This window comes from Pipistrellus hanaki (genome assembly GCF_964339955.1).
Source record: "Pipistrellus hanaki genome assembly, chromosome: 10".
Classification (NCBI taxonomy): Eukaryota; Metazoa; Chordata; class Mammalia; order Chiroptera; family Vespertilionidae; genus Pipistrellus; species Pipistrellus hanaki.
This window is the reverse complement of record NC_140512.1, coordinates 34,280,223-34,856,938: the sequence shown is the minus strand read 5'-3', so window position 1 is coordinate 34,856,938 and position 576,716 is coordinate 34,280,223. Positions and strand designations below refer to the sequence as shown.

Genomic DNA, 576,716 nt, shown 5'->3' with positions numbered 1-576,716 from the left:
TCAAATGGCAGTTCCATATTTAATTTTTTGAGGAAATTCCATACTGTTTTTCATAATGGCTGCACCAGTCTGCATTTCCACCAGCAGTGTACTAGAGTCCCTTTTATCCACATCTTCACCAGCATTTATCATTTGTTGATTTGTTGATGGTAGTCTGACTCTGTATTTGAGTGGATGTATTTTCTCTTGTACACCTGGTCTGAGCTTATGCTAAACAATTTGGATGAAACATTTAAATTTAATACAAAATCATTGTGTATTATATATTTTAAACTCTCTTTCATATTTACCATTAGTTATTTTCTAATTTATTTATAGGATCTTATTGGACAGAGATTAAGAAGAGAAAAAAAATAGGCATACTAGGTAAATGACCGGAATTTTGAAACAGACTATAGATAGTGAGTCCTATAAACCAACAGTTGACAGTGGCTTTAAAGAGCTGACATGAGATGATGGCAGCACCATACCATTTGTCCTTTATTCTAGAGAAGGAGTTAGAGAATATTGTCAGGTACTAGAAAAAAAGAAAAGAGAATTATAGCCAAAACCTGTTTGGCTCAGTGGTAGAGCGTCGGTCTGCGGACTGAAAGGTCCCTGGTTCGATTCCGGTCAAGGGCATGTACTTTGGTTGCGGGCACATCCCGGTAGGGGGTGTGCAAGAGGCAACTGGTCGATGTTTCTGTCTCATCGACGTTTCTCGCTCTCTATCTCTCTCCCTTCCTCTCTGTAAAAAATCAATAAAATATATATTTTTTAAAAAAAGAGAATTATGTCCTGCAGGGCTGGCTGGTTAATCCCACACAAGTGTGCCCTTTTGTTGTTCATCTGGTCACATTTGTTGTAGCTTTTGGCCCCTCAGGATCTGACCCTGGACGTCTGGGCTTGAGTATTTACTAGGATGACTGTTTATTTATCAGATACTGATACTTCAAATGGAATTGTGCCAACACTCTGCTAGGATACTTCAGTCCTTGCTCTTCTGCATTTCCTATCTTGTCCTTCCTGCCACTGAGGTTTTAGTCCTGTTTGGCTTTCTGCTTGGCTTTCTGCTTGGGATGTGCTCATCACCTTCTAATCTTAGTTTTACATGTTTTTACTTCGTAATCATTATTTCCCTGCTAATGGTAAATACTCAGTACATCATCAGTATCTTCCTCTTATTATCCTTATTGATAGAGTTAATGATCTAGCCCAGCTGGCATGGCTCAGTAGTTGAGCATTGACCTATGAACCAGGAGGTCATAGATTCCTAGTCATGGCTCTATCCCCATTGTGGGGCATGTAGGAGGCAGTCGATCAATGATTCTCTCTCAGCATTGATGTTTCTATCTCTCTCTCCCTTTCTCTTCCTCTCTGAAATCAATAAAGATCTATCTAAAAGTCTAAGTGACCATTCGGCTGTTTGTCCCTTCAACCGGTAGCTCCCTGACCACCAGGGGACAGACACTCCAACTGGTAGGTTAAGTTGCTGGCCATGGCTTAGCTTGCTGCTGGAGCCCTGTCAGTCCTGCATCTGGTTCACCTGCACCTCCGACTCAGAGAGGAGAGAGGAGGGAGCCTGATTCCTCACGGAATTGGCCATGGGTTAGCTCGCTGCGATATTAAAATATTTCTTCTAATTAATTTTATTTTAATGTGCACAAATCTGTGCACTAGGCCACTAGTATATTATAAAAAAAAAAAAGGAGTCCTAGCTGGTTTGCCTCAGTGGATAGAGCTTCGGCGTACAGACTGAAGGGTCCTGGGTTTTATTCCTGTCAAGGGCACATGCCTAGGTTGAGGGCTCCAATTAGTAAAAAAAAAAAAAAAATTTTAATAAAAGAAATGCCAATTAAAATTAGATTAAAAAAAAAAGAATTCATGATCTACATGGAAGTGCTTCCCTTCCCCACTTGCTTGTACTTGGACATTTTCCTCAATATAACCATTTCTATGACATTTGCCAACCTATTTTCATTGAAATAATTTAGAAAGCTCATAGAATACTTGGAAGCAATACTTTGAGTCACAAACAGCACATGGAACATTTGAACAGTCTTTGGCACCAGCCAAATGAACGAATTGAAAAACAATCTGATGCTTGAATCTAGTACCTGCTGCCGAATGGAAAATTACAGAGCCTCACTTCTAACCTTGACATTCCTAAAAGGTTTCAGTTTCACAGGAGGGCAGGCATGCATAGATAATAAGTGGAGCACCCAAACAAAAATAAGCCTTGTTAACAACAGTCATCTGTGGGAAGGTTCTACATACTTTGTTTTTTCTGCTCCTGGCACTAGAACTTGGCTAGAGTAATAATGTAGAGGTCATTGTTGCACATGTGCCTGGGAGGATTGTTTTATTAGGACTCTAAAAAGACTTTTATGTTTATGTTTAAAATCCCTGAATTCACTATGGAATGATAACTATATAAATTGTACTGTGCAATCAACTGGGAACATAATTATGTGCAATGAACAATGGGTTTACATATAGCTTTCCCCTAAGAAATTGCCATAAAATTTACCCTGTATATGTAGGGACATCACTTTTTAAAAATAAAGTTTGGGTTCATTTCTTGTGATTTCCAAATAACTTTTGTCTCTTGAGCAGCTCTTGACCAAGGAGAGACCGCTGCAGAGGATGTATGCAATGGTTATCCAAGCATTCTTCATCTTAAAAAGAAAATGAAATGAGATTTCACTTGCTATAAACTGTCATATACTCTTAAAAACACACACTCACAAAACCACTATCCTGGGCAATAGCACCACTAGCTAAAGGTTTGTACCTTTTATTTGTTTTTATTTTTAGGGAACGTGGAAGAGAGTGGGAGAGACAGAGAGAGAAACATCTGTGTAAGAGAGACATAACAATTAGTTGCCTCCCACATGCACCATGACCAGGGCCTAGAATGGAGCCTGCAACCGAGGTACATGCCCTTGACTGGAATCCAACCCAGGACCCTTCAGTCCTCAGGCCATGCTATATCCACTGAGCCAAACTGGCTAGGACTAAACTGTCAATATACCTTAACTAATTGGTCAAGAATATTTTATAATAAGATGTTATATATAATGAACTAGGAGTATTATCTCAAATTTGGGCCACCTGGAAATTATTGAAAGTGAAAGCAGTGCATTAAGTCATTTTTTTTTAAAGCAGGGAAACCAAGTTAATTTAAGTTTTATTGATTGATTTGAGAGAGAAAGAGAAATATTAATATGCTGTTTCACTTATTTATACATTTATTGTATGTGCCCTGACCAGGGATTAAACTCGTAACTTTGCAGTATCAGGATGATGCTCTAATCAACTGAGCTTCCTGGCCAGGACTACTTTAATTCATTTTTGTAAATAGTTTTCTTTTTGTGTGTGTGTTTAATTAATTTAAGTATTTATTTTAAAATACTAATAAAAGCATGTGGAAATTAATCTTAAAGTTGAATGTTTTCAGCTTTTGTTTCTAGGTGGTGAGATTTCTGGTGTTTTTATAAGTCTTTATTTTACTTTGTCATAATTTTGAAAAAAAAATTTTAAAGATATATTTTATTGATTTTTTATAGAGATGAAATGAGAGGGATAGAGAGTTAGAAACATTGATGAGAGAGAAACATTGATCAGCTGCCTCCTACACACCCCCCACTGGGGATGTGCCTGTAACCAAGGTACATGCCCTTGACCCGAATCGAACCTGAGACCCTTCAGTCAGTCCACAGGCCAACGCTCTATCCTCTGAGTCAAACTGGTTATGGCATAGTTTTGAAAAATTTTGAAATAAAAAAATGAAGACTTATAATAAAAAAAATGAAATAATCTCTAGTTTGAAATTCTTCTGAACTAGGGAGGGCTATTAGGAAAATGGCAGTGTAGGAGTTTCTAGCACCTTCTTCTCCTAGAAGCATCAATTTGAATAACTATCCATGCACAGAAGAATCTTCACAAGAGCTAAGGATACCAGGTGAGGGATTCCTGGCCCCTAGCTTACCCCAGCACCTGCCAGCTCTAGGATGTTGAACAGATAGATACCTGCACTGCCAAGTTCACTGCAGCATTATTTACAATAGTCAAGACAAATACTGAAGACACTGTGGAGCAGAGAACATCCATCCTACTATGCTCTGTCTGAATTCTAACTCACAGAGGCTATGAAGATAATAAATAGTTGTTTGGAGTAATTTTCACATAGTGCAACTAGAACTGAAGGTGTATCCTCTCTCTTCAGGTAATAAATAGAAGTTGGGGTCCCCTTACCAATACATTTTATTTAAGTATAACATACAGAAAACACCAAAAATAAATATCAGATAATGAATTATCTCAAATGAATACTTGAGTAACCAACACCCAGGAAAAAAAAAAAGCCATGTTCAGAAATGACTTATCTCTGTGTTTTTTTCTCCCATTCATCCTTTTGTTGTCAGTGGAAATGGGGTATCCTTTTCCCTACTGGGTGCTGGGGATGGGATTCTTAAAATATATCAGGAAAAATAATTTCCTGAGATCTGCACAGGAGAATGAGTGATCTTTACTTGCATGGGTTTCCAAAGTCCCATTTTTCTTAATCCAGTTCCAAAATAAATGTAACTGGGGTTTCAGCTAGGAGTAAAGACAGTGTCCAGAGTTTCCACTCCATGTTGGAGTTGGGTCCGGTATAGCATCCGTCTACTTGCAGACCATTAGTCCATTACGTAGGATCCACCAGGCTGTGGGCCATGTGAGGGAATGCAGGGAAGCCAAGAGCGCACACCACCTGCAACAAGAATCCCAAGGGAACCAAGAGCACCAGGAGCCAAGAGCATGCCAAGAGAGCGAACTTCTTTGTTTGGGAGATTACTAGGAAATATCTCAAATCTGCTTGCAGCGGCCACACCTACTCTGGGCAATGACCTGTTCTCAGGTGTGTGATTGGTAGGCAAGTACCTTCCCTACTTCACCCAGACTTGACTGGGCATGCATCTGTTTTCCCCTGTGCAGTCCCTTCCCCCCGTGATCTGTGAAGAACAGACTGATGGCTTCCAGGGGAGTATTGAACGGCAGCTTCCTGGCAAAGCTGCGCAGATGGCATGCCTAGAATACTTGGCCTTCCTTTTGCTCCTTTCTTGTTACGAATAACCAGATTAATTACAATGGTATCACTTCCAACAAATGAATACAGGAATACTCTCCCACCTGCCCACTCACCTTCCTCCCTAATGAAACCAAACAATTCTTGGTCTTATATCTCAGAATGAAACACCTATTTGGAGAATGTGTTCTGTCAGCAGTGTCAGGGATGTACAGCTGGGGGCATCCTTTCTCCACAGTTTCCTGCATTCCAGTTTACCTGAGCTACTCTGGGCAGTCCTTTAATCTTATTTTGTTGACAGTGAGTTTCAGATCTCTGTTCTCTGTTAGCATCATTTGAGGGCAATTGTGATATCTGAGAGAAGAATAGGCAAACACTGGATTTATTTAAGTAATACACTATTAAAACTTTAAAAAAAAACTTTGGAAACTGCATTTCTTATGTATTATATGTAAATTGGCCTTGATAAGGGGATAGGATTTTGAGAATGGAGAGGGACTGTGAAAGGAGTGCCCTCAGGCCTCAAAGACCTCTCCATTTCTACTTTCAATCTGGGCAGATCAGCATGTCTCAGTCAATTTATTTTTTTATTTTTATTGATTTTGTACAGAGAGGAAAGGAGAGAGATAGAGAGCTAGAAACATCGACGAGAGTGAGTCATCGATCAGCTGCCTCTTGCACACCCCCTACTGGGAATATGGCCGCAACCAAGTACATGCCCTTGACCGGAATCAAACCCAGGACCTTTCAGTCCCCAAGCCGACGCTCTATCCATTGAGCCAAAAACGGTTTTGGCAATGCCTCAGTCAATTTTAATGGGATTGTTTGACTTACAGAATTTCAAGTATTCTCTATATATTCTGCAAAAACAGTCATTTGTCAGATATATATTTTCTATTTCTAGATCCAGTCCAGACTATTATAATGTATTTAGGCCTTATGTCTCTTAATTTCCTCTGGCATTTTCTTAGCATTTCCTGTTTTTAAAAAATATTTTTTTGTTGATTTCAGAGAGGAAAGGAGAGGGAGAGGGAGGTAGAAACATCAATGGTGAGAATCATTGATCAGCAACTTCATGTTCACCCCTTACTGGAGATCAAGTCCACAATCCTGGACATATTCCCTGACTGGGAATCAAACCTCCTAGTTCACAGGTCCATGCTCAGTCACTGAGCCAGGCCAACTGGTGTGCATTTCCTATTTTTCAATATCTTAAGACCTTTGAAGAGTACTGGTTAGATATACCGTAATTTGGGCATAACTGATGTTTTCTCATAATTACATGAGGTTCTGGGCCTTGGGTAAGAATACCATATAGATGAAATGTCCTTCTCATAGCATCCTATGAGAGGCAAGTGATACAACACCCCTTATCATCAGTGAGTGTAAACTTGATTACTTGTTTCAGATTATATATGCCAGGTTTCTCTGTTGTAAAGTCAGTATTCTCCCTTTGCATAATTCTGTTCTTTACAAGTGAGTCATTAAATCCAGCCCACTCTAAAGAGTAAGATAATTTGGCTTAATTTTTTGAAGGGAAGAATAAAAAAAAAATCTATATACAAGTTAAAATGACTGTAATAATTAATATGTATTTGGGGGGAGGGAGCCTACTTTGAAGCTATGCATCTATCTTAAAGTTTTGTCCTCTAATTTTACCATTCATCTGTGAATCTTGTCTGCAGCAATTATTACTGTTCTGTTCTAATGGTATTCTACTTCTCACATTTCTTCTATATTTAACTTTTAGAGTTCTTCTGTAAGGAAGATTTGTTCTTTCTCCCCCACTTTTAAATTTAATCCCAGGAGTTGGAAAACTTTTTCTGATATAGACTAAGTAGTAAATATTTTAGACTTTGAATGCTGGATTTGGGAGGGAAAAATATCAAAAGTATCTGTTATTCTACTAACTTGCTCTAAGAAAGACTTGTTCCAGTTTTGTAAAATTTAATGATTCTGACATCTGCTTAGTCTAATGTTAATTGGGTTTGTGTAAACATTTCATCGTAAGACATCTTTAAAAAAATTGAGACATTGGACATTACTTTCTGGATACATTTTAATGAATGGAAGGTGAAATGTACTCTCAGATGAAATGGTTGGTGTTTAAAGATTTGACAATTGGGAGATTTCCCCCCACCTCACTGGAAACACAATCTCTTAAAGCTTCAGTTGCATGGCTGTGTGTCTCAGTGGTTGAGCATTGACATATGAACCAGGAGGTCTCGGTTAGATTTCCAGTTAGGGCACATGCCTGGGTTACAGGCTCTACACCCAGTAAGGGGCATGCAGGAGGCATCCAATCCATGATTACCTTTCATCATTGATGTTTCTGTCTCTCTTCTACCTTTCTCTTCCTTAAATAAATAAAAAAGAGAGAGAGAGAGAAAAAACAAAAACAAAAAACTTCAGTGATTCAAAGGTTGGTTTCTTTATTTTACTAATGGAAAAATCAAAGCTTGGATGACTAAGTAAATTGTGTGAGGTCATATGTAGAGCTGGGACCAGAATCTAGACTCTAATACTAATAAGTTTTTTCTTTGATTATCCTTTTCTGCCACATATAGGAAGAAATAAATATATCAGATTTTTAAAAAAATGTAGGGTTAAACTATTCTTTAAAAAGTTTTGCAACTAAAATGATTTAAAACTGGCCATTATATATAATATTGGTAAAGAAATCCTGGTTTATTTGGTCTTTATAACTGTTCACTGCTGTGAAAGGTGGCGAGCAATAAGATAAGTTTACAGAAATAAAACAAGTGCTCTGGCTACCACTTATTTGGCAATTGTCAGGAGAGATGAATTTGTCAGTACGAATCCCCCAGAGGGGGCATGATGTGTAAGACTAATAAAATGATACCTGATGATTCCCTTGGAGAGTGAACGAATAACCTCAAAGAAGAATCAGAATTAACAAGAAATGAGACCAATCTTTCACAGCCCGGTGAAGGTTAGAAAGATAAAGCTATAGTACTCCAAAAGCCATGAAATTACTTCCAAAGGCAATAATCGATTCAGTGGGAAACATTAGAAAACTACAAGTCAAAAACAGCATCAACAATGGTGAGCCCTGGAGGTCACAGCCATCGAGAAAGTGCCTGGTAAATCCTGCTCCTCTCCTCCTGCTCCTCAGCTAAGATTGATTCTAGGCTGAATCCTGAGCCTGAAACAACTGTTTCTTGAGGGGAAACCATTTTACTTACTTAGAATTACCCCTCCTTTATTTTTTACAGAAAAAGAAGGGGAGAAAGAAGAAGGAAGGAAGGAAGGAAGGGAGGGACAGAGTGAAAGAAGGGGGGAGGGGAGGAGGAAAATGTCTGCTTTCTTTCTAGATTATTTCTTTTCTTTATTATTTTCTTTACTTGATTGATCAAAAATCCTTCAATGAAATAGATTAGTTGAGCATTCTCATGTTCTTTACAATAATATAATTGTGTAATACATCACAATTAATGATTTTCTTGATTATTTCAAGTCTTTTCTGAATAGTATGCTTTGCTCTGTGCTCTGATAATTTGCATCGACTTCTCACATTCAATTGTCAATGGGGAAATTTGAATCCATATTATTTATTAAGCTGGCATTTTGTTATATTCTGTGAATTCTGAGATAGAAGATAGTCTCAGTATTCCAGCCAAACACTGATGTCTAGTTGAGTAGTTTTTTATTGCATCTAAGATAATCATTTCCTGTGTGAGACAGAACAGCTCTGGACATTGGCTAAGGAAATGTAATAAAGATAGAAGGATAATTTTCTGGTTTTGTAAAATGAGTACATATTTTTTGTTAATCACAATAATATTAAATATTAAAAGAAAAATAAAGACATAAGCCCTAGTCGGTTTTACTCAGTGAGTAGAGTATTAGCCCATGTACTGAGGGTCAGGGGTTTGAATCCAGTCAAGGCACATAACCCAGCTGCAGGCTTGATCCCCAGCCCCGATCAGGGCACTGTGCAAGAGGCAACCAGTCAATATTTCTCTCCTTTCCACTCTCTCACAAAAATTAATTGAAAAAAATCCTTGGGTGAGGATTAATGACAGCATAAAACATTAAAGACATCAAAACAGAAATTGAGATGATTGAAAAGGAGAATGTATGAATACATTTTGTTCCTTTACTTTTACTTTTACATTATTTTATGTAAAGTAATAAATACAAATACCTCACCCCCAAGTTCTATTATCCAGTGAGATCCACTTTCAACTCAGTTTAATGGTTTGTTCTAGTGCTTTAGTCCATATTTCTAAATAACAAGCATAATGATATTTCCTGATTGTTAATTACAGATATCTGTTTGACATTCTAACTTCTGAGAAATGAAAATAAATCTAAGGTCAAACTTAATTATTATGTGCATATTTGGTTTGTTACTACACTGCACTTAAGTTTTAATTATTAAAAATCTAAAATAATAATTATTTCATGTTGAGAAAATTGAAAAATCTGACTATAAATTATCTCAGAGAATAAATATACTAGTCAGACAACTGTATACCAACCAATATTTTATGTTTACTTCAGGATTTTGAAGAAGAATATTAGTATAATGATAATTCAGGCCTTTACTCACAGGAGAATTTTTCCCCCTCACTGCAAAAGAACTATCATTTCAGGTCCAGTAAGCAAATAGACGCTACCCATTCATTTCATGAAGGCCTCTGACGAGCTGCCTCTGGAAACAAATATCTCTCCTTGCTCAACTAGTTTGGGTTCAAACTGGTGACTCAGAGGTGAAAGGTTGTGGATTCTGTTATCAATCATCTAAGCTACCCATTGCTCCATCAGCAAAGCACTGGCTCAGGCAAGAGAGGGGAGAATTATTTGATTTTATTTATTGACACATTATACAACTCTGTTAGCAAGTATCATCTTGTATAAATTGTGAACATTAGATAAAGCAGCTTTCTTTTATTTAACACGTGGAGCATGTGAAGAAAATGTGCAAAATACAATGTTCTGAAAATTGCTATGCACTGATCGTGAGAAAACTCATTTGCGGTTCCTAGATATCTTCTTGTCTTTGACTGTCAGACAATGGCAGGGTGATGGATTGAGTCCCCCCAATACCGATCTCCGTGAACGCAGTCTCTGGCATCCGTCAGATAACATTACAGACCTAACTTGAACACTCAACTGCTCACTTCCTTGGGGGAATAAGTTATTTTATTTTTCTGCTATATAATTTTTTTATTGCTTTGCCATAAATACACAGTAGAGAGTATAAAATGATCATTGAGCTGTGACTGGCAGAGAAGTCAAGAGCTGCACTTTGGGATATTCATTACTTTATGAAGATAATTAATCTAAATAATTTATCAAAAACATACAAAAAGATGACAGAATTAAGTCTTGTGATCAGTTGGCATTACTCAACAAACATTTGAAATACTCTCTTGTGCTTTTCTCTGAGATAACTTCTAAAAGCACTGAGGTAGACTATCTTTTCTGGAAGGATTCCAAATGGTTTCAATTGCAATTACATGCCTAATTGATCAACTTCTTACTTTGTGCCATCAGTGTTCTAGAATATAGAAATAAACAAAATCAACGAATTACTTAGCATTATGTAATTTATTTTCTACTGCGAAGATGGGATATAAATAGATAAACAAACAATACTAAGGATAGTTTTAATAAGTCCTATGAAAAAATGAAACCTAGGGCAAGAAAGTGAAATGGGAGAATTGCAGTTTTCTACTTTTGATAGGTCATTTATGAAAGGCCTGTATGAGGAGCTAGCATGTGAGCATAAGTTTGAATGAAAAAGAAAGTAAGTTGTGAAAATATTTAAGGGAAAATATTTCAGAGAGAAAGTATTTAAGAACTGGTGAGAGGATCCATGTGGCTGGAGGAAAATGAATGAGAGGAGGAGACAAGGTATGAGATAAGAGAGTTATTCTTAGGCCAGATTATTTGGAATCCTATGTCATATACTTTGGCTTTTGCTCCAAGTGTCATGGTAATATTTGGAAGGCTTGAGAGCAGGGACTTAATAAATTATTTACTTTTAAATGGTATCTCTGACTGTTGTGAGGGCGTAGACTCCAGAGGGTAAACACTTGAAGAATTGATGGTGTATGGAACCAGATGACTATAAGAGGTATTCTTATTTTGGATGAAATGTGTAAGATTGATAGGATTTTTTGAGTCTAGAAGAACAGAGCCATCAGGATGTTTTACCTGATCAGCTGGATGAATGGTGGGCCATTACTTAGGGCAGTGGTCGGCAAACTGTGGCTCATGAGCCACATGCGGCTCTTTCGCCTCTTGAGTGTGGCTCTTCCACAAAATACCATGGCCTGGGCGAGTCTATTTTGAAGAAGTGGCGTTAGAAGAAGCTTAAGTTTAAAAAAATTGGCTCTCAAAAGAAATTTCAATTGTTGTACTATTGATATTTGGCTCTGTTGACTAATGAGTTTGCTGACCACTGACTTAGGGAACATGAAAGAAATACATATTTGAATGGTAGGAGGACCAATACTCTATTTTAGACAGGTTTAATTTGTGGGAAGATGCCTATTAGATACTTGTATTTGTTTTCTCTACTGCATAATAAATTACAACAAACTTAGTAACTTAAGACAACACACATTTATTATCTCACAGTTTCTGTGAGCCTGGATTCTGGGCATAGCTTAGCTGGGTTTTCTGCAAGCCTGCAGAAACAAGGTATCAGCCAGCTGGGTTCTCATCTGGTGGCTTCATTAGGGAAGGACCTGCATCCAAGCTTACTCAGGCTGTAGACTGACTTCCTTTCTTACCGTTTCTTAGGATTTATGAAAGATTACTTCTTTAAAATCAGCAAGGAGAGCAAGACTAGAGCAAGCCAGCTAGCAAGTTGGATTATGATATATATATATATCATATATATAATCACAAGAGTGGCATAATCACAAGAGTGGCATCCATCATATTCAAGCCCTACGTCCTGTCCACATTCCCTCCCCTTTTCTCTCCCTAAATCAATAAAACAATAAGGATTCAAAAAAAAAAAAAAAAAAAAAAGACTGCAGAAAATAATTGTAGGGTGAGTTTTTATATTTAATAGGTCAATCCTTGTCTGCCTTAACATAATTACCACTCCTTACTAATGGTTTGCTGATGTCAGATGCATAGAATGTGCCACACAAATGCTGTGCTTAGAGCTTTGTAAAGGTCATCTTACTTTATTCCTATAATAAACTTAGGAGAACTAATATTATTGTTGAGAAAACTGATGCTCAATATCACACAGCTACTAAGCGATACAATCAATGGAGTGAGACTCAAAAATCTACACACTTAACTGCATCCTTTACCGGGCCTCCCTTTGTGGCTTGCTTAGATCTTTGATTTCAAGTTTCCAATTTTGATAATTGATTGGTATTCTTCATGCCTGTATGGTTTTACTATTCTTCTTTTTTTTTGTTGTTTTACAACTTTTTATATTGAAATAATTTTAGACTTATAGAAATGTTGAAAATAACAGTACAATTTTATTCTTGATTTATGTTCTCTTGCTTCCATCCAGATCATAGCAATTTATTTCCTCCTTCCCTTAGGAGCTCTCAACATGTGTCTTTGCAGGCCACAATAGCTTTAACACTGTATAATAGACAATCTTTTACCAACTTCAGTCTGTTCACTAAAGACTAAAATACCTGCAAAATTAAAAAGTGAGTTAAGCTAGTACACAGGATGGAATCAGAAAAAAAAATCTATTAGTTTGAACCTAAAGAAAGAGGAAGTCCAAGAGGAAAGATGGAAAATATTTTTGAGTCTTAGCTGGTTTGTCTCAGTGGATAGGGTGTCAAGTCTACAGTTTGATTCTGGTCAAGGGCATATGCTTGGGTTGCGGGCTTGATCCACAGTAGGGGAATGCAGGAGGCAGATGATCAGCGATTCTCTCATCATTGATGTTTCTATCTTTCCCTTCCTTTCTGAAATAAAAAAAAAATATATATTTTTTTTTTTTAAAAAGAAAGGAAAATATTTTTGAGTAGGAGAAAAAGCAGTAAACATATTCATCATTTTTATAATTACTATATGGTAAGTTCTATGAATTATACATAAGAATAACCTAGAAATTATGGCTTGAAGAATAAAGCCATAACTTACATTTACTTTCTCAAATATTAAAAAAAGGATGATACAAAATATGTTTCTCATTATAATGGAATGCTTTATAGTAGAAATTTTAGGTTTTTTTTGTTATTTTGTTCTCAGCTTATGATGAATGATTATAACTAATACATATTGTGCAAGGCATGTATTTACTGTGGTTCAAAATATATAGAGAATGAGGTTTATATCTCTTTCACTCTAAGAGTTGTTATCCTTGACCCAATGTTAACAGTAAGTCGTGTGTTTATTGCATATTCAAATCAAGGTGCAAGAACATAGAAAATCCTATTTCTTACTGAAAAACAGTTCAAGATAAATCATTCTAATGAAAAAAAAAACCATCTTTACATTTCACATTAACTTTTTCATGGAAATCCTTAATCCAGTTTTTCTACATAAACAAAATACACACGTTATAAAGAAAATCCAGTAAAATCTGAAAAAATCTGACATGCCTGTGGTGTCACACTTTCAGATTTAGTAGTATTTCTATTGGGATGTGACATCCTTACTGTAACAAAGAGCCATAAGTCTGATGGCTTAAAACAATAAGCAATTTCTTGTCTCACAATTCTGGAGGCCAGAAGTCTGAAGTCAAAGTCCAGGGAAGGGAATTCCCCTGCCTTTGTTCTGGGGCCCTGTTCTTATAGCCTCCGGCATTCCGTGGTTTATAGACGCATCACTCCAATCTTCATTTGACTTTCTTCACGTGACAGACTTCCTGTGTATCTTTGGACTACCTTCCCTCTATTTGTGTCTGTCTCTCTGTCAAAATTTTCCCTGTTTGCAGCGACACTAGTCATATTGAAGTAAGGCCAGTATAATCAAGTTTAAATGACATCATTTAAACTTGATTACCTTGTAAAGACCTTCTTTTCAAATAAGCTTACATTTGGAGGCACTGAGGATTAGGATTTCAACATATCGTTTTTGGAGATACACAATTCAATTTATAAAATATATAAAAATATACACATTTAAAATATTTTAAAACATTTGTGCTGAAATATTGAATTCAGATTACATAATTGAAATTGATGCCCACTTCATACAGACTAACTAAATTGTTATTTAACTTATTTTTAATTAATCTTGTTCAGATTCCTATACATTATTGAACATTTATTTTTTTATATCTTTTATATGCTTCAACATGACAGAACATAGACTCAAGGAGAAATTAATTGTATTGTCACAACAATAATCTAGAGAAGAAACTCTAAAAGCAGTAAGCAACAAATATTTATCACAGAACTTAACTGTAACATTAAAATTAAGATACATAATTATGAGCAATATTAGATATCAATTTATATTTAAATTCATGTTAAATAAATCACCTGTGGTTAAGATAACATACATGTGATTTTAGCTATAGGCCTGAGTTTAAAAAGGTAATCCCAGTCCTGAGTCTACTCTATGTTCTGAATATATTCATATAGTACTGTTTAGAGACAAATTATTAATGTTTATAACTATTAAGCCATTAGAAATTCAATGAAATTCTATTATTTATATATTTCATATATAGCAAAATTTTTTCTTGGTACATTTTTGCCTTGATTATACTTGTCCATAAATAAAGACCCCCAATAACTCAGTACCATTGTTAAGATACACTGCTGCTGCTAATGGTACTACTGATATTTCTAGCTAATATTACATGGCAGTTTTTATTTCTCATTTGTCATAATAACACTATAAGGTAGATACTATTATTATCTACAAAACAGAGATGAGGAAAAGTAGGCACAGAAAGATTAAGTGACTTGACCAAGCCCACACAACAGGTTATCAGATCTGGGATTAGATACCAGATAGTTTGATTTAAGAGATAATCTAATTATTACTATTATCAAAGAGTGTTACAAGTAATCCATATGAAATTATAATGTTATTCTCTTTTGTCATTTTCCCTAATAATTATTTTAAATCTAATACAGTTTGTCTTCACAAAAGAAGTAGAATTGGAAGCCTTATTTAAAAAAAAGTTAACTTTTTTTTTTATCAATGTTTACTTCATTTGATTTTTAGATTCTATTCATGAAATAGAAATTAAAGTGTGCATTTTGTAGTTCTGTCTTGGATCTTGAGATTCAGGAGCAAATGAAATAGATTTCCTGACCAGGTAGTGGTCACATCCTAGTGAGGGAAGAATGCACCAGCCTCTTAAACTTGTAAAACTCATTTTTTTTTTTTTCATGGTATGCATTTTCCTCAGCACATTGCTCCTACATTTTTTTAATCACTTGGCCATTTTGCCATTTTCACCAAAAATTATGGGTTGAAAATTTAAAAGGTCACTTAGATTTGTGTCTACGTAAAAATAGACTAAAATTTTAGACTAAGTCTATTCATTAAAAAATTACTCATACAGTAAGTAGCATGAGATGACAAATTACCCTAAAATATTATAATTTTAGTGACTTTCAGTTGTGGAGTATCTGAAGAATAATGAAGTTTAGAAACACCAAAATATTTTACACAGCAAATTCAAATTCATTGGTCTCACTTTTCAAATGTTTTGAAGAATAAATAATACAACTTGGATGATTCCAGATATACGCACATCACTTTCATATCAGAGTTATAGAGTGTATGCCTATATAAATTAATTGCATGACAAATGTTTAATTTCTTTACAGAATAAGTTGTATATAAGGTCAATGTTGACCTTTTTTTTGAATTCCTTCATCTGAGTAATCAGTATTAAAGATGTAATCATAACCTGTAGGGTTGATTGTTCCTAAAAAGGCTTTTAAAAATAGCAGGCATAATACCACCAAGTGTTATTGAATGAATGAATTCCACCAAGACCAATGGTTTATTTTACTCAATCTTTATATAGCAGAATTTGCTATAATTAAGGGAATAATTATAGTCTCTAAATACAAATGATCTCAATTTGCATAACAGTTGCCTAATGTAATTAACTAATATTTTACTGCATTTACTCTGAAGTTGTTTTTGTGGTTCCCCCCACTTTATCATGTATTCTATGAAGAAAAAGGGATTGAATACCAAGTTCTGTTTTTTAAATTATAAGTCATTCTTTCCTCATTATTTCTACTTCTGATTCTGTTCCAGGATCTTAAAAAAGAAGTTAACTCAGTTGTCAGAACTATGCATTTGAGACCTAACTCGTCAAAATAAACAAGAAATAATCCTCCACAGATTTGCACTGTATTTGGGCAAGGGTGTTGTAGTTTGATACTAATTTTGCTCACTTTATAATTCACCCAAAGAGCAAACTGACACTAAATACTACTGGGACACCCTCTCAAGTTTTCTAACGTGTGAATCAATGTGTATATACTTTGTAATAATGTACTAATGACACAGAAGTGATAACAGATTTATCAACAGTGGTTGGATAGTTACCAACCATTTCACTTTTTTTTTTGTTCTTCGTAGGAAAACATCAGTACAAAGAACTCACGCTTGCTTTTCTGAACTTGTGACTTTTTTCCTGAAAAGAAATACAATCTCTACTTAAAGAGAAAATATGGTAAGAAATTTCACACACGCACATACACAAACACACACACACAAACACACATAGTGCTAGAAAATTTCCTCTTGGCCACTGCTTTAGCTATCTTCTTCAAATTTTGATATGTTTTAATTTGTATTTTTAACTATTACTTAGATTTATATGTATTGCTTAGGAGTATATCTGCATGACTTTTTTAGTAGTTGCTCTATTATATATATGTGTATATATATATGCATGTCTAGTTTGTATTAATATATAACACAATCTACTGGTATCATCTCTTCAGTAGTTTGAGTGAAATATAGAAACATTGTCTCCCCTTTTCTTATTTTATCCCCATTTATATATATTTTTAAAAACGATTTCATCTACATATATTTAAAACAACATCAACCAGTCGTAGAATTTTTGCTTTAACTACCTATCATAATTTAAAAACTCAAGAAAAGGAAAGTCTATTTTATTTATCCATAATTTTGCCTACTGTATTCTTGAACAACAAATTTTCTTAGTTTTCCTTCATCTGATGACATTCAAATTCCCTTTTTTTTGTGGAAAGATATTTTCATTGTGTTTAGGACTGTAGGTTGACAGTTTTTTACACTTGAAAAATATTATTCCAGTCTTTTTTGCCCTCTATAGTAAAGTATTCTTTTTTCTCTAGCTATTATAGTTTCCCGATGGTATTATTTCCACCACTAGAAATTCCTCTTATAATTATGAATACAGCAAATAGTGACATACTTGCTCAGCCCTTCCTCTAATCATTGTTTTTTTTCCCCTTCATGAGAAATAAATTAATGAGCACATTTAGATTTGAAAGTAATTTTGCTATTTTTGTTTTAGATGCCTTAGATGTTCATACAAAATTAGAAATGATTTAATAAGAAATAAGCCACTCAATTACCTACCCATTTCTCCTTCATAAGGACAGTTAAAAAATTTGACAATTAAATATTTAATATTTAGCTAGCAGTCTAGTTTTAAGTTACCTTTGTGATCCTAAGAGACATTTTTTTCATCTGAAAAATTTGCCTTCTAGTTTTCCCAAGTTCAGTAAAACTCTCTACTATATTTCATATATTTAATCCAGAAATAAGCATAATTCTAGATTCATTGCTCATTCTACTCCCCAATTCAACACATTCTACCATTCCCCCAAACCCATTTTTTTTCCTTTTTATTGAACCTATTGGGGTGACATTAGTTAACAAATTATACCAAAAAAATCACTCTTGAATCCATCCACTACTAAGTTCACTGTCAACTAGGCTGCAGTCATCACAGGCATACACCCCTGCCTATCCCCTCTGTTTTTCATGTAGCAGCCAGTACGATTTTATGGCCTATGATAGCTAGCATCCCTTTCTACGATTTGTGACTTCTTCATTGCTGCCTCAGCTCCCCCTCCACTTTGGGCATAAAATGGCATCTTTCACAGATTTCTGGGTAATATCCATGGTTGGGCAGAACTCAGTGAGTGTGGGAGACACAGATTTGCTTAGGTCATTTTTCTTAAAATCTTCCAACAGCTTCCAATGGTCCTTCAAATGAGGCCCCCAAACCCCAACAACCCGACCTTTAGTCGCCTTTCAGTCTCATATGCACAACCCTACTACTTGCTCATTTCATGCTCACCACTCTGGATTTCTATTTGAGCATCCTATGCTTTCTCCTGCCTCACAGCTTCTGTGTATATTATTTTCTCTTCCAAGAATGTTCTACCCCTTATCTTACCTTTGCTTATTGGTGCTCCCTCAAAGCACAGAATGAATATTGCTATGCAGGTAAATTTTTCTAATGGACTTGAATAAGGTAAATCCCCAAATTATGCATTTCCTTAGCAGTACTCAGCATAGCTAGTAAATACTGGCACAATATTTTTCCTTCTCTATCAGTTGTTGAGTGTAAACTGAAAAGGAACTATATTAACCATGTCTATCATCCGAATGCATGATATTTGGTAGATAGTAGGCATAATAAATACATTCTTTAGTCAAAAAATACCATAATTTAGAATTTATTATGTACCTACATTTTCTTCCAACTTTATTTGTGTCCCTTACCATGCTAAGTTTTGTCAAAGTAATATGTGCAATTAAATAAGAAAGAGAAAGTTGGATGACTAGATTAGAGAGTTGCAGAGTAGGAAGCAAAGAGAAGGTAAAGGAGAAACAATGACATTGGAAAATAATAGTCTTCCTCGAAACATAATAAAACAAGACCTAGAGGGCTTCTCCATTTCTTCTTCCAACACAAGCCTTGCAATATAGTTTAATATTGCTACTTAGAAGCTAATTAACTAGACCAGTGTCTCGTATCTTTATTCCTATTCAGTTTTGGCACTTATATTGGCCATTAACACTTCCTCTAAGTGACCATGTGAAGGAGTATGAAATTCAAGCCAGGCAATTTACTTCCTGTTGACAGATTTTGTAATATGATTGATGGGGACAGAAGGTGAAACTATCTGGTAAAATGAGTTTTTTTTTTTGCATTATCTATGTATTTCATATATCAATGCCAGCATTTCTCAAACTTAAGGTCAAGTCTCAAGAGGGAAGGGTTACAATATAATTTAAGGGGTTTCATATATGGGAACTATTTGGAGGTGGAAATTGTGGGCTTTCTTGAGAATAGGAGTCTTCTTCCCCTCCCCCCTCAATTTTCTACACTTCCTTCTAACTAATAGGTTAAAATTTAATAGAATTATGCCAATGATAATTTATGAAATCTCTGTTATATTATTTATAATATAAACACATTAAAAGCAAACACTGAAGAGTGTTGAAATCACCGGTTTGAACAATGTTGCCTGCAGTACCCTATAAAATGTGCTAAAATCAATAGCTTGATTTTCTTTCCACTTATTCACAGAAAGAATATGATTATATTATGGGAGAAAATAAAAATGTGGACTAGATCCTACCTATCTTATTAATTACTGATTAACCCAGAGAAGAAAAAATTAAAACTGTAAAAACCTGGTTTTACTTTATAATGATATATTAAGCTCCTGGTGGAGTATTAAACCCAGGATTAACCAGATTTCCCAGGGTCTCTTTTAAATTTTGTGTTTGATTTCAGGCCTCATTTATGCTACTGTGTTCTATCTTTCCATTTCCTCTATTATAGCCTCAAAAAAGTCCTTTAATTTACGGACCATAAAGATTTCTATTACTACCAAAAATGTTATGTCCTAATTAGACTCATATTGAGTCAAGCAACTTTGGTTGAATATTAAGCCCATGTAAATGTTTTTCTTTTTAGTACATTAAACTGGAAAAAATAGAAGACATTTTTAATTATTTTTCTTATCTAAACATTACTAACAGAAATAAAGATTATGATAAACTTTTATATTATGATTGTTTATTACAGGTGACATTATTATTATCTGACAATCCGGTTGGAGTCTCATAAATAAATAAGCTAATATCTGCAAACATATAATCTATTTTCCTGTAAGCCATTATTAAAATGAAATAAAGGGAATTCTTTAATATGCACTTAAAAATCCAAATTATAACACACACACACACACACACACACACACACACACACACAAACACACACACACGTAAGAAAAAACAAACAAACAAAATATATGTAGCAACAGTTTTCGAGAAACTGGACATTAGGCAATTAAGATAGAGATTCCTTGAGAGAGTTTTCAAACCACACAACACAGGGAAGAGGAATTTAGGTGGAGAAGTAGACACTGTAAGCTGAGGATATGGAACTGAGAATCTAACAAACTAAGGCAGGTAGAGTGCACAGAACCAATTACTGTAGAGGGGGGAGCTACACAGACAGAAGAATCCAGAGATCTTAAGAGGATCCTCCATTGAGTATTCAGGTGATTATGATCAGTACATGTGTGTGAGGATGAAGGGCTGGAAAATAACCTTCTAAAATGTAACAGTGGTCAGTGCTCACACACAAGGCCAGGAGTAGTGCCCAGCAAACATACTGGAAAATCTGCAGTGTCATGGGACACTTGGCAGAGTACAGAGAAGAGTATTTCCTCAGTAACAGAGATCAGTTGATCCTGGAGTAAACACTAAGTTATTTCCATATAACAAATATTGCAAACAAGACCAAGAAAGATAACAATGTTTCCAAGTAATTTAACTAGATCCTAGCAATGAGTAAAATAGGAGAAAGAAAAAATAGTAAAGAAAGAAAATATTTGAGTAACACTATCAGTTGACTTGACCTAATTATCATTTGTAAAATACTCTACCAAAAATATTCTTTTCAAGCACACAAGAAATTTACTAAGATAGATTGCATTAAACTATAAAAAATTTAAATAAATTTAAAGGCATTCAGGTTGTTCAATATAAGTATTGAATATAAGGGAATTAGGTTAGAAATCACTAACAGAATGCTATCTGGAAAAATAATTCAAAATTTAGAAATTAAATAATATACTTTTAAATGACATATGGGTCAAAGAAAAAAAATCAACAAAGAAATTAGACCATATTTTGAATTGAATGAAAACGAAAACGCAGCACAGCAGAATTTGAGTGATGCTACTAAAGCAGTATTCAAGGGACATTTATAGCACTAAATGCCTATATTAGGAAAAAGAAAGGTCTAAAATGAATGACTTCAGTATCCATCACAATAAACAAGAAAAATAATGGTAAAATAAAACCAAGCTACTGTAAGTGGGGAAAAGGAAATATACCAGAGCAGAAATCAATGAGAATAAGAACAAGGTGGCAGAAGAGTAAGATCCAACCCCTGTTCCTCTGCATACACGGACTTAACAATAACATATGGAACAATATATCTTTATGAGAACTCTTGAAACCAGTCAAGGACCATGCAGTACACCAGGCAGGTGAAAAGTTGAGGACAGCAGCATTGAAATGAATGAGAACTATTTTACTTTATCTCCCATTGCACCAAACTCAAACACCACATTCTTCCTTTGGGAAGAATTTCAGCTCACAACTTCTCCTCGGGGGTAGGGGGTAAGGGGTGGGGGCGGGAGGGAAGAGAAGAGTAGAACATATGTCCAATGTGTAAGATTTTCTGAGGGACTTGTTTCTCTTTGGACTGACTTGGAACACTGGCATGGTTGGAACCAGCATAGTCTGCAAGCAGGGGGGTAAGGGGGTGGGGGGTGGGGGCGCACTAAAAGTAACAGAGAATGGGGGTGGCTTGCTCTGGTACCAGGGAGACCCGCAGTGCTACAGACAAGGCCAGTATAGCTTGGTGCCATCAGGAGAATGCACCCAAGTCATGGATTCTGGGGATGAAGGGAGAAGAGTGGAGCATCCATCCAGCTTTAGGGAGAGCTGCCTGAGACACTGGTTTCTTTCTGGCTTGGCTTGGAGCCCTGACAGGAAACCTGGATACTTTGGATGCCTGGCAGCCAATGAGAATAAAATGGAGCTGGACAACTTGCTGCAGCAGTACCACAGAACCTGCAGTATTGAAAACAGACACCAGGGGGAGCAAGAGATTATGAGCTCCTGAAACCGAACCAGGGAAAATCTCTGTAATTAGGAAATTACATGTGTAAATCCAGAGAAGTTGCCTCCCCTTGAAAAAGGTTTTTGACGCCCCCAGAATCTCTAGTTGTGTTAACTGGGTGAAAGTCTTTCCCCTGTGCAAAGCCAACCCATAAAAATTGGAAGAGGTGCTGCGTTTTCAAATGCAAAAACTCAACAACCAAAAGAAACAAAACAACAAAAAATCACAAGGACACAAAGAAACATGGTCAAACAAAGGAACAAAATAAAATAAAGGAACAGAGACCTACAAATTATTTGACAAAGTAAATTCAGGATAATTGTCTTAAAAGAGGTCAATGATCTCAAGAGAATACAGACAATAACAAAATCAGGAAAATGCATGAATGAAATGAGAATATCATCAAAGAGATACAATGTATAAAAAAATAACCAAACAAATTCTGGGGCTGAAGAATACAATAAATGAAATGAAAAATTCAGTAGAGAGGTAAAACAGATTTGATTAAACAGAAAAAAAAATCAATGAGCTCAATGACAGGTTATTTGAAATTATTGAGTCAGAGGAGCAAAAAAATAAAGGAAGAATATATAAAAGGAAGAAAGCTTAAGGGACTTAAGGGACATCATTCAGCAGCTAATCTATGTACATTTCTACAATAGAGGCCCGGTGCATGAAAGTCATGCATAGGGGAGAGGTCCCCTCAGTCCAGCCTGCACTCTCTTCAACCCAAGACATCCCTCTCACAATCTGGGACCACTGGCTCCTAACTGCTCACCTGCCTGCCTAATTACCCCTAACTGCCCCCCCCCGCCCCCCCGGCCTGGTCACCCCACATAGTCTGCTGTTCGGTCATTTGGTTGCCTGTTACTAACCCCCCTACTAATCTGGTTGCCCCATACAGCCTGTTTGGTCATTTATTCAGTTGTGATGGCCACTTAGGCTTTTATATATGTTTATATATATATGAATTCTAGAAGGGAGGGAGGGAGGGGAGAGAGAGAGAGAGAGAGAGAGAGAGAGAGAGAGAGAGAGAGAGAGAGAGAAACAGCATATTTGAAGGAATAATGGTTGAAAATTTCCCAAATTTGAGGAAGAAAATGGACACCAAAATTTAGAAAGCATTAAAGAAGTTCAAGTAGAATGAACTCAAAGAGGCCAACACCAAGAGGCACACTATAATTAAGCCATCAAAAGTCAAAGACAATGACAAAATCTTGAAATCAGCAAGAGAAAGAAAATTTTTTTATGTGCTAGAAATCTCCCCTAAGATTATTACAAGATTTCAATGCTGTTTTTATTATTAAACCTGACAATTTGTCTAATTACTATACAATAAATTTGATATGTTAACTATTTGGGGCCTATTTTGAATAATGACGTTCTTATCTGTCGTGTGTGTGTAAATATAATTTTGGTGATGATACCTAAGGGTAGAATTGCTGACATGTCACAAGGACATATACATTCAGCTATGTTCAGCTTTAATTGGTGCTGCCAAAAAGTTTTCCCAACTGGTTTTACATGTTTTGAGCAGCATAAGATAATTTCAGTTCTGAGCTTGCTCACCACCACTTTTTGTGGTCAAATCATGTATTCAGTCTTCTTATGTAGCACTCTCTTATTGTAGTTTGTACTTGCATGCCCCTAAGACTATGAGTATATCTTTATTTTTATAAATTCAGGATAATTGTTTTAAAAGAGGTCAATGATCTCAAGAGAACACAGACAATAACAAAATCAGGAAAATGCATGAATGAAATGAGAATATCATCAAAGAGAATGTATAAAAAATTACACAAATTATCAGTGATTTATAAAGATATAAATCACTGGTGACTTAGATAAGTGTACTCTCATTAATGAAATGCTGCTCAAATATTTTGCACATTAAAATATTTTCTTGCCATTGTTTTACTAATTAGCAGTTTAAAAAAAAACATATTATAGGTATGAGTATTTGCCAGATAAATCTATACTAAAAAAGGGTAATATGCTAATTAGAGGGGATGTCTTCCGGACATCCATCTAAATGTCCATCTGGACAAAGCCACAGTGGCTATGAGGGCTTAGGGCTGGCACCATGCAGGAGAGGCGGGAGGGTCCAGAGCTCATGCTGGAGGGGCAGGCAGGTGAGGTGCTGCTGGTCCAGTGCCATGGCCCCTTTTGCAGAGGCTGCAATAAGGGGGCGCCTCACCCCCTTCCACAGAGGCAGTGCAGGACAGGCCACAGCATGGCCTGGTCCCAGTGCTGCCCCTTCCACAGAGGCAGCCATGGAGGCAGCCACAGAGACAGCCACAGAGGCAGCCACAGAGACAGCAGAGTGGGCCCGGTCTAGGCACCAGGCCTCCGCAGAGGCTGGCTAGGATGCAGCCTGCTGTGTCTCTACTTCCCACCGCCCCTCCCCAGGCAGCCTGGCCCCAGATTGCCCCCACCCCTCACTGTGTGGGGGCCAGGGCCAGCACTAAGAAGTGAGGGCCAGCCGAAACTGGTTTGGCTCAGTGGTAGAGTGTCGGTCTGTGGACTGAGGGGTCCCAGGTTCGATTCCGGTCAAGGGCATGTACATTGGTTGTGGGCACATCCCCAGTAGGGGGTGTGCAGGAGGCAGCTGGTCGATGTTTCTCTCTCATCGACGTTTCTGGCTCTCTATCCCTCTCTCCTCCTCTCTGTGAAAAAATCAATAAAAAATATATTAAAAAAAAAAAAAAAGAAAAAAAAGTGAGGGACAAAGACTGGCAGCTATGGTGGCCGGCAGTGGCAGCAGCAGCAGGTGATGGGGGCAGCACCTTCCCCTGATCAGCCTGGTTGTCTCCCACAGAGGAGGACATCCCCTTCAGGCTCCTGGACTGTGAGAGGGGGCAGGCTGGGCTGAGGGACCCACATAGTGCACGAATTTTCGTGCATGCACCGGGCCTCTAGTATATTATAAATGTCTTCTTTTAGTTTTGTGTCTTCTAATGAACATAAATTCCTCATTTGAATCAAGTCTAATTGAGCAATCTTTCCTTTATCGCTGGTGTTTTTGTGTTCTATTTAAGAAAGTATTGACTTTCATTTGGTTATAGTTTTTTTTTTCTCTAATGTTACTAATATCTTCTGAGTTGGGGCTGAATGTAAAGATTATTAAAATGGAGAAAGAACGGAGGATTTAGGGTGTTAGAGTATCTCAGCAGTGGTTTTCAAACTTTTCTATACATTAGAAGACACCTGGAAAGTTAAAAACAAACAAACAAACAAACAAACAAACAACAGAACTGATGCTTCTCCTGCACTCTAAACTGACTGATTCAGAATCTCTTGGTTTGGAGCTCAGACATTGGTATATTTTAAGCAGATGTGTGTGTGAGAGAGAGAGAGCATTTAAGCAGAGAACAACAGCCAAAAAAAGGACAGCATGGAAGCAAATTTGATGAATATCAGTTTGGGCTAGACTCTAGGCTCCAGAGAGTGATGTAATTGTGAGTCACATCAGAATCAAAGCTGTGGTTTGGAGAATTTTGAGTCCTGAATAAGGATTTAGTTTAATTCAACAAATAGTGGGGGTTGAACATGGCTTTTGAGAAAATGAATACAATTCATTAATACATTAGAAGGATTAATGTGGCAGTGCAGTAGGGGGAGATTAGAAGTGGGAGGGGCAGTCAGAGCAAGTATTCAAGCTTATCTCTGCAGTCTGGCTCTGTAACCCTGCTAATCACCTGAAACTGTATGGTGAATTCCCTGTGTACAGGATATTTCTGGCTAGAGGATCTGAAGCTATTATTAGGTTTTCAAAGGAATCTGAAAAGTTTCAAAGGCTAGAAACAACTGAATTAGGGTTATTACACTTTTCCACTTAACAATTATTGAACAGAACAAACCATGTTTATGGCAGTTGAAATGGAAAAAAGACTGATGGTAGAGATGTTTGTGGGTGAAATAAGAGGTGTTAAAACTGATTGAATGTGTGTTAGGGGGGAATATAAAAAGATGAAAGATGGGGAGAATGAAAATATGATTAAGAGGAAAGTGATCAACAGGAATGAGCAGTGGAAGAGATATTAAGTTAATCTTTTAAACCTCGAGTTAGGTAGCTCGAACTGAATTTCCAAGTAATCTGGGTTACAGTGGATCAGAAAGAATAGTCATTAATCAATCCTGGCTCTTTATGTATTTTCCTTAAGTATTCACAGGTTATGACAGGTAGAAGACTAATTGTCATCCTAGTCATTTGTTCTATGCACATAAAAATATATCCTTTTATTTTCTGCCTGGTGGTTTCCCCATAAAATAATATTGAAATATGTATTGAAAATAGAAGATCTTTAACCATAGATTTCAAGAAAATAATTATTTTAAATGATAAAAATATGTACTTAAAAGTTTATATTTAACCCAGTTGCTGAGAGAGCTTAGAAATTCATTATAATTATGAAGGGATAACTTTGTTCATATATTTTGTAGAACTATTTCTTAAAAAATTATCTTTATTGTTGAAAGTATTACATATGTCCCATTTTTCTATCCCCTTTGACTCCCTCCACTTCACCCTGCCTCTCCCACCCCCAGGCCTTCACCACACTTTTGTCTGTGTTCATGGGTTATGCATATATACAATCAAGTTCTTTGGTTACTACCTCCCCCCCTCCCCTGCCTACTGAAGGGGTAAATTTGTTGTTGTTGTTTTTTAAAGAATTACATATATCTCCTTTTATCCCCCATCAACTCCCACCCCCAAGATAAGCCCCAACCGCCCCAGAGTCCTTGTCTATTGGTTATGCTAATACGCATGCATACAAGTCCTTTGATTGATCTCTTATATCTCCCCATCCTCTGTCTTACCTCTGAGATTTGACAATCTGTTAGGTGTTTCCCTGTCTTTGGATCTATTTTTCTTCATTGTTTATGTTGTTCATTATATTCCACAAATGAGTGAGATCATGTGATATCTATCTTTCTCTGACTGGCTTATTTCGCTTAGCATAATGCTCTCTAGGTCCAACCATGCTGTTGCAAATGGTAAGAGTTTCTTCTTTTTTATAGCAGTGTAGTATTCAATTGTGTAGATGTACCAGTCTTTTAATCCTCTCATCTACTGATTAGGCTGTTTCCAAATCTTAGCTATTGTAAATTGTGCTGCTATCAACATAGGGGTGCATATATCCTTTCTGGTTGGTGTTTCCAGTTTCATGGGATATATTCCTAGTAGTGGGATTACTGGGTCAAATGGAAGTTACATTTTTAACTTTTTGAGGAAATTCCCTACTGTTCTCCACAGTGGCTGCACCGGTCTACATTCCCACCAGCAGTGCATGAGGGTTGCTTTTTCTCTGCATCCTTGCCATCACAGGTCATTTGTTGATTTGTTTGATGATAGCCATTCTGTCAGGTGTGAGATGGTATCTCATTGTTGTTTTGATTTGCATCTCTCAGATGATTAGTGACTTTGAGCATGTTTTCATGTGTCTCTTGGCCTTCTTTCTGCATGTCCTCTTTTGAGAGATGTCTATTTAGGTTCTTTGTCTGTTTTTTGATTGGATTATTTATCTTTCTTTTGTTAAATTTTATGAGTTCCAAGGGACAAATTTTTAAAACTCCAAAATTTTCACATAGTGGTAGTTAAAATTATTGCACAAGGAGCTGACAGATGAGCTAAAACTTACCACTGCTTTCCAGTTAAAGCTATGGTGAACGAAACAATTTGAGATTAATGAGAAGAAAATGGCAGATTCATATCTTCAACCATATTATGTTTGTTTAGGGCCAGAATACCAGGCAATGGCATTAGAAATCCTTGGTTAAATAAAAAAAGAAGCAAGAGGAACCATAGATTTGGTTTTTGGATGATTGGACTCAGAAAGAAAAACCACATTTCATTTATACTAATCAAATACATTGAGTGTTGCTCAAGAACAGTCTTTGCAAATGGTTGCCACTTCAAACAGAAAGTGAATCATCACAAAGTTTATCTGTGCTTATCATCAACTTGCCACTTGATTTGTACAGCTTCGGTAAGCACATTAGCTTTTCATGATAAAATTAATTTAATTTTCTAAGATTTGACAATCTGATAACTTGATAGGGGCTTAGTTTTCTTTCTTTTCCTATACCTCTCCATACCCCAAATTTTCTTTCCCCTCCTCCTCCTCCTCCTCCTTCTTCTTCTTCTTCTACTTTGCGATGCATTCAGAAATTTGTTAGGCATTATTGAAATCAGGGATCAGGGAAATTGGAAAGTCTTATTCTGTTTCACTATTGTTGGCTGTTTTTTAAGCATACCTTAGCAACCTAGAATCAAGTTCACAGATGGTGGGTACTGTGGATTTTAGCAGATGGGTGGGAGGAAAAGCCAAAAAAAGATGTCATGGGCAGATGCTGATGAGAGTATTTGAAACAATAGGCAATGGGATCTGAGCTAGATAGGAAGGACAGTAAAGCAAGATGATGCCACCAAGCAGGAAAGATGTAGACATTGGGGCCATTTAAATATGTTTTAGAGCATTGAGAGTGGGAACAATTAAAGCAAGATAATGAAAATCTGGTGTTTATACTCAGAGTGTGCAGTCTAAAGTCTTTTATAGAGTAAATACTCAATAAATACTCTTTCTAGTGCCTTTTTTTCAGCTCACTAAGGAAAAGATAATTTGATGTGTGATATATAACTCCTTTGAATTATAAAAATGTGAAATTATTATGCTTTAAAATGATTACTAATACTAAATAAAAATAGAGGTACAATGGCTATGACATATTAGGAAAGAACTATAGTAAAAGAAAGTGCCTTTTAAATGACTAAGACATTATGTTTACTTTAACATTAGTTTTTAGAGTCTCTTTCACTGAGATAATTATAGTGTTCATTTTTTTTGCAATATACTGATTAAGCACAGTTGGAATATGAGCATATGAAGCACTAAACTACTGTAAAAGAAAATATCACACTATTAACCAGTTTTTCATTTTGTATATTAAGTAATGAGGTATTAAATTATAGATATTCAAATTACCTTTATTTTTGCTTTATGGAAAACTTACTTAAAGATAGTATAAAAATCTACCTACTATAAAAGTGAATAAAAATACATGCTGTAGTAAATTAGCTATGATGCCAAATCTTATATGGAAAACACTTTTGGGGGAATTTTATTGTAAAAGTAATAACAAGAGGCTAACAATTAGAACTGCTGCTAGATGACAGGATAAAAACATTAAAAAGGCAAAACATTAATTTATGATGAATTATAATGCCTGATATGATCCAATTAAACCTTGGTCAAATTCATATTTAACTTTGTTAAAAATAACTTAAACTTAATTGTTGATACTTTTATTTCCCCTTACCAACCTAAGATGTGATTGCTTGAATTTTAATGAAGTTGGGGAAGGGCCAAATATTAAACAAACAGAGGTGAAGAGAGGTTTTGCTTTACCATTTATTTCTATTCTTGACAACTATTCAGAATTTATACAAGAGTTTTGGTGGTTAGAAATAGGTGGAAGTTTCTGGCAAAGAAAAATGTCCTCACATTCAGATGGGGGTCTGAATAAAATTTATGCCTATGCAAATATAGGACTCATAGTGATCACCATGCTTTTTAAGCTGTTACTCATAAAACAAATAATTTCTATTGTCAAGGAGCTTACCATCTAGAAGCATAAACAGATAAGGAGATAAGGTGTCTATGAAGCTACCAAGATGTATGAAGCTTAGGTCTGTTTTCATCAGATGAGGGATCAGAGGGAGCTGCACAAGGAAGATAATACTGCAGTGGGAGCTGGATGGGAAAATTGGATTTCATTGGTTTGGAGAGGGTTTGCGGGCCTATGCGAACAGAGATAAGGATTGTAGGTGGGGGCCAGGATATTGCAGACAGATAAGATTGTGCAAAAGTCTGGAAATATGAAGGAATGTTTCACATGCTGAGTACTAAAAATAACGATGCATGGCAAAAAATGTAAGAGAATTATGAGGGATGAAGTTACAATGTTGGGCAGGGGCATATTGTGGAAGGACATATGCTAAGGTAAAGAAATTTATTGTTCAGTCTACAAAAGGCAGTGGAAGGAGAAAAAGCAATGGAAATATTTATTTTTAAAAATACTTTTTATTTATTTCTATTGATTTCAGAGAGGAAGGGAGAGGGAGAGAGAGATAGAAGCATCAAATATAAGAGAATCATTGATTGGCTGCCTCCTGCATGCTCCCTACTGGGGATCAAACCTGCACCCCGGGCCGAAACCGGTTTGGCTCAGTGGTAGAGAATCAGTCTGCGGACTGAAAGGTCCCAGGTTCGATTCTGGTCAAGGGCATGTACATTGGTTGTAGGCACATCCCCGGTAGGGGGTGTGCAAAAGGCAGCTGGTCGATGTTTCTCTCTCACCGACGTTTCTAGCTCTCTATCTCTCTCCCTTCCTCTCTGTAAAAAATCAATAATATATATATATATATATATATATATATATATATAAAACCCTGCACCCCGGGCATGTGCCCTTGACCAAATTTGAACCCTGGACCCTTCACGCAGGCTGATGTTCTTTTTCTTTTTCTTTTTTAAATATATTTTATTGATTTTTTTACAGAGAGGAAGGGAGAGAAAGAGAGCTAGAAACATCAATGAAAGATAAATATCGACCAGCCACCTTCTGCACACTCCCTACCGGGGATGGGCCGGCAACCAATGTACATGCCCTTGACTGGAATCGAACCTGGGACCCTTCAGTCCACAGACCGACGCTCTATCCACTGAGCCAAACCGGTTTCAGCTGATGTTCTATCTACTAAACTAAACTGGCTAGAGCAGCAATGGAAAGCTTTTAGAAAGATTCCTCTGGTTGTGATGTGGGAAATGGATTGGAGAGTGTATCTGGAGGGAAAACAAGATTTAGAACCTTACTAAGCATGTGAAAATGGAAATGGCAAATATAATCTATAATAATAAAAGCTAATTAGACTGGGATCGGGCCTAACCCAGCAGTTGGACATTACCCTCCCCCCACCCCCCTTCCTGCCCCCAGGAGTTCCGGATTGTGAGAGGGTACAGGCCGGACTAAGGGACCCCCCTGCATGACTTTGGTCCTCTAGTAGAGAAATATTTTCAAATACAGTACCTTTTCACAGAAAACTGAAGAATTTCTTTGCTGTCATCTTGCAAACTATGTTCTTGTGATCCTTTTGAAAAATTAACTTATATATGTGACTTTCCCATTGAAAATCTTTCAATGCTTATCTGACTAGTTTTTAGACATCCAACATTAGGTCAGGCATTATCCCCATAAAACTGAATTTCTCATGCCCCTGCATGGTCCAGGGGGTTGGCATGTGAAGCACGTGGGACTTCGGACTAGATCCACTGAATATTTTTACAACCGGGTCTAATTGAAAAAAAACAAAACAACACCTTTATACCAAACTCTGGTGGTGAGGATATGAAGATGAGCCTAGAGGGTGGCCACTTCTCCCCAACTAGGCAGAAAAAACTGGCCTTCATTAAAAATTACTTAAATCAGTAGACAGAGGTTGAGAAGAGGAACAGAAAAAACAAACAAACTGGAGAGTTGTTGATTTCACTTGCTGTGATTCCAGAAACTATGGCACCTTGTGTATTCTCAAGGCTTGGTTATTTAATTCTTCCACCATTTCTGGAAGGTCTTCCAGTGCATTGTCTCTTTTTGCTTAAGTTTATTTGAGTTGGGTTTTTGTTACCTGCAACCTGCTAATATTTCCTCCTGCTAGCCAACCCTGTCTCCCATAAACATGACACACTCGTTCATTTCTCTGTCCTTTTCATGATATAACCTACTTAATATTAATATCCCATCTATTGACTCAGTTTCAAAAATACAAATTAGCGTATTCTATGTATAGTGATGTATGTTGTACGCTACTGATGCGGAAATGAGTAATACACAATGCCTGATCTTAAAGGGCTCACAATATATGAGAAAGCAGACATACTTGCAGAAAGGACTAACCTAAGTGACAAGTGCTGTTTTAGGACTAAGAACAGATTATTATGGGACTCAAAGGAGGGAGCCAGTCCCCTAGGTAATTTTATTAGAATAATCTAGTCTATATTAATCAGTCTCTTCTGTGAACTCAAGTTGTCTTCATTTTGCCACTTAATACTGTACTGTCTTTTTTGTTGTTGTTGTTGTTCAGTGGTTTTGTGGATGTATATCTCTTTCCCACAATTGTATTTTAAGCCCTTGCTGGGTGAGGAATATGATATTATTTCCCTTTGTACTTTCCCAAGCACCTACCACTATATGCTACATTAGAGAAAATAATACTTAGACTTATAGATGCAGAGTTATAACAATAAAATAACAAGAACTCATCTAAAGTCATTGTTTTTCTTAACCGAATAGGGAACAGTGTAATCATTGGAGTGACATCCCATCACCTTTGTCATATTCTGCTGGTTGGTGGTTGGATGCAGGCCACAGGTTCTGCTTAAATTGAGGAGGAGGGGTTAAAAAGAATATGCATCAGGAAGCCACCTTAGACTATGTCCTGTACACATACATTCATGATGTTTTTGATCAAAAGTAAGAATCTAGTAAATATTCTGTTGAAATTGAATAATCAATTGTGTTTTAAAAGTGATGTTTTTTATTAAAATATATTTTTACTGATTTCAGAGAAGAAGGGAGAGGACGAGAGAAATAGAAACATCAATGATGAGAGAGAATCATTGATCAGCTGTCTCCTTCATGCCCTACACTGGGGATCGAGCCCACAACCTGAGCATGTGCTTTGACTGGTAATTGAACTGTGACCCCCTGGTTCATACCTGGTAGGTTGACACTCAACCACTGAGCAACACCAGCCGGGCAAGAGTGATATTTTAAAAATACAATTGGATTCATAGTCTTCAACCATATCTCTCCTTTTCCTGCTTATGACACTGATAATTTCCCAACACAGATAAAGGCCATTTTTTTTTTTTTTTACCAAGATCAAAATGTAAGTTAGCCAGTTAATAATTTTCTATGACTTTCTCCCTTGCCCCTGTCCCCCAGCCATACTCTAAATGAAATTTGTTCTCAATGTAGGCCTTTGACATAGTTATTCCCTCTTCCTGCTTTTCTCCTTCTCGAAGTAAATCCCATCTTCCCAGAAAACTTTCTCTGACTACTCAGTCTAGAATTTTACCACTCCTCATTGAGTATTTCATATCCTGGTTTCTTTTGTCTTTTTGGAACTAGTCATTGGTGATATTTTCTTTTGGTTTATATTGGCTATTGCTGGTTAGTCCCCATCTCCACTACAGTAGCATACAAGATCCATAAGCATAGTCTTAATGTGCCTAGTTCACCTTTTTATTCCCAGCACCCAGAACAGTTTGACTCAATAGTAGGCTCAGCATATATTTGTTGAATCAATCTATGTCTAACATAAATCTCCATTGGAAGCAGCTTGTACTATTTCTAAGAAAAGCAGATTCACACTTTTAAAAATGCTTATTTTACCTCATGTGTTTTTGGTTTGACTCTATATAAATTGTCTAGAATATTTAGTCTAGAATAGTTTTTTTTTAAACCAAGAAATTAATTATAAAAAAGAAATAAAATTAAACATTTAAAAAAAAATCAGGATCCAAGACTAAAACTTGGACTTACAGAAGCACACTTAAATATGCAGGGATTTTAGGAGCGCCCAGTTAATATCTTGTAATACAATAGTTTGAAAAGAAGTATGAAAAAAAATTATATATCATTAAGATCAATGCTTAAGAATGCTGACAATGGAACCACTAGCAAATATCTGTTACAGGAAACTACCGAAGGACAAAACTGGAAGAAGGTAATTAATCTTCAAGAGTGAAAGTGTTGTAATGGCCATTGTCCTATTTGAGATATATAATTGAATTTTCAAGAACCATAGACTCATCTACTTTTAAAGGTGAAAACAATTAATATGTGAAGTTAGGACATTTCCTTAGCCTCACACTTATTTTTTAATGAAGAGTCTCAAACCGTTAATCTAGGTGAGATGCCTGTAATTCCTGATCAAAATCTCTCCAGGGCATGTTGACTGAATAGCTCATGATCATAGCCGGTGACAGAGGTTTAATGGGTTTCACCCACAAGGACTTCATGGTGCAAGAAGGGATGACTTTTCCTACAGAAGAAGCATTCTTTTCTTTTTGATGCTACCGCCTTAAAATATCTTTTCATGAATTATACAAAGCTTACAGCATTTCTCTGAGTCCAACAGAACTTTTATGCCCTTCAGTGATAAAGTTTCAAAGAAAGGCCTTCTCCCCCATGAGAAACAAGGAAAGGAAAGTTTCATTCACTATTCAACATAGCTCACAGGGCCAGGCATTATGATGTGTAAGAGGTTTACATTGCTAAGTAAAATAGAAAAGCTTCTTGCATATTGGTGTTTTCCACCTAATAGTTTTTTGTTTTTTGAGAACAGCTTGTGCTTAGTCTCTTAATGAAGTGTTCAAGACATAAAACAGTGGAAAAATTATAAAATCTTCAGTTAAAAGATTTAACATAGTTGTTTAACATGGATAAATATTATAAGACATCATTAATGCACATATGTGGTATGCAGAGCTTTTTTTTTACATAAATAAATAGACTGAATTCACATTAGATTACCATTTTTATAGGACGTCCAAATAAAAAGCTAAACTTTATGAACCTAGATTTATGTTAGAGAATGCATGAAAGAGAAATTTCATCTGAATTGCAATTTTGTATTAGCCTTTGGTGTAGAAAACTGTATTCCTTTTGCTATTACTTTTAAAGAAGGGATACATTTTACTACAAAACCTATACAAACTTAGTCATGAGAAGAAATATATATGTATTTTTAGGATCCCAATGTGACCCATTTTTGGACCATATAACGTGGAACCCAATGTGATCCCATGGGGGCCCATCTAACCAAGACCTGATTGGGGTGATAGGGACCAGCAGGTTGGCTGTGGGAGTGCACTGACCACCAGGAGGCAGCTCCTTCATTGAGCATCTGTCCCCTGGTGGTCAGTGTGCATCACAGCTACCCGCTGACTGGTCATTCAGTCAACTGGTCATAATGGTCACTTAGGCATATATATATTTAGGAACCCAATGTGATCCATTGAGATGTTAAAGGGATAACTGTGCTTCTGGATGTTGGAGAGCAAGTGACCTCTAAAAGCTTAACATAATAAAATGCAAAGACTAGTTATAAATTGACCCACAAAAAAAGAAAAGTGGATATTTTCCTCTACGATTTTATAAAAAGCAGAGCCAGGTCATTTAGTTATTTTTATTTTAAGCTTAGATTAGAAGATAAATTGACTTCTTTTCTTCTCATGATTAAGTTTGTGTAGGTTTTGTAGTAAAATTTACCTCTTCTTTAAAAGTAATTGCAAAAAAGAATACAGTTTTCTACACCTAAGGCTAATACAAAATTGCAACTCAGATGAAATTTCTCTTTCATGTGCATTCTCTAACATAAATCTATGTTTATAAAGTTTAGCTTTTTATTTGGACTTCCTATAAAAATGGTAACATAAGGTGAATTCAGTAGGTGCCTATTTATTTATGTAAAAAAGCTCTGCATACCACATATGTGTATTAATGATGTCTTATAATATTTATCTTTGTTACACAACTATGATACCTGAGCACACAAAGGAAGATATTGGCAGACACAGCCCCAACTTTAAGGTAGTTGTAGTCTATAATAACATGGGTAAGAACAGTCATATCAAGAGTATTTGGGCAAACAGACAGTGGGTGGTGGGAGCTTGCCTGGGGTGAAATGGCTGGGGGGTATCAATCAGGGAAAAGGGAGACATATGTAAAACTTAAGACAATAAAAAAAAGTATTTGGGCAAATAATTAATGCCAAAATTAAATAATAGTTTGAAATTACAGATGCTCCTCAACTTATGATGGGGTTAAATTGAAAATGCACTTAATATATTGAAATTACCAAACATTATAGCTTAGCCTACCTTAACCATGCTTTGAACACTTACATTACTCTACAGTTAGGCAAAATAATCTAACATAAAACCTGTTTTATAATAAAGTTAATCACCTCATGTTATAAAAATAAGAAACTTAAAAATAACAAGCTTGGGTATTGCTGCATTTTGGAATAAATCAACACAATAGTTATAGATATAATGTAAATAAATTAAGAAAAAAGTATTATTCTTTCATATGTTCTTGGGGAGAAATTCAAAGAAAAATATGGGATTTTACTGATAATTTGAATAGTAAAGAAAATAAATCAGAGAGAGCTGAGGGGTAGATGTTCTTGATATCAGGTTTCTCACAATATAGTGACGAGTTTCATCTACTGAGAATATAATTAAATTACATATCAGCTATCAAATGCAGTTATATGATGAAGTCATAATGAAGCAATAATTGAGAGTCCCATAGCAGGACATAAGACAGCAGGAAACAATATGGACAAAATATCCAGTATTATTTTTGTCAGACAATTCCAATATAGGTTTGGCTACTTATCATAACTTAATCCCTAAAACTACATTTTCTTATCTGCAACATAGAGATAGTAAATAGTACTTACAAACACTCTGCCATATTAGCAGTAATAGTCTATGGTTTGGATTGATCATCAAACTCATGAGACATGGTATCTTTTGACCAACACCAAATTGTTCAGCTTTAAGGAAGGGGAGACAGGGGGAAGAACACAGCATATAAAGCAACATCACAGCAGAGGCAATGTATTCTCCCTGATTAACATGCACTGCTTTGGATGTCCCAGTCATTCTATACTTGGGACAATGAGATCATGAGATAAAATGTGAACAACTCAGGCTTAGAGGAGTATTCAGAACTGCAATATCTTCAGCTGTTTCTTTATTTAGATACACAGTCACCTCATGTGCTCATAATTAGCTCCAATCTTCAGAAAAGTTGCTACTCATCAATGTAGATTATTCATTACTTGCTCTGGACAATAAATTGTTTGGTTCAATAAATAGTTCTTGGCTAGATTCTCACTTATATTCTTCTATCTAGTAACTTATTTTACTATAAATTTTGTAAAATACAGTATGTCCCTCAAAAATGTATAAACAACTGATGGCAGAATTTATGTTTTTTTTTCTTTTTCTTTTTTTCAGATTTAACTCATTGGATTTAATAATTATTCAAAGGAGAGTTGACTAAGGGTTGACTTAGGCATCCCTAAAACTTGAGAAAAAAAGCACAGATACAGCTATCAATTTTTCCCTTTCACTGTCTACCTCATGGGGACTTATGAGTATTGAATGAAATACTATAATTGCAATGAATGTTAAGCACAGTGAATGGCCCATGATGCTTAACAAATATTAGTTAACTATTATCCTTATTAATAAGTTTCACTTATAAGATTGATATTATTGAGTTTTGAGTATTTTTCTGACCAGATTCTATTTAGGGCATGGTATCTGTAGCTGTGGTCACTGTTTTGTAATTACTACTACTATTACTGCTGCTACTACTATTACTACTACTACTGAGCATACACACCTTTATATTTTTCCTTTGTACCACATTTGGAAGCAATGTTTACATTGCTTTTTAATCAAGAATTGAAGATACTTAATTTTTTATAATGTCATCACTAAATGAACACATACATGTTTATGTACTATTAATGAGAAATAAGTGGTTGTGATATTAAAACTATGTTTATTTTATAGCATTGGCTTTTTAAATTCTTAGTCTTCACTCAAGCAAAGTTGCTAAATATCTTTTTCCTATCTTTAACAAAGTACTAGAATAATTGCCAAATTCTAGTGAAGTTTACAAATAGAAATTGATGTTCCATAGGATTAATTTACATGCACACTTATCCTTTAGTGTTATAGCTCTGAAAGCAAAGCAGACGGGAGATTACAGCATTAGTCTTCAGAGGACCATAGAAGTAGAGCAAGAAGGAAAGCAAATAATGTAGCTCTTTAGATGTTTTCATGGCTACTTTTCTCCCATGACTTTCTGAAATCTGTAACAGAGAAATATCACACTTCTGAGTATCTGGGTGTCCTCTGACCCTAGGCCCTCTTATTTTTCAGATTTAAAAAAATTTTGAGCAAATAATTAGGGAAAATTATTTTTAAATTATATTCTTGTTTCTTGTTTTCTCTTTCTGCCACTTCTCTTTCTCTATTCTCCTTTTCTCCAATTTAGACTGATAATCTCATAATTACCTCAATCAACCAACTGAATTAAAAAACAAAAACCTGTGAGAAAGGTATAAACATTTAAGAAGTACAAAACAATAACCAACCAAAATTGGGACAATTCTTTTATATTCAGGGTGTGTTTTCTCTTAGAAAGGATGCTTCTTTATGTATGAGGAACTTATTTCTCTATGCTACTTTTTTTTGGTAAATAATCTGGATTCCTAAAGGTGAGTAGAAGGACTGTTTTTACTATACAGGCAAGAACTGTCTTTGAATGGAAATGCCCAGGAGATCAACGGATAACTCTTTTTCTTAAATATTTCATGCTTAAATGATGAAACTGTTTATTTCCCAGCAAGACTTAGAACTCAGTAACAGATAATGCATTTGTTTCCTAATGAGTTCATGAGTTAAGTCAGGACTTAATCATGTGCTAGCAAATGCAGACTTAATAGTAATATATACTGAGATCCTAGCATTTAGGACTGACAAAAAAAAAAAAAAAGAAGAATAACTAAAGATCCAACGTATTAGAGCAGGAATATGAATACAACTGCAAAGCTGGATCTTGCAGTAAGTAACTACCTGCATGTTGTCTGAATGGCTTGGAGAGAAATTATAGATGTGGCGATTGTGGCTAACGATAGAGCCCTATGAGAAGCAGAAGTCTAACTGGCACAATGTAAATTTGTTGACATTGTGGTCCAGGTGATCTGTCCACCATGAAATAATTCTGGTCAGTGATTGGGTCTGGATGGGAGTGTACTGCACCTTGAGGTGATGGCAAGAGTTAAGACATCATCAGAACCAAGCAAAGAATGTGTGACTCAGGGGACGTTCCTTCCCTCTTTGAGAGCTGGTAGTGACAGGTGAGATGCAGAATCACAGACTAGTAGGTATGAGCTCATCCTGCTGAGAAGTTGGTGTAGTTTGTGACTATACAGGCCTGACACCATATACTATGTGGATAGCTGAGAGGTCAGTTATAATCCCAAAGGCTGATAAGCAGAAGAGACTGGAGAGAAGCCCACTCAGCTTCCACCTCCTTCACTTATTCATTCCCACTCTTCCATGGGACCCTTAGGGACCCTTGGGACACGTGAGCAAAATGAGTAATTTTAGGAATAGATAAGCTGAAGTATATAGGCATCTACTGTCTAAGTCTTTAAAGAAGCTTGGTTTAATGAAATGATTTCACAAGTTGAAATATCGCCAGTAACTGTGGTAACTTTTTGCTTCGTATTTCTTTCCCAATCAGCAAAGACCTCATACTATGATATGAGCACTGCAGTGTTGTTGTTTTTTTTAAATATATTTGGCACTCATTTAAAAAAACAACAACTTTTCTCTCTCGTTTTTCTCAAACACAAAGAATTCTAACTAAAATTCTCACTGCAGGAACTCCAGGGTTCCTTAGTCTGACATGTTTGAATGTTATAAGGTTGGTATTATGACCTTGAATAGTTGGAACTGCTATATATTGAAGATTGTAAGCTTATGACCTTATAACTTGCTCTCCAAAATGTTAGAAACATCACTTTTTAAAAATAAAATTGAAGGCAGATTACATTTTAAACTCAACGGTAAGGATTTATACTGCATTACACTGTATATTCTTAAAATGAATTAGATCAGCCATTTGATGGAAACTATATCCATTTTCAGGTTATCCCTCCACTTAACCATTTTTTTCTATGTTAGAAAACTTTTGTGGTACATGTGAAATACTCTTCAATAGTCTATATCTCAGTTCCCAAACTCAGATTTCAGGAATAGCTAATCTTAGAGTTGAGGGGAATGAGTTATTAATGCCTGTTTCAACGCTAGACCTACTTCACTAGGTGACTGATCGAATTCAAAGTTTAGGAACCAGCTAGTTGTGGGCCCATTCTTCACACTTAATTGCAACAGTTTGTTCAATATTCAGAAAACATTTGTTGCTTGCCTACTATATGCTGGAGACTTTGTAGGTACCAGTGATCCAAAAGGATGAACAACAAATCTGTCTTCAAGAGGAACACCACACCCTCCATCGAGTTCTAAAATACAGCATAATGTGATACACATTGCATTAGATAAATGCAAGTGCCACAGAAGACAAGAGGAGCATGAACTATCTCACAGAAGATGTGACTTGTTAGCTCAAGTCAAAGCAAATTTCCAGAGAAGCAGAAATGCCCGGAAAGAGAAAAGTAGATATCCCCCATATGTTCAGAGACAATGAAAAGGTCTTGAGGTTGGAGCCTGATGTGCATAGACAGAAACCTATGGCTTAATTGAGAAGGGCTCTATGAATTATAGTAAGGAGAGTCCCACTCTATAGGTGATGAGAAACATTGAAAGATTTTTAAGAAAAAGTCACATGACTGAACGGAGGTCTGTAGTTGCCTAAGTATTGAAATGAAAGTAATCTCTTAAAAGGAAGGTTGTGCTTTAAGGTCTCCACTGCATCGAAACAGAAAAATAACGTTATTATGAATAAACACACAGCGTAAAATAATCAGTCCTGATAATTTAAATTTAAATGATTGGATTACTGCCATCTAGGACACAGAATCAAAGATTTCAGTACCTTGTTGTGGACAATGTTCCCAATGAAGCAAATTCTGTATTTTTATGTAATGAAAGAAAAAGCAGTAATTAAGTTTATAAACATCTCACATAAAATGTTTTTTACTTCTCCTCTTTGCTATTGGAGTTTTTTGCTTGCATGTGGAATTCTTAAGTGTGAGTCAGCTGTGACAGCCTCAGAGCTATCACACAGCACACCAAAGTGGCCTGATTCATGTTTGTCCTTCATCAGCTCAGAGAATCCTTATTCAATCTCCAGGGACAGAGGAGAAATGAAAAAAAGCCTAAGGACAGGCCAAGGAGACTCAGACTATTTATAGAACAACCTTATGTTAGAATCAGCTCTTCAAAGAAAGGAAACTAAAGAGTTTTGTGTGTGTTTAATAGAAACAGCCGCATTGTGAAATGCAAAGAAACAACTCCTCTATCAAAGGAACACTTTGTAATTCTAAAACAATGCAGGGATAAATGTAACAGTAACAGTGAGCTATAGTGGAATGGCTGTTCGTGTCAGCTTTTCTTTCTTTCATTGTTACCTTGGGGATGGTGTATTTTGAGAATATTTTCTTACGCCAACTCTGCTGCTGCCCCAAGACCAGCCAAAACAGCAAAATATTACAAAGTTAGCTTCACTCTTGCACCTTGAGATTTAGCTGTATACCCTTGTTGAAATTTTAAAACATATTTTTACTTTTATTGATTTCAGAGAGGAAGGGAGAGGGAGAGATAGAAATATCAATGATGAGAATCACCAATTGCCGCCTTCTGCACACCCCCTACTTGGGATGGAGCCTGCAACCCAGGCACGTGCCCTCGACTGGAATCAAAACTGGGACCCTTCAGCCCGCAGGCCCATGTTCTATACACTGAGTCAAACTGGCTAGCGCCCCCTGTTGCATTTTTTGAAAGTATAAAAATTGATAAATATTATCACAGGTGGCTTTAAATAAATTATTCCACATACTAAATAATTTTTAAAATACTTTAAACCCCTCTTGTGAATTGTAAATTCAGCCCAATTAAAATGTAAGAGAGAGACTTTGTTCCTTTTTCTTTTTGTTTAGAACCATTTCCATGGTGCTGTAGTTATTTTGCAACACTTTTATTATATAACCGGGCCTAGAAGATCCCCATCCCCCATCTGTTAACTATAATGTTTTCTTCCCGTTTTATTCCAGGAGATGCCAAGACAGCCTCCTGGTGGGTTACCTTAGCAACCTCATGTGTCATGTTTTAGAATGTCCCAGGGCTGCAGTTTTATTTCCATTTGCATGCATTTCAGTCAGCTAACTGTAAATTAAAAAGGCCTATTGGAGAGCAAACCGCTCCCCCCCCCTTGCAGAATGAAAAACAGATCATTAGGATTACTGTTCTGTAAAATCCACTTATATTTAGTACTGTAGGAAAAATCGGGTTACTCTTACCTAAAGTCAAGGTATTTTTACATTGAATTTTATAAAATGATACTGTAATGTCAGATAACAGAACACACAGTGTATTATGCACACAATATAATACCCAGTGTGATTGCTTGATCTGATCTTTGGAAAGCATGTCACTTTGCAATCTTCTGATGACAACCATACAAGGCTTTTATTAATGAAGCTTTTGACATGTCAATCCCCGTAAGATTGCAGTGATTCAAAATTATTTTATTACTTCAAGCTATACATTTCAAATAGCCTCCAATCAAATATTAAAAATATTTCACTTTAATATTTTTTATCTGTAGCATTCCATCTCTTTAGCTATGCCTTTTCAAAGTTAATGACATAATTCCTTTTTTTATAAGCTTAAAATACTTTTAACATATATTGATGGTAAAGAACTAACAATTTGTGTTAATCTTTAAAGATAGATTGTTGCAATTTTATAAAAAGCAAGAGGTGTGAACATTTGTGTAGAGTTGTATGTCAAGTTAATAGCAAAGCTGAGATAGAAAGCAATTCTCTTTGAAACTCCAGTGTTTATGAGTGAGAATGATAGATCAATGTTTTCACCCCAGGAATATATTTTTTGCTTCTTGGGAAAGAGTTCAGGTATTCTGTGATCACTAATAATATTCTAGTAGAATATTCTACTATGAAATAGTGACATTTTTCAGTGTTACCTTGAAATTAATAACCCTCTCTTTCTAAGAAAGGGTCTCTGAAGAGCTTTTTCTGAGTAATTTTGAGTAGGACCATATATTGAACCCTCTTTCCACCTTTCATTCCTTAGGGGCACCGGCTGAACGTGCTTCAATATGTGCAGGGCAAGTCAGTTGCTACTTTCTTTTACAGTGTTCCCTCCTAGGCTTGAATATCCTCACCATGTTCTATTTTAGCTTAGAATGTGATTAAAATGATGGAAACAGATGATTGTTGTTCATAAATTTTCTATTTTCTAAAGTTGTCCCCATCCTAAGTATTAGGAGGATCTTCAAATACAGTGCATTCATTGAAGGATGTCTGTGCCTGAATATCGTGTGTGTGTGTGTGTGTGTGTGTGTGTGTGTGTGTGTGTGTGAGAGAGAGAGAGAGAGAGAGAGAGAGAGAGAGAGAGAGAGAGAGAGAGAGAGAATAACCTTAGAGCAATATGGTTCTTTTCGACATGTGTTTAAAATGAATAATTCAATAGGGGCCTGGAGTAAGAGGTGATCTTTTTTTTTTTTTTTTTAAACCCGAAAAGGAGTAAAACTAGCTTGATATCTTATTTATTGGTGTAAAAATCCTTTGAAGTAGGTCATAAGGAGACAGGTCAGGACTGGTGCTAGACTAACTTTGGCAGTGTCATTCAGCTTGGTCATGGTAGATAAACTATCAAAATTTCAATTTGCTGTAGCTATGTCTTGTTCTTAAAACACTATTAAAGTCTCTCCAAACTTTAGCTGAACATGACACCAATAATTGCTTCGATTTTTTTTTTTTAGGTTATAGTGTTAATGCTTGCATCCCAAGGCAGATCATTTCTCATATAATCATAGTAAGGTTAACTAGCACTGAATGACTATTGGAGTAGATTCTCTTTGGTTCTGAGTCTCCATAATTGAGAGCATTGGGCAGATCTTCTAGTCAAGCATTATTTTTTAATTTACAATATTTTTATAGGACTTTAAGTGCAGAGGGGTGCACCTAAACGCATCTTTGTTCATGGACTATTATCAGTCAATATTGTTCTATGCAAAGCTCCTTTCTTGTTTTCATTCTTTGTTTTTTACAACTTTATTGTGGCATAATTTACATAAGACAAACTACACATACTTAAACTGTATGATTTGATGCTTTTTGACATATGAATATACCTGTGAAACCATTACTATAATCAAGATAATGAGCACATCCATCAGTCCAAAAAATTTTGTTTTGTCTCTTTGTAATCTCTCCTTCCCTGTAATCTCCCAACCATGGTTCTATGTTTTTTAAAAGTCACTATAGATTATCTTGCAATTTCGATAATTTTCTATAAACTGAATCATACAGTATGCATTAGTTTTGTCTGGCTTCTTTGACGCATTGTAATTATTTGGAGATCCATCCATGTAGTAGAGTGTATCAATAATTCCTTCCTTTTATTGCTGAGTAGTATTATATTGTATGGAATTTATCAATTCATCTGTTAATGGATATTTGGGCCATTTGTAGTTTTGTCTATTATAGTTAAAGTTGTTATAAGCAACCATATATGTCTTTGTGTAGACATATGTTTAACTTATCTTGTGTAAATACTTAGGTATGAAATAGCTGGGTTATTTAGATGAATTTTTACTTTTTTAAGAAAGTGTCAAATTGTTTTTACAAAATGGATGTGCCATTTTACAATCTCACTAGCATTGTGCAAGCATCCCACATTCTCACCAATACTTGGCCCTTGCCAGTCTTTTAATTGCCACCATTCAAAATCATGTTTAGTCATTTCATTTCTCTAACGACTAACAATTTTGAGCATCTTTTGTTTATTTGAACATGATGTGCTTATTTGCTATCTGTGTACCTTCTATGGCAAGGTGTCTGCTTATTTATTTATTTTGTTTGTTGTCTTGTTTTTAATCTTTAACCAAGGCTATTTTTTCATTGATTTTGGGAGAGAGTGGGAGAGGGAAAGACAGATAAATATCAATGTGAGAGAAACACATCAATTGGTTGCTGCATGTGCCCCGATCAGGGTCCAGGCAGGGCTCCCGGAATCAAACCTGGGACCCTTTGGTCTATAGGCCCATGCTCTATCCACTGAACCAAATCAGCAAGAGCCAAAGTGTCTGTTTAAACCATTTATTCTGAAAGATGCTGGAGTATGGGGCAGGTGTTGTAAATATTGAGAATGGCTGTGAGAATTACAAGGGTCACCACCTTCTGCTCACATAGGATCTGTGCTGGAGAAGTCTAGGTGATTATGAAATACACCTGTGTACAGCACACATAACCACAAACCTTAGCACTCTCTTTGGTAAGGTGAAACTTCACCTTTTAGTCATCCTTATATTAGATGTTCAATATTAAAACATATTATGTCTCATGCTGCCTTTGTGTCTAAGCTCTTTACTTTTACCGGTTCCACTTTTTCACCATCGTCAGTAATGATCTTCATTTGCTGACTGCAATTTGCCAAATTATAATTGAAGAGGGGTTAGATTAAAAGGCCTCTAAGTTGTGCTCTGGCTATGAAGTTCTGTACTTCCTAGAATATATTAATTTTCTTATTTAGCTCTCTTAATTAGTTTTGAAGCTTACCAAACAGCTGTGCAGTCATTTTGGGGTGAAACATTTTTTCCCTTCTTTTTTTTTTTTTTGCCCCCATTTATCCTTTTCCTTTATTGTCTGAAGAGAAATGCAGAAAAAGTTTCAAGTGTATATAGTCTCAATAAGTCCTTTTGATTTTTCTACTAGGAGAAACCCAAGGTTTTCAACTTCATTCTCTCGTCCTTTCTTGTTCTTATTTATTCATTCTTCTTTACGTTTGCTGACTACCTGCTTTCAAAAAGGCATATTAAAAGAACTATTTTCAAAATTTCATATATTCTCATTAGCAAAGTGAAATTTTCTATATTCTTAAGATTATCTTGTGTATACTTGATGAGGTAGTTTTCAAGTTCATCAAGAGAAGAGCCTTTCCATGTATCTTTTTTGACCTTGAAATTATGGATTGTTATGAGACAACTGAGACTCCAGAGTTATTCAAAGTCACAGAATAAGTTGGCTCTAGTCTGATCTTAAATTCAGGCTTAGAAATTTCTGGATCTTCAGGTCTCAAGAAGGAATAGAGAATTTCTTTATTAAATATATTGAGACGAAATTTCCCTACTTATTTAAGATACTTGAGGTAATAAATGAGGTAATAGATCTGAAAGTTTTTTGAAATTTGAAAAGTTGAAGACACATGGAGAATTTACGAATGGTAAAGTGAAGTCATTACCAGAAGAGTGAGGAAGTTTTATGGGATGGCCATGGAGGTGAGTAAACGCAAGAGCTCTAAACATGGAATTATGGTGATAATTCCATAATCTTTATTGACTGCCTTTATTTTAGCTACTTTAAACTTTGTTTCACATAATTCATTGCCACAGATAGAATTAATCTTTAAAAAGTTATATGAATACATTTAACATAATCATTTTAGAGCAGTTTTTCCTCCATGTCAAGGAAAATAAAGACTGGCATTAGATCTTTAATCAGAAAATAAATTATATGTATTTTAATTTAATGTATAACACATTTTCATTAAATTGGTTTTATAGATGAAGGTCTGAAACTTTGTCTATCACAGTATGTTGTATTTTTTCCTATTTTTTTTTTTCAGATTTAACCTGTAAATTTTTTATACACTTTCTGTCAGGTGATCTATAATTTTCTTGTAGTGTATCCATCCATTTCCTCAGATACAGTCTATTTTTGGGGGGGCTTCCTATTAGTCAGGGAAAGGAAATAAAACATAAAATGCCAGTAAAGAAATTACCATCCACTCCATTTGCTTTCAGTTTTGAATAATATAGATAAAATATATATAATAGCCCCAGGAAAACCCTAAATGTTGTCTCCTTACTATTCAAAGCACTCAAGGAATAACTTATAATGTAAAGAAGTAGATTTGTCCAAGTTACTTGTAGAATTCAGTATTTGAAAGGTTTAGATCTGTGTTTCTTTCTTTTTTTTCTTTTGAAATAATTCTTTAGTGTTGAAAGTATTACATATGTCCCCCCACCCATTAACTCCCTTCAGCCCGTCCCCCACCCCCTTGCCCCAGGCCTTCACTGCCCTAATGTCTCTGTCCATGGGCCATGCATGTATGCATACAAGGTCCTTGTTGATTACCTCCCACCCACCTTCTCTACAAGATTCTGCACTCTGTTCCATGCTTCCACGTCTCCGGATGTACTCTGTTCAGTTTGTTACTCAGATTCCTCATATGAGTGAGTAGATCTGTGATTCTTGAAGTGGAAGAGGAAGAGGTTCCACTCCAAGGAAACTTTGGTAATATCTGGAATTATTTTGGGTTGTAACATGTTTTGGGGTGCTACGTCTCTCTGGTTAGTGGATGCCAAAGAGGCTAAGCATCCTACAATGCACAGGAGAGTCCCCCCCGAAGCAATTATCCTGCACAAAATGTCAGCTGTGGCGGGTTGGCACGGCCAGCCCTTGGCATACTCAGCCCCAGGGCACTTTATGTGCCTCACCAGCTCAGCCAGGTTCAGTGACCCTGAGAGGGGGCGGCTGAAAGGCTTAGAAAAGACAGACAAGAGAATGAAAGCTGGGTCTCGGTGGGACGTTGCCCTCTCAGATGGAGAGAGACAGCACTACAGACTACAAGCTGCGCCGTCAGATGCCACGAGGCAAAGTAAGGACGTGGTCAAGATGTTTACAACATTCTTGCGGGTTTCCCCTCCTACTCAATTACATGCACCTGAACTCTATCAAGCCCTCATCACGCAGGCACGTGGGACCACGTGTTCGGACCATAGGTTTAAGCTTACAACTACAGCTGTTGGCTATCACTGTGCTGCGAGGGCTCTGCCCTCCACGCTGACACTTGCACGTTGCCATGCGAGGACTGTGCCCTCTCATTGGTCCCAGGCTTGAACCTGGCCAAACACTGTGGCCGCTCTCCACAGTCAGCAGTGCTGACATTGAGAAACCTTGGCTTAGATTCAGTGGGTGATAACATTCCATGATTTTACTTGAAAAGAGCCTATTCACTGAGGATTGTGGAAGGAAAAGCAGAGCTTTCATAGAAACAGATTGAAAAAAGAAAAAGAAAGCTATGGTTTCAGCGCCCAGCAGTGCTGTGCTGTGCTGCTCACCCCAGGCTCACGGGACACTTTGAGAAGTTAGAGGCACAACTCAAGTAGACTCTTAATAAGTTCCATCTGAAAGCTGTCCTACTAAGGGTGTTGGGGGGCCAGATCCATGGCCGCTTTGGCCTTTGCGTACCATGGAGGACAGCTAGGAAGAAAAAGAAATGGAGGGCAAATTAGACCAAGAACAGAATCCAAAGAGGATAGTGAGGGAAGGGAATAGAACATAGTGGCATCTTTTGTTCTCTTCAGTGTATTCGAGAGAAGGAGGGAAGTGGGGGTCACTATAGAAAGGGCTTGGGGACAATGTGGAATGTTTGGCTCAGGATCAGTTTTGAGTGGAACACTATGTGCCAGTTTCTCAATGCAGCCTTAGGAGGCATGGTGGTCCTGATCCTGGGACCGGCTAGGGTGCTGCCACATCCCATTTGGTGTACGAGCTTCACCACTGGTCCTTGGTGGACCCTTGCCAGGGGGAGTGACTCTTGGTGCTCTGACCAGGTTGTTCAGGAAAGGGTGAGACGTGCAGAGACATGGTGCCACCCCACTTGCTTCCACCGGGTCAGGAATGGCGAGGCCTCAGAACACTGGGCTGGTTCATAGGGAGCTCACCACTGTACAGCCTTAGGCTGAAGGCCCAACCAGCAGGGGCCCTCGCAGGGAGCACAGGGCCAGCCTGGCTCCAAAAACCAGGGGCGTCCCAACAAGTTTCTGCCTTCCTGGGCCCCGCCCATCCCACGTGTCCTTTCCTCCAGGGCACCGCAAGGAGCCCTAGGATGTGCCTTGGGCACACAGCCCCACCAATGTGTGGTCCAGATGTTATACCAGAGAGGGTTCCTCCCCAGCAGGACCTCAGCTCTGTGCCCAGATCTTTTGGCAAGAACCCATAGTCAATGTTGCTGCTTGTAAGTATTGTCTGCTTAGTTAGGCAATATACCAAGAACTGAACTTCCAAAATAGTCCTCCCTCTCCCTAATTTAGTGTGTGTGTGTGTGTGTGTGTGTGTGTGTGTGTGTGTGTGTAGAATGGGGCTATTGGACCGGATGGAAACAATAAATATCTTAAATTAGCGCCATTTATGGTTTAGTTTCATCGTTCCAAGCTGTCATCTTTTATCCCCTTGAACAAATATGACCTCAAGTTAGACTTAGTGAAAAATGAAGTTCATGTCTTGAATAAAATGTAGAGGGTTCTCATGGGATGAGCAGACCTAGTTAATGGATTCATTCCATTCAGCTGAGACAGGGCTGTTAACAAAGTGGCAGGATAAGTCATTTCAACACTTTAAAAGTTCCATCACCTCTTTCTTCTTCTAGAGGTAAAATTAATGTCTACTTCTAGAGGTAACATTTATTTTATATGAAAAGGAAGTTAAGGTTAAGTTCACTAATTGGGTCATACAAAATCCTGGCTCTGTGTATATTTTATTGAAAAAAACTCCCCAATTTGAACAATTCTGTGAATGTAACCTATTTGGAAGAAGATCATCAGGAGGGAGGAGTGTGTTGGTTGGAGATAAGGAAGCTTTTCAGGAATATAAAACAAATTTAATGCCAAACTTGTCAGCCAAAGCACTTGGACACAACTTTGGTTTCATGTGCAATAGAGTAAAAGGAGTCTGAAGACTTTGTTGGAGCTCTGCTGACGGGTTGTATGATCTGAACAAATCACTTTGGAGCCATTTTCCTCAGTTTTGAAAAACAGAGCCAGTTTTTTGATTGTTGGGAATATGCTGTAGAGCTATTTTCCACACTGTACAAGTGTAATTAGCGTTGCCACCCAACAGCTTTACGTAGATCAAGTGGAGGTGGGGTAGGGTGTTTCCCAGGTGATTCTGATCATGATCGTCTTCCCTCCCTTTCAGGTAACCCTTGAAGCCTTCTGGACTAGAGGCTGGGTAAGTAGTCATTTGAATTTATAAACTCCTGAATATTTTATTTTTCTGACCAAGTTTTTCTTCAGTTTTTTGTTTTCCATCTGAGGCACAAAAGTAGTAAAACCTAGGTTTAAACAGGATGGGATGACGATTACTTTACCTGGAGTTGTATTTGGAATATTTAGTTGAAATATTTTTGTGTCTTAACATGAGTATATCATACCACACATGTTAAATTCACTGTGTGTTTGTGCAGGCTTAGACTTTATTTATTTATTTTATTTTAGGAAGGGAGAGAGAGATATAAACATCAATGATGAGAGAGAATCAGCTGCTTCCTGCATGCCCCACACACTGGGGATCATGCCCACAACTCAGGCATGTACCCTGACTGGGAATTGAACCATAGCTTCCTGGTTCATAAGCCCCGCTAGCCAGGCCAGGCTTAGATTTTAAAAATGAATACTTTCAAAGTCTTATTGAAATATGAGAAAATAGCTTTGTAATTTCCAATTTGGTTCACTGTGTCTCAGGCTGCCTGGATAAGTTCCTCCATTTAAATTGGGCTCACCCAAACCACTTATAATGTGCCCTGTCATTCCGATTTCACTGGAATTTGCCTTGAATCACAAGTACCTGTGATGAATTTTTATCGTTATGTTGAATATTTATGCTATTTTATCATTAGTAGGCCACGGTTAGAAATTATCTTACATTTTGTTTATAATTGCTATAATATATACATGTAAATACATGTAACGTTCAGTAAAACATTAAATTTTCTCTGATTAGATTATGAATATGCATATGTTCATGGGATTTTGAAGGATTGGGGATTGGATACCCCTTTTTATTGTTGATGCTAATAATTTGAACTAGGAGTTCTCTGCCTTTGATAAGCTGCTATTTGGGATTGCTTAGGTTGGATGGATATTCTGTGCAGATTTTATTCTACAAGCTTATGAGCTATTTTCCAAGGTTACAATTCAGAAAATTCTCCTTTTTCTCTTTAACTTCTAAGATAACATAGCAGGGTGTTAAAATGAAAGAACTTCAACTAAGGAATACAAGAATTGTGCCATTGTGTTAGGCACATTTTATGTCACGGCCACTCCACTCACATAGAACTTGGAGAGAGTGAAAATCCAGTTTTCAATTCTGAGCTTATCAGGTAGTATGAGGTGTGAGGAGAGTTTTGATATGGCTGTTGAAACCTGTAGAAGGCATGTTTGGGCCGAATTGTGAGTGCTTTTACTCCTTTCCCCTTGGGGAGCCGTAGGGGATGCTGTAAGCATGGGGGGAATGTTTTCCCCTCACCTGAGGCCAGGTTGGAGTGGCTTCAGATTGTCCATGCCTAGGGCCTCATCCTGTTCTTGGCATGCAGGTGGTTAATACATGTGCCCGGAAAGATGAGAGAGTGAGGTGCCCCTGCCTGAGCTCAGAGAGCTCAGAAGCTGCCTCAGGAGTAAACAGCAATGACATGTGGTGGGGAAGGATGTACTCATTTGACTGATTCTTGGGGAGGAGTTGGCCTGAAGCCATTTTGAAAGTTTCTCTACCCAAGAGGACCAAAGGTAGAGCCTCTGGAAGCTCGAGGAAGTGAGTGGAAGCCACGGGCAGACAGAGGAATATTCCATGGCAGCGGAGGCTCACTGTTCACAGTGGTCGAATCTTTAGGAAACAAGCAGATGTGTCCCTTCTGTCAGGAGTTGTCCTGTCACCCAGAGGACCCTGACTCCATATGACAATGGTACCTGCCCCTGTCCCTTCCCCCATCTGACCTCTGTTGAGTCACGCAGTCTAGTCAGTGAGGGTGGAGGAGGAGAAAGAAGCACCTAACCCTGACACCACTACAGGTTCCTCAGCCTAAAATGGGCTCAAGATGGGCAAAGAAGCCGTTTTATCTTTCTAGGAACATAGAGGCTTGGATTTTTGCATTAAGTAGACATTATAAATAGTGAAATGAAATAATTCTTTTAACTAAAGGGAATTAGAAAATTGTGGATGCTTCCTGAGGTTTTATGCAGGAGCTGGGAAGGAATTAGCCCAAAGAAGAAGTTTAAAGACAGTGGGAGAAAGGGCTTTGTGCTCACCAAAGAGTCTAACTTTTTAACGAAATAGTTGTCCCATAATAATTAGTTGGACTCAGGCTCAGCTGTGGCATCTCAGCCATTGTGCTTAATCTGGCCAAAGCTTTGGTTTTTATATTAGAACATGAGCATAATATCAGTGCCTATCTCAAATCATATTGTGAGAATTAGCTTATTATTAAGATAATGCTTTATGCGAAAGCAAATATTATACATATTATTTATTACCAGTGACTTTTATACAAATGTCATAGCTCCTAATTGAGTGTTGGGCTCAATTAGGTGCTAATTTATCTTATGTTAAGTTGAATTATCAGAATGGCTTGACTAAGGCAATAGGAACTAACAGATTTTTGAGCCGGGGCCAGAAGAAAGTGGTGACCAAAAAGCATACACTTGTCCGGCTATTTAATTGCAACTGTTGCTTCCAGATGTGAGGAAGGAAGCTGCAACCTCCTTAACCAGTCTTTTTCAACTTCTTCAGTCGCAATCACAATAAAACAGCTTCTTAAAGATACACCTAAATATGTAGTTGTGGCCATTTTTATAAAATAGTTTTAGGATTAAAAGAATCAGAATAAGTTCAAAATGGAGCTCAGTGGTTGAAGGCAAAGCTAATACTTCTAGGTCAGATTATGTAGAAGTTTAAATGCAAGTGCCAGTAAATTATTTTCCTATTAAAAAATATATTTCATTGATTTTTTACAGAGAGGAAGGGAGAGGGAAAGAGAGCTAGAAACATCAATGAGAGATAAACAACCAGCTGCCTCCTGCACAGCCCCCACTGGGGATGTGCCCGCAACCAAGGTACATGCCCTTGACAGGAATTGAACCTGGGACCTTCCAGTCCTCAGGCCGACGCTCTATCCACTGAGCCAAACTGGTTCTGGCTAGTAAATTATTTTCACATAACCCAGCAGCAAAGGCACATGTGACTGTGGGCAAAATATGTGAACATTTGAAATTTCAGAACCACTGCTTTGGCTTTAAACACCAGGAAGGTTCATGCTCAAATGGCGACTATCTAATTAACATCACTTTTGCTTTCCTTGTCTTTAACCTTTGATTGTCTGGTGAGAAAAATAAATCAATGTATTATGAAACGAAAGACGTACATTTCATGGGAATCATATGTATGTTAAGGAAGGCACTAAAGTGGGTAGAGGGGCTTTGATAGCCTCATAAACTTAAAGGTTTTGGTTCTAGCCTTTTTATTAACTTTCAGTGAAATCACACAAGCAAGTATCTGCATTTTAGGGAAAATATCCTCATTATTAAAACACCCAAAGGAGAAGGCATCCAATTCTATGAAAGTTCCTCATTATGACTTGTTCAAGCACACAAGTTGAACTATAATGTATAAAAATGCTGAATATTCATGGTGCACTTTTATCTTTCTGTCTCTGTTCTCTTGACTTCTAAACGTGGTTTCAAGGACACTTATTTCTCCTTAAATATGTAATCACTAGGATCTGACAAAATAACTTTGTGCAATTCCCTGTTCATTTTCCCTCTATAGCTCTTAAATTGCCGAGATAAAAAAGGAAAATCCAAGCATGGGAGACAGGATGGTGCAGATCCATCTGAACTTGGCAGCATCCTTTAAATGTCTAACTAAGTTTTCATGTTGAGAGATATATAGTATCAGTATCTTTTCATAATGTAAGCTATTTGTTTGAAGAGCAGTAAATAATATAGTTTTAGTGAAAATGTTGTCATAAATATTGACAGTTTTATATTTTTAAGAACTTCTTTTCTGTGCCCATCTTGTCTTCTGAAAGCAAATGTTCTAAACAAACTTGGAATCGAATTTTGAATTAAAATTATACTCATAGGCTGCACACTCCTTAATTTTATACCTGAATCTTCAGTCAAACTTCTGAAATACTGAAATACGGCCAAAACTGAAGGCTAAAAACTAAAGTATACATCTTTATTCTCCATGATAAAAAGCAACTCAGGAAAATTAATCTGTGACAATATCTTTTTTATTTAAACTATTGATTTTGGTTAATTTTACTTAAGTGGACTGGTAGAATCACTTTTTGATATAATATTAGTCTTATTTAATGAGTGAATAGGAAATAATACCTTAAAATTATTTATGTAAATTATCTTCTTAGTTTACTTAGAGCTTCATAATCTGTGAGAGAGAACATTTAAAAGTTATCTGAAAAATAGAATCGTTGTATATCTATTAATAGTCCTTTCATTCTTCAGTAAAATATGGCAGTCTTTCTAAAACTCTTGTTTTTTTAAAAAAAATATTTTTATTTGATTTCAAAGAGGAAGGGAGAGGAAGAGAGAGATGGAAACATTAATGACTCATCATTAATTGCGATTCCGGTGTGTACCCTGACTGGAAATCGAACTGTGACCTCATGTTTCATAGGTCAACACTCAACCACTGAGCCACACCAACTGTGCAGGGATTGTTTGTTTAATAAATGTTAAGGAAAAATTGGCAATACATTTGGAAGGAATTGAATAAATTGTGAGTGAGTTTAAAAGTTTATACACACATTTTGAATAATGATAAAAACAGTGTTTATTAAAATATATTTCATTTTTGAAATTGAATTATCAGCTGTTCATGTGTGTATACATATTTTGGGGGATACCCTGTACATTTAGTAAGAAAATATTTTAAATTTAAGTTAGGCTATACTTAAACTAATTACTTAAAGAGGATATTAAACTTATTAATGTACAAAACAAGCCTTATGATTTATAAGAGAAATTATTGTGCTAATAATGTTATTAAAATCAATACGTTTTTACATAAAACAGTGAATAAACTTAGCATTCGGTTTTCCTTAGAAGCTTTTGAGAGTTCCTATAATTTTACAAGCATTTGTCTACTCATCAATCTTGAATTAAAATTTTCTTTCTTCAGTCACCATGATTTAATGTAAAACAACTTTTGCACAGGGTAAAAAAATGATGTCCTTAATTTACCAGTCATGTAAGAGACTTGATTTGAAAGTAGTATGTAAGTAACAATGAAAGCTGCTATTAGAGACAAATATAAAATACATTAAGTAATTTCATAAGGATTTTCATCTGTTTAATGTACAGTGATTTTAATGTCATTGGGAGTACTTCAGGGAAGATTTGGGTCATTAAGTAAAAGGTGGATGGTGGTTCATTCATGTCAGTTCCTGAAGTTGGTTATAAAATGCATCATAAAGTAAACTTATCCTCTTTGCTATTGTGTCTTTAGGTATATTTGATATTGTGCATTAGATTACCAGACTGAAATTGTGTGATTTAAGCATTTAATTGGGTGATTCAAATCAGAAACATTAAGTATAGGAGCCTGGGACATCTGTGAATATTTTAAATATTGTGACTTAGGTAATATATCATAATATATTTAAGGAATGATTGGAACTGGGTTATCTTCCATAACAGTTCAAGAATCCAGAGTTACATTTGGTTCTAAAATTAAATGATCATGAGCTTGTAATCCTTATTGTTGGTTTATCATAAAACAAAGAGTGTTCTATGAGCATATATCGATGGTTATCAACATAATAGTGCTTTAATCACACACACTAGTAATTTTATATTGCTATATGTTGGAAGGATGTTGCACTTTTGAATTAAAAAAGCAAACAAATAGAAAAACTAGACCACTAATAGTGAAAAGTGTGGGACATTGGAACCAGACTAGTACATGCAAATCTTGGCCTCATCATTTTCTAGCCACAATTAACCCTCATGCTCTCACAAGATGGTTGCCTATGGCCAGGTCGGCAGGGGGCTTAGTGAGGGACGACCAAACAACTGAGCAAGCAGGCTGTGTGGGGCGACCAGGCTGGCATGGGGGCAGTTGGGGGAGACCGGGCCAGCGGGGGGGGGGGGGCAGTTAGGGGCAACCAGGTTGGCAGAGGGGGGCAGTTAAGGATAACCAGGCCAGCAGGGGGGCAATAAGGGGTGACCAGGCAGGCGGGTGGGTGAGCGATTAGGAGCCAGTGGCCCATGACTGTGAAAGGGATGTCCAACTGCCGGTTTGGAGAGAGTGCAGGCTGGGCTGAAGGGACACCCCTCTCCACCCTCCCCGTGCACCAATTTTGTGCACCAGGCCTCTAGTTTATAATAGTTTAGGATATTTTCTTACTATAACTTTTCTAAACAATTAATAAGACAGTATGATCTAATCCTTTCTCTTAATGTTTGAGTCTTGAAGCACAGTAAATACAAGAATCTCCTTTTTTTAAATTAATTCTCACTGGAGGATATTTTTTCCATTGATTTTAGAGCAGAAGGGAGGGGTTTGAGGGAGAGAGGAGAGAGAGAGAAACATTGATGTAAGAGAGCCACATCAATTGATTGCCTCTAATACTGCCTCAACCAGGGTGGGAAACCTGCAACCCAGGAATGTGCCCTTGACTGTAATCAAACCCGAGACCCTATGGTTCTTGGGTGGATGCTCTACCTATTGATCCACACCAGCCAGGGCACAAGAATCCCTTTTATTTATTTATTTTTTTAATTTTTTATTGTCTAAAGATTTACATGTCTCCTTTTCCAGCTATTGACCCCCCACTCCTCAAGCCATGCATGGAGGGCAAGCATCCATGCATACTAACACAATACATCCATTGGTTATGTTAATATGCATGCATAGAAGTTCTTTGGTTGATCTCTAACCCCTCCACCTTCCCTGCCATTTGTCTCCGGATCTTTTCTTGTTCATCAGTTTATGTTGATCAAAGAATCACTTTTAAAAGCATCTGATATCAGACAATTAAAAAAATCATTATTAATGCTTTGATATTCAAATCATCTGTTCCTGAAGTTTAGGTAGGTAGGTTGTTCTTTTCTTCAGTTTGTAATTGTTTAACTCTGGTGTATCACCATTTGTCCACGACTTCCCATCCAATTCTATTTTCTACCATGATGTTCAGTAATTTGCTAATTTTATTCTGTAATTGATTTAAAATTTATTTTATGTGGTATTACGGTCAATACTTCAGTAGACAATCAGTGAGGGACTGAACAATAACTAGTATTAAATAGGGAGATGAGTGTTAACAGTTTCATAGGTCATTAACACACTTATGAATTAATATTTTTGGGGTTAGCGCTTCGTATTCTTGAAAATACTCTAAACCTTTATTCAGTGTAACTGAAGGGTTTGGATTATCTCACTTATTCTTGGTCCCATAAGAAATCATTTTCTCCAGGATGCACCTCGCTTTGGGAGCCCAATTTAACATCTAGCAGAAGCAACTCAGAACATATTTTTTCCTTAAGATATTATAGATATATCAAGAATGCCCCTGTCTTTTTATGCCAAAATACCACTCAAAGAGTGTCATCTCCAAACCCCTCAATGTTATCTGCCCTGTTTTCATCTGGATACCATCTACCGTGTTTTCCCGAAAATAAGACATCCTCTGAAAATAAGACTACTTACAGGTTTCCTTCTGAGAGAAATATAAGGCATCCCCCCGAAAATAAGGCCCCCCTAGGCTAAACATGAGAGATCTGGTCCACTGATTCTGAAAGAAATGGAGTCATAAGAAATTCACCAGGAAATTCAGGAATTGGATTGTTATGATGATGTTCCAGAAGATGATGACATGATTGTCATTGATCAAATGAGTGAATTCTTGATACTGTAGGATTCACGGTTTGTCTGGTTTGTGTTGACAACTACCGTACTACCGTACCGTATACAGGTAATAAATTTCCTTTATTTTCATTTAACAATAAATGTGTACCGTATTCTTCTTCACGGAAAAATAAGACATCCCCTGAAAATAAGACCTAGCGCATCTTTGGGAGCAAAAATTAATATAAGACACTGTTTTATTTTCGGGGAAACAGGGTAATTGATGAGTCTTTAAATATGTGGCAAGCAAGTACAATTGCCAGACCAACTGAAATGCTAAAACAACAGAAGACACATATTTGTGGCATGTATCTATAAGTCAAAATGAAATAATTTATGCTTAACAATTTCAAATATTTAATCTATGAGAGGAATCATGGGTTCTTTTAAAAAATAGGAAAATAGTAAAGAGCTAGTTGACTTCTCAAGAAAGTACTCTTCTATGAAATAGCAAAAGAAATTTATTAATTATATGTCGAGAGAGAACTTTTTAGATTTCTGTACCATGTTCATTAAATTGCTAAGTATTGAAAGCATGGCCTACTTATCTCCAACTTGTGCCTCATAGTGCGTATTTGCTCTATTTTGTGAACTGCTATTTTCTCCCTGAGTTTAGTGTTCTGCAGAAAGCACTTCCAAAATTGACTCATTAAAAACAGACAGTTCTGTGAATTTTAATCAAAGATTCGTAGTTTATATTTATCTGGTTCACAGCTCTTTGAATTGCCAATTTTTTGTTGAATTATTTACATAAAAATGAATACATTTTAAATGTTCTCTAATTGGCAGTGTCTAATAATATCTCCTATTGCTACTAGCCTTGTGGACATTAACAGAATTGTTCTGAAAAATTAAATTGGCATTTTGGGAAGCTGACCTAGATATCTGGTTTCTGGAAAATTAGTGATTTACGGCAGAACATTAAAAATCTCTTAAATTACCTCACTAGTTTCTTCTATCTTCATGGACTCTATTTTTGTTTTAAATTGTTTACCTTCTAGTTCTGATTGGGTAGCTCAATTGATTAGAGCATCATCCAGATATGCCAACGTTGTGGGTTCAATCTCTGGTCAAGGAACATACAAGAATCAAGTAGCGAATGCATAAATAAGTGGAACAACAAACTTCTCTCCCTTCCTCCCTCCCTCCCTCTCTTCATCCCCCTCTCCCTCCCTCCTTTCTTGCCTCCCCTTTTCTCCCCCTTTCTTCCCCCCTTATCTCTCTAAAATCAACCAATAAGTAAATTGTTTGCCTTCTAACCACTGAACCTGGAAAAACTTAGGTAAACACCAGCCAACAGAAGGAAAATTCAATAAATGTCATGTGACATAGTGCCTAAGAGCATAGAAACCATAAAGCCAAACTGGAATCCTTTTTTTTTTTGTCATTTTTTAGTTGGGTAGGTTTCTTAAATATGACTTTGTTTTCTGTGGTAACAAATAATGGCTTCTATGTCATGGGGCAGAGATGAGCTAATAGACATAAAAGGACTCTCAGTGCCTGGGATGTGGAAAGCACACAGTACATGTATCTGCTTTAGTACCTGCAAAATACAAATAGCTAGAAAGTTATCTTCAACGCTTTGTCTAGCAGTAACAGGAATCCTAAACCATTTTCAGTATTTTTCACATACATAATAGATGGAAATTGATTAACTGAACTTTTTTCCTGTGATTGTCCTTTGCACCAGCCTTAGGATACTGACCTGAGAAACTTAAAAAAAAAAAAAAAATTAACCAAACCCAGGATAGAAGCATTTAAGCTGACAAGATGTTTTATTTTAAGAGGTATTAGCCACAATTCAAACCATATGGAAAAGAGGTTCAGAAATGTTGTCTGCTGTTCAGGATGTCTGACCCTGTACTGTAGGAAAAACCCGACAGTAATCCTCAGTAAACACAGACCCCATTCTAAAAAGAACTCCATTACAAAGCAATGACATGCCAACTTTTGGGTGGGGCTCTGGAGTTTGTGATTCCCTCGCCCACCTCTCAGAGAGGGACCTCTACCGCCTGAGGGCCTGTGTATTACAGAGCCTATGGCTGGGGCATGGTGTCCTGGATCTGATGCTAGCTTAAACTATCTTCCTTGATTTCAGAGAAAATTATTCTGAAAAACTACTCACATGTCCTCTCTACTTTCCTATTTACATGTTTTCTTTTTTCCTTGTTTGCTCTTCTATTATTTTTTAAAATTTAGTATCTTTTTATTTTCACATATGATTACTTTTAAAATTTTATCTTTATTATTGAAAATATTACATATGTCCTCCCCTTTTCCACATTGACCCCCTCCACCCCATATCTGTCTCCCCCCGCACCCCCCTCAGGCCTTCACCACACTATTGTCTGTGTCCATGGGTTACACATATATGCATAGAAGTTTTTGGGTTAATCTCTCCCTATTTCTCCCACCCCCGCCTTCCATCTGAGATTCTTCAAAATCCTAGATAAACAGACCACAGGAAGGGCTTATCGCAAATGAGGGGAAGGTGGAGTGTGTTTTCTCAGTTCTCTCCTGAACCAGTGCCTGCAGACCTCATGCGGATCTGATCCCACACTATACAGAAAACTCAGGATGAAAATTCAAAGTAAGATCTAGAGATGGTTTAAAACATCTCTGAAGCGACAAAGCTGAGTTATTTTTCTGATATTAATACAACTTTAAAATGGCAAATGGCTTCTCAAATGTATCTTTTTCTAATACATTGAATATTTTATAAGTTATAACCTGTATGGCCGGTCAGTAATGTTACACATTTTAAAAATAACTGACCCACAGCCTTCAATATTGATTATAGTTCTACATGAATCAATACTAATCTGTTAGACAAATTAGTTTTTATATTGACCAAAACATAGTCATTATATGCATATTAGCTAGGTGCCATAACATGCATTGAATAATTTCAGAGGTGAGTGAAGAAAGTAGAGCTTTTTATATAATTTGATATATAAAATAAAATGGCTCAGTAAGTGAAATAAAATGTGTAAAATGTCCTGTACAATGTCTGGCACATAAAGGAGTTCATTAAATATTCTTACCTCCCTTGATTTTTAGCTTTCAAAATAAGGATATTAATAATTTAATGAAATCCCTTTTATACATATAACACCAGAGAATTTGGCATTGGAATCAAGGACCATAAGTATGATGTGACTGCCTTACTCTTTGAGTAGGGAGTTGGATAGAGATTTCAAACTGGAGAAGTAGTGAAATGTTTTATAGGAACATTTAATAAAAAGGTCACTTCCTCTTCTGCCTCACTCAGGGCATGACCCATACAATCTGTGTGTGTGTCTGTGTTTCTAAGACTTTGAACTACTTGTCTCTGCTACTGCCATTTCCTCCTCAACACTGTTAGTGTTCTTAGCTATACCCTTAATTCTGTTCTTCTAACCTGCATTGCTTAGTGGAGTTCTCTTTTTACTCTACTTAAAGCACCCCCTCACCCTAACCTGTTTGGCTCCGTGGATAGAGCATCAGCCTCGGACTCAAGGGTCCCAGGTTCGATTCTGGTCAAAGGCATGTGGTCAAGGGCATATACCTTATTTGCAGGCACATCCCCAGTGGGAGGTGTACAGGAGGGAGCTGATGTATGTTTCTCTTTCATTGATGTTTCTAGCTTTCTGTCCCTCTCCCTTTCTCTCTGTAAAAAATCAATAAAATATAAAAAAGCACCCCCACTTTCTTTTTTGTGACTAAAGACACTTAAGCCAGCGATTTTCAACGAGTGTGCCACAAGAAATTTTAAATTATGACTATTTAGTTAGGGGCACTGATCTCTTTACTCTTATATTGTCAAATAAAAAAAGGCAATAGCCAACACAACAATAGCTGTCTAATATGAATGAATCAACATCTATTTTTGTCAGATATTCAAAAAATAATATAATTTTTGGTGTCACAGAATTTATTGGTTTTATGTGTGCCACGAGATGAAAAAGGTTGAAATTTGCTGACCTAGTTTTCCTTTTTGATGTTTAAAGTTTTAACAAAAAAAAAAAGGAAAAATTTTGACTTAAAATATGTCCAGCAAAAAATGATCAGGGACAACTAAATAAATACTAAGGGGCTAGTGTCCACTTGGAATGGAAAAGGAAAGTTAAAAAGTAGAAAGTAAAACAAGAATCCAGATCTCAAAAAGAATTTGCTCAAATGAGTGAAGTAATCTCTGCACATCATATAAGGAAATGGCAAGTCTTATTTATTTATTTATTTATTTATTTATTTATTTCTACTAACAACTTCACATTTACCTGGGTGCATGAGGCATAGCTACATGAGCGTGGGAACATTGATGGTAAGTACACCAATGCTTTCAAACTCTTGCAGGAAGTAGCGGGATACATATTCTTTAGATGAAATTAATAGCACAAATTGTGGCTATCAGGTTTGACATTATTGAAAAAATATTCCAAGTATGTTAGAACTTTGTTGCTGTGTTTAATGCACATTGTAATCTGACAACACAGAACAGAAAAATAGTGTCTCACAAGGGGCTCTTCGCTGGCATCCCTACACAGGGAGTTTATTTGAAGAAGTGGAGAAATTTGATTCCTCTTTGGAAATCAACTCCCTATTTCTTATGACTGAATTTTCCTTACTTAGAAAGAAAGCCCTTCTTGTTTCCCCTGAAACAGCACTGTTGTGTCACCTATTTTATCTCACTAAGGAACATTTTGTTTGTGAACCAAAAGTAATTTCTTGTACAATAGCAAGTTCAGTTTCATTACTGTAAGTTTAATTAATTCTTGCTAAACATAATGAGTTTGAAATATGAACACATGTGGCTATAGAATAATAAAATGGTTTTTCTCTCAAGTTGTTTTCCTGTAGAGAGAAGGTGGAGAGGAAGACGGTTTCGGGGAAGAGGGAAAGAAGGAGTGGAATGGAGGAGGAAGGGGAGAGGAAGAGAAATAACTATTCAGTTGTAACAATTCAGGTTAGAAAGTAGATAAGTGTTTCTGACTGAGGTCTAAATAATATTAATCAGGCCATAATTAGGATATGCTAACATCAGTGATAGTTTCACTAAATCACCGTGATAACATAATGCCTGGGACTTAGTTTCAATAGCTTCAAGATGTTTCATTTTCTTGTTTCTGCATGAGAAAAAAAAATTATATATATATACCGTGTTTCCCCGAAAATAAGACATCCTCCGAAAATAAGACCTAGCGCATGGAAAGATAAGACATCCCCTGAAAATAAGACCTAGCGCATCTTTGGGAGAAAAAAATTAATATAAAACACTGTCTTATTTTCGGGGAAACGGTATATACTAAATCCAAAACATTATAAGAAGTGACAACATTTTATTTACAACTAAAAGCTATTTCTAGTTAAAAAACAGAACAGTAAGTAGTAAGCTACCTCAATGATTTAAATTGCTTGAAAAACAAGGAAACTTTTTTTTTTTTCAGATTTATTTCATGTTCTATTGAGTTGTTAGTCACTTATATTTTTCCACCAATAGTATAAGCTTTGCCGAAACCTATTTGGCTCAGTGGATAGAGCGTTGGCCTGTGGACTGAAGGGTCCCAGGTTCGATTGCGGTCAAGGGCATGTACCTTGGTTGCAGGCAAATCCCCAGTAGGGGGTGTGCAAGAGGCAGCTGATCAGTGTTTCTCTCTTATCGATGTTTCTAACTCTTTATCCCTCTCTCTTCCTCTCTGTAAAAAAATCAATAAAATATATTTAAAAAATAGTATAAGCTTTTCAAAAATTAATATGAATAATAACTGCTTCTAAATACACTGAATCTAAAAATATATTATTCCAGATTATATATATACCTTAGTGTTAATGAAAACTGAAATCAAGTTAGATTTCCCATAATTTCTATTTTTCAGAAGCCAACTTAGATATAAAATTTCCTGTATTATTATTGTAAAATGTGTAATAGTTATTTAGATTCTTGACAAATATTTTTGTTACAAATATAAATTTTCAGACTAATGTAACTATATAAATAGGTTAGGTAGATGTAGAGAGATTCAGATATATGAATATGACACAAAATAAAGCAGAATATTAGTTAAAATTGTCATCAGTGTGTTTGATTTTAAAATATGCAGAGCATTCAGGCATTGGGGTTGAATTTAGGCAGTTTTACCTAAATTAAAAAAATTATGTCATGTTAAGTCATATTTATATAAATATTCTAAATTGTATAAATGTAGAGCATCTAAGATGTACTTGGAATAGCTTTGTTTTCTTCTCTGCTGTGATCATGCATAGAAATACTTTTAAACAATAATTATAAAATCTATGTGAATAGAATTACATACAATCTTTAACCAATAAAGGTAAGCAACATCAAAGTTAAATAGCTTTTGAGAGTCTTTATACACTGAGTGGCCAGATTATTATTATCTCTGAATACTTAATAATCTGGCCACTTCTGTGTGTGTGTGTGTGTGTGTGTTCGTGTGTGTATGAGGCCTGGTGCATGAATTCAATGAATTCATGCATGGGTGGGGTCCGGCCAGCCTGGCCAGGGAGAAGGGACATGAGCAGTTCGCCGACCTGCCTGCTGGTCGAACTCCTGGTTGAAGGGACAATTTGCATATTGGCCTTTTATTATATAGGATATATACTGAGTGACCAGATTATTATGCATTCAGAGATCATAATAATCTGGCCACTCAGTGTATAATATCACCTTCATGATGCACTGTGCACCCTAGTAGATATTTTGTAATCCATTTAGTTGGAGTTCTACATTGGCTGACTGACTTAAGGGGAAAACCAGTAATTAATGTCAGGCTCTAACCTTTGTACTTCTCTTCTGTCTGGGATCATGGTCTCAAGTCCACAGACTTGGTAATTCTTCAAGGCCTTTAAAATGTGTAATTTGGACTTTGAATAGTTTTCCTAAAGCCAGTGCTCACCAGGAGTATTGGTCTGTAAGTTTTCCTGCAGACCAATAAACACAATGCATAATTGAAGATGCAAAATATAAAGTTGCTTAAGTATATTATTTATTTTAGAATTGGTGATAACCGATATCAGAACACATGACTAGTATACTTAAAATTATTCCTACTGCCTAGTAAATAGCTGCATGTTATGGGAGTGAGTAAAATAATGTACTTAAAGACAATATATCATGGATAGTGGATAAGTTGGTTCCTTAATTGGTTAATCTGGATTTTCAAGTCAAATCATAGCCTATGTTTTACACTACAACATTATTCCATTGAAAAAGTTACATACATGTATAACCTGTGCTTGAAGGTCCATGTTTTAGCTGGAACAGGATTCCCACTGTAGCTCATGTTTCAACTTCACCTATTTCATTTTTTATCATTGAAATCATTTTTTTTGTCCTGTAATAAATAAATTGGTATTAGGTAAAGCATTTGAAGCTGAGTAATAGTACAAGTAATGATGACAAGTATAAGAACCTGAAAATGTATTAGTATACCTTGCTCTTGACGGTTAGTAAAGAGCTCAATGTAAGTTCACATTTCTTATAAAAATGTCATTTCTTATTGTTCCTGATGATAATCTTCTCCTTCAATAAATTAGAGGAAATGCCACTTTATTACTTCACATAACTCAACACTATGAATTACTACAAATGCGCATTAATATACCATTTCCCCAGAAGCCTATTTCACATAGCTTTGGAAACAAATGAGAAAGGCACATGAAAGGAATTAGATATTTAATCATTTAGAACCACTGCTAACATAAGGCTTTGACATGACACTTTAACGAAACAATGAAGTGATTTATTCAAGAAAAATAGACAACAAATTACACTCTGAAATATTTGGCTTCAAAAATTTCAAATGTGAGTCATTATTATTATAATCTGTGGGCATTAATTTAAGTATTGATGCTTTTTATTGATTGTTTGTGTAGATCAGTCTAATAAGGAAAACATTTCCTCCTCATTACTACTGCCAAACCACACTCATCAATTAAGTGGCATCTAACAAAGTGAGGATGGTTGCCTAAAACATTAGTATATTTACATACTAGAGAAGTTTGTGTTCTAATGTAGTTTCTCTGGTACCTGAAAAGTCAATAGTAGCATGACTTTCACTTGAGATGTATACAGTAACGAACATCGTATATGAATAATTTGTTGAGGCAATTTCTTATCTTTGACATGTTATCCATTTTGATGAATGTATTAATGTCACCATTCTTTATTTTATCATAGTGAACATCAGCCCTGAGCCTGAGAATGAAAACATACAATTCTATATAAATCTTCATATATTATTGCCTTCTTTTGAATTTATTCATATGGTGAATAAATCCCAAACAATTTAGTGTATTCTTGCTAAAACAAAATTTTGGTTTTTATCTTTTAGTACTAAGTGGCTATCAGTTAAAATGCATAGAAGTTTTTTTTTAAAAAAATTTATCTTTAGTATTGAAAGTATTACAGATATCTCCTTTTTTCCCCCACTGACCTCCTCCACCCAGAACTTCCCTCCCCACCCCAGGCCTTCACCACACTATTGTCTATGTTCATGGGTTGTGCATATATACATATACATTCTTTGGGTAATCTCTCCCCACTGAGAAAAAGGAGAGAGAGGGAGAGAGAGAGGGAGAGAGAGAGAGAGAGAGAGAGAGAGAGAGAGAGAGAGAGAGAGAGAGATCAAGAAACATCAATGATCAAACATTGATGATCTACTGCCTCCTGCATGACCCCTACCAGGGATTGAGCCTGTAACCTGGACATATGCCCTGACCAGGAATCTAACTGGCAACATCTTGGTGCATGACTAACTACCTGAGCCATACTGGCCAGAGCATATTTATAGAAGTTTTTACAGGCACATGAATGCACTTGGTGCGTTCGAGCATTGATTCACTTTAACCATAGTTTGCATTCTATACACATGTTCTTACTTATATAGATACAACAAAATGTTTGGATTGTTGAACTAAGAATTATAGAAATAAATGCTAGCCACCAAGATCTCTACATGCAGAAAAGAAAGAAAAAAATAAGTAATTTAAACAAGATAATAATAATTGTTACTATTATAATTATGTTATACTAGAGGCCCAATGCATGAAATTTGTGCAAGGGGCTCGGCCCTCGCAGCCGGAGCAGATTGCCTCAGCCCTCGCAGCCCTGGCTGCATCTGGAAGGTCATCCGGAAGAATACCTGGAAGGATGGCCTGAAGCTTGTTCAGCTGTGCACTCTAATTAACATATTACACTTTTATTAATATAGATTAAAAGATATTTAATGCTTATGAAATGCTTAGAGTTCCTGACATTTTAGCATGGCACAATGAAGCTCATAAAGAAGGAATGATAGTGACTTGGTTGTCTTCAGAGATGAAATGGGACATGCTAAAGAGCAAAGCTAAAAAAAATATAGTCTTGGTCCAAGCATGTTTTAGAATGTGTGATATCAAGTCATGGAACTTTATCATTTATGTATTACTATTCATACTTTAAAAAATGATTTTACTTATAAGATTTATTAATATTCATATGCAGTTTGACCTCATACATGTAAAATTGTATTTATTTTCCATAATAAGCATGGTTCTTAGTTGCACATGCCAAATCTGAGAGGTGACACCTCTTGGCAGAGAAGCTTCCATTCATCTCTTCCACTTGACATGTCCTGAGTAAAGAATCTTCCAGACATCTTACTACCTTTTTAGAATGAAATGACCAATGAATAAAAACTCTGAATATTAGGCATTGTGAGGAATCTATAAGATATGGTTTATTTCTTCTAGAACCTTAAAACAGAAGGAATTTGCTAAATTGCAGGTTGAAAAAATAGAAAAGGTGGAAGTTGAAGGAAGGAAGATTTCCTTCTTATAGATCCTATGCTCTTAAAACAGAGAAAAGTGTACTGAATTTCAAGAACTTCCAATATTTAATCTTTACCCTTAAGAGAATGAACTCCTGTCTTCTTTTGGGTTTTAACAAACCATCCAATGATCTCTTCTCTTCTTTAATCCTAGATACACAACAGGCCCCACCTTTAATGTTGAATCCTATCCACACTGCCCTGCACCATCTGTTCCTTTTCTTTCCATGGTTTTGCGGAAATGGCCTCCCCTAGTAATATATTTAAAGCAGGAAAACTGTTCATTTACAAAGTAACTTTGCCTTTTTCTGACCGTTTAAGCAATGTTGTAAAAATAAAATCCTATTTGGCTCTACATTTCCCTGCTTTCTCTGGCAGAACGGTAGTGGTGATAAGTAGGGGACTAGATAAATACACTTAAACTTGCAAAAAAAGTTTCAGTGCTTACACTAAACTTGATTTGTATGCTGATGCATGCTAATTAGCACAGCAGGGTTCTCTAATAATAACAGGATAATTATTATGCCGCTCAGGCTAAAATGTTAGCTCATGTGGCATGCTTATCTTGTCCTTGTAAAAGGATTGATTTCACTAGTGAATATGATAAATTTTTAAAAGCAGATTATTGTTTTGGTGTAAACTCCAATGTCTTGATAAACAAGGGATATAATTGCAAGAAAATAGGTTTGGGATTGGCCAAGATAGGGTTAACAAATATAACATGAGTAAAACAATAATTAAAATGTGAGCAGGCAAATTCCCTCAAGCACTGTTTTAATGATGGACACATTCCAAGAGGGCTCTTACCTCCTCAGGGCAAAAGCTAGAAGCCCCTTTTCTGTCTCAGACAGGAGGATGGCATCTCATTTTGGTTTCCAGGTAAACATGTGAGGAGAAAAGCATCTAGACATGCACAGAAAGCATGCTGCTTTCCGGGAGGGAAAAACACTGCAGCTATGAGGATCAGCTTCTTAAGAGATTCCTTGTTTTGCTTTTGCATACATAAACTTCTGAGCATTTGGGACAAAGGCAGATTTTAAAAATTAAGACCCTTTTATGTTTAGACAAAAGGAAACATATTTTTCTTCCTATTATGCCTTAGACTGAACCTGGAAGGGAATTGGATTCTCATTGTTTCCTTTGAATGGGCACTTATATGGATTATGATCTCATACTCATTTTGTAATAATATCCCATTTTGCAATATACTTTATTGTGGACATTGCTATGTGTGAGTTGATGTACTTTTTCCTGCTTCGGGATGCTGAGCACGTCCTCGGAACTGGCTTAGTGCCTTGGCAGCTCTCTCCCGTCATGATTGCTGATGACCATAAAGCCCATGACCTTGCCAGCTCTCTGTAGAGTCCCCTGGGAAGGTCTGGATTCCTTATAGTAACCCACACTCACCGTCAGCATTTCCGTGTGTGGGCAATTCCTTCTATTTAATCTGTAGTTCCCAGTGCTGGCCGAGTATTTGAACCACCAGAGATTTTTTACTGAATTGGTTTTGGGTATCAGTATGTTTTTTAAAGCTCCTCGGGTGATACAGTGTTCATACTGGGTGGAGAACACTGCATTAGATGCTTTAGGGAACCCCCAGGGCCATTCACTCATGGCAGGGGAGGGGGGCATGGGGACTGTCACTCTCCTTTATACCTTCTCCCTGGACTAGGCCATTCCACTTACTACTTCTTTCCAAAGAGACTTGCCAAGTCCCGCCTTCCAGCTAAATTTTGCTTATTTTGGGGCACTGGATCTTGTACTGAATAGGTCAATTTCCTCTGGGTTTCTACCTAGTGCCTATGTAGGACTTGGACTTTATTTAGTTCACCTTCCCTTTACTTCCTGTAGCTCCAGGTGATCCTCCTCTCCCAGCTAAGAGAGGAAACTGGACTGTAATCCTTACTATATTATATATACAGGCTCATGAAACTGTTGGCATTTTACCTTAGTGTTTGCCTTCCAATTCAAAATGTTTGCAACCCCTCTATCTAGCATCCTTTTCTATAACACAATGAAAATACATTAGCGTTTTGCTATGTAACTATATGTTATTAAAACAAGTAAATTTTTGGCCAAAAAGAACCCTATGTCACTTAAAGCTAGATAATATGGATCATTTGTTCCCTCTTCCGTGTATCGGTAATTCTAATTAGGTCAACTTGCAAATACTTTTTACCCAGGAAGTATAATTACTGTCTTTTCAAGAATGTATGATTATAGTATGAAAATGTTGATCTTCATAGATAAACTATGTTGATAACTATATTGCTATTAGGAATATAGCTTGGTAACAGTTCCACATGATAGCAGAAAGGTTGGAAACAAAGGCAATTCGTCAACCAAAATATATGAATCAGTTGAAATTTTCTTTGGAAATAAAAATCTTTATATTCTATGACTTGCATATTGATTGTTTTATATGGCAAGTGTGTTTATTTTTTCCCCTATGGGGAGAACTATTCTTATCAAAACAGATATAAGGGTGTGTGTGTGTTTTTTAATTTTTAAATAAAGAGAGCCTTGTTTACTTAGCAAACAGTGTTGACATACCATGTATCTATTTATATGCATTCACAAAGTTTTGACAGTCTGCACTTTTACACTACATGGTGTTAATAGCAGTGATATTAAGATTCCTCAGGATATTTTAGTGTTTTTGTAGTTGGCTCAGTTTTATTATTTGGAGTTAGCTAACTAGCTACAGCGTTCTCTCTATAAAGGAGCATTTTCACACATGAAAACTTTTAATGACTGCACAGGATTAGGCTGTTGCAGTTATGATGATACTTTCTGCCTGTATCATCATAGAAAGATCCTATAATATTTCTCAAATTGAGCTAAAGGGTAATCATTGAGGCAGAAATCCTGGCTCAGTAGCAGAGGTTTAGTAATTATATGGTTTGAATTGTTTTATTTGAAATAGCATAAACCAACTAGAGATACTTCTTAAGTCAAAAGGCAAATTAAGAACGAGGGTACCGGGGCACAGCCTGGAACCAAGGGACAGAATTCACCCTTGTCTCACTAACACAAACAGGAAAAGTCATTGGGGCTCCATCCTTCACCTTCATTTGTCTATGCATGCCTGTTTTACTATTTTTGCAAATAACTTTTCTACTTTATCAACATGGTGGGCTACGACTACCCCATCTCCCTATATTGTATGTAGTTGGCCTAAGCATATATGAAATTTGAGTGGCTCTGGAAAAGAGAAATCTGACTGTTTGGGCTTTGCTCGGGGACCTACCCTAGGCCATCACTACTGAGGGCATGGTATTGGATCACAGAGCACTGACCTCTGGGGGCTTGAGCCAATTAATGCGAAAGGGCAATACAGTGGTGCCTCGCATAACGAACGCCTCGCACAGCGAACTTTGGACAGGTTTTTCATGAAACCATCGGCCAAAAAGCAGAAAATGGATGAAGATGTGCAAGATTCGGTAGACTCTACTTAGTCTGTCTTAAAATTTAAAAAATGTGTGTTTTTTTTTTTTAAAATTATGTTTTTAGATGTATCTAAATAAAAATATGTCATCTTAGCATATTTTTTTATGTCATCTTAGCATATTTTATGCTACAGAACGAATTATTTTTTTTAACATGTATTGTTATGGGAAAACGATTTTCACATAACGAACTTTTCGCATAACAAGCTTGCTCCTGGAACGAATTAAGTTCGTTGTGTGAGGCACCACTGTAAACTAAAATTGGTTGGACAGACAATCAAATAGTGTTAACTTTCATTGGGAATGCACAAAAAGGTCTAATTCTATTTGTGTTTGAGGCTTAGAGGTATTACTTGCAGCCAAATGTTCCTCTACCTCCACTTATCTCTAGGAATGCCTCTCAACTCCTTTCCTGTATTTTTATAAGTACAACCAGCCTGCCACTTCCCATTTTGTTCCTTGAGATCCTGATTTGGTGTCTTCTATAACCCTAAGACTGGAACAGCATATCATTTACCTTGAATTAAAGTGAAGAAAAGAAAATATAGGTTGTTCCTTTTCCTTCTTTCTCTCAACCTCAACTTATGTTACCATAGCAGCAGAGCCAGTGTAATAATTGTCATCCATAATTTTGATAATCCTACATAATAAAAGGCCAATATGCAAATCGACCTAACAGAGGAACAACTGGTTGCTATGAAGCACACTGACCACCAGGGAGCAGATGCTCAATGCCAGAGCTGTCTCCTGGTGGTCATTGTGCTCCCACAGGGGGAGCGCTGGCTTTTGGCTGGCGAGAACAGCGGTGGTGGCGGGAGCTTCTCCCGTCTCTGCAATAGCACTAAGGACCTCTCAGGGGATATCTGAGAATGGGTCCTGGACTGTGAGAGGGCACAATCCATGCTGAGAGACCCCCCCCCACCCCCACTCTCCAGTGCACGAATGTCGTGTACCAGGCTTCTAGTGGTCAATATTACTGAATGTTCATTCTGTGTGCAGGACTGGCTGGTCCTAAGGTTGCCCCATTTATGCTAATAAAAACCTTATGCATAGACACTCATCTCCATTTTACAGATGGTAAACTAGAGCTCAGAAAAATTAACTTTCTAGAGGAAGCATAAGCATTAAGTGATGGTGTCGGAATTCAACTCCAAGCAATCTGATTTCTAGCCTAGTTTCTTAGCTAGTTTTTTTTTTTTTTTTTACAGAAGTATGAGTACTGCCAGGCTTCAGACCCCACATCCCTTGCATCCCCGCCTCCCCCCCACCCCCAGCATTCCATTCTGTGTAGGCTTTACTAGGTTCCTCATCCAGACATTTGTCTCAAGCTCTCTGCACCTGCATAGTGAGTCCTCCTGTAGAGTCACACCTTTACTTTCGTGCAACCTGGACTTTCCTAGGGAGGGAATAAGTGGATCAATGTCCAACCTCTGTTATGACTTGAAAGTTTGTATCTCAAATTCCCCATTCAAAGGTTGAAATACTCACCCTCATGGTATTAGAGGGTGGGGTGTTCTGGAGGTAATTAGGTCATGAGGGTGGGGCTCTCATGAATAGGATTGGTGTCCTTATAAAACAGAGGTGAGAGCTTGCTCTCTCTACTCTCTGCCAAATGAACACATAGTGAGAAGACAGCCATCTGCAAGCTTCTCACAAACAAGTCCCATATAGTCTGTAGAGAAGCTCCTTAATGCTCTTTATAAGCCCATATTTTGTTCAGTTTCTATTCCTGTTTGTATTTGAAATACTGAAACGATGGATCTTGAAAATAATTTTAAAAGCGAGTTCCTGGTGGTTTGCCATCCTGGCAAAACACAGTATCAATAGATACATTATGTTTCAATTTCTCTTCATATTATGTTTCAATTTCTTTCTCTATATAGGAAGACCAATGTAATACCAACAATAAACATAAAAAAACAAACCAATAAAACCACTGTTGGGGGGAGGGAAAGTTGACACCTTTAAAGTCCCAGCTTTCTTGACAAATTGTGATCTGACTTGGTTTTCTTAATGTGAGTTTACTCTCTCTGATTCAGTGAAAGTAGGGTACATGTTGCTTACACATAGTAACTACCTTTCCAGTGTGTTGTAATCATTAATCTGGACCATTAATCTGCTCCTGAGATCCAGTGGATGCCAGTGGTCCTGTGATGCACCCCAGTTTTACATTTTAAAGTAACTTAAAGAGAATACGCATAGGAATGTGTGTTAATTTCCTATTGCTGCTGTAACAAACTACCAAAGCTTTAGTGGCTTAAAAATGACACAAATTTATTATCTACGGTTCTACAGGGGTCCCAAGTTCAACTGGCCTGAAATCAAGGTGCAGCACTGCATATCCTGTGGGAGACTTTTGGGGAGAACGTATTCCATTGTTTTTGTTTGTTTGTTTGTTTGTTTTTCTGACTTCTAGAGGCTGCCCATATCCTTCAGCTTCTGGCACACCCCTCCACCTTCTGAGCCAGCAAGGTCTGTCTCTCTGATCATTTTGTTCTTACATTTCTCTCTGACTGCAGCTAGGAATAGTTCTCCAAGTTTAAGAATTCATGTAGTTACTCACTGGGCCCACATGACTGACCCAGGATGATCTTGCCTTCTCAAGTTCTTTAGTCTTAATGACATCTGCCAAGGCCCCTCTGCCATGTCAGGTCATCTATCACAGGTCTGGGGTCTATGATTGGACAGGTAGGGGAGAGGAAGGACATCATTCTGCCTTCCATAGAATAGGTTAAGGGAGCAGCACACAGAACCATTAGGTAAAATGAGCAAATTGATTTATTTTTGGTAGCACTTTTTCCTCCACATAAATGATCTCTCAGTTCTCACAATGTGCGGTATTCTACTTCTACTTTATTTTTGACTATTCCCACTTTATGTGAAAATCAAAGCTCATAAAATTGTCATAAGTCATGCTACCAGTTATAGGAGAAATCAAAGGCTGAATTGGACTTTCTGATTCAAGACTCCCTCTCCGATGGCTGTTCAGATTGTGTATATGGTAGAAGACAAAGGGATGCCCTTGAAAATTACAGGCTAGTCCCTGGTTCAGGAACCCTCTGGGAATGTGGTCTGTTGGTCCAGGCCCTAAATAGATTCCTTTTAGTAAGAATCATAAATCTTTTCTGTGACTTGTATACTGTAGGTAAAATGTGCAGACTGGCCAGGGCAGAGTTTGTATTTGAATAAAAATTTAGGACAAATAGAATTGAATCTGAAAATTTATTTATTTATTTATTTATTTATTAAATATATTTTATTGATTTTTTTACAGAGAGGAAGGGAGAGAGATAGAGAGCTAGAAACGTCAATGAGAAACATTGACCAGCTGCCTCTTGCATACCCCCTACCGGGGATGTGCCCGCAACCAACATACATGCCCCTGACCGGAATCGAACCTGGGGCCTTTCAGTCCGCAGACCGACGCTCTACCACTGAGCCAAACCGGTTTCGGCTGAATCTGAAAATTTTAATAATTTACCTATTTTACAGGGAAAAATAGTGAAGAGTTTACACAAATTATTGTAAAGACCAGTGCTTCTCAGACTTCGCATCAAAATCATCTGCAGGGTTTCTCTGACTAGTGTTGTTAAGGGTTAGAGCATTGGCCCACCTATTGAAGGGTTGCAGGTACGATTCCAGGTCAAAGGCATGTACCTGGATTGCAAGTTTGATCCCAGCCCCAGTCCAGGCATATGTGGGAGGCAACCAATCAATGTGTCTCTCTCACATTGATCTCTCTCTCTCTTCCTTCTCTCCCCCCCACCCCCCACATTCTACTCTCTGAAAACACACACACACACACACACACACACACACACACACACACACACACTACTGGAAAAAATATACTCAGGTGAGGATTGACAAAAAATAAAAATCATCTGGAGGGTTTGTTAAAATTCAGATTGCCAGGCTCACCCTCAGAGTGACTGATTTCATACGTCTGGGGTGAATTTTTCATTTATAAACTATTCTCAGGTGTGATCTTAAGAGCTTCTGGTCTGGGACCACCCTTTGAGAATCATTGGAAAGACTTTAATTTATATGGGCAAACTCCATCTTTCAGGTCAGAGATGGGGACCAGATGCTTCAATTTCTTAAACAAAATTGCTTAATATCTGCTCCTGAAGTAAATTTCTCATCAGCTTTATGTAAAGAACACCCTGTGATTCAAGTTTACAGCAACGTCTGGGAACCAGTGGACTATTATTAATTTTATGTGGTGCACGAGTTTCCATCATTACTGTCATCATCTTCAACTTCAAAGCCTGGATGTGATTCTTCTTTTATTTTAAATTGTTTTGCAGATTTTTATTATATGGCTTAGAGTTATCTCCCCGTCACCCCCCAATGTGTATTTTATCTCATTAGGATTTTTTAATATTTAAATTCTTTGTTGTTGAAAGTATTATATATGTCTCCTTTTTTCTCCTTTGTCCTTTCCCTGCCCGCTCTGGCCCCTCAGCACAGGCCCTCACCCCCACATACTGTCTGTGTCTATTGGTGAAGCTTATATGAATGCATACAAGGCTTTTGGTTGATCTCTTAGCCCCCATCCCCACCCCCAGCCTTTCCTGTGAGGTTCTGGGCATGATTCTTACCTTTACCCCTCTGGGGTTATATCATGAACTATGATCATTTCCTTCATGAGGAAGACTCCAAACTGATTGAATATACTGAGCTCTGTGTCTTCTAGTTTCTGGTGTTGGCCTTTTGCTTCTTAAATTGAGCCCAATTCAGAGGGGTTCTGCCTCAAGCCCTGTCTGCAGCCCTGGGCTAGATTCCCTCCTGGCTTTCTGGACCACACCTCAAACTATCGTCCAAGTGTAGTCCCTCCTCTACCCAAAGTAGTTTTGCTGTGCCTTTCAGATTATTATCTGGGAAGTAACACTCCCATATCATCTAGGCATGACCTGCATAGAAAGTGTTAAGCCAATTTTATTTTAGTCAAACTGGCTAGTACTGAGAGTTGCTATGAACACCATGTGTTCCTGAAACTGACAGCAGTTGCCAAAGAGCTTAGATCAAATGGTAATTGTGATTGAAATAATTGTTATTTATTATATCATTTGAGTGGTTCTGGTTTCCATGGAAAGATGTTATGAGACAATGTATTATGATGGACAACTGACAGTTGCATAGATAATACTAAACCACGTGCACAGGGCACTCAGTTCTGGTGCCATGTTCTTACAGACCTTCTTGAATTCCCATTGTTGTAAACAAAAACAGTTATGTGCTTCTCCACACCTGCATGTCTGACTACCAGTCTAGATAATCAACACTGGCACCCCAGGGTAACTTTTTTATTTATAACATTTTAATTGATTTCAGAGAGGAAGGGAGAGGGAGAGAGCGATAGAAACCTCAGTGCTGAGAGAGAATCATTGGCCACTTGCCTCCTTCATGCCCCCTGCAGGGAATCAAGCCACAATCAGGTCATGTGTCCTGACTGGGAATTGAACTATGACTTCCTGGTTCATAGTTCAGTGCTCAACCACTGAGGCACAGCAGCGGGCTCCAGGATAACTTTATGAAAGTTTCAAAGGCCTTTACCGAAAGACATTTTTGTCTAATAAATGCAACTCAAATGCAGGATGCCTAGTAGCCATTAAAAAAATTTAGCATATTATTATTTTCATTACAAAAATAGCAAAAATACAGTCCCAATGGGGAAACTTACATTATTTATTATTTTTATTATAAAATGCCCTGGATTTAAAGTAGTTTGTTGCTTTTTCTGATGTGATCTTTAACAAGTAGAGGAGCAGATAGTGTGAGCACAACTATAGAATGCTGCATGATCGAACGAGTGAAATGTCATAATATTTTCAGTACTGGGTAGAATTCTTACCACACATTAAATTGAAATATGAGAGAAGCAAGACTTCTGCTGCCACACTTGGGTAAAGAGTCCAGTTTTTCTGATACAAAAATAAAGTAGCCATTCCATTATCTTTTGAGCAATATCTCTGAAATATTACTAACCTCCATGGCAGAGGTTGCTTAATCTGCAAATTTATCAGCTAGCAAACCATTATTATTGCTAATAACTCTTATTCACATTACCCAGAGAACTGCCGCTTCTACCATCCCTTAACAAATGGAGTGCGGCATAGTGGGCGTACTGAAGCCTATTAAATTTTCACACATCATTAGTCCCCACCTCCTTTAAAGTTTTAGCTTGTATTTTTTTTCCTTTTTTTTGTCATTTTCTCCATGAAGGCATTTTCTTTCTACTATTGACAAATATTGGGTGAGATTTCATGCAGTTTAGTATAATTATCTTCTGTAATTTTATTTTAAAAATAGTCAAAGCATTGGCTCAACGTGGGTGTGTGAAAATGTGGTGACTCATTCTGTTTGATAACAGTATTTCAGAAGTACAAAGAATTTGTTTTGGCCATGTGAACGGTGCCAAACTCACAATACAGCATGTGACTTAAAAACAACAAAAACTATGATCCTTTAGTTTGACTGTCATGGTTTACCATCATTATATCACAGTGGACTGTCAACAGGATCATTTTTCAAGGTTGAGTTCATTATGAAAACATTGGCTTTTGCCTCATCTTTTATTCATCTACTGGCTCAAGGTCATTTATTTAACTTCTGCACACCATGTTTTGGCACTTTCCACCTATGTTTCTGCTGAATTAAGTAAAAGTATTTTCAGAGTATCATACAAATGAAAGAGTACTAGGCCTGCTTTTAGCTTCTAATAACTTGATGTGTTTTTCTTTTTCCCTCCATAAATTTCTGGAGGAGAAAGCACCCTATCAATTAACAGTGAGTATTTTGCCTTTGGCCAAATTAAAACAGACTAGCTAATCATCTTTATGATCTCTCAGCAGTTCTTGAGAATCAGGGTGTTTATATACTAGTGAGTACCAGGTGTGTCAAGTCACAGATTGGTCTTTTTGGATCAGGCTTGAACCAGGAGTCAGGATATGTATTGTGAAAGTCAGCAGAACCAGCTGTTTCTCAGCGGGTCAAGAAAATAAAGTCTGAATTTTCACAATAGCTGAAAATAGGATAAGTGGGTGACTGGATTAGATTATGTTCCTCAATAAAAACAATTTTTTTTAATTGATTTCAGAAAGAAGGGAGACAGAGATAGAAACATCAATGATGAGAGAGAATCATTGATTGGCTGCCTCCTGCATGCCCCCACAGGGGACTGAGCTCACAACCTGGGGATATGTCTGACCAGGGAATTGAACTGTGGCCTCCTGGTTCATAGGTTGATGCTCAACCACTGAGGTATGATGGCTGGGCCTCAATAAAATTTTCATATGCAAATGAGGATGAATGAGTCTTTAACGTAGCATTTGTAAAGCCAGGGCCAGCATGTAAAGATCTTGGGAGTCATAACTCTCATCTTTGCAACAACAATAAAAGCATAAAAAACCAAAAATTAACTCTATAGACAGTTATTATAATTCATCAAGGAACTGAAGTCACAGGTGACATCCAATATTATATTAATTTCAGTGTATAACATAGTAGTTAGACATTTATATAACCAAGTGGTTCCTTCACGTAAGTTTAGTACTCACTTGGCACAATACATAGTTTTATTACAATATTGTTGACTATATTCCCTATGCTGTACTTCATTTCACTAGAAAAAGCTTAGGTATGGGAAAAGTCAGAAAGGAATTAGGTTATAAGAGCATTCCTCAGTTCTTTTTTTATTGATATCACTTCTCCTATCTTTTTAAAAAAATATATTTTATTAATTTTTTCACAGAGAGGAAGGGAGAGGGATAGAGAGCTGGAAACGTCGATGAGAGAGAAACATCGACCAGCTGCCTCCTGCACATCCCCTACTGGGGATGTGTCCACAACCAATGTACATGCCCTTGACCGGAATCGAACCTGGGACCTTTCAGTCCGATGCTCTATCCACTGAGCCAAACCGGTTTCAGCAACTTCTCCTATCTTGTTCTGCTTATAAACTTTACCCTTCTCAAGTCAGAAGGAGTGCAAACATAGCTCAGAAGTTAATAGGTAAGACAGCCCTGAAAATAAGGACATTTTCTGAGAGAGTGGAATGCACAGACAAATTGATCATATTGTCCTGCTTTCCCGTTCCTTAGTGTATCTGGATTTAAAAATACTTTCTGTCAAAATTTCAACTGTATTTCTATGTTTATTTTCAACTGTATTTTTATGACTAAAGAAAGTCTAAATAAAATTTAATTTTAGATTGTTTCAACTGGTATGCCTTTAAAAAATTTGAGTTTCTTTCCATCTCCTGTATCTATTTTCTTCAGTGCAAAATAGCTTCCATACACAGTCACAGCCCCAGGCACACTACTCATTAATTCTAACTCCTGGATCTCGTGATTAACATATTCAGAGAAACCTTAATACTGAGCTTTTGCTTATAATGATTTCTCTCTGCTGCCACATTAAATTAGTTCCAAATGGAATTTGTTTATATACATACTCTACATGCCATACAGAGTGACTCTACATTGTATTTAATTATTTTGACAAAAATTATAAAAATTTATATCTCCATATGCATTGCAACTTGAGTGGAATTTTATAAAACTGGACACTCAGATTTTAAAATTTGCTAGTCTTTTTTATGTTTCTGTCATGACTTGTCTTTCCTACTCTTTTACTCTAGGTGTGTGTTTTTTTTTAATTGGATGTTAAAAAGTATGCATTGTGCTAAAATATGTCACTTAAGGTCTTTGCCTTGGAGCAACTGACTCTGGGCATGATCTCTTACTGAATGTTAATTACACATCAGAGGGGCTTAAAAGTAGTGTTGAAAGCTACTATAGTCTCCTAAAAACCTGGGAATATTATAGTTCCCAGGTTTTATTTTGCCTTTTCTTAATATATACATTTATATTTTTATTGTTTTCTCTTTACCCTGAAGACTCTTCTTACTCAAGGTTTTGTATTGTTATTATTTTAAAAATTATTTTTATTTATTATTATTATTTTTAATATGTTCCCCCTTCTCCCCATTGACCTCCTCTTACCTGCCCTGCCCTCTACCCCATCCCCCCACCACCCTATTGTCTGTGCCCATGGGTTATGCATATATGCAAACAAGTTCTTTGGTTGATCTCTTTCCACCCACCCACCTTCCCTGCCTTCCCTCTGAGATTCCACAGTCTGTTTCATGTGTATTATTATTACTATTATTATTTTCATGCTGTGCTATTATTTATTTCAATGTAGGTCATCATCCTATTTGCATATTGATAACTGATATTGAGTTCATAGCTAGGGATGAAATCTTTCTGGTGATTTCTATTTTGCTGTAGGAATCTGATGCTAGTCATATTTCAAGAGAAATAACATTCTTCATAATTCATGCCATGTTGCTTTCCTTTTCTTGCCAACCTCTGTTGCCTCAAGCCATTTTTTAGAAAAAGTGACAGTGGGAGGACTGACTTGCCTAACTTGGCCTGTGGGTAGATCTCACTCATTAACAGTACATCACGTCTAGTCAGCATAGTGATGGGGCTACAACCTTCTCTTTTCTATATTCAGTTCTAAGCACCTATTCCCAAAGTGAACATTCAGAATATTAAGGGAAATCTAAAGAATTTACTTAGTTGCATAGATGATGGGGTAGGTGGCTTAGCTGAACAACTTATGCTATATTTTCCCTATTCTCTGCCCCTTTCCTCAGTCCTCTCCTTTTAGCTTCTTTCCCTTTTCATCTGAGCTCTCCACCCTCCAACACACAGGATGTCCCAACCCTTCTGTTTTCAGTTATCCAGTGGTTCTATCAAATTTTGCAGCTGAAGTGACCTGTGGAAAGTTATCCCCACTCCTCCCCTATCCTGAAGGTTCCCTGCTGGCCCTGCAGAAGGAGGATCTTTTGTGTTAGCGTTTCTGTGTCCTCTAGTCTGTTAGAGGAGCATAATGATGACCTTCTTTCCCGTTAGGGAAAAAATTGATTATGGAGTAGGATAGGTGTTTTTACTTCAGGCTGTGTTATTTTCACAAAAAGAATCTAAAATCAAACACACCTCCCACTGTGATCATTGATTTATTTGTAAAGGTCCTCAGCTGGTCTGTATGAGAAATTCATATTCCTTCTATTAACATAACTTTGACCTTATTTGTAACAAACAAATAACTAATAACTCTGTCCTTATTATAACACAAGAGCATTCGCCTTTCCCTGCCCAGGGCTATGTTAAAAATTGTCTTATATTAACAGGCAATGAAAGGCATTCTGCCCATTTGCTTCTCTTCAATTTCTAGATTTTTTTTTTTCATGAATAATAGGAAGTATAGGAAAGACATTCACTTCACCAAATCATTTTATAAAATAAAATTTTCAGCCCTGGCTGGGGTGGCTCAATTGGTTGAGCATTTTCCTTTGCACCAAAGAGTCATTGGTTTGATTCCCAGTCAGGGCACAAGCCCGGGTTTCAAGCCTGATTCTTGGTGGGAGCATGCAGGAGGCAGTTGATGGATGTTTCTCTCTCACATTATTGTTTCATTTTGTCTATCTCCCTTTCCCTTCCTCTCTCTCTCAAATTAATTAAAAACATATTTTAAATAATAATAATTTGTTCAGTGTTGTACTCAAAATAATAAACCAGGAGACACACATCCTCTAAGACAGTGGTCGGTAAACTGCGGCTTGAGAGCCACATGTGGCTCTTTGGCCCCTTGAGTTTTTAGCAAAGGCCAGCTTAGGAGTACCCTAATTAAGTTAATAACAATGTACCTAACTATATAGTTTAAGTTTAAAAAATTCGGCTCTCAAAAGAGATTTCAGTTGTTGTACTATTGATATTTGGCTCTGTTGACTAAAGGGTTTGCCCACCACTGCTCTAAGAGAATCTTACTTTCTTCATTTCCATTCTAATCACTGTATATTTTATGTTATATATCAAAGAGGAATGTTTACAGATACCTTTCTGAAACATTATTTTTTTTTCAAATTTTCAAGATAGATAATTTAGAACTAAAATTATAGATGCTTTTATTTATGAAGGAAAGACAGAATAACAGGATAATCTACAAAACTTTGCTAAGAACACTCATGCTACGTATTCTTTGAGAATAATGATTATTTTCATAGTCATGTAGATCTTTGAGTCTTTTGGGAGTAATTTCTGGTGAATGCTGACAAAAGTAATACAAAAGCACTCAGGGTTGGTGTCCTCAAAGAATGAATATTTTCAAAAACAGATATGATTATACACTTTTTAGAAATAGCCACCAATTGCTACATTTTAAAATATTTTTATAAAAGTGGATTACATATCCAATTGTTATTTTATAAACACCTTGAGGCTTTTAGTCTTCATACAATGTGTTTATAAATAATATGAATCAGAACTTTAATTTTCCTAAATGGTCTTATATTTTTTCTTTCACATATATTCTGGTATCTGCTGCTGCTTTCTCTAGTTAGCTAAAGCCTGCTATTAGTCCAAATCACTAATCTTTATTATCAACATTATAAAATATAGAAACTATTCTTCACTCCTGGTCCCTACCATTTGTATATCCCACTTTATTTCATCTTTCTCTGCATTTCTTGTTTACTTTTTTCTTTTCATCTTTGCTTACACCTGGACCCAATCTTTACCAGATATTATCTTTACAATCTACTATTTTTCTTTTAAAAATATCTGATATAGCTATATTTTCATCATTTTGTTTTAGGATTTTTATCTCCTTTCTGGGGCCTTAAATTGAGAAGCAAAGTGAACTAATCATATTATGTGAATGTAACAGGAATTGCAACCTATCCTCCACTGTTCCAAATGAAGTACTATTATTCACTTTATGAGTTTGTTCATCATCTATAATGTCATATTGACGTTTGAATAAGATATGCTAACCAGTCCTTTTGCTTGCATTGCTGGAAAGTACAGGTATTTTGAAAAATTAATACTTCTAAAACATTGAGAAATTTCTGAATTCTTGACTTTAGATTATTAAAATGGAAACCACTTTAAAATATAACATACATCTTTCTTCATAACCTTTTAAAATATTTTTATTGAATTCAGGGAGGAAGAGAGAGAGATAGAGACATCAATGATGAGAAAAATCATTAATCAGCTGCCTCATGCACACCCCACACTGGGGATTGAGCCAGCAACCTGGGCATATGCCCTGACTGGGAATTGAACCATGGCCTCCTGGTTCATAGGTCGACACTCAACCACTGAGCCACTGCAGCTGGGCATCTTTATAACCTTTTATGAATGATTTGATCTTGGAAATGGGAAATGGTAGGGAGTGTGACCATCATAATACAAAATAGTGAGCAGAGCCTGGCCAGTGTGGCTCAGTGGTTGAGCATTGACCTATGAACCAGGAGGTCATGGTTCGATTCCCAGTCAGGGCTTATGCTCAGGTTGCTGGCTTGATCCCCAGTGTGGGGTGTGCCAGAGGCAGCCAATCAATGATTCTCTCTAGTCATTGATGTTTCTATCTCCCTAACCCTCTCCCTTTCTTTCAGAAACCAAAATATATACATTTATTTTTTTAAAAAACAGTGAACAAAGTTAAATTTAATTTTTATGTAAAAACAATTATAGAGTAAAAATATGTTCACATTTTTCAAATTGGTTAATGCAGTTAATGGAATTTTTTACATTGTCAGGATAAAAATTAGTTTTCATCCTGACAATGTAAAAAATACCATTACATTGTCAGGATAAAACTTAGTGGGCATCTATTTATTGACTACTATGTGACAGTTGCATGTGTTAGTTACCCTTTAACATCCTCTCTGAGCTACTGAATGGATGTCAGATACCATTTTAAACAATGGTGAAAAACAACACCAAGTTTTATTCATCTTTTAAATCTTTGTTAACTATTTTTTATGAATAAAGTGGGATAACTTTTCTCATAGGTCAGAAGCCCTGTTATCCACTGTGGATAATAGGTCAGAAGCCCTATTATCAAATGTGTAGGCTGGCACTTGGTTACTCTGCTAGGCTTTTGTAATACAATAGGAATGATCACTAGCCCTGTTATATTGTCCCTTCTTCCAGGGGAACCCTAGAAATAAAATTCCCAGGATACCTTTTCTGTAATGGTTCCAAGTTATATTCAGTCAATGAGAAGTATTCAAATAATAGTAGTTATTAGAGAGAGCTAACATCAGAATTTAAAATCGGATGCTTTGGGATCTGCTATACACACCAGTTTTGATGACCCAGCTGAGTTAATTTGAAGTTCTGATTCATCTTGGATCAGTGAACTTCCACTGAACATTTGCAACAATTCTGAACTCAGTCCACATGGAAGTTTTGCAAATGATAATTTTCAAATAGCTGCCATTCAAAACAATGACAAGAAGCAACTGTTAAATTCATTGATAATTCTGTGTTACCTTTAGGGCAGACAGTGGTTTCTATATTTTTTCTCTTAGGGTCATATTTTTGCTGTTATTTCTGTACAAGTGGTGCTTTGTCTGTTGATATCGTGATGAGCAGGAGCCCAGCTGCGTGTGGCCTTGCCATATTGATCTCTTCTGTTGAAGTGTAGTGAACTTGGTCACTCTGAAATCCAGTCAGCAAAGCCCAGTAACATAAGGGTTGGTTAGAACCAGGCCAGATGGTAACATTATCAATAAGGCAAACACATTTTATCAGAGATGGCAACTAATTCTTTGAACAGCCAAGTTCATTTTTTAGAAATATGAACCCTAGAAATTTGTTGGATTAAGATAGCTAATACAGAGATATTTTTTTTAGTACATTAAAATTTTCTCCAGCTGCTTTTTGTTCCATTTTCTTGATAAATATATAGTAGCTCAAAATTGCTAAGGAGACACTTCATAAGGATAGTTCACACAGAGGTCTATAAAAGATTGCACTATGTTGTATCATGTTGCATATGGTGGCATATTCAGTAATCTTAGTTGCATGTCTTGAGCCTTTAAATACATGTTGGAGAATGAAATATATATTTACACTTTGAAATATATATATGAAAAATATATAGTTTTAGAATATAGTATGTGCTATATATAGAAATCTTAAGGACAATGGTTATGTTATATTTGAAATTTTGTCTATGAGCTGTTATAATACCCCTGACATGCTTTATTCATAAAGCAGTATAAATGTTCAATCAAAATCTATATTGGAAGTTTCAGTCCTTTGTATTTCAGGGGTCAGAAAACTTTGAGGTAAGCAAAGTATCAGGATAGTGATTGCCCCTGAAGATTGCTGAGATGGTTTAAAGAGAGTCCTGGATGGAGAAACACAGAATAATGTAAATGTAATTAGTTCTCTAATTTTAGATTCAGTTGTTGTGCTGTTTCTTATTCTAGATATTTCAGGGTGGCATGTGCAGCCATATCTATATATCTATATATCTATATATCTATATATCTGTATATCTGTATATCTGTATATCTGTATATCTGTATATCTGTATATCTGTATATCTATATCTATATCTATATCTATATCTATATCTATATCTATATCTATATCTATATCTATATCTATATCTATATCATTTATCTATATATATAAAAACCTAAGCGGTCATTACGACCCATTGACTGAATGACCTGTTGACCGATTGCTATGACAACACCCTGACCACCAGGGGGCAGGTGCTCAATGTGGGAGTCAGTGCACTCCTACAGCCAACCTCCTTTGGCTGGCCAACTTTCATGGTCCCTCCTCCCAGTGACCCCGATCATCCCCCATCACTAGCCAGGCTGAGGGACCCCACCTATGCATGAATTTGTGCACCGGGTTTCTAGTCTAGAATATAATGAAGAAGCAATAGTTGTTTTTAAGTGAAAGAAACATTTTCATAATCACAAATATAGATTAATTTTGTATCCTTATGTTTTTCTTCATGGTGGAGATAATTAAGATCAAGGTTGTTCTAAATAGCAGAGTATTATGAATTTTATAAGAACCACTTCATTGAGAAGTAGGAGGACTTAATTCTGTTTTCAAATTTGGGCAAGTCTCTTGGGCTTCATATTCTTGAGTTTTAAAATAGAAAAGTTAACCCTAAAAAAAGAGACTTATTAGCAACATTTCATAAGTATAAAAATTTAAGCTTCGAGAGACTATATAACTGCATGAACTACCAGGTATTTGTGGATGTTGGGATTCAATCCCAGTCCTGTACTCAAGTGAAACCTATCTTCAGGACTAGGAGTCATTCCTAATTTTACAAGATTTCTGCCCATAATTTTGGGACCAACTTTTCTTAGCATCATTTATTCTACCATTAATATTCTTAGATGTTTGTTTGAGTAAGAGAAACATTAGAAATTTATTTTTGTTATTGTTGAACCCCCAGTCACTTATTTTAACCCTTTAATTTTCCTTGCAATAACTTAAAGTCAAAGAGCTAGACATGACTGGGTTGAAAAGTGACCCCATCAATATTTTCTCCTTTCAAATAAAAAATATTTTTAAAAAATTTCCTTTATCTCCACTGATATCACTTAGAGACAGAGATAGGGATCACTAGATATGATTGTTATTTGAATAGCGCTTTTACTAAAAGACAGAATTTGAGTTAAATAATGTAATCTTGATTAACATCTGATTTTGACATAAACATTTCTTATGAGTATAGCATTGGAAGACAACGATGAAATTCAGTTTTTATCATTCACTTCTATGGTTTAAATACTATCTACATGCATAAATGTGATCATTTATATGCTAACCCATAACATTTTTTAAATAACTCAAACTTATGCATTCAGTTTCCTAGTTGACATTTCCACTTAGCTATATCAAAAAATATTTTAACTTCTTAAAGTGAAATAAAATATACATATAAAAAGTGCCCAGTAACCACTATTCTAACACTCAACTACTATTCTAACATTTTAACTTTATAGTCATCAAGATTTTAAATATATATTTATATGTTATTGATTTTTTAATTAATATCTGTTTATATAAACTGTGCTTCATCAGTACAAGGTTTTATTAATCATATTTCATAGCACCTAGCAGAATGCCTGACAGTTAGTAGATTGCTTATATAATATCATTGAATAACGAAGGGACTGTGTAAAATATAACCAATTTGTGAGATGCACACACACATAACCAGTTTGCTGATATGTACAGAATTTCTAGGTCAAATCAAGGGATAGGAAGAAAGGGTGAGCTGATTGCCAGTTATTGTGCCCATATTTTCTAATGACAAGATTTAATTAAATGTCTACATGTTCTGGTGCCTTCTTTGCCATTATTCAGCAAAATACAAAATAGTATTTTCTTCAGATGTAACAGATACTAGTCCAAACATGCTGTCTAAATATTTGTTATGCAGAAAATTTTTGTACTTGTTTTTTATCACCACTTTGAAGAGCCTCGTTAGGTCCCTTTGCTAAGATATGCCAATAGAATTCAGCTCAAAGCAGAGAACAATATGACCCTGTTTTGGAGTCTTATTGAAGTTGAGAAACTCCTGCCCAAGGAAGCTGATTATATTTGCATCGGTTTTTGTCTCTTACCAAGGAATTCATCTCAAATTATTTACCCTATGAGAATCACTTTATGTAACTGAAGACAATTTATAAAAAGGCAATACTGTATAACTGGATTATAGTTGATAGCTTCATTGAGCACAAGTAATTAAGAGACTTATTTTAACCTCTAAAATGTGACATTTGCACTTATGTACTCAATAATGTACTGCTGAGATTACTGACATTCCAATCACAAACCTTTTTTCTTCAGGTAGGCTCAAAATCATTCTTGATCATTTTAGGGTATATACATTTAACTTTGTCAGCCATTAGCTTCAATGCTGAAATAGTGATATCATTAATAAACCCACGTTAGGAGTTTTTATGATCAAATGGTAGAGATTTTTGCATTTCTGGATAGTTTCTGTTAGTTTCTACTGTTTATAATTTACTCTGAAAATAATTTAGAAGCATTAATATACAGGAAATTAATTTATTACTAGTCTAAGTGTTGAGAGGATAATACTAAGAAGATAATTGAGAAGTAGGACAAAACCAAGTCAATTCACTCTAATATATCCTGAGTACCTTGCTTCTGCAAAGCAAAATGGGACTAAAAGTCAGGAAGATTTAAGTTGTTCTTTTTGTTGACCAGTTGAAGGACATAATTTATAGGAAACAGAAATCTGCACTTTAAGAGAATTTTCCTCAAATGTGCAATGTATATTTCAGAACTTTGGCGGGGGGTATATAGTAATTTTTAATAATTTAATTGGGAACCTGTGCCAGATGCATCTTAAACATTAGAAACACTGCAGATGAATAATTTGTGATTCAAGATGGTTTATAGATGAATGAAAAGAGCTAAAATACAGCATTCCACAAGAGAGCAAATGAGATTTGCCTTACTGCTAAAATGAAACCTGACCCCCAAAAAGGCAGTTTGGAAAATAAAATGGTTTGTTGTATGGCATTTAAATATGCTTAAGAAAATAGCCATGACTTATGACAAATGTGAGATTGTGTAGAATAATTTACTGAATACTATTTTGTGGAAAGATTTTGTAAATCATGTTCATGTTAGATTTATTTTTTCCATTAAAGTATCAAAAGCTCCTTAGCGGTTTCCATTCCTTAAGGAAACTATAAATTATTGGTTTGCTGCATTTCTCAAAGCTTATTTGCCTATTATATTTGATCTTGAATAATGAGAAAATAAACTTAAAGTAATAAAATATTGCTTTAATCTTATCTCTGTTTTATTGCTTTCATTTTTTCACCTTATGATGAAATGTGTATTCTGACAAAATTTAGAGCAGGGGGGAAAAATCAACAAAAGAGAGGTTGTCATTTTTTTTTTTTCAAATAAACAACTAATAGTAATGTAAAGATTAAATGAGTTATTTTTTAATTAAAAAAAAACTAAGAGCATGAAGTCTTTGTTTTTTATTGGTTAATATTCTTTAGAGAAAAATTTAAAATATGACTTATTTTTTAAATAAGTAATTAAAATTATCTAATTTTGAAATTAGGACAATAGTGTATTGGCAGGTTATAATTAATAGAGAAGATAAAGAACCATGTCTTAGAAAACAGTTCTCATATTCTTGTATTTTTTCCTTCTGACCTCTGAGTACAGATATATAGTTTACTTTTCTCTCATAATTGGTTGATTAGCTCAGCATGTTCCTCAAACTAAAGGAGAAAACCAACACATAGGCTCATTAACAACTTAAAGCATGAATACAGTTAATGCTGCTGTCAGTACTCACCACTATGGCTCAGTATTCCAAACTTACAAAGAATAAGTGCTGTGGACAGAATTTTGTCCTATCCACCCCAAATTTATAGGTTGAAGCTCTAACTCACAGTGTTGAGATGGTAGGATCTTAAACCTATGAAATTGATGCCCTTACACGAAAAAGAAGAGAGAGAGAGAGCTCTCTGTCTGTATCATTCATGTGAGGATCTAGGGAGAAGCCAGTCACCTGCAAGCCAGGAAGAGAGCTGTCACCAGAAGCTAACTACGCTGACACCCTAAAATTGGACTTCTGGCCTCTGGAACTGTGAGAAAATAAATATCCATTGCTTAATCCATCCAGACTATGATATTTTTCTTATGGCAGTCTGAGATGACTAGTACAACAATGAAAATAGTGTACTTCAAAATAATGCAGTAGAGACAGATTGACATATTCTTATGCTTAGTCTTAAGGGATACTTATCTGATATTTCAGATCCAAGATGACTCCTTTGCAGTAGGGTTGATCTGGATGTTCAGTGGATGAGGACCACAGTCCACTTGGTAATTTCTCAAAATTTTTTTGCTTATATTTATTAGATAGTATACATTTTTATGCCACATCACACTTGGGATTCATTTAGAGTAGAATAAAGGCAGCTAGCAGCAGCTTTTGACTCAATATCTATTGCCAGAATCATTAGAATCCAGTCCCTCCTCTCAAATCCCTTCCAGGTGCAACTGGGATATTTCATACACATTCTTGAATAACTTTGTGTGGCTGCCTTCTTTTTAATAATCCTTTCTTAAATTTACCATGTTTTCTACATATATTAGTCAGGATCAGTTTTTGCTGCATATAACAGAACAAAATTAAGAACATCTTTTGAATTTCTTCCATTAGCCACGAGCAAGTAAGTGCTGGTGGTGCTTATGGGGGGTTGTAGGTGGTAAGGCATGTAGACCCCTTATGTATAGATTTTTATTATTATATGGCATTTCCATTAGATTGTATTCCCACTGGATAAAGAGATCTTGCCTTTGTTACTTACCTCTCTCTATATGTAACTTCTCATATATATAAACCCTTATACAGTAGTTTCTTAATATGCAAATAAATGAAATAAAGAGTTAAGGGAGTTGATACTGAAAACATAAATAAAGGTCATTTTTGTGAACTATAATTTTTAAAGTGTTAAAAAAATAAACTTTTCCCTGTGGATAATAGGGAAACTATTGTTCAATGATACTATTGAACATTTCTAAGATGAGACATGATAATTTTTTTTTAATACTGACCACACTTTTTTTTTCAGACTAGACTAAGCACATGTTTTAAAACCTTATCACATATTTTCTTATAAATTCTGACAGGTATAATTAATGAAAAAATGATTGTTTTAAATGTTTTTGAATTTAAAAATATTTAAATCTTTCATATAGTTTTAAAGTTAGTTTTATTGAAAAAAGAACAGATTATTTTTATGGAAGTGGCTAAAATTAAGACAAATCCTATCTAATAAAAGAGTAATATGCAAATTGAACATACCTCCACTACACCCACAAGCCACGCCCACCACCCAATCAGAGTGAGTATGCAAATTAACCCCAACCAAGATGGCTGTGGCCACAGAGAACAGGAAGGAGGCTTGGGTTTCTCTGGCAATGGAAGAAGCTAAGCTTTCCACCTGCCTGGCTGGCCTAGGCCTCCACTCAGGGCTACAAAATTTCAATTATAGAAGGTAAACAAATCCAGACAGAAATGGTGGCAACCACAGAACAAGCAGAAGGCTTGGCTCCACTCCAGGCTATAAAGTTTCAATTGTAGAAGGTAAATAAATCCTTGCAAACCACCACAGGCCCCTCGCCCAGGCCACCCTACACCCTAAAAGAACCCCCACCCTGATCCGGGACAACCTTCAGAGCACTAGGCCCCCACCTGGGCACCAGGCCTCTATCTTATCTTATAAAAGAGTAATATGCAGATTGACCATCACTCCAACACATAATATGGCTGCCCCCATGTGGTCAAAGTTCCTGCCCCCATGTGGACACAAGACAGCCACCAAAGATGGCCAGCAGGGGAGGATGGTTGGGAGGCACCAGGCCTGCAAGGGAGGGCAGTTGGAGGCGATCACCCCTGCAGGAGAGGGCAGTTAGGGGTGACTATGCCAGTAGACGAGGGAAGCTGGGGGCAAACAGGCTGGCATAGGAGTGGTTAGGGGATGATCAGGCTGTCAGGCAGAAGTGGTTAGGGGCAATCAAGAAGGCAGGCAGGTGAGCAGTTGGGAGCCAGCAGTCCTGGATTGTGAGAGGGATGTTTGACTGCCCTTTTAGACCCATGGGATTGGGCCTAAGTGGCAGTCGGACATCCCTCAAGGAGTCCCAGATTGGAGAGGGTGCAGGCTAGGCTGAGGGACACCACCACCCCTCCTCCACCCAGTGCATGAATTTTGTGCACCGGGCCTCTAGTAGGATAATAATGTAATTCATATTTTTAGTTAGTGAGAAGTACCAATGCAATATTTTGGTTTTAAATAAAACTTAAGAAAAGTATAGATAATTTTATAACTTTTAAAAACTGCTATTGAGGTATAATGCACATACAGAAAATTGCACGTATAATAGTCATATAGTTCAATTAATTTTCACAAAATGAACATTATCATAAAAAAATGAACATTATCCATTAAATCTAACTTTAGTAGCAACTGGGAGCCTTCATATATGTTAAGCATTCTTCTTACTTCTAACAGATAGATTAGTCTGTTCTCATATTGGATATAAGTGGATTTATATTACACATAGATTTTTAAATCTGGCTCTTTTGCTCAATAGTATGTTGGTGAAAGTCAACCATATTTTATCATGGTTCTAGAATGTTCATTCTCGTTATAGTATAGGATCCCATGTACACATTTATATCAAGTATATATATTATCAGGGGTAGAACTCTGATTTCTTTTTCATTAATTATACCTGTCAGCATTTATAAATGCTTAGCTCTAGTAGCTACTGCCAAAATTTTTCAAAATTATTCTATTAATTTACATTCTTAACATATCCTTCCAACACTTAGCATTAGTTTTTATAAATTGAATTTTTTAAATAGAGGTGTAATGATAAATTATCATCTCTCTGCTTTGTTTATTGAGAGGATGCCTATTTTTCAAAACTACAAAGGTGTATTATGTGTGATTTTGGTTGTTATAATGCAAATCACAAAGGGAATTGTTTCCCAAAAAGGCTAACAATGCGAAATAGAAGCAGTGTTTGAAGATGAGGGAGCTTGGAAGTAGATTGTCCCTGAACTTGTAACTCCTTGGAAATTGAGAGACTTCTTCTCCAGTCCATGAAATTTGTATACTTGCTTTTTTTTTCTTCTTGAGTACATAAACTCCATGAAAAGAATTTGCCTATCCATTGATTGCTATAGTTCCCAGTAATTAAAACTGTGCCTTGCACATAACAGAAGTCTACGTATATTTGTGTGATGTGTAACGGAATCTCATTTTCCTTCCCAACATCTCTCTGACCAACGTTCTCTTATCTTTACTTTGCTTGTAATGTAATTGAGTCTAAAAACGGTTATGTGACTTTCTTAAGTGAATAAGAATTAGAATAAGGTCTGTTTGAGGTAGAAGAGCTTTTCATTCACTCTAAGTGTCTACAGTGGTTAGTTTACCTTAGCTGAGAAACTGGATGGCGGTATAATAGCTAAGGACTCATGCTTCAGGGTCTAACTTACTGATCATCTCTGCCCCCGTGACTTTGGGCAAATTACCTAACCTGCCTTTTGTTTACTCATCTTTAACTAAGGATGTCAGTATATATCCCATTAAGTTAATACCTGTGTGTAGGAAAAACTTAGATTTTTTTTTTTCTTTCCATGTAGGGAAAAACCCAGTTCTTCCCTTTCATCTGTCTCTCCTGTGTGTTTCCTTTACTCTTCATGCAAACATTTTACTTTTGGTCACCTAACATGTGGAGGCCTTTTTCACACGAAGCAATTTTTTTGCAACACCAGCTGGATGTCCAAAAATTAGCTAATTTCTGATACTCTCTACCCAGAGGTAACATCATATCCCACAGGTTAAGGGCTCAGTCCCGTAAGACTGCTGCCCTCCGTGCTCCAGATGCCAACTGCAAGTAGTAAGTCCCCTGGTTACCCATAACTTCTGTTCGGTTTGGCTACAAATCAGAGACCCTCATGACTTTGTCCCAGGTTTGATTACTTTGCTCAGGCAGCTTACAGAACTCAGAGAAACACTTAAGTTTACCAGTTTACTAAAGGATAAAAGATACAGATGAATAACCAGATGAAGTGACACCTAGGACAGTGTTTTCGTATGATATTATATATGGCACAAGGTTTTTGTTTTTTAAATATTATATATATATATCTATACATGTATGTACATATAGATATATATTTATTGATATCAGAGAGGAAGGGGGAAGCAGAGAGAGAGAAACATCAATGATGACTGGGGATGTGCCCTTGACGGGAGTCGAACCTGAGACCCTTCAGTCTGCAAACCATTGCTCTATCCAGTGAGCCAAATTGGCTAGGGCGGTACAAGGTTTTGATGTGTAGATTATTTCACCTTAATATATTTAACTGTAGTTGAATTTAATGATTATATGTTATGAAAACCAAAGTTTGAAATTTTCGCTTAATCATTCAACCATAGTAAAATGCACTTTAAATATTTTTGTAATAAGTGGTTTTTAGAGTCCATCTCAATAGTCTTAAGAACCTCAAGTACTTTTCCTTGAAAATATACCCATTAAAAATTACATTCATGTCGTTCTAAGTAAGTTTTTATTTTGGTTTGCTTGTCTAACACTTTCTTACTTTAACAAAGAGCTTCATTTGATATTTTAATAGCTTAATTATGACCTTGCCAGCAATTTCCATGTTGACATGTTTTAAAAATTCTGACTGCCAACTGATTTGAAATATATACCTCATATATTTTAATGGTATCATGTATTTCTCTGTAGTAATGTGTTCTTGGCTCTTTAACATTTAGATATAAAGCATTATTGAGATCTAGAGGCAAGACTTATAATCCTGAGAGCACATTTCCCCCCCTCCTTTATTACTCGTGAATGGGAGTGCATGCAAAGTCAGACCCTGACCTCAGCCACCCTCAGCCCTCCTCCTCCTTTTGTACTTCTCTTCCCTCATCTTCCCCCTACATTTTTCTTCTAAATTAAAGTGTTCATTAGCACTATTACAACCTTTGGATTCTTTATGGTTTTTTCCACAACATCTATAATATGAATTTCCCCTTTTGTCAGCAAAATTATGACAGTTAAAACACATATTTGAAAGCTATGTAAGCATTCTTCTAAAACAAAGCCTGGCTTTAAATGCAGTTTATTTTGCACAGTGGAAAGATATTCTTTGTAAGCCAGAGATTTGCCCAAATGCTTCTCTCATTTCTCAATATGTTACTTAAAATTTTGCACAGAGTAGAAAATGTCTAATAACTTAGGAATGGTGAATATAATTTTAAATACAAATACATTGTTAAGGCAATTTTTCAAACGTTGATATTTCACATTTTAGTTTATGACAGTTGAAAATTCATTAATTGAAAAATAATTTAAGTGCCTGAGGACATCTTTCTTCAACAAACACAAAGAAAAAGAAATAAAACAAAGAGGAAATGCATTTATTTAATGCCATTTGTATGTAGTAAAATATAAACAGATGCCAAAAACACTTTTATTGTTGTTTTTATTATTGCTGTCTGTTTTTAATAAGTCTGGGGGAACCAGAAACTAACTTATTTAAAGTTTATTGTGTGTCTAGTAAAGAACCTTTCTGGTTGTCCCTTCCCATGATGTAGGAAGACAAGCCTATACACTGTATCTTCATTAGGAGAGATGGTTAGTGTTCTGTACTCTCTTTAGAGTTCAGATATCCTTTAATAATGAGATTTACTTTTATCCAAAATATTACCTTTTCTTTGAGAATTTTCTGTGATCTCTGTGTTCATTCCTGAATACTTTCTGATTATTTTCTAACTCTAAAATTTGGTGTCAAGAAAATAAAATAAGAAGTTGAAGTAGGAAACTTGTTAGTATCTTTTTGGCAAATGCCAATTGAAAGTTTGGTTCAAATAAAAGGTAGGAAGGTGTTTTTATCCATTATTATGACTCATTATCAAAATGATGGAAAATTTAGATGAAAAATCAGTGGTAGAGTTACATACTGAATTCCATATATCCTATATCCATAGTTGGCAAACTACAGCTCGTGAGCCACATGTGGCTCTTTGGCCCCTTTACTGTGGCTCTTCCACAAAATACCATGGCCTGGGCAAGTCTGTTTTGAAGAAGTGGCATTAGAAAAAGTTTAGGTTTAAAAAATTTGGCTCTCAAAAGAAATTTCAATCATTGTACTGTTGATATATGGCTCCGTTGACTAATGAGTTTGCTGACCACTGGCCTATATAATCTATACAAATAAAAGGGTAATATGCTCATTGTAAACCTTGGTATATGTGGTCTAATTACTAAAATAGCTTTCTGACTTATTTCCTTCTGGTCTCTTACCATATTAATTCAACATTTGGCTATATTTCTATTTTTAAAATACTGATTCATTATATATATTTTTAAATTGTTGTGATTCTACTTTCCTTATGATTAATACCAAGTTGTTTTTATTAAACTTTTAAGGACCCCCGAGCTTGGCCTTTTATTGAGTAAGGAAGTTGTTTTTCTTTCCACATCAGGATTGACATGTCATCCATAATATTTTAGAGGCTCAGAGGCAACATAATCTAGACAACATATATGACCTTAAGCATTTCCCTGAACCTCTGAATTTTCATAGTTCTATCTGAATGAGAATAATAAAACTCAACTTACAGAATTATGATTAGTAATAAGTAGAGTAAATCACTTTGCACAATGCTTTGAAGATAGTGAGTTCTTTTTACGAGTGTTGGTTCTCTTTCTTCACCTTCCTGCTCCCTTTTATTTATTACTAGAGGCCTGATGCACAAAATTTGTGCACTCAGGGGTCCCTCAGACCAGCCTGTGCCCTCTCGCAGTTCAGGACCCCTGGCCCCTAACTGCCTGCCTGCAATGGAGGTGGCAGAGGCTCCTGCCACCACTGCTATGCTCTCCAGCCTTGAGCCTGGCTTGTGGCTGAGTGGAGCTCCACCTATGGGAGTGCACTGACCACAAAGGGGCAGTTCCTCTGTTGAGAGTCTGCCCCTGGGTGGTCAGTGCATGTCATAGTGACCGGTCTTTCCTCTGTTCAGTATATTTGCATATTATGGTTTTATTATATAGGATACCCATAGCTCTTTTAATTGGGCATCCCATTCATTTTGTGCCTAATATAAGTTCTATACATATATCTTCATTAATTGTCTCTTTTCAAGGTTCATCAATGAAGCAAATTAGTTAGTCTGAAACTAGTAGTGTATTTATTATATACTCGGGGCCCAGCGCATAAAACCGTGTGGGTAGGGTCCCTAGGGCCTAGCCTCCTGCGATCAGAGCCATCTTCTGCCGTTGGCCAATCCCCAGGCTGAAGGCTGCGTCTACTGCCAGGCTATCAAGCCATTGGGATCCCAAGCTCATCCCCAGCTGCTCAGGGGATCAGGCCTGCAGGAAAGTAGGAGCTGGTTACTTCACCTCCATATGAATGTGCCGGGCCGACCACTGATGGAATGCGCTATCCACTTGGGGCCACTCACACGGGTGCCACTGCCATCACTGCCACTGTCGCCACCGCTGCTGCTGTTGCTGCTGGAGCTTGAGGCACTGATGGGTGCTGATGGAAGCTGCAGGGTGCGGCCGTGACCTACCTGGGTGGACTCGAGCAGGCAGCACATTATATCAGTGACATGGGTGGACCCGAGCAGGCAGCGCGTTACATCAGTGGCCGGCCTGGCACGTGTGTATCGAGGTGAAGTCGTCGGTGCCTGCTTTCCCACAGGCCTGAGCCCCGGAGCAGCCAGGGATGAACTGGTGATCCCAACGGTCTGATAGCCAGCCCGCTCCTCCCTCTACCCACCCCAATTCCCCTGTTCACTATCTCTGATTTATCGGAACCTGCGGGCTGGGGGCAGGAACCAATAGGTCAACTATTCAGCCTACTCGCCAGTCCCCAGTCCCAGTCACCCCACTCGTGGGCTGGAAGGGAGGACCCGAGACGTGCTCAAATGCACCTCATGTTGACCGGTCCTTTGTTCGTCATGGTCGTCACAGACACTGCTTTTATATATACAGATGTTGCAACTTGAGAAAAAAAATAGCATGTGCTGCATATTTGAAAAAGACAGAAAATGGAATTCCTGCTTTCACTTCTAAAATATTAAGTGTGAAAAGGTAAATTTTTACATAAAAGAAAATAAGTCATTCATTGGTCCTTGCATTTGCATAACTGAGCATGGCTGAGATAGGCAGTGTCAGCTTGAACTCTGAGTCTTTGAGACCTACATCGCGGTAACCACATTTCTGTGGCATCTGTAGCAGTTCTCTCAGATTCAGTAAAATACAATTATTTTTCATTTGCACTTCACTCTGGTGTTTCTGTTCTGCTCCTGTGTCCTGTTTCTCATAGTGTCTCCCCTTAAGGTGAGCTAGTTGAAAGCGTTTTCACAGAAAGGAACCATGACCAAGTGATCTATGCCTTAGAAGCAGTTTCTAGCAATAAAAGGACTTTGGGGACGTTTCAAACAACCTAACGTACATAAAATTACATCTTCATTCTAGAGTTAAGGATTCTTTAAGAAATAAAACTTTTCTGAGATCATAGCATGGGAGCTTTTAGTGTTGCACTTTTTTATTTATTTATTTATTTACTTATTTTTTATCACTGACTCTTTTTTCCCCATCATCTTGCAACTTTTTGTCCTTTAGTGTTTAGTGAGTTATACATTTTTTTGGTTGGCTAAAGTCATTTCATTTCATCATAGACAACTATTCATTTAGACCTCAAGCATCTCCAAGAAGTATTATATATAAATTTTTGATTAAAATAATGGCTTCTGGCTCTCAAGAGAACTGGCATAAAAACCATAGCCCCATTTATAAACCACACTAACTGAGTCTAATAAAACAACAGTATCTATAAGAACCTGACAAGTTAAAAGCAAGCTCAAAAACTTCAGTTATATTCTGGATTTATGTTATTTTGCTTTTTCCTATATTTTAGATACAAACTTTTAGGCATTCACCTAATTTGTAGATGCATATAATTATGTGTAATTCTAGACTAATTGCTCTGGGGCATACACATTATTTTATAATAGGTTGTGGTCTAAGGCAGTGGTTGGCAAACTCATTAGTCAACAGAGCCAAATATCAACAGTACAACAATTGAAATTTCTTTTGAGAGCCAAACTTTTTAAACTCAAACTTCTTCTAATGCCACTTCTTCAAAATAGACTTGCCCAGACCGTGGTGTTTTGTGGAAGAGCCACACTCAAGGGGCCAAAGAACCACATGTAGCTCACAAGCCGCAGTTTGCTGACCATGGGTCTAAGGATTGGCAGTGTAGTTGGAAAAGAAAGAATAAAGCATAAAATATTAGATATTTAAATTAAAATGGGCTATTCCCTAACTGGTTTGGCTCAGTGGATAGAGTGTCAGCCTGCAGACTGAAGGGTCCCAGGTTCAATTCTGGTCAAAGGCACATGTCCCAGTTGTGGGCTTGATACCTAATAGGGGGCATGCAGGAGGTAGCTAGTCAACGATTCTCTCTCATCATTGATGTTTCTCTCTCCCTCTCCCTTCCTCCCTGTAATCAATAAAAAAATATTTTTAAAAATGAGGCTGTAACTATCAATTATTTCATAACCACCTTCAGCTTTACAATAAAAGACATGAAAATAAAAACATAGAAAAAGAGGTATGAAAAATCAGTAGCTATTAATATAATCTAGAAAAATTTCAATGAATTGAAAGGCTATTACAACTGAATTTAGAATGTAATCCAAATCTACTTAACTGCTGGAAACAGAACATACCTCTTGGTCTGAAGGAAGATTATATGGACTTTTCTCCATCCTCTATCCCCCAGTTTAGAAATGAAAGGGCAACCATCTATACTTCATTGGTGCTGTTTTTTAAACAGCCTTAGTGCTACTCTCATCATTCTACCCTTGCCATCTTTTATACTAACTTGTAATGAAAGTTATGGAAATGATTACTAGCAGGCAGGGAATGGGGTGAAACTTATACTGTTCTACCATATTTGTAGATAAAGTATGAGGAGAGAGAGAGGAAAAGAATAGCACTTTGCATTAGGAATTATGGTTTTTCATATGTCCCATATTTAAAAAATAAAGGGGTAGTCTCATACACTGATTTTCTCCGTGGGATTGAAATATATTAGGGAGGACCAAATTCTCTTCTCCCCTCCCCCGAAATATCCTTTAGGGTCCTTTAATAAAAGATATTTTACAAATGCTGAAGGCTTTTGTGTAAGAATTGACTCTACTCTGGAGGTAAACATCTATGGTGGGTAGTACCATCTGGTACACATGTTTAAATCAGGAAAGCATCTTCTATACAACAATTTTGACAGATGCTCCTTTTTAATGGGTAAGCCAGGTTATCCTCAAAGGTACTGAATAGAGAAAACAGTCATATATTCAATGGGTTGAGTTTTCCTTCTTTTAATTTCCCATTTCCCCATAACTGCTTTTATCTTTTCGCTAATTGCTTCATTAATGCTTTGAAAATTTAGGATGTTTGTTATACTCTGTAGTTGTTAGGTCGCCTAAGGCAGAGTAAATTCTAAATTTAAATAATCTCAAACTTATCACGGAAATGCTACCATCTATAGTTATTTTATTTAACACTTAAATGTTTTTAGTTTATTCTGCCATTGATAGTTTTTTGTGCATTTATACTTGGTAGACTTGTATTTAGGATATTATGGAAATGATATCTGAGTTTACAAGTTTTTAGTTGTGTTCATTTTAATGATTTTTTTTTTTAGCATATGACATATGAAAGACCTATTGTTATCATTATATATTGAAGATTAAGAGTTGCTTATGGAAATTTTTAACATCAGTATATCTAAGAATAAATACAATGTATTTAAGAGATATTAGGAGATAGATCTTTTTATTAGTATTGGAAGTATAATTGATACTGAGCTTGTGATAAATATGTTTTAAGTATAATATGAGTTGATTAAAGTTCTCTTATTAGACACTTGACACTATTCTCAGGTTAATATTGAAAAACGTTAAAATCTCCATGTAGTGATTTTAGATATGTTCACAAGTATCTAATGAAAATATAACCTCACTTTTGGACAAAGAAAGAAAAATATAAAGTGCTATACAATACTTATTACCTGAATTAATAGATTTAGACTGTGTGTTAAAGAAAATATGACTAGCCTGATTGACCTAGCAAGTTTATTTTTATTTATAAATTCAGATGACCTTAAAAATAGAATGCTAAGGTAGATTCCCTCATTTCTATTTTATTTTACTCAAATACAATATGATACTTATTTTGCCACACAAGAATTCCAATTGATTAAAGAAAACTTTTGTATTAATATAGATTTTTGAAGTATTATGTTGTTTTCCATAAACAAATAAAATAAAATCCTGAAACACATTAGGATAGCATTCAAATGTAATCATTTCATTTAGCTTTTCATCAAGAAACAGTTTGATCTTCAGAACAATCTTCTGAGCTAAAGAAAATAAATGGATGATTATTGACACTGTATAGATGAAGAGATTCAGACACAAAGAAGTTAAAAAAATTTTTAAGGGTGGAATGAGTGCCAAAGTATGCTGAATATCAGTGTCCTTTTATGTCAGTTATACAGGAATGACCATAAAATCTTAGAATGAGTAATCCTTCTATTTGTTATGAAGCATGAGATCACAGAGTTTTATAGTAGTACAAGCAGTTTTTCCTAGCATTGAAAGAATTTTTAGAAAAGGATACAATTCAAGGGAGATATATATATATATATATATATATATATATATATATATACACACACACATTTGAATAAGTGTAACAAATAACTTCATAAATTAAAATAGCAATAAAATAGACTTCTAAAATAAAGGCAAAATAATTATGTTCTAATTAATATATGGAACAATAAAATTGCACATAGTTAATTGACTATCTCATTCATTCATTATTTTTTGCCACAAATATTTATTGAATATCTACTGGATGTTGGGCCCTGTTCTAAGAATTGGGAATAGTAGAGTGAATGTCTTTCAGAAAGTTGTCTTTCAACTTGTATAGTTTCTTGAATGCTATATACTGTTGATAATTATGGGTACTGATGTTTAAATTCTATGTACTTTCATATTAGGACTTCTTTAACATAATATACATTTGTATTATAAACAGTGGCATGATGATGATTATCGCTGCTGTAGTTTAATGTAAAACATATTCAGTGATGTTGAATAAAACAAAAGAAAAACCTCTATTCCTCCCCTCCCCCAAAACCTGACAAATAATGTAAGGGTGATAAGAGAAATTGGAATAAAGGCACTTTGTCAGTTCTAATTATCCTAATTTGTAAAAGCAAATATGCCCACCAGATGTTACCACATGAGTTAATTCTGTCTTCAACATTAAAAGCAATTAACTTACATGCTTACACTTGTACAATTTCTTAGATTGCAATTAAATCCATGTTATGACTTTCGACAACCCTCTTTGAAACGAAAGCCTTTATTAGAGTGATGTAAATTCTCTGGGAACGGGAAAATTCTGGCTATCTAATTATACACTATCCTTTGAGGAGATGGCCCAGACCAGGGCTAACCACTCCCAGCATTAGTGGCAGGAAGTGGGGCCTTCGACCCTGTCATCCTGCTGTAAGTGGCTGCTTGGCTGCTGCTCATTGAAAATTCCCTTGACACGTTTTCTTTGTGTCCACAACTCCTCCGGAGTCCCATAAAGGAAAAGTAAACAGAGGCAGTGATGCTGTGGCTGTTTTCCATCTGCTGGTCACCTAATTGACTATAATAACAGCAGCTAACATTTATCACATGCCAGTCAGTTATCTCAGTGCTTTACATATATCTAGATTTTTAATTCTTACTACAAGTCTTTCCATTGTTTTTTAAGGATCTGTAGATGCACATACTCAGGTGGTAAGGAAGTCAGTAAGCACACATTTGAACCGAAGGTGGTCCAAATCAGAAGCCACACTTATAATAAGTCATGACTATGGAACAAAAACATTTCATGATTTAGATTTTCTACTATTCATGTTTATCTCTCCGACCTTATCTTCCTTTCTATCAACAAAAGAGGAAAACCTTCCATCACAGAGTTGTCATTGGTAAAAAATTTTACGTCTGAAAAAATATTTAGAAACTGTAAAATGCTATGTAAATATGAAGAATTGTCATTATCACTTGGTGCTATTGATAATCCCCCTTCCCCCCCTTTTTTTTTTCCTGGCATTATGGCAATGCTCTATTTTAGCTTTTCTGTTTTATTTTTTCTTTTGCAGGCATCATTTTTTTTTTAACAACCTCCCAAAAAGGGGGATGGAGGATGTAAAGCCACGGTCTTAGTCTTGATCTGGAGAATGAAGATGTTACCCAGTATGACTTGTCCATTTCATAGATAAGGAAACATATTTTGAGTAGTTATCTGATGCCAAAGGGTTAGTTTCGTCAGAGATTGTATTTGTTCAAGGATTCAACTACCTAATCTGAAGTTCTTCCACTGCATATGTTGGGCTAATTTAATGGGAGGCATTTTTGTATTGTCTTACTTTTACGTCAAAGGGTATCAGATTTTAAAGTTAATAATGGTTAAGACATAAAAATTTAAAGAGTTAAATGTTTTAAGATTACTTTTTTATAAGATTGCAAGTAGTAATATCCATTAAAAGTAGAAGATGGAAAAGATTAAACAAATTGTTTTCATAATAAAAAGATATGCAGTATCAAGGCAGAGTAACAAAAAAACATCTGTTTTTACGTCTTTTGGGGCGGGAAAAGAAACTAATTAGTTTTGGACTAATTCAATAGATGTCATTTCATTTTAAATTACTTCTGTTTACCAAAATAATGCATTTAGATGGAATAAGTACAATAAAGAAGATGGGTCTAAAACAGATGTCTAGCAATAGACATTCATACTACTAAAAAACTATATATGGAACTGCCTGCTAGGCAGGTTTATGCAGAACTGAATGTTGGGTCATTTTCAAGAAAATGAGTCTGATTGCAATGCTTAGATTTAGTCACAGGGTTTCATTTTCAATCAACAGAGAATATCACTTGGTCAAGCGAGATGGAGTGATGTGCTTTGGAGTTGGCAGGGAAGAGGTAGGTGAAGAAGAGAATTGGTTGAGTTAATTAGTCCATGTAGAAAATTGACACAAGTGTTTATATTTTTGTTTTTAATTTCTAATTTATATTGCTTTCAATTTGGACTGTGCATGTGTATCTGTGTATCCACATCTATATATGTATTCACACAGGTTTCCTTAGAGTCAAGCAATAATATATATTGTATTTAATTTAGAAAAGGTTTCATTAGACTTAACCAACCCTTTGTGCTGAGTTTTTGTTTTATTTTTTAATAAGGAAGAGAATGGTTGAAATGTTAGTCTGAGATGGTAGCAACCAATTATGTCAAAACGTAAAGGAATTTTAATTTAAATTGGCAGAGTATTTATGATAAACACAAAGTGCTATATTTAAACTTTAATGGCAAACTGAGTATCTTTGGGCATTTTCTTAGTGATACATAACTTCAAAACCTATACAAAATAAATAGTACATAAACAATACTTACTTTATAACTAAATACTAGTTTTTCTTTCCCTGGACATTATGAGTACTCCTTAGATATTAATCTATTTATTTAGAACTAGAGTCCCGGAACACAAAATTCATGCATGAATAGGGTCCCTAGGCATGGCTGGCGATCATGGCTGATCTGCAGGGCAACCGGCTGGCCTGGGGCCTGAGGGCTGGGGGCAGCTCCTGTGTGGAGCATCTGCTCCCTGGTGGTCAGTGCACATCATAGTGACTGGTCGTTCCACCATTTGGTCAATTTGCATATTAGGCTTTTATTATATAGGATATTTCCTTCATGCCTTTACACAATGCATGGGGCAAGTGTTGGATAGAATGAATATAAGTCTTGTTGCTGAGAGTTTATGATTCCTTAGGGATAAAGACTATGACTCCCAAATCATGGTGATATGGAGCAGTGTTTTCCAAACTTTTGACATATGTGTACCCCTTCTATAATTTTCGTAACACTGAGTACCCCTCATACTCATGAGAACATAGAATTAGGTGCAGCTAAGCACGGTGCAGTGCATATCCCCACCAAACTCTGGTGCAATGCATATCCCCACCAAACTCTTCTCGTACCCCTGGGGGTACGTGTACCACACTTTGGGAAACACTGGTCTATGGGATTGGAACTTTTAGTATGCTCTATGAACATATGTAAAGCCAGCAAGCCTAGGCTGGTGTAGGGCAGTAGGAGATATGTAAGAATCCAGGGAGAGATATTTGGTTACAATTTGCAAAGCATGGAGCGTTGGCAAAAGCAGATTATGAATTGTCTAATGAACTATGTTAAGAATTTTGAAATTCATCTCATCAACAATGGAAAACCATAAAATGGGCTTAATGAGGAGAGAAGTGAGCCAATTTGCATTTTAGGACAATCATTGTTTAAATTGATTTGCTAGTTAGGATTCTTTTCTGGCGGATTTATTATCTCTAAATCTAGTTACAGTTCTGTGTCAATAAAGGCTTATCAGATACTACAATAGTAACAGGAAAATTTTGATCTTTTTTTTTGTGTTTTTTTTTTTAAATATTTTTATTGATTTGAGAGAAAGAGAGAAAGAAATCCATCAGAGAGAAACATCATTGACTGTTTGCCCTCCTGCTTGCTCCCTGTTGGGGGATTGAGCCTACGCCTGCCCTGACCAGGAATGGAACCCACCCAGCCCGTGACCCTTTGGTGCATGGGTTGGCACTCAACCAACTCAGCCACATTGGCCAAGGAGATTTTTTTTTTCCTGTTCCATTGTTAAGAAACATCACACATCAAACTATAATGTAACAAAATGTCAATTTGTAAATTAATGTAAAATAAAATTTGAAATGTCCATATGGAGATGTTTGTTATACAGCCAATAAAAATCACATTTTGTACAATATTTAATTGTATGCAATATGCTTAAGCAAAAAATAATGAAAGCCGAAACGGGTTTGGCTCAGTGGATAGAGAGTCGGTCTGCGGACTGAAAGGTCCCAGGTTCGACTCTGGCCAAGGGCATGTACCCTGGTTGTGGGCACATCCCCAGTAGAAGGTGTGCAAGAAGCAGCTGATCGATGATTCTTCCTCATCGATGTTTATAATTCTCTATCCCTCTCTCTTCCTCTCTGTAAAAAAATCAATAAAACATTTAAAAAAATAATGAAAAAGTTTCATGTGATAACTGGAATTGTAATATGTGATTTTTATTTGACATTGGATATCTTTGGTAAAATTTGAAGTGAACTACTTTCTTCATTTTTGGAGGACTTTTCCTACTTTTATTTAATAAGCATATTTATAACAAGTTAAAAAATTTTAAAATTAAATTATTATCTCTGTACATATACCATTGTACAGAGATAATAATTTATCTCCCCCCCCCCCAAACATGCCCTCCCTTCCCAGAGTTTTGTGTCCATTGGTTGTACTTATATGCATGTATACAAATTCTTTGGTTGATCTCTTATCTTCCCAGATCTTATCTCCTCAGATAAAATATTGATCTTGTTCATTTTTGGTTCACAATTATCCATCGTGTGTTTATTAGGCATATTGCAACTTGCTAGGTTATTTGGGGCCCAGATCAGATGACCCCAAAATATCCCACAATGGCATATTAGTTACTTTGAATTAAACATCTGTAATACTTTCATCAGTAAAAATAACTTAAAAAATGAAGTTACTTGATAAGTAGTCCATGCAAGAAGGGCACATTGACCCTCCCTGCCTCCTTGAATGCAGGAAATAAATCCTCTGTGTGGAGCATGCCCTTCTTGGTCCAAGGGTCTGAGAGGGAGACATCCTTCCTGCCAGAAATAAGGAATTCATTGCTGACAATCCTATGTAAATAAACCTGTTACTTATTTACTGATTTACTACCAAAGCCTGAGCTTTGTTTAGGTTCTTTAGTTACGAGCCTCCAAACCTAAGTTTCTTTTTCCTGTTAATTCTACACAAAGTTGTAGTTTATTTTTGCAAAAAAATAGACAAAGCTGGCCGATTCATCATTTCTCTGAGCATCATTTGTGATCTGTGTGCACATGTTAAATTGATTTTTCTCTGTTAATCTTGTTTTGTGTCAGTTTTATTATTAGTTCAGCCTCAAGAAACCGAAGAAGGATAGGAAGGGGGACATTCTCCCTTTTCCGTCGTGTATAATAAGACTCCTGGAGGCTACGCCAAAGTTGTTCCAGCTCTGGGAGAGTTACAGTTCTGAGGAAGATCACTGTCCCCCCTGTTTTCTTTATTTATGTACTGTTCCTCTCAAGTTCAACCAATGCTGAACCTCCTTATGCAAATAACCTTGCATTTATTCTGATGGTCCCCCTCTCCCTTTTCTTCTCTACCTCTCTTCCACCAGGCTATTCTCTAATGGCAACCTTGGGTTGCTCCAAGAAAATTCTGTTTCAAGTAGCTGTCTTTTGAATTTATGTATGCAAGTCCCAGTTGCCTTGGATCATCACAGTCTTCTAGTATCTAGAAGACGAGTGTTATTTTTTTTCTAAATATTACTGATTGCTTTTCATTGCATTGATATATTAACATGTTAAAACTGGAGTGTGCTGATAAATGTGCATCAACTGGCTCTGAAAGTGGGGGTCGATAAGCCCTGATTTGAAGCCACTGTCCCTAGTGTAAATAATTCCATCATTGCAGGTTTCACCCTACCAACATGACATCACTGCTTGTATTGCTGGGAAAGGGATATGAACAGTTGGCTCTTGTACTTTGGTATGATCCAGTCCCAGCAAACTACTGAAACAGTCCCTTCCTACAACATGAGGCAATTAAGACAAAAAAAAAATTGTGTTCAGGATAGAGATCTCTGAAATCCCATCATCCCTCAGATGAACAAAATGAAGTAAAATGATTCAGGAGAAAATGGACTTGAAAAAATTCTCCCTTTCATTTTAAATCGTTAGCATTGTTCATTCAGTCCTGGGTTTAGAAACAGAATAATGTTGGCTTTTTGTCTATCATCATCCTCTAGGTTTTGAAATCGAGCCTACAAAATGACCATCAGAGAAATGTTTCTAAAATGCTCACGTATCATAAGAAAAATAATTTTTCCTCTACCCTTCTAGTTCTTGGCTGAGACATTCCCCTCTCCCTCCCCCTCATAGTGAAAGATTAACTGGAGAAAAAGAAACAAATTTCATAACATGTATTCCTCCTGTTTATGTGGGAGATACCCAGGAAAACTGAGTAACTCCCTGAAAATGGTCCAAGCCACCACCTGAAATATTACCTCCAGCTAAAGACAAAAGATGTTTGGGAGTGGAGGATCCAGTGAGGGAAGGGGAAGCTGTTATACAGATTTAAGTCAGTGCTTTACACACAGTCTAGAGATTTAGAGTCATCCTCCTTTTGTTGAGATAGAGAGGCAGACACCTTGCAAAGGTAGATTTCCCTTATAAATATACATTTCTCTTACAAACAGTAACTTCTACTTGGTTTTGAGAGCTTTTAGCATTAGCTCTTTCTTAAACATAATCAGCCTAAAACATTAGTAAACCTTATGCCAAAGATTCATATATTGAGGCGACACATTCTGTTCTTCTTCTCTGCCCTTCTGCCAGCCCTTTAAATTAGTCTGGTTTATTGGTGCATTATGTTTCTTCTACTTGTTCTTGACCTGATTAGGTTATATCTTAAAATTTGAAATGTATAAAAATAAATATAAAAAATCATAATTACATAAAGAAATATCTACTGTAAATATTTTTGATGGGTTTCCTTCAAATCTGTCATGTCTGAGTCTATGTGTGTGAGTATACATAAGCATATATGTAAAATATTTTTGCTCAGCACATCATACTTTATAATTTTATATTCTTCACTTTCCTCTTAAAAATAAATCATCACTTGCTACATGGTAAAAATTTCTAGTAATCCCTATTGGTAGTAGTTACATTATACTTTGTGATAAATATAATCACTTATTATTTGTGGAGTTTGAAAAATTAAGAAATTTATAATTATTTACTATTGCAATACATGCTTTGAAAGCACATAATTTATATGCATTTCTAATTTTTTTTTCTCCTTGCAGTAGCATTCCCAAAATGAAATGAATTGTCATAAAAAGTATAAGTGGAGCCCTGACTGAGTGGCTTAGTTGGTTGGAGCGTAATTTTATTAGTTCCATACACCAAAAGGTTGTGGGTCCAATTCCTGGCCAGGGTGCATATGGGAGGCTTCTCCCTCTCTCCCTTCCTTTCTCTAGGATCAATAAACATATTCTTGGGTGGGGATTGAAAAAAAGTATTCAAGGGGCAGTTATGTATATGTTACTTAGATAAAAGACAAAAGGAAATCCATTGGTAGTAAATTAAGGAAATGGGAGAAAGAAAATGTGGTTTTTGTGCTCTGGTGACAGCAGTTATTCTTCCAAGGGGTGTGGAAACGAAAATTATTCTGACATCAAATGTATGTCATCCTAGATAGATACAAACAATGAATAGGAATCACTCAAAGTTTTATTTTCTGTATTTATTTATCCATTATATTTGTCCTATTATAAACTGATCAGTGCCTGACCCATACCTTATTAAAAAGACCTAAAATTTGCTGTGGAGTAGGAGCTGGAAAGGTTGCAGCTATGAGTTATTTTGAAGTGGTGGACAGTGGGTTAACATGAGGGAAAATTGTAATACATCAGTGGATGGGTATGTCTCATAATAGATACTGTGAACTGTGGTCACTGATGGGGTGTGTGTGTGTGTGTGTGTGTGTGTGTGTGTGTGTGTATTCATACATAGCTCTGTCCTGCTGGATACAGTTTTCTGTTGTCACCAAGTGTTGTAAATGACATCACATTTTAGCAAACACAAAATACTTGCTATGCTAAATTTTTTTTCTTAATGTTCCAATTGTGTTGGAACAAATTCACTATTTTTAAATGTTAAAGCAGACTGACTTTATGTGAGAAACTCAAATGCCTACTCTGGGAATCCTTTTGGCACTGTGATTTCTTTTTTCCCTTTTTTTTTTTTTTTTTTTTTTTTTGATCTGTTCAGGTTATCTTCTGGAATTATTTGTGGTCATCTCATTAATTTTTATCTGCATTCAGAGTATACTACTCCTTTCATGGTCTGATATTAGTCTTTGCTTTGGCCCAGTGCCCAGCTCAACACTTTATATATGAGCCAACTGAGAAAAATATGAGGAAACTAATAGTTCCCAAAAGAAATTTTTATAACACGTTTACATCATTTCTCTGCTGCAACTGAAGCCATCACTCCTTCGGAGCAATTTCCCCCCCAAAAAATAGTGCTCTATACTAGTAGACTTTGAATAAGTACTGTTTTCTGTGAAGCATGGCCCACAGTGGATAGATCTATTTATCTACACATGTTTCTAATGATCGACCTTTTTCTATTATCTGTGCCTTCCTGTGTGTGGTTACAGTGGTGCCTCACACAACGAACTTAATTCGTTCCAGGAGCAAGTTTGTTATGTGAAAAGTTCATTATGTGAAACGCGTTTTCCCATAACAATACATGTTAAAAAAAATAATTCGTTCTGTAGCATAAAATATGCTAAGATGACATAAAAAAAATATGCTAAGATGACATATTTTTATTTAGATACATCTAAAAACATAATTTTTTAAAAAACACACACACATTTTTTTAATTTTAAGACAGACTAAGTAGAGTCTACCGAATCTTGCACATCTTCATCCATTTTCTGCTTTTTGGCTGATGGTTTCATGAAAAACCTGTTCAAAGTTCGCTGTGCGAGGCGTTCGTTATGCGAGGCACCACTGTAGTATCTTTCATTTCACTGCATTAAAGCTATTTGGGCATATAACTGCTATTTTCATTCTACATCAACAAAGAACAAAAAGTTGTCAACAGTGCAACAAAAGTTGTACTGTGATGGGCATTTCCCCATCAATATCTACAATACATATATAAAAGCCTAAGTGACTAAATGACTGAATGACCAAACAACCAGTCAACCGGTTGCTATGATGCGCACTGACCACTAGGGGACAGATGCTCAATGCAGGAGCTGCCCTTTGGTGGTCAGTGCGCTCCCACAGTGGGAGTGCTGCTCAGCTGACCAATGGGTGTCAGACGCCCAGCTGATGGCTGTTGAGCACAGCTGCAGCAGTGCAACCCTCTGCCGCCTCCCCAGCAGTGCTACCTGCAGTGGCAGTAGCAGACGTAATGGGGTCAGGATTAGCAGGAGCGGTGCAGAGGCTGGCCCGGGCTCTGGCTCCTTCCTGGCCACTTTTCACACTAATACATCTTTCAGGGGGATGTCACTCTGCTGCTGGGATCGGGCCAAAACCAGCAGTCCAATATCCCCTGAGGGGTCCTGGATTGCGAGAGGGTGCAGGCCAGGCTGAGGGACCCCACTGGTGCACGAATCCATGCACCAGGCCTCTAGTATATTAATAATGATTGATTTTTATTGTAGGCATTACTGCTTGCCTACTTATCCTTCAGGAACACTGGGGAGAAAGCATTATTATAGCTGTCCACAAAAGCTGATTGTGATATTGATGATAATGTGCACCCTAGTGAAACAATTAATGGAGTTCCATTTCTATTAAATTTATTGTATATATCCCATTGCAAATACGTTTTAATAGTGCATTACTAGCTTGACAACTAATGGATAGATGATAAGCATTGCTATTTAAGTTTGAAATAATTAACCTGAAGGCCACATTCGTAATTATCTCCATCCAGTGTTCCTATAGCTCTATTCTTCTCTAGAGATATAGATTTCAATTGAGAGGATTAATCACTAGACTTACCTATTGTGGTCCAATTAAATAGATACTAAATCATTACAGTACTTCTTCATTCACTGAGATTGAGAGCTGGGTTGGAGTTGAAAGTAGTTCTTTTCTGTAATGAGCCATTGGTCTTCATTATAGGCAGATTTGGAATCTCCTTATCTCTCCCTGCATAAAGGGAACCACTTCTAAGCATTTGCTCTGTTTTTTACCTGGGATATATTAACATGCCATGCATCTTGTTTTGTGTGTCATGACTGCCCCCCCCCCAAACAAATAGTCCTTTGAATCACTTTATTAGAGAAGAATCTCATTTTCTAGACATCTTACCAATATAAGAATCACTTGTTCATCAACTTGAAAACTTTAAAGCCAATGAAATAAATCTCAAAATTTTGTCAGCCTTCTAGCTCATGCCTTCATAAGCATCTCAGAACCTTAACTTCTCTTGGAACCCCACCTTGCAGCTTTTTCAATATTCTTTTTCTGGATGAGCACACAGCTCTCCACACAACTGGCCAAGCCAATGACCTGGACATTGACCTAGAGCACATTCCTTAACTTATTTTTTTCAAGTACAGAAGAGATACCTAATACATTTTGTTGAGTAAAATAATAGTGCATACTGTTTTACAAAATCTTGTTGGTTTTTATCTGACTTCATATCTCCTCTCTGAATGATGACCTGAGAATAAGAGGTAGACAGATGATTACAGCTTAAAAAAAATTAGCCTAAGGAAGGGGAGGCTGATAATTCGTTGATAATTGGCTGCTTTTTGAACTATCAAGAGCCTCCTTTAAAATATGATAATGATTAGCTTATAACAACATTTCAGTTTATTGATGGGTGAAGTATACTCAATTCCAGGATAAACTTTTTATGTAAAGGCACAATGTAGGCTTTGGTGCTAAAGGGCAAAATTGAGATTATTTTTATATCGGTCCTATATCAGCCTTTAAAATTTGATCATATAAAAATGTAGATATATTATTTTAATCCCACCAGTCATATAAAAAAACAGTCAGATTTAGTCTGCAGGCCATAATTTGCAAACTCATGCTCCGTAGCGTACTATAAGAGAGTATCAAATTCATGGTGCAACGAAGCTGACTAAATTTTTAAAAAAACAATTAATTCCCAAATCATATGCCTTATAACCCAAATTATGCTATGTTCAGATTTTTATTGGGGGATAATAATTTTATATGTGGCTTAATTTTTATTTTTCTCAGTGTTAATAGTTTCTTAGTAGATGCAATTGGTAAAAACAAACAAAAAAAACTAAGTAAAATTATTTAATTGCATTTTTACAGCAATTGCATGTGAGCAACAGATCATTTATAATAGATGGAAATGAGATGAATTATATTCATTTCTTGTCATGAAGAGAGGTGATGTTAACCTAATTGTTAGATACTAGAAAAAATGCTCACATTTGGATTTTTTCACAATATCACCTTATTTATAACACAAATGTCATTCAGAAGAAGTGTTTATAAAACTTCTGTGTTAGTTTCTCTCTAGATGTAAATTCAGACGTGCTTAATTTTTTTTTTCTCTTCAGTTAATAGGACTTTTTTGTAAGGATACCTAGGGTAGCTAGAGAGTCAGGAAAAGCTGGAACATAGATTGTCCTTGTTGAGGGTACATCATTAGCTCTTGCAGTCTGTCAACAGCTCTGGTGACTCAGTGGAAATTTGAGTTCTGCCCTGATTTGGCTCCCTTCTGTCCTTCATGCTTTTTTATGCTCTGCCTTTTCTTTTTATTTTCTGATGAGCACTGTGATTTCTATGCCACAGAGATTTTGCTTACTTTCTTCTTACTGAATATTTGTGTATGTTTATAGGATTTCTTTTAAAATTATTAACCTTGGCAGCCTCTGAAGGTGTCTCTAATCAAGAATGTAGACATGATTCCCTACAAAGGGTCTGGGGTCTAGTTTGAGAGTTTGACCCATTTCCTCTCTTGAAAACCATGTGTGTTGGATTGGCTTTTCCTTTGTAGAGGCAGTCAAAATCAAGGTTTACAACCAAAAACACTGTCATTGAAACAAGTTACAGTCAATACTTTAATATAAAAAATGATGATTTGAATATTGTTCTTCTAGAAGTTTTAATTTTCTTTTACCACTGTTTGGTTGGTGTATATGTGCTATTTGGTTAAGCAGTTTCTTTAGATCCATTTTATTATTTTGAGTAGCCACTTATGGCTTTTGGCTACTAAAGCTATTCCAAGCATGTCAAGTGGTTGATGCAATAGTCATTTATACATAAAAGGAAAACAGCTGGACTAAAAGACTGAATTTTAACTGCTGCCCTACAGCACAGTTAACACTAGTGTTTTAGGAAGTTAGATGTTCTTATATTACTCAAAGACAGAAGAGTCTAAATGTTGATACTCATAAATTTACAGCTGACAAGCATCAAACCACACGTTAAGAATAGTAAAGAGTGTGATGAGTAGGAGAGAGCAACCACAGTTTAGTACACTTATGGAGGCTTTGCAAGATGCTAGTTCACAGTTGCCAAGTCATTTGATTTTGTCAATTAAAGCTAAAAACTCAGAATTCGTTACAAAGCATTATGGGTTGAACACTTCCCTTTCCTCCAACCCAAATTTATATGTTGAACTCTAATACCCAGTACCCCAGATCTTATTTTATTGTGAAGTGGGATCTTTACAGAGGTGTGATGACGTTTAAATCAGTCATAAGAGTGGGTCCTAATCCATTAAGACTGGTGTCATTATATAAAGGGAAATTTGGGTACAGAGATACACCAGAGAGAAAAAAATGATGTGTCAAGACATGGGGGAAAGTAGCCATCTTTAAGCCCAGGAGAGAAGTCTGTAACAAATCCTTCCTCACTTCTAGCCTTTTACATGACACTAAATTTCTGTTGTTTGTGATATTTGTTATGGCAGTCCTATCAAACCAACACACAAAGTCTCCCTCATTTTAAAATATTGGCAGCCTATTGAATTAAAGTTGAAACCAAAATGTATCTCCATCCTTTTTTCTTTTTACTCAGAATTATAATCTATTTATTTTAAACCACTTTACTATCAAAGGCAGTGGGCCATGTGCACCTGCCATTCTATGCTTGTAAAATGATAATTTAACATTTGTCAATGTATGTATGTATTTGTTTCAATTATTTTTTGTATTAATGCTAAATAATAATTCTTGCTAATTCTTTGTTTCCAATTCAATTTATTCAAGAGTGATAATTCAGTTTGTTGAAAAATTAACACACTGAATCAAATATTTTTACTTATCAAAGTTTCTTTCTTTATTATCATTACTAGAGGCCTGGTGTACAAAATTTGTGCAAGGGGAGGGGGTGACCCTCAGCCCTCCTATACCCTCCCCAATCTGGGATCCCTGGGGGATGTCTGACTGCCAGTTTAGGCCCAATCCCTGTGGACATCCCTCTCACAATCTGGGACTACTGGCTTCTAGCTGCTTGCCTGCCTGATTGCCCCCTAACCACTCCCCTGCTGGCCTGATTGCCCACAACTGCCCTCCCCTGCTGGCCTGATTTCCCACAACTGCTCTCCCCCGCCAACCTGATTGCCTCACAACTGCCCTCCCCTGCTGCGACCCAACTCCTCTACTGGGATCTGTCTTCAGTGTGTGTGCAGCCATCTTGTGATGGCCATCTTGTGATGATGTGAGGGCATGATGCCACTTAGGCTATTATTAATATAGATTTTTATTTTTTAAACCAGACCATTTCAGTATCCCACTGAAAAACTCAAATCTAGTATTTATAGTAGGGGAGCAGGCCATGACCAATCACTGTACAATCACTCATCAGTGGTTGTGGGTATAGCAGGTAATCAGCCTATCATAGAGTACTCTACAGAATAGTTCAAGTCACTGATTAAGTACATGTAAAATATGGGCCAAATAAGGCTTGTCCACAAGTTTTTAATCTTTACTCACTCATGTTTTGAAGAGGGACAAGTAAAACTCAAAAGCATTTATGATTGGTCAAGACTTATGGCAACTGTGTTCATTAAAAAATTCTACTAAATCTGTAACAACTGAATAATCAGGAGAGTTGCATATAGATAACAGAATACATCAAAAACTATTTATCATTTAAACATAATATTTCTCTTGGCTCTATTTGACTTCAATTCAAATTCCAAATTGTTCAACAACATAGTCTTTTTGGTCTATTAGTGAAATGTAAATTGAAATAAACATCCATGCTACTCATAGTTTATATATTTTACATTCATTAATGAGCATGTTGTTAAAATTACTATTTTCCCTTTGTATTTTGGACTAAACTATGATAGGTTTAACTAGTGTATGTTATAGTAATAAATTTTTTTGGGGAAAGTAAGTATGTATTTATTTAATAAGTGAATGCATTTTCTCATTGCAAAAATTATTTTGAAGAGATACGACCAAATCAATTAGATAAAACGTTACATGTGTCTCATATTCCTGACCTGTAAAATTAACTAGTTGGGGTATATGAATTATAAGTTCTATTCTAACTCTTAGGAAGAACAAAAACAAAAGCAAAAGGGATATAGTTTTATCCCCCTAGTTGTGTAGATGGTTAGAGAAAGAATATTATGGAAAACAAGAAAGCTGTATTCATATGAATATCATGTTCTTTGATGTCGATCCATTTTCTTTAGACCTTTTTGCTAATGGCACAAATTAGAGCATATTTAAAGAGGGTACAGATTATTTTCCCCCTATTTAAAATTAATGAGCATCTATTGAGGATTTTTTTTTAATAAACTGCCCACAGATCTCAGCATATACCTCAGAAGACTGTGCTGTCAGGACAGGAACATAGCACTTGCAAAATAAATTATTTTAACTGTAATACTGTAATTACTATTTCTGTTGCTTAATTAATAAGAAGGGAAAATCCTGAAATGCATATAACCAAACTTATGGCATAGGCAGTAGCAGGTCCTTTGAGGGTATGAAAGAATAATATAAAATTTATTCTGCTTTGATGATGCTGTAACTGAGGAAAATGTCATTCTGGGAATACAGACATTCACTTCTAGGTTATGATTAGCTAGACTGGAAAAACTGATGTTTAAAGAAGTAAGCCCTTTGATTTCTCTAGAGAGTGTCTGCAAATATCTGCCGCATCTATGGCATCCAGTAAAGAATGTGTTCTCTTTTGGATATAATCCTAGTGACAGACTCATAGTTTCTCACCCAGTTCCAAATGCTAATTTCTCTAAATAATATGTAACCCCAAATTCTAAGCTGTATACTTGCCACTAACCTTATAGGATGAACATATATGTCAGAGCAAGGAGAAAGAATAGGGTTTAGACAGCATGATTTATTTTTGAAATATATATCTCAGTTATGATTGAAATATGTGCAGCAGCTGGTTTTTGCTATAAAATACTATTTATTTACTTATGTATTTATTTATCTTACAATTTAAACTGGATAGATCTATTAACCAAACAGCAATGACTGGCATTATAGTTATTCCACTCAGGAAAATACACTCATTTATAGAATATAACAGATCACTTCTGAATGTATTTTGTAAATATCTGGGCAGCACTTTAAGGTGTTTTGCCCAGGTTTTATAGGCTGCCACAGTAATTTTTTTCAAGTGATAAATTAATTGAAGATACATATGAACCCTGTTGTACAATTGCTTCTTTCCATTTACCATTGGATTTTAGAAAATCCAAGCCATTCTCACAACAGAGCAGGTTAAAACCCAATAGCGTCCCAAGTAATGACAGCATTAACCAGCAGTTATAACCACCAAGGGTACTGAGCTCTAACCACAGGGAATTCATTTTTCTAAAGAACTTAGACTGCTTAACACTTTGCCAGATGACAACAGATAAGTGATGAGTGAGTTTTATTGCAATTTACAATGTATAGTGACAGTTAGAACTCAGTTTTATCATGTTAATATTTGTAAACATGTTCTTTCATGTGTTTTCATTACTAAAGAGATGATTTCAACTATATTGATTTTTCTTTGAAATACACTTAGAAACAATAAAAATAGTATAAAACTCTAGGAAATATAATTTGTTACATAGTTGTTTTTCTATGTGACTACCAAGTATCTATCCTATTTATGAGATCTTTTGTTCCATGACTCATACAGTAAGGAAAGGTTAGGAAAGGGCCTATTATGAACTTAATATTTATATCTTAAAGGACAAAATGGCTAATATGTTTCTACAAAAGTCTTTTCAAGAGCTATTGAAAAGCTAGCCTTAAGTTGCCCTATCTACAAATATTCCATTTTGGTAGATCAGGCTGAAATGGAACAAAAAAACTGAATAGTAACATTGTGTTTCTCAGAGTGATTCTGATGAAAATGATCCTGAGTGGGAGAAAATGTGGAGAATATGAGAAGCAACAACACTTAATGTAATGAATAATTTAATCACTGACTTATTCTTTTAACCATTCATTTAATATATATTAATTAATTACATGCATGTGACCAGTAACTCAGTATAGGCTTATATGATACAGAGTGGAGCAAAGTAGATTTACAGTTGTTTGTGTGGAAAATAATGCAATAATTAATAAATATTAATATGTGAATAAACTTGTGTGCTCACAGCCATAAACATTCTTTTGCCCACCCTGTATTTGTGTTGGAAGACATCAAAGGGTACAATGTCCTTATTCTTAGTTTTATTTTGTTTTTAGGACATTAACATTGGTATACTATTATTAAGTTATAGATCTTATTGGAGTTTTATCAGTTTTTCCATTAATAGCCTGTTTTGTAGAGTCTAGTGAAAAAAGTAATCTGATGAACAAAATAGAACCAGAGGCATGGATACATGGAACAGACTGACAGAGATCAGAGGGGACTGGAAATGGGGAGCCTGGATGAAAGAAGGTGAAAGATTAGCCAAAGAAAATATGCATAGCCTATGGACACAGACAACAGTGTAGTGATGACCAAAGGGAGAGTGGGTTAGTTGAGAGTGGATAAAGCGGGGAGGGAAAGGGGGACAACCGTAAAAAGTGTCAAAAACAAACAAACAAACCCACATGGAATAAATTAGTAAATCTAGATAAAATAAAAATATGTCAAATGATTAAATAATTTTTAAAAATCTCTCAAAAATAATATAATAGCATTTTAATTAGAAAATATGCTGGATATGATTTCAATACTTCTAAATTTATAAAACTATTAGTTTATTCTTTGATTAAAAGTCAAGATGAGGTATACTTACCGAAAATAACACTAGGTATTCCCAAACCCCAAAATGCCAATTTAGTGAATAATTTTCTGCTTTTAATTTAGATTTCCTATAATATTTGTCCTCATCCATAGATGTGTATTAAGACTCAGAATGGCCGAAACCAGTTTGGCTCAGTGGATAGAGCATCTGTCTACAGACTGAAGGGTCCCAGGTTCGATTCTGATCAAGGGCATGTACATTGGTTGCGAGCACATCCCCAGTGGGGGGTGTGCAGGAGGCAGCTGGTCGATGATTCCTTCTCATTGATGTTTCTAGCTATCTATCCCTCTCCCTTCCTTTCTGTGAAAAATCAATAATATATATATATATATATATATATATATATTTTTTTTTTTTTTATTTTATTTTTATTTTTTTTTATTTTTATTTTTATTTTTTTTACTTTAAAAAGACTCAATGTTATACCAGGCAAGTATTAGGGTCAATAAACCTTGAAGATACCTTGTTTGTCTTTGACCTGAGACATTTTGCTTTACTTTTTATTATAAAAAAAAATAAAACACATTAAGAAACATAAGAGATTTTCTTACTATAAGTGACTCTTCTTCATTGTTTTGTAGTTTTAAAGGCCCCTAAATATTCATATTTTTTTAATTAAAAGAGATTAAGGGTATGGTCTCCTTGGATAAACTCGAAGACTTAATATAATTTCTTTGCATAGAATAATATTTTTGAGGAATAGAAGAGACAAACTAGGGCTATTTTGGCAACAAGCAAACAATTAAAAATATAAAAAACCAACCAAACAAAAGCTTATACCTTAAACTTTATACTTTTTCCAGGTATGTTAAAGAAAAAGAGACAAATTGTATTATTTTTAATAAAGTTTTTATCTAATAATTCTAATTAGAAAAATGTATTCAAACAATTATTGAACTGTTATTTTAGTCAAGCATAGTTTCCTCTTACCTGTGACATTCAGGGAGTCAATGAAAAAATAAAAAAAGAGGGATATCAGTAATACTTTCAACAATAAAAATAAATACCTATTAAGTTACCATTTCTGTTAGGAGATTGTTCTTTTTGTTTTTGTTAAGAATTGTCTAGTTTCATGCTGGTTAATTATTTTTTAAACTGGCAAATTTTCAACAATATTTCTTGTTAGAGCATTAGAAAAAAAATGTATATGCAGAGACGAAATTATCTGACCTATTGTATTTATTAAAGATATAAAAGAAATGGTGTGAGCTAATTGAATCTCTGCTGAGTAATTACCAATGCAGATGAGTTTGATCATTTTCATTTGCAGTGGGAAATTTAAACAATATTGTTGAGTAAATATTAATACTGTATTTGTGCATGCATTAAAGGCACAATCTTCTCATTTTTAATTCCAAGGCTGTGGATTAGAAGAAGGAAAAGATTAGATGGAAATATCCTGCAGCATAAATGTATTCATGAGTTGGATAAATTATTTTAAATAGATTCAGATTTGTAAAAGAATTTTCATATGCTAATAATTGCTCTTAAGATGATTTGACCACTTGGGGGTGAGATAACCAATTCTTCATTGAACATTATTAGAAACTAAGGACCTTGTGCACAAAATTTGTGCACTGGGAAGGTTGTTCCTCAGCCCAGCCTGCACCATATCCAATTTGAGACTCCTGGCAGGCAGTTGGACATCCCTCTAACAAGCTTGGACTGCTGGCTCCTAACCACTCACCTGCCTGCCTGCCTGATCACCCCTGAACCGCTCCTCTGCCAGCATGAGTGATGCCTAACTGCTTCCCTGCCTGCTCCATCACCCCCAACTGCCCTCCCCTGGAGGCCTAGTCGCCCCCAACTGCCCTCACCTGCTGACCATCTTGTGACAACATGGGGACAACCATCTTAGGACAATGTGGGGGCTGCCACCCTGTGATAACATGGGGGAAGCCATCTTGTGACAACATGGGGAGGTGACCATCTTGTGACATGAAGGCATTAGGGTCAATTTGCATATTACCTCTTTATTATGTAGTATAATACTCTCTAGTAATTTTTTTATAAACAGAATTATTACATGGCATCATTTATAGAAGATAATTTGTCAATTATCTGCCTTTTAGATAGATAGCAGTGATAAGGATGCATCCTTATTTTAACAGCCTTTTGTGAACTTTCCTCTAGGTCTTAAAAATGACAATAGTTCTTCAAATCTAAAACCATAGTATTAAAGTTGCTTTCAAAATGTCACTGTTGACTAGCACCAAATTTTACAATGGGTAGTTAATATTGTGTAAGCTTAACATTTATTTTAAGATGCATTTGGAATGAAATTTTCTTTTTTAGAGGAAAATGTTGATAGTGCCTAAAATATGGTTAGACAAAGAATACTTTTTTCAGAAAATGCACTGGATTACATGAAAAGAAATTGTTATGAAGAAGTTATGTTTAGGATAATGTAATCTAAAGCCAATGCTACCTTCGAAATGGGTGAAAATGCTGAGGTGGCAGTCTCTTTCTCTGGGAACAGTCCCCAAAGGGGAGAGATTGTAATCTTTTTGCACTGAACAAGGTGACATGAGGGCTGTTAAAATTTTAAAAAATATATGTTTTGAGTTAAAGGAAGGATATGAAACATATAAAGAAAGTAATGGTGTGACTATTATTTATGTGCTTGCTTCTCCATCATTCAATGGCCTGGGCCCTGCATGAGACATGCTTCTCCATGCTAGCTTTTACCTCTGCCTAGGATACATGTTCAGTTACATATCTCTAGCCTTGTTAAAAGGGGCAGCGTGAAGTAATTTTCAGTGAAATGGACCAACATACATAAGTCTTACTTCCTGCACCATTATCTAAAATGCTCTAAGCTCCAGGTGAGAAAGCAGCCAGTTGATCCTGTGATTTTAATCTTGTTATTTTCTGAGCAGAAAACCTACATGGTGCTGAACCTCTGACCTAAAGAACTGTGAGGTAACAAATGGGTCTTGTTTTAAGCACCTAATTTTGTAGTGATTTGTAATGTAGCAATAAATTACTATATTGGTAGACGAAATTTCTTTATACTGTTGATTCCCCCCCAAAAATTTCTCAGGTTTTTTTTTGGCATATGTTCTGTATTTACTTAAAAATTATTTTATGATTTTTAAAAAAAAAGCAATAAAAAAGTAATGATGGTTAACATTAAAATTGCATTACATATTAACTTTCAATCATATTAAATTATCATAATTTATAATAAAATGGAATTTATCTCCACTTACACCTTTTTATTCTCATGATATTGATTTTCCAACATTATTGTATAATTGTAAGTAGTTCGTTTTTATTAAGTTTAATTTTAGTATAAGAAAATGTTTATTATAATTTTCAGATATTTTATAATTTTGAAAATTAATATTAAGAATATCATTGTTAATAATGCTATTCACAAAGAAATATTTTCTTTTTCAATATATATTTTAAATATTTAATTTTCTTGGTTAATTGTATTAGCTAAACACTTCAAAATAGTGTTCAATGGCATTAAAACTTTATTTTACCATTGCATTGGTATGGTTAACATTTTGCTTTATGAAGATTAGTTTGTTTTGCTGTATAGAATAGATTGGATCAGAGAGATTTAATGGCACTAGGAAGAACAGTTATGATGTTATTTCAAAAGTCTGGCACAAAGTAAAAATGAAACAAAGAAGCACCAAAGAGATAAAATTGACTGAACTCGGGGAGTAATGGAAGACATTGAAGGGGATAGATGAATTCAAGCTGACTTTCAGGTTTTATATATAGGTGACTATATCTTTGGTGAATAAATTAACAAATACTGACAAGAGCATGAGATGTAGGAAATAGTTGAGAAGTCAATTAATTTAGATATAACTCTGTTGGGCCTGTAATGCTGGAGGAACATCTTGGTGTAGGCAATTTGACTATTACAGTTAAGATTCTCATGAACATCCGATAAAGGGTTAATATCCAAAGTTGTATAAGAATTTAAACAACAACAAAAAGAAGACAATCTTTCAATTAAAAGATGGGCAAAGGACCTAAATAGACACTTCTCCAAAGTGAACATACAGATGGCCAAGAGACATGAAAAAAATGCTTAAAATAACAACTAAGAATCTCATAGAGTGGACAAGAAAGAGGTAGCTTGAGAATTTAGTCCTGGATTAAATTATGACACTGACTTTGCTATGAATGAACTGTTTTATCTTAAACAAATGAGTGAACTCTCTGAATTTGTTACTTCATGTACTGAAGCAAGAAGGCAAATTAAGTTAACCAAACATTTATTGAGACTCTACCACGTAGAAGATATTGTCCTAGGAATTATAGGGCTAAAACCGAAGTGCTCTGAAAGAGATGAAAGAAGAGCTATAATTAATTTTGTTGGATAAAGATGAATAACTGTGTTTAGGGGAGGGGCAGATAGGGAAGAAAAGATCTTATTTTGAAATAGTGATTCAATGTATTGAAATGGAGTTGGGATGGCAACATAGGGGGGAATAGGTTAATAGGTTAGGTTAGGAGAGGAGATTGGTTCAAATTTATGAGAAACTTCATGCCAAACCAAGGGTTTGGCTTTTGAGATCATTGAGAAAACATAGATTGGTTTTGCCTAAGGAAATGGCTTCAATCTTCACTGTGTTAGCTCAAATCTTCATTTTTTCTCATATGAATTACTTCAGTGTCTTCTCATATAATATTTATCTCCAATGTATTAAGACTATTTTATTCTCAGTACAATGAAATGGAAGAATTTTACTTTCCTAATGTAAACAATCCAATATACATTCCTCCATATCTCAAATATTTAAGTATATTTCCATTGCCTACAACAGTGTTTTTCAACCTTTTTTGGGCAAAGGCACACTTGTTTCATGAAAAAAATCACGAGGCACACCACCATTAGAAAATGTTAAAAAATTTAACTCTGTGCCTATATTGACTATATATAAAGTAATTCTCTTGAATAGGAATCAAATAAACACAAAGAAAGTATTTTATAATTACTTTATTATGAAATATTAAGTAAACAAAATAGTGAAAAATTATAAAATTCTTGTCTTGCCTGCACCTACGGCACACAAGGCAACATCTCGCGGCACACTAGTGTGCCGCGGAACAGCGGTTGAAAAACGCTGGCCTACAAGATTAAGTCTAAGCTCCTTAGCATAGTACATGGTTATTTATGACCTCTCCTGTCTTCTTCCCCAGACTATTGCTTTCACTTTCTAATTTGTATTTCAGTTCTTAAGACCTGTTTATTATGCAAGTGCAACTATACCTAACCTTGCACATGTTATTCCTTCTGCCTAGAATAATTTCCCTTACCACTATGTTGCTTACTCAGGAAATATATTGACTCAAACCATTATGATAATCATCTCCTTTATGAGAATTTCTCTAACTTCCGTTTTTGCTCATGATAGCCTTCCAGTATTCCTCTCTTATTCGCAGGGATATGTTTCAAGATCCCCAGTGGATGCCTAAATCAAGGATAGTACTGATATACACACACACATACACACACACATATACACACTAATAAAAAAGAAAGATGCAAATTGACCATACCTTTGTGACACACACCAGCCAATCATGAGTGACTATGCAAATTAAGCCAACAAAGATTGCAGGCTAATTTGCATACACAGGCACCACCCCCAGTCACTCCAGGCTTCTGGGCAGTGTGGGAAGGTGGAAAGGCAGCTTTAGGTTGGAGCAAACTCAGAAGCCCGATGCATGGAGATTCATGCAAAAATGGGCTTTCTATTTCCTAGCTGCTGGCACTGCCTTTCCACTCCGGCCACGCCCTGGAGCCTCCTCTTTCTGCTCCTGCCCTGCCTTCCCATGCTGCCCAGAGGTTCTGAGAGACCAGGAGTGGGGCGGAACGCCTGCGTCATCACGCCCTTCCTCAGTCACTCAGTACCTGTGCATGCAAATTAACCACCATCTTTGGTGGGTTAATTTGCATATCACTCCTGATTGGCTGGTGGGCATAGCAGAGGTATGGTCAATTTACATGTTTGTCTATTATTAGGTAAGATACACACACACACACACACACACACATTATGTTTCTTCCTATACATTTATGCACACATACATACATACCATGACAAAGTTTAATTTATAAATTAAACATAGTAAGAGATTAAAAACAATCTTACCTAATAATAGACAAACATGTAAATTGACCATACCTCCACTATGCCACCAGCCAATCAGGAATGGTGGTTAATCTGCCATGGTGATGACTCAGGTGTTTTAACCCACTCCCAGTCTCTCAGGGCCTCTGGGCAGTGTGGGAAGGCGGGGCAGGAGTGGAAAGAGGAGGCTTCTGGAGCAGAAAGAGGTGGCTTTGGGGACTGAGCAGAAAGGGGCTGGGCCATAGTGAAAATGCGGTGCTGGCAGCCAGGGAAAGGAAAGCCCATGCTAGCATGAATGTTCATGCATCGGACTTCTAGTAACATAATAAAATAGAGCAATTAATACACTGTAATAAGTTGTGTGAATGTGTTTTCTCAGAACATATTATGGTACTATACTCACCACCTTTCTTATTACACAATGCCTACGTGCTGAAATGAAGTGAGTGAATGACATAGGCATTGTGATGTAATAGTAGGCTACTTTAAGATATAATTGAATACAATCACTGGGATACTACAACAGGCAATCTGAAAACGTAGATGGTTACTAAGTGACTGACAGATAGCATATATGGAGTGGATTCACTGGGTAAAGGAATGATTCTTGCCCCACAGGGATGGAGTGGGACAGGTTGAGATTTCATTGTGCTGCTCAGTACACAACTTATAACTTAAGAATTGTTTATTTATGATTTTTTTCAGTTAATATTTTCAGACTTTAATTGACCATTAATAACTGAAACCCAGAAAGCAAATCATAGATGAGGGGGGGATATTGTATTCATATCTACGTTACTGTTATTTTGTGTGCACCCTTCACTTGTTGGGTGTTAAAATATTATTTGTTCAATTATCTTTTTTCCCCATTAAGTGGATATTCTTGAAGAAAGGGCTTATGTCATATTTTAAAATATATTTTTTTATTTATTTAAAAGAGGAAGGTAGAGGGAGATAGAGAGAAACATCAATAATGAGAGAGAATCATCGATCTGCTGCCTCCTGCACACTCTACACTGGGAATTGAGCCCACAACCCAGACATGTGCCCTGATAGGGAATCAAATCATATCCTCTTGGTTCATAGGTCAGTGCTCAATCACTGAGTCACACCAGCAAGGCTAGGTCATAGTTTAATGTTTTCATTAAATATTTGGTCTGAGATATTTCATTTTAGCCTTTACCAGCAATTCTAGGCTCAGACAGGTCCACATCAAATCACTAAATAAATGTCACTGTAGACAGATGCATCTCACTTGCCTGAATTGCTATGTCTCTAGATTGTAAACACATTTCTAAGTTTAAGGTAACACTCACTTGCAAGTTTAGGGGGCTATGAGTTTATCTAAAACAATCAAAAATATGTTCATTCATTTGGAGGCTATAGGGTATTTTCATATCTTTAGCTAAAAATCTTTCTATATCTGTAGAAAATGTTATAAAAAACATATTCAGTCTTTTATTTCTCTAATCACATACACACTTGTAGACTTGCATCACAATTTATTTCAAAGTCAATTTAAGACTTTCCTCTATTAGCACATTTATAAAACTAGGACATCTGCTCCTATTGGACACTCAGTCCCATGTGTGAGCCAGCTGCAGCATGCATTATTTATTTGAACAGCTGTTTGATTTGTAAGTTTCAAGTTTTTCCTCTAAAGGCATCAGTATATATAGTTTGTGTGTGTGTGTGTGTGTGTGTGTGTGTGTGTGTGTGTGTGTGTGAGATTTAGGGGATATACAGATTTCTATGAATAGGACCTGATTAATTAAAATAATAACAGTGAGAAATCTGAAACAGTAAAGAAAAGGCATAGTGATGTTTTATGTTCTGGACAGAACTTACTAAAATACCTAACTTAAAGATAAAAACTTTGAATATTTTTATTTATACAAGTACTTATTAGTTGATCAAACCAGTAAAGTTGTTACATACAGAATATGCATGGTCACATGACAGACATAATTTGAACAGCTTAGCTTTGAAGAATATTTTATTTTCTAATTTGATCCTATAAATTTTGTCAAAAACTGAATTATTTAAATTCTAGGTCTTTTAAATATTTTAATTCCAAGAATTAAAAAATTAGAGCCAAAATATTTTAAAAATTGAATGTATTCTTTTTCCTAAAACAGTTATTGTTTTTCTTTGTTACTGTCATGAGGTACAAGACAGACAATGATAAAAATAAAAGTATGTTAAAAATAGGTTATGTACACATTTAAAATGGGTTATATATAATTTTTAGGTTGTTTACTGAGACAAAGGGATGAAAACTGATTTCTGAGAATTTCATTAAAAATTCACACCCAATAAATACCACACACAGAGTACTACAGAAGGTTTCACTATAGTTATCATATAACAGCCTGCTCATTTGTGACATATTCACCCTTATGCTTCACTAGCTAAAGCTTAGATCCTGAAATAGTCACTTCAATGGTTGATTTGTGTGGATCACATGCCATATTATGGGTTATTTTATTAGGATGGGTACTGTATTACGTGAATTCTGATGTTTTAAAATCATGGATTTCTGATATGAAAAAAATTAGAAATTTTATTTATTAGCATGAATACTGTTTGCACAATGACATAATATCATGTAGTCAAGTTGTCCAATGAGATCTATTGCATTGATTTTCCTTTCTTGTTATTTCCTGTGTTTGATGATCTTATTTTCTTGCTTTCACGGGTTCAAAATATCAAAATCTCTTGGTAGTAAACTATTTCTTAGACTCCAAAGATCCACTGTATGTTTCATGCCTTTTTATTTCTGTTCTCACTTTTCTTCCCAGACTCCATCACTGCTGTCCAGTTCATAAATAATGTTCCACGTATTAAGGAATAAAAGCCTTCAAGCTAGCTTCCACATACCTGACTGTCTCTTCAAGTCACCTCCAGGCATACTAACATGTATTTTCTTCCTCATATACACTCTGCTTTTCCACCTCAAGTTTTTATTTGTATATTTTTAGCCCCTAATATATGCAAACAATGTCTTATACTCTTTGTGGTAAAAATCATGGCCAACTAGATACAATCACATGTACTCATGAACTGTATCAGATTCCCCAGATGGGCACTTTCTACCTTTTGTAATTTCAAGATCATTGTAGAGATCTTGACATATTTATAGTATATATTTTTTACATTGTGTGGCTTTACTTGTAAGATTCTAGAGTTGTGGTCTCCTGTACTGTAGAAATTAGCCACATGAGCTAAGACTAGTCTGAATTGAGATGCCCTATAAATGTAAAATGCATACCATATATTGGTGACTTAGTGTAAATAAGAAGAATGTAAAATAGCTTAATAATATTTATAGTGACCCCTAGCAGCTGCAAGCATGCTGCAGAATGTAGCACAAACATAAAGATGTTTGTAGAAAACTTTACTATGTTGATATTGAATTTAGCAGTTTCCAGCAAAATAGCCTGATTGAAAGGAGACCTAGATTATCCTGGAGAGTAAGGGTGCTTTTCTCCCCCCCCCCCTTTCAATTCTATGTACTAAAGAAGCTAACTGAATCATCCTCCAAGCTTGAGCTCCTTCCTAGTGTTTCACACCCGTTAGAACAGCCTTGAGGTGAAGCCATAGTAAAGAGCAGTAACTAGTTAAGTTGTACCTGTGAGGCCTGAATGAGCTAAAAAACAACAACAACAACAAAAAAAAACAACAACTCAGATTCTTACATAATTCAGGGACTAATTTAGGACTAACTAATAAGTGTTACTTGATAATAATCAATTTTTGTTGCTTTGTGTTGCATTAAGTCATGACTTTGGTTTATGATGTGAAGACTGCTGACAGACAGACATGCTCTCAAACCGGACTTGTGTCTTTCTGGTACAGAATGACCTTGCAGCACAGTTGATGGACTCCTCCCACCTCTACAGCCAGGAGCATAGCAGTGTCCACTTGAATGGCAAATTGTGATAAAGTAGCAGGAGCAAAATTGCATAGCATAATCACTGCAATTTTTTATTGAATTGAGCCCTTTGCTCTTTCTCTTGACAGAACAGTTTATTGAATGTGCATGTGGAAAACAAAGAAAGGCAATAAAGAAAAATACCTTTCTCTCTCTCTCTCTCTCTCTTTTTGCTTGAGAATAGAATAGAGAGAAAATGTGTCTACTTCCAGAATGTATTTTTTAAGTGGAAGAACATTTTCAGGTGCGAACAGACTCTTTAGAAATGTCATAAAACTGTACCGCTCAAGGGCAATGCAGTGACGGATGAGACTTCTATTTGGCAGCCCAGTCAGCTTGAACAATGGAAGTTTCTTGTGTCCTGTATTCCCGGAAATGGGGAAATTCTACCAACTAATCATTTCTTTTCATTAAAAGATATAAAGGTGATTTTTTAACAGATAGCTAATTTATTTTGCACATTCAATAATAAAAGGTGTGTCGGTTCCAGGTTCAAGTTTTGTAATGAACATGATTTAATAGGAAGTCAATTATTCAGACTGTGAAAATTGACACTGGGAATTTCTGGGTTTGAATCATATAATAGCTTAAGCATTGATGCCATTTGAGTTATTTAGAATGAGGCTTTGAGGCTTTTCTTGTCATTCTTGAAGTTAATAATTTTTGGAAATAAAATACTGAAATTTTTTTATTTCACAGTCGCTTCACTTTAAAGCAGGAGCACTGTGTATCTACCACAAAATGTTTTGGTGAAATTTATTAATAAAACAAAAGCCTCAACTTTTAGACATTCAATTTTATTATTTGGTTGTTTTTTTGTTACTACCCATTCCAATAGATGTTTGATTCTGATATAACCGATATTTTCATTGATACTACTAGTATAATTTCAGCTTTCTGCAAAATATTTTAAATATTCTTGAGGAAAAGCTCATAGTTAAAATAAATATAAAGGGTTTTGGTATTTTACCTTTTGTACAATTTTATTCCCTCCTAAGATAATTTTTGATCACAAAAATTTGAAATAAATTATAGAATTATATAATATTGTCTTTAATACTAAATATCTTGGTCAAGATATTAAGTGGTTTTCTAAAAGTTACTTAGTCAAACATTATTTTATAGAGCATTTTATTTTGGAACTTCTTCAAAATCAAGTAGTATAAACTGTATTTCACTTCACACTTAACAAAGTCTTAGTAAATTTATTTAGAGAAAAATCCTTTATTTGGCAGAATAGCTTGAAAAGGTCAACAGATATTTATTCTTAACTGTTCTCTAGAGATTTCCTACTATTTATTTCAACTTCTGTTGTTACTTATAAACATTCAATGCAAATTAATAAGGTCTTACCTGAAAGAAAATTGGACTTACAGTAGCAGGGGTTAATAAGTAACTAAAGTTTAGCCACTCTTGAATACCCATTGGCTGTTTTCAACATGCCCCTTCTATTGGTACTCCAATGTGTATTTGCCAACTGAATAAAAATGGTTTATTGAACACTGACATGTAATTGAGAATTTAAAAGGAAAGGGCAATGCCAAGGACAGAAGATATGAATTTCATTTCTCTCTCCTTCTCCCCAGAAGCATTTGAGTTTATGTATTTATATGGTTCTCACAATTTTATCGTTCAGTCTCTGGGATTCAGATATTATTTAGGGCTTGGAACGCTATGGTAAACAACAACATTTTTAGATCACCTCTTTTAGTGTTTTGTCTCTTTAATTCCATTAAGTGAGTAACACATATGTAGGAAAGAATTGAATGGCATTAAAAAAGAGTTGTCATAAAGATTATGTACAGTTAATTACTCAACTATTGATGGGGCTCACATAGAAAGAAAAATTAAAATACTAACATATTTTTATCTGATTTACTAGCAGATATATCACTATCAATTTTATTAGTTACCTTATTTTATATGTCCTAGGTCCAAATTTTGTTAAGATACACATTATGCAAATAAAATAGAAAGCAATTTTTCATGTGAGGTATACATACAACCTAAATTTTTAAGTGGGCTACTAAACAACAAACCAGTGAAATTAATTTTATCACTTTGATTAGTATTCCTTTCTGTAGCAGTCATTTTGCACCTGATTTCATACCATCTGTTTGGTGTATTAAAACTCACTCTTGGCTTACAAGTTTTAATTTGAAGTTTAAGTACTAGCTGATAATTTTCTCACGTTTTCTTACATATTTTCTTGTGAATCTGTGTGAATTAACAGAAAACTATGATTTATTGCCCATTCTGTGCCGTTTGTTTTTTGTGTTGAATTCTTATTATTTTGGTAGATTTTTATTTTTCTCAGATTTTGTTCATAGGCTAGCTTCCTTACATCCCGGAAGCATATTTTTTTCCCTGGTAGCTCAGTTCCATTCTCAGCCTGGAAGGATACAGTTGCTGCAAAGGCCCCTGTTGCTACTGTTTTGGCACTGATAGGCTTCTGCTGTTTTGGCATAAATGATGCATGTTCAAAGTGAGAAAAGTTTTCTTGGTATTTGGGAGAACTGTTATTATGAATATGATGAATTCAGAACCAGCATGTGTTTTTGCACCCTGCATTCTATTTTTCTCCATTGTTTATTGTTATGGTGCCTCAAATAAGCATGATTTATTTTCACAGTTTTATATAAAGAGCCCAATGTACTCTCAGGTACGCATCCGAACATCTTTTGTTTTCCTACATGGTTATGTTTTTCTCCAGTTTATATTTGACACTTTTTTACTATTTTTGTTTCTGTTTAGAATTCTTCTTTAGAAGATGTATGTGCTGTTGAAAAGCTCAGGCTTTGGGGAAAAAACATACCCTTGGTTTTATACCAAGCTGCATTCCTTGCTCTGTGATACTGGAAAACTTATCTCAAACCTTGAGTCTTAGTTTCATCTTATCAGAATGAGGATAATAGAATCTTATTTATAAAATTATTTTGATGATTTAAATAAAAAAATGCATCTAATATATGCAGCACAGGGAAGATGTTAGACAAATTTTAACATCCCTTCTATCCAAGGATCTCATTAAAATTTTTCAAGTTAATAAGTGATGAGGAGAGAATAAGGCTTATTTCTACTGGTCCGTGGAGCTTTAGTAAATAAATTCTGCACGGTCTCATCATTCTAAATTGGTTGTATTAAGTTCTACAGCTAAAACGAAATGCTCAGGCTTTGGGCAACAAACATTTGAAGTTTTAAAACTCTGGAATTTGACTAAAGTAGGGTGACTTTGACCAAGACAAGGCTGGTATTCAACAATCTCATAGTGAGCACTTTCCTTTACAGCATACCTTAAAAAGGACCAAGAAGTCTCTCCTCCTTGCAAAGATAGTCTTCCCAATAAATATATCTCATTCCCTCCATTGTCCTAACATTTGAGGAACATGTAATTGGCACAGAAAAGATTCACTGGCACATACTAGAACAAGCAGGTATAAAATGGACAGGCACAAAATATTTACATAGTTTCCCAGTGTCCTTCCTTTAAAATTTTATTTCATAATCAAATAGGGAAAATAGTGTCTATGGAGGTAAGAATCCTGGCAAATACCACTTTGTCCAAGCTATCAAGGTTACACTAGTAACACACATGGACCTCAGAGATTCCCTGACATGATACACTAAGAAGGGCACGTCATCGCTGTAGGATTCTCCCCAGTAATGTAAATCTGGTTCCAGTCGTGAGAAAACAGCACTCTAAATGGAAGGATAGTTTAAAAAATAACCCAATAGTGCCCGTCAAAAGTGTCATGAATGTCAAGGGAAGACTGAGGAAATTACAGGTAAGAGGAATCCAGTTCAGTCTAAATGCTGTGTTAGACTGAACTGGATCCTAGAACACGAAAAAGACATTAAAGGTCAAATTTACAAAATCTGAATACATTCGGTATATTAGTTAAAAGTATTATATCAAAGCTAATTTCTTAGTTTTGATAAATATTCTATGGCTAAGTATAATGTTAAATAAGAAGATGAGTGAAGGATCTTCTTGGTGCATTAGATATACTATTTTTTTAAATACATATTTTAAATATATTTTTTATTATTGATTTCAGAGAAGGAGAGTGAGAGAGAAATAGAAACATCAATGACAAGGGAGAATCATTGAGTGGATTCCCCTTACATGTTCCACATTAGGGATCTAGCCCACAACCTGGGCATGTGCCCTAACCGGGAAGTGAACCTTGACATCCTGGTTCATAGGTCAACACTAAACCACTGAGCCATGCTGGCCAGACTGTCCTATTTTTGAAACTCTTATGTGACTCTAAAATTAATTGCAAGACAAGTTCTAAAACTGGACATTTTTATCTTAAGCTGATAAAGCAGACTATATTGATTGTGATCAATAAACTCAGTTTCTTTAACCATGTTCCAATCTATTATTCAGCCCCTTTTTTCCTATGTGTTTTCCTAATCTGCTTATCTGACATTTTTTAGAAATAGCTTTGCTACACTCTGTTAGTCACCAACGTATACTTGATGCCTGAAGTTTGCAGAAAAATATTTGAGTAACATTATTTCCAAGGACCATAAAGTTTTTAAAAAGTGTTCAATAAATGTAAAAAGTGTGTTATGTAATTTTATTGCTATTTAAAAGCATTTTATTTCTAGAAAAATTGCAAAGACAAAACCAACAAACAAATAACAACAAAAACCTAACAGCAATGCCTGTCTGAAAGGTAATATTGTGAGCATCAATTAAATTTATTTTCATTGTTTCCTATAAGAAATATTTACATTTTATTTTTGGGTGACTCTTTAAGTGAGGGAATATTGGATGGACATTTAAGAGAAAAGTTAAACATTAGGGACTGAATTTCATTATATTAACATAAAAAGTGAGAAGATAGCTTTTCCCACATAGTACAAAAAGTTGTGTTTGTAACATCTAATGGAAAGATTTATTCTTTTATTTCAAGCAGGTCCAGAAAATTATCAGAGGTCTTTTGCAGACTCATTTAGAGCTCAGCAAGTAGGTGGCACAACTAATAATTAAGTGATAGCAAGGCAGTGATGTTTGGTGGTTTACCTAATACCTCCATATGCATCTATTTGCCATAACTGCTCTCTGAGGAACTTAAAAGTGTGAAATACTCTAAGAAAAACCTGAAACCAAAAATATATTACCAAGACTGCTATCATTAAAGGGAGTTACAAGAATGACATCATAATGGAATGAAGTGAGGTGAGGGAGATACTGCCTGTTTGCTTGAGAAAAAAAAAAATCTTCTGACTTCTAAGTAATGTCAAACAAGTAAAAATGAGATATATACAAGGAATGAAATTGATATTATTTTGAACTATTCCTGTGTAATAAAGACCAAAAAAAGCTTACTTCAGATAGAACCTTACTTTTTTATAGCTTATATAGATTTGTTTATTTTTTCCTTAGCATTGTGTCTTTCGTTTTGCATTATTTTCTAAACTTCTAGTAGGATGTGGAAAACAACCAGTGCAATAATTTAAGACACAAAAAAAATTGCATCAGAATTTGTGGGTATTGAGTTATCAAAGAAGTTGTTTTGTTACATTGCTGCCCAGCTGATGTAATTTTAAGGAATTTTTAAGTCTTTTTAATTTTAGCCATTCTAATGAGTATGTAGTGATTGAAATCTCATTGGAATTTAATTTCATTTCTTTGCAAACCTTTGCAAATGCATATTTGTCATTTGTGAAAGGCTGGATCAAATAGCCTATTTTTAATTAGGGCTTAATTTTTATTATTGAATTCTAAGATTATTCTAGCTACATGTTCTTTGGCAGAAAATGCATTGTGATTATTTTGTTATGTGTGATTTGTCTTTTTATTTTCTTAATAGTATTTTTCAATGAGCAGTGTTTTAAATTGATATTCAATTTATTCTCTTTTGTGTTTTTTACTTTGTGCTTCTTATTACCTATCTTAGAAATCTTTGCCTATCACAGGGTGGTAAAAGTATTTCTGTTTTCCTTGAGAATTTGTGTAATGTTAACTTTTAAATTTATACCTGTAATTTATTTACAGAGCTAATTTTTGTATGTGGTGAAGTTAAAGGTCAATGTCTATTTTTCCCCCTATAGAATAACCAGTTGTTCCAGCCACATTTATTGAAAGGCTATCATTTTCCCCACTGAATAGCTTTGGAATCTCTTTTGAAAAACAAATGGCCATGCATATGCGGGTCCATTTCGGGATTATCTCCTTGATACCACTGAACTCTTTAGCCTTTTGCCAATACCAAAAAATGAAGATTACTGAAAATATACAGTACTCTTTGCAATCAGGTAATATAAAACATCTGTGTTTTTTTTTTGTTTTTTTTTTTTTTAAAGAATTAGTTTATCTCTTCAAAATCCTTTGTATTCCTATATATATTTTAGAACCCACCTATCAATTTCTTTTTTTTTCTTTTTAAATATATTTTATTGATTTTTTACAGAGCAAAAGGGAGAGGGATAGAGAGCTAGAAACATTGATGAGGAGAGAAACATCGACCAGTTGCCTCCTGCACAACCCCCACTGGGGATGTGCCCGCAACCAATGTACATGCCCTTGACCGGAATAGAACCTGGGACCCTTCAGTCCACAGACCGACACTCTATCCACTGAGCCAAACCAGTTTCGGCTATCAATTTCTTCCTTCCTTCCTTCCTTCCTTCCTTCCTCCCTCCCTCCCTCCCTCCCTCCCTCCCTCCCTCCCTCCCTCCCTCCCTCCCTCCCTTCCTTCCTTCCTTCCTTTCTTCCTTCCTTCCTTCCTTTCTTTTAATCTTTATTTTTGAGACTAGAGGCCCAATACATGAAATTTGTTCAAGGGGCTCAGCCCTTGCTGCCTCAACTGTCTTGCGGTCCCGCCCACTTGGTCATTTGGTAAGGTTCTTTCTGAAGGTTGTTCTGGAAGGTCATTCCTCCATCTGGTCTAATTAGCATATTAGCTCTTTATTATTCAGGATTATTATAGATGTCCCCCTTTTATCTCCCCATAGCCCCCCTCCATCCTGTACCTGCCCCACTCTAGGCCTTTGTCACCTTATTGTCTGTGCCCTTATATATATATGCATATATACATATAAGATCTTTGTTTAATCTTTTCCCGCCTCACCCCATTCCCTCTGAAAATCATCAGTCTCCATGCCTCTTATTCTATTTTATTCACCAGTTTATTCTGTTTATTAGATTTCTTTTTAGTTAATTTTGATTTTTAGATTAAATTGTTGATAGGTATGTATTTGTTGTTGATAGGTATGTATTTGTAGCCCCTTTGTCATTCATACTTTTTTATCTTTTTCTTTTCATTTTCTTCTTCCTCTTATTAAAGAATACTCTTTAGCATTTCATATAATACTGGTTTGGTAGTGATGAACTCCTTTAGCTTTTTCTTGTCTGTGAAGCTCTTTATCTGACTTCCAGTTCTAAGTGATAGCTTTGCTGGGTAGAGTAATCTTGGTTGTAGGTCCTTGTTATTCATCACTTTAAATATTTCTTGTCACTCCCTTCTGGCCTGCACAGTTTCTGTTGAGAAGTCAGCTGACAATTGTATGGGCATTCCCTTGTAAGTAACTAACTGCTTTTCTCTTTCTGTTTTTAAGATTCTCTCTTTGTCTTTTGCCCTTGACATTTTAATTATGATGTGTCTTGGTGTGGTCTTCATTGGATTCCTTTTGTTTGTGACTCTCTGTGCTTCCTGGACTTTTAAGTCTATTTCTTTTACCAGGTAGGGGAAGTTTTCTGTCACTATTTCTTTAAATAGGTTTTCAGTATCTTGCTCTCTCTCTTCTTCTGCCATCTCTGTAATGTGAATATTGGCATGCTTGGAGTTGTCCCAGAGGCTCCTTAGACTATCATCATATTTTTGGATTCTTTTTGCTTTATTCTCTTCTGGTTGGGTGTTTTTGCTTCCTCATAATTTAAATCATTGATTTGATTCCCAGAATCTTTTCTTCTACTGTTTAATCCCTGTATGTTATTCTTTTTAAAAAACATATTTTATTGGTTTTTTACAGAGAGGAAGAGAGAGGGATAGAGATTTAGAAACATCTATGAAAAACATCCAATCAGCTGCCTCCTGCACACCCCCTCCTGGGGATATGCCCACAACCAAGGTACATGCCCTTGACTGGCATTGAACCTGGGACCCTTCATTTCACAGGCCAATGCTCTACTCACTAAGCCAAACTGGTCAGGGCTGTATATTATTTTTTATTTCAATAAGTGTATGCTTAAAATAATAATAAAAAAATTATACTGGTCCTTTTTCTTTTCTTTCTTTTTCTTTTTTCTTTTTTTTTTTTTTTTTTTTTTTGAGGATTCTTGAGTAACCTTATAACTGAGGTTTTGGACTCCATATTTAGTAGTTTGCTTTCTTCTGTTTATTTCATTTGTGACATGTTTATTTGTTTCTGCATTTTGGCTGATTCCCTGTGTTTGTTTCTATGTACTGGGTTGAGTTACTAGGTCTTCTTGAGTTGGGAGAATGGCCTCATGGAGTAGCTCTTCTAAAGGGCCTAGTGGCTCAGCCTCCCCAGTCATCTGAGCTGGGCACTATACACGCACCCCTTTGTGAGCTGTGAGCACAGCCTCATTGTAGTTGAGACTTGCTATTGGTGTCACCGGGAGGAATTGACCCCCAGACAAAATGGCTTTGAGGACCAGCTGCGACTACAGTGGGAGAGCTGCTGTGCAAGAGACACCCTTATGGAGCAAGACTTGCTTCAGTGGGGCTTTGATGTTCACTGAGTCTGTCCCTTGAGTGTGCCAGTTATGGTCTGACACTAACCACTATGTAAACCGGCTCCAGGGAGTTGCAAAATCAGCCACTGCCTGGGGTCACCTAGCATAAGCTACAGAGCCATCTGCAGATTTCTCCTTTTTGTATCATGTTTGGAAGCACCCAGTAGCAGTCCAGCTATGAAGAAAGACAGGCTAGTGCTGGTGCCTTTTATGATAGGTTTGGGGCTCTCTGACCTAGTTACAGCTTGTTTGGGAGATTGTAGCCTGAGCCAGGTCAGGCCATTTATATGCAAAAGCCTCTTCTTGGGCAGGGTTGTAAATTGAATGAGGGGGGAGGGGGCTTTTGGGGAATCACTAGGGCAGAGCAAGCAGAAATGGCTGCCAGTCAGCCCTGTAACTGACCAGGGAGACCCCAGCATAGGATAAATGATTCCCATGAGAAAGCCATCCCTGAGTTTCAGTCTAGTTGCCAGACAATCCAGTTCCTCCTCGTATGCGTCTGTGTTTCCCCAGAGCCTCGTGATGGTGCTGGTGCTCAGAGGAAACAGGACCTTATAAATTCAATTTGTGGTGCCAGCCTTTTAAGAGGAACAGCAGGGTCTCCAGCAGCCTCTGTGTCACTGAGCCCCAATCCACACTGGTTTTTAAGCCCGTAGTTCTTACTGCCCATTAGGACTTCTTTTCCCAGCTCTGGGAGCCTGGGCTGGGAGTCTAGTGTAGGGCTGGGACCCCTTGATCCTCTGGGCAGCCTCTACAGAGACTATCTCCCTCCTGATTAAAAAAGTGGCACACGTGGGTGCTGGTCCAGCCCATTCAGCACCCCTGCACTTCCTACCAGTCTCATTGTGCTTTCTTCTTTACTTCTCTAGTTGTAGGACTTCCATTCAGCAAGCTTTCAAGTGGTTCTGGATGTATTTTAGTTGTGAATTTGATGTGATGGTGGCAGGGGCGAGTACAGGCATTTAACTATGCTGCTATCTCCAAGATCTCCCACCTACCAATTTCTTAAAAAACACACACAACTATTTTTGGATGGGATTGTGTTGAATCTACAGATTGATTCATTTGGGAGAATTTATAGCTTAACTATTTTGATTCCATTTGTGAATGTAGGGATGTGTGTGTTGTGAATGTAGGGGATGTGTGTATGTTGTATATATAGTATATAATTATATTACATATAGCATACAATATAGGTAATATATAGTATTACATATAATAATAAATATATATAGCATTATTAGATATAGTTATTGTTACATTATTACATATGTTATATATAATATACAGTATACATATTCTCTATTTAGAATGTCTTAGTTAAGTTCTTAAAACATGTACTTAAGAAAATATCTGAGTAAATTTAAGAGAAATTCTTATCAAAGTAGTTATTAAGTTGTGTCCATTTTTGGCATATTTTAATAGAAAAAAAAGTGCATAAAAGTCCATTATGCCAGTGAGAAAATGTTTTCAAAGGAATAGTGGGTACAATTGTTTCGTTATAGGGGTTAGGCCTGAAAAGAACTTGGCAACAAGGAAGACATGACTCTCATAACCTGACCATAAACTATATTTTGGCTTTTCATCCCAAGAATATCCCTGTTTCAATTTTTTTCCCCACCCATTGGTTTACTCAAAATCTTCCTTAGGTTCTTTTATTTTTCTCTTTTTATACATTTTCCCCTTTTGTGACACATAGGGAAAACCTAGCTCTTTTCGGTTTATAAAAATAGGTCTTTCAGGTCCATATTATGTTCAACCTTACCTTACTTTATTCTAATGTTGATCTTCATATTTCCAAATCACATTTCAACTTTATTAGAGGATATTAGAATATGACTTATTTGGATTGGAGTTATATGCTTACATATTACCTTGGCTATTCCATTGTACCTTTTTCACTTAAGCAAGTTTGTTATATGCTGTCATCGACACAGATATTTTTGTTTGTCTTTTAATCCTCACTCAAGGATATTTTCCCATTGATTTTTAAAGAGAGTGGAAGGGATGGGGAGAGACACAGAGAAACACTGATGTGAGAGAGACACATAAATTGGTTGCTACCCACACACCCGGGCTGAGACTAGGCATTGAGCCTGCAACCCAGGTATGTGCCCTTGAGCGGAATCGAATCTGGGACCCTTCAGTCCGAGGACAGACGCTCTGTCCACTAAGCCAAACAAACAAGGGCATAGGTTTAATTTGAAAGACACAAAGTAAGAAACAATAGGTCTTTTTATTCTTATCATAGTTTTTTGTTCCTCTTCATGGCAGATTGGTCTTTTGTCAGCATCAGTCAATTAGAAGTGGCTGTCAGGAGTGCTGTAAGGGGAAAGACAAGCCACATACTTAGAGGGTAAAAGTGGCATAATCAAATAGCAATGTCCATCAGGGGCTTGGGTGGCAGCTGCCACTGTCAAACCTGCATTCTACTATTGCCCCAAATGTGGGCCTATTCCCTTGTTGGTCCTCTCATTAGAAAAAATGGTTCAAAAAGAAATTCTAATGTTATTAATTCATTCCAGCCTTAGCATTTCTAATATTCTAATAGTATATAATAATGGTATAGTCACTAATTTTGGTTTCATATGAGCATTTTTAAAGTCATTGAATTTCCATTTAAAACCAAGCTTATATTTGTATTTGTAAAGGGTAGGGAAAAACATTAGTTTTTCATTGCAGTTAGTTTGTAAAGCCCTAGGCCAAAGTGCTTTGATGAATTTAAATGGCATCCCACATTTGGAAAAAGATTAGAATCTAATTATGAGATTATTGAAACACAAGTCTTATTTAACCCCAATTATTTTATATTAAACTAGATGCCCAGTGAATGAAATTAGTGCATGGGAGGGGGTGTCAATCAGCCTGGTTTGCACCTTCTCGAGTCCAGGACCGCTGACTCCTAACCACTCGCCTGCCTGCCTGCCTGCCTGCCTGATCGCCCCTCACTGCCTCTGCCTGCCTACCCCTAACCACTCTGCCTGCCTGCCTGATTGCCCCTAACTTCTCTCCCTGCCAGCCTGATGGCCCCTAACTGCTCTCCTCTGCTGGCTTGATAGCCCCTAACTGTTCTCCCCTGCCAGCCTGATGGTCCCTAACTATTCTCCCCTGCTGTCCTGATCACCCCTAACCACTCTGCCTGCCTGCCTGCTGATCGCCCCTGTTTGCTTGCCTGCCTGAGCACCCCTAACTGCTCACCTGCCTGCCTGATTGCCCCTAACCACCTCTGCCTCCGCCCCCTCCGTGGCAGCATAATCTAGAAGAATGTCCAGAATGACTTCTGGAAGGTTGTTTGGCTATTTGGTCTAGTTAGCATATTACACTTTTATTATTATAGATTTTGATGTCATATGGAAATCATTGTTAGGGACTTGTTTTTTCCCTTAGCCTCTTGAAAAAAAAAAATATATATATATATATATTATATTATTGATTTCAGAGAGAAAGGGAGAGGGACAGAGAGATAAAAACCTCCTGCACACCCCCTACTGAGGATTAAGCCCACAACCCAGGGATGTGCCCTTGACTTGAAATAAGCAAGGGACTCTTTGGTCCAAAGGCTGATGCTCTATCCACTGAGCCAAATTGGCTAGGGCTCCCTTGACACCCACATTATTTCAGGTCTCTTGACTACTTTGCCTTTGCTTTGCTATTTTCATTCACAGATAGCTCAAGTAGTTTCGAGACCTGACTATAGATTTTAAATGAATTGTTAAAAGAATACAAACTTGTAGTGGTAAAATAAATACATATGGGGATGTAATATACAGCATAGGAAATTAGTCAGTTGTGATAACTTTGTATGTTGACAGATGGTAACTAGATTGATTTGTTATGGTGATGATTTTATAATATTTGTAAAAATTGAATCTCTGTGATATTCACCTGAAACTAATAGGATAATGTAAGCCAATTATCCTTTAATTAAAAATATATGAAAATCATCAGTTCTTGAGCAAAGTTAGTAGATTACTGGATTCTTGGTGTAAAGTCATTGTTATATCATTTAAAAACTACAAATAATACCATGATGTAGCTCAATAATACCAGGATGGCCACAGCTTATTTTATAGTTAGTACTTGCCTAATTAAAAAACATGCTACCTATCTGAGTAATTTTTCTGACAAGTGAATTATATAATAAAGATGTCTGTGAACAACTATAATAGCTTCGGCATATTTCATTTTTAGTGATTACTAGTTATAAATCTTACACATTATTTTATTTCTGTTGTTAATAAGACTTAAAATGTAAATGAATTTAAGCACCCCTAAGGAATTACATTACTTCATCTGATTTATTATTCAAGGCAGTTTTGGATTAAATATTTGATGATTTTTTTCACTCCAAATAAAACATTGGTATAGCTTTCTATTCAAATAAGAAAAAAGGGCATATTGTATAAAGGCTTTCTGACTATTACTTCCATATAAAATTTAGCAGGCTGCTGTATAGAAATTATCTTTTATTTATTTATGAACTAATTTATTAGGAAAAATAATACCTTTCAATTATGAAGTGCTTTTAGATGATAGGTTCATTAAAACTTCAAATTTTCTGTATTTCTCACCTGTATCAGTAAAAAAAAAAATTTCTGTCAAATATTTTGAATCTCAGATGGAGAAAGCTGGGCAAGTGGCCTTCATGTTCATATTTCTTTAAAAAATCATATTAGTGTGATTTAGCTCATTCTATGATTTATTTTTTCTTTAAGTAAAATCTAATCTTTCACCCACATTTTCTCATTTGTTTACTGAGTTAAGACATTTATTTGTTTCTTCTTAGGTAATCTGTTATCTTACCTTTATTGAATTTTTAGATTACACGGGTTGCATTTATTACTTGATTACTAATGTACTAGTGGCCTGATTCACAAAATTTCTGCAAGGGGCTTGGCCCTCAAAGCCCTGGCTTTGTCCAGAAGGTTGTCCAAACAATCATTCTGCTGATCGGCCATCAAGTCTAATTAGCATATTATGCTTTTATTATTATAGATTAGTCTACTTTTAAAATTTAATACCTTTAAATTTAAACATTTCATTTCCATGAATGTTTTTAATTCTTTGAATTTTCTCAAAGTTAACTCTGTATTATAAAGCTTAAATTTCTATGCTAGAGTTCTTTCTAGAACTGAACATCAATTTTATAGTATTTTTAGAGATATTTATAATAATGTATTCCCAAATGTGCTCTCCAGGTTTTTTAAAAATTATATATTTAACAAGCTTTTATTGAGTACTTTTGCTATTCCAGCCACTGTGTTGCTCATTGGGGTATAAAAATGTACACAGTTGGTCTCTATCTCTTCTTTTTAGATACCTTGTAATCTAGATGAGAAAGATACTTCCTGTTGTACAGCAATAATTGAAGCAATGGGATGGCCATAACTGCTTTATTTTGTGATGCACCATACTTTTGTAAGGCTAGTGTGGTTTGATAAGTATTGGCAAAGAGAATTAATTTGTTTGCTTTTTAGATGAGTATGGCATGCCTGTGTTTGGTAATGATATTTCTTTAACTGTAGAATTGAGATAGAAAATTGAAGTAGAGAAGGAGACAACTTGAAAGAGTCCCTAGTCTTGCTTAGATTGGAGAAAAAATTTCTTTCTTTAGAAAAGAGCACATGAATAATCATAAATTTGCTCATCATGCTAGCTAGTAACAAGGGACACATTTGAGGAAGTCTACACCACTTAGTATGAGTATCCTATTTTCTTCAGTCATAATCCCAGGAGAAATAAATTCTTTGAAAATATTTTCAGGCGGAGAATTTATTAAGGAGTGCACTCAGCAATAACATCTCCAAGGAACTGCGGAAACTAGAATTGGGCAGAGCTAGAAGTAGGGTTGCAATGTTTTGCAGCCAATATTTTTAAGTGTACAGTGAAGTTGTATTAAGGTCATTAGCATTGTTTTATGCCCACACTTATTTTCTTTTTCCTTCTTCCCTCGCTCCATCTCTGCTTTTCTTCCTTTCCTTCTTATTAAATTTATTGGAAAACATTGATTAATAAGATTATATTGACCTCACATGTACAATTCTACAACACATTATCTGTATATTGCATTCTCTGCCCACTACCAAAGTCAGTTTCTTTCTTCTTAAAAAAAAAAAAAAAAAGTTTGTATTGATTTCAGAGGGAAGGGAACAGGAGAGTGAGAGAAACATCAATGATGAGGGAGAATAATTGATTGGCTGCCTCCTGCATGTCCCCCATTGGGGATCAAGCCTGCAACCCGGGCATGTGTCCTGACCGGGAATTGAACTATGTCTTCCTGATTCATAGGTCATTGCTCAACCACTGAGCCACGCTTGTCCGGCTCTATAGACTTCTTAATTCCTGTTTGGGTTAAGATCATTTGCAATATCTAATCTTCTATCAGGGGTCTTCAAACTACGGCCCACAGAGGAGTCTGATCCTGCCCGCCAGGTTTTTTGGGCAGTGAGCACAGCCGAGGTGTTACAGTAGGAATTAGTAGTTCATATAGTCCGGCCCTCCAGCTCTCTGAGGGACCGTGATCTGGCCCCCACTTTAAAAAGTTTGAGGACCCCTGTCATGGGCAGAAACAATTTTATATCCTCTAAAGAAAACGATATTATAGATCACAAATATTTTATCCTATGTTTTTTGCTTTATTTTTAGGTTGTTATAGTACCGGGTATAGTAGAAAAATTCTTATATTTACTAATGTGTATTCTCCCTCTTATTATTCCATTTACACACATACATACATACACATACACACACACAAACACACACACACAAAGTGGGCAAAATTATGTTTACAGTTGTTTGCATGGAAGATAATACAATCTTATCTAATAAAAAGAATAATATGCACATTGACCGCCACTCCGACACACAAGATGGCTGCCCCCATGTGGTCAAAGATGACCGTCCCCATGTGGACACAAGATGGCCTCCACAAAATGGCCAGCAGGGAGGGCAGTTGTGTACAATCAGGCCTGCAGGTGAGGGCAGTTGGGGGCAACTGGGTCAGCAGGGGAGGGCAGTTGGGAGTGACTGGGCAAGCAGTGGAGGGCAGTTGGGGGTAACTAGGCTGGCAGGGGAGCAGTTAGGCATTGATCAGGCTGGCAGGGAAGTGGTTAGGGGTGATCAGGCTGGCAGGTAGAAGCAGTTTGAGGCAATCAGGGAGGCAGGCAGGTGAGCAGTTGGGAGCCAGCAGTCCTGGATTGTGAGAGGGATGTCCAGTGGATCAGCCTAAACGAGCAGTCGGACATCCCTTGAGGGGTACCTGATTGGAGAGGGTGCAGGCTATGCTGAAGGACACTGCCCCCCCTGCACAAATTTTGTGCACCAGGCCTTTAGTTAATAAATAATATAAAAATAAACTATTTTGTGTACTCACAACTATAAATCTGCTTTTGGCCCACCCTGTATTTGCTAGTAGTAATCATTAAGATCTAGAAGTTATTTTTAATACATTTATTAAACAATTAAATTAAAGACAATTATTAATTTTATTTACCATCATCATTCTTGGGATAGCTCTAGAAAGACCAGGAATGGGTAGATACAAAGTAAGAAAAGGGCTGAAATAGTCTCTCTCACAAAGAGCAGATTCCTTCCTGAGTAACAAATCAAATTTTAGATTGAATCTAGCATGAATCTTTTTAGAATAACACTCAAAAGCCAATTTGCTAATATAACTTATCTGTATTGAAAAGTCTACCCCATATTTTATCTGGTATCCATCCATAGGCCAGAAAGTAGATATCTTAATGAAAAGATTTTCATTTTCAAGGTAATTTCCTGTTCGACCCTGCCGAGAAGCATATCTATTCTTTTGAACTTTCATGTTGTTTGACTATGACTGTTGTTTTTTTTTTACTTATCAGATTTCAAATCACCCACTGTGAACTTTAGAAACCATAATTAACTTGCTATGTTGGCGCTATCTCTTTTATTATTTATTTTACATAAACAAACTGAAAATCTATTAATGTCATCATTTTAACTCATTCTTTTAAACTTTCCTCCTATCAAAAAGCCAAGTCAAAGAAATGAGAGAAAAAGAGTGCAAAGTATAAGTCAGAACACTCATTCCTATATCATACTATCAGTTTACATCTAAAGGTACATTACCCACTAGGGCCCGCTTGTTGAAGCAATTGTGTACTTTATGTTTGTTATGTGGTCATTAAAACTTCTGTGTAAGTACTTAGGGGTCTGTAGGGAACTCTATTTGTCACTCTGGTTCCCTTTAACTCATTTCATCGTCTATGAGAAAATATTGTAGAATGGAAACAGCTGCCTAAGTTGCCATTGGGGGCCCATTCCCAAGGATTTCTTCCTTGAGCAAAAGAAGCCATTGCTAGTGCCATTCACCCCAGGGATCTGTGCCTTGAAGAACAAAATGTCTAAAGTGAAATTAAGTGACAGAATATAGTATGGCGAACTCCAGTATTACCAGATCAATAGAAATCACTGAAGGCTTTTTGGTAAATTTCTTCCCCTCCCCTTTTATACAAAATGGAGATGTCCAAAACCCTAACTTGAAAATGGAATGATTTTTTTCCCCCCTGTGGATACTATATTTTCAATTGTATTCCATTTATTATTATTTCATTTCAAAATACCAAAACCAATATGTCTTATTATAATACTAACTGCTTACTCATTAGATATTTATAGTAATTACGTACTATGATTTCATGGGATAGATTTTAAAGATAACTTAGTAAAAAAGAGAAAATAATATTGTGATACTTAATTAGGTCAAGTTTTAGCATTTTAAAATAGTTTATTTTTCAATAATCAAACTTACCGTATAAATTTAAAAACTAAATTTTTCTATAATTCTAAAAAACATTATTTCAATGCTGCCAACATCCAGTTTCTTTATTACCATATTACCTAGTTTTATGGTCTTTTTCTTCTTCTTTTTTTCCTGAAGACTTCTTTATCATGCCTTAAAAGAAAAACACTACCATTATGCAAAAGTTATATAAAATATTTAAGCTGGGTCTAAAGCAGTCAACATGACTAATATCATAGTTGATTCATTAAAAGATATAACAATGGCAGACTGGTGGTTGGAGCAGTGAATTATTGAAGACTGTTAATGTTTTGAAATGTAGCCTCTGGGTACTTGTCATATCTCTGTCCAGACACAATATTTGCAACCTTTCTGGGACACATGGTACAAGAAAGAATTTTAAGCAGTAAAGAAAACCAACAACAAAGACATAGCTTTTTGTCATTTTATTCTTAGTCGGTAATTTAATTAGAATAATATAAACTCCAAACTGTTAAGCACTGATTACGTTTATCTGATATCTACAGATTGTCAACTTTTTTTTTTTTTCTTTATCCCAATATAGTGGTTAGATTAGGTTGAAAAACACAGGAAAAATTCATGTGTTCATTATTATCTCAGTTTCTAAAATTAAATTGTTCTTGATAGGCATGTAAATTATAATGTTTAAATGAGTTTCTTTACATGGTGTTTTTAAACTAAGAAAATTTAGATATAAATGATAGCTAAGTAAATTGAAAGTAGCTCTTTTGAGATTTCGTTTACCTCTTAGTTTCAATAAAGAGTGATGACCCTAGCTGGTTTGGCTCAGTGGATAGAGTGTTGGCCTGCAGACTGAAGGGTCCTGGGTTTGATTCCCATCAAGGGTACATACCTGGGTTGCAGGCTCGATCCCCATTAGGGGGCATGGAAGAGGCAGCCAATCAATGATACTCTCTCATCATTGATGTTTCTAACTCTCTCCCTTCCTCTCTGAAATCAATAGAAATATTTTTTAAAATTTATTGTATAGCTTGAAGTATTACAAAGAGTAGTACATATGTCTCCTTTTTTTCCCCAGAAATATATTTTTTTTAAAGAGCTCTGTATTGAGATTCTGATGACCACAGTTTTGCTCTCAACTCTGCTTTTGAATCAAACATTGCTTTATCAATTACATGATCAAATTATTCAACAGAGACATTGTTACCCTAAAATTTTGTAAAGATGATATTCTATGATGTAAAGATTAGAAAGTCAAGGCTTTTTTTTAATATCTAAATTTTGAATATTTTTATTGCAATATACTGTAGATGCTGTGTTTAAATAAAACTAGTGTGGTTGATTTGTTTAAATATAAAATTTACTTTAAATAGTTAATAATATTTGAAATAAGGATACATTTTTGGAAGGCAGGATTTAAACTTGCTATCTATTGTAGTGAGTGAGCTTTCATTTTAAATATCTTTTATAAATATGATTGTGGTTTTATCTAACATATTTTAAGAAAAGATAAATACAAAAGCAAAGTGGTGAATTTTGTTAAAACTTGAAGTTTTGAAGATGAAGTAATATAAAAATAGAAGCTGACACTACTGGCGTAGTTTTCAGCACTAATTAAGTTGTGGTCTACTGATTCCCATATGGTTTGCTTGGCTGCCACGATCATTGTTCTCTTATCTCTAGGGCTTTAAAGGAAGCATGGAAATAAGTGGAGGCCCATGTGCCCATGGTCTAATTAGAACTGGGCAGTTAGCCTAAGCCAAAATTTAGCATTTTACTTGTCCTTTCTATTTCCCTTATGACAAATTATTTTATTTATTTATTAATTTTTGTTTTCCTTTTTACTGAATTTATTGGGGTGACACTGCTTAACAAAATCACACAGGTTTTAGGTGCACAATTCTACAACACATCATCTGTACACTATATTGTGTATTCACCATCCCAAGTCAAGTTTCTGTTCATCACTGTTTATCTCCCCTCTACCCTCCTCCACTGCCACTCCTCCATATCCCCTTGGCAATCATCACACTGTTGTTCATGTCCATGAGTTCTTCCTTTTTTTTTTTCTTGTATGTCCCCCACCCAGTCCCATCCCTGACAGCTGTCAGCCTGCTCTCTACCTATGAGTCTGCCTTTATTTTGCTAATTAGTTCATTAGATTCCACATATGACAGATTATTTTAAATCATTTTTAGTGAAACATCAAATATCTTTTCTTCAAGCAAATATCTTTGCCTTTTGGAAAAATTATTTTAACTCAATAAGTATTGATAAGGATGTATTATGTATACTGAACTGTGGAAGGTAATGAGGAAACAACTACTGGAGTTCCTGCTCTCAAGGAGATTTTAATAACATAGAAAAGTGTAGGTATGTGAACAAATAATTATAAATATCATAGTTATTTTCAAAGCCGGTGTAATCATGTTTGCCTAGGCAAATCAAGTAATAAATGGAATGATTTCAATAAATATTTAATTCTACATTCATTCATTATCTCTTGAGTAATAGGTAAATTGTTAGTCATTGACCATACACTGTCATTATTTTTGTACAAGAGAAAATACTTTGGAAAATATTTGGAAAACATATAAAAATAAGAAAACTCCTTATTTTGGGGGTCAAATAGGAATGTTGTCTTCTATTGTCCTAAATCCACCATATCCAAGGTAACTTCTAGGAATGCAATACAATAGATAATAATGCATGAGGCTCAAAAAAACAACACTGGTAATCACTAATATTTAAATCATAAGGCATAAAACTATGATGTATTTGCTTTAAATTGCTTACTTTTTGTTTGTTTTTATAATTTAGTTACATTTAATATTCCCATCACCATTTATCTACTTTATGTCCTCTTCCTCCTCCATCCCCGCAATCACCACACTAATGTCCATGTCCATGAGTTCTCTCTTTGTTTCTATCATTTTGTAAACATAGCCAGAAAAGTCCTTCTATTATTATTTTTTTTTACCATTGTTTCTTCCTTTTCTCTCTTTTGCCCCTAGAATTTCCATTATAGGTAGCAGGAATTTTATGGCAATAATTGATCTGTCTTATGATACTACATTTTCATTATCTTACTTCTGAAACCAGGGAGAGTTTCTTGAACTTCATTTTAACTTGATATATTTGTTTTTATGTAAGATGCAAAAGTTATATACGTTCTCCTAGCTTGGAAAGGGGCAAAAGAATGGAAAAAGGACAAAGAATTTTATAACAGAGTGTCCATGAATTGTGAATTTGGCTTTGATTTAGCCAATCATTCTATTGTCTTTTCTTTTTATAGGTCTCAAACAAAGAAATAGATAAATAGAATTAATAGCAAATATAATTCCTAATAAGCTTCAAAACAGAAAGTTCTTTGGCACTTTGATGTTTTTACTTTAATGATGATAACTGCCAGGATGTTCTGTTACTCAAGTAGAACCTCTTGCTTTGTTTGTTAACATTTCAAACTGTGCTCAGGATGGAACTGCTAAGGCAGTTAAATCTGAATGAATACCATTTGGATTGCAGATATGGATCCTTAATCAAGTGACTGTCAATTAATTATTGCACTGCTTGAACAACTCAGTGTCTAAAAAGGATCTATGACTAACCTGAGATAATGACAGTTTCCTATCATTGTTTTCTTTGCTCTTTTTTGTTGTTTCCTAGTGTGATTGTAATTGTTTGATGTTACAAAGACATAGCCTGACAGATTCTACTCTTGTTATCCATATGTATTCTTTTATCTTTTCAGTAAAAATATAAACTCAGAAACTTTGGAACTGAGGCTCTTTGTTCTAGAAAATAAACCCATCAACTTATAACAATATCACTTAATTTGAATTATTTTTATTTGATGCTTTGAAAATAACCTAAGGCTAGATTGCTTCTCTAGGCAGTTTGGATAAGGTGATAAAAAGCCCATCGCCCTCACTTTGTGAGATGCTAACCCCCATAGTGCACACTAACGTGTGTTTTGTTAGCCCTCCGTGCCTGAATGAATCATTATATTCAGTAACTGAAGTATCATACACCCCTGCTCCTGTTTACTCCGCCTTGTACCACAGATGGAGTAAATGGGCCTGCAATTCCTCAGGGTTTTAAAAAATTCACTGTCATAGTTTAGAAATTGTGACCGCATCATTGACTTCCTGCTATCACAGACTGGTTCAGGGGGCATCCTAGATGCAAAGCCTGCATAGATTAAACCTGGAGCTTTGCGTAAAATCTCCTTATGGGCTGTTAATCACCAAAGCAGAGAATATAATAGATTGTAAATATTTACCAGATTTGTGCTTTCATGTACAGCTGTGTCTAGGTGATTTAAGGTTTGCACAGCAATTTTTCAAAAGAGTTTTGCAATTCTCAACTTAAATAAAGGAAACAACCCAGAAATGTATCATAAATCACAATGGTTTTGTAAAAACTGTAAAAACAGACTTAATATTATCTGGTAACTGCATATGGTTGCATGCTTAGGTTTAAAAAGATGTGAGTCTACATAAAAGCTCATTGAAGTTTTTCCCATGGGAAAACAGGAAATTGACAAGTCCATTCAAAGGGCAGAAAAGCAGCATAGAGTGAATACAAATCTTAGGGACAGGGATGTCATGGCTTCATTGATGATATTTTACTTAGCTGATGTACAGAACACTCATATCAAATGCATGCACCATATAGGATCTCTATTTAATAAAAACCTGTCTCATAGATAAGCTCCTTTTCCCCAAGTGGACATTGCTTTATTTAACATTTTTAAATTGCTTGGCGAGACCTTTAAAGGGTGAATATTCAGGCAACTGACATTGCCCTGATTTGACCAATTGTGCTTCCCTCTTCAGCCAGAATCTGTTTTGAAAATGCACACCCTCAAACACAAACCTGCTGTGTAAGTGAGTCCTGTAGGAAACCGGATGAGGAAACAAAAGGCTCTCACAATAAGCCACATGTATAAACATTTACCAGGTATGAGAATTAAAATGAACTCTATCGGAAGAGGTTTATTTTCCTAAGAACACATTGAGATCAAAATCAGTGTTGGGAAACAGTTGTTAGAATAAACTCAGACATCCTTACAAAGGAAAAGAAACTTTGCACTTGAAAAGATTAAAAAGTCATGGGTCTTTTATGGTGGAAACCTTACACTATGTGAATGAAAGATTAAAATATTAAATGAAAATTGTTTGAAAGCATAGAAACTGCTCTAGCAGCCTTGAGAGACAGAGGCTAAATATTTAATGATCCCATTTCTATATCAATGGAGGCATCTAAATGCTAAGTTGGATTTTCTTGAATAAATTGCAAGAACCAATTACCCCAACTTTGTGGCACATACAGCAATAAATGTGCTAAATCGATAAGAAAAAGTCAGGTTAATTTGTGTTAATAGTCTGTTTTTAACACTCCAGCCATTTATTTAAAGTATACGATGGAAGAATAGAGGTATAGCAGCTATTTCACAAAGGTTCTTCGCATGGAAAGGAAAAAGAGACTGGGTAATTAAGGTCTGGGGACCTGCTGTTAGGGCCTTGAGGGATGAGATAATCATGGGAGCAGGGAGGCTTTTATGCCACTTCCAACAGAACCAGCACTGCTGTGGTAAACCTCTGAGGTTCCCAGCGCTGACTACAAAACGAAGCCCCTGGCACATTTTGGGGAAGGGGTGGGACACGGTATGGGGATTATTGAATGCTTGTCTAAGATTCCTGCTTATCTGTAAGCCTAGCTTAATTTTATCATCTGAAAATTAACTTGCCCTACTTTGATAGATTAGACATTCCTGCTTAGGATGGCATGGATTCAGGAAGAAAGAAAAAAAAAAAAAAGATAGAAACTCAGGGCATATATAAAGCAATTCACTTTATAGATTCATCTGTGTAAAATGAGGAAAGCTTCAAAATGCCAACAAATAAAATTTGGGGAAAGGTGCAACAGTTTCACGTGTAGTAGAATGTGATTGCGGCAGTATTTGGATTGTCTTTTTTTTCCATGACCTTGAGAAGCAATCTTTATTCTAACATGATATTACCATGAGTCCTGGTTTCTTTGGGAGACTGTCAATTGCCCAGATGCCATTACATTTGTCTGTTTCCATTAGAGTCCTCAGATCATGTGCTCACTTATTTGTCTGGGTATATACATTGGGATATTGGTATGATGAATTTAAGGTTTTTGTTGTTTTTACCTCTGCCCATTGATTATTTTTAAAAATAATTCTGTATTGTTGAAAGTATTACATATATCCTCGTTTTTCCCCCACTGACCTCCTCCAACTCTCTGCACTCCCCCCCCCCCATTGCTTTAATTCCAAACCGTTAATGCCAATCTACTCATCCTTCTGTATTTCAATAGATTAAGGAACAGTGACTGTTTTGTTAGAATTCTAATTAATCTGTTTTTGGCAATGTCTCTGCCAACATGAAGTCAAACCCCTTTTGCTGATGGGAGTAAGTGGGGAAAAACTACATTCTAACACTAAAAGGTTAAAGATCATGTTAACTTTTTCATTCCTCTATTTAAGTTCACGAGAACTTTTACTTTTTCATATAGGTTATTGATTTTCTTTGAATTATACATTTACCTGGTTTATAATACTGAAGAAACTGTTAAGGATTAAACTAAAATAATTGTAGCAAAATAAAGCTAGGAGCATAAACCCAGACATGTAACTATATGGCATATGTATTCTCAAGAGAAAAAAAAACAAAAACCAGGACATCTTAAGGAACATTGAATAATATGAAAATTGTCATTCAACTATTAGAAACCATAAAAGAGTTTTGTTTAGATTGAATGCCGCTCAGGCTACCATTGGTTTGTAATTCCTGTGATCTTTTCTGAGGATTGAGAGGAAGTTACACTGATAAAGCATTTGAAACAAGCTTATCAAATAAAAGACAGTAAAATACAGTTGGCTCTTCCAGGACTGTGGCAGTTGATAGCTAGGATTCTTTCTCGGTGAGTAAATAGGAAAAAAAAAAAAAAAGAAGAAGAAGAAGAAAAAAAATTTACCTATAAAAAGATGTCAGACCTGAAGGCGGCCCCCTGAAGGGATGGGTTGTGGTGGATTATTCTAAAGGCTAAAGAAGTGTGTACCTTTGTTGGATCCAAGTTAAAGCAAACAAGCAACTAAAGTGTCATTTGTTTGATACCATTTGAATATGTATTGGTAAGTAAATGATACCAGAGAATTACTATTACTTTTCTAGAATGTGTAATGTTATGCAGTTATGTAGGAGGATCTCCTTATTTTTAGGGTTTGCATTCTTAGGTATTTAGTGATGAAATGCCTGTGATTTAACATAAATTTCAATAACAACAAAAAGAACAAATATATATTGAGAGAAATAAACAGATACAGTAAAATGTTAAGTGTTGTTGAATTGAATCTAGGTGATAGATTTAGAGGTATTCATTGTAATTTGTTCAACTTTTTTTGTGCATCTAAATATTTTATAATAAAACTAGAGGTTCAGTGCATGAAAATTTAGCCCGGCCTGCCCCCTCTCACAGTCTGGGAGCCCTCAGGGCCCGGAGGCAACCCAACGATCAGGGAAAGGCGACACCCCCATCACATCTCTGCTGCTGCCACTGCTGGTAGTGCAAGCCTCGGCCAGCCCTGGTTACCTGATCCTCGGGCTGGCCCTAGGTGGCTGGGCAGCTACCATCCAAGGCTTGCCTGCACCTCAGGCTGGCCCTGGGTGGCTGAGACGCCAACATCAGAGGCTTGCCTGTGCCTTGGGCCAGCCCTCAGTGGCTGGGGGGCTGAGGAGACTGGGGGAATCAGGAGGCAGGCAGGTAGAGTGGTCAAGCCCACCTGGGGGTAGGCTCAGCCGTGCCGCATGCCTGCCACCCTGGCGAAGCTGAGGGGACTGGATGCCACCATCTTGTGGTTGTGGGTGCTGCCATCTTTGAGGATGTGACAGTCAATTAGCATATTCCCTCCTTATTGGCTGTGGGTGCTACCATCTTTTGTGAGGGCATGACAGTCAATTAGCACATTTTATCTTTATTAGACAGGATATTGAATAGACTCTATAGACTTTATAAAGGAGCATAGGAGCCAACTGAAAAAGGTCCCAATGGCCATTTACATAACAATTTGAGCAGTAAGTTAAGTAAAATAATAGATTATAGTGTAAAATATAAAATAATATAATTATTTGTATACAGATTAATATAAACAAATTCCAATGTAGAAGAATTCCAAATAATTTGTGTAGATACTTTGTTCTCAAGGAGAGGGAGCTTAAATCCCCACTCCTTAGGATGAGACTGCACATACCATTTTCCTTCCAATGAGTACAGTGTGCAAAGGGGGAAGAACAGAGACTAACCTTAAGAGAGGGCAATGGGGGGAAAAGGAGATATTGTATATGTAATACTTTTAACAATAAATAATTTAAATTAAAAAAATAAATGCATAAATAAGTGGAACAACAGCAACAACAAAAAGACTTACACTGGAACCTAACAAACACTACCTAAGCCAGATGATCAGATCAACATCAACATAAATGAAGAATGTGGATGTTAGGTACCCTTGACATGACTTAATAAAAATGGTGTTTTACCTCTGTGGTCTTCCAGTAACTCGTAATCCCACTGTTATAATGAGAAAAACATCAGACAGATTCTAATAGCCGGGCAGTTTACAAAGTACCTCATGGATACAGAAAACTGCATTGTAACAGAAAAGAAGATTAGGCTAAAACTAAGAAAATGGGAATAAGTTAGGAGTTTTAGTTATCAATTTCACTCAATGTGAAAATCCTAATTCAACTCAGATCATCAATTCATTAGCTAAATCAATAAAACCTTAGTTGAGTGTAATATATTTCTGTGAAGATATATTATTAATTGAAAAACCTAGTTCACATTTCAAAATTTAACTTTCATCAGATTCCTCAATAAATATATATTTGGTATAGAATTCTTTCTTTTCTTCCAAGGACTTTTTTTTGTCTGTTCCCTCCAAAGTATGTCATATGTTACTGATTAGTTACCACTTAAGATTTTCTCCTTCTTTGTGGGGAGATTGATTTTCATAATAAATTTGTCTTGTCCTAATAAACTAATTTGATAATTTATAATATGAAAGTAGTATAATTTAAAAGTGAAAGGGAACAATGGATCTAATGTGGTAAGTGTTACAGTGGCCGATGGAGGGATATTTTTATTAGATTAGAAATATTATATCTCACAACTGAAAATGCAAATTATGCAGTGCCATAAGGTTCCTTTCAAGCACAAAAGATAAAATTTGCATATCTAAATTGGATCAGACCAAATGGGCTTCCCTAGTCTCTCTCCCCTGAGCAGCAATCAGCCTAAAAAAGCCTGCAGGTAATCCCAGTTGAGTTTTGAAAGTTCACATTCAAGAGTCTCTATGTGTATGTATTTGTATGTGTACTTACATATATGTGCGTAATTTATAATATATGTATAAATATAATGTATTCAGTTTATTTTCATTTTAATTTCTTAGAGACTGACAAAATCCTTCAACCTTTTTAAAATAACTAATTATACCTTTTTTAAGTAACTAATTATATGTCCAGATTGCTATTTTTTTCACAAATATATTTCTCTGCTGATGATTTTTCGTTGTGATAAATATTTGAAACTTTGAAGCCTAAATAAAATTATTTTTACATATTAATATTAATAGGCTATACTCTTCCATTCATTTTTAAGGAAATGTCTGAAATATTTAATAAAAAATAAACTATTTTGCTGACCTATTTTTTAAATCTAAAAATATCCTACATATTTTTTAAGTTCAATTTTTTATTCAAATTATGTTTTGTTTTTTTGGCCACTTTATTTATAGGTATATATATGCAACTACTTTTGCATATAATTCACTATTCAACAGATACAAAGTTGACTCAACAATGGGATATGGTTAAATTTTTATGTTTACATGTATATTTGGCTTATTTTAATCTTTCCAAAAGAATTAAAATTGTTGTTCAAGAACTTTGAAATCTTACTTTTAAAAAATATATCTTTATTGATTTCGGAGAGAAAAATGGTGAGAGATAGAAACTCAATGATGAGAGAGAATCATTGATTGGCTTCTCCCAGATGCTCTTTATTGGGGATTAAACCTGGACATGTGCCCTGATCGGGAATCAACCGTGACCTCCTGGTTCAGAGATCAACACTCAACCACTGAGCCACGCCAGCTGGGCAAGAACTTTGAACTCCTATCTGGGTTGATCACCTTTTATACATTTACTAGAGGCCCGATGCACAAAATTCATGCAAGAGGGTCTGTTCGGAAGCCCCAGCTTCATTGGAAAGATCATCCAGAAGGTTGTTCAGCTGCCTGGTCTAATTAGCATATTATACTTTTATTATTATAGATAACTTTAGATGAAAATGAATATAAGGGAGAAGGCTTAAGTTGTATTAAATGATCACCTAATCATTAGGACTTATAGAGACTCTTGGAAAAAGTTTGTAAAATAAATAACAGAATTAATTAATTTTGGATTCTATTGACAAAGACACATTTCTACAAATATTCTAGGCCAGTTAGGAATCAAACCTTTTGGCTTTAGCCACACTCAATATTATTGTCTCTAACTTTTCTAAATGTACTTTGTCATTGAGTGAGAAATTTAATGTTCATTCTTAATTGATAATAGCATAGACTATCCACATCTAAAATGCTGAGGTCCTGGGCATCCTTCAGTGGATGAAAATAAACAAGACTGTAGAAAATTTAAGAAGCCAATTATTGGAGAGGGCTCTATATTGATGATAGTAAGTCTGTGAATATGAGTTTTCATTTTTTGTTACTTTGTGACAATAATTTTAGATGCAGTTGTGGACTCCATAATCTCAGTTCTTGAATAAAATTGCTAAAGAATAATATATGTGTATTTTTACCCTTTGTTGTTACTATGAGAACGATAATGGTGCTGCCGAACATTTCCTATGAATATTAAGAATGATATAAAGAGATGAGTTGAACCCTGGGGTTAATACCATTCCAAAATGCTATCAGGAAATACCCCAACAACCTATGAACCCTATTTAAAGAAACCCTTAGGCAAAAAAACCCACAAACTCAACCTCAGCTAAACCAGTTCATGTTGTATCTGTCTAACCAGTACCAACTGAATGTTGTCAGCCTTACTAATAGCTATTCTCTCATTTATCAAAGGCTGTGACAGTATTTAGTGAGTAATAAAGTATGTATTTTATTTTTTCTTTTGAAGGAAATAAGAATGGATAAAACCAAAATGAAAAGGCGGGAGATAGAAATGCTTGAAATTATGTAAGTAATTAAGCTATATCTCACAGAAAAATATTGCTTGAAATTGAGAAATATCTATAGAAAAAGAAACACGTCTTCTCTTCCTTGGAAAATTATAATGTGGGGGGAGGGCGGGAAACACATAGCTTTTCTTCTTTTAGAATGAAAATTCCTTTGTGATACCAACACTGGGAGTATTTTTAAGAGCTGTAAGAATGTAGTTCATTTCAAGCTACTATCCAAAATAAAGAAGGCAAAATAAAGTTTCAGCAGTCCACAGGGCACATAACATTTTTTTGTTGTATGTAATTTACAGGTCTTAAAGTACACTGGTTGATTTGCTTAGATCCTAGACAACAAGGACATTTTGCAAAAGGAAAGGACCAAATCCTGACCCCAGACCTACCGCTGATTGAGTTTTTGCCTTGGGCAGTATGAAATGTTATTGCAGTTCAGATTTTGCTGCTGAACTTGATGTTTCATTGTCAGCATTCTTCAACTGCATATTGTGTGAGCTTTACCTAACTAGTGACTGCAAGAAGTTCTGAACCACAGACTGCTGTTTGCCTGCTATCTACTCCGTTTGCCCCAGAGCCAATTGATATGGAAACCATGATCCAGGGAGATTTACTTGGGTCAACTCTTAAGTGCTCCTCCCACATTTTGTTAGGATTGCAGCACAGGAATTGAAGCCACCAATGAATTAGACTTGGACATGTGAATAGAAAAGTCTCTAAAACGCATGTACTGAGACTTCATGTTTTGTCTGTGTTTATTTACGTGGGTTATAACTGGGAATACCTATTACAAAGTGTGGAGATTATCTTGTGAAAAGTTTCAGAGCCTTACTAGCGCCCGTATCTTAGAGAAGGAAGTTTAGAGAAGACAATTTTGGCTGCTGTTGACTGTACAGCAAAGGCCTGGAGGAAGAGGCACAGAATTTTGACACATGAAAAGCCAAATTTTCTTTCAAAGTTTATTGAGGAGAAACTGTATGATTCCCTTAGTGAAAATCTCTATAAAAAAACGCAATTTGCAACATTTGTTATTTCCGCTAAAGGAGAAAAATGTCCTACAAAATTTGATGCCTGCATATTTCTTCAACCCCATAATTTATATTCTCTTTTTAGAAATTTTCTTTACTACATTATTATCTTGTACACCTAAGACACATACAATGTTATGTATCCGTTATATATCACTGAAACTTGGGAAAATGATTAAGAGAAATATTTTTTTAAAAACTCTGTTTCCAATAGTTCTTTAACCTTTTGAGAGTTTTTGAAGACTTCTGGTAATAAGACTTTAGTTTTTTGGATTTTAAGGATTATCCTACTTAGTAATGTCCCAATTAGAAACTAAGTTTTTCATCTTCATTTTATTTCTGCGTTTTGGGAGATTTTCTTAACTTTACCTATTAAAACCTTTGCGTGATTTCTACTACCATATTGTTAGGTTTAAAGCTAACTTGTGCTCCAATACTTCCTCCTGATTTTATTTTCTTGTCTCTCTCTATTATTTTTTTTTCTCCCTTTATTTTTACCCATTCACTTACTTAAAAAAAATATGGCTTATGCATGTGTTAGTTTATGTCATTTGTTTCAGAGGCTTTCTGTTTATTATTGGTAGGCATTTAAGAATAAAGTTCTAAATCTCAAATCAGACACTTCAGAGAGATTTTTCGTATCTTCTAAATAAGAAGTATTTTATCCAAACAACATCTATTTCCTTCATTGTTTCTTCATTGATTTGAAATGCTCCTTCATCATATTCTGAACTGTCACTATACTTTTGCTTGTTTAAATCTTCTGTCCAGTGATTTGCCTGCAGGCCCATTTTGCACATCTCCAGCTGTGCCACTTCCAGACCTGATTGCTGCCTCTGTCCCTCCAGTTTGCGAGTGGGGTTTGCACCCCAACCCTTCACTGTTATCACAGAAGCTAGGGCTGCAGCAGTTGTGGGGCTGCCTTTCTCTGTTCCTTCAGATGTCTCAATGGGTGGATCTCTCAGACATGCTTGTGTGCCGAACAGGGAATCATTTGTTGGATTATAGATATCCAGCTTGTTGTTACTTAAAGGGGAGAAAATAAGAGGTCTTCTTTTGCTGCCACGAAGCTTATGTCACCCAAATTTTCTTTTTATCTGTCTTATACTATATATTTCTATTAATTATTATGTTTTTTTAGTTTATCTCATTTTTAAATTATAAAAAAAAATCTTTTAGATCACATTTTATAATTTATTATTCATAGTTTTCAGAAAATTAATGATACTTTATATGTTAAAATTTTAATTTCTGAATTCTCTTATTCATTTTAAAGATTTTTCTACTGCTACTTTTGGGTTTCTCAGATATATAATTTTTAGTAACTGATAATTTTCATTCCTGTTTCTAGTAGTTGTCTATTTATTTCTTTATTTTGGCTAATCATATTTTCTTGTACTACTAGAGTAATATACAACCTTTCTGGTAGTAATAGTATTTCACTAATAGTATGTTCACTAATTTAGTGGGAAATATAGTAAATATTTTATGAGGTATATAATTGCCTTGTGGTAGGAGTCAAGCATCATTTATCATGAAAATATCAACCTATTCTTTTTTTTTTCTTAAGAAATTCTATCAAATTTCTTTTTGGCATATGATGATGATCACAAAATGTCTCTTTCTCCCTATGAATATGGGGAAATATATGACACAAATCCTAATCTTCAACTCTCTTACATTCTGGACATGACTCTAAATAATATTATTGTGATATTCTATTGTATTTCTCTACCAAGTAACACAGTTTACTAATATCTTATTTCAAAATTTGATATCAATATTTATTAGTGAAATTATCCTACAATTTTCTGTTGTATCTTAATTATTATTATCTTTTTATTGTTCTGGCTTCAATGAAACAAGGAATGCAACTCCAAATTATATACTAACTCCATATATGTTAACTACATCAAGTTTTAAATAAATTCAGGGGAGATGAACTATATGTATTGTCTCAAGACAAAGATAGCTCTGTGCTATCCCCTCTCCCTTCCTTCTCCATCCAGCCTTACATCAGGCTGTTTTCTCAGTTAGTAGATTTGTCTGTATTTTTTTAAAAAACAAAATTTATTTCTATGAGTCCAGTGGAAGAGGTGTAAAGGATGTGACTCATATAGTTATATATGGTTTTGTTTAATTTTAAATGGTAGAAAAAAAGGTTACCCCAACTACTACATAAATAGTACACGAGTGTGGTCATATTTATTATTTTATATAGGATAAAATAATAATTACTTTTTTACTATACTTTATCCTTTCACTGGTACACAACCAAACCAATCTTCTACTACCACATATGAAAAAAAAACCCTCTTTTTTATATTATCACTTAAAAGTGCTGAACATTAGCCATCCACCTTTTATATGAGACCTTAATAGTTTATCACTGGTATCACTGATGCTAAATTACTGATTATACTATTTCAACATCATGATACTCTGTAAATTGACATTTATATTTCCTTAATATAGTTTTCCAATTGTATTCTGTTAACAGTTTGACTGACTTTGAACTTTTGAAATGAACAGTTGCTAAGGCAATTGAACTTGATTTGTAAGAAAAATTAACTCATACTGTAATGGGACAGCATTTCAGTTGATACTTCTCATTTTTTAAACTTCTCTTTTTTTAAAAAAAATATTTCATTGATTTTAAGGAGGAAGGGAGAGGGAAAGGTAGAAGCATCATATATGAGAGAGAATCATTGACTGGCAGCTTTCTGCACACCCCCTCCCAGGGATTGAGCCTGCAGCCCAGGCATGTGCCCTGTCTGAGAATCACATTCGACCTCCTGGTTCATAAGTCAATGCTCATCCACTTGTCCAGGTTTAAACCTCTCCTGAATTCACATTTATTAAATGAAATAAATATACTTTGAGCCTGCTCTCACCAATTCAAGGCAGAAGTGGAATTTAATAAAAGACAATGTTAAAGTTATATGTTTGCCAAACAAAAAAAAATAAAAGGACTTTACTCCAAAGCTGTTACTAAGAGAAAATGAATTTTACAGTTCTGCATGTGTCTCTTAATAAGACATAAGAATATTTAAATATTCCAAGATATATTAGTAACACATTGATCCTAATCAAAATCATTTATTGAAAAAAATTAATATTGGAAATCTCTATGCAAGTTTGAGGGTATCAAAAACACATTATTATCAAATAAAAAGTCTATAAAATGTTGAGTAAAAATAAGGCAATATTCTTTGGAAAACTAATGTTTTGAATTTCATACTCATTGAATTCAAGTTTATTTTTATTAAATTTTCTTTTTTACAGTTTCAATAATCTTTTAGTAATTTTTATTATTTTCATTGCATTTGTTAAATGGGCTGGTATTTACATTAACAATGAGATATATAGCATCTATACAACAAGGTCAAATTGTGAACAGAGTCACAATTCTGAAGATAACTTACTTTTTTTTAAAGTATGAAACTTTTGGTGATTCAGTAGTTTCAAAGTTAGATTCTAAAAGTATTTCTCCTGCCCTAACCAGTTTGGCTCAGTGGATAGAGTGAAGGCCTGCGGACTCAAGGGTCCCAGGTTCAGTTCCAGTCAAGGGCTTGTACTTTGGTTGTGGGCACATCCCCAGTAGAAGGTGTGTGCAGGAGGCAGTTTATTGATGTTTCTCTCTCGTTGATGTTTCTCTCTATCCCTCTCCCTTCGTCTCTGTAAAAGAAATCAATAAAATATATATATTTTTAAAAAGTATTGCTCCTATCTCAGTCAAATAATTAACAGAAACTTGTTAACATTCTGGATTGAAAATACATAGAATGAAACATAATTTGATGATGGTTTTATCATCTGCCAAGGATGCCATAGATGTAAATATAGACTATAAAATTTACAACTTTTAAAGATTATTTTTACCTGATTATTGTTTGTAGCAATGTTGGGACAATTGAAGAAGTCATGCATGGAACTAAATTTGTCAAACCACTGGTATCTGGAGCTTTAAAGATTAGAGATGGCTCTGTGTAATGCAGTGACAACTTAAGTTTCCAGCAGCCATATAGGGATGTGAAAGTAAGCTTTAATTTCAGAGCAGTATGCACTCATGACCTTTTTGCTACACAATGAGCTCTGATTAATGCTTCCACTCAAGGTGTTGAAATAATTATTAACTCAACAAGAATCTTAGCTAAAATATAAACAATTAAATGAAGGTTTTAGTGCAGATTTTACAGGTTTAAAGAAGATTAACCCATTAATTATAAGAAATTAGTCACATCTCTCCGTTGTTGCTATTACTAAATGACTTATAGTACAAATTAATTTGTGGGATTTAATTACCATATTCTTATTAAAAATAAGTATAGAAAACTCTACTAATCTGGCTTCTCATAAAAGTTCTTCTATTGGATTAATATGAGCTTCAAATTTTTAGAATTAATTGTGAGGAATAATATCCCACAACCATTTTGGGTAGCCACAGGCAACAATGAAATTATTCTGCTACCCTTATGATCAGAAACAAATAATATTTGATAACATATCTATGTAAAATAAATATTTTAATGAAGACTGACAAATCAAATGAACCAGTTTCAAAAGTAACATACTTTATGGTCATCCCTGGGTCACTATAGTTGTTAGGGAATTAAGATCACAAAAATGTTAATTAAACTCAAAGTAACCACTACACTGGGAGACCCAAGATAACTTAGGCATTCTGCAGTTATCTTTGTTGAAACAAAGACTTGGTGTTTTGCAAAGAAATCATTTGTTCTGCCTTAGTGAAGCTAATTATTCTCAGCATGCAGCCACTGTTTCAAATTGCAACAGGCACATCAGCCTTTGCTGTATGTTGTAGGAATTAAAACCCAATCAAATGAGATAATGAAGTGCACACAGAGAATATAATACCAGTTTTGCAATGCAATAACAGTGAAAGCCATTTAAGGAAATGTTTCAAAAATCGTAATTTAGAGAGGAAAAACAAGTTGTAAAGCAAATGCTTATGAGTTTATTTTAATTACTTATTGCTTAGAGGTAAGCATTGGGTTTATTTATTGTGTGGTTAAGACTCTTCTTGTTAAAGACTGAGGAATATGGTGGCTAACAGCCCAACATGAAGCAGCATAATGCGGGAGCTTTTTTAATTTCATGGAAAACTAAGGAAATAATATGTATTATGTCATAGGTAAACATATACATTGCAGGAATTTCATGAGACTACATCAAGAAAATAAGTTATTAAGAATAGACTAGCTTTCTTGCTCCTTTGTACTTGTATGTTCTAAAATAATGATTAGTGCTTCTATTCATTAAAAATCACCATCTGTTCTAACATCAACAACACGTTGCCCATTTAAAAATCTCTACTTACTCTTTTTTTGTGTGAAACCTATTTTTTTCTAAGAATACATAAACCATCAGTAGCCCCCATATATGCACAATGAGCTATTGAAATGGATGGGGTCTGGGTCTGAGTCCCATTTTACTAAAGAGAAATCTCTTGTAATCGAAAACCATTGAGTTAATATAATTTTTTAATTGTTTGCTTTGCTGTTAGTTTTCTTCACACAAGCCTTTGTCAGTGATGTTTCCTGCCCCGAACCAACACTACCTTTTAAGTCACACGGGGTGGAATGAAGATGGATTATAGGTTTTGTCCCTTGCTCCTTAAGGCAGAAACCAGAGTAAGCTTCCTTTTCAGTTGCCAAGAAAGTGCGGTCATCTCAGCAGCCTGGAATGTGAAAACAGCAGGATTCACACATCAGCAGTGACAACACAGAGAGCAGGAAGTTTCTGTTCATTACACACTGTGTGGCCTGCCTTTCTGGGGAGTTTATTCTGCAAAGTAATCGATTGAGGATAATGCCCACTGATAGTTATTTACATGCCCACAGAAAACCCTAGGTATTAACACATTAATAAGTTTCTCTCTTGCTCCTGTGTTCTTTCTTCATATTACATTTTACCTTTGTGTACATAATGCTGGTCATAATATTATGTTGTCCTAGAGTCGAGGAACTCGGCGGTTTGAATAGCACATACAGTTCCAAGCTCAGTGCCACGCAGACATGAAGGCTCAGTGAGTGATACATGATGTGTAAGTCACTGTATCTCCAGAGCTTGACACAGTGCTTGGCACATAGTAGGGACTCAATAAATGTTTCCCCGTTGGTTGAATGAATGGGTCAATTTTCATCAAGGGTTTGATTGGAGAATATAGTAGAGATCACTTAAGAACTGTAATAAAATTGAGTACTATGAACTTTCCCATAACCACACCTGGGTATAATGGGAAGGGCTTAGATCTAGATTTCTGGCTCTCATAAGTTTGATAGTGTTGCTCTTAAGTCAGAGTTATATTCCTACTTTTAATTTGGACTAAAAATGTAACAACTTCAGAATACGCAATCAGCTGCAAGATGGGGTTTCTGTCACTTTTCATTTAGAGACACATGCGATTATAAGGGCATCCTGCCCACACTTTGGACCTTTTTACATTGAGTTCTGACATCCCAGTTTATCTGCTTAAGTTCATCTTTTCAGTTGAGGAAAGTAAAATTGGATGTTGAGCTATTGTTTAGCCAAAATCTGGCAGCTCTCTACCCATTGTTCAACTTAAAAAGGAAAAGGAAAATATTTTTAAATACCTTCTTTTTTTCCTTTTATCACCACCTCAGATCTACTCCAATAGTTTCCAAGCCACAGATTAGCAAATGAAAGAAAAGTTATTTTCTTTGTAAATTGCAAAAGGATGCAATTGTCATATGCTGAGACAGGTTAGCATCTGTATCTCAAGGGAAAAACTTTTAGAAGTAGCAGATCTGCCAGTAGCAATTAATTAAAAAGCTTTTCGTACTATTTTCAGTTACAGACATGTACTAGCAGCTTGAGAAAATTGGTAGTGATGTCTGCTGTCACCACAGGGTAGTATAGTGGATGGAGCTAATTTACTGACGTTTGTTTTTTCCTCTCAACGTGTCATATCTTCATCTTACACTGAACTTGATTTTTCATTGTCACACAGTGAATTCTACATCACTATAGATTTTTTTTATTGCATTATAATGCATGATGTTTGAGAGGTAAGCATATCTCATTCTACAAGAATGAATGCTTTTGCATCTGTAAATGTCAAGATGTGTTGAACAGCTGGTCTCTTTTCACCACCCACCAAGCAGAAGTACAAAGAAAGGCCATTCTCTGAGCAAAGAAAGATTTATCAACTTAAAATAATCAGTAGCAGGACTGTCAACAATACTTGTCAATTTTTCTAAACCAAGTATAACTTTTATATAATAAAATTTTAGCTCAAGGACAAGCTTCATTTTTTTTTTTTTTTAGTTCATTTATGGGTAATTATGTATGACAAGCTTCATTCTTTTTTAGGAAAGTACTGTCCTTGAATTCATTGTGCATATCTGTCTTGAAACATTTGGGCAAACTTTTTCTTTCTTTCTAATTACTACATTAAAAAACAATTTAAAATTTTTGGAATATGAATTATTTAAATTATTTCCTCCTTTTCACAAGTACTTATCATGCCTCTATCATGGACCTTGTACTGTACATAAATTCAAGTTAGACAAGTATCTGTGTATTTTTTCACTGCACAATTTCTCTACAGAATCACTGATTTTCAGAAAGCCATTTCTAATTTGGACAAAATAAAATGGATAGAGAAATTATGGTATCCTGTGACTTTCAAACTCATCACTAACTATTATACATGGAAAACATTGTTAAATTTCTGTGTATGCTTAACTTAGCTACTTCTTGAAGCACCTTTGCCATGTAGTTTGTTACGATCCATCATATAGTAGGATGAGTTCTAGCTATCAGCCTGCAAACTAGGAGAGGAGATGGGGCAGGCCCAGCAAGAAAGAAGATGTGCCCACCTTTTTTTTTGTTTGTTTTGTTTTTTAAGAGAAAATGGAAGGGAGGGTGAGAGACACAAAAAGAGAAATATCAACGTGAGAGAGACACATAGTTGGTTGCCTCCTGCTTGTGCCCCAACCACAGCTGGGAATTGAGCTTGCAATGAAATCTAAGACTCTTAATTTCGCAGGCCGACGCTCTATCCACTGAGCAAAACCGGCTACAGCATATGTGTCCTTTTCACTCTGTTAATGCAGGGGGCAAGAATCTCTTTTCAAGGACTCCTGGGCTTTTCAATTGTTTGTTAAAGGCCTATGCCTTCTTATTATACATCAGTAGGACATCAACACAACTGGTGATTATAGTAGTGAATTTTGTTACGCTTATATACTTTGTGCCTCTATACTTTATTTTCATTGTTGACACTATTGCAGATGACCCATTTCATCCCCGTTACCCTCTTCCACCTAATCCCCCTTCCCTCTGCCATCACCACTTTGCTGCCTGTGTCCATGGGTTTCGTATACATGTTCTTTGGTTAATGCCTTCTGCCAGGGTGTTTCCTATAGAAACAGTCTCCCAGGTCACCACTGGTGACCTTTTTTTTTTTTTTTTTTTTTTTTTTTTTAACATTCTGGTGTTACCTTGTACTGGGGGCTGCTAAAGTCTCAGTACCATATATGATGGGATCCTCATTGTAAGGTTTACGGTAAGTGATCATTCCTCCAGCCTTAGAGGGATCTGAATCAAAGTATTCTACATTTTTACCTGATATTCAAAACAAGGGGTCCCACTATTTATAGTAGATTCTTATTGTTTCCAAGCAGGTTTAATTTTGTGAAACTATCTGAAATTTAGCATCTACTCTCCCTTCACTACACATCCCTACAAACTAGCAAACCATTCAACCATCCAACTAACTAACAAACAAAAGTCATTATAAAGTAAAATAAATTAAGAGGAATATAGAAGGTGACTTTTAGTCAGATTTGGGAGAGAAAAGAAAATCTATGGCTACTTATTACAAAGCTAAAAAGTTAAATGTTTTATCTTTTAAAAATTTGGTGGGTGTGGCAAGAAGTGGGGAATAGAAAGAAGCCCAAAATAAATTTTGTCTACCCTAAATCTTGGTCAAGTATGACACCTAGAGGCCACACAAACAGAATTCCTTAAATAGGGCAAGATGCATTTATGTAGGGAAAAATATTTAAAATGTTTGTTTCAAAATGGACATTGTTCGACACTACCCTATATAACACTCTATCTATGAATAACTATATTTCTTCACTTAGTTATTGTTTTTATTCATAAAAACTGATGATATCAAAAGCTCTTTCCCTGTCAAGTAATTGAATTTTTGATGATTGATTTTAAATGTTAGTACCAATCATTGAAAGTCATTATCCATGTCTTACAAGTTACAAAATATGTTGATATGTTCCTGTTCCCTAATAAAAAACACATACATAGATATGTTCCTACCCTCCCCCACTCTCTGGAGTTTGGAAATGATAGAAAAATAATAAAGACAGATGAAAGGATACCACATGAGAGGTGATAGGTTCAGAATTGTCTCACTTCTAAGCATTAAAAAATATGCTTTGCATTTTTCATCCATTGGTTTGGAAAACTTTTATAGCCCTGGCTCATTAATACGTGAACAGTTCTTCATGAAAAATGATGAACGATTTACTTCATGGCAGGCTGTACAGATGGTCAATTTAATCTGCATCCTTGAGACTTCTCATGACTAAATTTTGACATCATGTCATTAAGCATTTGTACGTTATTTATATCATACTCTAGAAAACAAAGAATGCGATGTCTTGCTCTCTTTTGCCGTCTATCAGTTTTATTGATAGGATTTACCCAGCTGGACACTACAGCTTTCACAAAGGAGCATGCATCTGAATATATATATCGCTTGTGTCTCCTCAGAGACCCATACATTTCTGTCCTCAAGTGCAATAATGACATTGTTATGGAACAGATATGTGGCAGTGGTGGAGACAGATGTTTATATGACTTAGTTTCTGTAACCTTGTCCAGAGATGTCTTTCCCGCTGACTGATTGTGTATTGCATGTTTGTGTGTGATCCGTAAGCCTTGAATAAATTGGAATTAGAAGAAGGAAACCAGTTGTTGGCTATTTTCAAACAGTATTGCAGAATATTCACTCTGGTTGTGTATTTTTAGATGGCAGCAAATTTTGACTCAGAAGTGGCCCCTGGCTCTTAAATCGAATGCTTGAAATTGTGGCTATCATGTTTAAACCTTTTCCCCAGTTGAGCCATTATTATACAACCATGGGTAAATATAAAGACTAGAATCTTAAATTTTCTTTTGACATTAAGCTATTAGGTATGGCTTCTGATGACTTTTCAAATGGCTCAGTAATTACCCTGTATATTAAATTGTACTAACTAGGCTCCTTAGTTCTCTGTCTTCCGTTCTTATTAATGAGTTTCTACTTGGTGAATTGATTTGGACTTCCCAAGAATGCTTAGCACGGGATGATATTAACAGAGTACTTGTGGTATGAAATCCTCCCTGTGCCAGTTACTGGATTTTAGGGTTTAGGGCCCTTGCTAGCTGAGAAATGAAAACAAGCAGGATAGGAAAACACTGCCATTAGTGGCACGGCAGTTTTCCCAAAGAGGACAGAGCCAAGCAGGTCCTATTTTTCTTTGGTGTAGTAACTGTTTCTGGGTTGGTGTACTCCTTCAGGGAGCCACACGTTAGTTAAGATCAACCCATAATCTTTTGATTGTTGCCTGTTTCTCACCAGTGAAGAAACAGTAATCCACACTAGCTTATCTCTCCTAATCACAGACTCACATAGCTAGGGCTCTCTGAGCTTTTAATTCCCTCTTACAGGCCTAACAGAGTGGAAAATAAACAAAGAAGGAATTTGCAACCTTCAACGTTACTAATTTCCTCTCATGTCAGAATACTTAAACAGGCAGGATCTGGAGATTATTTGATCAAACCTGCTCTTAATCTAATGCACGCAGAAGGGCTGTGTCTGGAATGATCTGCAAAATGACAGGCGTCCCAGGAGAGCTTTATGGAAGGTTTCCTTTTTCAGAAACAGTAGCTTCCACAATGTAAACTCTTCGGTTGGCTCTGCAGATGGAGTACATTCATAAAAGTATTTTTCCTGCTTTTTAAATTTTATTTTATTTGGCCAAACATTGATGTTGACCCGATGCGAATAGCTTTCTCTTTGCAAAGTTTTTAATGGGCTAAATGCTTTGCTATTATTTTAGCTTTACTAGGAAATGAGTTAGTAAAAGGTCATAATTGGGAGGGGGGGAGAGAAAGAGAAAGGGCCAAGCATTATCAGATTTCACACACATCCCTCTGTTACTACTAGTTTAAGAAAGTGAAAACACAAAGAACAAAAGACCCAAACCCATGAGGTATTTTAGATTATATTTTTCTACACTAAGAGTTCAGACAAATTAGAGCCAGGGATTTTTAAGTAAAGAATTTAGAGCTATAAAAAAAAAAAAAAAAAAGAAACTTAGTTTTCCCTTTAATTTTATTCACAAGCCTATTTTGGACAAAAAGAAGTAGATAAAGGACTAGCACTTTTATTGACTCTTTATCTGAAATACTATTTTTGATTACTTTTTGTAAAACTATATAACTAGATAGCATTGTGAATACTCACTGCATACTAATTCTATTTTTTTTTAAAAAAAATCTTATTAAAACACAATGTACTTTGATGTGTCAGAGGTGATCAATATTACAATTTTATTGAGAACAAATTGTTTTAAAAAACATTTTAAAAAGTGGTTAAGCACATTTCAGCAGCAAGTAAACACCTTCAGATGTTTTACTGTGTTCCCCCCCCCCCCCCCCAATCTGATCCTGAGTACTGCTCCCTCAAAAAATGACCCGGAAGATAGCGGTTACAATAAATGGCAAACGCGGATGATGCTTTGTGTACACATAGAGAAGAGCATGCCTCTCCACCCAGCGTTGGACTCGCTGGGTGACGAGGGGGCATCTCAGTGCCTGCTATTTGTCACGAGCGAGAGCCTGGCGGATGATGATTCTTTTCATTGGTGCAGCCTCCCAAACATATTTCATCGCACCATGTGCATGGGAGTTCTTTGGGCTGGCGTGTCGCATCTGGTCGCCCCCCTCTGGGTCCCGCTCGCTGGCTTCCTTGCTCGCCCTCTGGCTCTCGCCCCCCACCCCCGCCTCCAGCCCCCTCTCCCTCTTCGGGCTCACGTTCCCTCCACCCCCCACCCCTCCACCCCCCACCCCTCCACCCCCTCCACCCCCTCCAGCTGGCGGCGGGCGCTGCGCAGCTCGCGGACTGGAGGACCCGCTCCGCCAGCCGGGCCCCCTGCAGACGGCTGCCCGCTCGCTCGCTCGCTCCCTCGCCACTAGGACTTGCCACTGAGCGCGGAATGGCAGCCGCAGCAGCATCCCCGCCGGCGGCGGCGGCGGAGGCAGCCAGGGCCACCGCGGACGCTATTGTTCCCCGGTGTTAAAAGAGCTTTTTCCCTGCTTTTCCTCGGGAAACGAACAATAGCGGGGCACAGCTCTGCTTTCTGCACTCCTTGGGGAAGACGCTCGGAGGGCGCAGAAAAAAATCCCCTGCCGTCCGTGTTCTCGGGATCCGGACCCTGGAGCGGCTGCAGGCGGCATGGGGCTGCCAACAAGGCGCTCTGCGCCCCGGAGCCCGGGAGCCGCGGGCCGGGGCGGGGGCCGGGGCGTCCGGCAGCTGCTCCCGCTGCTCCCGCTGCTCCCGCTGCTGCTGCTGCTGCTGCTGCTGCGGTGCCCGGGCGCCCGCGGGGCTGGGGCTGCGGCGCCGGGCGAGGCGGACGCGCCCACCCTCTATCTGTGGAAGACTGGTAAGTGGGACCGAGCTCGGCCCCTTCTCCCCCCCCATTCACACCTTTTCACTGCGGGCTTCAGGAGGGACCCTGTGCTCGTCCACGAGGGTCCGGCTGTGCTGGGCTCCTAAAGAGAAAAGTGTGATGCGTAGGAAGGGAATTGGGTCATGTCCCAGGCTATTGGGAAAGAGAAACCTAACAACTCCGAGGCATCCCTGAGCCGCTGGAATGAGCTCTCTCTCTCTCTCTCTCTCTGGCAGCTCCGCAGTTAGGAAGGGCAGCCGGCTGCGCTGCACTTTGGAGATGAAGTGCAGTGCTGTTCACCTCTGGATTCTCATTCTGATGTGACTTTCTTCAATCTGTGTCTAGCAGAGAGCCCGCACACAGGGTAGCCCCAGTCTCTCTGTGCTGTCTTGAGGCAAACTCTTTGCTCAGTGCCATGATGCGGAGGGGCGCTTGTAGGATCGAATGTGCTAAGTATAGCTTTGTGATCCGAGGGACACGTGGGAACGGGCCAGACAAGGGCAGTTCTGACAGTTGACCCGCAGACGTGGCTCCAGTGAACTCGCAGAGACCAGGTGCAGCTCAGTCCTCCACCGGCGAATTTTAAAGGGCACAATTGTTAGGATGTTTAAACTTTTTCCGTCTGGAGGATTCTCTTGCCTTGTTTTGAACCCACAAAAGCAGCAAGGAATGAATCGTTCCTCTGAACCTCCTGGCAGAGTGCTGACTAGAGGACCTGGCAGGGCAGTGACAGGCAGGAAAACAATGGAGTGAGGGAAGACTACCCCCTCTCCAGCGGCTCCGCCCTCCTCCAGAGGACACTGAGAATTCTGGAGCAGACTTGAAACTTGCGATGCTTATCGGAGTGAAGTGAGAAACATTGTGCTTACCGCTTAAGGCCATGGATCCATGTTAAGCAATGATGCCTAAATATTAAGAGAAGGATGCAGTAGAGAGGGGGAGGAGGGTATGTATGTTTTCAACCTGGGATTGCAAACAAGTTACTTCAGCGGTCTGTAGCCCTCTGCTACACAGATCAGTCTGCTCTATAGTTATACCAAATTCGTAAAGAAGTTTCAGCTATCCAACAACTTAGTGGGTTTGGACAGAAATGGACTTAAAGCTAATGTACACAATTTGCCTTACAATCGTGCATGAAACACACACACAAACACACACATTTTTAGAAAAGCCATTTGGATGAGTGTTAGCCATTCTCCTTCATGCTTGCAGTTTACAGATCAGTTGATGAGTGGATGTAGATAAAATCAGATTAATTAATTTCAATTTAAAACCAATGGTTGAAGATCTCTAATTTAGCTAAAGTCATGGCTTTACTTTTCAAAAGCTCAGTCATAACAAGCAATAACCAAACTATAATTTCCATTAAATAGTATTATTTGGATGCTCAAAATAGTACTTGGCTGGTTGAAATGTGTGCTATTAAAATAACAAGAGCGAAGTAGTCATTCAGATAGAGGAAGAGTCCAGGCAACATTCGAGTGCAGGAACGGAGGTGCCAATATATGTCAACATAAATGTCATGGTGGCAACCCAAGCCAAATAAACAGTTTAAAATAGTGGAAAGCTGTCAGGAGCAAGGATATGGAGACCTTGGTTCCAGCACCAGTTTCAGCTCTTGCTAGCTGTAGGAACGTTGGCAGTTTACTTTTGACCCTTGGTGTTTTCAGCTGCATATAAATATGATGATACCTTCTCTGACTATTCATAGTGTTATGAAGAGCAAATGAGTGAGTTATGGGAAGTAATCTGTAAACTCCAAAGTTATGTTCATGTTCAGACATAAATAAGCTGGTATGAAGAGAATGATAAAGACATCTTTTTATTGTTGATCCTCGGTTTGGTAAAAAAAAAAAAAATGCTGAATTAAACTGGAGGGCAAAATAATGACCTCTTTCTTATTTTTGAGAGGGAAAAGAGACATTACCATATCTATAAAGGAATTGAGAGTAGTTATCAGAGCAACTAGGGAATATTTAAAGGTGAGGGATACATTGTAAATGAAAACACCGAGGTGACAGAATCATGAGTGTTTCTCATTTGATGAAAATGAAGACCCAGAAAGGGAATTGGGGGAGAAAATGAAGTGAGACAGTCCAGGATATGCATTCCATTGGGGAAAGGTTGGTCTTGGTATAGCATATTATGGGGGGGTCACATTTTTGGTGAGATTTTTGAAGTGATACAGTGAAAAGTACATAGGATGAGAAACTGGGACAAGAACTCTAACACTGTGTTTACAAAAACAAGCTATAGAACATTGGCAAAGTCATTGAATGCCAAAGTAATTTGGTTCTTGGTTTCCTATTTTGTAATATTCATTCATTAGAAAAGATAATACCCAAGGGCCTTGTCAGCCTGAAAGTGCTACAAATGTATGTACATGTACATATACCATAAACATGCATATATTCATATATATACATACTTAGTGTATTGACATGCATAGATAGAGTATATATATGTGTATATATATATATATTGATATATGAACATAGTACATGAAGTTTATGACACATATACTATATACTACATATTATATGAAAATTTAATGTAAATTGTATATTAAATGAAAGTTTTATTGTCAACCCACAACAAAGAATTATTGATGACTCCCTGTGTGACTTTTATGAAGTCACTGTTGCAGTAGAAGCTGTCTAGGCTATTGTCATCCCTACTCTCAAGAAACTCACAATTGAATAATGCTGTACATATACAATAATTACAACATGGCATACTATCCTATCTAATAAAAGAGTAATATGCAAATTAACCACCACTCTGCTACACCCACAAGCAACATCCACCAGCCAATCAGGAGTGAGTATGCAAATTGACCCAACCAAGATGGCTGCCACCACAGAGAGAGCAGGAGAGAGACTTGGGTTTCCCCTGTGATGGAGGAAGCCAAGCTTTCTGCACACCCTGCTGGCCCAGGCCGCCACTTAAGGCTACAAAGTTTCAATTATAAAAGATAAATAAATCTCAACAGAAATGGCTGCCACCACGAGTGAGCAGAAGGCTTGGCTCAGCTCCAGGCTACAGAGTTTCAATTGTAGAAGATAAATAAATTCCAGATACCTTGGGTTGCTGAGGGGGCGGGGTCAGCATGGCTGGCCTCCTCAGGCCCCTTGCACAGGCTGCCCCACACCCCAAGGGAACCTCACCCTGATCCCGTACACCCTTCAGGGCAAACTGGCTGGCCCCCACCCCTGTACCAGGCCTCTCTCCTATCTAATAAAAGAGTAATATGCAGATTGACCATCATTCCAACACACAAAATGGCTATCCCCAGGTGGACACAAGATGGCCATCCCAAGATGGCCAGCAGGGGGGGGCTGTTGGGAGGGACCAGGCCTGCAAGGGAGGACAGTTGTGGGTAATCAAGCCTGCAGGTGAGGGCAGTTAGGGGTTCACAGGCCAGCAGAGGAGGGAAGTTGGGGGCAAACAGGCTGGCAGGGGAGCAGTTAGACATCAATCAGGCTGGCATGGCAGTGGTTAGGGAGTGTTCAGGCTGGCAGGCAGAAGTGCTTAGGGGCAATCAGGAACTCAGGCAGGCGAGCAGTTGGGAGCCAGCAGTCCTAGATTGTGAGAGGGATCCCACATTGGAGAGGGTGCAGGCTGGGCTAAGATCCCTCCCCCCCAACGCATGAATTTCATGCACTGGGCCTCTAGTAGTTATAATAAAACATTATTAGAGCAGAGAGGTTGTGTAGTTGATAAAGGGGGTTGTGGAGGCTTTAAAAGAAAAGCTAATATTGATCTGGATTTTGAAGGATGAGCTAGATTTGTTAATTAAATTCCACATATGAATGAAACCATATGATACTTGTCTTTCTATGACTGGCTTATTTCACTTAGCATCATGTTCTGTAAATCCATCTATGCTATTGCAAAGGGTAAAATTTTCTCCCTTTTTTTTTTTTTTTTTTTTTTTTTTTTTTTTTTTTTACGGTAGAGTAGTATTCCATTGTATACATGTACCACAGCTTTTTTGTCAGAGTCATTTGAAAGGTAACTTTCAAATTGTCTTTATGAGAATAATTGAAAACATTTAAACATGGAGGTAAAGCACATTTTTATTATTGGGAGGTGAATAATTAGTTTTTCTGATAAGCTACTTATTTCCTTCTTAATATTCTAGAATATGGAATTGTTTCAATAATAATTATGGCTAATTCTGTTCATCTGCAATTCTAAATTAAGAGTATCAGTGCATGGAACAAAATGTGGTTGACTTAACAGGAGTAAGGCAGAAAATAGAGAATACATTCAATCTCTATCAATTTTTGTCATAGAGATGTATATTTAAAAGGTCTTGAAGTGATTGAATTAACTGTTTTAATAATGAAATTACATTGAAATTCAATAAATAGGTACATGCTAGCTGTTGCTCAGAATTCAGGTGGTGAGGGTATTTAAAGGTGTGAGTTTCTCTCAAGGAAATTCTTTGTCACATTAAATGCTTCTGAAGAAGGTTCAGCCAATACAAGATAATACTATTAATGACAATCACTGTCTTTTACCTCCTTGATTGTGCATAAAAGAATTCCATGCTTCAGTGGAATGTAAAAAAGTAATATCCTTTTTTTTTCTTTCATGTACTTGTACTAATATAAAATGTTTTGCAGTGTTTATGGAAAAATATCAGTCTTAATCTTACTATTCATTAAATAACAAAGGAGAAAGGGATGCCATTCAGGTCATAGTAACATGAGAGTGGCATTATCTTAATAAAAATGATTTGCACTTCAATTGTGCTTTCAGTTTGCCTTAATTTGGAATATGACACAGTTTGCTCATTAAGTGAGGATAGGCATGGAGCAGAGTGGAAAGATTGTGGGTATCAATGTCAGTTAATCCAGAGCAACATGGATAGAAATATACCCTTGTTACCTATAAAATTATTTCACCTCCTGAACTCTTTTTTTTTCTATCTCCATTATGTATTCCATAGAGGTTTTCTGAGGATTAAATATGGTAACATGTAATGTCCTAGTAGAATGCTTGAAACATACTAGGACTCTAGTAAATGGTAGTTTTATTTTTGCTGTTCTTCTGTTATAGAAAGCATTGGCTACTTAATTTTATGACCTGGAGCAGGTCCAGTAATGTGCATTAACTTTCTCTAAAGCATAGATTTTTGTAAATGCACTAGAAATGACAAATTGATACAGTTAGAGTGGTAGGTACTCCAGCACATTATAAAGGAGACAGTATGGTGAGATGGAATGAACATAATCCATGTTCAGACGAGCCTCTGTTTAAAACTTGCTTTTTCCTGATGGTCAAGTTACTAAAACTCTCTGACTTCATTTCCTTACCTTGGAATGGTGCAGAAGTTCTGGAGTGAGAGGGCATTTGTGGTGATTTAATAGGTAGTAACTAGCAAGTATCTAGCACAATGCCTTAAATATAGTGAACATTCTAAATGCTAGTTCTCTTTGCATTCTTTATCTTTTTATCCCCTAAAAAGGATACTTGTAGAATTATATGATCCAACACATTTATTTGTGTTCTCCAACTAAAGTACACCATGGAAAACAAAACAAATCTGGAAAGAAGTTATTTTATTATAGGCTTGTCTTCCCCCCCTCCCCCCCCTTTGGCACATCTGTATACAGCATGGACTAAAGACCACAAAATTATTTTAAGCAGAAAATTCAGGCTGAATTATTTTATTAGAGTTTTTTAATACTTGGTTTTGTGTTCTGTCTCAGGGGATTTCTCAAGAATCTGACATTTCACATTCTTGTAATTGACATAGTCACATATGCCTTCAAGTTAAATTATGTTACAGTAGAATTGTTTGTAGTTTATGCATTATTTTGATTTATTTGTTAGATGATTATTTAAATAAACATAAAAAATACTGCCTGGCCAGCTGGCTCAGTGATTGAGCATAGACCTATGAACCAGGAGGTTGCTGTTTGATTCCGATCAGGGCGTTTCAGGCTCCATCCCCAGTGGGGGATGAGCAGGAGGCAGCAGATCAATGATTCTCTCTCAGCATTGATGTTTCTCTCTCTCTCTCTCTCTCTCTCTCTCTCTCTCTCTCTCTCTCTCTCTCTCTTCCTTTCTCTCTGAAATTAATAAAAAATACATGTTTTTTTTAATAATTTTTTTAAATTATATTTTATTGATTTTTTTACAGAGAGGAAGGGAGAGGGATAGAGAGTCAGAAACATTGATGAGAGATAAACATCGACCAGCTGCCTCCTGCACACCCCCTACTGGAGATGTGCCCGCAACCAATGTACATGCCCCTGACCGGAATAGAACCTGGGACCCTTCAGTCCGCAGACCAATGCTCTATCCACCGAGACAAACCGGTTTCGGGGGAAAAAAAAAAATACATGTTTTAAATATTACAGTTTTTGCCTTGTTTTCCTACCCTTCTTTCTTAGCATACATAACACAGTTAGTGCTCAAAATTCATTAATTATTTGGATCACAAAGTCAGATGTTCAGGTGATTTTCTCAATGGACTGTGGTAACTCAGGTCACTCCTTATGGAAACTGCAGGTAGGTGCCTGGTTTGGAAAGTGATGGAAGCCCCAGCCAGGACTGATATGAGGAGTGCTGTAGAGCAGCACACACCCTGACTTTTTCTAGGGATTGTTGCTCTGTAGAAACTGGCTTGATGTTGGCGGGGTGAGATGCTGACATTCTGACTAGGGTGCTGGGGAAGTGTGATGTGCTTTGGAACCTTTTAGGAGGCCGTGAAGCCATCATGGTGACATAGGTTGGAATGGTGACACTGTGCAGCGGGATCTCTGTGGGAAGGGGAGGGTGGAGGCCTCTCAGTCTAGGAGGTGCTTGGAATTAATATAAAGGCACTTTAGAGTGGTCCTTAACAAAGAAGCATTGAGGAAGAAGCATTGGGGAAAATACAGCTTTCCTATCACAAGGCCATCACAGAGTGTGGGTAGAGGTGCTAATGAGTCTTAAGGTAGAGACTTTTTTCTAACTTTTTTACTCTTGATAATTTTAGAATGCATTAAAATGATGAATGATAAAGGAAGTTACATTTAATGTCCAGGTACCCAAGCAGAAAGAAAAGTGGTATTTAGAGGAAATGATATCACAATTAAACACATTGGCAAGGAGTGGGGGAAGCATAGTAGAAAGTATGTGAAATCATAATCTTTTTTTATCACTCTTATTGTTCCCATATTATTATATTAATATAATATTATGAGGAAATAAATGAAATAAGGACTAAAGCATAAATGTGCTCCTTTATATGGACAATAATGTTCAAATGGCTTTAGGCCCCAGGAGACATCATAGAGATGGGTCACGTGGAATTTACTAAGCAACATCAGTAAATTTAGGAGAAGCTATGCATGACTGCTGAAACCTGGGGGATAGTGAGACATTGTAAGCAAGCAACAAAACAAGGAGAGAAAAGATAAAACAGGCAAATCATCGTCATTCTTTAAAAATTATATTTGAAGTCGATGGTTTATGATAGGGTTCACCTAATGTACATTTTATGGCTTGGACAAATATATAATGACATGTATCCACCATTAAGTATCATAGAGAGTAGTTTCAGTGACCTAAAAAGCCTCTGTGCTTCACCTATTCATCCCTTCATCTCTCTCCCTCCCCCTACATCCATGGTAACCACTTATCTTTTTTCTTTCTCCATACTTAAGCTTTTTTAAGAATGTCATGTAGTTGATATAATCCAGTTGAGCGTTTTCAGATGGGTTTCATTCACCTAGTAACGTACATTTAATTTTTCTTCATGCCTTTTATTGGCTTGATAACTCATTTCTTTTAATTACTGAATCATATTTCATTGTATGGATGTAGCACAATTTATCCATTGACCTGCTGAAGGACATCTTAGTGCTTCCAAGTTTCAGAAATTATGAATAAAGCTGCTATGGACATCCATGTGCAGGTTTTCAACTCCATTGGGTAAATACCCAGGGGCACGGCCACCGGATCATATGGGGAGAATATGCTTAGTTTTGTAAGGAACTACCAAACTGTCTTCCAAAGTGGAGGCATCGTTTTGTATTCTCACCAGCAACGAGTGAAAGTTTCTGTTGTTCCACATTCTCCTCACCAGTGTTGTCAGTGTTTTGAATTTTAGTTATTTTAATAGGTGTGTATTGTCGTTTCAATTTGCTATTCCCTAATGACATAAGATGTTGAGCATCATCTTTTCATCTGTGTAATTACCCTTCAATGTTTCTTCTCTGGTGAAGGGGTCTGCATTCTTATTAAAATATGAAGATGAGTAGCATGAACAGGGGGAATTCATGTGATAGTTCGGAGTCTCAGTCCACTGTGCTGCACATGTACTTCTTGCCCTGATAGTATGAACTACACTAAAGACAATTGTTTTATAAAGAGAAGGCACACATGGAAGTTAAGTAAAGAATACATGGAATTGGGCCTAAACTGGTCTAGTTTGTTTCATCATTAGGGGGATACATTGTGATAGAGTTTGGGCGTGATGAACAGTCCCTTGAAAGGTAAGAAAATGGTCTGCTATATTAAAGGTTAATTTGAGCTTGCGAATGTGAGATTTTCAAGCGTACAACACGCGTGCTGTATTGCTAACTGTGGTCTGGTTTATAAATCATCTAGCTGTATATGCACTCCTTCTCGCTCTTGCATGGAGGAAGCAATAGGCTGGTATAAGGCTGCCATACAATATCCTTCTGAACTTTTGGGAAGCCGTGGAAGTCCACTGTCCTTAGGCCCTGGTAAGCTGTCTGGGAACTATCCTGCTACTTTGATTGCTCCCACAGAGCTTCCCACGGACACAGAGTGTTGAGCACACACAGAATGGTGGTGGTAGAACAGTGACTCAGAAGTAGTTTGTGTGTGTACATAGGGGTAGATGTACAAGACAGTATTGAAGTAGTTAACCTAGAACTATAGAGAATGCTTGATGGAAAATTAATTTTCCCAAACAAATGTATTAAGCACAGGCATTGACTATGTAATTTGAATAATTTAACTTATGATATATGGCCAATGTAGGGCTTTCAAATTGTGTACATATTCTGCATTAAAAGTTGTCCCTTGGATTATAATAGCAGAAGCAATAACAGGACATTCTGCGTATCATAGATGGATGTGTTTACAAGTAGTAATATGTCTCCTAAAGAATGGCGTCAGAACACAGATAGTGCCTATTTGGGGTTGCACTATTTAAATTATTGTTTTTGTTTTCTCTACTAAAACCAGAGAGTGCAACTGTAAGTGGCAGAGGGATCTATTGTATTCAGGTACTTCTCATTGACAATAAAAGTAATTAGTTGTAAAGAATTGAACCCATATCCCAAAATCAAAGAAGCACTGATTACCAAGTAGTTAAACAAACACGTATTTGTGCACATTTGTATGTGTGTAATAACTAAAATTAGATGTTCAAGAATAAACTTTTGAGCCAGACAGAAATGAGTATTGACCTAATTTTGTAATTTATTAAGATTAAGGCCTGTAATTTCCCTGTGTCTCTTATTCCTCAACCATACAATAGATACAGTATCAGTATCTACCTCCCCAGGTTATTTTACAGATAACTTGAGATAAACACAGAGGCCACTTAGATGGGGCCTGGCCCGTGTCAGTGCTCAGTGTTTTCCCTCACGTATTGTGATCCTGGTGTGAGCTGGAAGAGCCTTCTCCCTGAGATAGAGTTTGTCTCCTGCATCTGTCTGCACTCTTTCCTTCTTTTTGATTCTTTTTTGAAGCTGCATATGTATCCCAAACGCCTCTTCTACCTGCTCTGAGAGTACAGTTGCACAGCCCTCAGCCTTGCTATCAGAGTTATTCAAAGTGTAGTTTTAAAACACAGAGACAGTCTGCCTTAGTGTTTTATTTTTACATGAAATCATGCATGTCTTTGCCATACAGGAAATACTGAAGGTGTAACTTTTTAAGTGGGACTGTGCATTCCAAAGTCCTTTGTGTGGAAACACTGAAGAATATTCTTGGCAAGACATTTGTGATCTGTGACCCTTTGAATGAAAGGGCATAGGAAGTCTACTATGATCCTCTCCCAAAGTCTTCTTTTCTCTCCTTAAAGGATCTCTCTCTCTCTCTCTCTCTCTCTCTCTCTCTCTCTCTCTCTCTGTCTCTCTGTCTCTCCCTCTCCCCTCTGTGTATATAAATATGTGTATGTGCCTACATGTATATTTATTATTATTATTTTTAAATATATTTTTATTGATTTCAGAGAGGAAGGGAGAGAGTGACAGAAAAGCAATGATGAGAATCATTGATTGGCTGCCTCTTGCATGCCCCCTACTGGGAATTGAGCTCTCAACCGGGTCATGTGTCCTTAACCCGAATTGAACCCAGGACCTTTCAGTCTGCAGGCCAATGCTCTATCCACTGAGCCAAACTGACTCAGGCTAAAATATGTACAATTATGAATCCTTTTCAGTAAAATCTTAATTACACAAGAATTTTTGTGAAAATATATTTTAGAAAACTTTGTTCCAACCGTATGTTCACCAGGAACCTGCTCATATAAAAAATCTTATTGTACAAGCCCTTGCCTGACCTCCCACTAACACAGCTTTCATTTTAAGATTCTTTTATGTCTAACCATCTTCCTGTGTTTGTCACTCTGGTGCCTGAGCAGTGTCTTCAAACTGCAATGTTGGCACAAATGTCCAAGAAGTAACTTTTCCAAGAGCATCTGCCTGTTGCATAGCAATGCCCATCATTTATATGAACTATTATTTATAAATATTTTACATTGATTTGATATCCTTAAGCCAGGACTGGTAACAGACCTGGTGGAATAATATGGATTAGCTATTATTTTTTACTGTGTGTGTGTGTGTGTGTACAATAATGTATATATATATTCTTATAAACATTAAGCTCATTTAGAGCCATTGCATTGCACAACTTCAGGGACTCCAGACAGTTAGAATTAGATGACCTTTTTCTCCATCAGCTTGTGTGGATCAGGTTTGATTAAATAAAACTTGCAGACATTTAGTGTCTATTTTATGCCAAATTCTGTGCTTGGAGCAAATATGAATATTATGTGGACACCTCCCTCCCAAGTTCCCTTTGTGTAAATAAGTAATCCTTGTCTAAGAAACTTTCTGTAAAAACAGAAGCATATACATACACAAACACATACACACACACACACAAAACAAACAAACAAAAAACAAAACAAAAAACAGGAGGGTGATTATCTTGCAGAAGGACACAGGAAAGGGAGGATTTCATAAAACACAAGTTTGAAAAATAAATAATTTACAAAATGGACAAAGGGAGAATTTCAGAATTCCAGACAAAGAGGAGCAATTGGGAAGAAATGAAATGGCACATGTCCAGGAACAGCAAGTTCAGAGGCATAAAAAGCTCGGAATGAGCTGGGGTGGGAAGAAGGGAGTGTGCGGACTACACAGAACCATAATCAGGAGCTCGGCCTTAGTTTGCTGTTGTTCAAATCCTGGAATCCAGGAGCCAAGTCTATTTGGACTGATACAGTATTACCAGGAATACAAGAATATATTTGCAAATGTTAAGTCCTATGTGGATTTATGAGTTTTAGAAGATTGTTAATTTTATAAACGAACTATTGTATTTCTCCTTACAAACTATGAGAGGTGCTACCTTTAGGTAATGCTAATTAAACAGTTATTTCAATAGTGGAGCATCCTGTCTGGCTTTTATATATATGAGCTATTTAATACTTTATAATTTTGATTAGACCAGTGTTGAAATGAATACACCTTAAATCTGTGTGCCGTTTCTCCGCCATCATCATCCGGGGAGCCCAAGTTAGATTAGGGGGTACTTACTAGTTTACAACCTTTGCCTTTGGCAATCATATCAGGTAATTCTAAATCGAAAGCTTAAATATATAGGGACATGAAAAAGATATTTGAAAGATACTTTTTATTTGAGTTTTAGAGTATGACTACATGAGGATACACGGATCACCAAAATCAAATTAAAGTGCCTGAGCAGCCCTGTTGTCAGCCAACAACAACATTTCCCTGCACTTCTCTACACGCTGTGCTTCATTAGTTCTCATTAGTTGACGGGCCCTGTGGAATGAAAGGAGCTAGGAGGAGCGAGGCACCCGCGGCCTTGAGCTGGTGTGTGTAATCACAGAAATGCAGCAAAGATCATAGGGGCCAATCATTCTGTAACACAGCTTCTCCTGACAGCTTGCAGCGGTGACTCCACACCTCTAATGGGAGAGTTATCAAAATGGGTTGGGATTTATGGAATCCAATAATTCACAAGGAAAGCTTTGACTGCTGCGGAGAGAAATTTCTCTTCCTGTCTTTTACTGCAAGATTTAGTGTAACTCCTTCAGTTCCCTTGGCTTGCTTTATAAGACAGCTGGCTTTGAACTGCTTCCGCTGGGAAAATGCCAGAAGAGAATAAATATTACAGAGCAGACAAGGTGGTCTTCCAACCTTGGTTGATCAAGTGCCGCCTCACTGTGAACCCCGTGATGTCCCAAAGGATAATGAAAGTTTCAGAGCTTTCAAGTTAATTCTCCTCAAAGTTATTCTCTCTCTTGAGAGATTCATCTAAAGACTAAGTGAATTTGGTTATTTAATGAACATGTGAAAATTGGGGGAAGAAGAGATTATTGTACCATGTCATTTCTCTATATAAAAGCCTAAGTGATCTAAATGACCGGTTGCTATGATACACACTGACCACCAGGGAGCAGACGCTCAATGCAGGAGCTACCCCCGATGGTCAGTGCGCTCCCACAGCAGGAGCACCACTCAGCTGACCTGCCCAGTCCGCAGCCACTCACTCCCTCAGTAGTCTTGCAGGTCCAGTCTCCAGAGAACGGGCCAGGCACTGATGGACCAGTGCTGCCAGCATGATCCTGACAGTGCTGCTGGCCTCCTGGAAGTCAGCCTCAAACACCACAGCTGCTTCTCCCTAGAAGCTCCACAAGGAAGAAACAATATAAAAGCGACTGTCAGGTGGCTCCCAATAACCAGTGCAAATGTCAGCAGGACAGATCAGGATCCTGGGCTGGCAAGGACATCCCACTCCCCTTCCCTTTGAGACCCCATCCATGCATGAACTCATGCACCGGGCCTCTAGTTATATATAAGGGGAATCTGCTTTGTTGGCCATATGCAAAATATTGGAATTGCTGTCACAGACCCAGTTTTGAACTGCTTTTTGGATATCATTTAGATTCCATGCAGTTCACCTGCTTAATGAGTAAAGTTCAATGGCTTTTAGTATATTCACACAATTGTGTGTTCCCGATCACAATCAATTTTAGAACATTTTGATTGCTTTAGGAAGCTATCACCTCATTCCTCTGTGTCAGCTCAGTACTAATCTATAGATTGGCCTATTCTGGACATTTCCCATAAAAGGATCAGGCTGTCTGTGGTCTTATGTGACTGGAGTCTTTTACTTAATCAAGGTTCATCCATGTTGTAGCATGTATCAGTACCCCATTTCTTTTTACTGCTGAATAATATTCCATTGCATAGATCACATTTTATTACCCACTCCTCAGTTGGTGAACATTTGAGTTGTTTCCACTTTTTGGCTATAATTCTCCTATGAACATTTGCATACAAATTTTTATATATTTTAACTTTTCTTTGCTAGGTCTATGTTTAATCTTAAGGAAACTCCAGGATTTTAAGAGATCTTAAGGAATCTTAAGGAATTGCCAGACTATTTGAGATTATGTTTTCTAGGAACTTCAGTGGTATAGTGGTCATTTGAGAAAATACATTAAAGATCCAATAAAGGTACATTGTGTAATTAGAAAGTAAGTAGTAGAAAAGTAAAAGTATATTTATAAATAAAAGTAAGAATAAAAGGACATTTAGGAGGAAAATCTGAAGTAACCATGAGCACACTTGATAGGATGCCTAAAAGAAACTCCTTTTGGGTTTTTCATCTGATCATATAGTGAAGGCTTCAATAAAGAAAAATAATGTAGGTGGGATGAGTTATACTGTGATGACTTAAACCAAGACAGGATGACTTAATAACACCTATTTAAAATGCAGACTGTTGAATCTCAAAGGGAAGGTGTGTGGGGGTGGTTAGGAAGATATATTAACCAAAGAACTTGTACTAGTATGTATATATATATGCATAACCCCTGGACACAGACAATAGGGTGGTGAAGACCGGGGTTCAGGGTGCAAGTGTAGGCTAGAAGGGCTCAATGGGGAAAAAAGGGAGACATCTGTAATACTTTCAACAATAAAGATAAATTTAAAAAAATTAAATGCATAGAGAAATCTAAGCGAAACTAATGAAAAAATTTAAGTGTCAGTGCAATTTAGAAGTTGCAGTTGGATTTTACAGCTTAGTGAGTATACTAACAATACCTGCTAGAGTTCTCTTGGTTCTCCACAGTTCCCTAAGCACATACGTTCTTTCACTAGGTTCTCACAATTTCCTCATTCTTGTAGGGCGGGAACGAAGGCTCTCCTCTAATGAAAAAGTAACCTGGGTACCTGAGGTCAGTTGATTTGACCTAAGCCACACTTTTACTATAAGATTAGCAGTCAGCGCAATGCTTTTGGTTTCCTTTATGCTACAGCATACACAAAATAATAATTTTATACAAAGCACTTGGAAACATACTTCTACTATTTTTATACTAGAAGAAATAATCTTCACTTGTGTGAAGGGTAAACTCAAAATATTTATGGTATAAATAATAGGCAATAACAGAAATTTAGGTTTAATACTTTTAGACAAGCATAGGAAAATATGGGAAATGATAACACATTTGTGTTTTAACTATTCAGTATCTTAACTGAGAATTTTACAGTGTTCTTGAGACTTTAACATTTATTTTTCAGAACAATCTTCAATTTGTTACATTGAATAATAACATATTTAATCTAAATAGTTAATTGCCCTATAATAAATAGAAACATATGCTCATATGTTTGTTTGTTTTTTGTGATGCAATGAATCTTAACATAGAAAATTATAAAGTGCTGCTTCCAGGCATAATTCAGTATTTAATTTCAATCTATTGATGTTACCATTTTTTAAAAACAATGTAATGTAGATTTAACCTGGATTTTCTTGACAGTTTAACATAGGAATTTATACTGAGCCCCATACAACAAGCATCCTAAATCCCACTTTACATTTCCCAAATACCTACAGAGCTTCTCTCTGACCCTCCCATGGCATCCTACTTTCCACCACAAACACACTCTAACTTGTAATAATCTCCTTTACCTGTCTTATGCAGTCTCAGGTTCCATTCATTCTCTCATGAAAATTCTCCTTACTAATAAGCTCTTTCTTTTCTTTCTCTCTTACCTTCTATGTCTGAACATCTGTGTTGTGTTTGGGTACAATATGCCTTCTACCTATAATTTCAGGAAATCATTTTCCAAGTATCTCTGCTGATAAAAGTTCATGAGTAGAAGTATTATGGACAATAGAAATGCTAACTTTTGCAGTGTTCTGCACAGGGAGACTTGCAATCCAGCTGTAGTTTTCATTTCCTTTTTTCCCCTGAAAGAGACAGAATGAAAACCTTGTTTACAGGCAGCCAAAATTTCAGTGTTGACTGCTGGATGTGATACAGCTGTGAAATGGGCTAGGATTTATTATTGGAAGTGAGAGAACTAGTGTAAATTTATTCAAATGAAATCCCTTGCAAATACTACAGTAAATAGGCTTTGGAAATATTCTCATTCTGTCTCTTGTACTTTAAAAATGACTTTTCTCAAGATTCTACTTATCTTAAGGACATGTGATAAAAGAGATGAACATTAGGATTGTCAGCATTCAGGGATTTATGTGGTGTAGGGTTCTCTTTCCAACAGTGTGATGGGATTTTAAATTTGAATTCAGATCTATGCTGGTCTCTTTCTAAATATTGGAACAATATCAAAAGTTCCGCTTGATGAAGTAGATGACTAGCCACCTCTAAATGCATCATGAGCACATTCTAGAACTATTTTCTCTTTAAGTATATATTACAAATTTACCCCAGAGGAAAAGTTGGAGTATTCTTTCCATTTGAAGATCTTTACAAAACTTTTGTATAGTTCATATCTTTCTTTTAAGCTCTCTCTCTCTCTCTCTCTCTCTTTCCTCTCTCTCTCTCTCTCTCTCTCTCTCTCTCTCTCTCTCTCTCTCTCTCTCTCTCTCTCTCTCTCTCTCTCTCTGTTTTGTGCAGCTGATAATTCTCTTGGCCATTGCACACAGGAAATTTGGATCTTAAAGTCTGCTTAATGGACAGAAGAGACATTATACACAAATCACCGAGTTTTAAAATATTATAAACCAATAAAATGTACTTAACACTAACATTATACTGCACATAATTTAGTCTGTAGTTTATTGTGATGTGTAAATGCCATTAGAAGGCTGAAGTGCACCAGAATCTTCATTATGAACAGAAATTTATTGCTGTAATAGAACTGTGAGGAAGTTCTGTGAGAAATTTCTGGTTGGTATCATGATTAAGCCACATTGGAGGAGTCTTTCAGTTTTTCTCATTTAATTGTGTAGTTTCAGAGCATATTTAAAAGTACCAGTATTTTTCTGAATGACTCTCCACAGTCAGGATTGTAGAGACCCATATCATTCTACTCACATCCATTCCTTTGAGAGTTGGAATTAAACCATTCTAAGGCAATGCTAATATCTTCAATGATTTTCCCTACATGTAAGTGTGTGTTTATCATATCTTTTTGCATAATATTAATGCATCTAGAATGGAAAGATAAACTTGAGATGAAGACAAAGTGTTTGATATTTTATTTTTCAAGGAAAGCTATTTTCCACCTTTCCCTGTTTTTAATATATTACAAACATGTTAGTGATGCCAGCAGAAGGTGTGGTGCCCTTTGAGCCTCTTTATTTACTGCCCCAACACTTTCCTGACCCCTGGGCCAGATCCTCTTCTGTGGGGAAATATAGACACTGGTCACTGACAAGCTCCTACCTTTGAATGAGATGAAGATCGATAGCCATAAATCAGTGTAATTGGGGCTTTGGAAGAGGCACGTGGGAAGTGCTCTAAGGACACTGAAGAGAGAGTGATCAATCCACCCAGGCTGGGAAAGGCCAAGACTGGGAAAGGCCTGCCAGAGGTGTTGACAGTCATGTTAGGCTTGAAAGCATGAGTGAGGATCTGGGAGATGAGAGAGATGACAGGATGCACATGGTAAAGACACAAAGGTGTGAATTAACAATCTAAATGGCTTTTATATGCTAAATAGCTCTGTTCCTACCGCTGGACCCTACAGCAACTCCCTGTGGGTCTCCGCAGCAACCTCAGTGACCTGTCTGTCTGCCTCTTGTTCTCCCTCCCAAGCTTGGCAGCTTTAGGAAGCAGCCACAGCTGTCTACCTGGTTTCTACTTGCCGGTTTAATCTTCTTGTCATGCCTCCATGGGATTGTCTGCTCGACTTCCATGTTCTGACTTTATTCCTGGTTGATTACTTGTCCAAGTTCTTCAGTTTCATGTTATTTAACCAAATGGTCAGTTCAGTTCAACTTCCTTGTCAAGCCCTCTGTTTCAGGACCCCGAACTTCATTCAATGTGAGCCCAGAAATACCAAACCACTAAAGTTGGATATTAGATACAACTTGCAGTTGTAGTTACCTTGTTTCATACCACTTATGCTTTGGTACTTATGAGACCCATTTGGGGGCTTTAGTGGGAAAACCAATTAAGGTCTGCTTATGAGAAATGTATCTCCATTAGACCCAGGAATTAAGCAAGTAATAGTTTATTCAAGTTTAAAAAATGTCTTAGCCTGGTCTTGATGATATAATAATACTCACTGTAATATTTAGCATAGTTAATTGTTATTGCTCCTCTCCACATAAAATATAATTTGATGCATTCACAAAGCTGTGAACATCCAATAAGTGGACTATGGTTTTCTTACACTAATAGGCAACTGCAGGAAGGGAGGGATAGTGTGGGTGGTAAAATGTAGTGTCTTCTTTGAAGTTTCTGGTGTCTAACCTATAGACAGCTGTGACTCTAAGAGTGTAAGCTTACAGATTTAAAAATTGCCCTTTGTCAAGACTCAGCTCAAATACCAATTCCTCTGTGAACCTTGTGTGATCTTCCTTCTTGATTTGTGGTACCACTTTAATGACAATACTTGATTTTTTTCTTTTTCTTTTTTTGGCACCCATATGTTTATGATATGTGCCTCCACAGAAATACCTGTATTTTTTTTTTTATTTTTATTTTTTTTTTAATTTGGTGATTCTAAATGTGAACTCATTCAGGCAGGGGCTATCTTAGTTATCTTTGTTCCTCAGCATCTATATCATACTAAATATCAACATGATTGATAATAAAGACATTACTGAACCATATTTTAGATTACATAATTTTATATCACATGCTATTTTGCTTTGTAACATTCGTGATAATTTTCTTAAATATTCTTTAAAAATTTGATACCTTTTAAAGGAGTATATTTTCTATTATGTAATACTAGAGGCCTGGTGCACAAAATTTATGCACTGGATGGGGGGGTTTCCCTCAGCCCAACTTGCACCCTCTCACAGTCTGAGGCCCCTCACTCCTTACTGTCCACGAGCTTTCTGTTCCTTACTGCTTGGCTTGCTGCTCCTTAGTGCTGCTACAGAGGCAGGAGAGGCTCCTGTGACCACCACTGCACTTGCCAGCCGTGAACTCAGCTTCTGGCTAAGCGGCTCTCCCCCTAAGGGAGTGTACTGAGCACCAGGAGGCAGCTTCTGCATTGAGTGTCTGTCCCCTAGTGGTCAGTGCGCATCATAATGACCGGTTGTTCTGGTTGTTCTGCAATAATAGTTGCTTAGGCTTTTATTATATAGGTTGTTTCTTTCTTTCTTTTTTTATTATGGGAAAGATGCTATGAACTATGTTGTAAGTATATATTTTTGCACATTTCTAAGTGTTTTTTTTAATGATGCAGTTATTCATTTTAAGGGATGAACATTTTTAAGATGCTTGACATAGATTGTTAAATTTTTATACCTACTAGAAGGGAATAAAGGTGTACATTCCACATGACCAAAACTGGGCAGAAAGGTTTAAAAACATTTGCCAATATGACAAATCTCAAGTCTTCTATCTCCATATTATTAATTTTAAGTTTCAACTTTTAAATATGATTAAAATATATATTTTCCATTTGTTATATATATGGAAAAGATATATTTTTGGTAGTTTGGTTTGTTTGTTTGTTTGTTTATTTATTTATTTTTGTCTCTTTCTAAACTACCCTGAAGAGGATGGAGCTGGGGCCTGGAGGTGCCCAGTTTGGCATCACCACAACAGCTCAGCAGGGAGAATGTGAGTAGATAGAAGAGTGTGGATAGAAGTGTGTGGATAGAAGTGAGGGGTCCCCTGGGGCACTTGGGACTGAGAACAATGGGTCGCATGTAGAAGAGAGGCATGGGGTGGATATCAACAGTGTTCTGACAGTGTTTGATTTATTGGTTATCGTTCATTTTGGCATCACTTAATTTAGAATTATTGATCCTAGTTATGAACTGGGGGGGAAAGTTAGCTCTGAAATGTAAAAGATACACCTAGGGAATGTGGTTTTTACCAAAATGCTTCAGAGTGCAGACGCAGCCTTGCAGAAGACTAGGTGCCCCCCTTTTTATTTATTTATTTATTTTTTGCAAAGTTGAAGTGAATTCAGGCCTATGTATTGTAATTGTAGCAATTGATTTAAAATTTGTATTAGATGATTTTATTACAGGGAGTAAACTGTTCAGACCTCTCCTTAGGTGTTTTAAATTTTTTCTTAATAAATGAAAAGCATACTGTATTAATTTACAGTAATAAATTAATGCTACAAATAATTCAGATTACATTTAAATAGTTTATTCAAAATACGTTTGGCTTCGGTTGGGGCTAAAAGTTGCGATATTTAATGTTATTCCAGTTAGGTTTATCGATATATAAATATTCAAATGAAATGGATTGTAAAATCAGTAACTTGTCTTATGCTTTTATTTTCTTTTATTATTTTTTCATATCATCTATATACGAAAGAAAGCAGACTTTTGCTTTATTCAAAATATAGTAAGTAATTACAGTCTCTCCTAATACACAAAATAAGTAGTAGGTGGGAATACCTGTGTCTTAAATGCTTACTTCAGGCTATTTTCCTGACTGGTAGTTAATGCCAGTTTGAAATATTTATGCAAATAAGATACTGTGTAGATCTTTTCCAAATCCACTTCCACACAGTTCCTGTGTCATGTGGCATCTATCCATATGGCTACAGCCAGTTACCGCGTGTAATTTAGAAGGCCTAAAGGTGTAGCAGAATCTATAAACTTTCCTTAGAAAAAATGCAAAAGATACACTTAGGGCAATGGTCAGCAAGCTTGGCTCACGTGCCACATGCAGCTCTTTGGCTCCTTGAGTGTGGCTCTTCCAGAAAATACCAATGCCTGGGTGAGTCCATTTTGAAGAAATGAAATTAGAAAAAGTTTAAGTTTAAAAAATTTGGCTTTCAAAAGAAATTTCAATCATTGTACTGTTGATATTTGGCTCTGTTGACTAATGAGTTTACCGACCACTGACCTAGGGAACATGATTTTTACCAAAATTCTTCAGGGTACAAAGGCAACTAGTAATGATTGCTTGGGTCTATGCCATATCAACATAAAACTTTAAAACAAATTTAAAAGCCCCAGGAAGGAAGAGAGCATGTAAGGGAGTGAGAATGAGAGCAAGAGTAAGAAAGAGAGAGAGGCAGTGGGGAAGAGGGAGGAAAGAAGATTAATTGATTTCAGTCTATAAAAATAATCATGCCGCATCGAATATTTTGTGCAGGTGAGGCATTATTTCAGAGGTCTTAGATGCCAGTAGAGGAGAAACACAAAGTTCCAAGGCGATTGCATGGGAAAAATAGAAAGCTTAAGCAAGACACAAATACACAGCCAAAAGGAGGGTCCTTCGGGGCTGGCATCTGCATTCTCTTAGCTGCATACCCAACACCTCTCCACCAGCTCTCTGCTCACCACCAGGGCCCATCAGCTTTTCCTGCTTATTTACCGTGAGGTTCTGAATGACAGCAACCATGTCTGAACTCTGTGGACTAAAATTGAAGTCTCCTATTTATAAATCCTAATAAATTTTCTTTTAACCATTTCTCATTAATCATGGGAAGATGAACTGTATAGTTCCAAAAGGTCTATGATTTGCATAGTGAATGTTTTAATTCCTGGAGACTTACTTTCCGTAAGGGAGGAAACTTGACCCAGAGTGATAGATACTTATTATATTTCAGCCTATTTTTCCTTAGAAAAAATGCTAAAGATATACAAATGATATACACATGTTGTAGACTTGTATACTTGAAACCTATATGACTTTATTTTTTAAAAATTTTCTGAAACCTATATAATTTAATTAAACCAATATCAACCAAATAAATCCAATAACATAAATTTTGAGATTAATTTAGGGAGTTATTTCAATTTAGATATATTAAAAAATTTTTTTCCTGAAATAAAAAATGCAAAAAATTTAGAATTTATTGCATAAATTGAAATTTGAACATAACTGAAAATAATGCTTTTTAAAATGTGGGAGAGATGTTGAAAAATATTTCATTGGCAAAAATACTTGTGTTCCAAGTGACTTTATGAACATAAGCACCTCATTATTGATTCTTAGGTCTTAGGCAATGATACAAAGCTCACTGGAAAATTAAGCAAGCTTGCCGAAACCAGTTTGGCTCAGCGGTAGAGTGTCGGTCTGTGGACTGAAAGGTCCCAGGTTCGATTCCGGTCAGGGGCATGTATGTTTGTTGCGGGCTCATCCCCGGTAGGGGGTGTGCAAGAGGCAGCTGGTCGATGTTTCTCTCTCATCGATGTTTCTAACTCTCCATCTCTCTCCCTTCCTCTCTGTAAAAAATCAATAAAATAAATTAAAAAAAAGAAAGAAAATTAAGCAAGCTTAAATACAGCTACAGACCCTTCAGCATTGCTGCTTTCCCCATTCATATCATGAATTAGAAAAAGATTGACCTGAATTAAATCCATATGTCATGTTGCCTGATACAAAAGAACTGTGTTGAGTTGGCGGAGAAGGAAGTGGATTGTAGAAAAGAAGAGATTTCCACTTTCCTTTATATCTGGTCTGAAAGACACCACTAATGATCTTTAATTCCTGAGCAGAAGTTTGATATGGATATGATCTAGGCCAAGAGGGAGCTATAAATTTGGCTTAATAAGAAATTCTCAATTAAATTATGCAGGGAAACAGTGTACTGTATGAGCTCTGAAGTACTGGCTGTAATTTTTCAGGTTCTGAGTAAAATTGTTATGCATCTGTGTATTACATCCTTGATTTTTATATTTTAAAAAGAAAGTGTAGAAAGTATACCTATATATTTTGAGCCCACAAACTTTTCTTTTACCCATTGTATTTTACTGATTTTAATGGAAATGAAATAACATTATAACACAATTAAATGAAAATATAACAAGGCGATCTTTATGCACTTGAAAATTCCTGTTTTATCCCATTCTTATATTAGGTGTTGAAAGTGGAACCTAAAATTCATTCTGTTGTACTTCCAAAACTCTCCAAATTTTTTAAAAATCATTTTACATTTGATTATGTGATCAATAGATTGATAATACATTTACATATTTGATTTTTATTTACTTCTGTTCTTGTTCTTAAAAAAATTGAAGAAAGGAATATATAAGAAAGCAGAAAAAAATTGAATATTAGAAGTCCAAGACATGTTTAAAATTAAGCATAAATCTTTTCATTTTTCTTATTCAGTTATTTAAAAAAAACTAGAGACCTGGTACATGAAATTTGTGCATGAATAGAGTCCCTAGGCCTGGCCAGTGATCAAGGCCGATCAGGGCCTTTCAGCTGCTGGCCAGAGCCTTCCTTCTGATTGTCAGCGTGGGCCTCTTTTCCCCAGCTGACAGCTGGTGGGGGGGGGGGGGGCCTTCCTTAATTCTGCACTGTCCCCTGGTGGTCAGCACACATCATAGCAAACTGTAAGTCTCCCAGTGGAACTCCTGTGGAGATAATTTGCAAATTAGGCTTTTATATATATAGATAGATAGTTTGAATGGGCTGTTTATAAATTTTTATATCTGACTTTTTAAATTTGAAAAGTATATGCAGCATTTCCACATAACTTTTTTAAAGGATCAGTATCTTGCTAAAACTGGTTTGACTCAGTGGATAGAGCATCAGCCTGAGAATTGAAAGGTCCCTGGTTTGATTCCAGTCAAGAGCATTGCTGGCATATCCCCAGAAGAGGGTGTGTAAGAGGCAGTTGATCGATGATTCTCTCTCATTGATGTTTCTAACTCTCTATCCCTCTCTTCCTCTCTGTAAAAAATCAATAAAATATATATTTAAAAAATAAATAAAAACATCAGTATCTTATTTAATTACTATATAATATCCAGTTTTGATCACCTTGTAATTTTTAACACTTGTTTTCTCATTTTTTGTATTAAAACAAGTTATAGTCAGAATTATTTCATTTTAATATATTTCCTTAGTTTAGATTTTTAGAAGAAAAAATACTGTACCTTGTATTATTATGATTTCTCCAGTTCTTAAATTTTTATTTATTTTGTAAGTCTAAATTTAATTTCTATGAAAACTTTTCTGATTTATTCCTCAAAGGCAGATTTCCCCCCCCCAAATTCACTTTATAGTTCGTGTATGCCATAGCTCTCTTTGTCATGGCTTTATGTTTTTACCTTACATATTAGAAGAATAAGTTTTTCTCTATGGTCATTGTCTTTTTATTGTTAATTATGTTTTGTCTTGTTTATAAAGTAAGTATTAATTCAGCCATTTTTAAAAAAATATATTTTATTGATTTTTTACAGAGAGGAGGAGAGAGAGATAGAGAGCTAGAAATGTTGATGAGAGAGAAACATCGACCAGTTGCCTCTTGCACACCCCCTACCGGGGATGTGCCCGCAACCAAGGTACATGCCCTTGACCAGAATCGAACCCGGGACCCTTCAGTCCGCAGACTGACGCTCTACCACTGAGCCAAACCGGTTTCGGCTAATTCAGCCATTTTTGATGTCTTAAAACATTTCTTACTTCCTTAATCTCTTTTTTTTTATTCCTTCTTATTGTCTTCCCATCTCATCCTCTTAGTTTAAATTTTCCAGTGGTTGTCCTTTTCTGTTTCATAGAGATTGTGTAATTCTTTTATTCATTTGGAGACCAAATGGATTTATGTAATCTTTTTCCTATTTCCAACCATAACATCAAACACACAACAAAATCTTAATTTGATCCATGGTTATCTAACTTTGAAATCACGATGCTATGATGCATTGCCAGGATTAAAAAACTACAACTCCCAAGGCCAAATCTTAACCACAACCTGTTATTGTATATAAAGTTTTACTGCCACACAGCCACATCCAGTCCTTTACCCATTGTCTCTGGTTGCATCTGGGCCACAATAGAGATGTGAACAGTCATGACAAAAGGACTGTATGGACCAAAACATCATCAACTATTTATTATCTGGCCCTTTACAGAACATGTCTGCTGGCCTACAGTATAGTGGAGATTTAAAAATGTGTTAAATTTCTTTTGCTATGTTTACTTTAGGCTACCCACCCATTTCCACCCTCTAAGAGCTTTCAGGATTTATTATTGGAATTTACAGATTCCTCACTGGATAGTTTTGGGAGATATTGCATTTACTCCATGGGCCAGATACATAACTGTAGCTAGTCTATTCAGGTATGCTACCCTTGGGATTTGTATTTGAGTACATAACTTTGCTGGTGAATCTTTTAGTATATTGTCACCACTACAAGACTTGCTACAGGATAGAGTCGGGGGAGAGCAGAGATGGTCATAAATTTAGGATGATAGAGCTTGGAGTTAAGAGTCAGATTATTAAGGACTCATATACCATGAAGAGTAGTTTGCAGTGGGCAGCCATCAAGAACTTCTCAGCAGGAAAATGACATTCAGATTTATGCTGTAGGGCAGGCAGATCACTGCTGACTGTGGAAAAGCTCTGTTGTAAAATGGAAAAGCTTTTACATTACAAGAGAATGATCAGGTATAAGTCAGAATAATCCAAGCCAGGAAGGGTAGGAAAAAACTTCAGCCAAGCAATAACGATGGAGAAGTAATAGAGTGATGTGAAGGGAGTAAAAAGCAATAATAGATAAGATGGCAAGAGTGAACAGGAGAGGGGTAGACCACTCCAGGGGTCCTGGTCTGGGTGACTGTGTTTATGGTAGGAAATGCCCAGGGAAGAGTGGTTTTACTAGGAACTAATGGCTCACTTTGTAGACATATGGAGTTGAAGGGGTCTGAGGGTACTCAGGTAAAGTTATAAAATGGTAGACCACTAATAAACAAGAGTAAAATTAGGGAAAGCCTTTGGGCATATCACCAGGAAGTGCCCCAAAGTAATGGGTGGGCAAGGAAGAGGAAGCAGCAAAAATGAACAGGATGAGCCATCCAGAGAGGACATGATGCATTGCACCATTACTTTATATGCTCCCCTCATTTCCTGTAAACTCTATGAACTTCAAAAGTAGAAATTATTTTTATTTGCTTATGTGAAACAAAAATTAACCTTTAGTATAAAAATTTGAAATTTAAAGAGCTAAACTCTATAGGTAATGCCCTCCTTATTTCCAAAAATCTTCTTAAAAGGAAGACAAGAGGAGATATACCCAGGCTGCCATTGTTTGCTATGGAATTCAGTCTGTGAAACTTTGTTCCTATCAGCAGATAAAACCTTACCATGTAATGCATTTTGCAGAAAAACCTCAACCATCATAATCAACTCAACTTTGGGAAACCACAAATGTTTCCTAATCTTAACAGAGGGTAAACAAATCTGATCTTACCACTTTATACTATAAAACTTTGGAGGAAAAGGAGAACATGGGCTTGGCGGTGGTGGTGGTGGTGGTGGGGGAGATAACATTTTTATCAGTACGAAAGAGAAGCAGTCTAATAAAATTTCCATAGTTGTCTATAATAAGAGATAACCAATACCAATTGCCAAAGAAATCGAAGGAAGGGCTCTGGGTGTTAATCAGAGCAGATCCAGCAGAGTTAGCTGCTGAGACACGCAGACTAAAAGATTTTAGGCTGTCATCTCAAACTATCTTTATGTATTGACTAATCTGTGTTCCAGCAGGCCAGTAAAGCACATATTATTAAAGTTGTCCGTAGATATAAAATAAATAAAATTTAAATGTAATTTTCTTTTACTTTCATTTTGTGAATTTATAGTAGATAAGAAAATTATTCAGGGCTTGATTTCCGACCTTTCTGACATTTTTCAGCCTTCATAATATTGAAAAACCTGATTACAGATAATAGTAGAATGTGGAGGAATGTATAAAATGGGTTTTGTTCTTTGCCCGGCTAGTGTAGCTCAATGGTTGAGCATTGACCCATGAGCTAGGAGGTCAGGGTTTGATTTCTGGTTAGGGCCAAGGTTGTAAGCTTGATCCCAGTAGGGGGTGTGTAGGAGGCAGCAGATCAATGATTCTGTCTCATCAGTGATGTGTCTCTCTCTCTCCCCCTCTTCTTTCCTCTATCTGAAATCAATAAAAAAAATATTTTTAAAAATGGGTTTTGTTCATAAAAAAAAATGGGAAAGGCAGGGAGAAGTTGTATGAGTAGTAAATAAAGTTAAAAAAAAGTTGTATTTTTCATGCAAGATACATAAAAATGTTAAAAATCACTTAATTGTATCACTGTCTTATCAGAATGAGTGTTTGCCAGTCCTTAAAAAATTTTTTTTTAAATGATTAAAATATTTTTTCTCTCTAGAAGGGAGACGGAGAGAGAGATAAAAATATCAATGATGGCCGAAACTGGTTTGGCTCAGTGGATAGAGCGTCGGTCTGTGGACTGAAAGGTCCCGGGTTCGATTCCGGTGAAGGGCATGTACCTTGGTTGCGGGCACATCCCCAGTAGGGGGTGTGCAAGAAGCAGCCGATCAATGATTCTCTCTCATCAATGTTTCTAACTCTCTATCCCTCTCTCTTCCTCTCTGTAAAAAATCAATAAAATATATTTAAAAAAATATATATCAATGATGAGAGAATCATTGATCGGCTGCCTCCTGCATGGCCCTACTGGGGATCAGGCCCGAAACCTGGGCATGTGCCCTTGACCAGAATTGAATCCAGGACCCTTTAGTCCACAGGCTGATTCTCTGTCTACTGAGCCAAACCAACTAAGGCTGCCAGTCCTTCTATGTATACTATTTTTATAAAGTTGTAATAATATATATGTGTGGCATTTATATATACATATATGTATACACTGGAATCTTAAATTTTTGAAATAATCATTTGGTAAAAGCTTTTCTAGACATCAGTATTTGTCAGCATAATGTTCTTCATCCAAAAACAAATTATAATTTTAGGGAAATCTTTAAGTAGAAAAATATCAATTTTTAATGTAATTTTTAATTTGCTTCTACAGAAATGTTCCTTTCATCTCTCATTTGGACAGTATTTTATAAATCTTAATCCTGCCTGTTGTGCTAAAACAGTTAATGAATCGGCATGTAAGAGTTTGAAGGGTTTGAGTATGAAACGATTCTATCACAAAGTGAGGCACAGGGTGCTTTTTGCCAAAGCTCTCCCAATTCTCTGGACAGTTGTTCTCGCCGTTCCTTCAGTGCAAATGTTGCTAGTCCAGTCAGAGGATATCATTTTACACCTAAGATCCCTTAAATAGAGTGTATTTTAGTTTCTCAATAATGTTGCTTATTTACATGTCAGTCAACACCATCCCCTTTCTGTTTTATTCATTTTCATTTTCTGTGCAGTATAGCAGGATCTGAGCTCTTTAATTTGATTTTCAGCCCAAGCAGTTTGGTTGCCTGGGAACACTCAGCATTTGTGGCTCAATCATGCATGGCTTTATTTGGACTTTGATTGAGAAGTCAATAAATATTTAATTTGCCCCTTTCTGACTTCAAAAAGTGAGTCTCTTTACCTTTTTTTTTTTTTTTTAATATTCTATTTCAACACACATTGTGTATCTCCTTGTCTCTTCTCATTTGTATCTCCATAAGATTTAGCATTCGAGCAGATATTGAAAGAAACGTATCAGTGCCGTGCAAAGATTTTGTTATTCATATTTTATAGCATTTAACTTCCCATTCTAGATATATAAAATTAGGTATACGAAGTTGCTTTCTTCAGCAAATATTTATGACACACAGTTGGAGGCCCAGAAGTCCATTTCACATAAACCCTGCCCACAGGGAGCTTTTGGGATACACGTGAATACTTATACACCAAGTGCCATTAGGAAAGTGCAGGTAAATGGCCTTTTAAAGGAGGATCAGCCCAGTCTCTGAAACAATAGCACTTTTGGAGTTGGCCCTGAAAAGATCAAGGCGTGTCTACTTGGAAAAGAAGACAAGGGAGTATGGTCTCTTGCCTAGTGGAAGGCAGTTTTATACTTTTGTGTTTCACATCTAGATCCGTGATTCATTTTGAGTTAAATTCTGTGAAGGGTATAAGATCCGTGTCTAGACTCATTTCCTCTTGCCAGGTGGATGTCCAGCACCATTGTTGAAAGTAAATCTTCTCTATTGTATTGTTTGCTTCAGTCTCAAAAGCAGCCATTAACCAATTGCCTCTGTGAGGCTTCAGGGTGTACGGGTTGGTACAATGTTACTTGACCCTTTTTTTTTGTTTGTTTTGGTGAACCTAAACATCTAAAAAAACTAACATTTTTCTAATGCTTACGTGTTGGTAATTTAAAATTTATATAAACTCTTTAGAGCGAAGCATAATAACTCCTGGCATTAATATGCCTGAGGGCCAACAGTTTGTAACCATTGCACTGTAATGAATGATTGGTGACAAAATAGAGATAGTAAGCATATAGAGTTCAGTTATCACTTTAATTTTTTGTCAGTTGGGTGTGGAAATAGGGAGAGAGATCAAAGAAAGTTAGATATCTGTTAACATCATAGTGGCTTGCCAGTAACGAAAATAAAACTACAATAATTTTTGTTCTTGTGTTTTGTTTTATTGGTTATTTATTATTCCATTAGCAAGAACTGTGGAGTGAGGCATCCAGGGAGTTTTGTAGCTGAAAAATATTATATATCAGGGTCCCAGGTGCTTTCTGCTTTTCTACTTCACCTTTCTTAGCATCTTCTTTGTAAGGTGATGACTTACGATTGCAGCGCAGCTACTGCACCGCTAGACTTAACAACCACGCTCCAGGCAGAAAGAGTGGGGGAGGCCCAGGAAGAGAAGTTATTTCTCCTGTCAAGACTTTGCCTTTCTGTATAATGAGGAAATTTCTCCCCAGGGTTTTCTAGCTACATTTCTAGCTACATAACCATGTACGGTGGCTATTCGTGACTACAAGGGAGGATGTGAAATTAATTCGGTGTACTTGCCTTCCTTATATAGGAGGGTAAGGGAAAATAGGGCCCATGATGGCTTTTGTGTGGTTGGTCCAGTGCTTGTCACAATGTAGTTATAGGACAGGATTGAATATAGAAAATTAAAATATTTTATAATGGGATAAAGGACTTGGTGGAGAAGGAGCAATTGAAGATTCAAAATGAGAAATAGTAAGTGAAAAGTTATTATTTGAGAAGAGAAGGGAGAAAGAAATGGATTAACATGCAGAGATACTCTGTGATGGACAAACCAGTTGAAAGGCTATCATTTCAGATTAAAAGGGAAAATGAAATCCAGGGGGAAGCACAAAAAGGTTTCAAAGATTTAGAAAGATGAATGAGAGATTACAAATTGGCCCAATAGCCCATCTGAATATTGAGAGAGTTATTTTGTAGAGAAAAATTTTAGCATATTACTTTTTAAATTTTTATTGAGGCTTGGCAAACTGATTGCAACTATTGTGAAGTTCAGTTGAGGCTAGGATGTATTCAGTGTTTATAATTGAAAAAGCAGATCGTGATATAAAATATAGAGAATATATGTGAGTGAATTCAAAATGCTTACTAGAATATTATTTTAATAATCATGGATTTGATCAATTACATAGGTTATCCTTTGCGGTGTGGGAGGAAACTATACAAAACACAGACACAGATCATTGGGGGTATCTGTGATTCTAGTTCACATACTCCTGATATATTTGGTAAAATGTTCTAAAATTGGCCAAAGGTTTTATATATGTTTTTATTCATTTCAGAGAAAGGAAGGGAGAGGCAGGGAGAGATAGAAACATCAGTAATGAGAGAGAATCATCCATCGGCTGCCTCCTGCATGCCCTCACCTGGGATTGAGCCCCCAATTCGGGCATGTACCCTGACCAGGAATAGAGCAGTGACCTCCTAGTTAATGGGTCCAGTTTCAACCACTGGCTGGACGTGGCCAAAGTTTTTACTTCCTTTTATATGTCATAGAGTATATTCATAAATTATTTAGTTGTGCTTCATATTAATCCTGCCACCCAATTGATTGATGACTTGAAAAGCAAAGGAAGTAGGTAAATCACTAAGCAAGTTAATATAACAGTTCATTCAAAGGAGGATGAGGGCGCGGCCTGCAGAAGCAGAAATAAACATCGAGTGGTAGGAGAATAATAGGAAGATGTAAGGTTGACTAAATAAGCTTAGGTGTAAATTAGAAGCTTTAACTGCAGATGATTCTGAGAATTTTTGCCTTTGCACAAAAAGAATATGACCTTAATTAAGAAGGCAAAACAAAGGTAAAAAGTACTTTCCATAATGAATCTAGTTTTGATCCTAATGACCTTTATTCATCAGACACATAAATTCAGATGAATATATCTAAGAAGGGGTTGGAAACTTTGATGTCCTTTTCTGTCAGTTTATTGGGTCTATTGCCTCTAATATTCTTTGTGTTGTTGGACATGTGAGTATTCTCTTTATTAAATTTAGGACTCCTTGTGATAAAACAGTTAGTAAATCTCTTACTGATGATATCAAATGGCACCAAATGTTCTCCTTCTGGGCTGATAGGGACAACTATAAGTTTGAATCCTGTGAAGAACATGGGCTTTATATATATTGAGCTGAGTAATTTATATTATTATTATTACTTTTTTTTTTTTTTTTTTTTTACATTTTCATCCCTTGGACATTGTGTCTGGTCATTTGCTGTCATGCAAAATAAGCAGCACTTTCTATTCTGTCCTCAGAATTGTAAATTATATCATTAATGCTTTTTTAACAATTGAGACTATAACACAGAATGGATACCTAACTGAGCAAATGTAGGATAGTTACACTTCTTGATGATAAATCAATTGCAAGATCTATTGCAGTGTTTGGAAAGTTATTAGTGGTTGGTACTGATGGCTGAAATGCCTTAAATTTAAATTTGGCTTGATGAGAGAGAATCGTTAATAATTGGCGCTTTACATTTTAAATAGCTGCTTTCAAATTCTATGATGTTAGGAATTTTTATATGAAAACAGTTTTATTAATTATCCGGATGTGCCTTTGGCTCTTTCCGAACACTTCTGTAATGTTTTGTCAGTTCATTCAATACATAAAATGTCCACATTTCCAGAAGCTAATTTTTAAAAATTTTACAAATCGGGTATAAAAAATGGGTTGATGAACCTCAAGTTTTACACAACACAGCAAACATTAAAACAAAGACGTGATGCTTTATCCACCATGATATGAATTTAAAGTAGTTTCTGTATAAAGTCATTAAACAAAATGAGACCTGATCATAATGGACCACCCTCTCTATTAGCAAATAAGGTTGTGAATAGTGACCAAATAATTAAGGGAGGGTTTTTTTTTTTTTTTTTTTTTTTTAAATTTCCTTTTCTCTCTCTAGAGAATTCTGAAAAATTATAAAGCCTTCAACATTTTGCTTCCAGGCATTGTAGTCACAGCAGCTTGATGTGTTCCATTATTGGACTTGATTTTTCATATGCAGATTCTGTCTCTGGGGAAAACTTTCATATGTGAGGTTAGAACAGCTTCTTCTGCAAATTTGTTAGCTGCCCTGGAGGCAAAAATAAAACACATGCCCTCACTTTCATGTTTCAGATCTTTGGTGGTCTGGAAAGAGGCAATCCCACCCCCATCCAACCCCCACCAAATGAAGCTATCCAGAGAATCATTTTCAGTTTACTTCATTGAAGTGGAGGCATTTTGGGGGGAAATTTAGAAACTAGGTAGCTACTTTATTATTTGAATATTTTTTAAATAACCTATGGGACATTTAGTTTGTTTACTCTGAGTTTTTAAAATTGTGGTAAAATATGCATAACAAAATGTATAATTTTCACCATTTTAAAAATAATTTTTTTATTTTCATTACTGTTGACTTTTAATGCCCCGAAAATATTTATCCTTTTGTTCCCAGCAAACATAAAGGAGCCTTTATTAATAGTTAAATTCTTAGGTGTACTGAATCTTATTTAGGTTCTTGATTTTATTTCATCATGAGTATCAGTGTGATTATTATAGTTGTAAAAAACATTTCTTATAAAATACAATTTGGCCTCATATCTACATTTCTTCCAGATTGTCTTGGCTGTTGGAATATTCTTCTCCAAGATGAATTTTAGAGTCACTTTTTCAAACTCCAGTAAAAAAGTATTACTGGAATATTGATTGGAATTGCATAGAGTAATCTGAGAATAACTGTTATCTTTATAATAGCAATTCAATAAAGATTGAAATATTTTGCCACTTCATTTATCAATGTTTTAAATGAGCCATTTCACATTTTTTCTATATTTAATTTCTACTTACATATTGAATTATAAATGTACACATGCTGTGTTTTTCTCTATATAATATCTTCAACGGCTTAACATTCTATCTTGTTTTTATGTATTTTTTTCTAATGAGCATTAAATTAAAACTCTTTGATTGGTGTGTTCATTTATTCATCTTTATAATTAGAAGTGCCTAGAATGTAATTAGTATCCAAATTGTACCTAGTTAGAAAATTCTATTGTTGATTTTTATAATTGGCGTGAAAGAGTTAATATATTTATGGGCTTATAAATTATGTCATAAAGATGTCTTGTAATATTAATTATAAGAATCCTTAATGGTCTCTGTTAATATATGTATCTTTTCCAGCCTTGACAAATTAGCCTTTGGGGAGGGGGGGAATTAAAAAGGAAGGGTGTTGTGGGATACCGGTATGAAGAAATTATATACTCTTTGTAAGTCTTCTATATATACAAAAATACAAACATTTAAAATATTCCAATATTTATTAGGTAAATTTATACAAGTGCAGTTTTTCTTTCACATGTAACTATTACCTTGTGTGTGTGTTTTTAAAAATATATAAATGTTACAAAATGCTGATTGTTACTATACCATAAATAATTTTATTTATTCAAGAGCTCTTGACATATTTCAATATATTTGGAGATAGAATATTAATTCATAAATATTGACCTTGCTTTTAGTATTTTTTGTTGTAAAATATTCACTATATTTTAAAAAGGTAGTGATGTTATGTATATTTTTTCTCAAAATATTGGATGTTTAAAGCAAATTATTTAAACCACACAATCTAGAATTATCTGGGATAATTCTATTTAAGATTCATTTTTCATACTGAATTTAATATTTGGAGTAGATTAGAGATTTATAGGAAGATCTGAGCAATGATAAATTACAAAAGTCAGATTGAAAGTATCATTTGGCAGTATCCAGATGGTAATAGTAGTAGTATTTTTTCTTTTTTTTCTTTTCATGGAAAACACTGGTAAATGTGGCTCTTTATTAGGACTAAGCTTGCTCTTTCAAGTATACTTTTAACTTTAGAAAAATAGAAGCTAGGTTTTGTAATTTCATGTATGTAATAACTTCATTACAATTGGACATTGCGTAAATCTGAGATTAAACCAGATTTTTGCAGTTGCAGTTAAAATATAATTCTTGGAATGTTATTATTCTCATTAGCAAAATAAATATTTGGCTTGGCTTCTGAATGCAACATTAATTATTTAAATACTAATTTCTTAAAATTAACACTGATTTAACCCGATTCTTTTATTTATTAGAAGTGTTTGAGTGCAATTAAATAATATTCAAATGAGTGAAAAATAAAATAATTTAATAAAAGCATTTATGATAACTCAATGTTATTTTTTCTTCAAGTATTTTTAATTCTATGTGTTTTTTTAATTTTACATAAAGATCTCAGAATATTCAATTCACTGTGTAAAAGAAAAAATGAACAGGTGGTATAATGGTATGAATGTTTAGAAAACCACTATTTACAGTCATATTTTAACGTTTGTCTTTTGACATATCTCATAATATTTCATATTAGCATGAAATGCAATAGTGACAAGGAAATGGAATTCAAGATTAGAATAATAGGAAAGAAATACCTGGTTTGCGAAAATGTTGTTTATTTATACTATTTAATTTTTAAGGTGCCTGAGCTAATAATTGCTATGTATTGTAGGTAACCATAAGATATTTTTAGATTAGATTAACAGGAGGACTCCCTTTGGTAATTTTCATTTACAATTAAACTACTAGTGAGTAAAATTAAATATACAGACAGTTAGATATAAATAAATCAACTTGATATAAATAAATTGGTAATTAAAAATATTTTATATAAATATTTGGAAAGAAAAGCTGCAGATAGTAAATAGTAGTGAGTGTATAACTGTTTACTAAAATGAATAAGTAAGGTGAGGGAGGATTACATGGGGTGTAGTAAATGCCTATGTGTAAATATCAAAAGTGTTTGTAACTATACATAATCAATAGAATTTTGCTTAGAAAAGTATGTTTTCCTACAGACTAGTTCTTGAGGAATAGATTTATACAAAAAGATAAATTTCTAGTTAAACTTACTTATCATCACAAGCTAATGTTAAATGGATACCTAATGATAACCTATGTACACACTTTCTTAAGTCCCAACTAAGGGGCCACTACATTGATTACTTAATAATTAACTATTGTTTGGTTACAAATGTATTTGAAATCAATTTTTCAGAATAGACTGCTCCGTAAGTGATTATCTTAAAATCCATTAAATGTATTATGATAGGCCATGTGTTTAAAAGTATGAAGCATTGTTATCTTGGGATGGTGAGTTTGACTATGAGCCACAAAATTTGCAAAGCAAGTGATTGTAATTCAAAATATATATTTTCACTTAAATATTAGATAAGGCTTGAAGAACAAAGTATTGTACATTATAAATGAATAATGCACAAGAAGTTGTCCTTAATTTTATCTTATTAAAAAATTAAGATATATGTATTAAACACATGGAAAATCTCCCAACACTATTTTTGAAAATATGTTTTTATTGATTTCAGAGAGAGGAAGGGAGATGGAGAGAAGTAGAGAAACATTGATGGTGAGGGAGAATCACTGAGCAGTTGCCTCCTGCATGTTCCACACCTGGGATCATGCTCATAACCTGGGCATGTGCCCTGACCAGGAATTGAACCGTGACCTCCTGGTTCACGGGTTGATACTCAACCACTGAGCAACACTGGCTGAGTTCCCAACACCTTTTTAATAATGAAGCCATTATTTCAGTGTCCTTTTTTCAAGAAATCTGTTCTTGAGCGCAGAATTGTATAATGGAGTTGGAATCATTTTTGGTCGTATTCATCACTAGTTTCCTAAAAAGTACCACTAGTACCCAGGAAGAGAAAAGTGACAATGTAACACATTGTCATGCCAGAGAAGAGGCTTTGAGTGTCATGCCTTCCAACCTAAAGATTCCTAACCATCTCAAGACTTCTAACCATCTCTCGCCACGCTCAGAAATGTTTAAATGACTCCATGTTACCATGAGTATGCATTGCATGGCATTGGTTGTATATATCCTGGTGTCAAGCCAGTTTATGATTGCAGCTGGTTTACTGAGCACTTGAAATATGGAGAACTAACGAGGTGGTTTTGCCTCATGGCAAGTTCATGGTTCCAATTGCCAGTATCCCTTGGTACCTTGTAGGACCCTGGTTCCTTTGCAGATGAGCTTTGAAAGCAGGTAACACACAATCTCAACATTAACATAAATACCATCACTAGATTATGATACTAAGTAGTCTGACAAGTATGGTCTCTTTATTTAAATTTTGGTTGAAAATTTCTTGCACATTACTTATCAGATATTTCATCCACATCTCTCTCGATTACATTTATGCTAGATCCTTTGATTATAAATGAGCTTACTTACATTACAAAATCTTTAGAGAATAGTTAATATATTTATTTCAGTCCCATTTCAGCTCTTCATTCATGTTGTAATAATGAGCAAATATCTAAGGAATCTTGAGGTCACCTTTCATTCCTACTCATTCCTTGGATCTCCTCTCACACTTCTGTCTTCCTATGCTCAGCTTGTTCCTCTTTGGGCTTTTATCTTTCCACCACACAATCTCATGCTGATCTTTTATTTTCTAACTCCAAAGAAAGCCATAAAGCTGTTCTTCATTCATTACAATTTCAAAAAGAATTAATTAAGAATCAATTACGTGCCAGAAACTCTTCTATGTTTTTCATCGAGCAAAAATCCCTCTTAGAGCTTATTTTGAGATAATGCATACAAGAAAAGCGAAAATACTATCTAAGAAAATATATAGCATTTCAAGAAACAGAAAATGCCCTGAAGGTTAATGTGTGTTGCAGTTGAGTTGCAATTTTAAATAAGGTAGTTGGACGAGGGCTCATTGAAGTGTCTTTAAATAAGGAGTTAATACATCTCAAGAAATGATATTCCAGGCTGAAGGAATAGGCGGTGCAAAGGCATGCCTGATATGTTTGAGAAACAGCAAATATGCCAGTGTGGCTGAAGTGAATTAACAAAAGGGGAAGAATTATATGCAGAAAGATCAGATCAAGGTGGGTCTTATAGGTCATTGTAAAGAATGGCCTAATTCAGAACAAAATGGCATACCAGTATACATACAGTATAGAGTTTTGAGCAGAGGAATAACATGATCTGATTTTTAAAATTTATCTTAAACCCACAGAGATGTTGATATAATATTCAGTCTATCCATTTCCCCTAGATTCATAAACTTGATTTCTTTCTTCAGTTGCTTATTCTACATACACACACACACACACACACACACACACACACCCCACTTTGCCAAGTCATTAAAAGTTCACTACAAACTTCACAACACTTCCTCTTAAACATTCCAGTTTGCATTTCCCAAGAACAAAAACCTTATCCTATACAGCTACAACCCATGATCACACCTAAGACAAAAAATAGCAATTGCAAATTTGCCACATTTTCAAATTTCTCCAGTTTTTTTTTTTTTTTAATGACCTTTTTAGCTGTGTGGTTGCTCTTTAATTCTGAATAAACCAAGCCTCACTCATTGCATTGGCTGAGTTGTCTCTTTAATTTCCCACAATCTGAGTCCTTTGCCTGCCTTTATTCTTCATGGTATTTAATTTTTGGAAGAATTCAGGTCAGTTTTCCTGTAGATCACTCTTCATTCTGGATTTGTGTGACAGGCTCCTCATAATTGGATTCAGGTCATAGTATCCGAATATACTTTGCTTCTTTTTGTATTAATTGCTTGGATAGTTTGGCAGAGAAAGTCAAACTTGTATTTTTAAAGACCATATGACATTCACTTGTGTAATATCTATAAGGACAGACATTGAATCAACAGAGTTATTTTTAAGAGTCATGTTTAGCTTAAAAGATAAATGAGACTCTTGGGAGAGTATGATCTTGGGTTCAATACCTTGTGAGTTTGCCTTGGAAAGTTGTATCTTATTTACCTATTTTACTTTTCCCATAGGGCAGGCCGTTGATTTCTAAATTTTGAAACGTTCTGGTTAGAGGTGAATTGATGAAATTGCTGGTCAGGTCTGATGACAATTTAATATAGAACAAAACTGGATTGAGTGACCTTTGCTGTAATTGATGTTGGCCTTTCTTTTTGTTAAGTGACTGGACAATTTATCTAACTTATAGGAAATATTGTGATTGCTAAATGGAATGTCATAGATGAAGATATACACCATTCATCTTGAAAAGGTTCACTGGGCAATAGTAATAAGAGAAGGTCAAGGGGCATGAAATTTCATAAACTTTCTTTTAAAATTCATTGTCCTTCCACACATAAGTAGTTGAATTTTTTTTAAACTTTTATCTATTTACTCAGAGTCAAGTGTCACTGAATATACACTATGACACTCAATTGTTAGAATATATTTTGCTAGATCATTACAAAGTCAAACTACTACTTAGATTTCTGTCTGGGATAACAAAAATAATCTTTGTTTATTCTTTGAGATGGAACTCAGGCTCAGATCATTATTATTCAGTTAAGTTGCTCAGGTTCTGATGGCTTACTAAGGAAACTTGGATTTATTTCCTTATAGTGTCATACACCTTTGGTGTCCACACAGGCTAGAAGGGACAGAACCATAGAGTCATTACCAGTGTGGGGATAAAATGAAAGACTGCTGCCATGTATTGAATTAAACTACTCAAGGGAAATCAAAGCAGGTGAAATGTGTATAGCAATCTCACTTTGTGATAGAGTATGTGACTAAAATAAATTAAGAAAATATAGTTTAAAAATGTTTTTAAGTTGACAGTAGCTTAAGTTCTTTCTCTAGAAATGATTATACAAACCAAATATATTTTAAACTCAGTCTAATGGAGATACGGGAAGCCAAGAAATACCCAGAATGTGAGGTTTCAGCCAATACTTGAAAGTTGAATGGAGTTGGTAAGGTAGATGAGAACAGAGATGGGAGAAGGCACCTGAGACAGAGATAGATAGCAGCATGTGCATGTATCTGACTGTGGGAAGATTTGCTAATAAATGAGGTAGGAGTATAATTGGTTTTGAAGGAATAGTTGTAAAGGAAGATAAACAATTCAGAGTGGACTCACCAATTATACCAAAGTGCTTTTTATTTTTTTATATATTTTATTGGTATTTTTACAGAGAGGAGGAAGGGAGAGAGATAGAGAGCTAGAAACGTCGATGAGAGAGAAACATCGACCAGCTGCCTCTTGCACACCCCCCACCGGGAATGTGCCCGCAACCAACATACATGCCCTTGCCCGGAATCGAACCTGGGACCTTTCAGTTCGCAGACCGATGCTCTACCACTGAGCCAAACCGGCTTCGGACCAAAGTGCTTTTTATTTATTTTTTATTTGTTGTTTTGGCCGGAGATAGGGACACAATAAAGAACTTTGAACAAGGGGAAAATACTAGAGAGGCGATTGTGATATCCAAGTGGAGAAGGGTTTGAAGGGTGTCGTCTGTGGCAACATTAAAGGCTTTTATAGAATTTGTCATTTTGCAGCTCCTTTATATGGTATTACTTCCCATTCACTTGTTAATAAGTCTCTTCAGAGACACACTTTATATATCCAAGATATTTGCTCTTTATAAAAAAAAATCCATGCTAAAAGCATCTTCCTAAAATAAGCTCTAAAACAGTGTGTCCTTGTATCTCCAAAGATGTTATATATTAACCATATGGTAATCTTTTTCAACTTTAGATAAAAAGATTTTAGGTTTTCCTTCTCCACGAAACAAGTATTCATTTTTATATCTTGTTCACCATTAATGAAATGCTTTATATTAATGAAAACCCAGGGCCCAATCAGAAAGGATATATGCACCCCTATGTTTAGAGTGGCACAATTCACCATAGCTAAGATTTGGAAACAGCCTAAGTGCCCATCAGCAGATGAGTGGATTAAAAAATTGTGGTACATCTACACAATGGAATACTTCGCTATGGTAAAAAAGGAGTTCTTACCTTTGCAACAGCATGGATGGAACTGGAGAGCATTATGCTAAGGGAAATAAGCCAGTCAGAGAAAGATGAATATCACATGATCTCACTCATTTGTGGAGTATAATGAACATAAAATGATAAACAAAAACAGATCCAGAGACAGAGAAGCATAGGTCAGACCATCAAACCTCAGAGGGAAGGTAGGGGTGGGTGGGGGTAAGAGATGAACTAAAGGACTTGTATGCATGCATATAAGCCTAACCAATGGACAAAGACAACAGGGGAGTGAGGGCATGAGTGGGAGTGGCAATAAGGGTATAAGGAAACATATGTAATATGTTTCTTTAATAAATAAAGAAATTTAAAAGATTTTATATTTAGAAATAGGCTTACTTTTTAGGAATTAACTATACAAATCTTAAAAAGCATTTTATGTCATTGAAGTTTTTCCTCAAGTTTTAGAAACAGCAATTAAAGTTTTAGTCATTACTCAAATAGTTTCTTTTTTGTTTGACATATTTATAATTTTTTATTTGACATGTTGTTGTTTTTTTTAAGTATGTTTTTACTGACTTCAGAGAGGAAGTGAGAAGGAGAGAGAGATAACCGTATCAATGATAAAAGAGACTAATTGATTGGCTGCTTCCTATGCAACCCACACTGGGGATCAAGCTTGCAACCTGGATGTGTGCCCTGATCAGGAATTAAACCCCAGTTTCCTGGTTCATAGGGTGATGATCAACCATTGAGCAGCACTGGCTGGGCTGTGTTAGACAGGTTTGTAGCTTATCAACATCTTAAGAGTATGACAGGCTTGTATTAGAATTACAGCCGGCAGGTGTGGCTCAGCTTTCTCATCACTGATCTTTATATATTTATTTTGAAAGTATTATATAATTTCCCTTTTACCCCCATTTATTCCTTCAACCTGCCCCCTACCTCCCTCATTATTGGTGTTTCTATCTCTCTCTCTTTCTCTCTGAAATCAGTTAAAATATTTATATAAATAAACAAAAGGCCCCCACAAAACATTTTAAAAAATTGCCAGGTAGAATACTATAATATGGTTTTATTTGTATTTTGAAATATGTAAAGTTAGTGGACAATTAGCTCTTAAGTACTTCATTAAAAAATAGAAATCATTAGTATCAGATCAAAACAAGTATAAACCTCATAAATTATTTCTAGTTAGCAGCAATAATTTTGATTATCTGTTTTTAATTGGTTGTTTGCTGATATTATTAGCACAGTATGTGCTAAAACCTCTGATACAACATGAAAGCTGTAATAAAATCTACTGTAAACCATCCATGAAGGGGACTTTTACAGATGTTGTGATTATGTGAGCCTAGAGGCTACATTGCAATAATTGGCCTCCTGTGAGGCTGGAGTTCTGCACTTGTTCCTGGAAACTCAGTGAACAAGAAGATTGGATTTCACAACGTTTGCGTTTGTTGACTGATACTCTGTGTTAGCAACATCCACATAATGGGGAACAGCAACCTAAGCTTGCATCACTGTCTTTTTTATATAAATGAAAATTATATTCTCTGTGTTTCCCACTACAGATTCAGCTATCTTAATATTTTTGAAGTGACTATTCAGTAAATATTATTTTCAACACATCGTATTTGTTTTTTTCCTCTGTGCACATGCACTTAAACTCTTCTTATCACCTCCAAGTCTCCTCAAACATCATTCAGTTAATTGTTTTTGATCTTCTAGCTTGAAAGTTTTACACTTGATAACTATTCAGCAATATCAGAAATATTTAACAAATTCTAAAGTTAGTATTTTTCTTCTTGTTCTCCAAAAGATAAGTATTGTGTTTACCTATCAATACTTACTAGGTAATCATTTATTTTTACAGGCAGAGACTGTCTTTCTGATATGCATTTCTAGCACCTGACATAGGGCTTGTAATGTGCTAGACTAAAAACTCATGGAAAGAAAAATGAAGCCAACTTGGTAAAAATAATTTGGATTCTAATAATAAACATATTTGTATCAGTATAACAATTTGATTAAATTTTTCTGTATTTCAGTATTCCTAAATTTACAATATTTTTAATTTAAAATTTCAAAAGGAAGAAGTATTGAAGTTATTAGAATCACAATTAAACTCATTAGAGAAGCAGGTCAAGTGCCCATCATTGTATTCATAACTAGAGCTATTTCATGGTATTTTTATAGAAGAATTGATAACATGATAAATATTAAAGGTACAAAGCACTATAAAATATTTAATAAGTATAATGTGCTAACTCATTGCAAGTTATCAAGTCTATTAATATTTAAGATTCTCACTTTTGTGTATAATGTTTTCATTAAATTATAAAAACTAGTAATTTTAAAAGAGAAAATATATTTTCTTTTCTGAAAAGCTAAAGCAGTTAATAATTGATACAACCATCAAAATATCTTTCACTCAAATACTTTGTACCTAGATTAAACTCTAGGTAAGTGAGTGTTATTCATTTCTGGAAAGCAGACACTATTGGCGTGAGGCAGTGATGATAATCTGTCATCATATTTTAAAAATAAAGGCAGGCCTGGCTGGCATGGCTCAGTGGTTGAGCATTGACCTGTGAACCTGGAGGTCACGGTTTGATTCCCAGTCAGGGCACATGCCCGGGTTGTGGGCTCGTTCAGGATGCAGCTGATTGATGATTCTCTCTCATTATTGATGTTTCTCTCCCTCTCTCCCTCTCTCTTCTCTCTGAAATCAATAAAAATACATTAAAAAAATAAAGGTAAGAGGGAAGGAACAAATATTTCTTGTAACTTATTAGATTGTCACCTCCCTCCTCCAAATAGTAAAGTTTAACACTACCCTGCAGAGTGTGGGGTGAATTTAATGACTTATTTCCAAATAATACATTTTTAATAAGGAAATTATCACTTTACAATTGAGAATCCTGGAAAAAACTATCCTAACCAAATGCTCAAGGTTAATATCCCTAGTGATGTAATGTTGAAATTATATAACCTTTACATATTGGGATGAGAAAGGCATTCCATCGATGAGATATTTGTTCATAAAACAAATAACCACAGGTTAATAATAAGAAAAGCATCAGATGAACCTAAATTAGGGAACATTCTACAGATTATGTGTCTAGTTCCTCAAAATTGTCAAGGTCATTTAAAAAAAAAAGTCTGAGGAACCGTACAGTCTAGCCTGAGTATCCTAAGGAGACATAGTAACTAAATGCAATGAAGAAATTCTAAATTGATCTTAAAAAGGTTATTAGTGGAAAAAACTGGTAAAATCCAAATAAATCTAGAATTCAGTTAATAATAGCATACTAATGTTGGATTTTCATTTTGACAAATGTGCCATAGTAATCAAAGATGTTAATATTGAGGGGGCCGTTGGAAAGCTTATCTCAAAACTCATTATATAATCTTTGCAATTTTTCTGTAATTTTTAAATTATTTCAAAATGAATGTTTACACATATATAAAATATAAGGGCAAATGCAACAATTAATAATATCAAGTGAATACAGTTTTAAATTCATTAAAAGGTCAATTAATCATGGTACAAATATAATGCAAACACATTAATCTACTTATTTTAATTGAAAACAAATAAATGTGTATTCATTACTAAGAATTTTTTAAAAGGTTTTTTTTTTTTTTAATAGAATTTTATTGATTTCAGAGAGGCAGGGAGAGGGAGAGAGAGATAGAAACATCAATGATGAGAGAGAATAATTGATCGGCTGCCTCCTATGCGCCCTGCACTGGGGAGAGCTCCCAACCTGGGCGTGTGCCCTAACTGGAATCGAACCATGACCTCCTGGTTCATAGGTCCATGCTTAACCACTGAGCCACACCTGCCGGGCCATTACTTAGTCTTTTGATGTCAGCTAAAGGTTTGGCTTATGTTTATTGCCACATGTTTTGGTACATTGGTCACAATGAATGCAGGGCCTAGTTTTAATCTAACAAAACAGTTATATTAAAGTAAAAAAGAGATCTAGTTTATTGTTAAGAGGACAGTTATTATATTAAAAACATTTATCTGCAGCCCTGACCAGTGATAGGAGTGTCGGCCTATGCACTGAAGAATTGTAGGTTCAATTCCCAGTCAAGGGCTCATACTAGGGTTTCAGGTTTGATCTCCAGTCCTGGTCCAGGTGTGTGTGTGAAGACAACCAATCGATGAATCTCTTTCACTTTGATGTTTCTCTCCCTCCCTCCCCCTCCTTCCCTTCCACTGTCTCTAAAAAAATCAATGGGAAAATGTCCTTGGGTGAGGATTAACAAAAATCACACCAAAACCCCCAATATATTTGGTTTTGGCAATATCTAATCTGGTATCTGAAAAACCATGAGATATTAATTTATGAGAGCTGTGTGGATTAGTTTTGGGTTCCTATAAAACAAACAACAGGGCACCCCTAGAAGTAACTAGTCGTAAGAGCCTCTGAAGCAGTAGTGTCAGGCCATGTCAATCTAGCATTAAGTATCTGACAACTGGTTTACATTTAAAGTGGTTGCCTGGGGCAGAATGTAATAGGTGCCATCCAAGTTAGCTATGTGCTCAAAGTTTATTTAATGATGGAATATTCTGTCACACGTTATTTTTATCTTAAGCTTGACTATTTAAAAATCCAGACCCTTGTTATTTTTTAATAGGCAGCTTGAATATCACAGAATAAGCCAGAGGTGTTTTTGAAGAGATCCCTAAATGCAATGTAGGGATATTCGTTGGTAACCATAGCATAGGATTAGTTGTCTGCTAATACAACTCTGAATGTATTGTAGGAGATAATGAGTTTGCACATCACTTTGTACTTAGTCTTCGTATGACCATGTTGTAGTTTGTGTCTATAGTGAAATGACAGTTTCCAAGAGGAATTATATCCTCAAGGAAACATATTATACACCAAGAGGAATATGTTAAAATGCAATAACTGAAAATAAAATCTGAAACCAGAATGAATAGCGTTAGATTACAAAAGGAGTGCAATATTTATTCTTAATTATTTGATGTTGTCAAAGAAGCATTGCTCTCCATTGAACTCATCCTGAAATTGATGAGATACTTACAGAACATGCAGAAGATAAATTTGATCTCTGAGACTTAGGTGCATGTTCCCGGTGGGTGATAAATTTATTTCCAGTTGCTATAAATTTCAGGTCTAAGAGATAAGGAAACACAGTACCAGTAAAACTGGGTTTGGTGTTTTATTCTAAACACCTCAACTATTTATTATTGAGCTGCCTTGTAAAGATAATGAAAATCAATAAAGCATTGCTAAGTATCTCATCTATTAGGGTTATAAAATATTTATATGCTTTCATAAATGTTAATGAAAGAGACTAGGTAAACAAATGTCACTGGCCATAAATTAGAATTTGGAAAAGCAACAATATATAGCAAGGTGTTTTAAGTCATAAAATTTCTTGATCTTCATCCTTCAACCTTATCATTGTAGCTGATTTCTTCAGTAAGGAAGAGGAGTGGGGACTCCTAATTGCAGAGGTACATTTCTGACTGTGATGCTGATATCATTAAGGAATTATGTAAACCTTGAGGAACAAAAATCATAATGACACAAAGACAGCCATTAATCAGACATCTAGTGCTGTGTTTTAAAGTCCTGGCCGTGGAGGGGAAATGCCACCTCTGAATGAGGGGCTTCTTCTATCTGATCGGACCCCTCCCACTCAGATGTGCAGGTGATAAATGTGCAGCAGCAGCAGGGATCCTTATGAACAGCAACATCCAAGTCTCTGGCAGACTCTGCAAGAGCAAGTGCCATGCACAGAGGCTTTCCTTCTCAGCCGAAGGGGTGTGAATTTTCTATGAGAGCTTTGTAGAAAAGGAGATAGAACTTCTGGGTTGTGCATCTAAGCACTTCATCTGTTAGACAGTATAGGAGTTCATAGAATGTGCTCCATCAAACCTCATTATAATGATTTGGATTGAGAATTATACCTAGAGGCCCGGTGCACAAAAATTTGTGCACTGGTGAGGGCAGTCCCTCAGCCCAGCCTGCCTCCTCTCACAGTCTGAGAGCCCTCAGGAGATGTCCTACTGAAGGCTTAGGCCCGCTCACCCTTGGCCCTCCCTTCTTAGTGCTGTCCCCGCCCCCCGCCCACTGGGGGTGATCTGGGGCCAGGCTGGCTGTGGGAGGGGCTGTGGGAGGTTGAGGCACAGCAGGTCGCACCCCTTCCAGCCTGTGCAGAGGCATGGCACCAGGACCAGGCCTCTGTGGAAGGGGCAGCACTGGGGACCGGGACCACGCAGCCCCCTCTCCCGTGGCTTCTCCAGCACCACCACCTCTTTCGCACAGCCCCTGTGAAAGGGACCACGCCGCCCCACCCCTCCCGTGTCCCTCAGCCTTCACAGCCGCTGTGGCTTTGTCCGGATGGATATCTGGAAGACGTCCAGTCTAATTAGCATATTACCCTTTTATTAGTATAGGTAGGTATAGTCTGGAAGCAATATATTCATTAAATACTATTTAACTTTGTTTCCCTTTACTGGGAATAAAATTGAGGCAATAGGCAAAGGATCTAATTTTTACTGAGGTAATCACTTTAAAAGAGGAATCAAACTTTTAAATGACAACTAAAAAAACAAACAAACTTGGTTAGTTGTTTTTCTTGCCCTATCCTGTTTGTTACATCAAAGACTGTTGACTCTGATCATTTTAAGTCCAGTTGTTTTTATACTGCCTCTGATTGCCAGCTTCCTCTGAAAATCACAGCTAGACAATAAACAAGAAGCAGGGAGGTTCAATTTTTATTGTACTTACGTTTTAGTACTCCTAAAGTTAAAAGTTGAAGATTTGCTTGAAGGAACAGGAGACATGTGAACTTGGGAAGACTGTGTTTAAGTTCTAGATTGAGCTCTATGTGACCTTGGACATGTCACTTATTCTTTAAAATTAACATCCACATCTTTAAAATGAAAAAAGCTATGCTGCATTATCTAACATAAGGATTGTGTATGTGTACTAGGTGTACCAGTTAATTATGGCAGATTTTATAATCAAAGAAAACACAATAATTTCAAAAGAAACATCAAAAGAGCTTTATTCAAAGTAATGTCCATCACTAGCTACACATTTCTCCATCTTTCAGGTAATTTGTGGATACAGTCCCAATAGAACTTTTCTTGTTTTGAGGCAAACCATTCAGAGACCCAATTTTCTACTTCTACGTATGTTTTGAAGTGCTGCTCAGAAAGTGCGTGTGCCATTGATAGAAACAATTGGTCATCTGAAGGAGCAAAGTCTGGTGAATATAAGCGGGTGGGTTAATACTTCCCAGGCAAGATCTTTTAATGTTTCTTCAACTGGTTTTGAAGTGTATGATAGTTTGTCATCATGAAGCAAAATTACTTTGCTGTGTTTTCTGGCACATTCTGACCATTTTACAATCAAAGTGTGGTTCAAATTGATTATTTGTTGTCAGTAACAATAAGTGTTAATGGTTTCACCTGGCTTTAGAAGCTCATAATACACCCCACCTTCCTGATCCCACCAAACGCAGAGCATTGTCTTCTTTCTGAAGCCATTTGGCCTTGCAATCAATGATGATGGCTGATCTGATCAACCATCAGATCCCAAATGATTTTATGCATTTGGGACTCTCAAAATAAATCCACTTTTTATCTCCAGTCACAATTTGATGCGATTTTTATCTCCAGTCACAATTTTGTGCAGTTAAAGCAACATTTTACTGACGACTTTCCCGTTTTCCATTTGTCTTTCGTTCAGTTTATGTGGCATCCATTTTCCTTCCTTTAAAATCGTTCCCATTGCTTGTACATGATCAGAAATTGTTTTCTGAGTAATGTTGAATCTTTCTGCAAGTTGTTTTTGAGTTTGACATACATCTCCATCCAATAATGCTTGTAATTGTTGGTCTCCAAACTTTTTTGGTTGACCTGGACGTTCTTGGTCTTTCACAACGAAATCATCACTTTTAAAACCAGTGTTCACAAGTATCTTGAGATGGAGCATGTACATCATAAGCTTCCCGAAGTATACAATAACCTTCAGCAGCACTTTTCTTTAAAATAAAGTAATGAATTTAAACTTCCTGCAAATGCTCTTTTTGGGGGGCTCCCTGCCCCACTTGCACAGAGCCCCAAAGAAGTGCAACCAATTCTATCCCCTACCACAACCGCCACACAAAAAACAGCTTCTGTCTTCCCAGCTAGCCTCCCCTCTCAGTCTGATCTGACCTTCCCAGTGTTCTCACTTTCTGGCATATAAAACAGTCTCCTCATTAAGTCAGCAAAATGAAAGAAATGCCAAAATATTTTCAAAGGGTTTTTATTTGCCTTCTTTGAAGTCCTAGAATGTCTTTTTTCCCCCTTTACCATTAAGTTTTCTGTTTGCATATAGGGGGATTATACTTTGCTCTCTCTTTTGAATATCAACACCTTTATGATTTTGCTGCCAAAAGAATAAAAACAGTATTTAGAGCTTTCTTATCACAGTCTTACACTAGCTTTGAACAGCCCTCGAAATGAAAGCCTAATTAAATTCTACGTTTACTATGTCAGATATATTAAATATTATGAAATATGCAGAGCTGGCTCTAGCTCCTATCATATGGACCTAGTTTAGTAGTATTATTGCTATTATTCAAAATATATCTTTCAATATTTATCTTTATTATTGGAAATATTACCGATATTCCCCTTTCCCCTCATTGACCCCCTCCACCTGCACTGCGCCCCCCCCCCCCAGGCATTCACCATGCTATTGTCTATGCCCATGGGTTATGCATATATGCATATAAGTTCTTTTAGTTGTTCTCTCTCCCCCACCCCCCACTTTCCCTCTGAGATTCATCATTTTAGATGTATTTATAACTTCAGCAAAGTGCTATCTTAATTTACTACTTATGTATTCATCTTTAGAAATGCATCCACTCAATGTCAATAAACATTATTTGATACTTCATCACCTTGATATTAATCTGCAAATGTGTTGTAAATTAGGAATGTAAAAATGCTTTGGGGGACTTTAAGCATGTGAATGTTTAAAACAACATATTTAAATATGATTAATATAACACATGAACCAACATACTGCCATTTGATTGTAAGAAATCAGGTAGTATTGGTTCCATTTTTCTGTTCATATTGTTTTCATTGTAATACACAATATTTTTTATGTATATTCATTTATAATAGAAAAAGAAAAATCATCTTTGCCAGTTTCTTGTTCACTTGTTTCTGCGTACTTTGTCCTACCTTCAACTCATGTTTACACTTTTCAAGCCATTTTGGGAAGGTTCATTTATGCTACTCTTGATTATATAATCCTTTAATTTCTCAATTAATGTAGAAGGAAACTTCAACTCATTAAACAAGTGAAAATGAAAGAAAAGATATATCATGCCTTTGCTAGATCAAATTCTGCCTTCCTCTCAGAATAGCATATGCAGCAAAAGGATGGGTGGGGTTGCCAGCATCCATTTTGTACCCTAAATGTTAGTAATACTTAATATGTTTCCTATTTTATAGGTAAGATATATTAGTAAGAGTTACTGAAACACATGGTGAAATTTTTGTAGGTTCTAATAAAGTAGGTCTGGGGGAAATCCGAGAGTTTGCATTTTAACAAGTTCCCAGGTAACTCAGGTTGCTGGCCCGTGGACCACATTTAGGAAAACAAGATCCTATAACACTTCAGTGCATTCTTTTTTTTTTTTTTACAAAGATCATAGGGAATTTGCTTCTAATTGGAAAACAGCTATAGAAAATGGGGCATCCTACATAATAAAGGGGTAATATGCAAATAGACCAAATGGCAGAACAACCGAACAACCAATCAAAGCATAATATGCTAATTATATGCTAAGGCTGATCAACCGCTTGCTATGATGTGCAGTGATCACCAGAGGGCAGATAGTCAACTGGTCGACCAGTCACTATGTCATGCACTGGCCACCAAGAGACAGACAGTTGACCGGTAGACCAGATGTGAACTGACCACCAGGGGCAGATTGTCTGACAGGTATGCTAGCTTCCTGCTGGATTCTGATCAATCAGAACTGAGGGAGATGGGCTAGACATGCCCTGGAGCCCTCTCACAGTCCCTCCCAGCCCAATCGTGCACCGGTGGGGTCTCTCATCCTAGCCTGTGCCCTCTCCCAATCCAGGACCCCTCGGGGGATGTCAGAGAGCTGGTTTCAGCCTGATCCCCTTGGAAGGGCACCAGATATAGGCTCATGGCTGGTGAGAGCACTGTTTCAGCAGCACGAGCCTCTCCAGATAGGGGCTGATTGGGCACAAGCCCGCGGCAGGCACAGTGGGGTGGATGAGTAGGAGCAACAGGTAGGAGCTGCAGGTGGCGTTGGACTGTATGTTTCGACCCAATACCGGTAGGCCACCAGAGGGACCCCACTTGGGCATGAATTTGTGCAACAGTCCTCTAGTTATTTAATGATTTTCTAAGAGTCAAAATAAAATATAAAATAAAAAGAGATACCAATTTGTAAACTTTTGCAGTACTGAGGGAAAAGGTTTAGTATTGTTATTAGAAATGGAAAATAATAAATATATCCCGAGAGAAATGTAAATTCTACTATTATAAATGAACACATCCTACTGAGATTGGAATTCCCTTAAGTATTGTTTTGAGGTTCTCTTCTGTCATTTATTTAAAACACTAGAAGTATCAAATCTTCTAACTTTACTAGAAAAGTATAAAGAATATATTGAGGTCTTTCACTTTTTAAAAACATGAAACCCTTACTGGTGTTGCACATCTACCCATTGTGCTAAATTGGTAACAGTGTTTATCAATTATTTCAACATTGTGATCCCTAAATGAATTTATAAAAGGTGTAATAAATGAAAGTATCCCTTCTAATAGGCATTTCTATAGGTGATATATTTATTAACTTATTCTACCATCATCTCTTTGTTTTGAATTGTTCCTCCCCTTATTATAGGTGTTATCATTTTGAGATTTCACATTCTCATGGTAGGGCAAGAGAGAGGGGGGAGGGAGATTGTTGTAATTAGAATGAAAATATGATGACCTAGGAAAGAAGAAGGTCAATGAGGAAATATCAATAAAGGAGATATTGGAAAAGGAATGAATGAAGCGTTTAAGAGAGTTGAAAGTGAATATCTGGTCAATTTCAATGGCTGTACTTCACAAATATGTATCTATAACCTGCTGCATTCCTGGTACAAGGACAGATTACAGATTTCTCCCCCCCACACACACACCTCCTGCCCCCATCAGTTGTAGCCTACATTTTCATTCAAAAGATAATAGCTATATAATGTGGTATAATATCAGCATTTGGGGTTCAAGATTAAATTCAAATAATGATTTGGATGCCTCTGAAGTGTGCTTGAGAACCCTTGTCATCCAGCCGGTGTTGGTGTATCATGTGGCTCTTATAGAGCTCCAATAGCTTTGTCAAGAGCTGTGCTCCAAACTTATATGGTTTTTTACAATAGAGAGACTGGGGTAGACATGAGGAATCACTTTCAGGCAGTTGGAAAGGTAATCTAGAAAGCATGAGGCCCACCAGGCATAGGGCATTTTTATTTTATGATTCCCAAGTCAGTGTTATTTTCTTCAGACGATGGAAGAAAATATAAGGGGACATAAGTTCATTTCGGCACCACTCCTACACTGGTGGGGATTCATATGGCACTCACAGATAAAACAGCTAATGTGGAAAAAAATACCGGTCCAAATTGCCTTTCTCCTTCATTCAGGTATGCCATGAGGGAGTCACAATCCATTTAGAATATCAGTACGGTCATTGTCCATCTCATTCAGTTTAATGCATAGAGGAGAAAGGGAGTCATTAGGGCACCAAAAAGGGAAGGAAAAAAAAATCAATTCCGGGCATCTGTCTGCTTGCAGACCTCAGGCCAAAACAGATTGAGTACCGAAAAGTAGGCAAAAGGGAAATCCCAGATTTCATTGTGCAGTTCGTGGCGCTGCTCCTATTATGTGACTAATGAACCTTTCACTTTGAATCAGTGTTTTTTACTGCTGAACCTGATCGTGGTTTCCCAGACCCAAAACTGTGGTGAGTGGCAGAAGTTTTAGATGAGGTGAGGGATGATGGATTGTCATTGTCACATTATTAATAGAAAAGTTCATTATATATTAGAAATAAAAAACACGATATTTTATTCACATCTCTCTTTTGGGCTCTGGCTCCCGCTGCCAAAATGAATTCTATCATTCCCAGACTGCACAGCTTCGCTGGAAGATGTAGAGCCTTTGGCAGTACACACATTAAATTACTTTTTATTCTGCCTCATGAAAACTGCTTCACACCATCTTGTTTCTCCATAAAGCAATTTTTCTAAATAATTTAAAATGTAATTAAACTTAAGTGTGATAACCATAATGAAAGAACAATTCAAATTAGTGTGTCTTGTTTCTGTTGAAATAATTGAGTTTTCTAAATCACTTTCAATGCATTTATATTATACATGTATTGTAGAATTTAGTATTATTATCTCTTTTATAGGTGAAAAAATAGAGACTCACAGAGGGTAAATAATTCCCTTAAGGACTTCCAGGAAATAAGTATTAAGTCTATAATTTACCAAATTGTGAATCTAACCTAACAATCTTGATAATTAAGGTTCAAGAAATCAAGAGATTTGTACCAAAAGTCACACAAATGCTTATAGATGTTTATATGTATGTATGAATGCATGTATGTATTGATAGATAGCTAGATAAATAGTAAAAATACTGTAAACACCTCAGCATGCACAAATAAAAGTCCATTTTAAATAATGAAGTAGTTCATTTTAAAAACTCATTAACCACATAAAATTTAATATTAAAATCATTTTCTGTTTTTATATGACCCTACTGACATTTCACTTTCCAAGCTGGATTCTAAATTAATGTTTACTTTATAGAGTGAGAAAATAGTGAATTTTAGTAGATCCACTGTCATTCAAAGTCAAGCACCTAAGCATGTCTTTCACAACTTGAACAATGAAAACATTGCAGAAAACAATTTATTTGAAGATGCCTAGTACAAGTCTTAATCCTACAAACTCTTCAATGCTTAAGCTACCTCAGTTCCTATGTGCAGTTTCTGATGAGAACATCTCGGGTTTAAAAATATAAAATTAATCTTGTTAATTCTACTTCATTGTATGTGTGAGTAAATTAACAAACAGTATCAGGCCTCCCTAGGATTTAGAAAGTAGGCTTTATTTTTATTAGTGTTTTTCATGTTAAAAAATCAGCATTTTTTTAGTTAAAGTACAAAGGACTTATATTAAAACTTAAGTTAAAAATATATTATTTTTTCATGAATGATGTTTTAGTAGAATTTTAAATTTTGCAAAAAAAAAAATATTCATCAGTTAAATGGCTTCTCTGCTGCCTTTAATTTTGAGGAATTTCATTAATTTATGCATTGTTCTTGTCATAGGCCTTACTAAACACACTAAAAATTTGTGTTTAGGGGTTTAAAGCAAAAAGTGTTTCCCTTGTCTGATCTGGGGGAAATTCCTAGTAGCATTTACTTTTTTGATTATTGCACTCACAGCTTACACAAGAAGCAGGCTTTATCAATGATTTTAGCTATTATACATACTTATGCATGTTTCTCCTTGTGTTCATATGCTAATTTGGGTAAATATATATATAACAGTGGACTGAAAATAAAATAGCTATATTCTTTAACCTAAAAAAATATTTTCTCATGTAAAAACTTGGCTTCCTTAAAAGTTCACAGGAAGTTGAAAATAAACTGAAAGTTATTTTTAAAAAATCTGTGTAGTGTCAAAATATCAAAATTTAGGCTTAAGTACATTCTTAGAGTGGGGAATAATATACATTATATTAAAATGTGTACGTTTATATGTATGTACACTTATATGTATACATACTATAAATACACATTTTTCTCTTAATTACATTTTTACCTAGGTTTTGAGCCACAGTAATATTTCACATGACTGGTTGTAGTAGTAAAATCAATAAGAGCTCTGCTGTCAGTACCACAGAGTCAGATCAGAGGAGTAACTTGAAAGTGTTTAATAAAGAGATGCTTCTATTGCATATGCCAAGAATTGAGCTAGCCTAAGGTTTTGTCCTATATTGAATTCTAGACTAAAAAAATATGATAGTTTGGCTCCAGAACAGTATTCAGTCTAAGATTCTGAATAATATTATATGTCATTAAATGGAAACTTCATTCCATATACTTAGGCAAAAAAGTCTAGTGTCTGCTGTGATCCCTCTCTTACCCCTGTACCACGCATTTAATCTATTAACGAGATACATGCGCTCAGTTTTCACAGTACATCCCAATATCACCATCTTCATGCCTATTATTTTGATTCAAGTCACCATCATCTCTTGCCTGGATTATTGCAGTAGCTTCCAAACTGGTATCTTTGATCCCACCTTGATATGTTTGGGTCTATTCTCAATTCAGTAGCTAGAGTGTACATTACCCATACTTCCTGCTTTATTCAGATTATAGCCAAAGTCATGATGCCCTATATGGTCTGGCCCAGTTACCTCCTGTCTGACCTTACAGACTACTAATCTCCTTGCTCATTCTGCTCCAGTACTACTGACATCCTTATTATAATTGGACATACTAGTTCATGTTTATCTCTCATATCCTGTGAACTTGCTGTTCCCTCTGCTGAAGTGTTATTTTTCCACATAGATGTTTAACTCTTATCCACTTCATCTCCACTCAAGTGAGAACCCCCTGACTGTAGCTCCAAATAAAAGTGAAAAAAATCAATCAACCACTAACAAGTAAGCAATAGCAACATTTCCAATTTGCCTCATCTGCTTTCTTTATCTTCTTAGTACTTAATATTATTTAACATACAATGTAATTTACTTATTTATCTACTTTATTTTTCTATCTCCTAAACTAGAGTGCAGACTCTGTTAGGGCAGGGACTTTTTCTTTTCTTCATTTCCATGTGCAAAGTACTTTGAACAGCCCTGAAACCTAGTAGGCAATCAATCAACGTTTGTTGAAGGAATTAATCAATTTATTTCAAAAAGATAGTTCATAGGAATGGAAAACATATTGACTCCATTGCTGCATTTGTTTTGTACATGATCAAAAATTTTAACAGGATGTTTTGGAGACATGATAAAAATAACAGTTATATGGATATTAGAAGGGAGGTTTAGCATACTAACAACATACATTTGTTTTTCCAGGCTAGTATTTTATATTCAGATTATTTGTATATCTAAATACCAAATGAGTAGCTGCTTCAAGCTTTCAAAGTCATATGAAAGAAAAGCACATCTAAATGGCTTACATAAAGAAATAAAGGAAGCAAGCAAGAAAAGAGAGATATGCTACTTGGAAATGTAAATTGGCAAGAAAACAAATAAATCAACTCTGTGACCTTGTGCAAATTACTGACATTTTTCTGGATAAAATCATTCACATATTTAAAGTGAGAATATATAAATAGATGATTTCTTAGATCCTTTATAGCTCAAAATCTTTCATTAATGTATATAGAACATAAATGCGTTCTTATTATATATATGTGTGTGTGTATATATATATGTATATATATATATATATATATATATATATATATATATATATATATATATAAGAGAGAGAGAGAGAGAGAGAGAGAGAGAGAGAGAGAGAGAGAGAGAGAGAGAGAGAGAGTCGGGGGTAAAAATAGTTTTACACCTGTGAGTACATGAAGCACAGTTTATTCTTTTTTTTTTTTTCTTGAACAATGAATACTTCTGATTAGTGACCCAAGTTCTATTGACTTATAAGAGTCTAGTTATTTTACCTAATTATCTTTACTATGAGGAATGAGAGAAGTGTAGGCCAGACTTGCACAGCCAAACATAAGTGAAAATGATAATAGTGTCCTCATCTGGACCCTCTTTATCATATGATTATTCCTGGATTCTCTCAGTGAACTTGGACATACCAGTGACCACATTAACAATCTGCTGTGGTTTTCAAGCTTGGAATTCTTTTTTTTTAAATACATTTTTTTACTGATTTCAGAGAGGAAGTGAGAGGGAGAGATAGATAGAAATATTAATGATGAGAGAAAATCTTTCATTGGTTGCCTCCAACACTGGGGATCAAGCTGGCAATCTGGGCATGTGCCCTGACCAGGAATCGAACCGTGACCTCCTGGTTCATAGGTGAATGCTCAAACACTGAGCCACTCCAGCCAGACAAGCTTAGAATTCTTTGAACTTGATTGAGAAGATCCAAGTATGAAGAGGGGCATCAAAGAGAAAGAATAATTATGCAGAGTACTTGATGTATGCTCTTTAATGGTAAATTTAAATCTCTTTTCCGGTATATTTAAATCAAATAGTGTCTCTCACCTCCAAATATTTCTATACTTTGTGAAAAATTCTAGATAAATGGCTTTTTTTTCTTTTGTGAAATTTTTTTTATTAAGAAAACATTTTCATGTGGAATTGGTAAGATATGTACACATATAATACCTTAATAAAAAAAAACATTTTCATGTATTTGCTAATAAAAAAACACACAACAAAAACAGGGCAGAGACTGGGAGAGGCGCTTTTAACTCTGTCAAGAAGTTGTAATAGATTAAGAGTTAATCTCTTATTATGAAAACATATGTTGTTTGACATCAATTCAATCAAAATGCTATTAGAAGGGCCTCTCATAATGGTCTCAGTTCAGTCTGTACAAAGTGGGAACTAAAAATACCTACCTCATAAGGTCAACGTGAGGATTACTTGAGAAAATACTTGTAAATCACAATGAATGTTGCATTGCACAGAAAACACACTTTAAAATATTATTATGCTGATATTTTATTAATATATTTGGAAATTTCAGCACTGCAGGATTTATGATGTCAGTACTTTCTAAACTTTTTTGATTGTGACTATCATAAATAATAGTTTTAAAACTAGGATAATATACACACATATAACTTAAAAGTTTCCAAGAAATAACATTATTTTACATGGTGCACTCGTTTTTGTGTGTGTGCGTGTGTTTTTTTTTTCTCTCCTTTCTTTATTTTCCTGTTTTATTTTCCCTGTTCTATTCTGTTCTGTTCTGTTCGCTTTTAAGAGGATTGTCCTTGGTCCACCATTTGAAAACAAAGACTATATTACCAGCAATCCATTTATAAAATGTGAGGCATGTGAAAAGTTTAGGACCCACTGATAAGAATGACAGTGTTTAAGTGACAAGGGAATATATAGTTTCACTGTACCTACTGAATTTGTATAGGTTTTTTTCTAGACTCAGAAATATGACTTTCTGACTTCTATAATATCGGTGGAGATGTAAATTTTCCTTCAGCCATAAGAAAAAGAACTTATGCATGAGATATACTTTAACTTGCTTCCAGAGACTTATAGTAAGCTTTTGTCTATTACTCTGTCCTAGAAGTTTCCCTACATTCTGTGTATACTTACATAGGCCCACATGAGTCATCTGCTGAAGGGGCAGAATGACAGTAAATTCACCCCTCATTCTCAGAGCAAGGGTGAGCAGGCAGTCCAATTATGATAGATTAGCAATCGTCTCATTTCTTTTAAACCTTTGCAACACAGCATGTTTTATTTTTTAATTAGTTTTTTAGTTTCTTTTTTTCTAATATATTTTTTAAATTCTTTATTGTTGAAAGTATTATGTATGTCCCTTTTGTCCCCCCCATTGACCTCTTCTAGCCTTCCCCCACTCCCCACCCCAGGCCTCTACCACAGTTTTCTGTGACCATAAGACGACTTTTGAAACGAAAAAAAGCCTGCTCAGATTGGCCAGAGTCAGAGAGGCGGTCTATTAAAAAAAGAACTGGTGTTGCCTCGGAAGTGGGGGGTAGTCTTATACAGCGAATATAGGCCTAAACCTATGTTTTAACTGTAAAATTAGGGGGTCGTCTTATACGCCGGAAAATACGGTATACATACAAGTTCTTTGGTTGATTTAGACAAGCTTAAAAAGACATTTAGAGAGGAAAAGATTATAAGCATAAATGTGAGCCCAGTAAAGTGACATCAGGACTTTTTCAGGACTTTTTTTTTTTTTTTTTTAGCATATTTATTAGTTTCTTCCTGTCCTTCCCCTATGATGGGTGGGAGGAAAACAAGTGCCTCAGGAGTTGAGTTATACATGATGTACCCGGGCTTCTCACTGGTTTAGCAGCATGTGCTATGCAGAACAGGGTTAATAGATGCGACATAGCAATGGAGCTAAAGATTAAGGCATCCTGTGTTTGGAAGAGCTATGACATTATCTGTCCACTCAGTCACTCTTTACATACGCATGGGCATACAATAATGGATGAGAGGCAAGTAGAGATATAACACTGTGGAAGTTCAAAGGAAGGAGAAATTTGATACTGGGTTTAGAATGTTCAAGTTGGAAGGAACATTAATTTATCAAGTTCCAGGATTAGTGTCTACTCTATATGAGTTATGCCCTTTGCCTTGACATACACTTTAAGAAACCTCATTGGGAAATTGATGATTTCTACATAGGAAACAAAAAGAGTTTGATTCCTACAATCTATACTAATAAAAGGATAATATACTAATTAGACCAGATAGACTGGACATCTTCTGGATGTCCTTCCAGGAGTCTTCTGGACAAAGCCACGGTGGTGGGGGCTGAGGCAGAGGCAGTTAGGGATGATCGGGCACGCAGGCAGAGTGGTTAGGGGTGATCAGGCCAGTGGAGGAGAGTGGCCTGAGGGGTCTCGGATTAGAGAGATGCAGGCCGAGCTGAGAGACCCCTCCCTCCCCCCTCATGCAGAGTATAAGGCTAAGGAAGCAAATCTGATGCTCTTAGAGGGTCACTGGGTATCAAGTTCATCCAGGTCATGGAAACCTAGGATCTTGCAAATAGCTGTGCCCATAGGAAGTAAAAATAAATGCTGATATTTGGGAGCGAGGGGAATACCTAAAACATACTACCTAAATTAATAATTTGTGCTATATCAAAATGTTGACTTTTTTTTAGATTTCAGTAAAGATTAGGTCACTTCTGTACAATCTGTAAACTCAAAAGCAAGTGGGTTTTTATGTGATGAGAGGAAAAAGTTATGTATTCTTTGCCTTGATTTGTGATGATATATTTCTGTTTTACAAGCCCAAGCAATAATGACTAATCTCTATCTACAGCAGTAGACTATGAATTGTAATGTTAGTGTTGAGTATATAGAGACAGCTCATGACCCGGGAATATAGGGTAGTAAATGGACCGGTCTTTTTGTATGATGCTGTCATCATTTTCTCTCTATATCTTTAAAAATATATATATTTTATTGATTTTTTTTTTTACAGAGAAGAAGGGAGAGGGATAGAGAGCCAGAAACATCATTGAGAGAGAAACATTGATCAGCTGCCTCCTGCACACCCCCTACTGAGGATGTGCCCGCAACCAAGGTACATGCCCTTGATCAAACCTGGGACCCTTTAGTCCATAGGACGATGCTCTATCCTAGGGGTGTCGAACTCAATCAGAGAAGGGGCCAAAATCTAAAATCCAGCCTAAATCGCAGGCCGAATGGTTTACTGAACAGTCATAAACTGACAATGTCATAAACTGACAGCGGAGTGCAGTGATGACAGCGCGGTGCGGGCCACATTGCAAGGCCTGGCGGGCTGGATTTGGCCCGCGGGCCTTGTGTTTGACACATGTGCTCTATCCACTGAGCCAAACCGGTTAGGGCTCATCATCCTCTTTAGGTAAATTCCCAATTTATACTAGACCCGCTAGTCAGCTGTAAGATACTCTTGAAACAGACACTATAGACACAAATTCTTTAGTTTTCAGATCCATATTTATGTGATATATTGCATGAGGGGTATTTTGAATATTTCATTTGCTGACTTATCTATGAAGAAAGTTTCAGCTGAGCATTTTTATTTATTCACTAAAGGTCCAGTGCATGAAATTCGTGCATGTGGGGAGGTGTCCTTTGGCCTGGCCTGCAACCTCTCCAATACGGGACCCCTCAGGGGATGTCTGACTGCTGATTTAGTCGGACATCCCTCTCTCAATCTGGGACCACTGGCTCCTAACCGGTTAGGGGTGATCAGGCCAGCAGGCTCACCTCCCTGCTGCCTGATTGCTCCTAACCACCTTTGCCTGCCTGCCTGATGCTCCTATCCACTCTCCCCTGCTGGCCTGATCACCCCTAACCGCTCTCCCCTGCCAGCCTGATCACCCCTAACTGCTCTGTCTTCTTGCCTGGTTGCCCCTAACTGCCTCTGCCTCAGCCCCTACCACCATAGCTTTGTCTAGAAGGATGTCTGGAAGATGTCTGGTCTAATTAACATATTACCCTTTTATTAATATAGATTTTCATTGTTTGCTAGGCTAAACTATTAAAAAATAGGCCCTTTCTGATGACTAAAAAAAGGAAATTTGAATAAAATTACTGAGCACCTAAGAGACTTGCAGTTTTTATTGATGTGAATACAAAGATGGTAAATGACAATTCTTATCTTAACTGGGATATTCACATATCAGTTGGTCTTCCCTACATTTCTTTTGTTCAGAGTGTTTACCCATAGAATGAAAATAGAGCACAACTGACTTATCCTTTGTCCCTGGTGTTACAGACTTCCCCCAGTTCTGACTGGGATGTAACTGGTTAGCACTTTTTTCCTTAACAGAAATTACCATTGTATTGCACTATATGTTATAGCTTTATGTTTAATATTCCACATAATCCTAATACCTTTCTTACCTAGTAGCTTCCTCATGAGAAAATTGGTGATGCTAAAACTTGAAAGTGCAGGTGTGAATTAATACTATGTATATAATAAAAGGGTAATATGCAAATTCACCCTATTAGAGGAATGACCAGTCACTATGATGCACACTGACCACCAGAGGGGCAGACACTCAATGCAGGAGCTGCCCTCTGGTGGTCAGTGCGCTTCCACAGGGGGAGCACCGCTCAGCCAGAAGCTGGGCTCACCAGTGGGGAATGCAGCAGTGGTGGCGGGAGCCTTCCTGCCTCCTCTGCAGCACTAAGGATATCAGACTGCGGCTTAGGGGAACAGGCCTAAGCCACAGTTGGACATCCCCTGAATGTTCCCAGGCTGCCAGAGGGATGTCTGACGGCCAGTTTAGGCCCAATCCCCCAGGGAGTCCCGGACTGCAAAAGGGCACAGGCCAGGCTTAGGGACCCTCCTCCCCAAGTGCATGAATTTTCGTGCACCGGGCCTCTAGTTTATATATAAAGGAAAAGAAACAACAATGGAGATATTAAGTAGTTTTATAAGCTAATAAATACAAGATTTAAGATTTAAGCAACATTTCAGAATCTTCACTAAGTCCCAGGAATGTCACATACACCTGGGAACATTGACACTACCAATCAGAAGGAACCAGATTTGAACTCTGGGCTATGTGGTTCAAGGGTAGACACCCTTTGTTCCTTCATTTGTTGCACATGGAGTGGAAGACAAAACCCATGGTTTGAAAGACTGAGGCACAAAATTATCAGAAGCTCTTTGTGTATTTAGCTAAATCCGTAGAGCACATTTGCTTATTTGATTGATTTATATTCTTTAATTTACCAAGATTTTTAGCAGTCCCTTGGAGAATAAAAGAAGATAGTATTGGGAATATTCCTAAAGCTTTTCTACAAAGGAAGTAAATTATAAATTTGTTTGTTGAATTAAAAATTTTAGTTCACATTATTTAATAGTTACATCTTAAAGCCACTTAAGATAGTCTCTTCAAACCATTTAATAAGTACATTATTTTATCAAATATAGCAAATATCAGGAATTAGATCTTCTCTTTTTATGTATATATATAACCTGCATAATAATCTGCTAGTCTAAAGCAGAGGATTGTCTGTAAATAGAGGAATGTAAAAAATAGAAATTTAATAATGCAATCAATTTTTTGGCTTATAGGGTGAAATGATAAATCAGTTATCCTCCTCAGAGCAGTTTGCAAACTTGATCAATCGTGCTTTCTTGAGAAGTAGGTCAGCATTCTGATTCTCTCTTCATTAGAACTCAAGAAGTGCTTTTTAATTCTGCATGTGAGAATTCAGCAGGGAATATCTCTTCCGGATTTTACCCTCCAATAATTCTGGCCTCCACCCCCTTGGGACTTGCAGGTAAAATTTTTGCTGCTGTTTTTGTAGATGAAGACTTACACTATCCATTGCTGAATTTCCTTTCTGAGACGTAAGCCTTAATGAGTGGATGAAACAAAATCAGAGACACTGGGAATTAATTTCAGGTTCCCCAAATGTCTGAAAGACAGATAAATTACAAGGAAGTACATGTATTTGAAATTAGAAAAGCCATGAGCAATAACTCCATCAATGTTTTATTTTATTCTCTCCCCTCCCCCTCCCCCCAACCCCATTTTTTAAACGTAAGATGCATTTAATTTATCTGTGATGCAATGGTTCTAAAGGCTTGTCCCATGGCCCATCAGCATCACCTGGGAACAGGCTAGAAATGCAAATTCTCAGGTCTCACCCCAGACCTACTGAATCAGAAGCTTCTGAGTAGATCGAAGCAATATGTTTAAACAAGCTTCCATGGTTTGCTCATACTAGGTAACGTTTTGAAACCACTGATTTTTTTATTATTAAATTTATTGAGATGACATTGGTTAATAGGATCATATAGGTTTCAGGTGTACATTTCTATGATACAAGATCTGTATCTTGCACTATATGCTCACTACTCAAACTACTGCTTTAATGCATACAACAGACCCCTCAATTTTGTAAATAGTGCTCATTCAATTATTTGTGTTTTCAATAGAGTCAGATCATAAAACTAAATTGGACTAAAAATTCACAGCACTCCTAAGTACAGTGTCCTTAAAGAAATATGTAGAAGGCGCATGTATTTTACCATTTTTAAGTGTTAGCGACCAGCAAGCCTGGCTGCATGAAGTCATATCTAGGTCAGAAAGCACATTTGCATGAATACTGTTGGAAGCCAGAGTACCGTTAGCTTTCATCTCACGTGGAAAGGAATCAGACGTTAACTAGAAGGAACCGTGGCATTTCTTGACAAACAAACTTGCTGTGCTTTCTGTGGCTTCCCTGTTAGGATTTATCATCTAAATCTAAATGTTTATTTCCCCACCAGTAAGGAAAAGAGCATTTTTTGCAACTTCCATGTTCTGATTCTTTTAAGCATTTAATATTCCATAATCAGAGATACTTCATCTGTGTCTGTCAAGGTCTTATTCTGTTTCTTTCTTTTAACAATATGTCAGATACAGACTAAAATATAGACCAAAAGAGACAGCAGTTGAAATAGACAAGAGTCTCCTTCTGGTTCCTTCCATCCTACCTGTGAGTTATGGTCATAGACTCAAATCTGATTCATAAGTGATTCAACTCATCATAACTCACTTACAAGGCCAAATCATGACATTGATAAGTCAGAAAGCACAGTAGCTCTGACATTCAGGTGGTGTGTAAATCATGCCAGCAGAATTTTTTTTTTTTTTAAATCTCAGGCTGATCGGACTATAGTAGGGTGTTTGGAGTATAAATTCATGTGGTAAAGAGAATCTATCATTAAAGAGGTATCCATTGATTACCTATTGTGAATAAGACACTATGGGGAATATAAAGATCCATTTCACATTGCTCCTATGCAGCTTGAACAGAGATTTGCACCAAGCAGGGTCTTAAATATTCTGAACAAATGGTTCAGACACCCTGCATCCTTGTCTTCAGTATAGACTAGCTCAGGTTATCTGAATGCTTTCCATGGGCAGGCTTACTATAGCTTAATACTTTTTAATTTTTCAGGGCTTAAATAGAGCTTAGTATACAGTAAGTTTAAAATTAGTCAAGGTGGTTCAATTTCTTCCCTGTCTGAATTTTCCTAATAATAACTTTTTCAACTATTCATGTGTCATCAGTCATATGTTGCTTAAATTTTCATTATGTTTCCTTTGTTGATGTGTTTTATTTGCCCACAGACATTTAGACATTTAGCAACCACATTAAATAGCATTCTATACACCTCAACTAGTTGACTCACAATAACTCTTTGTTAATGATTGTGGAAATTGTACATTAGCATACAGTATATTAGATCACAGTATAAGAGATGACACCTAACAGAACACTGTCAGCTTGAGGGTCCAAAACTTTTGAATTCAGAGAATCCATAAATCCCTGGGCTGGAATAAGTGGAGAAAACATTATGGCACAATCCAGAGCTGGGGTGGGATTTAAAGATAATTTACTCAGAAGACTCTGAGAAGACCTAGTTTCTGAAAGATTAAGTGATTTATTTTAAAAGTCTCAAGGTTTTATGGTGGCTTGAATTTTGTTCTCCTGGGTTGCTGATCTTTGATAGATTTCATTAGCAGTTCTTTGTGCAAGGATGTGGTCCTTTTGCACCCTCAGTAGATGTAATACAGCAATGGTTAGAAAGCAAACAGAAATTATGGTTTCCACTCATTGTTGGTTATTCTTTTTGTTCAGACATATGGAAACATTCTCACATCTATGGAAAACATGAGTAGAGACCCTTTAATTTTATTTAAAAAATGAATATGCTTTAATAGTACCCATAGTGCTAAAGTGTCACTGACTTATAACGAGTATTTCTACATGCATTGAAGGAATAATTATAAATATTTAATACTGGGAAATAAATTATAACATTGTCCCTATATTATCTCTGTAACATATATAACATCTGTTTTCACTCCAGGCTTTGAGGCAGGTGTTTTGAAGATTAATAAATCTTGATTAGGCCTAGAGAAATGGGGTGAAAAAATATAGATTGGGGGGCAATTTTAAGGAATACTTAAATGAGTTCTTGGCATTCCTCGGCCTGATTCAGCTGCATGCTCTTTTCTTAGCCAATTTATTGGTTCATTGTCTTAGGTTTAAGAAAATATGGATAGAGGAAGAGAAAATACACATATTCAAACTTTTTGACAGTCTGGAAAAAATAAGTAGAAAACATAAAGAGATTCTTAAAAAAATATTTTACTTGTATGAGCTCCTTTCACTTTCAAGAGTTATTTTGGCCCAAGACAAATGAATTTCAAAGGAATATCCAATAAGCACTGAAGGATGCAGACATGGGAAGGAGAGAGTACCACATGCTGCTGAAGGCTTTAGAGTGGATTCCTTTGGGTCTTGCAGGCCCTAGTTTCAATGCACATTTTATGTTAATTAAAAATAAGAATGAGATTTCACCACTGCTAGGGAAGACTGTAGACTCTCTGATGGTTTATCCTGCTAGGCACACGCATCTAAGGTTTTTCAGAGATTATAATGATACAATGTATTGATTTTTAGCTAACAAACAGCAAAACAAAAGTCAGTTGGGCCTCCCCTTAATAATAAATGAGTTTTCCATGATTCCTGAACCCAAAAGGATTATATATACTGGTTCATCAAGCTGCCAACACACTTGGCATATGAGGCAGGGTGTAGTGGTTAAACAGAAGGTCTGTAAAAAATTAATAGTTCATACTAAGAGACAACATTCAAACTAGGAGGGCCAAAAATCTCCTGTAAAGACAACACTGTGATTACCTTCCCACTGTGGCGTCACTGTGATTTACAGCTACTTGGGCATGAATTCAAAGAAAACCATGGAAGGAATCAGAACTGTTATTGGTGTCATGGCTAGAGATGAGAATTCAGAGGTCTATTTCAAAGTGTTCACTCTGCGTCACTTGCAAAAAGGACTGTCTAATTTTCTAAACTCAGTGCCACCTCCCTACATAGTTTAATGGTTAAATCATTTTGGAAATTCATTCCGTTTTATGTTTAAGCCAGTTGAACATTTTGTGAATGTTTTCTCTAGACTGCACTATTCTGCCTCTTTGATTCATGTTCTTTTATAAAAGGGAGGGAGATGATGTCGATGAGAGACTCTTCTTGCGTACAAAGACAAAGCTGAAAACCCTGACTCAGAGCTGAGTGGATTGCTTGATATCTACTATGTTCAGATAATGACAAGAAAATGACTGATCACTCATTCACCAATAAGTCGTTGGTTCTTTAGGCTCTGATAAATGTATCTTAATGATTTTCTGTTAAGCTTGGGCTTAATCTTTGAAAGTAATTGGAACACATTTTCTCTGGTTTGTACTAGTTCACCTGGTTTATAGATGCATCTTGTTTTAAGATGCAAATGTGTTCCTGCTAAGCAGTTGATATTTTTGTTTTTAAATTTTTAAACATTTTAGATGATTTTTAAAGCCCTTGATTTTTAATTTTAAAAAAGGGTTTAAGTGTAGATGTTAATGTACTCCTGAACAAAAGCAAAACACACATGTCCTGTGTGAATAGACTATCTTTGTGGATAAAAGTAGATTGGATAACTGCCAAAGTATAAAGAATATCTTTGTAAATTATTGGTGTTTTTCTTTACTTTCTGCGGACTCATAACCTCTTAAATCTCATTGTGTGCTTTCCCACCAGCAAGTCCAATATGCAGTTTCTGCTTTGAAATGGTCATTTGCATCTAATTTTAAAGTAGCACTTAGTTTTATGTATATTTAGTGTGAATTCATATTTAAGACCATAGCATTTGGGTTGACATTGGCACAATACACATATTCTAGCTGTAACAAAATGAGATATGTGTACAAATTACAAAGTAATGCCTTTTGAGCAGTGCATTTTAATGTAAATGCAATGTCTGACAATACTACATTTAGATATTATCTACATGTAGGTATTAAGAACAACCTTCTTAAATCAATTTTAAAGTGTAAAATTATGGTAATTCTGAAACGTGTTGTAAGAACCAGATCAATGTGGTTTCAAAGTATAATAGTCAAAAGTATAACCTGAATCATTTGTATCGCATGGAAACTATAATAATAAAAATGCTATTGATAATTGTGTGCTTTTGTATGTTGCAACATAGTATGTGCTCATTCATTTATTCAAAGAGTTTATATTAAAGGCCAGCTTTAATGTGTACTGGAATAGAAGGTAAATAGGCGTTCTTAGAGGCACTGAGTAATAAAAAGACTGGTATACAGAGGGTGATGTCTTAAACTGTGAAAGATGATTATTTATTTTGGTAACCCCTACTATATTCACAAATAATTTATAGAAATTAATTTGTCATGGATTATGATACTTCAAAAACATTTTCTCATAGAAAAAAAGGAATTGCTGGGTCATAGGTAGTGAGGACCTGAGCGGGGAGGAGTGGTAGGGGCTCAGGGTGGGGGATTGGTAGATATCTGTAATACTATCAACAATAAAATATATATTAAAAAAAGAAAAAAGGAATCACTTGCCTACTAAATCAAGTGGCAGGAAATGTACCTAAAATAGAGTACAAATTGTATTATAAAATCTAACAGATAAAAATGTAAAAAGGTAAAAATCCTCTTACTCCTCTCAATCCCCAATTCGAAGGCATTTTCCTCCTGTCCTTTTTTTGTGGGGGGAATAAAAGAAGGTGGGGCACAGTGCAAGCTCCAGCTGCAGCAGGCTGGCTCAGAAAGGAAAGTGAAGAGGAAATCCAAGTCCCCTGTGCCTCTGCAGAGGAAATAGGATTCCTGGAGTCACAAAACACCCAATTAAGTGAGCATCACTGGGTCACCTTTCGGAAACAGAGGAGGGAACTAGGCCTGGCTTATTAAAATTCGGAGGCACTTTTATATTGAATTAGTAAAATTTGTAAAAGGTACTTTTTTGAACGTTGTATATGACTTTTACTCACCAATTAGCTGAAACACGTTTTTAGGTTATTTAACTATTTCTGTGACTCTTATTAGAATAAACATAATCATGATGAGGCCTTTTATATTACTTAGTTCACTATATCTGTAGACTTAAGGAGTCAATTTTTTGATGTTATCTCAAATTGTCAGCATAACAGTAACAGAAACTTTCAAATTATACACAATAACCCAAGCATGCTTTATTTTTCCTCTCTCGCCATGGGGAATTCGTCACTATGTATTTTTTCAAGTCATTTAGTTCTGAAATGTCAATTAATGATTAACATTTCAAATGTAATGCAGCCATTACACTTAGATTAGGTAAAACACCCACTGGGAGTAAGTATCCTTTTACTTTAGAGAGCTATTTTAAATGAAGCATGTTAAATTATATGATTTTCTTTATGGTACCCCATAATATGGTGTCCAAACTACTACATATGCCCCAAAATTTCACAGAATTGATATAGGAGTAGTTTCAACTTTTTCTTGGTCATGCACCATTAACAGATTGTACACTGTGGACCTTTTCCCCAGCAAGAGTGTGGGAAGAGAAGCAGCACATATATTGTACATATACAAGAGAAGCAGTCCTATATAGTTCATGGACCCAAGGCTAGCCTAAGATCACAAACCCCACTCTGGGCAGTTGAATTGGTAGACATGCTTCCAAGAGATGATTAAAAACTGCCCTTTATGAATTTCTCCCACAACTACTGCTTAACAGTGAACACTACATAAAAGTGGAAGGAAATGGGCAAGGGTCCAAAGGTGTGTGGGAAGCTTTGGTCTTTGATGGAAGAAAAACATGTGTACTGGAATAGAAGGTAAAGAAGAGAGAATAGTCCTAAAAATAAGTAATGACAGCAATGTAGCAATAGTTATTATTTATTGAAACTTACGTGCCAGGCACCATATTATGCAGCTTATATGGATAATTTAATCCTGCAACAAGTCAATAAAATAGACTTAAATTCCAATTTCACAGATAACGGAACCGAGTCTTATAAAAAACAACTAACAGACCTAATGCCACCCGTTAATAAATGGAGCACCCCACCTCCCTGGCCCAGGATATAATCATTATGCAGAAATTAAAACAGTGGCAGGGTTGGTAGGTTTGATAGCAGAAAGTTGATGCTTATCAGTGGTCTATTCAGTGATAAGGTCTGAGCCAAGTTTATATCCTGGAACTAAGGGGTAAGTTTGATGAGAGATTGATTTAAAAATATTTAAAGTGCTTTTCCTTTTTTTCATGGAATATGTCTTAGAATGGACCAGAGAAAATGGTATGACTTGCAGAATTTATATGAGGATAATGATCATCAATTTATAACAATCTGGCTGATGATCAGATTTCCTCCCACCCCCACCAGCTCTGAGAAACTGTTGTGCGGGAATGGAGGAAGCATGCAAAAGAAAGATACTAGGGTTTTGGCATGCCCACTAATGACATCATAGGGTACTGTATCAAAAGATAAATAAGAAAAAAAAATGTGAGAACATCAAAGAAGTAAATATACTCAAGATTCTAATGAAGTTAAAAAAAAAGTTGGTAGTGGGGGAAATTGAACAATCCAATTGAGGATAAAGAAATCATGCTCAGAACGCATAGTCCTAAATTGGTGATTTTGTAGAAGAATTGGTTCTTGCTGCAGGTGTGACTTCAGGATGATTGGATGATGGAGATGGAATGTTTTTTAGATGAACTATAGCTCAACTGATTTAAGCAAAATTGGAAAAATGGTGCCTGTAAGAAAGATATAGAAGGCTAGAGGTGGAGCCAGCCTTGTGGTGACCTTTCTGAGGATCCCAATACCACTGAGGCACCTAAGGCTCTCCTCTCCTGCTTTTTCTCCTTGTCCATCTAATAAATTTAGCGAGGGAGGCATTGTTCTAAGACAGATATTCTACCTATATCTCTATTCCCCACAGGTTAAGTAACTGAAATTGTACCTTGTGCATAATTTAAAAAAATTAGAATTCCATGATTAGTAAGACATCCAGAGTAGGGTAAAAGTATGTTTATAGTGACTACAAAGACTATATTGTATTTATTTATTAATTTTTATATTATTTTCATATGGACAACTGTAAACCTACTTTGCCCCACCCTCTTTTTAGATATATCAAGATACATTATTATCTAAGGTCACTTCCTATGTCTTAAAAATATTTTATTTATAATTTTATCCCCACGTTTAATTTTAAAATTCTGAGGATTTTGGACTTCAGGCAGCCTTGTGTTATTTGTAGCAGTGTTGTGCCATGATTCATTGCTTTCAGTTTTGCCTTATAGTTGAATTAAAAGTTATAAAAAGTTCTAGGTAAAAACTATATTTTCCCTACTGTGTTAAGATACTCTTAAGGAGAGTTTTCTATGGTTTCTTCCTCTCAATTAAATACTTGTTCTGTTTATAAAATTAGTGTAAAGATTAGCTTATGGTTGAAAGATACCATTAACTAAGTGATAATCTAATCTATTCTGAAACCTGTTTTGTTTTCAGCTCAGGTCTGTGTCTGATGCCAATTAAACCCAATTAATTCCAGTTTCAGTGTGAGGAATTTTTCTTCTGCCTTCCCTTCCCTGGATAGAAGGGATGCTCTTAATTGAAGCTCCTCTGATCTCCTAGCTTTGCTCCTCTTTCAGAAATGATATGCTACATGAAGCATGTTAATTTGTTCAGTGAATTTCAATAAGTCCTACTGTCCATCAGTCTCTTTGATCAGAGCATTAGGAAGATATAATATGTGAAATCAAAGGGAAAGAGGAGGTCAGAGTATAATCAGAGACCACAACGTATATTTAATTTTTATATTCTCTGAACAAAAATGTATTAAATGTTGATTGCATGTAAGCCTTTACTTCAGGCACACTGCTAGTAAATAGAAGTATGTTTCATAAACTTTTAAGAACCATGGATGCCTTCAGAAAAGAGCAAGTATTAATTCCAGAAGAATAGCAACTTCTCAGTTGTGACTAATGAGAGATGCAGTATAATGACTGGGTAAACTATGGACATTGGATCTACCCTGGCCCAGTTTTAATCCTAGTCCACTCATTGGGGGTAGTAAAACAAATGCCACTTAGTAAAAAATTATTTGTTTTGAAATACAATCTCTTTGGTCCTAAGATTTCTAACTGACAGAGGAGAAATAATAAATAACAAGCTCAGGTAGGTGTGTGTGTGTGTGTGTGTGTGTGTGTGTGTGTGTGTGTAATTGGAAGTCATTTCCAACAGTTTGTATTATAGTTTGTAGTTGTGCCCCTAGGTCTGTAATTAGGCAAGTTAAGACATTTGGGGAAAGTTTTTCTAGCCTCTTAGAAACTTCAGTGCTGCCAGGAAGGAAGTTTGAATGATGGTGTTCAGCAACACACATGCTTGTTCATGTAGGAAGGGTGAAACCGATGTGGGGCCATTCAGAGAGCTGATCTTGCCTGGAGAAAGCAGCTAGCTCAGAGTGTTGTGCACATTTTCCCTGAGCAGAAATACTTGGCCTCGAGCACGCATTCTCGAACAGGTGTTTAAGAGAGTATCTTTTTCACAGTTTCCCAAGGGCTGAGCATACGTGACTACAAGTGTCTGTCTAAGAAACTAACAAGAATTACACTGATCTAGCTTAGAACCAGAGGCAGGGATGAGAATCAAAAGATGTCAGTGACCATAATATTGATAATAATATTTGTAGCTAATAGACATTGAGTACCAACAGATCATATGAGACAGGCATTCATAATCTCATTTACAGATGAATTAAAAAAGCAACTATTTAATATGCTCAGGCAGAATTTTATGATGGTTTCCAAAGTTTCCCAGCTCCTGATTATTCAATCAAACACTAATCTAGGCACTGCAGTGACGAGACTATTCAGGTGATTATAAAATATGGAAAGTTATCCAGGTAGGCCTGCCTGAAAAAAATCACAAGAACCCTTCAATGTGGAGAGTTTTCTTAGGCTGGGGGAGAAGTCAGAGATTCAGACCATGAGAAGGACTTGAGGTGCCATTGCTCCTTTGATGAGAGTGACTCCCTACCAATAGCCAGCAAAAACAGGGACCAGGGTCATCTGGTTCTCTCACAACCGGCATCTGGTTCTCTCACAACCGGTAGATTTCCCTTAGCCTCTACAGGCAACCACCCAATCTAGCCAATACCTCTATTTCAATCCCATGATACCAGTCATACTAGATATCTGGCTTACAGGAGTATGAATGAATAAGTAGGTGTTGTTTTAAGCTATTGTGTTTGTGATGATTTGTTACATAGCAATAGGAAACTAATATAGTCCTAAATTTTGCTGAGAGCACATGCTTTTAACTGCTAAATTCTACAGAAGCAGAAGATATGATTAAGACGTGAAATAGACATCAGACCCAGGATATACATCTAGCAGAGTTAAGGCCTGGAGGTTACAAGGAACAACCAATAGCTTGGCATGAGAAATTGTCTCCAGAGGAGAAAATGATCTAGGTGTGCTCAGATCTTGAAAGAAAGGTAGATATAGAGATAGAGATCAAGATAGAGAGATAAATATAGTCATAGAGAGAGAGATTGAGGGAGAGGAAGAGAGAGAGAATAAATAGACTGAGTGTTTCAGAAGTAGGATCTCTCTGTAACCCACTTATTATCACACTAGAGGCTCCATGCATGAAAATTTGTGCAATTGTAGGCCTTCCTTCCCTGGCTGCTGGCACTGGCTTCCCTCTGGCACCCAGGATCGGGCTGCTTCCCTCCTCCAGCTGCCTGCAGGCACCCTGGACCCGGACTGGCTTCCCTCAAGCCCCAGATGGGTCAGGAAGGATGTCCAGAATGATGTCCGAAAGACATCTGGTCTAATTAGCATATTACTTTTTTTATTATTATAGATAAGTCAACCTTATAGTTTGAGAGAGCACTTTCAGCTTAGAGGTATTTGGGAAGTGGGCAAGAAGAGTATGAGCATGTCATCTAGAGCCTTGCAACTGAGCATGTGGCTTGGGGACCAAGATTATCTACATCACCTGGGAGCTTTTTAGAAAGGCTGCATGTCAGGTCCCACCCTACACCTAGTAAGTCATAATATGCATTTGACAAGGTTCCAAAAGATTTATTTGCATACTAAAGTTTTTGAAGTGCTTCACAAGGAAAATAATAGCAGTTTCTGTATAACAGTTTCTATCAATCTCCAAATAGGTGTAGCTAAGGAAAAAAGATCTTTGTGGAATTTGAAGGATTCTTCTTTATTTTCTATTTTTAATATCCTCCTAGTGAATTGAAATGATTATATATATATATATATATATATATATATATATATATATATATTAGAAAAACTGTTCAGAAGATTTAAAGATGAAAAAAACAGATTGCTGAACTAAGAAATAAAATAAATAACTTGTGTCCATTAATTTTTAAATGGTATGCACACATCTTTAAAGAAAGCTTTACATAATTGAAAATCTGTATGACTTGCATATGAAAGCCCTGATAACATTTATTATATGCTCCATGCATGATCTAATTTATTTTATTATATGACATCCCATATAAAAGAAAAGAAAAATGCACACGTGTTGTATGTTTTTAATGGTTTGAGTAGTATGCATATCTTGAAACATGGCACTAGAATCCTAAGAAATATTATTCCATCTTTAAATTGAATAGCAAGTATCACCATTTTAAATTATGCAAACATATTTTTAAAGTAATGAGAATTACAAAAGAATGTTTAAAAATAAGTATATGGCCAAAACCGGTTTGGCTCAGTGGATAAAGCGTCGGCCTGTGGACTGAAAGGTCCCTGGTTCGATTCCGGTTAAGGGCATGCACCTTGGTTGTAGGCGCATCCCCAGTAGGGGGTGTGCAGGAGGCAGCTGGTCCATGTTTCCCTCTCATCGATGTTTCTAACTCTCTATCCCTCTCTCTTTCTCTCTGTAAGAAATCAATAAAATATATTTAAAAAAATAAGTATATGAAAAGGGACAATATTTTTCACGTTCTTATAAAATAAAAACAATAATCAAAGATTGCATTTCTTTAAAGAAGACAATGCAAACAATCTAGGCATTTACATTTAAATACAAACAGTTCTTAAAATTACCAAGTTTTTTTAGTGTGAAGCTGAAATAACTTGTAGATGAAGTCTGTTATTTTCCCCTAGGCTATGAAGTTATTATGAATATGGGCATACTTTTGCTCTCCCTGCCTAAGTAGATGGATAAGGCAGTGAAAACAAACAACCATGAAATCCAGGCACAACAGTCTCAACATGAGATTGCCATTAATATCAAAATAAATCACTATAATTTTCAGAAATATTTGTGGAAGATAATTTAATTTTTCATCTACTTTCAGGAAGGGCCATACATAAGCTGGCAATCATAAAAACACTCCAGTTATAAGGTAATTTCTAGTAAAAATGTATCTGTGAGATTTTTGCCATTTGGTTATACATACAGTAAACCTGTTAATTTTTTCCACTGAAAGCGTTAAATGTACTAATTGTTTATTTTAGTTAATAACTTTTGTGTTAGACTTGAATATCTTTTTCCTTACTAAGTCAATTTTTTTAAGTAGGGAAAATAGAATTACATAAAACTTAACTGGTTTCCAAAAGTTATGATATTTCCAATATCATATAGTGAGTTTTTATTTGAAATTAATGCCCTTAACTATGTCATTTTCGTACTCTTACTGTAGGAAAAGAGATTACATTATTTAATCAATTTCCTTCTGTTATCTCATAATTGGAAGCCTGCCAGGAATTGATCTAATGAGTGATATCTCCTTAACCTGATCTATAATCAGAAGACCTCCTATAAAGTACAGTTTATATCTTTAGCATGTTACGTTTTATGATTTTCAGAAAGAAAACACTTTATAAAAGAAGCAATTTAATTCAAACAGTTAAAATAAATATATGGTTTATAAAATGTTCAACCAATAAATACTACCTTCATATAATATTAAGAGTATTCTTCTTATGCACTCTTCTGGCCCTGCTTCTAAATAAGTGAAAGACTTGACTAGAGAACCACAAGATTTTTCTAGTGTGGGACACTATATTGGGACAAAGTAAAGGTGTATGTGTGTGTGTGTATACATTCAGTACCCTTCCTGACACCTTCGACAATGCAAATTATAGTCACTTTTATAACACACTATTTACACGAGACCCAAGAAGTCAGTTATGCGGTAACTGTCACACTCCAGTTACGTAGGTGGATATTTCACCCTGGGGAAGTGGTGCCACCAAATAGCAAAACTATCAGATTCTGAATTTAAGTGCGAGTTTGAAGGGAATTTAAAAATAAAAACATTATATGCAGCATTTATCTTTTTTAGTTTACATTTTTATTTCCATAATTAATCTTTAAAGTAATTAATTATCTCAAATTTTAAAGAAATGTATTTTTACAGATGAGAAAAAGGGAGGGGGAGAGAGAGGTAGAAACATTAATGATGACAGAGAATCATTGATTGGCTGCCTCATGCACACCCACTACTGGGAATTGTGCCCACAACCCGGGCACGTGCCTTTGACCAGAATAGAACCCAGGATCCTTCAGTTCGCAGGCCAACGCTCTATCCACTGAGCCAAACTGGCTAGGGCATGATCTCAGTTTTTAAGAATTATTCTGCATTATGCAAGATTGAGTGCATAATACAACTTTTAGTGTATTGAGCTAAGGATTTGTAGTCATAAAATTAAATTGATAAAAAATAAGCTGATAAAAAGGTTTTAAGAATTGGTGCTAATAAATAAGCTGGGCATCCTGAGAAATACAAAGCTTAAATTAGTATTTTTTTTTTACTAGAAAGACATTTTCTAGTGAATTTCTCTAGTTTTTTTTTTTGTGTGTGTGTGTGTGTGTGTGTCTGTGTTTTGTTTTGTTTTGTTTTGTTTTCCCCAGAGAGAAGGAATAAAAAGCATAATGTAAATAGAGCAATACTAGTGCAATATAGGTTTTGTGCAATAGGTCTAAACTATATTCATGTACTTCATTTTCCTTTTTTTTTTTTTAATGGCCAGGGGACATAATGTTTTAAAAAGTTAATGCTTTCAAAAGATTAAGGCTCTATTGCCTAGATAGAACCTGGGATTCCATGCCTCAAGGTCAGCATCTAACTAGCCTGAACACAGAAGTCACACTATATCATTAGTATGACAGAAGTCCATTTATTTTCTTGCTGCAAATTTGCTGTATTGGGCTTTTCTGGCCCTTAATTAGTTATCTGACTTTTAGCAATGTTAAGGTATCTGAGCATTTTAAATACAAAATCAAAAGAACCAGTAACATTTCAGGGCACCTTCATGAATATATGCTTATTTTTAAGTCACTTTTATAAAAATAAAAAAAATAATAATAATAAAAACACGAAAAATAAATGGGCTAAATAACTCAAAACCTGACCTGATTCTTCAACTTCAAATACCTATTTAAAATGATTAGATCTTTTAGTTTCCACAAATGACATTGCTCTCTCTTCACATTACCATTTCTGAAATCAGCAAATTCCTTAATCTTTGTACTTCCTCTTCAGTGTTGGATGATTTCCAATTTCAAGTGTTGTTTTGAACTGAAATAGAATCATCCCAGAACAGCTCAATGATACGTTGAGAAATAAAGGTGTCTTTGGAGAAAGAACTTCAAGTGCAAATTAACTTGAAATAATTTAACCTGAGTGTGGAATAATTTGCAGTCTTTCTTCGGTGCAGCTGTGGGAATTGCTTCTGTCGGTCCCTTTGGGGGAGTTGCCTGGCTACTTGCAATTTTGTCACATCTGTCAGCTGTAGCTAAATGGAAAATATAGTAAGAGGTAGCGTTACAGAGATTTGGGATGTTCCCTGGAGGGTCTTGTCTCCTTGCAGCAGTGAATAAATTATGTGAAAGCTGAAATGAAATACAATATTGTTGATTTGCCAACTCATGCAATCTGAGAGTGAAAAAAAATCACTTCTTAGATTCAATGTTTAAATGCTCTCTAAAGCCGGAAGTTCCTATTGTGGCTGTATTTTCTGACCCAAATATCAAATCAATGTTATCTAGGCAGGTTGTCTGTTTTCTGATTTGTAAGTTTTTATGAAAATATTTTCTGGAGAAATAATCATTATATCATATCTAAGTATATTCAACAAATTTTTATTTTTGAAAAAAAAAAGTTACATGGATTCAGACATAGCAACAGACCTACAATATTAAGTATCAGAGTCCATCAAAAGCTAATTTAATGATTGTGATTATACAGTAAAAAGGCAACAGCTTCCAGATCAACTGGGGCAACATACAATTAATATATAGCTGCAGCACCAGGTGTCAGACACTTAGGAGTTTACTGAAAGGTGTCATTGCGCAGTGCTTATTTACATGCATTTAATTAGTGTTATTTTTAGTGGAGGAATTTCATTTCAATTCCCAGAATGAGACCTAAGTATAGAAACTGGGTGATCTTCAATTTGATCTTCTTATTATGCAGGTTCCTGAATTTTCTACAGAGAGATCTTTAACTGACAAGTTATTAACAATAGTTTCCTCTCTCATCTTGAAGACTTCTTGTGAAGGTTAATGAGAGGACATTTGGAAGCATTTATAAACCAAAGGATCAATAGTGATAATTATTATATTTTTGGGATTCAATTAATATCTGGAAAACAGGAATTACACATGCCTCTTTCTTAGGCTTTGTTTATTGAAGAAATATTCACTATACATTAAATCTGTACAGAGTACCATATAAGATATAACATTGTGTAAGTCATCAGTGTCCTCAAGGAATTTGTAGTCCACAAATATGGTAGCATATAACAAGCATGAAAAAGAAATTGTTAACTGACTTAAGGAAAATGAGGATTCAGTTTGGTCTTCCTGAGGTTATCTGTGAAGATTTCCGGGAATGAGTTGGATCTTAAAGAGGCAAAGAGCAGTCAACAGTCTGGGAATGTAATACAATGATGTTTCAGAAGGTTCAAAGCAAAAGATAGGTTGGTCAATGGCAAATAATAAAATTAGATCCAAATATAGTAAATCAAACTATTATGTTCAAAATCAGAAGTTGTAGTATTTATTTGGAGATCACAAATTGAAAGAAAAACAAAGCTCATAGGAGGAAATTTTATCAGAATCCATTGTTCAATCCACAGAGATGGCAATCCCTTTGGCCTTGCCAAATTTAAAGATATTGAATTCATTGCCAGTATCTGACAGCTTCTTATTTCCCACACAATTCTTATTTCCAGAATTCATGAACTTCTGATCAGAACTATAATGGTGGGTTTGTTCTCTTACAGCCATCATCAGGAAACAACTCATTTTCCATTATAGTTAGGACATGTGTTCTCCATAGTATGTTACTGCTGGCTCTCCAGTTATGTATGTTACCTGCCTGGTAGTATAGATATATGGGTTTGTAAACTTCATTAATATTTCACATTCATAATACTTTTTATTTCCTTCTCTTTGAACATTACTAAGAATTTTTTTCTTCTGAGATAGCACCTTCATGTTTCATAGCTTTTTAGAAGTTCTTCCTTATACAGAATTAAAATCTACTTTTATATTACAGCTATTTGTCTTATATATGCTTAATGGAATCACATTAGAAGTTTAATCTTTTTTTTCTGTGATAAATCTTTAAAACAACGTATTACCCCTTCACAATTTCACCCTCATTTATGGATTTAAATAACTGCCTACTGAGCATGTCTAGGTCTTTGTTCCGCACAATATGTCTGAATTGGGTTGAATTCATCTTCTCCACCAAATCAGATTCTATTTCTGTATTCCCTAGCTTAGTTACTGGTCTCAGCATTTATGAAATTATTCAGTCTAGAAATCTAGTCTTCCTAAACTTCTTGTTTTCCCTCATATCTAGTTAGTAAGTACCATATCGGCACTGAAACTTATTTCAATTCTTCATTATAATTTGCTGTGGACCACTGCAGTAGCTTGCTAGTCCCCATATCCGAAGCCATGCTCACCTTCAATCTGTTCTTCGTAGTGCTGCTATAAGGTCTCTCTAAAATGTGGATTTTATCCTGTTATTCTCTAATTTTAAAAATGTCACTTACCTGCCACCATATTCCATATGAAGTCCAAACTATTTAGCATGCCCTTCAGAATCAGTTTCCATCTACTTCCCAGTATCATTTACTACGTCCTAACATTGCTGCCTTTAGACAGAATACAGCAGCATTTAGTTTCCCACATTGTCTATCAACTAACTGCTCTGCATACATCCTTTTCCCATTTCACTTGACAGGCTAACTCCTTTGAGTCCCATAATGGAGTTCAGTTAATGCCGTCTTGGTCAGGTTATTCTGCTCCACCCAGTTTGAGACTGATTAGGTACCCAGTTTTGTCTTTCCAAAGTACTTTATGCATATAGCTAGCACCACGTGGAAATAACTATTTTCTTTTTCTCTAATACTAAGTAGGCTATTGAGGATATAGAACAAATCTTGATAATTTTCTGGAATTCTATTATCTAGACTGGCTCACATTTGGCACTCATTAAATTTTAATTGGGTAAGTGAATTGATAACTAATTCTAGGTTAAACATTTTCAGATCTTTATACATTTTAAGACTCTTTATTATCTTGATTATTGTTGGTATATTTTCTATTTTGCCAGTATTCTTTAATTGAAGTTTATTATGATCAGCAAGAGATCTACAGAAAACACAATTCTGTGATGAAAGAATTATGAACTTTAAATATAGCTGGTTTAATATCTTATTTCGTCCAAATGCTACCTGCATGATCCTGAGAAATATAGTCACCTCACTGAATCTTGCTTTCTTCATCCATAAAATATGAATAATATCTGGTCATAGAATTATTGCTGAGACTAAGGATACAGTCTAGGTTAGTTAAGGATTCTGGCATGCAGCAAGTTTATAGACAATTACTTATCTTAGGTTTATATTCTAGAACTCATCACATCATTGCAATATGTAATAGTCATCCTAAAATTTTTGTAGATTACTCCTTCTGAACTAGAATTTGAACTCCCACTCTTGTGATAGATATTATGTTAATTTATATTTCTAAGAAATGTAGTATAATGGTACATTGAGGTTAGAAAAGTTGGAATAGATATGTAGTATAATGGTACATTGAGGTTAGAAAAGTTGGAATAAGAAGCATATTGCATATTTCAGTTCAAATATTATGACTATGTTCACAGTTTCTGTGCTTGAACAGAAACCCATCTGTCCCTTTTCTGATTGCCATGAACTTATTTAACAACCCTCATGAGCAGTGTGATGAACAATTCCTCAAGCTTGTGAAAGTTTCAGCACCTCACATTCAATGGGCATCACAGCCTGCTACTCTCTCTGCAAGGCAGCATGAGTCATTAAACTCTCTTATTGGTATTCTGCCCTATGTCTGAACATTCCCAATATTCAGTCGAACTGGAAAACTCTTCAATGGAGATAGAGCTTGAATTTTAGTGCCTGACCTCGAGTACTATATCTAAATCCAGCGGCGATTGATCTGACTGGTTTCAGGTGGCCTGAGAACAGCATAGAGTTGGTCAACTTTTTCCCTCTTGCTTGAAATGTATGCAGGCCAACAGCAATTAATGTAAATGACTTACTAAGAGAGTGGCCCTGTAAAGTCCCAAAGGAAGTCACTAATCAACTGCAGCCTGGCTTAGGAAGATAGCCAAGAGGTGCAGCGAAATGAGACCCTGGGAAACAATGAGTGATGGAGTCAGTGGTTAAACATGGCAAGTCTTCTTAGCTACAGCTCACTGATACTTTCATATGCCTGCATGTTTTAAAATCTCAAATTGAAAACTTCTTTGAATAGCCCTATAAACTGAATTACTGGGATCTTGGGGGAAATAAGAAATGAAATTATTCATCTGAGTTTTTGAAATAAATTACTACAAAAATATTTATCTAACTTTCATGAGAGTAGTAAATAGAGATGCCTTAATGAGTTGCAAGTCTCATATATTATAGAATTTTTTAAAAAATATGCATGTAATAATGTTGTGAACCATGGTAACAGCTGTCATATATTATGGTACATGAACCTGATAACATCCAGGTTCTGTATACATTTTTTCTAATATGCTCCAAAAGTAATCCTGTAAGTATTACTCTTCTTGTTTTCTAGATGAGGAGAGCAGAATATAAAGATAGTCACTAGCAAAGCTACTAAATTTCCATTAGGGAAATATAACACCACAGCCACCACTCTTTCATTATAGAAACAAAATAACATGGTGTCTAATTATGTTTAACCGCTAGTATTCTGACTGGATATATCAGCAATCCAATCTTGAACTCAAGACCAAAAGTTAGTCTCACATTGAACATTTTTAGCTGGCTAACTTTGAGCAAGATACTTTAAGTTTCCCGAGTTTATTTTAATATGTAGAGAGTATATGTTATTACTAACTTTACTAGATTACAGGATCCATCCAGTTACTACATAATAAAAGTGTTGAATAAATTTGAATTAATGTATGAATTTATTTGGAATTACATTCCCCTCAATTTTAAGGAATATGAATACCTAACACATTGTGGACATTTTCACTTATATATAAATCATGTTCCTTCTTATATTTCTTTCAAAAATATAATAAAAATGTCACCTTTTTTTTAAAAGTGAGGAATTATTTAAAAGTTCTGTGACCTTATGATTTCAACATTCCATTTAAATTTTAACCGATACCTATCTACTTAGATAACATGTAGTTATTTAGAAAATATCATTAAGAATTTCAGAGACTAAAAATGGATAAGGGAAACATTACCCAAATATCCCACTATATGAACATATTTGTATTCAACTCAGCTAACATTTTAAAAGGGAATATTTCAACTAAGCAGGAATGTTAGGAGTGTCAGCACAAATATGTGTTTAGTTTTAGTATATTTTAAAAAAAGATTCTTTATGAAAATTGTTGACTTGTTGTTTTTTTAAGGAGAAGAATTAGAAAAGCATGAGTTGTTTGGGGAGTGGCATAAATTAGCCTTCAGTGTACTAATCCCCCCCCCCCCCAAAAAAAAAAGGTCTCTCAGGATGAATCAGCAGACCATAGAACAAGAGTCCTTAGCAAAACAAGCTTATTTCAAAATTCTTTTTCTTAAATATTTTTTTTATTCATTTCAGAGAGGAGGAGAGAGGGAGAGAGAGACAGAAACATCAATAATGAAAGAGAATCATTGATTGGCTGCCTTCTTCATGCCCTCCATTGGAATGTGCCCTGACCAAGAATCGAACAGTGACCTTCTGGTTCATTGGTCGATGCTCAATTACTGAACCACCATGGCAAGGTTCAAATTTCTATCTCCTGAAATACTGGAGTAACTTCCTTAAATAGTAGAGCTGAAGAGAAAGCACCAACATCACAATAGGTCCTCATCTATATTAATAAAAGGGTAATATGCTAATTAGACTGAATAGAGCAGACATCTTATGGTCATCCTACCAGACAAAGACAGTGGCAGGGGCCAAGGCAGAGGCTGTTAAGGGTGATCAGGCCAGCAGGGAAGAGTGGTTAGGGATGACCAGGCAGGCAGGCAGGCAGGTGAGTGGTTATGAATCAGCGGTCCCAGATTGTGAGAGGGATGTCCTGGATTGGAGAGGGTGCAGGCCAAGTGGAGGGACTGGCAATACCCTCTCCCCCCCCCCCCCCGGTGCACAAATTTTGTGCACTGATCCTCTAGTAGGAAACAAAATACCAGAGAGCCAGTGGAATAAATTGTTGCCACGAGTCAGACCTAGGTCTCAGGAAATACAGCTTGAGAAAAAGATAACTAAGGTGTTGTTGTCGAACTGAGGATTTACCTTCATTCCAATATATTTATATTGTCCCTAAAATATTCTGCCATACAAATTTTACTTTGAGAAGCAAGCACTTTCAAAATATATAGCCACCTCACATTCACTGAAACAAGGTGAATGCATTCTTTGATTCTAGTATATTCACCAAGTTTAGTTACTTTTTAGAGCTTGAAAAGTTAGGTAGAAAAATATATTGTAGTTTGTTTTACTAGACAAGCAATGTATCCCTCGGAAGATTAGTTCAAGAAATACTTTGATCTCTAAGAACTGCAGAAGGTGGAATGTTGTTTTTTCTCCATTCTAAGAGTATGTGGTCATATTGAGTATTTAGGTTCATATTTGCTGTTATATATTAATTATTTATTTGCATGAAACTAGACAACTTTCATAATATTTCCCTTGACATAAAAGGAAATTTATAATTTGGCAGTATTTTAGTAACAGCCAAAGCTTTGAATTTAATACAGGCAGATACAAATCTCTGGAGCTCAGCTTGGCAGGGCTGCTCTGTGGGCTTTGTCCAAAGCTAATCTTTTTTTCATTCTTTATTCCAAATGGGTGAGAGCTTTCTTAGTTGGAATAGATTCCATACATAAAAAGCTATCTTCACTCCATTTACTATTGATTTCTAAAGGCTTGACCTCTTATATTTTTCAAAATTGTGGGTTAACCCCCTTGCCTGAAGGAAAATGACACCTGAGAATGACATTTCCACCTTCTAAAGTAATGTCACTATAGAAACCGGACTAAAAATGGCCTGTGACACTAAACTGTGGCTCTTAAGAGGATAACATAATTTTCTTGGTTTGATAAAAGAGAAAAAAATGTTTATATTTTCAATTGACCAATAAAGAAGAAAGAGTATGGACTGTCTTTCAAAAAGTTCCTCAAAACCTTTTCTCAATAGGATAGGACAAGGATGAGGTCACAGAAGTGACATCTACCCTGTGCACTGGCAGTTGTTAAGAGTCATAATCCTGTTCCAGTAAAAGCTACTTCTCTATTTCAATCAGATTAGGGGAAATGACAGTTATGAGAAAGGCATTTTATTGCACACTATGATATTGAAGGCAGTCATTGAACCAGTAAGTGCTTTGACCTGACATAATAGTTATCATGATAGCAGCTTTAACCAATTTGGTCATAATTGCTGGGAAGATAGTTTGTCAAATAGAGAATTCCTCAGTTCAAACTGTGCAGCTTATCTTTATGGGATAGTCCTATCCTAGCCAGAGTGTACATTGTCATATCTTAAACGTTTATATAGAAATTAATGTTTGTACACATCTTAATCCTAAAAAGGGAATTCTAAAAAATAAGTTTATTCACACTTGAACAAATAGGGAAGAGAGACAAACTTACTTTTAAAGTTATCTTTATAGTCTACATGAATTCCAGTAAAGTCTACAATATATCCTTCTTTATAGCTTGAACTTTTACATTTTACTTACTCCAGATCTCAAAGACTTGCTCGGTGACTTAACTGTGAAAGAGTAAGGCTTCTGCAGAGTAGTGGGCTTGAAATACAGGCACACAAAACTATTACTTCCTGGTCACCTCCCTTTTCCATGCCCCCATTTCACTCCCACCTAACCCTACCTCCCGCCTTGATGCCTGCAATCCTGCACACTCATCATGGTTTGTGTGTGTGTGTGTTTTTTTTTTTCCTGTTCAGAACATTGGCTTGTGTTTTTCTCTCTGCCTGGAATGTCCTGTTCTTGCCCTTTTCATGACTGCCGCATCATCATTTTCCACCTCTGTTAAAATGTTACCTCTGAGGAAGGTCTGTCTGTGTGCATCCTGGACAGGCAGCCCATGCTTTTTTCTAAAACAGCGTTCTTTTGTTCTCCTCCGGCCTCATCTCATTTTGAATGTATGGGTGGATGATGATATGGAGTGCCTGTATCCTTCCTCTCCAGTAGACCGTACTAGTGAGTTTCAATTCAGGCTGCCCTTTATCTGAGGAGCTTTTAAACAATGCTGATGCTTGGGCTCCATCTGCTAGAAATGCCCAGTAATTGGCCTTGGGTAAGACCCAGGTATCATTATTGCTTAGAAGTTTCCCAGAGGTTCCTAACAGCAGAGTTGAAATGCTCTGCCCTGGGGTGTAGGAAGGCACTAGTCCGCTTCATTGGCTGCTGGCACGGGGCTTGGCAGGTGTGAGACACATAATAATCATCTATGGGATACGGATGTTTGAGTTATAGTCTGGCTTATCACTGACATTCTCATTTTCTTTGTTTTCCAAAATGTTCCTTAGAGATGATAAAAATATCCTCAAACAACAATAAAACAATCTAAAAGTTGAAATGAAAAAGAAACAAGTATAAGAGTAAACTTTCAAAATGAAAAACACATCCTGTTTTCCCTTTCAGTACCTATAAATATAAAGATATTTTCCTTCAGGTCTTATACTGATTGTTTTAAGAATGTCTGTCATAGCATGTGTCCCTAAGCTATGTGTATGGATATTTCATTTTTCCTATCTGGGAGAATCTATCTGGAAGATCACTAAGAAGCCATAAATCAGTATCTCCATCATATGACATTCATTTTTGCTCATTACAATCAAAATAAATAAATTTTAATTAAACATAAACTTATTCTTTTTTATTTAAAAATAATTTTATTTTTAGTATTATCTTATTTTAGTATACATTTTTTAAATAACTGGTGATTTTGTTCTATATCAAAGCCAAAACTAGGATATGACAAGAGAGGTATGTGTCTCAGTGTAAAATTTCAGTGCCAAAACACTCAGTAATAAAATAACATTTTAATGTAATATTTTAAAAAGAATATGAAAAAAAAATCCAAGATAAAATAAACATTTGGCTCAGTGATTGAATGTGCACCATGACTCAGGGAGCCCAGTGCTATTCTGGGCATAGGTTTGGGTTGTGGGGTCTACTGGAGTGTGTAGGAGGCAGCCAATCAATGCTTCTCTCTCACCATTGATGTTTCTATCTCTACCTCTACCTTTCTATTTCTGAAATAAAGAAATAAATTTAAAAACTTTTTAAACAAAGACTCCTGCAATGCTGAGCTGTATCAGAGTCTGAGGCAAAAAGAAAATTTGTACCCCTACCTATATCTTTTAAATTTTTAATAGGTAATTTTTATCAGAACAACCTATTAGCTAAAAAATGTTTTAATGATTTATGTTTAATTATTTTATGCTAAAATTTGGCACAAAATGATTTATTATCATTTCCGTTAAAACATGGAAATTTTAGTTAAGCTGAAGCTAATTAAAATTTTCATAGATTGTCTCATGGTCAAGAGAAAGTTTCAAACATTGCAACTTTCTCAACTCAAAAAGAGTCAGGTGAAGAAGTAGATTTTGAAAAAAAAAAAAAAAGATGAATGAGTTTGCTTTTATTGCAGTCAGAGTCCACACATTTCCTTTGTGCCTCAGGCTCCATCATGGCTCCCCATAGCACTGTTATGCATGGGAGTTTTTACTTACTAAGTAATACAATTGCCTTCCCAAAAGAAAACGTGACACTATTAAATCAAATCAAAATTATTGGCAAAATTGATACAAAGATGATTATTCTATGTTGATATTGAAGGTTTAACATGTATGTCTTTGGAAACGTTGCATAATAGAGTACAAACATAAATATGCAAAACTTGTTCAAAATAAAGAATGAGCAATAATTGTATTTAACACCTTAATATTAATCTAAGATGTAACATAATCCAATGAGATAATTTTAATAATAAAATGAAAGTGTGATTTAATGGCTTAGTATCAGCTGATCAAATTCATTTTAAATGCAGTGAATTATAAATAGCAATTGTACATGCTATTTTCTGATAGCAAACAATAAGAACAGGAATAATATTTTAAGCAAAAAGTACATTTTGAATTTGAAAAACAAAATCCTTTTTGAGATTTTAATATTTTCCCATGGGAATATCTAAAAGGAGGAAGTATAAAGATTCTCTAATTAGAAATGCCCACAGCCAGGAAATGAGCAAATCCTCCAAAGTTGTGATATTAAGTATTCCAGAAGTTCTGTAATATTTTGTAAGCTCTAACAAGAATAACTTTATAAAAGTTAAGAATTAAAATATCCCATATTAATAATTAATGTCAAAATAATTGATATTATTTTATTTTTAAAACTGAGAGGGGAGAAAAGAATGAAGCCAAGAGAGCAAAAAAGATAAAACAGGTATTATTATTTAATATCCCTTAATCATAAGAACCTCAATTAACTATTTATTATAAACTCTCCTACTCCCTTTAGGAATCTGTTCAATAGATAAACACAGAATAAAAAAATTGAAACTGCTATGGAAAATTTTAATCATCTTTATTTGGATTACATATTATTACAGATATATTTGTAGATGGTATTTCATTGCCCTAGTAAGATTTAGTGACAACCAAATGCATCTTGTTTGAACCAATATATGTTATAATTTTCTAGTCATCTACCTATAAAGCTGAACATTACAATTGAGAAAGGAAAAAGCAACCAAAATTTTATGGGACCATCTTTTAAACGGGCATGTAAAACTATAAATGGGTTTCACAACAATTCAGCAAACTGCAAAGTACAATGAATAATAAATGAACACAAGGCCGGCTCTGTAGCCTGTTTCTCAGCAAGAGGAATATCTTATTGACTTCCGAATCTCATGCCTATAAAATTCTTGTACTTTTCTTCTTCCAATTTAAATAATTAAGTATTTGATTATTACTAGTAAACAATGTATAGCTCCGAATCATGTCTGGAACTGAAAAGTAAACAGTTTTATCCTAGGAGTGTGGAATGTCTTATAGCTGAAACCAGGCAGCACTGAGGACAAACCAGAGGCTATCAAAGGAGCTGGCCATTTAAGTTTCCTCTCATTTTGAAGATCGATTTCATGAGTGCTGGGGACATCAGAAAAGCAACTAAAAGCATTTACTACTTTCAGTCCTACTGTTTACCATCGAAAGTCTATAAATGTTCCTTTGTTGCCTTCAGGAATTCATTCCATAGGCAGGACCGGAGAGCTCGAGAGCTCTCCATCTGCTATTAGCCTCCAGACCTGCACTCACAGGAAAACTCATCAGACTGGAAACATCAGCAAACTTGTTAACTCTTAAAGAAATAATACTGTTCTACAGAAGTTAGGGAGTCTCACCCTCTGGAACTGCCAATCGACTCTGAAAATGTGAGCAAAGAGCAAAAGGTGTTAGTTTAACATCACAGCAGTAAAGCAAGAGATATACAGATATTTGGAGCAGGTTGAGTACTGGGACCCATATTTTTTTTTTTTTTTTTTTAGCTTATGATACTTTGAAAGCATCTTCAAAAAGATGGGATCGAATCTCTGTAAATAATAGATTTATACCAAGGACTTTGAAATACATGAGTCCCGTGCTTTTGTTGAATAACTTAGTGCTGTCTACATGCTTTGATATGAGCCCCCTTCACTCCAGTGACTCAATCTGTTAAGACTATCGGAATTCTGGAAGTGGTGCATCTTCACCTTCGTGTCTTTGGTAAAGTCGGTGTGTTCTCAGCAGAGCTGTGTTAGATACATGATGGCACAGCATTAATGCCCATTGACACTGGTTTGACATTTGATAAATATCATTTCATTTAGCTGCCTCATAGAGGCGTAAGGCAAACTCTTGAATACAATATTCTCCTTTGAGTATAAAAATTCAGAACCCAAGCCCCAACCAGATTGTGCCCCGCTCAATGCCTGGATCGTCTGTCCCCCATTCCAGAGCCACAGCCTGTAAACTTTCGGCTTCTGCCTACTCAGTGAAGATTCCTCTGTGGTAATGGCTCTCCATTGTCCATACCATAGAACCTAAAGGTTCAAGTGTAAACTCATTAGCCCAGCCTTAAGGCTCTGCAAAATCTGGTAAACAAGAGATTTCCAAGCTCATGTCCACTGCTTATATCTCACATTGTAATGAGACTGGACTTCCAGCAACATGTTAGTGCAAAGATTTTCTGCTTTTTGTTCTGCTTGGCATTCTTCCAAACACCCATAGGTTGTCTCCCGTATGTGCCTCAACCAGGGATTGAACCTGCAACCAGGGTACGTGCCCAGACCGGGAATTAAACCGGCGACCCTTAGGTGCACAGAACAACACTCAACTAAACAAGCCACACCTGCCCAGGCAATGAGTAGACATTTCCATTTCTCTGACTTATTTAAATATGCTTGCATTAAATTACAAAAGATTTTCAAAATGCAGCAATACAATCTTTCCTAAATGATTACCTGTGGAATGTCAACCTTTATATTTTTAAAAAGAAATATTTATTTTACATATCCTTAAGTATATTTTTAAACAAAATGCTATACTATAGATTAGCATAATATTTAAAAGAATAAAAAAAACCAGTTTGATCCCCACAGGACACTCAAATATACTATATGACATTTGATAATAATTTATTAAAATATTATTTAATAAAATGTTTGTGGTCTCAAATATATACTAGTCTCTGTAATAGGCAATACATAATAGGCAGAATTTAAATTATAATAACATTAATTATTGCCTGCTATTATTTAAACACCTACAGGAACTGCTCAAGACATTTTCTAAATATATTATTTTTAAACTTATTTCTTACAACCTTCTGAGGTCCAAATAATGAATTGTGGTTCAGTGATGTCAATAGTCTGGTCACCTTTAACTGGCAAGTTAGAGGAGGGTTTACCTTTAAAAGAGTAGAGCCTCTTTCTTGCACAGACACTTTCTAAAACTTGGGGTGGAAGAAGAGGCTCGGGCAATATTATTACAGGGTTACCTATTTTTGTATTTGTTGTCCTTTAAAAACTTGCAATTTGTGTTTGTTTATTTTCTCATTCTATAGGAAACTCATTCTTGGACTTGATTTTGTATCCGTAACTTTGTCTTCTTTTCTCAGAGAGGGCTCCCAAATTGTACAAGCTTCGGATCCTATAAAACCTACATCTGTTCCTGCAGCTAAAAAGTGAGCTGGGTGGCTCCAGTCTTTAGGAGTCCCAGGGACACTGTCCTGTTTTCATTGTGGCCTAGCAATTTCAGAGAGAGCTCACTCAAGGAAAGGGTTTTATGGGCAAACATCCAGAGATGACAAGAGATGAGTGTTCCAAATCCCTCATCTCCCAGCACTGTAGAGGGTTTGTGACCATCACACTGCAGAAAGCTTTCTCGAGAAGAGAGAGGGACAGATTTTGATTATGGAATGTAAGTGGCAGAGAGCTCAAGAAAGGCTCAATTCAGGACACAATAGACACTACACTCATATTTGCCTTATTTTTCCTTTAGGGTTTTTAGACCTCAACCTTACCACTTACCACTTCTACTTATACCATATTTACTGAATTTATATGCCTGCAAAGCTGTTCTAGCTGGCAGGGTCTGAAAATTATTGGTAATTAACATTAATGGGTAGGAACAACTTTAGTGGCAATTAAAAAATCCTTTGGCATCGAGTCATAATAACTAGTTCAGATGGTTGGCTCTTGTAGCATTCACATTTCCTCGTTAGAAATGAGCTTTGTTGTATGACCTTCTATCTGCAGAGAGAACTGGGATTTTTCTTTTCTTTATTTGGAATCTAAACATGCTTATGCCATTGAGAAGCAGCCAAGTAAACTCTTGACATCACAGACAAAGCCTTTTGATGCTGCTCTACCTGTGAATTGGTATTGATGGCCCCTGAATTGTGAAATTCTGCTACAATTTAATGCTTAAGTCACCCTTTCCCTTTTCTTTGATTTGCATCCATCTTATTAGAAAGTGACACTCTTTTATTGATTCCATTCAATCCTTGAACGAGAAGATAAGAAAAACGAAAATGTGGCAGAGATAAGAGGCTCTCAAGGTGATCCATGGAGAGAGACCAAAGGGAAGGATTGTTTGCAGGAAAAACTGGGGGCTCAGGAAGTGCTGCAAAGGGGACAGTATTTAGAGGTTAGAGAAAGCGCTGTAAGGTTACCACATCTTGTACTTGAGAATCCGATCCGCTGTATATCCCTGGTGTAGTAATTTCAGTATCTTTTATGTTTGTTACAGTTGATAGTCATATGCAAACTCACAACAGTTTCAGTGGCTCTTTGCTGAATAACTAAAACTCAAAATATGTCTCTGAACCTTAGGCAAATGTCTGATTTCTAGGTTCTTCCCTTTCAGTAATAATAATAATAATACTAAATGCATGACCTACTTAATAGACATTCCTATGAGGTTTTTTCTCTTATTATCCTCCATATAAAAATGAGGAAATAGGTGCTTACAACTGTTAAGTGGTCCAAAGAAGTATAATAAATAAAAGACAAGCATCTGCATAAAGCCAGGTTTCTCTGTTATCAAATATACTCTCTCCATTCTGCTCTTCGGACTGCCATAGATTGTCTTTTGTTATAAATAAGGGCAACAGACATGTTTTGAGGTACTTTGATAATCCTATTTATTATTCTGACAACTAACATTTTATATTAGAGAATTTTATACTTGAGAAATTTATTGAATTTATCGTAAAAGAATGTGGATGATAAAGACAGAAAGAAATAAAAGATGATAACAAAATTTTATACTAGTGGTGAGGTCAGAGAGCACCAATATAATAAAGGTGGTGGCTAAAGAGGCAGTTTTTAGTCCTAATATTATATAGAAGAAAAAGAGTCTAGAATGTAGGACAACTTCTATATTTACTGTAGCATGTTACATTTATTTTAAAGAAAAGTTTTCACAATTCATTATTTTTTTAAAAAAGGAAATGATATAAAAATAAAAATAAAGACCTATTATCAGACGAGGCAGGAAAAAAATCATCATTATTATTCTGCATATGTCATTTCAGTTATGTTTTAGTTCAACAAAATTGAGATTCTTATATATTTCACTAATATCTTGTGCTTTGACTTCACAGTGCATATTGATGATTTCTCACTTCATTACATTGATTGATCTGCTTAACTCATATTTCATTGTGATATGTATTTTTATTCTATATAAATGAAACTGCACTAGACATATTATTTTGTTTTATATATTAAACATTCACTTGGATTTACCTTTTCAGTCTTTTTTTATTACTTCCTGATGTTTTCTTCTTAGGTATTTTTTTCTCTCTTGTTAATTCATTTGAATGTTAAAGATTTTTTCTATATCCCACATGTTCTTTTCTTCAATTTTTGAAATATTCTAGATATTTTAATGAAATTACCTTCTATCTTACCAGTCCCCTTCTATGAAACCTATGTATTCAGTCCTCAATTCATTAATTGTATTCAGTTCTAGATTTTTTTATTTAGCTATTTTTAAAGCAGATTTCTGCTCTCTGCTGAAATTCTTAATCTTTTTTTTTTTCATTTTGTGGAAAACAATCACAGTTGCTTTAATGTGCAGGTCTGGTAACCCTTTTATATGGATCTCTTGTATCTTATTATTCTAAGCAATTTTTGATTGCTGCAACCTTGGTTGCAGGCACATCCCTAGTAGGATCGATGATTCTCACTCTCTATCCCTCTCCCTTCCTCTCTGTAAAAAATCAATGAAATACTTTTTTAAAAATGGTGTAGGAGACTCTGTATAATTAATATACTCTTCCAGATAGGATTTGTGTGTGTGTGTGTGTGTGTGTGTGTGTGTGTGTGTGTGTGTTGCTTAGGCCACAGAAATATCACCTTCATCTAATCTGGAATTTAGCAAATTAAAAGCATATATGTATATATATATTTTCTTTTTACTTTATTTACAGAGTCAGCATTTTGGAAATTAAAATTGACAGTTGGGTTGTTTTCCTTCTTTCTGGTCAATCCTAGACAATATTTTCTTCTCAGGTCTATAAAATGACTAAAAATTTTGTTTATATTTTTTACTTCTTGGCCATAGTTTAAGAAATGGAAAATTGCTCAAGAGTATAAGTAGAGATGAATCTCAGATCTCTTTTGCATTTCATTTTTGACTGGGATGTTGCTTCTTCAAGTTCTTACTCCATTAATGTATCTCTGAAGCCTTCAAACAGATTTTTTTAAAGCTAGCTATTCTAATTGTTCTTATTGGAAAGATTATTCTGAGTCAGAGATAGAAGCAGAAGAAATCTTTCTTTGTTTTAAATACACATTCACATGTACTTTTAAAATTTCTGATTATAACAAGTTTCCTTTTTTATAATTATCTCTATTATAGGTACATCATTTATTTTAGTATATGTTACCAGGTAGGAATTTAACTTCTTTTGTCAAAGAATTAATCAAGAATTTAATATTATTTATTTTAGTCAGTTTTGATTAATATAAAATCCCACTTTTATTACATTTTGCTTACAATATATTAATTTGTTGTGCTTTTAAATATTTTATTATGTTCAGTTGAGCTGTTTTTCTTTTCTTACTTGGGCATCATATTTTATTTTTTTTACATAAAATATGACTTAATATAAAAGCAGACAAGGCCCAATATCATTGCTTTTATTCATAATGTTTATTTTAGATATACTGATTTTAACAATTGGTGATGTTTAGAATAATTCCTCTTCCAAAGTTATTAGAATTTTCTGTTAGCCTTTGCTTTAATTTTAAGTGTACAGTAGTTTTTGCATGTTTTATTTAAGCTCATCTTCTGAGCGGGTAGAATGCTGCGTGAGGCTATAACTGCATCGTTTTTAAACATCCTGATGCATCCAGTGCCTCACATAGTATCTGGTAGACAGTTGCTACTCATTATCTCCTACTTAAAAGCATCAATGAATTCATAAGTTATTCTAGGAAAAATTGGTTTCTTTCCATATTAATTCTTTTCATGTATAAGCATATCCCTCTCCATCTACACTGATATGATGACCTCTTTACAAATCAGTATAAATTAATGAACTGTGCCTTTCAAACTTTAATACACATACAAATTATATAGGAGTCTTCTGAATATGTAGATTCTGATTCAATAGGTGTGGGGTTGGACCTGAGATTCTGAATTTCTGATCACTGTTGATATTGCTGTTCCATGTATTATACTTTAAGTAGAAAGGTCTAGAATCTTAGATAGGACTTTGTCTATAAATTTATATTTTAACTAAATTAAGGTCTTACGGCTCACTGGTGAAGGTGTCTTCTCACTAATATATTAGCAGTGATATATTTTTTAAAAAATTAAGCAGCTGGGATGTATATTCATTAAATAGGTGCTATCATAGAGATCTATTTGAGGAAAAGTGGTAAAGAAGGTGAGTGTGCACAATATTGGGAGGAAGCAAAATACAAGATAGGCTTGGAGAGGGAAGGGGAGGTCAACTTGTCCTAAGAGCTCTACTTTAAGAGCAATGGAAAAGCATCAGAGTTCTAAGCAAAAAAGTGGCATGAACAGACTTAGATGTTGAAAAGAATCCTCTAGCTAGTTAGGGCAGAACACAGATTAGACGTGGGCAAACGTGAACAAATGGCTAACACTTTTAAATTCCAAGTTTGAGTACAGGTTATTCTAGTGCTTTTAAGCACCTTAATAAGATGCTATCATCAATTAGAGCTGGTAACTTATGACCAAGCATCTACACAATACGGAGATCAGTGACATGTGGGCAATTTTCAGTAGAGCTGGAAATAAATGAAAAACATTTTTTTTTTTGAGTAAATTAAAACCCAAAATATATATCATGTAATTTTCTTTTGGAAATACCTCCGCAAAGTACAATTTAAGTCCTAAGAAATATACCCGATACTTGATGATTTTTCCCATATTTTTCATTCACCCTTGAAGGCATAAAGCATTCTACTGAGTTTTGCTAAGAATCCTAAAATACTGTCAACTGTATTTAATTTGTGCTCATTTTCTTTCCAAGAGACTCAACAATTGCCATATTTTCCAGGAGCTACAGAGATCAGAGTCAGAGATAAAGGAATTCCCCCACCAGTAGTACTCTTACTTTATAATTCCTTATGTCAATTGAAAACTGCAAGATATCAAAGAACATAAGACTGGAATTTTTTTTACTGTGTAACAGTCTGAAAGACTGCTTATCTATGGGTAAAAAATGTAGCCATTGGCAAAGTGAGTTAAAGAACGGTCTAAGAGGTGAGATTTGTGAGATCAGTGAAGCTCAAATCTTCAGGGCAGTATATATCACAGAAGAAACCAGGATGCTTCAGGACTACAGCAATTAAGAAAATGGGGCCGGCCCTCAGAGAGACATTGTGACATTGAAAAACATGCCATTGAGATAATGAGTCAACCATTAACACCATCTGAGCAAAAGCAGACCTATATGGGGAAAAGAATTTTAATTCTATCACTTCTTAGAGTCATCTTTACAAGCATATTAGCAAATGAAAAGCAAGTCTAAAATAAATACACCTGATAAACATGCCCATCCTTCTGATTATAACCTCAGAGAAAGAAAAAAACAAACAAACCAAAAGAAAAATAATGTTAAAGTTTATTAGTTTAAACAATCATGAGCGGCTCTATCTCACACTTTACATTTTAATTGTCCAACGTCCCTGAGCAGCTGGTTGAGATTTAGATTGGTTTTTAGGCATAAATCTCCTTAAATCTATAAGTTCATTTTCTCACCAATTAGTTTTGCAATTGATGCATTTTTGATGTTGGAATCTCTACCTGCTGGTCGCTTGTTGATGCCGGCAGGATGGCCATCCTGTCTAGTGCATGACTTTCATTATTGTCACTTTTTGAATATAATATTACCTTGACCTTCATAGCCAGCTACTTTATTTTTTAGATAATTCATACCAGATGTCACACTATTTAAAACAAAAAAACAAAAACAAAACAAAAAAAACCAGAACCTTTCCTTTGAGGATTTCTAGAAACAGCTATCACTTGCAGCTCACCAAGTATCTATTTTTAAAAATATATATATTTTATTGATTTTGTACAGAGAGGAAGGGAGAGAGATAGAGAGTTAGAAACATCGATGAGAAAGAGTCATCGATCAGCTGCCTCTTGCACACCCCCTACTGGGGATATGCCCGCAACCAAGGTACATGCCCTTGACCGGAATCGAACCCGGGACCCTTCAGTCCCCAAGCCGACGCTCTATCCATTGAGCCAAACCGGTTTCAGCTCACCAAGTATCTATTAAGGAACAATACCCATTATATTTTCAATGTTCTATGGAAAGGACTCTCATATCAATTTTTATTGATAGTCTAGCACTATAGTAGGAACTATAAAAGGGATATAATAAAGCTCCTATCTCTGAGTGGCTTAAAATCTTATTTGAGAAATAAGTTTGCATACACAAAATACTTGGTGAATAACAGAGTATAGAATTTAACAATATGACAAAACATGTGGGACACATAGTGTGATAAATCTTCTTTAGTCTCTCAATGTACCTATTGGTGTCATGGGTGTTAAATAATTAGACAATTGGCACACTTGTTTTTGGAAAATACAGGTGATATAAACTAATGCCTAGAGCCAAGGTAGATACATCAAAGAGATAAACATTAAAAATAAATACTGCTAATATACTTTGAGATCATAATTTCAGTTCTTTTGTATAAATACCCAGTAGTGGGATTGCTAGGCTGTACTGCAGTTGTATTTTTAAATTTTTCAGGAACTACTATACTATTTTTCATAAGCACTGAACCAAGTTGCAATCTCACCAACACTGCGCTAGAGTTCCAATTTCTCCACATCCTCTCCAACACTTGCTCTCTTTTGTTTTTCAGATAATAACCATCCTGACAGGTGTGAGGTGATATCTCATTTTTGTTCTGGTTACTCTTACCTCATGATTAGTGACAGTCATCATTTTTTTCATATACTTGTTGACCATTTATGTCTTCTTTGGAGAAATGGCAGCACTAATCATGATAACCAAGATGTAGAAACAACTGGAATGTCCATGAACAAATGAATAAAGAAAAGTTGGTATGCAATGGAGATTAGAACAGTCAAACTCATAAAAGCAGAGAGTAGAGTAGTGGTTGCCAGAGGCAGGGTGAGGGGAAAATGAGGAGCTATTAATCAATATGCATAAAGTTTAGTTAAGCAAGATGAATAAGTTCCAGAGATCTATTATGTAACATTGGACTTAGGTATGGTCAACAATAATGCATTATACACTTAACATTTTTTGAGAGTAGACCTCACATTAAGTGTTCTTTCCACAATAAAACAAACTTTTGAAAAAAATATTAAAAATGAATTCTGGTAGGAACACAGTTTAGGTAATAATCCAAGTGCAAGTTTCCTATGAGTCTGTGCTTTTGCTGTGTCCTATTTAGCCTGGAGACCATCTGTGGGCTGTGAGCCCCTAAGCCCTATGTACCCTAGCAAATAATGAGCATTCAGTGTAGCATGCTCAGAACATTTTTAGTGCTGGAATTGCTTCCTATTAAGAGACTTTAATGTATGAGTGGAATTTTGATTTAAATAATTCTCTTTTCTTTCCACCAATAGAATACTAAATGGAGGCAGATAAATGTGTAAAGCATTAGCTATGCGATGACTCTTATTTCTTCATAACATGTTATGCACACCAAGTCAAAGCATGCAAACATATGTTATGAACATTTATCTCCAAACATAAACTAAAACTTATCAATTCTAGAATATATAATGGAATTACACTCTTTTGAGAGAAAAAGGTTTAGGGAGTGATAACTGAGTGCATGGCACTTCAGGAACCCGGATTAATGAATGCTACTGATTAATCTGGCTGAACCCAGAGGTGAAATGCACATCTACTTTCTTCAGTCAGCCTCTGTATAAGAAAGAAATATATATTCATGCACAATATTTTCAAAATGTCTCTTTGTTCTTATGGAGTTGAGTGAGCCAAGCAATGACCAAAAGAATGGCCATTGTGAGTAAATTCATTACACAGCACAATGGTAATGAAGAAAGTCTGAGCCTTAACAAAATGTGTGTCAAATGAGTTAACAGAGTATTTAGAGACTTGAGGTGAGACTCACCATGTTGAAATGAATATGAGATTATTTGCATTTTTATTTTAATAAGAATAGAATATATATAGTTTGTTTATAATATGTCTACTCCATCTAATATCCTTTACTAGTTCCCACATTGTTCTGTGATATTATTGTACATCTAACAGTGCCACAGAAAGCAGTAAGTCTAGTAATTAGACCAGAAGTCTTCCTAGGAACAAAAAAAAATGAGATTATTTATTTCGAAGTTTTAAAATATTTAAAAAGCTGTCAGGAAGAGGTAGAGTAGAATTCTTAGAGAGGAAGATTTTATAGGAATATAGAGAAGAAATACTAAGTCAATAAATAAATTCTCCTTCACCAGAATGGGCAACTTTGTGTAACAATGAGCACTTTTCAGCTGAAGTGTTCCATCTGAGGTTAAAAGAATGTAAGAAGAAGAAAGATTGTGTTATAGGATCTCTGTGGTTCCTTCCAAATTATGGATGCCAAGATGAAAATAATTTTTGTTCATGTCAGCGAATGATTTATGGAGCCTAATCTGAATCAAAGTTTCCTGAGTTAAAATGTTACTGAGCTGGAAATCTAGGTTTGGACTCTGACTTGGATGACTTTATAACCTGCATTTAACTTCTGATGGTCTTAAGATCTTGACTGTAGCCCAGCCAGCATGGCTCAGTGGTTGAGAATTGACCTATGAACCAGGAGATCATGGTTCGATTCCCAGTCAGGGCACATGCCCAGGTTGTGGGCTCTATCCCCAGTGTGGGCTCTATCCCCAATGATTCTCTCTCATCATTGATGTTCCTCTCTCTCTCTCTCTCTCTCTCTCTCTCTCTCTCTCTCTCTCTCTCTCTCCTTCTCTCTGAAATCAATAGAAGATCTTGCTATAAAATGTTACACACTATCATTAAGTGTCCTTCAGTTTTAAATTTTACAATTTCCATGATTGTGCAACCAAAAGCTCCCTTATTCTTTCTCTAACCATCTTTCTTAATTTATTCTCCCACTATCATACTCTTGGACTCAATTACTCAATGAAACCACCTGTATCAATGCCCCAAATTTATTTATGTGTATATATATATATATATATATATATATATATATATATAGTGTATTCTTACTGTGATTTTTAATCAAGCAAAAGAAATATTAAACTTACACTTATCTTCAAAACACTAATGATGTGTTCTAAGTTATAGGTTGGCCTCCTAAATTATTATGAATATAATCAGACTTAAACAATTATGACTATTTAATACTTAAAGAACTTATTAGTCATAGAAATTTAATATGCAAGGATAAATTTATACCTAAATATGGAAAATGTGCATAGAAACCCCCACACACACTCACACACAAAATGGATCTTCATTTCTGTCTAATTTTGTATAAAATCTTAATTTTTCAGGCTAAAAGACACTTTTTTTCTGGTTAAATATGTCATAGCTACAGTTATTAAAGAACAATTAACATAATTTCATGCATCTTTAAAAATGCTGTATTGGCAACATTTCTTTGAAGATAAAACTGATTATCTGATTTTATTAATAGAGGAGATGTTTTATATTCTGTTTCACAGATAGGGGAACCAGAATTCAAAGAGGTTAAGTAATTTTCTTAAGAGAGATCAAACACAATAAGAACTGAAAACAGATAGCTAATATATTTGGCAACTGTAAAATCGTCTATCAGAGTTACTGACTCCTCATTCATTGTCTTACCAGGTTGAAAGAGCTTGTCTTCATTTTATACACTTAACTTGATATTCTTAACATAATTTATTTTAACGTTTAATTACTTATTGAAGATGAAAGCTCAGCTTGACTTCAGAATGATCTTTTCTTATCTAGCAAAGCGATTTGTCATTTGAGAATTATATTTTAAATTAAAATAAAATTAAATTAAAGTAAAACTCAAGTCAAAAGAACTGAGCTCCCCTTTTGTTTTGAAAAAATAAACTTTTAACTACTTTATAACAGTAAATATTCAAAATAGAATTGTTTTTGTGTCCAAAGGAGTCTCCTAGACAGAGTGCATATTTTAATGAAGTTAATTAGAGTGGTATTCGAATGCCACAGTATGCCAGGCACTCAAGTAATGTGTAGGACTGCTTCAAGACAGACATTTAAGCTCACATATTTGCTTCTATCCATAGAAAAAATTCTTTTAAATGCCCAAATGATTACAAAGTAGACAAAATTTTATTCCAGTGCTGAAAAAAAGAGAAGGATAATATTTATTTTCCAGAAATTTTGAGGTCTTTCTGGAGACCACAGTACGCAAAGGGTTGGAGTTAAAGGAATAAAGACTACACTCAAAATAGTTAAAGGATGGATCTTTGAGGACATAAGCACCTAAGATTCCCCCAATAAAAGCCCAAATCTGGAAAATAGCAGTCTGAAGATCTGAGCATATATATATATATATATATATATATATATATATATATTCATAAATTGCTGGTAAGAGGCAAACTAGTACATTTTGTTGGGCATTTTGGTAATACTAGCTATATCAAAAGCTTGATAATTTGCAAAACTTTTGACTAAATTATTTGATCAATATACAATAAAGGATGCTCATTGTAGCATGCTTTATACTGTGGTAAACGATTAAGAGGAAAAGACCTACATTTTCACAAATAGAATATCAATTAGGTAAGTCATGGGAAATTAGTACAACATACTATGCCACTATAGGATAGATCTAATTGTGTAAATATGAAGAGCAAATGAGATTGAGTGACTGTCTAGTAGGTTCTTGTATCTGAGGCTTCCACATCTATTGAAATTGAGTCATTTTAATAGCAAACAACCAGGCAAAAATGAAGATTATAAAATCATTTACAGCACAATCTCAAATTTATATAAATATATATTTTAATTGTCTAATAGGATTATATCAAAATATGAAGACGACTTTTCTGTAGTTTATAGGATTTATGAGGAATTTTCTTTCCTATTAATACGCAGTAATTTCTAATTTTTTCTAAACTAATGTGCTTGAGTAAAAAAAAAAATGTGTGTGTGTGTGTGTGTGTGTGTGTGTGTGTGAGCTGTGAAGTTCAAAGTAGGATACTGTGCAGCATTCAAGAGACAGAATTTAGTATATTAGTAAGTCATTTGTGCACTCCTTGATCCTGCAAACTAGAACATGCTGTTCCATAACCAAATTCAGGAGGGAAAAGGCACTGTCTCATCCGAACGATGCAAACATATTTAGCCTAACAAGAAACTGGCTCATTTGAGGCTTTTATAGCACACAAGGACAGAAAATAGTTCGCATAATTTCTGCACGCTCCTTTTATAGTGTTTATCTTTTATAAGGTTATTTGGAACAGTTGCTAGTCACCTGTCAATAACGTGGCCTTTTATAGACTCAGCTTTATATTGTTCTCATGCCCTTGACATATAAAACACAATATTAGAAGAAGTAAGTGTTGAATATGTTGAGCAAGCTACTAATTTTAAATTTAAACGACCATCTTTTGTAGACTGAAATAGAGTTTAGAATGACATGAAGAGAATAGGCATGTTGTAAAACCCTCTTTAGCAGGAATGAAAAATTCATTTTTTATCGACACTTTTGGAAAGTTAGTTAAGAATTATTTTTTTAAAGCACTAGCCTATGGAAAAATAAGCCAAGTAGCACTCATTTAAAGTTGTTATAACAATTTTGCATAATCTTATGTCAGTTCCAACTGAAAATATTTCTATTGTAAGCCTATCAATTATGTAAATATTTGGGTTTCTAAACACTCACTTCAAATTTTTTTTTAGTAGAATAAGACATTCAGCATTTCTTTCTTGACTTCCATAATATCTGTCAAGCTAAATGTTCTACATATATTTTTTTTACCTACATCCTAGAAGTATTTTTCATGATACTAAATGAATACAATCCTACAGATCAGTATGCAGGAATACGTTTCCTCTTATAAAGGGACATTAGCCAAGGCCTTATTAAGAAGCAAAACATACATAACACACACACACACACACACACACACACACACACACATGTGAACAAACACATACCACCTTTCCAACTCCATCACTTCCCACTCTTAGTAATAGGAGACAGAGAGCTACAATTTAATATTATGCAGAGATATAGGAGTTCAATAGCAGAGTCCCCTACTGTGCTTGGGAGAGGATTTCTTTGTGTTTTCCTTGATAGAGTTTGCATATTGTGCTTTCAGTTTGCCCTTTGAAACATTTGTTCTCCATGACACATGGTAGCTAATTGGGCTAACAATTCCTAGCTGTCAGGAGCAATTTTAGATGTGGTCCCCTTTCTGTTCAATGTGTGATTATTTTAAAACTGCTGGAGGAAAGGAGGAGACAGCCCTTCATCGGGTCTACGGCGGTAAAGATCTGATTTTTCAAAGGGGTCTGCTAATTGGACATGTGTAATACCCAAGGTGCAATGAAAAGATAAGACAGCAGTTAAAGCCTGCAAAGTGAATGAGTTTTTTTCAGGTTCACTTGTGATTATTTTGCCACCTCCACTTTGGCGGGGACCCTCATATATTTTATCTTCCTTCAGCCTAGAGGGTTTTTTTGTAGATCTCCATGGAATTTTCTCTGGATTGCCTGTCTTCTGGTTTTCAATGGAAACATACTTGGAATAAAATAAGCCCAACATGGTTACCTATGCATAGACGGTTGATAGGAATCTGTGATGATATTTTTGGAATGAAAGTTGAATTGTATTTGTATTTAGAATGTATGCTTTTTCTAGTTATCTAAGTAAACCTTAGATATGCTTGCTCATTATCAATGTATGAAATACTGTAGAAGTCTTCTTGAACTCAATTTCGTTCTTTCTGTTGGTATTGACATCAAATATATGGTACAATTAAGTATTTTTTTTTCTTTTTTTCTTTATTAAGGTATTACATATGTGCCCTTATCCTATTACCCTCACCCCTCCACCCCCTTGGGAGAGAGATCAACCAATTAAGTATTTTTAAATGCAAAATTTATCATTTGCTATAAAAATTTAAAATTTTTACTTTGAGGCTAAAAAACTAATTTCTTAATAGTCCCAATCTGATTAATCAGTATAATTTCACAATTAATACAAAAGTTTAGAAAACAATAAAATATCAAGAAGTTCCCACAAGTTATACCTGGAATTTAGACTCTGAATTAATGCAAGACACTTACATTGTGAAATTTAGGTGTAACAGTATATAACTTGTAACTTGAAGGTCTGACATAAATCTATCTTAATATGCTGTGTTTCGGGTAGGGAGTAAGGATTACTGATTTGGTCAAGCACAGTGGGGAAAAGGAATAAATACCAAAGATATGTGGAATTAACTGTAAAATTTTATACATATTATTATGTTTCCTTATTGAGAAGAATCCTAGGTTCTGTGATTCCTAAACTGAATATTTACAAAGTATCTAGAGAGCATTAGCAAGTTTATAAGTATATATTTTTCTTTGACAAATTAAAAATAAGATTAAAATATCTTCTGGCATTGCCTGTGGGCAGTGTAACAAACTCACTGGCTTTCTTACCTCATAAAGTTCTGACATCATCACTCTGGGAAGACTGTTTCTGTAAATGCATTTTAAGTCCTTTATGACTTTTCACATATGAGATTCATAAAGCAATGATATACAGGTATGCCAAATATACAATTATTACTTTCATGCAATAATGATTAGTTAGCACAATATTTTCAGTTGATCTCTTTTCTATTTATAAACCCATTATTCCATTTGTAATAAAGATAACATTATCAAATTATAAACACTTTGATATATAAATAAAAGTAAATGTTTACATTAAATATAATAAGCACATTCTTCATATTTTATTTGTTGCAGTTTAATTACATTGTATAGGTATACGTAAGTCTTGAGCTCTAAAAATCTAGGCTAAATCATTAAACTATAAGACAGGAATAGAATCAGAAATCAAGGTTTTGTTATTCATTCAAGATATGAACTTGGCAAATCACTTTCCCTTCTTGTCACCAGTTCTTTTCATTCATAGAGTGAATCTGTTGGCCTCATTTAGTGGTTTTCACTTTACAGCAATAGAAACATCTTGTCAGACAAAAATCTCATGCATAATCTCAAAATGTATAAAAATAAATAATAACAATGGAACTTTTCTTACAGAAGCAACAATGCAGGTTCAGAGAAGGAGGGCAGAAAGGTGGGGTTGGGAGACCCTGAAGTCCAACCCCATATACTAACCAGCACCTTCCTAAATGGCCTATTAAAGATGGCTCTAGGCTACATCAAATAATTTATTAAATTCCATGGAGCACATTTTGAAAATCATACAATTATGTGATCACTATGTTTCTTTAAAATTTCAAAATTATATAATTGTCAGTTTCATAAATTGAACAGATTTGTCTGTTAAAGCACTGAAGTCTTATTATCTTCCTTTAAAAAAAAAAAAGAAATAATGCATGCAGATATGAGGGTTTCAATCTATGCTAAAAAGGATTCAAAGGTCAAAGGCCCATATTTCACACTAGTATCCCATCACACTGCTCTATAATACCAAATAGTTCACACCTAGAAAATGAATAGATTGAAGAAACTCCAAATAACCCTTCAATGTTCAGAAAACTGCATATTCTTTTAAATTAAATTTAAATTATCTCATCTGTTTTTATTCTTCACTGGGTAGATGAGAGAAATGATACATTTAAAGGCAGAATGTGCTTAAATAATGATTTCTACTTTGATTACCAGAAAGTAAACACTTCTGTCAGCACACACATATACAACTATTAGAGGCCCGGGGCATGACATTCGTGCACTGGTGGCAGGGTGGGGGGGGCTCACCCCTGCCTGCACCTTTTTGCAGTCCGGGAGCCCTCAGGGAACATTTGACTGATGGCTGGGCCAAAGCTGCAGTTGGACATCCTTACTGGGACATCTTTACCGCTGCCACAGAGGCAGGCCCTTGTGCTCACCAGCCGTCAGCCCAGCTTGTGGCTGACAGCGCTCCCCTAGTAGGGGTGTCGAACTCAATCAGAGAAGGGGCCAAAATCTAAAATCCAGCCTAAATCGCAGGCCGAATGGTTTACTGAACAGTCATAAACTGACAATGTCATAAACTGACAGCGGAGTGCAGTGATGACAGCGCGGTGCGGGCCACATTGCAAGACCTGGTGGGCTGGATTTGGCCCGCGGGCCTTGTGTTTGACACATGTGCCCTATGGGAATGCACTGACCACCAGCGGGCAACTCCTGTGTTTAGCGTCTGCCCCCTGGTGGTAAGTGAATGTCATAGTGACCGGTTGTGCCGCTGTTCGTTCGATTTGCAGATTACCCTTTTATTATATAGGATTCGATTCTTAGTCACAATGTGTAGCAATAGAAAATGAGGCAGAATAGAGCATATTCTACAAAATAGTTCATTGCTTGGGAGAATAACAGCTTGTGGAAGACTAAGTTCTTTACATGGGTCCATTTTCTTTCCCAGTTACCCACATGGGTGGTGGTGATGAGGCAGGAGTGGAGTTTTCACTGGGACTAATTGCTGATGTCCCCTCCGAAATTAGAGAGCAGGGGCTCTCTAACAACCCAAAATGAAGGAACTGAATAAAAGCAGACTTTCCATAATCCCCAAAGGCCCCAGCGTGAAAGTGTCCCAGCAGTTACCTTATATATTTAGTCTGACACAGTTCCCCTGAGTGCAGATCATTACTTTGCAAAAGTCCTGCACGGAGACCTACTTTCTCACCCTTCAGGGAAGTTCCTGTACTAGATCTTGACATGTCTTTTTCTGGAACGTGAAGCGACCTGCGGTTTCCCTCTGGCAGCGCTGCTAACTCTTGTGTGTCGTGTTTAGGTCCGTGGGGCCGGTGCATGGGAGATGAGTGCGGCCCGGGAGGCATCCAGACCCGCGCGGTGTGGTGCGCGCACGTGGAAGGATGGACGACGCTGCACACCAACTGCAAGCAGGCCGAGAGGCCTGGCAACCAGCAGCGCTGCTTCAAGGTGTGCGACTGGCACAAGGAGCTGTACGACTGGAGGCTGGGGCCCTGGGACCAGTGCCGGCCCGTGGTCTCCAGGAGCCTGGAGAAGGCCCTGGAGTGCGTGAAGGGGGAAGAAGGCATCCAGGTGCGGGAGGTCACGTGCATGCAGACGGAGAAGGGCGTTCCGGCGGAGGAGGACCTCATCTGCGAGTACTTCGAGCCCAAGCCGCTGCTGGAGCAGGCCTGCCTCATCCCCTGCCAGCAGCCCTGCGTGGTGTCCGAGTTCTCCGCCTGGTCCCAGTGCTCCAAGACGTGCGGCAGCGGCCTGCAGCACCGCACCCGCCACGTGGTGGCGCCGCCCCAGTTCGGGGGCTCGGGCTGCCCCAACCTGACCGAGTTCCAGGTGTGCCAGTCCAGCCCGTGCCAGGCCGCCCAGAGCCCGCACAGCCTGCACGTGGGGCCCTGGAGCGCCTGCACCGCGCCCCCCTCCCGGCAGGCCCGGCAGGCCCGGCGGCGGGGCAGGAACAGAGAGCAGCGGGAGAGGGACCGGGGGAAAGCCCTGAAGGACCCGGAGGCCCGGGAGCTCATCAAGAAGAAGAGAAACCGGAACAGACAGAACCGCCAGGAGAACAGATACTGGGACATCCAGATCGGCTATCAGACCAGAGAGGTCACGTGTACCAACAAGACGGGGCAGGCTGCGGAATTGAGGTAACCTTGCATTACCGTTAGCTGCACGGGGTGTGTCTCTTGTCAGTTCGCTGGGCTAGACGCAGTGGTCGGCAAACTCATGAGTCCACAGAGCCAAATCTCAAAAAAACAGTACAAGGATTGGAATTTTATTTTGAGAGCCAAATTTTTTATACTTAAAACTTCTTCTAATGCCACTTCTTCCAAATAGACTTGCCCAGGCTGTGGTATGTTGTGGAATAACCACACGCAAGGGGCCCAAGAGCCGCATGTGGCTCGCGAGCCGCAGTTTGCCGACCATGGGGCTAGCGAGTCCTTCAGACATGCTCTGCTCAATCCCGAAACCCACGTGCATACAACCTAAGGTATAATGGTTAGCACCTTAAGCTTTGTGGGTTTCCTGGCATTGTTTCTGTTTTGCGCATGCTTAGCACTAGACAGCTTGAGCTCATTTCAATTTTCCTGTTAAAATGAGAGGTTCTCTGAGAGCTGCTGCCGCTTTAGGCCAATAGAGCTGATTACACCTATAATGGGGGGAAACAAATACGTAAAGGCCAGAGTTTGGGGGATTTTGAATTCAGATATTTATTTTACTAAGCATAAGACACACTTGTAATCTCTCCAAGTTTATAGTGTTTTGATAATTACCCTATAAACAAAATCTGAACAACAACCCAGGGAGCTATATCTAAGAATAATTCTCTTTCACATTTTATAAAAGGGAATAACTTTCCCCAGAGAAGAAAAGGGGAAATCAGCAGAAATTAAGGTGTTTAATTGTGAGTTTTTTAGTTTAGAAAATGTGTAATTAATTGGCTGCATTTTCTAGGCCAGAATTATTTGTCAAATTATCTCTGAGTAAATAATGACAATGTTATGAAGCAGCTTTCTCATGTGTGCTTTATTGTGAAAATATTCATTGAGGATCGTTCATTGAGGATGAGCTAAAGGGTTTAATGTTCTTCAGATATTCTGAATTTTGCTTTTGGATAAGCCAGACCATGTGGGCGTGGCTGATGTGGATAATTTGCCTTTTCTGAAATATTTATGCAGTTATGATTTGGACTGAACTGAGAGAAATTGTGGTAACATCATTCAGAATTTTATTTCATATGTATTGTAGAAATGACATTGAAAATGTCATCTACTTCATCACATGTCTGTTCTTTAATTAAAAGCACATAAGAAATTTCACTGCCATCTCAACCCAAGTGCTTCTGGTGAGCAGCTGGGTTGTTTTCCTGATGGCCCCTGGAAGTCTTGTATCAGATTACATTTTCCTCTTTTCTTTGGCTGGGAACATAATAGGACTGTGTGACATGCATGTTGTACACTAACGTACTCCACTGGCTTCCTCTGTTTCTCATACTCATTATTTTTCTTTGCTTATTTTTGCCTAATGATTTTGCTGTCTACAGCTTTTGAAAGCTGGTTTGAAGCCTTTTTCAGTGCAGGATATAGTGTAAATTAACGAACATACAAACAATTGACTTATCTAAGACAAGAATTTCTCTCAGTATACCATTGTTCTAGTCACTGATTTTAGGATATTTGCTACTACCTCCCCTCTTTGGATTGGCACAGTTGTTTTTTCTCTCAGCCCTACAGTAGTTTGCTCTTTCTCCATTTTGGTGTAGTCAGCCCAACTCCTTGGCTGGTCTTGCTAAGGGCTGCTTGTTCTCCTGCCTTCAGTGTCCACGTTCCTTAAAACTCCGTGTGTGTGTGTGTGTGTGTGTGTGTGTGTGTGTGTTCACCTCTGATTCTGTGTCAGGTGTACTTTCAAGTCAATCCCTGTTTTTACTCTTTTATGACTATCCTTATTCTGCTGATTTCTTGGGTCTCTAAGACAACTTGAGTTATCTCCTGATGTCACTGGGTTAATATGGTGTAGACATTTAATTTAATGTAGACTAATCAATTAAGAGTGTAATTAGCATAGTACCTACTACTGCATAGAGCCTCACGTACCCATGCAGCTGCTTGAAATAAATATATTTTAAAATCTGTAGATCATTTATCAGGTACTTATATTATATTAGAAATAACATATCTAATTATTCTAATAAAATGATGGTGCATGTATGTTATAAATTGTTAGGGCATAGGTGAAACGTTAAGTTAAGCAAATTCGTTATTAACATTTTTCTTATTTAAGAATTATATATAAAATATACATGAATAAGCATATATAATTAGGAAAATTAAAGTATTAGTAAAGAAGAGACAAAACCAGATATTTTGACCTAATTTTGCTCAAACATTAGATCAGTGTTTTTCAACCTTTTTTGGGCAAAGGCACACTTGTTTCATGAAAAAAATCACGAGGCACACCACCATTAGAAAATGTTAAAAAATTTAACTCTGTGCCTATATTGACTATATATAAAGTAATTCTCTTGAATAGGAATCAAATAAACACAAAGAAAGTATTTTATAATTACTTTATTATGAAATATTAAGTAAACAAAATAGTGAAAAATTATAAAATTCTTGTCTTGTCTGCACCTACGGCACACCAGGCAACATCTCGCGGCACACTAGTGTGCCGCGGAACAGCGGTTGAAAAACGCTGCATTAGATATAACAGTGGAGCTAATAAAATGAAAAGTAAATGGATAACACCATCAAAACACAAGGCCACAGATCATGGATTCGGTGATTAAATTTAAAGTGTCTCATCTTATATCAAATTGAGAAATAATTTTATCATGTAAGAGGATGAAAAATTAATTACCATGGCTTAAAAATATCATTATAATAACTAAATGAATTTAGATAAATACACCTATGAGTATTATTGAAATAGTTGGTAGACAAATAATTTTAGCAGACTTACTGCTAGAACTCTCAAGTTAAAGAAGATAGATCTTCCCTGCTTCCTGCTTTATAAACAGACTAAAATCAATAAGAATAAAAATGCAAACAGAAGTTCCATTCTTTTATGTTCATAAGAAATAGTCATAGTCCCAAACCACAATTAGCAGAGAAGATTTAGAGGATCTGGTAAAGTTAGATGGAACTTTGGGAAGAAACTTAGAGCAGCCCAGTGTCCTTGGAGCTTTTATGAACTCAAAATGTCTGAGTAGCCTGAACTTTCTAAGGGGCCAACCCAGTGATACCTTGTCAATGGCCTGGTCTGCGTTAGTAAATGGGCTGCTGAAGAGTCTCCGAGTTCTGTTTGAAGACAGAATGGCATAGTAGGCAGGACTAAACAAGGAAACTCACTCTGCCGTTACCGCCAAGGAAAGGCTATCCGTTTGATGGACTGAGGGACTGAAGTTTGGTGCCAGTGGAAGAGAGTTCTAAGTCACTACAAACACACACACCACCTACACAGTGGGCTTCCCTGTGAAGCAGTGAGTTTCAGCCAGGCTTAAATAGAGTATTACCCCCAGGCCAAAGATGGTATGAAAGTATGGGCAAAAAGTTCTCCAAGAAATAAAAAGTGTAAAAGATAATACTTTTTCCCCCCCCTAAACCAAAAAGAGAAGGAATTTCAATAGTCAAAGAAGAGTGTAGAAAACAGAATGAGCTTAAAATGATTTGGCAGAGAGTGCAAAAGAAATGGAGAATTCTAAACCAAGAAAAGAAATGAAATTCACATTACAAGAAACAAAATGTGAGAAAATATTCTGTGGTAAGAGTCACTGATATAGTGAACAGTTGCAGAACATTAAGCCACTGTAATTTTTTTTTTAAGATGATGGATATGGAACAAAACGTCACTATATGAAATTCTGGTGTTACTTGGATAGGACCAGAAAAATCAGGACATAACAAAAACATAACAATATAATGGGAAATTGTACTGAAATTAGGAAGAATTTAATCCATAGATTGAAATTGCACAGGGCCAATATTCTTCTGGAAGAGGAAGAATAATATCCTCAATTGATATAGAGCAATTGTTATAGAGAGAGATAGACAGAGACGTCAAACTGAAAGCCGAAACGATAATTCTGAAACATTAGATGCTTTCTCTTTAAAGTGAAAAATAAGATAGGCTATCACATTATTTCCACTGATAGTTAACATTCATGTAAGTATTAGTGTAGTTGAAAGGAGAAAGAAATGAAAATTAAAAAGTATATTGCAAAATTAAAATTTCCCCCTGCCAAATTTTATAAAACTCAAGATAATAAATTGAAAGTATCTTATAAGCAACAAAATAGCTCAATGGGACAGAAAGGAAATATCCCAAGATCAATATATTCCCTAGATGCAAACAGCAATTAGTTCAACATTGATGGAAACAAAGGATTATAATATCCCATTTAAAATAGTAAAAAAAAAATCTGAAATAAACCTAACTATGAAAGTTCTGCACATAACACCAGACTTTGACAAGTGAAGCAGTAAATGTGTGCTTGTTTAGAACATGCAGTAAATATACCAATTGTTCCCATAGTAATTTCTTGACTATTACCAAGGAAAAAATAGGTCTATAATAAAAGCCAGGAAGATTCTGAAAAATAAAAGTAAAGAGAAAACAAACCAGCATCACCAGTAAATTAAATGCATTTTATTCCATGAATAATAATAATTGTATGTTAATACATGAATAATCAGATGAAACAGAATAGAGTCTGATTTAGAGAAAAAAAAAAACACCTTAAAATATGTTTCCACTGATAGAAGGAGCATTCCCAATTTTGATGAAAATGAACATGTTTCTGTTTATGGGTCAATTGCTTTGCCATTTAAGGAAATAATAATAATAATAATAATAATAATAATAATAATAATAATAAAAATCACCCTTTCCTTTGTCAATTGTTATTCCAAAACAAGTCCTGATGTCATTCAGTACTTTTAAATGTTTCTTTCAAATACTAGAAGGAAAGATAAAAAGTTAATTAGTTTTTCACATGTTCCACAAACCAGTTCAGAGTAGAACATGGAGACAAATATATACGTAGTGGATATGGAAGACGACAGCTCTCAATAGTCTTAAAAGTAACTGCAAGGTTTTCCTCACTGGATGTGCCATGTGATCCTGAGGGCTCATTCCCACATTATGACTTTGTGAATAGTAAAACTGCAAAAAGAAGGGAGTAAATTGCCCACTATTTAAAGTAATGCTGACTACTTTTAGGTTATTCAGAATCCATTTAGGACATTACTATTTCTCATGTATAAATAGTAGGCTTTTAGATTAAAGAAATTTCTGTGATACCCAAAGTGTCAATTTGCCTGTGAAGGTACCCATCATCATTTCTCACAAGCCTGCCTCCGCTGCTTGCTGGCCACATTTGACTAAAGAAATGGAGTCAAGATGCCCAAAGTCCTTTGTCGATGGTATATGACTAATAAGAGAACCTTAACTTCTCTCAAAATGTAGAGCTGACAGGGCACTTTGCCCTTGAAAGCCACTCCTAACCCCTTTCAGATTCTGCTTATGTGCCCAGAGGCTGGTCTTTGAGCATAACTAATCTATAACAATTAATAATAATAACATTAATAAGGCTTCCTAGTTCTCTTCTGATTGGATTCCACCCATGGGAGGCAGCAGCCATGTATGTGAAGGTGGGAGAAAAGGGAAGTTGGAGTATGTAGTCCTGTCCTTTTGGATCAGCCGTGGCTACTTTCCTATGGTTTTTGTCCTGCAGTTCTGTCTACCAGTAGGTCCCTCTCAGGTTCTGGTGAATCCTTTCCCTCGGCTCTTTTATTGCCTTGGGATGATCATCTTCCCAGAATTGCTAGTCCCTGGGTGCTTCATTATCTCTTGACAATTTTTTCTTAACACTGTGACACTTTTAATAATCCTTTCATTAAACTCTTCTGATTTAGCCCATAAGAGTTTACAATTGGTATTCTGCTAACCCTGGATATAACTGATATATAGTACAGTACAAAGTTAGAGCAAGAGAACTATTGATACTTCTGTGTTGTTGCTGGTTTACTTATTAGTTAATTGATCAACTTAATGTTTATCAATTTACTTTTTTTTAATTCAATAAAATACAGACATAGAGACATTCTGGGTGCTGGAATCAATAGACAAAAACAAAAACAACTTGGAACTATTCTTTGCTATGGAAAGAATGACACAAAAGCAATATAAAAACAGAAGTCTATATACACACACACACACACACACACACACACACACATAGTGCATGCAAGTGACAGCTGAGTTAGAGAGTTCTTATGTACATATAGACAGAGTGCATATATACATAAGAACTCTGAGTTAGAGAGTTCTTTCTAAACAGAAGTTGAAAGGATAAGGAATAGTTTTAGACCGGAAATACTGGTAAAGTTAAGGATGGGTAAATATGCAAGAGATAGAGGTGGGTGATGGAGGAAAAATATGAGAACAGTAACTGCAATGGCACCAAGCTATGCATCAGTAATGGTTCATATAAGATTAGAGGGAGAAAATGTGAGTAGAGGCCAAAATAATGGCGCCTCCTCATCCCTTTTTAACATGATATAAAGTTTATGTTAAAAAGGGATGAGAAACTAAATAAGAGAAGCCAGGGAAATCTTAGAGGTCAAGCTTAAATTTTTGGACTTTATACCTTATGAGTCAGTCATCTCCATATTTATTAGAAACAGTGTTTTGAGTGCATATATATATATTACTTATTTTACAATTAAATTCACACATTATTATAAAAGTATGCTATATACATTACTAAAATCATAGCAATTAAAACTAAAGAAATAAGGAAATAATATTTTACTAATCACATGGATTCATGTTATTTGCTAAAAATCTTTAAAAAAAAAAACAACTATCCATGAAAAAGTACATTATTGATGGTAGTGATTTTTAGTCCATTCAACTAAGAGAATGTAGAATATATAGAATGTAGAATATAGATTCTGGTTCCTTTCAGGAGATAGCACCAAGATATTTCAGTATTGTGCCTTGTTAATACTAAACAATTTCTGTTTCATAGTTTAATAAAAAATTCTTCATAGAAATGAGAAAATATATCATTCTTAATATTATAAATATACTCCAGTAGTTTTTGAGCATTATTTTAATTAGTCTAATTTTTGGTCCATTTATAAACATCATTATTTTGTCTATTCCTCCTGTTTTTACATCTTGAAGCCACTAAGCTATTTTATAATTATTGTACTACTAGAGGCCTGGTGCATGAAATTTGTGTACTGGGGGTAGGGAGGGTCCCTCAGCCAGGCCTACACATTCTCGCAGTCCAGGACCTCTCGCTCCTTACCGCCCATCTATTCACCGCTCCTCAACCATTTGGCTCACTGCTCCTTAGCACTGCAGTGGAGGTGGGAGAGTCTCCCGCCATAGGCGCTGCACTTGCCAGCCAGGAGCCAGGCTTCTGGCTGAGCAGTGGGAACACACTAACCAGGGGGTAGCTCTTGTGTTGAGCATCTGCCCCCTATTGGTCAGTGCACATCATAGTAACCAGTTGTTCCTCTGCTTGGTCTATTTTCATATTAGCCTTTTATTATATAGGAGGATTACTTAGCTGGCATTGGTGATGGTGGACTAAAAGCTAATATTGTAAATATATACCTATAAACATAAATTCAGAAGTGTTAGCATGACCCCGGCGTCACTTCCCACATCCTAATGCTGTGACTGTTTCATCACGCTTACAATATCTTCTTTCCTACACTTCTGTTACCTCTCAGGAGTTTTTTTTTTTAGTATAAATGATGATCCTATCGTGGACAGTTGAACAAAAGGGAGCTCTCAGGTAGCATTTAAAACATGTTTAAGTGAAAGGAAAAGATTTAGTCTGGGAATTAACCTTAAGCCACATTGTAGAAGTCACTGCCTAATCTTCCCTCACATGAACTTTAGAGTCCATTCCAATTCCCTTGCTTTTATTAAGAGCTTTATTAGAACTTCCCATTTGATTGTTCTAAGTTTAGCTTTCTTCCTTGAACTGGTGTGAGAACGAGATTCATTGAGAAACTTCCTTGAGCTGGCACTTCCTGGAACAGCCTGGCCAGGGATTGGGGCAGTGACCTTACATCTCAGTCAGGAACAGTGATCTCACCCATTGTTTTCATTTATTTGCTGGAATTGTGCTAGTTTTAGGTGGGTGGTACTGAGTCTCCCTATGACTGGAATATAACAAGAAAGGTTTAAATGGGAGGAAGTAATGTTAAAAGGGAAAAAAATCCACATAGGATAGGAATTTAATAAATCATTCATGTTCTGTTTGTGCAACATAATCAAGAATATGAGTTTACTCTGAGTCTGTATTTCAGTCATGTATTTTATCATCTTCAAATTGTTGTCCATTACTGAGCATTAGTTTAGGCCTCTACTCACACTTCCACCTTTTTTCCCTCTAATCTTGTAACATTTTTTTCTCTAATCATATGTCATTTTTTTCTAATCTTGTATCATTTTATTATAGAGCAATTACTTAACTTTTCCCTAAAAGTTTCTTTGACAGATAGTTTATCCCCTATTTAGTACAAGTATGTGGTCATCGATACTAGATTTTAAAAGGATGTGATCATGGAAAATTTTTTTAGCTAGTATTTGCCAGCAGCTGAATTGTAAATGAATAAAGTAACTGGGCCGTGCTTAATACAAGAAGCCATTGTATTGAAAAGATCTTGGAATGTTGGCATAGTCATGCACAGTATAGAGTGTTGGAACAAACAAAGCAGATTTTTTATAAAGAAAAATCGATTATGACCACTGATAATTCTTCTCTGTGGTTTAAAAAAAAAAAACCTTTTAAAATACTACTTATAGACATAAGCCAGGCCACTAATATATTTCTATTAATAGATGAATAATAATAAACATAGTAAAAGGTATTCACACACACATGCATATCCTAACTCGAGATTAATAACTATGAATTTGTCATAAATTATTTTCAATTGCTTGAAATTTACATACTTTTGAGTTTCATATGAGATATGGTAAAATGATACATTTTAGTGTTCATGCCAGTTTTCAAAGTTTTTATAAAAGATATAATTCTCTGGCAGGTTCTACTCTACCCAGGATCCCATATAGTGGAGGTGGGGGGGGGGGAGGGGGAGGAAGAGAGAAAGAGAAGAAATTTGACTAGAGAAATTTGCTAAATTCATAGAATTTTACCAAGTTCCCCAAAATGGCTTGTATTTACCTAAGTGTGATGTGATGGGAGAAGTTTGCATTTCAAGTCAATCCTGATTTTTTAAAACTCTGAGAAGTAGGAATGGGCAGCTTATCTATGGTGAAGAACTTATAGGACTCTAATTAAAGGAATATGTAAATAGTAGTAAATAAATTTAGCATGGACTCCTGATGACCTTAACAGCATGGCAGAGAAATTTTGGGGGTTTTCCAATAAGCAGAGACAGAATCATATGTTCATAAACAGGAATGGTGTCAGAATGGATGGGGGGCCCCAAATCTTAGCATTTGGGCAGCCAGGGCTTAGATTATCTTTATAATTCAAGAATAGGACAAGGAATGCCTGGATTCTAAAGTGTCAGCCCAGGGGATTCTGAGGTCAAACACACCATACAGGGTCAATTTAAGAGCAAATTCAATCTTGGCAGTTTCTATTTAACAGTTTGTATCTTCTGTTGTCTGCCTGGTATTAGCCTCAATTTCCAAAACTCTGATAATTAAGAGACAAAATGCTAGGATGGCTGTGTTAGCCAAAATGGAACACAGATAAGTAGTAGAAAGAGGGCAAGATGTTGCCTTTTCTATTTTGGTGGTCAGTTATTTCATGCTCCTCAAACAATATACAGACTTTAAATCTGCCATTTTATTTGGGGTCCCAGTTGCTCAGTAGATCAGAGCCAAGGACCCTCGGGGAATCACACCAGACCACTGAAGCAGATCCCTGGCTGTGCCTATTGATACTTTCTAGGACACATGTGTCAAACACAAGGCCCGCGGGCCAAATCCAGCCCGCCAGGCCTTGCAATGTGGCCCGCACCGCGCTGTCATCACTGCACTCCGCTGTCAGTTTATGACATTGTCAGTTTATGACTGTTCAGTAAACCATTCGGCCCGTGATTTAGGCTGGATTTTAGATTTTGGCCCCTTCTCTGATTGAGTTCGACACCCCTATTCTAGGATGATTGACAACTAAGGTTGTCTTCTACTTTTTGCTAAATATCTCCATGTATATTACTTTGATCCTTATAATTAGGTACGCTCCCCAGACTCCGCACTCCCCAGGTTTTATTTACCCTCAAAAAAGGAAGAGAACGGAATGGAAAGAGATACTCTTTAAAAAGAAAAAAAAATAGATTTTTTATTGATTTCAGGGAGGAAGGGAGAGGGAGAGAGAGAAACATCAGTGATGAGAGAGAATAATTGATTGGCTGCCTCCTGCACTCCCCCTTCTGGGGATTGAGCCTGCAACCCGGGTATGTGCCCTGACTGGGAATCAAACCATCACCTCCTGGTTCATACGTCAATGCTCAACTACTGAGCCACGCTGGCTGGGCGACTCAGTATTTCTTAATTATCTTATCCTTAATTGTTTCCCAACTTGTAAGACACTGCTGGGAATTCAGAATAAAGCTGGATACAAAAAGACTTTGGTTGTACATTTGTATCTTTAAGGGCCAAGGATTTATGTCTATAGCCACCCCTCCATAAAGACAGAATTCTCTGACTTAGTTCAGATCTATGTGGAGTATCTACACTAATAAAAGAGAAAACTGCTAATTGACCGTACCTTCGCTATGCCCACAGCCAATCAGAGCAAGTATGCAAATTAACCCAACAAAGATGGCAGTTAATTTGCATACACAGGTGCTGATTGGCCTGGAGGCTCATAGGCCTTGAGCGGCAGGGGTCCCAGAACACCCTTTGGCCCCTCAGAGCCTATGACTGCAGGCGCCAAGCAGCTGGGGGCTGGGCGAGAACATCCCCGTGTCACCATAGTGATGCAGGGATGTTCCCGCCCCACCTGCAGCCACTTGGGAATGCTCCAGCACCAAGCAGTGGTTTGGGGCCACGACCCCAGCCTGGGGTCTCAAGCCGGCAGAGGTGCCAGCACCCACGTGGTGATTCCCTCCCAGCCCAGCCTGGGTTCTCAGCCACTGGGTCACATCAGGTAGGCAGATATGGAGGAATCTTAAGTGTTTCTTTTTTAATATGTATTTTATTGATGTTTTACAGAGAAGAGGTAAAAGGGATAGAGAGATAGAAACATCTATGAGAGAGAAACATTGATCAGCTGCCTTCTGCACAGTCCCCACTGGGTATGTGCCCCCAACCAAGTACATGGCCTTGACTGGAATCGAACCTGGGACCCTTGAGTCTGCAGGCCATTGTTCCATCCACTGATCCAAACCAGTTAGGGCTGTCCAATATGTAAAAGAAAAAAACCTTTCTAATAAAGAGGGAATATGCAGGGGAGGGCAGTTGGGGATGATCAGACTGGCAGGAGAGCAGTTAGGAGTGGTGATCATGCTGGCAGGCAAAAGCGGTTAGGAGCAATCAGGCAGGCAGGCAAGCAGTTGGGAACCAGCAGTCCAGGATTGTTAGAGGGATGTCTGACTGTTTGTTTAGGCCCAAGGGGTCCCAGATTGGAGAGGGTGCAGGTTGGGCTGAAAGACACACACCCCAGTGTATGAATTTAATGCACCAGGCCTCTAGTTTTTATATAATAAAGATGATAAAGTAAGGTAATTAAAGGAAAATAAGGTAAACCAAATTTGTAATTAAAAAATAAAAATAGAAAAGTAAGGATTGTGTTAGAAGTTATGAAAAAATTGTTATAAACATGAAGTTTATAATATATCTTGACAGAAAGAAAAAAAAGGTGTAGAGAGGAACTAAAAGAAATAAATGCAAGGGTTGAAATGAATGAAAACTATTTTTTAATTGAATTTGTCATATTTGGATAATGCAGTGTTGAGAGAAACATAATGGATCATGTCATGTAATGTTAATTTTGACAACTGTCAAAGACTAGGAAACACTGTGAAATCATCATGAGAGATGTATGTGCTCTGATGTTCCATCTTAATTTTAGACTTGCAAATTGGATATTTGAAACTGCATTTGAACAACCAAAGCAAGGTGTTGCGAAATAAATCAATTTGAAAAGAAAACATTATTGAAGTGATTTGTGGAGTTCCTTGGGAAGAGTGCACTGGTGACATGATTTTGCATAATTTCATTTTACCTCCTACTTTCATTATGAAGCTGACAGTCTGGAGCCCAGGGGAGCCAGAGGAACTAGTGAAGCGGAGAATGAATTGGGAGTGGGGGCAGTTGTCCTGTATTATTCTGCACTGATCATCTCTATTAGAAAAGACTGAATCGGCAATGTCGATTTTTAGAGTTGGTAATCTCCTTGTAAATCTGATATTTATATTTTCATTTGTATCCAGCTGCATGATAGTACTTCTGCATATAAATTAAATAAACTAATCTAGGGCAGTAACTTCAGTGTCATAGGTATATCATTGATTTCAAATTTAAATAGTTCTGGTGAATTTTGTTCAGGAAAAAAATGTAAAAGGCAATATAGGTAAAACTATTTTAGACTTTTGAAAATGCTTTAAAAGTTCTAACTTGTAGCCGAAACTGGTTTGGCTCAGTGGATAGAGTGTCGGCCTGTGGACTGAAAGGTCCCAGGTTTGATTCCGGTCAAAGGCATGTACCTTGGTTGCAAGCACATCCCCAGTTGGGGGTGTGCAAGAGAGCTGATCGATGAATCTCTCTCATCGATGTTTCTAACTCTCTATCCCTCTCTCTTCCTTTCTGTAAAAAATCAATAAAAATATATTTTTTTAAAAAGTACTAATATGCAATATATTTAGATTAAGAAAATTATTAAATTCCCCTTTATTTACCTTAAAGTTACTGCCCTTTATTGAGTTTTAATTAGAATTATAACTTTTAGGTATTTGAAGAAAGGAGGCATAAAGTAAAAACAGAATTATGAGTTAGGTTTAACTAATTTTTATTGAGAAAAGCTATCACATAATTGATCAGATGTTTGGCTACCCCATGGTTTGACATTATCAACTTACTGTCTGTATTAGAGAGAGGTAACTGGATGTCCCGGAAGTATGAGACCAGACTAGTGCCTTATTCTAGGTTAGAGATGAGTGGTACCTGATGGGGGCATGCATATCAGCAACTTCCACTTATACCACGATGGAAATGATGTGAGATATGCACACCTAGAATAATTATAAAGTTGTCACATTATTCTAGAAAGACAACATAGTTAAATATCATTTTTATAATTATAGAAAATCATAAATATTTAAACTGACTCCCGTATTAAGGTCACTTGATATATATATATATATATATATATATGTTTTTGTGCCTTTTTCTATATTGTTTATCATACAAAAAGTATAAAAATGAAATAAATTATTCTTTATTCATATAGCTATTTTAAATAAAAAGTCTTCATAGGCCAAAACTGGTTTGGCTCAGTGGATAGAGTGTCAGCCTGTGGACTGGAAGGTCCCAGGCTCGATTCCAGTCAAGGGCATGTACCTTGGTTGTAGGCACATCCCCGGTGGGGGGTGTGCGGGAGGCAGCTGGTCGATGTTTCTCTCTCATCAACATTTCTAGCTCTCTATCCCTCTCCCTTCCTCTCTGTAAAAAATCAATAAAATATATTTTAAAAAATGGAAAAAAAAAGTCTTCATAGTATTCATAATTATATCAAAATTTATCTCTGAAATATATTATTTATGAATAGATATAATTGCAAAATTATAGTTGAATTACTTGTGAGCATTTGTAGTAATCTATAGATATAAAAGCCTGAGTACTGGATGACAGGACAACTGGCTGATGGCTATGATGTGCACTGACCACCAGGGGGCAGATGCTCAATGCAGGAGCTGCTCCCTGGTGGTCAATGTACTCCCACAGCCAACCTCCCGAGGCCAGACAACTTCCTGCTGTCCTTCACCACAGTCTGTCTGTCCAGATCAGCCCCAATTGCCAGCCAGGTTTAGAGACGCCACCTGTGCACGAATTTGTGCCCTGGGCGTCTAGTCAATATTATAAAACTACGTGAAAATTTCTATCTGAAAGCTTTGAAAATCCAATATATTTTAGTAACAATAAATGAAACTACTTATTTTTTTTTTTAGTTTCCTGATTATATTTCTTCCCCTTTTATTCTATAGCTTACATGTAAATATATAATTTAACTAGTGTTCCAGTACATGGATTCATGCACAGTGAAAGGAAATTAATTAGAAGAAACATTTTAATATCACTATTTGTGTTTTGCTAATGAAAAGAAAACAGGATTCTACTGAGTATCCTATCTACCTATTCTAGGACTTTCATGAAGATCAAATGAGATGAGGCATGGGAAAATGCTTACAAACATTTGGTTAAAGTGTAAAATGTTTGCACCTGGCTATAAAGCAAGTTGGGTTCCTGGGCTGAAGAAACTCCGAGGATGCTAGTCGCTAGGGAGAGGAAGCCGGGCATTGCTACGAGACATCATTTTCTGGCACCCACTGCCACTGTTGCCAGGCTGGGCTATGGACCATATTTTGTGCCATGGGGTTTCAGCAGTGCCCCATGGTGGGGTGTCACTCTGGGGTTGTAGCAGGACCTATGTCCCATTTGGGGGAAACCAAGTATTGCTTTGTGGGCACCAGGTCCGCAGTGCCTTTTCTCTGTAAATGGCCAGTGTGCATAATGGCAGCTCCTGCTTAGAGTGTCTCCCCCTTGGTGGTCAGTGCAAATTATAGCAACTGGTTGGAGGATACTTAGCATATTAGCTTTTATGTATATACATACGTAAATACATACATACAGACAGACATAGATAATATTTGAAATATTTATTTTTATTACTCTTTTTACATAGTGGAGATACTTATTTTTCTGTTTATATAAGTAATACAGATTATCTTTAAACCAAGAACAATATATTAAAATATAAGGAAAAATGAAAAGCCACCTAAAATTCAACTACACTGAAATAACCATTTTGTAGTATTTTGGTGGTTATACATCATGTTATGTATTTATATCCTATAGTTTCACATAAATTGGATTATGCCATACATGGTACATTTGTTATCCCCTTTCTTGCATTATATTAACACATTAAGCACATCTTCATTTTCCCGTGAGGTATAAGTTATGTTAACAAGCTGTAGTCATATGAACCTATACATATCAATTGTACATATACATGCATATATAAAACTAACTTTTTAAAAATTTATCTTTATTGTTGAAAGTATTACAGATGTCCTCTTTGTTTTTCCCCCCCACTAACCTCCTCCACCCTGCACCTGCCCCTTCCAAGCCTTCATCACACTGTTGTCTGTGTCCATGGGTTATGCATATATGCATATAAGTTCTCTAGTTAATCTCTCCCTCCACTCCTACTCCTACCCACATTTTCCCTCTGAAATTGTCGGTGTTCCATGGTTCTATGAAACTAACTTATTTTGCTTAAGTTTTAAAAAATGGATTATACTGTGCACATTTTTCTGCACCTTATTTTTTCTTAAATGAAACTTTTAACTTATACAGAATAATTCTAATCAAGTCTTCTTAAATCTTCCATTGAAGGGGGTTAACTTTATTTCTGGTTATGACTACCAGGAATCAACCTGCAATAAATATCCTCATATATATGTCCATGTGAATTGATATTTTGATTTTCTCTAGGGCATATTCCCAGGTGTGGGATTACTGGATCAAATTTAATTTTAAAAGATGTTTATAGATGTTTTTCAAAAAGGTAGTGAACACTAACATTTTTCTTTCATTTCTCTGAACAAAAGCTCTTAGTTGTTGCTAGGCTCATACATATCAAGTCATATCACATCATTTTGAATTTTCATTTCTCTGGGTAGAAACCTGAGAAGGTTATCATTTGTACAAGGCTCTTTGAGTTGCATTTTCCATGCATCTTATATTTGCAGAACAAAATATGTGGTTTTTCTTACCAATTTTTTGCTCATGTTATTTATAGTAATTAAATCTTTGTAATATTCATATAAATGTTTTCAGATTTATCATTGATTTACTAATTAGCACAAGTTTTAAAATTTAAAAATATCAGACATGTCTTTTTTTCTATTACAGTTTCTGAATTTTCAGTTGAGATTAAGGTGACCTTTCTAGACATAAATTACAAATTTGGTCTCTTAAATTTTCTAGAGATTTATATTGTGTTGTTTAAATTTACATATTTCCTTTATCGATTTTATTTTGTAAATGTGTAAGCCAGGGCTTCAATTTTTATTTCCTTTCCTTTGGATATCTGTTGCCATTTTAAACAGGTTGTATCTTCCCCATTTATTTGAACTAATCATAGCTTAGAATTTTTAAAATAGAATTCTGGATTCTCTATATTATATGACTGATCTATTTGTCTTCTCCTGTACACCACCACATAGATTTTTCTATTTTGCTATATTTGAAGTGGCAAGTGCTCTTCTTTCTGCTCTTCTTTTTAATGTTTGTTTGTTTGTTTTCTATTCAAATGACGAGGTGTGTGTGTGTGTGTGTGTTGTTTGTTTGTTTTAAATAAGTTTTTATTGATTTTAGAGAAAAAGGGCCTGGATGGAGAGGGAGAAACATCAATGAGAGAGAAACTTCGATTGGCTGCCTCCTGCATGTCCTCTATTGGGGATCGAGCTGGCAACCCAGGCATGTGCCCTGACCAGGAATTCAACCATACTTGGTTCCTGGGTTGACACTCAACCACTGATCCACACTGTCAGGGCCAAATGAGGAGGTCTTTGTACTTACTTGTAAGAGGGAAACATGTGATTTTAACTAGGATTGTTTTTATTTAAATGTAACTATAAATGGCTATCAAATAGTTTTCAGTTTCTTCTGCAGTTGTAATGTGTGTTATGTTTTAAAATAATATAATTTTATACCAATTCTGGATAGTTCTTGCTGCATTTATCCTAAGCATATTATGTGATTTATTTCTTGCTAATATAGAGATTTTAACACTTTTTATGTCTATATGCTTTTTACAAATGTAAGTCTATGGATTTTTTTATTTTTTATTTTTTGCATTTAGCTTATATCTATTTACATTGCCAATTCTCTTTTAAATTCAAAAAATGTTTTATTAGAGTCTCAACTTGACGACACTACTTTTCAAGTAAATAGTGATAGCATAGACAAAAAGATTTTTTCATCTTTTCCAGTGTTTATATTAATTATTTTATTTGCATCATATTTTTACTTGAATGAACAAAGCAGTTACAACTATTATCAACACTTTTCTTTTGGGGGGATTTAGTTAAGTTTGCTGAAATAATTATTTTTAAATATTATTACAGAAGGAGAAAATTTGTGATCAAAATCAAGTCATGTACAATAGAGTATTTGAGTTCTCTTTTATCTTCAGAAATTCTTCAAATAATTTAAAAATGTCACATTTATTCTGTGCTCCACACTGAATTTATTATAAAAGTAATTCAAGATGAAGAAGCTTCATAATGGAGATTCTATGTTACAGAATTTATGCAAATTGGATCCTGTTTAAGGAAGTGCAAAGTGTTACTAGTTAGAATTCCTGTTCTGTTAATTCCCATGGGAAGCCAGAGTTGGCAGTGAGGCCTGTGGTCTTCAAATACAGTAATATATTCTTCCTCTCTGATAGCTAATTGAAAAGAGACTCTTTATAATGGCAGTTTTCAATTAGCTCTCGACCTCTTAACTAGCCAATCACTTAAAGAGTAAGTTAGCATTGAAACAAAACATTGTGGTTAATTTTCCTTTATCCTAGCTCACTTCCTAATTAGTCCAAGCCAGAACATCTAACAAGAGGTATTCATGTAACAGCAAAGAAATTAGCAATTGTTGATAATCTGTGGTAAATAGAATTCTGAATAGTGTGAAGTACTTGTATTATTTGCCAACAAGGAAAAACACAAGCATTATTTTTAAAATCTCACAGTGATTTATCCATTTCAGATCTCTGTTAGCATTCATATAATGTAATTATAATCTGTTCCAATAAGGATTTGGAGGTGTTTTATAATAAAAAACGAAACAAAATGAATGAACAAATCAGTGCATGAATTATATATATATATATATATATATACATACATATACATATACATATATATATGCATATATATGTAAATATGTACACATATCTATGTACATATAATTGGCAAAAGTGGATATTATATGAAGCATTAAAATCACATTTGAAGTTTGACTATAGCACTTAAAAAAACAAAAGTTAGGCTGACATACCTGAGCAGCTAATAGAAATAAATGAAACATGATTTACATTTTAAATTATGTCAATGTGCACACGTGTGTGTGTGTGTGTGTGTGTGTGTTGTACATATAATTGTTTCTTCTGTCAGCTGCTGGTGAATTGTGAGATCACAAGTCTAGTCAATCATTCTGTAAAGTAGTTCAAGAAGGATCAAAGTCCTGTGTTCTAGATAGAAAGTTTCTTTTAGCTAGAGGAAATTTTGGGTTCATAGAATGTCTTGCCTAGATATATCTGCATATACTTACAATTATTTTTCAAAGCACTAATATACCATCACTGTGAGATTCTAAAAATAATGCTTTTTTTTCCTTGAAGAGTAAGGTGATGATTACCATTAAACAAAAAAACCATTTAAATGAATTATTGTTAGAAAATAAAAATCAATAATCAGTGATCATTCACAATCTTCTTCTGTTCTTTTTGCTATTAGTGTTTTTCCTTTTGCCTTTATTCTCTGAAGAGAAAAAAGGAAAAAGCTGCCAGGAAGTATTCTATTATGAAAAGGAATTAGAGCAACAGAAGAGGTAGGGTGGGGGTGGGGAAGTGTCTGAGGGTTAACTGAGTAAACGGAGGAAAAATATAAGCAGCGCTGCTAGGAACCACATTTTTCAGGGTTCCCTTTAATGTGAGAAAAATTGAGGAAAAAACTGAAATTTCTTCAGTTTTACAACATTCTTGGATAGGACAAAGGAATGCACCTAAACTCTAAGTCTGCCTCTCTGAATAGCCTTGGATTAGTCCTATCAGATCTGGCGTTATTACAGGACGTGTACATTTCAGGGCTTCCCCCTTATGTCCCCTTGACTTGATTTTTTTTTGTTATATGCCCGACTTAGTGAGAGGTAAAATGAGGACACTGTGCTGAACTAACTTCCAGGTGCATGTTGTGATGATGCATTTGCCTCTTAAAAGCAAAGAAATATGAAACTGTGATAACTTATGAAGGAAGGAGTGGGCAGAGTTGCTTGGACTTGTAATGTGCCTTTATTGGTGCAGAGATTTACATACTTATTTAATTATTTACATAATTTTTATTACACATAAAAACTAAGGGATTGAAATATGTTTTATTTAACATTTTAAATAGAGTATCAGCTTAGTAACAGAATTGTTTAAAAAAAGTAAACATAGAGCTCTCTGTACACAGTACAACAAACTGAATAATGGCGAACTATTTTTTTAAATGTTAAATAGTAAAGGCAAATAGGAGAGACCATAAAAAATATCTAATTTGTGGATGGATTTCCTCCATTAGAGTAATTAAAATAATGAAGGAAATCATAGAGGTCAAAATTACATAATGTGGTGGATGAAATACACTGTGTGGGACCAGACAAAGCTGGATTAAGTCAATGTGCTCCCATTTATTTTAAATGGTCTATAGTCACTATAATTGCACATTGCAATTAGAAACTAGCAACTAAAAGAGAGCCAAAAGAAAAATGCATACCCTTGGGCTGAAGAGGAGATTAAGCTTAAAAAAAAACAAAACAAAACAAAACTGAGAGCCATTTATAAATAATAGGAAACGAGTACACTATATATTTGGCCAAAGCAGTATTTACAGAATTAAGTGAATTTATTAGGAAATTAGTACTAGTATACTGGTCAGTGTTCTTATCTGCGAATAACAGAGTCCACAATAGTTAGTTTAAAAAACAGAAAGGAGTTTGTTGCTGGCAACAGGCAGAATTCCTGGGTTAGACAGGGAGACAAGCCTAGATGCCACACAGCCAGAAGCACATCTGGTAGAATTACACCTCCCGAGAGGTGACAGCTCCAGGAGAGGTCCCATGCCTTTACTCACCACTCACTACTCACTATCCTTAAAGACAGGAGCTCTATTCTAATCAGGGAAGAATAACCAAACACATTTGTGACTGCTTATGTCCTTCTCAGGACAATCACATTCTTAAGTTGCATGCAGCTGTGTTCTTATCCCTGCCTGGTTGCACATCATTGTATTAGCCTTGTAGGATCCAGGTCACATGTGTAACTCAGACTGTGCTACGGAGAGGGAGAAGAGCAGGGTCATCCTGGGTGCTGCTCACTAAAGCCACGAGGAGTAGGAATCTGGTACCTTTCCCATAGGCAGTAAATTCAGGGTATCATAGCAAGGAGCTGGGTACTGTCAGAACCTAGTGAGAAACTCATGGATTCTCACTAGGTTTTGAGATGGCAGCACATAAAATGCTAAAGGCCAGTGGCAGCTATTCTATGCATCTGGCAAGTTACATAACATTTTTGGGACATAGTTATTAACTCACCCATAAAATTGAGGAGTCAGTTTAGGGCATTATCTTGGATTCCTTTCAGTCATAGCGGTGCTTCCTGGATTAACACCTTCAACACCCGCCCTGTGTTTTTGTATATTGCTTTGGTTCAGGAAGTTTATAACCCTGTAAATTATAAAATGATTAAATCTATGAATTTACTGCATTTGATTATAAATCCAGTATGCATAGTAGCTATTCTGAGCAAACAGTGAAATGTAATGCCTATGAAACCATTAAATCAATGATTATGGTTGTTAATATTAATGAAATTGATCAACAATATTTATTACCTTGTAAACATTTAATGTACAGTCATTATTTTTTCAAGTGGTATAACAGGTCTCCTGTCTGAATACACAGTTACCCATTAATATTGGAATGAATATACTCTGAAGGATAGCCTTATTAATCAGTTATAGAATATGTAGCACAATAAAATAACATATTGCAATCAATCCTCCCACCCCAAAATGAAAATCTATATATTTAAAAGTGCCATCTGCATATATTTAATGCATTATCTTTCTCCGCTTAAAATAGAAATTGGATCAATTTCCACAATAAATGTTGATTTACGTAGGTCTTCCCTAACACTTGAGGCAGACTGCAATAAAAGAAAAGTGTGTCTTATCTTTCCAAATTCTTATAGTTTTGACAACTATGTACTATTGAGGTTGAAATGTGAGGTTCTTTCATATCTATGTTTATTCCAAGTCTATATCAAAGTTCAATTTATAACTTGAAACCCCCTATGTATTATTAGAAGATGTCAAATATGTATTTAAAAAGGGAATCTGCCCTCTCTTTTTATTAATCGCCCTTAAGCATCCCTTCTATCTAGCTTTGTAATTTAACAAAAGAGATTTCCAATAAAATTTAATTTTCTGTAAAGGGGAATAACTTTGAGATGTATATTGGAACATTGTGAAAAAATGATGAGATAAAAATATAGCTAACAATGGGGCAGTTTTTCATTAAGTTGAACAAATACTCTAGCATGAATTCCCAGATAGCTGTAAGGACTGCATTTTTCCTGTCTATTGCAATTTATCTAAAGATGTTGATTTTCAAGTCCTATTTCTGACTCTCGATTTCTTCCCTGAGCCTTTTTGAAACCTTTAAGAATGCATTGCAGGGGTCCTCAAACTTTTTAAAGTGGGGGCCAGATCACGGTCCCTCAGAGAGCTGGAGGGCCAGACTATATGAACTACTAATTCCTACTGTAACACCTTGGCTGCGCTCACTGCCCAAAAAACCTGGCGGGCAGGATCAGACTCCCCTGGGGGCTCCATGTGGCTCGCGGGCCATAGTTTGAAGACCCCTGCATTATAGAATGGCAAATAGAGTTATCGCCATTTAAATGATGAAGCTTTCCTATTTCTCTAGTGTAGAAAGAACTAAGCAAACTGTTCTTCATCCTGCAGACTGCATATCTCAAGAGTTTATTAAAGACTTTTTGATTCATGGGTAGAATATTTTAAAGTACTATTTCTCAAGAACTCTCTATGTCTTCCAATTTAAAGCCTCTTCTACAGTTTTATTACTCATAAAATACCATTGACTATCTTCAATGCTACATTGACAATGATTTCTTCCTATTTGGTTACCTACATCATAAAATTTATCAATTGAAAATATGTTGTCTATGCCTTGCCCAGTATTGAGGCAAATTAAACAAATGGATAAATAAAATAAGGCTGCAATATTTGAAATATAAAGTCCAATAGAGGAGAAATAGTATCGCACATGCAGAAATTAGAGATGAACAAGGGACAGTAAATAATCAAGTGTTCCTCTCTGTGTCCAAGGAGATACAGGTTTAGGTTAAGGGAGAATTTAGGTGGCTTCCAGAGAAGAAAGTTAATGTTGAAAGTTAGATTCAAATTTTTAAGTTTATTTGTATCGTCTTTGTGCCTAACATTTATAGGAATTGACAATTTAATCAATCATGACTATGGGATAAAGCCTCCGTGAAAGCCCAGAAGGTCTGGGTTTAGAGAGCTTTCCAGTTGGTGAGCATGTGGAGGTTGGGGGAGTGTCCCACCTGGAAAGTACCTGGAGGTGACAAACTTCTTCTACACATTCACTGAGGCATCGTTTCCATCCCGTGGTTCCTGACATATATTCCTTTCTAGTAAACTGGTGATTTAGTAAGTAAAATGCTTATGTTTGTCTGAGTTCTGTGAGCTCTACTGAATTAACGGAACCCAGAGAGAGAGAAATGAGAACCTTTGATTTATAGTTCGTCTGTCAGAAGCACAGGTGACCATCTGGGCTTGCAACTGGCAGCTGATGTGTGTGGTGGGCAGCCTGATAGGATGAAACCCTTAACCTGTGGAACCTGATGATACCTCTGGATAAAGAGTATCAGAATCAAGTTGATTTCTGGAACAACTTGCTATTGCCTGGGAATTGCTTGTTGGTACTGGGAACCCCCTCTGCTTCAACACACACGCAAATTCTCTCTCTCTCTCTCTCTCTCTCTCTCTCTCTCTCTCTCTCTCTCTCGCACACACACACACACACACTGAAATTGGTTACAGAACCCAAAATAACCCCTAAAATATTCATGTAGTTATGTTTTTATATATTTATTTGTTTAGTTGATGTTTTAAAAACAGAGGCAAAAAAAATCCTTCATGCTAAAAAATGTCTTCGACGTAAAGAATTGCCAAAATGATCCATGCCACGTAACGCAGTTTTCGAAATCTGGCAGGTAGTTTTTACCCAGTCTCGTGAAGCTATCTAGAGTTTTCACTCGGGCGGCTTTGGGATGGTGCCATGAATCTCCATGTTGGTCCGTTGCCTGAACTGCACGGGCGATAAGGAAACAGCTGCCTGTAAGCACTTGCTGTGTGAAATGACAGAAAATGTAGGCACCAGCCCTTCCAGGGAGGCCTCATTGCTGCAGCAGTTTATCCCATTACTAGAGACGTGCCGTGCTGATAGCCCGCATTCAGCTGTTGACCGGCAGCGTGGCCCTCAGCTGTAATAGGGAGCATATGATCACTCCAGCTGGCAGGTGACACCATCTGGCAACGTTCCCAGCAGCTCAACAAAAGATTTTCCAATATCAAAGCAAGGGGAAAGACCTCTGCCTTTTTTCTTTTCTTTTTTTTTAAGTGGTTTGACTATGAATGCATTTTGCTTCCACAAGAATTACTGCTTCTAACTTGATGAATTCTGCAAAGGAAAGGGCACACTCAGAGAATGAAATTAGCTGGGGGGGAAATTTGTTAACTTCTCATTTACATTGATAAATAAATGATAACTTATCGGAAATTAAACTTGTGCTTAAAAAGGACTGCAACTTGAATATAGTGAAAGCTTGGAAAGGTTTGCTGGTGTTTCTTGTTAAAGGCTCCATCTGAAAACACAGCCTATAAGAAGTGAGACTGGTTAGGTTATGAAAACATAGAGTCTTAAATTTTATTGGAGAAAGGGATCTTAGTGGACTTTTAGGAAAATGTGATTTCACCAGGTAGAAAGGCTGTGGGGCAGAGTACTCGCTACCAGATCAGAATCATGCACCTCAAGAGTGGCAGCTTGGGAACGTCTGGGGCCTTTGACCCTGAGCACCGAAGTCATCATTTTCTAACTTGCTACAGATTGGGGACTCAGAAAAACTGGGCAGTCCTCTGGGTCCATTCAGTTTTTTCATAGAAAAAGTAAACAGTAGATGAAGAGGAAAAAACAAATGTACCTGAGCATATATTATTTGATTAATTGCTGAATATAATGCTAACATTAAATCTGTTCATATGTACACATAAGATATGGGACCATAGAAATTACTGCCAATTGGTTGATGGTTCTCAGAACCATATCAGTCACATATCAGTCTATGTAAAAAATGCATCTATCTCAAAAAGCATGTCTTTTTTTTTTTTCTGAAATAGTCACTAGAATTACAATAATACTCTATATGTGGTTTAAGCCCCATTACCCTTATATTTTGCTGACCAAGATTAAGACAACCACTTTCATTCTTAGAACAAACTACCTAATCAAATAGAATGTGTGATCGTGTTGTCATAACAGAGTACAAAGCCCACATATATATTTTGCTTTATACAAACGAAATGAAAATTTAATCTTCTCTGAACACCAAATTGTGTTATTTATATAAAATTTGGGGGTGCTTGTTGATATTATGAAAAGGTTTAGGGTAATATCCTCCATATAAATAATCTTCCTGTAACATGGATAATATTATTGAATTGGTTTGTACCTTTACAGGAAGAAAAAAAAATGTTCTTTAATTCAATAATATTATAAGTGCTTATTATTGACTTATTCTGTAGGAGCTAAAAAACAAAACAAAAACAGATTGCTAAGGATCCTGTTTATAGATAATATGTTCTTAAGTGCCCAAATGATTTCTATTTATGAAAAAAATCATATGAGCTCATCACACTCTATAGGCCTCATGAAGAAGCTCGGAATTGGGCTGGGTTTGGGGGTTACCACAGGTTAGCTGGCTCATGAATCATCCAGTACCACCAGTACTGGTTCTTCTCAAGCTATCTATATTAAAGGATCAGATGCTGGCTGATTTTTATTTTTGTGTTTATTTGATTTTCTATAACTCCAACAACATGGTTTTACTGAGTATGTCTAGCATGTAGCTCATGTCATACACATCTTACCGTGGAATTCAACATGAACAAAACTGCCCTGTATAATGTTTGGTGAATCATGTCCACTGGTGGTGTACTTGAGTGTTGCAGACTTTAAATTGCTGTAACAATGCCTCAGCATTTACTTACAGTACTGTTCTTAGCTCATTACACACCTCTCACCAACCGTTGCACTCATCTATGGACCCCATTTTGAGTAGCCCTGTGCTAGTGGTATTTCCTGTACTACAAAGGCAGAAAACTATAACACACAACAAAATCTGCAAAGTTGCTTGCAGCCAGGTTTCTGGACCTGATTTAGACTCCAATAATGTGCTAGGTCTGGGCCTGGATTTTAAACGGAAGTCAGAGAAAGAAACAGAAGTACTCATTTAACAGGGAAGTTTAGTGCCAGAAATGAGGCTTCTTGTAGCCACCAAAGAAGCTTTCCGGATCAGAGAAATGGTGAAGTGATTTTGAAGGCTGGAAGCTGGAGGCTCGGCTTAGAAGCCTTTCCCTCCAGCCTATCCAATTGTTGTATAAACCACCTAATACCTGATACTAAATTTCTTTTTGTGTGATTTAGTTGGTTCCTGTTGTCTGAAAGAAATAAGGCTGCACTGATAAAGATCCATTTGCCAATTGTAATTATTGGGTGGCTTTATATTTTTTGACTGGTTAGCCATTAGCTCTAGATCAGCATTTCCAACTTCATTGTGCATATGGATCACCTGGGAATGTGAATACACTGGTTCTTATTTAGTAGAATAGCCTGGGGGGTCTGAGATTGTGCGGGTCTATCAAGCTTCCACAGACCAACCAACAAGCACAGCGCATGCCTTTGGCCTCCCAGAGTGTCATGTTTTTGTGAAAATCATAATGAATAGGATAGATAGTTCCTCTACGCTCGATGGTGTCAATTTTTTGCATGGCCAGAATGAAGGAGAGAATGGTTAGAGAACGGCAGCTGAATAATTTAGCAACCATGGATGATTTGGTGAACTTATTTAGTTTCACTAATAATAAAAAAATGAAGTTAATAAATATCACAGTGCTCATGGGCCTACCAAGGTTCACTGGAAGGCCACTTGTGAATTATGCAAGCCTAAAATGAGCCCCAGTACATGAGCGCTCAGCTACTCTTGTGGCCTTAGTTTTTGTCCTTTAATACGCTCATGGTTTCTAAAAGTCTAGAAGTCATCTGGAACTTTACCAAACCCTGAACCTTCTTTCTGGGTCTACCTACTGGGTTCTTCTCTCTCTTGGATACATCCTGGGTGCATCCATTTTAAATCTCATGAAGGATAGGACATGTATCCAAGAGGAAATTAAATAGGAGGAATTTTGTAAGAGAAGAAATACAGAAGTTATCATTTGGACATTATTTTGCCTGATTTCATGAATAAGCTCACAAGTATAAGTGTGAAAACTTGCTTACCACAGAAGAAGTTTTGCTCTATGGTTAGGGCTATATCTAATGCACTGTGTTCCCGGTACATGATATTTGAGTAAAAATGGGATTTTAGTCCTCTCTGAGGCTATAAGAAAAACAGAGCTGACTCATGAGGCCTTTTGACCACCACTCGCACTTCATCCTACTTTCCAGACATCTCAACTCAGACAAATAGACTCTGATGCTTCTAGCTGTCTCCTAAGAATGCAATTTTTGAACACATGCCAGTAAAATGAAGAGCGTTGAATGTGAGCTAGCACATTAAAATGGACCTGCCTCTGTATGGTTGATTACCGTAGTTAAATATAGCACCTGAATGACAAGCAGAACTATCAGTGCATTCTTCCATTGGAACAAATGGCTCTATCATGGCGACAGACTGCCTGTGTCTCATAAACATGCATTATTGGTTACTGAGAATGGGCAAGAGTTCAACTGAGAATCAACACGAGGCCTATCAATTCCAGGAGTATTCTCAAAGTGCATATGTCCTTAGTCGTGGACATTCATAACATCATCTTCATCTTCATATATAGACATTACAACTTAAAATCCAACATTCCTGCAATTCAGGAAGGCATAGATAGATTAGAGTTCAAACATAAATACTTTTCAATAAATATTAGACATATATTTACTGGATATATCTATAGTAATATAGATATAAATGGATTCTATTTCTAAAGCTTATGGTATATTTAAATAAGATATTCGTATGTATACTGTGTATTAAAGTGTGAACTGGAAAAGTTGATTTATTTGAATAAACATGCAATATAATTATTAGTGACAATCAACGTTTCAAATGATATTATGATAATGTTAAGCAAACTACTTTTTCTATTTAAAACCATATTGTATTGAGTTGGCCAGGCATGTCTATTTAAATCACTAAACAGAATGGAAATTATCATATGGTAACAGTTCCTGGTTTCTCATTCTCTAAATTAAAACAAATCTGGAGTGAGTGAAATGAACAATATGGTAAACTTCGTTTCGGCTAATTTTGCTTAGTCCCTTTATTTTCTATTTCCCATGAATGGTTTAACAACTCCTACAAAATAGGAGGAAATGCAAATGTTAGCTTTGGGTCTAACTGCTTTTACACATCATAAATGTTGATGCATTTTCAATGAAATTAGAATTCCACCTCCAAGTAGACATAAAAATGTCCAGGCTGATTTCACTGTGGAACACAGAAGGCCAAGTTCATAACTGCCTGTGTGTGTGATGAGAATATCAATGCCCTTTTCGCAGATTGTGCCAGCAGGAGAAGTTGCCAATGACCTTCCAGTCCTGTGTGATCACCAAAGAGTGCCAGGTGTCGGAGTGGTCCGAGTGGAGCCTCTGCTCAAAGACTTGCCACGATATGGTGTCCCCTAAAGGCACTCGTGTAAGGACACGGGTCATCAGGCAGTTTCCCATTGGCAGCGACGAAGAGTGTCCAGAACTTGAGGAAACTGAACCCTGCGTGTCTCAAGGAGAGGCAGCTGCCCCCTGCGCCACGTGAGTGAATAAGGCTGCAGCCTCTGCCGCCGTCTCTGCCCAAATTGCATGTCTGTTCAGCTGTTTAATTCCAACTGAAGAGTAGGTTGAGAAATAGTGATTTTTACAAATCTTAAGTGAGGAAAAATATCTCTTTACAAACACTATCCTAAAAAAATTATTTTAACCAATAAAAGTGTTGTTAGCAAGCTGTATTTTTCAAATTTCCATGAGGGCTAGACTTTTAGCAGCAATTTTCTGTTTATATATTTTTCTATAATAGGTATTGGCAAACTTATTCTTCAAAGAGGAAGAGTGCAGCCCTATCTGATTTGGCTCAGTGGATAGAGCATCAGTCTGCTGACTGAAAGGTCCCAGGTTTGATTCCGGTCCAGGGCATGTACCTTGGTTGTAGGCACATCCCCAGTAGGAGGTGTGTAGGAGGCAGCTGATCGATGTTTCTCTCTCATTGATGTTTCTAGCTCTCTATCCCTCTCCCTTCCTCTCTGTAAAAAATCAAAAATATATATATATATATATCAATATATATATATATTTTTTTTTTATTTATTTTTTTTTTTAAAGGGAGAGTGCAAATGTATTAGGCTTTATGAGTCAAATAGATGCAACTCTTATCTCTGGAACTACAGATAATATGTAAATGGGTGTGGATATGTTCCAATAAAACTTTACTTATAAGAGTAGAAGACAGGTTGGATTTGGTTGTCAGGTTGTCCATCCTATAAGGTAAAATAAGAAAGTCCTATTAAAATTCAGTACTACATATAACAAATCTATTGAATAGAATAAAATACATCAAAATAATAAGACTTGAAGCTCCTTGATGACAAAGATTGTGTCTATTTTTTTTTAAACTGAGACTCATATAACTCAGGGCCTGACACAGAGTAAGTGTCCAATAAATGTTCATTGAATTCAGATAAATTCTGGAATATTTGGCACCATAACCTTATTCTTTTTATCATTTTAAAAATATGACTTCCAAGACATTACTGTGAATCATCTTCAAAATAAATACATTTCAGCTTAGTCTGAATATAGAGTACTTAGAATATTTACAAAAAACAACTTGGAGAATCTTATTTTCTCAGTAGATATATACAAGCTTCATTAGGTTTTCCTCTGGAATAGTGCAAGCATTTAAAGAACATGAACTTCCTGAGTCAGGGAGGAGGAAAATATTACTCCTACTCCTGCTTCTAAGAAGAATAACTCAAGAATAGTGACGGTTTGTATGAGACCTTCCATCCTGCAGCACTTTGGAATCCTCCCTTCTCCCCCGACGTAACAAGTGACTGGAAGCCCAGAGAGCTTCCTGCCGGTCTCCTCCGCCAGCCCCACTGATGCCTGGGCTCCTCTCAGCGTAATAGGCTCTGGGAATTTGCCTGGATCTCCAGCCGGAGTATCCTCCAGCCGGAGTATCCGTGTCCTGTGAATTTCTTTTATTTTCGTCTCAAGCTAGGTGTTTTATTCTTTCTCTTCTTAGATATTCAAGCACCATTAACAAAATAAATATATATTCTGAGTCTCTTTATCTCCCCCGCCCCCTTGCTGTTGGGAGAATAGCACTTTTAGAATGTGTCACCAATTTACTCCCTCTCCCCCCCACACACACAATTGATTTCAGAGAGGAAAGAAGAGGGAGAGAGACATAGAAACGTCAGTGATGAGAGAGAACCATGGATCGGCTGTCTCCTGCAAACATCCCCACTAGAGACAAAGCCCGCAACCCAGGCATGTGCCCCGAATGGGAATCGAACCATGACTGTCTGGTTCATAGGTTGATGTTCAACCACTGAGCCACACCGGCTGGACACCAACTTACATTATTGGAAATGTATTCCTTTCTTAGGACTTCTTAGGTGACCTAAATTGAGACTGCATTCTATAAAAATGCAAAGTGTTAGTTTAACTCCCCTGATGAATGATTTCATTGGCTTTACTTTTCTCACACCCCTGCCTGCCACCTTCTACACTTTGCCTAAGGCATCAACTACCCATGTTTTTAGAATTAACCTGAATGCTGTACTTCCTTTATAAACATGTGTCAGGAGTGTTATTGCTTGATGCGCCTGTTCTGCACCTTTGTTAAGCCATGAACCCTCACTTATGAAGATGAAAAAGGGTCAGGAAAGTCAGCTCTCCTGTCATGAAACTTTCCCATTGACAAAGCAGAGCATGGAGATCAGACATCGCAGAGCCCATTTAATATCTCCTTCTAATCGACATGAGCATTAGCACATCCATTTGCACCTATGCTGGCCGTTAATCTGATTAGTAGGGGAGCGTCTTGGTTAAAGTGACACCAAGTGCTACATGAGCCATGTTCTTTGTGCTTTCAGACTATCCATTTTCCCTGAGGTGGAGAAATGCCACCACTTCCTATCTTCTTTGGCATCAGGAAATGGTTCCCTGCCTATCTCCTTAAAGCATGTGCTGGGCTGACAAGATCCTGACATTTCTTCCACATCATAATCTTGATTGGAGCTTTAATTTAGAATCACAGATTGTCTTTCCTGTGATCCACTGATTAGAAACGTCAGCTCTTTTCGTCATTTATCAGCACTCATCAGGGAAGCTCAGTGCTACAGAAAAACACTCATTCTTTTTCGTTGTTGGTAATCTTCACCAAAGGATATTTTTTCCATTGGTTTTTATTTATTTTATTTACTTATTTTTATTGTTTAAAGTATTATATATGTCTCCTTTTTCCCTGATTGACACCCCTTCCCCTTTCCATTGGTTTTAAAGAGAGTGGAGAGAGAGGAAGAGGGAGAGACAGACAGACTCATTTATTGATTGCCTCCCTCCTGCACCCCAACCAGTGCCAGGGATAAAGCCCACCAACTGAGGTGTGTGCCCTTGACTAGAATTGAACCCTGACCCTTGAGTCCACAGGTTGATGTTCTACCCACTAAAAAAAACTGGCTAGGGCAAAATCACTCATTCTTGACAATGAAAGAAACCTCTAAATTGTTGTTACATTTTTTTTAATCCTAAAGCACAATTATAATTTTGATCTAGTACGAAGAAGCAATTTTCATGCATTTTATTAAAGGCAAAACAAATGTTTGGGTTGATCATCACTTGGAATGTTTTTCATTCTTAGATTCAGTCCCACTTTGTTTATAAGTATTGAAAAAGAGCAAGCCTGAGTTTAGGTTAACGGAACATAAAATTTCATGTTTTCAGCATTATGCTCTCTTGTAATAAAATATTTATAAGCAACCTCCAGTGATTGCAATTAAAACAGGATCATCTTAAATTAAACTCCTCCTTAAATGGAGCACTGCTGAGGATAAAGGAGAAGAGATTGAATCTGAATCTACACCGGAGATATGGTAGTTTATGATTGCTTCAAGAGGAAAGTGTTTTTTGAATTATTTTTTTAAGAAAAAAAAATGAGCAGAGCAGAGTTTTTTCAGTAGACATGGCTGCCACTGATGGCGTTTTCTTTATTCAGGTATGGCTGGAGAGCCACAGAGTGGACCGAGTGCCGTGTGGACCCTTTGCTCAGTCAGCAGGACAAGAGGCGAGGCAACCAGACAGCCCTCTGTGGAGGGGGGGTCCAGACCCGAGAGGTGTACTGTGTGCAGACCAATGAAAACCTCCTCTCACACTTAAACACCCACAAGGACAAAGAAGGTAAGCTGTGTTTCTTTTCAAGGATCAGGCATGGAGACCGAGCTTGGGATGCTGCAGGAGTATATACCCAGTCATCTGGGGCATGCATAGCCATATTTCTGTTCACATTATGGTTGCTGACCACTATGGTGAACAATAATTCAAATTTTGGTTATAACAATTTAATTCAATTCCATCTTTGGTCAGTTCTGATTTGCTGACAGATGTATCATTAAATTTTCTAACTTTAAGCTCTGAGTGAAAACTTAGGAGTAGTTATTTATAAAAATAGAATAAAAACTAATCTTGTAATTATATGCAAAGAAGTATATATTCTAAAGCCCAATGTTTTTCGCTTGGTATAAGAAGTATAACCTGCTTATTAAAAAAAATCCCCCTTTTTCTATTTATAATGTGGTTGAAAATATGTTAATTATAGTGTTGAGTAAAAAATTCAACTTGAGTTTAAATGAAATCAATACAGAATAAATACAGAATCAAACTACAGTAAAAACAGAACAAAAAGAAACATTTAACCCAAAAGTCTGACTTATTTTAACCTTTCAATTAAACACATTTTAGAATATTTTTATTTCAATCTCAGTTTTGGACCAGATATAATAAATGTACAAAAGGGTAAGTGATTTTGAGATGGCCAGGGAAAAATGTATAGATTATCATACATTAATATTACTCTGACATTCTAATCATTATTGGATCAAGTTTATATTCAATTACTAGCTTTTATGTCCAAACAAATATGGATATTTTTAAGCAAAGCTGTAAGCTGACCCTCTTACATTTCTCTCTACCTGAAGGATAACAGTATGTCTACCACTAATGTATTCAATGTATTTTTAGTTAATAACAGAGTTCCAAAAGTTACGTAAGATGGTGAAGATAGAAATGTCAATACAAATCTTGTGTCAGGAAAATGTTCATAGTCATCATGAGGGCACGTAAACAAGCCAACCTATAATAATAAAAGTGTAATATGCTAATTAGACCAGAGAGCTGAACGACCTTCTGGATGTCCTTCCGGACAAAGCCAACGCTGTAAGGGCTGAGCCCCTTGTATAAATTTCACGCATTGGGCCTCTAGTAATTAATAATGCAATGTGCTATGAGTTAGAAATGAGTATTAGAATAATGGTAGGGGGATCACAGAAACAGAAACCTTCATAGAGGAGGGAAGTGGTACTTGAGCCAAGTGATGAGGAGAATGTGCCATAAAGTTAAAGGGGTCGGGAATGCAAGAGGGAACAGCATTAGCAAACCATTAAAGAGAAGCAAAAACAAAAGAGAAATCTTGCCAGATAAGATGAGTATGTTGTATTTAGCAAGTTGTGGTATGATGGGGTAGTATTTCCCAGCAAATGTGTTGGTTGGAAAGGGTAAAGAATAAAGACCTTAGTTCATATTAACAGAGACCAAAAAAGGGGGCAGGAGATATGTAGAGAATGAATCTGATCAAGAATAACCAGAAAAAAAAGAGAGGAAAGAACCAAGAGAAATGGGTGTTTCAAAAAACAAAAGATGATTTTACTGCCTCCCTGAAAAGGAGTGGCACCTGTGACCAGCAATTCATGAAAAACAGTCACGGAAGTTTTGCATGTGTAACTTGCAAAATTTAATTGTTTTTTATCCACTAACTTTCATAGCGCGTCAACTCATTTAGGAATCTAGCCTCGGGATACATTTTACTGCTAATATATCTTGAAGTTGTAAGGAAGAGGTATAAAACAGGTAATGTTAGTACATTAATATTTTCTTGGCCACTTTAATGGCTACGTTTTTAACACTCTTAGGTGGATTTATTATAGCCGTCCTCTCAGAATAATATAATTTCATTGCTAGAGGTAGTTTGGAGTTTAGTTTCTGAATGTCAATTATGTCCTGTAGGTTATTACTTTCAAAAGAGCCTTTGGGGTTTGGAATTGGAACTGGATACATTTTTAAAATCATTTTGTTATGGAGTTTCCCTACTGCTGTCACACAGCAGAATGCCAAATAAATAAATAAATAAATAAATAAATAAATGTCACACCAAAAAGAAAAAGAAAAAAAAGAATATTATTGTAAGATGTATCTTTTGGAGTAGCAAATGCCAAAGCAAAGATCAGTGGATATAGAAATAATCAGTTCTTTTAAAATTAATATTTATCATGGAAGCATGTAACATGAATAACTTAGGAATATGTGTCCTTTTATGTCACATAGCAAGACTACTATAATCCTCTTTGGGGAAAAACAAACCAGTCAGTTGATTTTTTTCCTAAAAGTTTCAGCTTTTACCTCTCAGAACTTAGACTATGTAAGTTTCCCCCTGGAAGAACTTAGCATTTCTCAATAGGAAACTTATTCAATACACCAGCATCCCAAGGACTATAAATATGTGTGGCTGGAGCACAATGTGACTGTGGAGAATGTTCCATGTATCTTCATTCAATAACTATGAAAGGATGAAGGCTTACTTTACGAAGAGAGGGAAATCTGTCAAAATAACTCCCTCATTAATTCTATGAAGAAGGTACTGATCTCAGGAAAGTCTGACTGTGTCACCATGAACATCCTACCCTAAGAGCAATTTATATTATACTTCATTTGAAGAACAAAATCCACACTTGTTTTGGCAGATCTATACATCGTGTTCCAGAAAAGTTGTTTTCACCAAGCTATTAACATACATTAGCTCAAAATAAAATAACTCAAAAATAAAATTTTTTGATACAAAAATACTGAAAAAAGATATTCAATTCATATAACTTCCTTTATTATCTTGGCATATCATATTTATTATACAAGTAGTGACCACCTTAGCACGATTTAATTCAATTTTCACGACCTTGGGTGGTGTGAGTCAGTTAACAGTAGTAAAGACAATGTTGAATGGAAATACTTAATGTGACCTAGGATGTTGAATGGAAATACTTAATGTGACCTAGGTAACCCTTCCAACCCTGACAACTGAGAAGAGCTAGCAATAACACTCGGCCATTTCTGTTCAGCCAGCTGATTAGAGTTCCAGTAGGCTGAAAAGTGTCCAGCTTACACTGGCATGAAATCTACCGTTATCAGAAAGTGACGGGAAGAAGCCTTGCCCATGGCGAGGTTACTGGGGTAAGCCCTAGAAAGCTGATGAAATGTTGCTGATCATTGGATGCATGAACATAAATTGATTTTTTTTTTTACAAGCTCAAAGTGAAATGAAAGTAGATTAATTACAGTCACTAAGAATTTCTTTCATTTGAAATAGATTGAACATGTTTTTAAATGAGGGCAACCAAAAGCATTGGTTATAAAGCACCATGGAGCTTGCCGTGATTTATATTATAGGAAACTTACGAACATTCTTTGGTAGAAAATATATCTAATAATCCACGTGAAATCTGGATGAGGTCTGTAGGATTTGAGGTAATTAAGAAAGACAACATGGATAATGAGCCTGTATGATGACATAGCATGAGATAAACCAGCAGAAAGTTCTGGAGGATCAATGGAAAGATGGATGGAGTGAAACATGATTGAGCTATGAATGGATAGACAGAAGGATGAGCTCATGCTCTGCAACAAATTAAGGAGAATAAAAATAGTCACTATCCCTAAATGAAATAAAAATTCTTTATGGTCTTTGTAGTCTATTATCTACCATTTCCACAAACTAGCCTACTTTACTCAAAGCTATTTTGAAAAAAAAAAAAAAAAAAGGATATTCTTATAGTTCTATTTCCCTGTGATTTCAGAAAGTAAATATCAGAGTACACCAAAGGCTAGTGCTGCACCTTTCCTACCCATCATTTTTGAAATTACAGGTAGGTAAGAATATTTTACATGACATCTCAATCAGAAATGTGTATCCCTACAAATTCTCTGATACAGTGGTAGAAATATAGTGGTTTAGTTCTGTGTTGCTAGAACTATATCAAAGCTGTCCCATAAAATAGAAATTATTTAATGTTTCTTTGATTATCTATAGCATCATTATATGGATATAAATTATAGGAAAAACATAAACATATTTAAAAATTTGCTTATGTAAAACTGTCACTAGGACCCCACAATTATAAAAACAGATATGTAAAGTTTGGTTGTGAACACTTTGTTGAGATAAATTAATGAAGGTATGACCATTTTTCATAATTTATCATATTTTTAAGCATAGTACTTTGTGCTCTACTAATGTCAATATGGTAAATGAAAAAGGAATTAAATCACACAATGGCTGCATTTTAGAAAGAATCTACACTGAAACAGGGAATGTCAAAACCACTATAATATAGACAATCCCTGAGTGAACCAGATCCTTCTTGGAAATTAGATCTCTGGATATTTTGTGAGAGAGAAGGGCTGTTACACTATGAAGTTTCTCTGGATCAGTAGAGTAAAAAATAGAAAGAGAGATGCCAGGAGGTTTCAGCCACTGGGATAGAAGCTAATAAAAATGTACCTGCTGGGAAATAGATTAGCTCATCCCTTGTCTACTCTAGAAGTCAGTTGGAATTTTTAGTAGAGGAAGAGCTTACTAATGAGATACCAGGAAATACTCAACCAAAAAGATACAAAAGAAAAATATGATGAAGCAGCTTGGACATCATGTAAACATAGAAACAGTACTTATACTACCTTTGATTTGGTTAACATTTAGTAAACATTTGTTATTTGATATGTTTGTTCTCTCACTTGTAAAATAGTTCAGTTTAAGTAGTCTGAAGATTGCCTCTTGAACATACCAAACATACTTTCTTTAAGACCTTTTCTATTTCAGCAAGAGTTTATATTTACACCAGCCTGTTCTTTACCCCAGAATAAGTATTTATTCACACCTCTGAGTTGGAATAGAGGAAACATGACTTAGTTGTTAAATCAAATGAGGAGGGTCAAAACACACTTTATTTCAGGCTGGCCACTCATTTCAGAGAACGTATATTATATCTATATTCTCTCTTCTAATACAGATAGCTTTAACATCAACCGAATTTTCATCCTAAGGCTACTTTCAGTAGCACACTAGACAATCAGAAGACCTGGTTTTTATTTCTGCGTGGCCCTCTGCCCTTATCCACTTAACTTTTATTTGCCTGAAAAGGCCTACTTAATGACTCTGAAATACGACTGGAAATGGAACAGCAGAACAACTGAATATCATCCTACATAGAACATCTAGACATGCAGACTGCAGTATTGTTTTAAATGCTTTTAAGAGCAGAACTGATGCCTTGAAACTAAATGATTCCCCAAAAACAAACCAGGAAAAGTGAACTAATGCTTTCTGTGGTCATCCTTGGGTAGGAATGGTACAGGAAGAGAGTTGCACATTAAGGAGTCTTGGGGGGAGTGAAGCCCAAAAGGGTCATAACATAAAAGTCTTAGGCAGAGAAAGAAAGCACAAGCAGACATGTTGCATTACACCATCCACCTTAAAGGGTTGTAGCATCAACGAGTGAGCAGAGAAATTCAATTTACCTTTGGAGAGAGATGATCAGAAGCCGGTCAGCTTCAGCTTCAAGTTGGGGCAAAATCAAATCTCTCCTAAGAATTCCCACTATAGGTCTGTACCCCCACTAGTTTAAGTTTCAAATTTATGGTACTTCCATGAGTTGAAAGACTACTGAGAAATTAACATAACAAATGGTGTCAGGTAAATGGTACCACTGGGTGCCTGACAGAAGCAAAAATAAAAATTATGAAGAGGGAATCCCTTAACCCAAGCCACAGGATTTCCACAGATAAACTGCATCATTAAAAATTGCAGACTACACAAGGAAAAATAATCCATAGTAAACAGGATTTCAAATGCCCAACAAAGAGTAAAACTAGAGTCAAGGTTGGAAATAGCAGATAGAGATCATAGAATGAATATGCTAAAACTTATTAAAGATGTAAAGAAAAAATTTTAATATTAGATGTAATGAGTCAAAATGAAAAAAGAACAGATTATAAAAGAAATAAGTTCTAGAACTAAAGAGTACTTTGGCTGGAAATACCGTAAATGGAGATATTAGAGAAATTAAGCTAAACAGTTAATTATCTGAAGATAAATACAAGGAAATTGATTCAAAATGCAACACTGAAAAAAGGTGAAAATACATGTGAATAGTCATGCAGAATTAAATAAGAAGATTCAGAATGAGAGAATCAAGGGAAAAGATGAATTTCCTGAATTGATGAAAGACAGGATTGTGCAGAGTCAAGAAGAAAAGTTTCCAAGCAAGAGAATACTATATGCACATTTAGGCACAATGTAGTGAGATTTCAGCTCATAAAATGCAAGAACATATTAAAAAGAATTAGAAGTTAAAAATTAACTTCAAAGGAATTAACAAATTAAGAGCAAAACGTTCAACAGCTGCAAAGAAAACAAAATAATAAAAATGATGTATTAAAGGTACTGAGAAGAAAATAACTTTCAACCTAAATTATTTATCCAGCTCCCTATTATTATAAATTGTGGGCAAAATTAAGACACAAGTAGAAGGGTTTACCTCATTGAACCCTCACGGAAAGAACTGCTAAATGATAATGTCTAGGAAGAAGGAAACTGACCCCAGAAAAAGAATTCAAGAGGTGCAAAGAATTTGGAAAACACCTGGGTAACCTATTTAACTATAGGTTTGTATGAAGCAGTGCTGATATGTTTCATGACTAAACACTGAACAATTAGTTAATGAACACCATTAACATGTGACATGAGGGAGTAGTAAGTATATTTGGGAAAGGGTAGAGATACTAAAAATCCTTATATATAATTAAGTCATTGTGCATGTTAAGTATTTAAAAACATTTATGTAATAAATAAATATCCTATATAATAAAAGCCTAATATCCAAAGTGTCTGACCATTCATTTGACCTTTTGGCCAGTTGCTATGATGCACACTGACCACCAGATGGCAGATGCTCTGACTTGTAGGTTAGCTTGCTGCTGGGGTCCAGCTGATCAGGACTGGGCAATACTGGCTGGACATGATGTGGAGCTCTCCAGCGGTCCCTCTCCAGCCCCAATCGTGCACCGGTGGGGTTGCCCCTTGGTCTGGCCTGTGGGGATCAGGCCAAAATCAACTCTCCGACATCCCCTGAGAGGTCCTGGATTGCAAGGGGCCACAGGCCAGAACAAGGGACCACACTGGTGCACAAATCCATGCACTGGGCTGCTAGTTAATATGTAATTATATAATCATAAGAGAGCATAATCCATTCTTAATAACAATTATATATACTTCATAATCTAACAGAGGAAATAAAAGGGACTAAATAAAATTCAATTGATTCAATAAGAGGTACTGAATAAGAGAAAAAAACTTTTTCTTACAGATGATCTAATTAAAACATAAAAAAGAATAAAAATTTAGAAATATGGGTTTTAAATATCAAAGTTTATTACATAAAATCATTTTTAAAAATCATTGCTACATCTATGAAACCAACCAGCTGCATTGTTAGTGTTTACAGTGATCAAAGAGTTGCATCACTCAGTCTGAACATTCCCCACTGCTGGCAAATACATAACACGCTAACAGACCACACACATTGCATTTTCCAGGCAGAGCCCTCTTCACATCAGTGTACCAATGAAGATTTTATTTTCTCAAGGAAATAATGTGAGATTGACTGAAATTGTATATGTGCACAATGCTAAAACTATTTGGAAGGTTGAATGGTTAGATAGGTTAAATGGCATCTGATAGAAAATTTTCTTGCATGATAAAAAATGACCAAACTTTTCTTCAGTATATTTAGAGTAAAGGTTGATCTCTACAAACATAACACATAATAAAAAATTATATTGCCAAATTGGCACTGTTCAATGAAGCATGAAAATGATTGCAAACTTAAAGCTGAAGGAGAAAATTCTGAAACATCTGAAAATTCATGAGTATTTCAAACCTATCTCCTTTTCTATTATTCTATTTTTTTTTCCAGTTTGCTAAAGGAAAGGTGAATGGCATTGGCATTATTACCAAGCCAAAGGTAATAAAGACAAAGGAATATAATAAAATTCATTATGTGTGTTGAGGTCTTGGACAAAGTCATACACGATGTGTTGATAAAATAACTGTGTGACATTAAACTAATAAGGATAACACATTGGAAAATAATCTTATGACACACAGATATATTAATAGGCTAAAAACAGTGGAATTTCTCCCACTATGTGAGGCCTAATGAAATACTTACAAATGCCTACATGTGTCCCGAGTGCCCTCTCTGAAAGAAAGTAAGAGTAACAAAGATGAGGATGATATGGTGATGGTGACAATGTTGATGGCATTTATAAGGCACTATGTGAATTACTTGGTTGCTGTGAAAATTAAATGCTTAATGTGGGAACAACCAGTTGGAATCAATGCCTTCATGTTAAGCTCATTCTGTGTCTGTAATCACAACTGTTCCTCTCCTGCACATCACTCACATCTGATGAATGAAGTGCTGCAGATTTGGATATCTCACTTGGTATTCCTTCATTAACTCAATAAGTATTTATTGAACAACTGTTAGGTTGCATCACTCATTTAGATGGTGACGGTAGAATGTTTAGGAAAGCAGACTTGATCCCTGTCCTCTGGGAGCAGTCTGTATTTATGGCTTTGTTACTGGGGGTTCAGGACTAACCCTTCCCAAGGTGGATGTAGAGAGACTTCCCAGACATCTCAGTTTGGGGCTTTTCTATGAAGCCCTGGAAGCACACTGTACATCACAGTTCATCCTTAGTAAAGAACCCGCACCCTTACTCATTGGGTGAATTATTTTTCTGGAAAGCACATACCCTCAAAATGCAGTGTAAGAATCACCTGGATGATTTAAGGAAATGCAAAACTTCCTGGATGTTATCCATTGAGATTGTGATGCTATAGTTCTGGAATGGGTACAGGAATCTCTGTCCTTTTTATGAGCACAATTGTGATTATAATCAGGAGTTGATTTTACTGCAAGGCTCATGAGAGTCCTCTTAAAAGGCTCTTTGCAAAGCTTTGGGCGAGACTGAGATAGGGACAGGGAAGTCCATGTTTTCTGAGTCCAAGTCTTATGCAATTTAGGGGCCCCTTATTGTTAATCTCTCTCTCTCTCTCTCTCTCTCTCTCTCTCTCTCTCTCTCTCTCTCTCTCACACACACACACACACACACACACACACACACACACACACATCATTAAGATCTCTGCCAGGGTCTCCGAAGGAGCCTGTACATGTGAAATATTCTGAACCTTAAGCTTCATGGGGGCGTCTCAATAAATCTGTCCCAAATTCTAACATAAATTTTGGCCTCTTTTAAAACCAAAGACAATCCCTACATTAAGATGAAAAGCAAAAGCACAGACACTTCTGTCCTGAAAAGGCCTGTTCCCCACAGTTCTGGAGGGGGAAAACAGAGTGCTTGGGGAAAGTCTCTCTATGTCAGTTCTAATACCGGTTTTACTTCTACTCACTGGGCCCTGCTTTTAGGTTCCAGAGCTGCAGGCCTTTAGAAAGCCATTATACCTTGCTGGTCATTAAGCTAGGAAATTGGAGAGGAAGAACACCTAACACTCACAGATACTGTTTCATCTTACTTCATACCTGTAACGCAAGACAGAGAGAAGCCATCGCTGTTAGTTAACGACCTTCCATTAATGAGAGAAGAATGGGGGATAGAATGTCACAAAACCTGACACCGTTGAGTGCCTATAGAATGTGTGATTTTTGTAACCCTTAAGCACTGATTTCATCGCCTCGGTTATGGGTGAGTGATGGCACCAGGAGGGATTTTGAAATGAGCACTCAGGGATGCGCACTGGTGAATGAATAGCATTTTTTTTCCAAGGCACACTCCTGCTATCTAAGAATGTGAAAGAAATGGTTTGTGGCTGCCTGTTCCCTGCCTTGCTGATGATTGCTCAACAGGGAGTAGCTACTCTCACCAGTGTTAACAGAGGAGTACAAACTACATTGTGGAACTCATTAATATTTATTCCTTCTAAAAGCAATGGGCAATAAAAAGGGAAATAAACCAGGGAGAATAGCAGTGGGAAAGGAAGCCATGACAACAGATTCGTCTTGGAAATGTTGTGCCATTTGTTCACAAAAAAAATACACTAAAAATTCAAGGATCCATGTTATTACTAGTATATTATTAGTCTGGAATCCACTAAAAAGGCTTGTTATTGAGTGAACTAATCTGTGAAAAAAATATGTACATTAAACACATTTCAAGAGTTCAAAGTAGCCACCCATATTCTAATATTATATGCATTTAATGTACCGCCTCACTATGTCACATTTTCAATAATAAGCAAAGCTACAGTATCAGAGCCTGTGCTGTGTCTATCTATGGACACAAACATTCTCTAACCAAAGAATCACCTCTGTTCAACAGAGACCAGTGACATGGCTGGTCCTTTTCTTCTGCTGCTCCTCCATTTTCTGCTTTGGAATGCTTCCAGCATTATCTCAGCTCTCCGCATATCCCTGCGTGTTTCAAATAATCCTTTTCACACTGTGAGACCTCAATAATCTTTCTTCATCCAAAGCCTATAACCTTCTTATACTATATTACACAGTTTACCATGGGATTACATATAGTTCTATTCTTTTACAGTACCTCATGAATATTCAGACCAACTCCCCAGGATTTTAAGCTTCTGAGGAGGCCAAAGCATCTTCCCCTCCTGAACTTTATTATTATCCATCATTCTATTAGCATAGGTCTGGGTACTAATGTGTCATTAGTACTAATGTGTCATTTAGAAGTATCTTTAAGAAAGACATAGAAAGCCCTTCAATATGAGAATGTTGACTTCCTAGACATCTAATTTAAAGTATTTCCTTTTGGATTCATCTATCTGCCTCACTAACTTCATTTTTTTCTTCCTGTGCTTTCCTTTCCTCTGCAAAGGGTTTAATGAGATAACATATGTAAAACATCTTAGCATAAGGCCTTGCATTAATATATGCCAAATGAATGGTAATTACTTTTGTTTACTTTTTTGGTTAAATTGAGAAAAAGTAAGGAATTTGTAAAATAGTAGTTTTACTCCAAATCTTCCACACTTGGAAAAACATAATTGTATGCTGGCCTTGCTAGCTGAGAAACAATGCAGGCTGTATAATTCATGGATTCTCTTTACAATTTCCCAAAATCCTATGTGTGCTTGCATTGTATCTGAAATTGCTCCTTTCTTAGAAAATGCAGACTTTCTCTGCATTACTCCAGGGTAGGAAGAAACAGAACTTATTTTACTTCTGCAGTTACGGGAAATAGAACCATTTCAACTTTCCTTACTTTGTGATGCTGAATCCATGAGAAGTCTAAGTAACATCTATTGCCAAAGGATTCTTGCAACAGCCCTGGGATTGTTCGGTTGCTCTAAAAAAGAATACTTTTGTTATTGAAATGCTCAATCTGAGAATGCCATGCTGCTCTATCTACCCCTTACATTACACAAGACTTCTGGGTATCTAAAACCATATTGGTTAGGCAGCATTATGTCTTGGAGACTTAAGCTCTTTTTTACGAAGCAATATTAATGAATAGATGCAGAGAAAAGAATTGTTAGAAAAGAGTCTTGTTTTTTGTTGTTGTTTGTTTGTTTTATTAACAGTTTCTCAGCGAGGTCTGGTTAGGAAGAGTTGGATCTATTAAGTTCATATTCCATTGGGAATCCAAGAAGAACTTTGAGGATAAAAAGTCATGTTCTTCACTAAGAAAACTGTTAATCCATTTCTCACTGCCTTCCAAAAAACCATAGCATGTGGGTAAAAGCAAAGAAACTAACATGTTGTGATAGGTAGTGTTTTCTCATTAATACAGGACTAAGTGGATAATAAGGGAATAAATTTCCCAGGCACACTGAGACAATAAATGTCAGAGGACAGACTCAAAGCCAGTGTTTTGAGTACAAAGTCTGTTCTATCCAGTCATACCACTACTGCTCTGTGAATTTGCTTCAGAGTAAGTAACTGAGTGGCTATAATTTTAGAAAAATTATTGGAAGTAAGTGCATTATATCCAATTACCTTATGATATGCTGTTGCAAAAATAAATGAAAATGGCATAGAGATCTGCCTTTTATAACAGAAAACAGAAGGAAATTAAGCATAGTTTAAGAGCTTTTTAGAATTCAACTCAAGTTCATTCCCTGAGATAGTTCTTAAAGTCAAAGTGGAGTCTTGTCCATGGTTATTTGAACCAGTCTGATGTAGAATCATATGAAATGCATATTTTTGTAGGTCAAGAAGCTATTTATTAGTGGCAATTTTGTATGGTTCAGATGAATAGGGACAGCTACTGTGTTGTATCAAGTCACCTGGTAATAACTATACTCCACCCAAGGATTTTCACTGTCAGAATCAAGCCTGCAGCTAACTGGCTATGAATTACTTGTAGTCACTGTTTCCATGTGAACAGCATGCACTTGTGGTGTATGTAGTGTGCTTTCTAGAGGGAAGTTATTGTATTCTATAAAAATATGTAGATTCCCCTTAATACATACTTTTTATGGAATGATAACTCATATCTGAAGGCTTGAGAGTGACTTGAATTCATTAAGCAGTTTTGACTCTGTGTGCCCTTAAGAAAGAAATCTGCATTCAATGGTGTTATTTTTAATACTTACCTTTGTCCCACTTTGTTTTATGGAAATGCACACAATAAAGGGAAATACAGTGATTTTAAGGATAAATGGATGAGGAATATGGGGCAAAGAAAAAAATGCTAGTAGAATGAGAACACCAACCCAATAATGAATATATATAAAGGTAATGTACAAAATGTGTGTCATAAAAGCCTTTGAATTTCTTGATATAGGACCACAAATTTTACTCAAAAAGCCAATGCAAATAGTCACTCTAGATTAATCATGAAACTCACACTGTCCATTAGACTGGAGAAACCAGTTGTAAAGAAGAAGCAAAACAATTTCTGGGTTTAGGGTCAGAAAGAAAATTCACAAGTAGTCCTTCATGGAGAGGAAACGGTAACTATGCTGAATTACAATCTTATTCACCTCTTTACAATAAATACCACAATGAATTGTATAAGGAAACTTTTGCTTTTAGCAGTTTTCTTCAATGTAAGCCACTAGCATAAACATGAAAATGTAACTCAGGAAAAGCAAATTAGTGAGGGTTAATATGATACAGTATAGATTTATAGGCTTCTGCTAAGCGTGATAACCTAGGAATAGAGTCTGTACATCCATTCATTTAGATATTTGGAATATCTAAATGAATGGATGTACAGATTTGCCCTCAGGCAACTCTCCTCAGAGCTTTGATAGATACTGGGAGGCAGAGAGTTCCCTTACATCCCCTGACACAGGATCTGGAGTACTGCTATTTTGGTTTTTATTCAGTTACAGTTAAATGCAGAGACACATGGCTGGAAAGCCATCATCTAGGTGAGAATAGGGTTAGTATCCTTAAAAGAAAACCAGAAGGCTTGACAAAGACATAAACTTGAATAAAATACTATCTCCTTGGAACCAGGAGATGAGCCCAGGCAGGCCTAAGTAGATGCAGGGCAGAGAAAAGGTTTAGGCACAGATACAGGGAAATCAAAGGCCCGTGCATCCTTCCATAGCTCATAGCCCATAGCAAAAATCTGAAACGGATGCAAGAGATAACCAGCTTCAACTAAATGTCATCCCTTAGAAGAAGCAATTTAATTTTCTAGTATCTTCTTTAAGATAAAATGACTTTCAAGTCTAAATCTATGGAACTAATTGAGTTAGTTAACTTGAAGTAACAATGATAATAATAAGGAGCATTAGGAAGATAATACATAGACAATACATGTGAGACACTTTTATGTTTCTTTGCTTATTAGACACTCACTATGAGCCTATGGAGTCAGTACTATTATTATATAACATTGAGGGAAGTTAAATAATTTTATGAAAGCATATAGCTAGTAAATATCATAACCAGAATTGTGAATCAGAAAGTCTAGCCCCTCAGCCTGTGACCTTAATCATAGTTTCAGGTTATTAACTGTAAGCCAGTTTGATGTTGAGGAAACACTGTCTCCTTTCTAAGTGGTTTTAAAATATGTGCCTTTCTTGTAAATAATAAATACATCTCAGGGCCAATGGTCTGTTAATATTTTTCCTATTGAATGACAACAAAACTATACATGTATGATGATGCTCGTGCTTCTTTTTTATATATCAGAAAATCTTGTATTCGTTTATTTGTTCAGCCAGTATTTACTGAGAGCCTTCTATTATAGGGGCTCTTCTAAATGTTGAAAACAGAGAAGTGAACAACACAGACAAGATCCTTGCTATCACAGAGTTTATACTTTATTAGCGAGAGACAGAGTATAAGAAAAGAAATAAATAAACAAGATATTTTCAGATAGCAATAAGTTCTATGCAGAGAATTGAAATAGGATGAAATGAGAGAGAATGACTGGGAAATTATATTATTTGGATCACCAAGGTATTTGTTTGGCTTCCCAAATTTATATACCTAGCCTAAAAATTTCCCCTGAAAAACAAACTCTTATATTGATCTTTCTGTTTGACACCTCCAATCATATCAGTCAGGTTTGCTTGTTTCCCTCCACACACTCTATTAATGGCAGAATAAATGTAAGTTTTAAAACAACATCACAGTATTTATATCCAAATTGATAAACTCCATGATCTGTTGAATAGATGTGTTAAAATAAATCCCTTAGAGCTACTCAGGTTGGGGAATCACTAACAGAATAGGCAATACATAAGTGTTCAGTAAATATTTATTGAGTAAATAATGGCCCCCAAGGGTTGATACAAATGATTACTAGCTAATTGTTATTCTGTCAAATTTTCTTCCTCTGGTTGATGCATATTTAGAAATGTATCACAAAACCTGGTAAGTTCATACTTTAAATAATCAGAAAAGCAAACGTATTGTTAGGCTTCTGCTTCCAGCCATAATTGAGTAACTGGAACTTTCTCAATAAGAATAATTGTGAAGTGGGGCAAAATATGCAAAACAACTGGTTTTAGGCATTAAGCAACAAGGTGCAGAAAACTGATTATCACTGTGAGGTGATCAATCCTTTTCATTTTCTACCGGAGGCTCTTTACAAACACAGAGCTGGAGAAGCAGAGGCAAACCAAGCATCAGGACTTTCTGAGCTAGAGTCAGAAACCTAAGTTCCAGGCTGCTGAAGTGGCTGGGAAATTCAGGGCAGGGTACATGCAAGGGGATCTGCACTGGGAGTGGTGGAACAGAGTCCAAGATTCTAGGTGGGGATACACTGCGGGTCCTTGGCCCAGGGCTGAGCTGCACAGGTGCAGATTGGGACTCTGTAAAGTCTAGCGGAGATCCTGTGCTGCCAGGCTGTGTTGAAAGGTGACCTTATAGGCAGGGCAATGCTGCTAGATGTCAGAAGAGTTCTAGCCCCTCCTGTGGTTCTTAGGAGTAAGAACCACACTGTCACAGCCAAGGTTAAACCTGAACCAGACAAGCCCTAACCCAAATGAAACCAAACCTGAAAAGATCAAAACAACTTCCAGCAATTTAACTGTTTGACAGAAAGAAAAAACAAACAAACAAACAAACAAACAAAAAACCTTTAGAAAGTAAAACAGCCTAATCCAGAATCTCTATGACATATCACTCACAATGTCCAGAATATGATAAAAGGTTACTCCACATGCAAAGTAGTAGAATGAAGAGATCAATTACAAGAAAAAAGCATTCAGTAGGAATATACCTTGAGAGGACCCAGATATTAGAATGAGTAGATAAAGACTTTAAGAAGCCATTATACATATGTTGGAAAACTTAAAAGATTGTTTAAGGGGGAGTAAACAGATGGGAGGGAGTATGAGGAGAAAAATAAACATTATAAGAATCTGGAATTTCAAGAATGTAAAAAAAAATCTGCAATAAAAATCCACCCAATGGACCTTTGGAAATTGCAAAAGACAGATCTCAATAGAAATGATTGGAAGTAAGTAGAGAAAAAGGGTTATTGATCTCAAAGACAAATCAATAGCTATTATATCTGAAGAATAGTGAGAAAGATGATTAAGTGAAGAGAGTTTAAGTGAATGGTGAAGTAATATCCAGGTGTCTATGTATTAATAATATTACAGTAGAGAAGAGGGTTATCTGACAGAAAACATATTTGAAGAAATAATGGTCAAATTATTTCTTTCTCAAATTTGTTGAAAAAGAAGCTATCAAATTTCAGATCTAAGAAGCTCAACAAGCAGAATAAGAACAAATACAACAAAAATATACTCAAATTGCTAACCACTAAAGATAAAAAGAAAATTCTTAAAGCTGCCAGAGGAAAAACAAAACCATGATGTTGAATAAAAATAACAAATGAGGGTTGAAATCTCATTAGAAACAAGGAAGATCATAAAACAATGAAACAATGTGTTTACTGAAAAAAGCTGTCAGATCTCTACATCCCGCAAAAATATTCTTCAACACAGGATGATACATTGACATCTTCAGCAACATTAAAGCTGAGGGAATTCATTATTAAACAGTTAAGTAGAGATGTGTCCTGTGATCTTGGGCAGATTATTTAACTTCTCTGTGAATCTGTTAACTTCTCTGGAAAATAGGGATAATAAAATTTATAAACATTTTAAATGAGAGAATCCATACACTGAATTTACAACCATGCCAGACATATGCTAAGTTTGCAATAATTCTGAGTAGGGCACATGTTTTAGAATAAATTCTCCTTTAACAAGAAGTATGTAATTCAGCCATAGTGCTGAGAGAAGATGCTCCCACAATGGTAGCTTAGACCTTGGAAAAAGAGAAAACCCTCCAGGCCCCAGTTATCTACCTTCTCCCGAAATAACATCCAAATTTCCTTTCTGGGGGAGTCTGTGGAGCCCCCTCCGTTTCCTCAACTCCAGAGAGCTCTGTCCAGTGGAACCAAAACCTTTAGTCTTGAAGAAAGACCTGCTTCCCTTCTCATATTTGTGGCTTTTCACACCTATATAGTGCCATCTGGCCTAAGGTCAGTCTTTGTAAATGAATGTGGCCTTCAAACTGAAATGCAGCTGAGCCCATTGGGAAACTTCCCCTGACCTGAGAAATAGCTGAATAAGTTGTAGCCAAGAGGATTCATCGATGACCCTATCAATAATGGAGACAAATCATCTTGACATAAGAACGCAAGAACCAAGCAAAATCCATAGAGCCCAGATCCCTAGTTTTGGATTCACTTCTAAGTATCCTCTTAAGAGTCCTTCCCGGGCCTATGCCACCTGGTCCCCAATGGAGGTGAAGCCAGAGGCTTAACGCCCATCCCCCTACCCCTTGCTTGCAGTTCCTCCTTGCTGGGGTTGTAATGCTGACAGTTTTCCCCTTCACACACAGTAATTCTTTGTGTCAGTCTTAATGGATTTTAATACATGTAACTCTACATTAAACATTGAACACTGTGTAATATTAAAGCACAAGTTCATTTCTTTAAAAAAACAAACAAACAAACAAAAACAAAACACTAAGAGAAGCTTTAGGGTTAAGCAGAAGGTCAGCCAAGTGCAAGGGGAAGACCCTGCCCCATGTGCACTGCTGTAGATTCTCACTCTCTGCAGTCCAGAGGGAAGAAACCTGAAAATATATGAGAACAGGGAATTTAATAATAATACCAGTGATTAGGAGTTGAATTTTTAAATTAAAAAAAAAAGGATTTGGAGAAAAAGTAATGAGGCAATAAATATGATACTTAAAATGCCATTAAAATGAAAATGAAAAAGATAATAAAAAGGTAAGCTTTTGAATGATTACAATAGGCTAGAAGTTGACAGAGACATAAATATAAAAGATATAAAGCTGAGATTAAAAAGTTAAAATCCGTGAGATAAAATGTAAGGGGTTCAATAACAATTAATAAAAATTCAACTTAAAATTGAATTAAAGCCTTTCGTCAAGTTTATCTTCTGTTTATTTAAGATCAGGAAAAGGGACTCTGCATGAATATAAATAGAAATTTTGATAAAAGAATGGAAAAATTTAGAAAAAACAAAGTCTTACACTAGAGATATTTATCTCTGTTTGTTTCCCAATAAGCTATGCTCATACCATAATAGTGGTAGCAACCAGCTACAGAGAAACTTTAGCTCAGATTTATTTTTCTAGAATCCGAACAGGGAAAAGTTGATAAAATATGCCAGTGAATGTGGTCACACATCAGACTATGCTTAAGTTATTATTCACAAATGACTTCTTTCTTCAGTATTCCCTCAAGTTTGATGTTATAGACTGAGTTGTGTGATCCTTCCCCTGCCTCTCCCAAATCAATATGTTGATGCCCTAATCTTCAGTGTGACTTATTTTGGAGATAGAGTTTAAAAAGATAGTGGAGGTAAATGAGGTGAGACCCTCCTCCAATATAACTGATTTCTTTATAAGAAGAGAGGAGACACAGTAGATGTGAAAGATCAGAGAAAAGGCCACGTAAGGACACAGTGAGAAGGCAGCCAGAGAGACCTCAGAGAAACCAACCCTGCTGACACATTGGTCTTGGACTTCCAGCCTCTAGAACTGTGAGAAAATATATTTCTGTTGTTGAAGCCACCCAATCTGTGGTCCTTTGTTATGGCAGTCCTAGCAAACTAATGCATGTAGTCATCAGAATAGTTGTATTTGGAGTAGGGTTCTTTGTCATTATATTGTGGAAAAAATACAGGTTCCAAACCACTTATTTTAATTGAGAATATCTATTAATGCTCTTTTCCTAATTAGGGGTGTTTTAAATGGGAATTTGAGTCAGTAATGGAGTGTTGCTGGAAGATTTCCATGTGGGTTGTACATAGACTATTCTACAACACTCCCTGTTCTTTTTTAAAGAAAGAAGGAAAACTCCATATTTGCAGTGTTGCAACAGGTGGTGCAGCCAGGTTGTGGGGGAGTGAATCCCTGTCAAGCTGTTGATACAGTTTGTGCGATTTAAATCCTGACAATGATTGGCATTGCTACAGAGATGTATATTTTGAAGTCCCACCTATTTTTAAATGTTCTTTTCTTATATGATCAGGGTCAAAAGAGAAGTTATTTGGCACTTTTGTTGCTATAAACATTTAAGTGGATAGCACAGTTCTGTTATTCATGTCATGCCCTGGGGATTGTTGTTTTCAGGGCAATATGGCATTGGGCGCATAGACATGTGGACCTCTCTCTGTAATTCCCTAGAATGACCAGCAGAAGATACAAACAGGGAAGCACACATTAGTTCTGGAAACAAGAAGAGAGCCCATCTACAGGGTAGACCCTTAAAAGAGTTTCTATTTGCTAAGATGATATTAACATAGAATGACGGGAAGGGGACACTGAGGCAAAGAAACAACCCTGGGAGGTTGAGCACAATTTCTAGGAGAAGTAGGAAGGGATTCTGACAGAACTCTCCCTGGCACCGAAACTCAAACCAAAAATAAAGGCTAAAGACAAGCCCCATATCTGGGTGCCCTCCTCACTCTGCTAACAGAGGGCAGACCAGCTGCATGGTGAGCTGAGTTCTTTATAAGGAGGAAATAGCTTCCTTGGAGTCTGTATTGTTTATAAGTGCTAGCATTAGTGTTCATGAGCTAGTTCCTTTCCCACCACCAGTCTCCTCAGCACCTGTAACTGAGAAGTTAAAACTAGAACATATATATATATATATATATATATATATATATATATATATATACAGATATACAGATATACAGATATATAGATAGATATAGATAGATATATAGATATATAGATGCACACACACACACACACACACACATACTAGAGGCCTGGTGCACAAATTCATGCATGGGTGGGGTCTGGCCAGCCCCACCCCAATCAAGAGGATTGGGGCTGGGCCAGCTGGAGGGAGGGGCTATGGATGGTTGGCCCGCCAGCCCCACACCCTGGTCAAACTCCCGATGGAACTCCTGGTCGAGGGGTCAATTTGCATATTAGCCTTTTATTACATAGGATGGATATATATATATATATATATATATATATATATATATATCCTACAAATAAAGAGATAATATGCAAATTGATCATCACTCCAACATACAGGATGGCCACCCCCATGTGGTTAAAGATGGCTGCCCCCAGGTGGACACAAGATGGCTGCCACAAGATGGTCAGCAGGGGAGGGTAGCTGTGGGGGACCAGGCCAGTAGGGGAGCAGTTAGTCATCAATCAGGCTGGCAGGGGAGTGGTTAGGGGGTGATCAGGCTCTGGTAGGCAGAAGTGGTCAGGAGCAATCAGGCAGGCAGGCAGGCAGGCAGGCAGGTGAGCATTTGTGAGTCAGCAGTGCTGGGTTCCAGATGGCAGAGGGTGCTTGCTGGGCTGAAGAACACCCCCTACCCCACCCCCATGCACGGGCCTCTAATATATATATTAAATGTTCATTTTAACTGACTGAACAATAGGAGTGCAAAGCATTTTTAACTGATTTTATTTTAGATCTTTGGAATATCTTTGTTATCAGGCACCTTGTGCTTAATGATAACATTTGCTCAATACCTACACATAAAGTTAGATTTAAACTCACACACACACACACACACACACACACACACACACACTCTAGAGGCCCGGTGCACAAAATTCATGCACTCAGGGGGTACAAGGTAGGTCCCTCAGCCTGGTTTGCATTCTCTCACAGTATGGGAGCCCTCAGGGGATGGCAGTCAGTTGGGCATCCTTAGTGCTGCTGTGGAGGTGGGAGAGTCTCTCACCACCACTGCTACACTTGCCAGCCATGAGCCGAGCTTTTGGCTGAGCGGCACTCCCCCTTGGGAGTGCACTGACCACCAGAGGACAGTTCCTGTGTGGAGCGTCTGCCCTCTGGTGGTCAGTGCACATCATAGTGCCTGGTCCTTCCACTGTTTGGTCGATTTGCATATTAGCCTTTCATTGTGTGTGTGTGTGTGTGTGTGTGTGTGTGTGTGTGTGTGTATATATATATATATATATATATATATATATATATATATATATATATAAAAGGAAGAGGAATGCTCTCTTTTGGATTTAATCGAGACCTAAAGGAATATTTGGGAAGAACCTCATCTGAAATTATAACATGTATCTGGTATAACTTCCACTTGACTACTGGTATTAACCAAACTAGAGCAAACGTAGGCTTCTTATAACCAAAAGGCTAACCAGAAGAATCAAGAGGCCTGTGTAAAAATACCATAATTTCAAACACAGGGACCATTGATACAGCTTAACTCTGAAATAGTCTAATGTAATAAAAAGAAAGAAAACATAAGAAGCTGGTTTGTGACCTCAGTCAATGTTTTGATTTGTGACCTCAGCACAGTTCAGGAGGTCATGCAGGAGCCAGCACAAAGAGGAGGAAGCAAGCTGACACCAGGCAGGACAGCCTGGGATGACTGGCCAGGCTATCCATTCACGAACTGCACGGAAGCAGTGATGATTCTGTTGAGTACTAAGGACATTAATTATGATGCAGAAAATGAACTCCAGGACTGTGCATGTGTGCTTCCAAAATAAAGTGTATAATGTCTTGAGTTAAAAGAAGAAAAGATTAATCAAAAACAATAGCTCGATAATGAGTTAATCATAGCCAGAAAGGACTGGCAGTGAGTTCTGAAGCACATTAAATACTGAAAGCTAATTCTCAATCATTGTTTTAAATATGGTTATAAAATTGATTAAAGAATAAGTGTATTATCTTGAAAACAATGCCCTGTAGAAAGAACATGATGGGTTTTATGTTCCCATTAACTATAACAGCCTGAGAAAGACAAGAGAAAAGGAGTTTCTGGGAATAAATTTGAGTACAAGAGTATCTTCCAAAAAATTCAAGTAATTACTGATACATGTAGAATTAGTTAATTTTCAAAATAAAGGCTTTAATTATGGGCTTGATATCCATTCCTGGGAATGAATGTATAGCTTCTCTACCTGATATGTAAGAGGGGCATTGTGTAAACCATTAAATAAAAGCTTGGAATTAAAATGGATTTGGTTAAAAATACCTTAAAAGCTACCACACAATTGTAATAATTAAGGTATTAAAAAACACACACACACACACACACACACAAAAAAAAAATCACCATTGCCATCGCGATTGGTCCCGTAGTATCCTCTGGCATGTAATTCCTAGCACCAGAGCAGGGCTTTGAATAGTGTAGACATTCAATGTTTATTTTAACTGACTGAGCAATAGGAGTGCAAAGCATTTTTAACTGATTTTATTTTAGATCTTTAGAATATCTTTGTTATCAGGCACCTTGTGCTTAATGATAACATTTGCTTGATACCTACACAGAAAGTAAGATTTAAATTCAAGGAAATTTTCTTGTAATTGTGAGTTAGCAATCAAATAAGTTTGTTCAATGAAAAAAAAGATACTATTTCAAGAAAAAGGTAGATTTTCAGGTAAGACAGTGGAAATGAATATATTATCAGGAAGTTTTGAGTGCCTAAAATGCTCAGCTGTTTTGCTAACTGGATGAATACATTATTAAACATATTGCATTTCTCTCAACCTTTGAACCCTAATATATATTTTGCATGAGTACAGAAAAGGCCTTTCATTTTCCAAATAGATCTGAAGTAGACTGGGTAAGAGATCTCTGTTTAAACAATTCTGAAAATGTAAATGTATATTTTCATGATAAAAATAGTTAAATTGCACATGGTACATTTTGTAGGTGCGAGAACAAAAATTATTTCACTTACAAATTTGATATTAAAAGTAGATGAGAATTCAAACTGTTTCTTATTAAAATACTGAGTATTTATTTTCCAGATGAATATAACATTCAGTTACTGCTGCAACCAACCCCCTGCCACCTCCCAACACACACACACACACACACACACACACACACACACACACTACAATAACCAAATACTGTCTTAAAATTTATTGCATGTTCTAATTAAGTCACCCATTGTATGCTAGAGAAGAGACTTGGGGTAAGGCATGAGGGAAGAATATGGCTTTTATTTATTATCTTGTCATAGCATAATAGAATGGATAACAGCATGGTTTTTGAAGTCAAATCCCAACTCCCACTAATTAGCTGTGTGACCTTGGGCAAGTTACTTGATCTCTCTGTGCTTCAGTTTTCTCATTTTTAAATTTGGGATTACAATTGTACCTACTTCATGAGATTGCTGTGAGGATTAAGAGAATTGGGGCAGAACCTCCCACTTTGATTGGACAGCTAACGTGTGATATCTGATAGAATGAAAATGTATTTTCAATTTTTAACTGGAACACTAAAGTCAGAATAATTTTCACTGATAGGCCAGCAGGGTCAATGTTGAATTATCTTGATAGCCTCATTCTCTTATGTTAAAGTGGCAAACACTATATTAATAACCCCCATTAATTATACTTAACTCATTCTCACCTATATCAAATGTATTTGTGTGTGTGTGTGTGTGCGTCTGTTCATTTACATAGACCTTACATGTTATTGACACCCCCTCATATGTCCTTCAAAGATCACATGGAGTAGTAGTTAGTTTGAGGTATAGTTGAAGATTATGGAGCCAAGGTGTGAAAGATGTGAATCCAAAATCTTTAATCTCCTAGCTGTGTGACTTGGAGGAAGTTACTTAACTTCTACATACTTAGTTTTTCAATTTGGGGATAATTATTACTCCCCATCAAATGGAAATAATTGAATATCTACCCCAAAAGATGTAAGAATTAAATGAATTAACCTACGTTAAGTACTTAGAACACCATAACATTGTCCAGAACAGTAAAAACCAATAAGCAGTTGTTAGTAATAAACCAGAGCCTACTCTGCCCACAAGTGGAAATTCCTATTCTAAATTTTATGTTTAACATTCCCTGCTTTTCTTTGTGTTTGACTTGTTCTTCCTCTTCAGCCAGAGACTGCCAGGAACACATCGTAGATGAACTAGTCAGGTTTATTCCTCCTTGCAGGGAGGGGCAGTGCACAACACAGACATGTTGGCTGTCTCAGTAGCTGTGTCCTAAAGGACTTCTTATAGGACTCGGTCTTTGGTTGTGAATTTTTAGGAAGGTTCAAGTAAGTGCACTTTGCCCTAAGGCAGGAAGGATGATTCTGTGACCAGGCATCTTCATACACCTTATTTGGAAGGAGGGCAGAGGAGAGGAGGACCAAAGCTGTAGCTGGTAAAGAAGCAGAGCTCATTCCTGTTAGCTGGGAGAAGGGACTGTTTGACAGTTTTTGTTCTCCTCACTGTTACCTTGTTTTGACTTAGACAAATTATGAAGTAGTCTTTTTTTGTCTCCATCGTAGCACAGAATGACCTTGTCTGATTTCATGTCTGTGAAATTGTTTTTGTCCAACAGGAGAAAGCCAGGCACAGCTCTGAGGGCCAGGCCCACTGCTGAAAACACAGGGCCTCGCTGACACTCAGGCCAGTTCCCAGACAGTTGTGGCCACTATCCGTATTCCTAGACTTATGTATTTATTCCAAAGCAGAACGATCCAGTTTGATTGTTAAAACTGTATATCAATGGTATACTTTAGTATATATTTCTCTCTGACTTTCTTCATTCTTTGATTTATTTGTGGATTTCACCATATTGAGGATTGTGCTCAAGCTTATTTATTTCCACCTCTGTATGACATTACATCGTACTGACATCCATAATTTAATACCCATTCCCTTTTTGTTGGACATGAGTTGTTTCTAGATATTTGCATTTATAAACAATATTTCAATGATAGTCCAGGTAAATATGAGGTAAATGTCTGATAGTTTTTGCAGATTATATACCTGGGACGATGCACATCTCAACCATTCAAAATAATTCAAATTTTTAAAAATAATGTTTAAAATAACAGGTTTTCACCAGTGGTGTTTTTCACATCTTCTCCCATACTTGGTATTATTAAACTTTTAAATTGTTGACTCACTAGTGGATTTAATGCTAGTGTCATTTTAAATTTGATTTTTTTTCATCTAGTCTGATCATCTCTGTCTTTTAGTGGTTAAAGTTAGTCTTTTGCCTTTATTTCTCCCATCTTATTTTATTCCCTTTGTTTCACTTTTTCTGTTTTTCTGTTCCTCCTTTCTTCCCTTACTTTGACTTTATTGCAACAGTTTTGTTGTTATTATACTGTTTCCCATGGTTCAGAAGTTACACATCCTTATCCTACTCATATAAAGGGCTTACTTTAAAATGTTAAGGTCCAGACCCAAATGAATACTAAATGAGAAATAAAGTACAAGGCTACATAATATGTAGGCTGGTGAAGGGTAATTAGAGGTCAAATAGCCTTTCATCATTAAAATTCTCATTTTCTGTCTGAAAAATGCCTTCCTTTGCCCCAATAATTAAAGAATTCTGGATATCACTTCGCCCACCAGGCCATTAAAACTGAACTTCTGTGACCTGATCAGTAATGCCCCAGCAAGAGGCCAGCTTTAGGACTCCACTACCATTCCGAATTCATGCTGTGAATGTGGGGAAGACTTGGAGGATTTTTCTTTCCCATGATTCCTGTTAAATAATTAAAAGATTTCATTTAAAAAATAACATATACATCCTGCCAGAGTAGCTCTGTTAGAGCATCATCAAAATACACATATTTATGAATGCTTAAATATGTGGAATAGCAGGTCAATATTTTTCTCTCTTCCCCTCTCCCTCTAAAATTAATCAATAAATAAAATTTTTAAAAAGACAAGAATGGCCAACATCTTTGGAAAATATCACATGCTATAGTATAATATATATATATATATATATATATATATATATATATATATATATGCACAGTGGTATAGTATACTATAGCATCACAAAGAGTAGTTTTTAAAGCCCTAAAAAGTAATAATAATATATAGACTTCTGCTACCAGGAATATAGCAAATATGTGATTTTTCCTAATTCTCATGCTTGAAACAGAAAAACTCTTGCTCATTATATAGTAAACTAGTATCCCAGTGCCTGAAATTCGGGGGAGGGAGGGAGGTGTCCCTCAGCTTGGCCTGCACCCTCTCCAATCTGGGATCCCTCTCACAATCCAGAAGTACTGCTGGCTCCTGCCTGCCTGATGCCCCTAAGCACTCACCTGCCTGCCTGATGCCCCTAACTGCTCCCCTCTGGCCTGATGGCCCTAACTGCTCTCCCCTTTTTGTCTGATCCCCATAACTGTCTATCTGCTCTCCCCTCCTGGCTTGCTTCCCCTAACTGCCTTTTTGCTCTGCCCTCCTGGCCTAAACCCCCTAACTGCCTATGTGCTTCCCCTTCCTCTCTGTGCCCTCAGCTTCCTGCTCATGAGTGCTGAGAGCTCTCCACTTTGACCCCACCCCTGACCTGTTGCCCCCTCCAGGCTGCACCATGGGCCTGCAGGGCCTCTGGTGGGTTGGGGTGGGGGGTGGGGCAGCTGTTCCCTGAGGCAGCCTCATGTCCTGGTGGCACTAGTCCCTCCCCCCGTCCCCGCCCACAGCTCCTGTGCACACGCATATTGTGCAATATATTTTTAATATCTTCACACTGGGAGAAATTGAATAAATGTATATAGAACCTCTGTGAAGTTATAATTTCATGTGATCTACAATTATGTAAAAAACAAAATGTTCAAATTTTAAAATAATACATTAGTTGTTCTTAGGGGTTATACATGATATATTTTCAGAATGCCTCATTGGCCTCATTGCTGTAAAGAAGTCTTAAGTTTGCTTCCAATAATGATTTTTTTTTCTATTTGTAATGCTCCAAACATAAGAGTACAAACATATTTTGGATCTGCAAAAAATGCACGTCTTATTTTTTTTGTTTGTTTTGCCAATTTCAGAAAGTTCAAACATTCTTTTGTGACCCCATGAAGCATGCAAAGTAAATATAATTGAATAACCTTTAAGTTCAATGAGAACAATAATATTTCTCCTTTATTGTAAAGAGATCAACAATAAAACTTTTTTTTTTAAGTCAAACATATTTCTTTAGAGCCTGTATTGGATAAACAACTTCTTAGGTAGTACAATTATAATGAATAGGCTATTATAGAAAATTCAAATCTTAGTTTTTGAGAGTATATAATCAACAATAACACTACATTATGTAATACAGAACTAGAGGAATTATATCCCACAAATTAAACTGGAATTCAGTAAGGTCTCTAGGGCCTGTCCTTTACCTCATTCATTGAATCACACTTATTCCAAATAACCCGTAGGCAATTGCAAAAAGTGCAATTGACTTATAGTTTTTGAGGAGCTCAGCTAGTATCTGTGATTTACATTAATCAATATGTACCCTATTTACAAGAAAAACCTATAATGAAATCACCAAAGGAATAGAATCATACAGAAATAGGTACTCTCTTCCTATGTTTCTTTGATTGATGAAATAACTTTTATTTATGTTCTATAAAGACATCTATAAAACGGAGGTTCTTTTTCAAGAACTCTATTATCTCAGTGTTGAGTAGTTTTGCAGCTGCGAAGATCTCAGGAGTATTTTGCTTTAAGCAATACTTCCTCAAGCCTTTATTCAACACATTTCTCTCGTAATAGCTCCAGAAGATTTCTGTGACTGATTATTCTATGTGATTCACTCAGAATACACTAAACGCTAACATTAGGCTCACAATGAAAATGGCCAGGAATTAGAAACACAACATTTTAACCTGTTCCCTTGATAAAACCTCCTTTTCCTCCTAAAGTTTTCAACCTTATATATAAAATAAATTTCTTCTGGCTCTAACAGTCCTCACATTTACAGGCACAAAGGACTCCCCATTATAATAATAAAGATTTTCAAAACAATGTAAGGTTTAAAATTACTTTTACAACAGAAAAAAAAATGGAGACATAGACACAATTATCATTTAAAGATAGTCCAGCAGTTTTTCTACCATGAGGGGCACACCCGTGTGCCACAAGAATTTTTAAAACATGCAATACCTGACTGTTTAGTTAAGGGCACTGACCTCTTTTTCCGATAGATTGTTTAAAAAAAAAAAAAAAGCCAGTACAATAGCTGTCCAGTGTGAATGAATCAAAATTACCTATTTTTTGTCAGATTGGCAAAAAAGGTGGTAATGTAAGAGCCTTCAGGTAGCATTGATGAGTGAGTGTCTATGGGAGTGCAGGAAGCTGAGTAATGAGAAAGCACCCACAGTTTGAGTCAGAGTTTGAACCACAAGCTGATATAGTCAGTACTTTTATTTAAAAATTAGGACAATATAGCTTAAATTATTTTAATTTCTGTGAGCTTCTACATAGATGCAATTCTATGTCGCTGTAATTGAATAGTTCTTTATATAAAGAGAATGAGAATTATCTAAGACCTTTTTTTTATTTTTATTTCTGTCCTTGGTGCCAGAGGTATGGGCGTTCTAAATTATCAGACAGAAACAGGAACTTAAACTTTGATTAAAGGGAATGGCGTCCAAGACATTTACCTTGTAAAATGTTTACAACAAAATAACTGCTGCTATGTGTTATACAATATACACCTAAACTTGATTCTTTCCTGCTGTACAGGTAGCAAATACCTTTCTCCCTTAGTCGTTTACGTTAACTGTCAAATGCATTTGCTGTACTTAATAGCCAAACTGCACACAGCAACAGAAAAGAGAAGCAAAGGCAAGCAGTACCCATCCATAGTGTATTGGCCAACTTATGAACAAGCATAGACAATTAGCTTCCTTAGCAATTCTGAGATTTGCGTCACGCAGGCAGATGATGTTTTCAGTAAAAGTTCTGGGAAGTATCTAGTGATTCATGCAGCCGGAGGGTGAGAGAGATGCCCCATTTGGTGGCATGAGCTCTTCCTTCATCACATTCACCAGTTACTTCTCTGGGACCCGAAGGAAAGGGAGCCTGCTCCACCAGAAGCCACAAAATATATATGTTTCCATATGCAGTAAAGCTGCAGTCTCCTTCCTATTATTTCACTCCTCTACAGTAGATGCCGCTTTCTTAGACTCTACCTGCAGTATTTTAGGGATTTTAAATTGACCTTAAGGATTATTTTACTGCCTAGGAAGGTAGACCTCGCATGATGAGTGGCATGACTGATTAGTGGTAAAGCTGGTGAACCAACGGTCTGCATGACTTCAAGTCCCTCCTCCCCTTGACTACACCATCCTGCTGCTTTCCGTTCCTTCCCCTTTTATTCTCAGGACGTAGTTGAGAAGCATTGGGATAATGTCTTGCTGGCACTTCTTTAAGCCTTTTCCTTCTTCACACATGTAGGACAATCAGGCTGTTGAGCATAACAACTTGTGTAATTCTTAAGGAATCTCTGTGTTTTTCTCCAAACAGCCCCCAAACCAGTGGATTTGAAGTTATGCACCGGCCCTGCTCCTAACACCACACAGCTGTGCCACATCCCCTGTCCAATTGAATGTGAGGTTTCACCTTGGTCAGCTTGGGGACCTTGTACTTATGAGAACTGTAATGACCAGCAAGGCAAAAAAGGTATGTAATATTAACATGACGCACTTGGAATTCTCCTCTATTGAGTCAAAGCATGAGTTATTTAATAGGCTACTCTGTTTTTCTTATAATTATTCATTTGTGATATTTTCCAGAATGGCTAAAGAGTATTGATTGCAAAGGATGAATAAACCTGGTGCTAGAAGATTAAAATCGAAGTAGGCAAGATACTTGGTAATTTAGACAACAGATGGAGAATGTCTAAGGCAATTTTGCACAGTGGTTATAATTAGCTGTGGTGTCAGGCTGACCTGGATTGGAAACCCTACTCAGTCTTATATTGTTTAGATAAGTTAACCAACTTATCTAAATCTTTGTCCCTTTATCTTGGAGGGGGATGTTATAACATCTACCACCCAAGTTTTCTCTAAAGATTCAATGAGATAATAATGAGAAAGCTCTCAATTCAGTGTCTGACCCATAGCTAGTGCCCAGTGAACAGAACACATTACTCTGAAGATAAAAGCAAAAAATAAATGCTGCCTATTTTATGATACAAATGATATATCTAGGAAGAGATAAATAAATGCAGTGGTTTGTTATGTGGTAAGCCATGGTGGGATGATTTTAACATGATCCGGTAATTAAAAATCATTTCCCCATTTTCTTTCAAAGGATAGTGTCCTAGCGATTCTAACATGTTCACATGGCAACAGACATTAATTTTGTTATACATTGTCAGGAAGGCAACACTTTGGTGCTACGAAGGCACAGAGCAGGACTCTGGCTACTTATGAAAGCCAAGATAGTTTATATCCCTAATTCCAATTTCCAGGGAGTTCAAAATCAACCAAGTCTCAAAGAGACAATTTCCTGGGACTATCAAACTTACCAGAAGTTCCTTTTTCAGATATAATTGTGTGATAGTGTTGAAGAATTTGAAGTAATAGCACTTTTGTCTGGTCATGAATATTCCTGAATAGCTTGGTATTTCATTGTTTCTTTGAATATTTTATAACTACATACTTTCTACATCAAGCAAAATTAATCTAGATTTCTCTTTCTCTTTCTCTCTCTTCCTCCTCCTCCCTCCTCCAGCCCTTGAGGATGTGACAGGAGATAGATGGCCTGTCTTGCCTTATTTTTACTATACTTAAGCGAACACCAAAAGTTTCTCTTTGGCCATTCTGTTTATTCATTCAACTATATATATATTTAATAAATTATTCATAAACTCGCATTAGGCTAGAGTTTAAGGGTAAACCAGTGATTAAAGCAGGTATGATTCATACCTCCTAACCTCGCCCACCTTTCACTCATTTTTTTTTTTTCAGTCTTCTACCATATTCAGCCCTCAATGGTAACATCAAAGTTTTCCTTCCCCAATGATTCAGGTTTCAAACTGAGGAAGCGGCGCATCACCAACGAGCCCACCGGAGGCTCGGGGGGCACTGGTAGCTGCCCTCACTTACTGGAAGCCATCCCCTGCGAGGAGCCGTCCTGCTACGAGTGGAAGGCGGTGAGGCTTGGAGACTGTGAGCCAGACAATGGCAAAGAGTGTGGTCCAGGCACTCAAGTTCAGGAGGTTGTCTGCATCAACAGTGATGGTGAGACCTATCTGTCCTGCTTTTGTGATTGTCTGTTTGACCCTATGCTTTATCCTCTCTCATCTTCTCTCATCATAATTGGTTCCATTTAAAAATACAGAAATAGCTGCTGATTCTTTCATTCTTCCCTTAGATCCTTCCATCCCCTTCCCTGCCCCCCTGCCTCCCTGCCTTCCTCTCCTTCCCTGCCTCCCTCCCTTCCTAATTGTGACAGTAAAGAGGTTCTTTGGACAATCACAGTATTTTTTCATTTGAAAACAGATAACACAGACTAAGAGTTAAATCATCATTAGGCCAATAATATATTACATTGCCAAATTTTAAAATAATGAGAAAAGGTAACATTTTCCTAATTGGTATTTTTCCCCTCTAAGAAAATGAGAGGCGTTATAAGGGTTGGTTGACTTGTCCTGAGAAGCCTTTACCAGCATTTCACATCCTGATATTACAACTTAGTGATATAATGTAATTTCCAGGTTCCAGAGCCACTGGGCCTATCTCACCCTCGAGTTCCTGTATCAGCCTTCTGAGCTCTAGGGCCTCCCCTCGGGGACTGTCACACAGCCACTAGGATGGTGATTGTCCATGGTTCTTTTCCTGAACTGCCTTGGACTTTTACCACTGAGTTTTGTTTGATAAAATATCCTGTCTTGTTAGGCCTGACATAAGATTGTGCATTCTTTCCTAGAGCGCTGCTGCTGTTTTAAGGAGATCCCCTTACTCCTCAGCTATCCCTGGGTCACACTTAGGAAGCAGACCTTCCCCAGAGGTAGCTTAAAACCCCTGGTGCAGAGCATCCCTAAGGCTCCTTCTTGCTCTCCAATCTATGACTCTGCACAGCAGGGCCGCGTGAGCGCCATGCCCCAGGGGCCTGTGCTCTGACAGTCTGTGCTGTTTCCAGCACACTCCAAAGCATTCTGGCGCCCTCCCAGGGGCACTGGGACATCTGGTAGCCATCATAATTCCTTCCGTCCCATTTTCTTACCGCACGCAGGACTGCTTCCGCCTGTGAGGCAGTCACTATGCGGTAGAGAAAGATATCCTCTGGGGTGAGAGAATGACAGGCCCTGTCAGCGCTGCCAAATTAGCCTTTCGACTCTGAAACGCACAGCGTCGTCTTTGTCCAGAGCCCAAGGTAGTCAGGCAGGACATCACCACACCAGCGCCTGCGGCTGGAAGGTGATGAAAGGGGTATTGATCCGGTAGTTTGCAGCAAAGGTTATCTATATTTTTTTCTCGGTAGATACAGTTAACTAGGATACAGCCTCTCTCTCCCTTGTACCAGTTCTACCCTGAAGAATAAGAAAAGAAGACTCACATCTAGGAAAAAAGAAAGCAGAAGAAACATATTCTGTTGCACTTGTACATCCACTTCAACTCCTCATGTGGGTTGGATGGCACCCTCTGTGTTTCCTTCTGAGCTGCTCTAGAAGCAGTACGGGTCCTATTTATTTTGGCACCCTTGGTAACTCCTTAACTGATAACACTTCTTGATTTCCACCCCCCTCAATTGAAATATTTTCTTTTATCCTCCTGTAGGCCTAGGGAGGAACTGGGATCCCATGAACTTGGTCTATTTGGGCAAGCTAACATTAAAAAAAATAAATGCTCAGATGGAAAGTTAATTGCCCATAAAACTTTTGCCTAAATATTATCAGATGAAAAAAATCAGATCTCACTTATTGCAGTGCTCTTCCTGAATGTTTGTGCAAATTGGGTATATCTTAAATATACTAGAGGAACCGGCTATTTTAAAACTATCAGTGCTTGTTTCTAATTTTGTCAGGCAAAATATTTTGTAGCACAGATATTTACCTCGTAAGTTGTCTTGTGGAACATGAAAGAACAAGCAGAAGAATGAGTTAGCTATGCCTGGTTCTATGGAAGAGTGATGCGTGTTATAACTTAAAAGGCAAACGGATAACTCGCAGTACATCTAAGCTGGTTTCACTTCATCTATTGCACAGAAAAAGGGATAAAAAATGGTAATATGTACGCTTATGGATATTGGATTCGTCATTATTGTCCTTTATTAGGACATCTCTTTCATCATTAAATTTTACTTCCTGACATAAATTAGTTGTAGTGCAGCTCAATATTTTAACTGGCTCAACTACAGGGATGTATAAATCAAGAAAATCCTCCATTATTGTATATCCTAGAGGCTGTCCAAATTTCTACATAATGGAACCATAATTGCGCTGATAGAATCAGAGCCAAAGCTGGAACCTTATAAATACTCCTCCAGTACTGTTACCGTGTGGTTGGTCACCTATAAGTGTTTAGCAGCTGCACCAAATGTTATTTTATAATTAAATCGAACCCAGAGAATTAAAGTTGATTAGTTGTACAGGCTCTACCTCTAGGCCTGGCTGCGACTATAGATTTTCTTTTTATAATTAAGTTAAAGCTCAACTAGGGAAATGAAGAATTTGAGTCTATGAATATAGAAAATAATAAAAATACTTTTTTTTTTTTACCTCCCACATTCCCCATAAATTTGCAACCTTGTTAATGACCTTAAAACATTTAAAACGTCTATTTTTTTTCCTGAAATATTTTTGTCCGGGCTTCTGGAGATCATTAAGATTTGCTGGTGCTGGTTTGTTTATTTATTTACTTTTTCATTGCTCCAGTTGTCTTCTAAGGAGTGGGATTGGGGAAGGGTTGTGAGAGCACTTAGGAATCTTGTGCAAGTTCTCTGCCAGGTAGAGACGTATAACAGAAGCAAGGCAGAGAGAACTTAGAAACATTTCATGTGTAATAGAAAAATTGTCACTCATAATTTAAAGGTGCTTGGAAAAGCAATTTTAGATCTCTGAGCACAAATCCAGGAACTACTCCTGGTGGGCCGGAATTGGACAATGAGAAAAACCAAATCTTCTCTACTTCAGATTTTGCAAAATTTGCCCTTGTTTTAGTTAAGGGTGTCAATTTGGGGAGGCCAGAGTATTTTGTTTACCCAATCAGTTGGTTAGAAGCAAAACTAAGCAAGACTATTAGGCTGAATGTGGGAAAAAGAAAATCCATTGTCTTGTGATTATTTAAGGACACTGTAACCAAATATTATTTTCATATTTTCCCTCCCTCTGCGGAAAAAAAAAATAAATGATGCCATCCATATCTGATTACCACAGGCTCAACTTCAAGTGTCAGTGTACTGTACTGACACCTCTCTGTGCCAATTTCGAAACCACAGTTTTGTTGTTTTATTTTGGTACTGCTTGGTACTGCTCAGCAGTTGTGAACTGCCTTCTGTGCCACCTTTCTTATTTCTCTCCACATTAGTAAAAGTAAACATAGGGACATTCATGTAGAGGACTTATGTTTATGCTTGAGTTTTATGAAACCAAACAATTACATTTCTATGAAAACCAACTGATACAACAATTCATCCTTGCATGGCTATTAATGGTGCAGTAGCATGAGCAGTGACCGGCCAGGACCCTCAGAGTGGATTATGCTATTCTTAAAGCACTATGGCTCTGGTTCAGCTCTCTCCTCTTCCATCGGGGAAAGCATATAAAAATTCAACTAAAGGGGAATATCATTTTATGGATAACCGCAAATCACTCTAACTTATTGGTTAAAAGTAACTGACTTTAAATATCATTAACAGCCAATGTTTTATATATACCTAAAACCTGATAATAAAACTCCACTGTGTCATATCACTATGGTTAGAAAGTATTGGATTAATAAGAACATCCGGTAACCAATTCCTCATGTACAGATAGAAGGACTTAAGATAATATTAGATGTTTATAAATCATATGTAAATAGGTATAAGATATATTACCATATGCATATGAATTCATTACATGGAAACATTTTTCAATTTATTGTGTGAGAGTTTAGATCTGTTTTTGTAAAGAGTGCCCTTGTTTCCCCAGTATCAGAATCTCCTTAAAAGTGTGCTGTGAAATCAGATTCCTAAGTCTTCTCTATTGACCCAGTAAATTACAACCTGTGAAGGCAAGTCCCAGAAAATTGCATTTTTACAAAGCTTCCTGGATGGCTCTGCTGTCCAGTGAAGGTTGTGAAAATGACAAAACTTTTTTTGTGGAACATAAGACCCAACTCTGTTATTAGAGGATAGGAAGCAAAACACCAAGAATAGAACAAGAGAAATTACAAAGTATATCGTTGAGACTAATATTTTGATTGATCGAGGATATACATAAACTCTCCTAGAAGCAAAGGGTTTATTCAGGATGCACCCCCAGGAGACACCAGTAAGACAAGGGGAAACAAAGAAGCAAAATAAAAATGTCAATTCATATGTTTAGAGCTAGATGAGAATGCAATTTCAGAAGCGTGATCACTCTCTGGACCTGGAATCTGCTTCTTAACACCAATTACACAGCCATTGCATGAAAAAGCTGATCTTTTAAATGCAAAAATACTCTCTATAACTGAGTTGTTTTTCCATAATTTAAGCAATAAATCAACTAAGTTTCCTTCCTGTAGAATGCTCTGCTATTTAATGTGTTTGGAATATAATTAGGTTGGATATTATGCTTAAATCTAAAGTCTCTTACTTTACAATTAGGATAATCTAACAATGTTGGTAGGAGTTTGTTTCCTATAATTGAATTAAGATTCTCTATTTAATTTTTGTAAAGACAAAAATTTTCTTTAATTTAAGGCAGTGGGGTATTTTTCACTGTTGGTTTGTAGTAATCACAATTTTACTTTGGCCTTTAAAAATCTGACATCAGATACCAAGATCTGTCTTCTGTGTGTTTGTTTTGGGTTTGTGAACTCTCAGGATTGAGCCAAGGTTCTTTTGCATAGCAATGCCTTAGCAAAGAAATAGAATTTTAGGAAGAGTTTTCTTCTTTAAAGTAGTGTAGATTTAGCTGAAGCCTCAGATGCAAGATAAGTAACCAGTAATTTGCTTACCACTAATGATCCTATATAATAAAAGGCTAATATGCAAATTGACTGAATGGTGGAACAACCAGTTGCTATGACATACACTGACCACCAGAGGGCAGATGCTCAACACAGGAGCTGCCCCCTGGTGGTCAGTGTGCTCCCATAGGGGGAGCACCACTCAGCCAGAAGCTAGGCTCAAGGCTGGCAAGTGCAGTGGCTGTGGCAGGACCCTCTCTCACCTCCGTGTCAGCACTAAGGATATCTGACTGACAGCCCAGGGAGTGGGCCTAAGCCATTAATCAGACATCCTCTGAGGCAGGGGTCCTCAAACTTTTTAAAGTGGGGGCCAGATCACGGTCCCTCAGAGAGCTGGAGGGCAGGACTATATGAACTACTAATTCCTACTGTAACACCTCGGCTGCGCTCACTGCCCAAAAAACCTGGCGGGCCGGATCAGACTCCTCTGCGGGCCGCATGTGGCCCGCGGGCCGTAGTTTGAAGACCCCTGCGAGGGTTCCTGGACTGTGAGAGAGCGCCGGCCAAGCTGAGAGACACCCTCCCTCCCGCCTGAGTGCATGTGTACCAGGCCTCTAGTAATGATATACTAAATTCCTAGTAAGTGTTAGCTACTACTTCAAATGGCAAGTATAAGAGAAAACAGCCTTGCACTTTATCAGAAGTGGTCAATTGCTGGGTCCGTAAAAAAGCCAGTAGGGATAGAAAGCACATATTTCCATCAAATTGAGCAGGAGTTTAATGATTAAAATTAATAATTAATTTTAACTACTTAAAAGTAGAAGATAAAGGGTAAATAAATGGTGATGGAAGGAGACTTGACTTGCAGTGGTAAACACATTATACAGTATACAGATGCTGGATTATAGAATTGTACATCTGAAACCTGTATAATTTTATCAACCAACTAGTGACCCAGTGCGTGAAATTGCACAAGACCTAGGCCCATGGGAAATTGTGGGAGACCCGAGACCCCATACCCTGCCGCGCTGTGGGACTCCCCCAAGCCGCGCACTCTGTGAGACCCGGAGTCAAGTCCCGGTGACAGGTCTTTGGTCGTTATGGTGTTAGGGCCACTAGGTTTTTATAATATGGATGCCACCCCAATAAATTCAATTAAAAAAGAAAGAAAAATAAAACAACAACAAACATAACCCAGATGTACCTCATTTTTTACATCAGTGGGCCCCTTGTTTTTTTTGACTCTGCTTATCTCCTGTCAGACTTTGTCCTCTCATAACCTCATTGATTCTAGATTCCCTTCCTACCACTCAGGCCTTGGGTCATGTAACTATTACTGGTAACAAGCCACCTCCAAACTCATTGGCTGCACCCAGAACCAATGAGAATTTCTGCTCAGGTTTTCCCTGGGCTCACCTGTGGAGGTTGAACTATGACTGAAGGTCCAAGGTGGCCTCCTTCCCATAGTTTGCAGGTGGTGCTGACTGACTGACTGCTGAGGAATGTTGATGCTTCTCCATGAGGACTCTCACCCTAGACCAGCTTTCTTACAAGGCGGTTTCAAGGCACGGCTTTATTAGAACAAAAATAGAAATAGATAGGCCCTTGACCTTCTACAGTGTCACTTCTGCCACTTTCTATTGGTCAAAACAAATCACATGACAATGCACATAGAATGTACCCCTTGATGAGAGATGTTACAAAGAATTAGGGCAAAGAATTTCATTTACTGCAGTCAACTTTCTGCAATTGCTTTTACTCTTCCACATGCAAAATATAATCCCTCAACACCCAAGGCCACCCTAATTCTCATGCATTTATACCATCACACTTAAAGTTCACTTTCTCATAATCTGCATCTGGTGTTTGGGTACAGAAACTGGGGTGTGGCTATTTTTTTTCACACATTTACTTTGAGCTGTTACTTTCAGGGTAGCTGTTTTTCTCCCAAGGGCAATTGGTCATTAAGTTCTCCCCTGTGCACTTCAAAATAAGTAATTTAATGCTATCTTGTAATCATAGATTTTTTGAGAGGAAAAGGAAAATAAATCATACAATATAAACTATTGGGAGTGTGAGCAGGCGAGTGACCCAAATTGACTTATATTGTTAAAGAATAACTCGTGTTGCTTTGCTGAGACTAACCATTAAAGGAGGAGAGAAGTGAAGAGGCTGTTGCTGTAACTCAGGGAAGAGATGAGGCCTGGGTAAGGGTTGCAACAATGGGAAGGTGCTAGTTTAAAAGAATTAAACTATTTGGGAAGAACAGGGGTAGTTAGTTCATAGAGATATTGGTATACTGGGATCAGGTTTTCCTTTTGGGGGGTTGCAGGTCTCCCATCATAAATCCCATCTCCATCATCATGTCATTTAGCTGCTTATAATCTCTTGCTGGCTTCCTGCTGCTTTTTGCATAAAGTTCAAAGCCATTAGGGAATCATAGAATGTTTCCCCTGATTTCATTTTGCCCATTTTCCCAATTGCTTTTTCTATCCTTTATTTCAGCATTGTATAGTTTATAGAACTTGGTTCTCTATCCTTTCCTCTTCCCATCCTCCCCTCTATGGAGTTACTATGGAGTGAGGCTCATGACGTATTTTTGTAGACATATTTCCTAGCACTGTGCTCTACATAACAGATTGTCAGTAAATTTCTGATTTGTCAATAATTTCTTGCTTTCTCTTATTTCTAAACATCACATACTTTTAGGAAATTACTCAATTTCTCCTTAAGTAAACTTGTGTTATTGTACTAACTGAAAATTTAAACTTTACCTACCAGATATCAGATAAAGCATGACACCAAATTGCACACTCTATTACCATCTCAAAATGCCTTCACATTCCATTACCCCAAGTCCCAGTGCAGCAGAGCAAAAGAGCTACTGAATTTGCATAAAGAGGGGAAAAAAGATAAACCAAAAGTACATAAAAACCTATAATCTGGAGGATTTATCTCAAAGCTTTTATCATTAGACTTTTTTGTTGTTGTTAAGATTCAATTTTCTGGAACCCAATCATTGGAAGCACAGGGTCTAGGTTCAAATAACTTTATTTGGCAAGTTATTTCAATTCTCTGTGATTAAGTTTCCTCATCTGTGAAATCAGGATAGTAAAATTACCTATTCATAATATTGTTGTGAACTATGATTAGTCAATATATGTTCAGAGCTAGGAACTGTGTCTGACACATAATAAATACTGTTTAATCATTGTTACAATCATTCTTCTGAGGTGAATTCAATAGTGAAAAAGTTAACTAAGCACAAGGACTATTCTTTTTTGTTTGGTAAGAATAAGAATTTTACTACTTAATCATACGGATTAAATGATTTACAGTCTATCATTTATTTTTATAATGCCTTTGTTAAATAACATCTTCATAAATATTCTACTATAACACCCTCATAAATAAACTTATTTTAAAGGAATGTTTATATGGTTTTAAAGAAATGGGAGCCTTCTTCCTGTTCTATTAACTACTATAAAATAAGTATATAACAGTAAACTTTCAAAATAGAAAATTTTTTCACCTGTTACACAAGCAAAACAAATCTAAATTGCATTTTTTTCACTTGACACATGGTATTGATTCAAATTATTATTCTAGTAATGTCTTTTGAAGAGAAGTAAGATTGTTTCACCAAATTTATGAAATTAATTTTTGTAACATATTGCTATTAAGTTTAAAGTCGATTATGAGTGTGTATTTATCTATTTGTGTGACCTAACTATTGCACTGAATGTGTCATATCAGGAACATGCAGTTTTTTTCAGAAGATAAGTCACTGACTACAGCTGACAATAAGACTTAAGTTGATTTAAATAAGATCAGGATATATTATTGTGGAATGACAATTAAATGTAATGAGAAAAGAAATCGATACTAATCTTTGAACTTTAAGACTGCATTAAGTGGGAGCTAGGGAAAATATATCTTTCTAAAACTCACCAATCATTCCCCAAACTCACCAATAATCCACATTAGGAAATAATGGAGACCCTATTTAGCTATGCTTCTCAATATGAGATTTCTTACATTTTAGGGGCACCCAGGTCACTCCCAGCCGGCCATCGGAGGAGTTGGGGCCCTTCCCAAGCCTAAAGCCTCCACCAGTGGGGTGGGGGGTACCCGCTTCCCAAGACTAAGGCCTGGGGTGAAGGCTTGGGAAGGGGCTGTGCCTGCGACCAAATGCAGACCATCTAGAAGTCAGCGCCGGGTTGCCCAGCTGCAGCCTGGCAACCCAGCATTGACTACCCAGGTGGCTGAAACCCAGAAAGTGAGTCAGACTCTGATCTGCAGCCTCAGTGGAAGCTGTTGATCAGTGTACTTGCCTCTCTCTTTCTCTCCCTCTTTCTTTCTGATCTTTACCAGCAGCCAGGCTTTTCTTTCTCTCCTGGCCTCTGAGGGGGCTACTGTTAAGCCATGCCTCTTTGATCAGGCCCAGAGATAGGCCTAGAGATTCTGACTGGCATAGGAACCGACCAATCAGAACCAAAGGTGGGTGCTGTGGGGAGCCAATGGCTGCTTAGGAGAAGCTTTTGATGCTGGCATATGAACCAACCAATCAAAAACAAATTGGCCAGAGGAGGAGGGCAGTTGAGGGCATCATCAGGCCTGCAGGAGAGGGCAGTTAGGGGTTATTAGGCTGGCAGGCAGAGGCAGTTAGAGGCAATCAGGCAGGCAGGTGAGCAGTTAGGAGCCCGTGGTCCCAGATTGTGAGAGGTATCTCCCAGGGATTGGGCCTAAACTGGAAGTCAGACATCCCGCAAGGGGTCCCCATTTGGAGAGGGTGCAGGCTGAGTTGAGGGAACCCCCACTCCATGCACAAATTTTGTGCACCAGGCCTCTAGTGTTGTATAAAAAACTGCAAGATTAATACAGTGCATTTTCTTAGCTTTCAGTTGGCCAATGGGCTAAAGCAGTGGTTGGCAAACTCATTAGTCAACAGAGCCAAATATTAACAATACAATTGAAATTTCTTTTGAGAGCCAATTTAAAAAAAATTTAAACTGTATAGGTAGGTACATTGTTATTAAATTAATTAGGGTACTCCTAAACTGGTCTTTGCTAAAATCTCAAGGGGCCAAAAAGCCACATGTGGCTCACGGGCCGCAGTTTGCCAACCACTAGGTTAAAGGGATATAGAATATAAGTAAATTAATAAAAAATTAAATCTTTGATCAAAAGGGATTGCTAAATTGTTAAAAAAAAAATTTTAAGATATATATTAATTATATGTTGCTTGTTTCCTCAACATTCATTCATTCTCTTCTCTAGTCTACTGTGCCTCAGATTTTTCTTTAAGAAATTCATGTGTCCCCTAAACTGAACATATTCATGAAGCTTGCTGGGATTTATCCCATTTTTCCTCCAAGGCTGTAACTCCTCTTCCTGGCCATAGAGATTGCATTAAGGATGAGCAGATCGCCTAATTTGGGCTAGCAACAGAGCTGTCCAGAGTCACTACATAAAGTTAATGATTTTAAAGGCAGGAGGAGAGATGGAGGTATTAGTTGGTGTCCATTGAGCCATTAGCACTGTCTTCATCTGAAGCCATATTGGTCATTATCTGAAGCCATTATTTCAACCAGTAAAGTCTCTTCATTATTTTTACCCGAAAAGAGGTCTGATATCAAAAGTGATTAGAAAGGCCCTGCTTTAAATGAGTGGCAACCTGAGCTTCTGTTTTCAGATGTATACTAAATTCACCTGTAAGAAATTAACCACTCATCATTTTTTAAAAATAATCTGTCTATGACAACATTTGCAAAACTCCTAGAATATATGAAAGAAGAGTCTAATACAGCCTTTCCAAGTAAATTAATTTCTGAAAAGATTTCTCAGTGGAAACACTGCAGATAACAATCTGATTGAAAGAAGAGAGACTTGTTTTGTCTCTGCAGAGCATTTGATGTTAGATTGAGAAAATATCATTGTCTTCACCAAAGCAGAAGGCAGCCAATCAGTGATTCTCTTTCATCATTGAAGTTTCTATCCATTCCTCCCTCTCCCTTCCTCTCTCTGAAATCAATAAAAAGCATATTTAAAAAAAAAAAGATTCCAAAATGTCAACTTTGATCCAAAGCTACATTAGCATTTTTGAATAAGAACTGTATGCAGAGAGCCTCCTCTGCGTTTTTCTGACATACACAACCCAGCAGATGGCTACATTCCATGAGAAAGCTAGAACCCTTTAGAGAAGTTCTGATTTCATAAATACATAAAGAAAGAATTGTTTTAAACATTGGTTACATTTTCAAGAGTCTTCTCCCAGGACACATTCATTCATTGCTTCCACAACATTTATTGCGCCTCTCTGGGTCAGGCATTGTAGCTTGTGCTGGTGATATTCATATTAAGAATGACAGTTTCTGTCCAACAGGTACCCACTATGTAATGGGAGATGGGAAAATGTGTAGTCAGATTGTTTTAACACAGTGCAATAATTTCTGAATTAGAGATATGTTCAGAGTGCTAAGGGGCAGAGTGGGTGGGGTTTACGTTTTACCTTAGAGGCCACTGAGGGCTTTAGAAAATAGATTACTTACGTGCTAATGCAAAGGAAAATAAAATTGTAAGAAGGTCAATATATTTTAGGCTAAAATCACAGCTGTGCAAAAGCAAAGAGGTGTGAAAAAACTTGAGATGTTGGCAGAGCTGCAAATATTTGGGCATGTCACTGCAGAATTTGTATTTGGGAAGTTGGAGGAGATGAGTGTTTTTGGATAGTTCCAGATCATAAAATAAAAAAAAATAAAAGGCCAAGTGAAGAAAGAGACTCTATTTTATTCTATTTAGAATTAAAAATATTCTGCCAAGGAAGTGGCATAATCAGATCATTTGGAAATGGAACTCCAAACCACAGCAGGAAGGGGGAGGTTGACAGATGCACTTGTTCTTTTTAAAACTAAACCAAGAAGTGTGGCTATAAAACAAAATTTGATCTAGGTATAATCTTGAGGTTTTTATAGCAATGAAATTTGTTTCTCAGCAGTTGATGTTGCTCACCTGTCGCACAGTAAATTTAGGAAGTGAGAAAATCTATCCATATGTTTTAGAATCTGTTTTATGTGAAAGACTTTTTATGGGTTGTCATAATGTAAAGAAGGAATGGTCCAAATTATTATAATACAGCAAGTAAATGAAGAAAGAAGTTATACTGAATACTGCTTTTTATATAGTTTAAGAGTCCCTGACAATGTAGTTAAAAGAATATATTTTGTAATTATTGGTAAAATCTATATCCAAGCTTCATGCACACATACCTCCGACATCTTCATAATAATGTTAAAAATTGATATATCACAATAACAGTGGTAAAGCTGTAATTTTTAAATACTACATTTCATGTGCCAGAAATTCTTGAAAAAATAACAGTATAATTGCATTAATTTTGTTATTTACAAGTAATAGGTTAAATTTCACGTGCGTGGAATTGATCTATAACATCATTAACAATTATTAAAATGTTCATTATTATTTCATTTTAAGTTTAAAATTGATTTGTATAGTTTCAATTTGATATGAATAATAATATATTTATGCATTTTGTGGTTTTTTTTAATACATTCATTTATAATGTTTCTTAACAGGGTAGATAGTGCTGTGTAGGTGAACTATACTCAGCCATAGTCTATTGATTGCAGTTGGGGGAAAACAACAAACCAAAGTTGCATCTGAGTCACACAAGTATCCTTCACCTTTATTCACACTAATATTCTCTTATTCTAACTTGATTAAAGCCTTTTAAAATGGATTTACTGGTAGCTTAAAGTGAAGATTTGGTCAATAGAAAGGTTAATATAAATGTGAACAACATAATAATGTGCATGAAAAATATAGCTTTCATGTCCAGAATATGGAACTGTTTATCTCAGGCTAGAATAAAGAAAGTCAGGGCTGGTTGCTACTGTTTCTTTTAAGATAATCCCATAATCACTTAGTTAAACTCAGGAAAAAGAGCATTTCTTTGTTTTGGAACTCTTTAAAAATTGTATTTCATGTTGATTTGGGAGTATGCACTGACCATACATTCAGAATTAAGTAATTCTTTGTTCCTTTCCATCTTCACCTTACTCATAGAAGAGAATTGCAATAATTCTTTTGAAGTAGAGTGGCCTCCATTATTCTGATTTGATTGACCACTTTTGTAAGATGAGAAATAAAGAGTTCAAGAGCCATTGAGGCTATTTAGAGCTCTGTTTTGGGGGGCGGGGGTAGGCATATCAGTAGATGAGTGTATAAAAAAAAAAGCTATAGTACATTTACACAATGGAATACTACTCGGCCATAATAAAGAAAGAAATCTTACCTCTTTTGATAACATGGATGGACCTGTAGAATATTATGCTAAGAGAAATAAGCCAGTCAGAGAAGGACAAGTATCATTATCACATGATCTCATTTATATGTGGAATCGAATTAACAAAATTAACAAACAAAATAGAAACAAACTCATAGATGCAGAGGACAGACTGACAGCTATCATAGGAGAGGGAGCTGGGTGGCTGGGTGAAAAAGGTAAACTTATTAAGCAAACAAACAAACAAAAAACCTCATAGAAACAGACAACAAATAATGCAAATTAATGAGAGTATCTATTTTTCCCTATCTATAAAGTCAATAAAAAGAGCACCCAGTGATATGAAATAGAAACTCTTACATAGAAGAGGAAGAATTTTAAATTATTGTGATATTTAGAATGATGTTTAACAAGATACTAGTATGTTATAAATCTCAAATATGATCATCTATATTACTCTTAGTAATCTGTTCAATAATACTCAAAATGTGGATTCTTATAGGAAAAAAAAATTGTATACAGCATGTACTAAAGAGTAAGAATGAATTTGCCAATAAAGAAGACCTTAAGAACTACAAGAAACAGAAGAGAACAATAAAGTATCCTATATAATACAGAGGTAATATGCAAATTAACTCTTATGCCCTCACAAGATGGCTGCCTATGAACAGGACAGCATGGGAGTTAGTGAGGGACAACCAAATGACTGAACAAGCAGGCTGTGTGGGGTGACCAGGCCCGCAGGGAGTTAGTGAGGGAAGACCAAACGACTGAAAAAACAGGTTGTGTGGGGCAACCAGGTCAGCAATGGGGGGACAGTAAGGGGTGACTGTGTAATTCCTTTTTACATAGGAAAATATATGTTTCTCTATACAATTGCCTATACATTGAGTTGTTTCACACAATATTGCCTATATTGAAGGCACTATCTCAACAGGCATGTTCAGGTGGTTGTGGTCACATATATTATCTCCTTTATAAAAATTGTAGGAAGAAATTTACAATTTCTTATGTTTTTAAATCAAGAACATAAGAAATATTGGTCTGAATATTGATGAATGATTCAAAAAGTTTAATGAAATATATAAAACTAGCAGAGTCATTATTAAAAACTTGGCTCTCTTACTCCTGATCTCTAAAAATATTACTTAAATCTTTACCTCTTCTGAAAATTGTCATATCCCAGGATGAACCTGTAATTAATCCTCCTTTGTGTTGATTGCAAAAAAGCTTAGAACTAATATTTAGAGGCCCTGTAACCAATCTATGGGATTCCATATATATGTATCTTCATGTTAACCTTACTTCTCTCATGTATCTACTTTGAATATAAAAATTTTTTATCATCTTTTTAAAATTACTATTAGCTAACCCTTGAGTGATACAAACTACATTAAAACATTTTTGGGAACAAGATGACATATGAATTAATTAATGTATTAAATTCCCATTTCCAGACATCTGCCTTACAAATTCAGAAGATAGTGATTACCTATACACACTGTGTGACAACTGCCTTTTCCTCTGACACCCCAATCAGTCATTTGAAGGAAAAGTCATACAAAGGAAGCATAGTACTATTGAACCCCTTTTAAGCTCGAGGCTCTATCTCAATGCCCTAAGTTGTGTGTGTGTGTGTGTGTGTGTGTGTGTGTGTTTTTAATACTGCAGTCAGCATTCTGATTTCCTATAAACCCCCTCAGTGTATTTGTAGACTGGTGGTCTGAATATTGATTACTCTTGTTTCCATGACTAAAATTGATTCTCCCTCCACCCAAGATTTCTGCCTGTCATCAAACTTACTTTTTCTCTCATGCAAAAATGACATTTGATAGGATTATTCAACAGAAGAAGGATTCTGTTGTTAAGCACAATCAATATGCTGTGTTCACTGATTTTATAGTCTTTTCAATAACTGCCTTCATAAATTAGTGCTGGAATGGTTCAGATTATACCAAAACTGGAAGATTTTTTTACAATTATAACCTTTTTTACTAACATAAAATAATATTCAGCAAGTCTATTTCTAAAATATTATGAACTCATATAAATATGATATCAATCAAACATTTCAAACACTTGTTATTTTCAAATTATGTAAAGGCATATTCATGGTTCTTAGTCTAAAGTGCTTTATTTTCCAGGGGATATAAATAATATATGCAAAAAAGATAATTAACAATAAAAATCTTTCATGACTAATGTTAAGTGAGTCATAGTGTCAATAATGATAGAATTCATACTTACCACTTATTTGAACAACTTTTAAGTACTAGGCTCTTTATACTATGTTCAGCTATTATATCTAGCAGATCTGTAATTTTTATAAGAGCCCTCCAAAGGAGTTAGTATTAACTTCTTTATAAAATATATTTTTATTGATTTCAGAGAGGAAAGGAGAGGGAGAGAGAGATAGAAACATCAGTGATGATAGAGAATCATTGATTAGCTGCCTCCTGCATGTCCCCCACTGGGGATCGAGCCTACAACCCAGGCATATGCCCTGACTGGGAATCAATCCATGACCTCCTGGTTCATAGGTCGATGCTCAACCCTGAGCCATGCCAGTCAGGCTTAACTCCATTTTGCAGACGAGAAAGTAGTAACTTCCTCAAGCTTGTGCATCTGGAAAATAATTTAAATATCAGCTCCATTTGACAACTGCAGTCTCTGAAAGCACTGTATTGCGTCCCCATGGATGTTACAGATTTTCAGAAAAAGTTAAGGATTACTTCCAGGAATAGTGGTCAGGAAAATTTCACAGAGGTGGTCAGGTTGACTCAACATTTTATGGTGTGAAGGATTCAATAAAGTTGAGAGAAGGAAGAATGGGTCTATGTTGGGGAGAAAATACATAAGTTGATATATACAGAGTGGTGGAAATTTCATCTGAAAGTAGTTTGGAGATAATTTGAAGGGAGAGTTAATAACGTACAATTATAGAAGGGCTGTATGCTAGTTAATGGTTTGGAATTTATTCTTGAATGTACCAGATTTACTTGAAGGCTTTTGGGGAAAAGTATATTAGTACTATCAAATGCTATATTAAACTTACTGTATTACTTTATAGGCTATAATATAGAAGGAATGTATGAGCATCTGGAAGTAGAGAGAGGAATTAGGAGACATTTAAACTACTCCAAAGATATGGGGCTAAATTTCACAAGTTTCACACTGGAGCTAAAAGAGTATAGGTGAGTGACATTTTTAGGACTAATCAGATTTTTGCAATTGAATAAATTTGAGAATTTTTATCTTCAAAATTTAGGGACTGAGTAATTAAAGAAACAACATTAACATGAAGACATTTAACTAAACTCACAGTAGTAAATGACTTTGAGAAGAAAAGTTGTTTAGATGAATTAGTTTTTACATGAGATATTAGTTTTTATATGAGTACTAGAGGCCCAGTGCACGAAATTCGTGCATGGGTACAGTCCCTAAGTCTGGCCTGCAATCAGGGCCATCTTCTCTGGTTGCCCACAGAGCCTCCTGCCCCCACTGCCACCCACCCCTGGTTCCCCATTCATCATTGGTTGATCAGAGCCTGCCAACCAGGGGGAGGGACCGAAAGGTCAGCCATTCCTGCCCACTTGCTGACCCCACCCCCACCATGGATCGCCGTTTGTGTGTGGGATGATTGGCTGGGCAGGGGCCTTGGCCTGGTGCTGTCCAAGTCCCCCACCACCCACCCTTGGTTTCCCATTTGCCATCAGGCGATGGGAGCCTGCCAGCTGGGGAAAGGGACCAACAGGTGATCAGTGCCTCTCATAGTGACTGGTTGAGCAGTCGACTGGTCATTCCACTGTTAGGGTCAATTTGCATATTACCCATTTATTATATATGATAAGCCAGTTGAAAGCAACCAGCAAATGATGAACATGAAATAATGCATCAAAAGAGACACCAGGAAAAGAGTATGAATTATCAAGGGTATAAAGATATATAAAGCTACTAGTAAGTAAAGTAAGTTTGGATGAAGCCAAATATAATTCTTGTCTGAGTTACTACCATGTGCAAATTATACACTAGAAAAGTTTAAAGGGAGTAATATATTTCTGTTTTATAGAATAGTGAATTGAGACTCAGGTTAAGCTTACTAAAGTCACAGCTAGCAATATTTCCACTAGTAATGACAAAGTAATAATTAAAACTAACTGTACTTCTAAAAAAAAAGTAGAAAGGGTGGGAAAACATATTTATAGAAATCATGGATAACTAATAAGGAAGTAAAGAATTATAGGTCAAAGATATGAGAATAATAACAACATACAAGTTTGGTATTTGAATCATTTTAGCTCTTTTGGATACCTGAAACTACAAAAGGGATGACTACAAGCCTGAGAAGATTAGCACAGCTTTTAATAGCTTCATAATACTATAAGGACAAAAATTAGAAGTCAGATCCCACCAACGAGTGCCTCAATTAACTCAACCTGTATTTGGTGTGGGACCTTAAAGAGTTCTACTCTAGAATACCTGAGTCTCAGGCAGCCCTGGGCGGTGGGGCAGCTGCCATCTGAGGCTAGCCTGTTCCTCTGGCAGGCTCTGGGCAACTGGGGGACTGAGGGGACTGGGTGCTGCCATCTTGTGGTTGTGAGCACTGCTATCTTTGAGAGCATGGCAGTCAATTAGCATATTCCCTCCTTATTGGCTGTGGGCTCCACCATCTTTGTGCCCTCCTTATTAGATAGGACTAGAGGCCCCATGCACACAAAAATCATGCAATAGTAGGCCTTCCTTCCCCTGGCTGCTGGCACCAGTTTCCCTCAGGCACCCAGAACCTGGTCTTCCCTCTTTGGAGTGATCATGGGCCCCCCTGATTGATTGCCCTGCCAGTTGGTGCCCTAGTTCTCTCTGTGGTGTGATCATGGGGAGATGGCCAGACCAATGGCATAGCACCTGTCTTGGCTGGCCTGACACCAGTGAATGTCATAGTTTGGTCCCGGATGGTCATCCAGATGATTGTTCTGCTATTTGGCATTTCAGTTGATTTGCATATTATGCTTTTATTATATTGGATATTTCTACCTTCCTCTACTTCAACTGTAAATGTCACAGATGGCAATACAGTTTATATCCAAAAATAATTATTTGGATGGGGAAAATATACTATTGCTTTCTCTCTTTAATCCTTTTGCAACATGTAGAGACTTTTAAGAAAAAAGAGAAAAAAATGTTGCAGATAATTAAGAATTTATAACCAAAATATTATTTTTAGCATTTCACTCTGAAGCCAGAAATTGGCCTTGCCACCTAGACAAACAAGGTCACTCTGCACATGGGCAAGGTCAGTTGTCTTGCAGAGCCTCATTTTATAGGAAGGTGGAATGGGTGGCTATATTATATCAAAAAGTATACTTTTTATAATTTCTTCTCTGGAAGAGCTACCAAATCAATAGTAGGTCATCTGGAGTCATTAATCAATTCTTACACTGTCATTTCTAGGTTACAGTGACATTAGCAAGGCCTCCTCCACAACCCTACTTAACTTCTATTCTGCCTTTCTGATTTCAAGAAATGGGTCAATGAACTCATTTAAATTTTCTTATATTATGAGTGTATTTAATGGATGTATGTATTTTTATGAGTGTAATTACCTTGACTGTTGGGTTTGAAAATCTTTTCAGTGAGTTCATTAAATTACAAATTAAATATTATACTTCATTATAGCTAAAATACAGCTTAAAATAACATTGTATACAAATAATAACTCTTAGATGTTTCTAATTAGGAAGGGGAATTGGCAAATAACTTTAAAATAATTACCAGGACCCAGCATTCCCAATGTATGTAGTTTAAACAGTTTTTATCCACTACTAATTCACTCACAGTTTCCTCTAAAAGTCTAAATCATGATTGATACTGTTAAAGTATTTTACAGGCTCTTAATGTGTTTTGGCCAGTCACAGTTATGAAGTTTCAACTCATTTAGCCAAAACAGTACTCCTTTCTTCTCAACAGCTTGTGAGATTATATCCCTACATAATACAACTAAGACATTATGTATGAAAATCATTGCCAGAGGTGTACTGGGAAGACTACTAAAATATGAATAAAGAGACCTGAGTTCTAACCCTATGTTCTGTTACTTACACTGAAACACAGGACGAGACTTTTTTCCTTTCACACTCTCAGTCTATTCATCTCTGAAAACAATGGACTAGATCCCTAAAGTTTCAATTTTTTTGCAATGAGAACTCAATATCTGGTCATGAATCCATCTAAATGCAATGATAATAATTTGTTTTTATGAGTAGTGTATCATAAGTGAAATTTTCATACTAAGCACATACATCTTATTTACTTGTGCTGATTTATGGCACTCTGGATTATTATATTGTCTTGCACGTTTACAGGGTCAGAGTGGAATTCTCTTTTTTCAACTAAAAGGTAGGAAGAATAATTTTAAGTCAAGATGAAAACTGTTAGAGGTCAAAAAGAGATATATTAAATAGATAACAGGCAAAAAATACGTTCAGCCAAAACCAGTTTGGCTCAGTGGATAGAGCTTCAGTCTGCAGACTGAAAGGTTCCAGGTTCTATTCTGGTCAAGAGCATGTACCTTGATTGTGGGCACCCAATAGGGGGTGTGCAGGAGGCAGCTGGTCGATGTTTCTCTCTCATCGATGTTTCTATTTCTCTATCTCTCTCCCTTTCTCTCTGTAAAAAATCAATAGAATATATATATATTTTTTAAATTGGTTCAGTTTGCCGTCATCATCTCCTATAATTGTCTGATGCTAACCTTGTCGGAGTTGTGGCTTTTGTTAAAATATTGCACACCCAGGAACTAACTTTGATGTTTTGAGGCCAACATGGCTGATATAGAATCAAACAAATTAATTTCAGGGTTCAAAAGGAACTAAAATCATAGCAACATTTGTCCACTTTCAGTTGAAGGCATAAGCTTTAATATTTAATATTTTCTAATGGACTTCCTAGTGCAATTGCTGTTTATATATAAAACTTTTTCTCTGTTGCTAGTGTTTTTAAAATTTTATTTATCACTTATTTTGTCATTTAAAACAATAAACATAAGCCAGTTTTTAATGTATATAACTATGAAGCACTGGTCTGTTTAGGATTGGATGAATGTCGCCTTCCTGGTAAATTCGGAATGGACTAATAGAAGTCGCTGTTCCTGGAGGCTGAGATCCCCCACAAATATTGATGGTTCTTAGTTTTGGAGCCTCCATTCAACCTCAGCCAAATGTCCCTGAATTCTTTTAAAAGAAAAAAAATCATAATCTAGAGCAGAGAGACCAAGTAATCTATTTAAGTACATTTATTTTTTTTTTTAATTTACCAAATAATTGTACTGCTCGCCTGTTTAAATTTTTTGTAAAATATTGATGCATACAAATATATTTCATGCATGTTAAATGCCATAAAGCGTAAAGATAAAATAAGCTTTAATTAAAACATTATCCAATTACATAAGCAGAACATTACGAATAGAATTGAGGCTTCCTGAACCCTCATGAATTCATCCTGATGGCTCCTACTAAGCTCCTCTTCAGAGTGATTTTCTAAGTGAATTTTTTGTATAATCTTTATTTATTTATTTATTTATTTATTTATTTATTTATTTATTTTACCACATCACATCATTTTCCACATGGAATGCAGCAGATGAATCAGCAAGAAAAGGGTGGAGGTGCCAAGAACCAGCTCATCACAAGGGCTTTTAGGACTTGGAAAATGATTGTACAGTAATGGGAAACCACTGGGAGATTTCAGCAGAGGACCAATGGAATCAGAATTATGTCTTCAGAGCATTTTTCTAACTGCCGAGGGGAGGAGAGCAAGAGTGGAAACAGAACCTAGAAAGTGGCTGAATCAGTAACAAAAGATCAGGATACAAATGAGCCAACTACAACAGTAGCCATATAAATCAAGTAGAGTCCTCATAGCTAGTAGGGGGGGGCGGGGGGCGCGGAAAGGATTCTCTTGGCTAGAAAAGTGCTTAGTTAACAGAAAAACTTTAAAAAAAAATAAAAAAAATCACAATGCTTGTATTTCATAGTGTCCCTTTGGTGAAGTTAAATTAATTGTATGTGTTGATACCTTTACTTTCGTCCTGCCTCAGGAACTATGCCATCGCACCAAGATCTCATTATGACTATTATTGCCAAAAAGGTTTATTTAATTTGCTTGGGAAGTTCTCTTAAAACCAGGTACTCTTTGTAAAGCACTCTTAGATTCTGCACCGCGTAATTTCAGGTTCTTATCCTGCCAAGTCACTACCAGAAAGGAACTAGATAATGAGCCCTACAGATATACAAATTTCCAGCTGTAATGCATATGCCAGTAATTCAATAACTTCACAAATGGCATTCAGTTATCATGCTTCATTTCCTAATTATTTAAAATCCTTAATTCACTCTTAATCATGAAAATTTTTCCATAGCCTCATTCACTAAACACATCAATATTATGCAATTTCCTATTTTCACTCTAATGGAAAAGATGATTCTCCCTGAATCCATCTATGTCTTTTAATTATATAAATTTTCTAGTGTATTATAGTTATTTGCCTTAAATGTATGTTCAAAATACCTGCTTTTAATTTTAATGGCTCTGTCCATGGCAGAGCTTTTATTCTCAATTCAACTGAAAGAGTTACTTTGCCTTCTCTCTAATTGTTCTTCACAACTTTTTTGAATAAAAAAAAAATGTTTCTTTGCAAAGTTGCTGTTAGATTTTGGAAACATAAGTTGTACCTAAGTTCAGTTTTTTTTAAAAAAATATGTTTTCATTGATTTCAGAGAGGGGAAAGGAGAGGGAGAGCGAGATAGAAACATCAATGGTGAAAGAGAATCATTGATCAGCTATCTCCTGCATGCTCCCCATTGGGGATTGAGCACACAACCAGGATTTGTGGATTGTGGATTTATGCCCTGATAAGGAATTGAACCTCAGCATCCTGGTTCACGTGGGCCAGGCCTGAGTTCTTTTAAATACTTAAGTAACTCAAGTCTTATATCACATATTATGAATGGATACTTGGAATCAGGAATTATAAATTTTTAAGACATTTAAAAGAGAAGCATTAGGATACTGATGAGCTAAAAATTGTAATTATTATTTCTCTTTATCAACGAATTTTAATCCTCTCATATTGAGGACACTAAGTTCTACCCCCTTTCAAAGAATAATTGAATTTTGTCATCCTCTAAAGCTTCATAAAGTCAAGACTTTTCCTAGGCAATGATATTTCTGTCAAATCCACCCACTAAATGCGATAAGAACATGATGGCCACAGCTGAGTTCAGCAATTGGGAGTTCTGAAATATACCTACATCTCCGCAGTCTCTGACTGGTTGCCTCATATGTACAAGAACTTAATAGTTTACCTGGACAGCTATCCTTAAGAAAAACGTTTTCTGGGTGGGACATGCTATTAACTATTACAGATTATTGGCAGCACATTGCACTACAAAAAGTGTTTACCAAATGGATGATCTGTGGTGTCCATGCTATCTTTGAAACAATGCTGAATGGGGGTTGAATTTGTTTGAACTGATTCTTCAGGAACTATCTTATTTCTAATGTCCCCAGGGGAATGGAGTGAATTATTATCAGTACCATTAATTTTAAATTTGGGAGATGTGCCAAAACATCTTGCCTATCTCAGCAGATATATACCCATTAAAATTAAAATTAGCTTATTGATTTATGTCAATTTCTAGATCCATAGTTTCTATATTGTCTTCTGTAATAAAGTCTCCAAATTGTTTAACTTCAGTTCTTTTATTTGTATAGGTTCAATTACTTTATCAGGCCAAGAACATTATCTTTCCTATTTCCAGGTTGTTAACTTTGGGTCTACTCTCAGTTGGCTGAATGTCTTCGATCGTTTTGTTTCACTTTCAAGAAGAATCCCACTGGGTGTTTATAACCCCATGTATATTGGAGTGAGATTTGCTGCTTTCATATTTGATGTGTGCAGGTTTTTCACTTATAAAAATTAGATAGTATTTCTTACTTCTCAAAATTATTGTAAACAGTTTACATAGCAGAGGAATGTTGCCATTGGGAAAAGTGTAATTTATTTTTGTTTTCTTGGTGCATCAGATAATTGAGCATAATGCTGTGAGGTACATATGTAATCTCTGTAATAGCATCGTTTATGAGAAAATAACAAGTGTTACATCTCTAAAACTCAGTTCCATATGGTCACTAAATGAATACTAGAAACCCAACTATATCATTAATTTGTGTTATGATCTTGGGCAAGTATTTTCTTTGGGCCTTATATCATAATTCTTAAACTAGATGTCTCCCATATCTTTCTTTTTCTCTGATTTCTGTGATTATATGCAAACAACAGTGTTCTATTGGAAAATCACAAGAAAGGATAGGTAACTAAATTAGTTCACTCAAATTGTTAGAAAGACAGCACAGTGTAACATTGGGCATATTGATTTTTTTTAAATGTATTTTTATTAATTTCAGAAAGGGAGGAAAAGAAACATCCTATGTAATAAAGAGGTGTTATGCAAATTGACCATCCACCCTCACAAAATGGCTGCCTATGACCAAGCCTGCAGGGGGGTTCGTGAGGGACGACCAAATGACTGAACAAGCAGGCCGTGTGGGGTGACCAGGCCAGCAGGGTGTTAGTGAGGAATGACCAAATGACTGCACAGTAAGCTGCCTGGGGCAACCAGACTGGCAGGGGAGGCAGTAATAAGTGACCAGGCTGGTGGGGGGAGACCAAGCCAGTGGGGGGGTGCAGTTGGGGGCGACCAGGCCAGTGAGGGGTGCAGTTGGGGGTGGTTAGGCTGTCAGAGGGGCCAATTGGGGGCAACAAGGCTGGCGGGGGGCAGTTAGGGGTGACCAGGCAGGCAGGCAGGTGAGCAAATCAGAGCCAGCAGTCCAGGATTGTGAGAGGGATGTTCGACAGCCAGTTTAGGCCCGTGATCAAGCTTAAACCGGCAGTTGGACAGCCCCCAAGGGGTCCTAGAATGGAGAGGGTGCAGGCTAGACTGAGGAGACCCCCTCTCCCATCCATGAATTTTGTGCACTGGGCCTCTAGTCAATGATAAGAGAGAATCATCTATCAACTGCCTCCTGCATGCCCCACACTGGGAATTAAGCCCACAACCTGAGCATGTGCCCTGACCAGGAAACAAACTTTGACCTCCTGGTCTATAAGTCAACACTCAACCAGTGAGCCACTCCGACCAGGCTGATTTTGATGCCTTAGTTTGCTTCTCTAGAATATGAGTATACTAATAATAACCTGTCAACCTCATAGGGTTGTTGAGAATTACATCTCTTAAAACCTGTAAAGAACTTAATTCCCATCACACTGAAGTGCCCATAAATATTAGCAAGGATTAGTTCCAGATTGTGATTTTATGTTCATGTCCCATCAGACGGAAAATCAGAAGCATGATATTCACATATGAACATAGTATTTCTTTATACTTCTGACTTATTGTGGAATTGATCACTTGAAAAATTTATGATGTTAAAGAATAGCTCAGAAAATTTCCCTGCTTGGGTCTCTATTGTTATTCTTTGCATTGACTTGCCAGTAACTTAACTTGTCTAAAAATGTGAACACCTAAACCCCTGTTATTTTAATTCTGTGTATTTCATCTCATCCATCCCTACCCCCTCCAGCTTTGTAAGTCCATCCAAATCCAAGTAGAGCAGCTTATTACTCCTTCCCGCAGGGAAAAACTTCAAAAGTCCTATTAGCATATTAGCTATGGAACTCGCTCTGCCTTTGCTTTCTCTCCTGGTTTGATCTTATAGGCAAACTCTGTTTTCTTTTTTCGTATGTACACATAAACCAAACATTTTTTTAAAGATTTCTCTAAAGCCCTTTGATTTTTTTAAAGGACTTTTATGCGAGCATTATCTTGGTACACCATGCTAGAAGATACAGTTTTCCACTAGAAAGTACTCAAATTGGCTTTATGTTGTCTTCACTAATACAGTTTAGCTGCTACTATAGAATTGGGGAATAAAAGTGCTGTCAGTTTCTAAGTGAATGTTAGCATTGTTTCCTTAGAATCAAAACTGATTTTTAGCAAAGATTCATATGTGTATGTGTTATTTATTTCTCTTCTTTCTTTAATGACGTATGGTTTATATTTTTGACATTTATCCTCATAATCATATGGTGCCAGTGTCTCCCCAAAGCTTACTTATCTAGTTATTACATATGCTCCAGAGGGATGGATCTCAGTCAGATCTAGTTTCAGACTGCTTAGAAGCCAGATCCTCAGGCAGCAATGTCTAAAGCAGGGGTGGGGAACCTTTTTTCTGCCAAGGGCCATTTGGGGTATTTATAACATCATTCTCAGGCCATTCAAAATCAGCTTAAAAATTAGCCTGCTATATTTGACCAAACATTTAATTAACTCACCCCTAATACCATGGCAGGGCAAGACCAAATGATTTCATGAGCCTCCATCAATGGGACAACATTTTACACTGTTTATTTATGAATGTTTTATGTGATGAACATAATATCTCCATCATTTGGGCAAAATATCTCTAATTTTGGGCAAAATTCCAAAGTCAAGTATAGGTTTATTTAACAATTTTTTTTAAAATTCCTATTCCGATTATCCTGTTGTTTGCACATTGTGATCTTATAATAGTTATCTGTAGAATAATTTTACTTTGTTTTTATTTCTGATAATGACAAAGAAATCCCAAAATGTAGGCATGGAGAAAGAGAGGTAGTAAAGATGTTTTCAATAAGAATTTTTGAAAACTAAAATTGATTTTTAACTTAGTCCTAAAGAGTTGATAAAGGCTCCAAGTCATCCTATTCTAGGCAGTGAGGTCCCCTGAGCCTAGTCTAGTTGCCAATGAACCAGGGCATGGGAAATGGATGAGACAAGGTATGTCAAGTGGGGCCAGATGGCGGGATGTCTTAAAGCACAATAGACATGAATATGCATGCATGATCTGGAGAGCTACAGGGAATCGTTTGAGGGTGTAATGGACTCACAGCGGTGTGGCTGGCAGACTGTTTGGTAGATAATTTGCAGGACAGATTGGAAATGTGAGGCTCCCTCAGAGAGGGAATGTGAGGTAACCAAGACTTGAACAACAACAACCAAAAGGAACAAAGCAAAAAGGAAAGCCACCCAATGGCCCTTATCCACAGAGAGCCCCCACAAGGTTCCATGAAGGGATGGCAAGACTAGGACGTGCAAAATACTTGGCTGAAGAGAACACAGGAGTTGTGTTTATTACAGAGTAATGGAATTCTAATGACATGTTTGATGTGGAACTCGCTGTATACATAAGCTTTTAAAGTTAAAATAAATAAGCCAGTAGATCATAATAAATGTGACTGCTTTGTTAATTGTATTGATGACTCCTCAGTACGACCCTAATATATAATTTCTTTCATTTAATAGCATAATTTCTCCCATTTAGTACTGTAATATTGCTCAATGTAACTGCCTCATAGCACTTGAAGAAGAAATGTTTTACCTTTTATCTAGAAAATGTCTGAGAGGCTTGCTGACTGCAACTCATGTGTACAGCTGTTCAGTTTACAGTGTTTAAAAGTTGATGGAAATTATTCATTTATATAGAGAAAGGAGATTAAAGGAGCATTGTAGGATTCCACATTTTAGAAATTCTGCTTATCACTGTGAGCTGAATATTCTCTGGTATAATTTTCAATTAAAATTTTTGATTAATGCCCAGAAGTTATTTATAACACAACTCTAAATAATTTTCAAAACATGAACCAGGAAATGTAATAGTTATAATTACATAAATTGCTTTTCCTTGGATTTCTATATTTCCTTACAACCTTAGCACTTTAACAAAAAGGACAATACAAAATTACTGAATTTGATCATTCTTTGAGTCAAATTCAATGGTATTTGCTAATATCTTTCTGCAAGCCAATTTATGAGCAGAATTAGGAAAAGGATGAGTAAGCACATGAATTCAAGTTTATTGACACGCAGTGATGCTTACAATGGAGCAGATCCACTCCCATAGTGGTATGGTAGAACTGTCAACTCTTCCACTAACAGAAGGTGATGATGAAGAGATGGTATTGGTAAAATAGATAGCATTTTTTTTTCAGTCATGACACTGGGCAAGACATTTGGCTTAAATTTTTTTTTCATTTAATATGCATAATGGTAGAATAAGATAAATGTTATTATTAGTTTCCATTTTGAAAATTAGGAAGCTGTATCTTACAACAGGTAAAATGGCTCAAGAGCATGTAGTTGGTAAATGGTAGTAAGATACTACGTATCTGTCGGTTATGTTAAGGTTCAGATAAAATTGTTATATGAAAGTGCTTTCTAGAAAGAGCCAGGCAAATATGAGACTCCATTATATTCCCATCTTAGTCTTTTTAAAAATTATATGTTATCAAGTAGTAACTCAATATATATTATCAAATAACTAGGACTTTATCAAAGTCAATATGAATTTTTAAGATAATGCCTGATGAATACGAAAGACATCAGCAACTCAATAATACTTCTCAGGATTATTGTAGAGTTTGTGTAGTTTGGCAAGAAAAATCTGATCCCAAAATTACAATACATACTTGAGAGTTTCTAAATAGCATGTTGTACTTTTTAAATATTGGCTCTGTATTTGGTGTCTCTGTGCTTTTATTACTTTTTTCTGTTCACCCCCATTTTAATTCCATTACATTGCCAAGTTTTGATTTTGCAATGCCTTCTGGGGGTATGATGCACATACCACTACTGTGTGTGTTAAAAACCAACCATAACAATCTGCACATTTCTGTAATTAAAAACAAATCAGGATAATGCAAGGGACATTTAGGGAGTAGTGCTAATATGTATATGCCTTATATTAAAACATAATTATTATATTTTTAATGTATTAATGTTGTGTCTTGACTAAGTTTTTAAGTTATAGAAACCTGGAAACAATAAAAAAAAAACTTGATAAACCAAGATTTACATTTTATATTATATTTAGGCTGCAGCACAATGAATGCAAAAATGTTTAGTATATACTTTTACCAAGGAAAAAAAAAAGAGTCTACCCTCTTACCCCAATTCTCATTTTGCATTATTTCTATAGAAATCTTCATGAATTTTTAGTGTAATTACTTCCAGCAGATGTTCAATTCCCTTATCCTGGTAATAGGAAACACAGTAGAGTGAAAGAATATCTTATAGAAGAGTATATGAAAGAGTTTGGCGGTGTTCATGGAAATAGGCCAAACAAGGGGAAATTTTCAAGTAAATACATCTTTCAAGTTGATTAAAGTGATGAGTTATTAAAAACAGTCTTAAAATTATATTTTCAAAGAAAATGGATAAGTGGAGAGACAGTAACTTAAATATTAAATCCCATTTTGAATTCATAAAAAGAAATCCAAAGCATTTTCATTTTTTCAACCTTTTGTATAGATTTTCACAAACAAATTAAACCAGATGTGCAGATGTGCTTCAACGTAAGATGTAAGCTGTAATATGTGAGCATTTGTTACTTCATTTAGTCCTGTGTTCTATGTGTCATGTAAAGTATACATTTTGCAGATTTGGTTAAAATGCCCAGAGTTTCATGGGATTGGGGGTGGGGTGGGGGGATGAAGTTATATAATTTCAAAGCAGGCCTTTGGTTAGAGCATCATGTAACGTAACTGTTAGATATGTAGTATCTTACTACCATTACCATTTACATGGGCCTCTGGGCAGCTGAAAGGCAGCTCCGGCCAGAGCAAAGGCAGTGCCAGTGGCCAGGGGAAGGAAGGCCCACTCGTGCACAAATCTTTGTGCATCTGGCCTCTAACTAATACATAAGTGCATTTCAACTGACTTCTGGTTTTCTGTCTTGTTTTTCAAATATATGAATAAAGGATTATACATTAAGTTGATGCCCAACCTTCCATCAGTGAGAAACAGCTTTGAGTTTTTTAATAGTGATGAAGGGTGGCATAGATAGTCACCCTTTATCACCTTAGGGTACACATTTCTGATATTCACCCAAAATTATGGTTATATTCTGTGGCAAAATAGATTAATTTTTGCTTGTTTGTATATCATTTCACTTTGTTCTATTGACCTCATTAGCACCCTACATAAACCAGCTAAGCTACCTAATTGAGACTTTTTCCACTCTATTCTGGCTATTTATTTGTAATTCTTTCAGTTATCTTTGGCATCTATTAACAGCAACGGTATTTTCTTTCTCATTGGCCTGTTGTATAATTCATTATATTCATTCAACAAATAGCCAATGAGTTTCCAGGGCAAGGGAGGAAGTAGAGTGAGATGAAGCTAGAAGTGGACACAACAGCCAGGTCGTTTGAGGTTCTGTAAACTTTTTAAAAATCGGAAGTCACTAGAGATTTTTAAGCATGTAAGGGACACCATAATAATTCTGCCATTTCCTTACTTTGTCATTTTTGCCCTCCCACAATGGGTCCTCCTTAAATAGTGCTTTTATAATGTACCCTGTCATTTACATTTCTGGCTTTTTCCAATTAATGAACTAATTTTTTAATGAAAGAAAAAGAAAAAACATTTAATTAAATTCTCTGGGTGTCACAGGAGTGTTTGCAAATAGAGATACCTATGAGTTGGATCATGAAAACATATGATTCCTTCTATGGATAGAGTCATTATTTATAAGTGATGGCTCATCTCCAATAACTAAATAAAAAGGGAAACATTTCATTGAAGCTCCTTCTTATAAGTGTAAAATTACTTACTGGGAAAGTATCAGCAGCATACAAATACTTTCAATAATGTACTTGATCTCTATATAGCTAAGCTTGATATAATAGAAGATATATATATATATATATATATATATATATATATATATATATAATATAAATAAATAAACATATATACATACTAGTGGTTATATCTATTTTTCTATCTATATATACACTCATATATATGGAGATATATATACTAAATAATATGTATATCTTTTTTCTGGTGTGGTTTTAACATCTGGCTGGTCACTCTTTTGCATTTATATTTAACTAAGAACAAAAGGGAAATAACCTAATGTATCTTGGTACCCATCTGGTTTCAATTGCTCATTTTACATTTATTTAAAAACTAGAGGCCCAGTGCATGAATTCATGCATGGGTGGGGTCCAGCCGGCCCATTGGGAGGAGGTAACGGCAGGAGGTTGGCCGGCTAGCACACCCTGATCAGTAGTGGAGGCTGATTAGGGGTGGGGTCAGATGGGGGCAGGGGCTGTGGGTGATGGGCTGGCTGGCCCTGCCCCTGACCAGAGTAGGGGGGCTGATTGGAAGTGGAGCTAAGCTTGGGGGAGGGGCTGCAGGAAGTTGACAGGTTGGCTCTGCCCCTATTGAGGTGGGGGGGGGGCAATCAGGGGTGGGGCCGGCCTGGGGGAAGGGCTTCGGGCTGATCAGGGTGGTGGGGGTCCATCGGGGGGTTGGTCAGCCGCCCTGCCCTCAATCGGGGTAAGAGAGGCCAATCAGGGGTGGGACTGGCCACCCCAATTGGGTTGGTTCGGTGGCTGTAGTGGGCATCATAGCAACCAGTCATTAGGACATTCTGGTTGCTGGCTTTTTACATATATAGATGATAGATGGTTGATGGTGATGATGTCTTTCCCAGGAGAAGAAGTTGACAGACAGCTGTGCAGAGATGCTATCTTCCCCATCCCTGTCGCCTGTTATGCCCCGTGCCCAAGAGACTGTGTGCTCACCATGTGGTCCTCCTGGTCTTCCTGCTCACACACCTGCTCAGGGAAAACCACAGAAGGGAAACAGATACGATCTCGGTCCATTCTGGCTTACGCGGGCGAAGAAGGTAAGGTTCCCAGCTTCAGAAGGCACGTGGGTTCCTTTCAGAAGTTGGCATGCATTTTCTCTGTCTTGCCTGGATAAGATGATTCTATAGAAAAATCAACTTCCAAAAATCCAGCAATCCAAGCAGATTTTATATGTGTTAACATACCTGACATCTTGCTTCTGTTTTGGGTTGTTTTCCTGAGCAGGATGCAAGGGTGATTTCTTTTCTGGGTCCTTGTCCAGACGGATTTGAAGAATGAAGCCCCAGATAAGAGATGGTAGATGAGAAGGGTAGAAATTTATTGAAAGCAAATACAGACTCCCTGGTAGGGAGGGGGTCCCAAGAGGGTAACCCACTAAGCTCTTTGTTGCTAATGTATATAAAGGCTGTAGTTATCTCTTGACACTCCCTTCTCATTGGTCACTCTTTTGCAGAATATCAGCTTCAAAGCCCAAATCCTACACGTTGCCCTCCTATTTTCTCTTGCTTCAGTAGTAAAATTCTGTCTTCTATGGAAATCTGTTTTCCTTTCTCCCATTTGTCAGCATTTCTCTATTCTCTGGGAAAGTTTGTTTCCTTTTTCCCCCATACCCTGTGGCTTTTTCTTACCTTCTGTGAATGGAAGTCTTCCTCTCCCCTTATCCTGTGGCACCCCCCATTTTTCTTTTTCCCCCGCTGTGAATATATGCCTTCTGGTGGCTCCAACCCCTCATCTATGCCTTCCTCCCCCCTGGACCCTCTTCATTCAGAAATATCCCTAAAACTGCCTATTTTATCCCTAAAACTCCTTTCGTTTCTGTTCCCCAAAATTAATCTTAAAAGAAAATCTATACTAATAAAAGGGTAATATGCTAACAGACTGGATGGACCGGATATCTTCCGGACATCCTTCTTGACACATGGTGGTGGGGGCCAAAGCAGAGGCAGTTAGGGGCAATAAGGGGAGAGCGGTTAGGGGCAATCAGGCCTGCAGGGGAGAGCAGTCAGACATGCCTTGAAGGGTTCCAGATTGGAGAGGGTGCAGTCGGGGCTGAGGGATTCCCCCTCATGCATGAATTTCATGTACCGGGCCTCTAGTCTTTAATAAAAGAAGAAAGACTTTTAAACATGAGCTCACTCTGCCTTTTTTCCTACCTAATAATTCAAATTCTTTCCAGTTCAAAGCATTAAACTTGTGAAAAGGTCTAAAAATGGCTCCTACAATTCCAGATGTCAGGTTTCATTGGGTTTTCTCTCTTTTAGCAGTCAGTTTTTCTCTTTGAAATCACACTCCACCTTATAAATAGGCAAATATATTCAATAATAAACTTAATTTAAAAATAAACATCAGCATGGCTGATGCTTAACTGATACATGAATTTTCAACCATTCAGTTTTCTGACCAGGGGCTCTGAGATCCACAGTCTCATATGTAGATTGTGCTCATTTAAAAAATATGTTGCTCTTTGATGACTTCATCCTACTGGGTGCATAAAGCACGTTTTGTCATATATTCATACCTCACTTGTATTTGCTTCATTGTCAGGAAATAGAAGGCTCTTAGTAATTGTCTCTCAGACTTATATCCAAATGCTAATTTGGCATCTGTGTGACTTGGTGATACAGTGTCATGCTTAATCTTGTCATTCTGGAAAAGAACACATGAGTAAGGAAAACACAGAAGTAAATCAACTTCAGTCACATTAAGGCATGTTCTGTCTTAGGATTATGTAGGTATATGTAATTTAAATGTGATTAAGCTGAATGGCTCTTCTCATTCATAGAACAAATGATGATTTCTATATGTAGTAAGCATGTGTTTCTCTATGTATACTCCCAAATACTTAATTTTGGATGAGTTTTCAGGTTACCTATTATATTTTTGTTTATGAAACAGTGATAAAAACCCAAGAGTATTCTTATTTGATCCAACTTGCTATCTGTATATGCAACATCTGTACAAAAAATATAACTTCTTTGGCTTAAATCATGAGAGAAAAAAATATATTTTTAAAAAGTCAACATATAGGAGAATTTCCAATTTTCTGTAGTGTCTCATACTTTATTCCTGTCACTTTAAAATAAATGTATCTTTTTGCTACACAAAAAGAGGTCTATGAGTGGAACCTATTAGAAAAGTAGCCCCTTTTAGAGAGAAAATTATATTATCTGTGTTGTCAAACAATAACTCTAACCTTGTATAGGTTACTTTCAGACTTCAAACTCTATCAGCTCAGATTATGTCCTGAACTTCATTAAAATTAAATCTGTGGTCACCCTGCTTCCTATAAATCCATTATACTCTGCAGACACTTTCTGTGTGACTAGTAATGAGTGACTTTTTGCCCCATGAGTCACATGATGAAGATTTTGCCGTGCTAGCAGAACTCACCAGATCATTATTTCTGTAGACATGATGCTTCACACTGAAAGGTCATGAAATGCTTTAAAGGCAGAAATTTATGATTGCTCTTAGATATGTATCATCCACTTAGTGTGAAAGGGTGAGACTTCCATAATTTTTAATTAAGTCTAGTAGCTACATCCTAAGCAAGCTGTGCTGGAAAATCATAGGTGTTTATGTAGTAAATCATAAAGGCATAAATTCAAAACATAACCACAGAAAAGCCACATCAATGGGGAGTCTACTGCTATTTGTCTCTGGTAATAACACTTATAAAACATGGTGTAATTACATGAAACATTTAATGAAGATTCTAATCTTCAGAAAATATTAATTTAATACCTATTATTTGCTGGACTCTTACACATATTTTATCTTCCTCAAAGCAAGCATTTTATCATTCTGAGATTTTTTTAAAGTACTTAGGAACTAGATTTCTAGGAACTTTAAAATATTTTCCTGCAACTAGATAACCCTTCATAATTCTAAATAAAAGTAGGAGGTCTTTGTGTTATTCTACAAGAATTAGTGTTTTGTATGTGTCACAGATGTCTCTAATTTTCTGTGAATCAGGAAATTACTGTGATCACATTAGTAAAATTACATATAGAGCTTTTAGACATAAATTATAGACATTTCTGGTGAAATAACTCTTGAACAAGTTCATGAACAAAGTACTTATCTCGACTTTACAAAATAAATACAGAAACCTATACTTTTATTTCAGTCATAAATTTACCTTAAACATCATATGAAGATTATATAACCTCACAAGGACTAAATTTTGCTGCAGTAACAGACAGCTCAGAAGTTTCATAACTTAAAAAAAAATTATTTCTGCCTTGTAGAAATTTTGCTACTGTGTTGGTTAACTCTACAAAGCCATAAAATGTCTCAGTATTGCACCTCCTTATAAAGAACTACTTCATAATCTCCATGTCAATGGAAGAAGGTTGTTGAGGAGTCTGTCTGCTAACTTACAGCATCCACATTAAATTATTCCCTCTAGAAGTGCTTTATATCATTTCCACGGACATTTCATTGGAAATTATACAATTATGACTTGACGTGGGACAATTTGAACGTTAAAATAATGTTAATTAACGGATTACAACCCGTTAGGTAAAATAGGAAACCATGGATCCACACTTGATATAAGTAAACAAATGCTTTACTTGAATACCTGATGGAGAGCATTATATTTGCAGGGTGCATTATCTCCCTGAAATACACCATCTTAATCCAGAGGTCAACGGTTGCATGGCCCAGCTAAAATCCTGCGCTCCTGGTGTGGTATAGCGAGAATATGACATCACTTCTGTGAAATCCCTGTCAAAAATGCATATTGCAGAATTTAAACCTGAGGAAACATTTGACAGATCCCAGATTGAAAGTCATTGTACAAAATAACTGGCCATGAATCTTTAATTCTCTAAATTACGGAAATCAAGGAAAGACTGCAGAACTATTTCAGATTGAAGGAGACTAACCAGACATGACATCTAAATGCCATAATTGATTCTGAACTAGGTCCTTTTGCTATAAAAAGGACATTTGAGGACAGTGGCAAATCTCAATGGGTTTGAGGATTAGTGGTAATAATGTTTCAGTGTTAATTTCCTGATCTTGAATACTGAATGTGCTAATGTGTAGGAACATGTACTTATTACAGGAAATGCACACTGAAGTATTGAAGCAATGGGGCATTGTTTCAATAACTTCTTCCCGATGGTCTAGGGAAAAATTATTGATAGTATACTTTTAATTTTCCTGTAATTTTGAGCTTGGTTCAATATTAAACCACCAAAATAATAGAATAAAAATGATTTGAATAATATAATTGCTTACCTTACAACTTTGGGTAACATTATGTAACCTATTATCGGCAACACACAGAAATTGTCATAAAATGCTGCCTATGTTGAAATGTCTTTTGGAAACAAAATCACCAATGGTGACTAGAGATAATTAATATATGGGAGAAAGTAAAAGTATTTCTTCTCAAATTAAAAAATAAAATGCATGTGGGGGGTGGGCAGGTGTGCATGTGCATGTACGTGTGTGTATCTTCCAAAATCTTGACTTCTGGCTCAATAAAATTGTAATTCACTTTTAAGATTATATGATACCTTAACGTAAGAAAACCCCACTTCCTTCTGTTGTGTAAACTATAGTTCCAAAAGCTACTTTAAAATATGTTGGAAGTTCTAAAGGAAGCAATCATTTAAGACGTAAATCCTTGATATTTTTAATATAAATAGCAATAGGTTGAATTTGTATTAAAAAGTTTAAGTTGATGTTAGACTTACAGCCTCCTTAACTTTTTGAACCCATGCTGCAGATCCTTAAAAAAAACGTGGTCTATAAAAGAAAAATAATTTTCTTTTTTTAAAATATATATTTTATTGATTTTTTACAGAGAGGAAGGGAGAGAGATAGAAAGCTAGAAACGTTGATGAGAGAGAAACATCAGCTGCCTCTTGCACACCCCCTCCTGGGGATGTGCCCGCAACCAATTTACATGTCCTTGACCAGAATCAAACCTGGGACCTTTCAGTCCACAGACCGACGCTCTACCTCTGAGCCAAACCGGTTTCGGCAAGAAAAATAATTTTCAAAGTGTTTTCCCCTAAGTATAATAAGCAAGATCTGTTCATTCTCATTGTAAAGTTAATTATTCATACAGAGCCAGAATTGAGTTAATATTTATATTTTTCAAAGTTCAGGATGACTTGATGTTGTAACTTCATCAGCCAAATTTTAGTGTGCCTTCATACCTGCTTTATCCATGCAGAGAATAGATAAATCCAATTACGCTAATTTTTTCTCTCTCAAATAATTAGTAGCCTGGAATAATTCTATTTTTTAGGGTACACCACTGAGGAGAGGACCGTTTCTATTTCAACTTGTTCAATTTTTACAGCGTAAATGATTTTAGTGCTGAGAGCCAGGGAGCACTTACATGTCCTGGAGGAATTGGAAGAACCCCGGATCCATTATACGTGTACTAACCCACAGAACTCCAGCTTCTAAATAAATGCCACCGCTTCCTCATGCTCTCACTAATGACTCTGAAAAAAGAGTCCAGCTGCAGCCTGTCCTACAGGACAGCCACACAGGATTTATGAAGACCCCATGTGTGGGGAATCTTCTTTCTGCAAGAAAGAAAAGGAGAGGGAGGGAGTGGGGGATGGTGCTGAACAGACTCTCCTGAGGTTCTCTGTGGCTAATGCCCCTCCAGTTCCCTGAAATGATGGCGCTGCCGATGTGCTTTTCACCCAGCGGTGGCCTGCGATCAAAGGAATATGGATGCAACAGCAGGCAAAATTACAGGCATCTGAACACGCATTCAGAGCACAGGAGCAACCTCTCTTAGCATAAGCCCAGCGCACTTTCTTATCCTTGTGGCCAGTTACCTCCCGCTGTGAACTCTGCGCTCGCATTGTCTGCATCAATACTGCTAATTCCCAGGGTCATACCTACCTGCCTGCGTGCCTTTGCTTTTATTTATTTTTCCTTGTGTTTCAATAAAATTCTCACCCTTCCCAGAACTCTGCTTGTCCAAGTGCTATTCCTTCAAATCTCACCTCAGTGCCTTCTACCTGGGGCATTTTTCAGGCCCCCAATACTAATGACATCTCACACTGCCAAATCCCAATTATACTAAACTGGGGGGGGGGAGGGGGAGAGCAGGGGTGTCCCTCAGCCCATCCTGCACCCTCTCTAATCTGGGACCCCTCGAGGGATATCTGACTGCCAGGATTGGGCCTAAACGGGCAGTCAGACATCCCTCTCACAATCTAGGACTGCTGGCTCCCAACTGCTTGCCTGCCTACCTTCCTGATTGCCTCTAACCGCTTCTGTCTGCCAGCCTGATCACCCCTAACCACTCCTCTGCCAGCCTGATTGATGTCTAACTGCTCTCCTGTTAGCCTGTTTGCCCCCAACTTCCCTCCTCTTCCAGCCTGGTCACCCCTAACTGTTCTTCTCTTCCAGCCTGGTCACCCCTAACTGCCCTCCACTTCAGGTTTGATCGCCCCCAACTGCCCTCCCTTGCAGACCTGGTCCCTCTCAACTGCCTTCCCTTGCAGGCCTGGTGCCTCCCAACTGTCCTCCCCTGCTAGCTCTCTTGTGGTGGCCACCTTGTGTCCAATGGGGTTAGGATCTTTGACCACATGTGGGCAGCCAGCTTGTGTGTTGGAGTGATGGTCAATCTACATATGACTTTTTTATTACATAGGATAGAGGCCTGGTGCATAGGTGGGAGTCAGTTGGTTTGCCCTGAAGCGTGTCCCGGATCAGGGTGGGGGTTCCCTTGGGGCATGGGGTCGCCTGGGCAAGGGGCCTGGGTGGTTTGCAGGCTGGTCCCACCCCTGGCAACCCAATTCTACAATACAATTGAAACTTTGTAGCCTGGAGCAGGACCAAGCCCTCTGCTGGCTCCATGGTGGCAGGGGATTTATTTACCTCCTGTAATTGAAACTTTGTAGCCTTAAGTGGAGCCCTGGGTGGGCCAGGGTGTGTGGAAAGCTTGGCTTTCTCTATCATCTGGGAAACCCAAGCCTCCCTCCTGCATTTTCTGTGGCCTCAGCCATCTTGACTGGGTTAATTTGCATACTTGCTCTGATTAGCTGGTGGGCGTGGCTTATGGGTGTAACAGAGTGATGGTTAATTTGCATATTATTCTTTTATTAAGTAGGATACCTTTTTAACATTAATATTTGTTTATCTTAGTCCCCCACTGCAGTATGAGATCCTTGAGAGTAGCAGGAACTGTTTCTGTTTCAAATCCCTCTAGTTATCCTGTGATTCATTGGACATAAACATTGCATGTTGCACCAATACATGTGTATCCAATTAATGTTTTGAACACTTTTTTTTTTTTAATTAGGCATCTAAATTATAAGGACTTCAATGCCAGAACCAGAAGCATCATAGGTCTGTTCAAAAAATATCCTAACAAAGCTTTTATGGACTTGATATTGGGAGAAAAAGTTTTTTGTTTTTTGTTTTAATTTCTAAGACAACAGTTGCATATAGTAGGTCTTTTTATATGAACATGGAAGTTTATTTATTTGACAGAATCTCATTGAAGTATTTTAAACTCTCCTTGATGGAATGACAGAAAGCCTAACTAATCATGAAAGCATGAAGCATATACTTTTATGTGTAAGAATTTTTTTAAAATACACATCACTAATTTTGTCAGGGATGACATTTTATAATTTCCACAATACAAAGGAAATATTCCCAGATGTCTGGCATTAGATCTTCCCATGAATAATAAATAAATTGAGTATCAAATCTATCAATTTTTCTACCATAAAATTATTCCCAAAACAACATGACAATGCTGCAGTGACTGATTATCCCAAGCCACGCTTTCGAAATTGCCATATCCTCATTATAATTAAAACCACATTGGGGCTCATATAAACAAGGAACCTGACATCAGGCCAAAACTGCTGAAGCGGCTTTAATGCGGATAAATAGCCTTTATGTCTGTAAACTTAATAGCCATCGTGCAGTTCCTCACCACGTTATGCTGAGGTGGTAGAAGTTTTTTTCTTTATCAGTTTTTCCAAAGCCAACCAAGTTAAGTCCGATGTCAAAAACAATTCAGGGTTTCAAAATCACAGTTTGAGCAGCATCGGTATCCTCACAGTGAAAATGAGGTCTGTAAACACATTTTTGTAGATCAGTAATTTTGCTATTAAATATCAGTTCAAATAGTTTCAAATAGTTTATCTATGGAGTCTATAATTAGCATGTATTTGTCTGAGAGATAAGATTGGATAAACCTAGAGCCTTGGGGAATGGGTAATGAGTACTGTTTACTTCTTCCCTGCCCAATTAGTACGTTTTAGGATTCATTCCTGTTCAAATCTTAAACTTCTTTCCGTAGGCTGCCAGAGCCTCTGAGCTTTGTGATGGACGACAGAATATGAACTATGACAGATGTTTACACCTTCAGGAAGCTGGGGGACGTTAATGAAATGTGTTTAATGCAGGTTATTCTGATGTTGGTCCTGTGTTTGACACTGCATAAATGATTCTAAATTGCAGTTAAATTCTCACATAAATTACATGTTGATTTATTTGCCGAATACAGGAATGTCCTTACTCATAAGAGAGGTGATACCTGAAGATCAGCTCAGGGTGTGGATTTGTTTTTTTGTTTATGACTTTTACCCAAATCTCAAACTTTTGAGATCATCTTCCATGTTAAAGCCATTAGGTATTGAATCACCTTTTCTTCTTTATTTTTCACTTTTTAAAAACTCGCTTTCCTGCCGAGACCGGTTTAGCTCAATGGATAGAGCGTCAGCTTGGGGACTGAAAGGTCCCGGGTTCGATTCCAGTCAAGGGCATATACCTTGGTTGCGGGCATATCCCCAGTAGGGGGTGTGCAGGAGGCGGCTGTAGGGGGTGTGCAGGAGGCGGCGGTCGATGTCTCTCTCTCATCGACATTCCTAGCTCTCTATCTCTTTCCCTTCCTCTCTGTAAAAAATCAATAAAACATATTAAAAAAAAACAAAAAAACTCACTTTCCTAATATCTAAAATCTACCTTTTATTAAATTCAGAATTATTTCATTTACTGTCATAAGTATTTGTGATGAACACCCAAGATTTGCAACAGTATACAATAACAACCAGTTATTTCCTGCTCCTGAGATGAAATCCAAAAGCTATATAACTTTTTAATAGCTCAAATTGTCAATAAATTAAGCAGTACATTACTCCAACACTCTGCTTTTCATTTTCATAATTGGAATTATAAATAGCATAGTGGCAAGAAACTGGACTCCATTAACCCCTAGCTGTTCCTGTGGCCACATCATTTAAGCTGTATGGACTCTTCAACTTTATGATTTTTAACTTGTGAGTCAGTTGGTATAAAATTAAGTCTCACTACTAACAAAGTTCTAGGGCTAGAACATATAATAGGGCTAAAACATAAAAAAGGATCCACAATGACAGCTCCAGATCATATTCTATTAATTAAAGGATATTTCTATTCTACCCTTTGTCATCGCTATAATTACTCCTGCTTACAGTGGATGCATCTTAAAACCACTGTGGCCAAGCAGTAGTTATAACATTGTTGTCATTGATAATACATGTGAGTTTAATTGGCATTAGCCAAGTCTATGATATTTCTGCCCAAAACAAACAAACAAAAATAACAAAGGACTATTGAGAATGGGCAATATATATAAGTCCTTCCTCAATTGCTTGCTTAAACTTTTCATTGGCGTCTTCTGGTGCCATTAAGAATGCAGCAGCATGAAAACTTAAAGGTGGGTACCAGTATTCTGAAAGAAATACTGCAAGGGAACACTTTTTTAAAGAAATCCTGCATCATCAGCAGTTTTGCTGCCACAAAGATAATACTGTCTGATTGTTAGAAGAACACAAACTTTGATGGGTGTGTTAAACAGTGACTAGAAAGATTTGGACTGTAAATATAAAGAATTTTTAGAAATTCCTTCTCTTTTAATGTATGATAAAGAGTGAATTTCTTAAAAGCTATGTAAACAAGTCATACAAAGTTATTTCAGTAAGCATACAATAAAATTAGAGTTGATAAAAACATTGTGTTATAGTTTAATTTCTCTTTGGGACACATTTAGTGAAATATATTTCACAACCAATGACATCTTAGATTTCAAGAAATACATTACCATTACTGTATGGCTTTTTCTGTAATGCTATGGAAGATCAGTAAGCATTAGTTGATTTTAAAACTTGTTTCTAATCACCCTACAGCCTAACATATTAAAATAAGCAGAACTTTAAAAGCTGTAATTAAGACTTTAGGTTTGGGGGGTAACCTTTGAAAACACACTTGGTTTTCTCCATCCACAGAGTCTTAATGCCCATGTTTCCTCTGGTCAGCAATCACATAGGTTTCTCTGGAAAACAGTGTCCTCTCTCTCTTTGAGGTCCTCCATAGACCCCCCAAAACAGAGTTCATGTACAGCACACATTTTATGCTTTAAGCCACACCACATCACACCAAATGAAGTAAGGTTCATAGGTAATTTGCCTTAGCAGTGTGCTGGTCCTATGCTTTGTGCTATATATAAGTAACAGATGTCATTGTTATTGTTAATTTCAAGAAACAGGAAGTGATAAAGTTTCTGTTGGCACCAGATCTAATCTGCTAACATTGTTCATTTTTATAGGTGGAACTCACTGTCCAAATACCAGTGCTTTGCAAGAGGTGCGCAACTGTAACGAGCATCCCTGCACTGTGTATCACTGGCAAACGGGTCCGTGGGGCCAGTGCATTGAGGACACCTCGGTATCATCCTTCAACACAACTGCAGCTTGGAACAGGGAGGCCTCTTGCTCTGTTGGCATGCAGACAAGAAAAGTCATCTGTGTGCGGGTCAATGTGGGCCAAGTGGGACCCAAAAAGTAAGGGCTTTAGAATGTCAACCGTAAATCCTGTGGCCAGCCACGCAGGGGATTGGCTCAGGCTTCACTTGCCTCATGAAATAGAACATTTCGATGCTTGTCATATCTGCCCTCAAGAGTAAGATTTGTTTGTTTTGAGCGTCAGCCACTGATAAAGTTATACCAGCTTCAGAGTCTTGTGCCCTAGGGTCCATAAATTCTGTAGAAATGTTTCTGGGTGATACCTGCTTTCAGTTTTATGGTAGCACTTTCTGCTCTTATGAAGCTGGTGAGGCAATGAAAGAAGTGCTTGCTCTAGGCCTGGCTGATCAATAATGACAGGAAGCGAAGTCCTAGCAGTGTAGGTCATCCATGACTTCCTATATACCGGTAGGCTACGGAGACTGCCAATCTAGGTTAATTGGGTGGTAGCCTTCTATGATCTGCCTTTCATTTCCCCTAGAAAATATATATTAAAATACTGAGGCTGAACTGATTATGTCTTTTAATTGTTAAATGAAGCTATTTACATCCAAGAGAGAGTCTTGGGAGGTGATGAGTTTTATGATAAGTTTCTTACTGTGGTTACCAATAGTGTAATAACAAGGTGAACAGTTTGCTAAAGGGGAGGACAAAAAAAACACACAAAAAACTAAAGAATTGGAATATGTGCCTTGTGAGAAATATAAGCAAAAATGAGTCATGACATAACTGGGATAATCATTCTTAGAGAAAAATTAATATTGATAAATCAGTTCTAAAAATATAATCCTTTCAAGGGAAACTTTATCTTTTGAGATTTAGATATCACAGGTCTTTTAAAATTCAAACTATCTTAGTCATGTGAAACATTAGAAGTAAAACCAGTCAAGTTTTGCTTTGGTATAAATGGCTTCATGAGTTCCAAATTTCATAATTGGTCAGCTGCTTAAATATTAACTGATTGTGGCCTGTTTTCAGAGTTTACTGAAAAGATTTAATGGAAGAAAAATAGTGCAATGTAAGCACGTAATAAATCTTAAAAATTATTTTCTTTTAAAAATTTGAGCTACTTTTTAGTATTTCAGTGAAATGAAAATAATGTACCTAATCAATGAAAAAGCCCAAGGAATTTGTAAGGCTCCCCTTACCAGTTTATTTTACCTGGCCAGCATCCCACACATTAGGGATATTTCACCCAATATTTTGTTTATGTAGTTTGAAATTAGAAAACATTTGGCAAAAAGAGTTGACCAATTGAGAAATTATTTCACATGCTTACCAGGTAGCTCCAAACCAATATTTTAACCAGTTAACTGCCACATGTCCAAAACAGAAACCATCCCACTTGCGGTTATGGTTTACAAAGGATCAATAGAAATTATGCTAAAGTTGTGATGAATCTATCAAAGGAAAATAATGTACTGTGTTTTAAAATGTAATAGAGTAACAGCAGGGGCAGAAACCCTAAGTCCTGGAGGATTCTGGGTCTTGCTGGGACAAGCACAGAGGTGGAAATATTCATTGCAGACGGTTCTGTCATGGCACAGGATAGAGGGTTATTGTGCTGTACTTCTAGAGTAAGCTCCTATTTTACAGTTTATTTCCTCTCAAATGTTGCTATTGATGGTTTCCTCACTTAAGCAAACTACAAAATATTTTGCTGAACAATGGAAGTACGTGTGTACAGCATATGTGTGAAAAAGCCCTCTGGGTTCCTGTCATTAAATCGTTCAGTAGGGAGGGTATCCCGGAGCCCCATGTGGGACCACAACAATCCATTAAAAATGCGCTTTGCCCTTGTAGCCTATATGCAGTGACCTGGATACATGGATAGATTTGTTAAATCAAATGGATTTACTTTGCCCTTACAGTTCTGAAAAAGTAAGCAAATACTGTAAATTCAAAAGAAAACGTTACTGCCCTTACGCCTAAATGCTAGATTAAACTCCATAAACGCTTTTCAGCACTAGTCATTTGAAACAGAAATGCAAATAGAAACCTTGTGTTAAACTCTTAATAAAACAGATTACTGTGCAATGGTAAAATCAATGTTATTGATCTCACCTATCCTCTGAGTAACAAACTTCAACTCCTATCACATCTGTTTAATTTGACCTTGAATAAGATTTGGGGGGAAATCAATTCCTTGATTTAAGCCACAAAGACTAAATACAGACAGTACAAAAGAGAGAAGAAGCGTGATGACTGAACCAATTGCCTCACCAAAGGAAGTCTGGATTTATTTTATTGGATGTAATCTGGGTTGTATAATTTATCTTCGTATGTTCACGGAATGAGCTTGTTGTTAGTAATTTTGTTCTCCACAGTGAGCCAAGTATCTTGCTGTGGATATTTCCAAACAAAAGCAAATTTTGGAGGTTGACAATGATAACATTATAAATTCCACTGATTTTCAGTGCTAACATTTTAAGAGCATGCAATTGAGTAATGCTCTCCCATGGTCTGTTATAAAATTGCCTCATTGAAAAAGTGTGCTTCCAGTGATAATTACTAATCAATAATTTCATAATTCCAAAGAATGAACAGGATTATATGTGGGATTTTGCCATATAATGTTTCCTGGTTAAGAATGAAGTTTAAATTATAATTCCAGTGATTTATAGTCTCAATTGCATCAATACTTTAACTTCTGTGATTCACAGCTAAATTTCTTTGTCATACACTGACTTTGAATAGAAATCATAATTAGAAAAACACAAGCTTATTCTTAACATAAACCAGGGAGATTTATTTATTTATTTTTTTTGAAATGTTGAATCTGGTGTCAGAGAGGAAAACATGTATCTGAATAATTGAATGGAACATAAATAATTATAAGCTATATAAAAAATGAAGCATCAGTAAGGTGCTAGAAATAAATTATGGGAAAAAGATTAATGATTTTTTTTCACTCATAGTTCAGTTTTGAAAACCTGATTAACTTACTTGTTAAAACACAATCTATCTTAACCTACAAAAAAAATTGGCTTCTCCCAAGGGGAATATTTTTAAATCCCATATTTCACTAATTTCCCAAGTTATTTCATCAACAGTTTTACTGGTTGTTTGGTTTATTTCTTCAGTGCTTCTTAGCTTATTTGTTAATGATTTATATGACCTTAAAAGGGTTTTTTCTGGGTATCATAACTTTAAATTACATGAATTATATTATTATATTCTGTTGTCCTAAATTACATCTTCTAATGGTAATGCTCACAGACAACATTTGACGATTAGCAATACTAGACTCAGATTGTAAAGGTGCAGACAAGGGTTGGGAAATTTAAAAGTCATCCAGTAAGTACACAATAAACAAGACAGTATATTTAAAACATAAATCAGCTCCAACAATATTTTTTTCAAAAAAAATATTGTAACAAAAAATGTTTAAATATTTTTATTTTATTCCTCACCCAAGGACATGCTTTTATTGGGTTTAGAGAGAGTGGAAAGGAGAGGGAGACAGAGAGAGTGGAACATTGATCAGTTGCCTCCGGCTCACACCCAGATGGGGGATTGAACTACATATGTGCTCTGACTGAAGATTGAACTTGTGTCCTTTTGCTGTACAGGATGATGCTCCAAACTGCCGAGTCACACCAAATATTTAATGTTTTGGCTAGGCAAAACTTTTTAAAATTCCATCATCTGAAACTAAAAAGGTATTGGAAGAAAGATGATACTAAATGAAAGCAGGAATGAAGCAAAAACTGTTTATCATAACTGATACACTTTTATTATTTTATTATTTATTATGAATATATAGCTATAAATATAACTCTTTTTTAGCATGTATTGGGTATAAATAGGCTCCATTATAAATTTGTCATGCTATACATTTTTGTAAAAATAAAGTGCAGAATAACCTGAAAATTTATAATCCTATATAATAAAGATGTAATATGCAAATGGTCATTATGCTGTGAAGCATAATAACAACCACTTAATGCCCGGATCACAGATCAGCAGGAGTGTGGGGCAGTGAGCTACAAGTGGGTGACAGAGAGCTACAGGAGGGGCAGGGCAGCAAGCTGTGAAGGGAGGAGGGGTGTTGGGGGGAGCTACAGTAGGGTGGGGCATGCTGAAACCGGTTTGACTCAGTGTATAGAGCCTCGGCCTGCAGACTGAAGGGTCCCAGGTTCAATTCTGGTCAAGGGCATGTACCTCGGTTGTGGGCACATCTCCAGTAGGGGGTGTGCAGGAGGCAGCTGATTGATGTTTCTCTCTCATCAATGTTTCTAACTTTTTATCTCTCTCCCTTCCTCTCTGTAAAAAATCAATAAAATAAAATATATTTAAAGTATATATATATATATATATATATATATATATATATATATACACACACACACACACACACACACACACACACAGTAGTGTGGGGCAGTGAGCAGAGAGCTACTGGCGAATGGATTTGTGCACAGGGCTACTAGTTGACAATAAGCCTAGTTAGTTATACAAAGATGTAAAATTGGGTCCTTACATTGGTAATTGGAATTCCAAAAATTTTTTTAAAAGCATGTTAGAAAATATAAATTTATTAATGGGTAAATTATTATAAAGGAGTATGGTCTAATTATTACATTTTGCCCTAGAAAACACAATTGCTATAACTAAAATCACACATCTTGTTTTGAGATGCTTTACTGGGGCCTGGTTTGGAAGAATGTACAATAGTTGTATAATTCTTGTCAACAGCAAAGCTAGAAGTTAAGAGTGGTGATGATTTAGCAACTTTAGCAATGAAAAGTCTAACCATATTAAATTACCTGGTTTGCAGGATTACCATGGAGACTTAGCGATTTCTTTTGGTTTTCTCCAGGTGTCCTGAAAGCCTTCGGCCTGAAACAGTGAGGCCCTGTCTGCTTCCTTGTAGGAAGGACTGTATCGTGACCCCATACAGCGACTGGACGGCTTGCCCTTCCTCATGCACAGAAGGTATGACCTGCAGGTTCTGGAGGTACTTCCCCTAGAAGACCACTTGCCAGCGCCGCTGAGTTCTCACTGAGCAATGTTTGTGATTCTTACATGGGTTGTGTAATCCTGGTTTAACATGAATCCCATAAAATGTTGGCTTCTGTCTAGAAAATAATATAGCTTTGTCAAAAGAATTAGTTTTATGTCAAAACTGACTTAAAACTTTACAATATAAGTAAAAGTGAAAGGATTCTAGGTGTTATTATATTTAACAGCTATACTCGTATTTTCCGGCGTATAAGACGACTTTTGAAACGAAAAAAAAAGTCAACCGAAAATCGGGGGCAAAAGACCAAAATTGCACAAAAATCACCTACAGATCTTGACGGCAAAGTAAGTATTTTCTTTGAAGTGGGGGGTAGTCTTATATAGCGAATATAGGCCTAAACCTATGTTTTAACTGTAAAATTAGGGGGTCATCTTATACGTACGCCGGAAAATACGGTAATAAAAGGGTAATATGCTAATTAGACTAGGACCAGATATCTTCTGGACTTCAACTTCCTTCCAGACAAAGCCTAGGTGGCAGGAGCCAAGGCAGAGGTGGTTAGGGGTGATCAGGCCAGAAGGGAAGCAAGCACTTAGGGGCGATCAGGCTGGCGAGGAAGCAAACATTTGGGGGCAGGATCAGGATGGTGTCAGGGAATAAGCAGATAGGGGCTAGATCTGGCCAGAGCAGAGGAGCAAACAGTTATGGGTGAGAACATTCCACCGCAGGGGAGAAAGCAGTTAGGGGCCCCATAAGGCCTGCAAGGAGGAGTAAGAAGTTAGGGGACCATGAGACCTGCAGGAGAGAGAGCAGTAAAGGGGCAATCAGCCTGGCAGAGAAGGAAGCTGAAGGCGATCAAGCCTGCAGGGAAGGGGGCCAGAGGAATGTGATCAGCTGGAAGTGGGCACCTGGACAGGTCAGTAGGGGCACGTAAGTAGCCAGAAGAGGGCACATCCGGAAGTGGGCAACTGAACAGACAGGTGGGGGCTGTTGGTCACCAGGAAGTGGGCACCGGAACAGGATGCTAGGGTCATGTGATCAGCCAAGAGTGGGCACCTGAACGGACAGGAAGGGGCTCTTGATCACCAGGAAGTGGGCAGGTGAAGAGAGGTGGTGGGTCAGGTGATTATGTGAGAGTTGTTCTGTGAGGATGGAGGCAGGCCCACGTAAAGATTGGAGGGATGTGGGCAAGAGCCCCAGATGCTGAAGAGGTAGGAAGAACCTTCCTCAGAAGCCCTTGGGGGGAGCACAGCCCCAGAGACCCTGGCCCCAGAACGGGGAGAGCCTGTGTTCCTGTTTCTTTAAGCCAGTCTGTATTCATGGCAGCAGCAGCCTCAGGAAATTGACATCTCCTTGACCCTTCTCTTGGGGCTTGGCTGGGTTCCTGGGACAGCAGGAGCTCACAGGTAGATTCATCCCTGTGTGTGTGTGCCTGGGCCCTGTCTCTTTCTCCTCTCCCCCCCCCATACACCCCGGGGTACTGAGGCAGTGACAGTGCAGTGGGCACACCAGGGCAGGCTGCATAGTGGGAAGTGCAGTTGACTTGGCACAGGGTCTCCTTAGGTTTCTGTGCCCCAGGCTGTAGGATGAGGCACAGTACTCCAATGTCTTGCCCTTACCTGCCAGGCCTTTCCCCTAATGAGTCCAGTCAGGGGCTCCCCTTTTTGAAGCAGGCGGATTGACAGTAGCCAACAAGTGGTTTATATGCTTATTCTCGATGCCAAAACTGAGGCCCAGAGAGGGACAGCAGTGGACCCTTGCCTCAGCCCACCTCCCAGTCAACTCAGCCCAGCTGACAGGCGGCTCCACCAGGGGCCAGGGGTTCAAGGCCACATGATCAGACCAAGTGGGCACCTGAGAAGGGGGCAGGTGCAAGTGAGCAACTGGAAGTGGTCCTATCCTGAGGGGGCAAGTGAACAGGGTTCGGGGCTTATGATCATCTGGAAGTGATTACAGCTGGAAGTAGACTCAGAACTTGGGAAAGGGGCTGTGATCAGACAGAAGTGGACACACCCAGAAGTGGGCACCTGAACAAGATCAGTAGGGGAATGTAATCAGCCAGAAGTGGGCACATCCGGAAGTAAGCATCTGAATATTTTGCCAGGGCATGTGATCAGCCCAAAGTAGGCACCTGAATAGGGTTCCAGGGGCATGTGATCCCCCAAAAGTGGGCACCTGATCGGAGAGGTGGGTGCTCTTGATCACCAGGAACTGGGCAGGTGAACAGTGGGGCAGAGACACTTGATTATGCGAGAGATTTTCTGTGAGGATTGAGGAAGGCCCACATGAAAATTGAAGGGATGTGGCCAGGAGCCCCCAGAAGGTGCAGATTTAGGAAGGACCCTCCCCTAAAGGCCTTAAAGGGAGCACAGCCCCAGACACCCTGATTTCAGATTCTGGACCCCCTGCCAGCCTGCTGGCCAGTCGTTTGGTTGTCCCTTGCCAACCCCCCTGCTGGCCTTGTTGCCCCACGCAGCCTGCTGTTTGGTTGTTACTGTGAGGTCGTTGTGACCAATTTGCATATTACCCTTTTATTAGTATAGATGTATACTGCCACCGCTTTATATATTTCAAAAAGAATATACAGTGATCTTATCAGTACTCATAGTTTCCATCCCACTTATCACAAGAAATAGCATGGCACCAAGTAGTTTCTATTCAGATTCAATTATACGAACCCAAAGGAATAGAAGAAAGAGGTCCAATAGTTGCAGTGAGGGAAGAATTAGAGGAAGGAAAGGAATGAGAGATTGAAAATCCAGATATATACCGTATGTAGATAGTGCTGTGGGTCCAGGTGATGATAAAAGGCATTTGGGAGGTTAAGGTGGGGATAGGGGAGGAGGGTGCTAGTTTTTTGTGAGTAACGGGCATGTGAGATGCCCTGGTCTCTTGGGGGTGGGCAGGTTGCTTCTCTAAATAAAGATGCATGTTTCCACTCTGATACCATTCTCCCCTGGAGATCCTGGTGGGGTGGGGCCGGGAGGGGCGGTTAGGAGTACAGAAATGCCAGCTCAGAACACTGCTATCCTGGGAGCTAGAGACTCGGAGAGGCGGGGCTGCGTTCGGTTGAGCGCAGGTCATGTCACCAGGAGCAGGTCAGCCCTGCCCATTCCGTTTGGCATTTCTACGGCATGCTGATTGAGTCTCCTATAACAAAAGGCTTTTAGAAACCCTTAGTCTCCGCACTCAGACTTAAAAGGAAGAACTGCAATATGAGGAAATAAAGACTCGGGGGGGAGGAGAGGCTTGCTGTTGGACAGCAGTGCCAAGATGCTTTGTTTCCTGGAGAAGCCTTGTCTGTTGAGCCCATAGATTGCTGTCACTGAGAAGAACGATACAGTGGTGTTAGAAAACCAGCCTTTTGTTATAAGGAAAATAAAGCATAGCGTGTGGTTAGTTTTTCTTTATTTGGTATGAAATGGGAATGGTCCAAGGTTTTGTTGAAATTACACTGAGTTTCTCACACAATTAAAAAATGCAAACAAGTTGAATGTTTGAGGATAGATAACAGCCACAGGAAACTATAATTCCGGGGTGGGCGGTTCTTTTAAAGTTAGTTATGCAGGTGAAGTCTAAAGTTTATAAGAGCTTTGAATTAATGAACGTGTGGAGCTAACCTCCTTTTAAAAAGTAATTTAAAGAGGTAAAATTATGCTTTAGTATAGCAGAAAATGGAACATAATAATGTAGTATCCCAGCAAGAAGAAAAATAATTATTTGAAATGCTGTTCAGCCCTCTCTCAAGATATATCTTGAATGCAATAAAGACCAGAAATTGAGGAGAGAGTAATTCTTAAACCAGTGCACTTGTTAACTTTTCTAAAATTTTCATAAACTTTACAAAGGGGTAGTTTTTAAAAATAGAAACCATTTATACATATAAATTATTTGGAGCTCCATTCTTTAAAATATCATTATTTTTCGACCAAATAATACATTTAGTGGCTTAAATTCTATTCACTCCCCCATTTCACACTACATTTATTGAATTGAGAGCTAGAAGGGATATTGCAGAAACATCTATTCTACCTGGTGCCTTTAACCACTACTGCCCTAAAATTACCCCAAAGATAGGAAAAATACCTTTACATTTTGCTTGTTGAATGAAACATTTCTTTTCCAATTTCTTACCACTGTGCTCCTCCATCCTGCTATTCCTCCCACTTACAACTCTTAGTTTTGCCTGCCTTTTTAATCCTTCCACCAAGACATTTCTCCAGTGAAATTCATCTTAAATGTCTGCAGGGGTCTTCAAACTACGGCCCGCGGGCCACATGCGGCCCGAAGAGAAGTCTGATCCGGCCCGCCAGGTTTTTTTGGGCAGTGAGCGCAGCCAAGGTGTTACAGTAGGAATTAGTAGTTCATATAGTCCGGCCCTCCAGCTCTCTGAGGGACTGTGATCTGGCCCCCACTTTAAAAAGTTTGAGGACCCCTTAAAGTATCTGAAAAGTGCTGTAACTGTGTGAGAGATTACATTACCCTCTGAATCCATGTGTCCCATCATCACATAATTGTTTTCTGAATATGTAATCCGCTTTTTTCCTATTCTTATCCTATAAAGGTATTTTCCAGCATAAACATCACAGGAATATTCCTTTATTTTCCCCAGGCTCCTTATTGACAAAAGGAGAGCTATGGCACACAATGAAAAGAAGAAAAATAAAAAAAGGATCTCCACTATATAGATCTCTATAACAAAATGATACCTTGTTTTTTATTAATCATCAATGTGCAGGCTTAGTCCCCAAGTTTTTACTACTATAAGGAAATGAATAAAAGAAATAGAACTTGTTAATTATCCAGTTGAGAAGAAATGAAATTAGTGTGTTTTCTCATTCAGCAAATATTTATTAAGTCCTTGCTATGTGTAACTGTTGTTCTGGGAGCTAAAACACAAAGATAAATGGAAACTATATATGTGTATTAAACCACATATAGTAAGCTGGGTATATAAGTACATATAGGAAATTATGAAGATTGTAAAATTTCAGTTTGCCAGCTCAAATTATTAGTGGAGATCCTTTTTTATTTTTCTTCTTTTTATTGTGTGCCATAGCTCTCCTTTTGTCTGTACTTTGATCTGAGAGCTCTATAACCTGGGTGAGCTTACAGAGCTGTTTCTTTGAGCACACAAGTAATTTCTTTACTGAGAGCTGAAAAGAAATGAACCCATGGGTAGAAACATGGGTGTCATGGCACTTCCTGTGTAACCCCATTAAACTTCCTCTCTACATGTTATGGCTTTGAAATGTTTCACTTGAGTCAGGTCACAATCTCTGTCCCCATGGGCTGCACAAGGTTAAGGTATTTGAACTTTTTATAAGAATAAATGGATTGCCAAGATGGAATTAATTATGGAAGTGAGAAACAGTTATCGTAGATATATACATTAAGTATGGACTATGGTGGTTGTGTTGAGAAGGCCCTAGAATATTTCAGAGTTGTACATTAGGTGACGTTTTTGCTTTCAAGTAAAAATGAGACCATAACATTTGATTGCTGCCTCCCCAATCTGAACAGCCCTGCCTATTTCCCAGGTGACATCTAAGGGTTTTTGGCCCAAAGCTTCAGTCTGTAAGGTGCCCCTGATGCTGAACTCACAGTCACCTGCTTTGTCTGGATCCCTTATTCCCAACTCCGTGGCTGTTGTCTATCTGCAGGGTGAGAGGGTTGGAAGAATGGGAAGCAAAGACCTGCTCCTCTGTATTCTTTCTCCCTTTTTCCCTGTTAGAAAACAAAACCTTCTTCCTTCCCCCAATACTAAACGAATGACAAGAATGGTCATTTAGTGTATATACTCTTTTAAGAAGGTTAACGACAGATTATAAACAAAAATAATAATAGAAAGTGTAAAAGAAGGATGGAGTCAAGTAGTAAATGGGAGAAGAAGAGAAAAATTATACTATAAAGTTAGAATTAAGGTAAGCTGTTGCAATTCAGAAGAAAATTAGCTCTGAGATTCTGATGAACAAAGCCAAAAATAGAAGCACAGTTGATTCTTAACTGATTGTCAGGGGAAACAAAATTTTTCCAAGTTCTAAATTATTAGAGGAATTTCTCACCTGGGCCTTAAAAATAGGATTCATCGAACAATAAAAATGGATGAAGACTGCATTAGCAATTTTATTAAAAGTCCTACTGGCATTTTTTAGATCTTTCCTTTGATAACAGATTTTTAACGTGTAAAAGTTGGAGCTAGCATTCCAACCACTACTGTTAAACTAAAAACATCCATGACAGCATTTTCAAATACTTGAGTTCTCTGCGACTCACTACCTCCACTCCCTTATTCCCTATTCCAATACCTGTAGTATTCCAGTTATTTACTAATATAGTTAATATAATCATTAAGAGTACAGATTTCCCTCACAATGGGGGTAATCCTAAAAAATTACACATGAACCATACAATCTGAAATTGGGACAAGGCACACAAGGTTGTCTATTCTAGTAGATTTTTTTTAATATATTTTATTGATTTTTCACAGAGAGGAAGGGAGAGAGATAGAGAGCTAGAAACATCAATGAGAGAGAGTCATCAATCAGCTGCCTCCTGCATGCCCCCTACTGGGGATGTGCCCACAACCAATGTACAGGCCCTTGACCAGAATCGAACCCGGGACCTTTCAAACTGGTTTCGGCTATTCTAGTAGAATAGCCTGGGTATTCATCACAGTTCCCTGGCAAGCTTTGTAAAAATCAGACTTTTAAACTCAGCTGCAAAAAAATTCCGAGACATGGTTTTGTCTTTGTCTTTTTAAGGAAATTATCCTATGCAGTCAGCCGCTCAGGGGTCACTAATTTGGTCCATTCTCACATCTAACACAGGAATCTTCAATCCACATTGCTGGGAGTCAGTTGCCCAGACCACATTGAGGGATACCTTAACTCAGGGGTCCTCAAACTTTTTAAAGTGGGGGCCAGATCACAGTCCCTCAGAGAGCTGGAGGGCCGGACTATATGAACTACTAATTCCTACTGTAACACCTCGGCTGCGCTCACTGCCCAAAAAACCTGGCGGGTCAGATCAGACTCCTCTGCGGGCCGCATGTGGCCCGCGGGCCGTAGTTTTAAGACCCCTGCAAAGGATGTTTCATTATCATAAAGCTCTAATTGTCAAATCATATTTTTCTACTAACATAATAACTTGAAGAATGTTTCATTTCATTTCTGGTTAAGCTTTCATTGTTCAGGGCTGCTAACTTTTCTGAATTTCTCTGTTCCTGTGGTCTACACATTAAGTACTTAATGATCTTACAAAAAATTTAAATGCATTGTGCCAACTCCATTAAAATAATTCTCTAGGGTATTCTTTCCTAAGTGAAATTGTGCCATGCAGCTATTCATCTCTAAAGTGTATTTATTGTAAGTTGGAATATATTTTTATTAAAGTTGGCAATTCTTATACATCATTTGTTTCTAATACTAAAAAAATTTGAGATAATACTGTCAAGTTTATCTCTTCATTATAAATAAATCTTATTTCCTTTGGTTTTTTTAACATCATTTGGAGTTGTTTACTTAGAGTAATGACCATTATTTCAAATGCTTCTCTAAAAATTCTGCCTCCAGGAAGTGACTTTCATTTCACTACATACAGCCCTGATGTTAAAGTGTGACCTGAATTGAAGATCTTAGACTGTTTAACATGAATAATAAATGACTAGAATAATTTATGAGTTATGCATTTCAAATTAAGTGAATAACAAAGAAATAAAATTTCTCATTAAAATCTGGAATATATTCTCCTAAGAAGGATTCATTACATGTGTATGAGTCCCCTGTGGTAAACAGAGCTATGTGAAATGGCATGAAAATAAACTTAAGGTAGAGAAAAATAAATTAATTAGAGCTGTCATATTTCTCAAGGGGCAAGGAACATACAAAAGAGCAATTACTTTGCAACTGTGCATTGGGTAGCCTCGTTGACTATGGAACTGTTTTCCTCATTCTTCCCATTTTTAAATAGAAATTGATTGGGTTTTCGATATAAGCAGTCTTGGGGAGAATTTAGGAAATGATTAGGCTAGATGCATCCTCTCATTCAGGGATGTCAAAGCACGTATAGCTAGAGGCCATGTGCTTTCTTCACACAGGATGGGATTTGGAGAGTCTTTTATCAGTGCAGAGTACAGAGGTTAAAAAGCTGCCTCATTCTAGGGAATTCCGGAGTCAAGAAGCAGTCTCGGCACCGGGTCATCATCCAGCTGCCAGCCAATGGAGGCAGGGACTGCACTGATCCTCTCTATGAAGAGAAGGCCTGCGAGGCCCCTCAAATGTGCCAAAGCTACAGGTAAGAGGGTAATAGAAAGAGCACTGTGACCAATGCATTGAGCAAAATGCTTCAAGTCCAACGCTATCCTGCAGGCTCAGTGAAGTTCGGGATGTTTATAGCCGTATGAGCCATCGCTAGTCTTTTTAAAGAGCTGTTCACCTGCTGAAATAGTCTCCAGAAACAATTACATAAATCCCCATGCTGTATTCTTAGCTCCAGGAGTTTGGGAAAACTTTATGTGTTGACGTAAACTCTAAGGAATGCAGAGAACCTGTTAATAATTATGTAAATATATGTTTTAGGAAGCAATTCTTTTTCACTGAGAGGAATAGTCTAAGCAGCTGTTCCTCCCAAATGCTGGCATCCTTGCTCACAAAATGATATCTTTATTTCAGGGATGCTAGTGAGATATTGGTTCTATTCATTGGTTCTATTCTGACCACCTCAAAAAAAATATTATTAAAGTTATATATCATCATTCTGACAATTATTGGAGAAATTTTTCTTCAGAATTATGAAAAAGAAATATAGACCTAATTGAAACAATTCGGCATATAATTGCAATCTTGACAACAAATGAAATATTATGGCATCTATTGATGGAATGTGTGATCACAAAATAGCAATTTAGGGTGAAATTGATGGTAGATCTGCCATCTTCATTTACCTGTATTTGGTTCTAACAAATAATAATAATAATTTTGAAAAATAGAATAATTGCATGTTTAGACGGTGAACACTAACATCAATTAGATCAAATGTATTTATTTGGCGGATTTGTTTCTGTAAAGTGCATTATAATTGCAATCTCTGAATTGTTGCTACAACACTAACCAAAAGAACACCATAGAAAAGGCTCACACCATGAATGCAGTTTTATAACCTGAATATAAAATAAACACACCTCTACTAAACAGAATGCACCACTCTGGTACCATCTGGTACATCTGCTGGCAGTTCCAATCATTAAGAAAGCTAAATGCTTTCTATAGAGTTTATTCTTATAAAACTTGGCCATGTTGAACTGTGTCTCCACTACCATAGAAAGTACTGCTCTGTTTAATGCTGCCTTTTTATTGGGTCGGCAACTAAGTAATTGCGGATTTTTTAAAGAAAATCAAAGACAATTTTTTCATGGAACTAAATAACTTTATTCTGAAATATATATTGCCCATTTTGATCAATGACCTTTTGCCATCTTTCAGGCAGCATCATAATCCCACGTTCAAAAAACTTCTGGTTTTTATTAGCAAAAAACTGAATCAGGTACGATTTGACATCATCATCATTATTGAAATTTTTACCATTCAAGGAGTTTTGTAAAGATCGAAACAAAAAGTAATCAGATGGTGCAAGGTCAGGACTATATGGTGGATGTGGCAAAACATCCCAACCAAGCTCCATTAATTTTTGCCGAGTGACCAAAGATGTGTGTGGCCTTGCATTGTCATGATGGAATACAACACCTTTTCGATTTGTCAATTCGGGCCGCTTTTCTTCAACTGCATTGTTTAATTTCGTTAGTTGTTCAATGTAGACATCAGAATTGATCGTTTGGTTGGGTGGTAAGAGTTCAAAGTAGACAATTCCTTTGTAATCCCACCAAACTGATAACAAAACCTTCTTTTGATGAATATCAGCTTTTGATGTTGTTTGAGTTGGTTCACCTGGCCTGCTCCACGATCTTTTCCGCTTGATATTGTTGTAAACAACCCATTTTTCATCGCCAGTTATCAGTCGTTTTAAAAATGGATCATTTTCATTATGTTTCTTTAGCAAATCGCAGCTGCTAATGCGTTGCGTTAACTGTGATTCTTTCAGTTCGTGAGGAACCCATGTATCGAGTTTTTGAACATAGCCAAGTTGTTTTAAGTGATTTTCAATGCATGTATGTGATACATGAAGCTTCTCTGCAATCTCACGTGTTGTACTGTGACAGTCTGAATTGATTATTGCTTTGATTAGGGTGTCATCAACTTCAACTGGACGACCAGAGCGTTTTTCATCTTTGAGTGAAAAATCACCAGAACGAAATTTGGCAAACCAATTTTGACACTGCCGTTCTTTTAAGGCTTCGTCACCATAAACAGCACATAACTTTTTATGAGCTTGTGATGCATTTTCCCTTTGCGGAAATAAAAAAGCAAAATATGACGAAAATGTTCCTTTTGATTTTCCATTTTTCAACGAACGCCAAACGAAAACTACAAAACAGATCAAAAAACTTTTTTTTACTCATTAACAGCTGAATAGCCAACTATCAAATAACAAAATGTGTTTTACATTTGTACTACGTCTGCAAACCTAAAAATTCAACTGAAGCATATATGTGTGAAACCCGCAATTACTTAGCTGCCGACCCAATATAATACCTTGGAGACCTACATTACATATAGATAGGACTGAGCATCATCAAATAAATTCCTCCTTGCAGTCATGCTTCCATGTCGCCATATCCCTGATTGGCCTGGCATTTTTGCTTCCTCTCCATGAGGTTTCTTGTCCTTTCTTGTAGGTGGAAGACGCACAAATGGCGCAGGTGCCAGCTGGTCCCTTGGAGCGTGCAGCAGGACAGCCCCGGAGCACAGGAGGGCTGTGGCCCCGGACGACAAGCCAGAGGTGGGAGGCCTTGTTCCACAGCTGATTTGCTTTTCATTTATCCAACATCTCTAACCTACCCACAGGTTTGATGAGTTTGTCATTTGATGCCATGCTTGGCCAATGGAGCAGAGCAGGCACGCATCTGCTTACTACTCATTCTACATAGCACAGAAACGTGTCTTTTTAAATTGTGCCCTTTATTCTTTGGCATTAGCCTATAATTCCTCTGCTTGAATTTTTCCCTTGCTGATGTCTAGAAGACAATCATATGAAGCTCTTGAGAGGGTTATGCCACAGATTGTACACCGCAGCTTGATGTTTGTGGTGGTGGTTTGTTTGGGGATGGTGGTCTTCCATAATACTTTTGCTTGTCACCTTCATACAAAGATCCTTTGTATCCTTGCCCATCTGCATGCAGTGTAATATAATTGGTTAAGCTTCCCAGAAATTCCCAGCAATGACATCCCTAACATTGCCAGGGCAATCTCCAATTTTGTTCATAATGCAGTACAGATGTTTAAAAGGCAGGTTTATGTACTTCAACCTGCCATATGTGGACAGCGGTCTGGCTGCACTGCTAGATAACGTGGAATCCTGAAGAAATGAGTGATGGAAATGTTTCCAACTTGCCAATATTATTTACTGGGTATTTTGAATAATACGGACATTCAAAGCTTTGGACTTGTGATTTATGCATGTAGCTCCTACATACTTAAAATGTAGTTGAATATGCAATTGAAAACATTGCCACCACCTCTCTTTCATTCATAAAGACATATTTTGATCCCCCATTTGTTGTTATATATTTGATGATGCAAAAGTCTAAACATACAGAATAGAATTCCAGCCTTTGCTGCTGTGATCTGGAGCCCATTTTCTTTGCAGTAAGAAGATTGCTTCCCCAATTTGGAAAAAAAACAAAACAAAACCCTGCTACTTCTTTGAAAAAGTCTTCTATTTATATAACCATCATTTTAGAAGTCTTTATTTGAAATATAAAATTTAGTTTACAAATAATAATGACCAACTATGGACTTTTAGAAATTTATTTTATATGTTTACTTTTCATTATGTATCCTCCACCATCAGCTTTAACTAAAAAAATAACCATCTCCTTTACAGTTATAGAGATTTAGGTATTTAGAATTGAAAGTCATTCTCATTTCAACCCATTCATCGAGAAATTGGGTGATATGAGGTTTTCTTGTCAGGCCCTACTAATTCCTCCTTGAATCAAGCACACATTTTTTTCTGGTTTATTTTTATTTTATTTTTTAATTTATTGATTAAAGTATCACATATTTGTCCTCATGCCCCCCTATTCCCATCACAAACCCCTCCCCACGCATGTTCCCACCCCCCTACTGTCTGTGACCACTGGTTAGGCTCATATGCATGCACACAAGTCCTTTGGTTGATCTCTCTTCCCTATCCCACCCTCTTCTACCTTCCCTCTGGGGTCCAACAATCTGATCGATGCTGTTCTTGTTCATCAGTCTATACTGTTCATCATTTCCCTTAGATGAGTGAGCTCACGTGATACTAGAAATACACTTATGAGAACCGAAAATGAGACAAGCAATAATGGTTTTTCAAGCACACATTTGCATGTAATTTGGGCCCTACATAGAGTTTATAATGAAAACAGGTATGAGTTTGGGAATCAGGAAACACAATATTTAGTCCTTGTTCTTTCACTAATACACTGCGAGTCCTATTCATTACTTCACATATCTGGGTCTTCATCTATTTAAATGGAAAAAAAAGAAAGAAAGAAGAGAGGATTGGATGAAATGATCTTCTAGGATTATCCCAATATTCATTTTTTGCAATCTATGCACAGTTAATATTCAGGGATCCAAGTGTGTGAATTAAGATTAGGTAAAACAGCCCATATATTTACAGTCTACCACTGGAGGAAACATGAGATATGGTGGCGGCAGCACAAGCGTGAAAGCAGCTTCAGTTCCAGACTCTTTTACTCAACAACTGCAGAACCTTGTTCGTTTATTTCTTCCCTCTGAGGCTGAGAACATAATGCTCCTCAGATTGCTTTGCACATGTCAAGTCTCCATTAAATGTTAAATCCTCCCCCCTCCTCGTTCATTATGGCCCCAGTGGATGTGCACCTGGGTCAGAGCTGGCATGAGAGCAACGATATTAACATGGGTCTTTTGTAGCTTTGACATGAAGTCTGTATGAGAACTGCTCTGTCTGTGATTGGTAACCTTGTTATCTCCAAATCTGAAAACACCAGTTCATTCTTTATTTCAGGAGGCTGACTACTTTGTAGTACCTAATATGGTGACCCACTCACACGTGAAAAGGAGTATTTGGCTTCCCCCATGCTTTTCTGATTGTTTCATTCTTGCTTTCCTCTTGCTGGTTCCTCTTCCTCTGTCTGCACTTAAACAATGACTTCTAATCTTGGAATACTTGTCAGATGACTTACTCTATCTTGGCAACCTTTTCTATGCCGAGGCTATCTGAAAAGAAACATCATTTCTGCATATACTAAGAGCCCTCTTAAACTCCATATGAAGGTAATCTCTGTTGCTTGGGAGATTAACTATTTTTTTTCTTAGAACCTATGTTCATACAGAAACATGAAATGGGGAAAATCAAGAGTGTAAAAATATATTTTGCTAATGAAATACTGGCAACATTTTCTTCTTTTGATGGTCATAGCTGTTTTTAGGATTCTGCATGATTCACCTATCATATTCTTGCTTTTTTCACCTTTGTTTTTATCTGGTCAGACTTAAGAAGTGCCAACTTGTGCTATTTTTTAATGATTAAAGAAACTGTGTAGTAAGGATTAGCATCAGTCAGGAAAGACTAGAGAGAAACTGCACCCTGTCCTGTCTGGTACACCATATTACCTCATTCCAGTCCCTCATTCAACTCTGAGTGCATTCAGAAGACTGTGTAGCAAGAGCGATGAGTGTAGGGAAAGAATGAAGATGTTCAAGGCGGGGTGGGGGAGCTTACATTGGGTTAGGGGAGCGGTGTCACTGGTAGCATTATCCAACAGGTAGGAGTTAAAGGCTGATCCATTGCAAAAGCCATAATTTGAAGCTAAAGAGCTTAAGAAAGAACTAAATGGTAAGCTGAGACCGTAATATTAGAATTAGCAGAAAGGGGGTGAGGGATACAAAATAAGGTCAATTCTCTAAGCTAAGCATTTGAGGTAAGAAAAATAAAAACATTAAATATGTTCACAGAAAAGTGGGTAATTGAAGCTCTGAAGACAAGCTGGAGCCCGGGGTGACTTTGTAGAAGGCTATAAATGTCAGGACCAGTATTTTAGGCTTTGTTCAGTAAGGAAGCACCTGATGAAAGCCGTGCTTTATCTGTCAGCGTGTAGGGAATAATTTAGGAGGATAAGACACATAGGTCTGGATGCCAGCTAGTACACTATTGTAGCAATGCAAAGATGAAGCAATAGCGTCTCAGAAGCCACAGTGGTGGGAATGAGCAAAAAATAAATGGACTTTCAACATACAATAAAGTAATTTTAAGACTTAGTGGCAGGTGAGAGTGGCAGAAATAGGAATAAGCAAGTCAAAGATTTGATTCTTAAACACCAATATTTTAAGTTTGAGAATAGTTACTGCATATTGATGGAAATTCTTAGATCTGAAGCTAGAGCTGATTTTAGAGAGTGTATTTTGTATACTGTGCAGTAGAGGTGACAGCAGGGGGGCCAATTAAAAACATCCAGGTATGCATTTGAAATTTAACTATAGATATAGCTGAGGACAGAAGATAGAAATTTGGGTCAGATTTCCAGAAAGGGTTTTGCCGAAGCCATAGAAGAAACTAATGTCCCCAAAATACATCACATACAGCTAGAAAAGTGATAGTTGCATGTTACCATTAATAGATTTCTTTTCCTATAACCTGTTTGTATTTGTAGAGTGTTTAAGCATTTCTTTTTACCTAAAGAACTAAATGGTATTAACTTTAAATTACTATTTCTTTGCTATGTCAGAAATAATACCCAATGAATTAACTTCTATGATTCTGAAGGTAGAAATTTTTATCCCATCAATTTTACCAGACCATTGGTCTAGACGAGTGATCCATAAACAATGGTCTGTGTACCAAATCCAGCCCATAGTCTTTTTAAAAATATATTTTATTGAATTTCTACAGAGAGAAAGGGAAAGGGATAAAGAGCCAGAAACACTGATGAGAGAGAAATATCGACCAGCTGCCTCTTGTACACCCCCTACTGGGGATGTGCCTGCAACCAGAGTACATGCTCTTGACCAGAATCGAACCCGGGACCCTTCAGTCTGCAGGCCTACACTCTATACACTGAGCCAAACCAGTTAGGGCCCTAGCCGCCAGGGCAGCAGGGGCTGGTCAGGCTCCTTGTGGGTTTGAGCAGGAGCTGGTCTATGAGGCCAGCCAGGAGAGAGTGTACTGCCCGCTCGGCTTCCATGCAGTGTCCCTGGGCAGCCCAGAGGCCCATGCTATGCCCTTGCCAGTGGTGTCCAGCCATGCTCACCACATTTCCGCGTGGGGACTCAGGCACCATGACTCAGGCAGAGGGGGGCGCATGGGGGCCCGGGGCCCCAGGTGCTACCCAGAGTTCAGAAAGGTCACCTGGGACCTGCCCTTCCACATCAGACTCTTGCTCTTCAATTGCCAGCCATGCCTAGGGACCACACCCATGCATGAATTTTGTGCAACGGGCCTCTATTTTGTGTGTGTGTGTGTGTGTGTGTGTGTGTGTGTGTGTGTGTATTATTCCAGTGTTTATTACTTTGTGGCACATACCAAGAGTATGATACACAATTATAATAGATTTGATGCTGATATCTCTTATAAATAACTTCAAATTTGCTCTTGCTCAATCTCGGAGTAGTCTTCATGCTTCTTCTGACAAGTATACTTGCTATAAATAAGATAGAACTGGGTCAGCCCTGACTATCCTAATTCCCCAGCCTCCCTGTATCCTTGCCTGCCAAGGAGTGTCCATCATAATGTTGACTTGTCATTAACATCTGACATCAGTCTCTTTATGTGGAAGCCAGCGTGATTCAGATGTATTCCCAAATCTAGACCACAAAAATTTTTAAAAAGCACACCTTCAATCATATGCCTTACATGATAGGGCCCCTTCTTCCCTAGCAATCCTTACCCTATATCACTTATTAATAAGTTTATAAAAGGAAAGTCTACAAAGGGAAGAGTAAGTTTTCATTCTCTCCCCACCAAAATTAAATCTAAATATATTGTTAAAATGTGAGATATAGGGATTTCACTACAATTTATGCTGTTATTTTTGTGTGTGAACAAAGATGCTTAAATCTTAAGGCTTCCGTTAAGTGGCTTCAGCTATACTGATGCCCAGGTTAGTACTCTGTAGCTTAAACTCTGGCTCACTTTATTCTTTTTAAATGCTTACATTTTAGAGGCATTATTGAGGTTATGCTCAGAATGTCTGGGCCAATTTATCTTAATAACTGAGATATTAATCTGTTAATTTTAGAGATGGTTATGCAATAGGAAGGAAAAGAACAGAAGTAGAAAAGGAACTAGGTAGAAAAGAAGAAATGAGCTGGCTTTAAAGTATTTCCCTGCCACAATTTTTAAAATTTTATTTTGGCTGGCCGAAACTGGTTTGGCTCAGTGGATAGAGTGTCGGTCTCTGGACTGAAAGGTCCCGGGTTCAATTCCCTTCAAGGGCATATACCTCGGTTGCGGGCACATCCCCAGTAGGGGGTGTGCAGGAGGTGACTGGTCAATGCTTCTCTCTCATCGATGTTTCTAGCTCTCTATCCCTCTTCCTTTCGCTCTATAAATAAATAAATAAATAAATAAATAAATAAATAAAAATTCAATAAAATATATATAAAAAAAATAAAATTAAAAAAAATTTATTTTGGCTGCTGTATTTATTTGTTACCACCCAATAGTTTTTACATGCTTTATTTATATAAACTATTGTTTAAAACTTCTAATTTTTCTGTTTTTTAATTATTTCCTCTAATTTTCTAGGAACACTAGCTTCTTTGTTGATTTGGGGGTTTTATTTTTGTTTCTGTTGTTAGGAGAGCCCTGTCATAAAATGATTATTATCATTCCCTATTTTTTAAGTAGCTCATAAAATCAGCTTGACACCGTGGTGTGTCTGTGATGGGCCCTCCATGTTCCATTTGTTCTTATGCCCTTAGTTAGCCTTCCCAGATCCCAGTGTGTGTAGGGAGTGTGTATGTGTGTGGGGCGGGGGGGTTCTCTGAGCTCTCCCCTGGGAGCTGATTATCATTTCCCAGTCCCTCCTTGCACAAGGACTTTCACATATATTATGAGCATCAGTGGGCCCGGGGTTCATTGGTAACTGTTTAGGATCAATAAAAAAGAACGTGCATTTCTTTCCCCTTTCTGCCAGAATTACATTCACAACTTGTAATTAGGAAGTGTAATTTGGCAAACTTGTAATTAGGAAGTGTAATTTGGCAAACTTGCCCGGGAAAATCTCTTCCACAGAGAAAGACGAAGATCATTATATCCACCTAGCAAGCAATGGGAGTCCTCTTGCATTATTTATAAGTTCGGTCTTGTAAGCACAATTAGGTCTCATGGTAACTAACCCCTGCTCACATTAAGCTGCTGCTTTTTCATTTCTACACAATGCAGTCTCACTGTTGCTGTTTTTTCATAACACCATAGGAAAAAATCACTCCCCTAATCACTCCATCAGCTGAGCATCGTCTGTCTCCAGTGCTACCCGAACGCTGTGGCTGCGGGATAAGCCATGTTAATGCTGCTCAATTTAATAAGTCAGGTCTCAGAGCTCCTTGAACTCTTTGTCACATATAATTCAGCAGCTTTGCCTGCGTGCGGGCAGTGATCTGATTCTGAACTTCGGTGCGCACATTCTGGTTCTTGCCATTTACTTCATTCTGATTATCTGAACAAAATGTCAACACGGTCTTACCTGCTGAAGGGTCATCCCATAGACCACATGTGTCAAACACAAGGCCCGCGGGCCAAATCCAGCCCGCCAGGCCTTGCAATGTGGCCCGCACCGCGCTGTCATCACTGCACTCCGCTGTCAGTTTATGACATTGTCAGTTTATGACTGTTCAGTAAACCATTCGGCCCGTGATTTAGGCTGGATTTTAGATTTTGGCCCCTTCTCTGATTGAGTTCGACACCCCTACCATAGACCAACAGCACTTCTCCTTTTTATGCATCCTGAATAGTAAGGGAGTTTCATTCCCCTTCAAGAAAATGAAGATGAGCAGCTGCATTCTGAATTCTATTACATTCACTTCACAGCTGCTCCGGTAGCCTTCCATTTCCATACTCAGATATGCATAACACTGATATCTGTGTCCTTTCTGCTCAAACCAATGTGATCTGTTTCCTTTCATGTCAGGAACCTTTGGTGTTCTCCTCTTCAAAACAGAGCACAGAATTCGACTTACATAAAAACACTCTGGAATCGACTCTGCTTATCCTACTTATTAATCTTTTTTTAAATTTAAATTTATGGAACATTTTAATAATACATAAAAGTAAAGAGAATAATTTAGTGGGTACTTGTAGTATTAGTCACTCCCTCAGCCTCAAGTTTTTAACATGTTGCCATTCTTGGTCCTCTGCCACTCCTCACATACTTAAAAAAGATTTTGCTGGGATATTTTAAGGCAACTTCTATGTAAGAAACATGTCATCCATACATATGTAATTACTTTTTAAACCTAACAGTATTATTATAGTATTAAAATTAACAATAATTCTTTAATATTATCTAACATTCAGATTACATTTTATTTCCCCCGTTGTCTCAAAAAATGCCTTGTTTATAATTGACTAGAGGCTTGGTGCACGAAATTCATGCAATGGTAGGGTCCCTAGGCCTGGCCAGCCATCAGGGCCAATCAGGGCCTTCCAGCTGCCAGCCAGGGCCTTCCTTCATTCTGTGCCTCCCTCTAGTAGTCAGTGCTCGTGATAGCAAGTGGTTGAACTCTGGGTCGATTGAACTCTGAGGGGATGATTTGCATATTAAACTTTTATTATATCGGATTTGATTAAATTAGGGTTCATGAAGTTCTTCCCATTGCATTTAATTGGAATATTTTTTTTAAGTCCCTTTGAAACTAACAATTCTGTCTCTTCTTTTCAGACCGTTTATTTGTTTAAAAATACTGGCTTTCTTACTTATTCTTCCAACATCTCCGCAGTGTTGATGGGATGGCTTGATTCATGTGTAACTCACAAGTCAGTCACGTGGATATCTTCCTGGCTTTCAGCCTACCAGAAGCAGCCTGTCCCTGACATTTAAAAGGAGGGGTGGGGAGAGGTAGAAGAGGGTAAAAGGGGGATGAATGCTGATGGAAGGAGACTTGACTTGTAATGGTAAACACACAATACAATATACAGATGATGTACTGTGGAATTGTACACCTGAAACCTATATAATTTTATTAACCAATATCACCCCAATCAATTCAACTGAAAACCTCTTATGCCTTAAGTACAAGTACAATAAAATCATCAATACATAAATGGATATAATCACCAGGGAGTTACATATGGGATTTTACTTTACAATAATCATTTTTATATTTGCTGACCTCACTAAGAAGCTTTTATGGTGAATTATTTGTAGGGTCACATGGTTTTTGGCCCATCTTCCTAAAAAAGATCTCAGCCCAGAGAAGAACTTGCAGCATAGTGATTACGCATGAGATGTAAATGCTCCACCTGTAAATACAGATACAGTTGTCTTAGTGTATGCAGCATGCTGGTGTGCTAGGAAACCATGCCTTGTAAGATGCAGTTAAAAACATTCTGATTTTAGTGTCTTAGAAATTATTTTTAAAATTTATAAAGTTGAGAGACCAGATGATTTCCTTTCCATTTCTATTTTCCTGGCCCCCAGTAGCAGGAAACTCATTTCAGATTGCATTCCTGTGTTTGAATTGTTGCCTTTCCTCTACGCCAGAATAGAAACACGTTGAGATGTGTGATAAATTTTCAATATGTTGTACAAATTCTTGTGCTTCTACTTGTTTGCATAACATGGCCTGAGTAATTCTCTCAAAGCACATTGTCTAAAATCTCTGATAAGGAGAGTGGAGTGCTGAGTGGGTTCTCAGAACAGATATGTGAATTTTACATATTTTTTTTTCTTTCCAACTAGTCATAATATTAAAGATTTTATGTACTGCAGGTGTATAGAGAAAAGAACTTTAGATTTTTGTAAGTAGTTTATATAGATCTACCCAAGAGTAATTTATTTCTGGAATTATGGTAGTGATTTTATTTTGCTATTTTTTATTACTTAATGTGATGATAATTGGAACAGTTCTGAAATACAGTTGGTGAAAAAGAACTGTATTAGAGAGAGAACCTGAGTGGAGAACATAAGGCAACTTCATTTAGTTTCTCAGAAGATTTATAACCAGGTCTCTGTTTCAGAGAGCCAAATTGGATGAGTAGGTAAAAGTAGTCTTATTTCAAGGAACCCACATTTAGTCCTGTAATTTTTTTTTAGTTATAAACAGTGTGACCTGCTTCCAAGCTAAGAGTTCTGATATGGTCAAAGCTCTTATTTTCCAAATGTGTCATTCTTGGGATTCCTGCAGAGTAGAAAATCTAAAATCTAAAATATCTTCCTCTTTATCAATCCTTCCTCGTTAGCCTCCTTGGGGCAGCTCTGCTCACAAGCCACCAAAGCTTGCTAAGTTTGAAGTGTTTAAGGAATCAACCCTGCTTCCACAGGTTTTGCAATAACTGCAAAAATCTTATTAGAATAATAAGCTCATTAGAATACCACATCACACGGACTCCTTCTACACCCACAGATGACTTTCTCCCAAGCTCTGTGGATGCTCTTTTTGTACAGGGCCACTCTCTGTACAGATCCCTCGGAGCTCCAAGTTTAGAGCTTCCTTAGCTCATTCCCACATGCTCAGCCATTGTTTCCCTCCACTCGGCACCATGCCAGGGTGATTGGGTGCCAGAGGACTTTTCATCTTAGCCACAAGTTTTGGCCAATCCCTCCTTGTGCCTTCAGTGCTCAAGCCTAGTGGACCTTCAACTTGAATGTGCATAAGGAAATCTGAGCAGCTTGAAAAAAAAAATCCATATTCCTTCACCCCACAGACAGAACTCTAGTGCAGGAGCTCTGGAACGAATCCAGTATTCTCCACCTTTAAGAGCATTCCAGGCCTTTCTGATGCACGTGGAAATATCTGATCTACTTGAGCAGTGGTCTCCATCCACGGTTACACACTTGAATCAGTCAGGAAGTTTTAAAAAGATGCCAATGCCCAGGGCCCTGCCCTCCATCACTTAAATCAGAATGTTTGAGTTAGGTAAAGGTGTGGACATGTCCCAAAGGCTATCCAGGTGATTGTAATCTCAAGTTTGATTTGAGACCCACTACCTCAGGTTGGTATGATCAACACAGATCACCAGACAGTTCCTCTCCCACGGGGTAAGTGTCTCTTTGGGACCATTCATGGTTTTTCCTATCATATGAACCTTCATAAATTACTGTCTACTAGGCTTTTGTATCTTTAAAATTTAGGGAACCCTGTTCTTTTCATAAAATTGGCCCTTCCAAGGTTCTAAATACTAAATGAAGAGATACTTATAAGCTAAGAAATAGGTGAGAATCCATCTACATTTGCACAAGTATGAACTTTTTTCGGTAGAAATTGCAATAACTTACAGTAATTGTCCATAAGCCTTCCCTTGCTAGAATTGTTAGATCCTTACACACACCCCATCACACAGTCCTGAACTACTAGGTGTTATGTTTATGTATACAGATTCCGAGAGTGTTGTATAACCAGAGGCTTTCTGTGCCCCCTTCACTGTAATTTGGGGTCAAAAATATCAGGCCTCTTTACCTTAGTTTCATAATGACAGAATCCTGAGCAGGCAGAGATCAGCAGCCGTTTCAGCCTAGCCCATAAATCTGAGAGGCCCTGTAAATCAGCCGGACTAACACCATTTAAGCTCGTTCAGTAAAGACTTAACTTTAGGGCCAACGTATTATATAAACGTTTCCTCTGCCTCCTCAGTAAGTGAATGAATTATTTTAAAACCAACAAGGAAAAAGGCAGAGGAAGTAAAGGTGTTTTAACCATCACTTGTTATTGGTCTTTTTTTAATACTTGTTCACCTTCAAGCAGTTTTACATCTATCGATACATTTAAAAAGTAATGAAACTATGACATGGTTAATAGAAATCAGTAAGACAATATCTTGGGGAAATAACATATACAAATTAAAATGATTAATTTATCACACCATTTTTTAAGGGTCCAAATGTAGTTGTAGAAATATCAATTATGGTATGATAGATGAAGGTTGCTGAAAGTTTTTATTTTATTTTTGAATTTTTGGTTGAGATTTATGTGTGCTAAGAGTGAGGGGAATGATATGGAATTTGACACTGCCCCTCTCATTAACCACTCCGAAGCCATCCCAACAAACTTCTAATGTAAAAAGTCAAAAAACAAAAATATGCAAATGCAGCTTCAGGACAAATTCCATAAGCATCCCCTTTCCACCCAACCCACCAACTCATTTGCTGCCACTAAGCCCCTTCTGTCTAGGAATCCTAGAGTGGCCAATGAGGTAAAAGCAATTATTAGAGGTGGGCGGTGTCTCCCAGCCCCTCTGTCAATAGCCTGTGTTCAACATAAACTGTTATCAGATCCCATATTTGCTCTTAAATAATTCATGCCTCAGTATACCTCACATGTGACTTGAAAGTCTTCCTAGCATCTAATAAAAACCAACGAGGGTTAGCTGTGATTTTTTTTTTTAAACCTACACCATCAATTATCGCAAACACTTCTACTAGATTTCTGCTGCAAATAAAGGATAAAGAGAGGATTCCTCTGCTTAAGAGAATGTTAATTCCTAAATTGTGGAGTAATTACAGACATCCAGTTTGCTATAAACAGTTCTCTGCTTTTCCTCTAGCCATTACCTGTCGAAAGCAAGACGGAGGGCAGGCTGGCATCCACGAATGCCTCCAGCACGCAGGCCCGGTGCCAGCCCTCACCCAGGCCTGTCAGGTCCCCTGCCAAGACGACTGTCAGTTTACCAGCTGGTCCAAGTTTTCCTCATGCAATGGAGACTGTGGGGCAGTCAGGACCAGAAAGCGCGCTATTGTTGGTAAGAATAATTAGCTGGAGTGCCTAAGTCACCACTTGTCAAGGTAGAAAAACACAAAGCAGTCAGACCAAGGGAGTCCCGACGATGCATTTGGAAAATGCACAGGTATGCCTTATCGTTGGTATACTTACACCTAATACATCACCAGTGGATTTGGATGTGGGTTTTACTGTGAGTTGGCAGCAACAGACACATTGTAATTTTAGCACAAAGACAAAGTGGCCTTGAAAATCAAACTCCATCGCCTGTACAACATGTGGAAGGTTATTTTTTGTTTAAATATGGACTTTCGGTGAATTGCCTACAGACTCTGAAGGGCCGGGAGAAAAGGTCTTTGGGAACACGAGGAAATGTTGCCCGTTCATTTTTTAAGCCCATTCTCCCTGTCAGGGCCTCGGATTATCCTGGAGGAGGACAGTGACGTTAATTCTGTGTCAGAGCACTGCGTTTTGAAAGGCAGTCACAGTGACAAAAAGCAGTGATATAATGAGCAAGAACAGGAGACATCGTACTGACCTACACCCTGGTGCATTCAAAAAGTCTGTCAGTTGGCAAAAGAAACCTAAAAATATTGGTGCTAGCTGACTACTCAGAATTTAAAAGTTATAAAATAAGCCAGCTGTCATAACCAAAAAAAGTATATAAGCTAGCTTACGAAAGCTACAGATACATATATGTAAAATATATCTATTAGTGGTATTTAATATAATTTGTCTATAAGATTTAAAATAACAAATATAAATATATGTTATCTAATTAAAATGATGATATATAATTTTAAGCATGTATTACTGTTATACCTGAGTTGTTGTTGTGTTTTTTTTAAATATGTTCTATTGATTTTCTACAGAGAGGAGGAGAGAGGGACAGAGAGCCAGAAACATTGATGAGAGAGAAACACCGACCAGCTGCCTCTTGCACACCCCCCACAGGGGATGTGCCCGCAACCAATGCACATGCCCTTGACCAGAATCGAACCTCGGACCTTCCAGTCCTGAGCCAAACCAGCCTCGGCCTGAGTTGTTTATCTTAAAAGGGGCTTTATTTACATTTATATATAAACAATCTCTAATATTTTTCCTCATATTAAATATCTTCACTTTGAATATTATTGATACCTATGTTAATCACAAGTATATCAAAATGATTATTCTTCAGAAATGCTGAAAGGGGCAAAATCATAATCAGAAAAGTAAATACAAAAAAAGTAAAAGCAAATGCAAATTCTCAATTTCTCAATTCCCTAGATAGCTATACCATCTATTTGAACTAACAAAAAAAGCTGTGAAGTTCAGGCAGTGACTCCCTCTCCCATTTCATCTTTGTGCACATTTACAGGAGAAATTACTATGGTTACCTCCCACCTCCCCGTCAGTGAGAACACATGATCATTTGGGAAGATTTTGAGCATTATTTATTTATTTCTTTATTTCTTTATTTATTTTAATATATTTTATTGATTTTTCTTACAGAGAGGAAAGGAGAGAGATAGAGAGCTAGAAACATCGATGAGAGAGAAGCATCGACCAGCTGCCTCTTGCACACCCCCTACCGGGGATGTGCCCGCAACCAATGTACATGCCCTTGACCGGAATCGAACCTGGGACCTTTCAGTCCGCAGACCGACGCTCTACCGCTGAGCCAAACCGGTTTCAGCTATTTTGAGCATTTTTTAAAGAGTATAAAATTCACCACAACAGTTAGAACCTTATTATAATGGGTATTTTTAAATCAGCTATTTCTTTTCATTGATTTCAGAGAGGAAGGGAGAGAGAGAGAGATGGAAATATCAGTGATGAGAGTGAATCACTGATGGGCTGCCTCCTGCATGGCCTCCAATGGGGATTGAGCCTGCAATCCAGGCAGGTGCCCCGACCAGGAATCGAACCATGACTTCCTGGATCATAGGTAGACACTCAACCACAGAGCCACACCAGTCAGGCAAATAAGCTATTTTTACATGAAAAAATAAATAAAAATACATTTTTTTTTCCACTATGGAAATCACCCCATACTCACAAAAGCCTAGATAGAAAGCCCTGTGAGGTGAGAAAACAGTGTTTATTTACAGACTACTGTTGACTATGGCTCAAATGGACAAAGGAAGTTTAAGAAAGGAGAAGACGTAGGGAAGGCTTGAAATTAACAAGGGTACTTTCCAACTTATTTTTCTCCACAGGCAAAAGCAAAAAGAAGGAAAACTGTAAAAATTCTCAGGTGTACCCGCTGATGGAGACTCAGTACTGTCCTTGCTTCAAGTACAACGCCCAGCCCGTGGGGAACTGGTCAGACTGCATTTTGCCGGAGGGGAAAGCGGAAGTGCTGCTGGGGATGAAAGTCCAGGGAGACGTCAAGGAGTGCGGCCAGGGCTACCGTTACCAGGCCATGGCTTGCTACGACCAGAACGGCCGGCTGGTGGAGACGTCCCGGTGTAACAGCCACGGTAATCCCGCTTCCCTCCCGTGTTAAACACGTCTGCCTGTGGGGGTGGAGGTAACATGCACGTGCATGAGAATGGAGGGAAAGGAAGGTCTCCAGAATTATGTTCTAAGTGGGACACTATGGGACACCACACTGTACGTACGTCACTTATATGTAACGGGACATTAGGTAGCACTTGTCTCGTTGTCCAGGAGTTGGCAGTGAAGCCAAAGAAGGCTTACAGGTAGTAGGCACATGCTGCCAGAGCCGCCTCTGGGATTAAGAGTCTGTTGAATAGACCCAACCAGCCCCAACAGCTGCACCAGAAGGGAGACAGGTTTCAATTTAATTTGAAAACAGAGTTTTAAACTAGGCAAACTTTTAATGACCAAACTGGCAAGATTTGCAATGTGCCTAAAATGTCATTAAGTCTCAGAGAAGAAAGATTGAAAGCCATAATTGGTGAAAACTCAAACATATCCTATCTACTGCTCTATTAAGGTGAGGTTGACAAAAAAAAGTACATTCTCTTAGGAAACTGTGCCCACTTTTGATTTCTAAACCAAAAGGTAGGGAGGGGGAAAGAAAGGAGGGAGGAAACAATAAAAACTAAAATACAGTAATAATAACTGAGTTGCCAAAAGTTAGTGAAGAGTGACCATTTTTGACCAGTATATTTAGTGAACTCTTTGGTTCCAAGTCTTAATATAGGCAGTCTTAAACAATGTTTCTCCATTATTCTTTTATTTTAATACAGCTGTCTTTTTATAATGTCATGAGATCAGTTTACCGTGGGTCAGCCTGAAACACAGATGTCACATATTTGTAGACACTGGACAATGATCCTCCTCCCTTCTTCAGGGAGTTGGCCTAGAAAGATGGGTCAAATGACCAGCAAGAGTGTCCATGGCAGTTACCTTCCAATGTTGCTGAAAAACAATTCTATCCCAACGGTCTTCCTCTAGTTTTATTATATGGTTCAGAAAACAATATGAAGTAATTGGACCACCTCCCATTTACAAACCATCAAGGTATCATAGTGACACAGTTATTGGAATCTTTTACACATGGTCTTACAACAAAGTTTTCAAAAGCTTCATTCTGTTTTTTTTTTTAACCTAATCTTATAGTTTTTGTTTTATCAAAGTATAGTGATATAAGCCCCAAGGATGTTGAAGCTCTAGATATAAGTATGTTTCAGGTTAATATATGTGCCTTGCTAAGTTTTATATTATTCCATACACTTAGAACAATTAAAGAAAAAAGAGTTTAGTGTTTATAATAGGCATACTTTGAGAAACACCTCTAAGTATAACTGAGTATTTTATCCTCTATATCAAATAACATAGTGTGCTGCATATTAGATACCAGGAAAATACAAATGCAGTTCTCATTCCGAGATGATCGGATGATAATATATACGATCATAATTAGTCATTAAAATGTAAAATTGAAGATCACTTGAGAAATATGTTTCTCTTGGAATGCAGCATGTAAGTGTTTGCTCACATTTCAAATTGTTATACATAGTGAATCACCAAGATAGTCATTTGTTTTTCACATAACCTGTGAGCTTTCAGAATGATTCTCATATATTCTCACTTTTACCCTGATCTGCTAATTAGATGCAAGAGTGCTTCCGTCAGCCACTTAACAGTCAATCTTATTTTCAGAAAAAGCTTTAAAAATATCCTGGGACTCTCACAAAAATGCTTGATCACTTAAAAAAAACTAAAAGCACAAAAATATCTGAAGTTGTCCAAAGGCAGTAGACTTCCTAACTTAGCACTGTCGATTCAAAGCAGCAAGAAAGCAGTACTGTATTCGGAAGAAAAGTAAATATAGAAAAAGGATGGGTCCATGTTGGCAGTCAACTTCATGAGGGTTGGGAAAGGATCTATGATCCTTTACTAAATGAACTGTTCCAGTTTAGTTCTTTGCATCTGTCCAAGGTTATTCATTGTTTATTCCATCTGATCTATGATAGATAACCAGTGGAATATTTTAATGTTTACTAACATATTTACTCAAAGTAAAGTCTGAGGAAATTGAATCTCTACTGCCTCATTCCTTTGGAAATTACTACTTTTTAAATATAGGTTCTGTTGATTCTGATGGTGTCGGTGGAATGCTATAACTTTGTCATTCTGTCCTAGGTAAGCTCTAAATTGCATTTTTATGTCCACTGCCTTCTCTCAATCAAATCAGCTTTTCAGATAGTTGCTTTCAGGAAAAAAGTTTCCTCCTACTTTCAGTTGAAATATAAAATGAATTACCACATGTATACAGTACAGAGACACGGATTCCCTATTCAATAATGGCCCTAGGGAATTTCTGTTTAATTTGCGTTGTCCATCTATGAGTCATATTACCAGTTATTATACTGACAAAGCAATTTTACTTTTGCCAGTTTAATTATATTATTCTAAGCCATTTCCCATGTGGTAACTCTTTTTTTCAATGTCTTGACTTGTGGAACAATTCTATTATGTCTGGGATTCCTCATAATAATGGACTGTGTATTGAAAAGTGATACACACAGACTCTAAAAATCAGATCTTGAAGAATGCTTTGGGAGCCACATACATATTCATCCATCCTCATACATGGTATTAAATACAATTCCTGAACAAATGTTGATATATAAGTACATTTTGGGCATTTATCCTAAAAAGATAATACAAATTATACACATTTCCTTTTTGTATGGTATCACTATAGCAACAGATTTTAAATTCCTCTAAAACCAAATGAAACAGTTTCTGCTCACTGCTGGAATGCTCTGAGAATTTAAATGATATCGATTCACTAGAAATGTACTCAGTGCCTGACCACATAGTTTGTACTAGATACTTCTTAAGTTAATAATTTTTAAGATTTCACGGGACAGGAGGTGGAATTTCTGAAACTTTCTGTTATATATTTAATCTCGATACTTTATTTAACCTTTATATTTTAAAGAATCTTAGAGGTAACCTACCTGATGCAAGATACGTGTATACAAGATTTCCATTTGCACATGAGGGATAGAGTTTTACATGCTGCCCCTCAACTCTGCCCCACTGTCCCCAAAACCCTTATCCTTCTCTACATTTTGTATCTCCAAAGCATGCATCATTCTATAACATAGCATATAATTCACTTATTTATTATGTTTATTGTCTATGCTTTATCTCCTGCACATGAATTCAGATGGATGAGGAGATCCTGGACTATTTCAGTCACTGAAGTAGCCCCAGCACCTAGAACTGTAGGTGCTCCGTGAATATGTGTAGAATGAATGAATGAGTGAAGGGCTGGAGAGAATTTTTGTGGCTGCATTTCATTCACAATCAGGTTTGGACGTTTTTTTTTTTCCCCAGACTGTCCTTCCCTCTGTGTCACATTTCTGGGAAATAATTAGAAAGGTCACTGAGAACAACTAAAATCTGTGGAATAAGAGCTATGAAGTTTCTGTATGAAGATACTTCTCAAATAGCTATGCTTCTCTCTGCCTACTTAATGGGAGAAGAAATAACAGTCACACACCCACCCCACTGAATTAATCCTGTAATATCAACATTGACAAGTTTCTTTATTGCCACTTAGAGCTTATTCAGAATTGCCTAATTTGTATAACACCAGATTTGGACAACAGCTTTCCCTCTTGTTTCATATTAGTCGTTGTGACGAGTTGCATTTTCCCAGACTGTTTACACAACCTGTGTAAACCTGTGTTTGCCAGCCTGTGTTAATCAAGAGTGTGGGATGTTTATTTAACTCTCTTTGTTCCCACTCATCTTTCCTTGAGAAAATAAGGACTAACATTTTTATTAGCTTTATATATATACATTTTAGGGCACTATGTGTAACTCAGAGTACAGCTGATAAAAATAATTAGTATGCCTATAGGGAGAGTAGATTCTAAAGATAACCTACCTGACCGCTCAATTATAATATAACAGGGATGTATTACTTTCTGTAATGGGATTCTATAGAAGTTTATCTAAGTTTAACATTAGAGGTTAATTAGAAACAAAATTGAATGAGAAATTGCTCCTTATATAGCGGGTGCTCTTATTTGAGAAAAAGCACGTTTAATTACAGCACGTAAATGGGCAGAAAAGGCTATAAACAGAATCTTGTAAACAAGCCAGAATGGAGTGCTGGATGCCTCTGAAAAGCATTTTCAATTGATATTGTTTATTTAATGTCTAATTCATGTCAGAATTCAAAACTTCCTTTTAATAACACACATATGGCTAGTGTTGCTTTTGCAGTTATCATTCACAATGGAGATGTTTTTCTTTTCAAATGTAAAAGAGAAGCAGGGGATGAGGGACAAATTTTTCCTGAGCTAATAGTTGCAAGTTTAAAGAACCAGGGTGAAAAAGAAAAGGACTATTCTGGACACTTGAGTACAAAAAAAAAAAAAAAAAAAAAAGCAATTGCCTAGGGTTGGATTAAAATGCGGATGCATACCAGCAATATTCTCGGACTCCCTGAAGGAGCACTGTGGAGGTGATGATGAGAGAGACTTTATTTGGAAGTTTTCCTGCAGCTGCCGCTCTTGTCAGGGGTGATAGAAAACCACCTGATGTTAGTTCCACGTCCTGGAGACCACAGCTCAGCTATTACTTAGCAACATGGTTTTCAAACGGGGCTCCACAGAGCCCCTCAGGCCTGGCTGTCAAACATCGCTTCCAGTATATGCCATACACGGATTGGACTTTCTTTCCAGCTTTTTAGGAAGAAAACGTTCTGCAACATAAAAATAGATTTAACTGCCGTAAACATTATTCATTCTTTGCAACAATAAAAAAAAAATGGATCTTTGCCTTTATCAACAATTTCTGCTACTTTATTTTACTCTATCCTTTCCATTGGCTTCTGACCCCTTCTTCTCCCTCATGCCTTACAGAAGTGGTAGCACCAATTTCAGTAGAATGATGAGAGTGTAATCTTTCTGAAATCTGTGCTAATTTTAGTGATATAACCAGATTGTTCATTACTTACGTTGTGATGTAAGTTTTCATAATTAATACAGATGCTAAATGACCTGTGTAAATCCACGAATATACTATAGTCCTATATGTTAGTAAAGCCCTGAAAACCCAAAATATTTTTTTAAAGCTTTATACCTCATAGTTGAGTTTAGTGTCATTCCTAATATGTAGGTCTTTTTCTCCTTTAGAGCATCATCACAATGGTCATATAGGAAATAAGGCTTATACACAGGGGCTTGCTTTTATAAGTGAAGAAGGCATTCATTATTAGACACAGATCTATGGACTCAAAAAAATAACCTCAGAATGCCCAAACAAATGTGGTGTGGGCAGTTAAATTTCAATGTGAAAGAAAAACATTTTCTTATATTTACTCTCCATGTTTATCCCATCTATATATATAAAAGCATAAGTGGCCATTCGACTAATAGCTATGACATGCACTGACCACCAAGGTTCAGACACTCTGACCAGTAGATTAACTTGCTGCTGGGGTGTGGTAGATTAGGACAGGGCACGATGAGCCAGACATACCCATCCCCAGCCCTGATAGTGCACTGGTGGGGCCCCTCAGCCTGGCCTATGCCCTCTTATAATCCGAGAGGGCAATGTCGGAGAGTCAGTTTTGGCCTAATCCCCACAGGCCAGAGTGACCAGGCCGAGGGACCCCACTGGTGCACAAATTCGTGCACCTGGCCTCTAGTTTCTTCATAATTGCATTGAAGGTCAATTTAGCCCTCAGAAGAAATTTTTTTCACTTCCATTAAAAATAGCCATTTAAAAAAGCAACCTTAAGTTGATCCACATAACAGTTTTCCCTCCCTTTGCCATAAGTTTAAGCTTTAAAGTTTTAAGACTTTTAAGCATATCTTATAATTTAAGAAGAAGACTCTCCTAAGTTTGGGGGTTTTATTTGTTTGTTTGCTTTTACGTTTTTTCGTATTTGGAAATGGACATAAGAAGAATTACTTGAAAAATATTAAAACTCTGTCCAGCTCAAAACATGAATCCAATTTTAAGGCATTATAATTACCTACTATGGATGATCTATTTCTCCCTTGTTCAGTGGGATGCTATAGGAAAAAGTCATGAACCACAGGAATGCAGTGTCTGAGTTATCTTCTTAGAGATTCACATTAGCCAAAAAGGAAAGCCCAGGGAAAAGAGCCTTGGTTAACAAGTTTAATGCATTAATTTTCTAACTCACTTGACCACAGAATGCTTTTTGTAAAATTTATGTTTAATACTTATTATAATCCACCAGAACCGGTTTAAAGATCATCCTTTGGAAATGCTTCCATGACAATATATGATTTTCATTGATTTGAAAGAACAGAGCTTTGTTAATATTAGATGAAGTTAAAAATAAATTGCTCTAATTAGTTTCAACGTTCATTTTTTTCCATTACTTCATCTTCATAATCTGAACACTCAATAAAATACATTTATATTGCTTACAAAATCCTATTCCCAAAGTGAGTTTTGTAGAACTTATCTCTGATGTTTAATACATTATTGGTTAGAATTTTAAATGTTAAATATGGGGAGAAAGTCAGTAAATGCCTTAATGCATCCCCCAGATTTTTATTTTGGTTGAATGGGTAAACTATAAATACAGTTCTTACAGAAATAAAAGTACTTACGTCCTTTTAAAATAAAGTAGAGTTCCGCTACATGCCCATTGTGATGATGCTTTGAAGGAGAGAGAGTTGAATGCAATTCCAGCATTCCCTCCCTAGAGTTAGGCCGACCATCACAGGCTAGGGCTCAGGTCTCTACTTGACTGTTCTCACTTCAGACATCAGCTACAACTTCAGTGAACCACAGATTAACTTTATTATTGAAAAGCTGGCCACAGATTGGGGGGTTCTCACCACCCCATCAGGTCCATTAGTTTACTAGAATGACCTAGAGAACTCGGGAAAGAACCATACTTACATATACAGTTTTATTATAGCAAAAGGACACAATCATAACCATCCAAAATAAGACACAAAGGCAAGGTCTTGTGAGGTCCCCGAAACAAGGCTTCCATGTTCTTTTTCATGGCACCAGGAGGCATCACCCTCCCTGCACATCAATGTTTATAATCAACCAGAAAACTAACCTGAGCTTTGGTGTCATTGTTATTGGGGTTTCGTCACGTAGACATGATGGAAGGAATCATTGATCACATGGTGGGTTGAACTCAATCTTCCCACCCCAGAGGTTGGTCAGATATCATGCAGCTTAAAGTTCCAACACTCTAAACACCTGCTTTGTCTTTAAATTCAATCAGTCTCCCTCCCACCAACATCCTTTTTGCATAAACTCGTGTTATACAAGGGCCCCCCCATGAATAGCAATGATACTCTTACCACTCAAGAAATTTCAGGGCTTGGAGACTACTTCCCAGTAACCAGGGCCAAAGATCAACCTAATTCTTTATTATACAACAGAAAGCTTTACAATTTGCTATAAGAAATGACCTTGATAATGAACTTATACAGAGATGTATCTATGAATCTGAATGTGCCTTATCATTGGATAAGCTTCCAGTATTGGAATAATATCAACAAAACCCCACAGCCTTTAACACTGATGTTGAAATTTCCTGAATCTTTTAAGTACTTAGCAGAATGGAGAGATATGCCTTCATATGTATATAAAACAAATAAATATAAATAAAATTAAAATAGCATTGCACTGCAGTAATATCAATTTATCAGAACACTTCTCTATGAAAATTTTAATTGCCCAGTGTTGATTCCAACATTCAATTACAAAAGTTTGGTTATACACATAGTTGTTTGGTTTCCCTGAGTTATCTAGTTATCAGCTTTTAATATATAATTACAAAAGAATATCATGTTCATTTGGGACTATTTTTTAAATACTTTAAACCCACACAGACAACAATAGATAAATTCGTAGATAAATGCTCTCATTCTTGATTGTAATCATATGTATACAATACACATTTAAGTAGGAGAGATTTTTTTGAGGTCACTTTGGGGATTAATCCAGATGTTTCACATATAGTGCCAGTGTTGCTTATTCGCACAGCTGTAAGTCAGAACCAGACAATGTTTTTTCATGTGTTTTTAAAATGATTTCTTTACTCTATCAACAGTGTACCTTTCAACAGCACAATGTTAATAGTTGTGAAGGTTGTTGACAGCTACTTTATCTGCAATTCACACTTCAAATGAATGAGGTGATATATCTAAAAGGCAGTATGTCCTCTGGTCACCCCTTTAAGGCTGCTAGTGTTTTGCATCCATTTCGACCTCAAAGAACAGTCAAAGAATACAAAAAAATATGACCAGAAGTCAGGAGTTTGATTTTTTCATGTGTCAAATTCAGTGTTGAACTGCTAAAAAGTTTTAACACCCTAATTGTGAAGTCATTTATTTTATTCCAGTATTCCTCAGACGCCATAAATTGCTACAAGATACCAGCAGTTATTTAGCCTTAAAACACATCAAATGTTTCTGTCTTTCTATACCCATGACTGTTGGGTGTTAATTGCCTTGAAAAATGATCTTAGTGAAGAAAGCAGGGCAATGATTACCTGGCAGTTCACTTCTAGCATTAAGGATTTTAATTGTGCTAGATGAACATGACGGGCAATTATTGGAAGTTGTTACACATCGGAAAATAAAAATGGCAAGCTAAGCATTATATTCTGTTGCAGTTTTGTCTCAGGGTCTACACGTATCCTTTAACAATTTAATACCTTGAGTTTTATTTGAGAGACATTTCTGGAATATGCTATTGGAAGATCATACATAGAAGTGTTAAGTGTTACTACTTGATGATAAATGTGAATCAGTCTGAGGTCATCCATGTTAAATATCACTATGCATAATACTTCACCTGACGATGGAAGGAAAGAATTTCCATTTATCTGTTACTCTGTGAAGCAGTGACATTAAAGATTATGTGTTTCTATTTTACACTACAGTTACTAAATAACAAAAGGTTAAAGGTTTACTTTTACAGTCATTTTGAAATTTAACAAGGTGGAAAATGCAATTCTTCTAGAAATATTTCAATAACGTTACCTTTGAAATACTAGTGTCCTTTTGTCAAAGCTATTGATGATATCTGGAAATAATTGGGATTTTAAAAAATTATTGGACTTGCATAGTTTAATAGTTTGATGATAGAATGGCATTCATTTGGAAATTAGACATTTTTATTTTATTTCTTAAACTATGACTATGCAATAAAAAAGCTATTATATTAAAAAAATTATTGGCCCTATCAGGAATTATGTATCTAAGTATCTCATGCTGTTTTAGATAAATTTGTTTACTGGCTGTGCTGTAATGGGATTTAAAATGTATTTCAACTCAAAATAGTAAGGGGAGCTTTGTTTCCTTACCTCAAGCCATATTTAAAGTCAAAGTATAACATTTAAGTAGATCACTCCACCTATTTGAAGATTTTTATGTTTTTCAAAAAAGAATTGATAAAACAATGAACATTGGAAATAACTAGGTTTATTTAAAAAATCAAAACGATATTATGATGAATAGTTTATTATTCTAGGATAATTAGACTGATTTTGAAATAAAATTATTACCTAAGCACCTTAAGAAAGGTCACAGTCCAGCTGGTGTGGCTCAGTGGTTGAGCGTTGACCTATGAACCAAGAGGTCACTGGTTCCAATTCCTGCTCAGGACACATGGCCAGGTTGTGGGCTTGATCTCCAGTAGGGGGCATACAGGAGGTAGCCAGTCAATGTTTCTCTCTCATAGATGTTTCTGTCTCTCCCTTTCCCTTCCTCTTGCTCAAGAAAGTAATAAAAAGATATTTTAAAAATATCTACTTATAGATCCTAGTACAAATGGTTTATGTGATAATCATTTCTAAATCGAATCCTTCATTTGATGTAAAGTGGTATGACAGTGTTTTCTTGAATCAAGAACTACTCTGCACAGAGTATTTGACTCTCGACCAGAGGAATTTTGCTTTTCTTACACATTTGCCTTGGGAATAATAGTGCTAAATTGATCTAGTGAGATGCCAAGTTGGTGGTAAAGGGATTGTTCAAGGAAAATGCTCCCATTCCTCAAAACTAATCGGTAGGCCATTGAGTGACTTGGCTGTGTGATTTGATGGAGTGAACACTGGACTAGACCTCAGAAAACCTTTCCTCACATCTCACTGTACGACCTTGCATTTGGCAATTATCTCTCTGCATTTGCTTTCTCATCTGCCCAGTAGACTATCCATACCCACCCAATGCATTTATAAGATTTTCAAGCAAATCAATGAATACAAAGTGTGAAGGTGCTTTGAAATTGGCAGCACTATAAAACTAGGAGACTTTATTTAACGGTCTTCATTGTTCTTCTTCCGGCCTCATTTCCAAAGAAGGGGAAAGAAACATAGGTGCTAAGTTAAATGGTTCCTTTCGGATAGTGATTGAAAGGGCCCGGCTTCTTGAGCAAGAACATTGCTTGGGCCCAGAAACTTGAACTTGTGTGACATTAACGGACAGGATCCTGTGGAAAACTGTTGTACTTTTTTTTTTTTTTTTTAATGAATCGTTCTGGCAGAGTGCGGATGATATGGCAGCAGACAGGTTATTGTCAATTAAACAGGAGCTGTCAGGAGTACTGAAATGTGATGAGCGTGAGTCCTGAGCAGATCATATGGCAGCTGCTCAGCTGTTATTTTAACAGAGTCGCTGCATGTATGTGTCATTTTCCTGCACCATTCAATTTGAATCCTTAACGATGGAGACTCTGCATTAGCATGTTGCTGTCAAGTCAAACTTGGATCTTCTAAATGAGCATCTGGGTGGTGGTGGGCGAGGGACATGAGGGAGATGGCTCTCCTCTCATTTCCTGCACTCAGGTTACATCGAAGAGGCCTGCATCATCCCCTGCCCCTCCGACTGCAAGCTCAGCGAGTGGTCCAACTGGTCCCGCTGCAGTAAGTCCTGTGGGAGCGGTGTGAAGGTACGGTCTAAATGGCTGCGAGAAAAGCCGTATAATGGAGGAAGGCCTTGCCCCAAACTGGACCATGTCAACCAGGTATTTTATGCTGCTGGCAATACTAAAGTGTTGTGATTTAGATTGGTAATGATGTATTCCCCCCCACACACACACACACACACCCCAAATGGACCAAAGTAAATAATAGCCCCTGAATTAGAAACTTGGCTCATTTTATTTTTAGAGTAGTCTGGATCAATACATGTATATTGTTAAAAACCCAAATCAGATATGTCATCTCTTTATTCTCAACAGACCTAGTACCCTGCATATGTGTGCATATGAATATAAAGCAATGGAAAGTAAATGAAAATTCCCTTTGAAATAATGTCAAGATATTTAACCTGTAATAAAATTATATCTAACTTGTGTGTTATTAAGAGCAAGATTGTCTCGTTCTTAGAGTACCCCGAGACTCTCGAAGAAGACATCTCAATTACCAACCTCTTAAATTAAAATCAAAGAAAGTATTTAAGTTGAGATCTAAAATTAGGAAATATATACTGTTCATTCATTTGAAATTAGTTGATATAAAATTTTTTAAATTTTTAAATGGCCTCAAAATCACTGTAAGTATATCTATCAATTTAATCCTTGGCCTTTTATATCTTATTTTGTACTTTATTTGACTTCAGATTCTCCTTATTAGTTGCTATTAATAGTTGTGTTTGTTGGAAATATAAAGTAAAAGGCTAATAGAGGAAATTGAAACTAATTTAAATGTAACATAAGATACATCAGACAATTATTATCGTGTTTGGCCTGCATGTGAATTAACAAAGTACAAATTTGATATAGTCTATGTAGATGTTAAGAAGTGTATTTAAATCTAAGTCACAATCAAATGAACCAAGTCATATGTATGAACCAACCTTAAATGTATAGATATATTTCATATATACATAAACTAATTTTAATCTCCAAACACACTGCTTACCAGGACCCAAACTTTCCTTTCCAAATTACCCTAAATTTGTTCTTAGCAATAAAAGTACACTGTAGAGAGAGTAAAAAGAATTTATGGATAAAGAGACTAGGATTAAGAAAGTGTAGAATTAAATTCTATAGAAAGTTCTCTGAAAGAATCTGGATTTTCCCCCAAGTAGCTACATTTGCCCTTAAATGAAACCAAAAGTAAGTAACATACTACACTGCTGCCATCTATTGGTGACTGAGTGTCCCTGTGCTCGGGAATGTTTCCAAAGAAAAAGATGGAACTCCTTGACCAAGTGAAGCAAAATAACTCAACTGTAGTGTTTGTAAACAAAACAATACTTTCCTGTAAGTTTTGAAATCTTGAATTTCCAACAGTAAATGTAAATTTTATTACATTTTGATCCAGGGTTCTAATAAAGAGAAATTTCCTTTGATGGTACATTTGCAGATTCAAGATCTTATCCCAAATGGTCTTTGCAATGAAAAGGCTTTCCTCTAAAGTCTCCAACTTTAATGTAGCCTCATGGAGAGTTTGAAAAGGACATATGGGTACTTGTTAACAGCTTACTGGTCTTATATTGAGACCAACAACTAAAATATCAAAGCTAAAACAAGAAACAATTTGTTTAAAAAATAAACTTTTAAGAGTTTATATATTAGTAATGCCATTAGAAGAGCAAAGAACATGCAGAGGTTTGTGTTAATGTTGAAAAATGTTCAAGTCACACAGACTTTTTACAGTTATACGTTCCTCAATATAATTGGTGGTACTTTGACTTGAAAATGGTGTTTGAGGTTTGATTTTTCCAGTGAGGAAGCAAATCCTCATTTCTTATGAAATATGGGTGGATGGATGAAGATGGGTAAATTTATCAATCAATCAATCGATCTATAAATAGATAGCCATTCACAGTTTGAAGCACAAGACACTTGCAGCTCTGTGTCAGTTCCCTATGAGTATTTTGAGGTCTACTCCATTGTCTAAGATGTCTGCATCCTGCCCACCTAATACTTTCCCTGATTCTGCTGCTTGCAGTAGTTATTAGTGTATCTTAACTTTAAACAGTGAGTTGGTTTTTCTCTCCCAAGGCCTAAAAAAGGTGTTCTAATTATTTACTCACCCCCCAAAAATTGTCTTTTCCATAGGGATAATAATATTTGAAACTTGAAACATGAGTTTTTCACATTCAATATACTGACATTTTACTTCTCTTTGCTTCTCTCCCCATCTTGATTCCTGTGGACTATAACCACTCCAGGCACAGGTAAGAACTCTTAAACCTGCATAACAAGGTGCTGTTTATTTTCTGTTCTGCACCTGATTTCAGGGAATGTATTTTTTTTTTTTTCTACAATTGCCTCTTATTTTACAGGGAGAAAAAATATATTTTTCATAAAGTTTGTGTTCTGCCGTTGTTCCCTTTTTATTCCCTAGCATGGCGCTGGGTTTTCTCCTTTTGGAACCAGGGCCTGAGGTGCAGCGGTGGGAAACAAGCTTCCCCTCACTGGCCTTGGACAGGCACTGACACCTCCTGGTAATGACCTCATGCTTCCCAGGGGGAGGAAAAGTGCAGGTGGGCAGAGAGTGGGTGGCAGGAGGAGGCTCTGACTGATTTGTAAGAGATTAACATGCAAGCCATCCAAGGACTAGGAATGACGGCATTTCCCCTTCGGTTTGTGCCTTCCCCACAAATTGTAATGTTTTCCACACCAGAAATCAGTCATATTTAAATACAGCTCCCAATATGGATGTGATCATATGACAGTAAATATAGTTCTTACTTCAACAGTGCATGTATTTTATTATTATATGGCATAAATTTACTTTGTCTCTTTACTTCAGCATTTAATCCACTAAAATTTATACCAAGGAATAGCTCCAAAGACCTATTTAAATCTGTATTCTCTGTAAATTATTATATAAGCATTCATATGCTAGTGTGTGTGTGTGTGTGTGTGTGTAAAATAAGAGATAGAAGTGGATAATTACAGATTTTGCAATGATTTTTTTAAACACTTTTTCTACTATTTATTTGTCATTCTTCTGATTGAACAAAAGGAATTCTTGTTCATTGTTCTAAAAATCCTGAAACCAAACAAACACCTCAAACTTGGGGCTGTGAAAGCTTGTATGGATACAGCGCACACACAATTTGCTTTGTTTCAAGTGGCCCTCACTGCGTTAGTCCTAACTAAAGTTTGAAGATAGCTTTGTTTCATGTTATTTATCTTTTAATTTAGTTTCATAAATAAATGGAGCACACAAAAAAATACAAGTTTGGTTGTTTGCACGTATTTTATAAACAAGCCCAGTTATTTGAAAAAGCTACTTTTATACACTATTTAATTAATTCATTCATGTATTATTCATTCACTTATTTAACAAATCTCTATTGATTGTCTAACATATGAGTACCCTGGGGTAAGTATGGAAGACACACAAAACTATAAACAAGACCGATGGCCTAGGAAATTACAATACTGTGGTGATGTTATGGAGTTTGGGGCCCTTGGGTTTCCCATGATAGAAATCAAGCGGAACCATCAGAGAAATTTCTAGACAAATTTTACTAAGCTGATATTCAAACACAGGGGAGGCCACACAGAGGAAAGGAAGGTCCTCCAAACTGACTGGGGGGGTGGGGGGAGGAGAGGGGGGCTGGGGACCTGCCTCTCTCTGCTTGTCAGCTTTTATGAGCTGAGAACAAGGCAGACTTGCACACAAAGGTGTGTTTTGTTTTTTTTTACAAAGGCTGACTGGTGAAATTTCCCATGTCAGGGCCAGGCTACTGCCTCCTTCTGTCTAGTTGCTTGGCAACTGTCTTGGTGGCTGGACTGCTCACTACTGCCATCCCAGAAGGTGTGTACTGTAGCAGTCAAACTTTGAGCAAACAGCATGTGTTGAACAGTGGTTTCAACTTCTGCAAGGAAGTGGTTAGAAGGGAGATAAGAAAGACTACTTCATTGTTGTTCAAGGAGAAGCTGGGATGGCGACATTTTTGTAGTCAGCGTATCCGTGTTCCTTCTGTCATCTGGCATTCCTTCAGTCCCTGTGCTGTCTCAGTAGGGTACCAAATGTGGGATCTCCAACTACAGTGGGGCCAAGGGCACAGCCAGTTCTGCCCTGCTGTAACTCCAAAGAAATTTCAAATAATGGAGAGAAATGAAAGTAGCTAAAATGTGTATATAATGGTTGTTGTGATGTAAAATCTCCCCACTCTTGTCAGGTACCTGGGATGAGGTGGCTGAGAACTGTGTGTGTTTCAGGTGTACGAGGTCGTCCCCTGCCAGAGTGACTGCAACCAGTACCTGTGGGTCACAGAGCCGTGGAGCGTGTGCAAGGTGACCTTTGTGAACATGCCGGACAACTGCGGAGGGGGCGTGCAAACCCGAAAAGTGAGGTGAGCCCACGTCGGTTTACACAGAGAAGCAAAACACGAAAACCTCCCAGTGCCATACCTGCCAGCTTGAGCGTTCACTCCTTCCCAACCTCCCGATAAGTGGGCTTTCGTTTTATTTTTAGGGAATCTGTGTTCATGAAAAACTCTAAAAGATCTGCTTCAAGTAGCAGTTTTTCATGTCCGGCCTTCTGCTCTGGGCAGCTTCGCTCTGAGGTGCTTTTCTTGCTGGAGAGCTGAACCGATGCTGATTTCCAAACCCCAATAGCTGGTGCCTTAAAGGCCCACAGTGTTTCTGGCTGTGTTTTTTGCGGAGGCCTGATGCAGCGGGGATCTCCCTTTTCCGAGTCCTGCATGGAAAGAGAGATGAACAACCCAGTTCTAAGTGGAGGTGGCCAGGGATTCAGAAATAATAGAAATAAAGAGAGAAGACCCAGAGATAGATTTTAAGCTGGGAGGGCCACCGACCTCCTCTGCTAGAGAGACAGACGATGACCTTCTGAGCCACACAGGGCATCTATTTATTCTCCGATCCACAAGGGGATTTCACAGGAAAACAAGGAGCCTGGGAGGGCCCAGGTTCCACTCACTTCTTCCTCCTGGACAAACACAAGCCAGGAACTAAGAACATCTCCGCACTCCCAGGGCCCGGAGTGCAACTGACGTGACTCCGCCAATATCCCGGGCCCGGTCAGCAACAATCTAAAGAATGTCCAGGTGTCTTCCCAGGTGGCCCTCGACACATTTTAATGGTAATCTGTTATAAACTCTTGCTCTTTTATGTCAAACTGCCCAACTTCTGAATACTTTTGTCTGTTCTAGGAAGCCTTCCCTAAAGCCCATTGGCTAATGCCCCTCGTTTCTTTCTCTGTGGCCATGCTGACTGGTAGGGTAACCATAGCCACATTTGGCTGTGTTCACTTTAAATTTAAAGGAATTAAAATTAGAAATGTGTTTTCCCAGTCACACTAGATCCATTTCAAGAGCTCAAGAGCCACTGGTGGCTCAAGGCTGTTCTCTCAGACAGCATGGTATCCCCATCATCAGAGAGCTCTACTGAGCAGCATTTTCCTGTGGTATCATATACCCTGCATTGTTATGAAATGGCCTTTTTACATGTTTGCTACTATTCTTAATTCCCATATGTTTCTACGTGCTGAGACCCTGTCATAATCACAGAAACTCCCTAACACCTAATACAAGATTGACACTCATTAAAGTTTCTCTACAGCTTTTTGCATATGATCTTTAGGGGTTCTGGAACCAGAGTAACAAATGTATGAGGTTTCATTAATTCCACTTGTTGGAAGTGGTTATAGGGTTAAGCCTAGGACTGCAAAGCCACAAACAAGTCCCAGTTTGGAGAGGGCACAGTCCTCTAAGCATAATTAAGCTTGATCTTGTGACTGCCCCCTAGATCTTCCCTGGGTAGCTAGTGGGCTGTGGGAGGGGCAGCAAGTGCTGCCAAAACAAGTGAAACTCACAAGAACATTGTAAACTACCTTGTTTGTCCCTGACTATAAATAAAGCCTCAGCTTTGCAGGCTGGATCTGTTCTGTGGCCTCAGCCAGACACTGAAGATCGACCTAGGCAGAGCTTTTTCTCTTTGTCTATCATTTCTCCATCCTTCGTCACCCCCATTCAAGCTAACAAAAAACCTTGGCTGTGCTGGCGCAGCACACCACTTTATAGAGTAGATTCACAAATACTAATTCACCAGGGACAGGCATCTACTAAAGTGACAGGGTTGGCACTCAAACCCAAGTCTCTTGTCAACTGTTTAACTCTATCAGTTTCTTCTAACCAGCTGAGTGGCACACAGTAAAGACAAATATAAAACCATCCAGAACTTGATACCTCATATTGTGAAGCTCATTCTCACCCATGGCCTACCTACTCATGAATTTAAGATTCATATTTTTTAATCTGTTTCAGTAGAAAAGTAGAACAAATTAATGTTTGTATCTTAAAAGCCTTGGCACACTAGGTGTAACCTTGCTTCCAATAAAAATAATTTCTGTTTCTTTTTTCAAAAGCCCATCTGAACTCTACATTTATTTCTTTAGAGGCACTTTTCTAAGATGGTGGGGAAGAGGATGTAATGAGTTGATAAGGGAACAGGGAAGAAAAAGAAAGAAATTATGCTTCTGCTCTTCTTCTCCAAAATTTAAATTTTGCTTTGAATTTTAAAATATTTTTTCTTACATTAAGAATTTGATCAGGTTGGTTTTTTGGTCAGTAAAAAAATATATATCTATAATAATAAAAAGGTACTAATTAGACTAGATCTCTTCTGGATATCATTCCAGATGACCTTCCTGACAAAGCTGGAGCTTGAGGGAAGCCAGCCTGGGTCCTGGGTGCCTGTGGGTGGCCCCAGTGAAACCAGCTGGGTCTCAGATGCCCTCAGGCCATGAGGAGGGGAGCAGCCTGGGTTCTGGGTGCCTTCCAGGGGCTGAAAGAAGGAAGCCTGAGTCCCAGGTGCTGGAGGCAAGCCAGTGCTGGCAGCCAGGGGAAGGAAGGCCTACTCTTGCAACGAATTTTCATGCATTGGGCCTCTCGTTTATAATAAAGAACTACCATTCTTTCAGCTTTCCCTACAGTTATCTCTACATGTTGCTTTATTTTTCTCTGTTAATAAATATTCTTAACATTTTCAAACATATCCTAAACTAAGTAACTTTTCAGATCAAATTATTATCCAGTAAACATCTTTACTGAAAATAGAGAAGAGAAAAGGTCAGCATTGATTGTCATCTCTGATCATGTAATAATGTTTCTGTACTGATTGAGAAGTGTACCTCGGCTAATTAAGGTCAAAACGTCATGCTTAGATGCAAGCATTGGGTGACATTTTAGGATACATGAGTCTTTGAGAGCAGGATTCAATATATTCCATCTTGTTCTTTTGCTTTAGGGTGGTATGGCATTTCAAAGTCTGGGTGATAAAAGTGATTTGCTCTAGTGGGAAAAGATACTTTTTTCCCTGGCATGTTTTTTAAAGTGCCAGCACATTGTGATAATAAAAACAGAGCTATTTGGTTATTTTTATTGTTGCTTTTGAATTCTCTGCTGACAATGCACCTCCTTTTACTACACATGTGGCCTCCAACTTGAGTCTATACTATGTTTCTGAATATAATTCAGTTTTCTCACAGCATAATTCCTTTCATATAGAAAGAAAAAAGGCCAAGAATTTGAAAACAGCAAATGAATTTATAGGGCCTTCCTTTGAGGTCAAAACTTGATCCAAATATTTATTATCATTCTAGAATAATAAAATCATTAATGCCAAATAAAATAAATAAAACTTATAAATAATTTGTAAGGGTTTCTAGCAATTGTGGACATTCAAGTGATGGAATTCAAATGTAGTCATTAAAATTAACAACTTAGAAAAATTAGATGTCTATAATATATTGTTTGTGAGTTTTCCTTTTCTTTTTCTTTTTTTTTAAATATATTTTATTGATTTTTTACAAAGAGGAAGGGAGAGAGATAGAGAGCTAGAAACGTCAATGAGAGAGAAACATCGACCAGCTGCCTCTTGCACACCCCCTACTGGGAATGTGCCCGCACCCAAGGTACTTGCCCTTGACCGGAATCAAACCCGGGACCTTTCAGTATGCAGACCGACGCTCTACCACTGAGCCAAACCGGTTTCGGCGAGTTTTCCTTTTCTTAAGTGGTACAAATAGTGTTAAAGTTTTCTTATATTTAATGAAAGGAAAATGAATGTTTAAATATCTTTTTTAAGTGGTTATCTCTGATAGAATTATGTGAAATTTTATTATTTACTGGAGGCCTGGTGTGCGAATTCATGCATGGGTGGGGTCCAACCAGTCAGGGGGAGGGGGTATGGGAGGTTGGCTGGCTGGCCCCGCCCCCTGGTCCAACTCCAGGTTAAGGGGACAATTTGCATATTAGCCTTTTATTATACAGGATTCTGATTTTCTTAAAATTAATAGTTACCTGCCTAATAAAAGTTAAAGGAAGAAAAAAACCTTTGAAAATGAATTTTTGTGTATATCACTACATTATATTGAACATCTGTCCTTCACTCTGAATCAATAGGTAACTTTGCAAGTTGATCCTTGTACCTGTCAGTACCTGCTATGAATGCAGTGTTTTCTTAGCAGCAAAATCAACTTTGAGTATTGAACTGTCCCATTTGTTCCATGTCCTCTCACAGCTGCTGTCAGCAGAACATTTTGAAAAATGCCAGTGAAGGTAGAACTTTTTTTCCTGAGAAACTAAAATTCTCTCAGAGACATTTATAATTTAATTTTTCTTTCAACAATGAAATCAGACATCCACCTTTCTGTTGTTTTGCAATTGCTCTTTTATGCAAAAACTGCAGAGGAGGGTGTTTGTATAGATATTTTTTCAGGCTACGAAGCTAATTAAGACAGGAGCAACAGTACAGTTATTTAGTCTGAATGCATCACACAGACAGACAACATTTCTTTTAAATTAGGCATCACTATATAAAGGGCTATTCTGCAGAGCAAATATGAGAAGATACAGTGTTGCTACTGAATTCCTGAAAATAGTTGAAATTTCAGGTATAATTAGTAATGTAATTCAGCTCACAGTTTAAAACATCACAATGGAATTGAGAGGCTTAAGAGCTCAAGTCTTCCTTTTCATCTCTTGCAATGCAGTTCTGTTCCTATACCCATCAATTTGGTTGACCTTCCCAAGTGATAGATGAGGGGTAAGGTTTTTCTCTTTTACTAGAAACGTACACAGAGAGTTAACTATGGTACAAGTGAAGTCTGGTACTAGCCACATTTAATAGATTCCCAAAGGTGGGTGAAGAGCCCTTCATGACTGCTGACAATAGAATGATATGTAATAAAGTGTTTGAATTTATTGTTAAAAAAGAAAACTAACCATCAAAAAGGTCAAGATAGAGGGAAAACCAACAAGCACATTTAGAGAATTTGTGCTACACCTATGATAATTGTCTCTCCACTGCTGGCTCTCTGTTAAAGTTATCAGCAGATAAGGTGGTAAATATCTTTTTGTTTGCCAAACAATTTGATAAATGCCATCAGCTACTTTCAAAAATATTTTATGAAACCTCTCACTACTAGATTTAAGTGTGACTGGTCTTCCATTCATATATGAATCTGCCTTCACTATAGAATCTACCATTTTGTTCAGAAGAAAAAAGTGGATTATATTCCCAAATTACAACCCCTCTATGAATCTCTTTGGACCACTTCTCAGTCTAGGTCAGTGGTTGGCAAACTCATTAGTCAACAGAGCCAAATATCAACAGTACGACGATTGAAATTTCTTTTGAGAGCCACATTTTTTAAACTTAAACTTCTTCTAATGCCATTTCTTCGAAATATACTCATCCAGGCAATGGCATTTTGTGGAAGAGCCACATTCAAAGGGCCAAAGAGCCTCATGTGGCATGTGAGCCGCAGTTTGCTTACCATGGGTCTAGGTCAATGATCCTCTCCTTTCAGAGGAAGACATATAGAGTTTATATACACTTTTAAAGTCTATACTTTTTTAAATGTTTTTATTGATTTTTAGAGAGAGAGGAAGGGAGAGAGAGATGAGAAAGAAACATCGATAGGTTGCCCCGAAAATATATCTTACTGGGGATTGAGCTCCCAACCCGAGCATATGCCCTGACCAAGGACTCAAACAGAAACGCCCAACCAACTGAGTCACATGGGCTGGCCACAGTGGCTAATCTATGGTAGTACTTTTTAAAAATTGTGACGATGCCCACAAGGATAATTTTTAAAATCATATCAAAGCTCTATGAATATTTATAAGAGGCAGAGATCATTTTATGTCCTCATGTTTGAAGAATTTTATTCATTAAATGCAAAGCTTTCCACACCACCGTCCCCTTTCTCCCCCTTACCCCCTCCCACAATGTTGTCTTAAAATGAGCCTTCTATTCTATGGGTTGGCCTTTGTTATTAACTGTCCTGGTTCCTTCACTGATAGGTATGTTTTCTTGCAGATGCATGCAGAACACGGCGGATGGCCCTTCTGAGCACGTAGAGGATTACCTCTGTGACCCAGAAGAGATGCCCCTGGGTTCCAGAGAGTGCAAACTACCGTGTCCTGAGGACTGTGTGATATCCGAATGGGGTCCGTGGACTCGATGCACTTTGGTGAGACCATTAGCCATTCATTAATTCATTAATACAGAGGTTGCTTGGTTCATGACCACTGACGTTTTAAAGACGTTATTCTAAATTACTTACCAAGTTAGTTACCAAAGCAAGGTGTATTTTCTTGGCTTCTTCATCCTATGACTGCGCCATGTGAAGTCAGCAATATTTCCCCTCACACTAGCACAGCTTGACCTCTTGCAGGCTTTGTGCTCCGCCATCTTCCTCACCCAGCACAGACAGCCTGCAGATGGCTTACAAACACACAGCGGGTTAAGAACTGCAGTGGTGATAATGACTCCCTCCAGGTAAAGGGACAAAGAATAAACCTCTAGTAAAAGCACTTTAATGGTGTCAGGTTATTGTCATCCCTTGCTTTTTGCCCAATCCATTTTACTTAAATTGTAGGCATAATCTCACACCCAGTGGGGGTTCTGCAGCAGGAGGATTGACACTAAAGCACCAATGATCCTGGAGAGAGAGGGAGTGGAAAGAAGGAAGCTGTGCGTCAATGAATCTCTTTCTGCACACTGACTCTGCGTGTCTTTGGGCCTGGGAAGCCAGCTGAGAGTTTCAAATCACACAAAAGCTTCTAGGTTTCAGCAGCCCGTAGGGGCTCTTCCATGGGACCCTGGGAAGAGAGTTGTTTGAAACGGAACTGGCTGGTGATGTAGAAAATTGGGTTTGCCCCTGGGCACCTTTGTAAAGCTGCCCCAGAATGGCTTCAGAAGCATGGGAAACTGCATGAAATGTGGCATTAATTTGCTGAAATACAATACAGAACGGCGTCAAAACATTTATAAAGCATGTTTTCAAGGAAAAATTAAATTCCTAGCTCAGTATTAATATTACTAAAGGTGCTGATTAGCAGCCAAGTGATAGAGCAGGAGCAAAACAAGGCTAGCAGTTGACTTGAATGCAGTGAAATTGTAATAAAGAATCAACTGTTTCACGAGGGTATGCAAATGATCTCCTCATTCCATTAATGTCAAGTTTGAAGTTACTGCTCTTGTTCTTAGAAGCCAAATGCTTTCAGAACACAACTATACCAGTAAGAAAATGTAAGCCAATTTTTTACCTGCTTGTGTATTTGTGTGCGTATATATACATGAGCCTTGGGGAAAGTAAATATGACTAACAGCAAGTTATTTACAGTCACCCTTAAAATGTTTTTTTTGGAACCAACAGACTATTTTAGGTGATAGATAGATAGATAGATAGATAGATGATAGATAACGTCTGTATTAGTGATCTACAATAATTAATATGACCATATGAATGTGTTGTGAACCTATGATATGTGTCTATTAATATTTGACACATAAACCCTTCAGCATCCTATGGCTAGATCAGAAGCTCACCAACACTTTGATCACACAGAAGAAGAAATTGAAGTGGAATGAGATTGTTCCAGTTAGTCAGCGGCCCCAGCATACTAACTCCTGCTCCAGCGCTCTCCCTAACACATTAGCCTGGTGTGCCTGAGTATATTCACCTTTCTGAGGAGTTGTGTTATTCTCTGTCAGCCTTGCAATCAAAGCAATTTCCGGCAAAGGTCAGCTGATCCCATCAGACAACCCGCTGATGAGGGAAGAGTCTGTCCTGATGCTGTGGAGAAGGAGCCCTGCAACCTGAACAGAAACTGCTTCCACTACGATTATAACGTAACAGGTAGGTGGATGGTCATCTCCTCACAGAGCTAAAGGCCAAAGCCCGTGCGTGTCAGCTTAGCAGCGATCTGTGAGAATGGTTCATCTCCGTCCGTGTGCCTTTCGGACAGGCTGCCGGAAATCGTTCTTTATTAATGACAGAGATATTTATCTATTACATTTTTAATAAATGTCAAGATGCAGGAAGTGAAAATATTTAGCCCGGCAGTAGATTGTGAATAGGCCAACTCGTCCTGTTTAAGGCATCCTCCCACTTAGGGAAGGTGGAACTAAGATGATTTTCCTGTGGGTGTCAGGTTTAGGGAAAAATGCCTTCCTTCTTCAGAAGTTGTTTAATTGCTGAACCTCACTGGGACAACAGTTCTTCCTGTGAGAGCTCTACATAAGCATGATGAATCCGATGTAAAAACAACAGCAAGCTCACCCTCGCCAGAAAGTATATAAATATATTACTTCATCATTATCAAAGGTGCAGATAAAGATGGATAGATGAGTATTTTTTCAGGGAAAAAAAAGGCTTATTATAAATTCAATTTTTTTCCTAATCCTCGCCTCTTACCATCAAGGTACATTCTCTAGGAAAGAGTATGTATGGCTTGGGGAAACACTGGAGCTTATTTTGGAATTTTTTCAAGCAATTTTCACGGAGATATAAAGTACAGAAATGGTTCTCTGATACCCAGCACTCAGGTCGGCTTTTGTTCCTCTTGATTCTTCCCTTCAGTTTTCTTTGATGACACAAGGAAATTGCAGTTCTTGGGGATATGCCAGGTTACTCTAAAAAGAGAGATGAAAGGATTCTTTTGAAAAAGACATGAAATGAAATAGTAATTAAATAAATGTGACCAAAATGTTTTCGAAATAAGTGCATATTTTAAAACATTCTAAGTCAGGAAGTGTTTTTATTTGAAATACAGTGTTTTATTTGAACATAGCCCAGTGCAAGTACTATCTATTAAAATTATGATTATTTTGCTAAAACAAATGTAACATTAAAATTGAAATTTCTGCTTTTATTAGAAAAAAAAACTTTTTTAAGTGACTTGATCTGCAGGCCAACTCCATTTTTTACACTATCACCAAATGGCTATCAAGATGGTCAAGTAGATATCTGCCTTCCAGAATAATCCCTGTAGCAACATGCAACCCCAGCAATTCCATCTGACTCCTGATATGTTCGGAGCCGGGACCCATATGCTCTGCATGTGGGATGATTGATTGTGGGGCTTAGGAAGCAGTTGTGAATTAAATATGGGATTCGGGTCATCAGAGTTTCATTTGAATTTCATGTGTGGCCCTCGGTTCTGATGGGCTCCCTTCCTTGCAGATTGGAGTACGTGCCAGCTGAGTGAGAAGGCAGTTTGTGGAAATGGCATTAAAACAAGGATGTTGGACTGTGTTCGAAGTGATGGCAAGTCAGTTGACCCGAAATACTGTGAGGAGGTGAGGGGATGCTGTGTTTTATCTTTGTGAGTAAATTCTTCCCTGATAACTTCCATTCATGCTGAGCCAAGTGACCTGTGCACCATGCAGCTAGCTGCCAGCAGATGTTTTGTTGTTGTTGTTTTGCACTACTCAGGGGCCATTAAGCACCCTCTTGACAAGAGGCACTATCCAACATTACTGATTTCTACACATAATTTCCTGTATTTTGTTCTGCTTGAAGCCCAGAGGTATGCTAATTACCATTTTCTGAAAGAAATGCTTGGGGAACAATAAGTAATCAAGGTGAATATAGGCAATAAATCTTAATCAGACTACTCATCATCTTTGTAATTTCATTTGAATTCTGTGTTGCCTGGGACACCTGCCAAGATCCATCATTCATTCTCTCTGTTGCTAAACATTGATCGCAAGTAGGTTTGTAGCAGATTTTGATATTAGGATCTGATACCCAGCTGCGAGAGTCTAATCACTCAGGTGTGGAGCAGCGAGAGCTTGGGATTCAAACAAAGGAATGGAGTCTGCTGTTAATGTCTTTCGGGCACAAAGAATAGTCATTCTTAATTCTTCAATTTGTGGAAATAATGTCATCATTTCTAGGTAGGACCCTATGCGATGTGAGAAAACACTTGTTGACCTTTCTTAGTTGTCATGAAGCTACCCTTCGTGGTTTAATTATATTGTCTGGTTTCCAGACGAAAGGGTACTCACATTCCTGAGAGGTGTAGACTCCTCCTGCGTCTGAGACCCACTGGGTTAAATGTGAACCAAGATAGACAGAGGCCTCGCTATGCCTAGAACACACAGGAAGAGCTTATGACCTCATGAGGGTTCAGCACACATGTTGACCATATGTCTATTTCTGGCTGCACATCTGCCCAGAGTACATTGTTCTGACTCCTAATGGAAAACTTGAGGTGAAAACATGTTAATCCATTTGATATCTTTATCATATAGACCTAACATAATTTCCTTACATCTCTGTCCATGTGAACAAAGCTCCCAAATGTGCTGGACACTAGTTGTCCAGTTAATAAGTTTCTCTCACTATCATCTTATAACTTTGTCTATTCATAATTTTGGTTTAATTAGAAATTATATACCTGAATCACTTTTGAAACTAATAACATGAAAGTAATGGAACCATTATTAAAAATAACATTATTATAAATGAATATTATTATAGTCATGTGCTGGCTGCAGAGTCTTCTATGATCTGCTTCTAGTTGATTAATATGTCTCTTTCCTTACCGATTCTCATATAAATGCCCTCCTCAGTTGAGATGAAATATACTAGTACAATGAATAAGCTCTAAGAGCTTTTTCAAAGCTAACCCCCAATCATACAAGACCAATTTTAAAATAGCTCATCTGACTCCAGGACAAAGGTACAAAAAGGGTCCTTATTTCTACAGTAAAATTTAAATAAAAACCTGACAAACAACTAATTTTAAGAATCCAGGAGGGTAGATAAGTTTACTCTGTGTACAAATATTGTTCTGTTTGAATACTGCAATGACAATTAGGATTTAAATTATAACAGTCTGGCAAACACTGTCTTCAGGGAGAACAGTACTACTCGCTGCAGGAATTGAATTAAACAACTCATATCCCATTTAGCCACCCCTATGGATGCAGTAGGATGAAATAATAGCCCTGAGCAAAGCTGGCGATCTTTTTAACTATGGATTGATTGCCTGCCTGGTCACACATGTGTAAACCCTGCATTCAGCGCAACAGCAGTAGCCAACTCTTGCTGTTTCTCTAACAGCTGAAAAGAAAAATGGCATTACTAGCCAACAAAGAGGAAAATTGGGGTTAAGCCCATCCAGTATTTATATAGTGTTTTTGTCTTTGATGTTTTTCAGACATTTACTCACCTGGTACCTAGTAACTGATTTCTCCTTTCCTATTCCTTAATCCTTGAGCAGATTTTTTATTAATCACATGTTTATATAGATGGTGATGATAGATAGATGATAGATAGATAGACAGATAGGCAGAAAAAAGAAATGTAATAAGTATAAATAAAAAAGTAGGATGGGGTTAAACTATTTTGTACTGTATGCCCAAAATATTTATAAACAGATATCCTTTTTAATTTTCTAGCCAAATAAATAAGTTAGTAGTAATTCAATTTTATGATTCAAACCCTCTCTCTTTGAAACTGCAATCTACCTTAAACATAACACACTATTTTTATCATATCACCTTATGACTCTAATCCCCAGCCTCCCATGATGTTAAGTGACTTGGAGACTTTACCTACCGTATTTTCCGGCATATAAGATGACCCCCTAATTTTACAGTTAAAACATAGGTTTAGGCCTATATCCATTGTATAAGACTACCCCCCACTTCTGAGGCAACACCAGTTCTTTTTTTAATAGACCGCCTCTCTAACTCAGCCAATCCAAGTAGGCTTTTTATGCATGCAAATTATACATGTTCTGTACCCGAAGCTACACTGTGTTCTAGTAAAAAGCCTGCTCATATTGGCCAGAGTCAGAGAGGCGGTCTATTAAAAAAAGAACTGGTGTTGCCTCGGAAGTGGGGGGTAGTCTTATACAGCGAATATAGGCCTAAACCTATGTTTTAACTGTAAAATTAGGGGGTCGTCTTATACGCCGGAAAATACGGTAAGTGATATGGCAAAAATGTTCATACCAAATACTCATCTTTGTCAAATGTTACCAGTGGAAAATATGTGGAAGCACCTGCAGAGGGACGTACACAAATCATTGATCTGAGCTTCTCTCAGTGGGTACCTTAAAACCAAGTGCTATCCTTGATCCGCAGCATAACATTTCAGAAAGTTTTCTTTTGCCACCTCATAATATATAAATTAGGTATCACAAACTGCTTCTTCATACAAAAATAAAAAAGGTCTCAAAAATCCCAAGGAATATTAAATTAAGAAATTATATTCTGCCTTACCCAGTTTGGCTCAGTGGATAGAGCATCAGACTGCGGACTGAAGGGTCCCAGGTTCAATTCCCAGTCAAAGGCACACGTCCGGGTTGCCAGTTCTAACCCCAGTAGAGGGCATGCAGATGGCAACTGATCAATGTTCTCTCTCATCATTGATGTTTCTCTCTCTCTCTCTCCCTCTCCCTTTCTCTCTGAAATGAATAAAGGTATATTTTTAAAAAATTATATTCTTCTAACATGCACTCACATTTTTCTATTTCAATGCTACTCTGTACTTTAGACTTTCTAAATGTTTGCATATACAGTAGATGAGTTTGAAATCTCATTTTATATTTTAAAAGTAAAATATGTGAATAAGTGTTGGAAGTCAGTGCCAATACAATGGCACATTATTATCTGATGAGAGATTAACACTAAATTAAATTATATCACTGTTAACTTGAGATCAGTTTTAGAAGAAAAAAAATCTTTGTAATTAAAATATATATATATATATATATATATATATATATATATATATATATATATATAAATAGAAAAAGTCTAGTGACCCAGAGTTTTTTAGAGAGGTAGTGTACTAAAAACTGATATTTTATAGTATTTCAAAACATTATGTCATTAGTTTTGAATAGCAATTTATCTTGAAAACCTTTCCCTTTTGCTTTTCTGTTTAACGTGCACATATAAAAATAAGGTGTCCCAAAGATACAATTACAGATCTATATATTGATGACACTCTTGGTTTTTAAATAATGGAAAATAGTCATGCTTACACTTATTTGTTTCTCACTTAGAGAAACTCATCCTACTTGGAGATTAAATCTACTTTTATTCATTGCATATTTGAAAAATAACACTATATAAGTATATCAAATTAAGTGGCTTCCTCCATTTAACCTATGCCCTTAGCTCCCATTCTCACTTTATATTTTTAACAGTTTGAGTGTTTGTCCTCCAGATATCTTTTTATTCTATTAGGCATCTTGCTTCTTCTTCCTCTCTCCTCTCCTTTCCTGTCATCCCGACTTCTATCTCTCCCTTTCTTCCTCCTTCCATCCACCATCCCTTGTGGTCATGCCTTCATGTCAATGCCAACAGGTCTGCCTCTGTCCTTTCAGCTGGGCCTGGAGAAGAACTGGCAGATGAACATATCCTGCATGGTGGAATGCCCGGTCAACTGCCAGCTGTCTGAGTGGTCTCCCTGGTCAGAATGTTCTCAAACATGTGGCCTCACAGGTTAGTTTGTACCTTCATGAGCATGTGGCCAATTGTCAACGAATCCAAAATAAAATGTCCCTCTGGCCTTCAGTCACATCCAATAAACTTCAGTAAGGTTGAATCGATGTGTCTTTCTTTCTAAAACACCTGAGACTTGTTTGTTCCTCAGATCTCCTCTGGAGAGTCTGGGATACCTTCTCCCCACAAGATGCCTGCTTGTGCAACACGTCACTAATGTCGCATCGCTCTGTGTCTCTTAAAGGGAAAATGATCCGAAGACGGACAGTGACACAGCCCTTTCAGGGTGACGGAAGGCCGTGCCCCGCCCTGATGGAGCAGTCCAAGCCTTGCCCAGTGAAGCCCTGCTATCAGTGGCAATATGGCCAGTGGTCTCCATGCCAAGTGCAGGTATCAAATCCCAGGACGTCATGTGAAATGTGTGTTTTTTGTGTGCAGACACAGTTTCAGAATTATTTTTCAGAGCTTACACACAGCATGTTTCCTCTTAAAGATTTTAGGTGCCTCGCTCTTTCATGACTGCTTTAATTCGTTTTGATAACAACCACTCCCTGTCCTGTATTTTGTAAGTCATCTGGAGACCAACTTGTTTTAATGAAAATTTATGTGCCTGCTTTTGGCTAGAAAACAAATACATTGCTCATCGTGTGCTCCTGCGGGGCTCCTTCCCTAGGGTTCAAGTATTCCTCAATGGCTCATAAATCAAAATCAGCGGCTCAGAGTGATGAGCTTGCTAATGAATTATTTTTCTTTTCCTAATTAGTTATTTCTTTCTTCATTCCAGGATGCCCAGTGTGGAGAAGGGAGCAGAGCAAGAAACATTTCTTGTGTCGTGAGTGATGGGTCGGTTGATGATCTCAGCAAAGCAGTGGATGAAGAATTCTGTGCTGATGTTGAACCCATTATAGATGGGAATAAAAAAGTGGTCTTAGAGGAAACCTGCACCCAGCCTTGCCCAGGTAACAACAGCAAAGCATAATTTATGTTTTTGATCATTTCTTACCCGGACCGGGATCAAGCTATAGAGTCTGAGTTAAGGGATGTCAGCTATCCCCACATACAATCATATCTGGTAATAAGCAGAAACCATTGTGTGGATGAATGTGGGCACTGCCTCCTTACTGCCAGGTAGGAGTGAAGTCCAGGACCCCCATGTTGCCCATGTGGACACACACACCTCTAGGGTTTTAACATCTGCAGGTTTTAACATCTGTAATTAAGGCCTTAGGCTCATGTTTGACAGAAAAAACATGAAAGGAAAGTTGATAAAATAAGAATGGAAAATACAGGTAGGTATTTTCCATTCCAAAATACAGACAGGTATTTAGGATGTCTACACAATACGAATAGAAAAAAGGAGAAGCAGCATTTAAACACACGATAGCTAAATAAAAATTTTTAGTACTGATAATGAAAGCTTCCTCTGGGTCTCAAATAGGATCAACAATGAATTCATAACTTGATACACTATCGTTAAAACAGAAAATGCAGAAAACTAGAGTATTATTAAAGCATTCAGAAAGAAAGAAAAAACAGATTACCTGCTTTTGGAAGACAAAATTAGAATTATAGCAGAATTCTTCTTAGTTACAATGAAAGCCAAAAGACAATGGAATATACAGTCATGTGTCACTTAGCAATTGGGGATATGTTCTGAGAAATGCGATTAAGGGATTTTGTCATCGTGTGAACGTCATAGACTGCACTTACACAAACTTAGGCTATGTTGGTAGAGCCTATTGCTTTTAGGCTACAAACCTGCCCAGCCAGGGGAAATTGTAACACAGTCTTATTTCTGTACCTAAATATACAAAGGAACAGTAAAAATATTGTATAGAATATTTAAAAGGGTACACCAGTACAGTGCACTGACCCTGCGAGGAGATTGCAGGATTGGAACTGCTCTGGGTGAGCCAGTGTGTGAAGGTGAAGGACCAGGACAGTGGTCAGCAAACTGCAGCTCACAAGCCACATGTGGCTCAGGAGCTGTGGTTTGCCGCTCTGTTGACTAATGAGTTTGTCGAACACCGACCTAGATTCTCGATTGCAATAATTACAGACTGTTGTGATTTCTTGTGATTAAGCCCCTGTCCTAGTAGTCAGCAAATTCATTAGTCAACAGAGCAGCAAACCGCGGCTCTCGAGCCGCACGTGGCTCGGGAGCCGCAGTTTGCCGACCACACAGGTCTAGGACATTACTGGACACTACCGTAGACTTTATAAACACTGTTCCACAAGCCCTCCCCCTGCTTCCTTCTCTCAGGGTCAGATATAGAACATCCAAGCTATCAGTGCTGCTCCACGAACAGGGATGTGGGCTGAACTGTTTGAAAATATTGAGGAGAAACTGCTAGGCAAGGCATAGATAGTAACAGTCAGGGGGCAGTTAAAAGTGGCCAGAGGATCGGCAGGAATGAGAAGTCAAGATAGATAAGGGAACCTTGGGGGTTGTTGTGCCCTTTGGTTTGGCTATGGCATGGTGGAGCATGGTCGAATTAAGGAGATGTGTGGTTTGCATAAAAATAGAGGTTGTTTAACATGGAGAGGATGTAGAACTGAGGACTCAATATTTTGACCTTGAGAATTTGTTCTTGGTTCCATTGACCCTTTCTAACCCAAAAAAGCTCTCTCTGGCATTGAATCGATGGAAGAAGTAAGACTTATCTATGCTTTACATCATTACAATCTGAAAATATTTCCAAATTACAGGGACAGACTGGCTCCACACTATCACAGAAAGCTTCACTAAGCATCAGTGGCCCTTAAAACTTGTTTAAAGGTTGCTCCTTCGTACTTGTGTCCTTGTATAAGATCAATAAGAATTTATATCTACATACTCTGGAGACCAACAAGCTAGATCTGGAAGCGTTGTAGTGCCCTCTGAATATGTAGTGATAGAGTGACAGGCTCTGTGCTGACACAGGTCAGTGGCTGATTGTTTGGGATGTAATCTGTACACTCAAAATTGAGGTGCTCTGGATGAGAGGGAATCTGTTGCCAAGCCCCACAGATATTGCTCCCATCAAAGAAAAAAAAATTCCTCCTAAACCACATATCCTTCCATTTCTTACAGGAAATTCAGCTCCATTAGAATCTTATGGGACCACCATCGTATATGCGGTCCGTCGTTGACCGAACCATCTTTATGCAGCGCATGCCTGTATTTGAAATGTGATGGAAAATAATCATCAACCTAAAATTCTGTCCCCAACTAAATTATCATTCAAGAGTGAAAAAATAATATTACAGAAGAAAGCATTGAAAGAGATCATTCTGATGCAGTGTTGGACAGGAGGGGTGCATGCAATAAAACGTGGAAAGCAAATGTTGTCTATCAAATAGTAAAAAAAACTAACTGGCCGACAGTGATAAGCTAATATTTAGGAATTTGGGCTTGATGCGGAGAACTTTAGGGTAGATAGAAGGTCAAAATAAGCTCTATGTCAAGTATGAGCCTAAGGCCTTGAGAAAGATCTGGAGGCAACAGATGACTAGTGGAGTAGAAGAGAACAAACTTAACAAAAGTGAAAGTGAATTACCTATATTTTACTCTCAAGTGGAAATTTTTATTCTCCCAATTTGCTTATAATGATGATAAGAAAAAATATATCTATTTAAGAAATGAGTTACTTTGAATAGGATCTCAAAAAATAAAAATGAGGATTTGATAAATAATGATGGGGCATAAAATATATTTTCTATATAAAAAGGATATAACTTAAGGAAGCTTTAAGGATGGATAAGTTACATTTTTTAAATTTTCTAAATAGAATTAGTGTCTGAAAGCTGGAAATAGTGACAAGAAGGGTTGCCCATTCATTCACTCATAAATTTACTTATTCTTTAATAAGTAAATTGTTTGAGGTTATAGTAATGGAAGTTTTTATAGCTTATTATTAAGATGAACTGATAATTGAACAAAGCAGTAAATAAAATAACCCCTGATACCTTGAACTATGTGCTAGACTTTGAGGGCATTTCTTATTGTGTATATGTAACAATATTTGCACACACTAGTATTTTCATCTACTTAACAGTTAAGAAATAATTTTTTTTTTTAAATCTGAGTTTCTGGACCTTGGAAAAGTGTTGCTTCTTTGACATCCCCACACCTGTCGATAATAACCTTTTCCTGATCCAGTCATTACCCTGTTCCATTTCCTGCTCCCCAGCTTGGTCTGGTTTCAGTTTAGATCTCACACATCCTCTAATAAAATCATTTGCTTCACAGCAGACAGAGGTTTGAGGCTATGGCAACAGGTAAGGACTCTAAACAGGACCAAAGACTGAACCTTGGGGCTTTGATGTGTTGAATGGCCACATTGTCAACAAAAGCTGACCACAGCTTTTTACCTAAAAGTTGTAAGATTTACCTAGCCAGTGGTCGGCAAACTCATTAGTCAAAAGAGCCAAATATCAACAGTATGGCGATTGAAATTTCTTTTGAGAGCCACATTTTTTTAAACTTAAACTTCTTCTAATGCCACTTGAAAATAGACTGGCCGAGGCCGTGGTATTTTGTGGAGGTGCCACACTCAAGGGGCCAAAGAGCTGCATGTGGCTCTCGAACCGGAGTTTGCTGATCACAGACCTAGTCCAGCACCACATCTCCAGTGCCAATAACAGGGTCACTGTTACACCCACAGCATTGGGCAGTACTGGAATTCTTGTATTCAGGCACTGGCGTATGCTGTACTGTGGAGCCTCCCCACTTATTTCCATCATACTTCCTGCAGCAGGTCACCCATTCGATTATTCATCAGATGTTATTGTAGACTAGGCACAGGGCTCAAGGTTGGAGATACAGTGGGAAACAAACCTACCCTGTCCTCCTAGAGCTTATCATCTTATGGGAGAAACTGTTGCTAATTCAATAATGACCTAAATAAACATAGATTAAAATATGTGGTAAATGATGGGAAGGAAAACTAAAGTATCCCTTACTAACATAGAAGAGGGCAAACAACACATCATTCTAATTAAAGAAATTACAAATCCAGGAGAAGGCTGTTCTTCTCTTATAAATTACAATTTATTCATTTCAGTTCCTCCGGTGATAGTTTCCTTCAATTATGGTTTTTTAAAGCGAGCAGTATGTGAACTAATATGCTTTAAAGAGAGAAATATTGAAGTAGGAAATGCATTTCATATACTTAATTGTCATATCTTTGGCAGGCATAGTGTAGTTTATTATGTTGATGGTTTATTTAGTCAAAATATAAAAATAGGTTCAGTAAAGACAATGCCTCACTCTCATGATTAAATCTTTGAGTCCTGACATGGATTATTTATGGGGTAGTTATGATATCATTCATATACTATCATTAAATAATTTATTGAGTTTCTGGGTATTTTTTACAAAGCACATGTGTCAAGTGATATAAGCATAGAGATAAAGCCTACCAGTAGATATGTTTATATTCATGTAGTTTTCAATCACTGAGGTAAAGTTATAACATTCATATTGACAGGAATTTTTCCATTTTAATAGTTTCTTCTGCATAATTAAAAACTGAGTTACCCAAAAGTAGCATTTCCTAGGAATAGAAATGTTTATAAAATGTTATCACACTACTTAAAAATTCTTACTAAGTCCTTTTTCCATAGCACTTCCAAAATTTATAAGAATTTTCTGCCCTTTAGGATGACACTAGTTGAGAATTAATGACATACTATAATAAAGTCTACAAAAAATCACCCCACTTTACTATTATGTGTATGTATTTGTTGGTCAATAATTCATGGTTTTTTTCAAGGTTTTCTTAATCATGGCACAAGAAGTTTTTTCATTAATCACGTATCCAGGCAACTTTGTGCTAATATTAGGCAACTTTAGCAAAATAAAAGGCTATATGAATTATTCATGTGATATGGCTGGAATAATTAAAGTGATAAGAATCTATTGTGAATTTTTCTGTCATAATTTTCTGTATCCTCTGAACAATATCACCAAGCAATCAGTCCTGAATAATAGATGGGAAAGGTGCAAAAGGTACATCTCATTAAATCCTCCCTGTTTGCAAAATGCTTGAAGATGTCGTTGTTGAACACATGATGCACTATGGCCCAGCAATTCCACTCCTAGATATATACCCAAGAGGAATTCATGTATGTAACTTCACCAAAAGATTCGTACTAAAATGTTCACAACAGTAATGTTCATAATAAGAAAAATTTATAGCTCTCCACATGCCCATCAATAATTGAATGGATATCTAACTTGGGGTAAGTCCTACAATGAGAGGAAAGTACCACAATAACAATGAACAAATTAGAAGTATTATGTACCAGCTGGGTCTCACAAACAAACATGAATGAGTGAAAGAAGCCAGACGTAAAAAACTACACGTGGCACAATTCCATATGTAACATAGAGGGCTTCCTGAGATTCTGAGAATCCTCTGTTGCTTAATTTGGGTGTTGGTTACATGAGTATATAGTCAGGTTGTGAAAATTCAGCTATCTATGTGTTTATGATTATGTACATATTGCATGCATGTTATTCTTCAAACAATAATTGACAAACAGGGAGAGTGAATTGAAGATGTAGATCAAGGCAATGGCGTGCATTATTGCCACTCCTGCAGCTGCTCATTTGGCTCCGGCTGCACACCTCTGAGAAGAACTAGGAATAAAGCATAAATGCCGGCTTTCTCAGACTTTGACTTCAAGCTCTTTTGAAATTATTAATACCTAGGAAACAAGTTTCATGTGTATTTAGATTTTCTTTGAGGAGTACCAAGTGTTTAATAAACCTCTTTACAATGATAATGACAAGCGTGGTAGTAGGTTCAATCAAATATTTGGTGTCTCTTAGGAGAGGGGAATCATAACAGACAGCAGTAGTTTACATTTGATAGCATTACACAATGCATAGTCCATACCCATAATATCCACTCAGAAAATAACATTAATACAAACTTATAAAGCTACATATAAACTTGGAAATATCAAATACTTATCTAAATATTACAAATATGACAGGCATACCTGCAGGCGTTGCCCAGTGGGGTTAAAAATAAAATGACTATCTGGCTGGCTATTCTTATGGAGATGGGTATAAACCACATGCTATGTTTTGCAGGTGACTGTTATTTGAAGGACTGGTCTTCATGGGGCCTGTGTCAGCTGACCTGTGTGAATGGTGAGGACCTCGGCTTTGGTGGAATACAGGTCCGTTCCAGAGCAGTGATTATACAAGAACTAGAGAATCAACACCTGTGCCCAGAGCAGATGTTAGAAACAAGATCATGTGATGGTAAGTGGTATAATTCATGAAATATACTCATTTTAGTGTTTTTGTTAATAAGCAAAAGCCCAAGATATAGAATTTTCTGCTAAATAAGCAGAGTTGGCCAAGATCTCACTTAAGATTGAGAATTGCATTAAGGGTATGATTATAAATTTTAAATATTTATAGGAAGAAAAAATATTACCACTCTCCATAAATTAGATGTTCAATATTGTGAAAATGTCTTCCACTTTTATGGGCTAAGAAAAACCGAGACAATTAGCAGCTCATTATTTGTACACCTGTAACACTCCTGTTCATGTTTGAATCTAAAAATATACTCAATGTATTTAAATCAAAAGAATGAATAAATAAAAATTACAAATATACAGCAAAATGAGAGATTTTTACTAAATTTTCAGAAATTGATAAATCAAAGTACTGGTAAAAATTACTCTAAGTTTGATACAAACCTATTTGAATATACTTATCTGTAGTGTACATACATTTAGAGCCCTGCACCAAATACAAGCAATACATGACATTTTGAAGAACCACGGAGCATTAAAATGTCATAGTTTGGGAATATAAATCAAGTATAAATGAAACAAAATATTGCTGTGTAGTGGAGAATGTAGGGCTTAGCAAATAACTCTCTCCTTCCTGCTTGTATTTGAAAAGAAGGAGTATGGCATAGAATAGCAATAGTGTGGCCTGAGAGTGGATTACAGGAGTAAAAATATCACAATTTTATTAAAGTTGGAGGAGAAAGCTTAGAAGTTTGAATAGAATGCTTAAAATGAAAGCCAAATTGTCTGAAATAGCTTGTCAGTTAAATCTTCCCAAACTTACCAGATAAAACATCCCATATGTCCTGGGAAAGAAGGGTCAGGGATTATAATAAATGATGTAATTTCCAAGTGAAAGAAAGAGAATTGTTTACCTAAAATGAAAATTAAATAAAATTATACATCAATTACATTACAATTGAAAAAGATATCCTTCCCCAAGCACATAGAGAAGAAAAACTGAAAAACCACACTTTTAGAGTATTACATGTCAAATGTTGTATATTACTTAGAACTGAAATCCTTTCATGCTCAGATAGGAGGGAGAAGAGTTTAAGATGAGCTAAGCTTTTAACTCAATTAAATAAAAGAAAGAAAAGAGGAACAGTGTAACCAATACAGATAAATACAAATTCATTGAGATAGAAAACAAAGAAGCAAGATAATCAGCAAAATCAATAGCTTGCTTTTTTACCAAACTAGCAATATAGGCCACCTCACTGAAGAAAATTGATATTGTTACAGATAAAATAGTGTTTAGAAAACTATCATTCTGTGAGTAAATTTTGCTAAAACTTAAGGACTATTTAGAATGTTATAATTTACCAAGAATAATAGAGAAGCCAAACCACAAATTTTATAACTATTAAAAACTCAAATCTATCAAATATGTACTCACATATGCACACAAGGTAAAACTTAAGTGATTTGAATTATGAGGTTTGCCAAAATGTAAAGAAACATACACCTCCCATTTATGTGAAATCTTAAGTAGTAAAACAAAGTTGAGTGTGTGTGGGGGGGGGGACGGGGAGGGGGGTGCGGAATGGAATGGAAGATCTCCTAATATGACACCAAAAACACAAACAAAACTGGAAAAAATAAAAATACCTTTAAACTTAAATCTTCTATACAGTAAAATAGACTATAAACAAGGTTACTAGACAAGCCACAGACTTAAAATGCAACCAAAGGACTTGTATGCATACATATATGCATAAGTGATAGACACAGACATCAGGGGGTGAAGGTGAGGGTGGGGGCAGGACTGGGGGGATGAGGGGACAATGGGGGGGGGGGGTTAGGACACATTTGTGATACCTTAATTAATAAAAAAAGATACTCAAGATGTCAATTAATTTCAATGGATTAATGTCTAGAACAATTGTGAACTTTTTCAAAATAAGACAATTATTTACTCTTAGCAAGTGAGGATCCCAAACTGCTCAATGTTTGTTAGTTTATTTTAAACTAGAGGGCCAGATGCGTGAAATTCCTCGCAGCCACTGCAGCTGCCTTGGCCCTCACAGCCCTGGCTTCGTCCAGAAGGTCGTCCAGAAGGATATCTGGAAGATCTTTCGGCTGTCCAGTCTAATTAGCATATTATGCTTTTATTATTATAATCTAGAAGCCCATTGTACGATATTCATGCAAGAATAAGCCTTCCTTCCCCTGGCTCTGCTCCTGGCTGCCTGGGAGCCATCAAGTCTCCACTCTCAGGCCACACAGGAGCTGCCAAGTCCCAGCTCCCGGATAGAGTAACACTCCTGTAGCTCCCTCAGTCCCCCTCCCTTCCCCTCATAGCAGGCATCCCCCACCTCCCACGGGCTGGTCACTCAGCACCTGCATATGCAAATTAGCCTGCCATATTTGTCCGGTTAATATTCACACTCATTCCTGATTGGCTGTGGGAGTAGCAGAGGTATGGTCAATTTTACATGTTTATCTATTATTAGGTAAGAGATAATCATAAACCAACTATATGTTACTATAAATATTTCCTGAAAAATAATTATTTTCAAAAATAGAAAATAAGTTTAGTGGCAAGCATGATCTTGTTTTACACTATTTCAAATCTCTATATGTAGCTTAAAGGAATACAGCTGAATTCCTTACCTGCTTTTGTTCAATCTATTGCAATTTTAATTTAATTTATGTACACCGTTGGGCAAAAGTAGTAGCTTTACAGTTATTCATATGAAAAATAATACAATAATTAATAAGTAATAATAAAAAAGTAAACTGTTTTTGCATATTCCCTACTTTCCCCCCCCCCCGTATATTAAAAAAAATCTACGCAGATGTCACCTGCACATGCTCTAAAAGAATGCCAAAGTCACCTACGGTTCCTGAACCACACTCTAAGAGTTGCTGTTCTAGAATAAAGAAGTCCCACAATTCAATAAGAAAAAAAAAGTATAGATTTCAGTAGGAAAAAGGCCAAAAGATATACATGTACATAATCAATTCACATAAGAGGAAATCTAAATGCCCCCACACATCTTTGTTACTGTTTGATAGCTTTAGCAATCAGAAGACTGCAATTTAAAATGACAAGATAGCTTTTCACAAGACTGACAAAAAATTTAAATCTGGACATCATAAAGGTCTGTGAGGGTTTAGAGCAATGGTAGTCCATATTCTCTGCTGGTGGGTATGTAAACGGCCTCCTTTTAGAGGAAAAAAATGACCTACATTTAGTAAAGTTCCAGCTGTCTCTACAGTGATACCCAGAAATGTCCCTTCTAGATAGTTACCTTAAGGATACACACGGAGGCTTACGTAAGGTTGACCACTGAGACTTGATATAATAGCAAAAATTGAAAACAACCAGCAAGTCCACCCTTAAAGGAAATAGTGCAATAAATTATAGCAATTACTATCATGAAATTCTATATAGAAGTTAAAAATAAATTGACTATATCTACATTAAAATCACATAGAAATAATTCATCTGTAACACGGATTAAGTTTTAGAATGATTCAGGGTATAATACTTTTTAAATTTTGAGCCTGACTAAAAATAATGCCTTATATCATTTATAGATACATATTTATAGTATATCTATATCAAAAGAATATAAAAGGTCACAGAAAAGCATCTATCTACTTCAGAATAGTGGGTATTGCTGGAAAGGGATGAAGGGAGATCAGAAAGGAATGTAATAGGACATCAAGTTTGTGGGTTATTTTTCACTCATTTCAAGCAAAAAAAAAAAAAAAAAAAAAAAAAGACTACCACAAATATGACTAAATGGTAGTATTTGCTAAATGGCATGATGCGTAATTGAAATTTTGTAGTTATTCTTTGTCCTTGTCTAACTGTTTGATATTTCATAATGTTTCAATAAAATATAAAATTAAAATCTAGGTTTACATGAGATAGTATAACAGCAGATATGGAAAATTACTTGGGATTTAGGTGAATATCGGAATTGCATAACATATGGCAACTTCAGGACAACAAATTGGCAATTGCATCATTTGAGATGGCCTTTTTATCACTTTTCAACTGCTTATAAATATTTAACTAATACCCTGTCTCCATGATTATCCTTCTGGACAGCACAATGCTTCTGTTAATGTGTATTATGTCCCTGCAGATGGACAGTGTTATGAGTATAAATGGATGGCAAGTGCTTGGAAAGGCTCTTCCCGAGCAGTCTGGTGTCAAAGGTCAGATGGTGTAAATGTAACAGGTAAACCTCCAATTTCTCTTTGTTCTTTGAAAGTTTTCCTGTAACCCACGTGTAGTAGGTTAGAGAAAATAGTTAGGACAACAAAGACATTCAGTATTCAACACATGGTTAGATTCAAGACATCTGAGCTGTATATCTATCTGGGGCCAATGACCAGTTACTTTATCTTTTAACATTTCAGTTAAATTCTTCCTCACCCAGCCATTTTAGACATTGCTGCTAGAATTTATTTAATTAAACTATTGTCTAACTCTAGCAAATGATTATTGTAAGTAAATAATTCTCAGGTTGTTTTTACTAGAAAATGTACATACTAATAACTCACTACATGATAAGAAATAATCAACTTTTTGTTGATTCTATCTGTTTCTGTGCCTTAAAATGCAATACACTCACAAACCAAAATCCTTTCAAGGGACTATCCTATATAATAAAAGCCTAATATGCAAATCAACTGAACGGCAGAACAACCCATCACTATGATGTGCACTGGCCACCATGGGGCAGATGCACAATGCAGGAGCTGCCCCAGCCCTCAGGCTCCATGACAACCAAGGTGGGTGCCAGCAGGGGCCCCTGATTGCCCCACAGTTTGGCTCTAAACACCGGCCAGGCCCAGGGACTCTACCCATGCACAAATTTCATGCACCAAGCCTCTAATGATTACATAAGTCATGATACCTTGCTTGAATTCAGACATGTATGATTTCTATAGTTCTTTATTAATTAACTAGAGGCCCGGTGCACTCATATTCTCAGGGGTAGGGTGTCCCTCATCCTGGCCTATGCCCTTTCGCAGTCTGGGAGCCCTCGGGGGACGTCTGACTGATGGCTTAGAGGAGCGGGCCTAAGCCATCAGTTGGACAGCCTTAACTCTGCCACGGAGGCAGGAGAGGCTCCTGCCACTGCTGCTATGCTCACCAGCCATCAGCCCAGCTTCTGGCTGAGCAGCGCTCCCCCTGTGGGAGTGCACTGACCACCAGGGGGCAGTGTCTGTGATGACCATCTCCTGCGATTAGCATCTGACCCCTGGTGGTCAGTGCACATCATAGCGACTGTTTGTTCTGCCGTTCAGTCTATTTGCATATTACCCTTTTATTATATAGACTAGGGAAAACCTATTGTTAAATCTCCAGCTCAGAGCATCTGAACACTCACCCAGTCTGTCCCCACACAAAAATAATTATACACCCGAAGAAGAAATCCAAGTGCAGAACTTTTGCGTGTCCTTCATACCCAAATTTACCCCAAAGAACTACTCTAATCTGCAGTGCTTAAAAGTTTCCTTATCTGAGCCCAGTAAAGGCAAGGATTCCTTTGAAGAGGTGAAAAAAAACAAACGTGGCTCCTGATAGTTAGTGAACATGTGGACCCAAAGATCTGTTGTCTCTTCTTAATTTATTTTTATAGATTTGATTTACAGGAATCTCCATAGCATAGCAGTAGCATGAGCACTGACAGTTATCTGTTCAGGGTGACCTGCTGACTTACCGCCATTGTTTTGACCCTCAGGCAGGGAGAAAAGTAATGTGCATTTGGGTGCCTCTGAGTCTATCCATTAATAAATTTAGTTGTAATATATCCAGTAAGATAACAGGCGCAGGGATCAATGTGCTCTCTGGAAAGCATTAATTTTTATATTGAATTTTAAATTACCTGGATTTATTGAAACCTAACTACTCATTTCCTCCCTATGAAAGTGGGAGCAGGATGTCAAACAGTATTCTTGTGACGATAAGAGTTTATGTATGAGAAATCTGTGTCAGGAAACCCTTGATAGTAACAACTGCCAGGGGACACATGCATGACCAAGAAAAGAGACCTTCCAGGAAACCCTTTGCTCTCTGAGTGTTATTTTCTGGGAGAACAATCTGTCCCAACCTCACCACTCTGAGAGAAGGGTAAGTGGGTCTTTCTGAACCGGAAGCATGGCCCACTCAGCTCAGTAGTTGGAAATGAATGTCTACATTCTTCTTTAAGTTTTTCAGAGATAATTTTAAGCTTCCCCAGAGGGTCCTATTAATTTTCAATATGTTTTGTTTCCCAAATAAGGATGCAAATAATACTTGTCTGCCTTTCCTTCTGCATGTTAAAAATCTCTTGTCCCCCTGAAATTGGGGCTATTCCCCAATGCCAAGGTAAGTCAAATTTTAGAAGACATACCTGTAGAAATCATATATTCAATTTCTTTTTAAAGCAGTATAATATACAAGATTTTTATTTCATACTGCTGTTTGATACCACAAAGCCAACGTATAAATGATTTGTAATCAACTTTATATGCATTCCTTTTCCATGTTTTAGGAGAGATACAATTCTCTATGAGAAGTAGACAATTCTGTAAAGTATTTTACCTTCCTCGATGGACCGTTTTAATGTTAAGAATAGTTACCCTTATAAGAAACTCAGGCTGTTGTTTTCCTTTTTTTCTTTCTTATGTGTTTAATGATGTGACTTCCATGTGGCCATTTAACTGCAACTGCCTTGCAATGACTAACTGCTTTCATAACATTTTTTTCTATGAATATTTAATTTATAATATTGAGAATTAGCAATAGTCACTCTGAGAAATTCCACAGGATCATTGATTCCTTACATAAAGGGAAAACTTTGCTTTGCTAAAATTCTGTTACACTGAACAAGAATGGTTTGAAACTCCGAGTTCCTTCCATGTCACTTTATGACATCTATCCCTATCTTGATATAACCACGTAGGCACACTTGCTATTATGCTGGAAGAGGAGGAAACAAAAGAGGCATCAGTAGAGAGCTGCAATGTCAAGTTGAAACAGCAGTGCCAGCACACACTTAGTAGCTATATTTGTTTTCTTTCCTGTCCCCCCAAAATTCTTAAAGTGATTTTTCTGAAAAAAAAAGATGCACATTATAAAGAATGCATTCATGTGGTAGACCATAAATTAAAGAGATATGAAAACTATTTCCTTGAATTAACCAAGAAAGGATTTTACCTTTAAGAGAAAATTAAATCTGCTTTAGAGTGCTGGACTTGGCCTTGGAAATAGCCTGTGTGCAGTCAGAGTTTTCAAGGTAGCAGCTATACAATCGTCTGTTCAACACCTGCTCTTTGCTGTCTCCTCTGAGTAAAGAGCACCTCGAGTTCCTAAATACAATGGTCAAGGTTAACTAAATATTTCTCAGGAAAATCTGTGGGAGTCCCGGCATGGTTTAGGGTTCAAAGACAAGCCGGTAACAACAGTATACTCTTATCATCGCAAGAGATATGACTTGTCACAATGTGGTTTTCTGTTCCGCAGGGGGCTGCTTGGTGGTTCACCAGCCTGATGCCGACAGGTCTTGTCACCCGCCGTGTAGCCAACCCCACTCGTACTGTAGCGAGGTATGTGTGAATCCATTAGGGCAGACAAGCCGCCTCATCATCGTCACTCCACCGCCTCTTGTGCAGTCATTTCCCTTTACAAAAGACATGTTTTGAGGCATAAAAATTCGAGTTTGGTACCTCCTTTATTAATATAAACAATCCAGGATGCCCTTGCTTCTATTGTTGGAATAAGCTTGTGTGCGGTACAAAAAGTGTGTTCTTTCTTTTAATGTAGTGAGACAGAAATTCCATGTAGCAAATTCCCAAAACAGTATTTCATTCAAGCCTTCCCTTCAAGTCAGGTCCGTTAGGCTTCCCAAACTCACCCGTGTGCACAGCGGATCTCTTCTTGCTCTCCCGCAGACGAGGGCGTGCAGTTGTGAAGAGGGGTACACGGAAGTCATGTCTTCCAACGGGACGCTGGAGCAGTGCACTCTGATCCCCGTGGTGGCGATCCCAACCGTGGAGGACAAGAGAGCAGACGTGAAAACCAGCCGGGCAGTGCACCCGACCCAGCCCTCCCGGAACCCCGAAGGACGTGGCAGGACCTGGTTTCTACAGCCACTGGGGCCAGGTAAAGTGACTAGAAGATCTTGATGTAGAATTCTCTAATGATACACTTACCCAACACCAAATGATGACAAAATCAGCATTTTCATAGGAGCTACTCATTATTTCACCGAAACTCATTTGTTCTAATGTTCCATAGAATCTTACAATATCTTTATTATCATTATGAAAAAAGCACTCATGCTCCAAGTTGAGAGAAATGAAATACCTTTCTTCCGAGAGAAAAAAAAACTACAACAAAAATTTAGGATTGAGATTAGTTATTCAATCTCAGTCCTAAATGTACAAGTGTAATTATTTTCACATTGAACAAAGAAATCTAACAAGGAAAATACTGATTGGGGGGTGGGGGGAGGCTGTTATCATTCATTACAAATAAAACTATAAAGACATTCAAGAACTTTTCGTTTGAGCACAGAACAGTAATAATTTGAACTCAAAATAGGAACATGAGTCATGTGGTTCCGTGCCAAGGGGTGGGGGGGGACACTAGGTGGTCAGACCGATTTCTGTGAGGCCTCAGTGTTAGCACAGAAGCTCAGAATCTATACTCGCACCAAACACGTGAGGGCAAGGATGGAGCCTTCCTGTCTAGATGGACCGTCTTGGAGACTGACCAGACCCTTGTCATATTAGGCTGCTCTTAATGGGTCTAGTAATGGACTTGAAGCTTCTGCAGGCAAAGGCTTGAAGGCCCAATGAAATGCCCTTCTCACTGTGTACACTTTTTCTCGCCAGTGGGTTCAACCATACACTTATCCCTAGAAATAAGCTGAGGGTGAGGGTGGTAGCTAAGATCGTGCCACTTTTTCTCACACCAAGAGGGCTCACGAGCTCATGACCAAAGGAAATCTTCAGGCAAAGCAGGGCATCGACTACTTTATAACTCTGTCAGAAACATGGGAAAGGAGAAAGAAATTTGAATAACTAACACATCTTTATTTTTAATGCATTAAGTCAAAACACTTACCCTGCCTGGAGAATCATTATTGGGATTTTTTTTTTTAAGTATTTTACACTTAACTACAGTCTTCCTACTTTAGTAGGTTTTTAGTTGAAAAAAAAATACTTCATTTTGCAAACCCAGTTTGTCTGTATAAACATGGAAACTCTCAGGGTTCAACATGGTGGGCCAGCAAGTGGCCATTAGCCACCTTGACCTTGATTCAGAGTCCAAGTGGGTCTCCTCACATCCAAACTGGGTTTTAAAAAGAGAGGATAGTAGTATTGTAACACTTGGTTTAATATATATAGTTTCCCTAAAGTAAACATTTTAATATACTACAAACGTATGTTTAGACTCTGTTCTTGGTTTATGAAAAACCCAAATGATATTAATTAAAAAACACTCGGGGCAGATGAACCCAGCAGTGGCACAGCTCTTTATATTTCACACCCTGGCTTAAATTTTTTAAATCTTTAGAATTGACAGGAAATTATATTTTAAAAAATTAACTTATTTCCAGCAAATGAAGATTTAAAAAAGTGTCCATTTGCTTTCAGTGGCTTTCAAATGTGGACTAAACCAGCGTTCCTTTGCCCAATCTATAACATGACGCTAGCATATGTTTAATTGCATGTACGCAACGGAATATATATGTTGATGTGAGGACCAAATTAAGCTGGCAAAGTCATGAACAGTGACTTATGCTTGAAGTTTGTTGAGAACATAAAACTGAGAAGTTCAAATAGAATGAGATCAGGAAACCAAATGAGGAGGCCTGCCCTCTCTGGTTTTGTATGCAGATTCCCCTGCTATCCGGAAGGAGAGGGATCCTATGAAACTGTTCTTAAGCGCAAATGGCATAAAGAGGCAGTTACCACTAAATTACATGGGAAAAAAGTGTGAGCCGCCTCGGACCCAGAAAACCACATATGAATTTTATACCAAATATGTTAATTCTGTCCAGTCTTACACTAAAGGTAATACCCGTTGGAGCTCTCTCAGCTTTAGGACACATCTTGCTAACAGATGCACAAAGTAAATCGAGATAAAGCACAGATGCTCACACAGTTCAGAGCGCGGGCGGCTTGGTGCTGAGATGCTGGGTGTGGTTCCCGGGGGAAGGAGCGTGGCTGGCTTTTGGCTGCCTGGGGGGCAAGCTGCCTCTGGAACACTCACTGCACTGCTGTTGCCTTCCGCCTTTTTTCATAAAACAGGAAGTCATCGGATTTCTTTCAGCTATCAAATGCAGGTGATAATCAAAGATCATTCTAGAAAAGCAAGTTTACCATGAACTTAGGAAAAGGAGGGAATGTCTATAATAGAAAAGGTGCAAGTTATTTAGAGATCATTTTATATGTTAATCAAACTTGGTTATTTTTGCAAATGATATTGTCAAATCGGCTCTAAAGGACTGTAAGCCTAAACGAGATAGGAGATTATTGCTTCTCCAAATTGTTAAATACATTCATTTTCGGTTTATCTTGAAAAAAGTATAAAAATGATCAAGTTTATGTGCAAATACCTGTCTGCATCAACTCTTAGTCATGGGACTTCTTTGAAATTGCATTACAGTTGTTTGTTTGTTTTTCTTTTCTCGTGAGCACAATCTCAAAATAAAATGAAACTCAAAAGAAAAGGCAGCATTATGCACAAATTGTATTTGAAGTAAAATTCAGATAAGAAGCAGCAGAAATTTAGATATAATAACTTGAAAGCTTACACTCAAATTGAAAATATTACTTATTGCCTTTTAATTCAATTTTCATTGATATTCTATCTTTAATGAAGGAGCATCTAAGTCATAGTAGCAGCGCTGCATTAATCATTAATTGTGCCTAAGCAATAATTCACTTTGAGTTTTGAAAGAACTTGGTCGTACGTGAACTGGCCCATTGGTCATCGTTAAAGACTGTCATTTACATGCCAGACTAATGTGAATTAATGATTAATATCCATTCTTCTTAGATGGGAGACTAAAGACCTGGGTTTACGGTGTAGCGGCTGGGGCATTTGTGTTACTCATCTTTATTGTCTCCATGATTTATCTAGCTTGGTGAGTGTTTAAATATTTCAACATCTAAGAGGAAAAAATATTTCTCTTTTAGGGGAAACACGTTCAATTAACCATAACACAGGAATGTCAAACTAATGTCTCAAATAAGTATTCCACATGTATTTAGTATTCATCTGAAGTTCTACATAAACATAACTTTAGTCTTGGATAGTCTAAAAACTACTAAATCGATGAGTCATTTAGTTTCCGAAAATGAGCCAGAGCTGCCTAAGGCCATCTTTTTAAGTACATTCTTTTTGGTTATGCAAGAGAAGACGCTGATGTTTATATTGAATTAATATCAGAGAAAGACATTATGGTAGTACCTGATCTTATTTAACTACCTTGCATTATTTATAAATTATGTATTATTTATAAAGGGTTCTGGTCAAATATAAATGATTACCCTGTGATATCTGTTGTTAGTACTAGAGGAATTCTATTTGGATAATTAATCCTTTACAGTATACTAACATAGTTGAAGGGTTCTGTTTCACGTTTATTCAAAAGATAGCAGAAAATTGAATGTTAAGTTTGAATTTAGGCAAGTAAGTAGTTTAGGTTTATCCATAAGTTTCAAACTTTTTTCATTTAAAATGGCAACATGTACAATGGAAGATTGATTTTTTTTTTCTCCCAATTTTCATGATTTTTTTTTAACAGCAAAAAGCCAAAGAAGCCCCAGAGAAGGCAAAACAACCGACTGAAACCTTTGACCTTAGCCTATGATGGCGATGCAGACATGTAAGGTCTGAGCTATCCCGGCCGCAGCCAGCTTCAGCTTTCTGACTTTGCAGGAGAGGCCGCAGAGCTATTCCAGCTGTGTGGGTTAAAGCCCGTCGTACCTTTTCAAAAGAGCATCATTGATAAGAGAGAAGATCACAGTGCCATCGGAGATATCGATACGGTACCACTTACACAGAAACCTTCATTCCTGAGAGGTCTAGTTCCGTGGTCGGCAAACTGCGGCTCGAGATCCACGTGCGGCTCTTTGGCCCCTTGAGTGTGGCTCTCCCACAAAACGCCACGGCCCGGGCGAGTCCATTTTGAAGAAGTGGTGTTAGGAGAAGTTTAAGTTGAAAAAAATTGGCTCTCAAAAGAAATTTTAATCGTCATACTGTTGATATTTGGCTCTGCTGACTAATGAGTTTGCCGACCACTGCTCTAGGAGGTGGAGTTGAATACGTGCTGCCTTCTGAGAGTCTGTGTGATCGTTCATGAAACCTACCAACTGGCAAAGTACTTTCATCTCTGAAATATGGTGGCAGGGGTGGCCATTTGGAATGCTGACATATGCCTCTGTCTGCAGTGCTCACCCATAGTGACATTTTAGCATGAAGAGCTTATACCAAGATCATAGGCAAGCGTAACATCATGTACACGCAACTGAATGATACATACTATAATGTCAGATTATATACCTGGTAATAAGCCATTTTAATGCTCTACTTTGAGCAGAAAACTCATTGAGCAAATTCATCATTTGGTGGTTTGACGGTAGCTTTTCAGAGGCAAAGACTTTTTATAAGACTTAATCCTTGTCTTTCTCCAAAGTACAAGTGCTGGACCTGTACTAGTATCTTAGAAGAACCCTCACGTTCAGTATTTTGTAGTGGTTATTGTCTGGAAAACTCATTTGCTTGTGTTAATACAGTAAGTTTCTACTTTCCCCACATTCAGACTGGTTGCCTGCATCTTTTTTTGCTGAATGGAAGGCACATTTTTGCACTATATTAGTGCAGCATGATAGGCACTTAACCAGTATTGCCATAGAAACTGCCTCTTTTCATACGGGATGGAGACAACGATGCTGAGTGCCATGGAGACATTGACAACTTCCTGTATCCTGAAGAGAGTCAAGTTCATTTTGGATGACGACAGGATGGAACATCTGCTGTGTACACTCCTCCTCACCGCTGCAGCCACTGGGAAATTGACAACGTGGTGGTAATTTAAGTTGTTTTAAGTCCCGAACTCATTCATCCTCCAAAAGATGGACCCCACTAGTTGGTTTTTAATTGTACCTTGAAGGCTGTTTATGACTAGATTTTTATATTTCTTATCTTTGTTAAAAAAAGAAAAGAAAAGAAAAAAAAAGGAGCTGGTTGTCTTTTTAATTTTGAGCAGATGGAGAACGTAATGTATTGCTGACTTTTGTACCTAAAACAAATCAAGATTGTGTGTTGATTTTTTTTCTCTCTCCCAATTTGTTTTCCTAATTTCAGACCAAATGTGTTTTGAAATCCATCGTTTTGTCATTCTTACTAGTAAAATCTGAAGTGGTCTTTTTAATTTATGATTTCAAAAACTAAAATTTTAGGAAAGAAAATGGTCAGTATTTTGTCCAGGGCTTCATTAAATATCTAGACCAAGGGTGGAAAAACTTATTCGGTAAAGAGCCACAGTGGTAGATATTCTCAGCCGGGTCTCTGCTACAGCTTCTCACTTCTGCCATTAGGAGAACACAGCCATAGAGAGTGCACAGTACATAAAAGAACAGCATGATGTCTTTCAGTGCAGTCTCTTTAAAAACAAACAGCCAGCAGGCCACATTTGCAGGTCGTGGTTTGCTGACCACTAATCTAGAAGTTTTTTTAAAGCTAACTCTCCATGGTGTCATTTCTGGGTTTTACTCATTTACCCTCAGACTGAAATCAGAGTTTAGTTTCAAAGGTGAAAACAGTCACTACACTTATCACTGTGTTAGAAGTAACTATTTTTTACAGCTATAGGCCTGGAAAATTCACAGTGAAATAATATCTAACTTGGCAGACTTCTTTCATATGAAAAGAAAACTCAAAAGGTGCCACTTAAAAAAGCAATACCATTTGACTGCAACAGCCTTTGGGAAGGGGGAGGATATTAGGGTGTCAGGTCTTTTGAAAATAGTGTAATGGCTGTTTTTATCCTAAACTTAGCTGTGTGGCTGTGAAAGTGGTTTCAACTAGAAGGTATTTACCTTCATACTAGAGTTTGAACTCCCCCTGCTGTTCATTAACGTATTTGCAGAATTATAGAAGACATCAGGTAAGAATATCATTGTCCCCCAAACTAACAGATTTCTATATATTTCAATAAGAATTAAATGTGGTAAACACTAACTCGTTATTTAATATTCATTGTATTAGGCAAGGTAATTAACTTCAAAACAAACAAGTAGTCAGGAAGATTAAGTGACCAAGGAAAATTAAATAAGGAAAAGCATAACAACCAGTTCCATTTCATCTGGCTTGTTGAAGAAGAAGCCATAAATAATATTGTTACTCTCAAACTGTGATTGGCAATATATGCACTCGGGAGTCTTCCAGATCATGGATTTCTTTGACTAAAACAAATTCCATTTATCTAAAATAGTTGAGAATCTATTGCAGTTACTTGAAGAATTCAGCAAACAGCCTTATGATATGAGTACAACACCTAATAACTTTGAAATTATTGAATAAAATGAAATATTACTACTAAAGCTATACTTACAATTCTATGAAATTTCAATAATTCAGAAGAGAGATCAGCATCATCCTACCTTTATTATAAGAATTAATTTAATTGATCAAAATGATAAAATGGTTGGCCCTGGCCAGTGTGGCCCAGTGGGTTGGGTGCCATCCCATGCACTGAAAGGCTGCTGGTTTGATTCCCAGTTAGGGCATGCATATGCCTGGGTTTGCAGGCTAGATCCCCAGTGAGGGTCGCGCAAAAGGCAGCTGATTGATGTTTTGCTCTCAGTGTTTTTTTCTCTCTCCCTATCTTTTCCTCTCTCTATAAAAATCAAAAAATCTTTTAAAAAAATTATAAAATGTTATGAAAATACAAGATAATTTCATTCAAAAATGGAATACACATTACAATACAATGTTATGTACAGGAGACTAGTTTTAATGTGATCTAGCACTAGGGAGCATATTGGAAGTTCATTATTAGATAAATAAATACTGGATGGCTCTTTGTTAGAAAGGTTAAAAGGAGGGGAATGTAGCTAGCTGGCTAATTTGGGGGAATGAAAGTTACTGTATTCATGTTTATGACATGAGAATGGCATTATTTTTGTTCCTGGCATGAGTCAATAATGAATTAAATACCTTACTAAAATCTCATCAGATCCTTATCCCTCCTGTTCATTTTTTAAGAATTCAGGAGGGGAATATAGTAATATTCTTGTCTATTGACACTTTTGCCTTACCAAAATGGTCTGACCACAAAAAGATTTAGAACTACTGTTATATAAGTATGAATGTCTGCTTGGTTTAACAAAAAGAGAGAGAGAGAGAGAGAGAGAGAGAGAGAGAGAGAGAGAGAGAGAGAGAGAGAGAGAGAGATTGAGAATGCTAGCACAGTATTATACTATTTTGTTGGACTGTTAACTATGTGAACCACACAGAACTGATGTCTCTTGAAAGGGGTTGATTTGCTCATTTGTCAATACCTTATCTAGGGTCTTGGCCATAATCCTTATTTCAAAGCCTTTTGAGGACCCTGCAGTGTAGCATTAAGCCAACTTGAAAAGGAGTACTTAAAAGCATGTTCTTAATTACTTACAACAAAGCACAAATTGCTTATAACAAGGCAAACATTTATTGAATTATCACAGGTAAGACACTCTGTTAGTCACTGTAAAAGATTAGTGAGGCTTTTGTATACATATGTACCTAAGATATTCAAAAGAAGGAAAAAGTGCTTAACGGAACACAATAGCACTTACATGGCCCTTTAGGTCTGTTTTTCAATGCGGTCAGTGTCTTTCCTTCTGTAAGGTCCATGTCTCAGGCCTTGCTGTTCGGCCTTTAGTATGCCTCTCCTCCACCGGCGGGCAGGTAGCTGGTCATTAGAGCTTCCTCGGATGCCTCTGAATTCCTGTAAAGTCCCTTATTTACAACTTCTTGCAGGAACAAGTTCCTTATGTTCCTGGTCTCTTTCTGCTCTGCTCTCTTATCTGCAGCTCACCTTGTCTACTCATACAACTTCTGCTCAACATGCCCACATTTTAATAAGAAGAAATAAGAGCTGAACACCTATATTTCCTTCCCATTGGAGTCAGTGTCACTGAAAATGTGAACATGTTGAGTTTTATAGAATATAATGGTCAAAGACCTGTGTAAAGAGGAAAGATGCAGATGACATGCAAAAGAAAAAAAAAGAAAAAGAAAAAAAGAAAAGAGAGGGAAGGGGTGGGAGGGAGAGAGAAAAATAAAACTTTTCTGTAAAAATTTAGTGCAACCCAGTACCTCTCTACACACAAGAATGGGGGAGCCCATGCTTAGGCTGATCTGGGGTCTGAATCAGTTTGCAGGAATCATTCCAAAATGATCGGACATCTCACCAGATGTAACAATATCGCCAAACTCAGATGCGTTCTTTGTTCTGTTTCCCCCCTGAGGCTGAGGGTATGGGAAGGAGGGCAGTCTGGGAACAAATGAGGAATCTTGCAACAGAGTGGCCCCTCCCGGGTGGAGTTTAGATGTGAGGGCTGAGGTGGCTGGCAGCCCCACCCGGCCTGCCTCAGCTCGAGGGCAGCAAGGCAGGCGGGCAGGGCTGAGCCAGGAGTGTGGGCCTAGCACTCATTAATTAATCTTTATCAAAAGGACGTGTGCTGTGGTAATTCTGTATCTAGCAGGGACACTGAAAAATGGGTATGTCTACATTCTTAAATAAGTAAATTAAGTCCTAAAGGGATAGTTAGTTTTGTAGTTTTATGTTTCATGCTTCTACCAAGCTAGACCTTAAAAGATGGCCAGTATATGATTTGTGGGCATCATGTTTTCAGCAATCAAAAGTCTATTTAGATATATAATTGGGTGTCAGTCTTGTTGTGCTTTGTAGATGTTTTCTTTTTCTTTTCTTTTTTTTTTCTTTTTTCAAAGCAATAGTTTCTATATCACCTACTTTGACCCTTCAATGAACTTTTCTCAACGTTTTGCAGGAGCCTATTTGTATTGATTTATTAACAGAAAATATTAAGATTCCCTTTCTGGTACTTCTTTCCTGCATAATTCTAGCACAGAGACTTGAAGAGATCAGTATCTGTCACTGTAAAATATAACTTTATTAAATTTGCAATATGTCTTTCTATATATTCTAATCCCCTAAATGTGGTTTTTGGTTAATTTAATTACATGAATATTTATTTTGTTTAAATAAGGAGGCAGCTGTCTAAGATGTTTTTGTTAATATTATTTTGTAAATTGTGTAATTTATTTTAAATTATGTACATTTCTTTTTTAATGCACAAAAATGTCTATGTACCAATTAACTACAGATTTGCAAGTAAGCCACTAAGCTTTATTCAGTTAATGCAGATGGCATGTGAAGATGTAATATGCTTTTTTACATTTTCATATGGATAATTTGTAAATAACTATGTTGCTGACAAACATAAACACGGAAATCATTTTCATTCTATTCATTGTGAGTCTGTTTTCATTTGCAACATTTGCTCCTCCAATGAGGGGGCAAAAAAAGGGTTTTTTTAGTGAATGTCCAAATCCTGTTGCTACTTTAGTAAGTAGTGCCTGCTCCTGAATCTTTTTTAACAAATCCAACTTAGAAAGTTCAAGAGACACAAACCTTTACTTTAAAAAGCCTGCTGAGGCCACCAGATTAATCGTCACAGACAAAGGACTTCCAAACTTGAAAAACAAGGCAGAAACTCATACATTAACAAGTAGGTTCCTTTAATTCCCCAAATTAAGCAAGAGTTACAGTTCAGGAAGGGATGCATGATTTAGATAAATTACTGCCAGGGTTGCTTGCTGTTAAAACAGTGTCTGAAATAGTTGTTTGCTAAATTATAACTAAGCAGGGAACCCTTCAAACACTTTCGGTACTATGGTAACCACTCAGCACACTTTCTGGATTGTTCATTACAACCTATTCTAGATTAACAAAAAGTTCTTTAAATATATCACCTAGGTATTTTTTTTAATATATATATAGATAGCTGGACATTCATAGTCAAATTCCTAACTTCACTTTTATTTTGCAACTTCAATTTATGTCCTGCAGACACAGATATGAACATGACTGGGCTGCATTCTATGCTTCTGAGTCCCTAGTGATTCCTTCCTTTAAACTCTGAATATATGCCACAAGAAAAGCCAGGACACACTTCAACTCACAGTTCTCATGTATCAATTGCTCTTTAAAGATTGGAGATACTTGTAATATACTTTTTTAAAAATATATTTTATTGATTTTTTACAGAGAGGAAGAGAGAGGGATAGAGTGTTAGAAACATCGATGAGAGAGTCATCAATCAGCTGCCTCTTGCACGCCCCTACTGGGGATGTGCCCACAACCAAGGTATATGCCCTTGACCAGAATTGAACCCGGGACCCTTCAGTCTGCAGGCCGACGCTCTATCCACTGAGCCAAACCGGTTTCGGCTACTTGTAATATACTTAAATGCAGTCCTGCTTTCTGATATTGCCGCCTTTTCCTTTTCCTTTTTTGTTTCACATGACTTTCCTTCCCCCTTCCCATCTTCCCCTCCCCAACAGAGGTAGCTTAATTTAACAAGCTGATATTTGCCCAGCTATGTATTTCTCCCAGTCCATATAATCTCGTAAATACATTGGGGACGGGAGAGGGGGGAGAGGGTAAACGGTACTGAGAATGGAGTCGATATAAGAGAAAATTCTACCAGCACTTTTTCTTAGTCTTAAATTCATTGCATGGGGGGATGTGAGGGAGCTGGGGATACCAGAAAATGAGGAAGGAAAGTCTATTAAGAAAAGGGCAATTGCAAGTGTCTGAAAAGCTCTTATTCCAGGATGCAAAAGCAGCTGCCTATCCTATTCAGTATAGACTATATTAATGTATTTTGTGGTATCAAAAATAGTCAAATGATTGGCTTTAAAGCAGAAATAAAACAAAAAGCACAGAATAAGTCACAATTCAAAGTGCTTCCCAAATCCCCAGTACTCACTCTGGAACAATAGAGGGGACATTCCATCACCATGGAAATACATCCTTAGACCCTTTAAAGGCCACTCCCTGTAGAATACAATGTCTTGGTTTCCTGCAAAAGCAAAAAGAATTTGAAAGTCAGGGTCGGGCAGAAAGTAATAGGGAGGCGAGAAAGCAGACATCTTCAGGGAAGGGTCCCGGTCTCCCATGAACTGTGATCACAGGGAAAACCCTGCCAGCCCGCATCCCCGGAGACCCTCCAGCTGCTGCTGTGACAGCTGATGTATGACCGGACCCTACATAATGTATCTTTGTGTACGTTTCACTCGTTTATAGTGTTCATCTGCTGGGGGATTTGTTTTTTTAACGTTTAACACTTTTTACTATCTTTTTCTCCCGACGGCACTTCCCTGCTACCTATGGGAAAAGTGATTTAAAAAATAAAGAAGAAAGTGTCCTGGCTGTGGCAAGTGATAGTGAACGGTATTTTGAACTGATATGTGTATACAAGATTCTTAAAATGACATGAACATCAATTTTATATGCTCATGTTCATTCTAATGTCCATATGTAAAAATGCACAGGAAAATCAAATAGAGATGTCTCCTTAATAAAGTAAAAAAAAATGATAGACATTTTTTGATGCATTATACCATGATTGCTGATGGCAATCATGGTATAATGCATGTTGCAAAAAGAATTTGGCAATGTTTGTTCAGCGGGGAAAACTAAAGAGGCCTTTCTTACAGTCCCTTTCAGAATAGGCATCATATTGGCTTTCAAAAATCAATGATCACCAGACAAAACTACTCCAATGGAATTACGGCTTTGTAATCAAAGCAGATGTAGCGATACAGTGCTACATGGAGGAGACTACACACCATCCACAGCCACAGTCCATGGGCAGGTAGTGTGGAGAGCAGTACCTGCCACTGACAGTTATCAGACCCTACACATTTTACAGTTTGCTTTTTTAAGAGTAAAATAAAAGCGGTCAAAAATCTTCATTAAAAGTTCTGTCTTGCTTCCTGGTAGTATATAAAAACAAGGCACAAACAACAGAGGAGGAAATATAAATGGCTTTTAACTTATGGAAAAGATTCTCATGAACAACTATAGTTGGGGGGCTAGGGGAGCTGTGGGAAGCCATTTAAAGCAATGACCCAATAGATGGGAAAACAAAATTTGACAATATATAGTCTTTTCAAGTATAAGGCCGAGAGAAAAAGAAAAAAAGAGGTTATTCTAATAGGAAAATAAGGGGAAATTCAATGAAAGACATGCAGGCATTGCTTTTTAATTTAAAATAAACATATGCTTTGACTAGTAATGCCACTTCTAGGAACTGATCCTAAAGTCTATAATAGATAATAGATAGATAGATAGATAGATAGATAGATAGATAGATATAGACAGATGACAGATCATTGATATAAAACATGTACACAATGATATGTATCACATTTGTAGTTACAAACATACGGAAGCACCATAAATGGATATAACTAATGGAAAGTTTAAATAAATAAATTACAGTGTATAAATAACACTCAATTCTATACAAGGTTTTGTCTGCAGGTCCTCTCATTCTGTCTTTAATTTTTTAGAACTGCAGACAGGCAAAAATTAATGAGAAATCACAATACACACATTCACAAAATATTTCTTAATTAACATAAACAAGCCCTGTTTTGTTTATGTTAAATTTTACAAACAATTGGTTGGATATCAAGAGTCAAGAATTTTGGTGCAGTATGAAACTCAAAAACATTTTCTCCTAAGCCTGCACTTATGAAGCCAGCTTAAGAAGCAGTCATAATCGAGGACCCTCTGGTTTAAATAACAGGGAAAATAATGCTAAATATTTGTCGTTTGGAATGGATCTTTTTTCTGCTTAAGTCCCTATCTTCTGAAATAACTTTAAAAATAAAAATAAAGAACCTTCTGGCTCATTGTTGCTAATGTGAGGCTGAACTTTGGAGTACCAAGGAAAAAAAATAACTAAAATAGAATTATCTTGCATTTTAGCAATTGCCTGAAGTTAAATTTAATGAACTGAAAAGGGAGGTTTCTGCAACATTAGGGAGAGCAGCTGGAAAAGGGCCCATAGCTGTCTGCAGTGGTGGGTGCTTACCACATAATGAGCCAAACACTCACAGCTCATCTGGACTTAGGAAAACATCAGCACCAACTTGGAAGCACAGAGGATGGGTGATTGTCTTTCTGATGAGATCTCCAGCCCCCGTTTTTGTTTTTGTTTTTTTGTTTGTTTGTTTATTTGTTTTTTAAGCTAATAAAGTAGGTAGAGGGGAAAAATCTCCAAAAAACGTGCATGAGCGGGCTCTAGGAAAAAAAGGAACAAGTGTTTATCCAATTGGATGATCGCTGCCACTCTTAGTGCTTCGCTGTGAAGGAGAGTCATACACACGTGAGACCTTTCCTCTCTGTCCAGAGCCGGTTGGAGGAGGTTGAACAATGCTGGGCCCTCAGTATCAGGGGTCCGTCCAGAGGCAGGTGTGATGAGAAGGTCACTTGCCATGTGAAAAGGCCTAGTGCCACCTTCCCCAGGTGCTTCACCAATACGACAACTGCCAGCAAGCTGCACGTATGTCACACTACCGAGGAAATCACAGACAGGGAAAGCTGGGAGCCTGAGAGACCACTGGGTTAGTGAGAAGCCTGAAATCTTCTCTGTGATGGAGAGGTGTAAGTATTTACCCAATTCAGGAAGGGCGTGTGAGGAATCTCTCACTACCCATTCACTCAGAAATGATTACTGATAATCTACAGTATTATGCGCCAGGCACTGTTCCAGGCTCTGAGTAGTGGGAAGTGGAAAAGAAAAAAAAGATAAAACTTCCCCTTACTGATCATACATTCTAACGAGGGGACAGGGACAATAAAGAAATAACGAACTACAATATGCTGGCTGGTGAAAACTGCCGTGGAGAACACAAAGTAGGATCTGAGTGACAGGGGTGCTAGAGTGCTGAAGGGAGCCCCCCTCCAATTTACTGGGGAGGGTTGGGGTGGGGGGGGAAGAGAACCTCATTTGTCCCAGGTCCAGCAGATAGTAAGTAGGCGATGTGATAAACTAAAAAGGCACAACTGTATTCAGTGAGGCCAGTTAAAATGGTTATTTGCCCAAAGTGAGGAAAATGCCAAGACTTCTTTCAGGCATCAACCATGTCCCCCAGGACCACTGCCTGAGAAAATAAAGGCCGTTCTTTTCACTGCTTCCTGAGGCCCCCTTCCACTTCACCCACTACCCGAGAAGATTCCAGAGGGCGGCCCCATACCCAACCCGCCAACCCAAGAGCAAGCGGGATGGGGAAATAGGACTTCCACCTCTCACCCCATCCTGGACACCCAGAGGGAGTTTACCGAGGAGGAAATGCTCCCCTTTAAACACGACACCACTTCATGGGCTCGGGGGGTTACTCGGAGACTCTGCTGGGCTTTGCGTAGCTAGGACACCACATCACTGTGAGTGCTTCAGAGACTGCCAGCGCCCCCTTCTCTCTCGGGGCACGTGTTCTTGGATCCAGCGCCAGGCCGTGAGTGAGCCCCAGCGGCTCCATGGAGTTGACAGACCAACATAGAAAGGCATCTTGCCCCCAGCCAACAGCACTGGCTGGACCCCTCACCGTTAGCCAGCACCGAGTTGGCAGACGAGATGAGTGATCCTGAAAGTGAAGACACCCTACCTGTCACCGCTCCGAGCACACGGGAGCTGGCCCCACCTGACGAGAACACAGCACAGGCTTGCGAGCCAAATATGTGACCTGTTCTAAGTCTCTAAACTGTGTGGGATCCGCTACTGGCAATAGATGACAGGACAAAATCTGGTCTCTAGACTTTAGAAAATCTCAACCATGTGACTGACGTTGGCTCTGCTCCCAGGCAGCGAGTAGGAGCTGGAAGGGGCTCGGGAGGATTGCCTGTGAACCGAGAGCAATCATGGAGCTTGGGGGTCATTCGAGAACAATTATTTAATCCCAAGTTGTTGAAGCATGAAAGTTTCCAAGTATAAACTAATTTAAGAAAGAAAAACAATTAGTTAGACTTGAATGCAATTAGCCTCTTTGGACCCCCATCTCAGGGGTTATAAAATCAGATCGATCCAGAAAGTCTTAAGGTTCGAGAGATTAATTAATACTGGACCTGACGTGACTGGAAAGCGTTGCCAAATAACACTCCGTGTGTTGCCCAGAGTTTCCCCCCACTGACAGGACAATAAAGCAGGTGCTTACACAACAGCAGGAAGGAATCAGGCTCCATTGAAAACACGCTTGGCAAAAGAGTGAAGCTTGTAAACTCTGAAAAGGTGTGATCGGTCACGTGTGGCCAGAAGAAAACCCGGACAGGAAGCCTGGAGGTGGACTGTTAGCCTCAGGCCTCACTGCCCGGCTTTCAGCTGCAAGTACCCTCCCTCCAGCGGCATGACCACGGAGCCATGTGTTACCACCTTCCGTAGCTGGAGACCAAGCCCCTGCGGATTTGATGGGATCCTGGCTCCCTGGCTCCGTTGTCATCAAGGGCCCGGGTTATGGGTGTCTCTCTCGTGCTCTGCGTGTGGCTCATACACAGGTGAGTACTTATTCACTGGCTACACGAGCCTCGGGAGAGGCTGGCAAACGTGGCCTCCAGTTGGTCAGCCGTGTCTCAGAAAGAAGAGACAAATAGATGGGGCTCGGGGAAGGGATACCCACCATCTGACACAGAGTGGGTGGAAACAGCAACCCACGCTAAAGTCAGCTCCTGTGTGCTTTGTTAGGCCTGTTGGAATGGTGCTCACCCTTGTTCACCAGCATCAAGAGGGAGAGGTCATTGGTGTTTGCAGGTGAATCCTGAGCCCCAAAAGGGCAGACAGGAAACCATTCTCTACAGCAGACACAGTCCTTAAGATGAGCAACACAGGGCGAGTGGCCAGCCAGGAGTCCCTCTCATGGCAGAGTGTAGACCCTGAAGTGCCTGCTGAGCACACCCTCAGCCTCAGGGATACAGGCAGCCAGCGCCTGCCCTGAGCTGCTCTGAGCTAGCAAATCCTCCGATCCACGTGCGGCACAAAACCAACTTCAGGTGAATTTGGTTGAAAAACCAGGGAGTCAACAGCGCTGTTTCCTCTTGTCTTACTCCTCACCTCATTATTTGCGCCACTGGAGGTAGAACTTGAGGTGGAATGACCTGAGCTGAGAGAGCATGGCTATTCCTTGTTGTTGTTGTTAATCCTCACCCGAGGATATTTTTCCATTGATTTTTAGAGAGAATGGAAGGGACCGGGGAGAGACACCTTGTGAGAGAGACACATGGATTGGTTGCCTCTGGCATGCTCCCAGACAAGGGCCGGGGATGGAGCCTGCAATCGAGGCACATGCCCTTGACCGGAATTGAATCCTGGACCTTTCAGTCTGTGGGCCCACTCTCCATCCACTGAGCCAAGCCCCCTAGGGTGAGCACAGCTATTGTTATTCTTAAAGCCACAGCCCCGCGTAGGAGGTCCGGCCTCTCTCACCAGCACACTGCTCTCTATCCACCCCAGAGGTGGTGTCCCCCATTCCTAACCAGCAGCCAAATAGCAGGAGGCCCGGAGGAGGAGGACAAGGAGACCAGGTCATGTCACACCCGCAAGGAGTCCTCACAGCCTGGCTTCTGAAGGTGCCTGCTCGCTACTTAAAGCACCTTCCGGGGAGCTGCTGCTTTCATTCCTTTGTAAAGAAAGCCTGGGTTGGATTCCTCTCCATTTGGGATGCTTTGTCCCATGGTTCCTTCCTAACCAGTGGTAGAGTGTGCACCACAAGATGTTACCTACATCCAAGCATGTTTAAGAGCCACGAAAATCTAATGTCTATCTTCCAAAAGAAAATGTTTACAGCTTATGACTATATACAAATCCCAATCAGTCAGTACATGAAAACAAACTGGAATTTGTATGCATATAAGCATTGTGTATGTATTCATGCACAATAATCATTCAATTACATGTGTATATGTGGAATGCTAATTTAAATGGTTAAATTATAAACCTGGTGTATTTATCAAATGGGTGAAAAGATTAAACTTTTGCATATCATGACACTGCTGAATGTGTAGCTTGAGGTGTCCTGCACTTTTCTTACAAGGCTGCGGAAGTCACCTGTTTCTGCCTAATATATGTGCTACTGGTGAGGATGACAGATATCACTTGTAGAGACCTATTTTTGTATAATGGTAGAAGTTTTAAATTTTAAGGGGTATTTTGTCAAGTACTGAAATAATAATGACCACCATTTTAACCATAAAAAAAAAAGAAAATATCTAAATGTCATACTTTAAATGTGTGACAGAAAAAATTGGGGCCATATAACCACTTATTGTTATGCCCAGACATATGTTATGCCCAGACTTCGTGATCCCCCAAGGACCACCAGGGAGCCAAGTCCGATGCAATAAACAAAAGAGCCTTCTCCATGCTAGCATAGGCCCTTCCCACCAACGCCGGCAGCATGGCGGAAGAGAGCGAATTTCTCCCAGTCCAGGGGTTTTGAGGGCTAGGGATAACGGATAACTCCGCCCTGCGGGGTGGAGTCGGGAGCTCATCCTTGCCCCGCCCTGCCCTCTCATTCCCCCCTTGTCTAATGTGCCTAGTCAAATCATTGACTCAGCCTACTTCCTTTCAGCATAAACAACAAATACAGTTAACAAGACCCTTAGTACCACAGTTCCCATCAGTATTGTCCTCACTGAAGTCCAGTTCCCCTCCTGCAGGTATCAGTTCTCCTCCTGGCCTGTAGTTGCCAGGATCCAGGCCATGCAGGAGCTGGGAGTCATGTAGTCAGGTCTGGGTGCCATCTACTTCAACAGCAGTGGGCGTGCTCAGGATAACAGTGCAGCATCCCTTTGAGTCCTTGGGCAGTGAATTTCTTTACCCACATTGAGTTCCGGGGCTACAGGGTCTGCGGTGGGCACTGGCAGTGCATCTGGAACAAGCAAACTGCAGAGCCTGTAAGGACTTGAGCAAGAAAATGGTTACCATACATGATCCCCTTCCAAAAAGGGGAAACTCGTCCCAGTAAGGGGTATACCTGGCCCTCAAGAGGGCAAAGGACAGGGGGTTGGTCCAATTTTCACCGATTTTAAGACACATTTAGTTAAACCCCCTTCCTCCCGAGTCGCCCTACCTGTCCTAAGGCTATTGCCATACTCTGAGATACCTTAGCTACCAAGGTGGGGCTGTTATCTGACAGTGGGGTATACCTCAACCTAATCTGAAGTGTCTATAAAAACTAGACCTTAATGCTGGTGGTTTAATCTCTGAAATCCACCTACCAATGCTCTCCTGGGGAGGTTCCCTGGGACCTGAATTCCCAGGGGGGATCCCCTTACCTTGCTTAGCATTTACCTGTGCACAGACAGTACTTCTAGCAACTCTGCCTCACAGAAGTTCAGAAGTTGGTGACACTTAACCTGGTGTCACCGGGCAACTCTGACCTAGAGCCTCTGGGACCAACAGTCTTGTCATCTGAAGGGTCCATCAACCATCTGGTCCTTCAGTGGCTTGCTTCTGTTCAGCCAATTCCTTCTGGCTGCAGTTGGTAACCCTCTTTCCTCGGTGGATGGCACAGTGTCTCCATCAAAGGGCCTGGATTAAGGCCAAAAGTTCTGGAACTGTGCCCAAATGGTGTGGTCCAAGGTGACTACCACTGCCCCTGCATATCAGGTCCCATCCTGAACGTAACTGCTCTCATCCGTGAACAGTACCTTGTCGTCTGTTATCTCTGTGCAGTCATGAATGGGTTGTCTCATCATCATCTGGAAGCAGGCCGGCAGAGTTGATGGCCAGTCTTATACCTCCTTCACCAGCAATGCTGTGGTGGCCACTGCCTGGGAGCACGCTGGCCACCCTGCTGCCACAGGGTCCAGTCTCTTAGACAGATAGGCAACAGGTCTCTTCCAGGGACCTAGAGTCTGAGTGAGAACCCCTTTGTCAATGTCTCTTACCTCACTCACGTAGAGGTGGAAGGGCTCCGCGTCGTCCAGCAAGGCTAGGGCAGCTGCTGAGATGAGAGCCTTCTTTAGCTCCTCAAAGATCCATTGTTCCACTTTGGACCAGTTCAACAGCTGCATTCCCCCAGTACGTGTTCCTTCCAAGGACCACAGTCCTTCTTGATGTCCAAGAAAAACAGGCAGTTTGTCCGGTGGCTTCCTGGGCTGATGTACGGGTCCTATTGGCTCTCTCAAGACTAAATAGGGTGCCCCAATGCCCATCAGGAAACTAACAGGCTTGCCTCGCCTAGCTAACCTGCCAGGACATAATCTTTATAATTTTTATAAAAATCTTATCTTCCAAAAATACATAACCATGCCTCAAATTTTAAAGAAAAGGCAAGGGAGGAGGGAGCAGGTCCAGTACCTGTTCCCAGGCCTCTCGAAATTTAAAATGCCACATTTTTCCTACAGATACAGATCTATCAGCATTTCTAAGCCCCCTCTACTCCCCTTACGCAGAACATCGGTGAAAATTGTCCAAGCAGTCGCAGGGGGTTAAATCATACAAATAATGGTTTTCACATTGTTTTAACACAATTCTAAATAAATTATAAACCTTTGTGATGAAGTCTACTTAAACCTATAAAGTAGATACACATGACTGAAAGTAAAAATGATTCCCAAAGTTTAAACAAAATACAAGATGCAGGTACAAGCCCAAATTCAACAGCAATGGCATATGAGAAAAGCAAAACAAAACAAATCAAATATAAAAGTTTCATGTTACATTAAACATTACTTCAGAAAAACTGACTTAAAATATTTTTTTAAGTGTAAGCATTACATACTTTTTCATCTGACAAATGAGAATAAATTAACCCTTGAGATCTTTGATCATTACTGCTTATTCTTAACACATATAATACAGTTTAGTCTGCCATATTCTAGGCATCTAGTTACTGCAATTAACTTTTCCTAATTCAATTTATACTTTGAGCTTTTAAAGCTGGCAAGTCAAATATAACATTACAGTTCTAACACATCCTGCTCATTTAGGGTAAAGTTTCAGCAACAGATCTAATCATACAGTTTTTTTTTCAGATCTCAAAATTTTTTTTCTGAAGTTCAAACAAAGCACTGAATAATCTCTTTGTAGGAGAGCTAATAGTCTTGTGCTCTCTGCCCTCCCCTAGACCTCTCCACACCAGAGGCAGTTTACTAGGATTTAAGACAATGTCAGGAAATCATAGGTCAATCACAATTCATACTTAAGTAGCTATATGACTCTGCTTAGTTGATACCAATGACAAGGAAGAGGAACCATTGTTGGGGCTGCTTCACCACCAATCACCTGCTGCTGGAGCAGCATTCAAATGCAAATGAACACATTCTTTACCTGAAGACTCTCAGCCATTATCTTCTAGTTTCTGCCTCAAGGCTGGGAATTTCAAAAGCTGCTTACAATGACTTGGGAAACTAGTTTTAATTTATCTCCCGGTTATCTTCACCATTTTTAAACCTCATTCTGGCTCATTCTGTACACAGAAAAGTTTTAAGCACAGCCCAAAACTATGCGCACTCGTTTTGAACTGGCCTTTTCACTTTACTGAGCACAGAGATTCGCCCTTGAGCTCTTCTCCAGTACCCGATGTCGCCAGGGACCAGATGCCTCCATGCCGGCCCAGGCCACCAGAGCCCAGGCCCCCGGAGCGAGGCTGCTGCCACTGCAGCCCCAGCCACGCTACTCAGGCGGCCCCAGAGAGAAAGCGCCGGTCACCCCAGTGGCTTCCCGGCTCCACTTCCCCTTCTCCGGGCAGCCAGCAAATTAACCCAGGTGCCTGCTCCCCGAGCCAGGCCACCACTGCCCAGCCGCGCTCCACCACGCAGACTGAGCCCCGCGGGAGCACCCCCTCCGACCCAACACCGCCAGGGGGCCCCGCACCACCACGCCGGCCACACTTCACCGGCTCCATCCTGGGGCGCCATGTCGCCCACAGATACCAAACTCAGACCTGGGAAAGGCTCACTTTCCGCAGGTGAGGCAACGGCTCACGCCGCTCACCTCGTCCTGGAGAGGATTCATTCCTCTCCCCATGAGGGTCCCTCTAGGGCCCTTCAGGGAGGTCAGAACGTCTTCTGATCCTCCTGCCCGTGGCCTTCATGGTGCGTCCACCAGGCGTTTTCGGGCACCAATTCCATGAGGGGTTTTACGTCCCTCCAGAGCGCTCACACACCTACCGCGGCCAGTCAGACTCTCCGGATTGGGGTCCCTCATGGTCCTGGGTGGAGATCCCGGACGAGCCCCCATATGTTATGCCCAGACTTCGTGATCCCCCAAGGACCACCAGGGAGCCAAGTCCGATGCAATAAACAAAAGAGCCTTCTCCATGCTAGCATAGGCCCTTCCCACCAACGCCGGCAGCATGGCGGAAGAGAGCGAATTTCTCCCAGTCCAGGGGTTTTGAGGGCTAGGGATAACGGATAACTCCGCCCTGCGGGGTGGAGTCGGGAGCTCATCCTTGCCCCGCCCTGCCCTCTCATTATCTCACCCCAACCATTCACCCACAAAGCCAGATTAGCACCTCCTGGTTGTTAACCTCGGTTCCTGGTCCTGGTCTAGGCAATAGGATGGAGAGAGCTCTGCAGACAGTCCCTGCGTTTACTGCCATGGCCCACGAAACAAAGCTCCTTCAAAGCCAGCTGGCTGTGCTGTGGCACACATGTGCATGCGCATACATGCATTTCCATAAATGTCTCAATTTTAGACAGATTGCCTTCAACTGTCCCTTAAAACGACAGTGGACCCCTGAGAGTTTTAATACAAAAGTGTGTGCTAGATAATGGTAGACAACCCCGAGCAGATGAACTGTTTCACAACACTGAGCCTCACACACGGAATGCACAGAGGTCAGGTGGCCTTAACACTCCAGGGACCGCTGTGACCTCAGAGGCCGGGACTGTGCAGAGCAAGATCTAGGCACAAGCAGGGCGCCACGCAGCGTGTGCCTTTTGGCTCTGAACTGAGATCTGCTCCAGGCCGCAAGGACTTCCCACCACCGCTGCTCTTCTGAGCTGCAACCTGCCGATCTAAACAGCTGGCCTTCCAACGCCAAACGCTGTCACATTACACCCCTTTCCCCAATAACACCCTTGAACTACCATAACCTGTCAGAAATACCAGCCCCCAACTGCAAACACCACCTACTTCTGAGCGCCCCTGCCCAGGCTGGGGCCCCTGGTTTAGAACATGCCCTTTAGCCCTGGCGTCTTCATCATGTCACTCTGCTGCTGACCACGGTGCGGCTGGTTAGACAATAGGAACCGGGGGCCCCTGAGGACCTCAGAAAGGCGTCCCGCCCATGACGAGATGGAAGACAAGGTCCAGACAGACTCCCTCCCACCTCTGTCTCCGGTGGAAGGAGGTCATTGTGTGTCATCTCGGGAAAGTTAAGGAGAGGTGTGATCAGAGTCCCCAGTTTGGATGTTGGAGTCCAGAATGATGTTATGTTGAGCCAACTGGGGCCTTTTCCATTTGATGGTCCCTGTGTGGCTCTCTGGAGGACTCTGTTCCTGGCAGGTGGGGGGCCAGGGTGCGGAGACCCTGAAAGCAGAGGCAGCAGCGCCCGTGGGCAGGTGGTGCTTCTGCAGGAGCGGGCCAGGATCGGGAGAAGACCCCAACACCACGCATCCCCTCCTCTGACTCCAGTAGCACAGCTTCGGAGAGAAGAAAGTGCCCTTACATCCTGAGTCTGCCCCAAAGGCAGAGTTTCCGTTACCCCGAGCAGCCCATCAACTTCCCCAGGACCTTACAGAAGGGGCCGGGGCAAAGGGGAGAAAGGGGAGCATTGATGAGCAGCATTTTGGGGGGCCACACGTGCAGGGCCAAGCCTCACAGCATCTCTGGGCTTCTTGCCAGAGGTCCCTGTTCTAGCCCAGGGCTACGGGGGCAGTGTGAGGCGGTCCTGCCCGTCTAAGCACCACCCGGACACAGGACAGTTGTTAGTGTGACTCCCGCATTCCCCAAGCTCCCCTTCGAGTGCAGAGGCCCCTGGAGAGGCATATGCCTGCTCTGGGGGAAACCCCACAAGACAGGCCGCTAGACAGACATCAGAGCATTTCCCAGCGTGGTAGGGAGCATTAGGGACAAGTTGGCCTTCTCATATATCCCTTTTTATTTCCTGAAATGTTCACAGAGAGTAAATGTTATTTCCATAACTGTTACGAAGCGAGTCCCCAAGAGATGGACCACCGGAGCCAATTTGATTAAGCATGCTAGAATTTATTACAGATTCGAATCTGGACTCAAACCATGGCTGACGCAGCAGCCGGTAAACACCCAGGTAAGAGCCCCGATGGAGGGGCAGTCCCTCCAGAGCGCTCACACAAAAACACAGACAAACACACACCTACCGCGGCCAGTCAGGCTCTCCGGACCGGGGTCCCTCATGGTCCTGACTAGGGATACCAGACGAATTCGTGATCCCCAAGGACCACCAGGGAGCCGAGTCCGATGCAATAAACAAAAGAGCCATCTCCATGCTAGCAAGAGCTATCCCACTCATGCCGGCAGCATGGTGGAAGAGAGCGAATTTCGCCCAGTCCAGGGGTTTTATTCAGGTCGGTGATATCACTGCCTCGGCTAACCCTGATTGGCCCCTCAGGACAAAGAACTGGCCAATCAGTTGTCTGTTCCTAAATCCTAAAGACTAAATTCTAAAGACTGGGGACAGCCCAAAGGGTTGGTTCCAAGTCACACCCTGCTGAACATTGGAATGTGGCCCTATCTTGCCCATAATACAAAAGCAGAACTAAAGGTTATCTATAGTTTCTACCCCTGAAGCTACTGAGTCAGTGGGAGTCAATCTCCTGTAACTACCCTATTGTTTAAACAAGTAAGTCAGATAGCAAGGTTAAAATTCAAACAGCAGTTTTTACCCAAGTATGAGTGCTACCATATTTCAATAACAAGGAAATATAATCATGTTGGTTTAAAAAAAATAAAACAGCAATGAACCCACTTCTAAGTTCATGGTTGCTCAGGGGGCCTACTTTCCTCCAACAAACACTGAATGTTCCTTTGAAAAGAGTCATTTCAATTAATAAAAATTGAGCTTTAGCCAGTCATGAGGAAGTCAGAAATCCACAAGGATGTCAGAAATCTACATAAAAAGCATAATGGAAGAGGATGTTATCTTTTATCTAACAATGTTGGAAGCCGCCCATTGTCCTCCCTAGCAGAGAGGTGTGGACAAGGAACCCGGAAGGCTGGAGACCTTGAGCTCTGAAAGGTCAGAGCCCCGCACCTACTGTTTAGTTGATACAATGGGAACTGAAGAGACTTCCACCTTTTAGTCTTATGTAAAGCCTTGCTGATAGGCTATCAATGACCTGTTATTGGAATTGCCTGCCTAAGGGCTATAGGTGTATCCCAAACCTGAATAAAAGGGATAGCAAGGCCTGAGCAAAGCAGAGTCCTTCCTTCCTCTCGAGCTGAGCTCCTCCCTGGTCTCCAATCCCCAAATTTATATTTTCTTGACTAGTATCTTTCATTTGTGTGCTGCCTCCTCCAGAACCCAAACCCTGAACCCAAACCCTGAACCACACAGGATGTGGGTGGGGGGAAGGGGGCACTCACATAACAAAGTAGGTATTCTTTTTGTTTTGACCAAATTGCTCTGAATTGAAGGGGAAATAATCTAAGATAAAGTCCACTGTTTGTTTTCCTATTGCTGCTGAAATCAGTTCCTCTCGAGTTCAGTGGTTGAAAGACTGCACATTTATTCTCTCGCCTGGGGGTCAGGGGTCCAAAGGCAGGTGTCAGCAGGGCTGCATCCCTTTTGGAGGTTTCAGGGAAGATTCCATTTCCTCACCTCTTTCAGCTTCTGGAGGCCACCTGCACCCCTTCCTTGCTCACTCCTTGTGTCACCCCTCCCTCCTTTTCCATCATCCCATCTCCTACTGTGATTCCCTCCTTATCAGACCACCTGTGACCACCCTGGGCCACCCCAGGTAACCCAGGATGAACTCCCATCTCAGAATCCTTAACTGGAGCACATCTGCAAAGTCCCCTTCTCGATGGAGGGCAGTACCTTCACAGTTTCAGAGATGAGCACCTGGCTATTTTGGGGTGCAGAGTAGTGCTTACCTACCACACCCACCTATATCAAATATATATTCTTATTAGGTCGCTGCACAGATATTGAGAAGGGAAACCCCTATTTGTAACAAACTGCTGTTTGGAATTTTCTACTGTTTTTCTTAGATAAAATGTTACTTCCTAGTCTGCTTTAGCCTGTTTAAAGAATGATGAAGATGAGAGAGGATCCAAGATGGCTGCTCGGGTATACACCTAGCCGCAGCAGCTCACAACAATTTCAAGGGAATACAACTAAAATGTAGAGTGGACATTGCCCAGAGCTACAGGTAGTCGACTGACTGAAAACTCTACAATAGGAAGGAGGGAGAAAACCAGAAAGAAAATCAGAGGAGCTGAAAAAAAGCCTAAGGTACGGAGACATGCTGCGTGCTCGCACGCACGCGCGCGCGGAGAGGTCGCAGCCGGAGAGGAGGAGAGGGCTGGGTGCTGCCTGGCGTTCCCTAGCAGGAAGGAAATAGAACCCCCAGCCTGCGCTGAACCCCCGAACCGGCAGCGCTGAGCCCCAAGTTATGTGCCAGACCCTGGGGACCCAGGCTCCGGCAGGGGGAGACAATCCCGGGGGACAGCGAAATGCGGGGCCCCCGGAGTCGCGCGCACATGGCGCGCAGAGGACTGAATGTTGACTCTGATGCTGGATTACCCTAGCCGGAAGAAACAAAGCCTCCGGCGGCAGCTCTGAGCCTCAGTCCAGACCGCCCAGAACTCCAGGTCTGGGCCAGTCCCTGGGGACCCAGGCTCGGGCAGGGGGAGACGGAGCTGTGAGGTGGAGTCCTGGGAGCGCGGCGAAAGGCCGAGCCCCCGGAGTCGCGCACACTGTGCGCAGAGGACAGTCTGTTGACTCTGATCCTGGACTCCCCTAGTGGGAGGGAGAAAGAAAGCTCCAGACTGGAGGAACGCCACGAGGAGCAGGAGCCACTGCCGGACACCGGCCAGCCGGGCGCCAGCAAGGAGCCGGGTGACGGGGTCCCCAGTTGGGGGGGTGCCCCTGAGCCTTCGACTGCTGAGCGCTGGCAACGGAGCCAAGGACGGGGGCTGCTTCCTGGGCGGCGCCGACCCCGGCAACAGGCTGGAGCAGCGCCGGAGCCCGCGGAGAACAAAGGGGTGCCACAGGCCAACCTGCTGAGCTCCCAGGACAAGGAGGAAGAAACCAAAGAAGTTCTCAATGTGAAGAAATCAAGTGAGAGCAAATGATAGTAAAATTACTTAAGAAAGAATACAAAGAAGATCTTGAAAAATCAAAGACTAAGTCAGAACTCAACGCACCAGCCAACATTGCAACATAAATGCATTTTGTTGTTTTTTTTTAAAAAAAAGAGAAAAAAGGGACAGAATGTTGGAACAGCGGCGACCAGGCCTAGAGTGGCCAGGCACAAGGCAGTGGCAGCTGGGCCCGGAGCAGCAGTGGCCACGCCCCAGAGCAGCAGCAGCCAGAACAAGAGCATCAACGGCCAGCACTGGAGCAGCCAGACCTGGGGCAGTGGCAGCCAGGCCTGAGGCAGAGGCGGCCAAGCCCAGGGTGGCCAGTCCAGGAACACCCAGACACGGAGTGGCTGGGCCCGGAGAAGCCCGGTCCAGAGCAGCCGGGTTGGGAGCAGCCAGGCCCAGAACAGCAGTAGCCAAGCACGGAGCATCCAGGCTGGGAGCGGCCAGGCTCGGAGCAGCCGGGTCGGGTGCGGCCAGGCCCGGAGCAGCGGCGGCCAGGCTGGGAGCGGCCAGGCCCGGAGCAGCTGGGTCTGGTGTGGCCAGGCCTAGAGCAGCGGCTGCCAGGCTAGGAGCGGCCAGGCCCGGAGCAGCAGCTGCCAGGCTGGGAGCAGCCAGGTCCGGAGCAGCCGGGTCTGGTGTGGCCAGGCCCGGAGCAGCGGCTGCCAGGCTGGGAGCGGCCAGGCCCAGAGCAACAGCTGCCAGGCTGGGAGCGGCCAGGCCCGGAGCAGCCGGGTCTGGTGCAGCCAGGCCCGGAGCAGCGACTGCCAGGCTGGGAGCGGCCAGGCCCGGAGCAGCCAGGTCTGGTGCGGCCAGGCCCGGAGCAGCGACTGCCAGGCTGGGAGCGGCCAGGCCCGGAGCAGCCGGGTCTGGTGCGGCCAGGCCCGGAGCAGCGACTGCCAGGCTGGGAGCGGCCAGGCCCGGAGCAGCCGGGTCTGGTGCGGCCAGGCCCGGAGCAGCGACTGCCAGGCTGGGAGCGGCCAGGCCCGGAGCAGCCGGGTCTGGTGCGGCCAGGCCCGGAGCAGCGACTGCCAGGCTGGGAGCGGCCAGGCCCGGAGCAGCCGGGTCTGGTGCGGCCAGGCCCGGAGCAGCGACTGCCAGGCTGGGAGCGGCCAGGCCCGGAGCAGCCGGGTCTGGTGCGGCCAGGCCCGGAGCAGCGACTGCCAGGCTGGGAGCGGCCAGGCCCGGAGCAGCCGGGTCTGGTGCGGCCAGGCCCGGAGCAGCAGCTGCCAGGCTGGGAGCGGCCAGGCCCGGAGCAGCCGGGTCTGGTGCGGCCAGGCCCAGAGCAGCGGCTGCCAGGCTGGGAGCGGCCAGGCCCAGAGCAACAGCTGCCAGGCTGGGAGCGGCCAGGCCCGGAACAGCCGGGTCTGGTGCGGCCAGGCCCGGAGCAGCGACTGCCAGGCTGGGAGCGGCCAGGCCCGGAGCAGCCGGGTCTGGTGCGGCCAGGCCAGGAGCAGCAGCTGCCAGGCTGGGAGCGGCCAGGCCCAGAGCAACAGCTGCCAGGCTGGGAGCGGCCAGGCCCGGAGCAGCCGGGTCTGGTGCGGCCAGGCCCGGAGCAGCGACTGCCAGGCTGGGAGCGGCCAGGCCTGGAGCAGCCGGGTCTGGTGCGGCCAGGCCAGGAGTAGCGGCTGCCAGGCTGGGAGCGGCCAGGCCCGGAGCAGCCGGGTCTGGTGCGGCCAGGCCAGGAGCAGTGGCTGCCAGGCTGGGAGCGGCCAGGCCCAGAGCAGCGGCTGCCAGGCTGGGAGCGGCCAGGCCCGGAGCAGCCGGGTCTGGTGCGGCCAGGCCCGGAGCAGCGGCTGCCAGGCTGGGAGTGGCCAGGCCTGGAGAAGTGGCTGCCAAGCTGGGAGCGGCCAGGCCCGGAGCAGCCGGGTCTGATGCGGCCAGGCCCGGAGCAGCAGCTGCCAGGCTGGGAGCGGCCAGGCCTGGAACAGCCGGGTCTGGTGCGGCCAGGCCAGGAGCAGCGGCTGCCAGGCTGGGAGTGGCCAGGCCCGGAGCAGCAGCTGCCAGGCTGGGAGCGGCCAGGCCCGGAGCAGCCGGGTCTGGTGCGGCCAGGCCAGGAGCAGTGGCTGCCAGGCTGGGAGCAGCCAGGCCCGGAGCAGCGGCTGACAGGCTGGGAGCGGCCAGGCCCGGAGTGGCCGGGACCGGAGCAACCGGTCCCAGAGCAGCCGGGTCGGGTGCGGCCAGGCCTGTAGCAGCAACAGCCAAGTCTAGAGCAACTAGGTCGGGAGCGGCAGTGACCAGACCCGGAGCAGCTGGTTGTGGAACGAACCAGAGCAACAGAGGCCAGGCCCGGAGCAGCCAGGCCCGAAACAGCTCGCTCCTCGCCTGTACCTGCCCACGGCTGCCTCTCAGACATGGCTGGAAACTTTTGCGGGAACTTGAGGGTCTGCTGAATCAAGTGATAAAGGCTTAGATCTGGATGTGTTGAGTTAGTATAGCGCTGGGGTGTTGATCTGTGAGTGCCTTGGGTGGGGCCTGGATGAGGCTGGTTGACCTATTTGAAAATGTCTTTTGTGTGGAGTGTATCATTGGGCATGTGGAGGTTTTATTGATATGAGAAAATGCTAAGCAACAGATTTACTATCTGAAAAGGGATTTACTATCGGGGAAAGGGAGGGAGGAAGAGACTGAACATAAACTGTGCACCTATGGATGAAGACAATGGGGGATGGGGAGGGGGCAGAGGGTGGGGTGGGAACCTGGTGGAGGGGGGAAGAAATGAGGAACCTTTGTAATAATATGAACAATAAAGATTGATTTAAAAAAAAAAATTAAAAAAAAAAAAATAAAGAATGATGAAGATAAACTTAGCTTTATGACCTTGTAGGCCGGAGACTAGATATGCCCATAATCTCAATGCCATGCCAGGTGCATTTTTTAATTGGATAGAACTGTATTGTTTTCAAGGCCAGCATCGAGATAACCACTAAGTGCACATAGGGCTGGCTCTTTAATAAAAAGGGAAGTTCTGCTTGTAGCCTTGCTTAGAATTTGAATTCATTTTCTCTGAGCTCATGGCGCGGTGAATAAAGTGAGTCTCTCCAAACTCTCCTCCTGCATTGTTTGATTGTTCGGGAACTCTGTAACAATATTACTAATATTGTCCACCCATTGCAAAATAAAATTTCTATAGTAATTTTTCCATTTCTGAAGAACTGTCAAATCTCTTGACTTTGCATCTCAAGTTGTAAAAAAATCAGCTGGATGATTTCAGAGTTAAAGCCTATTAGACTGTCTTTGCAGATGTAGACATCCTAATGGTCATAAATCTTCTTTTGTAATGCAAATATTATACTTTTTGTTTGTTTACTTTTAAATTTTTGTTGATTTCAGAGAGCAAGGGGAAGGGAGAGAGAGATAGAAACATCAATGATGAAAGAGAATGCCACACTGTAGGGATGGAGCCTACAACCTGGGCATTTGGCTTGACTGGGAATCACACCGCGACCTCCTGGTTCATAGGTTGATGCTCAACCACTGAGCCACACTGGCCAGACCAAATATTATTTATTTTTAATAACAAAAATTCTCTCTCACATAGGTCCTTAACTTTCAATAAATGGAAGCAGGAAAATGAATCAGTGGCCTAATCTTCGAAAACCACAATTCAATTAACAAAACTAAAATAAGAAATTATAGTTTGCTTGAAGATATTGTATAAATGCTACCAAATGGCAGACAGTACACTCCATAGTAACGCTCCACTTTAAAAATGGTTGTTGATATCCTTTACTTTTTGGAAATGTAAAAACTTCCAAATTATTCCTTCTCTGAATATTTAGTTCAGACATTTTATAATGTCTTCAGTGAGTCTGGACCTGTTCATTTTCTAGGGGGGGAAAAAAAAGAGGAAGTAAATACTGAAGGTTGGGAGAGGTAGAATAGCGAAGTCTGGGTGTGAGTGCTGGTTCTGTCACTTGTTACACATATGACTTGAAGCAGGTCACCTCACCACATCCTCAGTATAAACCTGGGAGCACCACCTCCTGCCCTGCCTGCCTTACATTTTGGGCCAAGGATAAAGTGGGATCATTGCAAATATAGGCTCCTGTTACCCTCCTGCAGGGTGAAGCATTATCTGTTCATTGCCTATTGTAATTAGAATCACAAGGAGAAGTATGAAGTTTATTGACTTATTTTCAGACCATGGTGTGTTGAATCTGAAATGTCATAGAAAGCCACCCTTAAAAAAAAAAAAAAAAAAAGGTTATTTTAAAAGCAAGGAAATTGTTCGTTAAGAACCAAAGGTGTCTGCGGCTCCTTCAGGCTTGGTTATTCCAGCTCTCCAGTGTGGAGAGCTCAGCCTGTTAGTCAGCAAAGCTGGCCTCTCCGGCCTTATTTCTCCCACCTCCACACACGTGAGTCACAGTTTCTCAGAAAAATGGAAAGTCACACAGAAAAACCCTAAAATAAATAAAATTTATTCCATGAAGGGATGGCCTAAAATGTCTATTTTTGAGTGCCCTCATGTTCTCTAGGATAAATCTGCTTTATTGAATCCATGTTCATTCACATCATAAAATCATAGTCCATTGGCTAAAACCATGATTTTCAACCTTTTTAATCTCATGGCAAATATAAATTAATTACTAAGATGCTGCAGCATACCAAGAAATACACGATTTTCCAAGCTAACAAAAAATGTATACATTTGATTTATTCATGCCAACTGAAATTGCTGGGCTAAAACAATTTTAAAATTCCCTTCGTTACCTAAGTTTCCACAAACTCAGAGAACTTCAAGAGTTTCTAGAATGAACTACAATCAGAACTGGCATTACCTCCCCACCCCCAATATTGTGTGCGGACACACTCCAGGCCCCCTCCCTTAAAGGCTGGATAAATCAGACAGCCAAGGTCTTTGGAGGTGAGGATGGCAGTCACATGTAGGAATCAAAGATGATTTTTTGTCCCTTAGAAAGAAACCTGCTTCCGCATCTATTCACTCTCAACTCAGAGCCATCACGTCTCTCCTTGACGAGATTGTTTGCATAAAAGTTTCTCAAGAGAGAAAGACTGGCACTAATTTACTCCTGCCATCTTGATTGACTGCAGAGCAGCTAAGCTGTCAGACAATCCCATCTCCATCACAAATTACTCTAAACTGTTTTGGAAGATAAACTTGCCCAGCCCGCTAAGCCTAGCCACTCTGACAGGAAAATGTGCAATTGACTTTAAATGAAAATCAGGAGGACCCGTTGGGGGGATGGGGCGGGGGGGGGGGGGGGGGGGGGATCTTCCTAATAAAACTGCCGCGACGCCTGTGTTTGTGGATGTTGAAGAAATCACAGCTACATCATGTACATCTAGGAGAAAAGAGCCTTCACAGGCTCACTTCTGTGTCATAGGCGATTTAGCAGCATAAAGCTGAGCTTGTCTAAAGCAACAGCCTGGAAAGTAAGCAGAAAATGTTAATAAAAAGTTAGTCATGGAGCACTGTGGATTTTTTGTTCCCATTGATTGTTCTTGATGCAGATAAATCCCAAAGGAAAGTCATGCATTTCTCTCTTCCACTTTTTCAGAGAGCTAAGTTGTGCAGACATTTATGAAAATTCCATCAATGACTTTCTTATCAGTTTTTGAATGTTCTTCTTAGTTGATTTTAGAGAGAGGGGAAGGGAGAGCGACAGAGAGATAGAAACACTGATGAGAGAGAAACATCCATCAGCTGTCTTCTGCACGCCCCCTCCTGGAGATCGAGCCTGCATCCGGGGTATGTCCCCTGACCAGGTATCCAACTGGTGACCTCTTGGTTGAGAGTGGACACCCAACTACAGAGCCACCCCAGTTGGGCTCAGCAAAGTTTTTGTTGTTGTTGTTTTTTAACTAAAGTGAGGTATAACGTCATAAGTCTATATTATTTCAGAGTTTTTATCATGAGCTGTTTTTCCTCTGACCTGTCTTTATTATCTATAGTTCCTAGCATTTCTAGTTTTCTCTGCTCGGTGGCCTCCGTGGGTTAACTGCTACCCCTCCTTCCCAGGTCCTCCCCTTTCCCCCGGGCACAGGTTCTGCAGAGCACCCTCCGTGGACGTGTTCACTGAGGCACAGATGCCAAGACCAGGCGTGGGAGCATGCTCACCATAAAGGATTGCGTGGGGAACCCAGTCTCTTCCCCTGGGGGGCAGGCAGAGCTGGAGTTAGAATGGAGAACGGATTCCTTCTGCTGCCCTGGTGGCTGGAGCATTAACAAATAAGCTTGGAAGCGTTGACCATGTTGCATGAGAAGCAGAGAGAGCTACTCCACAATGAGAGGGCAAAGGAAAGCCAGAGCCAGGAGAAGGCAGCCACTAGGGTGTATAAGATTCTAGCTTCTGAGTCCAGCTGTAGGATGGGAAACGAGAAGCACGCTGACAGTTGAGTGACTTGCCCACAGGTAGCAATGGTGGGTCAGGCCCTCAGACCAGGTGGCCTGACCAGGACCTGGCTCTTAACCACTTTACTACTGTGTGAGGGTGAGATGAGCTATTGTTTCATGTCACTGGTTTTTAAACTTGAGACCATAGAGGGCCCAAACTGGAGGGAGACGAGGAGAGAAATGAAGGGTAACTCATGGGCATCACCTTCCCTTGCCTTCATTTTGGATTAGAATGTGAAACCACAAACAAGTGTGTAGTAGTATAATGTCACTCGAGGTGTCTCCCTATGTCAAAACGCCCAGGTTATCAGATGGACATCAGGGGAGGGGCACACTGTGGCTTGAAATGTCATGCTCCTCGGTTTACCTGTCACGCTAATGAATAGAGGTTGGAGAAAAATGAGATGCCAAGGTTTAGTAATTGTTGAGCAGGGTGTAGGTGGGAGAAATATTTAGCAATCCTGACTGCCTAAATTTCCTTAGGACTCCATATTTGAGTTATCAAAGGAATGAACCTGACCCACAGTCACAGCAAGGAGGCACACATATCCATGCTGTCAGTAGCATTTCGGATTATCTTCATTTCCACGCCTCCCAGCCTTCACTCATTCCCCCCCTCTTGTCCCCACCTGATTCTTACAGAATAAAAGACATGTGGTCTGGGAGAGCAAGGAATTTGTGACCCCAAGTCTTCCAGTGTTTCATTAAAATTATAATTTTTTTTTTAAAAAAAGAATACCCTAATAGCTGTACTCAAAATTAACTCTAATAATAAAAACTTTTCTACAATGGAGAGAAATTTTCCCTAATTAATGACCTATGGAAGATGCTGCTTCATTTCTTCTAAAGACTATGGGAATAAAAATTACATTGGGAGGTGATTTAACAAAAGAAGCAAATAAAATGATTTTCATCTCTAAAGGATGGCTTCAAAAAGTTGCAAAATGCATGGTCGCTATGAAATGGAAATGAAAAGCAAAAGACAGAGATGAAGGTGAACAATGAAAAGGACGTTTCTGAACATAAAAGCTAAAAACAGAGTGGAAAGAGAACTTCGGTGATTTTTACTACACACTTCTACTAAAAAAAAATTAAACTTCAGAAACCAAATAAAACATACAAGAAGCTGGGGAAATGATTGGTAGCATATAGGATGAGAAATGATCAATAGTCTAACTTTAAAAATACCGTAACAAATCAACAAGAAAAATAGCACAAGAGAACAAAAGTATAAATAATTTTCTAAGAAATGCAATTTCTGGTAAAACATAAAGAATTCAGTTTATTTAATAAGTTAAAGAAATAAAAATTATTATTCATTGAGACATTCTTTACACTTTTATTTAATCAAATGAAAATAATGTTGCCAAGATTGAAATGAAATGGATTCTCAATGCTAACCTGAAAAAAAATCATTACAACTTTATGAAAGGTAATTTTGCTCTTTGAATCAAAAGCCATAAAATGTTTTGTAATTACAAACCCTTGAACTTCAAGGAAATTTGTCCTCAGGAAATAATCAGATTCTCATCAGCATGTGCATGCTAAGAGTTCAAGGTGGCAGTAACTGTAAGAGCAAAATATTTGGAAACAACCTACTTTTAGCAATTAGGATTGATTAAATAACTTTTGTACATAATTGAGAAAAATATTTTTAAATTGTGTTTTTAAATCACTTGAGTAAAAATTATCGTCTAGTAATGTTAATTAAGAATAGTGGAACCAAAATTATTAAAATTTTGTCAAAGAAAAATTATGAATGTATTACATCTATGAGATTAAAGGCTTACAGGAAATACATGAAAATGATTAAAAAGTGGTTATATTTGGAAAGCAAAATTACAGTTATATTTTTATTCTTTATATATTTCTGAATTTTCCAAATTATCTATAATGAAACTGTGATTTTTATAATCAGGGAATATATTTCCAAAATCTTAGACTGATGATAAAAAATAAATATTTTCTTTACTCACTTATGCAGAAAAATATAAGTAAATGCCCCGGCCCGTGGGGCAACAATGGGGGCACGCAGGAACCACCTAAGAGAATGAAGCAAACAAGGAACTCGAAAGAATGGAGGCAAGACAAGTTCTGATCAAGCCTCAACTTTATTCTTTGAAATGGCTGTATTTATACAGCAGAAACAAAGGGGGGCAAGGTTGCCTATGCAGAGGGGTCTTTGGCATCTGGCAACACAGGATTGGCTAACTGCCAGGGAGGTGCAACATTCCAAGGCTGGGCTATCTAGGGGGGAGGGTCAGAAAGGGGAAGCGGCAGGAAGATGCTAAGCGGCAGGAAGATGCTAAGAGGCAGGTTAATCTTTATCTTCTGGCCAAGCCCTCAGGGCACCGCATAACTTCTGCTAGAAGGAACTTAATTCTATTTTCTTAAGACTGAGTTGCTTGCCTCAACTCTGCTGGCTCCCAACAAGTAAATAATGTAAGTAGAACAATTTAATATTCCAACAACTATTTGTTTGCCATTCAAAGAGAATCTGTCACAGCCTGAAATACTCCGTGCCATACTGTTAATAAGGATGTTAATGACATATTTTTGTAATTTTCTTTTTCCAGGACAAAATGGCCTTGATCTTTGATGGGCCCCAGAAAAGATTCCTGCTCTTAATTTCAGTCTTATAAAATCATTTCTCTCATTAGTTTCACTATCACATTTTTCATGGCAAATAGAACAGCTACCTTTGGTTTCTCAACTCTTTAGAAGCTCTGCAAGATTTAATAAGACTGCAAACATAGTTATATATCCAGAAGCCATTTTATAATATTAAATGCAATTTTCAGTTTCACTAGACAAATGTGGTAAATTGGAATCCTGACATTTCTTTGAACTCTGATGAAAGGAGTAATTTCTATTTCCAAGGAACACTGGACCTGATTTAGATATTGGCGTCACTATAAAATGTTGTTTTGACCACTTTATTCCACAAGGTGGCAGACGTGGGACGCTACATGTAACAAACTGAGCATCTGAACAATAAATTACCAAAAGACTAAGAAGAAAACAAGACCAAGAGGTCTGGTGAGGGTGAAAATGCTAAAATGATGAATATAAAAAACAAAGGGGAAATACTTAATAATCACAGCTAGGACTAAAAATGCGAAACAAAAAATGATTAATCTCTCCTATCATTATTGAGTGCAATTTCAATGTATAGCTCATTCCCTTTCATACTTTGCTTTCTTTGATTAAGAAACATAAAAATATAAACTACACAAAAGAGAAGTAATTAATACATTTTGAAAAATACAGCTGAAATATATTAGGGTATGAAACATGGACATCATTAAAAATAAAATGTTCTTTGATAGCAACAGTTATATTAATAATATTATCTTTGTTCCTAATTATAATGATACATTTGCTTTTCTTTCATCCAAAACACTTTGATGGCTGTCTCTGAGAAGACGTGCTGCAATCCTGATTTTAAGTAACACTGAAAGTTACAAGGAGGCCAGGCAAGCGGCATTAGTACAACTGGGAAGAACCAGTAGACAGTCTGTGCATGAGGTGATGTTGAGCAGACTCTGACGGGTGGATACGATTTGGACTTGTGACATTGGGCAAAACCAATGGACCAAAAAAGTATATATCACTAGGCAGAAGGAACAGTGGACAGTTCAGAGTGATTAATGTGAATGTTTACTTATTAACTTTAAATAAACATTTATTGAGTACCTACTATATTCCTGGTACTCTTTCAGTCTCTAGGAATTTAGCAGTGGAAAAAAAACCTCAGCTTTTAAAAATCCCTGCTTTTGTGGCAAATATATCCGTGGGTGGTAAGTGAGGAAAAAGGCCAGAGAAAGAGATGTGCTAGAGGCAACAAGAAACTTCAAGGAGGAGAAGGAGATGGACAAGCTTTCCAGGGGTGGGATCAACAAGTGTCAAAGTCCAGCAACAAGAGTTCACAAAGAGCCCTAACCAGTTTGGCTCAGTGGATAGAGCGTTGGCCTGTGGATTCAAAGGTCCCAGGTTGATTCCGGTCAAGGGCATGTACCTTGGTTGTGGGCATATCCCCCGGTGGGGGGCAGGGGGGGGTGCAGGAGGCAGCTGATGGATGTTTATTTTTCACCGATATTTCTACCTCTATTCCTCTCCCTTCTTCTCTGTAAAAATCAATAAATTATTTTTTTTCAAGAGTTCACAAAGGGAAATAAAAGGAAACGACATTGGAAAGATCGACTAGTGGGAAATAAAGGACTGCGATCATATTGGCCTACATCAGTGGTTGACAAACTGTGGCTCGCGAGCCACATGCAGCTCTTTGGTCCCTTGAGTGTGGCTCTTCCACAAAATACCACAGCTTAGGCGAGTCTATTTTGAAGAAGTGGCATTAGAAGAAGTTTAAGTTTAAAAAATTTGGCTCTCAAAAGAAATGTCAGCCGAAACCAGTTTGGCTCAGTGGAAGAGCGTCGGTCTGGAGACTGAGAGGCCACGGGTCTGATTCCGGTCAAGGGCATGTACCTTGGTTGCGGGCACATCCCCAGTAGGGGGTGTGCAAGAGGCAGCTGATCGATGTTTCTCTCTCATCGATGTTTCTAGCTTTCTATCTCTCTCTCTTTCTCTCTGTAAAAAATCAGTAAAATATATTTAAAAAAAAAAAAAAAAGAAAGGAATGTCAATCATTGTACTGTTCATATTTGGCTCTGTTGACTAATGAGTTTGCCGACCACTGGCCTAGATCATGACCTTCTGATGACAACCAAGACAGTTCCCAGATCTGATTACAGCTCGAATCCAAGGACCACGTCTCCTACAGGTACTGGGATTCAGACGGTGTCGTCTCTTTCATGCACATTCCACGCCACCGCAATAAAAGGGCGAACCTCTTCCTGGAGGTGACCTGTCGCAGTGTCCTACAATCAAGTGAAGCAGTTTAATCCTTGGGCACCTTCTCCGGCAGCAGAAGCAGAGCTGGTGACATGCCAATGCAGGTGATGTACAGTCAGTGTGGCTGAATGACCCAGGCCCTCCCTCCAGTCTGTGATAGGACGTTCTGGAAAGCCCCTTCCTGGAGCTGGTGCACAATGAGGGTGTATGATCAGAGTCAACAATAATGCTTTTTAGTCCATGTCTACATCTCAGCAGTCTGCATGGACTGCTCCTCGGGTCACGGGTCTGAATGGTGTCAGCAATGTCCCTGCATGGTGTCCAACTTGCCATGTCAGGTTCTCATTGGACCGGTCCTCCTCCATGGCTGAACCAGGTTCAGGATGGTCTCAGGATGGCCCTCTTCTCTGTCTCCCAAATCTCCTTTGTGCCAAAACTGGTTTGGCTCAGTGGTAGAGCATCGGTCTGCAGACTGAAAGTTCCCAGGTTCGATTCCGGTCAAGGGCATGTACATTGGTTGGGGGCACATCCCTGGTTGGGGGGTGTGCAAGAGGCAGCTGGTAGATGTTTCTCTCTCATCGACGTTTCTAGCTCTCTATCTCTCTCCCTTCCTCTCTGCAAAAAATCAATAAAATATATATATTTTTAAAAATCTCCTTTGTTCAGTGATGGCTCACCTACATCGGAGAACAGAATCAGGGATCACGGAATCTGGGAAGCCTCTTGTCTAAGATAAAGGAAAGGGGGGAGAATAAAAACACATTTGCAGTTCAAGGTGGCAGACAGATCATATTCCTTCATCGCTCCTCCCCGCCCAACATACAACTTTAATGTATGCTAATTAAGAGATTCCCAAGAAAATGACTTTGAATGTAAACGAAGCCATTCCTAAAGCCCAACAGTGGAGACCATTTCACGGATTCCTTTCTGTGGCTGTAAAAGCTGGCGCTCTGCAAAGCCTTGACATTGAGAAACACTTCATTTCTCGGAACAGAGAGGATATGCAACAGTACCCGACCCCCGCCCTCAGACCGTGGGGTGCAGGCTGCTGTTGAACGTGGCTCTCTGTGCTGTCCCTACTCTTCAGAGCGAGTTTGGGGATGGAATGAAGTTCCCAGTTATTTCAGGAATCCCGTAGACGACTTCGGCAGCAGCAGCATTAGACCACTGGGCACCAAGGACAGAGCCAGGCTTCTGAGTCTCTGGAATTCAGTACTCCTCCCACTAAAGTCATCACTAATTGAGACTGAATTACTGGTGCTAAAACTCGGCAGAAACCATCTAGTGGTGTTCATCTGCTGGGTCAAGAAGGACAGTGACTCTTCATCTCATTCTGTAAAACACCGTCACTTGGTCTGTCCCTTCCAGGGTTCAGCTGACACACCATTTCCTTGTCATCCTTTTCAGTGAAGCAGGGAGATTCATAAATATAGAAAGAGAATGGTGTCAGGCAACGGGCAGTTACCTTTTCGTGAATGTTGGATTGAATTTCAGGACATGATTTTTTTTTTTTTTTAATCCTCACTTGAGAAGTTTTTACTGATTTGAGAGAGAGTAAGGGAGGGAGGGAGGGAGAGAGAGAGAGGGAGAGAGAAAGAGAGAAAGAGAGAGAGAGAGAGAGAGAGAGAGAGAGAGAGAGAGAGAGAGAGAGTCAATAGGCTGCCTCCTACACGTACCCTGACAAGTGGGGATGGAACCTGCAACCTAGGTATGTGCCTGACCGGAAATTGAACTTGCAACCTTTTGGTGAATGTGAAGATGCTCCAACCAACAGCTGATTGTTACCATCAGAACAATCAAAATTTAGATAAACCTCAACTACCTACATTTTTAAATGCTATAAAATAACACCTTATTAATGATAGAGAAGAGAATAATATAAGTATTAGCACTTGGTCTGTTACAAAAATTTAGTGACAGATATCTTTATCTGAGCAAATATTCTTCTTCATTTCAAAGGAAAGTAAATATTTATTTTGTCATCCACATTTCCCTTCTACATTGTACCCAAATGTGGGCCTGAAAGTATTCTCTTTAAGAATCTCTATGTATCGTGTTTTAAAATTCACTGTAAAATAAGTCTATAAAGTAAACACAAATGTACTTGAACAGGGGTGTCAACAAAAGTAAACTGAGATCATGTCAATGGATTGAATGAAAATATTAAATTAAGAAGTTTGAGATTGAATATATAGCAAGACATGTTTGTTTGTTTTTTCCCTTGGGGAAAGGAAAGGTATTCCTAAAAGGTACAAAGGAAAACACTAATGACTGAAATATCAAAATTTAAAACTTTGCAAAGGGAAATGTTTTTTAATGTTGCAAAAAGTATCATAAAAATTTAAAATGTAAGTAACAAATTGAGTAATAAATATTTCCACTAGACAAAAGATTAGAAGATCAGAATCCAGAATATATGTAAAAAATTAAAACTAGCTCCAAAAAGATCGAATTATATAGACAGTAAACCTCAGATAAGGGGAAAGTATATAGGTGTGTTTCACCTCATTAAACATTAGAGAATCATATATTAAATCTCAATAATATTTTCTTTTTACCCATCCATTTTTTTAAAATGTGATAATATCAAGATCTTACAGGTGTTTGGAAAAACATATACACTACGTATGCCATTGGCTTTATAATCGGTACAGCCACATTGATGGGTGATGGGTCTGAATTTGCCAAAGATTCAGTAAATCCTTCCTCTGTATCTATCCCAGGGAAAGCTTGCACACATCCACAAGAAGACATATTCCAGAATACGTCAACAACTGTCCAAGCGGCAAACAGCATGCATTCAGTGAAACACTATTCCTCTTGTTCTTCCCGGGAACTGAGCAAAAGAAGGGTTTCTGGGTTGAGTCGTTCAAAGGAAACTCCCGATTAAACTGCTACCACGGGATTGCTCGGTGCTTTCGCTGCTTGCTTTGCTCTCTGCGTCTCTGAGGGCTCGCGGTAGGCAGCACTTGCCAACCTTATTGAACCACTAACATTTTTTCCTGGATACAAGGAACTAATGGTTTAGTCCAGTGGACAGCAATTCATTAGTCAACAGAGCCAAATATCAACAGTACAATGACTGAAATTTCTTTTGAGAGCAAAAATTTTAAATCTTAAACTATATAGGTAGGTACATTGTTATTCACTTATTTAGGGTACTCCTAAGCTGGCCTTTGCTAAAAACTTAAGGGGCCAAAGAGCAGTAAGCATGTGGCTCGCGAGCCGCAGTTTGCTCACCACGGGTTTAGGGGATGAGCTTGTAGAGTTGCTGAGCTCCTGGATGGTGAAAGAGCAGTTGGGGGCCTCTTTCCACAAAAGGGGCAAAGAGCACGCGAGCTCTGGGAACTTGGTGGTCAAGTAGATTAAGCAATGAGTGAACAAGGAAGAAATAAACTACAGGAGACTTTCTTCTTTAGCAAAGCCCAGAGAAATAGAATCCCAGACAGAGGGCAGTGCAGGATTTGTGTTGTTTTGCTTTGGTTGAGGGTTGTTTAGTTTTCGGTTTTTGTTATAATAGGACAGAGATGTGTATGTGTGTTTAGGTGGTTGGGAATAGCTCAGTAGAGGGGCAGAATTTCAAAATACAAGCACACCTGAGAAGGAGGTGTGCTTTCCTGAGACGGAAGAGATTAGCCTTGCCTAGATGCGGGGGATTCTGGCAGCTAGTGCAAGGGTTTGGGCCGTGGAACCAGACAGATTGGTAAGTGAAGGAGGGAAAGGATAACTCCAAGATTAATGTACTGTCATCTACTTTTTCAGTGAAGGGGAAGGTAAGATTATCTTCTGCGAATAAAGGAAAAATCCATGTATCAAGAGTTGAGGTGAGAAAGGACAGTTGAATGAAGGAATGAGAAAAAAAAAACACACTATTTAATTTCACTTTTTTAATTTCTTCAGGTTGGTGCCAGTATTTTCCTTAACTTTTACTTGCTTTCCATTTATGTCAAGTTTTGTGTGTGAATTACCTTTTATTCAAAAAAAAAAAAAAGAAAGAAAGAAAGAAAAGAAAAGAAAGAAAAGAGAAAGAAAGAAAGAAAAGAAAAGAAAAGAAAAGAAAAGAAAAGAAAAGAAGAAAAGAAAAGAAAAGAAAAGAAAAGAAAAGAAAAGAAAAGAAAAGAAAAGAAAAGAAAAGAAAAGAAAAAATAACCCTAAAATGTCCAGATTTCTCTATTTTACAGAGGAAGCTGTAAACTATTCAGGCCATGATCTATGATGAGGAGGAATTGAAATGAATGGGTATTTTCTTTCAGGGGAAAGGTCTATCAAATATTTTTTAAAAGAACAATAGTAAAGTCTAGCCTTCCAAGAGGGTGGGTGAAAGAATAAAGACAGCTGATGCATGCCAGTAGAATTCTCAAACATTGTTCTGAGATCCCAATCAAGTGAGTCACTTAAAACCATTTCAATTCAGGCCGCACCTGCTAGTACTACGGGTTTCCACAAGAGGGCAGTATTTCTTCAGTTTTGAATAGTGCAGGGCGGGTTTTGCTTCCATTCTCCATCTGGATTGCCTTTTTTTTTTTTTTTTTTCTTTCACTCCTGCAAACCTCTGCTAAACATAAACGTGTTTGGTTTCTTCTGGGAACCTTGATGTGAGCATAATACATTCCTCCCTTATGCAGCTGAGACTTTATTGGCTACACGGTCACCATTTGCAGGAACACAGACCTGACTCTCCATAAAGAACGTGTAAAATGACAAGGGGACCGTGCCGAAGCTGTTTGAGGTGATGCAATTTCATTCTACGCAAACTGGCAGAATTTTCCCCTTTAATAAGCATTGTTTACATTCAGAAAGCCTATCCTCCTCTCTTGGGTGAGTATATATTCACCAGAACCTTATATGCTTCTGTAACATACATAATAGATATGGAGTTAGTGTTTTCCAAGCTTAAAAAAATAAAAATAAAAAATTAACACAATTTCTTTGGGATCTTGCTTCCAATACAAATATTATATTATATTACAATGTTTTCATCTTTACTAAGTACAAAAAAAGTGCTAGTTTCTAGAGCTCATACAGTTTAATGGAGCGTATTAATAATGTAAAAACCCGGGTTTTATTAATTTTTTATTGTAATTCACAAGAACAATACGGTGTTGCAGTTGGATACATCTTCCCAGTTGGTAGAAATGGTTTTAATGCCACAGAATCCATGTGATTAAAAGCAGGAAAGTCCTGTTGCCTGCCTGGACTTCTTGGGCATTTTGCAATTTAAGAAAACTCTGATTTAATGAAACATCAGAGAACCTAAAACTGAAACCCCTCTGGTTTCTTCTACCCAGATTAACTGTAAAACAGATCTTTCATGGTGGGTTTCGTTTCTGCTTTATATTCCTTGAAGCTTGGGCTGCTTTCGCGGAGTGCATTCTTTACTAATACATTTCACCCTCCAAACAGAAGATTCCCCATCAAATTATTGGCATCCACTAACCACTAATAACCCCGGGATTCAGCTGTGCAGAAAAGCAATCTAAAGTGTCCAGGAGTGATGGCTTGTTCCACAGGTAATTCTGCCTCCGCACAAAAGGAACCGGGGCAAGAGGTCTGCATTGTTCTTTTGATAACAAATGGTGGAGACCGTCCCTGATTTCCCCCCATTACGCGCTCCAGGGATGAAGATGGAAATGCAGCGCAGAGCATGCTGGTCCTTGCTCATTACGATGCTGCAAAGTCCTGCCTTTTTCGGAAATGTGTCTCAATTTCCGTGGAGATGAAGCAAGGAAGGTCAGGCTGAGTTTTAATCAAAGGTATCTCCCTGCTGGGTTTGAAGGCTTCCCTCCCCTCCTATAGGTGGCTTTAATTTGGTTTCTTAAAAAAAAAAAAAAGTGCCTAAAGCGATGTCCAGGCTTGGCTGTATAGTTTTTGTGCACTTAATCCCTGAAGCTGAGTGCGGACACAGATGTCATTGACAGTTTCCTGTGGCAGCATATTCTCGGCTCAACGGAGAGGTTTTGTCACTGGGGCCCGATCAAGGACTCACCCTTATGGAGAGATGTCATGGCTGCGCAGGTGTAATACAGCCCTGGCCATGAGCGGTCCCCATTCATCCAGGAGACAACTGGATGCCCCGTACATCAAGAGGAGGGTGTGATGCCGACTTCCATCGCTCCCACTGCTCTCTGGACTCTGGCCTGGTCTCTGCTCCACAGGCGTCCCCACTCCCTCCCTCCCTCCCTTCTTCTCCGCCTCTTGCATTGCTGGGAGTGTCCTTGCCCACCCCTTTGTACCTTGTGTCCCAGCTGGCACAGTTCATTCTGCATTAGGTGGGGATTGCTGATTGCCTCCTAGGTAACCCCATGCTTAGAAGCACTGATAAAAGAGTTCGTTCTTGGGCGAATAAGGAGGTCATAGCACTCCATGGCACCATGTCTCTCCTCCCAACTTGACATGGGCTGTGCCATCTAAATCCCCCTCTTCAGTTTAGAAGTCTCTCATGTTGCTCTAATGGGCGGGACTGTATGTGTTATAAACAAAGCTTGGTTTCTGTTTGAGTCTGAAACAACCCTGTGGTTCTTCCTTCATGTTTCAGACATGTGAGATGATTGTAACATAGTCAATACCAGGCAAGACTACCCCAAGCCCCATGCCACACCACCCTATTGGCCCATCTTCTGAAGACACACACCCCCTTTTTTCTTTTTTTTCCTGGCTGGTTGTCTGCTTGCCAGCTAACAGATCCTCAATACCAGCTTAAATCAGGGCCGTTGCCAGGGAAGTCTGCAATTGCCAAGTGAGAAGCAAGAAACCACTGTTATATGATCTTGGAAGCCCCTTTCCCATGTTCTAGAATAATCTCCAAAGCCACTCCCAGGATTAGGGACTTTCAAGAGAACGGGAACTTTCTCCACATCCTCCTCTTCCTTCATTTCACTAGCCTTCCTATGAGATGCCTGACATTACACCCTACTCCCAAAATGTCCTTTTGCTAAACCACCTTGACCTATAGAATCTTCAAGAGATTAAGTAACAGTGCTTTAGGGGATAGAAAGAATGATTCTTTTAATTCCACACATATTTCCCTCCCAACTTCTTGGCTGCAAATATCCCCTACCGTCACTACACAGCAGCTAGACATTTGAAAGCCATTAACCAAAGCCAGTATATTACATTGACCTAGTAGCTTTGTCTCACATCCCAATAGTTAGCTCTCCAGCCCACCCAATATCAAAGTCACCCTGTTAACATCCTCTCTCTATCTTTATATTCTTTCATTTGATAAGATTCCTAGTTAAAAGTGGCAAAATCAGACTTACGGGAAAGAAAAGGAATGTGTCAGCAATAAGATAGGAAAGTATCCCCCAGAAATTAAGAAAAGGTTGACCAGCAGACCAAGTTAAGGGAGGGAACCAGAGGGGCCTCACAAAGGAACCACAGTGGTGCTGGGGCTTCTCACCCCACCTCTGCCAGGCATCTCCGGAGACAGTTGAAGGTAGAATACAAATCGGTCAGCTAGGGGGAAGAACACATTCCCCAGCAATGCTGCAATTCCTTGGTGACAGAAAAGACAGCACTTAAAAAAAAAAAAAAAAAAAAAAAAAAAAAAAAAAAAAAAAAAAAAAAAAAGGTAATATGTATGTTTTGAGAAATAAAGATAAACACATGTACATGAACTGGCACATCAGAACTTACTTTGCTAAATTCCTTATCTGTATTCCTTTTATCAGCTAAAACTATAGCAATCCTAATAACAGTTGCTATTTTAAGCCCTGTGATGAAAACTATGGCCATAAATTTTACTTTCAATGGCCTCAAATCATCCGCGTAGCTCTGTTGTCTATATGGGAATGGAAAGATTTTTGTTCTTTCCTGGAGCTGTAATGAAAAGAAGAGAAGCTGGGTAGAACAGTTTCATATTGCATTCTGTGGAACACAGCAGAACCCAACATATGGCGTGTTTAACCAAAGAGGGTTCAACCCCTCATTAGCTAAGTCCAGAGGTAGGCAATCCAGGGTTGGTCCAAGGACTCCACAAGGACATCAGTGTCTCTCTGGACTTCTCCTAACCCTTCTCTGTCATACTCAGCAGATGATTTTGGTAGACATTGTTAATCCATAGCTACAAGATATCTGCTCCAGCTTCAACTTACTCTGCAATCCAGGCCAGGAAAAGAAGAGAATGCAAAGGGCTGGAAGAAGGGGATGAGCTGAAATGTTTATTGTTCCCTTTCAAAGGCTTTCCTAAAAGCAGCATCCATTCACACCGTATTTCCAGAGCTGTGTCCCTCCCTGGTCATCCCTGGCTGCAGAAGAGCCCAGCCAATGCAATTTTTTAAAGCTGAGTATCTTTTCTTAGAGAACATCAGAATTTCTTTTAGAAATAAAGTAAAGAATGGACACTGGGTATGCAACTAAGATATCTGCCATGTTCTTGAAACATTGTCAACTATTTTTCGCCTCAATGAAAAAATAAGCATTTGAGCTTCTCATCATGATTTTAAAAGAAATGTTTTTATTAGTTGAGAGAGAGAGAGAGAGAGAGAGAGAGAGAGAGAGAGAGAGAGAGAGAGAGGCATTGATGTGAGATGGAACATCGATCGGCTGCCCCCCTGGGGATTGAGCCTGAAACCTGGGCATGTGCTCCGACTGGAAATCAAACCAGCAACCTCTTGGTGGGTGATATGATGCCCACCCAACTGAGCTACACCAGCCAGGGCATCATTGCTATTTTTAAAAAGGAGAATTTCATAGTAGGATACATTCATTAAGAAGCTTTTGATAGCAAACAACGGAAACTAACTGGTAAGCTTAAGCAAAAAAGGCGGGGGGTGAGAGGGGAGATGATACATGTACACTAGGGTATTTTATGGAAGTGAAGAAAGGTTTGAATAATCTACCCTCAGAAAGAAAAGGAAGCAGGATGCTCCAGTGATGTCTTGAACTTTTTCTCTATGAATCTGCCAATAACAGGTACAGAGCACATAGTACGTCTTGCAAAATAGCACCCTAAAATTGCAAGGTGGTAACTGCCAGCTCATGTCACAGCCGGGTTTTTATTCCGTCATTGAATCATTCTAGAAGGCCAGTATTTCCTGGATGATAGGGCATATAATAGTGTCCATTAATCCCTGGGGTATCGTCCCATCGCCTTGCCACTTTTGCTGTGAAGTGAACTGGGGGTGATATGTTTTCTCTGACAGTGTATATGACCTTCAGTACACTCAGAGGTGATGAGCACAGGTATACAGGGAAGAAAAAAGAAAATCCAAACCCAAAGCATACATCTCTATTCTGATAGAATAAGGTCTCTGATTCGCTCACTGATGGGCAGGGGCCCAATGTAGCTGGTCTAATTACCGGGTACGCAGAAAGCACCCTTGAGGGTTGCTGCTAGATTGTGGTTCGGGACTGGGTGCTTTTGCTTGAAATACTGGGCACTCAGCGATAATCCTACACAGGAAAGCCAGATCAGTCAAGTGTCTGTGACCTGACTGTGAAAATTATTTATGCCTTCAGGAACTGGTTTGATATGGAATATGACTATTTAAAGCTAGATATAGCTTGCCGGGTCCGGTGGCTCAATGTTTGAGTGTTAACCTATGATCTGGGAGGTCATGGTTTGATTCTAGGCAGGGCATATGCCCAGGTTGTGGGCTCGATCCCCAGTGTGGGGCATGCAGGAGGCAGCTTATCAGTTATTTTCTCTCATCACTGATGTTTCTCTCTCCCTCTCCCTCTCCCTTCCTCTCTGAAATCAATGATAATATATTAAAAACAATATTATTAGAAGAGTATAGGAGTGGCTCACAAATTAAAATAAGAGTTGAGCAGAGGCTCTGGCCGGTTTGGCTCAGTGGATAGAGTATCAGCCTGCAGACTAAGGGTTCCAGGATTCCATTCTGGTCAAGGTCATGTACCATGATAGCAGGCTCCTGCCTGGCCAGGGACCTGGTCAGGGTTCATGCAGGAGGCAACCAATTGATGTGTTCCTCTCTATCTTTCCCTCTCTAAAAATCAATGGGAAAATATCCTCAGGGGAGGATTAACAAAGCAAAAAAGGAAAGAAGGAAGGAAGGAAGGAAGGAAGGAAGGAAGGAAGGAAGGAAGGAAGGAAGGAAGGAAGGGAGGGAGGGAGGGAGGGAGGGAAGAAGAGAGGAGGGAGGAAGGGAGGAAGGGTTGGGCAGAAATGAAGATTTGAGAAGAAACCACGGAGGCGCCAGGGACTTTTGCAGCAGAGATTCAAGAACCTCCCTCTGGGGGTTGGTCTGCACTGTGAGGACCACGTGGGAGCGGAGGCTGCTCGTGCTGACAGCAGTCCATGCTCTGAGGGAGATTACTAGTAAACCACATCTATGGAATGGGACTCGGCCAGCCTTTCAGCCCCACAGGTGATTCCAATCGGCAGCCCGGGTTGAAACCTTAGTGGCATCAAAATCACCCGGAGGGCTTGTTAAAACACAAATTGCTGGGTTCCATCCCAGGGTTTCGGATTTACCTGGAATCAGTTAGAAAGGATTTGAATCTGTAACAAGTTCCCAGCTGAGGCAGATCCAGGACCCTGTATTCCCACAGGCTCTCCCTCTCCGGAGACCTGGGGCAGCGGGCCCACTGACCACACTACTGCGCGGCTCCAGAGCTGTGCCTCACCCACGTGGGCAAGCACAAACGGCATCGCAGATCTTCTCAGACGCCGACTTCCCAAATCTGGACTTGGGACCAGATTCCGATTCAGGAGCTGGAAGGTAAGGCCCACCATTTCCTATGTCTAAGGAGCCCTGTGACGCTCATGCTGCCGGCCAGGGACCACGCCCTTCATACATGCCCCAGAGCCGTGGTTCTGAACCAGAGTGACTCCCAGCAGGGGGACCTGGTCAAAATATAAAGAAAACTGAATTTGTGAGTTGGCAGACTGGGAGAGGAGGTTGGGGAGAGAGTGCCACTGGCAGGGGCCAGTGTGCAGGTAAACATCCCGGATGCCTAAGCCCTCGCAAGGAAGGACCCAGCTCAAAAATCAGTAATGCCCCTATGAAAAGCTGCTGGAGAACTGCCATTAACAAACTCAGGGTGACCCCTTCTGTTGTCATAATTCCCTGTGAGAGAGACCAGCACTGCCCTGTCTAGGGCAGGTGTCCGCTCCTGGAACCTGCCCTCCAGGGGGACAGGGCCTCTGGACACCCTGCAGCCCAGAGAGAAGCGATGGATGGTAGCAGGTGAGCTATTCAGAAAGTCCAGAGAAGTGGGGAAAACCATCACTTGAGCCACGTCAGCTGTGCTCGCTAGAGGCTGGAGGTTGTCGGGTCACGGGCATCTCTTTCTGACTGAGGGCCAGTCTTCACACAGCAGTTCCTGGAGCTGGTGCTCTGACTCAAACAGTTGGGGCCTCCTTCCAGGCTCCTGACGCCCACCCAGGGTGCCTGCAGGGAGCTCCCTGTTTTCCATCCTTCCCATGTTTCCTCCAAGTAAATCCCCACCCCTCAGGTAGCTGTGCCTGCTTCCTTCTTTGCAAACCGAGGTGTGTGCACACACAGGTAGGATGCACACACACGGTACTTGGTGTGATGCAGTTTGAACCTTGAATCTATCCTCCTTAGGCACAGCTGAAACACACATCTGGCTGGGGTAAAGAAAGTGGCCCTGCCCCAGCCGTCAGCAGATCACCCCTCACTTTAGTGACTCAGTTCTGTTTCAGCTACTGACTTTGTTCTACCAAACACTGTCCTGGAATTTTCCTTTCTTCATTGGGGGTTATAATAGCTATCTTCTGTTCAGGATCTGTTCTGAATATATATATATATATATATATATATATATATATATATATATATATATATTAGTGTGTGTATATACAGTATATTAGTGTGTATATATATATATTAGTGTTTATATATATATATATTAGTGATATATATATATATATATATATATATATATATATTGCCAGTACACGGATTTGTGCACATTGAAAGGAAATTAATTAGAAGGTGGCCAGCGGGGCAGACATGCCCTGGAGCCAACCTCCTGTGGTCCCTCCGCACCTGGGGTGGTGCTGTGCTCAAAGGTTATCTGCAGAATGAGCGGGGTCCCTCTGGCAGGTGGGGTACCTTGGCCTGGCCTGTGGGGATTGGGCTGAAACTGGCTCTCCGACATCCCCTGAGGGGCCCCAGATTGCGAGAGGGCAGTTCTTGGGTGACACACCCCAGAATTGGGCTCCCTCCTCTCTGGTTCCAGGTGCGTCACCCAAGAACCGCAGCTACCAAGTCACTGCAGCTTGGCAGCTCCTATGTGGAGCATTTACCCCCTGGTGGTCAGTGCATGTCATAGCTACTGGTCAGACAGTCAAATGGTCAGACAGTTGCTTAGGCTTTTATATAGAGAGAATATGTATATATATTTGCATTATTCATACATAGAAAGTGCAGCTATACATATATGCCTATTTAAGCACATATACACATGTATCTATTTTTAAAAATATATATTTTATTGATTTTTTTACAGAGGAAGGGAGAGGAGAGATAGTTAGAAACATCGAAGATAGAGAAACATTGACCAGCTGCCTCTTGCACATCCCCATTGGGGATGTGCCTGCAACCAAAGTACATGCCCTTGACCAGAATCAAACCTGGGACCCTTCAGTCCGCAGGCTGATGCTCTATCCACTGAGCCAAATCGGTTTTGGCCACATATGTCTATTTTTAATCCTCACGTCTCTCTGATGAAGCAATACCATTATTACTAATGAAGAATGTTAGTGTTAGGATGGATAACTTGCTCGATGTCATATAATTTCAAAAGCAGTAGAACCAGAATACAAGCCCAGAAGCTTTCACCAGACCACTCGCTTCCCCTTCCCCTGCCTCCCCCTTCTCCCCCCACCCCGGGTTTCCTCTACTGCCAGGTCCCAAGCAGGGACATAATGCAGCGCAACATCCTCTGCCGCTGGGACAGGCTAGTAAGATCTCACAGCACTGTCATGAAAAGCAAATATAAATAAAAAAGATCATCGGGGTGGTCACCCTTACAGTCCCTTAAGGTTTGTGGAAGACAATTTCAATGCATACTAAGAGGTACATAGCACCACTTAGTAACCACAGAATTGTCATGTCCATCAAGCTAAGCACACAGTGCCTAAGTGATTTCAGACCAGACGGTACAGGGAACTGAGAATAAGAGAGCTCTTATTGCAACCATTTTCTCAACAAAGATACCTCATCAGAGCCTGGAACTGCAACCAGCTCCCCATAGATCACCCAGAAACACGCTGTCAGATCGGCCCAGCTGGAATGAAGCCTAAGTGTTAAAGAATTCCTAATGTACCAGGAATTCCCCCATGCTTCGGGGATTTCAAACCCGGCACTCCTCTGGTTCTTAACAGCAGCGGGTCAAAGGAGGCGTGTGCATGTGCTATGCCAGCTCCTCCAAAGGTTGTGTCTCACTCAGACCATCCACACCGTTGGCCAGACAGCCCACCCGCCCCATTGCTTTGCGCAATGCCAACCCTTCTGCAGATGGTTCCCCAAGTGCTGCATAATGACGGTTCTAGCTTTCATGGGCTGTTTGCAGTACAGTCATTCTTTATGCACATCTTCTATGAACTGCCATTGTGTCTGCTCTCAGTGAGAAATGGTGTTATGAGTGACAAGATGGACATCCAGCCAAAAGACACCTTCAGAAACAGATCGTCTCACTCCCAATCATTTCAAACTGTGACAGCATTTGACTGGAGAAAGCATTAAAAACAAAATAATAAATAACAGCTTATTCTTTATGCTAGCTGTAAAATGTACAGCCATCCCTTCACCTGCATCTTTTCTGAGATCCTGCTTTTGAGGGTTAACCGGACATAATTTCACTCCTCTACATAATGCCATGGCGAAGAGGAATTTTTCTGCTTGGAAGAGACCATCTCACTTCAATATGCTGTGACATCTTTTGGAAACCAATATCCTCTATAATGGGGAATGGCTGCAGATCAAGGGCAATCATTTCTGTGATTTATGAGCAGGGCAAGCAGATGGTTTTTTGAATATTTGGCCCTTTCCCAAAAATCTCATGCAAGCTAAGCTGTTGTGTCTTATGGCATGAAAAGCCTGTGCTTCCAGGTAAGGGGCTGGGCTGACTCTCAATCTGACTTTGTACTTGAAAACATGGACAGAAGATGCTGCTAGCCCAACAAAAGGCAGGGAGCTGTGTTTCCTGCAGCTGGTGGCAATCACAGCTACAGAGCAAGTTGTATCAGCCAAGGAAAGAGACAGCCAGCTACGTGGTCTGGAAAGGGAAGAAGTCTCACTTTGCTGTGGTTCAATACATTATCAGTATTCTCCCTCCAAGATCTGGGATTCTCAGGGAACACTATTAGCCTGGCAAGAATGAATTACAGGCCTGGTAAAGGTGACCTTCCAGACAAAAGCAAAAAAGGCAAGCTAGTGTTTGGTGTGAAGCACCTGAGAAGTTAGTAGGTCTGGCTAAGATTCTAAACAGGATCCAGGGAAATGCTATCTGGTTTAATTAAAAGAAGTGTGTTGAGGTTGGGGCGGAGAATCCAAGATGGCTGCTCGGGTAGGCAACTAGCCGCAGCCGCACACAACAATTTCAATAAAATACAACTAAAATATAAAATGGACATTACCCAGAACTACAGGAAAGTCGACTGACTGGAAATCCTACAACAAGAAGCAAGGAGAAAACCAGAAGGAAGCACTGAGGAGCTGTAAAAGCCTAAGGTACGGAGACACGTGGCTCGCAGAGAGGACGGAGCCGGAGAGGAGGGAGGCCGAGTGCCTGGCTGGCGTTCCCAAGCGGGAAGCAGAGAAAAGCTCCGACTGTACTGGGCCCAGCTCCAACTGCTCTGAACCCCAATTCTAGGCCAGACCCTGGGGACCCAGGCTCACCCATAGGGAGCTGGGCTGTAAGGCGGAACCCCAGGGAACGGCAAGAGGAGGTCCCGGAGGTGCGCGCAGAGAAGGGCCGGCCGGCTGTGCCGCGGAATTGCCTTGACGGGAAAGAGACAGGGGCTCCAGACTGCTCTGAACGCCACCTCCAACTCCACTTCCAACTGAACTGAACCCCAATACCGGACTCATTGGGGGAGAGCATAGACAGTTTGGCAGCAGGCAAAAATGGAGGGCACCTTTCTCTCAGAGGCGCTTGCAACAAGTACTGAAGGACCCTGAGTCTCAGGAGTCGCATAGGGCGGGGCTGACGGAAGCCAAGGCTGTAGGCTCCACCCTGAAACCCCGCCCCATCAGGAAAGCTGCCTGCGAAAATGCCTAAACCAAATAGATCACAAATGAAAGAAATGGAGGACAAAAAGCGACTGGATATAGAGTTCAAAACCACACTTACAAGGTTTTTCAAGAGTCTCCTAGAAAAGGCCGATAAAATAAATGAGACCTATGAGGATATGAAAAGGGATCAACAAGAAATGATAAGGGATCAACAAGAAATAAAGAATACATTGTCTGAAATAATAAATATTATACAGAGTCCTAAAAACAGAATAGGAGATTGCAAGAATCAAGTCAAAGATTTGGAACATAAAGAGCCAGAAGACACTCCTCTGCAGAAGCTAGAAGGCAAGAGAATCCAGAAAATTGAAGATGATGTAGAAAACCTCTGGGACAACTTCAAACGATCCAACATCAGAATTATGGGGGTCCCAGAAGATGAAAGAGAGCAAGATATCGAAAACATACTGAAAGAAATAGTGACAGAAAACTTCCCCCACCTGGTGAAAGAATTGGACTTACAAGTCCAGGAAGCACACAGAACTCCAAATAAAAGGAATCCAAAGAGGACCACACCAAGACAAATCATAATTAAGATTCCAAGAGCAAAAGACAAAGAGAGAATATTAAAAGCAGCAAGAGCTAAGCAGGTGGTTACCTATAAAGGAACACCTATACGATTGTCAGCTGATTTCTCAACAGAAACCATGCATGCCAGATGGGAATGGCAAGAAATATTCAAGGTGATGAATAGTAAGAACCTACAGCCAAAAATACTCTACCCAGCAAAGCTATCACTCAGAATCGAAGGTCAGATAAAGAGCTTCACTAATAAAAAAAAGCTAAAGGAGTTCATCACCACCAAACCAGAATTATATGAATTGCTGAAGGGGGTTCTTTCAGAAGAGAAAGTAAATAAAGATAAAAATTATGAACAGCAAATACGTAACTATCAACAAGTGAATCTAAAAACCAAGGAAACTAAAAAAAAAAAAATCTGAGGAACAATATTAACTGTTGAATATAATAGAATCAGAGGTATGGAAGGGGAGTGAACTGATGATTCTTGGGGAAAAGGGGAGAGGGGAATGTGGGAAGAGACTGAACATAAATTGTGCACCTATGGAGAGGACAATGGGGGGTGGGGAAAAGACAGAGGGTGGGGTGAGAAGGGGGGGGAAAGGAACATTTGTAATAATATGAACAATAAAAATTTATTTTAAAAAAAAAGAAGAAAAGAAAGATTGTTGGATTTTGTCAAATGCTTTTTCTGCATCAATTTATATGACTGTGATTTTTATCTCTGAATTTGTTTATGTGATATATCACATTTATTGATTTGTGGCTATTGTACCATCCTTGCATCCTTGGGATAAATCCTACTTTGTCATTGTGTATGATCTTTTTTATGTAATGCTGTATCTGATTTGCTAGAATTTTGTTGAGGATTTTGGCATCTACGTTCATGAAGGATATTGGTCTGTAAAAAAAAAAAAAAAATAAAATAAAAAAAAAAAAAAGTGTGTTGACTTGTTTTAAGTCAGAGGTCAGGTGAGTGGGACGGTAGCCTGCTCTGTGACAGAAGATTTCAATGATTCAATATTTTGAAATGTGAAGGCTTTTATTTTAATTCAGCTGATCTTTTCATAGGAAAAAAAGTAGGGGGGGGGGAGTTGAGGATTAAAGATTGTCAGTAAAGAAAGATAATATAGCGAAGCTGGTTTGGCTCGGTGGATAGAGCATTGGCCTGCGGACTGAAAGGTCCCAGGTTCGATTCCGGTCAAGGGCATGTACCTTGGTTGCGGGCATATCCCCAGTAGGGGGTGTGCAGGAGGCAGCTGGTCGATGTTTCTCTCTCATCGATGTTTCTAGCTCTCTATCCCTCTCCCTTCCTCTCTGTAAAAAATCAATAAAATATATTTAAGAAAGAAAGAAAGATAATATAATTTCTTTCATCCCAACATCAGAAGACTTGGGGATGAAGCCAGTCCGAGTGACTTGTAGCAGGGAACCACGAAGGGACTGTCTCCGTAGTCAGTATATCCAGTGATGTGCCAATAGCTTGAAATGTTACTTGTTCCTCTTTCTTATCTAGAGAATTCATATTGGAAAAATGTGTAAAGTAATCAAAGTGAATCTTTAACGATCCCACATTCTTCTCTGTAGCAATGAAAACACTCTCTCTCCTTCATTTCTCGGCCCCCAACAGTGTAGTAACCTTCTCCTTCTCCTGGTTAAAACTGTGTGCTCAGGAAAGGTTTAGTTCTCAGTAACAAACACCTCAGTGAACCTAAGTCACGTGATTACTGCAAAGGTTGTTTATTTTGATGTTGCAATTAAAGCCTGCTGTTCCTGTTGGAAGGATTTTGAGGGTAAAGACAGGTTTTGCCTCCAGAATGCCAAACATTCCAGATATGACCAGTGAGGCCTCTGCCATTCCCCACCTGTGCATCTATGATCACACAAAACTCAGCTCACCCCTTTCCCTATGAACACTCATTTGCAACTGATTTGTCCATTTTCACAGCTCCAAAGGGCAAAGGATAGAATCCTCTTTAAGAATGTAGTGTGAGTATCCTTAAGAGGTCTTATATTTTCAATTTCATTAATATTCTTTTATTCCCCCCCCAAAAAAAATTCTGATTTTATTTGTTTACCTATTTAATCACTCATTCACATACCAATTTAGTAACAAACATTTACTGATTGCCTGTTGGTTTAGGCCACATGTGTCAAACACAAGGCCCGCAGGCCAAATCCAGCCCGCCAGGCCTTGCAATGTGGCCCGCACCGCGCTGTCATCACTGCACTCCGCTGTCAGTTTATGACATTGTCAGTTTATGACTGTTCAGTAAACCATTCGGCCCGCGATTTAGGCTGGATTTTAGATTTTGGCCCCTTCTCTGATTGAGTTCGACACCCCTAGTTTAGGCCATAGTCCTGGGCTTCAAACTCAATACAAAACAGACAAGGCTCATATCCTACTGAGGCTTACATAAATTCATGTCTCTGCTTAACTTCATGTTATTTGGTCTTACCTTTAATGATTTTTTGTATTAATCTTTTTCTTTTATAATAATGAAAAAATTTCAAACTATGAATTTTCCTCTGATTACAGCTTTGCTAATAAACCATTAATATTCTTTCATGTTTTTCTTGATATTATTATTTTTAATAACTAATTGAACTTCTCTTTAAGAGTTTACAGAAGGCTGGTTTGCATTAATGTTTGCTTCATTTCCAACATTAATGCAAATATTGTAGGCATTTTGCTTCCTTATTATTAATTTCTGATTTATTTTGCATTAGTGCAAAAGAATGTATTCATTATTCTGCTTTTTAGAACTTATTATGGTTTCTTTGTGGACCAATAAGACTCAACTTTTGTAGATGTTTTCATTTATTTTTACTTATTTATTTTTATTTTTTTTAATTAATTTCAATTAACATTCAATTTTGTATTTGTTCCAGGAGTGCCATATAGTAGATAGACAATTATATAATTTACAAAGTGATTCACCACAATATTATTGACTACATTTCCTAAGCTATAATTTATATCCCAATGACTATTTTGTAATGGCCAATTTGTACTTCTTAATCCCTTCACCTTTTTCATCCAGCCCCTACCACCAACACCTTTCTCCCAACTTAATCTCATGGAAGTTTTATACTATTATTTCCTGATCTTTGATTGGTTCAATTTGTCCTTTCTTCTTGGAAGACCAATTTTCTGTAGGTTAAGCTTTTGTTCTTTGCCTTTCACATCTATATTCTTCTTTCTTGTTAATTTCTTTTTGTTGCTCTTATCCTCTGAATTATGGAATAATTGAAAGGTTTTTTCCAAGTCACTGGTTATTTCTATGAGGATATTAGTCTTATCTGTTTTGCTTCTAACATAGACTTTAATTTCCTCATTACATTTTAAATGTCTTTATAATTTAGACTTTTCTTGCCAGTTCCTTTTACACTTACAACTGTATAGAAACTCCTTTTTTCAATGTCATTTTTCTTCTTTTATTTCAGAGAATCTGTGCCTTCTTGAAGTTAAGTACATAGTTATGTATTTATGCTCCTTCTAATAAATTGTCTCTAGTTTAATAAGTAATATCTAAACAGGAAAAACAAACACAATACAATATATCAATATATAATGAAAAGCAAATTTTCCTCTTATCCTAAATATCCACCTTTTTCCTACATACAAACATTTTAAATAATTTCTCATTTTTCCAGAAATGTTTTATGTATACATGAGCAAATAAATATATATATTTTCTGATTTAATACAAAAGGGGTCATTTTATTTTATTTTAAATATATTTCATTAATTTTTTACAGAGAGGAAGAGAAAGGGATAGAGAGTTAGAAACATGGATGAGAGAGAAACATCAATCAGCCACCTTCTGCACACCTCCTACTGAGGATATGCCTGCAACCAAGGTACATGCCTTTGACCAAACTTGAATTCGGGACCTTTTAGTCCACAGGCTGATGCTCTATCCACTGAGCCAAACCGGCTTTGGCAAAAGGGGTCATTTTATATAGCCTTGCTTTATAACTTAATATATTTTGCAGATCACTTTATATTACAATATCACAATCATTCTACATCATTCCACCAACATAACAATACCATTGTTCTCAAAGTAGTATGCAAGTAGGATTCATATATACATATTTTTTACATACATTTATGAACGCTTCTCTGCATATATCATAGAATGTCACATGTATTCACTGAAATAACACTGTTCTCAAAGTCCTGATCAAGTAACACTGCATGAATCCACCATAATTCACTTATCCACTACCCCATGAAGTATATTTAAGTTGTCAAAAATATTTAACTATGAAAAAGTTTGTGAAAGGTATGGTCTTCCTTTGATTCTTGAAATATGTTTTTTTGGGGATTGTATATATTATTCTTTCTGTTTCATTTTTCCTTCTTTCTTCTTTGCACATTCTTGAATGATAAGAAACACATCAAGGTGGCTTAATTCTCCTCTTTCTTCATACCCCCTCCACTTTTTTAGTGTCCTCCTTCTAAACATAAAATTGAGGTGCTGATTCATTTTATAGACCCATTCAGTAGGTTTTCTTTTCATTTTGTTGATGAGATCCCAATTTGTTTAGGCAGAAAATGAAGGCACAAAATATTTAATAAATGAAAGTTCAATGAAAGGACTCTTTAGAGTGGTTTGGGCAGGATCCAAGAATCATCAACAAGTCAGGTGATTTAGCACCAGTGGTTGGCCCCTAAGGTATGGAGCATTTTGCGAAAGTGAAGGAGACATACATCCTGTCTCTGCTGTTTTGTTCTGGCCATTGCTATGGCAACCAGCTACACCAAGAGCAAGAGCACCTTGGCTCAGCTGCGCACAATGTGTCTTGTGCCTCAGGAATCCTTTGCCTGCATGAGACCCTGCATGAGACTAGCCTGCCTACCCGTTCTGCAACATGCTCAGCCACACGTGCAGGGAAGTCAGTGGCCCCTGGGACAATCCTTGCCATTCAGTGGTGGAAGCTTGTAGATCAGCAGTTCCCAACCATTTATTTATTTATTTGTTTATTTATTTATTTGGCCATGCCCCACCTAAGCATCTCTAAAATCCTGACACCCAACCGCCACCCCCGTGACATATAATTCTTATTTTTCAAAAAGTCAACTCCTGCTCTAACCAGTTTGGCTCAGTGGAGAGAGCATGGGCCTACAGACCAAAGGGTCCCAGGATCGATTCCGGTCAAGGGCATGTACCTTGGTTGTGGGCACATCCCCAGTAGGGGGTGTGCAGGAGGCAGCTGATCAGTGTTTCTCTCTCATCAATGTTTCTAACTCTCTATCCCTCTCCCTTCCTCTCTGTAAAAAATCAATAAAATATATTTTTAAAAAGTGAACTCCTGTTCATGTGGAGGAAGCCTAAAAGGCCATTAACTTGGTCTAAACAAGCTTCCAAAGAACATGGCATCCATGAAAGAGAAAAATAAAAGAACAAAAGGAAAGTTGAAATACTGAGGAAGAAATCACTAAGAAATATGTCACTACATATATATATATATATATATATATATATATATGTGTGTGTGTGTGTGTGTGTGTGTGTGTGTGTGTGTGTGTGTGTGTTATATATAAGGCCCCTAGAACCATGAGAAATGCAAAAAATTCACTGTTAATAATTTATTCTCAAATTGCCCCCCTTAAAAATTAAATTACCACTCCTGTAGGGCATGTGCCCATGTTGAGAACCACTGCTGTAGATAAATAAATCATCTTCCATTTCTTGAGCAAACAATTTTAAGAGAGGACCTCCAGGAATCTTTCAAGGGTTCTCATTGAACCTGAGTTGCCCATAACGGTAACTAATACTCAACCTTAGTAACTTTACTCTTGGGTTATCTTTATCGCCTTTTTTATTTTCCTATTCCTAGTCTCCTAATTCCTGTTCTATAACATCATTTCCCAAAATAAATGACTTCATGTACCCATTTTCTAGGATCTACTTTTGGGGGAAGGCCAAGATAAAAGAGACAGAATGGGTAGCTCTGGAGGGACAAAAGAAAATAACCAATCCATAGTATCCACCCTTCTCCCAGGTGAATCAGGAGTGGATAGCCCTATTCCAAAATGCATATTTTGAAGGAATCTGATTAGTCTATAGTAATGGCTCAAAAGATGTGTGTGACCAGTTTTGGCCAAAGATAAGAGCGGATAACTGTGTTATTTTGCTTTATAGTGTAAGAGCAAACTGTACACGAGGGCAGCTCTAAAAAGGCAGCCTAAAATGTGAAACTGCTGCAAAATGCATACTTTCATTGGGTTCAAAGCATTAACTTCAAGGGCTTAGGTACAAAATACACACCATCAATCAAGCAGTGGTCTATCACATTGCTGGTTCTTAACTCACAGGTGAGAGCTTGCACCCACAAACTAGAGAAAGGGAGGAATGGGAAAGGGAATCTTGTGGTCGCCACAAATGTCTAGCCAGAGTTCAAGGCATGGGACAGTCCAAGGCTAATACTTTGTCAACTATGCAATTTGATTCTCCCATAATTTAGAGGCTGTGCACATTGATTTCTTATTTCACAAGATAATGTTGATTGTGTAAAGACCAGTGGTTGATAAATATTTTTTCTAGATAAAGCGATATAGTAAATATTTTAGGCCTTATATATCATATCTATACTAATAAAAGGGTAATATGCTAATTAGACCGGGTAGACCAGACATTTCCAGACAAAGCTAAGGTGGCGGGGGCCAAAGTAGAGGCAGTTAGGGGCTATCAGGCCAGCAGGGGAGCATTTAGGAGGTGATTAGGCTGCCAGAGGAGCAGTTAGGGGGCAGCCAGATTGGTAGGTGGGCAGTTAGGGGGTGGCCAGGTCAGGAAGCAGAGGCAATTAGGGGGGGCCAGGCCAGTAGGGGCATAGTTAGGGAATGACCAGGCTGGCAGCAGACCAGTTAGGGGGAGATCAGGCTGGCAAGCATAGACGGTTAGGGGTGATCAGCCAGGCAGGCAGGTGAGTGGTTAGGAGCCTGCGGTCCTAGATTGAGAAAGGGATGTCCAACCATCCCATAGGGATCAGGCCTAAACCAGCAGTCGGACATCCTCCAAGAGTTCCCAGATTGGAGAAGGTGCAGGCCAGGTTGAGGGCACCCCCTCTCTGCCCCCCGTACATGAATTTCATGCACCAGGCCTCTAGTAGTATTTATATAAGCAGCCATAGAAAGTACATAAATAAGTGGAAATAACTATGCTCCAATGAAACTTCTTTTACAAAAGCAGGTGATGGATTTGATTTGGCCTGTGGGTTATATAGTCCACTGATCTTTGTATTAACCAAGAAGCCCTTTGTTGCTACCTCACAAAGAACCCAATTAATACTTCAAGAACTTATAAGCATATATGCAAAGCCCATGGACACAGACAAATAGACAGGTGAAGGCCTGGGGTGGAGTGGGAGATGGGTGGAGGGGTGTGAAGGAAAGAAAATGGGGGACATCCATAATACAACAATAAATTAAATAAATAAATGAAAAATATTTTAATGCATAGTGCAACTTATACTAAAAAGGGTGAAATACAACATCAGTAAATAAAATACTAGACTATCCGGCAGCTGTCTTCCAAAAATGTATTTTTCTCTTAAGGATTGTAATGTTCTACTGTTTTTATAAAGAGAAAAAAAAATCAAATTAGCAAAATACTGTCTAATTGATCACATGCACTTTATTCATTTCACAAAACTCTTCATATTTCACTCTAAAACTTCTGCCCCCTAAAATTGAAATTTAAGCAGGAGATCTGTAAACTTATCTTGAAAGTCCATCAATTTAAAAGACACTAAAGTAGAGCTAAGGAAAAACACATTTGTTCAAACGCAATCACATAACTAAACCAAGAAGCAGTCTCCTGCAGATAGCCTTATGTTAAAAGATTTTCATGTTTTCTTGAGAGCCTTTCATGCTGAACTTTCTAAAAGCCCACTGGCTGCTCACAGTGGCAGAATGCAGCAGTGATTTAACCACCCCAGGCAAAATTATATAACAAAGCAAGGATATGGTGAAGTATATTTCTTATTCAGTAATAAGTAATCTGTGATTGCACAAATTAGGATTTGGTCAGGCCCCAGATGCTAATTGCAATGCCAGGCAGAGTGTACTCAAGGTTTAATTTACATCGGATAGAGCAGAGGCTTCCAGGCCCAGGCACTGAACCCTGAGTTAGAATGCTGTTGCCTTTCCCAAGGCAAAATAACACAGGAGCAACATCATTGTTCGGCAGCACCACAGGCACCTCTGTGGGAGCTTTCTAACAAATTACTGACAAGAATTGGCCCTATTTAATCCATAATCGTGAATGCCATCAGTGCCTATGGTTAGAAGGTTGCAAAGCCAAAGAATAGCACACACTTGGGTCTTGTTCAGACTAAATTGCTACAGAACAAGGGCCAAATTCCAAAGTAACGGTGACTATGTCTTTACACAGTCCCCTCAAAATAGTTATTATTTTTTTTTGTCCTGAAAAATCATATAGCAATTCCTTTTAAGTTAGGAATTTGTTTTTTTCTGAAATGCACATGTTTGACTTTCCCATCAAATAATGATTATTTTTTTTCTCATCAATATCCACAGTTTCTATAAAAGAGTACAGATTTTTCTTCGGCATCTTCTTTCGATATTCTACAAACTGGATTGGTATTTTATGCACAGATATTGATGTCAAGCAGCTTATGGCTACACAGTATAATTTAGTCAGGATTGAACCAATGAAGAAAGGACATAAAAAACTACTAATCAAACACTGAAATGTCTTAGCAATGGTAGCAAATGGCAGCAGTTCCATTTATATTCAGGTAGGAGGAATGCGTGGGGTAAGATTCCCACTGACTTCTGTTTCATCACGAAAGACCAGCTGAGAGAGAGAGTATTGTAGAAAAGAAGGAAGTCCACGTGAGCTGGGAGATAGATAATGCATGACAGATGAAATAGAGAGAGAGAATCAATTTAAACATGTATATTCTGCTTAAATTAATGGGAACTGAAATAAATTTATATAAATAGATCATAGGACAAATAACCTGTGTATGCAAATTTGCAATGGTCCTAAAGCGATATGATTGAGATCATATTAAAGTTGTGTTTAACTAATAGATGGGAGCTCTAGCCAGTTGGCTCAGTGGATAGAGCATCGGCCTGCAGACTAAAAAGTGAAATTGAATGTGATCATTCTAACTTGGGGTTCGATTCTAGTCAAGGGCACATGCCTAAGTTATGGGCTCAATCCCCAGTAGGGGGCATGCAGGAGGCAGCCAATCAATGATTCTCTCTCATCATTGATGTTTCTATCTCTCCCTCTCCCTTCCTTTCTGAAATAAAAAATATATATATTTTAAAAAAGTAATTGATGAGACATTAGAGGTCAAAAGAAGGGCATGATACCTGTGTGCAGAGTACTTCACAAAGAATGTCAAGTATATTGGTTTCATTTTTATTACAACCCTGTAAAACAGATATATTATCCCCAATCCTATATAATAAAAGGCTAATATGCAAACAAATGAATGAATAACAGAGCCACAACCTTACTAATTATGAAGGTCTCAGACTGTATGATTTCCATATGCCTGATGCCTGAGTCATGGAGAAAAAAATGATAAAAGGCTTAAGGCAGCCTTTTCTAACAGGCTCTAGCAAAGTAGAGTAGAATTTGTGAGATTCTAATTTCTCTTTTTAAAAATATATTTTTATTGATTTTAGAGAGCAAGATAGAAAGGGAGAGACAAAGATAGAAATATCAATGATGAGAGAGAATCATTGATCGGCTGCCTCCTGCATGCCCCCTACTGGGGATCGAGCCGCCAACCCTGGCATGTGCCCTTGACCAGAATCAAACCTGGGTCCCTTCAGTCCTCAGACCCATGTCAGGGTGAGATTCTAATTTCTTATCCTTTACTAATAATGTCGATTAGTAACCAAGACTCTAGATATACAATAGAATTTTGCTTGTGCTGAACAACAAAAAATGTTTTCTCCCTTATTCTAGCTTAAATATCTTGAATATATGTTTAACATAAAACTTATCCCCCAAAAGATGCCATTTTTGTTCGTAAGAGAAATTTATTTTAGTTTTTGTGCTAAAGCCAATTTTATTTTTCTCAGAATCATGCGACTGCAGTCCCACACAACAGAAGAGAAATTGTAATAATTTAAAAAACACATTTATATTAAACCTTTTAACTCTAGTGGGAAAGAATGCTAAGAGTAAGAGTGGGTTCTCCCCTTGGCAGTGTTGCTTTATTCTGATTTAAACGATTTTATTTACCCCTCCAATTGTGTTGCCTAAAAGAGTAAGCCCATTATATAAAGAAAGCCATTTAAAGAATTTATGGGCAATACGTGAGCTGCTCTGCTCATCAGAACAAATGGAGAGCAGAATTGTCTGTGATTGTTGGAATCCAGAATTCTTGAACTTATGTCAAGGAGACTCCCCATCCACTAAATACCCAAATGTACCCCTGGCTGGAATGAGGCCCTCTGATATTAGAACCAATCAGAATCACATATTCTGGTTCCAGTTTAAAATAAAACAATCTCTGACTATTTTTTTTTTCCTGAAGGTGGGGAAAACAGTAGCAAGAATGAGAATATTAACCATTTTTCTTTCAAAATATAATTCTGTCCTCCCCCTACCTCCAGTCATCGTCTTTCTTTTACTTTTACCAACATTTTTTTAGGTAAGCTTTTCTTTACTAAATTTTAGTTTGAAAGACTCTGAGTTTAAATTCTGTTGGTGTTTCCTGCTACTCTAGTCAGAACTCAGAGAATTATGGCTAAAGCATATCTTTAAAGTTAGTGTGTTGGCTTAGATACTGGCCAGGACATTTTCTGTTTGTTTGTTTATTTGTTTGTTTTCATTTTTTTTCCTACTTATTAAATAGTGATACATACTTACAGCTTCAGAATCTCTATTTCTATTATGTTTGTATGTCTGCAGCTTTAAGAAAAGCACCAACAAAAGTTCACTATTAATGCAAGTTTATACCCCTATAGGTAAAATGTAGTTGAGCCCTATTAAAATATTTTTATATTTACTTATAAACTGTTTATTGTTTTAAGATATTTAGATATGCACTTTTTTTTTAAGCATAATATAATCTTTACTTGAAAAACAGGGCCAGAAAACAACTTTGGAATTTTTATCGTTTTTATAGGTAGCATATAAAACAGGTTGCATTCAACTCTCCATAGATTAAGGTTTAGAAATGAGGCTGAATTATTTGAAGATAATAAATTTTAGGCCCTGAAATATGCCTGGTACATTGCAGAAAATCTTGTTGGTTAAATCACTTGAGCCATCAAGTTTTTCTTAAAGTGTCTCGATATGCTTTTGACTGATACCATCTGTTATCTACTGAAAAAATTATTTTCCTTTGGAAAGTATTCATCAAATTATAGGTGACACATTTGTTTGAGAATATACTAGACCATCTGGTTCCATAAAAATGTGTTTCTAAAAAATACTGCATCCCATCTCAGCTATACCGTTCGTATTTTTCAGAAGCTCTTTTGTTATACTCCCAAAACAGGAACACATGATATTTTTCAATCCTGATTAAAAAGGCAAAGGAAAACATTTACAAAAGGTTGTTCTAAGTACCGTGATATTATACTTCTATTCACTAAAAATAATAAACAGATGACCAAAAGTATAGAGTGTGGAGAAGAAAGAGAGAAGTCATGATGGACTCAAAGCAAATTTCATATCCTGAATTAAAAAACAAAAACAAAAAACAACATTCAGCCGAAACCGGTTTGGCTCAGTGGATAAAGCGTCGGTCTGCGGACTCAAGGGTCCCAGTTTCGATTCCGGTCAAGGGCATGTACATTGGTTGCGGGCACATCCCTGGTAGGGGGTGTGCAGGAGGCAGCTGGTCGATGTATCTCTCTCATCGATGTTTCTAGCTCTCTATCCTTCTCCCTTCCTCTCTGTGAAAAATCGATAAAATATATTAAAAAAACAAAACAAAACAAAAAACAACAACATTCAAACAAAGAGCTTCACAAAATTTCTCTGCGTATATGAGCTTTGGAGAAGCCCTCGGTATTTTTGTGATCAGTAAAACTAAACTTTCAGTTTATAGTTTTATTCCGATCCCTATTACCACCTTGCAATTGCTACTTGGTGATATAAAAAGTTATTTATTTTCCTAGGGGTATTATTTATTAATTAAAATAATAAATGAGAAACCTCAGAATATAATCTCAGCTCTGATTTTCTATTTGATTTCAATAAACTTGTTGAAGGCCAAATTTCCCCCAAATATAAAATGAGCCAGTTTCTCACCAGCATAAAGTTTATCTAAATCAGACTAAAATTTCTTTTTAATGACGAGAGCAATTATTCTCAGAGATTCCCATTGTAACTTATTAACTCTGTCTTTTTCAGTTATTTTTTACAAAAATCTGGTATCATATATCCTGACATAAAGATAGCATATGGCTGCTCCATTTAAAGTACTGATTCTGAGAATGGAAGCTTACTGAACAGCAAGTGCTCAATTGTCCAAGGGGCTCTTTGGATGAAATTCAGGGTGCATCAGAACATTGCCAGCATAACATCTGAGACGACAATAAAAAATCAGCAAAAATAAGTGTTAGTTTGAGAAATGTACCTGTTAGGGGAACCCATGGAAATGCAGAGATCTCAAAATAAGTTCAAATCCATTTCAAATTCCCCAGTAAAGGTCAGGCCCTTTGCATCCCCTCATATAATGGCAAAGACATAAATGATTGAAAAAAGGAGTGACTAAATAAAAACAATAACCCCTACTTTAAGTGTTGTAGAAAAGTTCTTCCATGGTTGTTTCTAAAAATGATATATTCCCCTTAGAGAGAAGAAGAGAGAGTCTCCAAAAAGGAGACAACTGCATTTCAGTTAATAGTTAAGGTCTGGGTGACTAAGATGTAAAAACAAAAGGCAAATAGAAGGCATTAGGCCATCCTTAAGAAGCTGTTCTCTATTGAGACTGTATCATTATTCAAAAAATTTTAATTTTAATATGTTACTATTTTAATTATTGATTATATAAATATTCAGTAATGAAATATTTATTTAAGTCACAATATTTAACCTTCCTAATTATGGTAATAACTGGACAAGTGAAATATCACAGTGTGGATAAAACGCAAGCAACATTTTACTTCATGCATGATTCTAATGTATTTTCTGAGGAGCACCTAATTAATTAGAAATAACTTATATTTGTCTTATAGATCAGATAGTCATTAATTAGGCTTCTAATCAAGATGGTGGCATAGGTAAATGCAGTACTTGCATCCTCCCACAACCACATCAAAACTACAACTAAACTACAGAACAACCATCATTCAGAACCACATGAAATCAAGCTGAATGGAAGTTGTACAGCTAGGAATTAAGAAACCACATTAAGAACTGGTAGGAGGGGTGGGGACACAGAACAAACTGGTCTCACACCCACATGCGGTGGGTAAACATGGCAGGAATATCTTGGCTGCTGTAGTCCCCCTCGAGGAGCAGGGGTCCCAGTTCCACACCAGGCCTCCCAGCCCAGGCTTCTCCTGCCAGAAAGAGAATTTCCCATAATTTCTGAGTGTAAAACCCAGAGGGGATTCTGGCTGAGTGAGATGGAGGGCTTCTGGAGTCCCAGGTTTTCCTCTTATGGGGCCCATGGAGAAACTTACTAGATTTCACTCCCTTTGAGCTTCAGTGGTAGAAAGGCACCAAAGACATACAGGGAGGAACTGAATTGGCTGGCATCAAGGCAAAAGCTGGAGGGGCAGTTTTCTGCCAGATGATAATGCGGGCAGAGGCCATTGGTCTTTCCCCCACACTCAGAGCCATCAAATGGATACCATACCTGAATCTCCATCATCCTGGGTCACACTGTTTGCCCTACTCTCATGATTGTCTGAGATGGCACCCACCCAACTTTCAGGCCCACCTAAGCTGTTTCCAGTGGATTTTCCATACAAATGGCCTCTCTTGGCTTATGCTTTGGACTTTCCTAAAATCTCTCAAATAAGCAGCATATGGCCTCAGTGTGCCCCATACACTAAGTGGCCTCAGGCCTGACACTAACAGCAGCTGGCCCTGGTTTGCAGCTTGACCTTGCCTAGGTACCTCAAACCTAGCACAAGTAGCAGCCATCTGCAGATCACTTTGTAACATATTCCATGTTCCCCATGGAAGTATACAGGTGGAATCTGACCTTGGCTTGCACCTCCTGGGAAGCCCTGGAGCCAGCACATCTTTTGGACAGCTTCAGACCACTTCAAAGTACCAGCCAACCCCCTCCACCATTGACACACTGAAAAGGAAGACTCAGTGGGCACCTGAGCTCTGCTGAAATGAGTTCTGCTGGGTGGGGTGAGGGGGTGGAGGGTAGAGGCACTGCACAGCTAATACTCCATAGTGGTGGTTGGTGATCTCAAACAGTTCTTACAACCAAATTAGCCTGGGATAAATTCCTCCTATTGATATACCAACAGCAATCAAGGTTCATCTACAATAAGAAGGGTATACAACCCACATGGAGAAGCATACCTGGAGCATCTAGTTTGGGTACACCAGGAGGCTGTGTTACTGAATCCTACAGAATACTTACTACATAAGGCCACTCTACCAAGACGAAGAAATATAGAAGCTCTACCTACTACTTAGAAACAAACACAGAGAGGCTTCCAAAATGAGGAGACAGAGAAACATATCCCAAATGAAAGAACAGAAGAAAACTCCAGTTTAAAAAAAATAACTAAACAAAATGGAGGAAAACAATCTTCTAGATGCAGAGTTTAAAACACAGGTTATAAAGAAGCTCATTGAACTTAATGAGAACTTCAACAGCATAAAAAGGAATTGGAAACCATAAAAAAAGAACCAGTCAGAAATGAAGGAAACACTAACTGAAATAAAGAATCATTTACAAGGAATCAACATAGTAGATAGAGATGAGAATCAAAGCAGCAATTTGGTATATAAGGAAGCAAAAACCACCCAATCAGAAGAGCAAAAAGAAAAATGAATTAAAAAAATGAGAATAATGTAAAGAGCCTCTGGGACAACTTCAAGCTACCAACGTTCACATCATGAATGTACTGGAAGGAGAAGAGAGAGAGCAAGAAATTGAAAACCTACTAGAAAAATAATGACAGAATACTTCTCTAAAATGGGGAAGGAAATAGGCATGCAAGTCCAGGAAGTACATAGAGTCCCAAACAAATGAACCCAAAGAGTCCAAGACATACCATAATTAAAATGACAAAGTTTAAAGACAATGAAATAATCTTAAAAGCAGCAAGCGAAAAGTGAACTACCTACAAGGGAGTCCCAAAAGACTGTCAGCTAATTTCTCAACAAGAACTTTGCAGGCCATAACAAATTGGCAAGAGTATTAAAAATGACGTAAAGTAAGGATCTACAACCAAAAATATTATATCCAGCAAGCTATCATTTAAAATTGAAAGCCATATAAAGAGCTTCCCAGACAAGAAAAAGCTAAAGGAATTTTTCACCACCAAACCAGTTTTACATGAAATGTTAAAGGGTTTTCTTTAAGAAGAAGAAGGAAAAAAAGATGAAAAATATAACCAATAATATGGCAATAGATACACATATATTAACAATATAATCTAAAAGCAAAATCAAGGAGCAAGCAGAACGGAAACAGACTCATGGATTCAGAGAACATTTTGACGGTTGCCAGATGGGAGCAGGGTTGGGGGAATGGCTGAAAAAGATGCTTTAATATATAAAACTATATTGAATTAAAATATTGAACATATTTAATACTGTTCTGATAAACTTCAATCAATGTTACAAATTACCTAAATCCATTGAGTTATTTTATTTACATTATCTGAGTAAAATTTTAGGGCTAAGTGTTTAAATACCAAGTAGATTTATTGTTCTTTAATGTCGACTTGAATTGCAATTCTAAGACCCTTAATTAACTTCAAGACTTCAGACTTAATTAACTTTATGACCTAAGGCTTGGAAATGTTTAAGTAATTAAACTAAATAGAAACTTCTCTTTGCAACAGAGGATATGGCAATACTTTCAAACAAATATACTTGATCACCATTCAGTAATTTTTACTTTTGTACACTTGTTTATTTGTAAACATATTAGTTCTTCTTAATATTTATTTTAAAAGGATAAAATTGGTGGAGTGAAAATATTGTCTTAAATGTGTTTATAAGAATAATTCCATTTTAAAAGTAATGATTCAAATTTAAGTAATATTTTATTGTGTAGTGTATGTCTATATATTTAAAATAAAAATATTTATAGGTAGTAAGATTAGATTTAAAATAAGCTATGCATAATAAGGGAGCACTGATTGTTAATAAAGAAAATCAGTCTTAAGTGTACAGCCTGTTCTCAATACAAGGCTGTACAAAGATATTTTTTTTCATAGTCTACCTCAATGATAGAACATTTTTGCCTAACTGCTATGTATGTACACTGAGCTGCTTTAATATATTTCATAACTACAAACAATTATAAGCAAACAGAAAAATAAGGGATTTCTCTATAAAGTGAACATTCCTTTGGTAGTTATAATGTATTACTATGATTTATAACACAACCAACACTGTGGCCATTTCTTATCCTTGAGCCCTTATGATTTTATCCAACAAACTTTTCATTGTTTATATTCTACAGATAAAAACCCCAAATTTCAAAACCAACCATGTGTTTTTTAAATATTAAAACTATGTCTGGTACTCCCCTGAAGCACAGGCTATCTCTTGTAACAGAGATATAAACTCTGTCAACAAACTAAGAATAGGAGGGAACTTCCTCAGGCTGAAAAAGGGCATTTATGAAAAACCTATAGATAGCATCATGCTTAATGGTAAATGTTTTCACCTTAATATCAAGAACAAGATAAAGATGTCTGTACTCCCCATATCCATTCAACATTGTACTAGAAGTAAGAACAAAAATAAAAGCCCTATTAGAGAAGAAGGGGTAAAACTCACTATTCACAAACAATTATAATGTCTGTGTAAAAAAAATTCAATGAAGGGAGGAAGGGAGGAAGGTAGAGAGAAAGAAAAATGAAATATTGAAGGCAAAGTGAAGTGAAAAGTAGAGGAACAAGGGGAGGAAAGAGAGGAAAAGTGAGGAAGAAGGAAGTAAATAGGAGGGGAAGGTGAGGAGAACAAGAGAGAGTGAATGGAGGGAAGGAAAGAAAAAGAAATTCTGGGACAATAATGCAGCCTGGCTTTTTAAAAAATCTCTGAATATAAGTTAATTCTCTGTCCTTACTATATAATGACTAGTTTTGTTAAGTAAACAGCAAGAGTCGTGATCAACAACTTTAACTGGACTGAGGTAAATAAACTAGATCACATTGAAAAGAGCATAAATAAAACAAAAGCTTTAGCCCACAGACTATATGGAACAGTTTAGACTAATTCTGGGTTGCTGTCGGATTTTGTTTGGAAATATTACTATTATATACAAAAAGGACTGTTAGTGTATTGTAATGAAACATTGTGGATGACCTGGTAAATATGACTCCATTTAAAAAATGTAAAAGTGGTTACCTAGACAAAAAACTCAATACAAGATCTTAGTACAACTGTGTAATGAGAACCTGCTTTTTGACTGAGACAGACCTGTGAAGATTGTCAGTCAAAAGGAGGTCTTTAAACTAACATCTGTCCACAATCTGCTCTGAGACAGAATATTTTATGTTATATAATATAAAACCTCGTCCCAAGAAAAAGTGGTATTCTTGATTGACTACACAAGCAATTTCTGATAGATGTTAGCAGAATTAAAACATCTTCAAAGCAAGTAGTAACCAACCCAACCCAGTGCTCTGTTATTATACTGTGAACTAAATTTCATTTTGGATCTCAATACCCTTTTCTCTAAGAATGTCTCTATCAAGAGAGAAATCCTTGACATGGCCTGCTATTTCATAAATCTGTAAAATCTTTAAAATGCATACATAATTAATTACTCTGTCATTTAATAGTATTTTGTGCATGAGGAGCCTAAATTGTAAATTTTTAACAGACATTTAAAAAACAACAACACTGTAGATAAACTGCATTCTTGTTGCCTAAGAATAAAACACATCAAAATAATCATTACATTAGCCACTGGTATGAGGAAAAGACAATTCCAGGATTATCAGTAACAACATGTTGTGTGACATGACAACTACCCCTGAGGTGACATGGAACATATGCCTCAACAGGGAGAATCAGGACAATGACTAATTCGTGGTGAGTAGAGAAAATTAGGAAAAGCCTGCTGATGTTTAAAGTTCTGAGCAAGATTAAATATTGCAAATGTCTTAGGGGTGTCAGGGAAGATAGGAGATAGCATGTCACATAAGCATGGTGGTTAAGAGAGGAGAAGACTCAAGACAGATACAAATTTCAGCTCTAAGGCAATAAAGAAAGTGACGCCTTTCTATATATGAGTTTGTGGAATTTCTTCTTGTTGTAGAACATACCATTCCTATTCAATACTGCTTTCTAGACTAACTGAACTTCTTCCCCCTCTCCTATTTAGCCTATGTTTTTGGCACATGCTTCCTTCACACTCCAAAAGTTCATCTCAACTTCCCATCCTAATTAGGTGTCTTGAGCTACCACAGACACCCAGCAAATGGCATTGCACAAACTAAGTTATTAGCAAAGTAAGTCAGCTCCATGTACACTCCTTACAAACATGATCTGCTCTTAAGTCTACTGACTTCTTTTCAATTGTTAGGAACTTTTTGTATTATTCTGGTTTTATTAATAACTAGAGGCCCGCCCTAACCAGTTTGGCTCAGTGGATAAAGCATCGGCCTGCAAACTGAAGGGTCCCAGGTTCGATTCTGATCAAACACATGTACCTTGGTTGCAGGCACATCCCCAGTAGGGGATGTGCAGGAGGCAGCAGATCAATGTTTCTCTCTTATCGAAATTTCTTACTCTCTATTCCTCTCTTCCCCTCTGTAAAAAAAAATCCATAAAATATAATTAAAAAAAAAATAACTAGAGGCCCAGTGCATGAAAATTCACTCACCCAAGCCTGTCCCCTATCACTGTCCAGGAGCCCTCAGGGGCAAGAGGTGACTGGCGATCAGGGGAAGGCAATGCACCATCACACCTCTGCTGCTGCCACTGCCAGCAGCACAAGGCTCGGCCATGGGGCTGGGCAGCTGACACCCAAGGCTTGCCTGCACCTCAGGTTAGCCCTGAGTGGCTGGGCAGCTGCCATCTGAGGCTTATCTGTGCCTTGGGCTGGCCCTGGCGGCTGGGGAGCTGAGGGGACTGGGAGACTGCCATCTTGTGCTTTTGGGTGCCACCATACTTGAGGACATGGCAGCCAATTAGCCTATTCCCTCCTTATTGGCTGCAGGCACTGCCATTTTTTAGGGTGAGACAGTCAATTAGCATATTCCCACATTGGCTGTGGGTGCCGCCATCTTTGCGATGGTGTGAAGGTCAATTAGCATAGTCCCTCTTTATTAGCTAGGATATAAAACTAATGCCCTGTCACAAAATCAAAGAGTAGATGTCAATGTGAAGAGTTTGTTATAGCAATGCCACTGAATTCTTTGTATTATTTCTGAATTATACACCAAACCAAAAAAGTCAGGTATAAATTTATCATTTTTTTAAATTCCACTTAGACTTCCCTTTGGTTGAAAGAAAGCAATTAGAAACCACCCAAATTATGAGACTATTTGTTACCTGGAGATTGGAATGTTTCACTTTCTAAATTTAGTCTCTAATATTTCCAGTTGAACCATTTTCAGTGCCTCAGAAGTTTTTATATCTTACAGCAGTGAATTAGATTAAAATAGGCAGGAGAAAGGTTTTGTTCTTTAAAAAAAAAAAAAAGTAGCATAAAGATTATCATTAAAAGGGAGTTGGCAAAGAATCTGGATGATGGATTCTCAAGCAGACCAATTTTAAAAAAGAGTTTAAATGGAAACTGGACTGAAAGTAGACTTCTCTTAAAACTGTCAATGTTTATATCCCTTTGGAGAATTTATATTCCAGTTTGAAGAACAATACTACACATCATTCTAGAACTAGGGTTAGAAGAGTAAATAAGACAAACTTTCTGACCTCAAAAAAATTGCATTTAGGTCTGAGGACACAGATTTTTAGGAAGGTGTGTAGATATGTAATCAAACAAGATAATTTCAGATAATAGTAAGTGCCAAAAAGCATTTAAAGAGGGGTGAAAGGGTGGTCAATAAAAAATTCTCTGAAGGGATGACTTTTGAACTGAGACCTGAAGGATATAAAAGGAACATGCATAAATAAGAAGATATATCATGAATAAGCTCTGAAGCAAGCCAACAATTAATACTCCATTAAATTTGGGGGCATAATGGAGGTCATGGTCATTTTGACAAGGGCAGTTTCATTGAAGTGATGGAGTGGGATTAAAAATAAACAGGAGGTGTGAAACAAAGAGACAAGCAGGAGAAATTGGATGGTAGCTAGACAGCAATGATGGGTCAAGACAGGGTTTGTTTTTATTTTTGTTTTGTTTTAATAGGAAGAAAGCCCCAGAACACATGCATTCTCTGAGTAATGGCCTAGCCCATAATGAGAAATGATGATACAGTTGATACAGGAAAGAATTGAAGAGTCCAAAGATAGGAAAGGACATGTCTAAAAACCCCATGCAAGAAAAGAATGAGATCCAGATTTTTAAAATAACTTGGAACCACAAGATGCTAACACTTACACTTAACTCCCAGGGTTGGTGCGTTGAAACAGCGATGGGAAGTGTCCTTGAGACACTGTGAAGAGTTGAAATCAGAGCAACTGGTCCAATTGATTCCAATGCAATTTATACTAAGGAACACATAGCAGCAGCCTTTGGGGAAATGTACTGGTAAACTGGCCCTTAAAAAAAAAAAAAAAAAGGAAGAAGATAGGTAAGAAGGAAGGGAGGGAGGAAAGAGAGAAAGACAGACGAAAGGAGAGAGGGAGAAAGTAAAAGGAAGGAGGGGAAAAAAGAAAGAGAGGGAGGGAGGAAGGGAGAACCAGAAATCCATCTATCTATCCAGACATTTGCACTTGCAGAATCTGTGTGGTATAACTATTCTGGAATGCTGGAGACTATTGAAGTATTGTACCTTTCAGAAGAAGGCTTGGGCAGTAAATGGCAGTCAATTTGGTCTATTTCCATTCTTAGCACAGTAGCAGCTCCCCTCCCCCTTCCTTGGCAGGGAGCAGTGAATGTGTTCCCAAGCTTCCAGAGCAACCTGTGCATGGCTTGCAGGAAACTGGTTGGGCAATAAGGACCCTGCTGCTTCTGATAAAGAGGTGTAGACTGAGAGGTGATTAGCCATTACTGTTGCACTTCCTCCAATTATTGCAAGTCCCTCCCTCGGGAGCTGAAGTGACTTCCAGGGGACCAATGGACTAGTTCCCTCCTCCTCCCCATTTGATTTTTTCCCTTTTCCTCCATTGGGAGCCCAAATTAAAGATTAGGACATTACATGTATTTTGAGAACTGCAAATATAGAAAAATTAGAAAATGACTGTGCATGTCCAGAAAAGGTACAGACTCTTAGAAGACCTTAAGTATATTCCTTAAACCAGTGGTCAGCAAACCATGGCGCCACATGTGGCTCTTTGGCCCCTTGAGTGTGGCTCTTCCACAAAATTCCACATGTAGGCGCACATGTACAGTGTGATTGAAAGTTCATGGCCCACACACAGAAGTCGGTTTTGGCCTGGGCGAGTCTATTTTGAAGAAGTTGTTCTAATGCCAAGCCACACTCAAGGGGCCAAAGAGCCACAAGTGGCTGGTGAGCCTCGGTTTGCCGACCTCTGCCTTAGGCTGATCTCTCCTCTGATGGAAATACTAGCAGAGAGTACACTTTCTCTGTGTGTACTTAGAATCACTTGGTTTATAAAACAATGAAAAATATTTTTTAATTAATCTGTACTTACTAGTCAGTATACTACAAAGAATGAAGTAGTTTTTAAGTTACCAATAACCTTACATTTGCCATTGTGTAGAGGTTGTATTACACAGCATGGAGCAAAGGGTGAATATGAAATGAAAAGAAAAAAAAAACACAATTATTTTTAGTGTCTAAAATGCCTTTATTGATATGTCCTATCCTATATAATAAGAGAGGAATATGATAATTATCCATTATGCCCTTAGGCATAAAGACCAGCCTCTTAAGGACCATGGATCTAATGGAGGGTGAGGCAGCAAATTACAAGTGGAAGGCAGAGAGCTACGGGAGGGGGAAGAGCAGCAAGCTATGAAGGGGTGAGGGGAGCTACAGGAGGGCAGCAGCAACCCACTGGCACGTGGATTTGTGCACAGGGCTACTAGTTCCTATATAATTCATGCTAAATAAATATAATGTAGAAACCAGATAGCATAGTAACAAAGAATTGAAACTATTTTTTTTTTTTTTTGTCATCACTTGAATCTACAGTTTCCAGGTATAACTGACTCAAAAAGTATCGGGCCAGCTGAGGAGTTCTGAAAATGCTATACATATACACATTTGCCAAATAATCAAAACACTTCCAGCAGAGAGGGAGAAAGAAAAGCCTCTCTATTGAAAAACACTTTTATGACCCAGAACCATTGAACTAAATGACTTTCAAATAAAGATGTGAAACTTACAATAGATTCCAGTCACATTCAGTATGAGGCAAAGATTTACATGAAAGACTACCTTAGGTGTATGAGCATTCAGATGAGAGAGATGTGCTCAGTGAAGGAGAGAACCCAAAACACTTTGCAATAGCACTGCTGTCCATTGCTGGAGCATGATGACTTCAAAAGGGATTGCAGAAAGACATACAATTTTGGAGTAAATACTGATTGAGCAATGAAAGGGCAGAATAAAAGCGAGTCTCCATATCTATAAGCCCATGTCACTATATCATTTCTGTATGGATGATCCAGAGATGATGAAGTCACAGTATGTCAAAATTTAAAGTAACCTTATACCTATTAACAAATTTTCTTTCTTCATATTTTGTGTGATGATAGTTTATTTATCCAGTTGTGCGCGCGCGCACACACACACACACACACACACACACACACACACACTTGATTCTTCAGTGTTTTTCATAACCTCCATCTTTTATCAGTTCTATTGATTTACTGCTAGTCTGGGCATTACTTTCAATATGTATATCTTGCCTAGGTCACTGAATTGATCTTCGTTGACTCCAGTGTTTCTCCTTTCGATCTATTCTCCACATTGCTGCCAAAGTAATCACTTTAAAATGAAAACTTGATTATATCACTTCCTTGATAAATATCTTTCGAAAATGTCCTAGTACCAACAGGGATAAAATCCAGACTCCTTAGCAGGACACAAAAAGCCAGCTTTGTTAGGGAGTAACCTCCTGCCTGCCCATTCTTTCCCTAGATATTCCCTGGTCATCCTTCCAGACCCAGTTCAAGAATGATCTCCTCTGAATATTCATTTATGATATCCTTATCTGTATCAGGTTCCCTAACTGCAGTACTTGGCAATTCCTTTTGCCTTAGAACTTACCTTACTTCGTTGTATTTGACTGACCATGTCTCGTCATCCCTCCTATTCTGTGAGCAACCTAAGGAAAGAAGCCATTGTCCTTTATTTTTGTATCCCCAGCATGGAACACAAAACATAATAAGCAATTAAAGTGTTTGAGAAAGAAAGAAAATAGGGAAGAAAAACAAAACAGAACAAAAAACAGGAGGGACAATTAAATAACTCTAAGAACATGTTAGCTCTAGAATTCTGTCTCCATGATCACATTTATTTGGGCCCAGACCTTCTTGTCATACACATATAATGTACAGGCAGCGAAAGGTAAACTATCAAAACCAATAAGCAATTCTTCTGTTCCCCAACCCCAGGAGACACAACTCCCTTATAAAATCCCCTCCCCACACCCCCCCACACACAGGCAGCAAGGAGGCTTTAAGGTCAGAAAAACTTTTAGTATCGATAGTATAAATTCTTCAGCAAGCCATGAGAAACAGATTCCCAGGTGTATGCCAGGGAGATGGTTTTAGCTCCCACAGGAGCTCTGGATCACCTCCCGCACTGCAGAAAGTCCTCAAAGCCAAATGCAAGAAGCGACACCTTTCCCCACACTAGAGGGCACTCTTGGAGCAGCAGTCCGGGTTTCCAAGCTTATGAAGATTTCTTTGTCTGGATTTTTTTTTCTTTCTTTTTCTGTTCATATCAAGTTAAAATGTATCTTCTCTTATTCCTAGACTCGCTTAGGCAGATGTGCTTGTGGCTTCCTCTGTGGCATATCCATAACTCTTCAAGAGAGTATATCTCACTGTTATGATTATTGTTATTATATAAGTGTTGAGAGGCAATTCTCCATGGGTGTGTAGTATTTCCAACCATTTGAGCAAAGACACTGGCAGTTTTTGCTTCTAACATCTTTTTTAAAGGATGTTTGTATATCAAAATTTCTTAGAAGACAAGAGTATCTCCCTTCAAGGGGGAAGAAGGCAGGTTTTTTCCTTACCTATCTTGATAATAAAGAGAATGTCTCCCACCAAGGTGAAGGTTAGACAGATTTGTTAGCAGATTCCTTTATAAGATTAGGAGCTTCATAAGCTTAGGGTTCCTCAACTCTGATACCAACTTCCTGCACTCACATCTACCTGGGCCACTTTACATCACCCCCAATCAACGTGGTGGGGGTAAGGAAGGAATCCATGAGAGCATGAAGTTCATGCTGTCTGCTGTTCTGTGGGTAACAAAGTCCTTCTCTTTGACCCAGGAATCTCATGTCTTATGTCAGCATCTGAAGAACTGAACCAGACTCATTTGCTAGGCATTTAAGTAGAGTAAAATCTCACACCCTTTTAGAGTTCCTGATAATGTGTGATGTACTGTGTGTGTGTGTGTGTGTGTGTGTGTGTGTGTGTGTGTGTCCATGTGCTAAACTGATATAGTTCCTTCTGATTATGAATTCCTTTAGAGTAAGAATTGTATCCAATCTGTCCAGGTAGCTCTAAGACCTAGCCTAATTAAAATTAAAATAGATATTATCTGTATAGCAATATAATGAGTACATGGTTAGTAAATGGGTCAGGGAAAACATACTACCTAACTTACATCTTTTCATCACTTAAGTTAAATTAAGTTAAGTTAATGCTATTGTTTCCATTTTAAGAAATAGACTGTTGTTTACATGACAATTACGATCCTAACCCCAACTCTCACATTATCATTCTATCCTCTTATCATAAATTTTCAACAACATGAATACATTCATTCCAAGTCCCCAAAACAGATAAAACTTATAAGTTTTGCTTAATAAAAGTCTGTGCTTAGATATAATCAGTGATAAAAATGTAATATTATCCCTTCCCCTATGGCTTGGCTTGAGAGGAAGTGAAAAAAAAAACCCTTCCTCAACATATATATTTAATGCCACAGATTTATATATGGGAATTGGAGTCTCATGGTAGATAAAGAATTTGGGCCATGATTTTTCTTCTCCCCACTCACCAACCCACCATCAATATTAAAAATCATGTCTTTTTACAATAAAAAAAACAATGAGAACTTCTTACTAAAAATAGAATAATAAGAAAGAAAGGGTTTGGACCTGTGTTCCAGATGAAAATGTTACTTCTGAATTCTGTTCTTAGTGAACTTTGGACCCATCCTTAGTCAGTCACCATTGCACTGTGGGTATGTCTGGAGAGATGACTCTGTGCGCATCCAAAGAGTTAAAGCATCATAACTAATAAACATTGGGAGCCAAGTAATTTGGCTGTGGGGCTTTCCCCTTCTGAGTGTGATACTAAAAAAGTAAGTGTTCTAGTCATTGAAAGGAAACCTCAGGGCTGGACAAAACATCCAGAAAAGTGGGAGGTTCAATGGTGATAGCAATGGCATTCGCAGAAGACACTTAAGAACCAGGAGGAAAAATTGAGCATTGTCTCTGTGAATCTCCTGGGGCTACTGAGACTGCTCTCATTGACTTAAGGAGATGGGTCTCCAATGAACCTGGAGGCACCTAATTGATTGGATGTACCTGATAGATAAGCTATCTGGGGGTCAGCCTCAGGGGGGCAGACAAAAGGTCTGAATTTCTATTTCTTCTGAGATAATTGGGGCATGTGTAAGCATCCCAGGAGAGCCTTAAGAAGTTTGGGAAAGGCAACCTTGCTAGTCTACTGGGTGAGATTTTAAAGCCAATGATATTTGGTCGTAAATACAAATTCAATTTCATTTTATCCAAAGGTTGTGAGCATAGGGGACATTTGGTAACAAAAATACCAAAGTACAAAAGATAAATTTCAAAGGAAAAGTCTACAGTTTGTCCTCTGCGAGACAGACTATCTGGGATGCTCTTTCATCACAGTTAGTTAAATGAGAGCTCTGGCAGTGCAATGACTCAGAGATAACAAAATAAAGTCGTAACATCAATATCCTCAAATGTTTGGGGATGTATTTGAGAACATAAATATTAAATGTTGAAAAAGGGATTCAGCCTGCCCTTCAAGCCCAGCCAGCTGGCTCTCCTCCATCATGCAGTGTCCTCTACGGTTATCCAAATGAAAAACACACACACACACACACACACACAAAAAACAAAACAAAACAAAACTCTCAAGGAGCAATAGACTGCAGCACTTTTAGAAACAAAAGTTTTAAGTGTCCTGACTTTACCAGAATAGATAGAGAGCTTACCTGAGGGCAGCTATTACATATAAAGGACTCTGAGCACTTCTAACCAAATTAAGCATTCTAGCATCTATCCATTGTTGCCATTGATAGAGAAATTTCAGCAACTCATCTGATTGGGGGGGGATAGGGGGGGAAGGACTTGTTGTTAGTTAAGGCCCATTGGTTAATAATGCACTACAGTCATTTTGTTGATTACTCTTTCCAATAGGGCAGTTAAGGAGAGCCAATTGGAATGTGAAGAAAAATTAAGAACATGAGCTCCAGACAGGTTCATTGTTATCCAAGACTTCCATAAATAGGAAAGGAAAAGGGGAAAACAGTAAAGAGGCAGACTTCATGGATTTGACCTGTAACCTGGTAATAAAGCCATGTTAAAAATCTAAATTCCTTTCTGTAGTATGGTTGTTTCTACCTTTTCTTGGAAGTGCACCTCTCAACATTAAGTTAGATGACAGCCACTTAGGGAATCTCTGAGCCCCACTTGAGTGTGCACTATTTCACAGAAGTACAGTGACATCTTAATACACTAAAATGAAAATCCCACCAAGAGGTAAAAGGTGGGTTGATAGAGATAAATATTCCCTTAGCATGTATGATTAACATCCCTGACTATTTTTCTTAAATTCAAAGAGCTATTATTAGAAGATTGTAGCCCTGTGCAGTTAAGTGTGGCAGATGGCATATAGGAGTGAGCGGTGTGCAATTTACAGTAAACAAATTCTTTATCTTTGATGGATCATGGGGAGAACTTAAACGATCTCCAATTCAATCAGGGAATCTGCTAGAAAACACTGACACGCCACATTCACTAATGACAGTGAAATGTGTTAAAAAGCTACAATTATCCCAATGGATGGAACCTTTTCCCATGAAGATTAGAAACAACAACCGGGTGTCATGGGCTGACAGCAGGATGCCATTTGTAAATGTGCCCCCAGATTGGGTGACACCTGTTCAGAGAAGAGATTCAAATCTTCGGGGCCTTCCATTTGGTCTCCTCTCAAGACGGGTACACTTCTTAACAGTATGTGTGAATATGATTTCTTCGGCTGCTTTGTAGCAAATAGGAGGCAAAACTGTAGCTGGCTTTTCTGACCGTCTCAAAACAGAGAGGATCATAAGGCAGTGGGAAGTGATTCCCAGAATATTCATTAGGTTGGTTATCACCAAAGTAATGTTTCAAGTACTCTAGAGTTTGACTTCTAGCACCACAAAAAGGGAAAAGGAAGCATAACACAACTATTCTGAAATGCATTTTTCAAAATGAGTTCTTTGATCACATATCGAGAGGTGATGATGAAAATGTATTAGACTGTAAAACAATGATGTAATAATGTAAACTCACATGGTACATAGGAACCACCCAAATGCTCTAGAATGTGTCCTGTATCACAGCAGTCCATGAGGTTTACTCATGGCTTGGGGCATATGAACCCACACAGAGGGACAGTGTGATTTCTTAAATGACACCATGAGGGACTTGGATCAAAAGGGATCACTGCATTGGAGAAAGAGTTGATCTGAATAATCCCTTAAATTTGATAAGATACTGGGATGTATAAAAGAACACTTAGAATTTGAGGGAAGTGACTTATCAAACACCCCCAGGTAACTGGAGGACTAGGAAACTTTATTGGATTTGTATCATTTTTGTGTGTATAGTTACTTGTAAGATAGCAACTATCCAAGGAACCTCAGGCTAGAATTTCAATCTGTCAACTTAAGCCAGTTCTATGAATGCCTTAAGCATCCTTGGGTATACCAGGCAAATTCTGGAGTATAAGACTGCAGACTCCTAGAAGTGGGATTACTGGATCAAATGGGAGTTCCATTTTTAGTTTTTTTTGTTGTTGTTGTTTTTTTGGGGTTTTTTTAGGAGACTTCATACTGTTCTCCACAGTGGCTGCATCAGACTGCATTCCCACCAGCAGTTCTTTTTTCTCTGCATCCTCTCCAGCACTTGTCATTTGTTGATTTGTTGATGATAGCCATTCTGACAGGTGTGAGATGGTACCACATTGTTGTTTTGATTTGCATCTCTCAGATGATTAGTAACTTGGAGCATTTTTTCATATGCCTCTTGGCCTTCTGTATATCCCAAGAATATATGAATTAGAAAGAATTAGAAAGAATATATGCACCCCTATGTTCATAGCAGCACAATTTACAATAGCTAAGATTTGGAAACAGCCCAAGTGCCCACCAATAGATGAATGGATTAAAAAAACTGTAGTACAACTACACAATGGAATAGCATGCTGCTATTAAAACACACACACACACACACACACACAAAACAAAAACAAAAACAAAAAATGCCTCTTACCATTTGCAACAGCATGGATGGAACTGGAGAGCATTATGCTAAGTGAAATAAGCCAGTCTGGGAAAGATAAATATCACATGATCTCACTCACTTGTGGAATATACTGAATAACAAAAAGTGATGAACAAAAATAGATCCAGAGACTAGAAGCATCGATCAGACTATCAAACCTCAGAGGGAAGGCAGGGGAGGGTGGGAGGCGGGTGTAAGAGATCAAAGGACTTGTATGCAAGCATATAAGCCTAACCAACAGACACATACAGTAGGGGGTGAGGTACTGTGCTGGGGGGTGGGAGTCAGCGGGAAGAGGTCAATGGGGGGAAAAGAAGACATCTGTAATAGTTTCAAAAATAATGTGTGTTTTTTTAAATGTTGAATTAAAAAAAAAAAAAAAAAAGACTGCAGACTGCCTTGGAATCATGAATCATTTTTAAGATGAGAGAATGAGAAATCACTGTAACTATAATAGGAAGAGGAGATGTCCCTCTCCTAGGGAAAATGTAACAATATATCATTTAAAAGACTCATTTGTAAAGCAGGACTAGGAGTTGTTTGACCCCACTTACTGACCACAGGCTTTATCCTGAAAGGAATACTGGCTTTGTGTTGGGGATCAGCCTTGCTAAGCCTGCATAAATAGCTATCAGGTGGACCTCGTGACCACAGTTCGTTGTTGTTGTCATTGTTTTCTTTTTAAAGATTCGTGTTATATAAGAAGTAGTGGAGAAAAAAAACGAATACATTTTAATTCATTGGATCTATAACTTTTAGAACAAGAGAATTTCATTTGGAACTTTGTCTTAGAATTTCACTTAAGAATTCTGGAGTTTAATTCCTTTGTGTTCTTAGTCTTTGAACTGTACTTTTCCCCTGGCAATTTGATAATAGCCTAGCACAGATATTCAAATTTGGGGCACCTCTATATGGTGACATTTTGTTTAGGGAATATCTTTATGCTATTGCATACTCTCAGTGCATATCCTCTGGTGAGCACTAGCAGACCACCTGTCTAGAGCTAATATGGGAGGAAAACAGAAGAAGGTGATCTCTAACCAAAGAATAGAGCAAGATCCTGGATTTAATTTAAATAGCATAGCAATTTCACTTATTTTTAGAGCCTCTAGACCAGTGGTTCTCAACCTTTCTAATGCCGCGACCCTTGTTCCTAATGTTGTGGTGACCCCCAACCATAAAATTATTTTTGTTGCTACTTCATAACTGTAATTTTGCTACTGTTAATGAATCATAATATAAATATCTGTGTTTTCTGATGGTCGTGACCCACAGATTGAGAACCACTGTAGAGCCTAAGATCATCAAGCTGTTGAGCACCTGCAATGTGGCTATTCTGAATTGAGTTGTGCTATACGTGTGAAAAGCATGGATTTCAAAGAGTTAGTACCAAAAAAAAAAAAAAAAAGTAGACTATCTTCTTAATAATATTTCATATTAGTTTCATGTTGAAATAACATTCTGGAAATATTGGTTAAATTAAACACATTATTAAAATTAATTTTTTAGGTTTTTTTAATTTTTAAAAATAGAAATACTAGAAAATTTAAAATTGCATATGTGCTTGGCATTATATGTCTGTTGGACAGGTTTTGGGGCAGCAAATGGTCATACATCTATATATTATATTATTATGGTGTTAACAATGATCCATATACCTAGTCCTTAAAAACAATAAAATCTTTATTTTCCACAATATAATTTTTAGCTAAATTATGGGAAGAAAGAAGAGGTAATATAATAAAAATGTCCAGGTGCCTGGCACAGTGCTGAGTAATTTGCATATATTATTTTATTTCATCTTAATTATCACTCTATGAAGAAAATATTAGAATCCTTATTTAACAAATGATGATATATACTAAAAAGTTAGGTAGTTTTCCACAGGATATATGCCTATCATATGCCAGAGCTAGATTTGGAACACAGATCCTTTTGTCTGCCAAGAACTACTCTCCTATCACCTTGCTGTTGACACCCCATCCCTCCCACCTTCACCCCTCTAGCCATTCAAAAGAAAGGTTATTAAATAAATCTACACCATGTAGATCATTATAAACTCTTTGTTTTCATCTATATGTTATATTTTTTTTCTATTTCAGAAAATTACAGTATTTAGCATAAGTTACATTATGACTTACTGTTTCAGGTTGTCAAAGTCAACAACTGATTGGGACTTATTGGAATGAGACATTTTTATCTAATATGATTTCTGAAGCAAAAGCAATTCTCTATAGGTTTTATCTTTTAGATTAGTTTCTCATATCTAATCTAACTTTGACCTATTTTAAAACATAGCTATTTTTAAAAAATATATTTTATTGATTGTTTACAGAAAGGAAGGGAGAGAGAGAGTTAGAAACATTGATCAACTGCCTCCTGCACACCCCCACTGGGGATGTGCCCACAACCAAGGTACATGTCCTTGACCAGAATTGAACCTGGGACCTTTCGGTCTGCAGGCAGATGTTCTATCCAATGAGCCAAACTGGTTTCGGCGCTATTTTTTTTTTTAACATATATTTATATTGATTTCAGAAAGAAAGAGAAACATCAGTGATGAGAAGGAATTACTGACTGGCTGCCTCCTGCATGTTGGACTGAGCCCGCAACCTAGGCATGTGCCCTTGACCCAAATCAAACCTGGGACCCTTTGCTCTGCAGGCCAATGCTCTATCCACTGAGCCAAACCAACTAGGGCAAACATAGATATTTTTAAATTTTCTATTATAACCAACTGACTATCAGATCCAATTTGGAACCTCTGATCCAGCATAGACAAGGTCGTATTTTCTATATATGTACACGTGGTCAAATAATTTTCTATGTGTAAAAGTTTAAGAGCTGTATTTTTAAGTTCTGAAATATTAATAATTTCTGGAACATTTTGTTAATTTATGGGGACATCTGGAAAAACTATATATTTTTATTAGTAGGTACTGGGATTTCCAGAGCATTTGAAACCATACACAAATGTCCAGAAAAAAATTAATTGTACTATTTTTAGGTTCAAAATAAATACCAAAATAAGTTAATTAACTTGGGCTTTGTGACAGATTTTTCCCCAAAGTCTAGTTCTTTTTTAGCCTCTGGAATTATGTCAATTGTAGATTAATCTGTCTCAGATTCATGTTCATCCAAAACAGTACTACCTTTGCTATGCACTCAGGTTAGCCATATGCAGTAATGGGCCTATAGCATTGAGGGCTATGTTGAAAAGTTACGACATTAACAAAAGTCCTCACAACCTTTGAGCACATAACCCACATACCTCAGTGTATATGTGGTATAACTCTGTATTGGTAGGGGCCTGGGGTCTGATAAAGACTGGCATTACAGGTAGTCTTTTGGAATAATAAATTCAGTGTATTGAATTCTTCTAAGTAGTTTTATTTGAATACTTTTAAAAATAAAGTAAATGATATCTAAAGAGTCCCATAATAGCCTCCAAGGAGAGAAATAAAGATTGGTCCCATCCTAAAGAAGAGCACAGAATAACAGCACAGTTGAGAATAATGGACTCTCAGACTTCAAGTGCAGGACTTGCTGCTATAAACTCAAATAATCTGAGGAGGTTATGAGGTCTTAGATGGGAATGGGCATTGGGAGTGGGAAGCTAAGAGAACCTCAAAAGTAAAAACATGAAGGTAGGAAAAAGAATTGCATTTTCTAAGACAACTAAAAGATAAAGTTCATTGGGGTAGGGTGTGAAAGAAATGAAAGGGAAATTGGATAGAACATTTTGGCTCTAGTTTATATTGTGAAATAACTTGAATGCCAGACTAAGAGTTTGGATATTATCTTATACTGAGAGCCCAGTGCACAATTCTAAATCGCGTGGTGCCGCCCACCCTCAAGTCGTTGATCTGGCCCTGCCTCACTCCCCAGGCCCTGCAGCAACTGCAGCCACTGCTGGTCCAGCCTGCCTCCCTCTCTGGCCCTTGAATTAGCCATGGCTGCTGCTGATCAGGCCCTCCCCCAGCGCAGGTGCACTGAGGACCCTGCTGCCCTGCCCCCAATGCTGTGCGCACAACTTCCTCCTGTCCAGTTGACCCGTTATGGCATCCTGGTTAATTAGCATATTTATTAATATTAAAGAACTTTATGAAAAATGATGATAACAAATTAGCTTCAAAAGGTTCTGAACGAATGAGCTCAAAGTGAAGAAAAGGGGATGCAAGGCACAGGATAAAACAAGCACTGACAAAACTATGCCTCTGGTGAGACATACGGATGTGGGGTAAAGCCAAATTGAAACAAGAAGACCAAGCCTGGAAGTTTAGAAAGACTTAGGTCTGGGTAAAAAACACAGAGAATATGGACATGGCAAGAGGAGGGTAATCTAGAGGAAGATCCCCAAACCCACTATTCTGAGTTAACAGTACCACGAATAAGACACTGAAGCCACTCCAGGCTGTGGAAGGGATTGTGGAGTGTGAGGTATGTTTTCTGCCAGCTTTACCAAATTAAAGCAATATGAACAGTCAAAAATCGCTGAAAATTAGTTATTATTTATAAGATTTACTTACCTCTTATCTTGATTGACTTCCTGATTCTAGTTATATAACGAAGTGATTTCTTTCCCCCCAAGAGAAATCCCAAATAATTAGGCAAACAAACATGCATGCAGAAGCAAAGAGATTACTAAAGGCATTGATCCTCCCAATGTTAAAGATACCTGAACTCATAGTAACTTTACTACTTTGTTACCAATTGGAATGCACCGTTGCTTTGACATGGCAGAATTTCTCACAGCAGGTATGGTTCACCTTGAACTTGGATTTTTAAAAACATATTCAGCAGTTCTAAAAAAACAACAACAACAACAACTCATTTTTAGTCCGCATTGCTTTTATATTGTACACCAAAATATGAGAGAACTCATAGTATATGGACTGGTATTGATGTGTTGATTCCTTTAATGTTTTATTGTGTAACCAAAATTATTGTTTAGTTGTCTTTAAGTTATTTCAACCATATGATCTTGCAAGAAGTATGTACAGACTTGATTTGGGAAAGATTCCCTTGGGAGGATTGGTTCTTTATTTGGCCATGTCCTCAAAAGGAATCATTTTTAACAGGTTGGGGTCTATGTACCTTTCTGCTTTTTATCTAAAATTGCTTCCAAACAAGCTCAGAAACAATTGAGACTTGGGAACTTTAAGAGTATTATAACTTGACTAATGCTTGATGATCCTTTACAATACATTTTAATAGTCAAGAAAATGACTTTCACTTTTTTTCTTCCTGACCCACCTCTACACCACAACTATAATAGAGACACCATGAACTGTATACTCTATCTTGATTCACTTGGGAAAATAAAAGTACATAAAAAAATGTTCTAAAATAAACGGACTACTATTACTAGCACCACAGCTATTAGTATTATTTATAATTGTGACTGCTTTCTAAAAGGAGCCCCTTGCCAAAGGGATCATAAAAGCTACCGATTTTTGCTTCGGTCGAAATAGGCTTGTGGATATTAATGTCTCCTTTTGTCACATCTTTTTATTTTATCCAGCAGCGGAGAGAGAAAAGCTAAACTAGGCAGAACAAATAGAAGTTCTGTGACTTGTGTGACAGAAAATTCCCCCAGGTGAAAGCTTCAAACAGCTGTAATAAATCTTGATTTAGGGAAGTATAATATTTCATGATAAAAGATATTTCATTTCCCTAAGTTGCTGTGTTGCACATGCCTGTAATATAAAGAGCTAGAAACATGAAATTTTTATTGGCTGATAAAATTAGGTTGATAGTTACTTATGATTTGAAAAGGACAGTAAGCTAATTTGTAAAATTAAGACTATAAATTGTAGGACGGTATTAGTATGTATATCATAGGGTTTTTAAGAAGATCGAGAGATAATAACAAAATAGAAACAGACTCACAGATACAAAAACAGACTGACAGCTGCCAGTGAGGAGGGGGTTTGGGGGTTTGGATGAAAAAGGTAGAGAGATTAAGAAAAAAAAAATTCAAACAAACACAAAAAACAACAGACACAGTATAATGATTGCCAGAAAGGAAGGGGTGGAGGGGAGAGGTGGAAGTGGGCAAAGGGAGGCTAAATGAAGGCAGAAAGAGACTTGATGTTGAGTGGTGAGGGCATGATGCAGTATGCAGATGGTGTGTTATAGAGTTGTATACTTTAAGCTTTTGTAGGCTTATTAACCCATGTCACCCTAATAAATTCAAATTTTAAAATGTAAAGAAAAAAAATAAGAAAAAAAATGGGCAAATGACAATTGGCATTCCAGAAGAAGCTATCCAATAGAAACATAAATATATAAAAATAAACCCATTAAAAATTGAGCGCAGTGAACTCTTGTCAATCCACTAGACTTGTTAAACTGAAAAAGTGAGGATTTAACCTTCATATTACCTATAACCAACACGAGAGCGAGCGGATTTTTTTGAAAGAGTGATGATTCTATTGTTATCAAATAAAGAAAAATAAATATTTGATGAATAAAATAAAAAGACTATATATATATATATATATATATATATATATATATATATATATAAGATCCTTTTGTTTTTCACAAGTCAAGTAAGATTTTACTCAAATTATGTAGATGCAAGTTGTAGGAGAAACAAAGGGAGAATCCTAAATCTTTAACTAAAGTAGCTGTCTCGCTAGCCTTTGCCAAGAAATATTAAAGATGTCAAAAACTGGTCATTACCACTGTTATAAATTTGAACAGCCTTCAGACTAGCACAGTCTTGGATACTGTGGTTATCCTACAGCTGACAAGCTCTAATCCATTACACCCTAAATTGCATCTTCGTCCCCTACCCACCCACCAGCAAAATGTCCTAAGACAGCTGCTAATTTAAAGGCAGAATTAATTATAAGTGACTCAGTGACAGATGCTCTGCATTTGGACTCCAACTGAAAAGTCTCTATGTTCTGGGCACGATGCTGGTGTTCTACTCTAAAGATTCTGCTGCCGCCATGCAGGGCTACTTGGTGGGTGGCTTGCTTGCAACCTGTTTGGGCACACCACTGTGACTTAGCCTAGTTTTCTGATTGCCCCAGCTTGCTGTCCCTCTTGCTGGCACTCTCCTGCTTTCCCTTTGGCTAAGGCTGTGTGTCAAGACACACAGGAGGAAGGGGATCCATACCAGAGAAATGTTCTTGCCCTCCCTTCTGGATCAAGGGACCAAACAAGGGACTACTGACAGAAAGCACTGACCTGGCAAAGGTAGTCATTTGCCTCTTGGGTATTAGTCACTGCCTCAATAGTTCCCAGCTACTGGTGTCGGTTAATATTCCCACAAACCATCTGATTGCTCATGCTAGAAAAGAAGGCTAGAATTTTTAAATATTTATTTTAAAAAATAATACATTTGCATTTTTTTAATTATATATTTTAATGATTTCAGAGAGGAAGGGATGGGGGGAGAGAGCTGGAAACATCAATGATGAGATGTTGATTAGCTGCCTCAAGTGTGCCGCCTACTGGGGATCAAGCCCAAAACCCAGGCATATGACCTGACCAGGAATTGAACCATGATCTCCTTCCTGGTTCATAGGTTGATGCTCAACCACTGAGCCATACTGGCCAGGCCTACCTATATTTCTGTAGAAAGAGAAATGTATAGTGTAGTGTCTTTCACTCTAGAAGTTCAGGTAAAAGTGCTTATGTTATTGCTGAATTGACCTCTCCAGCCTTCCACAGGAGATCTGTCATAAAATATATAACCTCTGTTATAGAAAATTCCCAAAGGAATAACTTCTTGATTTATAAGTAGTAAAGGCAAATTTGGAAAATCAAAACTTTTCTTGACCTGAAACTTTAAATTCCAAATAGGCACATGATTATGAACTAAATGTCAAATTTTTCTAGCCTCTTTCCCTGACTTTTTTTAATTTCACAAGACAATTTTTGATGTCCTCATGCTGTGTCTCATCACTCATCAGGACTTTTAAATTAAAAACATCTGACAGACAACTTGGATTATGAATTCATTTTCATAATGTTCAAATATCTACATCAAGACTCTGTGCCTGGTGAGTGGCTTTTTTTTAAATAAGCATATTATAAGCCAGCAGGAGTCATCTTGTTAGTTATATTCTCAGGCAAGAATTAGATATTAGGAGTTTCTAGGTCAGTGTAATCAACTGCAATTTAAACTTTTTTTTTTAGGACTCACCAGCTTCTAGAAATGGGCTATCATGACTTCCAAATGGAATGAAAAATGATGTTTTTCTGATATCTTTTAACTAAAGTACAAAAGGTGATTAAATAACAGATTTATAAAACATATTTTCTACAAGTTCTTTCCTCTCCCCTTTAATAAGACCTAAAACTTGGGTATCAACAATGATAATCTTCTCTACATGCCTAGCCTCAGTAAGAACCTCACCCCCAAGCTCCTCATTAGTTGCCGAGGCTCCACAACTCGCCTGGGGTGTCCTTGTCCAGGTCTCCCTGCCCGAGGCTAGCCTCCAGGCTTTGAGAGGATAGCCACACCCAAAGACTAATAGTGCCACAGGAAAGGGCAGTAGCCATTGAACACGTTATTCTTCTGGGCCCAACAATATGTACCTCATTCCAGGCTTCCTGAGAAATATTTCCTTAACACTAGAAGGTTATTCTAATAGTCACCTAATTTTCATCAGACTGAGAAAAAAGATGTTCTGGTTCTCACATACTTTACACAGAGTCCGATGAATCTTGCAAAGAAAGAAGTATATTGTATGTGATTGAATACACCCAAAAGCCATATTGAAAACATTACTCAATAATTCATTGTACAGCAAATTTGAGCTGCTTGAAACTTATTACCAATTCTTTGGGTTAGATAATAAATTATAATCATCCTCATAAAACAAGACATTTTTTAAGCACTTACTATGCTCTATACATTGCCTCAGCACTTGGTTCATACATACAACAATCTATAATTAATTAGACTGACACTACACTTAATCTCAAGTTACTTCAGTAATATATGACCAAAAATGTCCCTGACCTATCTAGGTTATTTCATTCTGCCTGCTGTGCCCTGTAAGCTCCTTTAGGGCAAAAATCGGGCCAATATCCAGCACGATGCTAGCAACATAATTAATGCTTAATAAATATTTGTGAAGTGAATGGATAAAGTCAACTTCTCCATTGCTTCTGATATATCATTGTCATTCATAACATCTACACTTTGAAAGTCCTTTTATTAAATAGCTTAAAAAAATTTTTAACATGCATTTCAAAAACTTTTAGGTTCTTGTTGTGAAAGTTCAAATACACTTTTTATCAACTATTAATTTCTTCCAAGGCACTTTGTAAACTTTTGGCTGTATATCTTGCTTAAGAAATAGCTTTTTGATATCTATCGCACTGTACATTCCTCCAATATCCCCCATGCTGTTTAGCCATTTGGTACCATGTCCTGTAGCCTCCACGCACACCCTCCAGCATCCTGAACAGAAGGCTCCCCCTGTCCCTGGGAAGAAATTCAGTTGCCTATTACCCTATTACACATGAATTCCTCACCGCCCCCTAGTGCCTTCCCCACTGTCCACAATCCAGACTCAAAAACTATAGAAACAGGTCAGGAATCAGATCCCAAATATAAAATTCACAAAATCCTCATTTCTTATAGATATGGACAGTGGGAATTCTTTTTTTCTTTAATGATATATTGATCACCAGCTGCAACAAAGTAGGGGAAAGTCAGGCACAAGGAGGGAAAAGTAGAAGAAAAAAAGAGAGACTGCAAGATAGGCTACTACAACCTAGTCTCTGTTGTCTGTATCAGGAGGAAGCCTGTGTTGTGACTCCCTCTATATTTACTACCTATGTTTATCTATGATTTTAGCTTCATATAGCTAGTAGGAAGTTTTTAAAGAATTAGAAAAAAAGCCATTGGCCTAGAGAGTATTCTTTAAATTGTGCTCCCTTAACTTAGTTTTCCTTAAAATGCTTATGTGTTTACCATGTTAAGTGGTTCTTTGATCAAACAGACGGGGGGAAAATGGTTAGAACAAGCAAATGGATTTCTTTGTGCAGACTGCTTGGATACTTTTCAACATATACAATCATATTAATAGAAATTCTAGGGTAACTATATTTATTGTATTTTCCCACTCTTTATACCAGCACAGTATAGTAAAGGTATGTTTTTGAATGCCTATAGAAATGTATTTTTGTAGAACAATTTCTTTCAAATTGAAGCTGAGGACTTTCATCTTTCAAAAGGTCTATTGTTGAAAACCCATGTGTCCAACGAATATGCCATTTGAATGTGCGCACATACACACACACTCAGTAAACTTTGTCTTGTTTGGTGGAATTAATAATTCAGCATTTTGCAGTTCATTTTTTGGTAGGACCTTTCCATGCGTTGGGCACTCACTGTCCACCTAAATAATGCACCAAGAATGACTACAAGACCATTTATCAGTTCTATAAGATCCAGTAATATACTTAAAACTCATAATCTTTTTCATCCTCCTCCTTTCCTTTTGATTATTTGAGCCAGAAGAGTCCCAGGTTCGATTCCGGTCAAAGGCATGTACCTTGGTTGTAGGCACATTCCCCTATGGGGGGTGTGCAGGAGGTGGCTGATCGATGTTTCTCTCTCATCGATGTTTCTATTCATCTCTGTAAAAAATCAATAAAATATATATTTTTAAAAAATGGCAAAATGATATATTTAAAATTAAGCCAACCTAGAGAATTTGTCTTCCCATTATCCTTCAGGAGTACTATATAGTATGCAGCACCATCCACAATTCATACTTAAATCTTCTCCTTAACAAATAGGTCAAACTCCCTAAATAGCCATGGATGTGGGTTCACAAGGGGTTGGCAGTGGGGAGGAATAGGCATGCTGAGAGCTTGAACTGCCTACTCAGGCAACTTTCTTGTGCCTTTGGGATCTGCTGGTTTGACAGTCTATTTGATAATGGAGGTCTACTGGGCAACTCCAACTTAACAGGTAAGCAGATATAGTAATACCAATTTATGAAGGGAGCTTTAGATCACTTCATCCCCTATGGTCTCTACTGAGCTAGTTACAAATAAGAGCTGCTCCTCAATAAGTACAGTTACTTACCCAAAGGGAATTATTTTGAATCCTCTTTGTTATGGATTCCTCTTTTAGAGTTTGACTTTTTTTTTTACTCTGTGGAGAGTGGCTACAGCATTTGGACAGGTTCAAGCCTCAGACTAATGAGAGGGAATGGTCCTCTTATGGCAAAGTCATGTGCAGGTCCCAGCTTGGAGGGCAAAGCCCTTCCAGCACAATTATAGCCAAAGGCTATCGTTGTACACTTGACCTTATAATCTGAACCTGTGATTCCAGGTGGCTAGGTGATGTAGGCTGTGGGTGGTGCAGCAAGTGCTGCCAAAAGAAAGCTTGATAGAGTTCTCAAATGCATGTAATTAAGTAGATTTGAAACTCAGGAGAACATTATAAACATCTTGGCCATGCCCTTGCTTTGCCTCATGGGATCTGACTATAAAATAAAGACTCGGGTTATAGGCTGTGGCACTGTCTCTCCATCTGAGAACAGTGCCTCACCTAGCCCCTACTGTATTCTCTTGTCTACTTTCTTTAATCCTTCACTGCTGCCCTCTCAGGTTCATCTCTGGCCATGCTGGATGCGGTTAACACTCAATTTCCCAATTTTCCAGAGGCAATGTTATCATCACAATATCTGTTAGTTTATGAGAGTGGCACAATTATTTGCCTTGACCAGTTATACAGCTCTTCTCTTGCTCTGAAAATCTTCATGGTCACAGAATATGTACTAATAGAAAATGCATTACTTCTAAAGTGACCCTCAATGAAAATATCCAAAGAATTATACCTCCTTAATAAGCTCAATAAATAATTGTTTTTCACTTTGAAGAAATTATCTTGATATTCCCCAGGTACTTCAAAGAGGTGGCGGGTGCTATATTGTCAAGATTTGTATCCTCCTCTTATAGTACTTGATAAAATGTCTTACCAAGGCTTCCAGGGATTCTTCTACTTTTTTCCCTCAGATTTTCAGGATGTGTAAATGTGGTGAAACGACATCAGTGAAACAGTGATATAGCCACATTTTCTTTAATCAAAATTTGTAGCACAAAGCTGGATAACTGACCAAACCCTAGCAAAAACAGTAAGAGAATACTGTTTTCCCTTCCAGGTAAGAACAAACCGTTTCTGCTATTTATTTACGGAGGTGGTGGTGGTGGGGGGTGATATCCAACAGTTTAATAGCTACATAACAGACTCAATAGGCTGTAATGATCTTTTCAACTAAGGCGACCTCATCAAGAAAAGCAGCTATCATTGGATTCCCCACCAGCTTATAATAACCCAATGTCATCCTCTAAGATAGATTTGTCTTCTACATTAATCTAACTGGGGATGTGATAGGAATCGTCAATCTTCATCTTTCAAGCCTTTAGTGCTGGCACTATCATCTAAGATTTCTCCAGAGATTCAGAGTTGATTTTGATTTAATCTTTTGGAAGAGGATGAAAATTCCAGGTGCTTCCACTCTACTATTTACACCACAGTGGGATTTGTACCAGTGGTTCTCAGCCCATAACAAAGTTGTGATGCAATTAAGTATCATTACATCTCTCTTTTATTTCCCTTTGGCTCGTTACTTCTAACTTTGCAGACTTAAGGCTTGATTTCTAACATCTTCCTAAAAGCAAAACCTGATAAGATATTATTATCATCTCCCTCTTGAAATACATCTCACATTGAAATAAAACAAAATCATAAGCTTCAAACAGAACCAAAAGGATTTCTAATGGCAAACCATTACTTGCTAAATTGTGTTAACTTTGCCCACATTAATTAATTTCTCTAAGCCTCATTTTTCTCATCTATAAAAGGGTGATAAGTCTAAAGATTTAATGAGACAAAAATCACTGGATATAGGTATTTATAGTAACCACAGAATTGTAATAACATTAGACAGGAACAATGAAACTCAACAAATTAAGCTAAAAATAAATATATTATCATATCAAAGAAAATTCAAGCCTGATGGTATTGATTCCAAGTTCAGGCAATACTTCTTCAAAGTAATATAAATATTATATTGATACTGGGGGCCCAGTGCACAAATTCGTGCACCTTGAAAGGAACTGTGGGCTGCAAGGCTACTGTGGGCACAGGCACAGGTCTCAGCCCATCCTCTGCACCCCCACCTGGCCCCTCCTGCCAAGACCCTCTGTCCCCTGTCTGCCAGCAGCTCTGCTCTCGCCACCTCTGCTCCTGTGCACTGATGACACCTACTGCACTTGCACCTGCTGATGACCCAGAGCAATTGGGGCCAGCACCAGCAGCGGTTTCAAGTGGTGGCTGCTGCCCCAATTGCCCCTCAGGAGCAGGGGGAGGTAAAGAGGCCCTTAGGGGCAATCGGGACTGGCACTGGGTGCTGGCAGCAGGTGCAAGTGATAGCTCCAGTGCCATTTGCAAGTGGAGCTGGCGCTGGCAGTGGATGTGAGCATCAGGCAGGACCACGGCATGCAGGAGCAAAGACTTTTTAGTAACCACCAGAGGCTTGCCCCAATAACATCACTGGGGCCACGCCTTGTTCTGACATCTCCGCTTATCTGTTCCACCATCCTGCCGCAGCCAATGCTCACCATATTCCATGCACGCCCCCTTATGGTCAGCACATGTCATAGCGACTGTTCAGTTGTTCCTCTGTTGGGTCTATTTGCATATTAGCCTTTTATTATATAGGATATGTAATTGTTAAGCTAAGATTCTAAAATCAAATTGACCATAGTTCAAATATAAGCTCTGCAATTTACTAGGTGAATGATCAGAAGCAAAGTTTTTTTTTACTTCCCTAAGACCCAGCCCATTCATTAGTAAAATGGGGATGACTATTTTATAGGTTTGACTGAGAATTAAATAAAGGCATGTATTTAGAGTAATTAAAATGTACCTGGTACAAGGCCGATGTCAAGAATTATTATTTTTCATTATTACTAATCATCATTGATAATAAAATCATCATAGTGATTATCATGAGGATGTGAAAAAGAGAAACAGGTCTTTTACAGTCCTCAAATCTCAAAGTACTTTAGGTTGTGGCTATAGTTGTTTATACACTTGACTCTGTTTTCAATTCCACGTTTTAGATGCTGACATTTCTCTTTCTCAGCTCAGTTATAAAAAAAATATTTAAGAATTTGGGGTTAACTTACTTATTGAACCAAATGACCAAGGTTCCTTTGGTTCCAGTTTTCAAGTTTCATGAACATTTTGATGTTTTTGCAGTGAAGAAAAACTATTGTAATGCTCAATGGTAATAGCACTTTTACCAGACGGTCCATTGGTCAGTTTTCTTGATATGAAAAGCTGTCATAAAAGAAAAACAACAAAAAAGAAAACTTGCTATCTTTCAGTTTCAAAAATAAGACAAGGCCAATAAAACCGTCATCAGGTCACTTTTCTCAGGAAAGCATTGGCTGTCATCCCAAAGGCAAATTGAATTGTGGAAAACCTCCTTGTAGATTTCTGTGGAACAAAGCAGGCCTCAAGTTGAAAATTAAGAAGGAAATCAAACTGTAACTGAGCACCCATTAGCTCACATTAATGTTGCCTTTGTTTTATTTGCTAAACAGGGAAATAATCTGGGATTTTATTTTACTGTTAATTATGTGGCTGAAGGTTGATTAACATAAAAGTATTTTAGTTGGGGCACTTAAGCTGAGATGAGGTGTACCTAATTTCTATGGATGTTAACTTTGGATTTAGAATTATAGATAAATGAGTAAGGCAGCATTCTGTCATCTGGAATTGCAACATTAGAATACACTTCTGTAGGGTGGTTTTGTCCCTTTGGATCAAAGAGAACATCATAATTGGACTCATATTCTAATGGAGTATAGAAAAGAAAGAGAAAATAATAGTGCTCCATACAGATATAATCATTCCATACAAGTGGACTTTTTAATATGGTAAGATAGCGCTACAAGTGCTGTTTATGAAACTTTCATCCTTTAGCATAATACTTCAAAGACTAAAAAGGACATTGTAAGTAATAAAATAATTTATGGAATAAGAAAATACTGAGAATTATGTGCTTTCTTCCTCAAAATATTTCTTTACTAACTTTTATTTAGATGAAAAATACTTCCGATTGAAATTCTTAATGGAAAGTGTTTATATTTATATTGTCTTGAGTAATTTTTTATGCCCATTTAGATAGTCTCCAGTTACAGAAACACCCTTTAGGGTAGGTGTCCTTTTAAAGAAAAATAAGGTGGCCAAGAAGTCTAGGGGCAGGCAAAAGTAAAAAATTGCCATAAATTTTAACTAGAAAATAAAGAGTACATTTATGAAAGTAACAAGAGGATATTTTCCCCTGAAACTTGAGGTAGTGCTCTACCAAAGTATTATTTTGATTATCAGTAAAGGATGCTAAACAAACTAAACCATAATTTCTAGTGGGGTTTTTTGTGGGAAATTTCATAATCTAATCCAAAAAATATAATAAGGCATAGGAATAGAAACTTTATTTTAAAAAATGAGGAAATGGGCATCTTATGACAAAGGGTTATATAGTTTTATTAACAAGTGCATTAGTGAATAACATAAGATGAAACTGCCATATCAATTATGAAGCTCTGGAAATATATTAGTGCCAAGAAAATTAATATAGAATTATAGACATAAACCTACATATACTCTTATCTAAACTAAAAGAGGTATTTACTTGAAAGGAAATTGTAATCCATATTTTAAATATCTTTCATGAAGCCTCCGTTGTTTGATAACACAGTTAAATCAACTATCTCACTATAGGTTTTTTTTTAATCGAGGTACATTTGATATATAACATTAATTTTGAGTATACATTGTAGTAATTCAATACTTGTGCAAAATAATTGCCACAATAGGTTTAGTTAACATCCATCAAATACGGTTACAATTTTTTTTTTCTTGTGGTAAGGACTTTAAAAATTTACTCTTAGCAACTTTCAAATATTAATTACAGTCACCATGCTGTAACTTAAATCACCATGACTTATTGTACAACCCTGCCCTAAGCTCTTAGCTGTCTCTTAAACCTCTGAGATTGTCCCAGCAGCCTATTTTATTTGTAACTAGAAGCCTGGTGCACGAAATTTGTGCATGGCAGGAAGGGGTGTCCCTCAGCCCAGCTTGCACCCTCTTCAATCTGGGACCCCTCAGAGGATGTCTGACTGCTGGTTTAGGCCCACTTCCACAAGGATCAGGCCTAAATCGGCAGTCAGACATCCCTCTCGCAATCTGGGACCATTGGCTTCTAACCACTCACCTGCCTGGCTTCCTGATTGCCCCTAACTGCCTCTGTTTTGGCCCTGCTTTGTCCGGAAGGACAACTGGAAGACTTCTGGTCTATCCGGTCTATTACCCTTTTATTAGTATAGATGGCTCCCAGTAGTTGAAGGTGTGCCAAGACCAGTTAGTGTCCCAAAGTGGGTGGGAAGATCTTGGCTCCTAGATTTAGACAGTTTAGAAGGCAGACTCTCAGGCAGCAGCTTTTAAAGTATGCAAATAGGCACAGTTCTTTGGATTCTGAGGTGTAAGACCCTCAGGCTACCAGTGCCAAGTGATATAGAGTTCTCTGGGAGGCAGTTGAAAAAATCAGGGCTGTAGATGAATGTATAAACTTTTGTCTCTGTGTAGTGACACACAGAGAGAGCACAAAGATGGTGTGCGCCAGCCTAAACGCCCCTAGCTCAGTGGTCGGCAAACCGTGGCTTGCGAGCCACATGTGGCTCTTGGGCCCCTTGAGTGTTCTAACGCCATTTCTTCAAAATAGATTTGCCCATGCCAAAAACCGACTTCTGAGCATGGGCCACGAAGTTTCAATCACACTGTATGTGTGCGCCCACACGTGGTATTTTGTGGAAGAGCCACAATCAAGGGGCCAAAGAGCTGAATGTGGCTCCCAGCCACAGTTTGCCGACCATTGCCCTAGCTCAGTGTTTCCCAAACTTCTCTCATGGTGAGAATCACCTGGTGGAGTTGTTAAAACACAGATTCCTGAATCCCAACTAAGAAGTGCTAAACTAGAATTTTTGAGAACATATAGGTAAAATTGCATACCTAACTTAGTGCTCTGTATATAAAATCTGTGTTAGAGCACTAGTTAAGTATACCATTTTACCTATATGTTCCCAAAAATTCTAGTTTAGCACTTCTTAGTTGGGATTCAGGAATCTGTGGTTTAACAACTCCACCAGGTGATTCTCATCATGAGAGAAGTTTGGGAAACACTGCCCTAGCTCAACTGCAGATCCTAGAGGTGCCACACCTGTAGCCTGCCTCAGGCCAAACCTCCAGGACAAGCAATTCAGCTGATTTCAAGAAAGACAGTGGGTGTGTCTCGGGCTGCTCTAGTGAAATGTCTCTCCAGTGGTGGCCGTCCTGTGGGACCCAGGCATGCATGCCCACCTGGAGACCAGAGCCAGGCCCTTCAGGGCATCTGCTGGGCAGCAGCCACGAAGACCAGGGCTCAGATGCATGCAAAACCTCCCTCTGGGAAATGCTGGCGCCTTGGAGCAGAGCAGGGGGGATCGGGAAGGCAGCACCGGCCCTCTGAGAGTTGGGAGGTTTACCATCAGCTCTCAGACGTGTTTCATTGGGAGACTGCGCACCAGGCTGTCATCAGGCTGATGAGCTGATTGGGCTCCTCCGCAGAAAGGCTGCGCTCCTGGGCCTGCTGCAGAGCCGTGGAGAGGGCAGCTGCTTAAGAACTCTTTCTCCCTCGGCCCCCCTGGACACCGGAGCCAGGTGATGTAGAGGCTCCCCCGCCAAGGCCAGGCACCACATGTAAGATGGAGGCACCAGACGCATGTAGTAGCTCCCCTCTGGGGGAAAGGAAGGACAAGAGGGAGAGAAAGAGAGCAGAGCAGAGGTGAAGTGTGGAGATGGCGTCCACCAAGAAAGAAAAACGAAAAACAAGACCAGAACCAGCCTGGAGTTATAAAAACAATTGTGTCTATGTTGGAGCAAGTGAAGGGAGAGGACAAAACAGGCCCACGGGCTGCTGTGTGGCCAGGAGACTGCAGAGCTGGCTTCCCTGGGAAAACACACCAAAAACCTAGAGCTGGAAGAGTAAGTGAGGGAGCCAGTGGCCGGAACAGGGAGGATGCAAAGGCGGCCCAGCTAGTGTCCATCCCGAGCACCAGCGGACTCCCCCGGGCGTCCATCACAGCCTGGCCCTCAGGCCAACATCCAACGCCCAGGCCAGGCCCCGCACCCTCCTGAGGCTGCATCTGGTGGGCCAGCAGCGGTGAGTCCAAGGGCACAGCCCTTTGTGCATCGCATGTCAGCTCTGTCTAGTCTTGTGGGCTTCGTGGACATGAGTTCCCTGGATTTCAAAGCTGCCTGTTCTGGAGGCTTGTCTCTCAGGTGCAGGTCTTACAAGTCAGGTGCCTGTGTGTGAGGTCCAAGGCTTTGGTTTTCAATGAGAAGCTCCAGGTGTTGAGTTCCCTCCCCATGGCGGGTAGCTGCTCAGGGTGGAGTTGATGGTGAGGTTGTGTCCCAGCCTCTCCTACCAGTTTCCTTTGAACTTTGTTTGCGAGACTCTTGGGAGTCAGTCAGACTGCTTTTAGGTGGTTGTTGTTGTTTTTCCCCAGAGGAACTTGTTCCATATGTAGTTGTAGATTCGGTGTGTGTGAAGGGGAGGTGAGTTTGGATCTCTTATGTTGCCACCTTAAACTGAAACCTAACCATCATTTTGTTGTTGCTGTGTGTGTGTGTGTGTGTGTGTGTGTGAGATTAGGCCCATGCACAGTAATTTAGAAATGCTCACTAAAAATGCAAATGTGTTTTAAATCATAAATGCCTACCAATGTTTATTATTTTATTCCAAATGTTGATTAAGTACCTACTATATGGCAGGGACTTTGCTGCATGCTATAGATACAGCAGAAAACAAAGCCCATGAACCCATGGAATTTACCTTCTAAAGGAGAAAGCGTCAACAAGTATATTTTCAAATTATGGCAAATGCATGTTTCAGGGGGAAAAAAAACTAAGGTAAAGGAAAAGAGAATGATGGGGTGTTATTTTCCAGTGGGACACTAAAGAATTCCTCTCTGAGGAAGTAGCATTTGAACAGAAAATTGAATAGAGGAGAGTGAGATGAGGAAGAGAAACCAGTGGGGAGGCTGTAGCCATGGCCCTGGTAGAAATATCTAGAAACACGGTGCATTGGTAGATGCAGAGTCCTAAAGACAGAGAGGAATAGTTGAGTTAGGGGACATTTACAGGGCAAGAAAAAACATTTACAAGTATTATTCTCCTAGTGGCATTTACCTCAATTTCCTCATTGAACACCTACTGCAAACCTCAGAAGGGCAGAGGTGGGAAGACTTTCACATGCACATCATCGAATGTAAAACTAAAGAGCCATTTCAGCATAGTAAAAAATCAAATCATTAGGGCTCTAAGGATTGCCACTTTTTCCATTATCCTCAACAAAAGGCTAAAATCAGTAAAGTCATGGTCAGAAGACTTCCTGAGTTCTGAGGAAGGACTATGAAAGAGAGACAATTACAGCCATGTAAACCACTGCTATTCATGGTTATATTAATTGCTCCAGGGGAGAAATAGAGCATGTAGTTATCTTACAATTTGGGATACAAACTATCTGAAACAAGAAGATAGGGTAATTTGCTTTATGTTGCTAACCACAGTAAGTGACAACAGAGTCCTCAGAGTTTATTTGCAATAATTACACATTTTACTCAGAATATCACTTCACATTGATCAGGCTTGCCTATAATTTTCCTGAAATGTTAAAATCCTCTATGTAAAAATAAGCATTTCTCTACAGTCTGCTTAATGTCACTGATAACTGAGAAGCACACACTAATAGCTTGGAAATTGTCAAGGAATAATGAAAATGTTCAATAAACTTAGTTCATTATCTTACCAGTATAGATAAATAGATGAAACCTAATTGGTGCCAGGTAGCAATCAGGGTTTTGTTTGTTTGTTTGATTCTCTAGTTCTAGAATATACCTTTGAAATTACAGAAGAGGTAGCTAGCAATAAGAATTCAAAGTCATAAAGCAAAAACTTCAGAGAAAGTTTATATTTTCCCTGGAAACACTGCATAGGGGTTATCTGGCATGTTGTCAGAAAAAAAAATGATTCAATGTTATTATTTATGGCACAACAAGATAAAGAGGAATTTGGACTGAATAAAGGCATAATCCTAAAATGCTTAAGACAATTTGCAATAGCACTTCTGATTGGGGCAGTCTGGCAGCATTCTTTGTTTTTTTTTTTAACACCTATTTGTTGTAATCCCACTAAAATGAGAAATGAGCCATGTTGGTATTATCAAAAGCTGAATGAAAGAAAAAGTAGGTGCTATGAAAGTCCCCATAGAGCAGCCAATAATTCAATAACAATATGATGTTTCCAAATAACATACCTAAATATATCTCATTACAACTAATTTTGACTTGACACTCACAAATGTGTTGCACAGTGAGATTTGTTTTTAATTTAAAATATCTTAATTTGAACACTATTTTATAAAATTTTACTATTAAGTAAAATAAATCTGTACTATACAAAACTAACAACATAAAATACCTGAAATAGATATCTTTTCCTTGTTTAAAATCTATAGACTTCACTCCTATAGCTTCTGTCACGTTGATAAGCTAAACTTTGCTTAGTTGTCCTAACTCATCTGGGTCTACTTGGTCCCTCACAAACAAATTTTTCTTATGGATTTGTTTCCTTGGCCTCAATAAAAAATGTAAGTGACATCAGCTGTGAACAATAGTAACTGACAATCCATGCAATGGTTACCATGTGTTGTGTTGTGTTGATCTTAATGGGTAATACCAACCTGGAGAGAAGAATGTGGAAAATTGAAATAGCTTCATGTATAAAGAGATAAAATGTTTTAGAAAGACACATATAGTACATGAAGAGGAAGGGATGAACAGTATGTTGTAAGATATTCTGCTCTGGGGTAAAAGCAGAATGAATTAAAATCTATAAAATTAGATAAATGTGATTCAGAAAGTAAAAGATGCCTTGGTCCATAGGGACTGTACTAGTAGTTAAGGTTGAGTTTCTAAAGAAGAAAATGACAGATCTTTTGGGAAGGAAAGGTATTTACATTATGTTAAAAGGAAAATTTGAATTCATGAGCTCAAGAGCATCTACCTGGTCAAGTCAATCAAGTTTTCATAGCTCTGTGATGCATGTAAGGCCTGTGTTCTGCCATCAATACATGGAGAAATTCTAGAGGAGGAAGACTCAGAGAATCTGTGTGGGATCATATTTTCCTCTTTTATAAGTAGATCAACCATTTATTTATTGTCCAAATAAGGACATTTTTGAGTGAGAGAGTCAACTATAAACATATAAACTAGAATGATAGCCATAAACAGAAACTATCCCTATCAAACCACATTTGTTAACCTAACTTTTAAGACCCTAGAATTTCTGATTTCTAGAACCTACTTTGCGTAAGTATTGTGCCTGTTAACTTTAAAAATTACTAATCATATGATAACACAAGTATAGACATATTTTCAAACTCATCAAATTGTACACATTAAATATGTACGTTCTTTTGTATACCAATTATACCTCAATAAAGATGAAACAAAATTGCCAGTTACAAGTTTTACCTATGGCTCTGGGAACTCCGTGTCAGTGTGTGTTGCTGAGAATAAGGTAAGCATCCTACCTTGCACAGGAAGGTTAAAGGGGCACAGAGTGAGGCAGGTTTGTGGTTATGAATCATGAGTGCCCCAAATCACCCAGGGGGCATTTTAAAAATCTCCAGACCAACTGAGTAAGAATGTCTGTGAGAAGGGTGCCAGCGTAATCACTGCCTAAGTGATTGCAAAGCACATATTGAGGGTTGAGAAATAGTTGGCTGACCTTGCTCCTACCGTGTGGCCCAGAAGCATCAGCATCACCAGGGAGACCTCTCCCACAGCTGAATCTAAATCTGCATTTGGACAAGATCCCCAGGAGATTCCTATGCACTTTTATGTTTATTTGAGTTTGTATTTTGGATGCCTTTTTCACTTTTTCTACTTATTGAGTTTTTTTTAAGTCCATATAACGAACACCCCCAAATTCAGTGGCATAAGAACAATAAGATTTCGTTCTCATACTCACAGGCCTGAAGTTGACTAGAGTGACAACTTTAAGCTGCAGGTGTTTGGGGAAGCTGGGCTGGCTCTGATCCACGCCTCCTCCTGGGACCAGGAAGTCCCCAGGGCATGTTCTTCTCACTGCAATGACCAAAGCATCACCATCAAGTACATTTCACTAACATCCCACTGGCCAAAGCCAATCACACGGGCAGGCCCAGCACCCATGGGAGAGTGGGAGGAAGAAAGGAATACTTGCTGAACAAAAACATACACTATTATAGTCTGCTCTCTTCTTTAATTCACATCTTCCATATGCAGAACCTACTCCTCCCCATTTCAAGACCCTCAAAAATCTAATCACAACATCAGGTTCTAAGTCCAGGACCTCGTGATCTATAGTAGGTCTGAATGTATCTCTTCTTGATCAGAGACCTCTTACTAAAATGATAGGTTAGCCACCCAGAACATACTCAACATACAAAGGTAGACAAGGTATAGGATAAAAGCAATACAATCCATTAGAAGGAAAAAAAAAAAAAGAATAGGATACCCATACATCACTATTTCACAGCTATTCTGAAATCCTACTAAGAAAATGTTGCCAAATCCCAGTACTCTGGGGGTGGGAAATGTTTCTTGATTAGACCCTTATGCTGTTCCTGAAAGTGATTCCTCAGTTCATAGTTTTCCATGATTCTGCTCTTGGCAGTGTCTTCATTTACCATCTTCCTCCTTGGCCATGTTGGGAGAGGGCATTGGAGGACATTTCATTTTTTGAACACTGAACAGTTTTCCCAGTCTTATTCCTCCCAGGACCTTTTTTATAGCTCAAATGATGTCCGTCTCTTAGTTCAAGCTGGCAATGCTTTCTCAAATAGGGCTCTTTCAAAATCATTGTAAGTTCCAGACATTGTGGCACCAAAATATATGGTAGCCATGATTTATTTTGAGACATACCTCTCTTTTTAGAGATTCAATTACAGATACTTTAGAGATTTCCAGCATCTATAGAACCAAGACCTTAATCTTTGTATGAACTTGTTTGTCCATATAAGAGAATCTAGTAGGTAGGAACCTTAATCATTTCCGAAGTCTTAGCAAAGGGCCTTCCAGTCACAGCCTTGAATTAATCTTTGCTCTGAGGCAATGTCTTACTGGTAGTATCCTGAGTTTGTTACTTTCCTTGACACTGTGTCATACTAGCCAAATGCCTTTGGTGAGAATGGTTTCATTTTCTATTTCCATTTCCACTGACATGTATTTTTCAAGGTATTTATTAAACAGAACTTGATGGCTCTACATGAGTAAGGACAATCATTCATACCGTCATTCTTACAAAGACTATACTGGAAGTGCATGAAGTTTTCCAAATGCAGCCTTCAACACTTTAAATGTTTTCTCAGACTATAGCTAATCCAAAATAACAGGGAATTTATAAAGCAAAAGTTACAGAGATTCAGCAAGAGGAACAAAATTAGTGATTACACTTCAGGCAAATGATCTGTTCTTGGTGCTGGTCTTCCCAAAGCAATAAGAGAAACTTAATAAAGAGTTTCACATAGTATTCATGGACCAAATTACTGCCACACAGTAAGCATTATTGATGAATTAAGAGCGACTACCAACTATTATACCTGGAACCTTGGTGTGAAGAGAGCAATTAACAGCAATTAAAAAATATGAAGGAAATGAATGTGCCTAATGGATGCTATGCAATTATGTGAAAATATACCTTATCACTATCGCTGGAGACTGGAAAATAGTGCAGTATCATCAGTAAATCATGGATTGACATGTAGAATTGGAAAATATAAAGCTAAATAGAATTTCCTAAAGCCATGCTTTTGATCCCACCTTTCCCATTCTTGACACATGGAATTAGCTTCTGATTTCCTCTCAAATAAGATGAAAAGTCTAATCATAGATAACCCCTCACATCAGTCCCTTACAAACTAGGCCATCCCCTGAATACACTTGATTCTTTTCTTTTTTTTTAAAATATTTTATTGATTTTGTACAGAGAGGAAGGGAGAGAGACAGAGAGTTAGAAACATCGATGAGAGAGAGTCATCGATCAGCTGCCTCTTGCACACTCCCTACTGGGGATATGCCTGCAACCAAGGTACATGCCCTTGACCGGAATCGAACCTGGGTCCCTTTAGTCCCCAAGCCGATGCTCTATCCATTGAGCCAAACCGGTTTCAGCACACTTGATTCTTTTTCAATTCACTCTGTCCTTCTTTAGCTCTTTATCTTTAACCTGAATATGATAGTTGTGCTGTTCCATCAACCACAGTTCTATTCCCCTGTCTTTCAAAGCCTTGTTCCAATGCCATCTCCTCCATAAAGCTATTCCTAATTACATTGCTCAGAATTATTACCGTCTTAGAGTGCATTGTTTATCTCTCATTTGGGGACAATCACCATGTAATGCGTTTTATTGGAGGCTGATATGTTAAAGTCTGTTACGCATACTGGACAATGGGCTTCCTGAGGGAACATATGGGCTTTATCCCACTGTATCCCTTGCACATGATGTTCATTGTTCTAAATGTTGTTTAATGCGAGATGCTAGCAATTGAGAATTGAGTCATTTAGAAAATGATTCTGACTTAGCAATATGCTCAGACCCATTAGAGATAAATATACCCATCATCCTATTAACCTACCGTATTTTCCGGCGTATAAGATGACCCCCTAATTTTACAGTTAAAACATAGGTTTAGGCTTATATTCGCTGTATAAGACTACCCCCCCCCCCCCCCCACTTCCTAGGCAACACCAGCTCTTTTTTTTAATAGACTGCCTCTCTGACTCTGGCCAATCTGAGCAGGCTTTTTACTACAACTCTGTAGCTTCGGGTACAGAACATGTATAATTTGCATGCATAAAAAGCCTGCTTGGATTGGCTAAGTTAGAGAGGCAGTCTATTAAAAAAAGAACTGGTGTTGCCTCAGAAGTGGGGGGTAGTCTTATACAGTGAATATAGGCCTAAACCTATGTTTTAACTGTAAAATTAGGGGGTTGTCTTATACGCCGGAAAATACGGTAATAGTCCTTGATTTTTCTAAGCCATAGCTCTAGTCAACCCCATGATCTCCAAGTTCTTTAGAATGATCTTCTTACATAATTTTAAGCCAGACATTCTAATTGGAATACTGCTAGCAATAGTAGTCTCAGGGACTCTCTAACATATGTACTACTTCATTATGCAAATGAGGAACTATGAATATGCTCATATACCTATGTATATGTAGGCAGAAGATTTTTTTTAAGTTTCTGAAGTTAGCTGCAGATGGCTGATCTGTAATCTACTAGAGTAGAAAAAACATAAAAACTTATTTATAAAACCAAATAAATTGAAAAAAGAATAATTCCTGACACCTTATAAGGTATAATTTAAGTTACTAGTGGCCCGATGCATGAATTCATGCATATTGAAAGAAAATTAATTAGAAGAAATATTTTAATATCACTGTTTGTCCTTTCTCTATAATAGAAGTGCCAACCAAATTCATGATTGACAATGACAGATTGAAACACACACATGTGATTGGCACCAATGAGGGCTTTATATTTATTGTGCATGTGTGAGTCAACTTAGCCTTTTATAACTATAGAATAAAGTTGCTTAATTAGACCTGCTTTCTGATTTAGCTAAACTTTTTCCAGCCCAGTGAAGCACCCCAACTTCACTTTTAGGTAATTATTAGCAACACAGCAGTAAATATCAACACAAAGCAGATTATTATTATAGATCACACAGGGAGAACAAAGGGTAAAATATTTAACTGCCTCAATGTTGACTATATTCTGCACAGTGAGAAAACCTGTAGTCATTTTCCAGGTCCACCATTTCTTACTTCTTTTCAGTCGGTCAAGTTTCTAAGCTTTCTAAATCTCCATTTTCCGGCTAATAAAAAGAAAAAAGGATTCCACTGAGTCTCCTATCTACCTACTCTAGGACTTCTATGAGGATCAAATGAGATGAAGCATGGGAAAACACTTCACAGACATTTGGCTAAAGTATAAAGTGTTTCCACATAGCTATAAAGCAAGTCATATTCCTGGGCTGAAGAAACTGCAAGGAGACTAGTCATCACTAGGGAGAGGAAGCTAGGCATTGCTAAGTGACATCATTACCTGGGTGGAGGGAAGGACACTTAGCATATTAGCTTTCTATAAACATACAAGATTCCCTATACTTCCATTGCTGTTACTCTCCTAAATAAGTCAGGGGCTCCTGTAATAATAAATGTGTTTTAGAAGTGGCCTCATTCAAGAGTTGTCACCCCTAGATATTTGCACACATATTTTCTATTCCCCAAAGTCTCATTGAACTCCGTCTTTTCTGGATTAAAGTGGCCTAGAGATAAGTGGATGTTTGGACAACTCCTGTAGGGGATCCAATGCTGAGATTAAATAAAAAAGGGGCAACAACAGAAGTTTCCCTGAGATGCAAGACTCTGTTTTGTTACAGTTGCCTTCCTCCTGTCATCTGCATCTGTTAGAGTGGCCAACCCCAGTGACGGATGAGAAGTGAATGTGAGACTTAACAGATTTGTTCTTGAGCAGCTGATCTTGCATAACAAGACGGCAGCAAGCTGTCAGTTTTGTAGGTCCCTCATCTCTAGACCTTTGCACTCTCTCCCACACTGCAATCCGCAGACCTGTTATCCCATACACAAAAGAGTAAAATGCTGGCTTGCTGTCTGGCATGCTGTTTTCTGTGACATTGCACATTTTGCAAGACAGGAACTGTTTTCCAAATATATTTCTTTTCCTAATTTGTTGAAGTGGAGCTGTGGCTAAAGGGAAAGTACTACAATTTTTTAGGCTTAAAGTACAATTAGAAATATAGATAACACTCTGTCATAAGCACCATAATGCACACAGAATGAGAAAACTATAAAGAAATGATAGGAAAATATTTACCATGGAAATAGGGGCTATGTTTGTGTCCCATGAGAGTATTCCAGCAATTTCAAAATCTAAATTGCACCAAGTAGCTAACCCATGACTTCATATGTTCATTCAATGAGTAAATTTGTGTATTTTTTACAGCTTTGCTTATTTGCTTTTGTATATATGTAATGATGAGTCTTTGAATACATCCTACTCTGTGACTGAATTTTTTTTTTAAATAATATGTTTTTATTGATTTTAGAGAGGAAAGAAGAAAGATAGAAACATCAATGAGAGAGAAACATCGGTCCGTTGCCTCCTGCCTGCTCCCTATTAGGGATTAAGCCTGCAACCCAAACATGTGTTGATGAGCACTTGGCTCATGGGCTGATGCTCACCCACTGAGCTATACCAGCCAGGCTGTGATAGACTTTCTTAAGGTGGTTAGGCAATCATTTTATTTCAAAGTCAGTCCAGTCATGATATCAGTGTTGATTTTTCATAAACCTAGTATTTTCAATATTCATTATTTTTTCAATTCTTTTTTTTTTTTTTTTTTTACCAGAACATGTCTCCCTCTTTTATTTATCAGACAGAGCTCATATATCAGATAAAACTAATATGGATACCTTTATTTATAAGATATTTGATAGGATGGAAAAAATGAAATGAGACATTAGTAGATCAGTGTACCTGGATGTATATTTTTGGCCCCAGCTTAAGTACATAACCAGCAAACAAGCATGTGAGGGGGAAGCTCAGGTGTGTGCATTCACTCACTTTCCCCTAATCTCATTTGTTCGCTAGGCCATATTTTATACATATCAGATTTGAAAAGTAAATGGAATTTTTCTGATTTATATGTCTTTCTGGGAGTAAAGACAGAAGAAAGAAAAACATAATCATAGGAAAATGCTATAGGCCAGGAAACAGTACTCTATTGTAGCCAGCAGCACAGGGATGTTAACTGTGAATGCGAATGTCTTTCCAGATCCTGTCCTAATACATATGCAAATCCTAACACCATCCAGCAGGTGGCGTGAAGCTAACTCCAAAGCCTGGAAAGTAAGGCATCTCACATCCTGAAGGACCCCAAATATAAAACTGTAGTGCAAAAACAAACAAACAAAAAAAACACCCTGTTATACCACTTTGGGGCTCTTTATTTTATATATATATATTGATTTCAGAGAGAGGAAGGGAAAGGGAAAGAGAGAGAAACATCAATGATGAGAATCATCCATCAGCTGCCTCCTGCATGCCCCCTACTGGGGACTGAGCCCACAAGTGAACCATGATTCTTAGTTTAGAGGTCAACATTCAACCACTGAACCACATGGGCCCGGCTGGATTCTTTATTTTTAATTGCATTATTTTAATTGAACATAATCCTAGATTTACCTATCATATTCCTTTCATTCTCCTTTTACTCTACAGCTAAAGTAAATCTGGGTACTGCTTTTTAAAAACAGCCCCCAAAAAAGTAACCAAAGAACACACACACATTTATTATGTTCAGTTTGATCAGCTGGACCTATTTGTCTGTCAATACATAATTAACATACACAGACCTGTTGTTTTTCCATGTAATTTGTTCATGTGGTATAATGAAAAGTAAGTGGAATTGACAGGTGTGGAAGATTTTAGAATGGAAAGGAAAAAAATCAAACAATGTCAAGGACTCTCTTATTTATTCACTAATAGCTACTACTTTTTGCTTCAATATTTCTTAAGTTTTTGTGAACAGTACAAATCCAATTGTCTCTTGTATGATATTCAGAAGGAAAAGCTTTTCCTACTGAACAGATTTGGACAACTAATCAAGAGGACACTGATTTTAATTGCAATGTTAATTGTAGAAACAGGGAATCTTATAGGAATGTAGGAATGGAAGTGGTGCATTTCATAAATGGACTGTCACAAAATCCTAGAGTTGTTTATTTTCCTGCAAGACCATTGTCCCCAGCATTCTATTGTAATTTTACAACATTGTACAGTTTGTCCCTGAAGAAGTGTAGAATGATGACTATATGATAGATCCCATCAGTCGAATTAAGAAACTAAAATGGGCATATGTTTTCCAGTTATTATATCAGTGTGTGTGCTTCCTGGTGACTATACCGCAGACCTTCCCACTTTAGTGAGATTAGCATGTTATGTTGTAATTTGTGTTACATGTTTACTTCTTTAACTAGACTATAAACTACATAGGAGTATGCACATTCATCTTTACGCCCCCAGTGCCTAGCAGGCCTGATACATAGAAAGTGTTCAGTGATGCCTGAGGAGTAGAAATGAGTTCAGTTGACTAAAATGGCCATTTGATCACGGAAGTTCCCTTTAACCTGTGTAGGTTTTGTGCACAGAATCTCCTGCTCATCAGTCAGTGGATGACACCTCACAGAGTGGTGGTCTTTCTGAGAACTGGAGATGCTCTTCTCCAGGACAATCTGGCTCCCCTCACCTGCAAGCACATGGGCCACAGCTTTACACAGGAAAGAAAATGAAGGATTCCAACCCCAACATCTTGGGAGTTCAGTGTGGTTGAAATGACCAGGAATTAGTGCAATTCAGCATTGTCAGTAGCCTCACACGAAACAAGTCTTGGAAAGTAGATGGTGTGTTCCTCTTGGTTGATCGCTGCCAACAAGGATTTTTCTCCTACTTTTTCTAGGTGTTTTTCAACCTTCCACACAAACACTTTTACTCAATTTATTTTTCTCTCTTCCTTGTCATACTTTGCAGTTGCTAAAACTCATACTGAAAGTGAAAAGGGGGAGAGGAAACCCCGCTGAGGAGTGATGAGTTGACATAAGTTCACATGACAGGGGGGTAGGGGTACACCTCCACTAGTCATTTGGGCCCACCTATCTGGAGGCAGGTCATGTTAAAGAAAAATCCAGAAATCTAAATATACTCCCTTCTGTTTTTTTTTTTTGTTTTTTTTTTACTACAAAGTGTGTCTAAAATTTACATAAATAAGAGATGCTGGCAACATTTTTTCTCTTTGCACAACATTTAACTTCAAACTCTACAGCTACCACTCAGTTGCTTTTTCCAGAATGATTGTTCAGTTTTCATTTCTTTCCAGAAACGTTCTGGGCATATCCACATTTATACATGTATATGTTTTTAAAATGGGATCTTGCTTTACAAACTCTTCTACAACTTGCTTTATTTTTCAATGCATACTACTGATTATAATGCTAAGTAATATTTCATCATGAGATTGTATTGTAATGTGTTTAATCAAGTCCCTTATTGACCAACATTTAGATTGTTTCCAATTTTTCACTTCTAAGCGGTTCTTCTATGATCATCCCTCATCCATCTTTGCACATTTTCATGAGTATATCTGTAGGGAAATTTTCCTAGTAGTGCAACTGCAGGGTCAAAGGAAATTCACATTTAAAATTCTGCTAGGTATTTAAACTGCCCCTCAAAACAGTTCACTAAGTGATTTTGTCACCAATAAGGTACATGAACACTGTTCTTCATCAATCTCCCTCTTTTGATCCTCGGGCAGGGGTGGGAGGGGGGAACCACCCAGATGTATTATGTTATTAGCTGACAATTATTATATTGATAGTTCACTTTTAAAAATGTAGGAGCACCATGCCGAGACCGGTTTGGCTCAATGGATAGAGCGTCGGCTTGGGGACTGAAGGGTCCAGGGTTCGATTCCGGTCAAGGGCATGTACCTTGGTTGCAGGCATATCCCCAGTAGGGGGTGTGCAAGAGGCAGCTGATTGATGACTCTCTCATCGATGTTTCTAACTTTCTATCCCTCTCTCTTCCTCTCTGTACAAAATCAATAAAATATATATATTTTTTAAAAATGTAGGAGCACCAGACAGACAATAAAGCTTATTTTTCACACATTATATATGTGTTCTTTTTATTATATTATTTTTGTAACAACAAAAGTCAAACACATGCCATAATGAAACAGAAGGATAGGAATATAATCAGCGTATGTATAAGTTCCACTTTGCTTAGTCTCTGAGTCTCCTGCTTGCCGAGATAAAGGAGGCAGGTGTTGGCTTTAACCAGAAAAAACAAAACAAAACAAAACAAAAAAAACATTACCCATAATTCCTTACAACATCTCTGCTCGGTGATGCACCAATGACAATACAATAAATCTGCTTGTTCATGAGAGCCTGGCATAGCCCAGTTAGGAAAGGAGCACTCGGCGACCTGCATCATCATACATCACCTGGAGACGCTGCTGGCCACCTCTGGAGAGGGATGCTGCTCTGATTTTTCCCCTTTTGTCACTGGCTCCTCCAGACATCACTGTCTTGTTGAGTGTAGCTGATTTCTGGCCATATTTCCCGTCTCTCTACCTCCTTTCATTACTTCTATTCAGATAAATCTCCTCACTTTGGCAGAAGGGGTTGAATATACAGCCTCTTTCCCAGCGGTGATCAATACCTACATGGAGATAAGACATCCAACGAAGGGTGGACAAGAGCAATATGTGTGGGTTTTCTGATTGTCTCATGTGAGGAGCTTCTGACCTTCATGGTATAATCGGCAAACTCATTAGTCAACAGAGCCAAATATCAACAGTACACGATTAAAATTTCTTTTGGGAGCCAAATTTTTTTAAACTTAAACTTCTTCTAATGCCACTTCTTCAAAATAGACTCGCCCAGGCCATGGTATTTTGTGGAAGAGTCACACTCAAGGGGCCAAAGAGCACGTGTGGCTCATGAGCCGTGGTTTGCTGACCACTGGTATAATCCATTATCATAATACATATTTTAGAAGGTATGACCACTAGATAGACACTATCATGATGGTTATGAACACATGAAGAGAGACTTTCAGGTACAGACTACGGGCCCTGAGCCATAAAACCAAGCCAGGTATGTTCTCATCATTATTGACTTGTAACCCACATATTTCAGACCTTAACTACATATGGAATCAAGAGGGACTCACTATATCTACATCAACAGCAATCTTAATGACCTCATTCCATCTACTTATTTGAGTCCCTGCCAAGTCTGACCTAATCATTTTGGGGATCACACTGAAGTGCTCATACCAAGTTGTCAGTTATAGCCAGGGTTAGGCTGCAGCATCTACTCCTGGAAGAACTTCCTGCAAAGGCCCTTGGAGATGCCGCCCAACTCTCTATATTTGCTATGAGAGCTTGAATGTCTCTGGCAAGAAGGCAGTCTCCTGATCTTGCCAGCCTTCAAGGAGATAGTGAAGCCCTGGTTTCTTGAGGAAGTGGAGGAATTCTTTTCTCCCCAATACTGCACTGCCCTTCTGCACCTGGGTACTAAAGCAACACTGCCCATGCCCCTTGCCTCCCTCATAGAAATAGTTCCTCTAATCATGGCCACTAGACCTCCTTTATTGAACTCAACATAAGTCTCTGGAGCCACAGAAGCAATAGACTTGGCATGGACCCTTCCACTCCTGTTTTCCACTTTCCTGAACTCTATTTCTACTCATGCCTACATGCTATGTTCCTTCCCAGGAACGTTCCATGTGAAGTAAGTAGTGGAGACAATATCTAGTCTGGTGGACAAGATCTCCGTGATCTGTGCCTTCCTTTTCTCCTACTCTAACTTCACCCCTTTAAAACCACTTGTCAGTCATACTGAATGACTTTCAGTTTTCCAAACAAGTTTTCTATTTTTATGCCTATAACCCTTGCTCCCAATATAGCTCAGCCTAGAACACGTTTCTCCCCATCTACTCCTCTTTCAAAACCCAGGTCAAGCATACCTGCAATGGGGAAGAATTTTCTCTCTCCTGCTGCCTCCTCCCTCTCTACCTTGAAAGAATTGATCACTCCCACCTCTGACTCAGCACCACACTCTATAAAATGCTACCATGGCACCATTTTATTTTATAACATACAAACCTTTAAAAAATGATCTGAAAAGACATACACTAAAGCATTAACTATTCAGTCTCTATAATTTTTTTTGTTCTCTTAGTTTTACTTATCTATATTTTGTAATTTTACCACACACATATAACTGCTTCTGTATTTAAAATAACATTTTTAAAAAGTCAGTGCTCCATTCAACTTTCCATCTGTTGTTTAGTTATTCTGGGACAGTTTCTATACCGTTCAATGATAAATGAGTCTGAGAAACAAGGGAAAATGTAAATGGGCTAAGGAGGGTCCCAGAATGCACTGCGGGCAGGATGAGAAGATACAAGCCAGGACCAGCTTCTGGGCCCACAGGATCCCATACAGATCAGAGCCTGATTCTCTGTAAGGTGGATCCACGCCTCCCTGCAAACTCACTGACAGGCACGTACTAAGATCCTCAGGCACCTCCTTGAGCCCAGGTGGGGGCAGATGCTTTTCTCACCAGCGCTGCGTGGTTTGTGTTTGCTGGGATTAAGGACCAGCCTTCCTGCTGACTAACTGCACCTGATGTGACTGGGCTGGAAGCCTCCATGCACACATCCTCCATAAGCTGGCTATCCCCCTCTACACTTAATCTTCTCCCAAACAATCCCCCAAAAGAAAGTAAATATTTGTAGATTTAAGGAGTACTACCTTCTCATCTTTTGCAGCTGCTGGTGTGCAGGCTGTTAAGCACCGAGTGTTTAATTAATGGGAAGACTCCATTAGAGAGGAGCTAGACCTGCATTCAGATGAGTTTGGACTGGAGGCGCCGGGAGATAAGGATCGGAGAGCGGAAAAGCTGGACGGCACTGGGTTCATTTATAAAAGAGGCTGTTAAGGGTCAACTGTGTTTTCTTGCACTAGAGATAAAGAGAGGCCATTAAAAACAATTGGAAAGTAATTCATAAGGGAGCCGCAAGTCACGGAGGTTAAATTAATTTGTCTTTCTGGTAGCAGGGTGCTCATGATGGGAAAGTAAATTTACCTAAAATCAAGATCTTTCAGAAACAGCTATTGATCATGTCTGGCACGCAAAGCCACTAGAATACTCTCCGGGCGCCGGGCCCACGGGTTCTGTCTGATCACAGCATCCCCAGAGTTCACTGCAGCGCCCTCCTGGTCTGAGAATGCAGCATTTCCCCCAGAGGACAGTGCGTGCAGTGGCATTTCTGTGGACATGCTGAGATGCCTGAGCTTGCTGACATCTTCCCTGCACCTCTGATGAGCTAACAGCCGGGCACCAGGTCAACCTGTCGTGCACAAGATCCGACGCACCTGACATTTAGCAACGTATTAGATTTAGAACATTCTAGCCCACTGCACCCAACCAACAACCTCCTCTCCTCCCTGTCCTCACTCCAACACACCCATGTTCAAACATACATTTCCGGATGAAAATTCCGTATTTATCCAGAGGATATATCTACATTAATGACTGGCAGTCTTTTAACTCTGCACGGAGAACTGTCATTTTCTTTGTTCCTCTCTTCCTCAGGGTAAATCCTTGCATCCAAGCACTACCCACCTCCCTTCTCTTCCCAGCACGTCTGGCTCAGCCCGTGGTGTGACAAAGGGCAGTTGCTTTTAGTGCCTGGCAAGGGCAGCCCATTGGGACTCACTTAACCTACCTCTGGGCAGGATGGGGGTGTGTCTGCCTGCTGCCCCGCATGGGACAAATGCACTTTATCAGGCTGTGATCTTGTGTGGACAACCTGGGTCTGGTCAACTTCTCCCCTTCTTCTTGTTGCCAGAGGAGAACTGCTTGTTGCCCTTCTGTCTTTTTTGGGCTTGGAAATTAATTGGGGTCTTTCTTTCCTGAAATCACAGGAATCATGAGCAATTCCCCACAAAGGTCTCTCTGTGAACAGCCTGCATGTCTAGGCATGTGCTAATGATAGCCTGGCTCAGCGAGCTGCTCACCGGTGTCCCAGTGTCAGCCAAGGAGACACAAAGAGGGTGAGAGGCAGTTCATGTCACACATTCACCATGGCTGGTCATCTGCAGGTTTGAAACACATCTTTGCAATTCAGAGTCTGTGCTATAAGGGCTTTCCAGATTACATATCACAAGGTTTCATCTGGGCCTGCCACCTTGGAGAAACTAGAGACATGGGCATGGTCATCATTGACTGCACTGGACTGAACGCACACACCTTGCTCATGTTCAGACTTTAAACACATGATCCTAATAGGATGTGCTTTATACTGTAGTCAGTGAACAGAACCCAAGAAATGGGAGTTTTTGGCTTAAGAAGGCCACCCTCCTGTATGGGAAGCTAATGAGAAATGGCCCATCACAGAGGAAGCCAAGAAGAACAGCAACAACTGTTCGGTTGATGAATCTCAAGACGTAAGATAAAGGGCATCAGGTGCTTCTAAATGCCCTAACGGTGAGAACTGAGAGGGTCAGTGGAGTATCCAGGGTTGAATTAACATTTATTTACTAGTGTAAAGAAACTGAGCACAAAGAAATAATATTACAAGGAGTCTCCGTTGGAAAACTATGCATTGTTATAGACGTCTTCCAGGATTACAGCTTTTATTGCCTTTGAGCTATTTTACAATCGATGGCAAAGCAATTCATACAAGTCTATGCACATGCAAATGAGTTCTCTTTTATGAGTCCATTTGGAAATTCATTTCAATATTCCTAATCTGTAAATATATCTGTTCTTTGGATTATTCTTTAAACTGGTTGTAACATCTGCCTGGTTCCTTTGTTAATGAATAGCCTTGGCCAGGTAGCTCAGTTGATTAGAGCATCTTTCCAATATACCAACTTTGCAGATTAGATTCTTGATCAGGACACATACCAGAAGGAGCAAATTAATGTATAAGTTAAGTGGAATAATAGCCCTACCAGTTTGGCTCAGTGGATAGAGCGTAGGCCCTGAGAATGAAGGATCCTGGGTTTGATTTCAGTCAAAGGCATGTACTTTAGTTGCAGGTTCGATCCCTGGCCCTGGTCAGGGCACATGCAGGAGGCAACCAATCCATGTGTCTCTCTCACATGGATGTTTCTCTCTGTGTCTCATTCCCTTTCTTCGAATCTCTCTAAAATTCAATGGAAAAAATATCCTCAGGTGAAGATTAACAACAACAAAAACAATAAAATAAGTGGAACAACAATTCTCTAGAATCAATTAAAAAAACAACAATGCATTAAATAAAAAATTTTCATGAGTGTTTATTTTTAAAATATATATATTTTATTGATTTTTTTTTTTTTTTTTACAGAGAGGAAGGGAGCGGGATAGAGAGCTAGAAACATCAATGAGAGAGAAACATCGACCAGCTGCCTCCTGCACGCCCCTTACTGGGGGTGTGCCTGCAACCAAGGTACATGCCTTGACCGGAATCAAACCCTTCAGTCCACAGGCCGATGCTCTATCCACTAAGCCAAACTGGTTTCAACTTCACTTGACTTTTAGATTCACTTGTTGGTAGATATGTATTTGTTGTTCATAATTTTTATCTTTACCTTTTTCTTCTTCTTCTTCTGGGTGTTCATTTTTAATCTCCATAAGAGTAATAATTTTTATCCTCTTTTAGAATTTATCTATTAGCACTAGTAATTATTGAGAACTGAGGATGTTGAGTTCCAGACATTTACTAATCTCATCTATTCACCAGCTGCTCTAGTCTTAGGTTTAAATTTTATTTTTAAATATATTTTTATCCATTTCAGAGAGGAAGGAAGAGGAGAGAGAGATAGAAACATCAATGATGAGAGAGAACTATTGATTGGCTGCCTCCTGCATGGCCCCTACTGGGAATTGAGCCTGCAACCCTAGCATGTGCCCTTGACTGGAATTGAACCTGGGACCTTTTAGTCCGCAGGCCGACACCCTATCCACCAAGTCAAACTGGCTAGGGCTCATACTCAGGTTTAAAGGCAGCCCTTGAAAGATCTGTCATTAGAGCAAAGAGTTTGTGGCTCTTGTCAAGCTTTGTTTTCTTTCTTTGGTTTGTTTATTTGTGTGTTTTTTTTGTGTGTTTTGTTGTTGTTGTTGTTGTTGTTGTTGTTGTTGTTATCTTATGCCTGTCATTATTGCCAGAAAAGCTTTTATGTAATATTGCATAAAAATCAGGCAACAAAACAACTTTGCTATTTTTCATTTCCATCCCCTCTCCAACTGTTAGGATGTTATGCCAGCATCATATCATAAGAAAGCCTGTTCTGCTGACATTTCAAACTCCCACAGAAAATGCTGTGGATCTCCTGAGAAGACCTTATTTGCAAGATTTGTTCAACAAAGAGGCTGGATAAGCATCTTGGATTAAACCTTCAAAGCAGCAGGCCCTTGGTTACTTTTCCTGATTAACCTGGGAACTCTTTGAAACTCTCTTCCTTATCTAAAACATTTTTTTTGAAACTATCGCTTTTCATAATGAGAAACGCTTTAGTAAACACATTCCTTTATGCATTTCCTCCTAATTAGCAAAACCTTTATTTTGCACAAAAAAAATTCCATATTTAAGTTTATCGGCAAAGAATACTGAGTGTGAAGAATTATAGAATTAGGTAGCTAATGGCAAATATATTCTTCCTACTGATATATCAAAATCTGTTAGTCTATTCATTAATTTCTAGCTGCTTATCCTCCGGGAAGCTCAGAGCCAAATTTGAAGCTTGACTGTAATAACTCAGTAAACCTGCCTGTTTGCATTCTACCTCTCTCCAGTCTGACAGCAGAGGCAGTAGTTATTAACAAAAGAGAAGGGAACAAACTAAGCCTAATCAAGTCAGGAAATAGTTCATAGTCACCCCAGGGAGGAACTGTCATGATTTCAGACAATGTCCTGCCTAGTGGACTAGGCAGGAAAGACAGCCTTACAGCAACCCTGGGGGGTAGCTGTCATCATTCAGCTGGATTAACTGGGAGGCAGAGAAAACAAAGAAGGGGATTCTTTTTGCAGAGTGCATGAGTAGTAGGGGCCAAAATGGCAACCATAAACGGGGAAGGCAAAGCCTGGGAAAATCTGGGGAAAGGATCAGATTGAGGAAGGGGACAAGCCCTGGGGAAATCCAGGAAAGAGATTGGATAGTTTGAAAGAAAGCCTGTTCTTTCTGGAACCCCATATGGAAGCTAGACAAAGAACCCAGTGTGCACCCTCCTTAGAGCCTGTCCTACCTTCTCTGGGGCACATCGATTTTGCCTTCCTTTCTCATAAACCTGTGGTCAGCAAACTGCAGCTTGCAAGCCACATGAGGCTCTTTGGCCCCTTGAGTGTGACTCTTCCACAAAATACCTTGGCCTGGTATTTTTTAAAAAAATATTTTTTAAAAGTGGCATTAGAAGAAGTTTAAGTTTTGTTTGTTTTTTTTTAAAATGGCTCTCAAAAGAAATTTCAATTGTTGTACTGTTGATATTTGGCTCTGGTGACTAATGAGTTTGCCGACCACTGTCCTGAACTCTAAGGGTCCCCAGGAGACTTGCAAGCAGGGGCACAGTGAGCAGCAGCAGAAGACTCTTCTTTTGCCTCTGCAACTTCCTTTCCTGAGTCCACACAGCCATTGCCCTGTAGCCTGCCTGCCCTCTGTCTCTCCGAGAGTGCACTGTTGCTTTCACTCTAATAAACCTGGCCACTATCCCTCAAAACTCCTCCTACGTGAGTGTCCCTGGAGTTCTTTTCCCATGACTCTGCTGAAGAACCCGTTTCCTCCAGTAACATCTTGACCTTGGTTCCTAATTTATATTTTGTTTGCTCCTGCTTTTAGAGATTCAGAGAGGAAAGGAGAGGGAGAGGGAGAGAGAGATGGAAACATCAGTGATGAGAGAGAATCTCTACTGGGGATTGAGCCGCAAACCCGGGGCATGAGCCTTGGCTGGGAATCGAACCATGACTTCCTGGTTCATAGGTCGATGCTCAACTACTGAGTTATACCAGCTGGGCCCATCTCTTAATTCTTTAGGGAATAGTTCAGATATATATATATATAAAAAGAAATTTATACAATAGATTATACATGCCTCTGTATTTAATCTTACAAAAGAAATTCCTGGGGAAAATTACAATTTCCTTTGTCATTATTCTTTCTTGGCATATTTCACTTAGAGACAATGAAGTACTTAGATATATTACTTAATCTGTTCATATGCTAAGTAACTTTT

General features: G+C 37.7%; 1 protein-coding gene across 2 annotated transcripts; it reads left to right on the top strand.

Annotated features, from left to right (window-relative positions):
• Window positions 1-170,421: 170,421 nt before the first annotated feature.
• Window positions 170,422-464,928, top strand: THSD7A (thrombospondin type 1 domain containing 7A). 2 transcript variants are annotated; one of them, XM_084897092.1, is made up of 27 exons: window positions 170,422-170,969; window positions 275,848-276,685; window positions 304,458-304,706; window positions 308,170-308,351; window positions 337,535-337,690; window positions 339,043-339,255; window positions 370,013-370,207; window positions 380,764-380,998; window positions 385,782-385,897; window positions 394,088-394,220; window positions 396,718-396,821; window positions 408,771-408,965; window positions 411,145-411,408; window positions 422,223-422,401; window positions 426,566-426,699; window positions 432,692-432,845; window positions 434,372-434,516; window positions 435,843-435,958; window positions 440,008-440,125; window positions 440,370-440,515; window positions 440,910-441,084; window positions 447,210-447,383; window positions 451,528-451,623; window positions 454,899-454,981; window positions 455,327-455,537; window positions 458,445-458,532; window positions 459,196-464,928. In XM_084897092.1, exons 1-27 carry the CDS (start codon window positions 170,762-170,764, stop codon window positions 459,278-459,280), a joined length of 4,992 nt encoding a protein of 1,663 aa, XP_084753218.1. In that variant the 5' UTR covers window positions 170,422-170,761; the 3' UTR covers window positions 459,281-464,928. The 2 variants fall into 2 exon arrangements, with proteins under 2 accessions (XP_084753218.1, XP_084753219.1); XM_084897093.1 differs by lacking the exons at window positions 447,210-447,383; window positions 451,528-451,623; window positions 454,899-454,981; ... (1 more) ...; window positions 458,445-458,532; window positions 459,196-464,928 and adding an exon at window positions 443,199-446,894 and having other exon boundaries at window positions 170,423-170,969.
• Window positions 464,929-576,716: the final 111,788 nt, after the last annotated feature.

Coding starts and splice junctions, on each gene's coding strand:
- THSD7A (XM_084897092.1), top strand. CDS start 170,762: ATGGGGCTGCCAACAAGGCGCTCTGCGCCCCGGAGCCCGGGAGCCGCG. Junction 435,959..440,007: donor ACCCGAAATACTGTGAGGAG/GTGAGGGGATGC, acceptor CTGTCCTTTCAG/CTGGGCCTGGAGAAGAACTG. Junction 451,624..454,898: donor AGATGGTGTAAATGTAACAG/GTAAACCTCCAA, acceptor TCTGTTCCGCAG/GGGGCTGCTTGGTGGTTCAC.